Source organism: Ambystoma mexicanum, chromosome 2p, assembly GCF_040938575.1.
Source record: "Ambystoma mexicanum isolate Mex_15411 chromosome 2p, UKY_AmexF1_1, whole genome shotgun sequence".
NCBI classification, from domain to species: domain Eukaryota; kingdom Metazoa; phylum Chordata; class Amphibia; order Caudata; family Ambystomatidae; genus Ambystoma; species Ambystoma mexicanum.
Genome location: NC_090923.1, coordinates 657,496,440 through 658,073,155, shown reverse-complemented (window position 1 = coordinate 658,073,155; position 576,716 = coordinate 657,496,440). Strand labels below are relative to the sequence as shown.

The 576,716-nt window shown below is 46.3% G+C and overlaps 1 protein-coding gene across 2 annotated transcripts; it reads left to right on the top strand.

Annotated features, from left to right (window-relative positions):
* The first annotated feature begins 241,912 nt into the window (after positions 1-241,912).
* On the top strand, positions 241,913-461,310 carry RINL (Ras and Rab interactor like). 2 transcript variants are annotated; one of them, XM_069644213.1, is made up of 7 exons: positions 241,913-242,056; positions 243,321-243,716; positions 245,663-246,382; positions 393,467-393,781; positions 438,161-438,289; positions 438,519-438,682; positions 459,330-461,310. In XM_069644213.1, the coding sequence occupies exons 1-7, from the start codon at positions 242,038-242,040 to the stop codon at positions 459,330-459,332; spliced, it is 1,746 nt and encodes a 581-aa protein (XP_069500314.1). In that variant the 5' UTR covers positions 241,913-242,037; the 3' UTR covers positions 459,333-461,310. The 2 variants fall into 2 exon arrangements, with proteins under 2 accessions (XP_069500314.1, XP_069500313.1); XM_069644212.1 differs by having other exon boundaries at positions 459,306-461,310.
* Positions 461,311-576,716: the final 115,406 nt, after the last annotated feature.

Genomic DNA, 576,716 nt, shown 5'->3' with positions numbered 1-576,716 from the left:
TCCTCGTTTTTGCAACCTCTCTATTTCCGCACTTAACTCTCATGGCAAGCAAGGCCAGCTATCTTGATATATAACACAAGATAACCCTTTACACCCCTTTCTCTGTGTCGAATTACCTTGATGTCTGTAATATGAGTAGTGTACCACATGCATGTAACCTCTGTTGTTTTCATAAGCAAAAAGCGCCCAAATACCCCCGGGTTAGGTGTGCTATATAAGCAAATAAACTAAACTAAAGAGCTCTCTGACATTTGCATTGGCATTTGACACTTTTGCTTTAATGATACGGCCAGCAGTATTCCCCAGTGGACCCAAACAGCCACCCAATGACCATCCTTTATAAATGATCCAAGATACAAACACTGAACTTGTCACAGGTCTTTTATATCTTACCTATTATGTATAGCTGAATATTTGGAGCAATTCCAATACTGTGAAGTCATCTGGAAAGTAAATAAAGGCAGTGAGACACGGTGACAATTATGAATGAAAGCTTATGTACTGACTTAACTTTCTGTATCACAATAGCTGGGGGCTGCCAGCATGTCACCTGCTGCTGGTCCAAGGAGCCTATGCCTTTGTTGTATTTGTGTGCACTTCATTGCCTGTTGTGGTGGCAGTCATTACATGAATAGTTCCATTTGTGAACCAAGCGCTGCAGAGTTCATAATAATGACTATTTTCTGAAAAATACGAGCACAATAAAGGAGGTTAGTTATGTGAAATGGCGTGGGTCACATGAGTTCATCAGGTTGAGTTATACACATCTGGTCAGTGGGCCTCAACCTGTGGGGCAGCTGTTCGTGTTTGAACAATAGTAGCAGCAACTGCTTAGTCCGCACCTCAAATACAGTTTGGAAAGGCATAAAAAGGAGGAATAATCTGTCCCTCTTTAAAGCAACGCCCCATAACAAATCTGCAGGGCCCTGAATCCACACTGACACTTAGGGGCTGCCCTACTTTCTTGTGTAACAGATGCTCCAAGAAATGCACAGCCCTTTCATTGCCAACCCAGTCTCTATGTTTTCCTCCAATGCAGCCTGCCCTTAAATTAGGCCGTGATTAGGACATTACCCAGATTAACAGTACTTGCAAGCCTCTCAAATTGCTTTTCCCTTTCCCATCAGTCAGAATAATGAAATAGAGTCAAGGTCAAAGAGAAAAAAGCAAAATAATAACTGCCATCAGTTTGCGCTTCATTGTTTGGAGCATCTGCCAGTTTACCGGCAAATGACCAAAATCTTGTGCTCCAGCAAAGGTGCACCTTGAATTGGTATAGATTGTAATGCTTTTTTGGTCAGCTGATTTGCATTCTCAGTCCGAGCTACTAATTCAGCAACCTGGATGGAGAACACATTTGGTAATTGAGCACTTTATGCCACCGTTTTGAGAGAACAAACAGCATAGCTTGCAACCAATCTCCCGTTATCACGGAAACAAGACCCATCAACGTGACAGATGAGAACAGGGAGATGTAAGGGTGACTTCAAGACGATCTTTCCAGGTTTGTGAAAGTTCAGAGGTAATAGCTACACAGTCTTGGGGCTCACCATCAATTGGACAAGGCAGCAAAGAGGCAGGATTTAAAAGAGGACAGCATGTGAACGTTATGTGAGAAAAGTACAAAAGCAGCATCTCGTATTTAATTAACCGGCAAAGTGAAAGGTGTTGTGTCTTTGTTTTCAGGAATGGTACACCTGTGCCATGTAAGACTGCAACCTCAAGTGGGGCACCTAAGACAATACATTTGCTCTGTTGTATCGCTTATGGAGCTGCAGCAACAGATTTGAGACAAGGGAGAAATCCCGCAGCTCCCACATTTAGTGTTATACTATAGTATGCACATGGATGGTGTTTAGCCCTATGTTTCTGTGTAAGAAGTTTCAATGAAATCCCATTCCTCACATGGCATTATAAACTGAATTTCTTAATGTGATCGGGCAACCCTTGGGCTGGTACGTTGGATGGTGCCTGTTTCATTTCTGTAAAAGCCTGTTAGGCCTTTTATGACCAGGTTAAGGGTGTGGTATTACATTTCGTTAGTTCTTGTAACGGCTTAACTAGTGCTGCACGGCCCAATATCCATTGGTGACAGTACCCTGCCATACACAACAATGTCTGCATTTGTATTCTCATTGGGGTCTGGGTAATTTTTGTATGGCTTCTGTGCACATGCTTGGCATTTAGCAATATATTCACTGCTATAATGTAGTGTCTCAGGTAGTGTGCCCTTTCTCTGCATAATTGCAGTTTCCGCTTGGATGCTTTGTGACCCTTCGGAGATAGTGCTGTTAACAATGCTAATGTGTGTTGTTTGCAAGCATCATAGGATGGTGATGCTAAAAGGAGGTCACCTATATACTGGACCAATGCAGACTTTCCAGGGATCCTTATATCATCTGGATCATTCTTCAACAGTTGATAAAATAGGGCTGGGGACTTGGTGTGCCCATGAGGAAGGCCAGACCATGTGTACTGTAATGCATGGTACAAAAAGGTGAAGAGCTACCGGCTCACTTGGTATACTGGGGTAAAGAGGAAAGCAGAACAGATTTCAAACAGCAGTAAAATAGGTAGCTGCTGGTGGAATACATGGCAAAATGGTTGTAGGATTCCGCCCACTGGAAAGGATGATAACAAAACAATTTTGAATTAATGGATCTGCAACTAAGTGGTAAGGATTTATTATGGTAGGTGACCCAGTTTAACCAACTGGCTGCTTCTAGAGTTGAGAAGACATCCTCAGTGTTCTACTGAGGACTCAGGGAAGACCTGAAAGATGCCTTGGCCATTGTTCCTTTATTGCCTACCATCTTTCTGGCATTTCTGGATCTGGTACTGCTTTGGACTTAGTGTGATGCTCAGTATTTATTCTGGGCTTTTTCAGAGAGATTGGGGGTGTTACAAGGACTGCTCATTGGGACTGGTATTCCTTGCTTGAAAAGTGACTGTATAAAAGGGGCAATCCCTTAATGTGCTTCGGTGTGTAACAGGTACTGGGAAATCCTAATAAACTATTAGGATGAATGAACTCATATTTGGAAAGGCTCTGCGTTACGAATTTACCCTACTTCATTACCATGTGAGGACCATAAGCAATGAGGGACCCTGGAAAATAATTTGGTGTAGTCTGGGGACAAGGGAGTGTCTTCATAAACAGGGGATGGAAAGGAGCATCCTTTAATGAGATTTATACAGCTACAGTGTTATTATAGGGGATATCTAAGAATACTGCTTGCTGCATACAATACATAGTGCAATGTACCATACATAAAAATTCCAACCCTAATACATTGACTGTGGCAGAAGGACTAAGCAAATATTTGTGTTTATTAGTGATGGGACACAGTGTAGCAGATTCATGCTTGGTAATAGTGTGAAGTTCAGACATGTCACTGATTCCTACATAACTGATGGTGGTAGAAGAAAGAAGTATAGTCCAAAATAACACTCAAGCTCTTATAGCTGACCTGTACCACATTATGTTTTGTTATGTCATGTTAGCTTGCATTTGTACATCACCTCCTGCCACAGTTTATGTCTTTGAAGTGTGTTGCATGTTAGAGAGGCAAAGGAGGAGTATGATAGAAGCAAAGTCGGGTAGATCGTTGGGATGAGGGCATGGGATAGATAAGATGCACAGGAAGGCATGAGAAGGAAAAGGTAGAGGAGCTATGTGTACAATTGGACAGAATTTATCATGGGACACAACTGTATTCTATGGGGTGCAGTGCCAAGACAAGCAATAGCTGGAGAGGAGGTGTTCTTTGTGCGAAGAGGGTTATGTCTGGAAATTAATCACTGTATGGTGAGCCTGGGCATGTTGAAGTCATGTCCAAGAAAGCACATACAGCAAAGCCCTTACGCTTACTTCTCTAAGCCCCAAACAACATTTGGGAATGATTCTATGTCAGAAATCTGAATTTGCCAAGTTTGCAAAAGCTCCCTGGAAAACAAGCAAAAAAACTCTCATGTTTTGGTTTCTTCATTTATGTCATGGTTACCTTAACCCTAGGCTTGTGCGCAAAGTGCCTATGGCCAGACTTTGATCCTTCCACAGTGTCATGGTGAGCCTTGGGTGTTGCAGACCTTGGAATTGGAAGGGGTACTTTGAGAACCCACATATTAAAATAGACTTGATTGAAGAAGTCTGAAGCTATTGATATCAACAGTAGCGCTACTAAAGCCACACTTAGAGGTGGCCTCATTTGGGATTAGATGGTGGTGAAGAATTGATGTGAAAACATTTTTTTCCCCTGAAGAAAGTTCAAGCATTGAGAAGCTATTAAGAACTGAAACATGTCGGGATATGGTTGTTTGTGAATCGACACTTTGTTTAAATACATAGTGCATTGTAATTGTTATGTGTTTGTTGAAATTTACATGTTGTTAATTGTGATGTAATTTATCCCATTAGGTTGCAGTTATACCCTCCATGTGGGTATAAATCTTGGGTTATATTGTATGTGTTTTAAACAAGTTTTTTAGTAGTGTTTTATCAATTTTGGAGAATTAAAATGGTCAAATTTATAAGAATGTATTGTGTACTAAGTCCATTTTTTCAGGACTAATGGTTTTAGATCACAATTAACATCCTTCGCTAGACAGATGAGAGACTTGTTAGATTAATTGTTATGCACCCTTTCTCCTGTTTGTATAAATAAAAAATTGAAATGGTGAGCCAAGGCATGTAGAAAACCATGTCGAATGAAGCGTATCACAAGAAGTCCCTCTGTTCATCACTGTAGGACCCAAACGACCAGATTCTTCTTCTTCTTCTTCTTCTTCTTCTTCTTGGGATGGCTCCTCAAAGGCCAGAGCTGGCAATTTCCATCTGAAGAGATGATGTTCGCCGTTAGGCATCCTTGTCAGCCACACACCTAATTTAGGGTTTGAATCCGAACATGACTTCCTTGGAAGCAGAAGTCCAGTCCGACCTTCTGCAGGTTCCTGAGTCCTGCTTGGGCCTTTAAAGTTATATTGGTGAATGAAGCAAGAATCTTCTTAGGCTGAGGCTGGGCATGGGAGTTCATTTACATAATCCAGCTTTTGACTAGCCTTCTCACCCTCGGCTGCAGTTACTGTCTTCTGTTAATAGAGGTCATCATGCAAATGTTAGGTGGAAATAGGGGTGTATGGTTTAGTTAACCTTCTGGTTTCTTTTGTGCATGTTTATGGGGGTGATACCTGGTGTTTTATGGCTGCTTCAAAAGCGCTAGAAAATTAAAGATTTAAAGTTAAACATTATAATGAAACCTCAAAATAACATAACATGCCAGCTAGCATTAAAGGAAACTGACATTACAGTCTCCCACCCTCCCACAAAAGGAGTGACAGAGTACATACAGTAGCACTCAGGTAGATATACATTGTTTTGTGTGAAATTTGGTGCACCGAAATTAGGGAACATGGGTGGATCTGTGAGTAATGCTGGCAATTCTGTTGGGGCAGATTTTTGTTTTCCCTATGACCCTCCTGCTTACAATAATTACACATTGTGGGGCTCCAGAATCCAGTTTCCTGGGAATTCTGAACCATCCCTCTACCTCTTCCTCTCCCAGGCCTCCTCCTACCTCCCAGTGAAACTCTCCTTCCCTTGTATGAGAGGTCTGCCCTAGAGAATGTATAACTTCAAGGTCATGAGTTTGTTGTCAGAATTTTCTTTCTTTTATTCCTGACAAGGATGATAGTGGTTCACCACTGTATTTCATTCTGATAAGAACTTAGTGTGCCATCTAGTGCAAATCATCTTAGGTTGTTGTTGCAGTTTAGTATGTAGGCCTCGAGCAAAAGTATTCGCCACAGCTTCCTGTGCAGTGTCTATATGTTACTGTATGCCTGAATGCTGGTGGAAAACTTTCCAAAGTTGGTCCAATGTTACAATTATGGATCTGGTCCCAGTTTGTTTTTCAGGGGCACACCTTGGGGATTGCCTTCGCTGGTCCATTGTTTGAACCAAATCCCAGGATTGCATATTGGCAATCCACCCTGTTGGATGAGTCACTGTCTCAAATCAGCGGGCATGATTATGCGCATAAGTTGTTTCATACAAGCCCATAATGGTGCTATAGCACTGGATAACAGTCTTGAATTTCTCATTGAATTTCTGTGATTCTTTTCTAATACTTTGAAAGTCCTTTACTAGATTTATAAAGTCTCCAGGTGACCTTGGGGTGTGCATGGCGACTACTATGACAAGGACAGTGCTATTGTAAATGATCTCTATAACAACATAGAAACATGGATGGACCTAAATTGGATGTGCTTAAACGGTAACAAGACCGAGCTGATGGTCTTTGGCTCCAATCAAGCCCGGGCTAAACTTACATCAGAATACCAATCCTTTAAGATGAAAGAATCACATATTAAAGTAGCGTGCAAGGGCAAAACCTTGGGCATGACATTAGAAGCATCCATGAACTCAGACGCTCAAGCCATGTATGTAAGCAAAAAAATTGCTTGTACTACATTAGACTGCTGAGAGCAATTAAACCCTTTCTTAATGAAAGAAACTGCACAACAATTGCCAGAGCAACCATCTTATCACGCCTGGATTACGGGAATGCGCTCCTTCTAAGAGCAAGTAAACAAAGTGTGTTGAAATATCAACTAAATCCAAAACAACACGGTCAGAATAATTAAACAAAAAACAAGATCAGATAATATCAGTGAAGCCAGGTGTGACTTACATTGGCTGAAGGTCGAAGACTATGTACTTTTCAAGTCGTTGACATTGATACATAAATGCCTATATGGCAACGGCCCGGTATATTTAAAATCCAAAATCGCCAGATATAATCCCACTCGAGCTCTAAAATCAGAAGCTCAGGGACTTATGACAGTAACTGCACACAGGAAAGCAAATGGTCTGGGAAGAGCCTTCCCAAACCGCGCAGCTGCAAGCTGAAACAAATTCCCCTGAGTCTAAGACTGAAATCCAACCACCTCAAATTCAGAAAAAAACTAAAAACCCAACTATTTAAATAAAATAATGAATGTGTAGTTGAGTTTTCTGGTCAGGTTGACAAATTCTGTCCATGTACTGGTACCATTAAGTGTCTTGTCCAACACTATCGTTTTTTTTATGGCTGACCTTGTCTCCTTGTTGCACCCTGATGCTTGTGAGCTTTCGGCGCATTACAAATAAACAAATAAAAATAATTAAAAAAATAATTGTCTGTGTCCTTGGAGACTCCCAGTAGCTGTCTCAGATGGGCTTGGATTACAGGTGACTCTTCTTTTGTTGGTACATCCCTGGTTAAAAGACAGTTAGAAAGGGGAATGACCAGTAATCTTGCAACACCTGGGGGTGGCCAACTTCTCAGGTGCTAATTTGAAGACTAAATTGGAGGTCCAGTTAAAGGGAGGTGACCAGGAAAATACGGAATGTTTGGGAGTGGATATGGGGAAGAATGGAGGTACTGGTAACTGTCTGTTGGAATACGGGCACTTGGTGGCGTTGCTGGGTGGAGATCTGGGCAATTTGGTCATGTTATGTGAGGTGGTTGGCTGTGTGGTAGTAGAAACAGCGAAGTAGACAGACTTCTGTGAATTAGATTGGATGCTTGCTAGTAAAGAAATACATTATATCCTTCGCTCTCCTGATTATCCTTTACTAATCGAGTGTAAATTATAACGGGTGCCGGCCAAAGTGTACATCTTCTACAGCTTTACCCCTTCATCACAGATTCTTAATTCGATTATTTAGATTTCCTTTTGAGTCCTTTGATCCACTTAATTAAGAGGCATTTTGTCTAAGGGTGCCTCTTGGTACCAATCAAAATAAATAATCCGTTGTTTTGGGCAGGTTTTACCTTTTTTCGTTTCTAGCATGCATTTTAGATTTAAAATTCTGTCTTCATCAAATGTACCCTTCAGCTGTGATTGGTTATGTTTATTCTCCTGTGTTAAGGCATGCCATTCTTCCAATTACCTACGTGTTCTGCTGTTATATCTGGTGTACATGTAATGCAATAGAGTGCTCTTGGGTGGGATCAGCACCTCTTTGGATTGACCCGTCCCCATTTTTCTGGCTAAGACTGCTAACCCCGGCTCTAACCACCACAAAAACTTAAACCATATCAAAAAATGGGAAAACTCTGCTAAGTCGCCTTGAGGAAAAATGCCCATTCACTCGAAAATGTCTCTGCAGAGGGGTAAGGGACAGAAATAAAGATGTTCATTCATGGTGTTTCCCTATGCTCTACCTTGCTCTTAATACCCACAGCCAGGACAGGTCCTCCCAGAACATGACAACCTCATACACACCCATACATATGGCTGTTTTACTGACCCTGCCAGCTCATCCCACCCGCTGTCCGGCTACCAGGAGCAGACACTGAGGGGTCGATTCATGGAGCAAACGTGCGCCGAAAATCCCAGTGCAAGCAGGCGCAAGGTGGCGCAAGCGTGAGAAACCCAGCGCACGCGCACGCGTGCGATTCAAGGAAGTAGCTGCGCGTGTTTCCCGCTGTCCGTGCGCCAAATCCTGCCATGGCGCACACGGGCACACACGGCGTGCGTTACGCGCACAGCAAAGGTGCATATAGCGCGGCGCACACAACCAAAGTGGGCGGAACAGTGGGCGTAACACGCGGAATGGGGAATAACGCGTGAAAAAGAAGGCGTAACTGGGGAAGTACTGCAGGGAACTACACGGAACGCCCACACGCACGCAAACAACCCGTATTCATGGATTCAAGTACGGGAAACCCGCGCACGGCAAAAGACGCACACAGGCGTCAACGCGTCTGCCACACGAAGGCAGGCGGAAGCGTCCCCGCGCACAGTATAAAAGTGCATGCAAACAACAAACACGTATATACAGCTACGATGAATGCCCCATTTGTCGCAGCACTGATCGTGGGAAACCGCAGGAGGAGGAGAATAGCCAGGGCACGCATTTTCGCACCACGGACAAGCCTTTTTGGGATGCCTGACGACCAGGTCTACGGCAGGTATAGGTTTCCACCCCATATCATCCTAGACCTGGTCAGGGAGTGGGAAGATGACCTTACATCCCCCATCCTTTGCTCCCAAGCATTGAGCCGCTTGGAGAAGGTGCTCAATGTCCTGCATTTCTTGGCCACTGGGTCATTTCAGCGGACTACTGCCATAGTGGGGTGGGGTCTCACAGGCCACACAGTCATGCTCCCCACACCAGGTACTGGCAATCATGACAGCGCGCCCCTGAGTCCGCAGGCACATATACATGCCCAGAACCCCCGCAGAAAGGCAGGCCGTTGTCCTGGATTTTTACAGGGTGGCACACTTCCCCAAAGTGCTCGGTGCCATAGATTGCACCCATGTGGCCCTACGTCCACCTAGGGCCACTGAGCACATCTACCAAAACCGCAAGCACTGGCATTCCATCAATGTACAGGTGGTATGCGATGCAAAGGGAATCATCACCTCTGTCTATGCAAACTACCCTGGCTCCACCCATGACAGTTTCATATACAGAATGTCCGCCCTGAGCCGGGCCCTGGAAGCTGGGCAACATGGTGACACCTGGCTCCTAGGTGATTACAAATGCCCTTGCACATGCATGCATGTCACACACACAAATACACAAACCCCAATAATCACAACCATTTACACCTCCCCAGGGGACAGTGCCTACCCTCTGAGCAACCACATGATGACGCCAATCCGGAACCCCACCACACCACCCCACGTAAGATACAACGCCGCCCATATTGCAACCTGGGCCATAGTGGAGGGCACATTCGGAGTGCTCAAGTCACGTTTCCGCTCCCTTGACCGCTCTGGCGGGCAGCTACTCTATGCACCCCCAGTAGTGTGCAGGATCATTGTGGCAGCATGTGTCCTGCACAATGTTGCAACATGGCAGGGCGTACCGGTGGACATGGTGGTGCCCCCAAATCCCCAACCACAGGCACAGGCGCTGCCCATGGGAGGGGACAGGGCACGTGGCGAGGAAGCCCGGACCCAGCTTGTGGCCACATTTTCACCTAAACTCCCACCCCTGCGGAGTGCACACAGGCCTGGCACATACCAGGTGACAATCGATGATGACAAAGAGACAGTCAACTGTCACAACCTTACCATCCTGAGATAGTTGCCATGGAAGTGCCACATTGTCTGCATCCCTAGCTACTTAAACACAAGCTATCCTGTGTGACCAAAAGGCACACATATGACATGACATGATATGGAATTTGTAACGTGCCTATACACAAGTGTTTCAAGGTGCGACGAGGCAGGGAGGGGGGAACAAGGCAAGACAGACAACAATACTACTAGGCCAGGTGTCAGTTAGATCGCGCAAGTGCAGGGGTAGGGGGAAGGGAAAAGTGCAAGGGGAATGGGAGGGGGGAGTGCAGTACAGGGTAAGTAGAATAAAAAAACAATAAATAGGCCAGCTGGTGGCATGTCTCGGAAGGCTACATGGTTGATACAAGTGCCTCAATGGACCTTGGTGTACCGGAGGGTATGTGCCACTGCCTCTGCAGGTGCCCCAGACAACCTTACAATCAACAGCCATCAGTCCACCAACACATCTGAGCTGTATTGTGTGCTTCAACACCAATATTCGTCCAAGCTCACCCTCAGTGCTGTTAATAAGCCTGCATGTGCAACTGGCCTGGTGGAAGCTTTGCTGTGTTGTGGCCCCCCTGTGCTTCTCCCCTTGCCTGGAGTTCCTTGGAACACGTCAGCAGTTCTAGGATGTAGGTCTTCAATCCCTGTGCCTCTGCTTGTGCACACATGTGCATGTGGGCACCAACAAACGTGTCCAGAATTCAGACGTCCAATGGCCCATATCTGCTGGCAAAGGTGGTCTGGAGGCTCATCCCCCTGCAGAAAGGGCATGAAACACATGATTAATGCTTTAAAGTCATCTGTGTGTGTCTCTTCAGGCATCTCATTACTGAACCATGTCAGAGACTTACATCAGAAATCACACCATCTGTCCGTCTTTCACATCCAAAGTGTCGAACACACTATCTACGGCATGAATTGCAACAAGCATGTGTACAGTAAAGATAAGAAACATACTACACAATGCATAGCAATGAATGTACACATTAATCATGAAACACCCCATCTAGCAAAAGCTGAACAGTGGTCAATAACACCGCAATCATCCCCACTAGGGGTGTCAACACAAGTTACACAGCACCAGACATGCCACAGATATGACAGTCCAAAGCCCTTGTGTAATAGGCTGTCACACCGAACCATCCTTGCAAGCCCATGCATAAGGGAGGCAGGAGTGGCATATGTGAGTCAAGGACTCCTAGCAGCAAACACATACACAAGACAAGCCTGAAGGGCCCAGCTGGAACAGACAGTGGATGCCTTCAAAAGCCACAAAGCACCGCACCGTCACATGAAAGCACAATAGACAAGCATTTTTAAACTATATTAACTAATTACACTAACTATGAAAAACCTACATTACCTAATTAAACTAACTATCAAACAGAAACTTAGCTAACTAAACTAAAAGAAAAATCAAAAATGGCCACATACGACCCGGGGGGGAGGCACCCAGGAGTGGGGAGGTACAGGGTGCTGCTCAACACCCACATGCAATGATGCTGAGCCAAAAAAAAACCTCCATGGCCTCAATGCCTGCACAGCCCGACCTATGTGGGAGATAGATGGTCGTCCGAGTCTGGCTCATCCTGGAAAGGAGGACGTGGCACAGTAGCCTGGCCACGCCTAGCCGCAGCTTGCCCCTCGTCAGCAGCAAGTCTGCCGGACGGGTGAGCCTGGTTCTGTGTGGCGATGTGACGTAGGTCTGCATGCAGAACCTCACGTGATACACGTGCTTCCTCTTGCAAGGTAGCACGTGTAACACGGAGTTCCTCCTGCAAGGCCTGGCTGGACAACCGCTGCACCTCCCGGCAAGCCTGTAGCTCAGCCGAGATGGTACGCTCAAGCTGTGCAAACCTCTCCTCTGCCTGCTGCCTCTGGGACATCATAAGGACACCCAGAGTGGATTTGAGGGAAGCATACTCCTCCCTCAGGGCATCCATGTGCGCCTCTGCGTGAGCAGCAATTGCTTGACGCAGAGACGACATTTCAGCCTGGCGTGCCCTGTCTGAGGCCGCCATGCCCAGCCTGAGCGAGCGGGCCGTGGACCGTGCCGCCTACTGCTGGAGAAGCACCTGCATAGCAGGGGGGAGCACAGATCGGGCCACACGCTCCATGCTCTCAGCGATGTTCTTCATTGCTGCCCCCTGCCGTTCTGAATTGGCAGTCATGTCTTGCTCCCACTCAGTATACTGAGGTTGCGCGCGGCTACCGCGTTGCTGGGCTTGAACCCTGCGGGACCCAAGGACCGGGTGTTCTCGCTGTGTTGGCACCGCCCGCGGCTGCACGACTACGTGCCCCCGTCGACGTGATGTCCCAGGCACATCAGTGACTGGTGTGGAGGGTGACCCTGCATCCCGATCCACCACGGGCGGAGGAACCAAGACTGTCTGATCCCTCAATGCAGGTGTCACGGACAGAGGAGTGTCCACATCAGAATCACTCACCCCTGACACATGGACTTGATGCTCATCCGACTCGACATGGACGTCAGAGTCGTCATCAAGGCTGGACTCATAGGCAGCCAGAGACAAGATGGACTGTAGCACTTGGGGGTTTTCGTAGCCTACCACCCCACGACCCCCACTTGTGCCGGGTTGATGTAGTGGTAACAACCCTGTGTCTGGCATGACAACACCATCCTCCGCCTCTATTGCGTCATCACCTGAAAAATAGAGAGAAAAGAGGTCACTACACATGTCAGAAGCACACAACACACACACACACTGACAACAAACACATCAGGCAGACATGTGACACACAACATATAACCTGGCATGCATGCTGGGTCAACTTTGAATTGCTTCTGTGATCAGACCTGTTGAAAGGTGGCAGTTTCCATGGAAGTGGGTCTATGCAGTGCAGAAAATGTGTACGCCACTCACTACCTATATGTACAAGGACTCCATGGTGTGTGTCAGGAAATGTGAAGGCAGTGCAAGGTCAAATTCAGGCATCACGTGCACTGTGCATTCAATGTGTAGCATATTTACAAGCCAAGCACCCCTCCACCCAAGTACAAAAGCAGGGATGCCTAGCATGGTATCAAAAGGCTGACCATACACCTTTGTATTGACAGGCAGTGTTGACTGGCATCAACAGCTTAATGTGATTTAAGTGACAACACTGAAAATGATGATGGGACAGTAAGCAGGACACATGATGAAAACTCTGGAGGCCGCCCACGTTTGAAGAAGACACTACAACAGTTGGACAGAGTCATTGGCCATTAAACAGGCTGAGGCCTGTGAGCCACACAGATTGTCAGACCCTAAACATGTGTGCAACGCAGTACTGAGCCACAGTTGACATGGGAAGGCTGATGAGATGCCATGCAATGTATGTCACCCAGGACTTGTATTACAGTGATCATCCAGTCAAGGACACATAGGGGCATGCGTGCAATGCACATGGAGCATGAATGGGCACTCATGTCCCTGCGGGACATCTGACCTATGCACAGTACAAGTGAGATACCCTGCATCAAGTACTAAGGCTGTACCACACGGCATATGTCTGGCAGATTGTACGCTGGAAGTTAGCATCTACACAGGACGCATGAACAGGAAAGTACACATTGGCAAGATTGAAGCAGACCAGTGCAAAGGTGGAACTGGGGTGCAGAGTGGTGGAGGAGGGGCAAGGGAGCATGCCTACATGGAGTCCCCGCATGCAGGCAGAGGAGACATGCACGTCAGTCATGCAATGACATTGTGCCTGGGCTGAGAGGAAGGTCACCCCGCGCCAAATGCAGAAGGGCCAGTGAGCTGGAACATGGACCGGAGGGGCATACTTGTAACCAGCATGTGAGTAGGGTGCAATAGTGGTGATGCGGACATTCCCCGACTGCTCCACATGTCCACCATCCAGCAGAGCAGACATGCATCACGGAAGCATTGCATTACTTACACATCAGAACCATGTACACGTCACATGTAGTGGCAATCATGCACAACACATCCCACAAGTGAAACACACACGTCCTCAACAAACACGCATCAACACTCACTGGACTGGTCATCAAAGTCCAGCATCTCTCCCACTCCTTCGACCAATTCAGGTGGTATGAACTCCGCAACGAGTGCCTCATGCGGCGTGAGATCTTCCTCCTCTGGTGCAGGCCCACCGCCAGTCACCAGAGTCAAGTTGTAATTAGAAGCACGCTTAGCCTTAGCGCTGCATTTGAGGTCATTGCAACGCTTTTTGCACTCTTGCGCCGTGCGCACCTCATGGCCGAATGAACTGACATGTTCCGCAACATGCTTCCAGTGGGTGTCACGGTAGGCAGCCGTAGTCTGACTATTGGCACCCACTAGCATGTCACGGCTGTGGCCCCGCACGTAGTCCACGTGGAAGTCCAGTTCCTGCTTGCAGAAAGGCTTCTTCCTCGACGTGCAGGAGGTCGTGGCTGTGTGTGGGGTCCCAGCCTGTGCTGCAGGTGCAACCTTCCTCCTCTTGGACTGTGGCGCAGACCCTGGCTGGCTAATACCGACCTGACCAATATGGCCAGTGGGTTCGGTGGATTGAGCCAAGGGAGTGGCAGGTGGAGGGATGACCAAAGGCCTGACTTGTGTCAGTGGCATCTGGGTGCCCTCTAATGGACACTGCGCAGCAACATCCGCTGTGGCAGGGTCATTGACCGCAACGGTCCTGGTTGGCAGACTCACAACCGGGGTGTTGTTGGGTGCATCTGCCCCTGCACTTGCCAACACCTGGCTGTTCGGGGCAGCAGATGACATAACTGCCCAAGGGACATGTGTCTTGGTCTGAGCAGCCCTGCCTGCCCCTATGGTTTCCCTGCTGGCCTGTTGGAAATCTACCAAGGGCTCCTCAAGTGCCAACGCAGCATGCGCTGGTAGACCCTGAGCCTGGGCGGCGGTGTCCACAGCTGCACCTGCAGCTACCACTACCCTTGGGCCTGTGGCAGTCGATGGAACGGACTGCCGGGTCACACGGGCGCCAGTGCCAGATGCAGAAGCTGCATCCCCCGGAACCACATGGGGTGGTGGCATGACTGTACCGACACATGGCACAACATTGTGCTCAAGTGGCGCACCCCTGCCTCTTCCCCCTCTGTGGCCGGCCTGGACACCCTGGAGTCCCCCTACTCCCTGGTCACCACGGCCACGTCCCCGACCACGCCCACCACGAGGAGTACGTCCAGCTGAGGCGCCCCTCACCTTTGGTGTCCTCCCAACCATGGCACAGATGTAGTAGTGCCGGCACAGATGGAGTAGTGCCAATGGGAGGTGTACACCACAATTGACCTGGGCAATTGGGGTGAAGGGGGTGGGAAGCAAGATGTTAACAGCCCCCCTGCACCTGCAAGGCTGTATGTGACCCCGGTGATGTAGTGACGGGTCACGCAACACTCAGGCACCCCAAAACTGCAGTAAAACCGTGCACGCAACCCTGCAGCCTACGTGCGTGGAATCAACCTCCCGCAGTACACGGTGGCACCCAGCAACACGAATAACGCCTACGCGTGGGACATACAGGCTACTATGACCTCGGAAATGGGTGCGATACACAGGGGCACCCGCAGTGGGAAAAGTAGCGTGTGCGACTCACCGTCTGACTAGCGCGATGCAGAAAAACACACATAGCCAATACCCCGCCAAAAGAAGAGATACGTCCTTGATAGCTGTGAAGTTGTGATGGCGCGCGAAACAACAGGAAGCAGCAACACATGTCGGTCTCCACGAAAGGCACGTACAGCGAACTGCTGCCCCCGCTCACCTTTAACCCGTGCTGAGGGAAACGCCCGCACGCGTCACGTCACTTACGCGCATGGGCCCTTTCCTCGGATTACACGCATTCCCACTCGGACGTGCAGTTTTTCACGTGCGCTGAAACGCCCGTGCACGCCCACGCGCGTCACGTCACAGAGGCGCTTGCACTTGAAGGGCCTTCTGTCCAATGAAATCGCGTATGTGTGCAGACGCGCTTACGCGCTAAGGGCCTTTCCTCGAATTACACGCTGACGTGCAGAATTTTCACGTGCCAAATCACTCAGTATCAAGCTGGCTACGCGTAGGCACACGGAAGACCACGCTCCTGCCCAAAATGCCGAATTACTGCCCCCCAGAGCCCCGAGCAGCCTCCCACGAGCCATCTGCTGCTGCCTGCCTGCCTGCCTGCATGCTGCCACCGTGCCCTGCCATTTGGTGCCTGCACATCAGCCATCTGCAGGCGTCCAGTTGCTGTGTCCACCCCTGCTGGAACAGAAGACTCCCGACTGGGATACCATCGCTCCACAGCCCAGCCCCAGGACCCAGTTGCCCACCCACGCCTGCCGCGGAGGTCGCCATGTCGGGGCAAACACCATCTGAGACCACTGGCGACTCCCAGCCAGAGGGGCAGAGGGCCACCAGCTTCAGTCAGAAGGAAGTTGGTGTCCTGGTGGAGCATGTCCTGGGGCATTATGATGCCCTCTTCGGATAATCACGCGCCGACAAGGAAGGACGGGACAGGATCTGGACGGACTTCGTGACTGCCATCAACGCGGAGGGGGTGGCAGTCCGACTATTCCATCATGTCAAGAAGCGCTGGGAGGACTTCAGGTCCAGGACCCTCAACAAGGCCCAGCGCCTCTTGAAGACAGCGGATACTAAGGGGCGCCGGGGCCACTTGTCGGAAGATCAGATGAGGTTCCTGGAACGCATATCCCCAGCGCTCCACGTCCAGGTCCTTAAGAGGCAGACCCGTCTGGAGTTGAGCGGTAAGTGGCCAAGCATTGCTGTGTGAGACAGGGCATAATGCAGTGTGCTGGTTGTCTGATACTTGCCTGTATGTGTGACATAGGCCATGTACGCGTGTGTGTGTGCAGGGACATCATGGTCATGCATGTGAGACCAGTAATGTGTGAAGCACACGGTTGGTGTATGTGTTTAAATGCTACATGGGGAGCCCTATGCGGAATGGACACATGAGAGCATGCCAGTCTCTGTTCCTGAACATGGGTGGGGGTGAGGGATGGGTGATGATGCCATGTACATGTATGGTGTCCATGTCTGTGTGTCTGACTTGCGTGTCTGTGACTTGTGAATGCCATGGATGCATGACACATGTCTGTGTCAATGTTCAGATTTACTGATGCAGCCTAGCTATCCTTGCATCCACTGTGTCTGGGGTGTACGGGTCCAGATGGATGAAAGTAGGGTGAAGTGTCTGAATGTGATAGGCATGACCCATGATGCATGTGAGTTCAAAAACAACATTGTATGTTTCAAGAGTCCCTTGGACATGTCCCTTGGACATGTTTGATTATGTTCATAGCATGCGCCATGCCTGTTACTGCATGTGTTTTGCCTGCACTGACCCATGTGTTGTGGAGAGACATGATGGAAGTGATCTTTGACAGTGCCACTCATCTGCTATTGCTTCCCGTCTAGGGGACCATTGTACAGTACCCTGATGCTTGTGTTCTATGTCTCCCTCTACACAGCGCAAAGTGAAGAAGAGGGCGGAGACGGCGCTGTGGAGCAAAGCGGTGGGGATGCCCCCACGGCTGCAGCGGAAGGGGTGGGTGAGCCCCCACAGGGGCTTGCAACGGCGGAAGACGGTGTGGAGCCATCCAGGTTGGTGGTTTCCACAGAGGAGGAGGAGGAGGCCGCTACTGAGCCGCACATGGGGCCTGGTGGGGGCATCCCTGCTGGTGCAAGTGGTGCAGTCTAGGGGCAGGGGCAGGTCGCCGTGGAGGTGCCTGTGCATGTCACTGTCCCTGACACTGTGACTGCACCACCATGCACCAGCAGGGATGCCCCATCCCAGGCCCGTCCGCAGGTAGGGTGGATGTCCATGTCATCTGCCTCCCCTCCACCTGTGGACGAGGGGACCCCTGGCCGTATGGAGAAGGTCCTGATTGGTGTCACGTTGCGCACGGGTGTCATTTGTGATGAGGCTTCGTGCTTCCCGGGGGGAGCACGCACGTCATCACGAAGAGCACCGTGCCAACATGGCCCAGTTGGGAGCGGTCGTGGTCGGGGGTCTCGTACATGTGTCGGGTTCTCTGGCGACCCTCTCCTCCTCTATGGAGGCTATGCGCCCATCGTTCTCCATGCTGTCTTCCGGCCCAGATGCCACCTGGGCCTCCTGTGGACCTGCCCCAACCAATGCAGCCAACTCGGTGGGGATCCCATCCCTGCCACAGTCGGGAGTCGGAGGTCCAGCAGGGGTGGACATACCAGCAACTGGACCCCAGCAGATGGAGGATGTGACGGCATCATCGGGCAGGGCACGTGCACGCTGGCGTCTGTGGATTCCATCAGCCTGGATGCCGTCGTGCTGGCACAGGCAGTTGTGTCGGAGGCAGCGGCAGGCTCGACGTGGGAGGCATCATGGCTCGGGGCCATCAACATCAGGGGTGCAGGCATTGGCCGGAAGGCAGGAGAACCCTGGAATGGGAGTGGCTTCCGTGTGGGAGCGGTTGGGCCAGCAGATAGGTGCGGAGCGGCAGCGGGCAGAGGAGGAACGGCTCACAATGGTCAGGGTGGAGAACTCCAATGCAGAGGGCGCTGAGGCGGGCTGAGTGCCTCGAGTGTCTTCGCAGGGAGTTGGAGCTGGACACTGCATTATCCCTGCGAGACCTCGGGGCCAGGGAACATGCCCGCCTCCAAGCCATTGAACAGGAGTTTGATGATGCCCTGGCCCATGACAACATCCAGTGAGCCGTTGGACTAGCCCGCTGCCCTTGTAAATAGTTAGGTAGTTAGTGTTAGGTTTCCTTTGCTTTTTTCTTGATTTTGGACCTTTTGGACAATGGACCACATTTTTGTATATAGTTTTTTTATTAAGTAGTATTTTTAGATAGGTTTCATTTCTTCAGTTGGGATCATGGACCCTGGATTGTTTATCTGTATATAGTTGACTGTTGGATTATGGGTTTTTTTTGGATTTACCCATGGAGCAATGGTTTTCGGTTTTGTTTTTCCCTTGGATGTACTTTTTTGAACTGTGACTTTGGACACCTTTCCTTTGGATTATGATTTGTGGTTTTTCATTATTTTACGGACATGCTGCTTTTTGTTTTTAATTCCAATCGTCGTTTGTTTATTTTTAATCCCATTTATGTTGCTTTTAATACATTTTTTTCGACAAACTTCAATGTGTAGTATCATCTCATTGGTTTCATGCATATCATGATATGGGTTTTGACATTCACTTACACCCATTGTGTGTATGTGAGGGACATGCATTCATTTACATACTTGCCATTGGGGTTGTATCGTGTAATTGCCATTTCTAAGTGGGTGGATGCAATACTTGGGTGGGTGTTTGGAATGTGGAGGCTGCCCATAAGGGCCAGGGATCTAGATTGTGATGACGTGCTGGCTGGGGGACATGAGTGGGGTCCTGCTGGCAGGTGCCTCGCAATGCTGGGCGGTGGGGGTGCAGGGAGACATGAGTGGGACATGAGTGGGGGCCTGCTGGCAGGTGCCCCGCAATGCTGTGGGTGGGGGTGCAGGGGGACATGAGTGGGGGCCTGCTGGCAGGTGCCTCGCAATGCTGGGGGGTGGGGGTGCAGGGGGACATGAGTGGGACAAGAGTGGGGGCCTGCTGGCAGGTGCCCCGCAATGCTGGGGGGTGGGGTCCAGGGGGACATGAGTGGGACATGAGTGGGGGCCTGCTGGCAGGTGCCTCGCAATGCTGGGGGGTGGGGGTGCAGGGGGACATGAGTGGGACATGAGTGGGGGCCTGCTGGCAGGTGCCTCGCAATGCTGGGGGGTCGGGGTCCAAGGGGACATGAGTTGGTGTTCAGTAGTGCAAGGAGACATGTGCCTTTGCTGGGGGGCATGGCCATGTGGGGTGGGCTGCCTGCGGGACATGACCAGGGATGCAGGGTAGTCCCCTGTGGAGTGGGCTGCCTGCAGGGGCCGTGGAGGGTGTACAGGCAACACCTGGGAGGATCCACACTGCCAAATCACGTGTGGGACTCCCCGGAACCCCAGTAATCCACGTACCCTGCTGAAATCGCGTGTGAAACTTCCAGCGCACCCCAGTAATACACATACCCCGCTCGCACAGGGCCAATCGCGTGTGGAACTTCCTGCGCACCCCAGTAATACACGTACCCAGCTGAAATTGCGTGTGAAACTTCCCGCGCACCCCAGTAATACACATACCCTGCTGAAATCGCGTGTGGAACTTCCCGCGCACCCCAGTAATACACGTACCCTGTTGAAATCGCATCTGGAACTTCCCGCGCACCCCAGTAATACACGTACCAAGCTGAAATCGCGTGTGAAACTTCCCGCGCACCCCAGTAATACACGTATCCAGCTGAAATTGTGTGTGAAACTTCCTGCGCACCCCAGTAATACACGTACCCAGCTGAAATCGCGTGTGAAACTTCCCGCGCACCCCAGTAATACACGTACCCTGCTGAAATCGCGTGTGGAACTTCCCGCGCACCCCAGTAATACACGTACCCAGCTGAAATCGCGTGTGCAACTTCCCGTGCACCCCAGTAATACACGTATCCAGCTGAAATCGCGTGTGAAACTTCCCACGCACGCCAGTAATACACGTACCCCGCTCGCACAGGACCAATCGCGTGTGAAACTTCATGCGCACCCCAGTAATACACGTACCCAGCTGGAATCGCGTGTGAAACTTGCCGCGCACCCCAGTAATACACGTACCCCGCTCGCACAGGACCAATCACGTGTGAAACTTCATGCGCACCCCAGTAATACACGTACCCAGCTGGAATCGCGTGTGAAACTTCCCACACACCCCAGTAATACACGTACCAGCTGAAATTGCGTGTGAAACTTCCCGCGCACCCCAGTAATTCACGTACCCTGCTGAAATCGCGTGTGGAACTTCCCGCGCACCCCAGTAATACACATACCCAGCTGAAATCGCGTGTGAAACTTCCCGCGCACCCCAGTAATACACGTATCCAGCTGAAATTGCGTGTGAAACTTCCCGCGCACCCCAGTAATACACGTACCCCGCTCGGCTCGCACAGGGCCAATCGTGTGTGAAACTTCACGCGCACCCCAGTAATACACGTACCCAGCTGGAATCGCGTGTGAAACTTGCCGCGCACCCCAGTATTACACGTACCCCGCTCGCACAGGGCCAATCACGTATGGAACTTCCTGCGCACCCCAGTAATACACGTACCCAGCTGAAATTGCGTGTGAAACTTCCCACGCACCCCAGTAATACACGTACCCTGCTGAAATCGCATGTGGAACTTCCCGCGCACCCCAGTAATACACGTACCCAGCTGAAATCGCGTGTGAAACTTCCCGCGCACCCCAGTAATACACATACCCAGCTGAAATCGCGTGTGAAACTTCCCGCGCACCCCAGTAATACACGTATCCAGCTGAAATCGCGTGTGAAACTTCCTGCGCACCCCAGTAATACACGTACCCCGCTCGCACAGGGCCAATCGCGTGTGAAACTTCCCGCGATCCCCAGTGATACGCGTTCCCCGCTTGCCGTGCTGGTACAGGGTTAGCGCAGCCCTTTGCGCTGGATTGGGGATTTTGATGGCTTTTCCCTGCGCAAGGGGCGTTCTTGGGGGCGTAACTGGCGCTTCTGCCGGGTCGCTGCGCCACTGTGCGCCACGGCTGGTTTTGGTGGCTGGAATCCATGAATACGCTGTGCGCGGAAATGGATTCGCACGCGCACACTGTGCGCCAGCCGCGTGCGCCACTTGTGCGCTGAATTCTATGAATTACCCCCTGAATCGTGTGACTCGCTTACTGCCTTCCCTCTCCCATATTGATTGACTGCAGTCTTTTAACTGACTGACTGAGAATATTCTAACCAGTGTTCGTAGTATGTTTCGATATTCTGCACATGTGCATTTTCTTAAAAACCTGAACAGACACAACCTCTATTCAGCATTTGCACTTGCTGCTTCATACAAATGGTCTCCTGTGTGGGTACGCCAAGCATTGACGGACTATCATTTTGTTGGACTACATTTGGTCGATTCGACCAAATATACACACATATGTCTATATATGTATGTTTTTGTTTTGGGTAGGGGATTAGGGAGGTGGAGGGGTGAGGCTAAGGAGGGGCGAGGCTGTGAGAATCAGGGGAGGACTCCTCCATAACAAAAAAAGGTACAAATCAAGTCGACGAAATGTAGTCGTCAAAAATGAACACTATCAAATGATAGTCTTTCAAATAATGTAGACTCCCTATGTCACCCAAATGAAAGCACCATTTATGGTCAGTCTCCCTCTGACCACCCCACTGGAATTTTAAACTGCAAAAGCAGCACCGCAGGGATTTAGAGGGAAGAGGTCTTCAAGTCATCTTTGTCCTTCATGGGCACACACAGGTCCGGGTTGCGGCACCATATTGTGGAATAAACTGAGCCCACACAATATCATTTCAAAAAGCAGAAATGGATAAAGATAGTTTATTACATTTCAGTGCAGTCTACAAAACTAGCAGCATGTCCCCTTCTAAACTTCCAGCAGCAGTCTAGAGCCAACCGCTAAACATGTTTTTATAGGAAAAGAAAACTTTATCTGACAAAATACCTTCACAAGGCCCTGGATGGTCCTAGTTAGGTGCATTTCACTGCTTTAGGGGTGACTGCCACTAAGTCCTTCTCCAATTCGTTCACTAATCCTTCATCATTTTCTGATAGGTATTAACCAAATTGTTCGAACACAATTGTACGAATTACCTAATTGACCGAAAGTCGAGGGTCCAAATTGACCTTTGCACAATTGACCGTATATATATATATATATATATATATATATATATATATATATAATGGGGGGTTGCAGGGGTTTCCCCCCACATATATGTAACAATTGACCTTCACAATTCGATCAATTGATGCGCCTGCTTACTTGATCAGGCAACTAAAACCTTCCCAAAGTGTCCAAACTCGATGGTAACCTTGGGGCTACCTGACTCCCCCCTCACATCCTGGGCAGTCAGTAGCTTTCCGCTATTCCACCTTCAAATGCAGTTACTTATTGGTCATACGTCCAAGTCCTAGCACCAAGGCCCCACCACAGAGACTTCTCTTCATTGTGCCAGCAATCTAAAGCCGCTCAGTCGCATAGCAACGTACCATCAGCACCAATTGTTGTGGTCTCTTGTAAATCTAGCAGTAACCATAATGGAAGCGGTCTCTGTTAGTGGTGATTTGTTCATTATCTATGCTGAAGGAGGAACGTTACACATCTAAAAAAGAACAGAAGAAACATAATAAAGTGAAAAATTAAGCCAATAGAGGAAGGAAACAAAAAACAAGACAATGGAATTATGCTTCTTTATGCCCAATTTTCATTCGTTTCGGCATAGGGTGTTTTTGGGGTTCTGAAAATGTACCCCTCATTCCTGACCCAGTGTAAGCTATATTTTCTTTGTCACGCTATTGTTTCAGGATTTTGCCTCCAAAGCGGCTTTCCTACTGTCATATTTAGTGTTGCAACAGATTGGGTTATCCTCTAACTGGAAGGTAACACTCCTATCCCATAAGACTTTGAGGCACTGACCTAGACTTTCGCATGTGTTTTTGACACCAGGCATCAGATGCAAGCCACACATGTTCAATTATTGGTTTTGCATCAAGGTGGTAAGGACTTATTAAAGTACGTGACCCATTTTAACCAACTGGCTGCTTCCAGAGTTGAAGAAATCCTCGTGCTCTATCGAGCACTCAGATAAGACCTGAAAGATGCCCTGGTCATAGTACCTTTATTGCCTACCATCTACTTGCCATTTCTGTTTCTGGTACTGCTTAAGGATTAGATGATTCCTAGATTTGAGATATCGTAGCCTACCCGCCCTCGACCAAAGGAACCATCACCAGAACCGTTGCATCACCAGGACCCTTGACAGCCACCAAAAGAGATCTTTTATTTTGATAACTTTTCTATCTTACATGACTTCTCTCTTCTGTTAAAAAAACACATGCAGCTCATCCTAATAACTTCACTTTCACCTCTGAAGAGTGAACCTTCACTTGCCCAAAACCTTCACTTTAGTAAAAACATCTTCTTTTTGAATGGGGGTTGATTCAGCTCATCGCAGGCATGACACATCTTTGACAAACTCTAGGCAGAGCTCTACTTTTGATGCTCTCCACCTACTCCGGGGTAGAGGTGTGGTCTGTTGGTGAGGAAACTGTGGCTCCTTTGGCGAAGTGACTGTGGAAGCTCTGTTGTGCCGGAGAGAGTGAAAGTTGGTGAGGACCATTAATAGGAATCAATAGTTTGAAGAACTCTGTGTGCAGGAAGAAGGTGGCACAGGGCGAGAATTGGCAGTACAGTGAAGGAGTATGTCTCTGTGGTTGCGTTAGGACCATGCAGTGTAGATTCAGAATCTTTGGAGATCACAGGCGGTGAAGAGTGTGAAGGGGTTGTTTGCCCTGTGAGGTTGACTCAGAGGTCCCTGAAGTTGTGGGCAGGGTGTATACGGCAATTTGAAGAGTGGAGACCCATAGAAAGAGAGAGATGTGCAGCGTCAAGCCCTCTCTGCATTGCAACCACTTCTGGGTGGGTGGATTGTTATTTTATAGCAACCATCTTTGAAGGAATTTTACTACAGAAGTGGTGGCTGAAATGGAGGTTGGCGCAACGCAGGTGTCAGCTTATCAACCTTCTGAATTTGACTGTGGGTGACCAGAGTATTCCAATGATGCTTTGCAGAGTGGACCCAGTCTAGAAAGGCTTTGCACACACCAAGGCTCTCCGAGTGTGGCGAAAGTGATGAGCGGCATAGGGGATGAGCACAGGAAGAGGTTGTGGCACCAATGGTGAAGGAAATCTGTTTCTCCACTGAGTCTGCATTACAAAATATCTCTGAATCAATGCCTACTCTGACAGGGTAGCCTGGTGGGATGCACAAAGAGGCTTATGCACATTGATTTAGGTACCAACATTTTAGTCATAAGAATGTGAAGCCGGAACATACGCTTTTATTTATGTTACATCCGGTGAGTGAAGTGAAAACCAACGAGGTTTGCTGGCTATATCCAAGGTTTAGGACATTATGAGAGCATGTAAGACAGGGCATTAAAAAGATACGTCAAGGGGCATTTCAGATGATCATGTCATGGAAAGAATATGATTATGGTGTTAAAGCAATTATGCTGAACACAATGTTAAAAAACTGCTTAATTGAGAACTATGGAATCAGCGACACAAGGTGAGTGGAAAAGTATGCTTGGCTTATGAATTTGGAAAGTACCTTTTATTCCCCTTACTAGCTGGGTGAGAAGTCTTTAAAATAATTGGGTAAATACAAACTGTGTATTGAAGGTTAGGTAACTGATTAAACCTGGTAGTGTAATTCAATAGGGCTACTTTTAGATGTTTTGTTTAACTGTTACCCCCCCTGCGAAAAACAGGTGCTACCAATAGTACATCTGCAACACAACGGCAGTTGTCTATGGGCTTTGAGACACTAAAAGGTCGGACATACTGGCCCTCATTAGGACCTTGGCGGAGAACCATGGTGCTATTAGCACCATGGTCCATGGCGCTAAGTTGCCAACTCCGCCATGGTGGTTGGCGGACTTACCGCCCCATTCCGACATTGGCGGGGCGGTAAGTCCCCAATCCCCATTTACCCTTCCCCATTCCCATTTTTGCCCCATAGGGCATAATGGGAGTGGGGAAGGCGTTAATTACGCCACCGTAAATTACGGTGGCGTAATTAACAACAAGGTCCCTTAGCGCCATGGATTTTAACGCCTGCAAAAAGCAGGCGTTAAAATCACCATGGCGCTACGGGAACTCGTACTCAGGCGGTAAGGGTCGGCAAAGTTTACGCCGGCGTAAACCCCTTACCGCCTGGGTCGTAATGAGGGCCACTGTGGTTTATCAGTACATACTGTCTGAAAAGGCAAACTGATAAGGCCTGGAGCAATTGGTAAAGGAACCATTTATGTTTGCAGTAATATCTGTGTTTTCACATTAAAAGAATGACGAGAAATAGTGTGCTTTAAATGTAGCTTGAACTATATCGACAGTCATGTCTTTGGACGGACTGCAATGTGTTTCAATGGACAATGATTCAGCAAAAGGTGGAACATTTCTTAGGTCAGGACTCTGTAACTCCTCAGAGCCTTCAAGTCTCCTTGGCACCCCTTCTTTTACCCTTGGCTTGCTTGTTTGCCAGCTTAAATTAAATCCCTCGAAACAACCGTCTACTCAGCACCCATCTCTTCCATCTTCTTGTCAGCCACCTGTTGTTCTCCCATTGTTAACACTGAGCTGTTTTTGCAAACTCATGGCACCTGAAAGAGGAGGAGGATTCTCATCTCCTTTGACCTCAACTGCCCTGGAGGTGCTCCTGGCATGTGTGGATGTTTTAAATAATTAATTCACTTTACTTTATCATACACAATTGTGTGATTCTGTTACCCATGTACGGTTGACCATAAATTGTATTCCAGTCGCAGTTTTTTCACTAGCTTTCTAATCATATACTTTGTGCCAGAAATGGATATATATTGCACCCTCACCAAGGGTAAACCCCTCCCTGTACTGAACTTTGTATGTTCCCATTCCAGACCCTCTTCTAGGGATCCTAGTCTTGCATCCAATTGTGCTGTGAGCTAGGTCTTGCCCTGTCCTATCCTGCTGTGAGGAATTGACATCTGGCAGGTGTGCAAAGCCCTGGCTTTTCTATTTTTATTGAAATATAACATGATGGGGGTAATTCCAGCTCTGCAAGGGTAATCTATTGATCAGATTCCCCTTTCATAAGCTCCATGCCAAAAAATAGTATGTATCTGTGTCCTGCTGCACCTGTTCCTGATTCGCATCACCTGTTTTACCTGTGGCACCGAGCAGGTTCAGAGGCCACAGATGCCCATTTAACAGCTGCAGTAACAGGAAAGTCTCTCCCACGCAGGGGCTGCATTTAATATATGCACCCCTGTACCAAGATGATGATCATCATAAGTAATGCATGATGGTTTCAGGATAATCTCTCAAATAAAGCTATGCCTGAGTTTAGGTATAGTGCATGGTACTACATCAAGTAAATTGTGTTTCAAAGCACCCACAGGGAAACATGTTGGGGACATGGGATGATGTCATGATCTCTGCTTCCAAAAGGTCAGGGTTTTCCCAACTCCCTTGGAAGCAGATCCATAACCCAGGTTCCGAGTGCCAACCAGTCCCAATTGGGACCTTTTGGACCCAGTCCTGGCGCCAGTGGCACCAGGCTCATAAATATGCCCAGTCCCAGCGCTGGAAGCGCCGGGCTCATAATGCTTGGGTGGACTTACCTGCAGCAGACCATGCTGCTTACTTGCCTGCCAGTTGAGCCTCTGATCCTCTTCTGTTTGGAACTACTTTTCCTGTTGGGTGGGGCAGGAGCCACTCCCTAGATTCAGAACACTGGCACTCTTCTGGAAAGCAGGAACTCTTTTCTTACCTAGGCGTGGCTGTGGAAGGAGACACCTAAGCACTACAGGAGGCTATTTAAACCACACCCGATGGATGAATCTTGCTTTGCGTTATTCTGCATCCTCTGCAGCAGAACGCTCATCGTGTCTTCTGCATCTGATCCTGGGCCTAAGGAAAAAGGCTTACCATCCTGAATCCAGTCTTCAGCAACACCTATAAAGACAAGAAAGAACAGGTTAGCATTACGGTCTTCAGTGACAGCTCTTCACTTACCTGGTCCATCGGCTGTCACCAACGCCTCGCGCTGCATTCCGGCATCTGAAAGACAAAGGCTTACCTACTCTTCGTGCGCTCCGGAGGTCTTCACACTGCATTCCGGCATCTGAAAGACAAAAGCTTACCAACTCTTCGCACGCTCCGGAGGCCTTCGGCGCTGCATCCCGCATCTGAAAGACAAAACAAGGTGCGTTTAAAGACATTGGGGAACTTTAATACTCACGTGCCATTACTCCTTTCCACATCTAACCCAGTGGGTATTCCGGCACCCTGCAGCCGCTCCGAACTTGTACCTGCAAAATAAAAAGACAGTTAGAGCGCATCGTGAAGCAGGCAACAAGCGCTTACTTACGTGCTTCCAGGCGCTTCTATTCATCACACGGGCTCCATCTTCAACTCACTTCAGCCCGTCATCCGCCATCGCCGGAACCCTGCAAAACAAGAAACATCATTACTAAAGACTTTAAAGACATTAGAATTACTCGAAACTTACCGTTCGTGCAGTAAACGACGGACAGCAGTCCTCTGAAGTCAAGAGGCCTGCTCCCCTTATCCAGTGAAGAAACTGGTTACAGCACCCTGCCCCGAGGCAGATGGAGAGCACGGCGTTCACTTACCTAAGGTGAGAGCGTTAACCTTTGGGGTTCTACAGGAGAAGAGAAAGGGAAGAAGAGAGAGACATTCAATAACCCAGTTCCTTAATCCCATATTTTCTATCTGCAGACATCTTACCCTTCGAGTCAGACATACAGTGCACAGAGGTCCAGCCCAAAGAGCCAGCCGTGTGTTACACATCACCTTTGAAGATACGGTATACGCCCAGTCAAGACCGGCGCCTCTACGGGAATCAGGTGAGCGTTACAGAACGCAAAGCCTACCACAAAACTCCCGTCCAGGCGCTATGGAAACCTCGGATACCGACCAGCTAGCCCAGTTACTTGGGGAACTAAGGGCAGAAGTGCATGCAGCCCGTCAGGAAACGAACGCTCTAAGAAGGGAACTGATTATTTCCAAGGAACGAACACATGATCTCGCTAGACAATTGCTACAGTCACAAGCCGGACAGACCCCGTTACCCGCATCTGGGGGAAATCTTCCTTATACATCCTCTATGAATCCAGTGCAGATCAACCTACCTGGGAATGTACCTCTGGCTCCGCCCGAACGATTTTCTGGTGACCCAAAGAGGTTTGCAGTATTTATCAATCAGTGCCGGTTGCATTTCTTATGCCGGCCAGCAGCCTTTCCAACTGATCAAGCTAAAGTAGCTTTCGTGCTTTCGTACCTTAGTGGCAATGCGGCAGACTGGTCGATCCCTCTAGTAAATCAAGATGATCCGGTCCTCCATGATTTTCAAGCTTTTCAGCTCAGTATGGAAAAACTGTTCGCAAGACATTCACAGGGGCAGGCCTTGGACAATGAGCTTCTTTCGTTGCGACAAGGTAATCAAGACCTTTTGGCTTATATTGCGTCTTTCAACAGACTGATAGTGGAAACTCAATGGCCTGAGGACAAAAGGATTACGCTGTTTTATAGAGGTCTACGTGGAGAGCTCAAAGATGTGTTAGCCCAAGTAGTGAATCCCCCACAAGATTGTTCGGACTATATAGACTTAGTCGTTCAAATAGATCACAGACTGCAGAACAGGAAGGCCGATCGTTCCAAGTTTGATGCTCGAGTATTTTCCAAACCGCCAACTCCTTCCAAAGGAGTAGACTCCGGGGAACCCATGCAAATAGGGGGTCTGAAAGGTCCTCTAACACAAAAGGAGCGGGAAAGGAGAAAACAGTTGCAATTATGCCTCTATTGCGGAAACTCAGGGCACTTTCTTCGAGACTGTCCGGTGAAACCTGCCAAGAAGGCAGTAGGAGCTGCAATTACCAAAGTTACAAACTCTGAGCTGGGAAACGACCTCGCCCGACAAGAATAGAGGTCCTCTTGCCGAGCGTGAAAACCAGTTCCGTGACCTCGCATTTCGTGATACCTATGGTCCTCATTAGCCCTGATAATCCAGATCGATTACATGCAATTGAAGCTTACGTCGACAGCGGTGCCATCGGCAATTATGTGGATCATGAAATGGTTTTGAGGATGAATCTAACTCTTTGTCCCAAGGCTGTAAAGGACGTCATTACTACGGTGGATGGTACGGAGATAGCCTCCGGGCCAGTAACGCATACCACTCAAGAGGTGACGCTAGTAAGTCAAGATGGACACCATGAGAAGATCGTGTTCGATGTGATCAAGGCCCCTCAGTTTCAGATTATTCTAGGAATACCTTGGTTAGAGAAACACAATCCTCTGATCGATTGGCGAGCAAGAACGGTCCAGTTTCCAGAATGTGTCTCTACTTGTCACCCTCCACCTGGTGTTGCACTGGCAGCAATTTCTTCAGAGTCTCCCCAGTTACCTCCCGAATACCTAGAATACCAAGATGTTTTCCGGAAGGATCAGGCTAACTCTCTACCTCCTCATAGGTCTTATGACTGCCAGATAGACCTGATACCTGGATCTACTCCTCCTTGTAGTAGAATTTATGCCCTCACCGAGCCTGAGAACCTTCACCTTCGACAATACCTGGATCAATACCTGGCAAACGGGTTTATTCGTCCTTCCAAGTCCCCTGCGTCTTCAGCTTTGTTCTTCGTTCCAAAAAAAGAAGGAGACCTTAGAACTTGTATAGATTATCGCTCCCTGAACCAGATCACCGTTAAGAATAGATATCCGTTACCTTTGATCCCTGAACTCCTGGACCAAGTCAGAAAAGCATGCATATATACAAAGCTGGATCTTAGAGGAGCTTACCACTTGGTACGAGTAAAAGAGGGCGATGAATGGAAGACGGCCTTCCGCACCAAGTATGGGCTATTTGAATATCAGGTCATGCCCTTCGGACTTTGCAATGCCCCGGCCGCCTTTCAATATTTTATGAACGATGTCCTCAGAGAGCTCATAGATGTGTGTGTTGTTGTTTACATTGACGACATCCTCGTTTATTCTTCATCGGAATCTGAACATCGGAAACACGTGAAAATGATCCTCGAAAGATTGCGTCAACACAAACTTTTCGCTAAGTTGGAAAAATGTGTTTTCAACGTGACTGAAGTTGAATTCTTGGGATTCATATTATCACCTGGCGGAGTGCGTATGGATTCAAAGAAGGTCGATGCAGTTCTCAAATGGCCATCACCATCCTCCGTAAAAGGTGTGCAAAGCATGTTAGGCTTCGCTAACTTTTACCGCAGGTTTATCCCCGAATTCTCTCGAATAGTCCAGCCCATCACTGCCTTGTTAAAGAAAAACAAACGTTTTGAATGGTCTACCGAGGCGGAACAAGCTTTCCAGGATTTGAAGACTAAATTTATCTCTGCACCAATCTTAAAACACCCTCGCCCCGAACTCCCCTACATCGTGGAAACTGATGCTTCAAGCCTTGCCATGGGGGCAGTTCTATCACTAAAGGACCCGGTAACCAATCAGTTGCATCCCGTGGCATTTTGGTCCCGCAAATTCTCGCCTCCTGAAATCAATTACACGATTACTGACAAGGAACTTCTGGCTATCAAGTCTGCCTTTAAGGCTTGGCGGCATTATCTGCTGGGGGCCCGGCACACCGTTACTGTGATTACGGATCACCGAAACCTGCAATATTTGAAAACCGCAAAAGCCCAATCCTCTAGACAACTCCGTTGGGCATTATTCTTTGCCGAGTTTGACTTCATAATTACCTATCGACCTGGTACAAAGAACGGTAAAGCTGATGCCCTTTCTCGGATGGGAGTGGAAGAACACTTGATCAACCCTAAACCTGTACCAATCATTCCCGAACAAAGAATTCTGGGTGTAATCGCCACAGAATCCATAGAGGAAGTTAAGGATAAAGCCAGGCAACTTGTAACTCCAGCAGACATACAGAATTGGCATCTGCAGGGAAAGGACTTTGCAGTAAAGGACAACTTATTGTATTTCCAAGAACGATTATACCTACCCAGCACAGATTTACAGAAAAAAGTAATCTCTTGTTATCACGATTCTTTAATGGAAGGACATCCCGGTATGGCCAAGACCTCAGAAAAGATCAAGCGCTACTTCTGGTGGCCGTCTTGGAAAAAAGATATCAGAGACTTTATAATGTCCTGTGGAGTATGCGCCCAAAACAAGAGTCAAAAGGAAAGACCAGCAGGCCTCTTACGCCCTATTGACATCCCACCTCGCCCTTGGCATACGCTTTCTATGGACTTCATCACCGATCTACCTCCATGCTCCGGATACAATACGATTCTAGTAATCGTGGACTTATTCTCCAAGATGGCGCATTTCATTCCGCTCAAAGGCTTGCCAACAGCAGCAACTCTGGCCCGAGAATTTCTCGAAAACATCGTCCGACTGCACGGTTTTCCTTCGGTTCTAATTTCGGATCGAGGTAGTCAATTTATTTCTCATTTTTGGCGAAGTTGCTGTCGGTCGGCTCAAATTGATGTGAGACTATCGACCAGTCACCACCCTCAGACCGACGGACAAACCGAGAGGACCAATCAAACTCTGGAACAGTATTTACGCTGCATGCTGCAACAAACTGAAAAAACTTGGAAAGACATCCTTTGGATAGCCGAATATGCCTACAATAACTCTGTCCATTCGGGAACTGGGAAAACCCCGTTTTTTCTTTTGTACAGCAGTCACCCTCGAACCTCGGAGTTGGATCCCCTCCAAGATCTTGAAACACCAGCAGTAGACTACCTGCATTCTACAATCACCCAAGCCTTTAAGGAAGCTGTTTCTCACCTTCAAAGGGCTAAAGAACAATACAAGAAAGGAGCAGATCAACATCGGAAGGAAGCCCCTCAATATCAAGTAGGGGATCAAGTCTGGTTATCCACCAAATATCTACCTCTAAAAGGGCCACGCACATTCAACCCAAGATACCTTGGTCCCTATTCCATCACTACCATAGTAAACCCAGTAGCGGTCTAGTTGGACTTGCCCCCGCACATGAAGATACATCCGGTCTTCCACGTCTCTCTATTAAAACCTGTGCAACCTCAAACCCGACTAACTAAATCTCCAAAACCTATCCTAGTTGATGGAGAACTCGAGTTTGAAGTCAAAAGCATTCTGGACTCCAAGATCTCCAAATCTAAACTATTTTACCTAATTGACTGGAAAGGCTACGGCCCCCAAGAGAGAACCTGGGAACCTGCTGAATATGTCCACGCTCCTCGCCTAATCAAAAGATTTCACCGAACATTTCCTGACAAGCCAAAACCCCCGGAGAAGCCCGGTTTGGGAGGGGCCTTGAGGGGGGTACTGTCATGATCTCTGCTTCCAAAAGGTCAGGGTTTTCCCAACTCCCTTGGAAGCAGATCCATAACCCAGGTTCCGAGTGCCAACCAGTCCCAATTGGGACCTTTTGGACCCAGTCCTGGCGCCAGTGGCACCAGGCTCATAAATATGCCCAGTCCCAGCGCTGGAAGCGCCGGGCTCATAATGCTTGGGTGGACTTACCTGCAGCAGACCATGCTGCTTACTTGCCTGCCAGTTGAGCCTCTGATCCTCTTCTGTTTGGAACTACTTTTCCTGTTGGGTGGGGCAGGAGCCACTCCCTAGATTCAGAACACTGGAACTCTTCTGGAAAGCAGGAACTCTTTTCTTACCTAGGCGTGGCTGTGGAAGGAGACACCTAAGCACTACAGGAGGCTATTTAAACCACACCCGATGGATGAATCTTGCTTTGCGTTATTCTGCATCCTCTGCAGCAGAACGCTCATCGTGTCTTCTGCATCTGATCCTGGGCCTAAGGAAAAAGGCTTACCATCCTGAATCCAGTCTTCAGCAACACCTACAAAGACAAGAAAGAACAGGTTAGCATTACGGTCTTCAGTGACAGCTCTTCACTTACCTGGTCCATCGGCTGTCACCAACGCCTCGCGCTGCATTCCGGCATCTGAAAGACAAAGGCTTACCTACTCTTCGTGCGCTACGGAGGTCTTCACACTGCATTCCGGCATCTGAAAGACAAAAGCTTACCAACTCTTCGCACGCTCCGGAGGCCTTCGGCGCTGCATCCCGCATCTGAAAGACAAAACAAGGTGCGTTTAAAGACATTGGGGAACTTTAATACTCACGTGCCATTACTCCTTTCCACATCTAACCCAGTGGGTATTCCGGCACCCTGCAGCCGCTCCGAACTTGTACCTGCAAAATAAAAAGACAGTTAGAGCGCATCGTGAAGCAGGCAACAAGCGCTTACTTACGTGCTTCCAGGCGCTTCTATTCATCACACGGGCTCCATCTTCAACTCACTTCAGCCCGTCATCCGCCATCGCCGGAACCCTGCAAAACAAGAAACATCATTACTAAAGACTTTAAAGACATCAGAATTACTCGAAACTTACCGTTCCTGCAGTAAACGACGGACAGCAGTCCTCTGAAGTCAAGAGGCCTGCTCCCCTTATCCAGTGAAGAAACTGGTTACAGCACCCTGCCCCGAGGCAGATGGAGAGCACAGCGTTCACTTACCTAAGGTGAGAGCGTTAACCTTTGGGGTTCTACAGGAGAAGCCTTCGAGTCAGACATACAGTGCACAGAGGTCCAGCCCAAAGAGCCAGCCGTGTGTTACACATCACCTTTGAAGATACGGTATACGCCCAGTCAAGACCGGCGCCTCTACGGGAATCAGGTGAGCGTTACAGATGAAGAACAAATACAACAGTGAAAGATAGAGATGGATCTACTAGGCCTTGTGAGCATTCAGAACGTGCAAGTGCAGGGAGAGAGAGGGAAGAAGGAGTGGGGGAGGTAATTGCTCAGTGTATCAAGAGCTAGGGAGTGAGCAGCTGTAAGTGCCAAGGTGGAGTGCTCAGCCGCAAAAAAATTGTAAGTGCAGACCTGTGGTGACATAGGCCAGTGGGTGAAGAGGCAAAGTGCTGGGGGGGGGGGGGGTGGAGGCTGTAGGTGATTGGGTGTGAGAGGCCAGGACCCGTGAGGACACATAAGGGCCCTTGTCACCAATCTCAGCATCTGTGTCAGCTTCTGTGAGTCAGCTCTGCTGTGGAAGGTGATGTTTATTATGTTCAGCTGGGTGTAGCCTGCCAAAATGAGAGGGCAGAAACTTGGAGGGCTAGGCCTCCTCTTTGATCTCTTTGTGAGGGCTGGTAACACCCTCCTCCTGATACAGCCACACTGCAGGCAGCTGTAATGGGCACAAGCATCAAAGGAGTAAACCTATTCTAAGGGTGTTGCCTCACACTAGAGTGCTGCTTATCTAAGGGCCTTTGTTCGGTTCCATGTGTTAAAATCGTGGAAAAAATGGCTGCGGACGCAAAATATTGTGGCAAAAAGGCTATGGTTTTGCCACCACAATCCATGTAAAGGATGCGGGGGACACCCCCGCAACCCTCAGACCCATTATACCATTTAAGGGAAGCGGGGGACACCCCCGCAACACCCGCTCCCCTTAAATGGTATAATGGGGTACACCTTTACCGGGTCTAACCACAGCATATTTGCTACAATATTTTGCACAGGTGACATTTTTGCCGCAATTTTATCACTGCATACCCTTTGTTCTTGGTGAGGAGGGAAAGGGGTGGAATTATGAAAGGCAGGAGGGCTCTGTGCAATGAAAGCAGACTCCCACCCTTTTGGTTCTCCCTATCGCTCTCTCTCTTTCCTGTCCCCTCCACTTCCTCTGGAGCAATGCACTTTGGGTGTGATATCAGAAGGGCAAAGTCCACTCCGTTCAAGAGCAGGGATTGGACCACCAAGGCAGGCTAGCTTTAGTCCAATCACCTGAGGACCTTTGCCTTTAAAATAACTCTCACCCCTTCTTCAGATTCTCTCAGATCCCAGATCCTTTAAGGCTTCAGATTCACTCTGAAGAACTCACTGGACGTCTTTTGGGAAAGTTGTACTTTACAAAGCCCTCATCCTGACCTGAAGAAGGAATCATCCAAGACAAAATGAGGATCTGTTTCCTACCCACTCCCAGGGCACATAACGAGGGACCCCTGCTGTGGACCAGGACCTACCACTCTCCACTGGATTCTCCTAGAGCTGGAAGCACAGACCCTGAACAGAACATTCCTGCCCTCTAGTCTCCATGACTGGGCCTCACAGCAACCGGAGGGCCAGACCAGCCAAAGCTCCCTGATCTATCACACAGAATCGGTTGCAACATGTTCACTGCGGCTGAAACCATAGGGAAGCCGCCAGCACTGGCTATTGTGCTGCACCACCACTTAGAACTTGCGTGCAACTTAAACCAGCTCGACACTGCATCGTGTCCTGGCCAAAGTGCATCAACTGCTAGGCCCCGAAAATAACTGCTCTATGCCAGAACCTGAACCAAATCACTAGTGAGTCACATGCTCACTCTGACCAGGGGTTACAACCACGGTCTGACCCAGCTAGCTCTTGAACTGCTGCCTCATCGACCTGCACATCGGCGTACCCATGATCTCCACATGGATGACCGTCTCCCGCTTTTTCAAACTGTTTGAGCATCACACATCAACCCCTTCCAGCGGCTAAAGCACAACTCAGCCTGACCAACTGTGAAGCGATCGTGGACCACACCGACCTGCATCCTTAAGAGCCATCCTTTAAATGCACAGAGCATCCCCCTCTGTCCCTGCCTGCTGCTTGGGCCCACACGCTCCAATGTGCTCAACTTAGTCTGATCTGCTCGCATCTATGTTCGACACTGGGTCTGACTCTGCCAAATCCCCAAGAACTGAATCCAGGTACAGTTGACCCTGAACTGCCCCCAATGTCCACTGAGACACAAGAGACTGGTAAGGTCACGATCGCTCCTGTTTTCATCCACAATATATCTTTTCTGTGAGTATTAATTTACCTACCACCCCTGGAACTATTCTCAGAGAGCTACTTTCTCCAGTCTGTTGCATCCTCTCCATTCTTTTGAGGTGGGTTTTGTAAAGTATTTCTATTCATTCTATTTGCAGGTGGTGTGTTTGATTAAAGCATATATATTTTTATAGAAACTTCAGTGGACAGTCTATTCATTTTGGAGTGTGATATTGTGTTGTTTGGGTCACTATTGGTTCACCTTCACACTCCTCTTAAGAGAATTGCCTTCCCTCAGCATATGTTACCACAAAAGGCGAAGGAGGTATATCTCTTAGCTGTCCCTGTTTTACCTTTATGATTGCATTGTGCTTTGGTTTGTAGAGGTGCGAGGGCTGGGTGAACCATTTTACCCCTACTCATCCTTAAATGCTGGCAAAGCAGAATCCAATTCTGGATTATTTCTGTGGAACTCAGATGAGGTAGCTATGACACCTGCTGCGCTGCATCCCACCTCGGGCTGGGCAAGAGCTGCTCCTACTCCAAAGCCTGAGAACCAGAGAGGAGTGAGGGAGAAAATCTGTGACACAAAAGCGGCCTGTCCCGTGAACCGGATTCCTCTAACCCCTCCAACCCCGGGTATCTGTGAGGAGAAGGAAGGTTGTCACAGGTTCCTCTTAGTCGCAGCTGCAGTGTCTAAGACCAAAGGAGAAAGAAAGAGACTTCTAGTTGCTGGGGGCCTGGTAAGTACCTTCCCCACTTTGAGGGACTGACATGCAGTAGAGCACAGCTCCCACTTGCCCTAAATGCCCTAACTTAACCCATGGCATAACTTGCTCTGAGTACCTTAGCCCTTGGCTTAGCCTATTTTATCCCTCAAGTCCTGCCTAGAAAACCCCAAAGATAGTGTTAATAAGTGAAATTATTGTAAAAAAGCTCCAGGGGCTAATCATCAGGTTGTAGGTAAATAATAAGAGGTTGTTGGGGGAGGGATCACTTGCTCAATGTTTGTTTTAAAACATGGGTATGATGTAAATAAATACCCAGAATATCTATTATAAGGAGTATATATATATTTGTATCCTGTGTTTTTCTTGTGTGAAATATATAAAGCAGTTAATAATTGACAATGACACCTAGTAACTGTTTTGATAAAATACATTGGACCTCATTACATGTTGGGCGGTGATGGCAGCAGTAATTTCGCCAGAAGAAATTACTGTTACCACTGTGTTGTCTGGCAGAATTACTGCTGCATTACAATGTGACGGTAGTGTGCGCACACCATCAGAGGTAACAGTAATTCTGTCTACCGGAATTACCTCCGTAAATCAACTTCGGTTGGTAATTCTGCCCAGAATCAGCAGAATTGTTTTTACCGCCACCCCACTCAGTGCTATTTCCACCAGCGGAATTAACGCCCAGTGAAAATATCATCATCGTAGTAACGGGAAGCTAGGTGGCAGTCACCCTTAAAAATCCAATCCACTCTGAATCTCCCATTTTCTTGGTGCCATCCAAAGCCAACAGTCGTGTGGAACATGTCACAGGAAAAGGGAAAGGGGGAAAGGCAAGGTTGTCAAGATGAGGCTGTCAAAGCACACATTCAGTGAGGGGGAACTGCAGGTCCTGGCTGATGAGGTGGTTGCTCATGCAGATGTGCTGTCTGGCTCCAGACTGCAGGGCACCATCTGGGCCAGCATCCGGGACAAGGTTGTGGCAGTGGGCATTTACCCACGGGACAGAAAGGACTGCTGCAAAAGATGGAACGACCTCAAGGCCAGGGTCCACAGCCCCATGGCCAAAAAGAGGTGTGATATTTCAGCCACGGTAGGCAGCACTGTCGAACCACTCATCCTGACCCTATTGGAGGAAAAGGCCAGAAGCATCCTCCACATGGAAGGGAAAGACGGTGTCAGCAGTGCCGAAGTGGAAGCAAGCAGCCAACGAGATGCTGGTGAGTCTTTAAGTTCCCTCTCTTATGAGAATGCACTGTGCAAAAGCATGTGTCCACCACCATAGCTGGGCCCAGTGTTGTCCGGAATGCGTAACTACATGGCAATCTGTGCAAAGGCACTGTGACTACATGCATGTACAAGGGAAGGTGGGATACAGTTGAAATTCACATGCACCGTAGGGGAAATGTGCACGTGAAGCCATGGTAAGCACTCATGTGTTCTGTAAAAGTCCAAGTTACAAAGTGACCCCCCCCTGCACCAACCCATCAACACATCACGCATGTGCCAAATACACCCTCAGTAGACACTACTCCCACCTTGCATGAGCTGTACTCATTGGTCTGCAAACAGCCCTACCCACCAGACAAAATATGTGTATGATGACATTTCATCATGTTTCATGAGTGTCTCCCTAGTCCAGGTACTAGTGGTGTCAGGTCAAAATGTTGAAACCATTTGGTCGAATTACAAAAATGTCATAAAAAAGAATGTCAACATTTTTTTTTTGAATGTTTTCTTTTTTTATTTACAGATTTTTTTGGGTTCTGTGAGTAAAAAAAAACGTTAAAACAGAAAAAAAAATAAAAAAGGGGGGTTGGGAGGAACCCCCCCCATTTCGAACAAAAAACAAACAAAAAAAGGCATTCGAATTTTTTTTTTCGACATTATTTTTTCGACATTTTGACTTTCGACAAAATGCAATGTCACTGTAAACCGGTACTAGTATGCGTGATGAATGACAGCATGCCATCATACACCCAATAGGTTCACAGTCGACTCAGGCTGATGATGCAGGCCCTCCACTTCCCATAAGATCTCCACTCGTGGCAGTGCACCAACATCCACCCCTGCACAGGCCGGCCATGGGAAGAGCAGAAGGAAGAACAGAAGTGAGGCACCAGAGCCAGAGCACAGCAACAGCATGTCAGCCATGCCAAGTGGTGAGACAGCCACAGTCCCCACAAGTGTGCCCAGGGGCCCCTCCACCACCACTCCACTGGCAGCCTCAGTTGTGGCACCCTCAGCAGCTGTGACTGCCGCACCACAGCTGGCCCCTGTGATGATCCCTGAGGTCAGTGTGACACATGGCACAACACCTGCATCCACCCATCAGGCCCTTTGCTCCCCCTCACCACCTGAGGCAGACATACTTTCCCATCTCCAGAGTGAGCTGGATACAGGGAGTGATGGCCGTGGTACACCTGATGGAGGATACAAAGGCTTCAGGTTCCCCCTGCTTCAGCCCTGACCCTCTCCATAGTCCACAGGCTTTCAACACCATTCACTGGATGCCATTTGGGGGTGGCTGGACGTAATGGAGCGCTGCCAGGTCACCATCGAAAACCTAGCAGAGATGCAGGTGCAGCATCTGCAAGCAATACAGGACAGTATGCAGAGCTCCTTGCGGAGAATAGTAAGGCCACTGGACCACCATTATCAGCAGTTGTCCATGGCAACTGCTGCAACAACAACTGTGGGCCAGAGGATGAGGGAGCACACAGAGGGCATGTTCGCTTTTGCTATACATATACATGCTAGCATGTTCCTCACCCTGCAACACATCTGTGGCAGTATTCAGAATGTTCCACCTCCATCACCCTCACAGAGGGGTCATTGCCTGCAAGCTCACTTTGGCACTCCATCCACAATGTAGCCCGTACCCTGCCTGAGCAGGCTTGCAAGGGCAAGAGGCCACGTAAATGACTTGTATATACATGACAATATTTCACCGGGCACAAGGGGGGTGAGTGGAAAAGGCAGTTGGGGATTGGGAAGGTGGGTGGGAACGGCTATTGGGGATTGGGGAGGTGGGTGGTAAGGGCTCTGGGGGATTGGTGATGTGGTCGAGAAGGGCTGTTGGGGATGGATGCTTACCACAGTTCTACATTTAAAAAAGTTTACCAGAAATAATGGGATGACAATATTTGTTGTGTGAAGGTAATATATTCAAAATGTGCATATATACAAAAGTGTGATGGAAGTGAAAATCGATGTGTGTAGAAAAATCTTCAATTAGTACTTGCTGCACCAGACGTCCGTCCCTGGCTTCCGTGCTCAATGTGCGGCAGCACTGCAACTGCAGACAGTGCATCATTGTCTGCTGGGGAGGCATGTCCAGATCAGGGGGCAGGGGGACATTTCGTCTGAGGTAGATGTTGTGCAGCATTGTCTCAAGAAACAAATATCTGGCCAACTTTCTCTGGTTTGTACATCAGGGCCCCGCCGGTACGGTCCAGGCACCAGAAACGTGCCTTCAGCAGGCCAAAGGTCCGCTCAATGCAGAGTCTGGTCTTGACGTGTGTCTCATTGTAGGCCATCTCCTGAGGCATATGTGGATTGCGCACAGGTGTCAACAGCCATGGAAGCTGGGGTAAGCAGAGTCATCTGCAAGAGCATAGGACACAGATGTCAGTCACAGTGAATTGAGTATGTGTAGCATGTTACATGCCTTGTTGATGGACACTCTCTTGATGCAGTTATGTTGCATTTGTACTACATGGTTTTCATTCCCAGTAATTCAATTGTGTGTGATATACTACTCGCAATGTAATTAAAAAATAAGGCAAAAATAGTTAAATATAGAGAACACATTGCAGGAAAAAACAGCTTTTATTTGCAAAATACAGCCAGACGAGTCAGACAGCTCTGTGGAATTGAACTTTAAAGAACATCTCAACGTGTCCACACTGGACCGCAATATTTATAGTTGAAAACCACAAAATTAACATGTTCTACGAATGCAACAATAATTCTAATTGTAACAGTTCCATTGGCTACTCATCACTATGCCCCTAAAGAACACTATACATTCAGCAATATAATTGGCAGTTTTGTTTCTCGTGACCATCAAAATACTACCCCTCAAACATAACATCATTGCTTGGACAACACAAAATACATTGCTTCAATCGGTTGACATCCTTCACGTTGTATTTGATAAGAAGGTTTTATTCAAGTTGGACAATAACGTTCCATGCAGCCCAGGCTGTAGCATCCCACCAACACGAACCAATTATGTAGTAAGCATAAATCAACAAGGTCAAAACTTTGCTACAACCCACGGAACACCAAAATCCCTTTCCCCAATTAGGTCTTTTGGCATCCGTCCCTCACACCTGCTCATTCTGTGAATTCCATCTCGATGCACATTGTAACTTCTGGAACACAACCTCCTAGTTATCGTCTCACAATGAATAGCCACATGAGAAAAAACGAGACTTAGGTCCTGCTCTTGGAAATTAATTTATCTTATTCATTCATTTTACCCAGGTACTTTACCACTGGACCAAGTGCCTTAACTGTCAGTGGTATGCTGTGCTCACATCCTAGTTCTGCATTTTGGCAATGCTTCTGTCTGGGCCTTCTTGCATATCTCACTGTGTCCTTCACAATCATTATGTATTCATGTCTTTATCATCTGGGAAGTCACCTGCTGCCTCGAGTCCCATTTAAGGCCTCTGAGAACTACTTCCCTTTCAACAATGAACTGGAAATTATTGAGCTGCCCTCTACTCCCTGACCTTGGGCACCTGAAGCTTTCTGTCCAATAACAAGAGTAAAATCCAGCAACTTAGGAAAATAACTATGGCTAAGAAATGCGAGCTAATTTACTAGAATAACAAAATGTGTAACTGGAGAGGTTTTGTTCTAACATGGCAGGCTTCTTGCCTGTTATGTCCAACAACACCTACACTATTAAGACAGAATCTATATATAAGAAATAACTTCCAACTACATAACATACATAACCATATAGGTGTGTTAAAAAAAGAATAATAATTTGCAGTGTGTTACAAAAGAATGCTTTGCTACACATTGCTTTTACCGTGCAGCAAACAACCTAAAACTCCCCATAGTGTGGCAAAATGACTTATATTCCAAATACAATGTCACCCTACCAAACCCATGTAACAGCTACATACCCACTAGGGCCTAACACCTTTGCTAAAAGAGTTTTCACAACTTATATTTCTGTACACATTTGGGACGTTGCTCTTGCATCTGTACATTCCCCCCTTTGGTTAATTTATTAACCAACAACTGCTTCCCCTTCCTCCTATCGCAATCATCTTTTGGAAACCATGCCTTGCATACCACACATATGCTTCCTCCCCACTCTACGTACTCTTCCGGTGTGCATATCGTGAAAATACAATCTCAGTCTCCATCACAATCTATCCAGTGTTCAGTGTAATTTTCAGGTTCCGGGGAAGGACTGAAAATGTTTGTCCAAGGGAACTAATTGTGTTCCCCATTCCAAGAATTCGATGCTCATCCTTGCCATTCCATTTATCTGTTGTGAAGGCATCATGAAGCAAGACACAGACAACAGATTCAAAGTTCAAAATAAATGTTTTATTAAAGAAATATCAGGATGGTAAAAAGACTAACTTTGCCCTATGCTAAGGTGGGATTTCCCTACCTGAACAAAACTAAGGTACGTCTGAGTCCAAGAGTTCAATTTAAGAATCTGTCTGTGTCCAAAACCTATCCTTACCCTCACAACTAAGCTCAACAATGTGTAGCGATGTCAACAACCAAAGAAACAGTGTTCAGAATTCTTCCAGCTCACAGCTTTCTTTCAGCTCCGATTCCCCAAGCATAAACCAGTTCCAGAAAAAGTCTCAAGGTTACCCTTCTTAAATTCAGGGTTAAATAGTTCTAAACAATACTCAGGGGTCCCTTCCCCAAGATGTAGGCAACACAATTCAAACACAAAAGGGTCTTGAGGCCCTGTGCTCAAGACAGCAAATGTAACTCATAAAGTCTCAGGGTTCCTCTCCCCAAGTCTTTCATCTTTTTATCACAAACAGGTGGACCTCTTGGTTATTTCCTCTATTTCCATGGCCCATAAACATTTAATTATGTTCTTCATGTAATAGGATTGACTTCAATATATGTTCAAGCTTTTTGAAGCTTTCAGTTAATTGGCCATTTCACTGTGTTGCTCTTTTGCTCCTTTATAAAGTTCTGTTAATTCAATGTTCCCTAAATTTGAAATTTACTTTGACATTCAGCATGCAACAATTTAACTTAATTATAAAGTACCCTTCAGGATTCAACAAGCATAGAGTGCTGCATAATGGTTAAGTTTTATTCAGTTTGGTATTCAATAGGTATTGCTTTAGTTTAAAGTTCAGTTTCATTCAGCCCACTGTTTAAATGTGTTTGTTTCACTTTAACTGAAATGCACAGCACTCGGAAACTTTCGAAAACGTTCTTTTCAAGATACGCAACCACTCCGATACAATGTTTTCCTCGCGCATCAACATTCAACAATGAAATTGACTATGGACCGGAGACCTTCAAAAACACTCTTCTTAAGACAAGTGACCACTCCGATACAAAGTATTCTGTAACAATGGTAAAGTTCAATCATTCGCACACTGCGTTTCTCATCTGGTAGAAAATCACTGGTCTCTGCAATAGTTCTTCCAGCAGCACGAAGCACAAAAACTCCTGCTTATATTGTCAGGGGTACATCTCCTGGCCCTTAGGCACTCCTGTGTCGGTTCATTGACACAGGTAAAAGGGAAAAGGAAAGCCTCTCTGCATGGCTCCCTACTCTGCTTTCAGTGAACAGCATACAGCCCCAACTCCAACGCCACACCTTCTCAGACCACTTCTCCTTGTAGTCCCCAGTGTCTCGGCATGCTGAACACGATGGACTGTCTCACAGAAGTTCCCTCCAGCGGGTTGCTTTTCTTCCAACAAGGTTGCCTGATGACCACACAGGCCTCCCTGCTGCTCCTCTCTGTGTTACTTTTCTCTCTTCCTTTTGTACAACTGCAGCCCTCTACCAGGTTGCAGATGTGTTCCCTCAGTCTTGCCTGACCCTGATTAAGGAGACATGCCTGACATTCACAACACATTGCAGGCATCTTCTTCGTCCGAGTACCAAGGTGGGGCAATGGTATAATGTTCATTACTCTCAGTTGCCTCTTCCTCATCTCAGTACTGTCAAGTGTCACAATAGCGGAAATGAAGGGAGCTGACTTACAATAAACCATAAAGGTTGGGGGAGGGTTAGGTTGGTCATTAATAGGAAAAGGGGGATACCATGTCTCACCCATCTTGCCCTTAATCCTTTTCACGTGTTTTCTGGTGCGTCTGGACTTGTGATATCTTCTAACATTTTACTGCTTCTGGACTAGAGGGCTTTTCCTGGAAGGGAAAGGCTGAATGTCATGTCTCATCTGAGAACATCTCATTCCCAATCCCAAGGACCTTTCACCCAGGTGATTCTCACTCGCTTCTCCAACCCCAGGGTCAGGATCCAAAAGGGATAGCCTTTCCCTGGCGATCTGCACAGAGGACCCAAGGGAAGTAGATGTGCGGATGCCCGCAGGTTCTCATACTGTCTGTGTAATTACATGTCTTGAGAAAGCAGCGTTATCATGGGACTCCATCGTCAGTGACATCATAGTTGCTTCCTTAACCGCCACCGTCCTGCAGCAACCCAAAATGAATTAAAGAACACAAAGACCAATGAGCACCACTACGAGGACAGGAGCTAGCACTTTCATAAACTTGCTCAACCATTTGGGCACCCAAGAACGTTTTTTTAGTGTCTCAATCTTCTTTGACCACCCGCCTTCTGTCCCCATCGTAGTGTGCAGTGTGTGCAGTGCATTTATTGCTTCAGTCAAACTGCCATTTGCAGCATCATTTGAGGGCACATAAGTGCAGCAGGAAAGTCCGATCTTCGCACACACCCCTGCTTCCATGGCTGTTGATAAAACCAGGACATACTTATTTTGTGGGGTGGTCAACCTAACAGCCCTGTTCTGTACCATTGGCCAGCTGCAACAGCTCCCACCACTTTCTTTGGAGCCATTTGGCATTTGCAGGTGCTTGTATACGTGGTGCAAGAAGCAATGTGAAAAAAGTTTAAGTTTTACTGAAAAGGTGGAACTGCAGAAGTATTTCTGCCAGTCTGTCAGAGGATTCCTGGGAAAGGTAATTGCTATTGCATCAGCGTCTCTGCCAGTTCAAGGAATGTTTTACGTGTGTGTGTGGTACGTTGCTCCAATAGTAGGATGTTCAGCAAATGACATGAGATCAGAGTTTGGTACAACTAGAGCTGGTGAGTGCAGGGTCACAAGGGAACAAACTCCAGTCCAAAATGGCAGCAATTGTGTGTATGCCAGGGTGCCACAAGACCAGTAATGGTCCATCAGTGCTGCTGTTCCCCCTCATAGGCTTAGAAGCTCAATAGTCTTGGTGTACCTCTCGTGTACCTCGTGCACCTCTTGTGTACTCCGACTTTAACGCTGCCCTTCAATCTGAAACACAAAAAAGATTGTGTAAGTGCCTGGATTTTAACAGGTTGTTTCTTTTCATCAATTCAAGTTAGTGCCTGCACATTACTCTCCCCGATGTTTTCCCACTCATCCTTGTAAAAAAACAACACCTTCTATAGTCAATCATCGTCTTGTCCTACACCAAGGTAGCTCATGTCATGTCTCATTTTTCCAAGAAAAAATATTTTGTGTCGTAAATGATAGCTTCCTCTCCGTGACCCCTCTGTTTCAAAGTGCAATATCCTTTGTTTCTCCTTTTATGCCATCTTCTTAATCTTGAAGTAATTATCCTCATAAACAACATTACTCCCCTCCACCCGCTGCACTTGGACCGTAACCATACATAAAGCGAGGGGAATCAAACATGAGGGCTCATTACGAGTTTGCTGCTATTCCACCGGTAAATCCGCCAGAATACCGGCAAATGGAATTACCTATACCGCTACTTGGTGAGGCGGTATTACCACTGGAGGTATTACCTCCGGTGGTAATACTGCCAGGTTAAAAGTGGTGGTTTGGCGGTGTAAACCCCAATTGGGGATTTTTGCTAGTATTACCTCTGCTGGTATTACGGATGGTAATACTGCTGAATTTGGTAGGTAAAGTGAAGGAGTTACCTCCAGTTTGAAGCTGTAAGCTGCAGGTAACTCCTCCACTTTACCTCTAAATATCATCAGTTAATACCATCTGGTTATACCAACAGAGGTAATACCGCGAAACTTGTAGTTTGGCGGTGCAGGAATAACTGAGGTAAACAGAATTACTGGCACTTTTTTCCTGCACCACCAACATCATAATGAGCCCCAATGTGTTGTCATTTCTGGTACTTTCTGTGGTGTAAAGAGTTTGGATGTGCCTTTCGCATGCAGTATAAAGGAATATACATAGCATGTTCCGTTTGCTCTCTCCCTTCCCACTATGGACATGTGGTTATACCACATGTTTTCCCTGTCAGTGTGAGGCTTAGCCCCGGCGCTGCCCAAAAACATTTCCGAATTCAATAAATCGCTCTTACTCCTGGTCACTGACATATTCTCTGATACATATATATAATTAGTTCTACGTTTTACCAAAACCCATTCTTGTTTAATCAAAAGGAAGGGAAGCGAGAGAAAAGAACCATCAAACATTTAATTACTCCTCCGGTTCTCCTCTGATGTGAAGCTAAAGCAAAAGAGTCTGATCGCCCAATAAGATGAACCAATGATAAACATAATTTGCAGTTAGCTGGCAGAAAAGCTCCTTCCACCCATATCTCTCTTTTTCTTGAAGGGGGGTGTTGCCTTTGTCTTTCTGGACATCTGACACGTGTATCCATGTCTTCCGACCAGCAACCTTTATAGCAGTCGGTGTGGTTTATGTCACTTGAAACGGTCCTGGAAACCGAGGTTCACTCTGCGGGCATGTAAAGTCCTTGATATGAATGTTGTCGCCTAGACAAAGTTGTGGCTGCTGTAATAGTGATGCTTCATCTTGTGGATTTGGTATCTCTGTTGGTGCGGTTAGCTGAATTCGATGAGGTACAACCTTGTGGTATATGAATTTAAGAGAACTAGTAAGGTCCCTAAGATATCCGTGAAACTCATCTCCTAAAATCTCTGCTGAGTTGTGGGCACAAGATGCTGTATGGGCAGGTTTAAGTGGAACATGTAGCCTTACACCTATTACAATTTCATGCAAAGTTAAATGTTGATCGGAACCAGGCTGGTTCCTCAAAGCAAACAAAGCCAAGGGGCAAGCAATGCAGCCATCTCTTGTGAAGTGTTTTGCACATGTTCACAAGGTGTGCTTTTAGTAAGCCGTTGAGGCACTCCACTATTCAGTTGCCCTGGGTGGTAAGCTGAACACAATTTATGGTTTATGCCCAATAAGGAAGTTATTTCTTTTCAGAAGGCATTTGAAAAATGCGGCCCATTATCGGAGGTCAAGACTTCACATACCCCTCACTGTGTGAATACCTTGCACACAGGGAATTTAGCTGCTGATTTAGCATTGGGGTGGGCATAGGGACCTGGTTCAAGCCAGTGGGAAAATGGCACAAAACAAAGATCAAATAGCATAAATTATTGCATCTATTAAGCATACCTACAAAATCTCTGTGGAGATGTCAAAAAGGCCCAGACGGGCGTGCAATGTTGCCTTAATCATTTCCAATGTGTGCCCAGCAGTATAACGTTGACATGTTACACAATCGGTCATAAATTCACTCACATGCTCTTACAAATTTGGAACAAACCACTCTTCATGCATGTCAGCTGCAATGTACTCCTTAGATGTGCGTGCTGGGTAATGCAATTGTTCAAGAGCGATCTTAAGTAACTCCTGTGGCACAACAGGCTGCCCTGAAATGTTCTTTCTCCATATTAAATCTGTAGGGGATTAAAAAAAAGCCTCTCTTTGTCCATAGTTTCTGCTCTTGCTGAGAGGCATGTCCCTGTAGCTGTATTATCTGAGCCACAGGCATGGCATTATAGGGCTTAATAATTTGTACTTGCTGTCATTCAATATTTGTAAACGTGGGAGCATTTTCTGTAATGTGTGGTAACTATGCTGCTTCTTTTGCTGCTGTGTCTGCTACATCATTGCCCTGAGATATGAAGTCTGTACCTTTGGCATGGGCTGCACACTTCACAACTGCTAATGCTGAAGTAAGGGGCAGTGCTTCTGTTAATCTGGAAAGTAAATCTGCATGTTGCAAGGGTGTCCATCTGATTTTTTAAACCCTCTCCTTTTCCATCTGGACAACCCTGAGTGCACTGTTGATGTAACATATGCTGAATCTGAATAAATGGTGGCACAACATCCTTTCGACATTTCTATTGCTGTTACTAATGCCACAAGTTCTGCTGCTTGTGCAGAATAGTGTGTGAAAGTCATATTTTTGATATGACCTCAAACTCCTCATCCTCATAGTGTACCACAACCACCCCGTGTGTATGTAGCCTGTGTTCTGATCAATCGTTGATGACCCGTCAACAAAACAAACTTTCCCTTCTTCTAAGGGGTCTCCCTGAATCTGGGCCTGGTCATTCACTGTCTCCTCATATGTGGCACAGCCGTGTACGTCTTCACCTGGGTTCTGCAACAAACTATGTTAATTGAGTGATTGGATAATATTACTTCATATCCCGAAGCCTGTCGGGTGGTAAGGGTAGATTTTGATTTTTCCAGGATAGCAAACACTGGATGCTTGCTCCACATAGAGTGCCACTGGACAGCCCATGGTAATGGTGGATGCATCTTGTATGGCAAATGCTGCTGCTGCAAGTGCTTGCTCATATGGAAAATGTCCCTGCATGATTGGGTCTAGAAGACCACTGTAATAAGCCAAAGGCTTGTGGCCCTGTGAAGTCTTCTGGGTGAGGACAGCCGACATCACTTAAACATTAGAATATGAGAACAGGAAAAACTTCTTATTATAGTTGGAGTTTGCTTAGGCAGCTGCATTAATGTGTGAATTGTTTATTCTTTTAATGTTTTGATCATTTAAGGTGCCCAAATTATGGTGCCCTTCACTTTCTGTGCTTCTGTCAACGCCTGTAGGAGGGGCTTGGTGTAAATTGAATAATCAAAAAACCAGGACCAGCAGCAATTGCACAGGCCCAAGAACGGTTGCACCCACTTTACTGTGCTTGGCTGCAGTGTGCTTTGCACTGCTGCTGCCCTTTCTGGGGTAACTCTTCTGCTTGCTGATGATATTATCTGCACACCAGGAGGTCATCCACATACTGTATCACTGTGCTCTATGTTTGCAAATTTCCTAAGTCCATTTGTAACACTGTTGAAGATATTTGGAGACTCACAATACCCTGGTGGTAAACAAGTGCTTTGGTGTCTTTGCCATGTAAACTTGGTAAGATACTGAGAATCTAGGTGTAATGGAATGAAAAAGAATGTGTTCTTGAGATCATCTACTGTGAAATAAGTTGCTCCTGTGGATATGTTATACACAGTGGTGGCTGGATTTGGCACTACTGGAAATTCAGCTTCAACTACGTCCTGTACCATCCCCCAAGACCCTCTTTTGCTTTTTTCACTGGGTATAGCAGTGTTACATGGGGATTCTGATGGCTCAATGATGCCCAGTTGCCATAATGCTACAATGGTGTCATAAATTCCTTCATCCTCTTGCAGTGACATGGGGTACTGTTTTACCGGGGGAAATATTGCTCCTGCTTTCAGCTTGATGTGGACAGCCCCTATTCCTTTCAAGAGACCCAGATCATAGGGGGGCCGTTGGTCCATATTTCTTTAGACACCCTGTCCAAATCTTCTTGTAAGTATGCTGGTAGTGCCTTTGTAAGAAATACTCTTTGCGGAACCTCTCTGTGCGCTTCAACCAACTGACATGGTATACATCACTGGAACACAATTTCCCCTTCGTCATCGTCATCTTGGAAAAGCTGTTAATCAGTCAAGTCTGTCAAGCGTTGTGCTGGGTCAATGCATAATTGTGCTGGGTCAATGCATAAGACCATTTAATGTCATCTTCATCTACACCATGCAACATTACCTTGTCTTTCCTTGGCACGCTGCCTCGTAAGTGTATTATAATAGTGGTGCCTGATGCTACCGCCTTGTGAACTGCTGGTCTGGATACACATTCTGTGGGTAATTGAAATGTGTGGTCTTTGATCCTGGGCACCCATGCTAACAGCACTTGCACCTCATAAAGGAATAGCTCAGGGTAAAGTGGTGCACCTCGCTGAGCGCTGAGAGTGCAGAAGGCTTGTATAACTGCAATAGCCTGTGTGTGATACATTCCTGGGGTGGAACATACTAATCCCTTTTTTGGTAAATGAAATTGTCATGTTTAGTTTGCTCATAATATCTCTGCTGAATATGTTAGTTGGTGTTTGTTTTGAATACAACAAGGGTGCTACAACGTTTTGTGTGTCTATGGTAAGGGGTAAATCTTCAGTGAAAGGAACCATTACAACAGCTCCAGATAATCTCTGCGTGTCCATTATTTTGCCTGACCAAGGAAATCTTCCTTCCTTGTCGATCAAAAATGACAATGTCCATCTATCTTCAGTGCAACCTGTTGTTCCACCTCCGGGTCTACAGTTACTGATATACCTGCTAGAACTGGGTATGTCAGAGCCCCTTGTGAGCTATCCTATTCTGAAGTTGTGTCTGTGCCTGAAAATGGAAAAGGGTTACCTCCCAACACTATCACTCCTGTGCAGTGTGGTACTGCACCCTTGGGTAACAATTTATGCCCCATTGTTGAGCAGGGGCTTGAACTTGTGTCTGAAGAGGATTCGCTGGTGGCTATGGAGGCAACTGCGGCTGTGCAAATCTTGGTACATTTTGGACAAGTGGGGGCTGCTGTTGTGTTGTGCGTCTTGTGGAATTAGGGACTGCATCTGTGGGGGTATGCTAGGATAACCCCAGGGCTATAAGGTACTTGGTTTCTGCTTCTGAACTCATGTGCAAAGTTTTCCATTCTCCTGAAAACCCAACACTGTCCTCCAAATCTTGCTCTTATTGCTCCAAGTCCAAATCCAGCTCCCCTACATCTCTGAAAGCCACCCCTCTCTTGTGGTAAAATCCTCCTTGTGGGAAGTGCCATCTCATGGAAAATACCATCCTTGCGAACAATACTCCGTCCCTCTCCCCCTCCCTGTGAGGGGGTGTAGTCATGTTGTCCATCTTCTCTGCTTGCAATTACTGTTCCTTCCATACTGAATTTAGCTAATTTCTTTTTTACCAATTTTACTTCTGCCTTCTGAGCTTGGTCTGCTTTACTTCTCTCTTTGTTCTGCTTTGCTCTGCAATGGTGTACTATGTGATCTTGTATCTTAGCCCATCCCTTCATCTTAATACCTACTACCTTCCCCAATATGTCTGTACGTCTGTGGGGAGATGCCTAGACAATATGAAATAAAAAAACAGGGATATTCCTATCCAATGATTGTCCCATCACTAACCGCCACATCTCCTGTTGAATGTACTGCTGGGGACAAGCTAGAATGGACTGCTGTGTACATTTCCCTCAGTGCCTTCCATACGCGTGCTAGACAGTTATTGAATGGCATGCTGTCATGGGCATTACTGCTTAGTATTACCCCTCCATATCCTGCCTTCCTTTTCCAAAGTTTGTCCGCCTGCTCACCCATTAAAAAGGCCGAACAAGCTCTTAATATCTTCTACAGCTAGGGTAGTCCTTGCCATCCTTTTCGTGATAGCATACATCCACTTGCCTGCCCCTGCTGTGAGGAACAGCAAGATGTTAATTAAATGTTCCTTATCCATATTGGGCCAAGGCACGTACTGCAAAACCCCCCTCGACCCTTTTGCAGTAGGGGGAACTGGGCTCCCCATTCTTGAGGCTGTGAGGTCTTCCCCCGTTTCTTACTATTTGCTACCTCTATTCTGGTGGGCAATTTCCAGCCCATGAAACCCTGTGCTCTGTGTTTTCCATCAACCCCCCTTCGTCTTCATCTTTCGCTTCCCCCTGGATACCTACTGAGTCACTATCTGTCAATTCTAGGGTTGGGAGGTCTTATTCTTGTAAATAAAATCTGTCAAGCCCTCTACTGGTCAGTGTGTAGCAATGCGCACTGCCCGTCGTCTTTTTCCTGTGTGACCTTTGCTAACTGTGCTCCTACTTCTTCTAATGAGTCTTCTATCTGCCTTTTTACATTTTTACCAATGTCTTAAAGTGATGGGCTTGGAACAGTGTCTGTTGATGCCTTCCTACTGGAATCTACTGGTTTCTTTGTTTTTTTTTTATCGTCAACGACAGGTGCATAACAGGAATTGGGAGAGCCTGCAGCGGGCTGCAGATTAAAGGACCAACAAAGGGGCAAGGTGGATGCAACTGTAACCTTCTCTATTCTGTCTATGTCATCAGGGGTGTTGCCTCTTCCTTAAACCTTTTCTGCAATCATATATACTTGGTCTATTCTTCAGCTTGTCCCTTTTGTGTGTCACCAATAAGTGTGTGTACATGTGCTCTAAAACATCATATGCAAATGTGCCCTCTCCGGGCCATGGTTTGAAAAGTCTTCCTGTGGTCCCCTGTACCCACTCTGCATGGTACTTTAATTTTGTATCCCTATACTGCGGAAGTGCCTTGTACGTGTGTTCCAATGGAGTATCCATAATGTCAATAAATCCTGCCCTACTCAATATCTACCAACACTGTTCCAGCAGCGTTGTATACTCCCCAAACCTCTATATCACTTCAATAAACCAATTTTTTAAAGAATCGATTTGTCAACCGTTTTTTTCTTCACCCCAAAAACACCTGCACTCACACATCAACCTGTACTCTCCTTACTCACATATTTCTCATACCAAACACTCACACATCAACCTCTACTCTCCTCACTGACACACACATTTCTCATACCAAACAAACCATCCACATCTAAAAAAAACTCTAAATACACCACTATAACAAATTCAACCAATAATATTTATATCTTCCTCTCGATCCTCACTCACAGGGGAGGACAGATCCCTTTCTTCTTCTACACAGCACTGTCCTTCCCCTTACAAGGGGAGATCCAACATCAATTCACAGTTCTTTTCTACTTATGACATCATCTTTCCCCCCAACAGGGGGGATTCACCTCAATATCTCAATAAAAATTCCACGCAAAACTACACAACAACGCATTTCCCCACCTTTGCGGAGTTCCCCTTCACTTAATCTACTAATCAATTTAATAACAAATGAAAACAACAAAAGATCCACAATACTGTGCTTTCATGCAAGAGTGCACTCTCGTTATCTGTTCTCCGAGTTCCCACGAGGTTGAGTCTGCCCTCTCAAATGCCTGCACCATGCCGAACAGCAGCCCATCCAAGGGATCAGGCAGACCTTTCAGGCAACTTGGCATCTGCTCACCTCCTCGGTTCATGTGCACAAGAACTGTTCTCTGCAGACTGGCACTACGGCCCAGGGCGTGCGGCAGCATTCACCCCAGATGCTCAGGGGCACTGGAGATCTCGCTGGGTCCTCCAAATGTAAAGGTAAAGTATCCCAAAGTAATAAAAAAAAAAGGCAAATATTGTCAAAAATAGAGTATACCAATTGCAGGAAAAACAGCTTGGATTTGGAAAATACAGCCGGGAGAGTCAGACAGCTCAGTGGAACTGAACCAAAAAAACAACTCAACATGCCCATGCTGGGCTGCAATATTTATAGCTGAAAACCACAATATTAACATGTTCTACAAATGCAACAATACTTTCTAATTCTGACATTTCCATTGGCTACTTGTCACTAAGCCCCTAAAGAACACTGGGCCTCATTCTAGGCCAGTAAGTGTGGTAAAAAGGTGCCAGTATTCGTGGATTACCAGCATTGCTGGTAATTACTGCAAATCTCCTCTGGAGTCCTATAGGACTCCATGAATTGGGATTTACACCGTCACTCCGAATCTGGTGGCAATGCCACCAGACCGAGTACTAGAAACGGTATCTACATTTGCTGGTATACTGGCGGCTCTCCTGGCAGGATAGAGCAAAGTTAGAATGATGTTGACTATATATTAAGCAATGTAATTGGCAGTTTCCTTTCTTGTGACCATCAAAATACCACCCCTCAAACATGACCTGATTGCTTTGACAGCACAAAATACATCATTTCGATTGGTTGGCATCCTTCACATTGTAATTGAAAAGAAGGTTTTATTATAATTGGCCAATAACTTTTCCAGGCCACCCAGACTGTAGCATTCCACTGAGACAAACCAATCAGGTAGTGAACAGAAATCAATGAGGTCAAACCTTTGCTACAACCCATGGAAAGCCACAATCTCTTTCCCCAATTAGGACTTTCGGCCTCTGTCCCCCACACTTACTCATTCTGTGACTCCCATGTCGATGCACGTTGCAACTTCTGGAGCACAACCTCCTGGTCATCTTCTCACAATGTATAGTCGCATGAAAAAAGGTGAATGAGGCCCTGCTCCTGGAAATGTATTTCTTCTATTTATATGTTTTACCCTGGCACTTTACCACTAGACTGAGTGCCTTAACTTCCAGTGGAGGCGCTGTGCTCACATCCTAGTTCTGAGTTTTGGCAATGCCACTGCCTGGCACTTCTCGCATATCTCACTGTGTCCTTCACAACCATTATATATTCATTTGTTTATTGACTCGGAATACACCTGCTGCCTCGAGTCCCGTTTAAGGCCCCTTAGAACTACTTCCCTTGCAACAATGAGCTGGCAATTATTCAGTGCCCCTCTCTTCCATGACCTTCGCCATTTGAAGCTTTTTGTCCAATGACGAGAGTGAAATCAAGTAAATCAGGCAAAGTAACCATGGCTCAAAAATGTAGCATAGCCTGCTAGAATAACACAATCTATAACTGCTTGGAGAGGTTTTGTTCTAAAATGGCAGGCCTCTTGCTCGATATGCCCAATAACACCTACAGTAATAAGACACAATGGGCCTCATTACAAGTACTCCGGTCCGGACTTAACGCTGCCGGTATAACCATACCGGCACCGTTTCCGCGGTCGCCGAATTATGACCTATGGACCCAGAAATAGCACCACCATAAACCGCCACCGAGGAGTCAAAGCACCCGTAAACTTGGCCTGCACGGAAACCCCCCCGTTATCGGCAGTACTAAACACCGCGAGCATCACAAGTAGCATGGACATGGAAACACTGCCACAAAAATGGCGCTAAAACAGTGACCACGGTGGCGGTATCACCTCCACCGCGAACATGACGTTAAACAGTGCCTGGTGACCTGAATCAGGCCACAGGTGCACCAAATGAGCCCAGCTGGACCCAGCAGGCCACTGGGAGCCTACAAAAGGGCCACACCCAGGCCAACTCCAAACAGAACTATGCAGGCAGCAGCTCTAGTAGCATTGGGACTGGGGCTACTCAACCAACAGGCAGCACTGCACATGATGGCAGTAATGGTGCAGAGGAGGAGGCGCAGGCGGCAACTAGCTAACCCTGTACCCATGCCAAACCCTATTGTCCAGCCGGCACCACCCCGCAGCCTGCAATACCACGCATCAGAGCCTCACCCTGGAACCTTACCCCAGGACAGATCCACACATTATACCGGCTGGACTGTCCAACAATCCTGTACAGCACCACCATGATAGAGGACGACATCAGCAGCCACATTGACATCACCACCACCACCCCCCCCTCCTGAAGGTGGTGTCGGTACTGCATTTTCTTGGCACCGGAACCTATCAGCACACAGTTGGTGAGGCTGCACGGGCTATCATAACACTGTTTCTCTAAAATCTTGGTACAGGGACTGGATGCCCTGTTGCACCATGAACAGATCGCCCTACCCCGTACTGTCAAACTGGATATTAAATTACGCCTCCTATTGTAACGATTGTATGTATATTGGCCTACGCCAAGTTGCTTAAAACTGTACGCGAATAACTCTCTACGGCAAGGTCTTGACCTTAGAAATTGATGTAAGCTGCCATCTTGAATCAAACCGCCATTTTAGGTTCTCTTGCTGTGTAAAAGTCACCCTGTACATCAAAATGGTGGACGATGCCATTCCGGATAGAATCTAGGTCATTTTGACCTCTGTACAGCTAATGTATAACTTGCCTACAGGCCACTTGTTAGGGTCGTGAACTGAGACCTTGTCCTTCTGTTGACCTGCATGTAAATGGTATACCTGTATCAACGGAACTGATCTATGCACATACTGATGAATGCATTAGAATTGACCTGGCAGAGACCCTAGACCAGTAATACATTCATGGAATGGTTAACCCGCGAAGGGGTTGGACAACAGGCTGGCGAAATGTATAAAAGCCTGAATGTCCCAATGTACAGTCTCTCACTGAATACATCGAACCCCGTTGAAGTTCGTTGTGTTGTACTGAGGGCCAATAGCTATCCGTTTCGTCATTGACTTTGTCATTGCTTGACCTTAAAATAAAGTACTTTGTATGTTCCTTTGTAACCGGTGTTTGGTGTGTTTCCTTTGGGTTTCCCGGCCTCATATTATTTTTCTCTTTTCATAGTTGGCGCCCGAATAAGGACCCTCAAGATTGATGCCGGACCATTGAAGGTTGAAGCATGCTATCGGACTGGGATCGGACGGTGTGATACTACGGGCCCAACTGAACAAGACGCGACACATCTACAGCGATCCACGATCCGATCCTTTGACGATAGCCGCGCGGTCCGAGACGGCATCTTGACGAGGGTCCACTTCTGAGGCGGGCAGATTTGCCGAAATCACCAAACACAAAATAAAATTTGTTAGGTAAGTTCTTTGATAAACCGTACGGTCCTCCTTAGGTTTGGTCAGGTGAGTCGTGACCCGACTCTTAATTTAACCCTGACAATTTGAATTTGGCGCATTGTATCTGCAGACACAATTATTGACCAGGTAACACCAAGTTTTTTGAGAAATGCGTGGGAAATTGTCTAGCTGCTTTAGGGCATTATTCCGCAGCGATCGACAATCTTTGGAATTTAGCCGCCCGGCACAACAGGAGGGGTCGCCGGCGTTTACTATGTATTGTAAACATGGCATTGGAAGTGTAGTATTTAATGATATTTGGCACAGACAAACCAGACATGCCTCCGAACTTCAGTGGCCAATCAATGGTAGTTTTGAGATCCCTCGTATTGAATACTTAGAGTCGGTCTTGTTAAAGAAAAAGGCCAGACCCGCAGCATTTGATGTTCTACAGAATTGGAAAAAAGAAGCGTTTCAGCAGCCATAAAACGAATGCTGAAAAGGCGTTGCTATATGATCAGGACAAACAGTCTGAGTCAGTTAGGAATATGGATAGGGCTTTCTCACTCGGTATTCAGAAAATCTATCCTTCTAAAGACCTTCATGTTTCTGATGAGTTTCTCGACAAATTGTTAAACGAGCGAAGGCCTGGTGCCTCTGCACCACCTCCGTATGATCCTCTTCCTGTTGCTTTGCCTCTTCCTGCTGTTATTCCTGCTCTCCCTGCTCAACCTGTTGTTCCTATTCTTCCGGCTGTTGTTCCTCCGCCTGCTCTACTACCTCTTACCATTGCACCAGTAATAACACCTCCATTGAATCTACCTGCACCTCCACTCCCGAGTGGTTCTGTACCGACTATAGTTGATCGGGGAGCGGGGTCGAAGGTTGTTACTCGTAATACTGTCCGTACAGATAAAAAGCGGGATTTGTTTGGATGGGCTAAACATTGTATGGAGAGAGATGATCGAGCTAATGTTTTTGCCACACTGTCTAATATGGATAATTTTCCTGAGAAAAATGTTTTTATTGAAGGTTTAGGGATTCATTTATGCGTAATGTGGGGTAAATTAAATAATGTGGATCTCCCACAAGGGCTGAGGGATTTGAATACTTTAGCACTATCAAGAGATACTGTGGAGAAAGTACATGAGCATGTCGAAAGGTTGTTTGAGTATAGGAGAGACTTGGAGAAGTTACGGAATAAGGATGACGAAGAAGAGAGTATGTATGTACAGAAACGTTTTCTTCCGTGTCGTAAATGGGCATCTGAGGAAGCACAAATTTGTACAAAAGATGCGATTAGATGGATTTCGGATTTTTCGATAACTCTGGTTGAGGTATATGACACATACGGTAAATATACGCTAGAAATGCAGAGGAAGGTGATTAAGGTAATGGTAGAGTACCTGCAGGATGAATGTGTGAGGAAGAAGGTTAGTTGTCCCACAGAGTTACTGGGTATTTATAAGAGAGCTTTTTCACTTGACACTTCTTCGACTGCTTTAGCGCTCGACTAAGCTCTGTTGCTTAGTAAGCGTTCGGAGTTGCCTACATCTCAGTTGCCTATGAGAGAGGTACCTCCGACATTTGTCCCAAAAGTTGAGATTGCCGCTAATGCTGCAGCAGGTATAGCTGCTGTAGACATTCCTGCACATTATGTATCACAGTTTGTCACGTCCCGTTTTCACAACAGGAAGTGAACACCATTAGGCAATCTATTCCCGACATTAGGAAAAATCCGACAGGATTCTATAAAGAGATAGAGTCCATCTTGCAGTCCTCAGTGTTCACCGTAGGCGATATTGACTTGTTATTCTCTGTACTCCTGCCCGTAGATCTGTGGAAGCAGGTTAGAACAATAGATGATTCACCTGGATTGGGAGGTACGTGGGCTAATATAACTAGGCTTGACGGGGAAAGGCCAGCTGGTGTGAGACCGCCTCAGGTGATACTCACTTTGCCTGACAGAATTATTGCGAAATTAAAAACTATAATTCCCGAAAAAAGAATTATGTGGGACAAGTTTACGGCCTGTGTCCAAGGAAAATCTGAGGGTGCCACCGAGTTCTTTAATCGGTTCGAACAAGTATTCTCGGACTTCAGTGGACAGGATTTAGGCACAGAATCTGGGAAAAGGTTATTTGTAGACACATTTGTGCGTGGATTGCTGCCTGACATCCAGTCATAGATTATGTCTTCCGAGAGCGCTTGGCAGGCGAAATCCCAATCAGAAGTACTGCACATGGCTCAGTACTACGAGAACCGTGTCAATAATGAAAAAAATAGAGTGGAAAAGAGAAAAGGAGACTTAAAGACTAAAGTATTGTTACAACAAATTGTTAGAGGCCCCAGAGGGGGTAGTTCGCAGATTAGAGGTCAGTATGTTCCACAAGGGAACGTGCCCTTGGGTCCTGTGAACATTAACCAGTGTGCCTATTGTCGCCAGGAGGGTCATTGGCGTGCACAATGCCCCGTCCTTCGACAGAGGTCGAATAACATATTTGGGAGTATGGGTAGATGACCCAGAGGTCACCCCGGGGTGGGGGGCTCCGGTAGCGGTCAGTTTTCACAGGATCCTCAGCAACCTTTTTCACAGGATAATCAGACTTCGAGTGTGGATACTAGAAACAGATTCGATCACCCTTCTGCTGCTTACCTCTCTGAGGAGCTTCCTTTTGATGATATTCTGTTTTGTTAGGATTGCCCGAAGCAGGGTTTGGAACCTACACCTATTCCCGTTAGTCAGAAAGGTCCCTACGTTGAAATGGTAGTGTGAAATAGGAAACATCAGTTCTTGATAGACACTGGAGCACAGAAGTGCTCCATTGATCATTCACGGGTTCCAAACATTCCATTGTCAGGGCAAACCAATGTCTCCGTAGGGTTTTCTGGCACACCAGTCATTTGTCCGGTTTCTTCGCCGGTACCTATTTCTTTGGATCCCTTTATGGACCACTGTCCATTTCTTTTGACTTCGAATTGTGGAGAGAATTTGTTGGGGTTGAATCTGTTGAAGGAATTGAATGCGGTAATTCATTGTTCATCTGATGGAGTGCGTTTGACGATTTCCCCACAGCAGTTTACTGTTTCACAATTTTTGACTAGACCTTTGCCACCAGAATTCAGTAATGTCCCGGAGTGTTTGTGGGCAGCTGACGACAATGATGTCGGTGTTCTACAGATTGAGCCTGTTAGAATAGTCTTGAAACATGGTATTAAGCTGCCACGTATCCCGCAGTATAAGATCTCGGTTGAAGGTGAGCGAGCTTTGAAGAGCATTGTTTCCGATTTTGTACATCGTGGGGTGATTGAGGAGATTACAGGAAGTTTGTGCAATAGTCCGATCTTCCTGTGTACAAAAAAGGCGATAATGCTATTCCGTTTCGTTTTATAATTGATTTGCGTGTCATCAATAGAGTTGTCGCTCCACAATTTCCAATTGTGCCTGATGTGACGACGATATTAACTATGATTCCACCTACGGCTACTTACTTCAGTGTTTTGGACCTGAAGAATGCTTTCTTCAGTATTCCTATACACAAGGAAAGTAGATAGTTGTTCGCTTTCACCTTAGGCGGACGCTTGTTCACATTTACTCGTGCACCTCAAGGTTACACCGAGAGTCCTAGCATTTATAGTAGGGCCTTGAAAGAACAGCTTGATACTCTTGAATTACCCCTACTTGTACAATGCTTCAGTACGTTGACGACTTGCTTTTAGCAGCAGATTCTGAGAGCTCTTGTAAAGAGGGCACTGTATTGTTGCTCATCCATCTAGCTAAGCATGGTCACAAAGCTTCGCTTAAAATGTTTCAATATTGCTGCCAGGAGGTCGCCTATTTAGGCTACCTCCTGTCAAAGGAGGGAAGAAGATTGACACCTGAAAGAATAAAACACATTTATGGCATGTCTGTCCCAAGTATACAGAAGGAAGTCAGAGCCTTAATAGGTATGGCTTTTTACTGTAGGTTATGGATCCCGAACTTTTCACTAGTGATAAAACCGATGTTGGCTTTGACAAAGAAGGGCATTTCTTTGCCATTGCCATGGAAATCGGAACATCAACAATCATTTGAGCTTCTCAAGACTGCATTATGCTCTGCACCTGTTTTGGGTACACCAAATTACAACAAGGTCTTTGTGTTGTTTGTGCATGAATGTGATGGATGTGCTTTAGCTGTATTAACACAGGAACATGGAGGGAAGAATAGGCCGTGCGGTTACTACTCTTCCGCCCTTGATCCTGTCGCATGCGCTTTGCCAAGATGTTTGCGAGCTGTCGCTGCTGCTGCCGCGTCTGTAAAACAGAGTGAGGGAATGGTCCTAGGCTATGATCTAACCCTGATGGTGCCTCACTCTGTAGATGTTCTATTGAACAAAACCCAAATGCAACACCTCACTTCCGCACGATTGACGAGATATGAATTGATTTTGTTTGCTCCCCACATACAAATTAGCAGGTGTTGTGTTCTTAATCCGGCTGAACTCCTACCTTTCCCGCAAAATACTGTTTGCGGTGATGATGAGTCACATGACTGCCTGTATACTACTGAACAAGAAACAAAGGGCAGAATTGATCTCAAGGACACTCCTTTGGATAATGCGCAAGGGGAGCTATTTTGTGATGTCTCCTGTTTCAAACTTCCGGATGGTACATCCACAGCTGCTTATGCAGTCACTACATTAAGCACGGTTGTAGAGACCAAGCGAATTACACATAACTCCACACAGGCTGCAGAGATTATAGCATTAACCCGAGCTTGTGAGCTTTCCGAAGGGCTAACAGTGAATATATATACTGATAGTCAGTATGCTTTTGGGGTGGCTCACAACTTTGGGAGACTTTGGTCAGAGAGAGGGTTTCTAACTTCACATGGGACCAAGATTCAGCATGGCCCCTTGATAGTACAATTGCTCTCGGCGCTCGCGCTCCCTAGTCAGTTAGCGATCATGAAATGCGCAGCGCATCGCAAAATCACAGACGATGTAGGAAAAGGGAATGCTTTCGCTGATCAGATATCCAGAAAAACTGCCACAGATCTTCGCACAGAAATGTATGCTCTAAGAGAAACTAGGGATGTTTATGTAATGGACGAGGATATTGGGTCTGTGTGGAATATCCAAGCTGATGCCACAATGGAAGAATCTAAGAAATGGGCTGAAGGCTTGGGGAAATTAGATGATGATGGGTGTTGGGTGGACACTGTTTAAGGGAAATGGTTGTTTCCTAATGGCTACATAGTCATGATGGTTACTATGGCACACGGTCCCACACATGTGTGTGCTCAACAGATTACGAAAATGTTAGAGAAAGTCTGGGTAAATGATAAGATTTCGAAAATTGCTCAGCATTATGTCCAAAATTGCATGATTTGCCTACAGCACAATGTGGGGAAGGGAACGGTAACTCCAAGGGGTAGCTATGGGCCTCCTTCTGTCCCATTTGAAGTGATTCATTTTGATTTTATTGAGATGGAGCGGTGCAATAGTTTAAAATATGTCCTTGTGGTCCTTTGTTCCTTTAGTAAATGGGTTGAGGCTTTCCCTGTCAAAGATGCTACAGCCATGACCACTGCGAAAATTATGATAAAGGAGTACTTCCCGCGGTTTTTGGTTGCCAAGAGTCATTTGGTCGGACAATGGTCCACATTTTGTTGCTGCTGTGATTTTACAGACATGTACGGCACTACATATTGATAAGTGATTTCATTTGGCTAGACATCCTCAAAGTGCCGGGTTGGTAGAGAGACATAACGGTATCCTAAAGAACAAACTCGCTAAGATGTGTGCCGGTACCAAACTAAAATGGCCGGACGCCTTACCGATCGTGTTACTAGCCATGCGCACTACCCCTCAAACTAAGACTGGGCTCTCTCCATTTGAGGTGGTGATGGGGAGGCCTGCCAATATTTGGGGTCTTCCGAAACCTAAAGCGCTGAGAAATGTTGAGAATGTATTGCTTTCAGACTACTGTAACCAGTTGACTAAAAATCTGTATTTCATTTATCATCAGGTACGATCAGCTTTACCTGTACGCTACGAGGGCCCAGGACACAACATCCGGCCTGGAAGCTGGGTCCTGGTGAGAGCATACAAGTGGTCCTCTTGCCTCGCGCCTCGCTGGCGGGGACCATTCCAGGTCTTGTTGGTCACCCAAACGGCAGTGCGGGTGGCTGGAAAGAAGAACTGGATACATGCGACGCATGTCAAGAAACTTCCTCACCCGACGCCGCACGTTACAGAAGAAACAGAACCCCTCGATAACGCTGCAATCGATGATCCTGAAGCAGAAAATAGCACTGTCAGTGAGTCGGAGAATCTCTCTGAGCCCGTGGGGCTTGGGGAACCGTCCATTTTGTCTCCACACTCTTTGGAAAAGTCATTTCCGGAAACCATTGCTCCGAATTCTGCGACTTCCGTTGCCTCTGACACGTTGCTTCCCTCAGGAAGTGACGTTACCTTATTTCCAGATCAAACAGTACCGGGAACCACCAGATATGATCTTCGGCGGAGAAAATAGACCTATGGCACGGTTTGACTGTGCATTCAAACAAAAAAAGGAAAGGATCATCAAGGGCTTGCTTTATGCCCAAATTTGAGAAAGAGGGTTCTGTCAGCTAGGGTTGGGGAAGGACTAAGAAGCCGCGCTACCGGGGGTCGCCAGCAACGAACATTGGGGTTTCCATCCAAAGACTACGATGCCTGCCAATGCTACTGCCTGTATTGGACTTGTAAATAAGAGGGTGACCAACTTGAACAATGAACAATGTGCCTGGGCCCCTAAAAACGTATTGCTGTGTTTTGATGATAATAATTGGGGTTTTTATAGTAACTGCTTTAGGATTCTGGTACGTCGAGGAGATTTATCCTCTAGAGCCTCTTTTGCCAACTGAAATTGTACCTACTGTTTTTACTCCTTTTGTACATTTGCATACTCTGTCACCAAGGGACTCTCAGCATAGACAGAAGTATCACAATAATACTATGATGCTGATTTTGAATTCGACACATGCCATTTTTAACAAAACCAATTGTTGGGTCTGCTCGCATTTACCGCAACATGGGGACAAGGGGCTAGGTTGGTATATTCATCCCTTACCTTTGACGACTGCTTGTTATGCTTCTCTTAGAGCACTGTTCTTTGGCCGATGGAATGATAGCAACTTGGGGAATTTTGATGGAAACAATTTTGAAAAACGTGTTCTGACTCTCCTGGGATGCTCGCTTTTTGCAAATAGGAGCAAACTCAACGTTGCTTCAATTAGGCCTTCTGATAGACTGTCTCGTCCTTTCCAATCATTGGTTTCCTTTAAAATGGCTCCGATAGGCAATATGGATGCCGTGCCTCTTTCTTACTCTGTTAACCATAGCCCCGATTCAGTTTCTTTCTGCATACAGAGGAATGGTACCCGGTCAATGGGAGATTTTAAAGGCTGTGCCAACGTTGCAAATTTGACTGGGGAAGACAGACCTTTGTATGTGGGCGAACCTGTCTATTTCGTTTGCGGTAATGTAGCATTTCCATGGTTGCCTAGGGATTGGCAGGGAACCTGTTATTTAGGGATCCTGTTACCTAGGGTATTCATAGCAAGCACTTTGGAAGTTTCAAAGGCTCGCCACGGTGGGACGAGAATGGTGATACCCCCGCACAAGTGATGGGAGATTTAGCAAAATCAGTTGTGCCATTTTGGGGGCAGATAGCAAATTCCAAAGACATCAGGAGACTAGCGAGAGTACTGGAGAGAACCATCAACCGGACCACAGATATACTCTATAACATGACATTAGAGCAGAAAGCGATAAGATTAGTAGCACTCCAGAACCGGATGGCATTAGATGTCATTCTGGCTGAACGTGGAGGAGTATGTAAATTAGTGGGGTCCGCTTGCTGTGTTTTCGTATCAGACTCCTCCCCAACCATTTTCAAAGCAATTCAGAATCTGCACGTCCTTAGCTCAGAAGTGCATGTTCCCGAGGGGAACTGGAACCTTAGTGCTTGGTTTTGGGATTTCTTGCAATCTTGGGGTTGGAAGGTACTTTCAGTTTTATTGATCATTTTGGGAGTTCTGCTATTCCTTTGTTATTGTATCCAATGTCTGCCTAGTATATGTTCGATGCTAGGGGGATGTTGTGCTCAGGCGATAGGTACGATAGGACAAAAAGTATATGCCCCGGATAAAACTTCCAAGGAGTATGTGTTAAAAGAGATCTTAGTGAATGACCTGATGGCCATAGATATCTCTGACAGCGATTCAGGTTGTATGGACGATGACGTATGGAGTTACTTGCAAGGAGATCAGAAGTAGTCTTAGCACTTGGCATAGGCCAAAAGGAGGGTTTGTCAAACTGGATATTAAATTATGCCTCCTATTGTAACGATTGTATGTATATTGGCCTACGCCAAGTTGCTTAAAACACTACGCGAATAACTTTCTACGGCAAGGTCTTGACCTTAGAAATTGATGTAAGCCGATATCTTGAATCAAACCGCCATTTTAGGTTCTCTTGCTGCGTAAAAAATCACCCTGTACATCAAAATGGTGGACGATGCCATTCTCAATAGAATCTAGGTCGTTTTGACCTCTGTACAGCTAATGTATAACTTGCCTACAGGCGACTTGTTAGGGTCGTGAACTGAGACCTTGTCCTTCTGTTGACCTGCATGTAAATGGATTACCTGTATCAACGGAACTGATCTATGCACACACTGATGAATACATTAGAATTGACCTGGCAGAGACCCTAGATCAGTAATACATTCATGGAATGGTTAACCCGCGAAGGGGTTGGACAACAGGCTGGAGAAATGTATAAAAGCCTGAATGCCCCAATGTACAGTCTCTCACTGAATACATCGAACCCCGTTGAAGTTCGTTGTGTTGTACTGAGGGCTGATAGCTATCCGTTTCATCATTGACTTTGTCATTGCTTGACATTAAAATAAAGTACTTTGTATGTTCCTTTGTAACCGGTGTTTGGTGTGTTTCCTTTGGGTTTCCCGGCCTCATATTATTTTTCTCTTTTCACAGTACCCTTCCCGAGGTCATTGCCACCAAGTTGGCCTTGCATGCCATTGCAGGCATGCCAAATTGCATAGGTGCAGTCGACTGCAACCACATTGAGCTGACAGTACCACATGCTATCGAGATGGTGTTCCGCAATAGGAAACCGTACCACTCACTGAATGTACAGATGGTATGTGATGCCGCACAAGTGATAATACATTGCTGCGCACGTTTCCCGGGCTCAACACATGACTCAATGGTTCTGCGGAATTCGACATTGCCACGGTACATGGAACGCTATGCTGGACAAAGCACATGGCTATTGGGTGAGTACAACTGCCAATGCACAGGCCCTGTGGAAGGGGGGGTGTGTCCAGGGCAATGACCAATGTGAGTGGGCTTCTGCAACTGCACATGCATCACCCCCCTCGCCCATTCACTGAATAGACAGCACAACCCAAACATCACAAAGCTACACATGACAGGTTGCCACAGTGTGCCCGTACACACCCTGCCACATGACACACACAGCCGATACTATCACTGGCCCATACACCTGGAGCCACTGTATACATCCACCCACAATATGCACCACTGCCCATCTAATGCACATGATGCCTGAACATGAGACATCCTGCATTGACAACATCATCACAGTCGACTGATTGACTCTGCCATGTGTGTACATCACTGCACAATGCCATACTTACCAACCAATGTCACCCGCTGGGCAAAGTACACATGCACACCGATGCGTTGGTCCAGATGACAATGTCCACTACAATGACCCAGGAATGGTAATCATCCACCGGTCCAACCACTGCTTGCCACATATGCAAGAATGAACAATGACACAAGATTGCAATGCATCTGATGAAGACATGATACAACAAACACTGACATGTCCCCCACATCTACATCCCATGTAGGTAATGCTGGATATGCACTCACGCCATGGCTGATGACGCTTGTACGGAGGCAAAGGAATAGGCATGAGGAGGCGTACAACAGGGCACACGTCCGCACACGTGGCATTATTGAGAGGACATTTGGACTACTGAACGTCCGGTTCTGCTGTTTGAGCAGATCTGGTGGATCACTGCTGTACAGCCCAGTGAAGACGGGTAAAAATACACTCGTTTGTGCCATGCTGCACAATCTGTGCCTGCGCAGGAACATTCCGATCCCCCCAGACACAGAGGATGAAAATGGAGATGGAGATGGAGATGGGGATGGGGATGGAGATGGGGATGGGGATGGGGATGCGGATGGGATGGCTCCACCTCCTCCTGGGGTGCACTAGATGGACAACGAGCACGGGATGCACTGATTCGCATTTACTTTGCGAGACTGCCCATTGACAGCATTGCATGAATATGATGATGCCAGTAAAAAAATGGATGTACTGCAAATGAAATGATGGATGTACACTCATGAATGTTTTTTTCAATGATGATATATTCATAACATTACAACAGGGAAGGAGTTGCAATGGTTAGGGAAGCTGTACACCCGTGGCCACCCACCACCCAAACGTACCCACCCCCAACCAGGCCCCAATTCACTAACCCCCTAATGGACCTCCCCCACCACCCAAACGTACCCAACCCCAACCAGGCCCCAATTCACTAACCCCCTAATGGACCTCCCCACCACCCAAACGTACCCACCCCCTTACACCCTTCTTGTCCCCATTTGTCCTGCAGTGCCAAACACACATGCCATCATTTGCGTGTGCGCTTCGGCGCATGTGCATCCTTGCCTGAGGGCCCTGTTAGGCAACTTGAGCGCCTCTGTGGACTGGCAGAGGTGGAGCTGGATGGGGTGGTGCTAGTGGATGGCACTGTTGCTGGCATTGGTGGCAATCGTCCAAGATATGCCTGGTGGGCAAGCAACATAGACTCAGCAATACTGGAAGTGTTGTTATTGCCCTCCCGCACATGGCGTGCCAGGGTCACTATTGTGGTGGCAAAGCGTCCAATTGACCTTGAAAGCTGACACACAGATGTGCTGTAGCTCTCTCTCTGTAGCCTGGATTCCTCAAGCTACCTTTCCACCAGTTGGGTGAGGGTAGCCTGCTGCTCCTCCATCCGCTGCATGCAGGCATTGAGCTCAGCCATTGAGGGGGTTGGCAACCTCATTGGACTGTGGAGTGATGTTGGGCTGAGCTCCAGGTCATGGAACAATGCCAAGTCATCCAGGTTGGGCGCCTCCCCCTGTGGCCCTAAATCAGACTGCAGTGCTGGGGCACTGTTGTCGCTACCTGCTGCCTCCTCTGCAGTGCAGATACTTTCTGGGGTGGGTTGTGTAAGCATGATGGGTGCCCGTGGCACCTGTGTTGCAGCAGGCAGCGTGGAGATGGTGGAGATGGTGGTGCTGGTGGCCGGTACATGTGTACCAGATGCTACTGGGGGCAGAGTTGCAGAACTACTAGCGACATCCTCATGTGCATGGGCGCTGTCTTGCACACGTGCAAGAGCTGATTGCCTGGGCTGTTGTGCGGTGTCACTGTCACTTGATATGGCTGTGGGGACACAGAGGGCATGCAATTAGTTGTGTGGTGGTGCCTGATGGGTGCATCACATGCATCCGACAGGTTGATCAGTGAACAATTGCATTTACACGCACATGCTTGTTGACAGTCATGTATTGTAGTGATGTGGATCGTCATCTGGATCATGATTGGGTCCTTTGGTGTACTCATGCACTGGCTGGGGGGTGGGGGTGTTAATGGTTCCTTTGGGGCACTCATGCACTGGCTGGGGGGTGTTAATGGGACCTTTGGAGCACTCATGCACTGGCTGGGGAGGGCATTAATGAGTCCTTTGGGGGCACTCATGCACTGGCTGGGGGGGGGTGTTAATGGGTCCTTTGGGGCACTCATGCACTGGCTGGGCGTGGGGGGGTGATAATGGGTCCTTTGGGGCACTCATGCACTGGCTGGGGGGGTGTTAATGGGTCCTTTGGGGCACTCATGCACTGGCTGGGGGGGTGTTAATGGGTCCTTTGGGGCACTCATGCACTGGCTAGGGGGGTGTTAATGAGTCCTTTGGGGCACTCCTGGCCTCAACATGTACTCATATGGCATTCATATTTGTGCACTTACCAGCATCTGCAGGTGTGCTCGCTCCTGCCTCAGCATCCCCAATCCCATGGATGGCCTCAAGGTGGAGGACACTGCTGCAGCGCTCCTCCCATGTCTGCAGCCTCAGTGGGGAAGGGGGCCCTCCACCTGTCCCACTGCTGCGCTGCCGGTGTGTTGAGATCAGGTTTCGCACCCTCAGTCTGAGGTCGTCCCACCTCTGGTGGCAGTCCTTGACGCTCCTCATAGTCACGCCCACAGCAGTGAACTTGCGTGCAGCTTCCGCCCACACTTCCTTCCTGCGCTGCTGTGTTGCACGCCGTTGGTCTGCACTAAACAGCATCTTGGCATGCTGCACTATATGGTCAACCAATACAGTGAGCTCCGCCTCACTAAAGCACTGTTTGCGTTGCCTCTGGGCAGGGATCCTGGCAGACATGCTGGTGGTCCTTTTTGCCTTCTCACTGTGTAGATTTAGCTTGTGCTGACTCTGGATGGCATTGGATTGTGCTTTATATGATGGCCGCCTCTCTGTTTCCGGTTTTTGCGGACATGGTATTTCCGCTTCCGTGTCCGTGATGATGGCGGCAGACACGGTTTTTACACTGGTTGTGGGGCCGTTAGGTCCATTTCCGTGGGTGTTTACGTGGCGACGGTGACAATGTTTCCGCGTCTGTGCGGTGCGCGCGACCGACAGCCCGTAATCAGCCGATCTTTCTGCAACCTTGCAGACGCGGAAACTTTATTACCGTCGCCGCAGAATCTCCGCATTCCGGACCGGGAATCTTGTAATGAGGCCCAATCTAAATAAAAGAAATAACATTATATAACCATATAAGTGTGTTAAAAAAGAAAAGAAAAAATACTTTGCAGTATGTTACAAAAGAATGTTTTGCTACACATTGCTTTTACTGTGCAGAAAACAACATAAAACTCCCTATAGTGTGGCAAAACTACTTCTATTCCAAATATAATGTCACCCTACCAGACCAATGTGACAGCGAAGTCACCATTAAGGCCTAACACTTTGCTAAAAGAGTTATCTCAACTTATATTTCCACATTCATTTGGGACGTTGCACATGCATCTGTTGTTAAAAATCCTATGGATCCCTCGCTGAAACTCTGCCAGACGGCCAAGGAGAGGCAGACGCTTCCTGAACCTAACCCTGAGGTGGTGTACTGCGGGAGCATCACCCAAGAGAAAACAGGGCCCAGGGTGTTGAGGGAATTCCATGGGATGAGACACAATATGTTCCCTCTGACAGAGAGACCCATACCACTGTGCCAAAGGAGATCATGGCTCATTGTCATTGCAATGCCTCTCAACCTGAAATGCGATCTAAGGTTGTGAAATCTAAACTTACAAATTCAGAGCACATTATATAAAAAGCAAGCCCTTTATTGGTGCCCCAAAGGAAATACCCCCATCAATCCCAAAGGTGCAAGGTAAATGATTATGGAAATGTTGTCTTCTCTACACCATCTTCCTCTGGGAAAGTTAACTCTTACAGCCCATCTGTTAGAAATATTAAGTGAATAACATCTACCTTTAAAAAGACCGTTGAATTTGAAAAACAAAACCTTTATAGGAAAGACTTCCCAGAAACCCAGAGTTACTGAGACGAAGAATAGGGATGTTGAGGCATGCAGGCGTAGCAGTCAGTCAGTGAAGCCTAGCAGCCATTGTATGAGTCAAGCAATTGAACATAATGGCTCACACCTGAAGCCTGTTAAGGAAGCTTGAAGGCACAAAAGGCCCCAGCCAGAAAGGAGTGGCAGAAGGATCTGGAACGAGAACTGAAAAGGCTGGTTGGAGTAGCAGTAGTAGAGAAGAAGCATGGGCTGGCAAATCATGAGAAAGTGGCAAAATAGAAGGGGTACCGGAGCATGGAGACAGAAGATTTCACCTGCCGGCTCTGCGAGATTCCTTTTCTATCAAATTCTCAATTGCAGAGGGTGCACAGCAGAAGACGTGCAGAAGGCTGAGTTTTCCCCATGTGAGCCATGTTGCAGTGATTACAGAGCTGTGGAAGTGCTGCAGGAGACTAAGCCCAAAAGCAGTGGCAAGCCGAGGGTCTCAGGGAAAAAAGGAAACTCCCACGGCAAGTGGCAGGACCGAAGACACCCGTGCTGGAGAGGTGTGTGGGTCTCCAGAAGGCCAGAAGTAGCAAAAGAAGAGGAAGTCAGGGAAGCAGTACAACCCGCAGGACCAGTGTCACTGAAGCCGGGGAGTGAAGCACAGAGTTCAGGTGCACTGCACGAGCCTTGCCAGTAACTGTAACCAGTTCCTAATTGACTCACACTAGAGCTAATGCGCGAAAAACGTGTTTGTTGTATTGAAAGTCTTTCTATCAATGAAGTTGTAGCACTTGTGTATAACAGTGGAGATTCTTGTTTGCGTGCAAAGCTAAAACCCATTGTTGATAAATCCAAGGCTGTTTCCCGTACAACAAAGTGCTTCCGTGTCTCTAGTTAAGTTGAGAGAACGCTTCCCAAACATGTGTGACTATCGAACCTTCTCTATACATTATTTACAAGTAGCAGAGTGAAAACTATAACAAAAGGGAAAGCCAGTTTACCTATCAATAATTCCCAAAGGAAGCCTGATCTTCACTCTTTGCTATATATGGGAACGCAAGGTTTTATACCAACTTCAAACCTTGGAAATTGTCTGAAAGAAAGGTTGCGTGTGCCTTATGTTTTCACTGTGAAGAATTAACTATGTATTGCATCCAGAATTTACATTCAAACTATTCTAAGAAGTAAAGAGGCTAAAAGCCTTAAAGAGAAGAGCAAGCATTAACCAAGCCAGTAGACCTCCCATTTTCAGAGGAGTGAAACTTGTTTTGCCAAGCATTACAGAACCAACTAACTGTTTTGTAAGGATGTTAACAGTTAAGTGCCATAAGAAGCAAGTACCACATTATTACCTAAAGCTGAGAAAGTGGCACAGAAGCCTTCGGATAACTACTTGGGCAGACACCTGTAGAAAGCTGGTGAAGGGGAAACAAATGCATGTAAAGAATATCCTGAAGTAGTAGTAACAACCTGTGGTGCAACAGACTGCTGAAGCTCGAAGGAAAAGAGTCCTGTGAGCAGAAGCAGGTTGTTCTTGTGGTAGTTAGACCGACTGAAGAGGCAAAGAGACTGCCCATTTTAAGAGAGCCATTAAAAGCAAGAGTCACTTGCCTACCTGAAGAGGTTGAGTGGCTGGTTAAAATCTACCTAATAAATCATAAATACTGAAGCAGTAGTAGTTAAACTTGCACTGTGGTGGTGTATACAATTGTCAGTAGATGTCACATTGAAGTGGTTGAAGCAGTATTATGCTATGGAACAAAGGTGACTATTCTCATAGTGCCAACAGCGAAAGTGTGCTTGTTGGGGAAATCAGCATAACATCCTGACAAATATACCCAATGTAAAGTTGTAACAGAAGGAGTTGCCAAGAAGTGTATATTATGGACATTTCAAGAATATCACACTTTCTTTGAACTGTGGCAATCTATCTAGAAGTAGAGACCAGTGATCATTATAACCAGGATTAACATTGGTGCTATTTTTTTCTTCTTAAATCTTGTAAGGGGATATTTTCATGCAAGGATAAAGAGTGGCTTACAGTGAATTTTTGTTTGATTAACTTTGTTATGACTTTGAACTTTCAAGAACAGGTTTGAAACCTTTCTTTTCTTTTGTTGAACATTTTGAAGTGATCCTGAAGCCTGGGAAAGGGAGTTTTTCCTGAGGACAGGAGAAGGCCATAAAGACATTGGGCCTCATTACAAGTTTGCTGGTCTGAAATTAACGGTGCCAGTAGCACTGTACCAGCACCGTTTACTGGACCAGTACATTCAGACCCGCGCTGGCAGAAACACTGTTACTGCAAAGGGACACCCACGGTACTACCGCACCCATTAGCACCGTGACCGCAAACAGAGGGATGAATTGGTGGACATACCTGAATTACCAGCACATCGGTATACCGGGTACATTACAAGTACCACCTACAGGGAAGCACCGCCATTAAAATGGCATTAGCACCGTGACCACCACGCCTCTATTACCGCCACCGCTGACCAGGCGTTAAACAGTGCCAGGTGAGCACCAACAGGCCCCAGGCGGTCAAAATTAGCCAAGCTGCACACCATAGGCCACTGGGAAGCTAGAAATGGACCACACTCACACCCAACCCGCCTCCTAACACAACCATGCTGGCAGTCGGTCTAGCAGCAATTGGACTGGGGAACCTGCAAGCAGCTATGGAGTTAGAAGCATCACTGAGGCAGAGGAGGCGGCATAGGCGCTGGAGGCAAATGAGGAACCAGGTGGCCATCCCAAACATCATTCTGCAGCAGGTACCACCCCACAGGCAGCCACCAATACCCCACATCAGGGCCTCGCCCTGGAACCTGACCCCAAGCCAAATCCACACCTTATACAGGCTTGACAGGGACACCATAATGTCAACAGTCACCCTCATCAATGACAACATCTGCAGTATCATAAACATCTGGACTGCACTCCCACGCTTGCTGAACGTAGTGTCGGTTTTGCACTTCCTAGCACCCGGCACATACCAGCATACCGTCTGTGAGTTGCACGGGCTGTCACAACCCTGTTTTCAAGGATACTGTTCCAGGTACTGGATGCGCTGATGTGCCATGTGTCAGACCACTTTGCCCTACCCTGAACCCCTGCACAGGTTAATGCCACCAAAGTGGCCTTCCATGCCCTTGCTGGCATGCCCAATTGCATAGGAGCGCTAGATTGCACCCATGTGGAGTTGACTGCCAGACATGCCATAGAGACGGTGTATTGAAATCAGAAACAATTCCACTCCCTGAACGTGCAGCTGGTCTGTGATGCAGAACAACTCATTACCCATTTCTGTGTACATATCCTGGGATGGACACACGACTCTATGATTTTGCGGAACTCCACGTTGCCAGGGTACATGGCACGTTACCACAGAGAGAGCACCTGGCTGTTGGGTGAGTAGAATGACCAATGCAGGACCTCTGTGTAGAGGGAGGGGGCAAATAGACACACACCACAGTGCTCATGGCTGTTATTTGATTAAAATGACCAATGCAGGACCTCTGTGTAGTGGGGGGGTACAAATAGACACACCACAGTACACCCAGTTTACTGCTGCAATAGGCAAATGGCAGTTTGCCATCTCACAGGAATCCATATACTGGCTAATGGTAACACCCCCGAACTATGAAGTGGTAGACCATGCAATTTTTACATGTGAATGAGAGTATTGGCGCCAGTGAGAAAATACCAGTTTCTACAATGTGCACAATGCCTATTGTGCCCACTCCGCACAGCAGTGTTTACACTCCTGTGTGCTGCGGGTGCATTAGGCTGTATTTGACAGCACCTTACAAGACATGAGGAACCTAGTATGTACACAAACTGCAGTGTGAACATTATAAGGTATAAGACATGTAGTTGCCTAGAAGGTATCATGAATGAAGACATTGAGCATGCCAAGCAGTCTCAGAAGGAAAGAGTGTGTCACGTGTGTAATAATGAAGAGTACATCCAAGACAATTTAGCATGTTGCTTTCAGAAATCTGTGCCATGTCCTATGTTCTGTGTTGACAAAAATACTAGAGAGTGTGTACATGGTATCATCGACAACACAGAATTCCCATCATAAACATCAGATCACCTTTCTGTCACTCCCATGCAGGTGAGGCCGGATACCCCCTCACGCCATGGCTCATGACACCCATCAGACGACCACGGAACAGGCATGAGGAGGCCTACAACCGGGCACACATGCGGAAATGGGGCATCATAAAGCTGACTTTTGGACTGCTGAAAACCAGGTTCCGCGCCTCAGTAGATTTGGGGGGCATTGATGTATAGCCCCGTGAAGGTGGGCAAAACTGTGCTGGCATGTGCCATGCTGCACAGTAAGTGTATACGCTCAAAATTGCATTGCCCCTGGACATCAGCCCAGGAGATGAGGAGGAATAGGAGGAAGAGGATGACGATGATGATGATGGGATGGGTGTGCAACCAAGGTGGGGTGCCATGGATGGACAACGTGCACAGGAAGCACTGATTCACAATTTCCTTTGAACATTCATCACAAGCACATTGAGCCTATTAACCCACGTGTAATTCTGAACACTTGCATTACATCATTAAGTCACACACAGAAGAAGGATGTCCACTCATTATTCTGATTTACAACCCAATGTATTAAGTAAGAAATATCAACCATGTGCCACAACAATACACGGCCAAAGGTACCCACCCACCTCCCAGGCCCCAACTACCTATCCCAACTATGGACCCCCATCCACCTCCCAAATGTGCCCACGCACCTCCCAGGCCCCAACTACCTATCCCAACTATGGACCCCCCTCCACCTCCCAAACCTATCCACCAACCTCCCACGCCCCAACTATGGACCCTTCTCCACCTCTCAAATGGACCCACCCACCTCCCAGACCCCAACTACCTATGCCAACTGCGGTATGGAACCCTCTCCACCTCCCAAATGGACCAACCCACCTCCAAGGCCCAATATGTGAACATTTGCATCAATTGTCAGTGGAACTGCACTATTTCGTTACACGCTTTGGCACATGTGTGTCCCTGTAAGATGCCCCAGACAGCCACGTGGACCTCCTCCTGGGGCTGCCTTCCTGTGAGCTGGTTGGTGTGGTGCTGGTGGAGGGCAGTGTGTGGTTATGTGGTGGCAGGCGCGTCATATGGCCTGTCGGGCCAGCGCCATTGTTTCCGCTATGGTTGACTGTACATTGTTTCCCTCACAGACCCTCCAAGACATGTGCATGTTGGAGGTAGCACAATGCCCAATGGCACGTGCAACCCGGCACCCAATGGCCTGGTTGCTCTCACGTTGCAGCCTAGAATCCTCTAGATACTGCTGGACCAGTTCCGCCAGCATGTCCTGCGATTCCTCGATCTGTTGTAGATGGCTGCCGATCTCCTGCAAATATGGTGTTGTGGATCGCATGGGATGCCGGGGGCCCATGGGGCTGAATGTTCCCAGTGGGTCCAGGGTGTTAGGGTTCTCCTCACTGTCCATTCCGACTGCCGCAACAGGCTGTCCCTCTGGACTGCTGTCCATGCTCTGGTGTTGCATGTCGCTGTGGGATTGCAGTGGCAGCAGGCGTGTGCCTGGGGTGCCTGCTGTGTCCCAGGGGCAGCAGAAGTGAGGGTCTGGGGGGCCTGCTGTGTCCCAGGGGCAGCAGGGGTGTGGGCCTGGGGGGCCTGCTGTGTCCCAGGGGCAGCAGGGATGTGGGCTTGGGGTGCCTGCTGTCTCCTGGCTGTGGTGTACCTGGGCCTGCGTAACTTCACGAGTGACCGCAGGGCCTGAAGTGGAGGATGACTGATGTTGCACTGTCTGACGTACATGTCCCGTCTCCCTGGACATCCCTGGTTGTCCCCCATCGGTCTCAGATGATGTTCCTGTAAGTGATTGAAAGGCATGCTGTTAGTGGACTGACAGGATGCGTATTGTGCATATACATGCAAAACAGTCATCGAGCAACATCACACACGATTTTGTGGGATCCTTGATGCCATGTCCCTCTGTATTTTTGGCCACTCACAGTTGCTGGATGCCTTCTGGTACCAGAGGATTGCAGTGGATTGTGATTTTTGTAACGCTCTCTTTCCGTTTCCGGTGATCAGAGTATTTCCGGTTCCGGTGTTTCTGGCTCCGCGTTCGTGGTGCCGCTATGTCCGGCATGCACGCGGCGGAGGCGGAAGCACTGCCAAGTTTTGTTTCCGTGATCGCGGTGGGACCGGTTCCACCCTTGGTGATGTGCGCGGCCGCAAAGCCGTAATCCTACCTTGTTTCCGCCACCACACGGTGGTGGAAATAGTACGACCTCCATCACGGTAACACCAGATTTTTACCATCGGACCCGCAATGAGGGCCATTGTGTTGCTATTTTTATTATATTGTGTTGCTATATAATTGTCTTTGTATATTGGTTGTTTATAGTGAGGGCCAGTTTGCCCAGGCTAGAGAATGTTCCCCCTTAGTATTTAGACTAGGCAGGGAATTTATCTGTGGATTAGGGCAAGCAGGGTATTATTTCATTATATTTTCTTTAATAAAATGGCCTATTTTGAGAAATCTACAAGCAGTTGTCCACCTCACATTACTGACCCCTCACACTGTACACTGCGGAGGGTGCATGTGCAGTGTCAGGGATACACTGTGCACAAAGCTTACAAATAAGTTGTGCCAGACATGTCCTGTGATAGGATTTCAAATGTGCATGTTGGTTGGGCCTGTGGTGTGCTGTGCTGTCAAGTGATTTGTTGTTATTGTACATATTTGTGGTTTGTGCATTCTTGCCACCATGGATTCAAATACATGGTTTGCAGTATACATTCCAATAGTGTCTGGCAGTGTTGCACTGTCACTGTGCAGTGTTGAACTGTTGCATTGGCTGCGTAGGTATGTGAGTCCTATGCCTTGTGGTTCCTGTAGTCATCTGTTTGTACATGTGTTACTTGTTAGGGCATTATGCATTGCTGCCATACTACTGCATAGTCCTGTGGGTTGGAGGGTGTCATGCGTGGCTTGAGAGGGCAGGTCCTGCATGTACGGGCTTTGATAGAGCATGCATTGCTCAGTTGCAGTAGCAATGTTCCACCCTCCTGCAAGATTATATTGTGTGATGGCACTTGTACTCACCCAGCATACATGTCGTTGCCCTCTGTGGCTCTCAATGTATGCAGCCAGGGTGCTGTTACGCTGGACCATGTCGTCGTGGGTGGATCTAGGAAAGCGGGTGCAGCAATGTGTTATTGTCGGGTCAGCATCGCACATTCAAGGAGTGGAACGGCTTCCTGTTGCGGTATGCCTCTTCAGATGGCTGGAGCGCAACCAACGCCACATGGGTTTGGCATGTGGACTGCTGCATAGAAACATGCCTTTGTGACATTTATCTGTGCCAGGGTGGTGGGCAGGGAGATGTGCCAGGATGCATTGCATAGGAATGGCTCAAGCACCTGTTCGAGCACAACTGAAAAAGTGTGCTGGTACATGCCATGCAGCATGCCCACAGTGTGCTCGAAGGTGCCACTTGCAAGAAAATGTAGCACAGACACAAGCTTTAGCAGCGGTAGAGCTGTCCTGATATTGATCCTGCTCTAGATGTTGTCATAGACCAGTACATCTGCAATGGTCTCCCTGTTCAGCCAGTACAGGGTAATGAGCTGGGCATCAGTCAATGCCCAGGGTGAGGGTCTGACCCGGTGAATAGGGACTCACACTGTGACTTTTGCTGCTGTTCCTGCCTCTGCAGCTCAATGTGGACCAGGAGGTTCTGAATGTCCCAGTTAGCAGCAGCTAGTGGCAGCATGGTGTGTGGGTCAGGTTTGGGCCTTATGTACTCTTTCTAAGTGGATTGGGTTCACCTGTGACTTGATTTACATCCCCTGTATGCATTTACCTCCACCTTGAAGTTGGAGGTAATTGCACTTTGTTTTTGATGGATTAACCCCCCATTTCAGCAGTATTTCTGCAGTTCAACTGGTAATGTTGCAGAAATACAATTTTGCTTCTTGGCGGTAATTCTGCCAGCAAAATTAGTGACGGTGGAATTACCGCCAGATGTCCCAGCACTAATTCTGCCAGCATTTATTCCACCAGCACTAATACCACCAGCGGAATTATCACCCATTTCCATGTACCCCTGATTCAGCGGTGCATTAAAGGTGGCAGTATTTCCATTACTACAACTTTTACAACATACCGCCCAACTTGTAATGAGGCCTAGTGTGCTGTTTTAAGAATTATCTCAGTAATGTGTAATACTTAACCTGATTTATGTAAATACTACTTTCATATCACCTTGCCCAAATCGGAGTAACCTGATCCTATTCCAACTTGCTTTATATCATTTGGAATTACCTAATATATCATTCCTCCTTTTTGTGTAGCATTTGCATTTACCATGCATTGTCTTTTTTCAATACACTAGCCGTTCCCAGCGTAACATATGCTGTTCTAGCATATCTTAAAAGTCAATATCAGTTGGTTATTCATAGGGTCATTTTTGTACTCCTTCTTAAATATTGGAATTACCACCAATCACTTGCAGGAAGGGGGCGTAGGTCCCTGTGATCCATTGATGGTTACTGAAAAGGCTAAACATGTGAATCACTGTCTTCTTTGAATTTGGAAGGCATATTTGTATCAGATGGAATGAGATGTATGCGCTTTATAAGAACAGCACCTTAGTTCCATCGATTACACGGGCCTCTATTATGTGTCTTTGTAGACACGTAATAGTCAAATGTGTTCCATTGCAGAGTCCCCGTGGTGGCATAATATTTCGTAGTAGCATAATTACAGCACATATTTTCAGTTTTAGCTAGTGAGGAGGCATTCGTCATGCATCGTTTCGCTTTTTAGAGACTGAAATGTTGAGCCGGTAATTAACTGTTCATTGACACTGGAACCGCCATGCCCTGTGTAAAGAGAAGTGCGGGTGGAAAGAAGTAACTTGAGATTGTTCAGGGCACACAGCGGTGCACTTTGCCATTTGAACAGCAGAGGGCAACCTAACACTGATAAATTTAATCAGCTTTTGATTGATTGATTTATATTTTATTTCTATCGCGCTCGTACACAAGTGTTTCAGAGCGCGACAAGGCAAGGGAGGGGAGCAGGGGAGAACAAAACAGCGATCTTACTAGGCCCAGTGACATTGAGAACGCGCAAGTGCATGGGAGAGGGGGGAGGGGAAAAGTGCATGGAAGGGGGGATAGGTGGAAAGTGCAAAGCAGAGGAGAAACAGATAAATAACAATAAATAAATAATAAAGGCAACAAACAGTGGTAATGCAGCCAGCAATTTGCAAGTGCTAGGTTTAAGGCAGCAGACAGGGTAGGTCCGATAAGTGCAGGAAGAAAAAGGGGGGGGGCTGTATGGGTACAGATACAGACCCCAATGCAAGGGGTGTCCCGGAGGCAGTGCAGGAGGGTGACAGGATGAGCAGGTACCTGGGCCCAAAAGACAGAGGGTGGCCATGTGCACGGTGCCAAGAGAGAACAGATCAGCAGGGGAGAGGGGGAGCGAAGGCAGAAGAAAAGAGGAAGGTCTTGAGATGCTTCCGGAACTGGAGATGGTTCTCCAGCTGAGTACGAAACATACCTAAACGTTTTATGTATATAGATTTTTACTAAAGCTAAGTTCTGACCGCCATCCCGCTGTCAGTAATCATTACCTTGGAGTGCAGTCATTCTTGTGTGCACAATAAGCCTACCAATTCTTTGATTCATTGTGAATGTGTTTCATGTGCTACAGGTATTTTGTAATGATTCTTCATTACCCTTTGTATTACTGATTGTGCACCCAGGTCCTCAGTCCCTCAGTCCATATCTTGCCCTCGTCCAGGCACCCCATGGGCAAGGTGTGCCCAGAAGCTATCACATCTGTACTGTTAATTCAAACTCTGGAAAATATATCGGGTTACTTCTTTTATATTCGTCATTAATCACTCTCTAGTAAGAACCCCGATTGCTCCAGTCCCTCATCCATTGAGGACACATCAAGTAATCTGTAGCCTCTACATAAATGTCTGTTACATAATGTTATTTATATGATTGATTTTGTATTACCAAAAGTACACTTCAGAATTCCAATTAATGAAACACACAAATATCCCAGAGAAGGTTGCAGCACTATGCTTGCCATTGTATATGTTATAAGCCACATTTTATACAGCGCGCTAAGTGATCCTACATACCACCATGAAGGTCATCATAAGCATCAAAAGATAAATTCATGTAAATAGTATTTTATAATGTGCCGGTTACCACCATAATGGTCTCCTAACTACAATGCTTGCCTTCAGTTTGGGGAACTTTGTCCCCGCCAAGGGTATCCAGAGCATGAGGAGAAGTGGATTGGGGAATCTCTTTTTCGATCTCTTCTGGTCCCTGATCTGCATGCTCACCTTTGCTGTGCTGCTTCATTCCATCTCAAGGTACTGTTGTCTTTGGTCCCCATAGACTGGCCATAGCCTGCAACCACCATCTAACTTTTGCGAATTGATTTGCCCCTGTTGCATGACCCTATCACATTACAGTGTAACACATACTTGCATTGCTTCACCTTACATTCCTCACCCAGCCCCCTCATGTAAGAATATCGCCCAGATTTGCCTGTTAAAGGGCATGTAGGGGCCTACAATTATATTTATATTCTAAACTATGTAGGTCTTCACCTGGCGACCATAGATAAGCAACTATAATAATTCTAGTGCACAACGCATCCCATCCCAAATCAGCCATTGTAAGTTGTGTACTACTAAATGCATGGTCAATGTTTTCTAGTGCTACTGCCATTCTTGACTGACTTAGTTGTGTTTTGTTATTTAGATGTTCCATTTATTTTCAAAGGCATGTTTCAGCCTCCTTTCATCACATTTTTGGTATTTTAGTCCCAGCCATCTACTCCCTAATCCGGGCTAATTTCCTTGATGTCAGGATGTAAATTGGTGGTCATTTTGAAACAAAATTTGATATTTTATTCTTGCAATTTCAAATCTTCAATCAGGGATGTTATTTCAACAAAATCCCAGGTGTATCGGAAGTGAAATCACACACCCAATGACATCACACAAAGTGACATGGCTTCCTGGCTTTCATGGTGTTACCGGAAGCGACTTTACTGGGTCTTTGTCTGAGTTCGGTGTGCCTCACAGGAGAAAGAAGCAGACAGACACAGGTACCTAACCAGTGATGACCACTAGGACCAGAGGCTAAACCCTCCTCCCCAGAATCCACTAAGGACACCAATCCACAACCAAGAGATTACTCTTCTCTCAACTCAAAACCACACCAACGACAGATACACCCCAGCCTTAATAAAGACCTGTTTATGGTCGAAACATGTTTCAGCACCGCTTGAAGACAAAATAAATCAAAAAGAAAAGAAAAGAAAAAAAATAAGAAATCTTGTGGACTCTTTCTACCTATTCAGCTGAGTGGAGACAAAAACTAACTGTATATTAAGTATAGCACCAGCGCCAATTGAGTAGAAACTCGCTGACACGTGTTTCGACCTACATGGGCTTTGTCAAGGCAAACCATGGGCTGGAGTTTTTTCAATACAATCATATGACTTCATTACTCCTCCTTTTTGTACTGGTCAACGTATTTTCCTCACAGTCTTCAAAATCCTCTAAACAATTGTCCAATTTGGTGTTCAAATATTGCCTGCAGATGTACTAATCCATGCTCAGTAATCATTGAGTCTCCTCAACCACGTCACAATAAATGTTCAGATATTGTCTGTTGAGGCACTATTCAGTGAGCAGCATTCCATTAATAGCATAAACCTGTTGGTAATGCTTGGATCAATATGTCCAGGTGTCCTGTAAGGAGCACCCTGTCCACGTCTGGCTCCCGTGTGCTTTCGCTTGTATTTTTATGGCACTCAAACCTTGTTAATTCTTATTTAGGCAGGGGCACAGCCTGAATAAATCGAATCTGCTGCTATCCATTAAACTCCAGTATTGATAGAACAGCAGAATAATAAATAATCTAAATAAGATCTTCAGCCTGAGTGCCATTATTGGCCTGGATAAGCCCCACATACAGTACTAGTAAAGACAACAGAATGTAAAATGGTTAACATTTTCCCTGAAGAAAGCACATCTCTCAAGAGGGAGATAAAATGATCTGTCCAGGATCACAATATCATCAGGTGGCGAAGACTGCATATGAGCTCCAACACTTTGGTTCCACTGTCTGGAATCCATATTTCAGACAGGGTCGGACTGGGGCATTAAATTGTCTCTGGCACCAATGAGTTGCAAATGGCAATTCATTCTTTTTGTGATAGATTGTTTGAATGATATTTTAGGGGGAGGTTTTTGATGAAATGGGATGGAAATTGTGCAATTTAAGGAATATTATTCTGCAACAATGGTCAAAACGAAAAGCCACATAGTGAAGTAACTCATCAAACTGGCCTACATTGGCCAAAAAAGTGGGCCACTTTAACCCAAAAAAACTGCCTCACACTAGCAGTTTCCATTTTTGTTTCGGGCATTGCCCTGTTGTCCTATAGGTCAGTCGGAGCCTGATTCTAGACAGTAGAACCAACTCCCAGATAACGTATTATGCTCTTCATTGGGTGAGGCTGTCCAATTTTCACAACCCTCATTGGATCGGCCAAACCCTAGAAATGTACCATACATTTGCTATTTAAATTTTTATAACCAGTGTTTTCAGGTTGTTTTGTAGCGCAGTAGGTTTTACTATCACCATAGGTTATATACACAAGTTTACAAACCTCACAGAGAGGAAAGACTATGCTTACCATGCCAGGATTTGGAACTGCCATTGGGCATCTGAACACTGATCTCTGCAACATGTGCTTTACACACTGATCTCTACAGTGGCTCTCCCATCTGGCACTCAAACGTATCAATATGAATATCATCTTCGATTATTTTACTTTACTTTATTACATTTGTACTGCGCACCACTGACCCGAAGGCTTAAGGATGTAACACAATACAGACAGACAGAGAGGAATGGACACAGCAACACGTCCAAAGGCGACACAAATACCCATTCAATAGACAGGTTGGTCATAAATCAATACAGTTATCAATCGCAGGGTAGCTATCTGAACAGACAAAAATCAATTCTGGCTTCTATTGGGAACCAGTACAGGCTCCTCATTGACTCTGATACATGACCCCTTCTTTAGAGATCCTTAATAACTCATAATGCGTTGTTCTGTATAACCTGAAGCTGACAGGAGTCAGACATAGACCCGCAAACAGACTGCTACATTATGGCCCTTGCTATTGTCTCACGGTTAGCTCTTGAAATAAAAGGGTATGGTTCCATCAGCAGTTTGATATAGTACAAGGCCGGAGACACCAGACTGCCAACATGGGCCTTCATGTTAAGATTACAATCAAAAAGGACCCCCAGAGTTTTCACTTTATTTTTAGATTTTATGCCACAGCCATCAATTTGAAACTGGGAGTTCCCAGTTCCCATCTTTCATATTTTTGCCGCAGTACCACCATGAGTTCTGTTTTTCCAGTGTCCAGGGCTAGTCCATTGTTGCTCATCCACCGTTGGATCAATCCGTAGATCCTGTTGATGGTTTTCTTATGCTCACCATAATTACCAGACAAAGGAATAACACATTGTGTGTCGTCTGCGCAGTTAGTAAAATCAATCTTATTCTCTTCTAAGACAGGCCCCTTGGGAAACCCGATGTGTCAGCAGAACGGATGCACTGCTAACTCTGCACCAACAATTACATAGGAATGATTCAGCCCAACGGGCACCTGACCCCGAGAACCCTACCACCACCTTTAACCTGGAGATCAACAATGAGTGGTCCACCGGGTCCAAGGTGGCGGAGAGGTCCAGCAACATCAGCAGAGCTGTCTGCTTATTGTCCATAATGCTGAGAAGTCTGGACTTCAGATCCAGAAAAACAGTCTCAGTGCCATCATTTTCCCTGATTCCTGATTGCCATTTATTCAAGATCTTATTGTTCCTGAGATGCATCATAACTTGTGTGTATGCTACGCGATCTAAAATCTTCAGCAGGAAAGATGAATTAGAAATTGGCCGATAGTTCAAAGGATTTGAAGGGCATAGTCCTGGTTTCTTGAGTAGAGGCGTGAACCATGTGTTCTAAATGCCTGCAGGGACATGGCTTTTTATTAAAGGAGGCATTGACAAACTTACACAGGGTACTAATCAGCATGAGGGAACAGGTTTTTCTGACCGTACCAGGGCACGCATCCCCCTTGCAGGATGTCGGCTTAAGATTTTTATTAATAGTGCCAGTTCTGACTCTTACACCGGTTTAAAGTAAAACTGTTTGTCTTGCTCCCACAATTTATGGGTAATAGTGTCAGTTATCTCAGCACTAGGCACATAGATTTCTTGGCAGATTCAATATTAAGTTTGATTGTATTCAATTTGCCAAACATAGCTTCCTGAATGGATGTACACCAATCGGTATCCCCAATGATAATCTCTGCTTTACCTTGGGCTGGGTGTTCTAATTCCTCAAGGATTTTAAACAATTCCTTGGACTGTGATTGAGCTGTGTCAATTCTGTCGTCAAAAGAGGACTTTTTTGCGAGTATGACAGCTTCTTTGAATCGTTTGCCCGCACATCTATAACCTTTGTCAGACTCATTCATAGAGGATTTCCATCTGTAGAGACTTTTAATCTTAGCGCTCTTAAGGATTTGTAGGTCCAGGGTGAAGCAGGTATTAGTCTGCCTCTGGATGACCTTCTTTATTCTTAAAGACGCTATAATATTAGTAGCCCCTTGAAGGGTATTCTGGTACTTATCAACAATATCCTCCACTGTGACTAGATCATTCACTTCCTGGGCTAAAGGTAGAAGTCAGGGTCGTAGGGCGTTCAGTGTGAGATTCTTAATGTTCCTTGATGCCACAGTAATCTTACATACTTCCATCTGTAAGCCCATGTTTTCACATACAATTGTAATGTGGATAAAAGAGTAGTCTGACCAAGGGCAGGGGGAGATCTCCTCATTAGAAAGGGTCATGTTGTGAGCAGCTACCCAGTCTAATATATTCCCTTTATTATGGGTTGGAATTTTCACAAATTGTTCAAACCCCAAATTCCCTAGAGCGTCCTCAAGAGACTTAGCACGTGTGTCACTTCTATTACCCAGCCAGTGATTAAAGTCTCCCAGGGCCAGTGCTTTAGTGTTAACTTTTAAGAATGAAAGTAGAGAGTTACATAGAAGATTGGCAAACTCTGTCATAGGTGATGGAGGCCTATATATAAGAACCATATTAAACAGGGCCGGCAACAGTGGCAGCAGAGCCCTGGGTGAATTGGTGCCCCTCCCTCGCGCACCCCTGGTCAGCAGGGTGCGCGGGGGGGAGGCAGGATGCGCCACATTTATTTTTTCAACCTACTAGCTCCGGCGCCTCGCAGGGAGCTAATCATTGGAATAGGACGCTCATGCTAGTGCATGAGCGTCCTATTCCAATGCAAACCGCCTCGCTCCCACATCGGAGCGAGGCAGTATTCATGTGAATAGGGTGCTGATGCTTTGCATCAGCACCCTACTGTTATTAAATGCGTCCCGCCTCCGCAGGCGCATTTAATAACAAAAGGGCATCATGCTGCGCCTTCTCTCACTATGCCAGCTCGGGGGAGCCCTTGAAAGACTCCCCTGAGCTGAAGTGGTAGGGGGCAAATGGCACCCTTGGGGGCATGGTGCCCCGAGCGGTTGGCCACCCGCCCTGCCCTTAGGCCGGCCCTGATTTTAAATGTGGATTCCGCATCTGTTCTAATTTTGATATGTAACACCTCACATCAAGTTCCGGGGTATCAACTCTCCAAATGTCAAGAGTTGCTTTGAAAATAATTGCAACCCCCCACCCCTTTCCATCTAGTCTATCCTGGTAAAGAATATAGTAGCCAGGGGGAGTGGCAAGAGCTAATGAAGAGCCCGCTGCCGCATGACTCCATGTCTCCGGTAGGGCACATATATCGATATCATGTAGATCTATATATGTGGCAACATCTAAAGCATGTTTGAGTAAAGGCCTAGTGTTAACCAGCAATATTTTCAAGCCTGTAATAGGCCTGGTCCTTATTTTTGGGGCAGTCCTACCCATAGGTGTCGTCATAGGTTGGCTAATTAAAGCCCAACTGGCCTCACTTCCTCCAGTTCCATTTTTTATGCGTTGTCGCACCAATGAAACATTTGGCGTCCATGATTATATTATCTTGGTGCGGGACGTCAATCATACCAGTCTCTAATTGAGCTACAGAAGAGTGCACAGTGATTCTATATTACATATGATCAGTCCCTTCTGTAATGGCATAGAGGGGTTACAAAACCATAGGATGCAAGCGGCTCCGAGCAGTCCCTGTGCATATGATTTATTCAAAGCTCGACTTCCATCACTTTTTGTCTCATTGCCGAGGAGGAATCAGCAATTTACCAGATTCTTCATTAGTCCCAGGAAAGGGAAAGATTGCACTAGTAATTTCAGTTATCGAGGAAAACACAGTTGCACGCACAAACGTACTGCGAAATGCACACACTGACACTACAGAAGGATGCCATCTATGTACACCAATCTCAATATACCATGCCACTGCAGACCCACACAATATACACACTAGGTTTGTACATGCGCACACACACACTGCAAAGTGCACACACCTTCACACACAATACCACAGAATGATGTCAAACTATAATCATTTGCATTACTATCAACCAGCTTTTCTCCCCTACCCACCAGCATCCACTTATCTGCCATACACCCACCATTTGTCACCCTTGGGTGCTTGAGGGGGCCATGTCTGAGAACCATCATTGTGGAGGCAAGTATGGCACCCTATGCCTTATTATGCCACGCACTGTGCACGACCTTATGCACTGTTTTTGCTGTTGTGATGCCTTCAATGTCACAGTATGTTTGTGACTATTTACGATGTCTACAACTTACTGTGAGTCTTAAGACTACATTTGATTCGTGTCCCCTAGCTGACACCCACAATGCCTTCATACATGCACCCACCACCTGCATCATGCCACTCAGACCTTTAAATAGAGCAATTTCACTTGCCCAACACATGCCCTTATCTTCTCCTTGACAGTCACACTACATCCTGACGAACATTAAAAATACGAACCATTTTTTCCATAATACTATATTTCGACAGTATTGTTGTAAAAGCCAGCAAGCATAATATACGATACATAAACAATACGACAATCATTAAGAAATGTAGCATAATAAATCAAGCTCACAGAACTAAAACGCTCTGTTAAAAGGGATTGCAATATCACAATATGGTTTTCAATGTATTTGTACCTTTTTTGAGCGTGTCCTCCATTCCCGTATAAGATATTTACATGAAGCAAAAAGTGCTAAAACATGGCTAGAGTTAGTGCAAATCTGCCAGGCTTCATCAATGGTCTGGCCGGTTCGTGCCAAAAAATAACAGCCTTAAATAGCCGGGCATATCAATAAAAAATGAATCACAGTTTTGTGTAACCACATAGCGGACACACGGAAGGTACATTGATATTCCACACGTGGCGGATACTTGCAATTGGTAGGATCCCTATGCATAGCTTGATATGCAAGGATCCCTATGCATAGCTTGATATGCAAGGATCCCTATGCATAGCTTGATATGCAAGGATCCCTATGCATAGCTTGATATGCAAGGATCCCTATGCATAGCTTGATATACAAGGATCCCTATGCATAGCTTGATATGCAAGGATCCCTATGCATAGCTTGATATGCAAGGATCCCTATGCATAGCTTGATATGCAAGGATCCCTATGCATAGCTTGATATACAAGGATCCCTATGCATAGCTTGATATGCAAGGATCCCTATGCATAGCTAGATATGCAAGGATCCCTATGCATAGCTTGATATACAAGGATCCCTATGCATAGCTTGATATAGAGCGCTCTTTCCCGTTTCAGATTCACATAATCTAAATAATATTCATAGTCCACATTCACTTGCAAGCTCCAATAGTGTGTCAGGACAGACGATCCTGCTGCCTTAGAGTGGTTATTGCAGTTGATCTTTGCCAACACTGCCGCCTTGATCGTGGCCTTGGTGGAGTTGGTTGCGTTACTTGGATTCTCCAAGGCCCAGCGCATCTAGGGAGTAGGGTCGGCCCCCTGCCTGAGCAATAACATCCATCACAGCGTCTTTGTATTTAAGGAGGGAGTCATTCGACCATTGCCGGGCCCAATAGTAAACAGGCCTGAATCAGCGGATGGGTTCAATACATTGCATCCCTGTCTCCAGGAATACCGGTAAATTAGGTGTGGATAATGGCAATCCCAAGAGGTTCTTTAGGTACTTGTTTTCTACATTGGATAACGTACTAATGTTTGCCTTATGGTGCACTCAAGCTGGGAGGCCATCTCAGGATACCACCAGCCCCAAGCAACCCAATAACTCGACAACATCACCCTGCAAATACACACATCACTGCATATTTCTCAACACATAGACGCTTAACCACATAAATGCAGAGTTTCTCTGTTCTGCCTTGCATCACCACAACAGCAAAGCAACCATGCTCAGTTCCGTCTATCTCACTAATTAGCCGACCACTCTGCTTCTCCTACAGTATCCAGAGCACCAAGTACTTATGCAAATGTCAGACGTCACGCTATATAAGACCCAACAACATAAAGTAACATAACACATGCAATTATTCATGTTCTGTTACTGGACATTTTCCAAGCAAAACAACTAATTTAAAATATTCTTTGAAGATGTCCTTTCTTTTAATTCTTACGTGGCCCGTTCTAACTTCCAAGTGAAATCATTTAAATCTTTTTAGGCTTAAAGAGTTTTTTTGCTGCTAAAGTAGAAAAAGAAAATGTAAACATTACAGGCCTAAGTAGTCCATCAACATTCTACCCACCTACAGTAAGCCCGGAATAACTAACGTATGAGAATTTAGTTATACGAGATACAATCAAAATAATACACAAAAACACTTTTTATAATATTCAAAGACAGAAAATCAGATGTTAGAAAGCCTTATTTGCTGTGGCTAACTCTTTAAAAAAATGTTTTTAGTGCATTTTAGGAAACATTGTACAACTCTTCATCTAGATAATACAGAGAGAAGAATTGATTTATTTTCATTCAAACCCCCCATCCTCCCACGCAACCCTATTCCCACAACGGCTGGTGTGGGAAAGCCCTAGGTCAAATCTAAGTTAAAGCCTATACCCGCCTGTTCAGAACTGTGAGACAGCCAGGCACTTCTAATGTGGTCTGGGGTAGACGTGGCACCCTACAAAGTACAACAACAGTTATTTAAAGTTCTCTTCTTGGCTAATCAGGTGTCCATTGAATAGGGGTGTTTTGTTCCCCGAACTGTACTTTTGTAAAAACTGACCAATTCATTACCTTAGATTGTTGTGGCCACGTAAAATGGCAGTTAAATTCGCGATCTCGAATATGTTCCATGCTTTTAGGTCCCCCTTCTTGTTCATTTAGCAGGGTCTCACTTTTCCATTTTACAGTTAAACAGGCTCTGGCAGCTAACAATGCAAAGTGAACCATATGCAGAAGGACAACCCAATTTTCCAAGCCAAATAGCCGAGCCAGATAGGACCAACATAGGCTCTACCTCTTTCTGAATCCTGTTCAATTTCCCTGATCCAACCCAGGAATTCCTTCCAGTAAACTGCACTCTTTTACAGGACCACCACATGTGCCAACATGTGGCTTTCTTCCCACTTTTCCTCTAACAAAACAGGTTTACCGTTGGGAACATTTTTGAAAGTTTGACAGGTCGTATTGCCATGCATGCAGCAGTTTAATATCATGTAACTTGTATTGGCATGCTATTGGTGTTTTATGTGCTCTCAGCCAAAGCTCTCCCCATAGCCTTTCCTCTATTTCCATTCCCAAATCCTTTTCCCATTCGCCCTTCAACTCTCTGGAACCCTCCACCTTTGCTGTGACTATTGTATTATAAAGTCTTGCTATCGGTCCGTTCGAGCTAATGTATAATCCAATATTTGTTCTGTGGGCGCCAACTCTCTCTGCAATTCTGTCTTCCATTTAGCAGTTGTGATGACTCCCTTAAATTGAAGATAACCTACTTTAAAACCCTCCTCTTGCTCCTGTATTGATATAATTGAATTCCCGATCCACAGCTGACCAACTCTCTTGAGTCTAGCCTAGAACCCCACTTGGACCTCTGTGGGTCATCCCTAATGTGCATGGCCCAAATATGCCAATGTGTAGAGGGCCACATTGTGATCTATTCATGTTTTCGTGTTTTTTAGAAATGTCCCAGATCAACCCCAGTCATGAGTTCTGACCCTTCCCTGTATTTACCTCACTGACACCCAGGACCGCTCCCCTGCTTTAGCAGTCTCATCCAGTGATTCTCCAGATAAACCCACTGCTTATGGTTATCTAGCCCTAAGTGTCATGCTTTCCCGGTGCTCCGGGTTGCAGTGGTCTCTATGACAATTGCGACCGCTGTGCCCAGTCAAAGATGGCGCTGGCAAGCCCTAGTGTTCTGCTTCTGGCAGCAGTTCTCCCAAATCTGCCATCGTAATGGCAGGAGCCCCAACACTCATCACATTGCAGCATCAGGTCATCCCTGGTTCCAGATGCTTGTCCCCTGCCCTCTGCTCTACAATCTCCTTCTTCCTTAATTCCTTGTCTCCAGCTTACCTGCCTTTCCTTTTCGATCCTGTGTCTGTTATTCTGGTTGCTGCTGCTTCCTCCTCCTTGCTGCTGATATGCCTCTTTTCACCTTGCCTCGCTCCTGCTCATCCCTTCCCTCTGATGATCTGTTATGCTTTTCAGACATGTGTAATGATCTTGGCACTTACCCTATTACACAAACTAAAAGTTCTTCGATTCAGGAACGCAATAATGGACGCTTAGACCATTAGTTGGAAAATAATTGGCTCTTTACAGGTCCTTTATTCACATGCTATTAGTATACATATTACTATACAATAAATGCAACTGGTTATACATGAATACATGGACAAGAATAAACACAGTAGGTATACATCACCATTAGTGCAGTTGTAGGAGAAAGCTTCATCTCGGCCACGACAACACTACCCAGTCCCAAGGCAAGTAGGCAGAGAGTTTACAGATCAACCAACGGGGTCTGTAGCGGAGAGTCCTCCCTCTCAGTGAGACTTCAACACCCGGGGTTCCAGTTCTCTGTCTCCACTTGGGATACCTATCTTCTTAAGGGGGACAAATCCCCGCCCCCATAAATTGCTGACTGACACTGGCTGCAGGACAGACAGCAAGCATGGGAGGCAAGAGCAGCAAAATCCAGACAACAATGGAAAAACCCAGCTCGTCTCCCACGTGCTTGTTCCCAGCACCCCTTATCAATGCACCTGCACATCTCTGACTCCCTCTCAGCTCGTCCTTGAGTGAACAATATGAAACTGTCCTCCATAATAAGCTCATGTGCTTCACATTAAAATATCACAACGTTGCAGAACTCATGTCTGCCTTCTAAATGAGCTCACAGAAATGTAGATTTTCATTGCAGTTTGGAAGTGAATGTCCAAAATGGCCGGACACCATCGGTGTGCCCACGGAGGAGTTCGGGCTGTCGGGAAGGGGCTTGAAGTGAGAGGATACCAGCCATGAAGTGAGGAGTTGCACTGTGCTAAACAAAGGAACCCGGGAGCCAGACCAGACCAGAGGGAAAGCAGCATCTGCGGCCACCATGGCTGTGAGAGAAACCACAAGCAAAGCGAGAGATCAGTGAGGGACAGCACCGCGGTGTGGAAGGAATGGGTCCTGGATGCTGGCAGCAAACAAAGTGGTGGAGCGAAATCAGCTGGAGCGCGAGGGGTGGATAAAGGAGCCCAGGTGTCAGACCAGAAAGGGAATGGCATCAGCGGGCGCCGAAGCAACCGGTGCACCGCAAGTGAACCGGTGAAGCAACTATTCAGTGCTGGGACGGCTGCGGAGCCAGACGAGAAAGAAAACAATGTCGGCAGCCGCCGGGGCTGCTCAAGGGACCGCCAGTGTAGCAGCACGCCAGAGTGCAGCGTCGGTCATTGGAGGGACAAGCTGCCTGGTGCAACGCCAGTGCCAAGCACATTAAGAACCACATTCAAGCTCTTGGACATATTGATGTGGCGGTGACCCTGCACTGACACCCGACCTTCTGCCAGTAGGGCTGACAACAGGCAGAACATAAGAAACGGTAACTGCCTGTGACAGAACGCAGCAGGCGGGCAGGAAAGCTGGGTGCAAGGCCTCCAGTATTGGGAGGGGATTGCACATTTGTTTTATTTTATTTTCAAAAATTTCACATAAACATATGTACATAAATATAATATCATGCACTAAACACATCTAAACTATATACATCGGAAAACACCCACCCCCCACTGGAGTCACAATATAATCAATAAACAGGTCTAATACAATAAAAGAAATTTGCCCCAGAGCTTATTAAATAATGCATCCTTCTTTTCTCTCCGATACAACACTCTCTCCATATCCGCTAGAGAATGCATCTCTGCAATCCATTCCTCAATAGTAACAGGGGTAGATGTTTTCCATTGTCTCAAAATGAGTTTCTTCCCCACCATTGCTCCACGAAAGATCCATTTCTTCTGAGAAGTAGTCAGGTCGTTCAACAAATCTCCACTACCCAGTACTATGGTTTTAAAGTCCATATGAACCTTCTCTCCAAGAATCTTTTCACAGATCTGGTCAAATTCAAACCACAGACCCCTCACCCGTGAGCATTCCCACAACATATGCTCAAAGGTGCCCACCTCATGTGAGCATGACCAACATTCAGAACTGTCACACATACCCCTCTTCATCATTCTCTCAGGCGTCCAATATGTCCTATTCAAGATCTTTATTTGACACGACCTGTCTGAAAGACTCAAAGAACACAGCTTCACATTCTCACAAATACACATCCAATCATCCTCTGTAATATCTTCACCAATTCTCTCATTCCAATCCAATCTTAGTGCATCATTAGCTTGATAATTGGACACAACCAGTCTATAAGCATAACTAACTAGGCCACATCGACTCACCCCAGGCACCCAACCAAGCATGTCTGTATTGATTTTCCTTTCAATATCCACCACCCCCACCGCCCTCCTAATCTTCTGATAATCCACCAGGCGAAAAGAAGGAATGTCAAATTTCAACTGTAACTCCCTAGCCGTGATCCAATTCAAATCATTGAACAGATCGCCAATCCACCGCACCCCACCCAGGTACCACTCATGCCAGAGCAAAATTTTCCCCTCATATGTAATACTTGGATTCAACCAAATGGAAGCACTCGGATCTTTCAATGCATTGACACCCAAACACTCACACAATGCCACCCATGAGTTCCGCAAACTCCTGGTCAGTGGGCCTACCAACTCAGCTTGACGTGGCTTGCTGGTCAACACAGCCCCAGGTGACAAAGGGCCTACATGGCTAGACTCGGCACACACCCAATCGTCATGCTCCGACTTGAGAAAACCGAATATATTCCGTGACATAAAAGCCAGATGGTACTCCTTGAAATTAGGGACCCCCAGCCCACCCTTGGACAAAGGTAATTGCAGTTTGCTAATTTTCAGACGCAGAGGTTTGCGATCCCACAGAAACTCCTGCATAAGTCTATCCAACTCACGCCAAAAATGCTTCCCTATGTCCATTGGGACCATGCTCAGAACAAAGTTTACTACTAGGAGTCGACACCATTTTTAATTGCACATTTTAATGACAGACATATGTGTTCAAGAGTCAACAACTGGAGGATAAACCCACACAGTGACAATACAGTAGTGCATGTGATAACAATTGGCCGCCACCAGACGTAGAAGATCCCAAAGAGAGGCCTGAATAGGCACATGCACCAGCGGAATCATAGACAAAGTGATGCTTAGAGACAAATGCCACCCAGCCGGAGGTAGATTGAGATAAACAATATCATGGGTATACCACAGGTGGTGTACACAGCTGCCTCCTGAGGCAGCATACCAACGCCACTAATACAAGATATAAGCGACGCCACCCAACAGCGTAACACGTCAGACACACCTAGAAAGCAGTACAGCTGCGCTTGACCATAGCGTACAGCTCGCTCTCAATAACAGCGGGCAACCTGCGGGAAACTAGTCGCAAAAGCGCCTTTAGAGGGGAGCGTTATAGCTGGAAACTCAAGAACCGTCCATGGCGTCCAAGTCCCAAAAAAGCAAGTCTAAGCAGCCTACATTGGACACTTTCACAAAATCGATGAACGTGACGGAGAGCGCTGCACCAGGGACTTTATCCCCAAGATCTGGTCAAATTCAAACCACAGACCCCTCACCCGTGAGCATTCCCACAACATATGCTCAAAGGTGCCCACCTCATGTGAGCATGACCAACATTCAGAACTGTCAAACATACCCCTCTTCATCATTCTCTCAGGCGTCCAATATGTCCTATTCAAGATCTTTATTTGACGCAACCTGTCTGAAAGACTCAAAGAACACAGCTTCACATTCTCACAAATACACATCCAATCATCCTCTGTAATATCTTCAACAATTCTCTCATTCCAATCCAATCTTAATGCATCATTAGCCTGATAATTGGACACAACCAGTCTATAAGCATAACTAACTAGGCCACATCCACTCACCCCAGGCACCCAACCAAGCATGTCTGTATTGATTTTCCTTTCAATATCCACCACCCCCACCGCCCTCCTAATCTTCTGATAATCCACCAGGCGAAAAGAAGGAATGTCAAATTTCAACTGTAACTCCCTAGCCGTCATCCAATTCAAATCATTGAACAGATCGCCAATCCACCGCACCCCAGCCAGGTACCACTCATGCCAGAGCAAAATTTTCCCCTCATATGTAATACTTGGATTCAACCAAATGGAGCACTCGGATCTTTCAATGCATTGACACCCAAACACTCACACAATGCCACCCATGAGTTTCGCAAACTCCTGGTCAGTGGGCCTACCAACTCAGCTTGACGTGGCTTACTGGTCAACACAGCCCCAGGCGACAAAGGGCCTACATGGCTGGACTCAGCACACACCCAATCGTCATGCTCCGACTTGAGAAAACCGAATATATTCCGTGACATAAAAGCCAGATGGTACGCCTTGAAATTAGGGACCCCCAGCCCACCCTTGGACAAAGGTAATTGCAGTTTGCTAATTTTCAGACGCAGAGGTTTGCGATCCCACAGAAACTCCTGCATAAGTCTATCCAACTCACGCCAAAAATGCTTCCCTATGTCCATTGGGACCATGCTCAGAACAAAGTTTACTCTAGGAGTCGACACCATTTTTAATTGCACATTTTAATGACAGACATATGTGTTCAAGAGTCAACAACTGGAGGATAAACCCACACAGTGACAATACAGTAGTGCATGTGATAACAGTTGGCCGCCACCAGACGTAGAAGATCCCAAAGAGAGGCCTGAATAGGCACATGCACCAGCGGAATCATAGACAAAGTGATGCTTACAGACAAATGCCACCCAGCCGGAGGTAGATTGAGATAAACAATATCATGGGTATACCACAGGTTGTCACGCTCACCTGATTCCCACGGAGGTGCAGGTCTGGCTTCGAGTGCTGATGCTTCTTCAATGGTGAAGCGCAGGACTCTGATGATGGACAGGAAGGGCCCCTCTACTCTGGCTTTTCTGGCTCGCAGGAATATTCCCCTGTGCGTGAAAAGGGAGTATTACCTACTGACGGAATAATGCTCACGCCTCCCACTCCCTTCCAACCCTCCTCGATACCCTTCCACGATTTCCCGTGAAGTCTCACCTTAGGGTCTGGAAGGATGAGTTCTCCATCCTGCTTCTGATGCAGGGGCGCGTTGAAACCCAGTTACTTCACTGGATTGAGGTTTGATGGGAGTTCAAAATAAGCTTGACTATTCAGGTGAAGCGCTGTAAGAGTTCTGTTGCAAGTTCAAAAGTTCAAGCTTAATAATAATGTTCATTGTCTTATTGCAGCAAGCGCTAATGCTTATGTCTTTTTCCCCTTAGGGGCCGGGGTTCGGAATGCCGGAGATATGGCGCCGACCCGAAGTGTAAGTTCTGGATGAGCGTTCAGGTAATGTCTTTGCATTCGCTCATTCAATGTCTTTGTCTTTTTTCCCCATTGGGGCCGGGGTCCGGAATGCCAGGAAGCGGCAGGACCCGAAATGAAATGGGAATGACCCAACAGGTAAGTCTTAGAAGGAAACTGAGCTTTTCCTATTTCCCTTCCTTCTCTCACCTTGTTTTCTTGTCTTTTCTCTCCAGGCTCTGGGAAGTGGGTGCGGATCCGGATGATCGCTGCTGAAGATGGAGGCGGCCAGGAAAGGTGAGTGAAATGCAGCGCTGCAGCGATCGAAGCGAAATGCTTTTAAAATGATGTCTTCCCTTTCAGGATCGTCGGTGTGATGTCCCCGTGATGCAGCTTTAGCAGGTAAGGTCTTCTTTCTCTCCAATTCTCTCTTATCTCCCTTTGCAGGCGACCCAGGATGCTGACAGGCGTGGCTGAAGTCCAGATGCAGGAGCTGACAAGTTGAGCGTCCAGCTGCGAGGAGCAGAACAACGCGAAGCGTGAGTTGCCGATCGGGCGTGGTTTAAATAGCTTTGGAAGAAGTTCCAGGCATGTATCCTTCCACCGATCAGGTATGTATCCTTCCCCGACCACACCCAGGTGGAAAGTAGTCCCACAGGTAAAGTAGTTCCATTCAGGCCTCAAGAGGGCCTGGATGTAGCAGCATGGTCTGCATCAGGTAAGTGCACCTTAAAACACTTGAACACATGTCTAGCTTTATGAGCCTGGCGCCTAAGACGCCAGGACAGGGGTCCAACATGAGCCTGGCGCCTAAGGCGCCAGGACTGTGTCCAAAGGGCCCCAGCTTGGGCCCGCTGGCACTTCCCTGGGGGGAATGATACCTGCCTCTGGGGTTGCTGGGTCGGACCTGGCTCCTTGGAGGTAGGCATCATGACACAGGTGGTGTACACAGCCGCCTCCTGAGGCAGCATACCAACGCCACTAATACAAGATATAAGCGATGCCACCCAACAGCGTAACACGTCAGACACACCTAGAAAGCAGTACAGCTGCGCTTGACCATAGCATACAGCTCGCTCTCAATAACAGCGGGCAACCTGCAGGAAACTAGTAGCAAAAGCGCCTTTAAAGGGGAGCGTTATAGCTGGAAACTGGAGAACCGTCCATGGCGTCAAAGTCCCAAAAAAGCAAGTCTAAGCAGCCTACATTGGACACTTTCACAAAATCGATGAACGTGACGGAGAGCGCTGCACCAGGGACTTTATCCCCAAGAGGAGAGCAAAATCAAGCGAAAGGAGACAAGCATGTCCGGGAGGCGATAGCAGCCTTGAAGATTGCACTGGAATCCAAAATTGATGTCATTAGTCTGGATGTGAATCTGCTGAGGCATGATGTTCATGCTCTCGCAGAACACACAGGAACACTGGAAAAGGAAGCGGCAGTGAATGCAATCAGCCTGAAGGACAACTCAAAAGATGTGTCAATATTACAGCAGCAAATGCAGAATCTAAAAGGTAGAGTTGAAGATGCAGAAGGGCGGGCCAGATGCAATAATGTAAGAATCATCGGACTCCCCGAAGGAGAAGAGGGTGTGAACCCCACCAACTTTATAGAGAATATCACTCAGGGCTTCACAGTGGAAAGTGCTCACAAATCACTGTCGAAGAAACCGCCACCTGGAGCCCCTCCATGGCCCATCATAGCCCGGATACTAAATTACAAAGATAGGGAAAACATCCTTGAGTACTTTCAGAGAGGTGGCACAATACAACAAGTGTCGACCAAAATAACGGCATACCCGGATTATACCTTGCAGGTGCAGAAATAGAGGATGCACTTTATATCTGTCAAGAGGAGGCTGCGAGGGGCGAACCTTAAGTATATACTACTATATTTATCGAGGCTGAAAGTTTTAAATAAAGTCAGAGCCTTTTTTCTTGACACCCATGAGGACGCACACACATGGATGGACAGAGAAAACTTGTCAACTGAAGTGGTCCTACAGACGACAGGAGAAAGGGAAATGCGTTGAAGGGTTTGCAGGGTCCCACGAGAAAGAGACCAGCAGGACCTGCAGACAACCAGGGGTGGTGACCTTTTACACTCGACTCAGGCTCTAACAATTATGAATGACAGGAGCCGGCTGCGCGCATCCCATCTGTAAACGTGCTGCGGAAGGGCATTCTTAACCCACATGTGGATTTATTTTTGGATAGCAGTTGTCGGGTATCCACCTGCTGCACTCCAGACACCAAGACAAGCAACTGGTGCATGGGTAAGAAGCAGAGATGCCTGGGCACAAGGTATTGAGCTCTGCAATTTTTGGGGAGGGAGTGGGTAAGGGAGTTGGGGTAGTTAGTGGGAAGTTAGTCTATAGATCCACACATGGAAGGTACAATATGAGCATCAGACTGTCGCGGAATGTGGAAATGCTTAGTCTAGATGGGGGACCTTAGAAAAGCCTCATGGAATGTCAGGGGGCTCAACAGTTATATCAAACGTAATCGAATAATGTTGTATTTGAAATGTCAGAGAATTGACATAGCACTTCTTCAGGAGACGCACCTTACAAAGAAGCGACAAACCGCTCTAGTGAGAAAATGGAGAGGCATAACTCTAGGCTCGCCATACTCAGCATTCGCAAGAGGGGTGCTGACATGGGTGGCTCCGTCAGTACCATTTAAGTTCCTTAAGACTATTGGAGATGATGATGGTAGGATGTTAATAATTTAGGGTAGTGTGGAACAGAGGGAGATTTGTATCATCAATACATATGCACCGAACCATGATACAGCTGCCAATTTCTGTTCGCTTTATCCCCAAACGGGTACATATAGGGATGGAGCAGTAGTATGGGGAGGAGACTTTAACTGCATGCTGAACCTGTTACTAGACAGGCCAGATGAGAAATGTGTTCATCTAGGCCCACCAGCCAAAGCCTTGAATACGTTATTGAGAGAATTCAAGTTGTCCGATATATAGAGAACTCTACACCCGCAGACCCAGGGATAGTCTCATTACACTGCTACCAAGGATCTATATAATAGATTATACTATGTGTTCACAGGGGAAGAGACACTAATGGAATTTAAGGCAGTGGAATATAGAGCACAGGTGCAATCAGATCATTCTCCCGTAGTGGTCCCATGGCAGAACCGCCCTCCTAGGGCACGTATCCCGACCTGGAAGCTTAGAAGTGAGTCCCTCATAGATGCGATGTACCAGGAACATTTGAGAGAAGGAGTGAAGGACTACTTCAAGAACAATACAGGAAGTTTAGACTCAGCAGGCACACTGTGGGAAGCCTTCACGGTGGTGATTAGGGGAGTGGCAATAGCTAAGGCAAGAGGTATGCAAGCTATGATAGAAAATTATGTATGTAAACCGGAAACCAAACTGGAGGCTATGGAATGCTCCGGAGACTTGTCCAGAGATATGGCTCAAGAAGTCGCCCACCTCCAGCAGGAATGTTTGTTACACTGGGAAAGATTAGGTACGCTAAACTATAGGACATATGTTGAAAGAAAACATGCTGAAGGGGATAAGCCGGGACGCTTGTTGGCCAGGTTATACAAGAGTGAGTCTAAGCAGGAGGTGATAGGTGAGATCGTAGGAGGTGGTGGGGAGGCTTGTGTGACGCAAGAAAGCATTAACAATTGCTTTTATGATTATTATAAGGATTTATATTCAGAAACATCTGCAACACCATCAGTAGAAATAGATGAGGCCCTAGCACAGATAGATCTCCCTAAGCTAGATGCAGACGCAGTGGATAGGTTAGACGCCCCCATAACCATTGAGGAGCTAGAAGCCACAATAAAAGGGTTGCCTACTGGCAAAGCCCGGGGCGCAGGCGGATTGCCCAGTGAATTTTACAAGGAATTCATTGCAGATGTGGCTGTTGGCTATGTTAAACGAAGCACTGGACACGGGCATACCAGGGTCACGGAGAGAGTCCATTATAGTCCCATTATTGAAGCCCAACAAGCCGGACACTGACTGCAGTTCCTATAGACCCCTGTCATTACTCAACCAAGAAAGGAAAATTCTTACAGCCTTAATGGCCAATAGGCTCAAGCCGGTAATAGTCAAATGTATACACCTGTATCAGTCAGGATATGTCCCAGACAGAAATATAATGTGTAACCTGAGGAGGTTACACCATGTCATCGACCACACACACGCTCTAGTACACGTCACTATGCAGTGGCCTCGCTTGACGCGGTTAACGCCTTTAATTCGGTCAGGTGGCCGTGGTTATTAGCAGTGCTGAGGGGTTTTGGTATGGGGCCATGTAAAGACTGGAGGGGGGTGTCTGTACTTCTTCTCTCTATATGGTAGAGGAGAGGCACAGAGGACCCCAGCCAAGATTCTCTATTATTGGTACGTGGTCGAGCAATCAAGGCATAGCTTCTCAGGACGTGATGTGAGCTGGTTCTTAAGTACAGTGTAGTCCCCGAGCACCCACAAAGGAATGTCCACACACTGTATCAGTTACAACACAGTCTTTATATAATTAATATTCAAAGGCAAATACACGATCACGATAACTCACTTTGTACTCCGAAAATCAACAATGGTAAATATGTACAATTCTAAAGTGGTACCACTAACGTTACTCCATCTTATTAAAGTGCATACGGTCAGGATGACACACAGATCAAAATACAGAGGAAAACCAGCAGTAGAGAGAGGAAGGAAAGCAGGATGCTTGAGCAATTGGCAGAATACCGTTAAACACAGTTCTGTGTGGAGATCCCCCCACCTGGGCAACCTGTAGAAGAAAGATACAAGCCCAGTCCATATATTGTTCACCCAAAGTACCTTGGTGTTGTAGCGTTCCGCGTCGGGGAAATCGACAACCCTTCTTGAGTGTCCTCCCTTTCAGGCAGGAGTCACGGGTCGTCGAACGTCCGACGGAGAACAGGTCAAGCGACGACAGTGAAGTGGCTGCGTCGTTCCTAGCGGTGCTCATTGACGTGGAAGCGTAAACGTCCTGCAAGGAAGAGGCGTGTGGGGCACCTCGGTGTCAATAGTTCTGGACCGCAAAGAGTTGAAGAACTGTGGCCCAGCAAGGGCGTCGAGTTGTCACCGTCTCTGTGGTCTTTGGGTGGTGGGAAACCCACCAGTCGATGCTCCTCGGCACGTCGACGGTCAGGCCTTCTCCAGTGGGATACAGCGGCAATGATGCGGATGAAAGCGTCCTTGGATCAATGAAGTTTCTTAGGCAACGGGAGCACAGCGGCTCCAGTCGGCGACGGCGGTCGGCGACAGTGGTGGACAACAGTCCGGGCGCTTCTCCTTGGAGTTCCGCACCAGTCCCCGTATCGGGTCGGCAGCCTGTTGGAGGTCTGTCTACCAGGGAGCTTAGGCAAAGATCAGCTGTGCATGATGGTCCCTCGTAGCTTGGGAAGAGGGTGCCCTACCAGGTCCTCTCTGGGTCAGTCCTTGAAGCACAACAGCTTTCCGATTGCGAAGGAGAGCAACAGCAATTCTTCTCGTCCAGCAGGTCTCAAGGTTAAGCTTCACTCCAGTTACTCGTCGTAGTGGACGTCAGCTTCCGAACATGATTCCTAGCAGTGAGCGGTCCCCAGATATACTGTTGACCTCCCATTCATTCCGCTGGGTCGCACTCAAGCATACAATCACGACTACGGGCATTCATGCAGGCAGGCAACCAATCAGGCACACGAGGCATTCAGGCCATTCACTTCTCTCGAGACACTCACAAAAAATTATGTGCATTGGAACAAGTACCGAGCCATTCAACACTCCAAGCTTCATTCATACCGGTTTCGGGCAGGGCTGTCTCAACCATTGTGTCAACCACCAGAGACTAGACAGCCACAACATAGAATGTATATTTGTCACACACTCCATTCACCCAGGTCCCACCCACAGGCGTACCCACAACATACGGTCGTTGAGAAAGCTCAAGCCAGTCTGGTCGGCACTTCCCCACACTACCATATACGGAACTTCCACCCAACAGCCAGTCAGGGGGAAGGGACAGAGGCAGGGCTTTCCCCGGGACTTCGGGAAGCTCAAGGTAACAGGTGATGGAAGGCAAGAGGCCATGGGGGCCATTTTGTCTCCACCCGGAATCTACCGATTCCAATGATTGGGCCTGGGTATCGCAAAATGGAGGACGCTCAGAGCACCAGTCATTTCAGCTTCCACCAGCCCCTACCCTGCTCTGTGGGTCACACACAGGTACCCAAAAACATACACTAGGGGCAAAGGGTTGTACCCCTACCCATGGGTGCCATAAGGTTATCCCATGGGTCTGTTCACTGAACCAAAAGAGAGAAAGCTGCACCGCCAGGAGGCCCACATAAACTCCTGCACGGAAAACATCACAGAACACACAATAAAAAATCAGTAAAGGACAAGGATACAGAGGCCTTGTCCCGCCGACGCATTTCCAGCATCACAGTCGCCTCCCCCCCCAGACTGAGGTGGAGGGTGCCTAATCTCCCACGGGATAGACAGCCTCATCCAGACGGTCAACATACCTTCTGGAAAGGCCATCTGCATTATCGTGACTCTTCCCTGGTCTGTGCTCAATGGTAAAGTCTAGTCCTTGTAGACTAATGACCACCTGAGCAGTGTCGGGTTTTCACCCTTCATCTGCATAACCCGGTAAGGTAGGGTCTAAAACGCCTAAGGCTCCAAACAATACTAAAACATTCCTTTTCAAAAGTAGCCCACCTAAGTTCCCTACCCTTAAGTTGTCTACTGATGAATATGATCGGATGTTCTCTTCCTTTGTCATCTAACTGGGACAAGACAGCTCCAATTCCAGTGTCACAGGCGTCAGTTTAAACGATAAAGGGCTTGCTGTAATCGGGCGCGCACAGCACGGGTGCCCGACACAGACTTCCTTTCAAGCCATCAAAGGTCCTCTGACAGTCTTCAGTCCAATGAATCTTCCTCGGTTGCTTGGGTGAAGGCAACGCTGTCAGGGGGGCATGCCATGAAATTGCGATAGCACCCAGTGAGGCCCAAAAAGGCTCTCACCTGGGTTTGAGTAGTGTGAGTCTCCCAGTCCTGTACATCCTGTACTTTACTGGGGAGAGGTTGGATTCGACCCCCTCCTACCTCATGACCAAGATAGGTGACTTTCCCCTGAGCAATCTGGCACTTGGTGGCCTTGATAGTGAGGTTAGCCCTTTTTAACGCCTGCAACACTTATCCAGATGAGTCAAGTGCTCTTCCCAGGTGGAACTGTAGACGGCGATGTCGTCTAAGTAAGCCACACAAAAGGCTTCAAGCCCACTGAGCGCATGGTTGACTAATCTCTGGAAAGTGGCAGGGGCGTTCATCAGCCTGAAAGGCATGATTCTAAACTGGTAAAGTCCCTCTGGTTTTGAGAACGCCGTCTTTTCCTTGGCATGGTCCGTCAGAGCTATTTGCCAATAGCCTGAGGTAAGGTCGAAGGTGCTCACAAATTTTGCAGCACCTATGGTGTCCACTAGCTCATCAGCCCGGGGCAAAGGGTGCGCGTCAGTCTTGGTGACGGCATTGACTCCTCGGTAGTCCACAGAGAACCTCCAATCCTTGGTACCTGCCTGGGAACTTGCCTTGGGGACAAGGTCCACAGGACTGGACCAGGGACTGGTTGAGGGTTCAATAACACCCAGATCCAAAATCTTGGCGACCTCAGCCTGGATGTGGTTCTTGACGGTATCTGACATACGGTAGCACCTGCTTTTGACAGGCACACTGTCACCAGTGTCAATCTCGTGCCTACACCACGGTGTAAGGCCTGGTGTCAGTGAGAACAGAGAGACATAGTGTCGGAGCAAAGCCCGGAAGGCCTTCTGCTGCTCTGTCAGATCGGGAGAGAGATGCACTCCCTCCATGGAGCCATCCTGAGGGTTGCTATGCAGCAAATCAGGAAGGGGCTCACTCTCATCCTCTTCTTGCCCTGAAACTAGCAAGAGGCATGAGACTTCGGCCCGCCTGTGGAAAGGCTTGAGCCTGTTAACATGGAATATCTGAGGGGCTACCCCAGAGGCTCCCATGTCAACCAGATAATTGACCTCGCCCATCTTGGAGATTATCCTGAAGGGTCCAGTTCATTTATCCGCCAACGCCCGAGGCTTGGTAGGCTCCATCACGAGGACCTCCTGTCCCGGAGTCCAATCCACTTGCGATGCTTTAAGGTCATGCCAGTACTTATTCAATTCCTGGCTGGCCTTAAGATTCGCTGTTGCCTGACCCATCATCTGTGTCATCCTCTGCCTGAGGCCTAACACATAGTCCCCCACTTGCTTGGCGGGACCTGGAGGGGTGGCCTCCCAACCTTCTCGGATCAAGGCGAGGGACCCCCTCACGGGATGTCCAAAGAGTAACTCAAAGGGACTGAAACCAACACCCTCTTGAGGTACCTCTCTGTAAGCAAACAGCAGGCATGGCAGGAGAAGATCCCACTTCTTCCGGAGGGGCTCTTCCAAAGTGCCCAAAATGCCTTTGAGAGTTTTGTTTAATCCGTTGGTCTGGGGTGGTAAGAGGTGGAGAATTTGTAAGTTACTCTGCATTCTTTCCACATGGTTTTCATGTAACTCGACATGAAGTTGGATCCTCTATCAGAGACAACCTCCTTCGGGAATCCAACACGGGTGAAAATGCCCAGGAGAGCCCTGGCAACCACCTTGGCCGTAACCGTCCGAAGGGGTATAGCCTCAGGGTACCTGGTGGCATGATCTACCAAAACTAGGATGAACCGATGTCCATCCGACGTGGGAGGTTCAAGGGGACCGACGATGTTGATGACAACCCTCTCAAACGGTGTGCCCACCACTGGCAACGGTTGCAGTGGGGCGATGACTCTGCCTCCAGTCTTGCCAGACAACTGACAAGTTGGGCAGGTCCTGCAGTGGGACTCCACTTCTACTCCCATCTGTGGCCAGTAGAAATGGGCAGAGAGCCTCTGCTTAGTTTTCTTGGTACCAAGATGACCAGCCATGGGCACCTCATGCGCCAACTGTAGCAGGAAGGTCCTGTAAACCTGGGGTACCACAAACCTCTTGAGGGAACCAGGTTCAGGTCTAGTGGGCTCACTAACACGGAGCTCACCCTCCCAATAAATGTCCTAGGCACTTCTCCTTGTGCCTGGGACAGGGCCTGTGTCCTCCGACCCTTGAGAGAGTGGCACTCTCTCTGTCCCTTACAGAAGTCCGCCCGGGAGGGTCCCCCTTCAGCCAACCAGCATTGAAGGTCGGGGTGGTCCTCCGGGTTAAGAGCCTCTCCCAAAGGAAAGTCTTCTGGCTCGTCTCCCACAGGAGTTGAGACGGGATTTACCACTGGACCCGCCCCGTCCGGAGCATGGACTCCAATGGGTGCAGTCGGAACAGTGGGAGGAGTAGGGGCTCCCTCCCAGAGTCGGCCTTCTTACTCCTCCGTTTCTTGCGTGCCTTGGGTTTCCCTGTCAGCAAGGGTACCGGGCTCGCAGCCGGACCGTGTGTGACCTGCGATTGGGTGACTGCCACAGCAGCCATGGGTAGACCATCCGTGATCATCCCCAACTCGACCAAATCGTTTCCCAACAAAATGTTCGCAGGCACGTTGTCCTGACCAGGACCGGAAGCTTTGCTGTCTTGTCTCCAATCGTAATATTGACTAAGGCTACAGGCGATCATTTGGGAGGCCCACCAGCTAACCTGGTGGTTCTCAGAGGAGCACCTACATAGTCCTCTGGCGGCTTAAGCAGGGTCCTGTCCACCACTGTCATGCTTGCCCCAGTGTCTCTCAAACCAGTAGAAGGCTGGCCATTCAAGAGGACATTTCTCAAAAACCTACGAGTGTTTTGCGGGATAGTCGCCAGTACTTCTGCGTACTGGTCCCAGGCCCCAAGGGACACTAAGGAAATTTCTACGGGAGCACCGAAGGTGATCCCAGTAGAGGAGGGGAGGACGGTGGCCTCCACCTCAGGTACGGAGTAGGGATAGGTCAGGCTGACAGCCTGGACTCCAAGTGCCTTACCCTTACACTTGGGGTCACCCCTTCGGTGATCCAGAGCCCCACAATCCCAGCATGTGCTGGGCATGCAGGGTACGGTACTGGAACCACTGGGACTCTGCTTTGCAGCAGGCGGACCACTACTCTTACTCCCACCCACAACAGACTTATCCCCACTAGATTTTTGGGTCTTTGGAGAGGAAGGTTTTGGTTTACCCGACTGTGGTTGCTTTTGGGACTCCTCAGCTTTCTGAGAGGCCCCTTTTTCTTTGTCCTTGTCCTTCGCACTGGAGGCCTTAGGGGACACCCGGTGGGAGACCCAATCGTCAGCCAACCTAGCCAGCTTAAAGGGGTCCAAAATGTCCTGGTCAGCAACATACTGACGCAGATCTGGTCGAACAGGCTTCCCAAAAATGCTCAAAAAACAAGAGGTGAGACAATTCAACAAACGTTTTCACTTTGTAACTATCAATCCACCCCATCATGTTCATGTGCGCCGCACTCACCCGGTCAACCCAAGACGCATTCTCTCTTTTTTTTTAAATCCCTGAACCGTTTCAGATATTGGGTAGGCGTTTTGCCAAACTTGGCAATTAAAGTAGACTTCATGCACTCATACTGACCCCTTTCTTCCACTCTCAGCTTCAGAATACAGTTATATCCAGTTTGAGGCACTCTGCTTAACAAACACTTAGCCCAATCTCTCTTATGAACATCGTGAATTGCACAAGCCATTTCAAACGCTTCAATCCATTGGAGGATCAGAACCCTCCGCATACACACCAACCAAATCTTTCATAAACTTGGTTGCTGGGGACCTGACACTCTCAACTGGTTTCGCTGAAGTCTCCACTCGAGCTTTCTCTAACTGGATTCACTGACATTCAGTGTCCCGGTTGTTGAGTTCAAGGTCCTTATCTTTGAGTTCAAGATCCCTATCTTTGAGTTTAAGATCCCGGTTCTTGAGCTCCACTTGCTGTGCCAACTCCTCTTTCTTAAGCTCAGCATCTAATTCCAACTTGCGATATTCAAAGGCTAACTTCATCCTCAATAACTCAAGCTCCAAAGAACTGCTGGGGTTTGGAACAGAGGCAGCAGGAATGGTGGCATTCCCAGAATCAGTTTCGGCGACAACCCCCAGGGTAGAGTCCTCATTGGTTGCACCCCCCCTTCAAGAGTTTCACAATCGATCTGGTAGTCCACCAGGGCAGCTATTAGGTCAGCCCTAGACTTATCCACAAGGTCTAATTCCCTGGCTTCACAAGCACTCTGGAGAGAGTTCATCTGAGTCAATTTACCATTCGCAATAGATTCCATTGCTTGCAGTGTAGTTATCTTGTACACGACTAAACCTTAATTTAACAAAATGCAGATATCCTTCATAAGTGATATGGTTATACACTGGGCCTCATCACGAGTTGGGCTGTAGCCCTTAAATGCGGTGGTAACGGTATTACAGCCGCATTTAAGGGCTGGCCATATCACGAGTTGGGCGCTAAATTGGCTGTTTTACCTGCAGCCTTTCTCTGGAGGTGAAAATCCCCTGTTTTCGGCTGTATTACCGCCGGCTGTATTAGCCCGCATAATTAGCGCTGACAATGCCCCATTGAATCCAATGGACCCAATGGGGAATGGGGATTTACCGTTAACACCCAACTCGTGATCCGGCGGTAATACAGCCAGACCGGTCGGTGCTAGGGCTATTACATATTTGGCAGTATTACAGCCGGGAATACAGCCCAACTCGTGATGAGGCCCACTGAGTCTTAAAACCATAAGCATCTCACCTCTGCCACCAGCTGTAAAGACTGGAAGGGGGTGTCTGTACTTCTGCTCGCTATATGGTAGAGGAGAGGCACAGAGGACCCCAGCCAAGATTCTCTATTATTGGTACGTGGTCGAGCAATCAACGCCTAGCTTCTCAGGAGGTGATGCGAGCTGGTTCTTAAGTACAGTGTAGTCCCCGAGCACCCACGAAGGAATGTCCACACACTGTATCAGTTACAACACAGTCTTTATATAATTAATATTCAAAGGCATATACACGATCACGATAACTCACTTTATACTCTGAAAATCAACAATGGTAAATATGTACAAATCTAAAGTGGTACCACTAACGTTAATCTTATTAAAGTGGATACGGTCAGGATGACACACAGATCAAAATAAAGAGGAAAACCAGCAGTAGAGAGAGGAAGGAAAGAAGGATGGTTGAGCAATTGGCAGAATACTGGTAACTACCGTTAAACACAGTTCTGTGTGGAGATCCCCCCACCTGACAACCTGTAGAAGAAAGATACAAGCCCAGTCCATATATTGTTCACCCTTAGACTTCCCAATAGTTCGTCAACCCCAAAGTACCTTGGTGTTGTAGCGTTCCGCGTTGGGGAAATCGACAACCCTTCTTGAGTGTCCTCCCTTTCAGGCAGGAGTCGCGGGTCGGCGAACGTCCGACGGAGAACAGGTTGAGCTACGACGGTGAAGTGGCTGCGTCGTTCCTAGTGTTGCTCATTGATGGGGAAGCGTAAACGTCCTGCAAGGAAGAGGCATGCGGGGCACCTCGGTGTCGATAGTTCTGGACTGCAAAGAGTTGAAGAACTGTGGCCCAGCAACGGCGTTGAGTCGTCAGCGTCTCTCTGGTCTTTGGGTGGCAGGAAACCCACCGGTGGATGCTCCTCGGCGCGTCAACGGTCAGGCCTTCTCCTTGGAGTTCCGCAGCAGTCCCCGTATCAGGTCGGCAGCCTGTCGAAGGTCTGTCTACCAGGGAGCTTAGGCAAAGATCAGCTGTGCACGATGGTCCCTCGTAGCTCGGGAAGAGGGCGTTTTAGCAGGTCCTCTCTGGGTCAGTCCTTGAAGCACAACAGCTTTCCGATTGCGAAGGAGAGCAACAGCAATTCTTCTCGTCCAGCAGGGCTCAAGGTTAAGCTTCAGTCCAGTTACTCGTCGTAGTGGACTTCAGCTCCCGAACACGATTCCAAGCGGGCCCCAGATATACTGTTGATCTCCCATTCATTCCGCTGTGTCGCACTCAAGCATCCAATCATGACTACGGGCATTCATGCACACAGGAAACCAATCAGGCACACGAGGAATTCAGGCCATTCACTTTTCTCCAGACACTCACAACAAGTTATGTGCGTTGGGACAAGTACCGAGCCATTCAACACTCCAAACTGCATTCATACGGGTTTCGGGCAGGGCTGTCTCAACCATTGTGTCAGCCACCAGATACTAGACAGCCACAACATAGAATGTATATTCGTCACACACTCCATTCACCCAGGTCCCACCCACAGGCGTACCCACAACATACGGTCATTGAGAAGGCTCCAGCCAGTCTGGTCGGCACTTCCCCACACTACCATATACAGAACTTCCACCCGATTCCAATGACAGGGCCTGGGTATCCCAAAATGGAGGACGCTCAGGGCACCAGTCATTTCAGCACGGAGCTGCCAACAGCCCGTACCCTGCACTGTGGGTCACACATAGGTGCCCAAAAACATACACTAGGGGCACAGGGTTGTACCCCTACCCATGGGTGCCATAAAGGTATCCCATGGGTCTGTTCAGTGAACCAAAAGAGAGAGAGCTGCACAGCCAGGAGTCCCACATGAACTCCTGCGCGGAAGACATCACAGAACACACAATAAAAAACAGTAAAGGCCAAGGATACGGAGGCCCTGTCCCTCCGATGCATTTCCAGCATCACAGGCCAACAAACATTAAATGGGTACGGCTACTGTATAACAGCCCAACAGCCAGAGCTAAAACAGGCATCCAGATTTCAGATCAATGGCAGTTGGGTAAAGGAAACAGACAGGGCTGTCCATGATCTCTATGCTCTTCATACTGGCCTTGGAGCCATTGGCGGTGTATCTTTGGAGGGTATATCAGGCAGCGGGCATAGTCATACAGGGCAAAGTAACTTGATTTCACTATATGCTGACGATATGCTCATGTACTTGCAACACCCAGAAACCAATTTACAGTATATTCTGGATGTGCTGGAGCGCTATGCAGATCTATCTGACATTACGATTAACGCACAGAAATAGTGTTTGTTCCCTTTAGCTGGGCACAGAGGGGAAAGTTTGAGCATATTACCTGTGCTACAAATCAAATGCGAGCTGCACACACTCAGATACCTGAAGGTGGATATTTTCCGTGACCCGAAAACTGAACACGCACAGAACACGTTTAAAGCGCTAGAGAAAATGGAAAAGTCCATTGCTTTTTGGGCCAGATTGACACTTTCACTGATGGGGGGGGGGGCAGCGCTGTTAAAAAAAATCGTGGTGCTCCTGAGGCTTCTCCATTTCTTTGCTAATGTTCCGTACAACATCCCCAAAGGCTTTTTTAGTAGACTCAACACTATATACTGCAGCTTCTTATGGCGCAATCAATGTGCCGGATGGCACTAACGAAATTGCAGATGCCGTATGATCAGGGAGGGATTAAGATGCTCAATTTTGCAGCATATTTTGTGGAAAGTCAGCTGCATTTTGTCACAAACTGGCTGTCGGACAAACAGACCCAGCACAGCTTGATGCTGCAGCCATTATGAGCCCCATTTAATTTGAAGGAGGCGATATGGACTGCAGCACTGCATGCCCCGAAGCCCCCGCTGCTGCTGATGCTGGGTAGGATGCTATGGCACAGGGCTGTGGGGAAGCAGCCACTCTACTCCCCCCAAATCGCATTGGTGGCTCTAAAGGCAGAGGATTCACAATTCAGGTTAAATATTAGGAAGTATTGGGAGCCAATGGGGATAGTGACGGTGGGAGACTTCCTACGTGAGGGCAGAGCGATGGACTTTAGCACACTCACCTCGGAAATAGGCATGCACGAAGGGAAAATCATAATGCACTCTTCACTCCTCTTTAGATTCAAAAAGAAATGGCTGGGTATATATGTTCTGGGCTTGTACGAAGATCCGTCAATTTTGGGAAAGGATAGCGCAAGCTTTAGCCAAGGCAGGTATAACATTGGACACAAGTTCCCCACGGCCTGCATGCTCAGCATTTTTGGGCGACCACAACAAGCTAGACATGTCAGTAAGATGAAAGACTTAGCATATATCCTAGCGAAACGTAGAATAGCAATGAGGTTAAAAGCGCACAAGAGTCCAGAAGTGCAGCTGTGGGGGAGCGACCCTCAAAAGTGGATGCTCGCAGAAACCTCAGTGTGGCAGAAGTGGCCCGTCGTGGCCTCGGAGAACAAAACGTAGACCTAGACTCCTGGAAGCACATGGTGCATGAGATGGTGGCCTTGGCGCACTTCGATACCTGATTAAAAGTATACAGACTGCAGACTGATGTAAACGTATATACTTAACACAGGCTGGTGGAAGGTTATAACAATCTATGTGAAAGATTTAAATAAGACAAATCACATTGACCAAAACCATATATTAACCATCAGACACACTATATAAGATGTGTTGCTCTTCCACCAATTTCCCCTTATGTTTCAATTCTGAAATAATAAAGTAAAAGTACATATAACATTAGCTGCAAGTATATACTGCATTGTTATCGTCATTAAGATTAAATTCATTACGAACATTTGATGTTGCTATTCGGATGTTCATGTTGGAAGAGGCTAACAACGTAGGCCACCTATTAACCGCCATCATATTTCTAAAGTGATGCATATGTTTATCAAAAATCTTCATTCTCAATCCCATAAGGGCCGGACCCTCCACAAACAGATGTTCCTATGTCTCTTGCACTTTCATATTGCAGCAGAAAAGACAAAAATTGCCCTCAGACTTAATTTGTTTCTGTTGGGCCAAGATGTCTCGAGTGGGCCACAGATTTAATCGTACGCGCAGGATTGCATTTCGGATCAGCGGCGATGGAGCCTTACAAAGGTATGGTTCAGTGACTCCCAATTTCTTTTCGCCAAACCAAGAGCTCCTGAAGTGTTTGTATGACATGCATGCTGTTCTTGTATCAATCCAGTCCTTCAGCTATATCTTTATTTTAGCTTTGTCTGGATTTGTAATGAGAGTGTCCACTGATACATCAGCCTCAGCCAAAATGACAAATATATGATGACTCCACATTCGTACAAAGTCATGTTGTGAAGATAACATATATTGTAATAACGTTGGCAGAGCTGTATTTGCTTTCGTATATAGTAAACACTTACGAAACAAGGCACACAACTGCCAATGGTATTTTGCTACAAGCGATGTGAGCCCCAGCTCATATCACAGTCATGGTCCGGGTGTACATTGAGGAAGATGAAGAGTTTGTCTCCAAAATTTGGCCTCCAATCTGTTAAAATAAGGCGCTCATATAATTCTTTTAGTATCCAAACCGTATAGAAGAGTTGGAGTAATTTTTTGGCACCAATACCTAACAGCCGCATTGATTGTAAATTTGCCGAATTTATGGAGAATCAACCTTGTCTGCGATATGGCTGGGATCACTTTTTGTTCAATGATTTTTAATTGGGACTCCATTGAGGGAGAACCATCAAAAAGTAGACCTAGGTACAGGTAATTTGGCGCAATCTCTATGTTAGCATTTTTGATCTTCCATTCCATTCTATTTCTATGGTTGTATTTGGGAGTATACATTACAATCTGTGATTTCTTTAAGTTGATAACCAATTAATTCTCATCAAAATAGTCATTGAGTGCCATTAATAGTTGCTGTAGTCCCAGGGGTGTTTTTGAGATAAGTACAAATTCATCTGCGTATTAAAGTGCTTTAATTGCAACATTATTCATTTTTGGCGAGTCTGAAAGGATGTTAATAAAAGCCTCTCTGACATCATGAATGAAAAAATTGAAAAGGGCCGGAGCAAGTATGCAGCCCTGCTTCAGCGCTCTTGCTGTAAGAATAGCTGAGGAAAGGAGACCTATCAATGATAGTCTGATCTGGATTGATGTAGTCGAGTGCAATGCATAAATGATGTCACATAGTGTTGTAGGGCATCTGGCTTGTATGAATTTCATCATTAGTTTGACTCTTGACACAGAGTCGAAGGCAGAATGTAAATCAATGAACGCGAAATAGAGCGGGGACTTCGTTTTGTGAGCCTGAGCTTTCAGGGCATTAAGCGTTAGCAAGTTTACCACCGTACCCATCCCAGCCACAAAACCTGTTTGACTCGTGTCACGATGTTCATAATTTTGGGTTCACTGAGTAAAGTCCCTAAGGTCTAATCTCGAAAAGATTTTCCCCGGGGCATTGAGCAAGGCGATGGGACGATAATTTGTGGGATTTGCCCGATCGCCCTTTTTGAAAATGGGTACAATTAAGGACAAGAGCCAAGAGGTTGGGAGTTTTTGAGTATGTATAACATGTTGAAAAAATGTTATTAAGAATGGTGGCCCACTGTCTAGGATGTTGTTTCAGCATGTGATTAGTTAGGCCATTGGCACCTGCCGCACGTGAAGTGGATGACTTGTGAATACGGTCCTCTAATATTTCCTCTGTACATTTGAGCATCCAAGAAGTTTTGTTTTGCATGTCATATGTATATTGCTCGAAATTCTTGTCAGCATATAGCCGCGAAAGTCCACTGAGCTTCTGTGACACCATTGAGTTGGGGATCTACTTGTCTCAAATTTGTACCTTCATTTCAGAGAGTCCAAACCTGAGCTGAATTTATGTTATGGAGTGATAACATGAAGGACTCGCTGTTTTATTGAAACAGCTTAGCTTTTCGGGCCCGTGTCCAATTGTGGTATCTACATTTGATGGTTCTACGTGCTTTCTCCCTGGTATCAATGGGCAAATGGTAGGTTTTTCTCAGATCTCTTCTATAGGCTGCTTTGGTTTGTTGGAGACAGATATCATAATTATGGATGTGTTTTTTCACTTGAGCATCATTGAAAACACATATATTCTTGAAAGAGGATAATGCTCCAACATATGATTCAAATTCTTTCCAAGAATTTTGAACATTAATCACATGATTCAAGAAGGTCAAATTGTCTGGAGTCCATTTAAATCTAGTGTTCACGTTGTTAATGGAAAGCCTCTGCTTTGTCCATTGTTTATTCCCAACCGTCTGCTCAGTCCAAGACCAGTACAGGGTGAGTATATGATGGTCACTGGCAATTTTGAATTTAGTTCCTCATTCAGGTATACGTAATCAATGGTGCTCTTGGAAAGCCCTCTCTGCCAAGTGTGCTGGGAAGGAACATCTCCTGGCAGCGAGCCATTTGCCATCCTTAAGTTATTATCTCCCATAAAACTATTCCACTTTAGAACTTTGTCTTGATATTGGGCAAATCTTCCTCGGGACCAGCCCTTGGGAGCAAAAATTACCCAATTCAGCCCAAAATACAGGTTCTATTGTGCCGAGCAGTGAACTCATGCTAGTGACAAATGACACCTTCAAAAGGTTTTAGTATTTATTCTAAACAGTGAATTTCAGCAACATCTTGGGATTCAAGTTAGAGAAGATTACAAAGCACAAAACTTAGAGAAAAATAGAACTTAGAGAAACATAGAGAAACACAGTCTTACGCCCCTTCAATCAGCACTGGGAGACCCTGGCCCTCATAAGCTAGCTGTAACAAGCCCCGCTCAGAGGACAGCGGTGCAGGGTGCCGACAGAGCCACAAATTCCGGACACTTGATCTTGCTCGAACCAAGTCCACAGATCGATCTCCCACCTGAGTCATGTGGGCATGCATTTTTATAATCTCGTGCTGTCAGTCCATGACGCACAGTTCCAGAACTTTCCCTGTGCAAAATATAGGCTTGCTCATGGAAAAACCAAACTCTGTGAATTTCCACTGTGCTCCTTTTCTGTGCCCCTCCCTACTTGGAGCCCATCTGCGCGAAAGCTCAGGAATGTCTTATCAGTGTCTTCTCGGAGAAAGAGGATTTGTTTACGAAGCCATGCAGGGCTACCGTTAGAAAGGCAGAATATTCTAAGAGAAGCCGAGATGAATTAACCCCATGTGAGCAAGCTCTAAAAGGCATGCACTCATAGCTTAGTGTTCATAGCGCTTAAGACTGGCTATCTAAGCGCTATATAGGTGCCATAATGTTCCAAACACTCCAATAATGTCTATTAGCTACAGAGCTGGGGCCTTCACCCTGCCTGTCTATCTACAATGCATAATGTGACCTACCACCCCTACTAGGCCTGCATATTCCTTGTAGCTCACTACTGCGTAATGGAAGTGCTACAACAGACTACTGTCAGCATTTTTGGCACATACTTTGAATAAACTATTGGCTTTCAGCGGCTAATGCTGTCATCTAAAGCCCTGATTGGCAAATTTGCAATTTTGTGTATCACTACACTCCACCCCTATTCAAAGTGTGTGCGACAATGCTGACTAATACCCATCAACATAGTATGTAGTGCAGTGATAAAGACCTTGGGGCTTTGCAAGAGGTTTAAGCAAACTATCTTCTAGCGGTTAGTCAGCGTGGCATGCAAGGTTAGTAAAAACACTACCTAAACAAAAATGTACACAAAGTGAACAGTGACATATACCCTTGCCAAAACCTGGCCTACACAAAAATACCTACACAAAGTGAACATGGACATTTACTCTAGCCAAAACCTGGCCTACACAAAAATACCTAAATAATTATTGTATAACTGATTGTCAGTTAAAAAGCAGCATGCAGTTAGAATGTCAAGGCCATCCAGTGTAGTCTAATCTACAATGCACTATTGCATTTATGTATGGTTACCAATTCTAAACCTGGCAGCCTTTCACTCTAAGGGCCTACCCTCCCCCTGATCCCAGGGCATTCAAACGTGACTATGGGCTGTGTGATTAGACACTTCCCCCATGTATGTGGAACCCAACCAGAAACCATCTAATTTCATGAGCAAGGTGAACCCATGGGCACCAGGTTATCTAAATAAAAACAATTCTACTAATTTGCATTAAAGCATGGCATGTGTTATTCATGCAATCAAAAGCAAGCGATTTGATCCATATGTTTGCTGGTAACTGTAGCTCTGTGTGCCAGTGTGTTGAGGATGGTCGCCCCCACTCAGAGTGAAAAGCCAACACCTGCTGATTAAACAATGTTTGCCATAAAATGCATCGTGTGTATTTAGCAGTCTTGTTGACCTGCCCTATGGCAGAAAAAATGTCTTCATACCTAAAATTCTGCCATCTGAGGTGGTGGCCAATACTTGCAGCAGTGTTGGGCGTATCAATGGGCCCCACTAGGCCAGAAGTTTTATAGCAGAGCTGGCATCAGAACCCATAGTGGCTAACTTATTGCGCACAGTTTCTATGTCAAAAGCGTATAAAGCTCCCGTTACTCCCCGCTGCTCCCGCAATTAATGAATCTAGCTCCCTAGCTACGCGCACTTTGGTGATGGGCCATAGAAATGGACTCCATTTGTAGCAGATTGGTAGTACTAAGGAAACATTGCCTCGTGATAAATCTATGTCTAAGTGTATCACTGTAATAATAGAGGTGTGTATTACCAGCCTACAATTTAAATGTTGCCTTACTACTGGAAAATCTAACATGTTCACAGTTTCTACCTTGTGTGACTTGGAGAATACCCTTCTCCAAGTGGGATGCCTACCATATACAATATTAGTTTTAGCTACAAACACCATACTACCATCCGGCAGTGGCTGTTTCATCACACCATTGTGTGAAGTGCATTTAGTCAAATTATAGTCCATAAAATCTTGGCGAGAACACTCGCTGCAGTTTAGGTCAGAAAAACAAATCGTTGGATCCATTCACTGAAACATTTGGGCCTAGGATTACATAGGCACCAGTCATATGAGTCAGTGACAAAAGATGCCCGACAATGTGCCAGGCCAGTACGCTAGCAATTCCATGTGGATACTCATTTGTAGCGCTTTTCCAAAGAATTATTCTAAATGTCTACAATCAAAAGGTGACTCTTTGCATTAGTGTGCTGGAGACAGCTGTCCCCACAAAAACATGAAACTGGTTGGTTTAACAAAAAACCGTGTCACACTATGTGTCATAAAATCAAACATCAAGTCAGTCATGGTTTCATTTTACCCGCCTTAAGGCTGGCTGTAAAAGTATCCAGTGTTTCAAAGGTTACCGTCTCAAATTAGAGCTCACAAACTTGGCAGCATTACTACAAATTAAGAACCTTAACCAACGCACAGCTGACTTTGATGTGCGCACTCATTTTATCTCAAAATAAATTACGCTCCTGCTTGCATAATCCTGCTGCCCACACAATTCATAAATCATTTTCCTGCCTACGTGCAACGTAGTAGTTTTTTTTTTTTTTTCAAAAAAGCAAAGCATCTCTGGTTAAAGCAATTCAGTTGGAAGAGCAAAACATTTCGTTTTTTCAGATTCATCTCAAAAAGTGCATTTAAAAACCATTTTTCAATGTGTTAGCATTCAAGTGCTGTGTCACACAGCTGTTTGTGGTGCATGATGTTACAGTCCACAACCCATTGTCCACAGTCCTTTAAACAAGAAAGGCAAAACATATCAACCAGGTTATTTCCAGCAACTGAATCATTTGAATGTGCAGCATCAAATATTTGATAACTAGCCAAGTCTGCACCGTGCCAGTTCAGCAAAAGTTATTACTCTGTTGAACACTTCTCGCAGGTTGCAGAACAAATGTCCTCATACGTCATGCATGTTAGCAGCATTGAGTGCGGTGAAGGACAGGTTCAAAGTTCACATATCATCTCGCAGTGACTCGCTTTCTCTGACAATGCGTCTGCTTGACTGATCAGTGTCACCCGCAAATTGCACACATCTACCCCAATCATGGCACGCAACTGTCTTGGTTTTTTGCCTAGGCAAAATACAAACAGAAATGTTAGGATTTCATCAAAAGTACAATGTCATTGTTCTTCACGTTAGAATGTCATCAAAACTTCAATATCAGCGTTATCCATCCCTTCCCTTAACACCACCCCCACCTTCAGAAGTCTCATCAGGTAACTACACACTTTATCATTGCTACCACAATTATTTGTCACCCTTCTGCATGTTATTGGGGGCTTATTTGCACTCAACCATACGGGGTGTAATTGCCTAATCACAAACTCATTTGTGCAATGCGATCATAGTTGGTCAATGGTACATCAGACTGATCTGTGATTTTACAAAAGCCATATAATAAGTACCCAGGTCGCACTTCTCAATGGATCAATGCTTTTCTTTGTCACCAGAGCGATCACGAATGCCAGGCGCCAACTTGCTTCCAGTGTTTCATGATCTTGATTTAGGTTGCCCTGCTGGCATCACTCCATATTTCAAAGGTAAAGTCCTTCAGTCCAATACCGCCTGCAGTTGCACAAGCAGCTTTGTTTATTTTTCTCCATACAGCTAGTGTCTTTCAAGCCTCTGGTTTTCCACTTGTCATTTTCCCAAAGGGTGTCTGCTGATTTCTTGGGCCACCCCTTTGAGAGCGATAGTCTGAATCAGTTCCTTTTGTTGCTTCAACAAATCATTCATTCTTGCACTAAGCCGTGAGGCTTCTGGATCATGGCTAATGTGCAGTGTTCATGTTATACTCCAAAGCCTCGCTCTGCATGTTGTTTCTTGCAAAACGGCTACCTTTGTCAGTTTTGCTTCCATCTGGAACACCATAATGTTTTTGTCAGTTACTCCAGCCCTGGCAATGTAGCTTGCATTTTTGCCAGCTGTGTATTTTCACTTCTCAAAGCGCCTAGAGGTTTCTTCTCCAGTGCACAGCGCTTTACTTCAGTTCACATCACATGGAGCACTGGAATGCAGCTTGCACGGCAATGTCTCTTCACTTCACATCACATCACATGGCGCATGGGGATGCAGCTTGCACGGCAATGTCTCTTGAAATGGGCAGCTGTCTTTTCTTAGCCCATTCACAGATGCACAGGTTCCCCAAATGTTCAGATGTGATGTGCCCGTCTGCATGCAGCATTTGTTTTCCTTCCAGTGTTGATACTGGGCTCATTCTTTACTTCTGATCAGCTCTGTTATTGCATGCCAGTGTCCGAAAGCAAGCATACATCAGCATGTAAGGTAGATTGCACTCTTTTTCAATTTCTCACTCACAGCAATTATTGCCTTCAGTTCTGTTTCAGCATTCTGTCTTTGCACCCCCTCCTCAGTTTTTGCTCACACTGACGGTATCTCTCACAGGGGATGGAATGCAGGAATGTCATTGTTTATCTTTCCTGTGCACATGGCAGCGCCATGAGCACGCAGCAAACTTATCTCTTTGCCTATAACTCTTAAACTGTGGCGGCTTCAATGAAAGGCACTCGGTTCAGACAGTTCATTCAGATTAACTGTTTCCTGCACTGCTTTCAGCAACTCAGAAAAGCTCCCATATCTGCCAGCTTCTGTAAACACCATTTCACTGAACAGGAGCGCAGTATTCTGCTTTTCTGCCTTCCTCCAACAGTTTTTTTTTTTCCTCGCGCACCTCGCCCAAGACAGTGCAAGTTATCTTCAAGGCACAAGCTCTACACAGCAAGACTCTTATTTTCAAAAGAGGCACTTTTTCTTGTCATCAGATTCTACTCCATGTAATTTAGCAAGATGTCAAAGCGTCTTTTAGCCTGTTTTGAACTGATCAATGTCCCATTTAAAGGCATACATTTTTTTTTCTTTTTCCTCGTAACCTTGTAGTTTGGCTTCACAAACTCACTCCAGTGCAATGTGCGATCTTTAAAAAGAACCCGCAACCCACTAAATCTTTGTGCTGTCTTATCACACACAGATTTTTCATTCTGTTGTACCATTGCCAGAATATAACCACTTATTTCAGTGCATTTAAAACATGCCATGTGTAGTGCAGCTCCCTGCAAGTTTTTTCTCTGCAAGAGCAACCCACACTCTATATTGCTTGTGGGCTGTTAATGTGTCAACAACATTTTCACCATGTACCGCAGTCAACAGGTCACTATTTCTAAAACATACATCACTTATAACGCAACAGTACAAATCCATGGCATAGCGTGGGAACAGTCAAAAATACTCCAGGGGCAATTTAGAAAAATATAAATTGTCTTTTCCCCCCAACCATTGCAAACTGATTCTGCAAATCCAAATCAATACACAAAAATCGAAAATCCAAATGCCATTCACTCACTTCCTTTTTTAAGTGAGTCTCTCACCCATTGTAAGCATGGCACAGCTAAAATGCAATGTAGCCATTTTAGTGTGTTTCCTTAAAACAGAATGCACCACCAGCACATGGAATTTACAGTTGCCAAAAGAAAAACAAACCCTTTAGGCTCTCAACACAGATGTTACTCTTTCTCCTAAATACGGCTCATTCCCACGTTATCTTCAGGAATGTCAACACTTCAAAAGCATACATTAAAAAAAAGCGAACCTTCGCCTCCTTACATCACAGCCCCCCACTTGCTAGCACACTGGGGCTGAGTCAATGGTTGAATTACTATTCACAATTTGCATGTCAAATCCTTGCAACTATTTTCCTGCCCTCATGACAGAATAGAGTTGAGAACTCCGTCTCACTTTGCATTTCAAATTACAACTTTAAACTTGGGGAAACCGCATGATAAAATTATTTCCTAATTGAACATAAATCTTTCTTGACCATTCATCGGAGCGCTTTAAACAAAGCCATTTCCCGCTTGTTTATCGCCATGTGCTCCCTGGCTCCATTCCCAAGCAAATAGTCAGTCACGACTGATTTACTGAAGGGAGTCTTAACCACACAAGCTATCGGCCACGGCAAGCCGACACAACGTTGCTGTCTTTTGTGTCTCAGAGCTGCAGTGAGACCACCAAGGAAATGCGACAGCCTGCTCATCACTCTGCACTGTGTTCTCTCACACAATTTGTCATTTCACAGCAAGGCACTGCTCTGCACAAATCCCCAAGCTGCCACCAAATGTCTTGATATTGGCCAAATCTTCCTCGGGACCAGCCCTTGGGAGCAAAAATTACCCAATTCAGCCCAAAATACAGGTTCTATTGTGCCGAGCAGTGAACTCATGCTAGTGACAAATGACACCTTCAAAAAGTTTTAGTATTTATTCTAAACAGTGAATTTCAGCAACATCTTGGGATTCAAGTTAGTGAAGATTACAAAGCACAAAACTTAGAGAAACATAGAACTTAGAGAAACATAGAGAAACACAGTCTTACGCCCCTTCAATCAGCACTGGGAGACCCTGGCCCTCATAAGCTAGCTGTAACAAGCCCCGCTCAGAGGACAGCGCTGCAGGGTGCCGACAGAGCCACAAATTCCGGACACTTGATCTTGCTCGAACCAAGTCCACAGATCGATCTCCCACCTGATTCATGTGGGCATGCATTTTTATAATCTCGTGCTGTCAGTCCATGACGCACAGTTCCAGAACTTTCCCTGTGCAAAATATAGGCTTGCTCATGGAAAAACCCAACTCTGTGAATTTCCACTGTGCTCCTTTTCTGTGCCCCTCCCTACTTGGAGCCCATCTGCGCGAAAGCTCAGGAATGTCTTATCAGTGTCTTCTCGGAGAAAGAGGATTTGTTTACGAAGCCATGCAGGGCTACCGTTAGAAAGGCAGAATATTCTAAGAGAAGCCGAGATGAATTAACCCCATGTGAGCAAGCTCTAAAAGGCATGCACTCATAGCTTAGTGTTCATAGCGCTTAAGACTGGCTATCTAAGCGCTATATAGGTGCCATAATGTTTCAAACACTCCAATAATGTCTATTAGCTACAGAGCTGGGGCCTTCGCCCTGCCTGTCTATCTACAATGCATAATGTGACCGTCAACCCCTACTAGGCCTGCATATTCCTTGTAGCTCACTACTGTGTAATGGAAGTGCTACAACAGACTACTGTCAGCATTTATGGCACATACTTTGAATAAACTATTGGCTTTCAGCGGCTAATGCTGTCATCTAAAGCCCTGATTGGCAAATTTGCAATTTTGTGTATCACTACAAACTTCCACTGCTTTATCATGTTTAATCAAGTCAATGCAGTCTAGATTAAGGTCTCCAACCAAAATAGTACCCACGATGTCAGAGGTCTTAGCTATAGTTTCTAGCAAAACAGACAGATCTTTATAAAGGGCTTGGTCAGAAATCGCTGCTGGATTGCGATAAAGATTTACTAATGCAAGAGACTGATTCCCGTTTATAATTCTTACTAGCTGGGTGAAGTTATTAGGTGATGCCCATGACTGTATTCGCAAACCCCTACTGGTTTTAACTGCTACCATCAAACCTGCAGTTGGTCTCCCTTGCAAAGCAGGGATGGTTGGTAGTAGTATCACCTCCTAATCATACCAGACTGGTGCGGTGCACATCCATGTTTCTTGTAACGCAACAATGTCGAATGCATTAATGCCTTTATCATGTCCCCATTGCAAGTGTGTATTTCGTTGTGAGTTCCAACTAACTAATGATATTGATTTAGTGCTCTCTACTGTTAATGGTTATGCTTCTCTAGTTCCGGTTTGTTCATTATATGCATTGAAGGTATTGTTACAAAATGCACATTGGCATGGAGAATAAGCTGGTATTGGTTTGTAAGCCTGTAAATGATCACTTGATATATTTTGTGCAGTCAAACCTCTTTCCACACGCTCTGGATCCTGCGCTAGGAGAAAGCCCATTTTGAACAAATCCATTTTTGCATGCCATAAAGTATTCAGGACAAGTCCTGATTTAATCCAAAGACGAACAATTGATACATTTTTGTCTCATAGAAATTCTACTTGATCAATATCGCCTGTAGAGATATCTTCTAGGGCAAGGACATCACCAAAAAGGTTCAAGATGCTCGACCGGGATAAATCATACTTTTCAAAAGGTGCATCACAACATTTTAATGTCAGTGTATGACAATTATTAAAAGCCTGTTTTTGGTGCTCCAATCTATGATTTCTAAGAGTGTTTTCTCTAGTTGGTTTGAACTTAATGGGTAAGGGGTCAGCGGTGGTAGATGTTTTTATAGAGATATTGGAACATTTGCAATCTTGCATGCTTTGACCAGCTATTGCTATTCTGTTTTGTTGCATGCACGGAATATAATGTTCTCTCTTGCACACTTGCAGTGTCTTTATTGTTAATCCTGCCGGTTGTAAATTTGATGCAGCATCTATGGAGCGCTGGAGCAGGTAGGCGTCAACTGCTTCTTTTATTGCAGAGGACCTTTCTTCTAAGCTCTGCGCCTGTACAGTTTTTTAAGTGTTTGTCACAGAAGTCTTTGTTGTTAAACGCAGTACACATTTTTCAAGAGTGGACTGCAGTGGTGCTGCTCTGGCTGCACCTTGTGTAGCTAAAACATCTCCTTCTATGAATGTTACCAGCTCATTTAAAGGGGGATGATTAGCTGGCAAAGGTAGTGATGCTTGGGTTTGGACAGCAACAGCACAGCTTTGTCTAGGGTCACTCTGACAACCAGGATCTTGGACATTTGTTTTTCCCAAAACCGTCACGTCTGTTGCTATAAGGACGAACTGTTGAGGGCCTTTATGAGCTTTAGTATTCGCTGTAAAGAAGGATCGGGGCAAGAGACTCGTAGATTTAATTGACTTACATATTGTTTGAGTGACTTTGTTTACAGAGGCCTCGCCCTTCTTCTGTTAAGTGATTGTTGACTTAGACCCTCATGAGGAGCTTGTCTCGAAATCTGCGGATGGTGTTCAGATTGTGAGTCCACGCTAGTCCATGGGGTGTTCGCTTCTAAAGGTGGCGCATTAGCACACTCAGCAGGTCGAATAATGTGCATGAAAGTGGGAAGCGCTGAAGCTAACAGACTCTCAGAGATGACTTGGATCGGAACAGTTGATTCAATTTCTAAGTCAATCATCTCTATTGCTTTGGAGGATGTTCCTGTGACAGTTGTGGAATGGGGATTTTTAGTAATCCAGTCAACTATTTGTTGTATCTGTGCTGATCAATGAGCGATCTTTGAGTCTAAAGATTCAAAAAGTTTGAATAGACTTACAATAGTCGTGTTGACTGCCGCCAGTGTAATTTCAATCAATGCATTGTTGACTGGAGATTTATGTGACACAATAGAAGATAAGCGCCGTCTAGGCGTTGGCTGTATGTATGAGGCTACCATGGAGGAACACGATGTGTCCATAGAACATAGAGCATGATAGTCAGGTGGTGTGTCATGATTCAATATCAATACCATCCCAATGCTAGCATGAATCGATATATATCAGAAAAAACCTCATCGCTTTCTGTTGCTTCATCAACGGTGATCATAGGAGTGCGTGTTTCTAAATTTTGATTTATGACTTAATTACATCCAAAATAGTATTATCAGACACCACTTGAGAACTGGGTGCTTGGCGATCTTTAACACGCAAATTATCTTCGCCGGTAAGATTGATATTCTCTTTATCTTCACACATTGAAGGTGGGATGATGGGTTCTTTGCTTTTAGCACAAAACGTATGAATATCCTTATAACTAGAAGGAGTATGTGTGACTGGTGTTAAAGTAATAGCTTTCTGCGATATGAGAGGCAGACTCTTTTGTTTTGGAAGTGTTGGCAGATTCTTTATGGGTGACAGTGGCATATTAGGCATATCGGGCATATTGGATTTTAAGGTGTAGACTCACATTTATCTCACACCTCCCTTTAAGTAAAAATATTGCTTGCTACCCAAGACAATCAACCAAACTTGTAGCCACGGAAAACGATGTTCCAGCAGTATACAAACAGTATAGCAATATATCTGACACAATGATGATAATTCAGCGTCTTTCTGTGCCGCCGTGCCGCAAGCTCGCGGCTAAGCGGCCAAGCGGTACTTACACGTTACTTGCTTCAGTGCTGATATTTATAATCACGCCTCCACAGCGCGTTGCAAGCAGGGTCAGCTTGTAACTGAGCCTAATATAAACAAACAAACAAGTATAAGTGTGTTTTCAGTCCAGCACTCAAAGGAGAGTCAACGTAGTTGAGCAAGAGAGTTCACCTTCTGGTTAATGCAGTCCGAAGTGAAGCAAACGAAGCAATCTTTGTCCTTGTCGTAATTCCAGGCAGGGGAAGTAACGCGGCCAAGCGGTACTTACACAGCACTTGCTGCAGTGCGCGCACATCCTGATATCTATAATCACGCCTCCACAGGGCATTTCAAGCAGGGTCAGCTTGTAACTGAGCCTTTTGGTTAGTGCAGTCCGAAGTGAAGCAAACAAAGCAATCTTTGTCCTTGTCATAATTCCATAATTATATGGATATAAAGGTTGTTTTTATTTTAAAAAATAATCAGTACATACAAATTTATAATGTGCACATAAACGTTTCTCACCATCTAGTCCAATTGCTGACATTTGCCAATGTGTGGATGATCACAAGTCATGATGTAGCAGATATTAGGCGGAGCAATGTCATTAGTGGCAATACGCATCATGTTCCTCCACATGCGATCAGTATCAGAACAAAATGTACAGTGTAACAGAAAAAGAAGTTTTCACATCAGAGTTCTCCACTACAGTATCATTATGCAATACTCAGAAAACATGTGGCAGCATAGGTGTCGGCGTTGGTACAACCACAAGATACGTCAAAATTAAGTTTGAAGCATCATGAACATCAGCCAGGCAAAAGTGAGAGATGTTCAGAACCCGACGTGCCAGAAAAACCACCATATTTGCGGGTTGCCCAACAATCGAAGCGTAGCCCTTGCGCTCTGAAACACTTGTGTATGGGCGTGATACAAATAAAATATCATATTGTATCATAAAAGACAAGGACGTCAAGCAAGGGGGCAAAGTATCACGCCAATGGTCAAGACGTCTCCTCGACAATACAGTCGAATCTACATTAGGCAACGTGACCACATCAGGGTTGGCAGTTGTCATCCAAATCATCAGTTAATCAGATAACAGAGACATTCGCCACATCTCTTCGGACATCTCACCCTCCTGAACAGACTCCACACAAATCCACAAGAGCACACATCAGGAACAGGGTCTGGAAAAACAATTACAAACAAAAATCAAAATATCAGTGAAGTACATCACTCAAGCAAATAACATTTGTCTGTGGGAACATGGCTCCATTTCATCTTTCCTTGTTCCATTACAAAAACAACTTGATCCTCACCTGCTAAAATTACATCCGCCGGAACCAGCGGACCACTAGGTTTCTCAATCCAAACCTTCGCTCCCGGAACCATTTTGTCTAATGAGCCAAAACCTTTGTCCCCACGTGTAGTTCCACTGTGGGCAACTCTCCCTTTTTCACCATGGATAATTTTACAGTGACGATAGTTAGTTGTGTCACCCGATCCCCTTTATGGATTGGTTACATTTTCGCTGCGCTATTGATTCAAATTACTTTTATTTCTCCTTGATAATCTGCATCCACAGTTCCTCTGAGTACCTGGATCCCTCTCAATGATATGATATGATATGAGAGGTTATTTATAGCGTGCTTAATACCCCGAGGTTTCTAAGCGCGGACCCGGGGATCGAACTTGTGTTGCTCCGTGTCGTCTTGCTTCCAAGGCGAGCATGTTGCCGCTGAGCTATCCTCCCAAAGCTAAACCCTGGGACCTGGGGACCTTTAAGACGAGGTAGCAATACTTAGAGATGGATGGGGAATACAGAACATAATCATTAATCAATAATCAGACCGACTCAGGAAGTTGGCAAAACACTGTACTGTTTTATTAACAATGTTCTAAAACAGGAAGTTACAACGGACGTTCGCTCGATTTCTCTCAAAGCATCACATGAAAAAATAACATTCTTATACTAAAAATGTGTCACTACTGACATCATCGAATGGGGCAAACTAAGAAAACCTACTAGGGGATGTGATAGGCTTAAAGGGAACATCTAGGTATACGTTCCATACTTCCTGCAGTTATGATTGGGTCTCTAAGATCAGGTGGACCAATACACCCACACCAAGTGCAAGTCATATCCTGTGTCATACTAATACACAACACCCTATTGGTTTCACAAACTATAGGGCTCCTTAATATATGTCCCTCTATAATTGGTTGGCACGCTTGCTCCCTTCTGGAATATTCCACTTGCTAGCAGCATGCAAACTGGTTACCCCAGGTGCTGGGAGGGTTGGCCTGATAATGCCTCCCCACCCAATTAGCCCTCATCCATCATCACTCCTGCGGTCTTCCATTCAATTAAGGCTTTGAACTCAGCCATGTAGAGGCTCACTATGCCTGATAATAAAAGGGATTGTGGCATGGTCTTATCTTCTGGTTTCAGTGTAGCTCGACCCACAGTCTATTTCCATCTGACCATATGAATGGAGACCACGTTAATGAGCTCTTCATTGCATAAAATACTATTAAATGATGAACTCTTGGCACCTTCAGTGTTTTTCCATTACACCTCAACAGGAGTTTGTTTCTTTCTCACGTTCATGTAGCTTCTTGACAGATAACCAGGCTCACGGTGGCCCCGACTCTTGATGCTGGGCCAGCCAACCTTTCTCGAATTCTCCTTCGCCATCAGCTGTTTTCAACTGCACCACACTTCAAGCCCTTTCCATTCACGGGGTTCAAGTTTGCTAAAGTGCATTGTGGAGCATCCATATTCTATACATTCCTATGAATATACATTGGCGCATCACCGCAATCTATTTACTATGTTGCCAGCCTCAGGATTACTTTATCTACTTGCATTACAGCATCTGTACAATTGTAAAATTACTTTGCATTTTCTTCAGTGTTTTTTCAGAAAGCAATCTTCATTTCGATCCCGAAATGTTGCTGTTCTTTTACATCTCATACTTAGATCTCATAGAATGTCTATATTCCGTCTTTATTCGTGTCTTTTCTGGGTGCGTCAATTCAGCTTCATATGACGTCACCAGTCTTCTTCCTCATTCATTTTCACACTTCTTCTGGGACTTTTTCTAGAAGACCATTATTTCTTTGTGAATGCATATAGGGTTTTCTCAATGGGTAACTTGTCTCAATGATTCTTTGTGTTATAGGCATCCTCAATGGATGGTTCCCAACATATAGGCAACATGGGGGCAGAGCCTCTGGTAGGGGTATTTAGCTCTTCCTCTACAATGCTAACCCAGATCTAGGGGCAATCAATCCCATGTATTCTAATGGAATTTGCACTCCAATTCCTGTGTCAATAACACTGATCCCTCTTGGCTGAAGTCTGATCTCGTCCACCCTTGCATACTCAGGTGTCGCTCAATAAGGAGCCAGAGCTCCAGGTAACATTTCCCAATACATCACAGTTTCAAATGCTCTATTTAGTTTAGTTTGTGGAGCTGGTGTTACCATTAGTATTAATGGAGCTGCACCATTTGCAATAGTTCTATTATTCAACACTTGCACCACATCCAGAATGCACTCATGCAACCCTTTCAGGTTACCATCACCAGTCGTTAGCAGCTGTACTTTCAACAAACCATTCATCCTCTCAATCACTCCCAAAGCCTCTGGGTGATAAGGTACATGGAATATCCATTTGACATCCTTCTGCTGACAATAATCCTGAATTAAGTTTCCTTTACAATGTGACCCATTGTCACTGTGAATTTGCAAAGGTACACCATAGTACACTACCACTTGATCTAACAATTTCATGGTATTTAACCGCGTAGCATTTTTGAATGGTAGTACCGTCAAGTATCCTAAATACGTGTCTGCAATCGTAAACGCATATTGACATCCTCTACTAATTGGCATCGGACCAATGTAATCAATTTGCCAGATTTGTCCCGGTAGTTTACCTTGTTTCAATGTGCCCTGAATCACATGTGGGATGGATCTCTGTTTCTGATGCTGGCACACTGGACATTACAAAATCACATTTTTCACGACTTTTAAAGGAATACTAATTCCACAATCTTATGCCCACCTGATATTCGCCTTTCTCCAAGATGCCCACTTTTCTGCTGTGCCCACTTTGCAATCCCTTCCAGATCATCTTTTTCAGACCTTGTGTCCATAGCCTAAATTTTGGCGTGTTCATCTGCAACAGAATTGAACCAGCATCCCAATGAGTCTGTAGCGCAATGTACATCCACATGAGACACAGTCACCTCACAATGCATCAGCATTTCTGTGATATCCTGCCCCAGTTGTTTTCGCCATAACTCTTTTGCGTACATTTTTCACCCATTCTTTTGCCATGTCGGTAGCCAAACAGCTAGTCCATTAGCCACGGACCATGAGTCAGTGTACACATAACATTGACCAGGCGCTTCTTGTTTCGATACCTGATAAACTGCATACAATTCTGCAAACTGACTACTCTTTCCCTTCCATGTTGTTTTCAGAATCTTCTTTATTTTGGGATTGTACGACACTGCTTTCCAGTATCGCTCAGTCCCCACATATTTAGCTGAACCATCAGTGAACCACACATGTTCAGTTAGTTCACTAGTGTAATTCCCATAAAGCATTCCCCATTTCACAGGAGACTCAACTAGTGGAACACCAGCCACTTACCCATGCAACTTTGCAATTCTACCCTTCCCTGTTTTGGCACGATCTTGAATGTGCCATTTCCATTTAATAATGCTAGCTTCATGAGCCTGTCCTATTTTATGTGTTTTAGGAGAGCTAAGTACCAAGATTTAGATTTATCAAGATTGGCAGTAACAGCTTCCCCGTGAAAGCGGCCAAGCTCTGGAACTCCCTGCTTCTTGAGTTGAGAGTAGACCAACCATCTCTACAGTTTAGAAAGAATTATATCAACCTACTCAACTCTATTGACCACTAGTCACATCAGGGAAACTTGCCCACCCTGGATACCTTAATCCATCCTCGCAATTCAAAAGACGAGAAATGTGAAGCTAACCCGTTTATAACTTGTATATTTGCTTTTTGTTACAGTTGTTCGTACATTGTGTAATATTGTCATTACCAGTATATTTGTGAAATGTTTAAACTTGCTCTTACACTGTGAAATCCTGCCACGCTGCCTCTGTAATTCTACCTGTAATATATTGTGGCGTACTTGAAATATTTGTAACTTTGTAAGCTTTGCACCACCTTACTGTTGCGCCCTGTTACCTTCGGGTTTGGTGCGCATTAGAAATAAATAAAAAAACAAACAAACAAACCAACAAGCTAAGTACCCACTGCATGATCAGAATATCTGGTCGGATCAATACATCATGACCCACGGTCATCTGCTCTGTATCCACAAGAGCCCAATAGCATGCCAACAACTGCTTTTCAAAGGGAGTGTATCTGTCACCAGCCTCGGGTAACTTATGACTCCAGAGTCCCAAAGGGACACACTTCCTGCCCTGTCTTTGACATAAACTCCAATTGGCGTATTTTTCATGTACATACATATTCATCACAACTTCACCTGCTCCCAATGGCCATAAATCAAGTACTTTTTGTATCGTATCTTTCGCCAGCTACAAGGCTGTTTCTTGCTCCTCAGCCCATTCAAAGTCCAATTTCTTTTGTGTCACTTTGTAGAGAGGCGCTAGAATTTGCCCCAAATGTGGTATATGTTGTCCCCAGAAGCCAAACACCTCTATAAACTGTTGAGCTTGTTTCTTACTCACAGGTGTAGTGAATTCAAGAGTCTTTTGTTTGGCCTTCGGCACCATTTTTACTATGCCCATTATGCCACTGAGTCCCCTGAAAAATGACAGTCTCTGCTGGACCCTGCGTTTTAGTCTCATTAATTTTCCATCCTTCCTTTCTCAATCCCTTAATGATTATTTCTAGGTGCGTTCCCATGCTTTTCTCATCATTTCCCCTGAATTAGTATGTCATCAATATAGTGTGAAATCTGTACATCGCGTTTGCACGGTATCTTATCTAAATGCCCTGCCACCAGCTGGTGAATAATAGTCGGACTGTGCATGTACCCCATGAGCAGACGTTGAAACGTATACTGCCTTCCATTCCAAGAAAATGCAAATTGCTCTTGACACTCGTCGGCAATTGGCACAGTGAAGAAGGCATTTGCCAAATCTATCACTGCATACAAAGTTCCTTCCAATTTCTGCACATTCTCAATCAAAGTAACAGCATCTGGGAGTGCGGTTACTAATGGAGAAGCGTGCTTATTTAGTTTGTGATAATCCACAGTCATTCTGTAGCTTTTGTCTGGCTTCTTAACCAGCCAGACCGGAATGTTCCAAGCTGTAGTTACAGGACATAACATGCATGCTTCAGCATATCCCTTGATAGTATCTGAGATTTCCTTATGCGCCTTGGGAATGCAATATTGCTTCATTGACACACTTTTCTGTGGCCAAAGGAACCTGCAATGGGGCATCTTCAATTTTCCCACAATGATGGGGGTACATGTCAATGCACTTACTCCAAACTGATAGGTTTAACCTCCAAGTCCTAGAGTCAATCCCTCCAGAATATTGAAGCCAATAATACAAGTATGGGAACAATCAACACTGGATATTTACTCTTTTCAAGTTACCAATTTTCATATCAACTTTTGTTTGAACTGCAGGGGTCTCTTTCCCTCCCAGTCCAGTTACGGTAATATGTCTACCATCAAACCTCGAAGGATTACCACGGATCAATGAGGCCTCCGCCGTGGTATCAATCAAAGTTTGAACCTCTTGTGAATTTCCCAATTGCCAAAATAATTTCACATTCACATGAGGATGTCTGTCTACCTTAATCCGGGCAGACGCTACCAGAGTTTGACCACAATCGTATTCGTATTTTGAATACGTGTATTTTGTCTCTGTCTCCAACATCGCACTCACCACTTTTCGCAAATCAGCATAAGTCGGCTGATATGGTAAAGCCATTCCCATGGACTCCTCATCCCCCTCCTCTTCAGGCGGTGCGGAAGGGGATTTATCCCCATCTCCAATGTTCACACTCTGCCTTTTCGTCTGTTTGTACTGCTCTTTTCCTTCAAGCCCTCGCCTTTTTTATAGCTGGTACATTTCCCGGGTTTCAGTTCCGTTAATGTCTTCTTGTGGCACTCCATTTTTTAATAGCACCAAAAACTGGTATTTTAAAGACACACGAGAAACTCTACTTTCGGACCTCTTTCCCAGTGTTTGCTTGTCACAGTCCGGCCCTCTCTCTCCCTCTCACAGGGTCTCTCTTCAACTCTGTCTCATTCCCCAGGTCTGCTAACTGTCTGTTAGCATTGACTACTTTATCTGTTAATTTACCTGTCATCCCCACCAGCAAATTCATAAGGACATTTTTATAAAATGGTGGAGCAGTTTGAACTATTGTATTGAGGGCTGAAACCAATAATGTCACAACCCCCATATGTTCGGGATCATCAATTTGGATGGCTTCTTTCATGGCATGCTCCCTGGGTCTTTGGATTGCCTTTCTCAATGTGTACACCTCTTCTCATTGCTAGGCAAATCCGACGTAATCGGTTACTTCCGATTACATCCTTGAGCCGCTAACTGTAGCAAAGACACTTGCAACTCTCTCCCTTGCGCATCAGGAGGCGGCCCTGCACGCAATACCTACTGAATATGGGTTTCATGGGACAATGACAGGAACCTTGGAGAATCGGTTGGATCAACAAGAAGGCCTGCTGCACCTCCATCAAATAACCTGACAATCCAAGATAACAGCAACGCACCAGCCCTCTGTTTCAATCGATGAATGATTTCCCAAACTCTTGCTGAGAATAATCCTCCAATGTTGTCAGATCCACCAAACCGCCTCCAGGATTATTCGGATGTGTCATAGCTCGTCTATGCGTAACCAGTTTTACAGTCACTTCCTTCCTATCCAGCTCTGGTATAGATGGTATCTCCCTTTCTGAACCACGCTTTGAACTAGTGCTGTCAAATACATCCCGTTTCATTGGTCAGGATCCCAGTCAACCCCAGTGGAGGCAATTACTGTTGCCACTTTGCGGGAATTCACTCTTCCTCTCCTATTTTGATATTTTTATCGGGCAACTCTTACGGCAGCTCTTTCGGCCACTGCTTGATATTTGTCTGCCTTATCATGATACAATTTCATCTGAAGTTGCTGCATTAGCGCAATCTGTTTCTCAGCAGCCAATTCTTTTTTCAACCTCAAAACATTCGCTTGCAATTCTACATTCTGTTGGTGCATCGTTCTGAATGCATGCAACACAATTCAACCTGTTCTGCCCACAGCTGAGCACTCCTTTCTCTTCTCCACAAAGACCTGTTGCAAGCAAGTCGCGACCTCGACCAGACTCGCCTCTCCTATACTTGTATCTCAGGTCTCACTCAAACCTGCACCACATGCCCAAGTCTGTGCAAGTTTGTCATATGACTCTTTGTCCACCTTGGAATCATCACTTTGGGACAATCTCCACCTGCAGAACTTCCCTTTTTCCTAAATAAGGAACTCATATCAAAACCTCAACAACAATCAAACAATATTCACAAACTCAAAAAAAAAAACCAAGAAATTGCCTTTCGGTGTCCAAGCTTCAGATTCGTTTAGTATTTGGAACTAATTTCATCATAAATACCCTGTTCACAGCACCACTATGTTATGCTTTTCAGACATGTGTAATGACCTTGGCACTTACCCCATTACACAAACTAAAGGTTCTTGGACTCAGGAAGGCAATAATGGACGCTTAGACCATTAGTTGGAAAATAATTGCCTCTTTACAGGCCCTTTATTCACATGCTATTAGTATACATATTACTATAAAATAAATGCAACTGGTTATACATGACTACATGGACAAGAATAAACACAGTAGATATACATCACCGTTAGTGCAGTTGTAGGGCAATTGTAGGAGAAAGCTTCATTTCGGCCACATCAACACTACCCAGGCCCAAGGCAGGTAGGCAGAGAGATTACACATCAATCAACGCAGTCTGGAGCGGAGCATCTTCCCTCTCAGCAAGACTTCAACACCCAGGGTTCCAATTCTGTCTCCTATTGGGATACCACTCATCTTATGCCCCTCATAAGTTGCCGACTGTTCTCGGCTGAAGGACAGACAGCAAGCATGGGAGACAAGAGCGGAAAAATACAGACAGTAGTGGAAAAACCCAGCTCGTCTCCCATGCGCTCGTTCCCAGCACCCCTTATCAATGCACCTGCACATCTTTGAATCCCCTCTCGGCTCATCCTTGAGTGAGCAATGCGAAAACTGTGCTCCATAATAAGCTCATCCGATTCACAGTAAAATATCACAACTGTTGCAGACCCATGTCTGTCTTCTAACTGAGCTCACAGAAATGTAGACATTCATTGCAGTTTGGAAGTGAATGTCCAAAATGGCCACACACTGGCACTATGTTGTTTAGCTCATTTTCGCACACACACTACATGATTCTGGCTCCCGCCTCAGCTGCATCTACTCCTGGAAGCCTATCCTCAGCTATATGTCCTCACCATCATCCGCAACTTCATTGTGGAGAAGGACTTTCTCTCCTGAGAGAGTTTCCCTTCAGAAGGCTTCCCAGAGGGTCACTTCATATCCAGTTCTCCTCAGACAGGAGGTGATGAGGCTCTCTGTGGAGGTCGTCGACAATTGAGCAAGGCAAAGAGCAATATCAAACATCAGGTACATAAAATCGCTGATAGTAAGTGTGCTACCAGGGCCCTCATCTGGGAAGCCCAGTGAAACAATGTAAGCGGGAACGGTCGGGAACAGTGTTCCACTACTTTTATTTTTTTCTGTTTACCATTCCCCTACTTTTTATGGCCATTCTCACTAGAGGATTTGTGCCCAGCCCGCAACTCCTTGCTACATGTTGCACAATGCTTCTGCTTACCCTCTTCCTTGCTGAGATCACAGTTCCACTACTTTTTTCCAGTACAATTCTACCATTGGGGAAGCCCTGTAATAACATTCCAAGTCTGGCAGTCCTAATCCACCCAGGTCCTTCAGATGAGTCAGAGCATCATATGTGATTCTCTGTTTCTTCACTTGTCAGAGTAACCGAGCAATCATACCCTTTGCTTCAGTTAGAGTCTATTCTGGGACCTTCAACGGTATCATCTGGTACTAGGTAACAAGTCGATTTTCAATATGTTCAACCTACCCATCAATGACATTTGCCTAAGTCATCATATAAATGTAAAAAGCAAAGGAGGAACGTCTGCCTCAAAGAACCCTTTTAATGTGCTTGTTAAGAGCAGCCCCTAGTACTTAAGGTTATTCATTTGGATCACAAATGGAAAAGTCTGAGGGTTACTTACATCCCTGCCCAATTCTTCACCAAAGGGGAAGAGTACCGATTTCCTGACATTTACTCTAAAACCTGAGAGGGACCCATAATTATCAATGGGCAGTGGTTGTGGTATGGAGGTATGGGGGAAGAAGTAACATAATACGATCTGCATGCATTTCTAGTTGAAATTTCCTATCCCCCAGTTTTATGCTCTTTATCCTGGAATTGTTCCGATTATTTTCTGCCAGCAGCTCCAGTGTCAAAATGAAGTGGAGTGGGGAGGAGACCCAACTGGGAAGACTTTTTCCCATTCACCACCACCCAAGCCTTAGGATATGAATATAAGGCCCTGATTCCATTAGAATCTTTGTACTGAATCCATACATCTTCCACACCTCATAGAGATACCCCCAGTCCACCCGATCAAAAGCTTTCTCAACGTCAAGGGTGAGTACAGAATCCGATCTGCTCCCCCTCGACACTTCCATCAGATTCAGCATCTTGCGCAACATATCTGAGCACTGCCTGCCAAGAACAAAGCACACCAGGTCTGAATGTACCACTCTAGAGACGAGCCCTTCAAACATAGAACCCAATGTTCTAGTAAAAATCTTTGCATCTACTTTCAGGAGGGATAGTGGCCTGTATGATGTGCATTTTGTCAGGTCTTTCCACTCTTTATGTAGCACCAAGTCCAATGCAAATCGGAACGGTATCTCAAGAATGCTGTTAAACAGTTTAGTTAAGTATGGTACAAATTTTTTATAGAAACCTATTGTGAACTCTTCTTCCACCCGTGGATTTCCCCTGCTAGCATTCTATTACTTCTTCACTTGTAATATGGGCTTCTAACTTCATCGCTTTCTCCAACATTATTTTGAGAAGAGTGAGCTTATTTAGATATTCCCTCAGCAGCTCCACCGGGCCATCTCATTCCCTTTCATAAAGTTGTACATAAAACCTGATGAATCTACACGCTATTTCCATCAGAGAGGAGTGACTCCTCCCGTCATCTTTTCTCAGCTTGTCAACCCATCTTTCACTCTAATCCTTGCCACCAGCATCGAGTCAGCCTTATCCTCCTTTTCGTAAAAAAGTTTTTACGGACTCTCAATTTTCCTAATTGCCTCCCTCGTAGCCATTTATTTCAGCTCCTGCCTCTGCAGTCTAATTTCCAGGAGGATATCCTGTGCCTTCTCTTTACCTTGTGTCTTGTCCTCTAATGCTAGTAACTGCCTGAGCAATGTTTCCTCTCTCTCTTCTTGCTCGCCCCTTCACATACAAGGAGACTCCTCCGTTTTGCTTTCACGACTTCGCACACCATGCATGTGTCCACCTCACAGTGTCATTCATATTGAAGTATACCCATATCTCTTTGATCCTTCGGAATGACGTCATTATACTTCCATGCAGTATCCTTTTTGGAAAGACTGACTATGTCTACCTCCATGATCACAATATTGTAATCCGTCCACCCCACATGTTGCATTACACAATTCCTTTCCTTTCTCTCCATCCTTCTTTCTATCAACAAGTGGTCAATTCCGGGTCTATGTGTCATGGGGAGCTGAAGGGCAGGTGAATCCCTTTGCCTCTGTGTTCCTAAGTCTCCAGATGTCCACCAGGCCTGGTGTGCTGATTGTCTGTGCCAGGCCCCCTCTGTCCGCTAGTATCCGTGTTTCCTCTGTCTCCGTCAAAGGTATCCTATCTGTGTTGGGGCTCGCCAATATATTGAAGCACCCCCAAAAATTTAAGTCTATTTGCTCCTGGTTTGGGCAGTATATTGTCATCACTGTAACTGTGTTCCCCTCAAAGTGCCCTGTACGAGAAGTACTCGTCCTTCCTTAGTTCTAGTTATCTTTGACACCTACTCTTCTTGTGCTTCCAGAAGTCCAAATGTCTGAGTGTCTGGAATTCTACACTCCTCGACTGCCTTGAGTCTAGTTTCCTGTATCAATAATATATCTAGGCCCAATGTCCTAATTTCTATAGCCACTAGGGCCCTCCTGGCCACAGAATGGTTTCCCTTAACATTTGGGGTCCTAACTTTTATGCACCCTTTCTGTGTACCTTCTGATTTATCTGAAAACATTATATTTAATCCATCATCCCTTGTCCAAGTACCCAATTTTGGCCTCCAGCTGACTCAGATTCGCTATTAAAAGAATGAATCCTTTTCCCCTTCCCCTTCCCAGACCTTCTTCGTCACCCACTTACAGTTAACCCCCCATGCCCACAGTTAACCCCCCATGCCGATCACAACGTCCACAGTTTTAACAAGAAACATTTGTAACACGAGACACCCATTTTGTTCTGGGGCACTATGAGCAGCTCACAATACCCTACACATGTTATATGCTTGCCCCTGGCGTGCGTATAATAGTAGGAGAAAGTTATATTCGGAATACAGATTCCATCAAATTACAATTCAATACAATGTTATGCTTGGTATTCAAACATAATATAAAATCAACATAAAACAGTAAAATGGAAAAATGACAAAATATAAACAAAGTAAATTAGTAATTTGCTTAAAGAGAATCTCTGATTCTCAAGGAAGCTCAAAGAAAGCTCAGCAGCGTATATGCTTTAAATGGGGTGTCAGCTTTTAGCAGATAGAAGAGTGCCGGTTTGCATTCTCCAAAGGTTTGATCTTTCAGCAATGGGGTTAAGAAGTGTTTGCCAGGGTGGGGGGGCATTGCATACTGTGAAGGCATCATGAAGCAATACACAAACAACCGATTTGCTTTTCTTAATAAAAATACTTTATTAGTCTTTATTTGTCAGGATGGATTAATGCTTAACTCGCCCTAAGCTAAGGTGGGATTTCCCTACCTAAAGAAACTAAGGGCAGTCTGCGTCATCAAGTTCAACTCAAACGTCTGTCTGTGTCCAACACCTATACTTTCCCTCACAAGTAAAGCTATGCAATGTGTAGGGATGTCAGCACTAAAAGAAACAGTGTTCAAAGGTTCTGAGCTTCTTCCAGCTCTGGCTTGTTTTCAGCTTCACCTTTCCCAAGTTCAAAGGAGTTCCAAAAGGCCTTGGGGCTCCCTTCCCCACGTACAAAACAATACCAAATTGTCTCAGGGTACCCTTCCCCAAGTTCAACACAATTCACAGAGACCTCAGGGTTCCCTTCCCCAAGGGAAACACAGTTCACAAAACCTCAGGGTACACTTCCCCAGGCAGGCAGCTCCTCCACTAGAACTGCTGTGAGCCTCTTGACTTGTAAGACTGCTGTCGGTTTAACTGTGTAATCCTCTAGGATCTTCAGCAGCTGTCATGATGCCTACCCCCGGGGACCCAGACCACATCCAGCAACCCCGGAAGCAGGCATCAAGTTATCCTAAGCAAGCCCAACAACCCCATCTAGGGGCTATTTGGGTCCAGTCCTGGCGCCTATGGCGCCAGGCTCATATGGACAGTCAGTCCTGGCACCATAGGCGCCAGGCTCATAGATTAAAACTTACCTGATGCAGATCATGCTGCAAACTTACCTGATGCAGACCATGCTGCAAGAGCTCCAAGCCAAAAGAGGCTTGGAAGGGACTACTTTACTTAGGGACTATTTTTACTCGGACGGGGCTGGGGAGGAATACTTACCTGGGACTACTTTGGTGGCTATTCAAACCACGCCCGAAGAGCAGCACACGCTTCGCGTTATTCTGCATCCAGCAGTGTAACGCTCACCGTGCCTGCAAGTCTGCATCCAGCCTTCTGCCACACCCGCCTCGAGTTTGGAGCTCCTAGAAAAAGGGAGAAAGAAGGAGAAAAGGTTAGAACAAGAGCAATACCTTTAATCCTTACCTGAATTCCCGATCCATCGCGCCTTCGAGCTGGAAGAAAGAAGTTATTTTATGCGCGTCGCCTTGCCTGCTGCAGCGCCGCGCTGAACTCACCAGCCTTCGCAGCATCTTCACATTCCACCGCATCCTCCTGCATGTTCCCGCCGCACTCCGGCCCCTAAGGGGAAGACAAGAACAGCAAGGTGAGCCAAGGGAATACACAGAGGAATATTAGTTACCCCCCCATAGACTTACCTGATTTTACCACCGGGGGTACTATTCCTCTTCACGGGTCGGCGCAGCTTCCACTGCATCTTCGCCGAACCCCGGCCCCTAAGGGGAAAGAAAAGGACAGCAAGATGAAACAAAGGGACTAACAAGGGGAACCCTCCTCACCACAATAGACTTACCTGATTTTACCACCGGAGGTATTATTCCCCAAGACTTCATACTTTCTCTCAGCGCCTGAATAAGGGAGAAAGCAACAGGTTACATATTGACATTATTTTATCGAACTGTGTTGGAAAATACAAATCCTTACCAGAATACTACCGGTTGCCACGAGGAACTCTTCATTAGGGTCTTGCTGCAACCTGCAACCTGCAAGGAATCGGACAAGAGTGAAAGTCAGGTATTTGAACTCTTACGAACTTTATACTTACGGCGTCTTGCCGGGAATCTCAGAGTCAATATTGTTCTGGAACTCACCAATTCCTTCGAGCCAGTGAAGCAACTGGTTATCAACGCGCCCCTGCACTCAATGCAGGATGGAGAGCTCATCTTTTCAAACCATCAGAAGGAGCGAACTGATAACCTTGCTAGGCAACTATTGCAAAGCCAGGCTGGACAAGCACCCCTACCTGGTTCCGGGGGAAATCCAGCTCCTGTGTTATCGAGTTACCCTGTGCAAATAAACCTACCAGGAAATATTCCATTAGCTCCACCCGAACGCTTTGCCGGAGATCCCAAAAGGTTCGCCGTGTTTATGAACCAATGCCGCTTGCACTTTTTTGTGCAGACCTGGAGCTTTCCCAAACGATCAAGCCAAGGTAGCCTTTGTATTGTCATATCTCAGCAGCAGTGCTGCTGATTGGTCAATTCCACTAGTTACTCAGGATGACACTATTGGGTCAGGATGGGCATCGAGAGACTATTGTGTTTGATCTAATCAAAGCCCCACAGTTCCAAATAATACTGGGGATACCTTGGTTGGAAACACATAATCCTTGTATTGATTGGCGAGAGAAGAGAATAACCTTCCCGGATTATGCACAAACCTGTTACCCAAAGAAAAGTCAGAACGCAGGCCTGGCCACAGTAACCACAGCAGTCATGCAACTACCTCCAGAATACCAAGAATTCCAGGATGTCTTCCAAAAAGAACAGGCAAACACCTTACCTCAGGGGTGCACAACTGATTTTGACAGAAGGCCGAAAGTACCTTACATGAGGGCTATAGTGGGCCGAAAAGTAAATGTGGGCAGGGCGGTAGGCAGGGCGTGGCAGGAGGCTTTTTAAACCCCCAATTTGTACTAAACACATGGAAAAAGAATGTTTTTGAGGGGTAACGATTTTTATTTGCATTTCGAACTTACATTTTGTACTACACATTTTCCATTGTTATAATTTATTTCTATTTAGTTATTGTATCTCGCCTGTTTAATTAACTTATATATATTTTATTGACCCTAGATACACTATGCCCCATGTCCCCCTCACCCCAACCAAACACTATGCCCCATGTCCCTCACCCCCAACCAAACACTATGTCCCATGGCCCCCTCACCCCCAACCAAACACTATGCCCCATGGCCCCCTCACCCCCAACCAAACACTATGCCCCATGTCCCTCACCCCCAACCAAACACTATGTCCCATGGCCCCCTCACCCCCAACCAAACACTATGCCCCATGGCCCCCTCACCCCCAACCAAACATTATGCCCCATGGCCCCCTCACCCCAACCAAACACTATGCCCCATGTCCCCCTCACCCACAACCAAATACTATGCCCCATGGCCCTCACCCCCAACCAAACACTATGCCCCATGTCCCTCACCCCCAACCAAACACTATGCCCCATGTCCCTCACCCCAACCAAACACTATGCCCCATGTCCTCCTAACCCCCAACCAAACACTATGCCCCATGTCCCTCACCCCCAACCAAACACTATGCCCCATGTCCCTCACCCCCAACCAAACACTATGTCCCATGGCCCCCTCACCCCCAACCAAACACTATGCCCCATGGCCTCCTCACCCCCAACCAAACATTATGCCCCATGGCCCCCTCACCCCAACCAAACACTATGCCCCATGTCCCCCTCACCCACAACCAAACACTATGCCCCATGGCCCTCACCCCCAACCAAACACTATGCCCATGTCCCTCACCCCCAACCAAACACTATGCCCCATGTCCCTCACCCCAACCAAACACTATGCCCCGTGGCCCCCTCACCCCCAACCAAACACTATGCCCCATGGCCCTCACCCCCAACCAAACACTATGCCCCATGTCCCTCACCCCCAACCAAACACTATGCCCCATGGCCCCCTCACCCCCAACCAAACACTATGCCCCATGGCCTCCTCACCCCCAACCAAACACTATGCCCCATGGCCCCCTCACCCCCAACCAAACCCCCCAACTCAGCACACACACAAACATGCACCAATACAGACCCGAACCCCCACCCCCCAACTCAGCACACACACACAAACATGCACCCATACAGACCCGACCCCCCACCCCCCAACTCAGCACACACACAAACATGCACCCATACAGACCCGAACCCCCCACCTCAGCACACACACACAAACATGCACCCATACAGACCCAAACCCCCCACCTCAGCACACACACACAAACATGCACCCATACAGACCCGAACCCCCCACCCCCCAACTCAGCACACACACAAACATGCACCCATACAGACCCGAACCCCCCACCCCCCAAATCAGCACACACACAAACATGCACCCATACAGACCCGAACCCCCCACCCCCCCAACTCCAAAACCCCCACCCCCAACTCAGCACACACACACTCAAGCATGCACCCATACAGACCCGAACCCCCCACCCCCCCAACTTAGCACACACACAAACATGCACCCATACAGACCCGAACCCCCCACCCCCCCAAATCAGCAAACTCTCAAACAAGCACCAATACAGACCCGAACCCCCACCCCCCAACTCAGCACACAAAAAACATTCAAATCAAAACATTCATACACATCCGACACACATCCGACACCCCCCCACCCCCGCATCTCAACATACACACAAAATACATTCAAATACAAACATTCACACACCCCCCCACATCTCAACATACACACAAAATACATTCAAATACAAACATTCACACACCCCCCCACATCTCAACATACACACAAAATACATTCAAATACATTCATACACATCCGACACAACCCCCCACCCCGCATCTCAACATGCACACAAAATACGTTCAAATACAAACATTCATACACAACCGACACACCCCTTTACCCCCTCATCTCAACATACACACAAAATACATTCAAACACAAACATTCATACACATCCGACACACACCCCCACCCCCGCATCTCAACTTACACACAAAATACATTCAAACACAAACATTCATACACATCCGACACACACCCCCACCCCCGCATCTCAACATACACACAAAATACATTCAAACACAAACATTCATACACATCCGCCACACCCCCTTACCCCCGCATCTCAACATACACACAAAATACATTCAAACACAAACATTCATACACATCCGACACACCCCCCCACCCCCGCATCTCAACATACACACAAAATACATTCAAACACAAACATTCATACACATCCGACACACCCCCCACCCCCGCATCTCAACATACACACAAAATACATTCAAACACAAACATTCATACACATCCGACACCCCCCCCACCCCCGCATCTCAACTTACACACAAAATACATTCAAACACAAACATTCATACACATCCGACACACCCCCCCACCCCCGCATCTAAACATACACACAAAATACATTCAAACACAAACATTCATACACATCCGACACACCCCCCCACCCCCGCATCTCAACATACACACAAAATACATCCAAACACAAACATTCATACACATCCGACACACCCCCCCACCCCCGCATCTCAATTTACACACAAAATACATTCAAACACAAACATTCATACACATCCGACACACCCCCCCACCCCCGCATCTCAACATACACACAAAATACATTCAAACACAAACATTCATACACATCCGACACACACCCCCCGCAACATACACACACAAACATAAAGCAAAACAAACCCGACACACAAACAGACCACTTACCAGAGATGTGCTGGAAGGCAGGCAGGCAGGTAAGCGGCAGGTAAGCTGGAATGCTGGAATCTTACTACGGCTGGCGTGGTCCAAGGCTGAAATGCCTTCCGGCATCAAGCCTTATGGACCACGCCAGCCGTAGTGCTGGCCCTCCAATGGTGCAGCACACACGCATCACGTGGCTCGTAGGAGCGACGTGATGCGTGTGTGTGCTGAGCCAATGAGGGCCAGTGTTTTCACCGGCACGGAAGACAACAAAGACTTTCCTAATGGAGGGCGGCCGCGGGCCGCCCTCCATTAGGAAAGTGTTTGTGCCTCGCGGGCCGGTCAAAAGGGCATGGCGGGCCGCAACTGGCCCGTGGGCCGTATGTTGTGCACCCATGCCTTACCTCCTCAGAGATCGTACGATTGTCAAATCGATCTCATACCCGGTGCACAACCCCCTTGTAGCAGGATCTATGCCCTTACGGAACCTGAGAACCTTCACCTACGACAATACTTAGACCAGTACCTTGGCAATGGCTTTATTCGCCCATCCAAGTCCCCTGCATCTTCAGCTTTGTTTTTCGTACCCAAAAAGGAAGGTGACCTCAAAACGTGCATAGACTATCACGCATTGAACCAGATAACTCTTAAGAACTGATACCCATTGCCTCTGATCCCTGAACTACTAGACCAAATGAAGGACGCTTGTATATACCCTAAATTAGATCTCCGGGGGGCATACCATCTGGTACGTGTAAAAGAAGGCGATGAATGGAAGACTGCTTTCCGCACTAAGTATGGGTTATTCGAATACCAGGTGATGCCTTTCGGGTTGTGCAATGCACCAGCAGCCTTCCAATACTTCATGAACGATGTCCTTCGTGAACTCATTGACGTTTGTGTTGTTGTATATATCGATGATATTCTGGTATACTCCTCTTCAGAATCTGACCATGTGAAGCACGTCCGAGCAGTCCTTGAGAAATTGCGCCAGCACAAACTATATGCAAAACTGGAAAAATGCGTTTTTCATGCCCCAGAAGTTGAATTCCTTGGGTTTATCCTGACCCCAAAGGGAGTCCGAATGGACTCACGAAAGGTGGATGCAATCCTTAAGTGGCCATCACCAAGTTAAGTTAAAGGAGTACAAAGCATGCTCGGCTTTGCCAATTTCTACCGCAGATTCATCCCAGATTTTTCACATGTACATCTCATCACAGCATTCTTGTGAAAAAATAAACGCTTTATGTGGACTGAAGAAGCTGAAAATGCCTTCCAAGAGCTGAAAGCGAAATTCACGTCTGCACCTGTATTAAAGCCCCTGCGCCCTGAACTTCCATACATAGTGGAAACCGATGCATCCAGTCTGGCCATGGAACCTGTCCTGTCTCAAAAGGACCCTGAAACTGGCCAGCTTCATCCAGTAGCATTTTGGTCCAGAAAGTTCTCGGCACCCGAGTTAAACTATGCAGTTACCGACAAGGAGTTATTAGCCATTAAATCAGCCTTCAAGGCTTGGAGGCACTATCTTCTCGGCGCCAGGCATACCATTACTGTGATCACCGATCACCGGTACTTACAGTATTTAAAGACAGCCAAGGCCCAATCGTCACGTCAACTCCGATGGGCATTGTTCTTTGGTGAGTTTGATTTCGTAATAACCTATCGACCAGGTTGTAAGAATGGTAAAGCAGACGCCTTATCCCAAATAGGGATGGGAGAGGCAGAAGTGAACCCAGAACCAGTACCTATAATTTCCGAACAAAGAATTCTTGGCATGACTACTCTACAGACACTAGAGGACATTCAGGTAAAGATCCAACAACTCTTTGATCCTACACCCCTGCAGGACTGGGTAAAAAAAGGCCCGGACTACTCTGTCACCAATGATCTGCCTTATTACTAAGGGCGGCTATTTCTGCCACACAAGGAACTACAAGAGCTAGTCATTTCCCGTTATCATGATACCCTAATGGAGGGGCACCCAGGTATTGCAAAAACTGAAGCTAAAATTAAAAGACAATTCTGGTGGCCCACCTGGCGAAAGGATATTAAATCATTTGTGATGTCTTGTGGCATTTGCGCCCAAAACAAAAGTCAAAAGAAAAAACCAGCTGGACTCTTACAACCTTTAGACATTCTGCCTACACCATGGCACACCTTATCGTTAGACTTTATTACTGATATACCCCCATGCAATGGATTTAACACCATTCTAGTTATTGTGGATCTTTTTTCCAAGATGGCCCACTTTATTCCTTTAAAGGGATTACCTTGAGCTTCAATCCTGGCCAAGGAGTTCCTCGAAAACATTGTTTGCATACACGGATTTCCATCCATATTGGTCTCTGACAGGGGCAGTCAATTCATTTCACATTTTTGGAATAAATGCTGTCAATTGGCGCAAATCGATGTGAGGTTATCGACCAGTCACCACCCCCAGACCGATGGTCAAACGGAGAGGACCAACCAGACTCTCGAACAATACCTGCGTTGTATGTTACATCAGACTGAGAGTAATTGGAAAGACATTCTTTGGATCGCCGAATATGCATCCAATAATTCAGTACACTCTGGAACTGGACAAAGCCCCTTTTATACCTTATATGGGCACCATCCTCGAACCTCAGACCTTGACTCACTCCAACACTTAGAAATGCCAGCAGTGGACCATCTGCACGCTACGATTACACAAGCCTTTAAGGAAGCAACTACACATTTAAAACAGGCAAAAGAAAAATACAAGAAAGATGCTGATCGCCATAGAAGTGATACTCCACAATACCAGATAGGGGACCAAGTATGGTTAGCCACAAAACATATACCTCTAAAGCTAACACGGACCTTTAACCCTAGATATTTGGGACCTTACTCTATTAAGGCCATTATCAACCCGGTGGCTGTCAAGTTGGACTTACCTGCTAATATGTGAATTCACCACATCTTCCATGTGTCACTTTTGAAGCCAGTGCAACCAGGGACAAGACTAACCAAGCTACCAGACCCTATCCTTGTAGACGGAGAACCCGAATTTGAAGTTAAGAACATCCTGGACTCCAAGCTGATAAAGTCAAAACTCTTTTATTTAATCGACTGGAAAGGTCATGGGAACCTAGTGACCATGTTCATGCACCCCCATTGGTGAAGAAATTCCACCGAAATTTCCCAGACAAACCGAAACCACAGGGAAGAACGACTTTAGGAGGGGCCTTGGGGGGGAGTGCTGTCATGATGCCTATCCCAGGGGACCCAGACCATGTCCAGCAATCCCGGAAGCAGGCATCAAGTTATCCTAAGCAAGCCCAACAACCCCTGCTAGCGGCTATTTGGGTCCAGTCCTGGTGCCTATGGGTTCCCTTCCCCAAGGGAAACACAGTTCACAAAACCTCAGGGTACACTTCCCCAGGCAGGCAGCTCCTCCACTAGAACTGTTGTGAGCCTCTTGACTTGTAAGACTGCTGTCGGTTTAACTGTGTAATCCTCTAGGATCTTCAGTAGCTGTCATGATGCCTACCCCCGGGGACCCAGACCACATCCAGCAACCCCGGAAGCAGGCATCAAGTTATCCTAAGCAAGCCCAACAACCCCTACTAGGGGCTATTTGGGTCCAGTCCTGGCGCTTATGGCGCCAGGCTCATATGGAGAGTCAGTCCTGGCACCATAGGCGCCAGGCTCATAGATTAAAACTTACCTGATGCAGATCATGCTGCTAATTTACCTGATGCAGACCATGCTGCAAGAGCTCCAAGCCAAAAGAGGCTTGGAAAGGACTACTTTACTAGGGACTATTTTTTACTCGGGCGGGGCTGGGGAGGAATACTTACCTGGGACTACTTTGGAGGCTTTTTAAACCACGCCCGAAGAGCAGCACACGCTTTGCGTTACTCTGCATCCAGCAGCATAACGCTCACCGTGCCTGCAAGTCTGCATCCAGCCTTCTGCCACGCCCGCCTCAAGTTTGGAGCTCCTAGAAAAAGGGAGTAAGAAGGAGAAAAGGTTAGAACAAGAGCAATACCTTTAATCCTTACCTGAATTCCCGATCCATCGCGCCTTCGAGCTGGAAGAAAGAAGTTATTTTATGCGCGTCGCCTCGCCTGCTGCAGCGCCGCGCTGAACTCACCGGCCTTCGCATCATCTTCACATTCCACCGCATCCTCCTGCATGTTCCCGCCGCACTCCAGCACCTAAGGAGAAGACAAGAACAGCAAGGTGAGCCAAGGGAATACACAGAGGAATATTAGTTACCCCCCCATAGACTTACCTGATTTTACCACCGGGGGTACTATTCCTCTTCACGGGTCGGCGCAGCTTCCACTGCATCTTCGCCGAACCCCGGCCCCTAAGGGGAAACAAAAGGACAGCAAGGTGAAACAAAGGGACTAACAAGGGGAACCCTCCTCACCACAATAGACTTACCTGATTTTACCACCGGAGGTATTATTCCCCAAGACTTCATACTTTCTCTCAGCGCCTGAATAAGGGAGAAAGCAACAGGTTACATATTGACATTATTTTATCGAACTGTGTTGGAAAATACAAATCCTTACCAGAATACTACCGGTTGCCACGAGGAACTCTTCATTAGGGTCTTGCTGCAACCTGCAACCTGCAAGGAATCGGACAAGAGTGAAAGTCAGGTATTTGAACTCTTACGAACTTTATACTTACGGCGTCTTGCCGGGAATCTCAGAGTCAATATTGTTCTGGAACTCACCAATTCCTTCGAGCCAGTGAAGCAACTGGTTATCAACGCGCCCCTGCACTCAATGCAGGATGGAGAGCTCATCTTTTCAAACCATCAGAAGGAGCGAACTGATAACCTTGCTAGGCAACTATTGCAAAGCCAGGCTGGACAAGCACCCCTACCTGGTTCCGGGGGAAATCCAGCTCCTGTGTTATCGAGTTACCCTGTGCAAATAAACCTACCAGGAAATATTCCATTAGCTCCACCCGAACGCTTTGCCGGAGATCCCAAAAGGTTCGCCGTGTTTATGAACTCTTCATTAGGGTCTAGCTGCAACCTGCAAGGAATCGGACAAGAGTGAAAGTCAGGCATTTGAACTCTTACAAACTTTATACTTACGGCGTCTTGCCGGGAATCTCTGAGTCAATATTGTTCTGGAACTCACCAATTTCTTCGAGCCAGTGAAGCAACTGGTTATCAACGCGCCCCTGCGCTCAATGCAGGATGGAGAGCTCATCTTTTCAAACCATCAGAAGAATATTGCTACGGGCCAAGCAAACGAAGCTAGGTGGGCCAGTCCGTCCGTCATCTCGGCCCTACGCGTCACATTGGTGGAGACCGCAGCTGTCCAGTTCCGATCGACGCCTCTGTGGGAGCAAGGTGAGCGTAACAGTAGCTCAAACAAACATTTTCTTTCACTTCAGCAATTGTCATGTAGCATCGCCTTTGTATTGTGGCTTTCTTTGGTTCTTCCTCCAGTAGGACTACTCGGTCTAGGTGCAGTTGTCGGACTATACGGTCCACCCATTACAGGTCACACAGATGGTAACCCTTGGCACTTTGTGATGCTCTTGGTTTTCCTTGGCCAAAATAGGCTCCTTCCCTGAACCTCTGTCAGTAATTCACATTCATCGTAGTTTCACAATGGCAGTCTCTTGGCTTTGCCACAACTTGTAATCAAGTCACTCTGACACTTTGTGCTACAAATCCTTCTTACACTTGGCTCTTCCCAATGTCCATTCAAGTTCATCAACTTGTCTTTCACACTTGCTTTTCTGCTTAGTTCAACAGGGCTTTTTATGAAATTTCACTTTGTTCATGAAATGCTTCTGAAGGGTTTTTCACATTGTTCATAACTGTACATTATTCGCTTTTCACTCGTGCAACATGTTCATCTAATTTACTTGTCTTTCTCTTCAATTCGGTATTCAATAAATCTTTGTATATTTCAAACAGTTTGCTCGGTATTCAGTATTCTTCCCTGAGGGTTCCAGACCCCACTCTTTTTTATTGCTGAATCACTACTTGCAAATGTCCAATTCCAACCGTTGGAGCACCTCGATACGAATGTTCCCTCTCTCACACTCACCGGTACTCACTGCTCCTCCAGGTGTCTCCGCAGACTTCTCCGGCTTCCAGTTTGCTCCCGGATAAGCGCCAGGAGCTCCAGTGAGCAATGCTTGCCACCGGGAAACCTTACTGCAGCGGCCGCAGCAGTAATGAGCCTTCCGTATTCCCTGGCTCCAGCTCGGAACACGCAGCTCAGGTAGTTGCTGCGGCTCTGGTCCTCTCATGGCCCGCTCAGGTCATAGCACCGCTCTCACCCCCTGGCAACACACAGCGTCCTCTCTGCCGGCCCTGCTCCAGCCTGCTCCTTGCCTCGCATCTGCCATCTTATCACAAGACAGGTTCACCCTTCTCTCTCTGTCTACCATTTTATGCACCTGTGGCCTGTCAATTGGTCGCAGGTGTGTGTACTTTGCCTGACCAGAATTATAGCAATTAACGGGACATGCCTGAACTTCCATAGTCCACTTCCTCATCTCAGAACCATAATGGTGAAACTGACTAGAAGTGTGTATTACTCCTAGTCCCATCTTCCTCATCCCAGTTGTAAAGATATGTGAATGTGGGACAGTAGGAGTGCAGGAAAGGAAAAATGATACACAATACCCTACAAAGGTTGGGGGAGCATAGGACTAATTCTCAACAGGGAAAGGGTGATACCATGTCTCACCTGTAGCCACCCTCTCCCACTCCCCAAGGTCCCTGCACACAGGTGATCCTCCCTCGCAACTACACTTCCAGGGTTAGGATCCAAAAGTGATGGCCTTTCCCTGGGCACCTGAGAAGAGGATCCAAGGGAAGTAGATGGGAGGATGCCCTCAGGTTCCTCACAATAGGCAGGGCAAAAGAATAACAGGTGTAGCAAATCTTCACTTTCTGCGTTGGAAATCTTTCAGCTTTTATTAATAGATGAGTATCCCGCCCACTTTTCAGTAATCCGGTTCAGCCAGATGGCATAAAATCTTGCTTTTGTAATCAACATCTGCTCCTTTGCTGTCTTGGGCCATTTCAAATATTTTGACAGTTGACCTTCAGCAAGGATTGTAGGCGGTCTACTGGCTTCCTTCTGGATCTTTCTGAACAGGAGAACTCTCTGCACCCCATCAGTTTTGGCATCTGTAGATTTCTGGCACTGGAGACTGGATAAGGACAAAACAGAAAACGGACACCCGATACAGATTCCAAAGACACTAGAAGCCGCAATGAGCTCCAACAATCATCTGGCTTTTTATAAGCCTTTGAGAATGATGCAACATTTCATACAATTTCATAATGCATCTCTGATTGGTCCCTTCAGCCAAAAACAAACCCTACTTGTCTGTAATTGGTTGGCTTACTGTCACTCACAAAGCCCACATTAGCTCATTTTGGCACGCATTATTTGACTGACACATAATCTGATAAGCTTGCGTGAGATCCAGCCGGGCCTCGTTATAAATCCTTAAATGCCTGCCAAGAAGCAGCCCTTATCTCATTCTCGAGGCCTGCCAAATTCACTTGGCAATTTACACTGTGTGAAACTTCATCTTATTTGTTGCTAAGCATGCAGTTCTTCCGTCTAACTGACAGCCTTTGCATGCTCCTTATCTGATTTACTATCAATCGTTGTCTTCTTTTCCTGCCAAGAAATTCTAAATATACCATAACTAGTGTACTCATCTACAGTGAACTGCTGCCAAAGAATTACTCATTCTCTGCATAAATAAGGGGTTTTGACACCTGCACCCAAGACACCATTTTGTCCCTGGCATCCATGTTAGAATCTATCCAAGCCTGTTCAGTCTGGATGTTCTGTTCAGCTACCAACGGTGAGTTGTTATTTACTTTTGAGCATAACTCTTTTTCTAGCTGGTTTTCATACTACATTTTTAGATATTCAATGTGTACGTGTAATGCCTGAGACACCCTCCATCTCCTGGGTCATTCTGACCCCAACAAATATATATCAGCCTATATGCACTCTTTATCTTCAAAAAGCACTATAATTCTGATTTTTGCAATACTGGACTCACTGATCAGCCCACCATGCCATTTGCACCAAGCTTTGGGGGGTCAGGGGAGGGGTCTAGCACCTCCTCTACAGTTCGCTATCCAAATTACGAATAACATAGTATTGGCCATGTTTTCGTTATGGCCCTGGGATTAGAGAAATGGGAGGCAAAATTGCCTTCCTGTAATATCCTTGATATGCCAACCATGGGCCCAGCATATTTCTTTCCCCAGCCATAATATGAATCAAAATGTCCTTGGTTAATACGGGCTTGTCTGAAGACCATACCCTCAACCAGAGTCTAACTGGTTCTCGTCTTAGGTCGTCCTCTAAAAAGGGAAAGTCAGGTTCTTTTTTTATTGCAAAGTTTGGCGTGGATATTGGTAGTCCCAAAAGATATTTCAGGTAAGTGTTTTCTGTGGTAATCAATGGGGAGATATTACCGAACCCCCATATACTCATCCCATAGATTGGTATCACTTTTGGTTTTGCTATATAAGCACAAAGAAGCATTTGTATGGGTTGTGCTTTGTAGGATGCAGCAAATCTTTTTAATCCACCAATGGCCTGGAGGTTCCTAGTTGCCTCCTTGGTAATATGTGATTTACCATTAAAACCTTCCGGGAAGTAAATACCCAGATAATCAAAGGATTCCATGGTTTGAGGTTTCTTACTGTCACACTCAGCCCTTTTTCTCACCTGTTTTTCTCTGGTCTGAGTCTTCTTGGGACTTATACAGGTAAGGGCGCGTATCCTCAGGGTCTGGGTCCAGTGTGAGGTTCGCTGTCTGCCTCAGGAAGCAGGGTAGAGTTCAGGATCCAGGAAGGAAGCACTGTGGCGGAATCCAGGAGATGAATAGGAGCGTAGATTCAGAGTTCAGAGCAAGCAGGGGGAAACCCACTAGCATGGAATCACAGGGCGCGGTTCGGGGTGGAAGGAGGAAAGAGCCAAGTAATTGCGAGAGCAGTTCAAGGGGGGCAGCCGGGAAGGGCAGAAGAAACTGGAAAGGGCACTGCCGAAAAGGAGCAGTAACGATAGCAATCGCTAACAACACGGAACAGTAGCGTTGAGACGCGCAGAGCCGCGGGGGCGTGCCTATTTTCTAGAAGGCAGCGCGTCAAGCGTAAACGCTAGAGTGCGGCATTCCTGTGCAGGCAGCCATGTTGGAAGGTTTATTGACCCGATGTTGCGTGCATTTTGGACCATGAAGTCCATAGGGGGCGAAAGCGGCGATTCATGACACTTACCCTGTAGCCAAAAAGGGCAAGTTTTGGTCTTCTTAAGAACGCACTTTGGCTTGCAAGCTAAAACCGGAGATTTATTTACATTTTCTGCTGAATATACAATAGACATAAATGTGGTGTTCTTGCCAGCAACACTTTATCATCAGAGTATGGTAGGACAAGGATTTGTCTTGCACCAAAATGAGGAGCATCTACTTTACAGTTGTTTAGGTATTCTGTAGGACCATTGATATAAGGACAAACAAGCAATGGGGTCGGGATGCATCCCTGGCATACTCCTATTTCCACTGAGAATCAGGGGCTACAGTGACTTTTAAAGCCAGAACGAATGCATGCTAAGAATGTATGACAAAGATGATATGAATTAAATGGTATGCAGTGGTATTATCTAATTATGGAACAGAAAATCAATTTTGAACAAACACAAAACATCTATAAAAAAATAAAGATTTTAGAAAAAATGTACATATGTGGTTGGGAATGAGAATAGTACATTTTGGGGTGGGCAAAAGTAATGAAAAAAGAAAAAATGGGGTTTGGGGGAACCCCCCCAAAACATTAAAAAAAACATTGTTATTTCTTTTTATAGATGTTTTGGGTTTGTTCAAAATTGATTCTTTGTTTCATAATTCAATGAAATCACATGTAACCAAATTAAATCTGCCGAGCCGTTCATGTCCCTTAGGCACTGCCAAAGTTTGACCCTGTTGACTTTGTCAAACACAGTGGTTAGGTCCATGAAATCCATATACATAGCCTCCTTTTTAAGAAAGATTGAGTTTGATATAATCAAATAGAGATTCAGCTCCTGTTTATTAGTGCACACTGCCTCCTGAAACCCCAGTTGTTTATTGGCTAGGATGTGTTCTTTATCCACCCAGTCTTGTAAATGAGCCAAAATGGCTCTGCTGAAGATTTTAAACTGCGAGTTTAGGAGAGAGATGGGTCTATATGTTATGTTATGTTATAGTGCATTTGTATAGCGCTTTATGTACCATTGGTATCATCTCAAAGCCCTGTTGGTTGATAGCCCTCGGGGACCGCAGTCTGTATCAGTTGAAAGAGTAGTGTAGCATATAGTGCTTGGCTGCACTTGGTATGTGAGCAGCCAGAGTGGTTTTCCCAGGTTGGCTACATTCTAATGCTAAGTGTGGTGCAGTGGATGTGAGAGATCAGTGTAATGTGCGCAGCATGAAGGGTTGTTCCGAGTCTGCATTCTCGCTGCCGTGAGTCATGTGTAGGACAATATGTGTGCCACTAGGCCGATTTTTTGTCATGGGGTATAGCTACCAGGCTGTTGAGGTGTTTTATGAGTGATATAGGTATGTGTGCAGCTGGGCCGAATTGATCGAGGGGTATAGCTGCGTTCTATTGTTTGTTGTTGTAAAGAGGAGAGTGAGCATAATGGCATGAATGGGTGTCTGTGGTTATCTCCAAATTTCTATCTCCAAAATTCTAGATGCAACGCTTGCTAATCTTCACAGTTCTATCTAGATGCAAGTCATGCTAATCTCCACAATTCTATCTAGATGTGATGCATGCTAATCTCCCAAATTCTATCTGGATACAAGTCATGCTAATCTGCACAATTCTATCTAGATGTCACTCATGTTAATCTTCACAATTCTATCTAGATGTGATGCAAGATTATCTACACAGTTCTATCTAGATGTGACGTATGCTAGTTTCCAAAATTCTATCTAGATGTGAGTCATGCTAAACTCCACAATTCTATCAAGATGTGACACAAGGTTATCTTCACAATTCTATCTAGATACGAGTCATGTTAATCTCCACAATTCTATCTAGATGTGACGCAAGGTTATCATCACAATTCTATCTAGATGTGACGCTAGGTTATTTCTACAATTCTATCTAGATCTGATGCAAGGTTATCTTCACAATTCTATCTAGATGTGATGCTAGGTTATCTTCACAGTTATATCTAGATGTGACGCATGCTAATCTCCAAAATTCTATCTAGATGTGATTCATGCTAATCTCTACAATTCTATCTAGATGTGATGCAAGGTTATCTTCGCAATTCTATCTAGATGTGACCCAAGATTATTCTCACAGTTCACAGGTCAAAGGACAAGCGTAAAACCAAAATGATTCACCCAATACTTATCAGTAACCTTGGCCATGATCCCTTTAGCTTTAAACAACATATGCTTCGGATCCTGTTTCACCAGTTCCCAGAACCGTCTTGAATTAACTTTTGTGGCTGCTATAATCAGGTCTTCCCAACCTTCTTTTTCTAATGTCTGTTTCATAGCTTATCTAGTAGGCTGCTTGCACTATTTGCTTTCTATCATGATCTCTTTTAGGGCTTCCAACAGGCTTGCCTTGGCTTTTTTCAATCAACAATAAACCAAGAGGTCTCATCCCGGGTTTTACCTATTTGAGGATCCCTTTGAAAGTCATTAGTGACATTTAAAGATACCTTTCTATATGCGGTAAGTAACTCTTCAGCAGAAGCATAATGTTCCAGTGTGTAGAGGTCTGCCTACTGGCTATTATCCATTTCAGCAGTGGTCATTTTTTGGAGGGGAGTTCCCCATGTGTTGATTGCCTCTTCTGCCAGTGGATTACCTGAAGATTTGCATTTGTAAATTATTTTTGGGTGGAAGGTGTTCCTAACCTTAGTAATGTTTTGCCCCGTGTACTCTTTTTCTTAGTGTGGGCCCCTTAAGAATTATTTCTTCCTGATAAATTCTTCTTTAGTTTCAGAGTTTTTCTCTCCTTCAACAATATTTGAGAGATGTTGGAGTGCATGTGTCACCTCTTCCATCATCGTTATCCAAACATCCTCTTTCCTGTATTCACATTTCAATACAAAGGGGTAGGCTCTACTGTATCTGATCCCCTTTGCTGTCATTCATAGTGTAGGTTGGCGGTATTCTCTCCTCCTGGTGAGCGTAAGATTCAACAGACCTTGGTGTATCATTACCGTGCCACCTTCATATTAAAGTTCCTTATGTACTCTAGCCCTTGTCAGAATGTCCACTTTTCCCCCGTAATAGTGGCACTTAACCACCACTGATCTTGGCTCTTCACTTTGGCCTGTTCCACCCCTGTGGGCTTTGTCGATTGTGACCTCTTTCCGACCTTTAACTTTCAACAGGGATTTCACTATTCCAAGCCTTTCAGTGTTTCTCCTGCTGGTTTCTTCAACCCAGTATACTCACGTTATTTCTAATTTCTCTGTTTTCTAAATCATCAACTTTCATCAAAATGTCTTCCTCTCTTGTTTCGAGGTCTAGCAACCTGGCATTATATATAATTTCCAGCATGTCTATATTCAGTTGATGGATTTCCAGGCCTTTCAGTTTGTTCTCCATCACATCCACGCAATTTCGAAGGTCTGATATTGCAGATTGAATATCAATCCAAAGAGCCTTAATTTCCTGCAAGGAACCAGTAATGTCTTCTTACGTGGCAATGTGGTTGTAGTCTATGTTGTTCATCGTGACTGGTTTCATGGCCTCATATTCGGGTTGCCATATTATTTACTCACTGGTAACTTTGGAGCGTCTGAATGCTCTTCCAAGTCATCTCTGGCCTTCTATCCTCCACTGCCTCTGACTTGCACCCTTGGGAACCTCACATACTCTGGTTCCCTGTATGGCCATCTTAGCTTGTCCAACACAGGCCTTGTGTTGTGGCTTCTTCACATGCTAGTCTTCCTCTCACTATCAGGCTCTGCATTGCTGTTTCTCACAAGTTGGCCCTCTTGGGTTGGCCAACACAGGTTCTGCACTTCTCAATCACCTTCCCTTCCTCCTTTGGGTGCAATCAGGTGTATCTTAAGCACTTTGGGGGCCCCCCTCCACCAAACCAAAGGAATTAAGTGATCAAGAATATCTGGTTGCATCTCCCACCCCCTCGTCACGATCACAACCCATAGGTTGATATTCTGCCTTGCAGCATTCAAAATAAGCATGTTTACACCTTTTAAGTCCCCTTACCTTCTTCATTCTTGCTCTAATCAGAATGATAAACAAGTAGCATTTGAAGACCAACATTAGCAGTCTACAAAAAGGGTACTTCTGTTCTAGTGTAGATACGGGACACTTTTTTAATCAATATCATCCAGGAAGTTATACAGCCTGGTGTATTAATGCAGGAACGTGTGTAAAAGGTACATGTAACCCAGAATAGACAGAAAACTCACATTAGCTGCCTCACGGAATGCAAAAGTGCTCAAGCATGGATAGGGTAGACCAGCTGGAAGCAAGGAGAAAGCTACACATACCATAGCATAGATAGTGGATGGATGCAGATTAGACACTACCAGGAAGGTGTCTGTATCCACACTGAGATAAGTGGGACATGGTTTTCAAATAGTGTTGCCATTAGAAATCAAAGGAACAAGTGCCTGTGTTGAGCAATATATCAATGCTCACTATTATGGTGGAAGCAACACTATAGCCAGTGAAACCATGAGTGAAGCCTTTTTGAAGATCATACCCTGAGAAGGAAATCACCATGAAGGGCCGACATTTTTGAAAGGTTTAGGGACTGGCAATTTTGAGAGGTTAGGGGATACAAGATTAAATGATATGCCTAGGATCACACATTGGTGAAGGAGTGAAGCTGGGATTTGGGCTAAATCTGCAATTTCTGCATTTGAACACTTTCTTTTCCATTTCTTAGAATGAACCAAAATAATCTCATGTTATAAAACTGAATTGGAAAGTACACAAATCACATAACCAAACATGACCATTTTTAAAAACAAAATAGTATAGAATGGTGTTACGCAAAATGGGAATGATTCTAGCTTCATTTTCTCCATCAGCAATGGAAGTACACAAATACCAGCATACCAATCAATGTGATTCAACAGATTTTATCTGGATTTGTGTTTTGTATTTTAAAGCTTTCAATACTTCCAAAACACTGGCTTGTGAAATTGTAATTTATAAACATGCAGATAAATCTTATTTTTGTGTCAAAGAGCAGACCTTAAAATATGCTTGCCTGAGGCCTGCAACATCTGGTCCGCTCTCTTCTGTCTTCCACCCCTTTCAGTCAAATGGCCTAAATAAGAAGAAAAATCAAGTCATAGGCTAAATGATGTCACCAGCATGCGAGAAGGCAAACCTCACAGAAGACAGCACAGTAATGCAAGTGATATTCAATGATTTGACCAGGATCACTGTATCCTCTGCTGGCAAAGCCAGGACACAAGCAGGAATGCTTTGCTTCCACAGTCTTGAATTTGGATACTTGTTCACCACTTTGACTAACAGTTTATGCGAATCATTGGAAGTGATTGTCTAGGTTTTAGAACACCCCATCTGCACAAACCAATTTCTAGACATTCACCATGCGGATGACATGTTTGTTTTTATAGCAACCCCTATCTTGTGCAGGTACATTGTTGATAATAGCACTTGTTCTGCTGCAGTACCAGGTGCATATGCAGGTAGGTTTATAAACAATTCAGTCACAGGAAAGGCTCAGGCAGCCTTGCTGGGATGTCCTATTCTATTCTCGCATATGAACACATATCTCTGCAATGAGTGCTTAACACACAGAGCTAGTTTCTGAACCATTGTGGCACTCAATTCATCAATATGCATTTCAACTTTGGCTATTGCACATGATTAACATAATTCCCACAGGAAGGACCAAATCAATGCTACAGGAGTTGTGCCGTAAGCAACACAGAAACTATGCATTTCACATTAAATACAGAACGCATTACATGATGAGTTGTACTTGTCAAAACAGACAGGCAATAGGCTTAGAGCATCAGCAGCATGCCTTAAAATATCCTGACGTGCTATTTAAGTCTGGTAAACAATGAAATCTTACTTCTTTAGGTCAGGCATCCTTGTGGGCCCCCCTCCAAGGTGGGGCCTGGGGCAGTGGCCCTTTTGTCCACCCATAAAACCTCTCTCTTGCTGAAACGCCACCCTAAGACCTTCACAGAGAGAAGATGTCTGCCTCCTTTATACACATGCTTGTTAGTTAATTGGTCTAGTAGGGGCTCTTTTTGTGGCACTGTTTCCCTTCTAGTTTCTTGAGTTGCAATTGACCCTTGCCCCCTAGTTGCACCTTCTCCACATGTGAGTGAACCTCCCTCCTCTCTATTCCCAGATGCACTGTGTGGAACATTTCAGTCTAATAGTAAATAATTATTTCTGAGTGATTCACCCCAGCATATTATCCTGACGCTGCAACTTAAAAATGTTCAGGGGGATCCAGTATAGTGCACCGGTTATTTTCTGCAGGTTAGACAGATGGCAACATTCAATTTAGTGGTGTCTATAGCATTACACAACCCATCCCATTTTTCTTTCTAAGTTGTATTCCTCAGCTCCTCCTCTCCAATTCCTAAAGCCTCCTGAAAAGTCCAGCCTCCACCAGTCAGTCCCTACTGGACATCTCTTCAGCAAATTTGCCACTTGAGGAAGAACATCCCTTAGCAGACTGCCTAGTTGGAGCTCTGACAGGATAGCTCTCACCTGTAAGACCCTGGCCACATCCAGGGCCATCCTTAACACTCTGTATCTTTTCTCCTCCTGCTTCAGGAGCCCATAGGTCACTTGTAGATCACTGAACTGAACCATCGCTCCACTTCGCCATACATCTCCAATTCTTAACATATTTGCTAGCACCATCCCTTCTCTGAAACCCTTCTGGACCAATTACTATTGTGGCATACACCCAGAGGCCTGCCTTACCATGCACATTGCAATTCTCTACTTACCTGGGACCATCCTCTTGTTCCTTTCTTAGTAGCTAGTGTATAGACGTAACTGTAGTAAATGCCTGGTGATAATCTTGGAACTTGGAGAGGCCAACCCCTTCCTTGCAATCTCTCCCCCCCTCCCCACATAGGAAGGAACTAAAGCATTATCTGTGTTCTTGTAGTCTCTTTCCTCAGGACTGGCAGGATGTTTAGGACAAAGTATGTTGGGCCACAAGCACATTTTGATAATTTTGCTCCTCCACCCCAGGGACAATTGGAGCTTTTCCCACCCCCTGCAATCCAACTTTACACTTACCAGAGCCTTCCCAATATTTATCCACACAATCCTCTTCTAGCCCTTCACCAAGAGAATACTCACATATTTATCACCTTTGATGTCCCGATTCCTAAAGGTTCCCTGGAAAGGCAACTATTGAGGAGATAACATCACTGACTTTCACCACTTTATCTTAGTACCAGACACCATGCCAAAATTCAACATCATTTCCATTGAGCACCATGGGCGGGGGTGCCAGCCATTCAGAGAGCTCGGAATGTGGGCTGTATTCTATGGTGTAAGGCCACATTCCAAGCTCACCCATGGCTATGGGCCCCTCACCCTGTTCCTCCCTTGCTCCTTCCGTCTTCCCTAGACCACAATTAGCATCTGCAAGTAAACACACGCGGGTGCTAAAGCTCAGCAAAGTAAAAAATAAAAAAGCAAAAACATACCTTTCTCCTGTGAGGCACCTCCACGTCTGAAACAGGAGTCAGTTCTCAGTGTTGATGACATCATCGTAATCAACACTGAAAACGGGCTCCTTTTGCAGATACTTGCTTCGCAGGACATGAAAACGGTAAATGTTTCCTTTTAAAAAACACATTCTATTAGCACCGCTTTGCTCGGCCCTTAACTTGGGTGGTGTGCCGTTACTGACAGTGTTGGCCTGCCACCTCAGGTCTTATTACCTAATTATTACATTTGATGAGTCCTCTGGATTCCCTACAAACACCACCACCATGTTATCTGCATAGAGTAGTACCTTACCTTGTGCATTCCCATTTGTGATTCCCTTCATTTTGTTTATTTGGTGTAGTCACACTGCCAACGGTTCAATAGCAATGTTGAAGAAAATGGGGATAGCGGACATCCCCGATATGCTTCATGTTTTCAGCAATAGTGGGTTGATATTGGGCCGTTTGACAGAATTATTGCATTGGTACCATTGTACCAGGTTTGGAATAAAGTGATGAAATTAGTGCCAAATCCAAAGATACTCAACAGTTCCGACAACTAAGGCTTTTTTGGCATCAAATGAAATTGCTTTCACTGAGCCTAGTCTGTTCCAGGACATTTACAGAATGGCAAATAACCACCACTTCAGAAGTCTTGTCTGGGAGTGATGGATTATTTTTCCAATGGCGATTTCCAGCTTTATTGCAAATAATTTTGCTTGTATCTTTCTGTCTACATTTAGTAGTGGAATGGTTCAGTAGTTGCTGCATTGCATATGGTCTTTGAGTTTGGGTATAAAGGTACTTAGCACCTCCTGCATCGCGTTGAACAGGGACCCCATAGAAATTCAGTTTTGTATATAGTCTGCCGAATATTGGTGCCGATGGGCATGCATAGATTACTTAAAACTCCACCAGCAGTTCACCCATCCCTTGTCATTTTCCCAGGTTCAAGCAGTGTTTTGGCTGCAGTCACCTCATCTACCCTCATGTGGCATTCTAGTTTTTCTACATCTGAATTATCCAGAGTTGGTAAATTAATATTTGAGAAGAAATTGTCAAATTCCTGTTTTAATGGCTTCAAATCATCAATATATGGCCCCTTACAGAAGTTAAAATACCCTTGTTGGAAGTCACAGGAATTTGCTTAGTATCTGGCACAGAGTGAGTTGTTTTCCTTGCTTGCATCTTCTTAACCTTCAATGCCAGCATATTCCCTGCCTTCTCTCCCTGTTCCCAGAAGGTCTGGCCTCCAAAGACCACGTAACCTTCTGCATTCCAGCCCAACAGCAGACACAGAAACATAATGATTCTATGCTCTCCTCATCCTGTGACAAGCCGCATCTCTGAGTGACTGTATGAGGAGACTTCATTCGATGGTCAGGACAATCCGCATAGTGTTTTTTTCTTGACTTCATCCACTGTATTAAATCGGCTATTGAGGAGACGATTGAGAAAATTGTGACCTCAGATTACACCTCTGTGGTTCTGAAGATAGCGCAAAAGAACCAGGTCGTAGGCACTGCCTGGTGCTCACTGAATGTCTCCTTGCTGAAAAGACCCTAAATTAGGGAAGGGAGCTAAGGTGAATATACTGGGCTTTTTTTTAAGTTAAAGAAGGGATAACCCTATGCAACCTCAGAAGGTATGGGCTTCATTTAGAGCCACGTTGAATGGGGTTTTGGTTAGCTATTCAGATTTTTAAAATAAGGAGAGGACGAAAAGAAATAGCCCTCCTATAAAGCAAAGTTTGGAACAGTTCCTTTAATCCTTTCGATTCCTTTAATCCTTTGCTTAATTTCATGCACAACTTGGGGATACTGCACACTGTCAAATTGTTCTGTAGAAGTTTCAAGCTTGCCTTTACCCACTGTTATGAATGAATCAAAGTAATTAACCTCTAGTGTATGAATCTGTTCTGCAAAGTAGAGATTATTTAGGATATCCAAATATTTCATAATTGGCTCGACTATACGATACCGAATGATGAGCAGGGCTCAAGAAACCTGAACAACAGCTTTCCCTTTTCAGTAACATTTTGATCTCACTGCTCGCTCCATCATGCGGTTCATCAAAGGAGAAGCAAACATTGTGTCCATCGCAGTCCACTTGGACGGTCTATAAAATCCATTACCACCTGGCGGGTCAGAACCGGGCAATCAGGAGGCTGGAAACACGGGCTGATACTCCAGATCTGGCCCGTGTTCTACACCACCTGATGGCCGGCTCCCGAGTTGCCATCTTCCACCACCCTCTGTTCCCATTTTTGTAATGTTCCCAAACCCCTCCCCAACAGCTCCCCTGCCTCCTACAGCTGCTATGGTAATGGAAGAGGGGCTTCATACGGACCCTCACCTTCGACTAGCATGATGGCCATCTTGGCATTTTCATTCATTCGGCAGCCTTATCCCACCCACCAGCATCGAGCCAGAAGGCGAAGCCGGAGCCCTCCACCAAAGTCCTTCAAACAAGGCCGATACCTGTCTGGCCCTGTCAGGCCACTGGAAGCCAGTGGCCAGCTCCCATTGTAAGGTATGTCTTGCTTCATGAGGGAAACCCTAAAAGCTCGACTATTCTTTCAATGTCACCTGCACTACCTCATTCCTCAGATGTACCACCCTCCTATTTCTTCCCCAAAGCCCAGCCATACCACAATATGCTAAGCAAGATCGTCGCTACCTTGATCCACGACAACTATTTGGTCTCCAAACCATGCACATTGCCACATAGAAACATGCGCCGCGCACATCCTCCAGTCACCTGCCACCACATGCTACTGCCCAACCACCAAACTACAGGTCTATGCGCTATGGCCGCAGACACTTCGCACTAGGCGTGGCACTAACCTGCCCTCCAGGGGGGGCTATAAACGTGCACACTCGCGATCATTGGAGTGGCGTAGGAGTAAACCCAGCCCACGCTACACAGGCACTGACTGCCGGAGCCTGAATTCCCAAGCATCCCGCATAACGCCTATTGCCACCACCTTACTCACTGTCCGCGCAGCCCCACTGCCAAACACACTAAAATGGTCTTAGCCGCACTTGACCTGGCCGCTTCTACAACCATCAAGGTCTTGCGCAACCTGGAGCTGACGGCTCACACTATTACCAAAGACACCAGTTCCTGAGTACTGTCTGCCACACTAATCATCGATTCTGGCAGGCCTCATGATTCATGCTCAGTGGATCCCTCTGCCTTTGCGACTGCCAAGAACGCACACACTTGGGACCTTGCCCCACCTAAAATCAGTAATGCTGCATTTACTTTAACTCCTGCCATCACTGATATGGCTACTACTACAGGGACCTTCCTGCCAGCTGCCCCTGTATCTATTGTTGCCACATTTAGACTGGAGATCGCTGCCCCCCATACACCTCATGTTACTTTTATTTTGATGCCAATTGTATCTTGAAGGCTGTTGCCCCCACTATTCGTGATGCCACTGGTGTTTTGATGCCTGCTACCCCAACTATTTGTGATGCCAATTGTATTTTGAAGCATGTTCACCCCACTATTCGTGATGCCACTTGTATCTTGATGCCTGCTGCCCCCACTATTCAGGATGACGCCTGTATCTTGAAGCCTGTTGCCCCCACTATTTGTGATCACACTTGTATCTTGAAGCATGTTGCCCCCACTATTTGTGATGTCGCATGCATATCAGAGCCTACTACATGCACTTCAGAACCTGTTGCACCTGCTAGTCGGGATGCCACTTGTATTTTGATTCCTGCTGCCTCCACTATTCATTATTTATTTTATTTTGTACATTTGTATGAGCGCATATATCCCACAGGCATCTAGGCGCTGGTTGCGATATGGTGGTTGGGGGGAGCTACAAGAGTAGGTGATCGTAGCTTCATTGAAGAGGTGAGTTTTTAGGCGTTTCCTGAAGGCGTGGTAGGAGGGTTCATTCCGCAGATGAGGGGGGAGATCATTCCAGAGGGCAGGTGCACATGTAGGGAAGCTTGCGCCACCTGCTCTTTTCCTGTTAAAGCGGTGTCTGATCAGTCGGTGTTTGTAGGCAAGTCTGGAACGGCTAGATGACAAATGTTTTTTGTGGTGCCGCGTTGGAGATGCATTTGTAGGTGATTGAGAGGTTCTTGAAAATAATTCTGGCTTTGACTGGGAGGCAATGTGCTGATTTTCTGGCCTCAGAAATGTGGCCCCATCTTTCGATGACAAGTGCCACTCGCAGAGCTTTGTTTTGGATAGTTTGGAGTCTGTGCAAGTTTTTTTCTGATGTTCCACATAATAAGAAATTATAATAGTCCAGTTTGGACCCTATAAGGTCCCGGGCAATTTTGAGGTTTTTCTGGGGGAAGAGGAAAGGTTTGCTGGTGTTGGTGAGTTTGGTTGCATAGCCTGAGGAGGAGGCAATGTGGTCGACATGGTGGGTCATGGTAAGAGAGGAGTCTAGGTAAATGCTGAGCGTTTTGACCGATGATACGACACGTATCTTATGTCTGTCTATAGTGAAGGTTTTGTAGGCATTGTTTAGTTTGGAAAGGCGAGCTGCTGGGCCAGTGATGAGGAGCTCTGTTTTGATGTTGTTCAGGCAAAGGCTGTGCTGCGCCATCCAGGATTGCAAGATTTCCTAGACAGTGGTGATGTGGCCGGTGTTGGTGGGGTAGTCTGAAGAAAGGGGGTATGAGAATGTCTGTGTCATCCGCGTAATTTGTGTATGAGACACTGAGTGCATCGAGGTGGGCGAAAAGGGGTTTGGTGTACACATTGTAAAGTATGGGTGATACACATGAGCCTTGGGGACACCAAAGGAAATGGGTGTGGGGTTGGCAGTCGGTCCCCCCTGCGAAGACGCGGCACAATCTCTTGGCCAGTAAGGAGGAGATCCAATTGGCCACCTCTGGTGAGAAGTGGGCAGAGGTGGAAAGGGCTTGGCATAGGATCTCATGATCCACCAGGTCAAATGCTGTAGAGTGGTCGAGCAGCAGGATGAGTGAAAGGGATCCCTGGTCATTAGCTCTGTCAAGCTGATTTATGGGGTCTAGAAGGGCCATTACTGTACCATGCTTGGGGCAAAAGCCTGATTGTCGGGTTCCTAGGATATGATGCATTTCCAGGAAGGATTGGATCTGCAGATAGGCAGCTCTGTCCATGATTTTGAGCAGGAAGCAGACAGTAGTAATAAGGCGGTAGTTGGAGAGGGTAGCTGGATCGAGGGATGGTTTTTTTAGCTGCAGGGAGACCCAGGATTCTTTAAGCGAGGCTGGGACAGTAGAGAATGTGAAGGAAGTGTTAATGATGGCGGCAATGAATGGGATTACCGGCTCTGCGCAGTCCTTAATGAGGGAGGCTGGGCAAGCATCCCCCTTACTGCGGGAGGGCTTGAGGCCTTTCATGATGTTGGCTAGGCTGGTTGTGTTAACCGGTTCGAAGTAGAGGGGCTGGATACTGGACGAGAGGGGTTCAGTGGGGGATGAGGGGCATGCGCTCGGAGGGGATGTTGTTTAAGCTTTATTTTTTCTTGCACAAATGTGACTTTGCCTGTGAGAATATTTTGGATGCTGTTGCACCATGCATTGTCTTTAAGGATGGAGGACAGGGTGGGATGGGGGTCTCTAGTTCCTTGCGAATGGAGAAGAGCTTGTGGGAGCTGGAGGTGGCTTAAGATACCTTTCCATTTTAGGACGGCTTGTTTGTATTCGGTGGAGGTGAGGCGGGCTCTGTTCTTTGAGGTAGGTTCTTTGCGCCAAGCGGCTTCTGCTCTCTCTTAGATGCTCTCATGGTGCAGAAGTCGGGTGTGAACCAGGAGTTGAGATGTGCTGTATTTATAGCTTTCTTAGCTTTGAGGGAGCTAGGTGGTTGATGGATGAGCCTAGCAGAGAGTTGTAGTGATTCACTAGGGGAATATATATGATGTTGGAGGGACAGGTTGGTCCCTTGTACCCAGAAGCATGCTGCCCCCACTCTTCGTGATGCCACTTGTATATTGAAGCTTGTTGCCCTCACTATTCGTGATGCCACATGCAAATCAGAGCCTGCTACATACAATACAGAACCTGTTGCCCCCACTACTCGAGGTGCCACTTGTATCTTGAAGCCCATTGCCCCAATACTTGTATTAGCACATGCATTTCAGAGTCTGTTTCCCCTACTACTGGCGATGCAACATGCATTCTGGTGTCTGCTGCACACGGTATGCCTACACCTGCCAACAGTAAGGTCATTACTGACGCACCCACAATTCATCTCAAAGGCACACTTATTAATGCTAGATCCCTTCTGGCACATGCCATTGACATATCCAACCTCATCTCCTCAAACAACTTAGACCTAATAGCCATCACGGAAAGTTGGCTGCATGCTGCCGCAGACCTTCCCTCTCCCTCGCTACACCGGACAGCTATACCATTTTCAGAAAGGACAGATCGCTCACGAAAGGAGGAGCTGTGGCCATCATAGCCAAGAATCACCTAGACATCAGAGGATTGCCCAACCAAGTTTTCCACTCCGGAGAACTGCCCTCTATAAAATTATCCCTCTCTGACATCACTACACTAACCATCCACCTTATCTATACACCACCTGGCCCTTTGTTTTCCTTTGAAGAAGACATTACACTTCTCCTCTCAAGCAACACTAAGCCTTCTTCCAGAATCATCCTCTTGGGAGACGTAAACCTAGGCTTCAACGACCCTAATGATGATAACGCACTAACCTTAGCCAACTCTATTGAAGCATTAGGGTTCACCCAACGCATAACAGGCTGCACTCATGACAAAGGGCGCACACTAGATTGGTTTGCTGATATTAACTGTAACACTAACATCATTTCCAACAAACCATGTCCCTGGTGTGACCATAACGTTATCTCATGCACTATCCCTAAAAAAAGTCAAATCTGTGGCACACCACAAATTGCACCAGCTGCCCTATCCAGAAATGTGTGCCACATCACCCCAACAAACATGCGCCCGTTGCTACAACCTATACCGGCCCACCAACACTCAACTACTGATACTAACTCAATGGTAGAACTATTAAACAAAACACTCCTTCTAGCTACCATGAACATACGTAACCCCAAACTAGCTCACCTGAATTCCTGTTATACCCCCAACCTTAAAGCTCTACGGTCCTCCAAGCGAACGGCAGAAACTATGTGGAAAAAGTCTCCCTCAGCTGCCAACAAAGATCACTTCACCTCATCAGCTTAATCCTACAAACAAGCCATCCTCTTAGCCAAAAGCTCAACTTATAACAAACAAATAGAAAAGGTTAACTCTGTCCCAAAAGAGCTTTTCGCCATATTGCGAGAACATGAATCACCAGTCGCTCCCCCATACTGCTGTCTCAGAGACAGTACCTGGTACACCAATATTCAAAAGGCATTAATGGACAAAATCTCCCTACTACAAACGAAAATTGCAACAAAAAAAAACAAACTATCACTAACTGAGACACCCCCCCACCCACTTACCACCACCTCCTCAATCCGACAACCTTTTCGAATTCAGACCAGTCTCTATCTTAGAAGTCACCAACATTATCAAAGGCCTGAAGCCCTTCAGGTGCCAAGGCAATATTTGTCCAGCATCTTTCATAAAAGACTGCACAGCAGAATTCACCCCATTTATTGCAGCACTCATTAACAACTCCTTCTCCACGGTAATATACCTACCAACCTGAAAGATGCTTTCATCCTGCCACTTCTAAAGAAGCCCATATTAGACCCTAATATCCCTTTAAACTACCACCCTTCGCAACAGTCCCCTTCCTACTGAAAATACTGGACAGAGCAGTATACCTGCAAATACAAAAATATCTTGAAACCAATAACCTCCTTGGCTTGTGCCAATCTGGCTTCCGAACAGGTCAAGACATGGAATCAGCACTCCTGGACTTATAAATCCAAATGGATGAGATCATAGAGAAAGAGAACCTGGCCCTCCTCCTTCTACTTGACCTCTCTGCGGTCTTTGACTTGGTGGACCATAAAATCCTATGCCTTCACCTCTCCTGATCAGCTTGCTTCTCCTCCAAAGCCATAGCCTTGATTGAATCCAGGGATGTCATTTGGGGTCGCCAGAGGTCGCAACTGCGACCCCTGGTTCTGTGGCTGCAACCTCTGTGGTTAGCTTGCGACTGCTGTATTATTATTTTTTAAGTCTTTTTTTTCGGAAGCTACAACTCCTCCCGAGAATCAGCGCAGGATGGTGGAGCTTCACTGCGGGCTGCAAGTGGCGCCGGCCGACCCAGATTAGCAGGGTGCAGGCAGTGGCGTAATGTTGGGGGTGGGTGGTGTAGCATGAGCTCCGTCAAGCTCCGCTGCCAGCCACAGAGAAAGGGACTTACTATAACGTGGCTTGCGTGCTCATGTTTCTCTTGGGCCTACACAGAGGCATTTCAATTGATGTCACAGATGGATATATGGTCCGTGGGAGGGAAGCGAGTTTGCGGTTTCATTATGCGGTCTGACTTGAAATCTGCATATTACTCTGTCTTTATGGCCACAGCATTTCAGGGATTGGCCTGCAAGCTAAGGTACTGTGGATGTTTTAAATTATTTCATTACGGGGACAGCAGGTAACGGAACGCAGGTTCTTCGCTAACATGTTCATTGTGGTGACCTTTTGTTCTGAAAGAATTCTCTTGTCGGTGTAGAAAAATGGACATCTCTCACGATTGACAGCAAACGTATTTTGGTGGCCGAAGACCAACCGTCTCATGTACATAATGATAGAAATACAGATTTCCGAGTTTGACCAATGAGCGGAATTTTTGATGTAACAAGGATCGCCATTTTGTTTTCTAACGATTGCTCATTGCTTTCTGTTCAAACTGCTTCGCAGCACAGTTTTTGCTTACTCTGCTCGACTGTTAACATTGTTGTCTGAACGTGAAAGGACAAGGCCGCAAGGCCGCGAGGCTAATAAGGAGTTCGTTAAAACACAACGTAAGCAGCTCCGGAGAGGAATGCCCAACTCCCTCCCGAATATAGCCTTGAAGGAGAGCCGCAGGGCATTTAATAATTTCACAGCTGCCAGCCAGTCTCGTTATATGGTAGAAAATGTTAGAATAAAGCAGCTAAAGGCTTGAATTATGCTCTTCTTACAGCCCCCCTTTCCCAAGCCCTGTAGAGCGTGTCGGCTCCTAGGACACGAATAACACCTCAAAGATAGCAAGGTCTGGAATGTGACTCTTCCCCCGTATGTAGCTCGCTTACAAGAACAGAAGCACTGTGTTCTGTTCAACAAAGAAAAGATGTCTCTACACTTGCAAGGTTGCATATTGTTGCTAGAATAGATATTTGAAGGTGTCATATTCATCGAAATTGTTCATCATCAAACCGAGTTCAAAGAAACCCAATAAAGGGCGGTGTTAAACATGTCACAGCTGATTGTATGATATGCATTTTGTATATATGTAACTGATGTACGTAATTTGCTCTCTTGCGTCCCTCGAGGTCTAGAGATACACGTCGCGGGGCGTGAGACCGAGTTGGCCAACTGAGACTATTTGCTTTGCAATAAACCCTAGCTTTGGGAATACAACCTCGTGTCTGGCGTATCTATCGTGTGTGGTGATTTGCCTTGTTTCCATAATGCGAGGGACCACTAGGGGCCCCTTTCAAGATGGCGCCCGAACAGGGACCATCCCCCACTTGTTCCATCGTGTACATTGTAATAGAGTAAAGGCGGAGAACGACGAGGAAGGGACGATCGAGCCGGAATCAAGAGGTGTTCGGGGCGCCCTGTAGAAGTGATGAGAGATTCCTTTGCAGATCTGCACACATCTGATCCCTGATCGACATATCTGGCCAGAGAACAAGGAGGCGAGGGTCCCGTAACGAGGCAGAAGCCAAGAAACGCAGACACAACGTCATTGGTTGCGTCAGTAGACAGACGAATTGTGTCCTGGAGGACAATTTGATTTATCAGGTGAGTCATACCCCGATTCAAAATAACACTGATATTGGTTGAGAGTTGACTTTGCAAAATCAAACGCCCAGGGTAAGGTTGATTAACCAAGGGGAGGTTGAAACATGCCTGGGGTATTGTCCACCCTAGCAGGGTTTTTCCGCTGCGATAGACAATCTTTGGAGAATGGCCAAATTGCGCCACCTGGGGGAACGCCGGCGTATGAGATGTATGCGAAGTATGGTGTGGGAGCGATAATATTCTGTGAGACTTGGCATAGGCAAACCAGAAAGCAACAAGACCATCAGTGGCCGATAAATGGTAGTTTTGAAATAGCCAGGAATAGATAACCTGGAAAGGGTGTTGATAAGAAAGAAAGCGCGTCCCGCAGCACTTGATATCGTTAAGGACTGGAGAAGGGAAGCAATGCTCTGATTTAGAAGTAGAGCGAAACATGCGCGCAGGCATGAATCAAAAGATGAAGTAGCGGCAGAAAAGGAAGAGGAGGAGTGGACGGAGAGTCTAAGGAGGTCAGGTAGACGGGACCAGTTGAACGTAGAACAAATATACTCACAACAGGAATTGCACATAGCAGATGAAGTGATGGAAAACATATTGATCCATACAAAACAAGGCCCAAGATCAGAAGTGAGGCCAAACACATTGCTCAAGTCCCTCCCGTAGCTCAAGCCCTCCCACAGCCACAGACCGTGCACGTAGCACTTCCTATTAGCCAGCCAGGCCCACAGCAGACACTCCACGTTCCTATTGTCCCATCCGCACCTCCCGCCCTAGATACAGACTCGGTACCGTCCATCCCTCCAGGGGTTGAAGTTGAAACCACAGGGGCGAGAGGCGGGACTGAACTAAGTGGATGCACAAGGGTAACTCGCAGTGCGATCAGCAGAGAAAGGAAGGTGGAATTGCAGCAACAGGCAGAGATGTATATAGACGGGAATGATGGGACGGCAGCATTGGCTTTGATGTATGGCTTCCGAAGAAGCAACGAAAGACAGGTAGTGTTGGAATGCATGGGTGAATATTTGGTGGAGAGATGGAAACAGTTAATTGGGAAATTACCACCACAGCGATTGTTAGATCTGAATGCATTATCATGCTGTAGAGAAAGAGATGAAGAAGTAAGGGAAGATGTATATGGATTTTTTGAGCTTAAAAATGAATTGGATAATGATTATGCTTAAATGTTTATTGCACCTGGGTACAGGGGTAAGGATATCAGGAGAGATAGGAAGGAAGTGCTAGGGACACATAATCGACGGCAACATTTACCATCGCCGGGGCGAAAGGTGATGGTGGATGAATTATTGTTGTTAAAACAGGTGGGGGAAGACTTGAAAGCATGCATATTGAAAACAAGGGTGTTACTGCAGCAAGTAGCAGGACATAATAGAGGAAGAGAGAACGCACAAGGGAGGAGTAATTCGAATATGCATGGGGGGCCATTGGGACCAAATCAGTGTGCATACTGTAAGGAGGAAGGACACTGGCGAGCGCAATGTCCACATTTACAGAATAGAAATGGATCTGGCCAGAGAAGACAGCACAGAGGGCACCAAGGAGCGAATGGACCCAATAGGAATAGTATGCAGCAGCACCACAATAATGAAGGTAATCAAAACCAAGCACAAAACCAAAGTGCTCCTAACCAGAGTCAGGGCCAGCAAAACCAACAGTATGGGAATCAGAGTGGGCGAAATAGAGGAAAGAATGGGAATATTTTCAATACACAGCCAAATACGTATTACAGTAATAGTAGTGACTACACATCGGATGATGTGTTATTTCCCCAATAGGACAGCCCAGGGCAGGGGTCGGAACCAGTGTGTCTATTCCCGTGAATCAGAGAGGACCCTACGTAGAAATGAGAGTCGGGAATGAGGAGCACCGCTTCCTTGTAGATACAGGAGCGCAAAAGTGTTCAAAAGACCATCACTTGGTTCCGGATATACCACTGTCAGGGCAAAAGAATATTTCCATAGGGTTCGCAGGTACACCAGTCATAAACCCAGTGTCCCAATCAGTCCCAGTTACTATAGGACCATTCACTGAACATTGTACCTTTCTCCTAACAGAAAATTGTGGGGAGAACCTGTTGGGATTAAGCTTGTTGAAAAAGCTAGGTGCGATTATACATTGCACGTCAGATGGGGTGTTTCTGACGATTTGGCCACAAGATGCCCCTGTGTCAGAATTCATGTCTGAAACTTTGCCGGGAGAGTTAAGAAAAGTGCCAACCTGTATATGGGCGATGCATGATAACGATGTAGGATGCTTGAAGATAGAGCCAGTGGGGATCATTTTGAAAGAAGGAGTTACACTGCCGCGAATTCCCCAGTATAAAATTTCGGCTAACGGAGAGAGAGGATTGAAAAGTATTGTTTCAGATTTGGTGAAATTAGGGGTAATTGAAGAAATTACAGGCAGTACATGTAACAGCCCGATTCTTCCAGTGTATAAGAAAGGAGGCAATGAAGTACCATATTGTTTCATAATTGATTTGCGCGCGCTAAACAAAGTAGTAGATCCACAATTTCCCTTGGTCCCAGTCGTCACTACAATATTGACAATGATACCTGCCTCAGCAGAATACTTTAGTGTAATTGATCTAAAAAATGCTTTCTTTAGCATTCCGGTGGACAAGGACAGTAGATATTTGTTCGCGTTCACATTAGGGGGACGATCATTTACATTCACGCGCATTCCACAAGGATATATGGAAAGTCTGAGTATTTACAGTAGAGCGTTAAAAGAGCAGCTAGACATGCTAGAATTACCAGTGCAATACATAGATGATCTATTGATCGCTACTGATACAGAAGAGATTTGTAAAAAGAGCACCGTATTACTACTGTCACACCTAGCGGCACATGGCCATAAAGCTATTTTGAAGAAGTTTCAATATAGTTGAAAGGAAGTGGCTTATTTGGGCTGCCTACTTTCGAAAGAAGGGAGAAGGCTAACGCCAGAACGCATAGAAAGTATTTCTTGTATGCTTATTTCAAAGACACAGGAGGGAGTCAGAGCCATAATAGGCCTGGCTTCTTATTGCCGGCAGTGGATCAGGAATTTTGCGCTGATTGTGAAACCAATGGTGCTATTAACTAAGAAGGATGTGGTGATGCCTTTGCAGTGGAATGAAGAATGTCAGAGAGCGTTTGATCAATTGAAAACTGCATTATGTTCTGCTCCAGTTTTGGGCACACTGAATTATGAAAAAGTTTTTAGATTTTTTGTTTGCGAGAATGAAGGATGTGTATTGGCTGTTTTGACACAGGAACAAGGTGGAAGAAATAGGCCATGCGGCTATTTTTCTTCTGCACTGGACCCTGTAGCGTGCGCACTACCACGATGTTTGCGATCTGTCGCGGCGGCTGCTGCGTCGGTGAAACAAACGGAAGGGATGGTATTGGGGCATACTTTAATTCTGATGGTGCCACATGACATAGATGTCCTATTAAATAGGACACAGATGCAACACCTCACCTCTGCTAGACTGACAAGATATGAAATTATCTTATTCGCGCCCCATATCCAAATTATGAGGTGTAGCGCTTTGAATCCTGCAGAATGAATGCCACTGCCCACAGAAGAAATTGGTGACAACGAATCACCACCCCATGATTGCTTAATGGTCACTGAGGAAGAAACGAAGGGGAGAGTTGATTTAAGTGACATCCCACAAAAGGAGCCAGATGGAGAGTTATTTCGTGACGGCTCTTGTTTTAAACTACCTGATGGCACGTCAACTGCCGCCTACGCTATCACTACCCTAGAGAGCATTGTAGAAAGCTAAAGAATCCTCTACAACTCGGCACAAGCCGCAGAAATAATAGCATTAACCAGAGCCTGTGAGATTTCTGGAAATTTGAACGTGAATATATATACTGATAGTCAGTATGCTTTTGGGGTGGTTCATAACTTTGGCCGACTCTGGGCTGAGAGGGGTTTCTTGACATCGCATGGGGCCAGAATTCAACATGGCCCTTTGATTGTACGATTGCTGACTGCACTCACGTTTCCAAAGCGCCTAGCAATAGTGAAATGCGAGGCACATAAAAAGGTAACATGCAAAGTGGGTGAGGGAAACGATTTTGCAGACAGAATTGCAAAACAAACTGCCACTGATTTGAATAATAAAATGATGACAGTCCAGACTGAGGAAGTACCCTGTATGATAGAAGATGGAATTGCCACTGTCAAAGAAATGCAGGCCGAAGCCACGGCCGATGAGATACAAGGGTGGGCAGAGGGCTCTGCTGATTTAGATTTAGAGGGTTGTTGGGGGGACAAGGGAACTAAAAACTGGATGTTGCCAAATTCCTATGTAACTGCAATGGTCACAATGGCTCACAGCCCTACCCACATCTGTGCCAAGAAAATAATCCAGCACCTATCTACGGTATGGAAGAATGTAAATATAAAGAAGAATGCAGAGAGGTTGGTGCAGAACTGCATTACGTGTTTACAACACAATGTAGGAAAGGGAACAGCGACTCCAATAGGTAGTTTTGGCCCGCCCTCTATGCCTTTTGAGGTAATCCATTTTGATTTCATAGAGATGGAGAGGTGCCAAAACTTGAAATATGTCTTAGTGGTGATCTGTGCATTCAGCAAGTGGGTGGAGGCATATCCCTTAAAAGACTGCACAGCAATGAGTACGGCAAAAGTAATGCTTAAAGAATACTTTTTGCCGTTTTGGCTTGCCCCGTGTCATATGGTCAGATAATGGTCCACATTTTGTGGGCGCAGTGGTATTACAGATATGTGCAGGTCTTCAGATTGATAAGAGATTTCATAGTTCGAGGCATCCGAGTTCGGCCGGTCTTGTTGAGAGGCACAACGGAATCCTCAAGTAAAAAATTAGCGAGATATGTGCAGGGAGCAAGTTGAGTTGGGTGGATGCATTACCGATAGCGCTATTGTGCATGCGTACGTCTGTACAGGCTAGAACTGGGCTCTCCCGTATGAGATTGTGATGAATACAGTGGTACTAAAATGGGAAATAGAACCAGTATATGTGCGAGATCCTGTCTATTTTATATGTGGAGAAAAGGCATATCCTTGGTTGCCTAGAAACTGGGGAGGTACATGTTACCTAGGTCTACTGTTCCCAGGAGTGTTCCTCTTAGAAACAGCAGACATAGCCAGGCTATCCAGATCTAGAAACCGAAGGAGTAGCGAAGGTGTTTTGATAGCAAAGGACGTAGCAAAATCATTCATACCATTCTTGTCCCAGATAGTGAACTCCTATAACATAAGGCAGCTGTCCAGAATACTAAAGGATACGATAAACACAACGACAGATATACTATTTAACATGACGTTGGAAGAAAGAGGAATTAGGTTAATGACGCTGCAAAATAGAATGGCTCTCGATGTAATCCTGGTTGATCGTGGGGGAATTTGCAAAATTGTGGGATCAGCATGCTGCGTATTCGTAGATGACTACTCCCCTAGGATTTTTGAAGCAATAAAACAAATGCATGTCCTAAGCTCCGAACTCCCTACTGCAGAGGGGGGCTGGGGAATAGGGTCCTGGTTCTGGGGAATACTGCGTTCTTGGGGATGGAAGTTTATTGCAATATTAGTAGTAGTGTTTGGAATATTAATAATGTGCTGTTGTTGCATACACTGCCTACCAATAGTTTGCACTGAGATAACTGAGGGATGTACTTAGGGATGTATGCATATGATAACAAAAGAAAACAAACTTATGGCCGGGATGACAGAGACACGAATGAAATGAAAACAGTGAAAGAATTATTGGCTATAGATATTAATGACGATGATGATGCTTATAATAACATGCAAAATTCAGACATGGGTACTTCAGACCCATCGTCATCAAAGGAGGATACAATGAATGAATGAGACGCTTGGCATACGGCCAAAAGGAGGGTTTGTCTGTCTAGAAAAATGGACACCTCTCACGATTGACGGCAAACGTATTTTGGTGGCCAAAGACCAACCGTCTCATGTACATAATGATAGAAATACAGATTTCCGAGTTTGACCAATGAGCATCCATTTTGATGTAACAAGGATCGCCATTTTGTTTTCTAACGATTGCTCATTGTTTTCTGTTCAAACTGCTACGCAGCACATTTTTTGCTTACTTTGCTCGACTGTTAACATTGTTGTCTGAACGTGAAAGGACAAGGCCGCCAGGCCGCGAGGCTAATAAGGAGTTCGTTGAAACACAACGTAGGCAGCTCCGTAGAAGAATGCCCAGCTCCCTCCCGAATATAGCATTGAAGGAGAGCCACAGGGCATTTAATCATTTCTTTTTATTTTTTTATTTTTTTATTTTTATATGGTTTATAATAAACCTTTAAAAACAGAAAAGGAAAGTAGAAACCATCAGACAAACACAAGCGGATTACAAAACTTCATAATCGATCGATCCAAACTTCATACATCAAATACGACCACAGGAGCATAAACCTGGAGCAGTGATTAGTCACAAGGCATGATCAAAGTTTCTAAGTTGTTTGTTCTTACATCCTCAAGATATTCAAGTCGTGAGGCCATTGCTTCCAAGAAAAAAGTTAGCGCCAAAATTAGTCTTTGAACAGTTGCATCGAACATTAATTGCCACCAGTCTTTTACACGATAGGTCGATCTTTCCGACGTGATACTTCCAAATTGACGAGTTCTATCTTCAGTGAGACCCACACAGAATAGAACAAGATGTTGTAAAGTTTCTTTCGTTTCGTTACACAATCGACAAAGATCGGAATGCGACTCATTTTTTGCCCAGTGGTTAGTTCTTTCGCGAGTTTTAAAGATATTGAGACGAAACATCATATAAAGTCTTCTTTTCCTTTCATCAGGAAATTGTTTCCAAGGAATGTGTATCTCGTTTAACGCTCGTTTTTCACCAGGAGCATCTTGCATAAGTTTATAGGTGTGTCTAAGATCACAGGTCTCACACCAATCACGTCTCCATAGTTTGTTTTTGACATGATAAGGATTAATATGTAGTGTTTCGAGGTCTGTGTCTAGTTCTGTAAGCACGTTTTTACATTGTTGCACCCATAAATACAGTACAGAGTTTTTGTTGTTTTCTCCTGGATTTGAAAGAATTTTAAACTGCAAGGTGAGATCTTTAAGAGACATTTTACGAAACAAGGTCAATGTATTCCAGGTCACTCTTGCATTGATAGATGTTAAACTCAGCGCATACCGTATACATGCAGAGGGAGTGCTTCTAGGTAAACCAAGGACTTTAGTCCAAAAGATGTTTTCGATCGAGTTCCACAAATCGGCTGAACAGCCAAAAGCACATTCTGCCCCATAAATTAAGGCTGGGGTAGCTTTTTGTTTGAAAAAAGATATAACTGGAAGCATGGAATACCGGCCATATTTTTTATGTAAAACCATAGCCTGTGTAGCCAGTTGTCGGCTCTTCAGTTTTGTTTGTTCGACCCATGGAGCGTCGTTCAAACTGGAACTAATCCTCATACCTAGGTATTTGGTATCAGTGATAGAGTGAAGTTGTATTTTTCCTATATGCCATTTAAAGGTGGATTGCGTGATGGTTTTTTGACCATGCAGATCTCTTAATACAAGGATTTCCGATTTTGCAGCATTTATGCATAGTTCATTTTTTTCAACATAACGTACCAATGCTGTTAATTTCCTTTGTAGACCAATTGGAGTTAGGTCTAACAAAATTAAGTCATCTGCATAAAGTAGATGACTCACATGTGACCCGTTAACTTTTGGTGAAAATGATCCCTCTCCGTTAATTGTTTGGTCAATATCATGAAGAAAGAAGTTGAAAATAATGGCAGCAAGTGGACATCCTTGTTTTACACCTCGAAAAGTCAGGATTGGTGTTGACAAATTCCCTTGGCAATCAAGTCGTATTCTGACATTTGTCTCAGTGTGCAGATCTTTTACTGCGGCAAGAAGGCTTGGAGGACACATTGTTTTTTCAAGTTTTGCCCATAGTATTTCCCTATCTATACGATCGAAGGCTTGGGATAGGTCAATTACTGCCAAGTAAATCTTGGTCCCAGTTCGTATAGCCTCCATTTTCAGGGTATTAACAATGAATAGATTCAGGCTGCATCCAACTCCTTTCACAAAGCCACTTTGTCTTTTCACAGCTGCCAGCTAGTCTCGTTATATGGTAGAAAATGTTAGAATAAAGCAGCTAAAGGCTTGAATTATGCTCTTCTTACGGCCCCCCCTTTCCTGAGCCCTGTAGAGCTTGTCGGCTCCCAGGACACGAATAGCACCTCAAAGATAGCAAGGTCTGGAATGTGACTCTTCCCCTCGCTTGCACAGTGTTCTGTTCAACAAAGAAAAGATGTCTCTACACTTGCAAGGTTGCATATTGTTGCTAGAATAGATATTTGAAGGTGTCATATTCGTCGAAATTGTCCATCATCAAACCGAGTTCAAAGAAACCCAATAAAGGGCGGTGTTAAACATGTCACAGCTGATTGTATGATATGCATTTTGTATATATGTAACTGATGTACGTAATTCACTCTCTTGCGTCCCTCGAGGTCTAGAGATACACGTCGCGGGCGTGAGACCGAGTTGGCCAACTGAGACTATTTGCTTTGCAATAAACCCTAGCTTTGGGAATTCAACCTCGTGTCTGGCGTATCTATCGTGTGTGGTGATTTGCCTTGTTTCCATAACGCGAGGGACCGCTAAGGGCCCATTTCACTCTGACCGAGTTTGTCAAATGTGGACATGCTCTTGTATATTGCAATACAGTGAAGGCCACTTATGACATAGCCATCATTTTCCTGTCCCTCGTATCGCATTACAAGTTATGCAACTTTCAGCACAGTATGGCTCATTTTTAACTTGTGCAGTTTTCAGCCTTGCTTCACATTTTTTTGCAGATATTGAAACTATTGTGTGATCTTGTTCCATTTAAGAGTGAATATTACTTCTTGCCAGGCTGTTTTAAAATATGTGTGGAATGTATAAAGAACAAACCTAGCTAGACTGCAACGCAGCCCTGTGCATGTGCAAGTCAGATTGAGCACAGACTATACTGGTTTAGGCTGAGCAGAGAGCATTACGTTGGTATAAAACTAAATATTGCAAGGCACGATATGGCCCAGTGATTGAGATACAATGGATGGAGCCAAGAAACCAGGGTTGAAATCCCAGCTTGCTCACTTGGGCAATTTGTGTGATCCTGAGCAAATTACTTCCCCACGTTTCCTGGTTTTGCTTAACAGCCATAATAGGACTTTCTTGGCCTTTTAGAAAAATTAGGAATGTATTGTGACTCTTTATACAATTGTATTGGAGGTTGTCAATTGGTCAACACCAAAATGTGAATTGTTCCATGGCCCTATCCTCCTAGAAAAGGAAATTGAATTATATTTTTAATGTCATGATAAAAACAGAAAAATACTGACTAACTCATTTAGTGCACACAACAAATTGAATGTTTCTCTTCATCAGGGTGCAAAATGTGCACTCTGCATTGGTTATTGGCTACTGATAATTGACTCTTGGCAACTGTGCCATGTGCGGAATTGAGGTGGTGAGTGACTTTTAATGGCTGGCTAGTAGCTTTACTGTTAAAATTGTTACCCCTGTCTTTATGCTTGAATAATGGGTATAGAGAGCTTGTGCCCAAGTCAGTGTACTAGTAGGATTAATCTTGGTAGTGCATGCAAGGAAGTTGTGCTTGTGCGATGGGCACACTTGATTGCGGGTTGAGGTCAAGTTCATCGTGCAGTTTTAGTGGAGGCTCGGAAAAGTCAGTCAGCATTGAAGGGTTGCACATGTGCCTTTAGCGCTGTCATAGACACATAGTCTACTCTAGCGCCTCGAATGCTGTAAAGCATGCCTTTCAAGTGTTAGATGGCACGATGGGCAAAAGGTGAAGGTTCACATCAAGTCTTTGAAACATTAGATGCAATGCACTAGCCCACACACAGCTTATTTTACCACCAAAAGCCAGGATATCTCTGTGCTACTCTAAATTCTCTAATACACAGTTATGGACCCTCCCAATGGTGTGTATTTTGTCAACCTCTGAAGCCTGAAAAGTAGATCCACGCAGGCTTGACATGTGGTCAACTTTGCACCAGACCTGCAGATGAACTGTCCTGCTGTTAAATCTCAGCTACCAGTTTAATGGTATCCACTACAGAGTGTAATATGTTTTCTGACTTTGATAGCATTCACTGGTAAGATAGCTCAGTGGGTTGAACATGTGTGTGTGTGATCAGCAGATTGCAGGGTCAAATTCCAGCAAGGCCAACTCAGCCTTTCAACCTTCTGAGGTCCATAAATGACACTGGTTGGTTGATATTGTATGCATATTTGGTCTATCTTAAGGTAAGTACTATATAATAACACATCCTAGTTTGGCCTTGGACGTCTGCTTGCATTCACAGTCATTTGGTAATATGGTCCTCTATACACTAATATTAATGATACATATGGCGATCCATTCTTGTATTAAATGTACATCACATTACTGTGATATCGTAACCATATCTTTCGTAGTGTACTTAGGACAATGCTATGTGATGCCACTTCATATTTTGTCAAGGAGTGAAAGGTCATGTTCCATCGTTTCCCGTGATGGCACTTCGTGGTGGGGTCAAATGACATCACTTTCTGTGATGCCATCAGAGGTCAATGGTTGTGTGATGTCACTTCCGCTACCTCTGTCATTTTGGTGAAATGACGTCCCTGATTGAATCCTTCCTATCTAGCCGGACAATGAGAGTTTTTTACAACACAACAGCTGCCACCCCCGCCCCCTCCCAACCTAGTTACCTGTGGAGTTTCCCAGGGCTCCTGTGTCTCCCCTACACTGTATTTCATCTTTACGGAGCCCCTCTTCGACCTTCTGGACAAGCTGGGTGTCTCCTACACTAACTATGGGGATGACACCCAGATCCTCCTTCCCATCGCTGGCAACTACGAGTCTGGGGCTAACGCATTGAGCAAAATATATCAAATCATCCAAGCCTGAATGGCTCAACAGGGACTATGCCTAAACGACAAAGAAAACGAGGTACTCCTAGTTGGAACTGAAACACGACTAAAAAAAACTCAACGACAACTACAAATCATTCCTCATAGACGGGAACCCCATCCGTGTCTCCAAAGAAGTAAAAACTCTGGGGTCTACTTGGAATTTTCACTCTCACTAACTAGACAGGTAAACGCCATTGCATCTGCGGCTACATTCATGTCCAAACTCATCAGTGCTGGCAGACCCTTCTTTACATCAGAGAGCTGCATCACGATTGCCAGAGCACTCATTATATCCAGGATAGACTACTGAAACTCCCTCTTTGCAGGCTCAACCGTTCGCAACATCAAAAAACTCCAGATCATACAGAAGAATCCTCTAAGAGCAGCATTGAAGATTCCTAAAAAAGAGCACATCTCTGCTGCTAGACGGAAGGCCCACTGGCTGCCGGTTCGCGCGTGCATTATGTTTAAGTGTCTCTCACATACGCACAAACACCTATTTTATTTTATTTATTTTTTTAGTTTCAAAGAAACTTTACAAAAACACTAAAATCACAACAACAATAAAGCACAGTGTATCAAATCCATTATACCTTTAAAAAAAATACAGAGTATCATCCAGTAAAACATCATTAATTTGCCAGGGCTTTAAAATCCACACATACATCAACCACATTTAATTTCATTCAGTCAATACATTAGTGCTAGGCGTTTTTTAATAATCAGCCACAAATGATAAATAGCAATATGAACTTTTTGGCTGTCCGTGTTGAGACAATAGGCCCAGAAATGCTCACTCTTAATATATTCTAAGTTATAAACAAGTGGTCCTAAAACATATATTCTGGAGCCAATGTCCTGCATTCAGTGAGAATATGTTTAGCTGTCTCGTATTATGACACAACCGACAATATCTGTCTTTTTTAAGCAGTCCTAACTGTGAACCCATTACCGTTAATATCTGCAACTGATTTATCCTCAGCCTTAGCTGAAATGCCCGCATACCCAAGTTTGGGCATTGTCTAAGGTAGGCTTTAGGCTGCAGGTACCTATGCACAACATTTGTCATACAGGCATAGCTCTGTAGGGACTCTACGGGCCTCATTACGACTGAGGCAGAATGGGTTAACGGGCTCCGCTAAAGGAGGTGGACCCGTTAAACCCGTTCCGCCTCATTACAAGCTCCCCTCGCGGGACCCGTTAAGTAACGCCTGGTCAAACCAGGTGTCCTTACCGGGTGCCCCGAGGGGAAGAGGGAGCAAACAACGGGCCGCTCGTAATTGGCCCGTTGTTTGCACCCTCTCCCATTCCCATTGAGCACTATGGGGGCTCAGATGGGAATGGGGAAGGTCCGGGCCCGGACTCCTGCAGGGAGGAATTACTGAGCCTTCCGAACTCAGAATGGCCCGTAATTAACATTCTGGGAACCAAGACCCAGACCCGATTTCGGCGGCAGCCATGCCACCAGTAGCGGCATTGCTACCACCAAAGTCGTAATGAGGCCATATATGTCTGTAATTTCACACCCAATCCCACTGTCTTACCTTGTTTGAGAAAACCCTCTTCAATGTAACATAGGGTGTACCCCTGGTAAAGTCCGGAAACCATCATAGGTCATTGAACAAGACATTCACAAACAGAACAAAACTATTTTTCCCATATGCCGGGACAGCCAGGAGACTGAGCAGTTGGCATCTAGGATTTGTATGAGTTTTGATGTATAACAACCCACGTCTTCTCAACAGTTCTCCTTTAAGGGAAGTCAAGCCAAATTCAAGTCCTATGTACTTTAGAGTTGCAGAAGGCTTGAGTCTCAACATTTGGTTCCAAAAACTGCCCTCTAGGATGTCTAGCCACGATAAATCAACCATGGCCAGATCTAACACTGCCCCCAAATAGCTCTCTAGTAAAGTCTCCAAAACTCAATCTAACAGATCCACTCGTGCCACCAACTCGCACCTACTATCCATCCCCAAATTCAAAAGCCAAAAGGCTGGGGGCCGGAGCTTTCCTGTGGTGGCGGCACAACAATGGAATGCCCTCCTGCCTTATCTAAGGTCTGATTCCTCCCTTTGGCCCTTCCGCAGAAGCCTCAAAACATGGCTATTCATGCAAGAGCCTTAATCCTTGGATACTACCACATTATACGGATGTCAATCCCTGATGCATGCTAATGATAGTACCTTCGGCTATGTCATGCTTTTCTGTAACCAACAACCAGCCACGTGTGTAATTAACTGAACTGTTTGTTTGTACCTCGTCTTTAATGTATCCAGTGCCCGGATGCCCCTGGGTTTGGCACACTCAATAAATAAATAAATAAATAAATGGATGGATGGATGGATGGATGGATGGATGGATGGAAAACAAGAAAACATGATTTTAAAAGAATAAAACCAAGCAGAGAAAACAAAACCTGGTCCAGCTAAACACACCCAATTTCAAAGAGGAGGGGGAGAAAGAGAAAGGTTAAGCTTGGGTGAGGGAGAAAATGCATGTTTTCAAATGTGTGTGAAAGATAAGGCGCAATGCAGAAATATTAAGTCCAGAAGGCCTTGGCAGAGAGCTTTGAATGTGGATATCCCACTATGAGCGCTTCCCGTACCCACTAACAACTACAGCTTAGTCAGATGTGCGTGCTGTACAAGGATAAGTTTCCTAAAAGCAGTGTAGCAAATATTAAAGAAAATATGAAAATAAATGGAGCGCGAGATTGGGGAAACAAGGAAAGGAGTGATGCGATGAGACCTACAAGGGCCCTCATTGGTCATGGAAGTTGACCTGGTAGTGTGGAGGATGGAGTTCAGAAGTTCCAGTAAATAATGAAGAAACTCTGACAAAATCATATTCCCATGGTCCAGCCAACGTAGAGTTAATGACTGCAGTGCTTCTTGGAAGTCTGAAAGAGACTAAAAGAAATAAGTGCAACTTAAAATAACAGTAAACAAGAGCAGAGATGTGACATGTGACAAATAACAGTAAACAAGAGCAGAGATGTGACATTTCAACTGAGCAGCATGTCCTTCAATGCCATTTTAGGGTTCTGGTAAGATTTACAAACCGTTGACCTTGTGGTTTATTGTAATAAGGGACCCCTTGAATGCTGTTTACAAAAATTGATACTGTTATTCATTAAATCTTTGAGCGCCCTTTGGCACGGCACGTACGTGCGCGCGCGTGCACGCACGTGCACACACACACGCCTGCGCGCGCGCGCCAATTAGTAGTAAATCTCCTGCCTCCATCCACAGGTCCTGCGATCACTCATTGGCCTGATTATTTGCCATCAACACTCACTGCCCCCTTGGGAAAGTACGCAAAAGTTTAAAGAAGCTCTTTTAGTATCCTCTATATACATCCACATATTTACATATAAGGGCCCTAGGGTATAGATGGCATCATATTCCCTATCAAATATAATGATAGGGTACATCATGGCTCGTACCGATCTCTGTGGTTTCGCTTGTTTTCCTGGTAGAGTATTCATTTATTTCTTCACTTTTTCTTGGTAAACAATTATCTTTTAAGGAAGCTTTCAGAAAGGAGTTCCTCTTATGTGTTCAACAGTTTAAGAGGAAATACCTCGCAGTTTCTGTTTTCGCTGTTGCCGCAACAGCAAAAATCAGCCCCTGTGAGTTTTTTGCCAGCTATTTCTGATCTCCTACACAGAGGATGAATACATCCTCTGAGTTTGTCTGGAAACATTCATTTTCAGGGACAAATCCTGCCTCTTCTTATGAATGCAACACCTTCTGATGGAAGAGGAGTGGCAGGGCAATGGCGCCTTGCTGCATGGCCCAGCGTGCTTGCTCATCATCCAATTCCCGACCCTTCTTTAATGACTAAGCCGGGCGGTTCTTAGGATCTACACATCCCAACCAGCAGGTGCTCACTCGGGCACATTCTGATATCTGTCTCCCGTAGCTGTGAGTGCAGGGGTGGGAGGCCACGCTAGCCGAATGGCATTCACCCACTTCCATGTTATTTAATGTTGTTATACCACAAAGCGCTGCCTGCATACATAACCAAGGACATCACATTTTGTTTGAAGTATAAATATCTTCCTTCTCGAGCTCTCCGCTCGGCCATCTCCAACTCCCTCAGGTTCAGTCGCTTCACCAAGCAACGAGTTGGTGGTAGATCTCTTTCTTCGGCTGGGGCCTCCATCTGGAACAGCGTCCCTGCCTCCCTGAAACTTGAGGAGAACCATCTCTGGTTCCGGAAGCACCACAAGACCTTCCTCTTTGCTTCTGCCTTTTCTCCTCCTCTCCCCTGCTGAACTCCTGGCTGAAACTAACTGCACTGGTCACCTGGCTACCCTCTGATCTCGGGCCCAGGTCCCCTTCCTCGTCAGTTGCACACCTGCCCTGCTTCCATGGCAATCCCTGCACTTGGGGACTGTTTTCTGTATCCCTACATTCCCCTAACAGCATGGGCACCTGATGTCTGCTTTTACCCCTGCACTTGCCACCAGCTGGCCACAATTTTATATTTATTTATTGCTTTTATTTATTCTATTTATATTACTGTTGATCCCATATACTGCACTGCCCCCTCCCCTTCTCCTCTGCACTTTCCCCCTTCCCCCGCACTTGCGCAATCTCAATGTCACCCGGCCTAGTAAGATTGTTGTCTCTGTCTTCCCTCTGTTCCTCCTCCCTTGCCTCGTCACGCCTTGAAACACTTGTCTATAGGCGAGTTATAAATGCCATATCATATCATATATCATATCATCATATCATAAAGCCCCGGGTTTATTAAATGTTTACAAGATAAAGGACGAAAACCCTTTCTTGGCATGGCATGCTGACAGATCAGCTGACTGTAAATCTCACAGGCTCCTAATTGACCCATGCTCAAGAACTTGTCCGACCTCTTAACCGCAGCGTTTGACCAGGTCTCAAACCCCAGCCTATATGCTGCAGGGGAACTGCAGAGCTGTGCCGGTTATGCCGGGCCTGGGCAGTAAGGAGTGCAGTTAACCATAACCTGGGGAGGAAGGTGAGCCCAGGGCCTTAGAAGGAGTACTGCTGATGCTCGTTGGGGAGTGCGATAGCGGTGAGGACACATCAAGATCTGCCGCCATAGGGGATCCCCTAGAAGCTAAGCCTGCCCCAAAATACTGCCCTGCCCCCCTTTCGTACGGCTGACCACCTATCGATTGGTTTGAATGCCGGGGCTGAGTAGTCGTCTGCCTTAATGGACCGAGCAACAGGGGAGTCTGGAGTTCTACCCTGACTCCAGTTACCCACAGCGATGTCATGATGGGTTATTGGTCTAACTCAAAAAAATCCAAAACATGACTGAGGTAACAAAAAAAAACAAAAAAGGCTGAAAACCTTCCGGTTCAATGCACCCTCAGTCTAAAGGCACTTTCGCCCCCTTGAGTCTGAGTTCTTGCTGTTTCGTCTTGTTTGTTCCGTGTGCGGCCTGAGGCCCTTGGGTGAATTGGCCCGTTATAAAAAATTAAAATAAGTAAATAAATGTAGGCGATGTTAAGTTTCTGACACATATACATGCCATTCAATGGAGTTGCGTCTGGAGTGGGGAATTACCCGGTTCAGGCGGCTTTCTGACCCTACGGAGATGGACTGTCGCAAGATTTAATCATAAGGATTGGTTCACAGAATTAACTTGTTTGCCTGAACAACGTTTCCATTACACTGCGAAAATGAAAAATAAAGTTTCGAAAAGGCGAGGAGCTCCAGTGAGACACACCCTATCCGTGCACCTACGTCAAGTGACTCTCGGTCTTCTCTGGTTTATCTTTGTCCAGGGGAGCGCAAACGGTCAGTTTGTTTGGACTGAGGGTAGTCGACATGGATATCTTTTGCTCCTGGCACTACATGGGTCAGCAGACTGTCTGTTTCTTACATGCCACTGTTCTGGGAGCAACATCCATTCCGTGGGTTCTCTGCAACACCCTTCATTTAATGCCATCATTTGGAACGTGTGGGGGTTTAATCACCCTGTTAAATTGAGGAATGGGTTATTGTACATGGAACATGTGGCATTAGAACAGACTTTTCTTTCTTTGTCTGATCCAGTGTTGCCCGTTAATAGGGGCGCCCCCATTATATCTCTTCCTACTCCGCACCCGTTACCAAATGTAATGTGTGGGCCGCAAATGATTTGTTGGACTCAAATCATATGGTGGGGGGACGTTAACACGAGCATGGATAGTTCCAGCATGGTTGTTATGGGTGTGTCCAGATCTGCTGAGTTGATTTCGCAAATCAGAGAATGGCATAGGTGAATAGAGATTTGGGGGGGACCCGCATTTGGGATGCCAGGAATTTACTTTCTGTTAAGGTACATTTTCTATTCGGTGGTGTTAGTTTAAGGCTGACTTACTCATTGAGCAAACTTTTTTTCCCTAATCTGTATCAGGAGATCTGCCTTTTATGATGCTAATGTGGGATCTGCAGCCTCTCACTTGACAGAGGTTGCAAGGTTTCAATGTTTCATTCAGGTTGTGTTCATATCTCAATCGTTTAGGGTCCTGCACGCCGTTCGGGCAAACCTTACCAAGCATGCAGCCACATTACTGTATCTGGAGGAGAGACTACATCAGGTGGATAGGGATAAGGCCAAGCTTGCGTACCGTGGCCAGGGAAGTGCATTTCCTTGGCAACGTGCTACAGCCAGAGAATATCAGGAGTGTTATAGTCTCAATTCAACTCAGGAGTGGTTGGTTAAGGCTAAACAAAAGAGTGCAGACATATCAAAGATTTGTGATAGTACCAGAGTGCTACAATACAGAGATGAGGCTGTGACACTTGTCTTTCAGCAGTTTCGTAGGGCCTCATTACAAGCATGGTGGCGCAGGGGAAAAGGGTGGTAATGCAGTGATAACGTGGTTTCCACTAAATTACTGCCACATTACCACTCTACCATACTACAACTTTGGTGGTGAGGTGGAGGAAAAACCACCAGCAAAATGCTGGAGGTAATTCCGCTGCCTTACTGCCATAAATCGGCAAAATCAACAGAATTACCGCCGGGGGTAATTCCACTGAAATCCCCGGACTCCATAAATGGGAACCAACTCTGCAATACCACCATTTGTAATCCAATGATAATTCCACCAGACCAGGTGGCGGAATCAGTAATTCCATTTGAGGATATTCTGGTGAGTTTACCATCCAAATACCGCCAAATTTGTAATAAGGCCCATAGTCAGTTATATACTTCAAAGCTTGACAAAACTGTGGAATATACCAATACTTTCTCAGACTAAGTGGGTCTCTTCTGAGTGGATCAGGGACACGCAGAACTCTTGAACCGATCGCGGTGGTGAAAATTCGCAAGATCGTTGACAGTACACCAGGTTGTAAGGCCGTTGGACTGTATGGCCTTCCAACTGATTTCTATAAAGCATTTTCCAGTCTACTCTCACCACATTTGATTAAGGTGCATGAGGAGGGCCTTGAGCAGGGGGAACTAACACAAACCAACAGGGAGTGCCTAATAACATTTTGGTGAAAGCTAAATAAGGGTGCCTGGTGCCTCAGGGGCTCCAAAGACATGAGAAAGCAGAGCCCTGTGGGGGGATGGATACCCCAGGAGAAGAATACTCTAGACCACTTTGAGGGACCCAGGACTTGATAAAAGAAGACAATATAATGGAATTAAATGAGCTGCAAAAATTGACTAGAGGTAGGGACGTGTATTTGAGCCCCAACCGACTTCTCGAATCGATGACCAATCTATAAAGTTCCATTCCTGGCCAGGGTCTTAGAGAAGCTAACAATAGCACTACAATGCAACTACTGAAAAACGGACAATTTTCTAAATTAGAGGCAAATAGGCTATAGAAGAGTTAGGCTTGCCTGACATTAAGGAAACCAATTTAAAATTTCTGCACAAGAACCAAAAACAGTCCTGATTCTCCTTGACATCTCAGATACCTACAACACAGTGGATCACATGTTGAAAGAATGCCTCACTCTCTGAGTGTTCAGAATACATTTCTGAGATGGAGAGAGTCATTCCTAAATCGCAGATCACCAAAGAACTGGGGAAGTTCCTTCCGTTGCCCCAGTTGCAGTGTTCAACCAAGGGCCTCACTTCCCTGGTTATTCAGTGCTTATCTGCAACCTCTTGCAATCCTGCGGGAGAATCATTTAGAGTGTGTGCGACTCTTTGCTGATGACATGCAACGAGTCTTCAAGATCCAAAATAATGCGTCCAATACCTCTTATATTTTGCATTGTCTCACACTGATTCATGACTCGATGGCAATAAACAAATTCTGCTTTATCCTTGGAAACTGAAGTTGCCAATATGGATCAGACTACTACTCATCTCTTTCGAATGGCCATGCAACCTGCTCACCCTTTCCATACTAACCAGTAACGCAAATAACCTGGGATCCTGATGATTGACTCTTCAACCTCCTTCAATCAAACCCACGACCAAAATAGCCCTCCTCCAACTACACTTATTGAAGAACCTTACACCTCACTTGAAGAGGAATCACAAGGTAGAACTCATTCCAGCAGTGGCCTTTAGCAAATGTGACTTTTATAACAGCCTTTAGTTTTGAAATAACTGATAAACCAACAACAATGTATCATGAATAGAGCAGCCAGGCTCATTTGTGGATAACAAAAATACTACCATGTCTCAGCAGCCCCATAACTCTCCACTGGCTCCCTATCACGCAACAGATACACTTAAAAACCCTGTGCCAGACCCAAGATCAACTAGAAAAGTTCCTGGATACTTTCCGAAGTATATGCTGCACTATCCGCCCTCTGGGCTTCTCAGATCCAGTTCTGCCAGGGGAATGCAAGCAGGAAGAGCAGGGAAGACTAAACTATGGTACAAAGGACCATCTTTCTTGAATGATCTACTCACCATAGGTGATCCCGCAAAACTCCTAATCAGTCCATAAGTGTCGATTTAATCCAGGGGTCAAATCCTAAAAATGAAAGTGGGGGGACTCATCAACAAACGCAATGGGATGCAACATCACCAGAAATGAGCATATCATGGTGAAATATGCACATTTAATTAAATTGGCTTTGCATAACCACCCAAACTGCACAGGACGAATGGCATTTGCCTTTCATAAAATCAACACAAACACAAAACCAACAAAGGATATTTTCTTCTAATAGTGTTTTTGAAAACGTTAAAAGGTGTGCATGTTTTAAACTCTAAGAACCAATACAAATGTTTTCCCTAGGACTTGCAGTACCAAAATGCGATATTTCACCTTTAGTTGTTTGTTATGTTTCATCAGGTTATATAGTGCAGTGGTGAAGTGTCCAGCCTACAAACTGGACGCCTACGGTTTGATCTCCGGGGTCATCTTTAATTCATAAATTCAAAGAGGTCATTCAAGGTTCCTCATTTTAGCTGGGGGGACTGAGTCCACCCTCTGAATAAAGCGGGTGGACTCCGTCCCCCCGCATGTACCCTCGACTTTAGCCCTGATTTAATCCCATATTGACACTGAGCTTCTAAGGGTATCTATAGCAGCATTAGGAATAACAAATGCTATTTTATTGACATAATACTAGCTAAATATACACCAAGTACAACCATCACAACCAATTTAAAAAGCAATCATGTTAAATATTGTTAACAAATGAGAAACAGATGCATTGCACATTTGATCCTTTTCATATTATTAGTTGTTTTACATTTCAAGTTTGGAGTTAAAAAATACATAGCATAAAACGTGCACTTAGACACGGTGATTGGTTCGACGCAGAATGCAGAAATGGAAAGAAAAGCCTTCTATGTTGTATTAGGAACATCGAAGGGGTGAATAGATCTGACCCGTGAACCCTAAGGGCCACCTACCTGATAGCTGAAAAAAGGGTCTATTCTTGAAAAAGAAATGGGATGGTCTTATGGAGGCAGCTAGTAATAAAAATAGTGCTACATGTAGCGGCAAGTGCTGATATGAATAGTGCAATCATCCCTGGATGTATTGGCAAAACACCTGGCACAACCATTTTCAGCAGTTATACGCAGAAACTAGGCACTTTTCGTTAACAGACATATATCATCAAAGTACCGCAATCAGCCTGGACGTAAGCCCTGCAGTAAAATCTACTCTGTCAGAAATCCGGGCTGGGATTAATTTGCATAAGAGAGGTGTGTGAAACCTAGGGGTATTCTCCCATGTAGACCCCAAGAATCCTCTATTCAGGTGGCCAAGGGAGGGCCGAAACATAGGTTTAGACATAGTCCTTTTATTTGGTCTTTCAGACACTGACAGCCCTTAGAAGCATACTTTCAGGGAAACATCCCTTTAGAGCTAGGGCTAGTTAGGTATTACACCAACCCTGAAACTTTAAATGAAGGTTTTGAAATCTTACTTTCTGAGTCTGTGGGCCTCATTAGGAGTGTGGCGGCCACAGAATGAATGGTGCCGGTAAGGGACCGGCACCGTTCATTCGGGACCGCCACATTATAAGGTCTGCAGTGGGTCCCGCTAAGGACGTCTGGTCTGGCCAGACGTCCTTAGCGGGACCCGCTAGCAGACCAGGATACTAACAACGGGCCTGTCATTAACAGGCCTGTTGTTAGCATCCTCCCCAATCCCATTGAGACCTATGGGGGCTCAAATGGGAATGGGGATGTACCGGGTCCGGCGAAAGGGAATTACTGGGCCCTCCAAGGTCGGAATGGACCAGTAAATCCCCTTTTGCGGGACCCGGACCCGAGTTTGGAGGTAGCCATGCCCGTATTAAGGGCATGGCTACCTCCAAACTCGTAATGAGGCCCTGTGTCTCGCTTGTCACCATGCTTGTCTCAGAGAGGGAATGCCACACTTTGAAAACAAGCCACACTTGAAACACTTGTGTATAGGCGCGTTATAAATTCCATATCATATCATATCACATGTCAGGACAAAGTCACAGTTGATATTTTCAAGTCAGGGCCTGACATCTGTGCCCCTATTCTCCTATAACTTTTTTTTAACACTTTGACCACCATGTGATTCATAGACAAATGCTGAAATTGTCCCCATCTACAAGAAATGGGGGTTAGAGGACCCAGCCAACTATCGCCCAATTTCACTCTTGGAAGCCTCGGGAAAGTTCTTTGCAAAAGCAGTACTTGGGCATTTGCTGATTTCGGTAAAAGAAAACAACACAATGAGTCATCTCTAGGCTGAGTTTCAAAAAGATAAGAGTATCCTGGACCAAAGCTTCCAGTTTTTCCTCATTACCCAGAAGTATATACCGTTGAGGAAGGTTTGCTTATATGCTGTCTTCGTCAATCTGGGGACAGCTTTTGATGGAGTGCCCAGTGAAGTTCTTTGGAGTGTACTCATGGAAGCAGGCATTCCAATTGGTATTCTCACAAGAGCTTTCCCACTGAACGGTGTCAGACCTTCCTACTAAACGGGAATAAAATGTATGTCACCAAACAAAAGCAGGGTCACTATATATAAGTAACAAACATATGTACCCGTACTCATACCCAAGGACTCTTGCCAGCTACCTCTAAACAAATACAAGGAGATAGCACAAGATCAAGAGATGATACCTATTTTATAAAACACACATACATTTTATTAATACATCAGAGTGCAAGTCTAACAACCTGCTGCATCATATCAAAAACATTAAAAACCTATACACAAATCATTATATTTCAGTACATCAATCTAATATGGACATAGTGGGAAATTAGGTGGAATTAACCATCACTGTGTTAGGTCGAGTCATTGTGACTGGACTGTGCATTTGTATTTGTACTTGTGAATGTAGATTGATGTATTGAAATATAATGATTTGTGTATAGGTTTTTAATGTGTTTAATATGATTCAGCAGATGGTTAGACTTGCGCTCCGATGTATTAATACAATATATATATGTGTTTTATATAAGAGGCATTTCTTGATCTTGTGCTATCTCCTTGTATTTGTTTAGAGGTAGCTGGCAAGAGTCCTTGGGTACGAGTAGGGGTACATATGTTTGTTACTCATAGATAGTGACCTTGCTTTTGTTAGACATTCCAAGCCACCTCCTGAGTGCAATACAAAACCTCTATTCTAACAACAATGCAGTTGTCCCCTGGAAGAGATAACTGAGAAATATCAGGTACAGACAGGAGTCAGGCCGGGCTGCGTGCTGGCCCCAGCCCTCTTCAGAGTAATCAGACCTTTACTTCTTCTAAAAGCACACCCCCTTAAATTGGGCACTGACAGTATACCACTATTAATCATTTTTCGATGATGATTCGATTCTGATTTCCATGAAGGAGCTGTAACAAGGGTCTTGAAATGAATCTCAAAAAGACGTTAGTAATGATCTTCCACCCAAAACACAAAAAGCCCCTTAAACTCAACCTGATCCTAGGTGACACAGGATTAGATCAAGTGACCTGTTGCGATTATTTGGGAACAAAATGTACTGGGAACTGCAGTTGGGCTGGGCACATGTATGCCACACTCGAGAGAACCAGCTCTGCAATTTCAAGTTTCGCCCAAACACATGATAATTGAGCTCCGACTCCCACACTTGACATCTATAAAATTCAGGCGAGATCGGCTATGATGTACAGGGCTGATCTATGGGGCTAGTTGAACACCTCAGAACTAGCCACCACCCAGACACATTTTTTAGAGAGAACATTACACCTCCCTAAAAGTACACCCAATGTATTATTACACTTGGACGCTAACTTAAACTTTTATTGGAGATATCGCCGACAAACCAGTGCTCCATTGGATTAGTACACAGGTCTCCACAGATCTTCTGAAGTGTAGAGATGCCATGCTTGACATTGAATCACAGAATGGAGGTTCAGCACCAGCATGTGAAAGCGACCTGAGCTGAGCTTAGCTTCCCTGTGTCTGATACACCTGTGGCATCGTTCCTTTCTCTCTTCTCTGATTGTAGCCGGCGCCTAAATGCCCACGGGCTTGGTGCGCTTATATCAATGTTTAAATAAATAAAAAGAAATAGATAAATGAATGCCGGGACCTCATTCTTAGTAAAGAAAATTTACACAATCCACCTACAAGCATGCCCTAAGCCAAATGTGATCTCGACTGGTGCGGGGGCAGCCCTATTGGTCGAGTAAATCGGTGCCTGGGTATGAGGAATATCTTGATTATATAATGCCATATTTTGCTTGGTCTTTGTTTTTAAGATTTGTAAGGGTACTTTACCCATGGCACATTTCACGAAATCTTGGATTCCGGCACAGTTTACACATTGCCCGAGTTGTGGTAATACGGGGGAGACAATGGTCTATTTTTTATTCTTCTGCCCAGAATAGAATACTCCCACTCAGATCTATACCTTATTCAGGTTCCATCATGTCCACAACATAGGAGCTGCAGTGCGTGTGTGGACAGTGTCCAGGTGCACGGTCTGGGATGTGGCAAAGTGCATACACAGGGCACGGTTGAGAAGACACATATTGGTACAGATATCTAACTGCAACCCTCATTCCGCCGCTGTTATGGGGGATTGACAAGCAAGCGATGAAAAAGTCATGGGCTTACCTACCCTGTCAAAATTTTGGTCTCAAACAAAATTGTACAACATGTAATCGCAATGTTTAGCACTTTGAACAGGAATTTGTATTCCGCTCCAATTTCATTCATTTGCGCTTTGAACTAGAACCCGTACCTTGCATGAAACAAGCCGCCTCAGCAAGGAAGTATGCGCATTATACTGTTCAGTGCACTTGCTTGAACACCGAATTTGTGAGCGTATCATAGTTTTACTGTTTGTCTTCCAGCACTATAATGCACTATAATGCACTATAATGCACTTTATGCGATTATCGTTATAATTTGAACACGGGCCAAAATTCAATGAATGCTTCATAATATTACAAATTGTCCTTAATTTAAGATTGAATTGAAAATCATGAAATGGCGAAATGTCAGGGATGCCATTTAGGAGTGGCACCTGCGACCCCTGAGGTCTCCCTTGCTACCCCTAAAAAAGGTTTAAAAAAATCTGTTTTTTTTCTTTGTTTTTTTAAATTGAGGCCCCTGGGCTGGGTTTTCTGATAGCTGGTAAAATAGCTCAGTGGGTTCAGCGCTCACTGCTGCAATGTGTTTGTGATCTGCAGGTTTGACTCCCAGCAAGGTCAACTCAGCCTTTTATCCTGATAAGGTTGATAAATGAGTACCAACAGGGGTTGGGTCATATTGTATGTATATTTGTTCTTTATGAAGCACTTAAGCATAAGTGCTATATAATATCACACCATTATCGTTTAGCCTTAGACATCTGCTTGCATTCTCAGTAATTTGGTAATATGGGCCTATACTCACTGATATTAGCGATACATATGATGATCCATTCTTGCATGAAATGTACATCTTTACAGTGATATCATAGCCATATTTTTCACAGTGTAGTTAGAAACAATGCTATGTGATGCCACTTCCTGTTTTGTCAAGGGGTGAAAGGTCATGTCCATCGCTTCCCGTGATGTCACTTGGGTGTGTGGTCAAATGACTTCACCTCCTGAGATGTCATCAAGGGGTCAAGGGTCATGTGATGTCACTTCCGCTACCCCAGATATTTTGGCGAAATGACGTCTCTGCGAAATGTTTGCAAAGCCAAGCAACTGCATGAGCTGTAATGAGGACATTATTTCTCAAATGTTTAGTCTTTTTTATCTTGTGGGTTTTTATGTTCTTGAATTTTTTTTATTTTATTTTGTATCCTAATGACATAATGTCGAATAAAGGTTTGTGAATGATGACTGATCTACATTTTTCATGGTAAGTGATTGTTAAAGTAGAATTGAACATGATCATGATTAAAGCACCACAAACTCTTTTCAGTGACCTTGACATATCAATTAAAAATGGTTACGCTTTTGTGATATGTTTCTAAAGGTCTTCTGTTTGGTTGCAGAGCTTTCTGGTGAGTGGAGCTGATTCCGGGGTGATGATAATGGTGGTGAAGGTGAATGCGGCAAAATAAGGGAATTCCTTATCAAGCAAAAGAAATCCGGTAAATACACCCCCGTACATGACTATGTGTCATGATCTCTGCTTCCAAAAGATCAGGACTTGCCCGACTCCCTTGGAAGCAGACCCATAACCCCGGTTCCGAGTGCCAGCCAGTCCCAATTGGGACCTTTTGGACCCTGTCCTGGCGCCAGTGGCACCAGGCTCATAAAGATGCCCAGTCCCAGCGCTGGAAGCGCCGGGCTCATAATGCTTGGGTGGACTTACCTGCAGAAGACCATGCTGCTTACTTACCTGCCAGTTGAACCCCCGATCCTCTTCTGTTTGGGATTACTTTTCCTGTTGGGTGGGGCAGGAGCCACTCCCTAGGTTCAGAACACTGGAACTCTTCTGGAAAGCAGGAACTCTTTTCTTACCTAGGCGTGGCTGTGGAAGGAGACATCTAAGCACTACAGGAGGCTATTTAAATCACACCCGATGGATGAATCTTGCTTTGCGTTATTCTGCATTCTCTGCAGCAGAACGCTCATCGTGTCTTCTGCTTCTGATCCTGGGCCTAAGGGAACAAAGGCTTACCATCCTGGAATCCAGTCTTCAGCAGCACCTGTAAAGACAAAGAAAGAACAGGTTAGCACTACGGTCTTCAGTGGCAGCGCATCTCTTACCTGGTCCATCGGCTGTCACCAACGCCTCGCGCTGCATTCCGGCATCTGAAAGACAAAGGCTTACCTACTCTTCGCATGCTCCGGAGGTCTTCGCACTGCATTCCGGCATCTGAAAGACAAAAGCTTACCAGCTCTTCGCACTCTCCGGAGGCCTTCGGCGCTGCATCCCGCATCTGAAAGACAACAGAAGGTGCGTTTAAAGACATTGGGCAACTTTATTACTCACGTGCCATTACCCCTTCCCACGCCGAATCCAGTGGGTATTCCAGCACCCTTCAGCTTCTCTAAAGCTCCGAACTTGTACCTGCAAGATAAAAGGGACAGTTAGTGCGCATCGTGAAGCAGGCTACAAGCGCTTACTTACGTGCTTCCAGGCGCTTCTATTCCTCACGCGGGTTCGATCCTCAACTCTCATCAGCCCGCCATCCGCCATCGCCGGAACCCTGCAAAACAAGAGATATCATTACAAAAGACTTTTAAGACATTTGAAGTGCCCAGAACTTACCGTTCGTGCAGTTAACGACGGACAGCAGTCCTCTTAGGTCAAGAGGCCTGCACCCTTATCCAGTGAAGAAACTGGTCACGGCACCCTGCCCCGAGGCAGATGGAGAGCTCGGCATTCACTTACCTAAGGTGAGGGCGTTAACCTTTGGGGTTCTACAGGAGAAGAGAAAGGGAAGAGGAGAGAGGCACCCAATAACCCCAGTTCATTAATCCCATATTTTCTATCTGCAGACATCTTACTCTTCGAGTCAGACATACAGTGCACAGAGGTCCAGCCCAAAGAGCCAACCGTGTGTTACACATCACCTTTGAAGATACGGCATTCACCCAGTCAAGACCGGCGCCTCTGCGGGAATCAGGTGAGCGTTACACTATGTTCCTGCAGAGGCATGGCCCCACTCCTATACATCCAATCCAAACACTTACTCTTCCAAAAGCATGGGCTCAATCTTTAAATGTATGGCCTCAATCCTCTAAATGCATGGCATAGTTCCTCCTACGACTGGTGCTCCTGTAAATACATGGACCATTCAAAAAACCACTCATGGCCTCACTCGTCTAACTGCAAGCCTTCCTATAAAACCATGCCTCATTATTCAAAGTACATGGTCCCCCTCTTTTTGCTGAATAGCCTTACCCTTCTAAATGCATTGGCTTTCTCCTGTAAATGCAGAAACGTACTACTCTTCTAACTTCCTGGCCTCCTGTCAGATCCTATGTAGGACACTAACTTGTAGTAATCTCACCAACAACCCCTCTTCATGGATTGCTCTGGCAAGAAAACAACGGGCAAGAGATAGGCTGCCTATGAAACCAGAACTCCTTGTGGTAGGGAAGACCACCTGCCCCAACCTTTGCCATGCTTACTCCATACAGAAAAGCAAAACAAGTAGCAGACTCTCTGGAAATGGTAATTGCACAGAAGGAGACCACCGGCAAACACAGACACAGGCAACATCACCTTTACAACTTCTTTTTCTACTATATGTTTGGAAAAGTGTATGACTCCGGCAATTAATGAACAAAAATTAAAATTAAAAATATCTCTCATTTCGTATCTCTATATTCCTTCATGCTCTCACAAAACCAATTCTTGCTCATGGTCCGTAAGGCACCCCAAAACTCTCTTCCCCTGCCGACTCATTTGTCATCTTCCTTAAAGCGCTCAATAATTTTAAAGAAATACAAAATACAAATACAAATTTCCAGTGTATTCCTATGTAATCCTGCTGCTTACCATGTGCAAATGTCAGGCAGATTCCATAGGAATCCATTGCAATACCGTCTGCATAATAATCACATGCTGGTGATAATGCAGGCATATTTAGCAGGCAGAGTGGGAAAAATCAACTTTACAGTACAGACACAATGCCCCAACATATGGCCGCCATGTGGCCCCTAGCCATTAGCACATCAACACTAATGAAGCCTTGACTAAGCTCTCTTCTTTAGCCCCATCACACTCTCCCACATCAGCAACTAACCAGACCCAAAGTGCTCTAGTCTATCAGGTTATGTTCTCTTTCCTATGGATAGCATACTCCCAAGTGTCTCCGCCAAACCCATAACAAGCAGACCAGCACATAAAAATGGGTGACTTCTTGCCTGCATGCATGAACACCAAAGGTTTCACATCTGCTTCTCCCACTATTCAACTAATGATGGCCCCTTTTTTCTTATAGGCCACCAACAATGTCAGGAGGGTGTTCTACAAGTCCATGTACAAGTTACATGCACACACACACACACACACACACACTCTATCTCTCTCTCTCTCTCTCTCTCTCTCTGTCTCTCTCTTCCCTCTCTCTCTCTCTCTCTCTCTCTCTCTCATTCATCAATACTTACCCAAAGCAAAACTGGTCCCTCTCTGTGTTCTACAAACCCCATATAGGCGTTTAATTTGCAAAATACTTTGCACACACACGAACAAACCTGAGGAAAATCTTTAAAACCATGGAGATAAAGGTACCTTAAAACTCGGCTACAGCAAACAAATTCATCAATCTAACTCACAAACAAATCACACAATAATCCATAAAAAAATCGTTTCAACCTATACTTCAACATGAAATAAAGTCAACATTATTGGAACCTTAACTGACCCTCACAAATAGCACGTCAAACACTAAGATCAGCTCCTGTTTATCTTTGCAGCATTCACCAATATCATACACAGCTAGATGGGAAACATAACATGCATTCTTAAAACGCACATTATAATGTAAACTGTAGTCTTAATATGCATATTAAACTTTTTTTAAATACACCCACATTTATGCAAACAACCATCCCCAAAACATGCACTGTTACTACCATTTTCCTACTTCATTCCTCTCCAAACAATAACTAAACTTCACATGTAAGTACAAACAAGCATACATACAATAGCGATGTACACACAAAATACAACACTTTTCACACTGTTAGCATTATTAACACTTACCACATTCACACATTAACAGCAATCCAAAACAAAAGGGTGAATTAAGGTCCCAAAAATGTTCGTTTTATTTTGTGTTTAGTGATTAGTAATAACATATACTTGGTGTTAGCAGTCCCAATGTTTGTTGACTTTAGGGTTAATTACAAGTTTGCTGTTACCACCACTCAATTTGCCAGAATTAGCACCATATTGTGAGTGGGATTACAGCAGAGTTAGTCCCCATAGGACACCATCGCGATTATGGAAGACTTTCCGTGTTTGTAGGTAAAGTGGCCAGATGCTGCTGGTAACTCATACACTTTATACCCAAAGTGGGAATTCGCTGGTGCAGGAAATTGGTGGTTAGTCCCTTTTTGCTGCACACTAGTTACGGTGAGTGACATGCGCCATAGGAAATCTGAAATTCTATTGCTAATAACTTTTGGCTTGCATGACGGATTTGGCTGATAATTTCCAAAGAAAAGGTTTGTCACCCCTCCTGCCCCCCACCAGACAGGATATTATGGGAAAGATCTGTTAAAAAATGAAAAACTTATTAAAACAGCAAAAAAAACACTCTTTTAAGCCTCCCATTCATTTTTTCTCTAGAGAAAAATTCCAAATGTTATCAAGCTGAAGTGTGAAAACCACTGGAGGTCATTGGACCAAATAAGAAACAACTTGGGCGTGAAGCATTGACTTAATTTCCGGGACAGGTCTGGGGTTATTCCGTCCAGTAGTTTTTAAAATGTTTGACAGGGAAGGGGGTTCTCCTTCTCCCGAAAATATAACTATATCTACTATGGTGTTTTGCAGCCAAGAGGTTTATCAGAAATTAAAATCTGCCATTTTTGTTTTGCTCCATTCGATTGATTACCGCAGTAACACCGGTGGGAGCCGAAAATGAGAAGTGCTCAAAAAGGTTTTTTTGGGGAGAAAAAAATAATGAAATTGCAGGAGGCTAGAGCTAGGGAGGGGGACTGAAGGGGGGGGGATATCATGTAAAATTGGACAGTTATGGGGGAGTCTTGGCAGAGTTTGAACATTTTTGGATTATCAGGGAATACCGGGGAAATCTCGTGAGATTCCTGCAGTAATAACACCTGACTTGCTCAGAAAAGAAACATTGCATGAAGCAAAGAGTGAATTGAGTAATGGGAGAGGGCCAGTGAGGGAAAAAGCAGCTATGGGGAGGGGAGGGTATGAAAAGAGGAGGAGGCACTTGGTGAGTGGCTGTGAAGGCAGGTAAGACTTTTTCTTATTTTCGAGCATTTCACATTATTGCAGGAATACCAGGGGAATACCACAAGCATGGGTAGTTCATTGCCATTGTATCTGTAGGGGAATCCCTTGGGAATCAGAAGAGAGTGAAAAAAGTGGTCCTAAAGAAACCTATTGCTGCAACATGTACAGTGGCCATGCCAAATGCCAAAAGCCATGGCTAGTGTGCCCCAAAGAAACATATTGGTCCAATATGTACAGTGGACATGGCCTTCGGCCATGGCTAGTGGGTCCCAAAGAAACCTGTAAGTGCACCATGTACAGTGGCCATGGCAAAGGCCATGCCTAGTGGGTCCCAAAGAAACCTATTGGTGAAACATGTACAGTGGATACAGCCAAAGCCAGTGGCCAAAGGCCATGATTAGTGGGTCCCAAAGAATCCTATTGGTCCAACCTGTACAGTGGCCACGGCCGAAGGCCATGGCTAGTGGGTCCTAAAAGAACCTTTAGGTGAAACATGTACAGGGGCCATGGCGGAGGGCATGACTAGTGGGTCTCAGAGAAACCTATTGGTGCAACATTTGCAGTGACCTTGGCCGAAGGCCATGCCTAATGGGCCCCAAGGAAATGTATTGGTACAATATGTACAGTGGCCATTGAATAAACTATGGTATAACAAAACCCTTGCAATTCACTGAAAGAAATATATTTAAGGGACAGTTAAGGTGATCAGATTTAACCCAACAAAACCCTTGTTGAAATTCTGCGATGTGGGAAGTTATGATCATCTTTACTCGCTGTGTCCCCTGTTGCAAAGCCCATGAGCACATATATAGCAGATGGTATTGTCAATGACATACAAAATTAGATGCTAGCAAGATAGCTCAGTGAGTTGAGAGCCCTTGTTGCTGCGATCTGTGTGTGATCTGCAGGTTGTAGGTTCAAATTCCTCCGGTTGGGTGATATTATATGTATATGTGTTCTATGTAAAGCACTTAGGCGTAAGCGGCATATAAATAACACATCGTCAGTGAATATATATATATATATTCACTGGAGGTTCACCTCCAATTCAGTGCCATATCAGAAAGAAATAGTGGGCATGCAAATTAGCTCAAATGCAAGCCTTTTACTCCAGACAATTGCATTTCTCAAGACCGCAGACAACTACATATCTGGTTTGGGTTTATGAACCTTTACCTTTGGGTTGTGGCAAAATGCGGGGGGATACCCCCTGCTGCCCTCTTACTAACCCCATATTTACCCTTAACCCACTTACGATCTGTGTTTTGCAGCTGAAAAAAGTGCAAACAAAATGGGTGAAAATTAATTTCGCGAAAATGTATTTGTCAAGAATGGGCTAGACGCCTGGTTTCACCCTCATTAGGGATCATCTGTGAAGAGTACTCTGACAGTCTTGTATTTGGAGAATTGGTGCATGTTGAGCAAACTCAAGCAAAGTTAAGATGGGTTTAAAAAGACGTGAAAGACAAACCTTTCACCTGAAATTCTAAAGTAGAGTATTCCATTTGAGCTGTTGGGGTTAGATATGTTAGGTCCCAACACTGGAATGAGGTTCACACTACGTAAATTGTACCAGACCATGGTGTGGCTGGGTTAGATGCGATGTTGCAACTAAATATGTGTTCAATCTAGTTAGAAGAATTGAAATGAGTGTTACTTTGTATTTTAGTTGGATACATTTTTAGAGCCACAGTAGGCAGCAACATGAGTAACAGTGGCATGGATACAATATATTGTGCAATGTACAATTTGTAGCGCTGAGAAGTATGCAGTGGGGGGCTTTTGCATGGAAGACAGGAGTTCATTGAAGGGGAAACTAACATGTAGGAATTCAACAATGGTTTAAATTGCAGACACATTTAGGGCATTGGGAAATATGGGGTTTATTGTGGATACATGGAGACGCCTCAGAATGTAGGTCTCACCTATTTGGAGTTTTAATAGGTCACAGAGTTCCAGGATTAGCAGGAATGAGTTTTTTGCTTGGTTTGAAGAGCTTGATGACCTAGGTTATTGAAGCGGGCAGAAAGTAAATCGCACATGGGCAGTTGTGATAACATAGCAAAGGGCTGAAGGCAAGAACTGAATGGAAAGTCATTTGTTAGATTTTTATGGCCAGATTGGGTTCTTAGATGCAAAGTGTAATTTCCATGGGAGCACAAAGGCTTGTTTTTTTGATGACCAGAATGGTCCGGTTACATGGTGGGTTAAATTGAGATCTGATGGTTTATGGGTTTGCAGGGAAATAAGTAGAATGAATGCTGAAGGCTATGACTTCAAATGGTAGTAGCAAATATAATTACATGCACACATGCATAAAGAATGGTATTGGACACCTGGAGCATCTGGGAGGATAAGGATTTTTACTGCTGCTTCAAATGAATGCTTATTTATTTCTCTCCCTCCCCATGCCTTAAAGTTTCTATGGAAAGCCTTACACAATCATCATTTGGGTTTAATGGGTTTCTGTCACATGGTCTGAATAATAAACGGAGTTAGTCATAAATGATAAATGTATTATGTGGAGTACGTCATGACTGACGAGGGAAGAAGATTGTGGGCCTCTTCACGAGTCCGGCGGCAACCAGCCTGTTTTTCCGGCTCGTTTACTGCCGGACTCGTAGTACCATTCCGCCTCTGTGCCTCCCGGAATTACCAGGGCATTGCGACCCTGGTGTCCCGGGAATTCTGGAGGCGGAATCTGGTAAATCCCCATTCCCATTGAGTCCCATAGGACTCAATGGGAATGGGGAAGTGGAAACACCAGCACCATCTCGTGATGGTGCTGGTGTTTCCACGTCCGCCTGCAGGCGGGCGGTGTTAAACCCGCCAGGTCAGACCTGGCGGGAACGCCACCTCCCGCCTGCAGGACTCGAGATCAGGCGGTCCGGAATTAACAGTGGCGGCGGGTTTACCGCCACTGTTATTTCCGGACCACCCGACCCGTAATGAGGCCCCATGTGTCAAAAGGGTTGTACTTTGTGTATGTATCCAATCAGGTTTCAGAGGTAGGGGGATTAAATTACTTGTATTAGAGTTAGCCAATGGAGGGTTGGAGGATGACGTTGTAACAAAATATTTTTGATTATGTAAATTGTCTAACTGGGTATATAAAATGTAACTTTGTTGTCATTTGTGGAGAATCGGGTTATTGTTCAGCTCAAAGGAACTGACTAGACCCTCATGGTCGTTAGCAGGCACTTAACTAGCTTTTCAAGTAAAACGCACTAGTTTCTCACAGAAGCCGTTCCTTTCACACAGGAATGCTCGAGTTACATGGTTTCAGAGCCAAGCCACACATGCAACAATCCCACCTAGTAACCTTCGCTGGAAGTTCCCCTCCAGTTTAGAGCCTATGGGCCTCATTACAAGGGTGGTGCTCCCGTAATGAAGGGTGCCGGTACAGGACCGGCACCCTTCATTACGGAAACGCCGATTACGAGGTTCAATTTGCAGACCCTGTAAGGACGCCTGGTAAAACCAGGCGTCCTTTCCGGGTCCCGCGAGGGGAAGAGGGAGGTAATAACAGGCCAGTTGTAATGATCCCGTTATTACCTCCCTCCCCATTCCCATTGAACCCTATGTGGGCTCAAATGGGAATGGGGAGGGGTTCCTGCAAGGAGGAATTACCGGGTCCTCCTATGTCGGAATGACCCGGTAATTCCTCATTGCAGGAACCCGGTATTGGAGCCCGGTATGGAGGCAGCCATGGCGCTAATAGCACCATGGCTACCTCCATACTCGTAATGAGGACCTATGTCTTTGGGTGGTGTGCGTTCCATTTTGTAACAGGTGGTGTTTCTGTGGGGGATTTCTGTGTAGGGATGTGCTGTTGATGAAGGTACGTTGTAGAATGATTTTCAGGTGGTTATTGCTAAAATATCTTGCTCAGCCGATCACCTTATGACAAGTGGGAACAACTTTTTGTCTTTTGGAAACATCGCAGTTAGTCACATGTGTTTCTTTACATCAGTGCAAAACATTAGTTCTCTAGATGTTATGCCTACAATTTACTAGCCATATTGTGTAATGTTAGTCTGAGTGCTCCTAAGTCAGGTGATACCATGCCATGGGCAAAATGTAGGGTCCAGACTTTCTAGTGGGTTTCCTTGGACCTCCTTTTGGACTGCCCACTGACAACTCAAAGACACTATAATTGTAGCACCATTCAATCCTACGTGTGATTATGGATAATGGTGCTGGACATGCACAATCACATAGAAGCGTACAAAGACAAACATACACCACATTCCAAGCACCAAGGAAATTATGGATCAGAGGTGTCAATAACCCGAGAGGTGATGGACATGATGGATATGAGCTGAGGACCAGACAAGAGCATCCCACCCGGGAGCCAAGGGCCTGGGGAATGATGGACCAGAGGAGCAACACAAAAGGGAGCCAATGACCAGAGGGGTGATGGGCCACATGAACCAAGGACCCAAGGAGAGTGAATAACTGGGGAGCACAGGGCCAGAAGGGCGACAGACAACAGGACAGTGACTCACAAGAGAGTCAAGGACCGGAGGGGGGAGGGGTTGGGCGGCAGATATGACAGATTAGAGGAGCAACTCACAAGGGTTCTGCTGTCAAGTGGGCCCATGTCATGTGTGACACTATGAGCCAGTCCTGGACTTTCACTTTGCATGCTGGTATTGTAAACCCGTACTTATAATGGGAAGAACAAAAATACCAATCCTAGAATCCTACAGTGGACTGATGCAGACTGACACAGTGTTGCAAATGATATGGGGCTACCTGGCAGGTATGCAGTGGATATGTATAACGGGAGTGTTGACCTTATTGTTAGGTCCTAGAGCCATGAACTAATATAACAAAAGGTTGACCTAACAAAATAAATGCTGTGCATTATTTCATCACCAGCCTTCAATGCCTACTTCTTTCAAAAAAAGGTCTGATGAACCAATCAAAGGAGACGAAAGGTTGTGTGAGAATGTGCTAATCACGTAGTTTATTTGTAAAAAGAAGCTTTTACTTGCTGAACATCTCGTGACAAAATGTAATGTAAGGCACGGAGTAGCAGCTCAAAGACTAACATGTACAATTTACTAGACATAACACATAAGCTGATATGAAGACATAATACATGAAATGAAAGGAAAACACCTTATCTAAATTAGCAAAACAAATTGTGCAAAACGTGTAATACAAACAGAGTTTGCAAAATATGCAAAATGTGGTACACTGTGGCAATCACAGTGTTACTTATACAAAACAAGGGTTAATTGTCAAATACCCGACTCATTATGTGTTGTCCATTTAACATTGATTACAACAAGGTTTACGCAGACAACATTACAATTCAATGCTTCAATGCAGGAGACAATTGTTAATGCAAGATTAACAAAGTTCAACAGATTTAAGCCAAAAACCTGGTACCGAGATTGTGGAACAATGGGCTCTGTCTTCTTTTCTGAGCCCTCGAATCCTCAATGGTCCAATTTAACATAAACCCATCCCGGCTAGCTCAAACATGGGACCTATCCATGGATCATCCGACTCAAGGCATTTTTCAACAGAACAATGAGAAAGACGGTGATCAAGAAACAGGACGTGGACTGAAATCCTCCTTCACCCTGACAGAGAACTAGATACCTCGGCAGGTAATCTCCTCCCCATGGTATCCCCAACCCTGAAGGCAGGCTTTCATTAAGATGACAAGTGGACATGAAGGATCCAATTCCCTCCCCTTAAGCAGGTGATCATTCTTCATCCACCATAGTAAAGCCCATGCAGAAAAGGGAGTTATTTGTGTGTCGCATTCCAAGAACACTGGGGACCGATGATTGAGTACATGAATGACCAATGGTGTGCAGTCATCTCTCACTGAACCTGAAGCCAATGACATACTGGAAAGTCCCAACCAGCAAGGAGAGCTGATAGATGAGCATGGAGCTTGCAAGCTTCTGGTAGAGCCCTCAAAAAGCCGGTCAGATAGCACAGCGAGTAGAGCGCTTGCTTTGACATCCGTGCAGAGCCTGCTGACGCAGGTTCGCATGTTCGAATCCCGGCGGGGCCAAACTCTTCCTTTCATCCTTCCGAGGTTGATAAATGAGCTCCACACACTGTGGGTAATAATAAGCAGCGCTCAGATACCTTATGGTTCGTAGCGCTATATAAATGCTAAATTATTATTATTAGAGCATCTTCCCTCTGTAAATATCTAGGAAATTATGTGAAACTTCTTGTAGTTGATGACCCACCCTTGGCGAGGAAGATATTCTCATTCTCTCAGAGTATCTTCCAGAACGTGATGGTTAAGAGGCTGCATGGATGAAACATTTATCTAGGTGCGTATATACTCTAATCCCATCGGAATACAACAGTGGATCAGCAGTGCCAACACTTTCCTGAAGACTATTGGTGCTGTTAGTAACGGGATGTTTTGATCTAAAAGATGCATAGGGATGTGGAAATATGCATCCTAAAGATTGACATAGTCAGCTAACATCTGGAGAACAGCATCGCAATTGATTCTATGGAGATCATCCTCAACATAGTTTTCAAGAAATCTTTGCTTAACTCTTTTAGGTAAAGGACCAGTTGAAACCCATCTGAAAATGCATCAACCAAGAAGCGGGTTGAATAAAAGCCTTTAGCTTGCACATCCACGGGCATAAGACAACTGGCTCCCCTTCTTAGAAGGTTTTAAATGGCTTCCATGAGAACCCGAGACTTCAACATGTTCTTGGGTAGCTTTGTCTCTCGGACGTCCAACTTTGTGGGACACCTTTTGAACGTGATAGCATACCCATGGTGTGCTGCATTCAGGACCCAACAATCCATAATTGGATCAACCTTGGCAAGGGAACAACCTCCTAGCACAATGCTGTGTACTCGCTGAGGAAAGTGAGGACTGCAATGAAGGCTGATGTGGAATCGCAGGCGAGGGTTAGACATCCCTCTTTTTCCCTTAACACCTCTATGAAATGAGGTCTACATGGGTGAAAATAAATCTTGCAAGTCGTTGGTCTGGGCTATGTCAACTGATATGGGTATGAGGCGGGTCTTGGTTTGACAGGAATAGATAGTTTCCTGTTTATGCAGATTGTTTTATCAGCTCCATTAGCTGTATTCCAAAGAGCTTTTGCCCCAGGCAGAGAAGCCCTAGAAAGAAGGCTTATGGAAACGCAAGGCCCGCGCCTACCTTCGAAAGGTGGATTCATTATTGGCGTCTTGCCCCCACAGTAGAGACCGTAGAGATGGTAACAGGTTTCAAAGTATCACTTGAATGTCAGAGAGAATCGCGACCTGCTTCCCCATACAGATCAGAACCTTATGATATGATATGATATGGCATTTATAACGTGCCTATACACAAGTGTTTCAAGGTGCGACGAGGCAAGGGGGGGGACAAAGGGAGGACAGACAACGATCCTACTCGGCCAGGTGTCATTCAGATCGTGCAAGTGAATGGGAAGGGGGGAAAGGAAAAGTGCGCAGGGGGAGGGGAGAAGAGAAAGTGCAGTACATGGGAAGTGGAATAATAAGACACATAAAACAGCCAGCTAGTGGCCAGTGCAAGGAAGTGCAGATGTAAGTGCTGGTAGGGGGACTGAAGGGATAGAGAAAAACAGTCCCCAAGAGCAGGGGTTGCCATGGAGGCAGTGCAGGTGGGTAATTGACAGGGCTTGGGCCAGATATTGGAAGGGTGGCCAGGTAACCAGTGCAATTTCAGTCAGGAATTCAGCAAGGGAGGGGAGGAGAGAAAGCAGAAGCAAAGATGAAGGTTTTGAGGTGTTTCCGGAACCAGAGATGGTTCTCCTCGAGTTTCAGGGAGGCAGGAAGGCTGTTCCAGAGAGAGGCCCCTGCCGAAGAGAGTGATCTGCCACCAACTCGTTGCTTGGAGAAGCGACTGACCCTAAGGGAGTTGGAGGCAGATGAGCGAAGAGCTCGAGAGGGAAGATATTTAGGAAGAGAGAGTTGAAGGTAGTGCAGCCCCAGACCCCAGAAGGCCTTGTGTACAATGCAGAGGGTTTTGAACTTAATCCTCGCAGCCACTGGGAGCCAGTGCAGAGATTTCAGTCCTGGAGAGATACGATCCCTGGGCTTGAGGCCAAGGACAAGTCTTGCAGTCCTGTTCTGGATAAGTTGCAGAGGGCGGAGAGTGAAGGCAGGCAGATTTAGAGGCTGTTACAGTAGTCCAGCTTGGAGAGGACCAGGGCTCTGGAGACGGTGAGCTTCTGGGGGAAACAGAGGAAAGGAAGAATATCTCTAAGGAGGTGCAGCTGGTAATGTGACTTCTTAGAGATGTCAGAGATGTGAGTGGAGAAGGAGAGTGAAGAGTCGAAGATGACCCTGAGGTTTTTAGCCTTGCAGGTGGGAGTGGGAGGAGGGACAAGAGAGGCCGGCCAGAGAGCTGCAGGGAAGGAGGGAGTGGGTGTGCTGATGAGTAGAATCTCAGTCTTACTGGCATTAAGGCAGAGTTCGTTGGCGGCACACCATTCCTGGATGGCAGACAGACAGTCAGAGATGAGGGAAGGAGAGGAGGAGGCCGAGGGTAGCCTGAAAATTAGCTGGGTATCATCCGCATAGCATTGAAAGTTGGGACATAGAGCGGCGATGCAGTGCGCAAGGAGTGCCAGGTATCGGTTGAACAGCCAGGGAGAGAGGTTAGACCCCTGGTGGACACCACAGGTAGAGAAAAAGATGTCGGAGAGGAAGGACCCTAGTTGAACCTGGGAGTGTCGGTCAGAGAGGAAAGAAGTCAGCCACACCAGAGCCTGACCAGTGATACCCAGGTTATCACGGAGATAGTTGAGCAGGATGGCATGGTTGACAGTGTCAAAGGCAGTAACAGCCAGGGAGAGAGGTTAGACCCCTGGGGGATACGAACAGGTAGAGTTGCAATCAGAGCATCCTTCTATTGAGGACCATAGTGCGGCAAAAGTGGCATATGTTGCTGGCCTGACTTGTAAAAGTCAAAGCCGCATATGGACGCTTTAACAATGGCTCCACCTTGTGACAAGCTGAATCCTGGCAGCATCCTTGGATGCCACAGAAGCACAGCCACAGAAAGTGGGCAGTGAGTAATCCTCTTTCAATGTTGAGGTAAACTCTTTGTCAAAATGATTCCTGCATGATCGATAGGCCAGCAGCAAGTGTGGTTTGCAGTCCGTACTCCTTCAGATGCAGAAGGAATGTCCGATGGATGTGGTTCACCACATCCTGCATTAGGTCTCTGTAACTTCCTGTTGGAGGGCTTCCAGGTAACATTTTGATTGGCGCAGATGCTTCAGATTCTAGCAGAAGTAAACCAATCAAGTGGAAACGATGGCAACCGATACGTCCCTGTGTTTCACCTGGCAACCAACAAATAAACTTTCAAATAAACAAAGTTGATGATAATGCAAGTAATTGAAACGCACTATGTAGTAAAGCCAGGCAACTCTGAAAAGCAACACAATTGCTATCGGATGAGACAGGTACCCGGGAATGGTTAAGAAGGTGTCAAGTAATATGTAATTACCTTTAAACAGCTGTAAGATAATCAATTTAATTCCTTCCTCTGCAAACAACTCAGTATTTGAAACACACATTGCATATACAATTCAAAGAAGAGGTTGGAGTGCAAATGTAACAACTTCTGAGTAATGCTTGCATACTCTGTCAAAGCGGGTACGCTCTGTTCCTAAAAGCTGTAGGCAGTAGTAGGACTACTTAAAAAGCAGTAGCCCAAATCTCTAGGGTTGTCAAGTATGTAACACTGTCTTCAAGTGGCAGAGCAGCGACATTAGCAGGAACAGGAAACGAGGAGAGCATTGTGAGCTGATGTCCTCAGGGGTGGAACTAATTGAATCTAATTTTTACATTAAAAGTTGGCTTGAAAACCAACAGCTGTCTCAGGATAATGCCCCGTTCTACCCCTTACCCCACCGACCCATCACTGGATTGGGAGGAAGACAAAGGACGAGGAACAAATGGCCTTGGGGAAGAGATAGACCTCAGTTCAGGGTTGACTCTCAGAGCATCAAAGAGCCTCAGTGACGCTGGTCTTCAGTGGACTGGCCCTCAGGGAGGAACAGGCATAAGTGTAGGGATGTACCTCAGGGGAGAGATGTGCCTCTGCCTAGGAATGGGCCTGTGCGCCACATGGTATGGATGGGCCTGTGCGCCACATGGTATGAATGGCCCTTTGCGCAACAATGGACTCTGGCGTAGGAAAGGGGTTGAAGATAAAGGTGGACCTCCTGACAGTGATAGGTCTCGGGACAGGGATGGGCCTCGGAGCAGGGTTCGGCCTCCAATTAGTGATGGGCATTGCAGCAGAGATCGGCCTCGGGTCAGGGACAGGCCTAGGGGCAACATAAGCTTGATCACAGCTGAGCTGGCCATGGTGCAGGATGTAGCATTGCACATATGCAGTCCCATTGAGCTGTTGTTTTTAAATAGCACAATGCACTTTAATATCTTGCAGAGAACTCAACATCTCGCACGAACAAAATTGCAACTGTATCTTGATTATTTGGTAAAGGGGTTTCTTTGATGAAATATTAACTCCAATTTCAATGCATAATCTGTCTATGAACATTTTAGGAGGTGAGAGCAAAGATATAGCTCTCATTCTGTGGCCTTGGGTTATATACTAACTGTGACACCCCTTGGGGTCCACAGACATAGTGGGCCAGATTCTCAAAAACCGCCTCAATAAAATATGCGCAGAAGTGATTTATTTTTTTATTTGCTGTAGTTTCAGAAATCTGCAGGTCAGTTAATTCTCAAAGGTGGCCCACACATTTTAGAGAGCTGGAGGGACCTAAATATTTCCTCAAAGGAGCATGAGCGACCGAGCGCAATGAGGAAGCCCAGAATAATTACGTGGGGAAAACTGTTTAAAATAATGAGCTGAAACAATGCATTTTGCAGCACGATATTTGACAAAAATTAGGTTAAAAGCTGTACAATTTGGAGTTGTTTCTCTAGGGTAAGACATGAACAAATCCAGTAAATGCCATGTCACTAACTGCAAACTACATAGGAGCACTTTATAGCTGTTCCTCTGTACCAGTAATGGTAAGTGTAAATGGCTTGCCAGAGGCTGCTGCCACGCTCTATCTATGCCACTAATGGGCAGTGTAAATCACTGGCATGAAGCTGCTTCCACAGTTTAGATGTACCAGTGATGGTAATGGTCACTTTAATTCACATGCATGAGGCTGCTGCCACAACCCATGTTTGCAAGTAATAATCACTTTAAATCACATGCATTAAGCGATTCATGCATGTGATTTAAAGTGACCATTACTGGCATAAATAGGATAACCTATCTCTTCCAATAATGGTCACTTTAAAACACTTGCATTAAGGTCGAAGCGCTTCATGCATATGATTTAAAATGCCCATTATTGGCATAGATAGGGCACTGAGCCAGACCTGAAGATATTTTTAAAAAAACTAGGTGGCAGCGTTTTTTTTAAATATCAGGGCTGACGCTCAGTAAGTGCCATCCCTGACTCAGTGAAGCCCTGCAGGAGGCATGGTCGTGCACCTGGCACCTTGGTGGATCCAGGAGGGGCGCCAGGCCTCCCTACCTCTCCCTGATTCTGGCACTGGAAGGGCTTGTCACTACCAAATGTGAACAAAGTATTTCTATCCTTGTTTGAGGAACAGGAATGCAAGTTGGACAATAGAGGTTCAAAATTCTGCTATCACACTTATAAGAAAAAAAAAAACACAATACAGTGTTAGGAATGGTCCTGTCATGCCTTGGGACCCCACTTCTCCTGTTCCAATTCGGCACAGGGGAATGTGTTTCCTTTCGGTGCATTTTAATGCAAATACCGTTTTTGAATTCAGAATGTACATTGATATACTGCACAAAGGGAAACGGTTTAACTGAATATGTGCATTCATGATGTGCACATTCAAATGCTCTTTATGCATAGGGCACATCTTTCTTGAGCGCAAGTGATGGCATGTACCAGCACATCTCATCATTTGCGCCCAAAGAAGTTTTGAGAACCTGGTGAATACTATCTACCTCAGTTGGAGTCAGTATTCCCCATTTTTAAAACCCCCTGGAAGTCGTCTCTGTCTAGGATTGGTCCATTCATGGCACATCCACATCCCATTACATAATTTCTTCTCATGTTCCAGTTATATATGTGCCATGTTTAGTTGTATGCTCCATCACAACCAATGCACTTTGGTTGATGAGCTAGGGTGCCCCCGCCCCCACCCCCTGTAGAAGGGCTGGACATCTGTGCAGGTGTGGCCTGTAGGATAGGTATGGGCATTGATGCAGGGATAGGCCCCGGAACTGGGATGGCTCTTGGACCAGGCTGGGACTCTCAGTGAAGAGGCACCTCTGGATAGGGATGGCACTTGGGCAGGGATGTAAATTCGGGCAGGGATGGGCTCGAGAGGGAATGGGCTTGGTGGCAGGGGTGGGCCTCAGGGCATGAATGGGCTTAGGACCCGGGAAGGACCTCAAACCATGGATGTGCCCCGGAGTAGTGACTGGCCATGTCCAGAGTGTATTTCCTACTGGCACTGCAAGTGTACATAAGCTTCTGTACTGCCCCACTGCAACGTCTGTATAGCAGCTTCTTGCGTCTCCGCCTGGGGTGTACATACTGTGGTCTATGGAGGACGATGTGGTTACAATGCAAGACCTAAATAAACCTACATATTACAGAAATTCCTTAGATAAAATTAGCTCTGCAACCACATCTCGCCACACCAGCATGCACAACTCATTGCCTCACACATAATGCCACAAGTGACATCACAAATGACTCCCATGGCCCAGACAAGAACTCATGCAATCTGTAGTCCCTGTGAATATCCTGAGGTGGTGCCACCTGGACACTGAACATACCAAACACAATTCCAATATTTGATCACACAGGGTGTGAACTGATTGCGGATCACCCATGTGATGTCATCAGTGATGTCATTTGTTGTGTAATGCGACCTGTGATTCTGTGTATGAGACATGAACATTGCAAGGCATGGCGAGGTAGTTACATGTCTGTGATAACCATAACTCCTGACTTCAATCATATAAATATAAAGGATGATATTTTGGGGAACATATAAGGTCTTTTAATGCCAGTGTAGGCTATTACATAACCATCCCAGAGAATGCTAACTTTCATTTTGAATGTTAGTGTAGGTTATTTCAGAACCATCCAGATAATAGCTTCCCTTTGAATATTATTGCAAGTTATTTCATAACCATCTGTGGTAAGTCAGACACAGGAGACGGACAAGAGGTACTGGTTGTCACTAATATCTGTCCTGTCCTTAATTCTAAGGCAATGGTTTCCCTAGTGTGGTGAATCAGAGTTTAGACATGGACAGCTGGACAGGCTTACAAAAAAACCTTAGGTTTCATTAAAGAAAAAGAAAATCCCTCACCTGGCCCTATTGATATGGGAGTCATTCCTTATCTAATAACTCAAAATAAAAGGTGCTCGTCAGGACATCTTACAAACATTGGTCATGTCCTATGTCAAACCCTAATCTATCTATAAGACCCTACACTATTAAAGGAAAACAAATTCAAACAACTCATCTGCTTGCTGTCAGCTGGTGCATGACCGCCCACTTAACCAAATGTCTCTGAAAATTGCCTCTCTCGGTTTTCCAGGTCTTCCCCAAGTCTGAGTGAACTCTATAAAGTTCTTCCCTATTGGTTGAACTCGGTTTGGAGTGCACCTAATTTATTCCAGACTCATTTTCACTCATAGTTTAGGGTCTGTTGCACACTACGGGTGCAATAACTATCCGTCCGACATGGACTGTTACAGACATATTCAAATGATTTACAATATGTTTTAACGCCTGTCTGCTTCTTTGGTTTTCTGTCTGTTCAGGGCCTCTGTCTCCGCCGGGTGTCTTTCTCAGGATGACTACGTCCTGCATCTAATACTTTCTCAGGACTTTTCCTCTTCTTGGTTCTACCCAGCTCTGGGTCATAGGATTCTCGTTCCCCTCTTTTTAAGGGTTCCTCTCTCTCCTGTTTTCTAATATCCCCTTTAGTTGTTCGGAATTCTCATACCTCTTTGTTGGAGTTTCTTTTCTCTTCTTCATTAGATCCCTGGGTCCTGTGAGCGGTTTGAATGACTTTGTTACTCTGAGGCTCTCAGGTAGGGCTGTGGAGCTCAATCACCCTCCTCCCTCGCCTTATTGTCTTCTGCGTACCTGCTGTTCCTAGACTCCTTCCAATGGGGTGGCAGTCACTCCGTAAGCGGCGTGACGCGCGATCTTTGGACGCTGTTTCTTGGCGTCCTCTCACAGATGCCTTCTAAGTGGCGCTTTCTCTCTGGAAGCTTATTTTCTGGCAGGCTGATCTCTTGTGTTGGTCACGTTTCAGACTTTTGCCAGGAGGGACTATGAGACTCTGTTTCCCCAGTGCACCTGGGCTCGGCAGCATTGACTTTTGAGATCCTGCCTCCAGGCTGTATCAGCTGTAGCAGTGACGCCTGCTCTGAACAACTTCCTTCAGTCTGTCCAACCTTATGTCAGCTCCTCTATCCCTCCAGGTGAGGGCTGTCTCCCTTATATGTCAGTTTCCAAATGAGGGACACAGACCCATTGGCCCTGGGGCTTCTTCTTTAAGGAGGATTCAGCAACTACGCAACTAATCCCATTCCGTTAATACTTTCATCTGTTCCCATATATGCAGAAAAAACATGTGACATTGGGGCTGAGGGAGATGTTACAGAGTTTTCAACTGGGAGTCATTGTCCCCTCAGTGGGAGACACTCTCACTGAGATCCCGTCTGGAGGCTTTACTTAGCGGGTTCCCCTCCCTAGTCTCACAGGGAGCGGGCACCCCCTTGGATAGAAGGGACAAATTCCCTGGATGCATCACATAGTCTACAAAATGAAATAACAAGCAATGCTCGTCAGGATGTCTTAGAATACAAAACTGTCCTCTGTTCAATCCTACTCAGACCTAAGAGTCTGCCCTTACCACTAATTCTGAAAACCAGCATAAAGATGACCAACAAGGTCTGAAAGGGATCCCCCTTTAAGTTTGATAATGGTGGCTGGTTGCTGACCCCCACCCAGATGGTGCTCGTGTCTCTCTAAGGTCACGTACCTGATTGTACAGTTCACATTTTCTCTTTACTCTTCCTCTTTTCTTGGTGGTGCTTGAGCCTGGCCCCCACCCAAATGGTTGTATCTCTTTTCCTAGGCCTTCAGCCTGCTTGTGCAGTTCACATATCTCTGTATTTGTTCTCCTGGTTTAGCGGACATGGTTCTATCCGTTTGGATTTGTTTGCTGCCTTGCATATAGTATTGTCTTTCAGTCAGGTTTGGGCTGCTTGGCTTTCTGGCCCGCCTCGGACCCTTTATTTTATCACACTAGCTTGGGATATCTTGAATCTCAGCCCGCCGTGGACCATTTGACTTTTCAGCCCTTCTTGGACGTTTGGGTTTCTCACGCCTTCTTCGAGTATCTTGAATCTCAGCCCTGCTCTGGCTATGTGGGTTTTTGGAACGTCTTGGGGTTTCTAATCCCTTCTTTGCATATATTAAATCTTAGCCAGGTTGGACTATTTTGTTTTTCAGGCCTACTGGGGCTTTTGAGTTTCTCATACCTGCTTCGCGTATTGCCTGCCTTGCTGCCCGGTTCCCGGTTTGTGCTGTGTGCCTGGCTCTCAGTGGTGCTGCTTGTTCGGAGGGACTGTCCTCCAGTTCTCTCCGTCGTATTGTGTGTGTCAGTTCATCCCCTAGGTGCCTGACAGGTCTTCGGCGTCCATTATGGAAAGCACTGCTCAACCATCTCTTGCATCTTTGGTGGTGTAGAGCTTGTCTAGCTCTCGGCATGGCGTCCTGTTGCTGTGTTTCGTAGTCTTTCTATTTCATCTGCCTTCCATGCTGACTACATAGCGCTGCTCCCAGACTTCACCTCTGAGGGGGATTGATCTCTCCTCTGAGCTAGCATGCAGGTTAATGTATCTTGCCTTTCAACTTCTGTTTCCTTCTCTGTCTGTCCTCCTGGACCTTCATCTTCCTCCCTGATTTGAGAGGGAATAGTCTATTGGTTCATCCATGCAGTCAAGGATGACAGCAAAACCTGGATAGAAAACACACTGTCCATGTTAAAGGGGGGTCATGTTCAATTCCCATATAACCTACAAACAGTGGGGATTCTCTGTGTTAGGGAGGTGGAGTACTAATCTGACTTGCAGATTCCTTGTCCCCTAAGGGATATTAAGCGTAGTGGGATCATCTCCATAGACCCAATGGGGTGGCCTCCCATTGGGTATAAGCGACAAATTCTCTGGATTCGTCACATATCTCTTTTATTGGTTGGGAGCTCCCCTTGTCGACCCAGTGGAAAGCAACTGAGAAGTTTTCCTGTTCCTTTCCATTCCGGTTTTCTATGGTGAAACAGAAAGGTTGAGAATCTATGAACCACCTCATTACCTTGGTGATGGTGTCTTTTCTTAGATACATCCAGGTCAGGGGGAATGATTGGTAACTAGGCAGAATGTTTGTCCTGTCAATTAATACCACAGACTGGTAACTGCCCATTTGATAACAAGAAGCTCCAACTCCACAGTTGCATAAGCTTGTTCGCAAACAATTTCCAACTGGTTTACAGGACCAGATGTTCTTGGCCATCATGCAACTGTAAAAGCACAGCTGCTAGGCCTACCTTGGATGCATCAGTCTTGAGGATGAACTCTCAGGTTGAATTCAGGCATCTTCAAGAAAGGTTCATCGCACAGTATTTGTTTTAGGCCATCAAAACCTTTCTCGGATGAATCTACGATAATAACCCACTAAACGTAGGAAGCATAGGAGTTCCATCTTTGTTTTTTCAGTGGAGGTGAATGCCACTGCCTTTACATTTTCAGTTTGTGATTGTATGAAGCCATTCCTTACAAAGTAGCCTAGGTATTTTATGATGCTCTGTGCCAGATGACATTTCTTTGGATTGGCCTGAAGTCTTACTTTTTGTAAAACCCTAGTGATCTCATAGATGTGGTACAAATGTTCCTCCCAACAACTGCTATAAATCACTATGTCATCAAGGTAGGCATCTGAAGATGAGGAATAGGGTGTTTGGATCATAGCCATCACTCTTTGAAAGGTGGCCGGGGCGCCATGAAGACCAAAGGTAAGCACATTGAATTGGAACAAACCCTGAGCGGTGGAGAAGGCAGTTTTTTTCTTTATCGGAAGGGTCCAGCTGGATCAGCCAATAACAATTGGTTAGGTCTAAGGTGTTGACATAACTAGCATTCCCTAGCCTTTCGATTCACTTGTCTCTTCTGGGCATCGTATAGTTATCGAAGGCCGAGATGGAATTCAGTCTCCGGAAAATCGATGCACATCATCAAGAAGGGTCAGACTCAGTGACGAGTACAATCGGGGAGGACCACAGACTTTCAGAGTGCTCTATGCCTCTACTCCTCTATGATCCTCCGGCAGACCTCAAGGATGCGATAAGGCTTGAGAATGACGGTCTGACTGCAAGGGGTTCTGATGTAATAAAAAAAGACTTTGACCTGTGCTGTAGCACCTTGGAGCGTATTTTGTGCTAGATGGAATTACAATAATGGTCACAAATCCAATAATCGGACAGACTCAAGGAATATGGTAAAAAAATACTTTATTCGCAGTTTAATATAGCAGGGAGACCTGACAAACATCAGGCTGATGCATGCACACTTACATCTAGGTTTGATTGCACAGAGATGTTATACCCCAATGTACGTCATCTATGACATCATACTACATGGCAAAATACAAAAACTATCTAGGGGGGGATTGGTTAAGGGAACATGTCTACTTATAAAATTATATAAGGGTTAGTGCTTCATTGGCTACCCCTTGTCTCTAGGGCACGCTTTGTACTACCTGTAAATCCACACAGCACTGATTTTAGTGGGCAAAATATCAGGGGATTGGCTCTTGCAACGTTATGTGTTAGGTTGTCCCCAACCCCACTGATCGGTTGGCATACTATCCTAACCTTGGACTTTCGGACCCTTAGCAGCACGTACGTGAAACAAAACCTAGGTGTTTGAATACCCTCAGAATCCCAACAGACTACTCTCCATTTTCCCAATTAGTCCATCATCTCTCATCGCCAGGCCACAAGCCAAAGTCTCTCGTTTGTAGTTTGACCTTGTTGCTACTCACTGTCCTGGAACATTCAAGGGAGTGTGAGCAAAGCACCATCTTAACTTGAGGCTCTAATGAATAGATTTTGTTTTCAACTTCTGAGTCACGTGTGAGTGGACTACGAATGTGTCAATTTCAGCCTTCCATTTAATGCTATTTGTTTTAATTACACAGGGTGTTGTTGCTCCCTCTGGCCTCTAGAGACTTGCTCACTCTATCTCATATGAACTTTGTATGCTTTTAATTGACCAGCAGTTTGACTCTCACAGATGTTTTCATCCTCCTTCATCTAAGAAGAATGTCTCATATTCAGAGCTTATCCATGTACTCCCTTTGTGCTCTGCGCTTATCCCTCAAAATAGCATCTTCATTCTGGGCCAACCTTGACTCATCGTCGGATCTGCTCACAGGGCTGGTTTTCCATGTCTCCTGATTCTTACAGCTTCAGCCTGTATCTGTTTCTGATATGGTCATACTTGCCACGTTGTATATTCCTCTATAGAAGGCTTCTATACGTTGTCTTTCTCCCTTGCGTTACTGCGTATTTACAGTTATTGGTCAGAAAGTTACTTCATCTTCTTTTATTTTTTTTAATCAAACATTTTATTGTTTTTTGAAAACATAAAAACATAACGCCTCACGCAGCGAGGTAACGCTTATTTCCCTTTCCCGCCCAACAACAACTTCACACCATGGGTCCAATGCGATGGAGTCTCTAAACACATCTTGTTGCATTTGTCGTGCTAGTATCTCGTAATCCTAGTTTCCTGTGCATGTCCTTGGGTGCTGGCTCGGTCTACTGATGTTGATTACCTCTCAGAGTGCGTCTTCCCACTTTTGCCATATTTTCTGGGCTTTCTCAGGACATCCCCTAGTTTTGTAGACTCTTTTTTCCATTGCAATGCAAATGTCCACGTCCGTGGTCCATTGTGCGTAGCTCGGTGTCATCTCAGAACCCCAGAGTTGTGCTATGTTTCTTTTGATTAGTGCAGTAGTGGTAGATAAAAACAGTTTTTCGTAACGTGATAGCTCGACTTCCTCTTCTATCCCCAACAGTAGATGTTTCGCACTTATGTGAATCGTCTTGCCCATGACTCTTGAGAGTTCATTGCAGCACTGCTGCCAGTATTGTTGAATTACGGTACATTCCCATGGTATGTGATAATAAGAGCCCTCTTGCCTTTTGCATCTCAGACAGGATGAGTCAGTGGTTTTGCCACAGTTAAATAATGCTACCCTTGGGTGATATATATTCTGTGCAATATCTTCAGTTGGATTAGTCTGAGCCTAGAAGAGATAGCTAATTCTCTGGGGAACATCAAAGCGGTTACCCATTCCTCTGGTAGTATGGCACCCACGTCCCTTTCCCATTTGGTTTTCAGACCCGACAGTTCCCCAGTAGCAAAGGAGGTTATGGCATTGTACATGGTGGATGTAACTTTGTGCTTAATCATTTCCGGGAATAGGTTGCGTTCTAGCGGGGTATAGTCAGGCATGTCAACCATTTCGGGGAGATGGGCCTGTAGCACATGTTTAAGTTGGGTGTAGTGATACTGCTCATTTGGTGGGAGTGCGAAGACAGTGGCTAAGTCTGTAAATGATATTATTTCGTTTTCCTTCACTACGTCCCCAATTTTGGTAATGCCTAATTGGGCCCAAGAGTGCCATTTCGGTAGTTTATTCACTTCCGGGAGGTGTTTATTGTTCCACAGTGGTTGTACTGGAGTTAGCTTTTTGTCACAGCCTAAGTATTTCTGTGTATCTGTCCATATGCGAGTTATGTGTGCCATCATGGACGGGATAGCTGACCGGACTTTTTTGCAGTAGAGGTGTTTCATAATGGGTCTTTCCTGTTGGTTGGGGTCTTGCGTTCTGTTTTGCGGTAATGTGGTGTCCCCATGGAGTCTATCGTTCACTATTGCCATCTGGCTGGCCCAGTAGCAGGTTGGCAGGCGGGGGAGTCCAATTCCGCCTTCCCATATGGATCTTTGTAGTGTGGTGTCAGGGCTGGAGTCATTGGCAGTGTTGTGGGGGGCCTGGGAGGATATAAGGAGGCTTTTGGTGGTGTCAGCAGCTTGTCCAGGCGTGTTCTCCATCCTTTTTGCAGGAAGAAGGCCCAAGGATGGAGAACCGCCCGGAAACTACATCTCCCAGCAGGCCGTGTGCTTCACAGACCTGCTGGGAGCAACAGGACCACATGCGCGTTACTGCGCATGCGCGAGCAGCGCCCAAGAAGCTCCGCTCGCAATCCTGGTCACTGGCAAGAGAGGACGTGTTCTTCCCGAGCTCCAGGAGGCACGCCTATGCGGGGCACCGCCCACCTGCTACATCCCCGGCCCCGCGTACATTGAAAAGCTAAGTACACGTTTAACCTAGAGCAAGCTGTTTTATTCTGTTGGAGGGAGACGCGCTACGGGCTGCAAGACCTAAGTTCCTAGGCTGAATCAAAGCACGGGAAAACCTGATTACTAGTTGCATGCAGAGCATGAATACTAACCCTAAGTTGGAGTAGGCTTGGCGTTGAAGTAACCGCACCACGTAACCATCTTACACCCCGCAGGGAACGTTCTAAAGGAACGACTTTTTGCACGCACGTACATTGACTTTGTTTTACTATTCACAGCCTGTTGTTGAATCGGATCCGGTGAGACGTATCACAGCCTGTCAACACGAAAAGGCCAAAGGACCTCGAATGCACGCAGAAGCCAGAGCTAAGTGTTTATCACTTGTGTGCATGTTATTTGTTTGTTGCCAGTACATGGGTTAATGTGGGGTACTTGTGATTTGCATACCATTCATGATATATTAGGCAAGCAAAGTGAAACCAAACGTAACACCAGAGCAAATGGTGATTATTGGTTAGAGGCTCCAATACAAAAGCCTTCCAAAAGAATAAACTCTGAGCTGAGTGTGTGATACTAGGATGTGAATGTGTGAGATGGCGGTGTACCTTCAAACGATTACCTGCAAGATCGGCACAGGAGTCGAGGAGTACGTTACCCTAATTTCCCCCTACCCATCCACTGTTATTTCCTGAACCTCTTTCCGGTCATCCTGAACTCCCTCTACCATCCACTCAACGGACCTTAACCCTCTTTCCCCAGAGGGTTGCGGAGGCCTGCGGTGTCAATTTCCCAGGTGCCAAGACTCAATGGGGAGGGAGGTGTTTGTGCTGCTTCTGTGCCTGTCAAGAGGAGTGAGGACTTGACAGTGGTGACTGGCAAACGAGGGTGACCCCCATTCCATAGCAATTTCCTTAGTGTCTGGTCTATTTTGTGGAATTCACTGGGCGCTATAGGTAGTGGTGCGCTTTGTAATATGTAGAGAAAGCGGCGGAGCGCCAGCATCTTAAAAAGTGCAGCTCTACCTAATAGTGTTAGCGGCAAGGACATCCAGTGACGGACGTCTTCCTTGAATCTCGCCGTTATTGGGTGTAGGTTCTTGGGCACATAGTCTGTTAGGTTATTCGTAATCTGTATGCCTAGATATTTGAATTGTTCCTTCTCCACTCGGTAGGGGCACTCGTCTGGCACTGCGTTATCTGTTTGCTTCAATGGGAATAGTATGGACTTAGTCCAATTGACACGGAGACCGCTAAACGCGCCGTATCTAATTAGTAATCGTGTCACTGTGGGGCAGGATTTGCGTGTGTCCTTCAGGTATATTAGTAGGTAATCCGCGCATAAGGATACCTTGTCCTCCCAGTCGTTCGACCACCTGAAGCCACTCCATGATTGTGTGGATCTTAATAGAATTGCTAAGGGTACAATTGCTATAGCAAAGATCAAGGCTGATAGGGGGCAGCCTTGTCTCGTGCCTTTGCCTAATTGAAAAGGGTTTGAAACATGTCCATTCACCTTTGTTACCGCTTCTGGGAGGTAATGTAGCAGTTTGAACCAGCTCATAAAGTACGGTCCTATGCCCATGTGCTGCATAATTATCCAGATTGCTTCCCAGTAGACAGAGTCGAAGGTTTTTTCGAAATCTATGGCGAGTAGGGCCAGGGGATCCTGTATTTCGGGTAGTTTTTCTAACGCTGCATGCAGTCTGTATATGTTCTGCCTAGTGGACCTCTGTGGCATGAATCCACACTGGTCCGGATGTACCAGTCTGTGTATGACTTGTTGCAGCCGGTTGGCTAATACCTTCGCCAGTATTTTCACCTCGCAGTTTATCAGAGAGATAGGTCTATAGGAACTGCACTTTTCGGGTGGTTTATCTGCCTTCGGCAGAACTATTATCGTGGCTTTCCTTAAGTCTGGGGGGAGACAGCCCTGTGAGTGTGAGTGTTGTAATAGGCGTAGCAGGGGTGGGGAGATTACATTCACGCCTATTTTCTTCCATATTTCGATGGGGAAGCCGTTCGGGCCTGGGGTCTTGCCCGATTGAAGTTCCGACATGGCTTGGGTTAGCTCTTCCTCAGTGATTTCTTGTTCTAAGAAGTTAGACTGTTGTGCGTTTAGGGTGGGTAGGGTAATTTCCTCCAGGATGTCTGTCGCGGGTGGTGAGGGTGGTGCTTTGTATAGCTCAGCATAGTATTTTGCTAAGCCTTCCGCTATATCTAGGTCTGTTACTAGTGGTTCTGGTTCTTCTGTTGTCAATTTCCTAATTTGAGTGAGGCCCAGGTCTCTACGTTCTAGCCATGCCAGTATTTTCCCGGCTTTGTCTCCTGTTTCGTATATCTTTGCCCTCATCGCTGTATGCGCCTGTTTCACATTGTCTAAAGCTATGTGTTGCAGTTGTGTCTGTGCTAATTGAAGTGCGCGGTGTGTTCTCGGTTGGTCCTGGGTTAGGTGATCAGCCTCTGCTTTTTGTACTTTTGCTTCGGCTTCACGTATTGCTTTAAGGTGTTGTTTCTTGTGGGCTGTGGTCTTGTAACGCTCACCTGGTATCCACAGGGACGTCACTCAGCCTGTTCTGACCTCTTACGAACTCGAACCTTTCCCTGGAGGCTATTCGACTGGAGACTGGGCCTGAAACACAGGCTTGTTAGAGTTTAACTCCCTATTGTCTCTGTGTGCGTGAACCCCTTCTTCCCCGGGTTCCAACCCTTCCCTTTGATCCACAGCTCACCTTGTTTTCTTGGATAGTGTGCTCTCCATCCTGCTTTCAGCGCCGGGGCGCGTTGATTGATGCGTGCTCGTTGCTGCCTAGTTACTTCACTGGCAAGAGTCCGACAGGTAAGCATAATGAGTCTTTTGAACAGTTCTCTAACTTCGTTTCTTTCCTTCCTTAGATGATGGCCGGCGTCCGGGGATGGCGGCGTGTTGCTGAGATGAGTAGCGCTGAAGGTGAGTGAGAGCGCGATGCGCGATGCACCCCTTTTGTATTTGCATTGAACTGAGTTATTTTTCTGTGACTTTTAGGTGCCGCGACATTTTCAGCATGGATGCCGGTTATGAAGAACAAATGCAGTGGGTAAGCGTGGTATGCAGCGCCTCTAGATGTTTCCACGCTAACCTGGAGTGTCTTTTCCCTCTTGCAGATGGATGAGAAGTTCCGGAGACAGAGTTCCCCCAGAGCGGCTGGGATTCAGGTAAGCGTTTGAAGCTCGTACCGTATTTAAAAATAAGCGAAGATTTGCAGAATGCTTACTTATGCCTTCTTTCTGTTCTTTTCCCTTTTCCTTAGGAAGCGGCGTGCCGGGATGGGAATGACACCGCCGAAGATGCCCGCAGAACAGAAGGAGCGATGAATGATGGGTAGAAGCGCCGCAAGGTAAGACTGTTCCTAACAGTGTTCTTGTTCTTGCAGGAGCTGAGTGCAGAAGAAAGATGCAGGCCTACTGGAGACCGATCCGAACACGGTGAGTGTCGCGCTGCAGGTGCAGAAAACGCAAAGCATGTTTCTCAGCCTGGGTGTGGCTTAAATAGTCTCTGGGTATCTCAGGTGTCTCTGGGCTGAACCACACCCAAAAGACTAGACCGCACATGCAGTTCTGGGAACCAAAATATGTGGGGGCAACCATCTTGTCCCCATCAATGCACTACAAGTCCAATCCCCAATGTTATCCTATGGGAGTGAGTGAGTCTGGTGCCACAAGTGCCAAGTCTAACTCCAAGTCGGTCTTTGGAGGGATGGAGAGGCCCTTGAGGGCCATGTAGGTGATCGTGGCCTGGCTCCAGCCTGACATCTTGGAGTGCTGGGGACATGAGGGGCAGGAATCATGACAGCACTCCCCACCAAGCCCCTCTCAAGGTGGCTCTTCTGTCTGGCCCTGGTTTGGTTGGATGGTTTTTATGAAATCGTCTAAGCAAGCGAGGTGTATGGAAGTACTCACAAGGCTCCCATGTCCTGTCTTGTGGACCATACCCCTTCCAGTCTATTAAGTAGTATAATTTGGATCTGACGTACTTTGAATCTAGGATGTCCTTGACTTCGAATTCTGGCTCCCCGGCGACTACTACTGGCTGCGGTGGCGTTGCTACCCGGGTCCCAGGTTGAACAGGTTTAAGGAGAGACACGTGGAACACAGGATGAATCAGCATGTTTGACGACAAAGCTAGTCTGACCGCCACAGGATTTATCACGGAGGTGACGGTGAATGGACCCAGGTATCTTGGACGGAAAGTTCGTGCTCCTTTATGGACACGTGTTTAGACGCCAGCCAGACTTTGTCTCCCACTTGGTAGTTGGGGGCCTTTGCTCGGTGTTGATAAGCAAACTTCTTTTGGTGATTCTTAGCTTGAAGTAGGTGTTCAGCTGCCCTTTTAAAGGTTTGAGAAATGGTCGTGTGCAAGGTTTTGACTGCTGGCATTTCCAGGGTTGTAGGAATGTCCAACTCAGAAGTACGTGGGTGCCTGCCATACATGGTATAAAAGGGTGACTGCCCAGTGCTGGTGTGTAGGGAATTATTATAAGCATATTCAGCTATCCATAATAGGTCGAACCAGCTTCCTTCAGCTTGGTGTAACATGCAACGCAGATACTGCTCGAGCGTCTGATTTGTCCTCTCAGTTTCACCATCCGTTTGGGAATGGTGACTGGTGGATAGCCGGATGTCGATCTGGGCCATAGAACAGCATTTTCTCCAGAAGTTAGATACGAATTGAGTACCTTGGTCTGAGACCAAAACTGAAGGAAACCCATGGAGCCGTACGATGCCTTCAAGAAATACCTTTGCCAGAGTGGAAGCATTTGGGAGCCCCTTAAGAGGAATGAAATGTGCCATTTTTGAAAATAGGTCCACGAGCACAAGAATAGTGTTAAACCCTTGACTGGGTGGTAAGTCAGTAATAAAATCGAGGGACAACGTGTGCCAGGGTGCTGGTGGGATTTCCAATGGTTGTAATAGCCCAGCCAGTTTGTGCTTGGATGACTTGCTTTGAGCACACACTCCACAAGATAGGATGAATTGGATAATGTCTTTACGCCACGTGGACACCAATAATTTTGTTTCACCTTGGCTAGGGTTTTAGCGATTCCGGGGTGGCCCTCGATCAAGGAATCATGATAACCGGACATGACTTGTTCTCGTAGTTCTTGGTTTGGTAAGAATAAACGATTCCTGAAGTAGGGCAACTGATCTTTTATCATGTAATGTTCTCCTTGTGCACTCCACACTTGTAATTGCTCCGGACTCATCAGGTTTTGGATTTCTTCATGTAATTCTTTCTGAGTTATGGTTGCTGTGATTCCTAGGAGCTTGTCACTCGGGATGATTGCTATTGGGTCAGGGGTCTGATACCCTTGCTCTTCCACCCCCATACGAGAAAGGGCATCAGCCTTCCCGTTTTTCACTGTGTGGAAGTTTGACGTTTTAGAGACATCAGAGATGTGGGCGGCGAAGGAAAGTTTGGAGTCAAAGATGACCCCGAGGTTCTTAGCCTTGCAGCTGGGGGTAGGAGGAGGGCCAAGGGAGGCCGGCCAGAGAGTGAGGGGAAAGGATGGTGAAGGTGTGCCGATGAGGAGGATCTCCGTCTTGCTGGCATTCAGACAAAGATCATTGGCAGCACACCAATCTTGAATGGCAGTTAGGAAATCAGAGAGAGGGAGACGAGGTGGCCGAGGGCAGCCTGAAAATGAGTTGAGTGTCGTCAGCGCAGCACTGTAAATTTGAGCAGAAAATGGCAATGCAGTGGGCGAGAGTTGCCAGGTATTGGCTGAAAAGCCAGGGTGAGAGGTTAGACCCCAGGGGAACACCACAGGTAGAGAGGAAGATAGATGATAGAAAGGGCCCAAGTTGGACCTGGGAGGGTCAATCACAGAGGAAAGAGGTCAGCTATGCCAGAGCCCGATCAGTGATACTCAGGTTATCACGGAGATGGTTGACCATGTCGAAGACAGACGAGAGATCGAGAAGGATGAGGACAGAGGGAATGTTAGAGTCAAGGTTGGAGAGCAGATCTTCACGGATGTTCAGGAGAGCAGTTTCCGTGCTTCTAGCAGCTCTGAAGCCAGACTGGTGGTCATGGAGACAGCCAACAGAATTGGAATGAAGGTTAAGTTTAGAGATGGCCAACTTTTCCAGGTGTTTTCCCAGAAAGGGAGTAATAGAAATTGCCCGATAGTTAGCCGGACAAGAAGGATCAGCTGTAGGTTTCTTGAGAAGAGGATGCACTAGGGAGAGCTTCAGAGCGGAGGGGAAGGATCCTGAGGCAAAGGAGTGGTTGCAAAAATCAGCAGTGTCCGGAGCGAGGGTGTCAATGCGGTCCTTGATGGTTTTAGAGGCACACGGATGAACCTGTTTTGATGAGGCTTTCATAGATCGGACTTGTCTAGGACCTCATCCGGGGAGAAAAGAGGAAAGGATGAGAAGGAGGGTGGGGGGTGGCTGAAGGAGGGTCACCAAGCACAGACAGAGAGGGGAGAGGAGGGGGGAACGGGGAGAGGTGGAGCGGGTGGACAGGATGTCCTGGGCTTTTGAGATAAAGTGAGAGCTAAGGGCATTGCAAAGAGCCTGGGAGGCAACAGGAGGGGTAGAGACTGTAGCAGGGTTGGCCAGCTCCTTGCAGATTTTAAAGTATTCATCCGAGTTGTTAGATGCCACAGAGACACAAGCTTCAATGTGGACTCTCTTCTTGGTGAGGGCAGAGAGTCGGTATTGCCTTTGGAGCAGGCGACAGGCCAGTTTGTCAGAGGATGAACAAGAAGCCCTCCATTTCCTCTCAGCTGCCCTACAATTATGTTTAAGTGTAGCTATGTCAGAGTCATACCAGGAATTGCGCTTGGCTTTGGACTTCAAATGGATCCTCATGACAGGGGCAAGAGCATCAAGAGTATCAGAAATTGAAGAGTAGAGCAGAGAAAGGGCTGTGTCAGGATGTGAGATAGCCAGAGGTGCAGTGGGGGGAGAGAAGGTGGCGGCGAAAGCGTCAACTGACACACGCTTCATGGGCCGGATGTCCAAGAAGGTAGGTGGCAGTGTTGGGGGAGGCTTGGCTTGGGGGGAAGAGAGGGAGAGAAGAGAGGAGAGGAGGGAGTGATCGCTACAGGAGAAAGGAGTAGTCAGAGGGATGGAGAGGGGGAGGTCAGAGGAGATCAAGACATTGAGTGTGTGCCCTGCAGAGTGAGTCAGGCCAGAGGGGAGGATGGACAGGGAGAGGGAGTCGCAGAGGTCATGGAAGAGTACAGAGGAGGAACAAGGAGAGTCTAAATGGATATTGAGGTCACAGAGGAGGAGGAGTTGAGCGATAGAGGCCAGGAGGGAGGAGGAGAGGAGCACCTACACAGATAGAAATGAGGTGATTTGACCAGGAGGCCGGTAGATGGTAGCCACAGTAAGAGAACGGGTAGGCGAGAGAGAGAGCCTACAGACAAGGCATTCGAAAGAGGAATAGGTCTGAGTGGGAGTGATAGAGGCAGGAATCCACTCAGGAAAGATCAGGGCTAACCCCCCACTGTACCAGAAGGATCTGGGTCCAGAGAGGATCTTGTAGCCATCAGTGAGGAGAGTGTCAAAGCTTGTGACACAGCTGGCCGTCCGTGGACCATGTCTCAGTAAGACCAAGGACATCAAGGTCTATTTCTTCAAGGAGGTGGCAGATGTCAGAGGAGTGTTAGACATCAGAGCGAGAGTTGAGAGTGGCAATATGAAGAAGGTTACCAGCCTTAAAGACCTTCCGGGGAGGGGTACAGATCAAAGGTATGCCCTGCTGTGGAGAAAGGGCCCTAGGAGGGGCAGCGGAGGAGGAGAGAAAGGGCAAGGTAGCCAAGGGTGGAGGAGGGGACAGCAGGAGATGAGAGGAAATTGATGAGGCGAGGGAAGGCTCTATCAAAGGGGAGGAGATTGGCCTTAGGGCCTTGGAACATGACAGTGCCATTAAAGTAGACATTAATGATGACTTTAGAGGAGTCGAAGGAAGCCATGAGAACTTCCCAGTGAGTGCCACCTTTAATGGGAGAGGAGGAGATAGGGCAGAGCACAGAGATTATATGAAGAGTCCATAGATCTGGCAAAGGAACGACAAAGAGGATGTCGGTGAGGGTCTATCTGGAGGAAGTATTGGAGTAGGTGTCGGCTATAGGAGGACCAGGGTTAGAGGCCAAGATAACCTTTTTGAACTTCTTCCTGCCAGACTTAGTGAGAAGGGAAGGATAGTCAATGGAGAAGCAGTTGGAAAAGATAGGAGAAACAGAAAGCGCCATGGGGGTGGAAGCAAGGGCTAAGGCAGGTATGGACGAAAGAGAGTTGTGAGGTCAGTGGGTTGGCAAGTTACAGAGAAGCAACAGTATACAAGCAAAATATTGAGAATTTAGCAAAAACGGCAAGATTTGACTTTCTAGCAAAAAGCAAAAACAGCAACATTTGACTTTCTAGCAAAAAGCAAACACAGCAAGATTTGACTTTCCAATCAGGGATTCAGATGTTAGCAAAGGGTTTTAAGAAGCACTGCGCGTCAGGATGACAACATGGGAGTAACAAGCAGAAAGAACAGTGATAGTCAAAGGTGGTAGGTGTGAGTCCAGAAGGAGGGAACTAACCCATAGTTCTGGAGTGGACAATGTCAATGCAGTCTGGATTATCTTAGAAGAGTGAGGTGGCAGCATCATTGGGGTCAATGAGCAGGGAGGACTCCAATTAGCATTCCGGAAGTGGACAGGGAGCAGACAGGGGGCTTAGAAGTGGGTCTTCGCTGAGAGGGGTGGCTAAAGCCTGCCAGTCCCTGGTTGGATGGAAGAAAACACTCAGCAACCAATGAGAGTGTTGCACAGGGAGAGGTAGTTCTACCAGCCTGCCTATACAACAAAGAAAACCATGGTGGCCATCTTGGAAGGGCTAAAAATGAGTCAAATAAGCAGGCAATAATGGAAAAACTCATGCCTTCTAAATAGCAAGGCAGCTTCAGGTATTAAAAAGTTCCAAAAGCGACAGCATGATGAAAATGCCCAATAAAACAGTGCTTTTCCAACAATTTTAAGCACATTTCGTTTTTTCTTCTTTTTTTCAATTATTTCGATTTTTCAGGTTCAATAATTCCCTTGGAGGTGCAGTAATGCACAGAAAGTGCACCTACCTAACAGAAGGGTCAGCAACCAGGCACAAACTCCACATGTGCAGGAAACAACATATGGCCAGGAGGGTGGAAACAGGATCTCACTCTCAGTGAAAAGCAGATGACATTTTTCAGTGTTCGTATGTTTCTCCAGGATCAGGTTGAGTTTATGTTCATTTTCCACCAGGACGGTTGCTATAGTGACTGTGGTTTGTTTAGCAGGGTCTGCCTTCAAGCTGTTTAATAGATTGACATGATATCCCTCTGTTTACTGCTTCTATCAGATTGGGATATAAAGTGATTGAGCAGACCATTTTTTGGAGAACTCTATATGGTCAACACCACCTCAAGATCCACTTATTTTCAGAGGTAGTACTTGATCACCTATCGAAAAAGACCTTCAGAGGTATTGGTTAACAATTTCCTTTACTGCATTCATATGAGTTTTAAATTTGGTGGCTGCTTGGAATATCAGTAACAGAGCTTCCTTCCTCTCCGCCCAACTAACCCTTAACATATCAAGTGCGTCTCAGGATTGTTCGCCAAATAAGAAATTCAATGGGGAATATCCCAAAGAAGATTGGGGACTTTTTCAAACTGTGAAAAAGTGCCCACGGTATCATAAAGTCCCAGTTTCTTCTGTCTGTCTTGGCCAGTTTTCGCAAGATACGCTTTAAGGTTTGGTTAAAGCGTCCTACCAAACCATCCGTCTGTGGGTTGTATCCGGATGCCTTCAGTGATTTCATATTTAGAACCTCCTTCCCTTCCTACATAATGCAGGGCATGAATGTTGTGTCCGGGTCAGTTAACATTTCCTTTGGGAACCCCACACGGGAGAGGAAGGAAATTAGAGGATTCAGTATTTGCTGCATGGTATTATTCCTCATTGGAAAGGCTTTGAGATAGCGAGTAGCATATCAAGAGCAGGCGTCTGCAACCTCTGGTTCGCCATGTTTTTTATTACTAATCGCATGATCCCTCACCAATGACTATGCTGGCTAGGGCTGATAGTAATTGCAGTCCAGAACATCTGGAGAGCGAAAGGTTTCAGACCCCTGATCTAGGATAACAAGTAAATACTTTTTACCCAATTTAGATGGTTTGATGGGTCCCACTTCGTCCATTGCAATTATGGAAAAGGGCACCCCTGGTGGTGGCACTTAAACTGTTCTGTGGCATGCATCCTGGTATGCAAAAATGCAGAAAAGGGTGTTTTTTTTAAAACTTTGTTTTATTGACATTTTCATAATATAACAAACGGGCTGAAAGCTTTACCAAAGAGTATACAAATCACAGGCCCAAAAAAGAAGAGAAAAAAAAAAGAAGAAAAAAAGGAAAATAACCCCCCCCCCTCAACCTCCCAAGAAGACAAACCCTCCCCCCCCAATAACTTAGTCCCAGTAGAACCCCCTTTACAGGGAGACGCGTTGCACACTTTGTGTGACCGGAGCTCTGGAAAGAGCGAAAATTTCGACTGCATGTTTGGCTGTATGTCGTCCGCTGTCCCCCGGGCTGTGGGCCCCCTTTTCTATCCATATTCCCTCCCGGAGAATCAATGGATCTCCCATCCCCAGATCTGCTGCACCCCGTACCAGTTAGCCTGGAAGGAATTCATGTCATTGTTCATCATCGCCGTTAATTTGTCCATCAAAAACATGTTCTTAACCTTTAGTAGCCAGTCCTTCTTTGCGGGGGTCTCCTTGCTTTTCCATTTCTGGGCCAAGGCCACCCTCCCAGCCCTCAACATTGTTTCCCACATTCTCGGGTATCTGTATACATCCGTGTCCTCTGGGGGAAGGCCCAGCAGCACTGTCAGAGGATTATGGGGAAGCAGTTCCTCTGTGACTTCAGCGATCCAACCCCTTACCCTCTCCCAGTATGCCTGCACTTTCGGGCAGTGCCACCACATGTGGCCCCTCGTGCCTACCTGGTCACATCTCCTTGGGCAGGCGGGGGATATTCCCGTAAACATTTTTGACAGTTTGACGGGGTCTCTATGCCATCCCTGTAGGATCTTAAAGTTGTGCTCCATGTCCGCTGTGAACAAGTTCCCGTGGAAAGCTATTTTAAATATCCTCGACCAGGAGTCCTCCGAGATTTCTTCCCCAGCCAGTTCGTTCCAAAAAGTGCGGAACCCCTTCCTTCTCCCCAGGTCAACAGTGTTCAAAATTTTATACATTGCAGATACCGCCCCCTTCCTGGAGGTCGCAGTATCGAGTAGTTTCTCAAAGGGGGTCATCTGTCTCTTTAGACTTTGGCCCCATGATTGATCACATAAGATTCCCTTCAAGCGGAGGTACTCAAATATGGAGATTGACTCCCGCCCGAGGGTGTCCCTCAAATCTTCATATGGCAGGAATTCCCCCCTTTAAACATTTGTCCAGCCCATTCCATCCCTGAGTCTGACCAGGACTGTGCGTTACGGAACCCCCTGCTTCCCAGTCTGAGGGGATGACCCCAAAGGGATGACATCAGGGACGGCCATGATGTCAGATGTGCCGTCTGGGGGCCCTCCCTCCAGATTGCCCAGAGAACTCCCAGTGTTGGGTGAGATTTGAGTCTGTTCGGGATGAATTTGTGTGGGGCCCATAGGAGGTCGCGTACCTTGAGTGGGTGCGCATCCATGTCCTCCAGGTACGACCAGTATGTGCCCATCCCTTCCTTCATGTGTTCCAGGAGGACGCGCAATTGGGCGGCGCGGAATTAAAGGTGGAAGTCAGGCAGCCCGAACCCCCCCTCCTCTCTAGGTAAGGTAAGGACGGCCTTCGCGGTCCTCGGGGTCCTGCCCTGCCATACGAACTCGCGCACCGCGTTCTGAAGGACCCTAAAGGTCTGGTCGGGGACGCTGGTGGGGAGAGCAGTGAAGAGGTATAGTAAGCGCGGAAGTATGTTCATTTTCACTGCCGTCATACGGCTGTACCAGGGCAGGATCATGGAGCCCCATCTCCTTAAATCGGCGGTGACCTGTGACATAACGGGATCATAGTTAGCGGGGGCGAGATTGGATAGGTCCCTGGTTAGAATGATCCCCAGGTATCGAATAGAGGCCTTCCCCACCGCTATCCCCCCCAGACTGTCCCGGGAGTCCAGGCCCAGGTCCCGAGTTCTCATGGGGAGCAGGACTGATTTAGATGTATTAATCTTTAAGCCCGAAAAGCGCCCAAATGCGGTCAGCAGGGACAGGAGGGGGGGGGGAGTGAGGATCTTGGGTCCACCAGGTAGGCCAGGATATTGTCCGCAAACAGGGAGAGCTTAAATTCTACATCACCTCTCCTGATCCCCCTGATGTCTGGATGTGTTCTGATTGCTATTGCCAGGGGCTCCATAGTTAGGACATAGATCAGCGGGGAGAGTGGGCATCCCTGCCTTGTTCCCCGTGATAGGGGGAATGGGTCTGACAATCTACCATTCACTTGGACTCTGGCCTTTGGGGCCCTGTATAACGCGGCCACCCAGTCCCTGATGTTTGTCCCGAAGCCCATCTTCTGAAGGGTGAGTTCCATGAACCTCCATTCAACCCTGTCAAATGCCTTTTCCGAGTCCAGGGAAAGGACGCTCGCGTCTAGGTCCGATACCTGGGCGTAGTGAAACAAGTCTATAGTTTTACGAATATTATCTGAGCCCTGTCTCCCCCTAACAAACCCCACTTGGTCACCGTGGACCAGCTTCGGCAGGATCCCCTCCACCCGGCTCCCAATAACCTTGGCCAGGATCTTGACATCAATATTCAGCAGGGAAATCGGGTGGTAGGAGGAGCACTCCGAGGGGTCTCTGCCGTCCTTGGGGAGCACTACGATGATTGCCTCCATCATGGAGTCTGGGAGAGGACCCCCCTCCAGTACCGCATTGAACACCTTAACCAGGTGGGGGGGCAAGGGCCGACCGAAACCTTTTGTAAAAGTAGACTGAATAGCCATCTTCGCCCAGGGAAGTGCCCACCTTCATGCCACTGATCGCGTGTTCCACCTCCTCCTCGGTCACCGGACCCTCCAACCCCTCCGCCATCTCCCTGGTCAGGGACGGGATCTGTATGGAGTTTAGGAATTCCTCGATCTCCCCCCGTCCCCCTTGTATTTGGACGAGTATAGCCTTTCATGGTATCAGCGGAAGGCCTCTCCAATGTGGGGAGTGTCATAACCCAGCTCCCCCACCTCGTTCTTCACTGCCTTCACCATTCTGCTTCTCTATACCTCCCTCAGTCTCCAAGCTAATATCCTGTCCGCCCTGTCCCCTTTTTCATAATACTTTTGTTTAACCAGGTGGAGGCTTCTCTCTGTTTTGTGGAGGAGGAGGTCTTTTAGTTGGAGCCTGTAGTCGTCCAGGGCGGCCACCCGGTCACGATCTAGGGGCTCCGTAGGGGGGCCTCCCGGTTGGAGTTGGGCGATTTATCCCCTCAGATACCGTTCCTGGGCTTCCCTTTCCCTTTCCCTCTGGGCTCCCAATTTGATCAGACTCCCCGTAGGGTTGCCTTAAAGGCGTCCCACAGGGTGTGTGTTCGCACCTCACCGTTGTCATTGAGTTCAAAGAAACCTCCTGGGCTAGGACCTCGTCCTTCAGGAGGGAATCATTACACTTCCATCTCCCCCTATGTTAGTTTAGCCCACCTCTTGCTATGGTGACTCGGACCAGGTCGTGGTCAGACCAGGGAACTGGGTCAACCCTATGGCCAGTGACAAATGGATACAAGGTCTCGTCCACCAGGACATAGTCTATCCGGGAAAATGACGTGTGTACAGATGAGTAGTAAGTGAAGAGGGGGGTGTTCATTCTAGGGGTCGGGACCGTGTCTACCAGGCCCAGCTCCGAGTTGACCCTCATCAGATGCCCTGGGGGCCTGGGGACCAGCTCGTTTCCTGTCCCGGGTTGGGTCTAAGACCATGTTAAAGTCCCCCCCCACCACCGTCCCGTGGACAAAGCCTTTGAGTTTGTCCCTCACCTCCTCCCAAAACTGGATTTGGCCTTCGTTTGGGCCGTAGACAACGGCTAGGGTAAGTGGGGCCCCCTGCAGGGATCCCCGCACCAGCAGGTAGCGACCCTCTGGGTCTTTCAGCACGGCCTCTTTCTCGAACCCCACATTCCTCGCCACCAAGATGGCCACCCCTCTCTTTTTATTTTTGTGGGACGCACTGAAGACCTCCCCAATACCTCCTCCCCGCATTTTGGGCTCCTTCCCCCGTGGCCAGTGAGTTTCCTGCAAAAAGAGGAGGTCGAGGGTGGCCCTTCTAAACTCTCTGCAGACCAGGGATCTCTTTGTGGGGGTGTTTAAGCCCCGTACATTAAGGGAGCCCACTACCAGGGCAGGCAGACTCTCAGCCATAATCCCAGATTTCCTCCCTCTCGGTCAACGCCCTCGTAACTCTTTTCCTCGCGTGCTCCCTTGGTTCTACTTTGTGGTCCCCTTTGTTCCCTTCCCCTCCCCCCGGGTGGGCTTAGAACACCCCAACTGCCCCCGTACCCCAACCATATCTGAACAACCCCAACTCCCGTAAACACCCCCACCCCCCTCCCCGGCGTCCAGCCAATTAGTTCCGCCATTGCTGGCTTTTGGCCGAACCACCAGCCTGCCCACCTCGGCCAGGCAATTCACGCATAAAGCTCATCCCCTTGAGCCCCCAATGTTCCCCCCCGGCTGTAAGCCGTCCGTATGTCCCCTATACTTGCTGTTCGTGGGGACGATAGTGGTGGTAGAGTCTCCGAATCTGCGCACATCCGTCCCGGATTCAGCGGGTTGCCCCCGTTCTCAGTCCTCAGGGTCATTTCGTTCTCCCGCTTTTGCTGGGGATGGAGTGTTCATTTTTCGAAATTTCCTTGCACCGGTTCGCCGTCTCCTCTCTCCGGATGGGCCGGGGCTGTTTGTTCTGAAGCTCTCTGGTCCCACCGGTCCCCTCCGGGGGTACGGGTCCACCATGTACTCTTAAATAGCTCCCCGAATGTCTTCTTCCATGATCAGGGTTGAGCGTTGGCCCATGTATTCAAAATTCAGGGAGAAGGGGTAGCCCCATCTATAGCACACGCCCTTTTCTTTGAGTAGTAGCGTAAGGGGTCGGCACATTCTGCACTTTGCCAGCGTGTAGGCGGAGAGATCCTGATATATTGAGACCTGGGCATTATTGTAGGTGATTTCTCTGGTCTTTCTGGCCTCCTCCAGCACCTTTGTCTTCTCCGAGTAATAGTGGAACCGGACCAAAATTGACCGGGGGGGCCCCGCTCTGCTCCCTGCCCTATGCACTCTGTCAAATGTGAGCTTGGTTGTCATCTCCTCTGTGAATAGGAGGGTGATGATGTCCCTCACTACTCCGGTGACGTCTTCTCCGTCTCCCCCTCCGCTTCAGGTACCCCGAAGATTCTGAGGTTGTTCCGCCTCTCCCTGTTTTTGAAATCGTCCATCTGTCGGGCCCTTTCCTCGTCCCTCTTCTCCAGGGCCTCCAGCCTCATACATAGTTGTATGTCCTGGGCTACTGATGATGATTGGTTGGCCTCCACTTGTAATAGTCTATCCTCGACCTTGTCCACCCTCTGGTCCATTTTCTCAAACTTCTGGGCTATATCGGAGCGCATGTCCCTGATTTCCTGCAAGATCGAGGCGAAGCCTCTTTCCATTGCTGCCGAGGAGGGAGCCGCGTCCTCGGATTGGGCCATAGTTCCTTTGGGGTTCGTACCCTTGTTACCTCTGGGGGTCTCCTGGAAGCGGTATCCCTGTAAGGCTTCTCGCCAGTTCATCTGGTGTTTACCTGCACCTCGCCGTATCGACCCCCGCCGCCCCGGCGGAGGGCGGGCGGCCCACTCCGGGTCAGTACTCGGTTTCCCTCCCGGGGCGCCCCACGGGGGTGGGTACAAGGGGGGGGAGGCCAAGCGAGGCCACCCCACTCGCGAATCGGATGATTCTTGGCTGTTTCTTGGGGGCTAATATTTTCTTGGGAGGGGGGCGGGCACACGCCCCACCAATCCCTGGGTGGGGGCCTCACACCCCGCTCGAAGTCTGCCACAGTGGTCCGGGGCTTCTCCTGGCCGCCCCGTGGGAGGGTGTCGGGTGTGGCCTGGGCTGGCGGGGGTGGAGGGCACTGTGACCCCGACGCCCAGCCTGAAGGCTCTCGTGGTGTGGGGGGGCAGGCACCCGCCCCGCCAACAATGGGTAGGGGCCTCACACCCCAACTACCCCCAGTTTTGGCGATGGTGCTTCTGTCCGTGGGGGGGGCCTCACACCCCGATCGAAGTCTGCCACAATGGTCCGGGGCTTCTCCTGGCCGCCCCGTGGGAGGGTGTCGTGTGTGTCCTGGGCTGGCGGTGGCGGAGGGCACTGTAACCCCGGCGCCCAGCCTAAAGGCTCTCGTGGTGTGGGGGGGCGGGCACACGCCCCACCAACAATGGGTAGGGGCCTCACACCCCAACTACCCCCAGTTCTGGCGACGGTGCTTCTGTCCGTGGGGGGGGGCAGGCACACGCCCCACCAACAATGGGTAGGAGCCTCACACCCCAACTACCCCCAGTTCTGGCGACGGTGCTTCTGTCTGCGGGGGGGCGCCCAACACTGGACCCTCCTGGCCGGGGCCGACACGGTCCGGGGGCCCCCCGCGCTTAATCAGGGCGTGCGGGGGATCTCCCCACCCGCGCCAGAGGGGGAGCGGGTCCGGGACTCCCTGTGTCGCTGCCGCTCTCTCTCCTCACCTCCTTCCTCCGGGGCTCCGGGGGCCGCGGCAGCCTGCCTCGGGGACTCCTGATGGGGGCGGAGGGTGTCTGCACGCAGGCCCGCTTCGCTCGAGCGGTTCCGACCACGAGCACTCCGGGACGGTCTCCCGGGCCGGGGGCGTTGTTCCGTCGCCTCTCTGATCCGGACGGCGGGGGGAGGGGGGAAGGGAGCCCGTCTCCCGAACCTCTGCCGGGCTCGCAGTGCCTCCAGCCTCTTGCCAGTGCGGGAAGGCCTCGTCTCTCCTCTGGTGTCGGGGCCGCTCATGCCGCGCCTTCTCCTGCTGGTCCCGATCTCGGGAACCCTGGGGTCGTCGGACTCCGCTCCTGCTCTCATGGGGTGCCCTGAGGGTTCACCCGTCCCAATCACCGCGTTGGGCCCGCAGGGGGTTTCTCGGGGGGGGCTCAATTCCCTCTAGAAGCCTGGCTTCAGGGAGAGCAGTACGTTCAGGCAGCCATTGCCTGCGCGCCCCCTGGTGGCCTCCAGGGTGCTTTTTTAAGTGTAAACACAGAGGTCTGCCTCCTTGAAAACCTAATCAAAGGGTTTTTTTTTGCAAAGTAGCCATAGCTGGGCTTCACAGGCATTATACCATTCCCCAAGTCTGTTTCTTGGATGTCTTATCTTTTACCATTGGGTTGGGGCAGCAACAAGTGTGAAATGGAGAGTGCTAATGGACACTTTCCCTAACAAGTCGCAGCTCACTGGGAACGGGCCATTAGCATTCAAAAGCCCCTCATTCTGTATATTCTTCACAGTTAATGCCTGCATCACAGATGTATGAAACAGTGTAATGCATTCACACTTGCAAATTTTATTCAGATGATGCTTGTGTGAAACAATTCTGTGATGTGAAGACAAGTAGGGCAAAACAAAGATGTCACTTCTTGGGCAGGTAAGACATTTTCATGCATCATGATGTAATTGTTTACGGATTGCTTGATTTTGTGAATAAGGGGTCTTTCAAGTGAATTTTGAAAACAAGGAAAGGGGGTGTTTTGTAAAAAATGGGTACGAGCATGGGTACAACTTTAAACTGAGAGCACAACCACTGGGAGCACACCTCAGTAATAGGTATTAGTTGTAGGGGTGCTCTTGGGACAGGGGTAGTGTAGGTCTTCTGACAGGTCTCACTATTGGCTAAATAGGTCTTGACATCGGTGTACACTCCCGGCCAATAAAACGTATTAAGAACTTGATCTTTGGTTTTTGTTATGCCTTGATGGCTGGCTGTTATGTGGGAATGGGCCAATTCCATGACTACCCTCCTCTGGCTTCTAGGAATTACCAAGTGGGTTCATTGGGTGCCATCTTGTTTACTGCAACCTCCCAATAGTAGGGGCTTTTTCATCAAGAAAAATCAAGAAAAAGGGTCCACTTTACTCCAAACCTTGACTTTCAGGGACAGCCTTTTCAAATGCCTAGGCCAAGTTCCGGTCATTCTTTTGGGTGAATGCTAAATCGGGTACAGTAGTGGTACAGTAGTGGAATCATCTCCCTCCGTGGAAAAATGGGGTGTCAGATTGTTTTCAAATTCCCCGAAGTGTAGGGTGCCCCTAGAGGTTTTGGAGAGATTTCCTACTTCTTGTAAAGTCTGGGCCATTGATTTTCTTGAATACCCTGGGCAATGGGTCCCCCTTCTTTCACTGTATAGCTCTGAGCCCCAGCATTATATACCACTACTTGAATCTCACCCCTGTAGTCGTGGTCTGTGACACCATCTGCGACATCCAGAGAATACTTCTAGGCTAAGCTTCACTTCAACCTTAGATAAGTTTAGGCTAAATAAGTTGGAACTGAAAAACAGGGGAGTAGCCCTTTCTGGTAGGTTAGCTATGGGTTTCAGATGTCTTGTTAACATGGGTGCCAGCCGGGTGTCTGGTTACTCGAATACCACTTCTGACACCACTTGTGGCAAGTCAGACATAGGAGACGGACAAGTGGTCATGGTTGCAACTGATATCTGTTTTTATTAAAGAAAATAAGTCCTATTCTGTCCCTATTGCTAAGGCAATGGTTTCCCTAGTCTACAAAATAAAATAATAAACTGCTCGTCAGGATGTTTTACAATACAAAACCATCCTCTGTCCAAACCTACTCTAACCTATAGTCTGCCCCTACCATTAATAATGAAAACCAACATAAGAATGACCAACACAGTCTGAAAGGGATCCCCCTTCAAGTTAAGGAATGGTGGCTGGTTTCTGCCACCAACTGTTCCGTGTGTCTTTCTCAGTTCCACGTACCTTATTATTCAGCTCCCAGTCTCTCTTTAGCATTCCTCTTTTTCTGGTGGTGATTGATCCTGGCCCCCATCCAAATGTTCGTATCTGGCCTGCTTGTGCAGTTCACCTTTCAGGTTGGCCTAATATCTCTCTATTTGTTCTCCTGGTTTAGCAGAACTGGCTCCATCAGTTTGGATTCGTTTGTAGCCTTGTATATAGCATTGTCTTTGAGTCCAGCTTGGGCTGCTTGGCTTTCTGGCTCATCTTGGACCCATTGGTTTCTCACCCTTGCTTGGAATATCTTGAATCGCAGCCCGGCATATCTTGAATCTCAGCCCGGCATGGGCTTTTTGGGTTTTCGGCCCTTCTTGGATCCTTCGGTTTCTCACCCAGGCTTGAGATATCTTGAATGGGGTATCGCCTTGTCCTGCCACCCTCCTCCCCGTTCACGCCGGCTACCTTGCTGTCCGCAGAAGTGCTATTTGGGGGAGGCGCCTCTCTGGTCGGCATTTAACAGCGACTCTATCTGTGCTCCACTTCTCTCTGTTGCTTCGTGTGTGTCGATTCTTCCTGTCTGTGCCCGAAAGGACTTTGGTATCCGTTATGGAAGGTGCTGGTCGTCTGCATCTGGGGCGGTTGCGTCTCTTGCTTCTGCAGTGGGGTAGAGCATTTGTGGCTCCTGGTGTTGCTCTGCTGCTGTGTTCCGCGGGCTTCCTTCTTTCTCTGCCCTTCACACAGAGCATGTGGCGCTACCCCCGGAGCCAACCTCTGAGGAGGACGATCCCTCCTCGCACTAGCATGCAGGTTAGCTAGTGTCTCTCACTTTCTAGCTTGTTCTTCCCTTCTGTGTTGGTCCTCCTGGACCTTTTTCTTCCTCCCTGATTTGAGAGGGAATAGTCCATTGGTTGATCCTTTCAGTCAAGCATAGCACCAGTGGCCTTAACTATACTGCCCAGCGGGTATGGCCGAAGGCCATGTTCTGCACGAAGGCTCCAAATACTTATTTATTCAGAGGCAGCAATAGCGTCTCCGCAGTTAGAGTGGGGTATGTGACATTAAAAAGCCGATTTTGGGAGGGTTATAATGTTGCGCGTATTGGCCCATCTGCATGAAACTTTCGGAATCTCTCTGTCGCTCAGCTATCTTTTTCTCTGTCTATCTCTCGGGCACTTTATTAAATGTAGTATATCTCAATCAGCACTCGAACTCTACATCTGACTGCGAGGTGAGCAAGGTACGGGGCGGGGGTGGGGGCAGGAAGGGGTGCTGAGAATGACTTAGTGTGAGAATGAGAGGGAAGTGGAGCGCTGCCTGTGGGTGGGGTCGGTGCTGAGGTCAGACCGTTCCTGTGAAACGAATCAGGAACTGGATGACACTTCGTGACACTGTAGCGGAGATGTCCTGCCCTGCGTGCTGCGACTGCCGCCCTCCTTCCTCCTCGCGAGCAGCAGAGGTGACCTGCAGGCCATGGCGGAGCTCGGACTGAGTGAGTACCACTCAATATGCGCCTTCCTTCTGAGGTCGAATGACTGCCTTTATCGTGTGCTGTTCACGGGACACGGGGTGGGGGGAGGTTAGATACTACGAACGTAGTACGAAGTTCACAAAGTTCCAGTGGTGATGGCGTCCCCTCGTGCGTACATAGATTGGCAGGGAGGGTCCACACGACGCCTGCGTGTGACACCTGACTGCCCATTAACGCGTCGTCTGCACCCTTCTATGCCCAGTTTATCGACTGAGCCTTTGCTACTTCTGTCCACCTACGGATGCTCGGACGGGGCGAGCGTTCGGTGGTCCGCGTGCACTCTCATGCTTTGATAATCAAGTGCTGTGTTTTCCGGCTACCATTACCATTTATATCTGTGCTTTTGTCGTGAGGAGCGTTCTGTTCTTCCAATGGGGGCTTTGCTGCAGTTACCATTATGTTCCCACTCCGTTGTGACTGTATGGATCGTTCTCCATGTGTGATCTGGTCTCACCTATTATTACTATTATTCTGTTCCCAATGCGTGCTTTGACGGTGGGGACCATTCGGTGTTTCCTATGGGTAAACGGCCGTTCTTGCTGCAGCTAACAATGTTTCCACTCTGTTGTGATTGTAACGATCAATGTGTACTTCCCATGTGTGATCTTGTATCACCTATTATTCATATTATTATTTTCCCAATGTGAGCGCTGACTAGGGATCATTCTGTAGTTCTCATGGGTGATCTGGTTGCAACGATCATTATGTTCCCACTCTTTTGTAACTGTAATGTTCGTTCCGAACATCCCATGTGTCATCTGGCATCACCTATCATCGTTATTATTAATAGTGTGTCCTGTTATGTGTGCTTTGACTTGTAGGACTCATTCTGTATTTCCCATCGATGACAGGCTGCAGGTATCACCCATTCCCAATATGTGCTTTCATTGTAGTGAGCGTGGTGTGTGCTCCCAGCATGTGCTTGGACTGCAGCCATTGCTAGGCATCTCCTCGGGGTGGCATTGGCCTTCTTCTGGTAAACCCTCCTCCTTGTGATCTCTTGTGCCACTGGTAGGCGTTTAGCTCATAGGGGCACATCTGCCGGCACTGGGTCCTCTTGCTGCATGGTTTTCATTGACATTTTGGGGTGCCTGGATTATAGTGTGTTTCCAATAGCCTCTCTAACTGTAGCAATGACTCAATGGACCTCATAAATGTTCTGCAGTTTATGCTGGAAATCTGACCGTTCAAGCTGTTATTCATTCATCTTGTTTGGATGCTCTAGAGTTCTGGACATCGTCTCCCGTTTCTCCGATTAAAGAGTTCGTAACCACAAGAAGTGCATCTGCCTTGAATGTGAAGCCAGACTCCAAACCCAGTGAGGCCTCCGAGGGGCAGGAGCTTTGCAGCATCCATGTTACCTCGGAGAACGGGGCCCTGTGTATCATCAACCCACTGTTCTTGGACGAGCATGGCGATGGCTGGCTCGCCAGGGACTCGCAAGGTCTCAGGGCGAGCCGGGCCAGGACCACCGTCAGACTGAAGCACAGCCAGAGAACCAGGGGCAGCGCCAGAACCAGATCATTAAAGAAAATGTCCATCGCTTCTGAGCCCGAGGCTGAGCAGAGTGTTCCTGAGGCCGTCCAACAACCGGAGAATGGGATGGGAAGACTATCCTCAGGTAGGAGCAAAATGAAACAGCTATCAAAGCAGGGTGGCACATCAGAGCAAGGGTGACCACAAGGGATGGGAACTGCAGAGAGGTGTGCAGAAGAGTTGTGTGCTTTAGAAGGTGAGTTAGGACCTGGGGCACTGCTTATCATAAACTGATGAGATGCACTATGAGTGGGTTGATCCTAGGTTAAAGAGAAGAGTTAAGACTGATTGATTCTAACATACAGAGGTGATTTAGGAAGCGGGCTGGTGCTGGAGTCAGACTTCAATGCCTTTCAGAAGCTGAGGTCAATGTCAACTTTGGGGAAGTATCTTGGATGGTAAAGCAATCTCATTTTGAACATTTTATGCTTGATGTGGGTCTTTAGTTACCTTTAAATTGGGAAATGTAACATCTGTTATTTACAGCTCTATGAAAGGGCCAAACCTGTGGCAAAAAGCACCATAAAACACAGTTATTCTTATATTATTAGGAGGAAGGTGATGTGTTGTCATGTTTTGAGAGGGATCCCAGTTGAACAGATGAGCAAGGATATTTTTAGAATCGGTTCCCAGCTGAGCTGAAAATGTGGGGTGGATCCTGATTGAAGAAGGGGAGATTTTTGGAGAGGCTCCTTAGATACGTAGTTGGGGCACGATTATGTTTCAAGAGGGTGCCCTGTTGAAAAATGAGATATGGTTACATTAGGAGAGGATCCTCCATTGAGAAGGTTTAGTATGGCCATACAATATGAAGGCTAGTCATGTTTGGTGAGGGTCTTCAGTTGAGAAGGTAAGGTAGGGTTATGTTTGGAGATGGCACTCATTTGAGAAGGTAAAATAAGTTTCGTTTTGGAGAGGGTTTTCACTTGAAAGGGATAGTTAAGCTCAGATTTGGAGAGAGTCCAGTGTTGAGGAGTATGGTTAGGGTCAGAATTGGAGAGGGTTTGCAGTTCAGGTGGATAGCTATGGTCAATTTTGAAGGGGCTCCATAGTTGATATGGATAGATGACATCAGGATTGGAGAGGAGCCATACCTGGGAAGGATAGTTAAGGCCAAGTTGAAGAGGGTCCTTACATAGTGAGGTTAATTAGGGTCATATATTGTGTGTATCTGCAGCGGTGCAAAGGTGATTCTAGATTGCCTTTGGGGAGAGACCTCATATGATAAGATGAGGTAGGCCCATGTTTTTTGCGATGGTCTTCAGTTGAGATGGGGAGGTATGGTCATGTTTAGATGCGAATGTGGGTTGTGGTCATGTTTAGTGAAGTTTCCCCAGAAGTGAAGGTGAAGGGGGATTGGGATTTTAGAGTGTCTTCAGTTGAGAAAATTAGTTTAGTTCAAGTTTGGAAAGTGTTTGCAGTTGAGAGGGATAGTTAGGATAACATTTTCCGAGAATATTGAGAAGAATAGTTCGGCTCAGAGAGGACTTTCAGTTGATGAGGATAGTTGATGTTAGGATTGGTGAGGACCCCAAGTTGGGAAGGATAGTTAGGGTCACGTTTGAGGAGGGTCCTCATTTAATAAAGTTAATTGGGTGCTCATTTAATAAAGTTAATTAAGGTCATGTATTGCGAGTGTCCGCAGAGATGAGAAGGTGATGTGAGGTTATATGTTGGAAAGGCAGAGTTTTCATTTGATAAGGTGAGGTAGGGAAATGTTTGCAGATTTTCCTCATATGAGAAGGCGAGGTATGCTCAGATTTGGAAATGGTTCTTATTTTAGAAGGATAGTTAGGTTCAGCTTTGGAGGGGGTCTGCATTTGAGAAGGAAATCTAGGGCCAAACTAGGAGAGTGTCTGCAGTTCATATGGCTAGTGTTAGGATCAGGTTTGGAGAGGGACATCGCAGGAGGTAGGGTCTGTTATGAAGGGTTCTCACTTGAGAGTTTGTGACAACCCTGCTGTAACTGCTGAATGGCGCATATCACACCATGGCCTGTGGCTTCTTCTGATGCATCTCTTGTTTTTACAGCACATGTCTTATCCTGTTCAGCCGCAGAGGGCAAACATAGACTCCTTCCAGCCAGCCTTAGAGGAAAGACTCTTCAGCACCTTCTTGCCCAGAGTGGGTCCGTAGAGATGGAATCAGACAACACAACAAGTGTAAACTTAGATCGAGAGCCGCTGTCTCCCAGAGGGGATTCTGTTGAAGCTGAGCATGAGAAGAAGACCTCCATGTCCCCTCACAGAGCATCATGGATTGAAGAGAATCACCATCCAAACTTTACCCTTAAGAAAGCTCGCTCTGAGTCTTCCCTCAGCTCGGGGGTCAGCTTCCTCCTTCCGCCCATCCCAGAGCTGGACTCCCTCTCTATCAGCAGCATCGAGGATGAAGGGGAATGCCATAATGCACCTCCATCACCCCGCAAGAAGCGCCACTCAAGCACCACCATTAGCAGCAAAGTGCGTCACAGCTTGTTGGCAGTGAGTAGTGCTTTTGGGGGCCTTATCAGCCTCCAAAAGAGGATCAAAATCAGGGTGCTGGAGTTGTCCAAAGACTCTGATTCATATTTTGGGGGTTTGGTGCAGAGCTTCCGCTGCCATATGTTGCAAGGCACCAGCCAGCATCTCACCAGCACCGAGATGTTGCAGGATATTCGACAGACAATGACCAACCTTAAAAGCTATCTCTGCGAGAGCTCAGAGCTGCAGGCGGAGGTGGAGCAAGTATGCCAGGAGGACTTTGATCTAGGTATGTCTTCCTTTCAACCCTCACACACTGTACATTGGTCACTGCTTGCAATATTTCCTTTACCTGACATTTATGAATGAATTCAATGTGTCACTCTTCTCTCACTGCCCCCTCCACACGATTCACTGGATTGTGACCATAGCTTCAAAAATCTGTGTTGATATACTTCAGTCTTTTCTATCTCTCCAAATGCTGCAATAAAACCTGCTGTTCCATTACACAGAAACATGTGCTTCAATGATTATCCACTCTGACCTGAATTACCCCCTGCTACATAAATATTGGACCCATATACAGCTCCCATATACTTATATTCTAAGTTGCAGCACCATTTATTCATTTAATTGGAGCAGTATGCAGCTCGGAAAAACCTTCTTATTCCTGGCCAGGGGCCCTCATGTACTTATACTCGGCTGCCCACATAGCTCCTATGTCCTAACCTGCAACACTCCCGGGTATGTGCCACTCTTTCACTGTATCTTAAACCTTGCCATAGCATCCTTTACTATTCTGCACCAGAGAACCTTATAGATCTATGCCAAACACCTGGTTACGGATATCCCACACACCTACAGTGCAACATAATCATTCACCAGATTTAAAAATATGCCATGTCTTTGTATGCATACTGGGTTGATTCATGTCATAATTCGCTAACGTGTGACTTTGTATATTGCTTATAAATGCAATGATTTCTTAGTCCATCAAACAATGCCAAGGGCATTGTTAGGTAGTCACACTCAACTGCAGTAGTTCCTATGGTCCTGCCTCTATAGTGGCCCATTGCAAACAAAAGGGATTGCTAAAGGATGTCTTTTACTAACTGGCGGTATACATTAGACTAACCGGCCCACTGCTGGCAAGAGTTTTCCAATACAGAGAGATTCTACCGCAGGTGGTCTCAATCTCAAAAGATACATTGAATGTATAATGTGGTCTGTGACCCCAACAGAGAGTGAGTCCTGCTTCAGCATAGTACTTAAGAACGTGAATGGGGGGGGGGTTCCTGCTTCCATACAGCTTGAATGACCACACAAGGGAGTGAACCCTCCTCCTGCATGGGATCTAAGACCTCAACAGGAACTGAGTCCTATATCTGCAAGGGACGTATGACCACAAAACGTAGTGAATCGTGCTTCTGCATGGACTGTATGACCGCAACTGCGAGTAGATCCTTTTTCTGCATGGTCGCTTAGACTCTGATATGGAGTGAATTCTGCTTCTGTGTGGGATCCAAGTCTCCAACGGGAGGGAATCCTGTTTCTGCATTGGATTTATGACCCTCCATAAAGGAGTGAATGAACTTTTGCATAGAATCCATGATCCAAATGAGGGTCAATCATACTTTTTCCTGGTATCAAAGGCCCAATCAAGGGGTGAGTCCTGCTTATTAATGGGATCTATGACCCCAATAGGAGGGTGAATCATACTTATTCTTGATATCTTATTTTTGGATGATCTAAAAAGTGTGGGTCTCGCTTCTGCATAGGATCTGTTATCACAGTGGGACTGCATCTTGCTTCTCCATTGGATCTATGTATATAGGGAGTGTCTGCATCTGTATGGGATCTGTGCCCTCAAAAGAGAGGCCATCCTTCATATGCATGTTACCTAAGACCCCAACAGGGATTGAATCACCATTCTGCAATGGATATATGATGAGGGGTGAATGCTGCTTTTGCATGGAATCTGTGACCACGATGGGATGAATACTACTTATTCATGGAATCTACGATACCAGCAGGGTGTGAATACTGCTTCTCTGTGAGATCTACAAACTCAAAAGTGAGTGTCTCCTGCTTTTTAATTGGATCTGTGACCACAGTGGGGAGGGAATCAACGTTCTCAATTGGATATATGCACCCACCAGTGAGTGATTCCTGATTTTAATGGAATAACATGACCTCAGTGGAGACTAAATCTTAATTCTACATGGATCAATATTCCCCAACAGGGAGGGAATCTTACTTCTTTCTGGGCCCCAAACCCTCAAAATGCAGTAAATCCTGCTTTCCTGCTTCTACATGAACTGCATAACCATTAAAGAATCAATTCTGTTTCTGCGTGCCATCCATGAACTCGATGGAAAGCGAAGCCTCCTTTGCAGAGGATCTGTGACCTGAGAACATGGTGAAGCCTGCTTCTGCATTGGATCTGTGACCACAGTTTGGAGTTAATATGGCTTCCCTATGGGATCTGGGACCTCATTGGTGAATTAATCCTGTTTCTGCATGGGATCTGCGATCTCACCAAGATTGAATCCTTCTACTGCATGAAATATTTGGCCACAATGTTGAGTGAAACTTGCTTCTGCTTGGGATCTACAACCTTAATATAGAGTGAACCCTGCTTCTAGGTGGGAACTATCATACCATAAAGGAGTGCCTTTTTTCTTCAGTGGTTCTGTAACCACACTAGTTAGCGAATCCTGCTTCTACATATGATCTATGACCAGAGCATGGTGTACATGTCTTCCTCATGATTTATTTGAATATTAGGAGGTGTGTCTGCAGAATGGAACGAAGCCCAGTCTGAATGTGTTTCAGAAGCTTCCGACCATGTGTATTTGGAGGTAACCTTTTATGTTCGAACTAGCAGACAGCTCATCGAAAGAAGGAGGTCTAGAAATAGACGCTCATCTGTGAGAATGCACTTAGTATGTCTGTGGTTTGCTTCAACGTACCCAGGCATCCTTTCTTAGCGATGATGTCACCACTGTTGGGCAGGAAGCCGGTTGCTGCAGTGGTCACAGATCCAGCCCAGGCATGATCGACGCAGACGTAGAATGAGAGAGTGCAGAAATCTGAGGTAGACCATGAGCTCAGCTAGAGCCATTGAGAAGCTTAACTGGAAGGGGGGGCTGCAGAGACGACCAACTCAGACACTGCCTATCTTTCTGATCAGATACTGAGATAGAGGCAGCAAAGCAACTGCAGGTCACTTTTAACCAGGTGACAAATTGACTTAAAGGAAAATAGCCATGGAAAAGGGTGGACGACATAAGTCTCAAGTCTACCCGAAGCGATCGTGTTTTTAATCATTAAAATATGATCACGTTGTATAGAGCCTCTAAGTGCAGTAATGATATGTGTTGTTTATAACCAATTTAACAGCATTCAATGTATTGATCTCCGAAGGATAATAGGCTCAGTTTAATGAAGCAGGCCTTCAAAATGTGGCTGCAGGTTGCACACAGATCTCTGAAGCAAGTGCTTAACACCCTGGGCTATCTTACCAACCAACATCAAGTGCTCAATTTCCAGCCACGCCTATCTTCGTGCCTCCACACCACTTTGATTCTGGTACTGTCAGAATTGTGCTAATGATGACAAAACGTTAAACAGCAAGTGTCAGAACATTAAGTGATGTGAGTTAACTAGCTGAAACTGGCAGAACATCTCTTGCTGACAATGACATTGCTGATTTTCCAGGGATGAAATTTAAAATACTTTGGACACACTCCCAAACACCCAGAGTTAATGCCACCTAGGTATGTCTCTGTGGCACTGCTGTGCCTGTGGAGTGAAAGGGTGCTCCTGGAACCTGTTGATGTCAAGCAAACCAGCTCTTCTAGGTTACAAGCAGGAGGTAAATAGCTACAAGCACATGGCATATGTAAACTCTGTAGGAGCAACTCGAATGTTTACAGAGTGATAGATCTTCTACTTTAAAAAAGATATTAAAACCCAATAGATTTTATGCTGCTTTTATATATGGATTTCGACTTAAACAGTCCTACAAGCATGTATACATGTGGGCATACTTCTAGTAAGAGTGAATTTCTGGGGAAAGAAAAAGGGGAAATTGACTTACCCAATGACATGCGTTGAAAGACGTGATAAAGTAGAAGGGAGAAAGTAAAACAAAAAATAAAAACAGATGAAAAAGAAAAAAAAGAATTACTAATAAATCATGAGTCTCTCTCCTAAATAGGGAGAGTTGGCATGTCCTCCTATAAACTGTGGTCCTGTAGTGTTTTACAGAGCACGTGGCTCATGCACGAATCACACCTACTTAAATACCAAGTTTACGTAGGCTTACGCCATTCAATTGAGAAGCAACTCTTCTTTGTTAACCATAAGACATCTAAGCCTCAATCTTCGCAATGAAGGCATAAAAGGTAAGCGGGTCCACAGCAGACACTTGTGATTTATAATAATTCTTCAGTGATCCTCAGTGATCCACAGCAAGTGGCAACTCTGGGATTGAGGTTGACCTGTTGTGTTGCACAGCCTACGGTTAAAAGGCTGCCCTTGCCACCTTCACAGCCAAGTATGTAAATGCTTAAATTCCTGGAATGCAGAGCGATTGTCAAATGTCAGCTCTTTGAACTAACTGGACTGTTTAATCAATTCTGATTTGTTTTAGTTCATATATTTATTGATTTTAAGCATAAGAAATGAATACAGTACTGCTAGCACATTTCAAATGAATATAGAACTAAACATGCGTAAAGAGATTGTAATAACCAATCATAAGCAGCGAAAATGTACACTGGTGTTCTTTTATATTTAAATAAGTGCAACATAGGTATTCATGCAAAAAGTAATAGAGTTATTATATTTAGTGAGTTTATAGTGAATACATAAGCAAAAACAACTTCGGAACATGATTGACTACAATTGAAATAGTCAATAAACCTACAAACATAGAAGTAACATAAAATATACAAAACAAGAAAAACAGGGGTTTACAAGTGATAGGAATTAACACATTTGATTCCCTAAATATTTCTGAACAACACAGAGTCATTTGAAAGCAAGAAGCTGGTGAAAGGTGCACAAAAAAAGAAAATCGTAATGTTTCTTAGTACAATAACTTTCAATCCTATGGGAAGAACACACAGAAATCCACCAAACATGTTTTGATATGAAACTGAAATATTTCCAATTAGTCCTACTGCAAACATGGAGGGCTAACGTGATAAATAAATCAAATCATATAATATGCAGTTTAAACAGGCTTTGAGCATGCCAACCTTTGATTACACAAATGAGCCTAAGTAATGTTTGGAAAGAATAGACAGAGGAACATTTAAAAATGGAGTGCATGAAATTCCATAGCTTTTATCAAAAGAGTGTACCCTATGAGTCGTAGGGGATGTGTTTTAATTAAGCATTATCAGTATTGCAAGACCAGCAATCGCTTGAAACAGTTGAAATTCCTTACCTAGCTCGCTAAAGAGTTCTATGAAAAATAATGAACAGAGATTGAGAAATATCTGTTGCAACCGAGGTCTTGAAAATCTTCAACCAAATATTCTAAGAGTTCTCAGGAGATAGACGTCTTTTCCCCAGACAAGCTCAATATTTCTCTTAGTATGCGACTGAAATTTATCAGCAGTAACTTTATACATTGTTGGCTGCCTTGAGTAATCAATTCTGATTAAAGAGGGGAGTCCAATGAATAAGAGGATGTATATTAGGAGAAGTAGCAAAAGTCTGTACTGCTCGATTAACAGATTTGTATCTTAAAGAATCAGAAGGTTTGAGGGTACGCCTATCCACTGAAATGTGAAAAGATTTTGGAAAGTTATTATGCATAATGTGAATAGCAACACCTGACCACCACCTATCCAAACCCAAGCGAGAAGCCCTCAGAACTCACTTGTGATACTCTTAAACCCACCTTAGTCACTCTCATTGAAACATGACCTCCCAACTGAAAGATCCCTGTGGCTTTGCCAACCACTTCCACGACAGCCTCCTAGGCATGCTAGATCAACATGCTCCCTTCAAAACCAAATCTCTGAAACCTTTCAAACTCACTAACATCTGGTTCACAGATGAATTAGTTCTGCTCCGCAGACAGAAAAGAGCCATTGAACATCTACATAAGAAACACCCAACCCCAAGAATACCTCTCTACACTCCACCACTTCCAAAACCTAAAAGGCTGCTATTTTTGTGACAAATGCTGTCTCCTATGAATACAGAATTAGCAAAGCAATCTCCAATACCAAGGAACTCATCGCCATCTTGCATGAATTAGAAAACCCTTGTGCACAAACCTCCTTAGTTGAGCCTGACAAAGTGTGGTGCGCCACTATTCAAAATGCTCTAACTAACAAAATCAATTTACTCTGTAACAACATAACGACTAAGAAAGATCTACTTACTGCCAAACCTACGCATTGGTCCATCATAATACCACACAAGCCTTGCCCCCACCTTCCCTATGGAGCCAGTCCATAGCGTCTCCTTCCAACCTGTATCCCAATTAACTGTTCTGAATACAATCCAGGCCCTCAAACCCTACAACTGCAAAGGAGATACCTGTCCTGCCGACATCATAAAGCTCTGCGCCCCCAGACTTACGCCCATCATTAAAGAATTTGTTAACTCCTCATTCAATTCATCCGAAATACCCACTACTATTAAAGCAGCCTGGGTCACCCGCCAACTAATGAACCCCTCCCTGGACCCGACAGTACCTGCCAATTACAGGCCCATTGCCACTGTACCCTTCCTGCTCAAAATCCTAGACCGCATTGCTTACTTACAATGCCAGCAATTCCTAGAACAACACTCTCTCCTTGGCATCAGACAATCTGTTTTCCAAACAAAACAGTACTAAAACTGCCCTTATTAATCTAAAAATGAAACTTGACAGCATTAGAGAGGCTGGCAATACTGTCATCTTACCCTTCATAGATCTCTCTGCTGAATTTGATCTTGTAGATCATGACATACTATGCAAAAACCTTTCCGGGATCTTCCACTTCCCATCCGAGGCAGTCCAATGGATCAAATCCTTCCTAAGTAACCGTACCTCTAGCGTATTCATTGACAAACACTCAGCCGACCTCATCCCTGTCCCTCTTGGTGTCCCACAAGTCTCTTGTCTTTTCCAGACCCTCTACAACACCTTTACTAAACCCCTCTTTGAAATACTTGACACCCTAGGCATCACCTACACCAACTTTGCGGGCGACACACAAATTCGCATCCACCTTTCTGGTAAACACACTAATGGCTCTAACACCATTAACAAAGTATTCTGCATCATTCAATCTTGGATGGATACCCATAACCTTTGTCTCAATGATGAGAAGAGAGTTACTCACTGTAGGCTCACCCGCTCGCCTCAAAGCTCTCGACCCCTCTAATGCCTCCTTCACCATTGACGACTCTACCATTCCTGCTCTCAAACATGCCAAAACCATAGGGGTTTACCTCAATGCAGAATTTACCATGGCGAGGCATGTCAATGCTCTAGCATCCTCAACCTGCCACACCGCCAAACTTTATCAGACGTCTTGAATACTGGTTGGACTGTCAAATCACTGCATGTGGAAGAAAAAGAAGATGGATTCAAACTATGAAAAAGACAACAGTCGGAGGCTTGGATGTTTTCCCGCTGTAATGGACAGCAATGGAGCCTGTGGCAGAGAAGAAAGGCTAAAATCTTTGCTAAAGGCACTAGGACCAACTCTGCTTGAGCAACCCTCCACACTCCAGATCAGATTGCCTGTTTGTCTGCAGATCACACACGGCAGAATGTCTAAGGTGGTGTTTAGGAGAAAAATATTGCTGCATCCCAGTTCTAAGGGTTTTCAGCTTATTGATGCAAGGCATTTGAGGTAGATTCACTGGGTTATTAAAGAGTTCTGTCTTCAAATACCTCCCGTAGGCTACGTCTCACTGATTTTCAGAATATTTCCCTTGGCATTATAGTGTGGGTCTGTGTAGTGAGTGCCCCCAACACACCATAGCATACAAAGTTGTTATCGCACTGAGTTTCTGTGAGCCAAATCGTGGCTATAGAAGACAAAGAAAAAAGATAAAGTTGTGGACTCTGACTGTTTTGCACCTCGTGCAGCACCAGGCAAACAAGGTTCTCTCTCCCAGGAAATGTCCAGCCCTTCCTCATCTTGAAGGGATCCTGTGATGGCTGCTCTGGGTTGTATTGGAAAAACAATGTCTCGCATGGAAGGCAAATTCAATACGTTGAATGAGAAAGAGGTACAATTAGAAACTAAGACTTCCACGCTGGAATAAAGAACAATAAAGTTGGACCAGCAATGTGCCCAAACTATCCCAAAAGTGGATCTCTCTGGGAAAAGAAATGGAAACAGTGGTAACAGCCAAAGGATTATGGAATGTAAGCTTGAATACCTGGAGAATGTGTCCCATGCAAAACAGATCAGAGTTATCGGTCTCCCAGTTTGCACAGAAAGGTGATGATCCAATCTCCTTTGCTGCGGACTGGCTCTCAGAAATGTTGGCTCTGCAGACAGAGGAAGACCCGATATATTTAGAAAAGTTCTACAGGATGAAGAGTCGTTCCGAGGATAAATGACGAGATTCTCAGGTGGGTCAGACGCTTATTATTAAAGTCTCTGATGCTCGGGACAACGAAAGAATCCTTAGAGAACCAAATGCAAAGGTAACCCTTGAATATCAACATCATAAGATCCTGATCCTTCCTGACCTAGCACCAGCGACTGAAAAAAGGAGAAAGGGACTGAACTTGCTTAAGACATTTTTCAATGTGCGTGGGGTCAAGGCAGGGTTACTACATCCTGTCAAGCTTCGAGTTACGTGGAAGGGAAGAGATTACACTTTTGGGGAAGTGAAAAGTGCTGAGGAATTATTGAAAATGATCCCCGCAGTGGTCGAAGAGGATACAGTAAAGGGTTGACTGTTTAAGGGTGTTTCCCCATTCAGAGGGAATGTATTAAAGTAAGGCACCTAAATAGATATGCTTTACAGGTGGAAGTTAAGGGGTTTGTGTGCTACTTTGATTTGTGTGGTTTAGGGTCATTGGAACAGGATGAGTGGATATCTCATTAGCCTGGGGCGGTCTACAGGAGAGATACGCATGAATGGCTATATGCGGACAGAGGATGGGGATTCTCGGGAAAGTTGAATATGAGATTTGCGGTCTGCCCCGATATGGATCGCTCTTAAAGATATGAGATGATCTGCATTCACTCATCACGCCTACAAACCAGTCAGGACTCAATTGTTCATTTCACACGCCATCTCAATGGAAGATATCCGACTGCTTCCTGTGGCACGACTACCGACCTACATACATTTGCAACTATCCACTACTCAAACTCATAACGCACATCACCTCTGCCACTAGAATGCAACTGAGCCCCATGAAAATTCCGTCTAGCTGGGGACATAATCAGTCTCCTTGACTCGCATACTCTCCCGACACCCTTTCACAGCACCTAGCCACCAGCCAGATCTCCATGGGTTGCTAGCAATGACTCAGCTACCCCTTCATACTTTCGTACTGTCTAAAATGCAGACGCATTCTAATATCCTCTAATCAATTCTCATACCTCAGACTTCAGTCCTCCAAGGATGTTCACCCACAGCACTTTGAAGCCATACCAACGCATTAGGCGGTATACAATTGCTATGTAGCATAACATATTGCAGGAAGGAGCACCACTAAGAAACAAGAAGAAAAAATAAGAATTGAAGCTCCAACCAAATATTTATATGCAAAGTTGTATATTCACTGAGCAGGTCACACTAAAGGCAATCCGTGCAGAAATGAAACCCTAGTGCCCCTTAACGATCTACAGCTTTACCTCCACAGCACATCAGGCATTGCTACCTCAGCCGCTCCATCAAAGATCCACAGCTGAAGCATCAAATGCAATGGGCTCAGTCGCCGCAAGGCTCTATCTGTGACTCTCATTTTTAACACTGGAGCGGGTTAGATGCTGTTACCTCGCTCCATCAGTGAGCAATAGCTCTAGCATTAAAGAAACATTGAGTGTTGGGTTCCGCCACTACAGTCTCTCCCTCAGTTACCCCTGGCTGTAGCATCAAGAAGAAAGCACTTAGAAAAACAAGCCACAGCACAATGTTAACAACACATGGGCATCTTCTTCACATCTTAGGGCCATCATTTAGTAGGCATGATCGTATGTGTCACATGAGAAATTACAGAAGTTAAAAAAAAAATAGTGCGCTCCGGAGTGGAGGCACAGACTCAGGCAGCCATCTTTTTGGGAGAGCAATCCTCCGCATAAATTATCATCCTAACGCAATATTATCATTCTAGTATTTGTACAACTCACATACAATGTTCCATACATTTATCGGAAATGGAGTTGTAAAACCAGGAGTTGAGAATGCATGGTTACTGAAGATGTATGTAGGCCCGGGATTGCGGGACAACATGCCACATAACAGTTTCACGAGAAGATGGATCAAGCCTCAATGTTCATGAATACATCAGGGGTGTGATTTCAAATTAAAGAAATGGGTTCACAGAATGCACATGGATGTGAGTTCAGAGTGCCATGCTATGTGCCCCAGAATGCCCCATGGATGGGAATAAGAATAAAGGAACAAATGTCTGAGAGTGCATCAGGAGTTTACTGTTAAGAAAACACATAGGATGTGATTTAAGAAAGCAAGTTTGTGTTTCCCAATATACACATGGGAGGAGCTTAGGAAAGCAGAATGGCATGCCCGAGAATGCACAAGGAAAGTGTATGGGGAGGATTGAATCTGTATGTTTTAAAATACAGCTAAAATTGGAGTTAGGGGAATTGGACTCTGTATCCCCAAAAGCAGCTGGAAAAGAAGGTGGGTGAGAAGGAGAATAGTTCCCAGAATGCATCTGGAACAGCAGCTGGGAGAGCAGTACAATGTGCTTCATATGCTCCTTCAATGGGAGTTTGTAGAGCAGGGTTATGTGTCCAACATTTCGGGGTTTTACTTTTACAAACCATTGTACTCTGCAAGTTGTAATGCATTTGCTTCCACATTGCGAACCAATGAAAACAATCACAGAATGCCTCTTGGGTGTTGAATGAAATCCCAAGCCTGGAAATATGATGCCCGGGAACATGAAGTCACATGATCACTCTACCTGCAATGCTTCGAGATTTGGCAGTTTGCAAGAAGATCTGTGCATCTCACAAACAAGTTGAAATGTGATGAGGAAGAGCAACTCTGCGTGCCCCATAGTGCATATGTAACCGAGGGTGGGAAGCGAGAGTACGTTCAAGAAGGAAGCAGGGCCTTGGTCGCACTGGGACCAGAAATAGGCAGAGGCATCAAATAAAATGTATCTCATGTTCTCAAATTTTAGTCCATGATTGTTCCTAACAAAGTGTTGGAGGAGTAACAATGGTTAAGTTTTGGTGAACATGTGAGGCAAGTGTTTTATTTGAAAGCATACAGAGACAGTAGTATTGACCAACACTGCCAGCAATAGTAGACCACACTGGTTCCTTGGACAGGCCCCTTGGGCATGGTGCTGAACAGGGGTGGTGAGCCGGTAGAGGAAGAACTCCGTCCCTGGACAGTTTACAACTGCTCTGGGATTTGGAAGGGAAACACTGCATGTTTGGCAGCTGTTCTTACAACAGGACAACGATTTCTGAAAATGGTCGGTCCATGGGCAGTTGAAAGGGCTTTTGATTCCCAAGGAACATTTTGCCGCCTGATGAGACCAGTGCATAGAAAGGGTTCGGCTGTACTCATATAGCATAAACTATTTTTTTATTTTATTTATTTATTCTGTGAATTAGTTAAGACAAACTTTACACACAGGCAAACAATCAAAATACAGTAAAAAACATTTCTAAAACAATTTAATTCCATAGAATGTTAAAAGCATTTCAATAAATTCATTACAGTAATTAGCAGCCTATCATTTGGATTATTTAGTAAATTCCACCACACGTTTGCCCAAGTTAAAATAGGGCGAATACTAAAATAGAATTTGAAAATATTTGCCCGATGGGCAGCTAAAATTGGACAATCATTAATGTGCTTCAAAGATTCCACAGATTACAGCAATGACATTGATGATCAATTAAAAATGCTCCAGATCGACTGCCTATGACACCACTAGTAGGATTTAATTTAATGGTATTCTGAAGCGTGCCGACAGATATTTATGCAGGACATTCCTAGGCTTAACATCCATAGAGAAATTATCAAATACTTTATAGGAGCAGAGAATCACCCTATTTTTGATCCAATCAGCCTCGTAAAGTAACTTCCTCACCTTGCCTGGATTACGCTCCAGCTCCTCCAGGGAGATAGATTTATCAGAAGAATCACTGCTGGGTGAACGTTCCATTCCTTAAGTATTTACAAGCCCAATGTTGTGGTGGCTTTCCGCTGTTGCTAATTGTCAGTCAACCGACCACCTTTGGCTGGAGTGGTTATATTCTTTCAGAGGCCCGCTGTGACTTTCCATTTATCAAACATGCAAAGTTGCCTCCTATTATCTGTGGCACTTGCAGCAAGCCCAGGTGTTTTTCTAGCTAAACATTACTTTGCGGGCCATGTAGTTTAGTAGGTTCATTTAAGTTTGAGCCTTCACCTACTGGCAATCAACTCATTGTTTGATTTCAAAATCGGTAATGGATGAAGGTGTCTATCATGGCATCGGGACACATTTTGGCAACTGTAAGTTCTCCCTTGCAATAGAATGATACGTACACCGCTTTGGCGCGCAGACCCAAACAAATTCAAACAAACAAAACAACAAACAAAAGCAACACTCACATGAAATAAATATGGTGATATGAAAAAGGATGTTCAAGGGACATGGTATCCCCTCCATGTGCACGACACAAGCATGTGATACCCAGGTGGTCAATCAATGCCAAGGTCACTCCTAATTAGGTGGGTGGTGGACACTTCTTAGGTCTTGCCCCAAATATCGCTCTGTGACATGTTAGGGCCCACACTTGATTTTATTTTCCAGTTAAAGCACTGGAACAAAGCCTTCCTTTCCCCAGTGCCACTTTTGGAAATGAGCGTCTCGAAGCAGCAGGCACCCATGATTATTTATTTGAAAAAGGGCACATTTCCTTGAGGTTCTCTTAGGCTGACAAATTCCAACATCCTCAGACTTCTGACAGTACAAATAAAATGCCGTAAACATTCAATCAATACAGAGAGCTTCTATTCCACCCTTTCTAAAAATTAACAACCCTACTTCAGTGCCTTTAAGCACATCTTGCCCCCACCCATTTTCCAAATAAGCTGTTCCTTTGTCATCAGGGCCTGCTTGCCGCCATAATGGCCTACCGGCCACCATTGCATTTGTTCCCAGCCTGAAGACCCCCTTAAAAAATGTCAAATTAAGCTCTGTCTCTGACCTTTAAAATCACTATGCCAGGGGTGTGCAAGAGCTTTGTAGTACAAATCCTGTCATTCATAGCTAGCATAGTCAATGGTATAGGATTAAAGTCGAGTCGTAGTCAAAAACATCTAAAGAGACACAGGTTTCAGACCCTTGCTCTCTGCCGCCTTTCCCACCCCCCTAAATTTGATGAGCTTCCAGACACCAAGAGAAAATACGTCCTCGAAAGTGTTAGTCCGTCCTCAGTCATTTGTTTCACAAAATTGGGCTCCATGTCAATAACCGTGTGTACATATAATTCTATACTAGATTTAGAAAGCTGCGCCCAATCATGCTCCTGCATGTTTCCTATTTTCTCTCCTTATGATAAAGCCGTCTCTGCCCCAGCTTAAAGCGACACAATATGAGCACCCTGTTCACCTCCCAGCTTGCCATATTAGCCATTGAGCCGGGTCACTTTCACCCATACTTATCGACAACAAATCAGTCGTTCTTTTATTAGTTCCAGTTTTATCACCTTAGGTATTATTGGCGGCCTCCAAAGCATCGTCTCCATGCTGACCGGGTTATCTGTACCTTTTTGAAACTCTGCCCCAGCGACTTGCTTACGTTTTTGTATCTGTGTGCACGTCAGCCCACTTTGCACTACAATGGCAGAGATCCAGACCATCTTCCTCCTTCTCATCTCGGCTCCTCGCCGTACTGCGGAGAAGGATCATGAGAAACCCAGAACCAACGAAACATTTAAGAAATATCTTCTTCCCTACAGTCTGCTACATCACTAGTGCCTCCTTGACTTCCACCTCACCAACTCATGATCTCCTGCTCATACAAATCTAACTGAGAAACTGCTCTTGCAGTCCCTATTGAACAAATGGGGGGCAGAAATCTTTAATGGTTGACCCCCCAACCAACTAATCCATGTTCACACTACTCCCAGCACCTGGCAGCTTGAAAAGTCTCCAACCTACTTATCCCCTCTTCCATAAATGCTGTTTCTCACAGCGCCCCTACTGGTCAGACAAACCTCTTCTAATGCGCAAAGCTCAGTATTTGAACCCTCACCCTCTGGCTAGTCATGGGACTTCTCAAAAAGGCTATCATATAGTGTCGTCTCACTGTCAGGCACTGTATGGCCAGACCATCATTCTCCCCAGATGCCAGCAGATAAAAATCTGAAGGCCCCAAAAATACAGCAACATAAACATTGTACAAATCACACCAAATCCAACCCAGCTACCATCTTCACCAACAACCCTGGCATGATTTTATCCTTTTAACATCCATTTCTCCATTTTGCTGCCTGACAGCCTGCAAACCCAGAATCACTTCCAGTAGAAAGCAATGCCTGCCCAATTGACATTAATCATGCCTGGCACCAGTACACTTTCAAATGAACCCTGCAGAAATGTCAAATCTCATGCCTCATGTTCTCAGCCCATCCTGACTCTACCAAACTCCCTTCTTGCCCAACATTCAATAATTCCTTCGAGTATCCATTTTGATCATTTTTGTGAATTTAGACAACAACCCAACACTTCCATTGATATTGATATTGATATTTTATTTCTATCGCCCTCGTACACAAGTGTTCCAGAGAACGAAAATGAGCAGCCTAGTCCTTACTTGACCACCTGACACTTCTGCCGGCTTCCTTCTGCGTGCAAAGCCAAACCACAGAATCTCAACCACTTTGAACGAGAGAGAGAATGCGCAACACCCTCATGGGTGTCTAGAGTGTGACTTGCCGGAAACTGCTTATTCATTTTTGAACACTGAAACAAAAATACCCACAACAGTTTCAATAACCACACATCAACCGTAGACTGTGTATATACGATAGCAAGAACATTTTCAATGTCTACATTAAATGTCACCCCGGAAATTCCCACAGCAGCACCAGAACAAGTGCCAGGTAGTGCGTCCAACAAAGCAATGCCTTGCCCCTTTTCCATCCAGTCTGTTGCCATTCTTCTACGCACCGCTTACACTGCGAGAATAAAACAAAACCTTGATCATCTGCTGTCTCAGAAATCCATTTTACATTGTGTAATTTCTGCACTGCTTCAGCCTTCTCCAGTGCAGGTGGTACCTCCAAACTCATTTGCTATTAACTGGGAACCCTCCAGAAAGCTCACACCTTCTCCAGCTCTGCTTAGTCTGCCTTCCAGATTATGCAGTATTTGTAAGGCCTCCACTTTTGCCAGAAAGGGGAAATGTGGTAAATGTCTCAAAGGAAGTGCTTGGCACTGAGCATCTGAGGCTGACTTGATGTCATATTGGCCCTTTACATCCCCTGTCTACTCCCGTGTTCAGCTTCTGCCATATAAACTTTGCAATAAACAATGCTGCTGTCCTACCCCACTCCATCTCCTTTGTAATTGTTTCATGTACCACACTTGGATTCTTATTAATAGATTTAGGTTTTGCGCCTCTCCTCCCATGTAGCCCTATATCCTTGAGCACAGCCATAATCCCTCCTGTATGATCTACGAGGCCTTCCTGGGTAGAAGAGACAAGGGGTGGAGGAGCGCACTATTTGTTAAATCGAAAGAACTGGTGGAGAAATTAAATGTAACTTCAGGTGCCCTGGTAATAATATACCTGGCTAAAGGGATATACATAAACAAGTGGCAAGAACGTTTCTTGATACTAATCAAGGAAGAAACCAAGGCACCCCAATGGGAAAATACCTATAAGTGTTGTATATCCATAAATGTAAATAAAACGAATTCCAAGAAAAGCAATTAGGCATGCTTCATGAGCATAAGGAAATGTATTAAATCAAAAAGTACATACACAGTAATCTATGTATGTTGGCTCAGTATTAGAGTAGATAATAAACAAATAATTAAATACAACCCATCCATTCATGCTGCTCAAACTTCAAAAAGAAATGTTCACAAAAATCCAGTTGTAAGTAAAGTAATTGACCTTGCTTACATGGGTAGAGTTCATATAGGATCGGTACTACAAGTACGATGATAGATTATTAATAGTTCTGTAGTAGATGAGCTGTCCTGTTCATACACTACGCGCTTCGGGGAATCACTCCCTTCTTCGGGTGTTTAGAACTCACTCCCTTCCTGCAATTAAGGAGGGAAATTTAAAATGAGTGTGAAACTCAACTAGAAATCATCCATAGGTTTCAGAAATAGCTATTAGTTAATTAATTCGATAGGTCTGAAGAGTACTGACCTGGTAGTATTACCTGTTAGGTGAAACCTCGAAGGGCGTTGTCGATGCTTGTCTGTGTGGAATCAGCATATTGAAGGGCTAGGAAGAAGGGTAAGAGGTGGGTGAAGTATTACTAGTTTGTTTAGACAATACAAAAGTATCACAATCTCAAAACCAGATATGGTAACCATAGAGGTTTAAAGAGATTGAAGAAAACTCACTGAACCTGCATTTGTTGTGCCGAATATTAGCATAGATGGCAATATGAACAGTATACTCACTCCAGTGGGTATGTAGATCTACTATCTCGCACTGACAGTGAAGTCTGTTGGAAAAGTGGGGACGTCTAAGTACTTGACTCCTATTTTCAGAGTGATGTTATATAAATCGCAACAAAGGACAAGGTAAATTACCAGCTATGCGTACTTGTAACTGTACACAGTGTGATATTACGCTTACCTGCTATTAACCAGCAGGTGGGCTGTAACGGGACGGAAGGCAGCTATAAAGCCTTCCTGTCAGGGTCGAACTCTGTTTACTCACTTCCTTTTGCTTAACCCCATTGCCCCCGTTTTCACTCTGGCTAAAACATGCAGGTGTCTGAGTGTACATTTGGAGAGTTCATCCCTTAATTTACAGTCTAGTTCAAGTTGCCTTATTGAGAAACTATCACGCAGCACACAGACTAAACATGGGGCTCCTTCCCATCCCAGAAAGGGGTGTAGGGAACTGGCAACATGATTTCTGTGTAGACCATTGCAAGCCATCGATTTTATGTCATCATCTGTTGCAGTCATAGATGCTTATCAACCTTTGAGGATCATTGATTGATCCTCATTAAGGTGCTATGTAATCTCCACATCATTATTCAATCCTGCTCGGTCCCCAAAATAGATGTGTGCTTTCATGGTAACATCCCTGTAACTAAATGAGCCACAGTCCTCCATGGCATCGCGTACCATACACCATTCATCATATGAGACATTAAGAAGTTCTATTTTCTATGTTGGGGGGGCCCTCAGCTTACATGTCAGCTCCTTCACCTCCTGCTTTGACCCTCATGCTTTGACCTTCCTTTGTATCTCTACTCCCTACGGTATGCAGAAGCCTAAAGATATGGGTAACCTCTCCAATACAGATCATCTGTGTTGTGGCTTGCGTCAAATAGGGCCTCTCAGGCTTTGTAATCCCTATGTGTGACAACTTCTTAGCCCACAGGATCTCCATGTATACCTCAATGTCCCCCCTTCCCTTCCCTAGGTCCCAACTCCAGCTTATTTTCAGAGTGTACTACCATGTGTCCACAACTACATTCAGGGGCCCCTTTCTTTCTTCTTATCCTCCTCAGACTTCCAATTTTATAGGTGCCCCAGCACTACCAACATTCTTTCCTGCATTACAAGGCAAGCTCTAGGTCTTTCGCTAATGGTGAATCAGTGCCCTTTTAGAGGCTGCCACTTTCACTGCTCTTCCTTCTGTTGTCCCCTAAATTTTCCTTTCCCCTCTACTCTTCCTGGACATGGATGTATGGACCCTGCGGGGGCGGGCACCTTAATCACCTTAACCCAAGCGGGCCCGCCACCTGAGGAATGAGTGCACGTTTTGTGCATAAAGCATGTTTATTGTATAATTACCAGGAGAGCAGTTAGATGGTGCTGTAGAATCAAACTAACCCAGCTCTCAACAGACCAAATCAGTTGGCATTTTATGTACATTTTTGCAACAGTTAAAACACTCCCAGATACTTTATTACAATCCACCCCTCACATGTGATTGGACAAAAACCTCTTCAAAGAAATCCCATCTTTCCCCAATTCCTGCACTCTCATTGGTAGCTGTTTATTTTAACTACCATCTTCAGCTTGTATGTAGAACACACCTCTTTTTAGGACTTGTTTGTGGAAGGTCATGACATCAGCACATGGTTAAACATTTGTGTGCAAGCATAATTCATTACTAACAATAACTGGCCTAAGCCATTTTAACCTTAACTCTTGATTGCACATGGTTCGCATAGATATTTCAAGCAATATGAAGAAGGCTGTGTAAATACATTCTCTTTGCATTAGTGAAACTATCCTATTCCCCAAGTCACTGGTTCCACGTTAACACTCTAATCTAAAATAACTGCCACTTCATTGCACACAGCACACAGCACATCTGAAAATACAATTGAAACTCCTGGGTTCCAATTATTTTAGAGTTGGGCATTGACTCACCCCATATTTTACTGCTGGCCAAAAACAAATAGCGAAACCCCTCTGTCAAGCTCCCCTGCATTCAGGAAATTACATCTGCCATCTGCATTACTTATGATATTATATGGTTTAAGTCATTTATAATGCGTCTGTACACATGCGTTCCTAGGTGCAACAAGACAAGGGAGGGTATGGAGGGAGGACAAGGCCATAAACCCCATGGCCGTCTCCTTCAGCTCAGCTGCCTGTGAAGGTTGAAGTTACTTATTTACCTGTGCTCTAGCTGCTGAAATACTGCAAAATCAGTTTCTGAAAAGGCAAAGTTCACTTGGCAAACAACCCTGACTGCCTTGTTCTAATTCATTTGTAAAAAGCCCCCTACTTTTAGATTCACAAATTCCCTATGTTTTTCTATCAGTGCGCAGATCACCCCATCTGTGAATTGTGTTTATGTTTCATTCGGTGGTTCTAAAATTCCATCTCTCTGTGCGTGTGTAAGCTAATATGTATCAGTTCTAAATAAAAGGTAACACTAAAAGGTAACATATCCCATCCACAATTAACTACACATGATACATATGAAATTGGAATATCCCGCTGAGTTTGCTGCACGCCCAGTCATTCATTTGAACTCGTGAGGATAGCTCAGGAGCAACGCGCTCGCCTTGGAAACAAGACGGCATGGAGCAACACAGGTTTGATCCCCGGGTCCGTACTTAGAATCCTCTCGGTATTAAGCACGTTATAAATAACTAATTACAATTACAATATGGCACGCGCAACATAAACCCATGTTGCTTGTGGGGGCTTTTCCTTGTCACCCTAACAGTCCCAGAGCTCCTCACCCTACACCTTCTCTCTCCACTCCGCCAGTCTTTGCTGTGTGCTGCACTTCTCCTTTTACTCCATCTGAATGTACCTCCTCTGTCCCTCGAAATTCCACCCTCACAGGGACGTTTAGTCCCACACTTTCTTCTGCCAAAGGGTCCTCCCTTTCTGGAGTCATAATAAGATCAAATGCCATCGCAAGGGCACTCCGCAAGGCCAACTTTGGCCATTCCCTGTAGGTTGTCTGAAACCTTATCTCTGACTACGATGGTGGTACCCAAAAAGGCTTGTGTTGGTTTTTGTCTGATTATGACTGTTCATGAACCACTCAAGTGTCCTCTGGCTGGCTAATCACTGCCCAGGACTGCATCTCTAGCTGGCTGCTGGACCCGAAGGTGCTCACGGGCAGGCGAGAATGAGGCCTAACCTCCCAAAAGGTCCTCTTTCAAACGCAGGGCAAGTATTTTATAGCTCATAAACTTTCCTCATTTAGTACATTTAAACCACTTGGAATACAATCACTAGAATTTAATGGTTTGTAATGATAAGCCGAAGACTGGAATCATGGTCTGTCTGTAGCATGGAATACTATGGTTGAGATGCAGGATCCCAAGCGATATAAGTCAGAAGACATCCTCTCTGTCTTTGAAGAGCCCAGCCTTCTGGGGAGTAACTTAAAACTAGGGTTGTGTGAAGACTGTGGAGGAATTCTGTGTAGATTGTTTCCATGTCATATATAACCATGTATTTAGCATAAACATGGTTATCTGTTCTGGTTTTATGTACATTTTGAGAAAGGCCTGTGGTTTCGGCCCTGTCAGGGGAGGGTGGGAGCCTGGTCCCGAATGGTGCCAGCATGAAGCACGGACTCCCTCCCAGCCCCTCCTTAACTGGTGCAGCACCAGTGCCAAAACGGGACCCAGAGGAGAGGCCACACAGCAACCCCAAGAACCACTAACAGGAGCCGACATGGCAGCCTCCCTGGAACACTGGGCAACAGATATGGGGCGACGCCACAGCGCGACGTGGAGAGGCTAAGCTGCAAAAGCTAGCCCAAGACAGCGGCCTCCCACAGGACTTTGTGCAGTCAGTCTGGTACAGTCAGCACTACACCAGATGCCAGATAGAGGGTGTAGCTAGCACTGGGAGGACCGGCACGGGGTGGCGAAGCAACACCACCGGAAAGTCGCTGGCCACCATGGCATCAAGAATAGCGCAGGCAGCCGCTGGATCCCACACTCAAAGACAGAAATCCACTAAATCACTAGGGATCCCTTTTTGTAAGGGAAGACCTCCAACAAGCCATAATGAAGGGATGTCCAAAATTATAATGCAAGGCCTCACAAAAGGTCAAATTAATAGAAATCTACCACAAACCCACCAGGGAGTTAAAGTATTGCAAACATGCACTAGCCCACCAGGGAGGTATACAGAACAAAGCCTACCAGGAGGCCTAAAGAATCATCTGTTCCATATGGACCATTGCAGGCCCCATGCCAGGAATGTAGCCAGCAGCATGATGCAAGGATGGGACAGGGCTTACAAGCCCTTATAAGCCTTCCCCGAGCCCTTCCCATGACACACCACCTAAAGATAGATAAGTTGTTGGATATGTTAAGCTAAATGACCAATCCTGCGATGGCATGGGTTATTTAAAGGTAAGCCTGGATGTTGTTAGGTGTGGGTTAATTAGGTGATGGCATGAGGTGGAGGAGGACATCCGAGAGACCAGAGGTTACTGGAGAGAGGCCTCTGTGGAGTATGTAAGGAACTCATGGTGGCAACAGTTAAGGCAGACACAAGTGATCACAGTTCGAGGGTCTTTATTAAACTGTAGAAATGGGTGAGAAACCTAAATCTAAGTTGGGAGCAAGCTACGACCATCAAATAATGATAATAAGGCAGTCCTAGTTGTGTCTTGTTAAATAAAAGGGCCTATACTAAAAAAGAATGATTGCCAATCCTTACCGCTAAGTTACAAAAGAGTGTAGGATAGTGTTCACAAGAAAAGAAAGAAGTGTTCACAAATGAAAAGTCAGGATGGTATAGCCAGGGTCTCCCTTCCCCACGTTTTTAGCATAGGACAAGGTGGGATTCTTGAGCACAGCACACTCCTGAGCTTCTCCAGCATGATGCTACAGTTCCTTTCAGCGATATCAGGACTTTCGGTGGTTAAGTCTCTTTCTGCAAAAGTCTCTTGCCTCTGAGGGCTGAATGTATCCAAAAAAACTAAACAAAGTTCCTTTCTGTATGTACGTTGGGTGATGACTCTTCACCCTGGGATCCCCCACTTCTGGGCTCAGATGCTTCTCCAATGTTAGCCTCCCTCGACCAGGTTCACTACAGCCTTTTTCCTCAGACTATTTCCCTTGTTGTATTGGGCCTCATTACGACCCTGGCGCTAAGTGACAAACGATGGCGGTAAATGCTTACCGCCATCGTTTTCCGCCAGGTCCGATCATGACTCCTGACCGTAAACTACGATGCCAATAGCGGCATCGTAGTTAACGCTGCCGCTAACTGCGCTAAGGGTGCGCGCACGCGACCGCCCACACCGTACTTAGCGCCATGGCGGAAAGGCACGCAAATGCCGACCCAAGCGGACATGCACCTAACGCCATCACCGAGGCCGCAAAGTACCTTACCGCCATGGTGCAAATAACGCCATCGCGAACCAACCGTAAAGGGCCAATTCAAGTGAATGCAGCTGCCACAGGTGCACAGAAACAGCACAGGTGAAGGCAATACAGACTCAGGGGAGTACAAAAAGAGCACACCCCACCCCTACCCACACCCAGTCACACTCCACAATGATGCCAATACGACTAGCAATGTTGGGGCTGGAGGACCTGATAGCAATGCATGTGCTACTACAACAGCAACAACAACAACAACAACAGGCAGCACAGAGGAGACGCAGGAGGAGAAGGAGGGCAAGGCAGGCCCAGCAAGCCCCACCAGCACAGCCAGTGCCACCACGCAGGCAGCCCCCAATCCCACGCATCAGAGCCAATCCAAACAACCTCACTGCTGAGCAGATCCACACCCTGTACCGTTTGGACCGGGACACCATCACCGCCATCGTAGACATGATACACGATGACATCGTCAGCATGATAGAAAGTCCAACCGCCATCCCCCCCCTACTGAAGGTAGTGGCTGTACTCCACTTCCTGGCCACAGGCACCTACCAGCACACAGTGGGGCACCTGCATGGCATTTCACAACCATTATTCTCACGAACACTCATCCAAGTGCTCGATGCCCTCCTCAAGCACACAGACGACCACATCTCATTACCACGGACTGCCCAGGAGATTGCAAACACCAAAGTGGGTTTCCATGCACTAGCCAGCATACCCGGTTGCATTGGTGCCATCGACTGCACCCATGTGGAATTGGTGGTTCCACGTGCCATGGAGGTACCGTACCGCAACCGGAAACAGTTCCACTCTATCAACGTGCAAATGGTCTGTGACTCCAACAAGATCATCACACATTGTTGTGCCCGATTCCCCGGATCAACCCATGATTCCATGATCCTGAGGAACTCCACAATACCACGCTACATGGAGCGACATGCAGGCCCAAGATCCTGGCTACTCGGTGAGTGCTATGTCATGGAAGTGGGCATGGGAATGACGTACCAGTGCATACTCCACCTGGCAGAAAGGGGGGGGGATGCATACTCCACCTGGCAGAAAGGGGGGGGGGATGATGCATACTCCACCTGGCAGAAAGGGGGGGGGGGATGATGCATACTCCACCTGGCAGAAAGGGGGGGGGGATGATGCATACTCCACCTGGCAGAAAGGGGGGGGGGGGTGATGCATACTCCACCTGGCAGAAAGGGGGGGGGGATGATGCATACTCCACTGGCCTGTGAGTAACACAGAGAACGGATACAGAGGAAGGGCACTCACAATGCACAAAACCCCTCTGCATACATAGGGTGATGGCATGCAAAACAGGCCATGGCAGCAATGAGCATATACTGGTTGCATAGTGTGAATCAATTAGTGCATGTAGAAGTGAGCCAAGGTAACAGTTCCATGCCAGCCATGGTGGAACATCATGTTCCTGATCAGACAACATGACTGACACATACATTCTCGCCTACATACAGGTGATGCAGCCTACCCCCTGAAGAGGTGGCTCCTCACGCCAGTCCGGAACCCGCAGAACCAGCACGAGGAGGACTTCAACCGTGCACATACACGTACTCGTGTGGTCATAGAGCAGACATTCGGCCTCCTGAAGGCACGGTTCCGAAGCCTCAGCAGGTCTGGTGGGGCACTCCTGTATGGCCATGAGAAGGTGGCAAAGATCGTCATGGCATGTGTCATGCTGCACAATATGTGCGTCAGACGGAATGTGCCCCTGCCCCCTGACGCAGAACTGCAACCACCTGACGATGAGGATGAGGATGAGGAGGGTGCAGATGGGGCGCCACCACATGGAGGAGGCGATGTACAGGAGGGGCGTGCCATGCGCCAAAGTATCATCAACCACTGCTTCTAGCACACACGGCTGGTGTTCATCGCATGGAGACTGCACTTGGGGCACTGTGTGTCTCTGGGGCATGCACACTGTGGACTGTACACCAATAAAGCACACATACGCAATGAAAATGTCCACACATTTCCTTTTTTTGAAAGAAAAAAGTGTATTGGAACCATGAACTGTCGTGTCACACCCCCTCCCACCTCCCCCCTGCACACCCCAACACACCCCCTCCCACCTCCCCCCTCCCCCCTGCACACCCCAACACACCCCCTCCCACCTCCCCCCTGCACACCCCAACACACCCCCTCCCACCTCCCCCCTCCCCCCTGCACACCCCAACACACCCCCTCCCACCTCCCCCCTGCACACCCCAACACACCCCCTCCCACCTACCCCCTGCACACCCCAACACACCCCCTCCCACCTCCCCCCTCCCCCCTGCACACCCCAACACACCCCCTCCCACCTCCCCCCTGCACACCCCAACACACCCCAAGTAGCTGTCAACAGATGCCTGTGACAGTGTCCACAGGCCGTCACAAGCCCCCTCTCCCGGCACCCGGGGCACCCCTGGCTGTGGAGCGCAGGTTGCGTCCGGAACGGCGCACGGGGCTGCTCTGCGCAGAACTGGCAGTGGAGGATGTCCCTGGCTGCTCCTGTGCATGCACGTCCTGTCGTGTGTGGGTGAGGCCAATGACCGCACGACGCAAGGCCGCAAGTTCTGCACAGATGTCCCTGGACATGGCCTGCATGGCATCCCTCAGGGTGGCAGTGCTCTGCGCCACTTCCGCCCTTAGTGTCTCCGTGGCCTGTTCAATGCTAATCCTAGCCCCCACACATTCCGCTGCATGCTCATCCAGCATTGCGGACAGTTGATGCTGCCGTTGAGTGATGTCCTCGAGGGACGGCTGGCCGTGCTGGCCCATGGCCAGTGCAGGTGGAGTGATGGAGGGGCTGGTCCCCTCCTGTGGAGTGTGGACAGGGCATGGGGTGGAAGGCCACTCCTCTGCCTCAGTGTGCCCCTGTGTGTCGCCCACATGGGGGCTGGCGTCTGAGGAACAGGGGGAATGTAGTTGGTCAGTGGGGCTTCTGACCTCCTGCTCCATGTCCGAGTCAGAACATGCAGCTGTTGCAGCTGTCTCCCCGATGTTGCTGCTGGCCGCTGACCCCCTGCCTTCTGTGGCAGGCAATGTCGGTGGAGGTGGAGCAGCAGCTGCTGGCCTGCTGCCAACAGGGGTGCTTGCCGGTGGGACCTCCGGTATGCCTGCAGTGGGACCTGCTTGTCGTGGGGTCTGCCTCACTGCAGCTGAGGTTGAGGGTGCAGGGAGGTTGTTGGTGGACTTCGCCCTCTTCGGCGCAGGGGTCTCCTGGTCCTCTGGGTGTGATTCTGTGCCTGTGGTGGAGCAAAGGTGGGAGGGCGTTATTGATGGGTATACGGACTTTTGAATGACAATGGTTGACATTATTTTGGCCAGTGGATGAGGCAGATTTCAGGCAGTGCCATGCAGGTTGTCTCCTTTTGGTGTGGCATGTGGATGCAGGTATGCGGGTGCCAGCAGTGTATGCAGGGTGGTGCTCGCATGTGGCTATGGGCAGTATTGATTTGTGTTGCATTTACACTCTAGGGCAACCTTGTGCTACACATGATTGGACTGCTGTGACTATGGCATGTCTTGTATGAGGCACCTACCTTCATCGCCTGATGTCGGGGCTCCCCTTTCCATCCCTCCAACGCCTTCGATGGATTCCATGCCGATGGTGGCAGCACAGATCTCCTCCCACGGTTGGAGTTTCAGGGGGGATTCTGACCCTCCACCGGTTCCCTGGGCAAGGTTGCGGTTTGCCGAGATGACGGCTCTGACCCGTATGCGCAGGTCATCCCAGCGTTTCCGGCACTGCTGTGGGGTGCGGGGTACGGTCCCCACCGCGCTGACGCGCTCAGCCACCAGGGCCCAGATGGCCTTCTTCTTCCCGATTGCTGTCCGGCTCATTTCAGGGGAGAAAACAACACCTGCGTTGTCCTGCAGGGTCTCCGCTAGCATGCAGAGTTCCTCCCGGCTGAATCGCTCCTGGCGCAGGCGGTCACAGGCCTTTTTCACGCATTTCGGCATTTTCGGGAACTTGGGTGGGTGGGTGTTTTGTCGGGACAGGTGTCAGGGTTGGGTCTGGTGTTGTTTGGTAGGATGGCGATGGATTGTGTTTTTAAAGATGGCCGACGGGCTGCTTCCCGTTCCGGCGCGATGACGCTATTTCCGGTTTGGCCTTTTACGGCCACCGTAAATTACGGTGGCCGTAAATTACGCTGGCCGTAAATTACGGTGGCCGCTACTTACGCTGGCGGATGGGCACCTTGCTCGCTTAGCGATGGCGGTAGGGGCCTTTTCCGCCATGGCGTTATTTGCATTACCGCCATGGCGTAATGCTCGTGCGCGATGGGTCGTGATGTGGCGCTCTTTACGCCATCGTCCCACGGCGTAAACGCTCATTACGCCATGGCGTTAATGACGGGCGCTTACCGCCAGGGTCGTAATGAGGCCCATTGTCTTTTTAAACAATCTTTCACTGTGGATCTGCCTGGTTCACTCTTGTCAACACAATGTTAATGGGATTATCGTATTTCACCCGGTTCCGCAGGCATCCCTCAGCCAGGTTCACATTTACCACAAATACAGTTTTCATTTGCCTTACACAATGCAGGATTTTACATCCCTTAGCTTTCCTCTTAATTACGATAGCCTCCCTCCATCAGGCAGACCATCAATTCACTGAAAATATCCTTTGGTCGGGTTCATGCTTTTCATTCTCTTGCTATACCTCTTCGGTTCACTTTATACATAAGTCCAGGTTTTGAGTCCCCAGTCAGGCTTCATGTTCTACAATGTTCTTGGGTTGTTACTGACCACCCTTATTTGCAGGCATCCCTCTGCCGAGTTCACATTTGCCACAAACACAGTTTGCTTGGTATTCACAATGGGTCAAAGACTTTCGACTATACAAGGGCTTTTCGCTAGTCCCTTGTATGACCACTTTGACTTAAACGGCGGCCCTCCTAGGGCCTTCTGTTATCAGTAGTTTCAACAAAAAGGGGACTGATCATAGTCTTTCGAATGAGTGCCCACGTGCTGCTGGACCACTCTGCCCTTGGTCTCTCCCTGGGTTTTCTAAACAGTTCTGTAACACACAAAGTCTTGGTGTGTATAGTTATTGTCAATTGCCTGACTCTGCCTGACCCTTTTGTCGGGACATGTCAGGTAAATGGCTTTGATGTTAGTCCGTTGTTTGTCATGGTGTAAGAAAGTGTTAGTGTCAGAAAGGGGGGGGGGGTAGACTTTCTACGTATCCTGCTAAGCAGGATGGGAAAAAGGTGTCATAAGAAATTATATCCCTTGCCCTAGGGGGTTTGGTAAGCTCGGAAGGGTGAGTTTGGTAGGTTTTGTGAAATGAATAGGGGGAACGGTGGTGTTTTGTCAAAGTAGACTGGGAGTTCGGGAAATAATAATCAGAGGGACATGGAGAATAATGACTAGGAGGACTTGGGTAGGTCAGAGGAAAACGGGGATCCTGTGAGATGTAGTTTCCCACCGCATTGGGGTTTGGGTTCCTAATGGGTTTGCCACAGGCTGAGGGGTTGTTGGCTTCTGGTAAGGGAGATTCATTAGCCGGAAGGACGGTTGATCTGAAACAGCCTACAAAAACCTCTGAGGCTTCGTACACCTCGTCTTCTCCCTTGATGCAATACTGCGTCTCACCTGGGGCATTCCCCCGAGCTTAACCCAGGTTCCCCTGCTCAGGTGATCCTCCCTCGCTCTTCCACCCCCAGGGTTGGGATCTGGGAGCGCCAGCCCTTCCCTGATCACCTGAATAAGGGATTCTCGAGGTCTACTTGGCAGAAAACCTTCAGGGTTCTCACAAGTGGTTGTGCATGTGAGTAAGGAGTGAGTGTAATAGGAGTACAAAAGGGGTAGTGGAGATAGCAGTAGTTATATTGGGAGCAGTGGAGTAGTGGTAGGAGGAGAGAGGAGGCAGTGGTAGCAGAGTAGCAGTGAGTGGGAGAGGTAGTCATAGTAGTAAGAAGTATCTAGGCTATCACATCATCTCCACGGGCCACCTGACTCGCTAGCACTGTCCTCACCTTCCCGCCACCCTGTACACTTGTACCCCTCTGTACCCCTCTGTATCCTATCCCCTGCTGTATATGTGGTCTCTCCCACAGCAAGCCTGCAGCAGCTCTTCAACGTCCCGCGTTTGCTCTCCGGGTTCACCACCTCTGCTCCATGGCTTCTGTCTCTCTCAGGCTTCCGGCTTGCTTGTCCTGGGCTTTTCTGTGCTCGGGCGGCGTAGAGGCTGCTGTTCGGTACCTGTGTACACCAGGAAGCCTTCCTCTTGTGGTGGCCCGGCAGCATACCATCTCCGGCTATCTGCTCTCCTCTGCCTCTTCAATGAGCCGGTTGGCTCCACAGACCTCGCACCAGCCCAGTCATCCCTCGGTCGGCACAGAGAGGGTGAGACTTCTCCCGCCAGCATCTCTCAGCTGCAGCGATAGCACATTACAACTTCCCGCTTTCAGCTGTATTACCCCAGTGAAGGAGCCTCTAGCTTTTCTCTGGCACACTGCTGGTGCCCAGGGGTTCACCCCCTTTTTGGGAGCCACAGCAGTTCCCAGGGTTCCCCCAGCAGTCTGCACTTCTCCACAAGGGGTTGTTGTGAAAGGGTTCCCCCTTCCCTTCTCTGAAACAGCAGTCCAAGGCCCCTTCTTCTGCAATAAACGAATCCTGCAGCCAGGTCCTTCAAGGAGGCCCCTCTCACACCTCCTGAGTCTTTCCTTACTTGTATACTGGGCAATAGGATAAGGGGAAAGATTAGACTGCTTTATGTGGTTCTTAGATGTAATCCTCATTCCTCCATTCTTCTCCCTCGTCAGAGTCATCAGGGATCTTTCTCGTCACAGTACTGGTAAAGTGATCTTCATTAGGATACTCTCTTTCTTCTTTGTCCCAGTACATTTTAGGGGAATAGTAGGATAAGTACAACCCATTAGTCCATTAGGGAAGGGATTGGTCTTAGGGTTGTCGGAAGGGGGTCTAAGGTCTCTTGATTGGTGGTGATATCGCATCTCACTCGATGATGTTGTGTCACTCCCTTGAGGGTTGCCTCCCCCTGTGTGATCCTCCCTCATATAACCACCCCCAGGGTTAGGATCAGGTAGCAGCTGCTGCCGACTGGCCACATGGGGAGAGGTTTCTGAGAAAAGGAGTGATGACTCCATCAGCTTCATGACAATCTTATTGTTGTATACCTCTGTAAAGCGCTATGTTGCTTCTCGACACTAGGTCTGCCCTAAAAAAAGAATAATAATAATAATAATAATAATAATAATAATGATAATAATAATGAGAGCAGTGGCGTTAACAAGTAGACAATAGGGGTCACCTATAGGTATCATTACCACCCGTTAAAGACACCTGGGCTAGCGAGGAAGGGAAGGCTGGGAAGTCGAGAGAGAGAGCGATAAGAAAGAGAGGGCCGGCCCTAGCGCCAGGGAAACCCCTTCCCCAGGCCTTTGGTCGATCCTAAAATCCTAAGAATCACAAAACCAATCTGTCTGTATAAATACATTAAACACCCTTAAACTCCTGACAAAGGGAGTCAGTGTGCTTATTGTGGCGTATATCTGCTAAACACGTGCAATACCAAACTTTTAACATTCAAATAAATTAGACAACTAGGCAACTTGGTACAGCATATATATATGTTAATCTCTGTGGCACCACATAGAGGCATTACAATCACCACAATCCATTCATTCGCCAAACCAAACTCAAAATCACATTACAAAGTGCAGCAAAATGGCATCACTAATTACATCATACATGACATCACTGATGAGATCAATAATTACATCAAATATAACATTACTGATTAAATAAGTCTGAATATCTTTGTTGACCTCTTTTGATACATATTTTACTTTATTACACTTAACAATAATAACATGACATGGAACAACATAGTGATACAGAAGTATGTATTTTTTTTATTTTTTATCTACTTGTGTTCATAGTTTAGAACAAACCTTATGCAATTAAAAATCACAGTTTACAAATACATAATATTAAGATCAATTCAAAGCATTTTATATGCAATGCAAATCTAATGTTAAGACATAACTATTATTAATAAAAAAGACGTCAATACACTTAACATTTCCAGATAAATATTACATCTATATATATAAAAGTGAAAATGGGTGTGGCTTCGCGTATGTTCCCCATACAATTCCACACCGTTTCACCAACTGAACCAAATTATGTACAGTCACCAGTTAGGACCCTCCGGCTATTACTGGCTACATGACATTTGGACACCCCACCACGTTCCTTAGATTTCAGCAAAATTAAAAATGTGTTTGTGGGTTTCTGGGTTTGTGGTTTAGCAAAGAGTTGTTCCTTATACAATTCCACACTGGTTCACCAATCTGCACCACATTTTGCACAGTCAACTGTACCTATGAGGGAATTAAAGCCTGGGCAACACCAGGTAGATCGGCTGGTCATATATAAAATACAGTCAAATTATTCTATTAATTCATACTAATCTCTTTAAAATGTCATCAAGAAACGCAACTACAGCCACTAATATCGAGATCTGTCTTCTTTCTATAACTCTAGATCATAAACTCGCAGAGATAACCGCAGATGTGTAGAATACAAGTTTCCCTAAGTAAAAAATACTGCTTTCTAGAAGAGCTGGACATTTCATTATGAGATGGTAGAGTGTCTCCACTTCTGAATGTGTGCTCCTCCCTTGGGATGCCTAATCTGGGCCCCATAACCTCAAGTTTATGTAGACAATTTAGGCGGAATCTCAAGTACAATAGCATATTTTCTCAGATTTGAACTGGAGCAAGTGAGGTTGAAGAGTTCTCCGAGTGGTATATTGCGACAATGACTCTTTATAGAGTGATAGTCTCAGAAGATCCGTCTCATCCATTATTCTGTACTCAGTCCATATTTCACCCTGGGCCATACTACCTCACCCGATACATTTATTTCCAACAAATACACTTCACATTCAATCTTAAGATCTAGCAATCATTTTGACGAATTGTTTAACATCAACTCCCTTAATTCACCATACAGAGATCTATCAATGCCATCTCTAATTTTCAGATAGATACCAAGTCTTCGACACTTGTAATACGCCCACCAAGATTGTGGTAATAGTTTCAGTCTAATAAGGCTAATAGGGACAAATCGGGGACCCCCCAACACTGCTCTCCAAATCTTCCCTTCCTCAAAGTCCAATCACGTCCTATATTTAAACTGTAGCAATTCATTACCATAAAGGGCCTCCGGTGTAACTGTAGCTCTGTAATATTCAATCAGCGGCCACAACGAGTATGCACATTTTTTTTATTGTGATCACCTTCAAAAGGGAGATAATTGTCAACATCTTGGTGTCTATTTTCTCCTTGTTCTGTGTTTTCTGAGTTGAACGCACAAATAAGAATCATAAGTAAATGAATGTATCACCACCTCTATTCTCTGACCATTAATAAGCCACACAGTGCACCCACGTTTACTTAAAAACAGTATCCTAGATTTCTCCGGATTCAGGAAAAGACCCTTTTCTACAAGGTGAGACGCAACCCTATCCAATCTGCTCTGCAGGTCAAAAGATGCGAAATCTAAAAGAATTACGTCAGCAGCATAAGCAAAACAGCCTAACCTGGGCTTATCTACTCTAGAGGGGAATGTACCAGTTGACAACTCTGGGGCCCACAAATATGAGATATACAGATTTAACAAGATGGGAGCCAATAGACAGCCCTGATGCAGGCCCCTCCCTTGCAGTAAAGCACTCAACATTGAGCCAAACTCTAATCTTAGTATTGCTAATATTAGAGTTCGGCTCAATGTTGCCCTCTGCATGTTGCCCTCTGCATTGAGCCGAACTCTAATATTAATATTGCTGTGGAACTATATGAACCTATTCAGAAGACCAGATCAATCTCCCAGTCTGATAATTTCCACCACAGATGAGCATGGTCCACCCTGTCAAAAGCAGATGATAGGTCAAGGCTAGCAATATATTAATTGCTTGCCAAACCATTCTGCACAGCAGACATAGAAAGAGCCAGTAGCAATCCACTGGCCACTGTCCCTACTCCCCTACGGAAGCCTGTCTGAAATATACACATCCTGCTAATATTTTTGATGATGTATCAATTAATGTAATATGCCTGTAACTCAGAGGAGAGCATCTTTCACCACCCTTAAATGTGGGCACTATAATTGTGTCCGACCAGGAACCCGGCATAATCTTCTTCAATGCTTTCCAATTTAAAAGAACATATCAGGATATTGGACAACAGTCCCGGACCATCTTTTAACAGAGAATCGGTACCCCATCTGGGTTGGAGGCACAGGAATTGTTTAATCGAGGAATAGCATATCCGATATGCTCCTTCCTTCCCTGCGACAAGAGACATTCATTCTCTGTATTATTACCAAATATAAGGGAATAATGGTTTACCCAGCTTCCTTCTGTGTTACAGTTAGAGAAACTGCTCGCTTGCTCTTTATTAGTTTAATTTACCATTTTAATCTTACATCTTTCCTTATTAGTGTATTCATAATCCTTTGATTGGACAGACATAATAATAAATCCTATTTGCTTTATGCCAATTCTAATAGGATTTTCTGCATTTTCTTGTTAGAATTCCCTTATCCTTAAACGCATACAGCTCTTATCCGACTCACCTCAGCCCTCATTTTCTTTTTCCTATCGTTCACTATCAAGTCAAACTCCTCATAAGTTTTCTTACTGACAAATCATTTCCACCTTTGTTTCCAACAGTGAGTAGTGGTATTCCGATTTGCAAGCGTACATGACAAATACTCAAGCATGCAGAACTTATTTTCCTCCGGCAACCAAGTGTCCCAACAGCCCCTACTACGAGAATGTACTTTTATCTGATTTGCCCCAAACTGAATGACTCTATTGCCTGCACTATTCACAATAATGTTCTTACACCCCAATTTATAAGAATCTTTCCATTCACCATCACATTGCAATTGTAACCTTACAATTGTAACCTACTTTAAAATAAACAATATCACTTCTTTCTAGCCCAACAGGTAAATGTATAATCCAGTGTTTTGGATGAAGCAGGTCAGCCACTTGGTAGGAACATTTCTCTTCCAAGGGTACGTTTATCATAGACATATTCCAGCTAGCCATAAAGATTGCTCAGATCCTCATTGCAACCCTTATTACAGTTCCCCAACTGGTTCACTTCTATATTTGTGATGCTGTCAATATCATTAAAGGAATCTTCAACAAAATAGCAAAAGGTATTTAGGTCGCCAGCAATCACGATAATCCCATGCTGATAAATTGTTGGCCATTTTATCAGTTCTTCTTCTAATGCAATTTCAGTACTCGTAAAGTCATCCAATCTCGGATTAAAATATGCATTGATCAACGGCATATCCACAGCTTTCAATCCCCTTCCCATCTTCAATCTCAAGATCAGGTCAGTTTCAGCCGATGACACAGGTGCAGTGAAATAATAAGGTCAGTGTGAAATTGCTGTCAAGAGACCACCAAAGGGGCATCCCAACTTACCATCATTGGCATTTTTAAAAATTGTATTTTCATCATACTGTGCTACAGTTTATACAAACTTTTCATAGAATCACAAAAAAAATTTAATACAGCGTTTCCCTCTGTCAAAAATAAGAAAAAGAAAAAGAAAGATCACATTTGCTATGATATCAATACATTTTGGCCCACTCTTGTCCCAATCGAACACAACTTCCTGACAATGGAGAGGCAAGTCCATGGCACCATAGATTAGTAGGGGAAGAGTTTTGCTCCTACTGCGCACCACCTGAGCAAGAGATGTCAGCCAATCATCATAAGAGTCCGGAGTGGCAGATCTCTACCCCAACCTAGATTAGGGGAATGAAAGACACCTCTTGATCCCCAGAGGATTAAGTTGAAACATATAGAATCTTCTGGATTTTCCTCCACATGATGGTCAGATATATAACACATGCTTCATGATTCCCACTTAGATACTGGGACCACAGCTCTTCTGAAGTTGTGCAAGCAGGTAAGCCTACAGAGGGTAGGGCACGAGATTGAAGTGGGTTAAGAGACTTGCATATCGTCAGGAGATGCTTTGCCGTTTCAAGCATGTCATCCCCACATAAACGATATGCTCTGTCCTCTTTCGGACGGCCAGCCCATTTCCCCTCCAGGTCCCATGTTTTGACAGCAAAGAATTTAATCATAAAGTACTCCCAGATCAACATACTCCCAATGAAGCTATTCACATATTTGGGAATGGGGCCTCTTCTTTCCAGATAGAGAACAAGGTCTCCCCCCTTTTCAGTCGATGTCAGATTGACAGTTAGCTGTTCATTACTGAAATCAAGGAGCAGGCGCTTCACTGCAGCCTTAAAGGTTACACAGTCTGGTACAACTGCGGACTGGGGCATCCTGGGCAGCCAGGTCGCAGCAGTGGCCTTGAGGACTGATATTCTGCTCTTGGGCAATAGTTGGACTCTGGTCCTCAGTGCTTCCCAGATATGGGTCTGCAACCTGTTCTTAAGTGTTCCAGCTAAGTTCCAATATGTTAAGATATTATTCTCTGAGCAATAGGCAAGATGTTGTATTCAAGACCATCTCAACAGATGCCCAGGCAGATAGACTCAATAGTTTCTTGATTATGGTCCATTCAAGTTTGCACACTTTTTCCAAGTGAGTCATGGCCCATATGGCTCCTCCATACATTCAGACTGAGGAGATCTTGGCCTGGCATAACTGTGAGATACTGGCTACTGAATAGCCCCACCTTGATGAGCAAACACAAATATTTGACTCAAGATACACAGAGTAGAGGATCTCACTTGTTTGAAGTGCTCATGGTGCTGCAGTTGGTTATCCAGGTTAATCCCTAAAATGTTTGTAGATCGGCACCACCTCGATGAGTGCCCCCTCATATTTCCAGAGGATTTTCTTAGGTATTTTTCTGATCAGATTATAAACCATAATTTTGGTTTTATTCGTGTTGACTTTTAGGAAGTTGAGATCAGCATACTTCTTAAGATTGTTCAGCGCACATTGGAGTCCATTTGGAGTTAAGTCTGGGATGACCAAATTGTCAGCGTATCCTAGACATTCTATGGTGTTTGAGCCAGGTTTTGGTGGTAATGTGGCTGGATCCTGGAGTGAGGGGCCAACATCCAAGAGATATAAATGAAACATGATTGGAACCAGGGTACAGCCTTGTTTAAGGCATCTACCGGTGTTTATCCATGTGGTGGTCCTTCCTTGCTGGTCCAATCTTATTTTCACTTGTGTCTGGACATAAAGTAGCACAATCATCTTTAGGAGACCTGGAGGAATTCCCCAGCTTTGCAGTTTATTCCAGAGGCTCCCTCTGTCTACTGTGTCGAAGGCAGCGCTAAAGTCGACCATGACCGCATATACCAGGATCTTTCAGATCTTCCAGGCTTGTTCTACGATGGTTACTAACGCCAGACAATAAATCATGGTGCTGGATCCTTTGCGAGAACCAGTTTGGTTAAAGGGTATGATATTGTTTTCTTCTGCCCAGTCTTCAAGATCTTTCAATACAATACGAGCAAAAATGTTAGATGAGGTGTCTAACATTGCTAGTAGTCTATAGTTTCCTGGACTCTCATGTTTCCCTTTTTTCCAGAATGGGACAATGATGCTGTCTCGCCACCTAGTTGGGATAGTCTGTGTGATTCTGATGCTTCGAAACAGCCTCTATAGTTTATGTGCCCAGACAAAAGGATCATGTTTAACCAATGTGCTGCAGATTCCGTCCGGGCCAGGGGCCCTAGACGACCTGCTGGTCGATAATGAGCTTGCAGATTTCATCCTGGTTTGCCAGATATCTCCAGTCAGTGACAGAATATGCTGCAGCAGATGTTATCCGATCCTTGGCCACAAATGTAAGTGCCATGTGTTGTTCCCAAGCCGATTCGGTAACCCCATTGATAGTTCTGGAACCAGCTTTATGGGCATTAATTATCTCCCAGAATTTTTTCGTGTCCTGCGTAAGTGAAGCGTGGTCCAAGGCCATCCATCGCGTACATTCAGACAGATATTTGTGCCTTCTATACCATTTTATGTAGAGTTGTTTGGCAACCTTAACTGAGGCAATGTGCTCCACCGAGCTCAGAGGAGCCTTGACCAAGCTGCCCAAATCTTTCCGGAGGAGTCTTTTCCTCTCTCTGATGAGTTGGTCAAACTCATGCAGGTGACCCGTGGAGGAGACGGCCGTCATTCTATGTATAGGTAAGCGTTTGATCAAAGAGCATTGTTTGATATTACACATGCTCAATTCAAAGTTTTTGAAGACAGAGTACACCAACTCAGGCGTAATAGCAACCTCAAAGCCAGGAGGGTCCGCATTTGTTTGAAGTAAGGTTATTTGTGCAATCAGCTGTGCCTTACTCAGGGTTTGGTCATTCCAGGAAATGCGATTAAGGGACGGATTGATAGTAAGATTTCCAGCTTGAACCAAACCATGAGAGTGGAATGAGATTTTGAGATGGGCAATGAGGGGACAATTATCACTCTCCTGCTTGGGATTGATACACATATCATCCAAAATCCTACTGGTATTAGCAGTAAACATATAGTCAATTGTACTGCTCACACCATTTCCTACACGTGTATATTTGGAGGGGCAGTCAGATGGAATCGCTCCATTTACCATGGTAAAGCCAGCAGTGAATAGCAGGGATGCCCAACTCCTGCCCGTCTTAGAATTTTGAGTTGGTTAGTATTCAGGCAGTCAGAGGGCTCATATTTCCAGCACCGTCCTTCCAATGCTGGGAAAGTGGGTATACACCCATTGAAGTCTCCACAGATCAATATGGGATAAGTGTTGGCAAAACCTTGCAATATGCTCTCCAACAGTTTACCCATTGCCAGCTGTATCCTTTCACATGGTGGGGCATAGATGTTAATGACGATCAATGTTAGGGGGCATGCTGTTGAGACGAGAATAAGTCAGCTAGCAAACTTCAGGATTAAAACATATTATATATCAGGTTTTAGATATGTTTCTCCAAAGAGAGAGGATAGTGTGGTGATCAACTGGTGGAGGAAGATTAGATAGAGTTGTGGATTCTGAAAAAGTGAAAACGATCCTGTGTTGAAGAAGATGTGAAGACCCAGTGACCAACACAGAACGAACAGCACTAAAGGGGGGAAAAGGAAGGAGAAGAGGAAGTTCAATGGAAATATTTACATATACGTTCACTCTCTTGTTGAAAAGAAGCCAATGAACATTCAATTGGTTTGAACGAACCGTGTCTGAATTTGGTACCATTCAAAGATATACTTGAATATGAAAAAAATATTGCCTAAAACACAAACTATTGTCTTAGGTGGCACAAAATAATCCTAAATCAAATGCAAATCACACTGGTATTTTCTAAACCATAGGCCAATACATTAGTATATGAATCATTCTAATCATTTGCGAAGATCAAATTCTTCGAAATAAATAAATGCATTTCCTAAATAAACTATGTTTAACTGCTGTTTCCTCATTTTTTGGAAAATATATGCCAGAAGGGGTCTGCCAACACGACAGGGAGCAGGCAAATGGAGAAAGGGAAAAACTGTCTCTTGATTGCAAACGTTCATCAAACAGAAAATACCACATGTAGGCCCCCAGTCTAGATCGCGTTTCGGTGGCAATACTGATGGTGATAATGGGAGCCGCCTTCGTCAAGGCAAAAATTCAAGACCCTGTAAAGTACATGTGAAAAGTAAAAAGACATTCTTAGGTCTGTGTGTGTGTTCTAGGACCTGAAAGAACAGCTCAAAAGTGGCATCAGAACTACTCGACGTAAAAGAGGGGAGGGCTTACCACAAGAGTCTGTAGTCCCCTTTCCTCACAGGTGGACCACAAAGGGCACAGGGATCGCTGTAACTGTCTGGCTCAGGTGAGTTGATAGTAAGTAGGGGTCCGGTACTCCCACGGAAATGCCTCAATTTTTGCAATTGGAGGAGAAACTGAGCAAGTATGAGGCTTTGTGCTGTAAAAGGGAAAGGTAGGGGTAATCAGGCTACGAGTTAAAGTCGTGTCTTGCTGTATGAAGTAAAAAGGCCAGTCATAATAAATAGAAAAGGCCCAGCAAAAAAGTCTCTCACCTGAGGGGGTCCCCCATTTAATTTTGCAGTGGGGCAGATGAGTGTACGACCAGCGTCTAACGTTCACTGGATGCAATCGGATATCGGAAAAACAGCTTGTTGGCGTATGCGTTACTGGAGTTCGTTAGTGAAAGGGTCATCGTCGTTGCTGTGCTCCAAAAAGCTGCATAGGAAACAGCAAGAGGAGGAAAACACCTCAGAGAGAGAATGAATATACGTGATTCTCCAAGTGTGAGGCCCCCTTCGGGCAGCCTCGGAGGCCCTGATTTGCAGGAGGATTTAGACAGTTGCATCTGTCAATTATCAAGGGATTTACTAGCCAGGTTTCTTGTAGGGCCACCACACTTAAATGATCAATGCTATCCAATAATCCATCGCCGTCCGACCAGTGTGTGTTGCCTCCTGTGTTCCAGCTCATGAGAAGAAAGGGAGGGGTGTAGCCTTTGTTAGGTACTACACACTCCTCATCTCTCTACCATGTTGGCTAATTACTCCCAATGTCCCTCTTCTCTGTATCGCACTGAGTGGTTCAGATTATGTTGATTGGCAATTAGTTTATTGGAAGGTTGGTCAACAGAGTCAATGATTTTCTTTACTCCCATAGTACAGATCAGATCACTGCTTCTCAAGGACAGTGCAGCCCTAGAGGGTATTCCGCTTGTTCCCTCATCTCTAGTGCCAGTACGATTCCACTCTTTGTATGAATTTTCGATATCTTCGCACTCGTAGCCTAGTTTGTGCAATAGCGCACCATGATGCTTTAATATACAGTAGCATTGAATCTCCTTGAAAGTGAACAATCGCTGAGCGAGGTTGTACGTCCTCCAGCATGCCCACTATTTTAATGTCGTTACTTCTGATAAATCACAGTGGAATGATAGTGGGTAGCAGCTCTAGTAATCAATGACGATTAATATAGAGACTGCCCGAGTCATACAATAGGCTACTTATTTTTAGAGTCTTTACTTTGGATGTGGGCTTAGCAGGGCCCGCATCCACCAAATCCAGTCTATTATTACAGCCAAAACTTGCCTGAGTAGCAGCAGTGTGGGTGTTGGCTCCAATGCTGCCAATTGATCTGCTGTCCACAGATATCAGAATTGGTTGCATCCAAGCAGACCCTTCCTGAATAGAGGGGGGGCGGCTTTATCAAGAGCAGATTTTTGTAAATGAACAGGTTCAACCTCCTTCTTTTTGTTGACTTGATGGCCTCCAGGCCGCTTATGAACCTGACCCTCAGGGTCCTGGACACATTCTTTGTTGAGTGCTCCCAGATGTTGTGTGTCACATTGTATCTCGGATGGTATGCTCATAACACAATTGTTAGAGTACATGCCACCAGGGGAATGAAGGGGACGAGTGTATTACCCTCCAGCACAGCCATAGAGTTGTTTCCCACCTGTGCAAGCACTGGATTGCTCAGCCCCCATGTTCACCCTGACCCTTAGATCTGGCGTTCATCCTCTTTTTTTCCCTGTAAGGTCTTCATACATGATTGCCTGTTTTGCGCTTTTGTTCTTCTTCCTCAAATACCAGGCACGTGAGTTAGAGTCCAGCGCACTGGTTTCTTTTGAGATCTCCAAAGCAGGATGGACTCCATTGGAGTCTGTAATTGTGCTGGTAAAGGTGGTGTCCAGGACCTCTAGCCGTGCAACAGTAAGATTTAGAGATTCAGTGAGATCCGTCATAGCAATATTTTTTGAGGTTCTTTGGCAGTACTCAAATTCGTCAGTCTTGAGTCAATTGTATTGCATTTTATGGTCAAAGCACTTAGCAGTTTTTCAAGTATACCAAACAGTGCTTCCGATGTAGTGCTTTCATTAGCAAAGTTGCCAGAGTTCTCCGAGATTGTATTGTCCTCTGCCAAAGAAATAGATCTAAAATTGCAGGCAGTTACGATGTAAGTAGTGTGGGACTGGTTACGTTTCCGTCCAGCTAATGAGTTAAAGCATTTGAATCAGATGCAGAGTTAGGAACACCATACATAGATGTGATTCTCCCTGTGCAGTTGGTACAAATGGGCGTGCCAGATAGGGGGCTATAGGGCTAATTGGTGGATTTAAATGATGCACTCTGCCATTATTCATTAGTCCCTGAGAGCTATCACTCAAGTCCGGCATTTGACCCAAAGCTAGAGTGATTAAGGCCTTCACAATGGTTTCAATGAGTTAAGATCCAATGCAGGGGAGCTGCGAGCTAAACTCTTCAGTAAGTTCATTGTATTGGGCATCAGAGTCTACTTATATTGAAGGTTCAGGTGCAGGATAAAAATCACTGATTTTAGTATTATGCTTAGGACGAATCAAAGATTCCTCAATGGCTACTGTCTGCTGCGGACAGCCACGCGACAGACATCGTATGCTGCAGAGAGGATTGCCTTTGGGTGTGCTTGAGTCAATGTGATCACGTATTCCTGCTGTCACCCCTCCATTTGGCGTAGGTATAGCTTCAAGTCTGTTGTGACTGTGGTGTAATGCTTCCCCGTCTGAAATGGTCACTGCAAGCTTGTGTCGCCACAGCATTAGTAGCTCTGCGCTTCATTGTGTACGATGCAGAGCACAGTAAGATTCAGTGAACTATCAAATGAGATTCTTACTGTTCATTACCAAACGTGATAAGTAGCCCAAGGCAGTTGAACAGTACCCCATACAGTGTGATACTGGCAAGGTTGTGAGCAAGATTGCATACACAGATGCAGGCTTACCAGTAGATGCTGGCCAGTTGAGAATAGTTGCGATCACTTCGTGCCATCACACCCAAACACCAAAACACTCACCATTCTTAGCATTGCATGTCTCAATTGTGTAGCCATTTATAATCAGCACTTCTACCAGTCAAGTCCCTTGCAGCATTATTATTTCATATTTTACATTAAAAATGTCCTTACATTGATTCAAAAAGTTATTAAAGCCTCTGGTGTTCCAATATAAGAGGGACAACTTAGAGACTTTAGAAACTGGGATGTTGCTGTCTAGATGACCCCAAGGTAGAGGCAAGCCAGGAGCAATCAGCACCTATCCCAATAGTAACATCAACACAGCCACATGTCTAGATCCCCCACATATACTCTACATTGAAGGTTAGGATCGTTATCCATTTATGAGTCTCACTTTCAGAATCACCCCCCCCCCCTCAGTTTCAGCAACATTCTTTGTTTATATACCTGAAAACCCTTCTGTAGAAGGTCCAAATAAGCAGATAAAGCAAGTCTCAAATTAGCTGAGAAAAAAAGTGAATCTTACATCTTCCCAAATCGTTGTCCACAAATAGATCAACAAACTTAATATCAGAAGAAGTGATCTCGCTTAAATTCGAGGTTCACCTCGAAAGAATTAATATGCAAGCCATATTCAGGGTGATGTCTCACTCTTCCCTGGAAATTGATTCAAAACATAAGATCTTATTCACTTCACTACTCCTAGCTCGGCCATTTTCAACATAGTGGGGATACTTGCAACATTTCTTCAGCATTGAGCCATCTGTCTCAACCCATATCTTTGTGTCCAGCTGTCTCTCTCAATCCGTTTGCACAACAACATACACCTCGGACGGAATGATCTTTTCCTTAATGTGTTCTCTGGTTTTATCCTGTCCCATATCTATGGGACCGTCCACCTGAGTTTGAGAGGCTACTGAGAAATGCAAAGCGTGAGTGCCACCCTCAGAACACCCCATATGATCAGTAAGATTCTCTATCAGCTCACTGGATACAATCTTATCAACAGCCACGCAAACAGATTTATCCATCGGCATCTCAACAGTTTTTAGAAATTGGGTTATCTTTTTTATTCCCTTTAGTTTTCCTCTTTTTCTTTGTCATAAACTTTCTGTTAGGGACTTTACTACCCACACTCTCACCATTGAAACAACCCATATCATCAATATCAACATTGACTTAAAAAGACTTTCACTTAATGTTTCTGCACCAGATGAACCTGGCTGAGGCACGATATTAGGTTCTTTGACAATCTTCCATCTTTCTTTCTCTTCTCTATTTAGGTGTCGGTTCTCACACCTTTTCGCCAACCTCAGCATATTATAGAGACATTCTCTTGAGCCATTGTTAGTAGACCTCAATGCACTTGGTGGATTTGTTTTTTTGGTGGACCAAAGGCTTTCTTTGTCTGGTGACTTGTGTTATAGATTGCTGTGCCACACCCTTTGGTGGACTTTACCTTCAGGCAGATCCTCATGCACCAACAACGCCATATTATTTCCACTTTTAACTACTAATATTTCCTTTATGGAGTTCACCATGATTTGCTAACTCATTAAGGCCCCCGTGTGCGATATTACTTCTAGTCCGATATTATCGTAAAGACGGACAAGAACCTGAAGCACTACATTTAGTGCAGATAAGGAGCTACTACTAAACGAACCTTCAGGGTGAAAGGCCCTGAAAAGGAAGTTAAGAATGGGTGATTCCCAACCCATTGGCTTCCTCTGAAAATAACAAGTTTGGTGAGGCATACGCATGGTTTCTAATCCATGAATTTCATTCTCCAGGTTAAGACAAGCATTGAGAAGTGAGGTGTTGTTTAAGTCAGAAGTTATTTTTGGAATGCTCACCTCAACAATAGCAATAGGCTCCTCAATTGACCCGGCGTCATTAGAGGCCTCTTCTTGTTCAACTATGGTTGGGAGCATTTGTGGCTCTTGCACAACCTCACCATATAATTTTGGAACAATGTGATGACAAAACAATGTATTTTTTTAATCGGTGTGGTTGCTACATCCCCCTCACCATTCAATATAACGTCAGCTTCTTTGTCTAGAGGAGTATCTTCTTGGCTTCTTAAGTTATATCACTTGCCACGTCCTTTCAACCGCTGCTGTCAATCTCTTAGTCGACTAACTAAGTCTCACTTAAAAAGTGAATAAATGACCAAAGAAATGTATAGGTCGATATGACGAACAGCTAAACGCAACGGCTAACAGGAGTGGAAGCGCTTAACGACTGCCAGTCACCTTCAAATGGAGCTGAATGCAGGTTGCACAAGACAGCATAAGTAAAGCAGCATATAGATAAGCGAACAAATCAAACAGGAATATTAGGGAAGTAGTAGTTTGAGATTCTATCCTCTCCCTCTCCGACTCACTCCACTGTACCCAATGCCATTTATTGATAATACCTGTTTACCAGCTTCTAATTATGACTCAACGGCCGCGTGGATGCATGCCCTTTCCCCAAAGGGGGAAATGCCGCTCGGATTCCAATGTTTGTCACTAGTACACATGTTCACAGGGCAAAGGTTAATCTGTGGATGGCTGCAAACCTGTCACATCTCTCTCCACCACACCCCACAACCCTTTAGTGCCGGCTTCTCAGCTGACTCCACGTTTCAACAGCAGAACTGAGGAAATAACCAAGCTATGCCCGCATCGTAACACGCAAAACTTGTGAAGCCGCACCAAGACAGAGTAACCTTTGCCGTTTCCGACAAGCTCCCCAATCCGAATAGAGTTCTGTATTTCTTTATATGGAAGTAGGTAATGATTACGTGTGGAGCATTCATTTTCAGTACTTATCAACTTTTAAACTTTAAAATTAAAATATGCAACTTTATACAAATTATTTCAATTTCATGTATTAGTAAACTGATACTGGAACAGCGTTTACTTTTTGCTGGAGCCATAGAAATTTATTGCAGCACGGACCTTTCTTACCGGGACACCCTGCACCTTTCAGAAATCCTTGTGAGGTGCATAGCGCCCGCAGAGTGCATAGAGTGCTGTTAGCACTGCTGTTGGCGCTGCTTGGTGAAGAGCAAGTACTGATTATTGTTTATTGCTGCTTTACATGTACCTATCTAATGTAGCTATAAGTACCCACTGATGTTTTGTAAACCAGTGTAAATTCGTACTCCTCTCTCACCAGTACTTTGTCACTCCTTATTTCTGTACTTAGACATGTCAGTGTTTTATTTTTATAAGGCTTTTCGCCCCATGTAACCTGAAAGCTTCACTGTAACCATGAAACCTACTCCGTGATACCCCTGGGTTTGGACATATAATCAAATGCAATAAATAAATAAATAAATTAACAAAGTTGAGGAGTCTAGCCAACTCGAATATAATGTTTCACGGTGTGGCAGACATGGAGAGGGCTTGCACTTTGCCTTTGCCTCCCTCACCGGCGGAACGAAGAAATGGAGAGGGCGATATGAACATTGATGAGATGTTGGGGGAAGCAGCCGGTAAAGTGAAAAGGTTGAAAAAATTACATCCTTTTTCTATGTGATTGTGATAGACAATGCTGGCACTACGGGTGTCTCAGGATAAATAAGCGCAGGGGAAGTTTATCATTCCCCGGTCACGGATGCTAAAATGTTGGCTATATCAGACAATCTGGAAGACAGGCAGAGGGGCCTTGTATTTAGACACGTCCCCTATTTTTTGTGATGTGGGTAGTAATGACAGCGACTCATCGGATACCTCCTATGCCTCTACTCCTGGCCCAGCTGAACCCTGGGGTGTTTCTTCCATGTTAAGGCATGTCGATAGTACAAACCTGGATAATAGCCAATCTGCTCTTTTGGCATTAAAATGCATCCAGTCTTCTTTAATTTCATTATACGAGAATATTTAATCTGAGATTAAAGTGCAGTTGTTTATTTTGGAATCCTTTCGACTAAACTGGAAAATGCTGGCAAAGAAACTGAATTAAAGTAGCTTTTTCAAGCTTCCACAGTGTCAGGCTGAGACTTCAGCAAACGTCAGCAGAAGCTGCTGAACCCTGTCAGTTCCTCAAGAGCGTGACACACTCAACTGCACTGTATTCACAGCTGAGCACGGAATACCACCGGGGAAAAGGGGAAGTGGATAAGATAAAATAAATAGATTTCTTTCTGCAATCGCTCGGAAATCTGCAGGGGCAAGAAGAAGGAGATAACATGCTTGATTAACATCAACATCCTCACTCTGCCCCCGCCTTTGTTCCCTTAAATTCAACAATGTTAGATCAGCAGTGACGCATGCAATAGAGATTCATGAGATTATTTTATCACAGGATTTGGACTGTATATTTTTGACAGAAACATGGTTCAATGAGACCTCACAGGCTGTGTTTCACCTTCTAGTTCCACAAGGCTATTTGATACAACATATCAACAGAATAAGAAAAAGAGGAGGTGGCATTGCAGTTGTTGTGAGAGCACCATTGAAATTATCACATTTGCAATCTCAAGACTGGGACGATGATACCCAGATGGGACATGCTTGCATCCAGTGTACACCAAATAAAACTTTAAAAATCCTATTTGGCTACCGACCTCCTGGCCCAGCACAGGCTTTTTTAGATAAATTTGAATTATTTCTGGCAGATACGGGGAGTAAGTATGACGAGTTGCTATGTTTGGGGGACTTTAGTATACGGGCTGAGGACATGATATCTGCAGATGGCAGAGAATTAAGGGAGACCCTGAAAGCCCATGCATTGGAACTCTTAGTATTATCCCCCTCACATTGTCAGGGTAACTGTTTGGATGTCCTGTTATACCGAGGGGAGATAATTCACTGTGCAGAGACACTTCCAATATCATGGACGGATCACTATGCCAGAGTATTTGAATTGATATTACCTATGAAAACACTGGAAGTGCATACAGAAAATTGGATGGGACAGTTCCGCAAGCCAAAAGATTTTTTGAAGATCACAGGGGAGACTCTTCAACATGCTTTGGCAAAGATTGAGGATGCTCTTTCATGTGAGGAGTTCTTCACTCAAGGCACAGAAATTATGGCCATGTTATGTAATGAGCAGGCCCCTCTCCAACAAAAAAAAATTAGGAAAACCACTAACCCCTGGTTCTCACCAGATTTGCCCAAAAAAGGGGACAGTTGAGCTCTCTAGAGAGAATGGAGAAAAAATCGTACAGAGAGCAACTTAGGACAGTTCAAGAGTTCCCGAAGAGAATATGGAAAAGCTATTTTTGAAGCTAAACCCAAATTCATAACGGAAAAATTGACAAAGTCATAAATAGGCCACGGGAATTGTATGCAGCAATTTCTCAGTTGGTAAATCCTGGGTGTGCGTCAGCAGCGGGAGAATCATCACAAGCACAGGCGGATGCTTTCAATAACTATTTTATAAATAAAATAGAGCTAATACAGGGAAAGATCATGGAAATTAAACCATTGGATTATCATGAGGATCTGGAGGTAACAGAGGAGACTAGCCCAGAATGTATAGCCCAGGATTTAGATATCAGGGTGGATCAGAAGTTATTTATGTTCAACGACGTATCAGAGGAAAGGGTTTGTTCCCTGCTCTCTGCTTTGAAGGCAAGCAATGACACGCTTTTTGCTATTCCATCCTCAGTAGCCAAGCGAATAGCCCGTGATAATACCCCGTTTATCACAAACTTCGTTAATAAATCTCTTACATCAGGGGCAGTACCAACGATTTTGAAGAAATCTGTGGTTATGACGTTGTTAAAAAAAGCCATCTTAGATCCTAAGAATTTCCAGAACTACAGACCAGTGGCAGGACTGTCATGGCCATCTAAAATCTTGGCATAAATTGTGATGGCCCAGCTGCAGGAACCTGTGGATCAAGAGAATCTGTTGGATCCATTGAAATCCGGTTTCCGACCAGGTTTTGGGATGGAGACGGCATTGCTGACAGTCTGGGATGATCTGTTGGAGACAGCGGATCAGGGGGTCCTGTCCCTGTTGATCATGTTGGACCTGTCCGCCACTTTTGAAACGGTGGAACCTGGGACCCTATTGAAATGTATGAGAGAAGTAGGGGGTTTTGGGGAGCTAGCCCTTCGAGGGTTTGAATCTTTTCTCTGTAAAAGAGAACAAAGAGTTTGACTTGGAGACTTTCTCTCAGATTTAGTGCTACAAAAGTGAGGAGTCCAGCAGGGATCTTCCCTTTCCCCGCTGCTCTTTAATTTATATGTCAAATGACTTTTGGACATCCTCAGGAAGCATGGCATACATTTCCATTCGTATGCAGACACTCAGGTGTTCATGAGAACACATAATTTGGAGGAGACGTACGAGAAAGTGGAACGGTGCCTGCAGCAAATACAGACTTGGATGTGTGCCAATCAGTTATTGCTGAATGCTAGCAAAACAGGAGTGGCTCTGTTCGCCTCAAAATACCATCTGCAGAGGGATCAACTACACTCCCCATGCTTCCGGGGGACACAGCTGATTTTTTCTAAGAAAATTAAGAACTTCGGCTGTATCTGGGAGGATAACATGGGAAGTGGAGCTCAGGTTAGCGTGAAGGTGCAGGCAGCATTTCACTCACTACGCTTGCTGAAACATATCCTACCATTCATTGCGAATGAAGACAGAGCGGTGGTTATTGGTACTCTGGTTAACTCGAGACTAGATTATGGAAATGTACTGCTGGCGGGCAAACCAGCCTACCAGCTGCGAAGACTGCAGGTGGCTCAAAATGCTGCGGTCAGTTTAGCATATAGGGTAAAAAAATCAGACCCAATCTCTAATCTAAGGAGAGTCTTACATTGGTTGGCAGTAAAGGAGAGAATTGAGTTTAAGGTTCTTTGCCTGGTTTACAAGTGTGCTAAAAAGACAGCGCCAAGATATCTATCAGATAAAAAAAGGAGGCATGTTCCAACTCGACAGCTGCATTCAGCAGATCACAATCAGCTTCAGCCACCACGTTTTAGGTATGTGAGCAACGGGGACCGTAGATTTGTAGTCTATCATCCAACAGCATGGAACAAACTACCCAGAGAAATCTGTGAGATTAAAACTCTCCTGGCATTCCATAGGGCCCCGGAGACCCATTTGTTTTGCTAGAGGGCTTTGAACTTGAGCTGGTGCAAATCAATCTCATATGAATAAGTGGATTAAGGCACAGTCCAATTGCAATTGAAACATCTGCACCCAATTACGATTAATTTTGTCCAGTGCGCGTTACAAATCTACAAAATCAAATCAATCAAACTGAATAAACTTAATACCTGGATCTCCTCTGCAGTCAGCCCAGAGGAGATTTGCTATTGTACCTGGAACATGTCCTGCAACTCTTTGCCAGGAAATTGTGTACTTCCTGACAGTTTTTAGTTTCTTGAAACTTTACTATAAACCTTAAAACCTTAATAGACTAGTTGAAAATTAAACATTTGTAGCTTAACTCACTTCTCAGCATTCTCAAACGTGCTGCGTATGAAGAAATCTTTGTATGCATACCTTTCTATCTTTTCTGAATTACTGCACTGCCTGCACTAAAAATAAGTCTTTGTGGCTGCCTGAGCTTGTCACTGCGCTTCCCGAGCTCACCAGTCTCATTATAGGTAATTCTAGTCTCTGTGGTGCCCGCGCTCGTATCTTGACATTATTTTCCGCTGGTAAAGCTTGACGCTGCCCGCTCACATTAAGGAACCAATGTCTACAGAAGTAAACACTTCCGCACAGTGTTTCGATTAACCAACGCGAGTAACGTAGCCTAAGCAAAGTTCTACATTACTTACGTGTTACAGAAAGCTTTCCAAGAGAATGCAGACCTGTTCCTAAGCAACGTAACAGCGCTGGGTCTTTCCTCTAATTCGACTGTTCTCAGAGAATGAACGTTTATATGTATACAAACAACCTTGCAAATAAAATAAAATTTGCGGCCAAATAAAAATGCTTCTCTTGGATTTTGATAATGTACATTTTTGTAATCCAAACTTAATGTCTTTTCTCAAGAAAATAACTCACACAAAAACCTTTCAGAAGAAATTAAATAAAGGCAAACTTTTTCACTTAGCTTAGACTCTGGGAGTCTTGTTACTCTTGTCCTGTGTATGGTTTATCGCTGTGCAATGTTGTTTGCTTCTATTATCTTACTGATGGTCCTCTAAAAAGGGATAGGCCCATTTTTCCCAGGAGCTTCCTTATTCCTGTCCAACTGAGCTGGACAGATGACAATGAAAGGCAGTTGAGGATGTCCAGCAACTGACCTTATGCATTCCTTAGCCAATCAGGACACCGGGTGAGAACCACCATCTTGGCTCGGGATAGTGTCCACACACTGAAGGGTTCCAGTTAAGGCCCAACTACGCAAAATACACTGAATGATATTCATAACTAGGCATACTGACTTAAGTAGGGAAACCTAACAGGATAAGCTACTTGTGTATAGGCATGTTACAAATGCCATATCATATCATATCATATCAAGTAGAAAACTTGACACACAGCTTGTCAGAAAGCTGATTCTAAGCAGGCCATGAATGCAAGTGATGGAAACTTGAATAAACGGGAGAATGCCCCAATTACCTGTGTTACGCGAGCTACACAGTATTATGATCCGTATTTAAATCTGCAGGGTTACAAACTTTGCCCTATAATTAGTTTATCTGGGATGAACGAGGATAGAGAAATGGTCCAACTGCGAAAAGGAGAGTTTCCCCTGTTAGGAATCCAATAAATTTCAGAATCAGAAGACTAAAAAGGGGCCTTCAGTACAGGATAGGAAAGCTAAAAATATGAAATCTAAAAAGCTGAACAGAAGATCCTCAAGAAAGTTTTTGAGGAACTTAAAAACACAGGAATGATTGGATACTGCTAAGGGGGCCACGTTTATATTGGCCCTTCAGTGTTAAACTCAATGTTTGGAAGCTGATACCTCTATGGAAGAGGTGTTTTTAGTCGATTGCAGATGGACCCAGAAAAGAAGATAACAGAAGTTAGGTAGTCGGACAATGGTGATAACTGCTGTTGTGAGATCTGTGGGGTCTAACACAGGGGGAACCCAGGATATGATGGTCTCGACTTCGGAAGACAGGCATATAGGATTGGACTGTACTCTGTTTGAATAACCCAAGCAGGGGCATAGTGATGGTGTAGGGCGCAATGATAATGCAATCTATGTTGGTAAATAAATGCATGTGTATAGTGACCTGAGGGGGACAAGCAGTTCTGTGAGTTTGTCCCATGATAGAGAGGGGAGACAACCAATGGGTCAATCTCGTAGTCCCTAGGGTGGTAAGGCAAGTAACCGTAATATTATATCTGGGTATTCGTGGCAGAATAGATCACTGGTTTACTTACAGAAAATCATCACTTCATGTTGAATACGTCATATATTTTGGCACTTTTTGCAGAAATCCCTAATCTCAGAGCAATATCAACTAGGGATTTTGATAGAGTTTACTTTATTGATTCCTACAGAACCGATGCAGCTATTTTGAATATTGGATCAAAAATAGTATGACGCCATTCCTAAAGAGTGCTTGTCCCTGAGACAACTAGGTTATGATATTATGCCTTTTAGAACGGCTTCAACGTATGCGTTGAAGGATATTGTGATATCACTTAACGATGGCGACAGTGAGCACAGGGAGGTGCATGTGGTGAAAGGTGTGTCTTCTCAGAACGTAGACCAGAATGATTATTATTATTATTATCAGCGCCCTGACATTGCTACTGCAAACATTTCTGGGGATGGATGTATAGCACATTCTTTCATTATTATTTTCTTGTATTTTAACACTATTGGCATTGCTAGTATTATGATTATTACATCTGTGACCATAATTTTATGTTATGTATCACAATTTGTGTGTAATTGAAATAGTAATGATTGTATGTATTTAGTAGATTGAATGATTTATGTCTATTTTTGTGTAAAGTTTTTTTGTGTAAAGTTCAGATTTTGGACTAATTCACAACAAAATTATTATTATTATTATTACAAGCAATATTAATACAATTAATATAATTTATCTAAAAGATTCAATAATTTGTCTACAAATCTACACAAAGTTAATATCAGTGATGTACTATATCCCTCTATTAGCCGGAGCCATAGAGTACAGTCTTCATTGACGCAATTTAAATTGATGAAAACATTAAAGTGCAAAAAACGCGAATCAGAATTATTTTTTATAATAAAGTGTCAAGTGCTTAACAGATTCAATTGTCTTTGGCTTGCCACATAATCGACGTGTACAATCCTTCAAAGACATCCGCAGGTGAGGACCAGTGACCACTAGGTTAGGCAGTTGGTTAAATTTAAAATACATATACGACATACAACCCTTAGCATCGGGAAACAGGGGCAGATAAGGAGAAAGGTGATTTATTTTCCTGGGAATAATAGCATATTCTCTATAAAGACTATACTTTCCCATACAACTAATAGTCACAGCCCAATCCATCTGAAATAGTTGACTTTTTTCTCTTAAGCTCATCTTGGGATAATGCAATGGACTGTAAAACATCCTCCATCCTGTCAAAAAATTCATTAACAGAGCAAATAGAATGTGATTTATAAAAGTCTGCTTGATTTACATATAAAGATCTTACAGAAGGACAAAGCAGTTTGGCAAACAGAGACAATTGTTTCCATATTGTTTGTCTCAAATGAAATTAGGCCAAGCTCATGTAGTATGGGTTGGGAACTGCAAGTGGGAGACTAATGCTTTTTTCCACAGCATGCCTTGTAAAGAACTATAATAAATCTAAAGTTAAGAGCTCTAAACCATAAGTTAAAGAAGGTTCCGTGTTTGCGACGTGAAAACAAATTAAAGGTAGACAGGAAAATGTGCAAAGTTTGCAATAAACTCTTTTCATTTGTGCGAGTAGGGTTTGAGCTTTAAGTCAAAGTCTCTCTCTTTGCTCTCTTTATGCCATGACATTGGATAAAATAAAGCCAAGATAACGTAGCTTAACCTTGCATCCCCCTCTGTCTAAATCCCAAATCACAGTCTTGGGTTTATGTTTTCTGGTATATAGCATGACCTTTGGATTGAACCCGCTTATAAGTACATTTTTCAACAAAGTTTATTCTGAGAATAACTGGAGTTTCTTCTGCGTGTGTCAAGGAATAAAAGGTGGTCTGCAAATGCTAACCAATTAATTTGCATCCCAAATTTCTTCCAAATCGGCCAAATATAAATTAAAAAACAATGGTGCCAGCACACACCCCTTTTTAAACCAGTAGATGTTCAAGTTTAGACAGGGCACCGTGGTGATTTAACCTGACACGTACAGCCGTATGTAGGTGTAAACTCACCAAAACCTTTACAATAGGGACTGGAATATTCGGATTGGCGTAGCCTGCGGCTGAAATGTTCGAGGGAGAAAAGGCCGAAAGTTATTTTCCGAAAATAACTTTCGGTCTTCTCTCCCCTCTGAATTGCAGCCACTGGCTTCCAACCTCACCCACACCCTCATCCCCCTACTTACCTTGTGGCAGCACACTTCTCTTTGTGCCACCGACTTGCTGCGTCCATGCAACGCATGTTCCCTTTCACTTCCGTGATCAGAAACTGGCACCGCCGGACCATTTCCTTTTTTTCAAATGTATTTTCTTTACTTTTTTTGGGAACGGCTGCGGGAGACACCCCTGAAAGCCCCGCTTACAATACAGTGAGCAAGGATGTGGGGGACAGCCCCACAGCCCTTGCCACCAACTGGGGGATTTGGATGAACTTTTCTGCCATTCAGAATTTTTCTACGGCTGGAATTCTGCCAAATCTCCCACTGTGTCTTTTTTTCCTCTGGCTTTTTGGAGATTACCGAATATTCCGGTTCAATATTTTTGCCATAATCGTTCCTGGTCGACTCTTATCAAAAGCGCTACTCATGTCTAGATGCTACCAATTTTCCCTGTCTTAACCCCAGCCAGCAAATGGGAAATACCTAGACCGTTTGCTTTCCGAAAGCCGATTTGGAAGTGAGAAAGAGAGAGCAAGCTTCTTTGTCCATCTAATTTAACCATGTAGGAACAAAGATGTAAATACTTTACTTGAAGCATCTATAATTGCCATCAGATGGTAATTACAAGGCAAAGCCTGGTCGCCTTTCTTAAAAACCGGGATTAAAAAAGATATCTTCCCTGAGGAAGGGAACTTCTTTGTGATCTAAATGTCTAAAAAAAATAGGAAATAAGATATTAGCCCATAACTCTGGATTGTGCTTTAATACTATAGGTGCAAGACAATAGGGGCCTGTGGCTTTAGAGGGTTTAGTACTCCTTATTGCTTCTATAACCTCCTCTTTGCACCAAACACAGTCTGGAATTTCCAGATAACTTTCATTTGAGAAATTAATAGTACAAGTGTAATCTCTTTTCATATAAAGTTTCCCAAAGAATTCTACCCAGGAGGATACGGCAAAAGGGCAAACAACTCTATCATCATTTCGAGGTAGGGCCACATTAATTAGTTCCCAAAATGTAGTATACTTGGAACCATTTCTCATTTGCAATATTCTTTGGCTATCATTTATATTCAAATTATATCTGAGATAATGGATATAAATCATTATGCTTAAACCTAATTTGTATAGCTTGTAGTTCCTTCCGTTTATCCCTTTTAGCCTGTGCCACTCACTCATTACAACAATGCACATGTTTCAAAGGAGCGACCATTACACCCTTGTCTATAATAGTGTCCAGGCAAAATCTGATACCCTCATTAAAAACCTTTATAGAGAATAAAGCGTCCACTTCTTCTGAGGACACAGATTCTTGAAAATATTCCTGATTAAATCTTTGAATACTAGCCGTATTACACTTTACAGTCAAGCCACCCCATGCAACATTAAGCAATGCTAAAGAGGGGTCCAACTCTTGTGTCTTGATCACAATTCTTAAAGCAAAATTAATAGCGAATGGTCACTACGTTTTTGCTTAAATATAGATAAAGGTGAGCAAAGAGGCAACAAAGGAGCAGATACAAAGAAATGGTCAATTCAAGAGCTCGATAGTACCCTTTACCATGTTGTAATTACTTCACCTGTGCCCTTAAGTGTCAGGAACAAGAGGGTAAAACCCCATGAATTCACATAGGACTCCCACTGACTGCCCCTATGTCCTGTTTTATTCTGCAACACCCCATCATTCCCATTTTATTTTTGTCCTAGGAGCAGCACAAGCGGCATTGAGGTTTGCTCCAATAATAATGTTGTTTGAATATCCTTTAACCAGCCAGTCAGGTATAGTAACATCCAGAGCTGACTGGATGGCTAAAGAGGACTGGGTCGACAGGTTCCAATACAAATTAATAACCAAGCAATGGAATCCAGGTTCCTCCAGCTTAATGCCCACCGCCTCTATGTCAAAAAACCCTTCAAAATCATTGGACTCAAGAACATTGTTTCTTGGTATATCAAATATTCCTACCAATAAATATGGAATGTAGATTAGAAGCTTTTATGATGTTATTTATACCACGTGTGATCCAAGACAAAATCATCAATTTATCTATGTCAAAGACTATTTAAAGGGCCCTTAGGTATGGCAGATGGATCCAAATGAGCAACTAGACATGACTACACTATGGAACCAACATAATCTCCTGTGGCTCCAGATTTATTGTATTATCATCATTCCGAAGTTGGTTAATCGTCTATTTAAACATTTTAAATCTATATAGGTTTTAAGCGCACTATGGAGTGATCACCATATGTTGTTGGGAGAATTTGCAATTCAGGTGGAGAAGGGCAATGTATGTGGTCCTACAGATTTTTGTGTTAACCTGGGAAAGAAACAGATATCCTGGAACGAGGCCTCTGTGGTATTGTTTAATAAGAAAATAAAATCAATAATGCGTGAAACATCCTTTGAATGGAAACTTAGTACCTTCAATTTGGATAATCATGAGAATTGCATTGAGGTTAATTTAAATGAAGTACAGATTAGAACAAAGCCCCTACACTGTAAACAAAGGCACACTAAAAAACATGTCAAAGCATACTACCCAATTAAAGCTCTAAAGTGAAGCTCTAATATTAGAAAGGTTAAGAGTCAAGAGGTCAATGTGGCCACCCCAACATTGCAGATGAAAAGTCTAAAGCAATTCTATAAAAATGGGTTGATACTTCAACATGCCCGCCTGTTTCAGATACTCAGAAATAAGTGCTCTGTTTGTTTTTGGAGAGGAGTTAATGAGGTTGACTCTTGTCAGGCGGACAAGCAAATCAATGTGGTCACAGAGGCAGCGTGGGTTGAGCACGTTGAAACCATGCATTCTAAAGACTCAAAACATGCACTGCCTTCAATTGAGGGGTTATTAGTACAGATGGATGAGTGGAGGCTAGAATTTGTTGAAGAAGTTGTTCATGAAATATTATTGAAAGTGAGGAACTCTAGGGCTCATGGTCCAAATAAGCCATCAAACATTCTTTTTAGGGGAGATCCAGCGGTCTGGTCTACAATATTGACAGTACTGTTTAGGCAAATAGTTAGTTCAGAGAATGTTCCTACTTCGTAGAGAACATCCTAAATAGTGCCAATTCTTTTTACGGGGAACCAGGACTGACCCTCAGAATTACTGCCCTATTTTTGATGCCGATAGCAAGGTGTTTGCTTCCTTGCTCTTGGTCCACTTAGAAAGATGGGCAGTGAAAGTAGGTAGGATAATAAAATGACAAACAGGGTTTAGGAAGCAACATGCCACCAATTTGAATGGCTTTGTCCTGAGGTGTCTGCAAGATCTGGCGTTGACAACAAAATATTAATCTATTTATGTGGCCTCAATAGATCTGTCGTCTCATTTGACACAGTAAATAGAAATTATCTATGGACAAAACTGCACAAATGGGGTATACCGAACGGGCTGTTGAGACTGATCAGTGGCCTGCACAAGAATTCTACAGGTTAGGCTTGATCAGGAAGGCTGATTATCATGTAAAATTGTGATGCACATAAGACTGAGGCATGGTTGCATTTTGGCACCCTGCCTCTTTAACTTGCATGTATCAGATATTAATGAATTTATAGACCAGGTTGCATGCGTTTCTCCAAAACTGTTTTTTTTCAAGTTTTCATGGCTCACATATGCAGATGATTTCTTATTATTTGCTTGTATGCCAATCAGGTTGCAAAGATTGATTAATGTATTTTATGCCTTTGCAAAGGATAATTCCCTAATCATCAGCTCATGGAAAACAAAAATAATGCAAATAACTGCTAAGAAAAAACGTATGACTTTTAAATGGATGAATGGGAATGAGAAATTGGAGAGAGTGGACCATTTTATTTATCTGGGATTTTTCAATCCTAGGTAATCCTCATACATTTCAAATTAAGGAATGCTTGAGGCACAGGGCTGACCTTAGCAAATCAGATGTCTAAGATTGATGCCAAATATGAAAAATTTTCCTTGATTCCCTTGATTAAGATTTATGAGGGTAAAGTATTACCAAAATTGATTGACACGATCGAAGTGCTGCAGCCCTTTGTTTTAGCCACCCTCTGTAAATTAGAAGGTTTGATATGGTGCAAGGTACTGCGAACTCTGTTCAAATTACTGCAAGTGGGTTTTAACTAGAGCTAAAGTCGAGTGCAGATTTCAATTTTTTTATTTTAAACTTCTTAGTCCCCTAAAAGACTTGATCTGTGAGGACTTGAATTCTATATTGCGATCCAAGAAATTGGACAGAGTAGGGAGGGGTTTGTTGCCCTCCCCTGTAAAACCAAGTCTGTGTTTTATCAGTTGGATTGGAGACTTACCTTGGATGAATTTCATAGTTATGACTCTTCGTGTCATCTTTCTCATGAGCATATGCATTTAAGAGTTGTTGCGTCTTACTTGAATATCTATCCAAACAAATTTATTCGCAGTGAATTTTAAGATTTAAATGGAACATGCACCCTATAAGCCAAATTTTAAGAAGGCATGAATTGGTAACAGGCGAACAGTCATTCTGGTGCTTTTGTGAAGATATTAATTAACTTGAGACCTTGAAAAACTTGCTGATCTTTTTTCCTGCTCTAATAGCACTACGCAATTTATATTTAAAAAAATAAGTACTGTGAGCTACCAGAAGTAAGGCTTGGACACAAGGGGGGCATGTTAAGTGGTCTTCCAAACAATACTACAACACGTTTCTCAGTCTTAGAGTTTTTAAACGCCTTTTGTTCCAGTTTTCTATTTTTGGGTACAAATCCCGGACTCGCAATACTTTAGGGGTCTTGGTTTATTCTCCTGCCAAACGCCAGTTATTTCTTATATTCTCCTTCTTTCTCATGTAGGGCTCCATCCCCGGTTATTTCTGATTATCTTCGGGGTCTCAGACCCTTTTATCCATAGTCTCTCTTTCGGGTGTGAGTCCCAGACTTGCAATAAAACTTAGGGCTTGTTTGGTTTAGACTCCTGCCAAACACAGCATTCCTTCTTTTCAAACTTGCTTTCAGGAGTCTTTGACTCCCTTATGGGCTGTACTTGACTTGAGTGCAAATCCCAGACTCGCAAATACTGTTCACAATAGCCTGGTTCACTCTCCTGCCAAGCTAACGTTCCTTTTATCTTGCACTTACTTGTTATGCATTCATATGTTACATGCCCCCTATTGGTTGGGGTAACTATTCCGCTGGTTTTCTGTATTTCTCTCAGTGGATTAGACCAAAATGTTCTCGGACCCTTATTTGTTCCTTTCTGTGCTTTTCTCGGCTTCCCCTGACCACCTTTTCATTATCCTGAGCCTGCGTACCTCCGTTCTCGGTTCTGTCCTGAAGTTCCGGTAGCCCTTGCGCTTGTTCTCTCTACAGTTTCTTGTTTACAGCATTCTGCGTCCTTTTTGCGGTCGACCCTTACTTTGGTGGTGCTGTACACACAGTAAAATATGTCAGTCACATCAGGGCAGATGGGAGGGATTTTAATTCCTGACAAGGGGTTAAAGCGCTATCAGCAGGATTATACTGCGTCTCCTGAAGATGAACGTCCCCAGTCTCATAAGGGACTTCCCCTCCCAGGGGATCCTACCATTGCGCACCACCCCCAGGGGGATTATCGTACTGTGGATGCACTGCCCTCACCCCCTGGGAATGTCTCCCCCTAGAGGAGAAGGGACAATATCCTCAGATTCGTCACAGTACATAATATGGATTTTATTGATTGCCTGTGGCTCTGATGTTTGGGAGGTCATCCAACTTCGGTTGCTTTGGTAGTTGTGGGATTTGTGAAAAGTCTGAGTTTCGGTGGCCCATGGTATTGAGGGTTTTCCAACTTTTTAACACTTTTAAACACTGTTATTAACATGTATTCTATATGAATTTAATGTATTTGTGATTATGTTTTTTCGTACCTTGAGATTTATGGAATTATTGATATTGTTTTGTATATTTTATCTCTGTTTTTTATTCGGCCATGGCCCGTGGCCACTTTGCCCCCAATAGGTTTTTTTGGGGCCCGCCAGTCATGGCCTTCAGGCTTGGCCATTGTACATGTTCCAAGAATAGGTTTCTTCACGGCCCACTATGACCGTGGCCACTGTACATGTTGAACCAAAAGGGTTCTTTAGGGCCCACTAGCCATGGCATTGGGCACAGAATGTCCCTGATATTCCCCCAATAATGGCAACCAACTACACATACAGTGGCATTGAAATACCCATTCCGTGGCATTCCCCAGGACCCCCCTGATAATGCTTGAAAATCCAAAACTCTGCACTGTCCTCAGAGACACTCACCAAGTGCCCACATACTCTTTCCATTGCCCCCCCACTCTCCTCAAATGCTATTTTTCTCCCTGGCCCTCTCCTGGTCATTACTCCCTATCACTGTTTGGTTTGTGTGATGCATCTTCTTCTCCGTGGTAGACTTGATTGAAATGCGAGTGCTGAATTTCAGGGGTTTTGTTGCGTTAAATCTGATCACATTAACTCTCTCTTAACAAGATTGTTTTCACTGAATCTCAGGGGTTTTGCTATACCTTTGTTTTCTCTGGGCCCATTAGCCATGGCCTTCAGCCGTGGCCACTGTACATATTGTACCAATAGTTTTCTTTTGGGCCCACTAGCCATGGGCTTCAGCCATGGCCAGTGTCCACAGCCGAACATGTTTCATAGTTTCTTGCAGTCTCATTAGCTGTGGCCTTCGGCCGTGGCCTCAGTACGTGTTACACCAATATCTTTCATTTGGACCCACTAGCCATGGCCACTGGCCATGTCACACCATTATGTATTGCCAAACTCCCATTACCCTCTGCCCACTAAATGTAGGCACTGGAGATGTTAAACCTTTTTTTGTTTGAACTCCCTATTCTTGTGATCATTTCACAGTAATAATTTCCAATAACAGAAATTCCTGCGGTAGAGTGGCAGTTTGCCGACTCCTACGATAACGGGAAAAATTGCTCAGAATAAAAAAGTCTTGCACGTCCCCACAGGCACTCAGCATGCATCCCTCTTCTTTTTTCTAGATTCTCTCACTCCACACAATTGCTTTTCCCTCCCTAAACCTCTCCCATTATCCCCTATCACTCATCGCTTCATGGGACAAACTTTCATTATGAGCATGTGTTGCAGCGGTAATCTGGTGAGATTTGCACGGTCTTCTCCAGGGAACCCAAAATGTTCTATCCGTTACTGGCTCCCCAACCCACCCCCAATCTCCAACTTCACTTGGTGTCTTTCCCACTCCCGACCTCTAGCCTAATGTTATTGCTATTGCTTTTGCTGTTTATATAGCGCCTACAGCCATGCCATATAAGCGCTGTCATTCAAAACAACTAATGTTCCCCTAGGAGTGACTATATGAACAGAAGAGTTGTGAGTCTCTTTCTGAAGTCGAGAATGTTATTAGACTCTATAAGGTCACGGGGGAGTTAATTCCAAAGTTTGATGTCATCCTTTTTCCTCCTCCAAATAGCGTTTTGAGTTCTTTCATTTGCAGCTTCTCCCGGTAATGTTGTGGGGATCACTCGTATCGACCAAAACAAATGGCGGCTTTTAATTTCTGAAATGTTTCACAGCCTCTCTGCTGCAAAGCACCATGGCCTATATATATAATCCCAATCATCAGGGAGGCAGTCTGTTCAGGTGTTTATTCAGGTGTTGATGGTTACTACCAGTGATGGCCTCAGGGGATTCTGGTTGCTGTAGTCATTCAAGTATCCAGGAAATAACTCAACCTCCAATTACAAAGTGTAAAATTCCCATCCCTGATGATTGCAAGAGGCAAGAAAGCGCGCTAGGAGGAGAACATCAACTGGACTGTGGAAAGGTACATCTAGCTGGGACCCAGAGTGCGCCCCTTGCACCCTTCTTTGTCAAATCTTTTAGGAGTCCCGGGCTCCAGAGGCGGCGGCACCGGGGTGACACATGCCCCTACTCAGGAGAGCCACACTGTTGGTTCCCCCCCCCCAACTGGGGTTTTACACTTTGTAATTGGAGGTTGAGTTGTTTCCTGGCTTTAGGGAGCAGGGGGCACTCCCTTCCCCATGGAACATGTTTTGGAAAGTGATACATTTTTCTGTGTTTCTTTTTGAGCTTTTGTACTGGTTTTGCCGGTCGCATGACTTGAGCTTGGCCCACATTACCATAGGGAAGACAAGGGAAACCATTTGGCCCTGTGGTTTGCTTCCTCCAGAAAGCTTGCGCCAGTGGACACAGCCTTACAACCATGTACAAGTCAGAAAAACACAATTGCAATCTAATGCTGAGCAAAACATAACCAACCCCACTCAGAAGCAAACATATGTCTCTCTTCACCACAAAAAAGAACACAACATTAAAACACGTTTTTCAGAGAGTTAAGTGATAGCCTCATATTATGTGTGACACCTTGAGTCATTCATTGTTGGTGATTCACTGGGAATTCAGGGAGTTGCACATTTTCCCCATTATAAATCTGGGCCTTTAAGACCCAGCAAACAAACTGAGCTGGCTTAAGGTGTTACTCATAACGTTTGTGGGCGGGGCGGGGGACGTCACATCTATGTTAAGCTTGCAATGAATAACTAGTGCAGATCAACCTATGGCTAAAGCTGAGCATACAAATGCAACTTTGTAAGGAATTCACATGCACCCAAAATGACAAGTGCCTTCAAGCATACATGAACCCAGAATCAAACTCAGGAGCCCATTGCATTGGTGCAACACCCAGCCCCACAGTAAGGACAGGGCATGGCCTGCAACCAGGGCACAGCAGGGTATGGTGCCATGCGCCTCACACTTTATTGATTCTTGCCATGCCCTGTGGCACTATATCTTTGTAATGCTGGGAGGGCATGGCCTGTGGCGATGACCTGCAGGCAGTATGCCGAGGGATTGCCCCTGTGTTCCCGGCCTGCTCTCAACACAGGGTCTATTGTTTGGCTATTGGTGCCGCTGGGTTAAATAAGATCATAAATTAGAAGCAAAAAGCAGAACTAGATGGGCTACCCAGACCTTGCGAACCCTGCCATACAATGCAACACTTCAGTCTTGGTTTGTTGTAGAACAATGTCTTAATTTGTCTTTGTGATCAAAGGTTTACAGAGCAGAAACTGCTAGTCATCTCGCCTTGTTTCCTGTTGGCAAACCGCTTCCATCAGTCAGTGTGATGGGGATAGGGGTGGGGCGAAGCGGGGTTGCAGCTAACCACACTTAAAGAGCCCTGGCTGGGGGTGGTGGGGTAATGGGTCAAGAAGGCGATTTGGACTGGTGTGTATGTGGATGACTAAAATGTCACTGCCGTAACAATTATCAGTTTTCCCCTCTCAATTTTAAATGCATTCTGGAAGCGATTGTCTTACCTATATTCAATTGTAATGTAAAGTCTTTTTGTTAGCCTTTGTGTGCTATATTTCTACAAATTGAAGAAAAGTATCTGATGCCAACAGTTTGCTAACGGAGAGCCCTGGACTGCAAGCATTCTCCTGGCAACAGGAAGACACCTGGCAGCCCACTCCTGTCTGCACACGTTCCCGTCTTTCTCTTTGTGAACTCATGCCATTGGATTCCTGCATTCATGCCATCCTATCATTTATTAGTTTGGGTTATTAAGTGGCGCTACGAGAAATGGCATATGAGGAAGGACACAAAGCTTGTAGATGTTGTTTGGTTATTCGCCCACCCATTGACCTCCCATGGCCATGGTAATCCCAATAGCCATTCCCACCCAGTTCCTGCCGCTCGCGACCAAAACAAATCCTCATGAGAACTCTTTGAGCTTTAATCTAAACTTACCATCAAACTTTGCACTCGGAGTGCCTGCCAGTGTTTTCTCAAAGCAGTCTTCTGTCGAAAAACATGTTATATACAGACATTGATACAAAGTGCATAAGTGTTTAAAGTGCTACCAAGTAATCGTAAAGTGCAAAGGGCCTGATACAATGTATGGCTAACACGGAGGCGCCATAACTGAGATGGCGCACCCACCTCGTCAAAATTGGTTTTATTTTTGACTAGGTGGATGCGACATCTCAGTGATTGCGGCCCCACTCTAGCCATGCATTGTATTCGGCACATTGCACTTTATTGTCAATTGGTAGCACTTTAAACACATATATGTATTTTGTATCAATGTCTGTATATAATATGTTTTTAGCCAAATTAGTTGATTGCATCATTCAGTTTGTGTGATGGGAAATGTTATGGTTGAAACAATCTGTAGTTATGCAATTGAATGTGGTTTATAAATTGTGTGTTAAAAAACAAAAATACTAATGTAACCATGGGTTTACGAAGGTATGTTCACGATTAAGGGGTGAGGGATGTTGTCCCTGTGACCGGTAAATTCGTTTTTTTTTTCCTGTGCATGATTCATTTATATAATTTAGCCATATGGCTTCACTTACGAAGACAAGGCCCTCATTACGGGGTTGCCGGGAACCCCATAACAGCCATGCCGCCGCCTGATATCCCGGTGCCATCGCGATATCACAAATGGCGGCGCTAACAGTTGCTCCCATTTACATGGAGTGCAATAGGACTCCATGGAAATGGGGAAATGGAAGCACCGGTGCCGGTGCTTCGATGACTACCATGCTGGTAGGGGCCTGAAAACCCAGCAGGTCTGGCCTGCCGGGTGATCCGTTGCCCCTACTGGCATCGTTGTAGTATGACGGTCCGGAAAGGGTGCCGTACGTTGCTATTGGCACCCTTATTTCTTGACCGCCATATTTGTAATGAGGCATATTGTGTTTTTCTATCTGACCCTTTTGGAGCACTTGGTGGAAGTGTGTGGGACCTGGCTAGAAAGGATGCAGGCCTGGTCTCCCTATGGTGGTCACCCATCCCCATTCAGTAGCAGGCAGATGCAGTCTACCTATTGCTTACATACCTTGCTACCACTATGGCACGGGGGCCCCAGACTAACTTGGGACATCTGCACAGCTGCCCGGGCTTCTTTCCACATAGTCGTCTGGCCCACCGCCAAACCTTGTGGTGACAGCATATTTTGCACTCTTATGCCCACCCCCACTGTCTGCAGAGCGGGCCAGCAATCTCCCCCAGGCTGCATTGCTCCTAAGGGCAGAAGAGCTGATCCGACTACTGCCGCAGCCCAGGAGCGATGAGCTGGAGGGTCACCCACACTTGGTCCCGAATCGCCTCTTTTCTTCTCCGGAAAGGTGATCTACAGAAGCCCCTGGGGGACGCCAGATACAGCAGCCCCCCAGCAGGAAACACTGAGGTCTGTTTCTGTCTCTCTCTCTCTCTCTCTCTCTCTCTCTCTCTCTCTCTCTCTCTCTCTCTCTTTCTCTCTTGTACCTTCTCTGCTCTCCAACCATCTTTTTCTGCCCTCAATGGTTACCAGAGGGGTTCTCCATATATCCTCTTTTACCTGAGGGTTCTGGATGTCCTCTATGAGAGGGGACAGTGGTTGAGCTACTGCCTTAGCAATACAATCAGCACAGAGAAACATGCATGGCTATATTAAATAAAAACACAGGTACACCCTACGTTAACTAAACTTCATTTAAACAAACCAAGGTGTGTGTGTTTGTCTTTGTTTTTTGCCTGATGTCAGAATATAACTGGCTCTGGTAAAAGCATGTCTGGCAGGCCCTAATTGTGTTAGCGGTTACATGGTTACATATATGTAGAGGGAAGGGATGAACTGCCAACACTTGCACCACAGTGGACAGCGAGACCTTCCTCTGAAGCATTTAAATCTGATGCCGCAAAGGCATAGGGTGGTATGTGAGGCTGTGCTCAGAGGCCGGATGGACCGGTAAAGGCTGGCCTGTTTGAGGAGGCTTCCAGGAACAGATTCTTTCACTGAGTGTTGCACCATACACAGGGGTTTATAGCTTGAGTGTTGCTTCATGAGACTTCTGTGTAGGAGCCCAAGTGGGTGAATTTGTCACATTGTCTATTTTGAAGTCATCAGTTAAGCTGTGGCTGGCAAATATTTTCTATGTGCTTGGTATTAATGTGGGGCAAATGACCTTTAATTACCAGGAGCCTGCAGTCTCTGCTGCCCATACCTCCCCTATGCAGAAGCGCAATGGCTAAAGATAACGCCTGATTGAAGTGTATGCTCCACCATTGTGACTAATTTTGGAAATGAGTCATTTTCTCTGAGCAATGTTTTAGTGGCCAGTTCCATTTAACTTTCAAGGGCCGGGTTGATTATGTGGTGCCTGATGTAGGGATTGTAAGGGATTAGTGTGCACGTACAGACATGTATGTTCTCAGTGATCCATAAAGCCACACCATTAATGACTTCCAGGCAATACAGAAGGCACCAGATGTCATGACCCATCGGGCGCGTCCCTTCTGGGCTTCGTGGTCTCTGACCCGTAGGGGACTGAACTCAGCAGTACTCCCAATATGACCGCTGAACACGAAACGCTGTTTGCTAGTCTCCCCGTTGTACGCCTTGCGTTCTACAAAGCAGACACGCCCCGCAGCCCTGCGCGTCTCAACGCTACCGTTGCAGTAGTCGGACGTGTGCTGCCGTAGTTTGTATAGCGACTTCCACTGATTCCTGGTTCCCGGTCCCTTAATATTGCTTCTCCTTCATCCTCCCCTTTATTTTGTCCTCAATTCTATTCCTGGATTTCCTTTGCACTCATTCTAAGTGTGCTCCTCGCCTTTCCCTGGACTTCTTCCCGGACATCTGAACACTCCTGGAGACGTCTTCCGGACCGCACGCTGGAACCCAAGGACTCACGCACAGGGTTATACAAAACCCGAACTGTGCGAAAGAAGACTCCTTCCAAGAACTCGAACAAACAACACAGTTAACAACAGAAGTTCAGAATCTCAAGGCCGAAAAATGCTACCTTGAAACAACTAGTCCTGTCACGTGATTCCACGACCAAGGAAAGCGTGTTACTGGGCGGAGTGGTGGATAAATACGATGGTTCACCAAAAAACCTTTGTGGCTTCCTGGATTCGTGTTTAGTGCACTTTACCTTTAAGCCCTACTACTTCTCCACCCCCAGGGCAAAAGTGGGCTTTATAATTTCACATCTTTCCGGGAATGCGTTAACTTGGGCAACTCCCTTAGTTAATTCAGGGGATGCCCTCCTGGATGACTATGATGGTTTCGTACTGGCGTTAAAGACCATGTTTGATCGCCCAGAGCTGGTGTACAGTGCCCAAGAACGCTTATTGGACTTCCAGCAAGGATCCCAGGATATGTTTACCTATGTAACACGGTTCAAGCAACTTGCCAAGGAAGCAGACTGGTCCTCTGAGGCTTGTTTTACCCTTTTTCGAAGAGGGTTGAATGAAGAAATAAAAAATGAACTAGCTAGGTTAGCTCGCCCAGGTTCCTTCCAGGCTCTCATGGACCTCTCATTACAAATAGACTTTCGTATCCAGGAAAGAAAGGCAGAAAAGAAGAAGACTAAAATGCCCTATCAAAAAATCAAAAAACCTCTACAGAATCCTCCTCTAGACCTGAGCCCACTCCTTCCACGACTACAGACCCAGAACCTATGCAACTAGGAGCCTTCCACGGACCCATAACTCCACAAGAAAGGTTGCGAAGGATTCACACCGGGCTGTGCATGTACTGTGCCTCTGATAAACATCTTGTGAGAGAATGCCTTATAGCCCCTCCACGGCGTTCGGGAAACGCCAGCTCCCGATCCTAGATTGAGCACAGCTTCGGGAGAGAGATGTTTGCTCTACATCTATTCCATCCTTGAACTCTTCTGGACAAAACAGTCTTGTCATTCTGCAGGCCTTCCTATTGCCTTCCAAGAAAGAAATCTATCCCATTCTGGCATTAGTGGATTGTGGGGCCATGGGGATATTCATAGATCATGACTGGGTCACTACCCACAATATTCCATATGAAACTCGAGACATCTTGCAACCTGTAGAGGCTATTGATGGAAGACCTCTCTCTTCAGAACCCATAACCCTTCAGACCAAGGAGATCCTGCTTTCTATAAACCACCATCAAGAGAGGATCAAATTCGACATCATAAGGTCAGCCCATTACCCAATGGTACTGGGTATGCCCTGGTTACAGAAGTTCAACCCCTACATTAACTGGGCGGCAGGATACTTATTTCTTGGGTCAGAACATTGTATGTCCATTGTCTATATCAGATTCCTCGTCAAGACCCTCTGAAGATACACAAACTGACCAGCAAGGCCCAGTTACTGTCTCGAATATCACCCAGGTCCCCAGGGCCTATCAGGATTACACTGACGTGTTCTCGACTGCCATAGTTCAGGCCCTTCCCCCTCACAGACCTGAAGACTGCGCTATTGATACAGAACCTTCAGCAGTGATTCCCTTTGGAAGGATGTTCATTCTATCAGAACCAGAAAAAAGAGCCCTCTGAGAATACCTGGATACCAACCTAGAAAATGGCACTATACGACCATCTAAATCCCTGGCAGGAGCTTCGTTGTTTTTTGTTCCCAAGAAGGATACCAAGGAGCTTAGGCCTTGCCTTGATTATCGTGGTCTTAATCAATGCACCCTCAAGGACCGCTACCCATTGCCCTTGATCTCGGATATCCTGAAAGCGGTAAGAGGAGCCGTAGTATTCATCAAATTGGATCTCAGAGGTGCCTACCATCTGATCCGTATAAAGGAAGGCGATGAATGGAAGACAGCCTTTAGAACACCCTTTGGTCATTTTGAATACTTGGTTATGCCCTTTGGACTTGCCAATGCCCCAGCAGTCTTCCAACATTTTATGGACCGGTGTTCTCCGATATGCTGTTCCTCTTCGTCATAGTTTACCTGGACGACATACTGATATACTCCAAGGACCATCTGAAGCATGAAGAACATGTTAGAGCAGTCTTACAACATCTACGTGAACATAAGCTCCTGGCTAAACCCGAGAAATGCCTTTTTCATGTGTCCACTGTTCACTATCTCGGATTTGTCCTTAGCCCAGAAAGAATTGGAATGGACCGCTAGAAAGTAGACTCCATTCTATCCTGGCCTGTTCCAACTACTATGAAACAGATTCAATCCTTCCTGGGGCTTGCCAACTTCTACCGGAAGTTCATACCTTCCTTTTCGGAGATAGTACATCCGATCGTTACATTGTTGAAGAAAGATACTCCCTTTCACTGGACGGCACTCCAGGATGAGGCCTTTCAACGGTTGAAGTCGGAGTTTACACAAGCCCCCATCTTGGTTCAACCTGACATTGATCGACCCTTCCTAGTGGAAACAGATGCCTCTAACTACGCCATCGGAGCAGTTCTAAAGCAGGAATTTGATGACAAATTAGAACACCCCATTGCCTATCTTTCTTGCACCCTGATGCCTAGCGAATCCCACTATTCTGTTTTAGAAAAGGAACTTTTGGCGGTCTGTCAAGCCTTCACAGACTGGCATCATCTACTCCTAGGGGCAAAGCACCCTGTTCAAGTCCGCACGGACCATCGGAATCTTCAAGTCCTGCAATCCCTGGAATGCAGGAACAGTCGTCAAGCCTGTTGGGCCTTCTTCTTTGCCCAGTACCAGTTTCAAATCCATCATGTTACTGGAACACACAATATAATTGCTGACGCCTTCTCCCGATGTCCTGACTACGAAATTCTCGACGACCGATCCTTCCCAAAGATGTTTCCCAACACAATATTTGTCGCCCAAGCAATCAGTCTCCTAGAAGACATTCAGATCCAAACCCAGTCCTCTGGGATCTGGAAGGAGTTTATTGGGAAGAATCGATGGAATCTCAAGACAAGGGATGGATATTTGTTCAAGGATAATGGCCTGGTCATCCCCATACAGAGACCACGACAAAAGATCACAAGCCTATGTCATGATACCCTCCATTCAGGACACCGTGGCATCACCAATGCCCTCCGTCTAATACAAAGACAGTTTTGGTGGCCAAAGATGAAGGATGACATACAGCATTACATCCAAACCTGTGCAGTCTGCACTCAGAACAAGCATGATAACAAGAAACCAGCGGGTCTCTTGCTTCAACCAGCACTGCCAACAAGACCTTGGGAATTCATCACTACAGACTTTATTGTGGAACTACCACCTTCCAGGGAATACACAACTATTATGGTTACCGTTGATTTATTCACACACATGGCTCATTTTACACCTCTATATAAACTACCCTCTGCCTCTGAACTCACTGGAATCTTCCTGGAACACATATTCCGACTTCACGGACTACCCTCCAAGATAATATCAGACAGGGGACCTCAGTACATATCTCAATTTTGGAAACAGTTATGTCGTATACTAGGAATCCAACGTGCTCTATCCTCAGGTTATCATCCACAGACCAATGGAGCCACTGAATGTGTGAACCAAACCCTGGAGCAATATCTTCGCTGCTTTGCCACCAAGGTCCAGGACGATTGGTCACTTCTAATACCGCTGGCTGAATTTGCATACAATAATTCGGATCACTCGGCCGTGAAAACCAGCCATTTTTTTGTATCCAAGGATTCCACCCTTCGGTTCTACCATCCATACTCCCACATCCTACCCCAGTTCCTACAGTTGACTCCTGGATTGAAACTCTCATCAACGTACACAGAGAAGCCAAAGAACAGCTCGAAAAGGCCCGAACAAGCACCAAGCATTATGCGGATTCCAAAAGAAGACCAGGGCCTTCATACTCAGTGGGTGATAAGGTCTGGCTATCCTCGAAACTTCTGCCTCGACACTTACGACCAAATAAGTTGGCTCCCCGGTACTATGGCCCATTTTCCATAAAAGAAATCATTAACCCAGTGGCTTTTCGACTCAAACTACCAGAATCCTGGAAGAGGATCCACCCAGTCTTTCACACTTCTTTGTTGAAACCATACGTCCATTCCTCCCGGACTGCTCCAAGATCTACCCCTGTGGTTGTCAATGATCAGTTAGAATACAAAGTATCCAGAATATGTGACTCCAGGTACAGACGTGGTCAGCTACAGTATCTGGTCGAGTGGAAAGGGTACCCTCCAAGTGAACGCACCTGGGAACCAGTCTCAAACATAAGTGCCCCCAGACTGCTCCAAAGGTACCACATTATAGACCTGGGCAAACCCGAAGGAACTGGGTTTCGGAGGAGGCATGCTGTCATGACCCACCGGGCGCGTCCCTTCTGGGCTTCGTGGTCTCTGACCGATAGGGGACTGAACTCAGCAGTACTCCCAACATGGCCGATGAACACGAAACGTTGTTTGCTAGTCTCCGCGTTGTACGCCTTGCGGTCTACAAAGAAGACACGCCCCCACGGCCCGGTGCGTCTCAACGCTACCATCGCAGTAGTCGGACGTGTGCTGCCGTAGTTCGTATAGCGACTTCCACTGATTCCTGGCTCCCGGTCCCTTAATATTGCTTCTCCTTCATCCTCCCCTTTATTTTGTCCTCACCTCCATTCCTGGATTTCCTTTGCACTCGTTCTAAGTGCGCTCCTCGCCTTTCTCTGGACTTCTTCCCGGACTGCTGAACGCTCCTGGAGACGTCTTCCGGACCGCACGCTGGAACCTGAGGACTCACGCACAGGGTTATACAAAACCCGAACTGTGCGAAAGAAGACTCCTTCCAAGAACTCGAACAAACAACACAGACAGGTGAGAAGGGGGAAACCTGTGACACCAGAAGTGGACCACCCCTGAACCAAGAGATATGCTCACCTCCTGCTCTTGGCAGCCACAGATCTATCATTGCTGGCCCCTTCCACAGGGAAACACACTGAGGGTAATCTATCTCGTTTGAAATAGTCTCTCGCACCAGGAGTCATCCTTCAAAACATCCAGGAAGCCATGGAAATGCCACACTTCAGCCTGGGAAAATATTGCCTACCATAACATAGCATAACATGCTGAAATGATTAGCACTTGCATGCACATGCCATCATGTGGATGGCATGCTTGTGACTGTGTGCTATTGAGTCCAGCTACCTCATAAGGAATGAAATCTGTTCATGTTGCGTCACTGACGTGGTAGGTTTATAAAGGGGAGGAGATGCATGTTGTATTACATGGCGGATCAAGCTGATATAAAGTACATTAGGATTGCTTGAAAGTCTCATCATGTATAGAGGCCTAAGCCTAATGGCTTGCGCTAATAGTGAATGGTTTAACACGTATGAAACAATGTAGATATTCTCATTCTCAAATTACAGCTTGATCCTTCCGTGACTATGAAACAGTGGCACGCATAGAAAGTACATTTTACAAAGTGCATCATGCCTTTTGACATCTCCCACCTGTTCTGATGCTGTGGTTAAATGCACAGGAACCTTGGGGGATTCTGGGTCCCCACGCCTTTCACTGCTGCATACAGTCTCTTGCTTGCGCAGCAGTGACCTGCAATGGTGGCCACCATGACAAACATTGCCCATTGATTTCAGTGAGCTGTGCCTGCTTGCTCCTGGTGCAAGAAAAGCAGACACAGGGCCTCATCACGAGTTAGGCGGTAGCCCTTAAATGTGGCGGTAATGGCTCAGTGAGCATGTGCAGCTGGGGAACTGAACTGAACTGTCAAAGGGAACCAGTGTTTCCCTTTGACAGTTCAAAGGGAAACACTGTTTCCCTTTGACAGTTCAGCCAGCCCAGGAGCACTCCCTCAGCTGGAAAAAGCAGCTGAGGGAGTGCTCAGTGTTTCACTGGGCTGGCTCCTCGGTTCCTCCATAATGGGTGAGGGGGCCACTGGATGGATGCCCACTCACCCATTATGGATGAGCCGCCAGGCTCGGACTAGCCTATAGGGCAATAGGGCAATGCCCGTACCAAAATGCAAAATGCTAGTGTGGGCCAGTCAAAATGGTACTGTTCAGTCTGTGACTAAAGGCATGAATATCCATTTGCAACTGCAAGCCACTTTTTCTGAGACAGTTTTATGCTCCTGTCAGAAACTGTGAGCCGCCCCAGCCAATTTCTTCCAATCTAGAAAAAGTTTAATTAAATATATATTTGTTTTTTACATTTCATGCTGGGCTCTCGCCCAGTTTGAAGATCTCTGATCTATTGGGTCATTTGGGACATCTAGAAGCTTCCCAGAAGTCTAGTGCTCTCATTGGCTGTCTTGGTTAGATACATACACTGACTCCTCCAGACAATATCTAACCAATGGAATGTGAGTGGACGCGAGAGACTGTGCATGGGCCAGTGAGTGGTGGGTGAAGTCGAGTAGAAGTAGAAATGTGATAGTGTGTGTTTGAATGTTCTGGGCAAGTTAGTGGTTCCTGCATGGAATCTTCAGTGCAAGTGGACGTGAGAAGGTATATGGGTGAGTGACTGGTGGGTGAATGGTCATGAATGTGATTGTATGTGTGAATGTTCTGGGTGGGTGGGTACATGCATGTGTTGTGAATGCAGTGTGAATGAATGTGAGTGGAGAAGCATGGGTGGGTGAAAGGGGATGAGAGTGTGCGTGCGTGTGTGTGTGTTTTTACATGCGTGCGTGTGTGTGTGTGTGTGTGCATGCGTGAGCATCTGTTTAAGGCCCTGGGAGACTGGGGATCACTAGAGCATTTTTGACACATCCTTGTGACGAAGTGGGTAATAACATCTGCAAACATGATATGATATGATATGATAAGGCATTTGTAACGCGCCTATACACAAGTGTTTCAAGGCGCGACGAGGCGGGGGGGGAACAAGGGGAGACAGACAACGATCTTACTAGGCCAGGTGTCATTCAGATCGCGCAAGTGCAAGGGTAGAGGGGAAGGGAAAAGTGCATGGGGGAAAGGGAGAGGGGAAAGTGCAGTACAGGGTTATTAGCATACAGCATACAGGATAAATAACAAGGGCCAGCTGGTGGCAAGTGCGAGGTAAGTGCAGACAAGTGCTGGGAAGGGGGGCTGTATGGATACAGACACAGTCTCGTAGTGCAGGGGTTGCCGTGGAGGCAGTGCAGGGGAGAGTGGCTGGGCCGAGAACGGTGAATGGCCCAGTTGCAGATTCAGTGCAGTTTCAGTAATATTAGCAGGGGAGAGGGGGAGAGAAAGCGGAGGCAAAGAGGAAGGTTTTGAGGTGCTTCCGGAACCGGAGGTCGTTCTCCTCAAGTTTCAGGGAGGTAGGAAGGCTGTTCCAGAGGGAGGCCCCTGCAGTGGAAAGAGATCTGCCCCCAACTCGTTGTTTGGAGAAGCGGCTGACCCTGAGGGAGTTGGAGGCGGATGAGCGAAGAGCTTGAGAAGGAAGATATTTAGGAAGAGAGAGTTGAAGGTATTTTGGCCCAAGGCCCCAGACGGCCTTGTGGACAATGCAGAGGGTTTTGAACTTGATCCTCGCAGTCACTGGGAGCCAGTGTAGTGATTTCAGTCCTGGAGAGATACGGTCCCTGGGCTTGAGGCCAAGGACAAGTCTTGCAGTCCTGTTCTGGATGAGTTGCAAAGGGCGGAGAGTAGAGGCGGGCAGATTAAGATAGAGTCTGTTACAGTAGTCCAGCTTAGAGAGAACCAGGGCTCTAGAGACAGTGAGCTTCTGGGGGAAGGAGAGGAAAGGAAGGATACCTCTGAGGAGGTGTAGCTGGTAGTGTGACTTCTTAGATACGTCGGATATGTGAGGAGAGAAGGAGAGTGTGGAGTCGAAGATGACCCCAAGGTTTTTTGCCTTGCATGTAGAAGCAGGAAGAGGGCCCAGAGAGGCCGGCCAGAGAGCAGCAGGGAAGGAGGGAGTGGGAGTGCCGATGAGTAGAATCTCAGTCTTACTGGCATTAAGGCAGAGGTCGTTGGCGGCACACCATTCCTGGATAGCAGAAAGACAGTCAGAGATGAGGGAAGGAGAAGAGGAGGCCGAGGGTAGCCTGAAAATGAGTTGGGTATCATCCGCATAGCACTGAAAGTAGGGGCAGAGAGCGGCGATGTGGTGGGCGAGAAGTGCCAGATACTGGTTGAACAGCCAGGGAGAGAGGTTAGATCCCTGGGGGACACCACAGGTAGAGAAGAAGATGTCATAGAGGAAAGACCCCAGTTGGACCTGGGAGGGTCGATTTGAGAGGAAAGAGGTCAGCCACGTCAGAGCCTGACCAGTGATACCGAGGTTATCACGGAGACGGTTGAGCAGGATGGTATGGTTGACAGTATCAAAGGCAGAAGAGAGATCAAGCAAAATGAGAACACATGGAATGTTAGAGTCAAGGTTCGAGAGCAGGTCCTCACGGATGTTCAGGAGAGCAGTTTCCGTGCTTCTGGCAGCTCTGAAGCCAGACTGATGGTCATGAAGACTACCGACACATTCAGCATGGAGATTAAGCTGGGAGATGGCCAGTTTCTCCAGGAGCTTGCCCAGGAAGGGAGTGATAGAGATTGGGCGATAGTTAGCTGGGCAGGAAGGGTCGGAAGAGGGTTTCTTAAGAAGGGGGTGCACAAGGGAGTGCTTGAGAGGGGAAGGGAAGACTCCAGAGGCGAAGGAGTGATTGCAGAAGTCAGCAAGGGCAGGAGCCAAGGGGTCAATGTGGTCCTTGATAGTTTTGGAGGAACAGGGGTGGACCTGTTTTGACGAGACTTTCATAGATCGGACTTGTCTTGAAACCTCGTCAGCAGAAAAAAGGGGAAAGGAAGAGAAGGAGAGAGGAGGGGTGGCTGCAGAAGAGCCAGAGGAAGGGCAGGGAATAGAGGGGGGGGAGGTTATAGGAGGAGAGTGAGGACAGGATGTCCTGAGTTTTTTAAATGAAGTGAGAGGCCAGTGCCGTGCAGAGGGCCTGGGAGGGGACAGGAGAGGTAGAGACTGCAGCAGGGTTGGCCAGCTCCTTGCAGATTTTAAAGAGTTCGGCCGAATTGTTAGATGCCGCAGAGATGCGGGCTTGGATAAGGGCTCTCTTCTTGGTGAGAACGGAGAGCCGGTATTGCCTTTGGAGCAGGCGACAGGCCAGTTTGTCAGAGGATGAACATGAAGCACGCCATTTCCTCTCTGGCACCCTGCACTTGCGTTTAAGGGTGACGAGATCCGAGTCATACCAGGAGTTACATTTGGCTTTGGGCTTCAGGCGGATTTTCATGACAGGGGCAAGGATATCAAGAGTATCAGTTATAGCAGAGTGGAGAGTGGAGAGGGCTGTGTCAGGGTGGGAGTCAGCCGAAGGGGGAGGAGGGGGCAAGAAGGTGGCAGCGAAAGCCTCAACTGACACGCGCTTCATGGGTCGGATGACTGAGAAGGAAGGTGGCAGTGATGGGGGTGGCTTTGCCTGTGGGGTAGGGAGGGTGAGGTGGGAGGAGAGGAGAAAGTGATCACTCCAGGAGAGAGGAGTGGAGAGAGGGACAGAGAGGGGAAGGTCAGAGGAGATCAGGGCATCAAGAGTGTGCCCTGCAGAATGAGTCGGCCCAGACGGGAGAATAGAGAGTGAGAGAGAGTCGCAGAGGTTGCGAAAGAGTCCAGAGGGGGGACAGGAGGCATCCAGGTGGATGTTGAAGTCTCCAAGAAAGAGGAGTTGAGTGGTTGAGGACAGGAGTGAGGAGGAGAGGTCCGCTGCACTCGGAGAGGAAGGAGGAAATTTGACCAGGTGGCCGATAGATAGTAGCCACGGTAAGGGAATGGCTAGGAGAGAGAGAGAGTCGGCAGACAAGACATTCAAAAGAGGAGTAGGTCTGCATGGGAGTTACAGTGGCAGGAATCCACTCAGGGAAGATAAGGGCCACACCTCCCCCCGCACGGTTGGGCCTGGGCACAGAGAGGATCTTGTAACCGTCGGGTAGGAGTGTGTCAAAGCTGGTGACAGAGCTGGCCGTGAACCATGTCTCAGTGAGACCGAGTACGTCAAGGTCAAGTTCCTCAAGAAGGCGGCAGATATCAGAGGAATGTTTGACGGCAGAGCGAGAGTTAAGAGTGGCAATGTGGAGAAGTTTGCCATCTTTGAAGGATTTCCGGGGAGGGGTACAGATCAGAGGTACGCCCTGCGGAGGTAAAGAAGGAGCACGAGAGGGGGTGGGGAGGGAGGGAAGAGGCAAGTTAGTCGAGGACAGAGGAGGGGGCACAGCAGGAGAGGAAAGGAAGTTGATGAGGCGTGGGAAGCGTCTATCGAAGAGGTGAAGGTTGGCCTGAGGGCCTTGGACCAAGACGGTCCCATTAGCATAGACATTAATGATGGCCATAGAGGAGTGGAAGGAAGCCAAGAGGACATCCCAACGGGTGCCACCATTAATGGGAGAAGAGGAGAAAGGAGAGAGCACAGAGACCATATGAAGGGTCCATAGGTCAGGAGAAGGCACGAAAAAGAGGATGTCAGTGAGAGTTTCCTTGGAGGAGGCACTAGTGTAGGTGTCAGCGATAGGGAGGCCTGGGTTGGAGACCAGGATGTCCAATGTCACATTGAAACGTATAGAAAGCCTCATGTACTGTGGAAATACAGTCCCTTTTTAGTGTCTACTTACAGAGAGCCCTGTAGTAGGTACTCTCTTCTAATGAGCTTGGCCTGCTTTGTTGTTGCTAGGAGACCGGAAACAAACGAGAGGAAGGAGAAAACGACTGTTATAGTTGGGCTTATTGAAATATGGTCGAGAAGCCTTGAATAGCTGTGAGCGGATGAGTGGTCTGCACCGTTGTGCTAACAGAAGAAGTTGAACTGATAATTATTATAAGGTGATCGTTGTCACCTGCCATTGCTGTTGACTGAATGTGCCGTTGCGCTTGTTAATGAATTAGAAGAGGTGTGGTGAAGGCGATCGTTGTCGCCTGACGAAGTTGGGAGAAATTGCGCCGTAGCGCAGAGGCGAGGAAGATCGTATTGTGAAAGGCGATCGTTCGTTGTCGCCGACGGACGTCGGAGAGGGAAGCGCCGTTGCGCTTGGGGAGAGACGAACGCCAAGGAGCCAGCCGGTCAATGTCGACAGCACCGCAGAGACTGTAAGTTATAGTGTTGATATGCGCATACTCCGGCGCTTTAGAAAAAAACAAGCAGGCTGAGAATCAGGCGTGATAGAGCAAAGGCAAGCGTGAAGCTGAAGCTTCAAAGTTAATGTCACCGAAGATACAGTTTCATACAAAATGAAAGGGGTGGAGTCAAAATGAAGCAAAGTTGAGACAAACAACTCGGAGCGTGTAGGAGTGATGTCTAAAGGGTGAAGAGCGGAAAGTTTAAAGTTACTAACCAAGGAACTTTTATCATATTTGGTGAAGTGGCAAGTGTGTGCTTACCAAAAGAAAAATAAGGAAAGACAAGGGGCACAGTTTAATATAAGCATGTTTTAGCCTGAATCAAAATTGACCCTCACCCACGAGGAAACCGCTTAGTGAAGCGAATACATAGTGGGTCTTTAACCGCTAATCTCTAGAAGACCATCAGCATGCAACAAAAGACGTTGTATTGAGACAACGCCTGAAAGACATAAAGAGGAGTGGAACAAGGTTAGAGGTCTTAAGGTTTGCTAAAGGTGAAAAGGGAAATAGAGCCAGAAAAATGAGAAGAAGCTTCCCCAGAGGAAATAACGAACTGACAGGCAAATGAACACTGGAAGTAACACAGAACGTACCTGAACATCTCCTGAACACAGTATTCAGTTGCAGAACATTGAAGATTCACCTTGAAGACGTATCCTTTACCTAAAACCTAGAAAAATAAGAGAAGTACTTGCTAATAAAAGAATTGGGTTCTCGTTGTAACCCATACACTTACTCATTGGCTCAGTCTATTCTTTATGTAATATTCAGGTGAACAGTAACAATCCTTTATTGGTTTTGCACGTTTTGCTGCCATTTCCGGCAAAGCCAACTTCATGTGTGTCATTACCTGGCTAGAGTGGCATTTTGGTACAGCCAGTCTAGCCATTGCTTACTGTCGCATGACATTTATTACTCATTATCTTTGATCAAGCAAGCATGATATGTAGTAAAACCTCACTAGACTGATGTTTTTGTGTAGCCGCCTGTATATTTCTTACTGTAGCATTACTTTTATTAGCGGAGCATCTCTGATGAAGCAAGGATAAGTGTTCTTATTGGTCTAAACTGGCTTACATTGCAACCAGTTTGGACATGTTTTCTAATTGTGATATGTAACTTTTAATGGCCAAACCAACTGGAGTATTTTCTTACATAGGAGTACTGGCATATATTGGCAGTGCCAGCTTTGTGTTTAGTGTCAGTAATGATAGTATGCGAAACATCTCAAAGCAAATATGGGTATGTTCTTATACGGGAATACTAGCATATTTGGTGTAGCCAGCATGGAAATGTATGGGCACAGCCAGAATGAAAATGTTTTTTATACTGACATATATTAAACGGACCGGCATGTCAATGCATTGAGAAATGCATTTGTGTCCTTATGGTGGCTTGCATCTATTGTACTTTTTTCCATGAGTTACCCTACAACCTACACAACCGATTGAAAACTGTCTAGACTGCTACCCAAATGTACACAGAAAGTGTGCTGTGTAATGCACCATTTTAAGCCATTATTCAAAACTATTTTTCATGGGAGGGGGACGAATTACCATGATCCCCCTGACCCCACAAACCCGTTTTCATTACTTTGGGCTCCCTCGCGCTGCTCGGTCGCAATCACATATTTGTGGCAAATATTTACACCCTCCAATAAAATGACTCACCAGCTAGCACTGGTGGCTGATATATTTTGGGACCAGGCACTGCCCCCTTATTTCTATGCTAGGTGAAACATTTAAGCTTTGATTAAAAAACGTATTTACTTCTTTCACTTCGAGTAGTGCATGCCCCTGCAGCAGCATAACATAGGCACATGTGGTGGTCCGGGCCGGCCCCTGGCTGTGGTATGCCCTGTACTTTGTTACTTTGGCTTGCAGGGGTGCCCCCAACCTTTGTGCTACGCCACTGATTGGGCTCTGCTCACCTTCAACGCCTCAGTTGAGAACCCTACATAAAGAAAAAAGGACCCTTGAAACTCGCTGGAGAAGCCACCCGACTGAATCCAATAAAATAAGTATGGAATTAGCGACGCTAAACTATAAAGAAGCCATAATGTCTGCTAAAAAACAGACACATAATAAACGCATTGAACTTGCCCAATCTAATACCAAGGAGCTCTTCAAAATCCTAAAGGAATTGGAATCTCCCGCTCCTCTCCCAGACACTTGCGCCAAAGACAGCACTTGGTGCACTAACATCCAAGAGGCTCTCCTTGGCAAAATTACTATGCTCCAAACCAAAATGAATGGGAAAAAAACAGTCTACACTTACTCATATCACAGCTTGCTCCTCAAGTTAACCACAAACCTATTACTGCTTCCGTTCAACCATTCTGCTTCTCACCCCTCTCACCCCTGAATTCGAACATATCATCAACAGCCTTAAGCCATCCAACTGTCAGGGAGACTCCTGTCCTGCCGCCATAATTAAGGAGGCCTCACACAACCTGGCGCCTTTCATTACCACACTCATAAACTCCTCCTTCAGAACGGGGATCGTCCCTGACAACCACAAGGACGCCTGGGTCGTTCCTCTTCTGAAAAAACCAACCTCGGATGCCAACACTCCCACCAATCATAGGCCAATCACCATTGTGCCTTTCCTCTTAAAAATTCTTGATCAAGCGGCATATCAACAAATCCAAGATTATCTTGAAGCTAACAACCTTCTGGGCCTAAGGCAATCGGGCTTCCGCCCTCGCCACGGTACAGAAACGGCGCTGCTAGATTTAAAAACGCAAATAGAAGACTTAAAAGATAAGGGAAATTTGGCTCTCTTACTCTTACTAGACCTCTCTGCAGCATTTGACTTAGTCAACCATCAAATCCTCTGTCACCACCTCAAAACTGCCGCCAACTTCTCTGAGAAAGCTACAGCCTGGATTACTCCTTCTTGGACAACAGATCCATGAGGGTCTTCTCCCCCACCGCCACGGCAGAACCGTCCCCTGTCACATGTGGAGTCCCCCAAGGCGCATGTGTGTCCACGACACTTTACAATGTCTTCACAAAACCTTTATTTGACATACTGGACCGCATGGGTGTCACGTACACCAATTACGCTGACGACACCCAAATTCTTATTCTCATTACAGGTGATTACAAAACCGACTCCTTAGCCATCAACGCCATTTATGAAGTTATCCAGGCCTGGATGGTGCAGCACAAATTATGCCTAAATGATGAGAAAACTGAGCTCCTCATCCTAGGCTCACCCTATAAACTCAGTAAACTTGACCCAACATTCAAATCCTTTACCATTGATGGCAACTCCATCAAAGTAACCAAGAACACCAAGACATTAGGCATGTACCTCAACTCCACATTATCCTTAACCAGACAAACCAATGCAGTCTCCTCAGCTGCATCTTACACCTGCAAGCTCATCACTGCCTGCCGCCCCTTCCTGTCACCAGTCAACTGTACTACCCTAGCCAGGACCCTGGTTCTATCCAAAATCGACTACTGCAATGCCCTCTACCTAGGCACCAACCAATGCAACATCAGAAAACTCCAAATTATCCTAAATAATGCCATTAGAGCAGCCCTCAACATCCCTATGACCTCACACATCTCAGAACACAGGCGTAATCTCCGTTGGCTCTCAGTTACCCAAAGAATCTCCCTTAAAGCCCTGACACTTACACACAAAAGTATCGCAAATCAAGCCCCTAGCTACCTCGTCAATAGGTTCACAACTCATTCAGCTGCGAAACCCCATAGAAGCACACATGCTAATTGCCTTGTCATCCCACGCTTCAACCTCCAAAAATCTGGCGGCCGCAGCTTCCCAGTCCTTGCGGCTAAGCTGTGGAACACCCTACCTAACCCACTCAGAGCAGAACCCTCGTTCCATGCCTTCAAGAGTAAGGTCAAAGTCTGGTTGTCCACCCTTGACTAGGACTGATCATGACTGGAACCCTCATCTCAGTATTTTAGGCCGCTCTCGCTTTTATCTTGACCTTATATCTTGCTCAGACTGTGTACCTTGTACACACTCCTGTATGTAACTTGTACATTCTGTATATTATTTATCAACGCAATAACTGTGTCTGTAACCATGTATAACTTGTATATTTTTAAGTTAATATTGTTTATGTATCCTGCCTGTAACTAAAATAAAAATGCGCCCGGTTGCCCTCGGGCCTTGCATGCAATACAAATAAACAAAATACAAAATACAAATGCAAGTGTTATATGAACTCTTGAGAGGGGCTGCAAACTCGACTCGAACCCTGCTCTGTTGCAACACTGTTTAAGAAAATAAGTGTTGGACCCAGAGTCTCAGAAGTGAGAGAGCCATGGAATGACGCACCCCTCCCCGCTCGAACTCCTTGGGCCTCATTACACGGATGGCGGAGGACCATGGCGCTATTAGCGCCATGGTTCATGCCGGTAAAATACCGGCACCGCCTTGGCGGAAAGGGGAATTACCGCCCCATTCCAAGGTTGGCGGGGCGGTATTTCCCCCTTCCACCATTGCCCTTCCCCATTCCCATTTTTGCCCCATAGGGCATAATGGGAATGGTGAAGGCGCTAATTACGGTACTGCAAATTGCGGTACCGTAATTAGCTCCCTGGGTCCCTTTGCGGGTTGGTTTTTAACGCCTGCAAAAAGCAGGCGTTAAATTCCCCAACCCGCAATGGGACCTCGTAGTAAGGCGGTAAGGATTTACCGGTACCGGTAAAATACCGGTACCGGTAAACCCTTACTGCCATCCGTGTAGTGTAATGGGGCCCCTTGTTTGAAAGGGCTTTGTGGAAGCTTCATTCACTGACCGGTGCTGGGCGTGTTCATGGAATAAGCATCTCACACATAGAGCTTTGAAAATTGCAGATGCAGTGAGCCCTAATCTTGAGGGAAGTGCAGCCCCCGCCTCCCCACACTGCACCACGTTAAAAAAGATTGACGAGTCATGTACCAAAGCCTAGGACATTAAGGTGTTATGTTTGGCTTTAGGTTGTGGGGGACAACGCGTGGTTGCTTGTCACATAACTTAAAATAAATGCACACAGAGACAGATGGCCTCAGCTTACATCTGCAAAAAAATTGTTTCTTCTATCGTAGTGGTAGGTGACTCATAGATACATTTATAACCAGGGAATTTAGTTGATACTAAATCCTGGTCAATGATTTCATTTTCAGGCCTTGCTCGTGCAACAGACAATGCACGCCTCCCCAGGGCAGTGCTTTTTTGGCTTGTTTAACACAACAATGCTACAGATAACGAGTACTTCTGTGTCCATTGATCTATAGATGTTTCTACACTACCTGTAGCCTGCGTTCGAGATTTTGGTTACCCTGTTACAAGTACTGCATTATGTATGTTTTACATATAGGCTCCATGTCGAATCTGGGAAATGGCATTCCCCAAATGTGTGATCGTGGACAAATCTCTCCTCCCTCTGTGCCTCAGTTCTTATATCTGGCTGAAATGAGAGCGCCTGGAAACACGGGTGTTAGACGCATCTGAAGGTCGTGTGCCATCACTTCCCGGGATGTCACTTGGGGCCAGGGTCAAATGACATCACTTCCTGTGATGTCACCAGAGGTCAAGGGCTATGTGATGTCACTTCCGCTACCCTAGGCATTTTGGTGAAATGTCATCCTTGTGATAAGGGGAAGCATTGATCAACAAATTGAATTTTAGGAAGAGGCAATTTGGAAAACCGTTTGAGGTAAAGATTGCAACAATGATCCGCCGGTCATCTAGGAAGCAGCTGTACAAATGTGATAAGGGACCATTGCCAAAGATGAAAGAACTAGAAACGTCGAGGGATTTCATTTGTGTCGTGTAACAGACTGCTCTCCTCTCATAACAACAGGAATACATAGATTTTGCCGTTATAGTGGAGTGTTTAATAGAAAGATGACAAAATGTCACTGTGCCTGGGGAAAAGTCCAGAATGTGTTTACAGAAACCTAGATATAGTTAAGAACATGCGATAGTGAGCCTCTCTTTGGACGATAAAGGCACATTTGTGTTTCAGAACAATTTACAGTTGATTGTTAGTGCATTCACATTTACTCAGCCCAGATACAGGAATTCCACAAAGAGCAGAACATCTTGGACATCTTCCAGGCAGCTATTCATCCACGGTGGCTACAGAATCGGCCCTCGATTTTACCCTCACCTCTCGAGAATGAAGATGAAGGTGGACGGAAGCAGTGTTTTTGCACAGATTTTGATGGGTCTTTCTCTGAGTTCAACATCATCGATCACCAGATACTCTTGCAATGCTCACATGACGTCAATTGGATAAACTCCTATTTTTATGACCGTCTTTTTGCAACATACACCATTGCTGTCCCCTGGGTAGTCAGACGGGATTCCTCTCTCCCGCTACTGTTTTCAAACGCCATATGACGCCTTCTAGAACCCTCTATGTGTCGGCCTCTACTTTGGGGTTTATTATACTGTTCATTGGTTACATGGTGCAGCGTGGTTACATGGTGCAGCGTGGGAGGAGACGATCCCTGTGTATGTGTCGCTGCCATCAGTCAGGCCCTGCTCTCAACTAAATTAGCAACCTGCAAGTACTATACAAAACAAATAAAAAATAATAATAAACTTTAACTTGGACCCAAAGCTGAAATGACAGCAACCAAACAGTGGGTAAAAAATGCCATGAGGTGTGACACTGCTTATTGAGTATCGCAATGTGTTGTGATGGGAGTTTGAGGGTTGAATGAACACTCAGGAGCCTTGGTTAAGTTATGTGATTTTAGTAGGTTCGTATCATATAGGTAAGTACAATTAGGTTACAGTTTAGGACAAGTTCATGGTACAGAAACATCCACCGGTCCCCCTGTGCCTAGCTCAGTTTCCAACTGAAACTCTAAGAACCTTGGCACTCACACAATAACATTCTAGGTGGAACACTCTAATACAACCATTCGAGATACAGACTCACACATAAATAGGCAATAACTACAAACACAGGATAGGTAAAACTTAACACATCTCCCCCCTTACATAACATTACAATGAAAGAAGGAAACAGAAGGCAATGTCATTAATATGAACAATGTATATCTCAAAGAACTATCCTTCCAGAAACCCATCCTGCGACTTATTAAAAGCTAAATGCTATTCCCTTCCAAGTACATAGTATGGCTATCAAATAGCCAATCCACTTCAATACAATCACCAGAACCATAATGGCCACTTATGGAACTCAGCAGCATGGGACCAGCCCACCATCTCATAAAAAATCTTTACCACCTACAACAACATATTAACCCTGTGTCAACATTCACCAGCAACAAGGTTTCCTGACAAAACCACAGGGTTATACCCCTCTATCTGCCTAAAGCATATCCATCTTGAGACACAATGGGCGTCCACTAAACACCCTTATGCTGGGCACCAAGACCAATGTCGTTGTCATATAACAGCAACATTGATACCCAACCAAATCATCAACGTTGACTAACCAACACATAGACACAAGTAGTGTGCCTACATAATACCAGGTCTGTAACCTAGCCACTAACCTTGAGAAACAAATGCTCACTACTGGGCACATTAAAATTTGCATAACTCCAAAACAAACCAACTGCACTCACAAGCATCTTCCTCCTACGACACCAACAGTGTCGGGATTCTCCATCCCCCACAAATTTGACACCACAGTGTCGGGATTCTACATCCCCCACAATATTTGACACCAACAGTGTCGGGATTCTCCATCCCCCACCAATTTGACACCACCAGTGTCGGGATTCTCCATCCCCCCAAAAAGTTGACACACCCAGTGTCAGGAATCTCAATCCCCCACCATTTTAGACACAAGAGTGTCGGGAATCTCATTCATCCTTCCATTTGCACACACCACTCTCTCACAGAATCACATCACACACTTAGGCAATTTGCGCATATAATATTTGGTAAACAAGAGTATGCAACATCAATTGAGTCCAATATATTCAGCTACAAAGTCCTTTGTGATGTTACCTGTGAAAAAAACGGTCATTATCAACATTAGTGCAATTTGGATGTTCTCAATAAACATTACAAGAACAAACATATCCGCGAGATGCAGTAGGTCTCAATCACAATGTCCACACAAAAACAACCAGAGGAATTCAGCAAAATCCAATATTTATATGCGCTACATAAAAGTCCACAATATTTATGCCTGCAGAGTCTTTGTTGAGCTGTAACTGTGGATAGAAGTTTGTATAGTGCAAAAAACTTGTACATATAATTACTTGCCATTTCCTTTGATTGCATATGTTCCATACCTTTTCCTAAAACTTGCTAAACCCATTGGCACTATAACATTACGTCCATACACTTTCCAATATATATTTGCCCATAACCACCTTGGTCCATGCCATTTCCAAATACCACTTGCCAAAATACAAACATTGGCACCGTACCACCCAACACGTGGTTTCAACACAACAAAGACATGCAAAAGTCTCACTAACACTATTGGCACTATCAGAAATAGGAATCACCATCCCCCAAACAGCATGTCCACTGACCACCATTTGGACATCTCAACAGAACCTAATAACACTAGCATGTCTACTTGCAAAATGATGTTCAACTTGGTCAATAAACATTGATGAAATAATATATGTATCATCATAGCACACATCTATAAGTGACCATAGGTGGCCACAACTCTGTGACAATAATTGTTTTCCATTTTGACACCATACATTAGATGTGAACTTGGGTGCCGTGACCATCCCGCTGTATACATTGCCTTGATATCCTGCGAAAAAAACATTGGAATAGTACCTCATGTCCCCAAGATGGTTGATCCGCATCTAAGTAATTTCCCTTTTCTGATGAAACGAAACAAAACTCTGATCCGGATTGTTCTTCCACGATATTACAGTCCAGTACTAGGCGACTGACCTTTGAGGTACGCTGTAGTACCATCTCCTGCAAGATCGTTTACTATTCGCCATTGTATATTGTCTCAGACCTGGAACTAGTGCACGTTGTAAGCACGTTGGAAGGTGCTTTACTCGAAACCCCCCACTGGTTTCCTGTGGTGTAGAGCTATCAATCGCACGTTCCTGGAACTTTGGCATGAAAATTCTATGCCAGCAATATCGCCAATACCCCAGCAGCATAGTGACATCACCATTTGGATGGAAAGCAGAGTCAGGAACAGAGCTCTCCGGGCCAACCGTCACCTGAAGCAGGGCTGCCTGTCATACCAGACCTCACAAACTGCCTGCCCACGCACTACCCCGCAAACGAAATGCCAGGACGGTAATACTTTGACAAAATGTCATAATCTCTTATGTCGCTGCGACCGCTGTTTCTGCTGTTATTAATGTAATGCAGGCAACTTTTACTCATACGCTCCCCAGGCCCCTTCACGCGCTGTTACTGTACGTTACTGCCGTTCATGGCCATTTCCAAATATAGCACAGCTGCGCAGCGCTGCCCTTAAAAGCACAATTCTAGGCCTGCCACTTGTTAGTGCAGACAGGGCGCGCTTACCTTGGAGCTGGGGGGGGGCGGTAGATGCTTCTTGGTCCTTGCTTCTAGGTGATGGGTAACTTTCTTGAAAACCTTGTCACCTGGTCCAGGTCCTTGTCATACTTTTTGTTTCTGGACAAGTTCATGGTACAGAAACATCCACCGTTCCCCCTGTGCCAAGCTCAGTTTCCAACTGAAACTCTAAGAACCTTGGCACTCACACAATAACATTCTAGGTGGAACACTCTAATACAACCATTCCAGATACAGACTCACATATAAATAGGCAAAAGCTACAAACACAGGATAGGTAAAACATAACACAATGCTAGTGGAGTGACACACCACGTATATAATAAATGCCCTGATGAATGCTGAAATGGAGTATCAGCGTACACTGGTGAACAGAAATATGGGGGGGTAGAAACCTCTCACCTGAAGAACTCTGTTTTAGCAAACCTCTTTTGATTCTTGATATATGACCCTGTAGGCTTACCACAAGAATAATGGATAGTAAGGATAGTAGAGTGGTAGACAATCCTGTTGTCTGGATTTCATTTTGAACTTATGTGTAGACCTCTTGTTTAGTAGTTGTGGCTGGGAGGATCACAAAGACAGTGTTATTCCCATGTTGGTCCGAGGACCTAACTCCAAATCGTTCAGGTGGGGCATCAGCACACTATCCCAGGCCTCCTTGGCACGAGAGAGCTTGCGATTTTCCTACCATCTGTACCCTCACTAGGGCTGCATTGGTTTTCAGAGCCCTCTTTTTTTGTATAATAAATGCAGTGTGAGAGAGCCAGAAGTGCCTATTATTTCTTTCCAGGTTCCTGCCCTGAGCATCAACTACCTTGTTTGGACCCTCCATCTCATATCTATCCTTTTTATCAGGTAAGGAACCCAAACTCATTCCCTCAAACCTTTGGTTTTCCAGATATTTTAGACTTCAACACCCATTTGCTCTAGCAAGCATAGTCAATGGTGAGGACTAATGTAAGTTGTGCTCGGGTCAGCTACTCCCATGATGTCAAGCCCGTATTTGGGTCTAGACAAGTTGGTACACTTCATTGGGTGCAGCAAGCGGTTGGAAGATGCATATAGTGCCAAAAGCGGCATTGTGAGGCCTACGGTGACTCAACAGGTGTTGTGCACAGTTGATCCATCTTGAAGAGGTCTCAAGGCGGTGAGACAGAATTTCAGCTGCTTACAGGTTGCTGGAATGCCCAATCCAGGATCTCTTGGGCAAGGTGAGACCTTCAGTTCTGCGCTTCCACTCTAGGAAATTGCCTGGCACCTACAATCCTTTTCCTCCAGTGAACGGGATCCTTCTAATGCAGCCATCAGAGAGGCCTTGCTCCACAGCAGTTCACCCCCACTGTTCCATGGGGATGGTTAGGGAACAGAGGTTGCCTCTGCTTTGGATGCTTTATGTCTTCATCTCCCTGGCAGAGGACTTTGGGAAAGGCTGTCTCCAATCCTTTTCTTTAGAGTCCACAGATAAATCAAATAAGACAAGGTTGTCCCACTTCCTTATAAAGGTAAAATGTCACATGGTATTGGTTCAAAGCAAGCCTGCTTTAAGGTCATTCTGGGCTTCTAAGAGCTTTTGCTGTGGTCAAGCCGATGTCAAGACGTTCAAGTCAATGCAATCCCAATGACAGTTAGCGTTGAGTCAGTTTGAAGTTGCATCAGCGTTCAAGATTGTGAGACAATGACTTCCAATGTTTTGGGGGCAGTGGTCACTTTGGCAGAGAGATGATGGCTCTGCAGCGTCAATTCAGTATTTGCAACAGTGAGTCAACGGCTTCCAACAGTCGAGCCAATGCTAGAGTCAGCTGCTTCCATGATGACAAGCCGGTATTTGAGTCTGGATGAGTTGGTATGCTTCAATTGGTCGAGCAGCACTGTGGGTCCTAAGTTGGCTCAAAAGGTGTTGAGCATGTTTGATCCATCTTGAAGATGTCTCATGGCGATAAGACAGAATTGCAGGTGCTTTTGGGCTTATGGGTTGGTGGCATGACCAATACACGGTCTCTTGGGCAAGGTCAGACTTTCAGTTCTGCACTTCCACTCTAGGAAGTTCCGTGGCACCTCCAGGGAATCCTTTACTTCCAGTGAACAGGTTCCAGCGTGGCTGCCAGCAAAGATGACTTGGTCCACAGTTGTTCACCCCCACTGTTCCATGCGGATGGTTAGGGGACAGAGCTTGCCTCTGCTTTGGTTGCTTTATGTCTTCATTTATGCGCAGAGGACTTTGGGAAAGGCTGTAACTCCAACAGAGGTCAAGTGAATCCTTTTTCTTGTCTTCATAGTCCAAAGATTAATCAAATAAGGCAAGTGTTTTCACATTCCTTATAAAGGTAAAATGTTTTGGGGGATTGATTCAAAGCAAGCCTGATTTAAGGGGTTCAATCAAAGCTCTTGTAACAAGTGCCCCTTGCCCTGTGACATCACAGCCAGAGTGCCTTGTCTGCAGGGAATGGTGTATTTGTATTTGTATTTGTATTATTTTTATTTGTAACGCGCACCTTTCAGGCCCGGAGGCATCAGGGCGCAACTTTAGACATGGTTACATAAGCATACATATATACAAAACTTTTAAACAGTGCAAAGTATTCAGGGCATACATACAGCAATATACATATTTACAGAGTATAGATTAGGGCAGGCGTTATCCTGGGGCAGTCTCTCAGGAACATAGGAGGTCCAAAATCAAGACTGGTTGAAAAGCCAGGATTTAGTTTTGGATTTGAAGGCACTAAAGCATTCTTCAGATCTGATGGTGAGAGGGAGGGCATTCCAAAGCTTGGAAGCTAGGACGGGGAAGCTAGATCCACCCGCTTTTTGTAGTTTGAACCTAGGGATGGTTAGACAGTGGGTCTGGGCGGTTCTTTGCGGGCGAGTAGGCGCATGTCGGGATATCCGGCTGCAGAGATACAGGGGGGCTTGGTTGGCTAGGCATTTGTGGGTAAGGCCTAAGACTTTCAGTGAGATCCTCTGTTTGACCGGTAGCCAGCGTAAATTGGATCTAGATTCCGAGATGTGGTGGTTACGCAGGATGTTTAAGGCCGCTCTAATGGCGTTATTCTGGGTGATTTGCAGTTTGTTCAAATTCTCTTGGCTAGTTCCTAGGTAGAGGGCGCTCCTGTAGTCAATTTTGGCCATGATGAGAGTTCTGGCCAGTGTAACCGTGTTAGGGGTGGTCAGGAATGGCCTGCAAGCTGCAATGAGTTTGCAGGTGTAAGCTGAGGAAGATCTGACTGCATTTGTTTGTCGGGATAGTGATAAGGTGGCGTCAAGGTATACGCCTAGAGTTTTGGTGTCTTTCGAAACTTGGATGTTGTTGCCATCGATGATAAACGATTGGTAGGACGGCTCAAGTTTACTAAGACGTTGCGTAGTGCCCAAGATGAGGAGCTCAGTCTTGTCATCGTTGAGGCATAACTGGTGTTGTTCTATCCAAGCTTGGATGACCAGGTAAACATCATTCAGGGCCTTAGTGTAAGCCAAGTAGTCTCCAGTGATGGGAATGAGTATCTGGGTGTCGTCAGCGTAATTCGTATAGGAGACACCCAGATAGTCAAGTACATCAAAGAGCGGTTTTGTAAAAACATTATAGAGCGTTGGCGACACACAAGAGCCCTGGGGGACGCCGCAGTGAATAGGGGAAGGATCTGCAGCTGCGGATTGAGAAAAGACATGCATAGATCTATTACTCAAGAATGATTTGATCCAGGTCGTAGCTGATGGTGAGAAATGGGCGGCCGGGTGAAGATGCTTGCATAGGATTTGGTGATTGACCAAATCGAAAGCCGCAGAGAGGTCAAGTAGAAGTAACAAGGGAAGTTTGCCGTTGTCCTTTAGAACTTCAATTTGAGTTTGTAAGTCTAGTAGAGCTGTCTCTGTTCCGTGTCTGGGGCGGAAACCAGATTGTCTAAGACCTAGAAGATTATTGGCTTCTAGGTACTCTTGAATTTGCAGGTATGCTGCATGGTCTAGAATTTTTAACAGGAACGGGACAGTAGTAATGGGTCGGTAGTTCGTAGGTATGCTAGGGTCGAGGGAGGGTTTTTTGAGCAGGGGGATCACCCATGCATCCTTAAGGTTGTCAGGGACAGTTCCAGTTTTAAAGGAGGCGTTGATAAAGGATGTGATAAATGGGGCCAGATCGTGGGCGGATTCCTTAATAATTGGGGCAATAATTGGGGCAGGGCAGGGATCGCCCTGGCATTTGCACGGTTTGATCCTCAGGATAATGTTTTCTACCTCCGCAGTGGTGAGCGGTGAGAAGGCAAATCGTTTGCAGTTGGGCAGGTCATGGGAGAGGGGCCCTGCTGGGGTAGGAGGGCGATTGTCCAGTTTCAGGCTGTCTTGTTTGGCTGTGATTTTAGATTGAAGCATGGTGATTTTATTCAGTAGCGCTGCCTGAATGTTAGCACACCATTTGCTGTCTTTAATGCAGGTGTCTGGGGGGGGGTAATGGGGGTTTGAAGCTCTTTTAAGATCTTAAATAGTTCCTTAGAGTTGGAGTCAGCATGCAAGATGCGATTATTAAGGGATTCTTTTTTTGCCTCTATAATGGCTGCTTTGTAGGTGAGCGATGCCAGGACGAAGCCATCTTTGTGCGCGTCCGAAGGGTGGCTTTTCCACCGGTTTTCAGCACAGCGTTTGGCTTTGCGGAGTACTCTTAGCTGTGGGGTGAATCAGTCGTTCAAGTGTGCTCGAGGTTTGGCCTTCCTCAATTTGATGGGGGCAATAGTCTATAGCTGTCAGCATGCTGCAGTTATAGATGTCCGCTAAGGTGGTAGGGTCATTACAGGAGTCAGTGGCCGTATTGAGCGTAGGGAGTTTCAGAGGGAGAAGTTTCTCCTTGGTTATGTCCTTTTTGTTTCTGGTCGGGAGAGCAGGCGCAATCACGGTCGGGATACGGGGGGCGGCTTCAATATTAAATGAGATGATGTGGTGGTTTGACCAAAGGCAAGGGGTAATGGCCAGGACATTGATATTACAATTAGAGCTAGCTAACCAGTAGAGGGTCCTGCCTTTAGAATGCGTGGGCTCTTGGATGTGCAAGGTGAAGCCAGAGTTGGTAAGGGCGTAGAAAGGGGTAAAGAGGGCTAACAGAAGCCAAGATGGTGGAACCTCTCCCTCTGCCAACCTGCTACAGTGGTCAGCAAACTGGTGTGAGTGTGGTTTTGCTATGTTAGTGCAACAGTTGAAGCACTGACTTCCAGGCCATCCCCCAATAAGGGTTCCTGTGCCCTGAGAGGAAGGTGTTGCTCTTCTTGCAGGATTAATAAAGGCAACAGACTGATCATTGTCTCACATAGCAACTGTAGAGACAGTCAGTCCTGACACTCATGCACATCACTCTTATCATAGCTGGACCCTGCTCACAGAGCTGACCAGTCTGATATCAAATTGCTGTGGGTGTATAATTGTGTCATATCTAGGCATCGCTTATTTTACTATTTTACTTCCCACCCTGCTGACTACATTACGCAATTGTTATAAATGAGATCAGAGAAGCTACCTATGTCTGTAGGGATTTGATGTTCCAGCACCTGTCAGGAATGCACATGTGGCCTTTGAACATTCCCTGTACCACTGTGGAGCTGGGGCTGAGGGCACCAGGAGGTTGAATCAGATAAGTCACATGTATATTGTGTTATTTGGTATTTGTATAGCACCTACTTCCATTGGTCTGGCCTCGAAGTGCTGTGAGAATGAACGCCCTTTGGAAGACTGTAGTCAGAGGATTGAGATGTGATGAAAGGAGTTGTAAAATGTGTGTGTGCATTTATATCAATAATGAAGGTAGGGAGGGGGTGGATAGGTCCCTAACAGCGCTACATAATTATCAGGTGAGGGACGGGTGCAGAAGCATATTGTGAAAGGATCAGAGGGTTCATAAGAGTCAGAAGTCAGGTTATGTGAACGGCTGAACCGAATTTTGTGATCAATAAAAGTCTATACCCAATAAACATGCCACCCTTGTGTCCAAGGTACCTCACAGTAGACATATATTTACTGTGTACCCATTCAAGGCTTATTTTACACTTTCAGAAGCCATGTAAAATAGTAACAATGTTCATAATTATTATTTATAGCAATAGTAATAATAATTATTATTATACTATAATACTATAACAATAGTAATAATAACAATATTAGTTATTATTATACTACAATACGTCATAATAATAATAGTAATAGTAATAATACTAGTTATATTTATTATATTTATTATTATAGTTAATAATAATAATAACATTATTATTATTATTATTGGTGTTGCTAGTATGATTAAAAGGTTTCCTAACCTCTGAAGACAGAGAGAGCCTGTACATTATACAAATATTGAAAAGAAAAAGCAAGATCATGAGATGAAGAGAGAATCACAATGATAAAAAGAAATAAACAGAAACAAAGTGGACAAGGTCTTTTTAATTTGAGCATGCAGTCATCAACTGTGACATCTTGTCTAGGGGTAATTCAAGATGTTTCTCTTCCATTAGCAGTAGAATTATTCTAACTTGTTTTACTATATGTCATTTTATGCCAATCAATGACTAAAATATGCATGGCATCTGCGACTGCGACCACATGTCCTTACACCAACATGTCACCTGTATACTTCTTCATGTTCAGTGCTCTACATATGTATCTCCACCAATGTCAACTCCTCGCTGTCTAACAGCTGCAGAGGAAGTGCGTTGATGTGCGTTGTGGAGTCTATATGGGTGAAGTAGTCTTTGCCTTGTGTAGCAATTGTATACTATGGGGCAAACATGGTTTGAGGTGTGGTGTGGTGTCTACCTCGCTGTATGTCTATTTGCAAGAGTGGTGTAGAAGGTCCGTGCTTGGCTCATGAATGATGGTGGATGTGCAGTGAGGGCAATAAGTGGTCAGAGCAAGGCAGGCTACATACTTGTGTTGCGAGCATGCTCCTTCTCTCCATACTGTGGTAGTGCGCTGGGTTGAACAGCTCGCTTTTGAGGAGGTATGTGAAAAGAAGGTGGCCTGGCTACGCTCTCAACGATGTGTTAAGAGCATTCCATGGTATGTATCTCTTAACTCCGAGGGTTGTGTTCCTCATTACAGGTGTATATTTGAGAGAGAATACAAGCACTCCAAGGAAATTGCCCTATAACAGAGCATACAATAGCCAAACTATTTTTTTATATTTGTGTTTTTCAGTACCAAAGTACATTTACACAAGAAATAGAAAACAGATTCCAATATTAGAATTCACATAAAATTGTCCTCAGACATTATTAGCGCCTGAACTCTAGTTAGAGCAGCATAAAACATATAAAACATATATCATCACTTCAAAGTAAACATTGAAAATGGACCTTCCTAAACATTCAGCATGCTCACTTAGATGTCCTCCATTAAAGCCAATTCTCTCATACCTTGTTCTGATACTTTATCAAATTCGGAGAAAATACCCATTAGCATCGTAGCTGAACTATGGAAAAAAACCTTGGGTGAGTCCCTCTGTCATCTTCTTTCTCTTCTGTCTACCCGCATAGATTTGACCTGACATCACTGCTGCACTCTCTGTGGCCCAGTAAGGGGTGGACCTGAGTCAGTTCTTGATACTATGTTTGATAGAAAATTACCTCCCCCCCAAAACTGTGAACAGTATGTCCTTGTTAGTCCATCTCACTTATCAGTCCTGCGGGACAACAGACATTTTGTCTGGGCTTTCTGATGCAAAGTTCCTATTTTCTGTAACAATAACTAAATGTCACACGTTGGTGGAACAGTTTCAAGCTCTTTGATGGAGGATAAGGTGATCCATGAGTCCTCTTCAGCTGGTGCTAGTTGGTTGGTGAACTTCTGGAAATGGCAGGAATTTGGTTTAAACACCTTGCTAGTCCTTCTGACCAAGATCATGCTTCCTTTTAAATGGGAAATGGGCACACAGAGTCCAACACTGTCATGTTTTATGCATGGGGAGACTTGATATATCAATGTACAGTTCCCTACTTTGATGTAAGAAATCTCTGCTCCACAAAGAAGATCAGCATATTGCTTCATCCTCTTTTTCTTTCTTGAATCCCTGGATTCCAACAAGAAGGGATCCCATGCAATTTACATGCGGTTGGGTGATTGCGGATTCCGTGTTGTCATGTTGCCCCGAGCATGAGTACAATGGGGCATTGTTTGATGGTACCCTGAGGGGTGTTTCTGTAGACTCCTAAAAGTTGTCAGTTTCCTTAGGCAAGTGTTTGGCCTGTGAGTTTGCAGGTTTACGTGAAGCTCCTGATGTTCCCAATCGTACAAGATGTTTCACTGAGGCCAGAGAGGTATTATCTTTCAATGTTGAAATCTGAGATAGTTGGCAAAAGACTTGAATTCAGCTCCATTGATAGACTTTATGCAAAGAAGATTTCGTCCAGAGCAGGGAGGATTGACACAGCATCTTTGCGAGCCATTGTGTGCACAGCTCAAGATATCTGGAATACTCATCAAGCACTATTAAGCAATAGGACTATAAACATCCCAAAAATGGGCCTAAAGAAATTGACTGCAACTTTCCCCACACACCTGTCAGGAAAGTCGACACATGCATGGGTGCTGGGTTTTAATCTGTTCTCATGTGCTGGATATATGCATGTATTCTACCATCCTATCGAGCATGGGGAACCAAATCTTCAGTGCATATATTGTTATGTTGCCACACAATGCCAGCATATACTTGCGTGAGGTGAAAGTAAATGACAAAGCATTTTCTCCTAGAATAAGAAAAGCTTAGCATGTGGTTGATAGCCCTGCTTGATTAAGCTTAAGCTTCAGCAAGAACTCCCTGTTTGCACCGTCAGATTAATCTCCTAGTTCCATGGTATGTCATCATGTGTGAGTATTGACGAGCTTGGTGGCTAGTGTCATGGTGGAGTCCTTTGACTTTGCACTGGCAATGCCATCAAGGGATGTGGCTAGAGGTTGAGCCTTGTGGCTGAGCTAATTGGTGTATTCTTCCGCAACAGAAAGGCTAGTGGATGCAGATTACATAGGATGCCTGTCAAAAAAGTGAGTAGAATTGTGTTCCTTCCTTGGCTTGTGAAAACTTTTGAATTGCTTGGTTTTCAGCTGCAAACTTCATCTCTCAATGTGTGGTGGCATCTTAGCACAAGTGTTTCCTCGTATGTTGAGCAATACCCTTTGAAGTGTTATGATGGCAAAAGATATTCTATATAGGACACAGTGGTGATGCTCACTTGCCCACACAACATACAGGCTGTTCTTTCCTGCCTGTGAGTAGGCCCACTCATTATCTGTGAGGCTTCAGCTCGCATAGGACATAATTTTTCCTTGCATGTTAATGCAATGTTCATGTTGAGCTAGAATGGTACCTACACTTCTGGGCTGGCATCGACAACCAGTCTAGTTCACAGATCATTGGCATTCAAATAATGCCATGGTGTCTCCACTAGCAATCTTTGCTGTGATGCCGTTGAATTCTACTTCACATTCGGACCAGTGATGAAGTCTTGAGTCCTGTATATATCCGGCAAAGTAGCTTGCCGTTCCTAAGAACGAAAGAAGCAAGGTGAGGCTGGACGGAGTTGGGGCTCAAGTAAGTGCATCTACTTTTGATGGGTCAGATCACATGTCCTCCTTCTCCAAAGATTTTTAAGCTAGTTTGTTACATTTGCTTTTGCCTGAGAATGATGTGATGCAAATTTTGAGATGTCTGAAAATCAGTTTGTTATCACTGTAGGAGATAGATCCTGGAATGTGTTGAATGACACAATTAATTTATTTTAGAAAAACAAATGCTTGAAGCAATAGAGGCCTTTGTGCTTTGCAAACATGATTATGTATCGCAAGGCTGACTCCAGCTCTAGCCAACGGTACACTTTGACAGATCGCATTTGGAAAGCAAAGTAGAATCATTGAGATAATGAGTTTATTCTTGGAATAAACTTGTGTTTTATATTGTAGCACCTGGTTGGGTATGTCCGTATCGATCAGATGTCTATCCTTCTGGACACATATCTATTCAGAACAAGTACTGTGGGGGAGACCCACAGAGTGGGACCGCTGACCACCCAATGGTATATTTATGCAAACGTGACGTTAGTTCTGCCTCTACGTGTTGTTGCACATGGAAAGATATTGCCCAGTAGCGATGTGCAACTGGCTTGATTGTTTCGTCAATATGTAATTTGATCCTCCAGCCGTTTAGTTTTCAGATTCCGTGGAATAATGACAGGAAATGTTGTTCAATTAAAACATGATGTGTCCTTTGAGGTTTACTCAAGAAACTGTACGTGAACTGGACAACTTGCATGCATTTTGTGGTTTTCCTCTTTCGACATCAGAACTGAGGATGTAGATGTCAGCGTTGACTGCCACATCTTTGTATCACAGTGAAGCCTGCAATTTCCCTTTGCATGGAATGGTGCGGTCTGACACATATGCATAAATGTTCATATCAGCTTGTGCTGAGGAATGGATAGTTTGGCATGCTGGAGTATACTGCTTCACCCATCACATTTACAGTGGTGCCTGTGTCAATGAGGAGTTATGTTGGGTGACTGTTTACCTGTAGGAGAATGAAAATGTTGTCTTCTGAGTGATGAGCCCGGGCGGGACGGTGTGATGAACACACACCTCTTTCGGGTCTGTTCCCATGTTTAGAAAGAAACTGTTGTGGAGATGAGTGCAACAAAGGGTTATGAACTCCCATGCAAGGGAGACAGATCGACTGGTTGAGTCCTGTTATATGTGCCAAGTGGTCTTATGCTGTGTCTTGGGTGAGCATCTCTTGTGGCAGGCAGCAAAGGACATACATTCTGAAAATGGTTTAGTTTTGCATAGGCATAGTAAGTCTGTCCTAGGAAAAGGCATGAGCCATCAAGTGGAAGCACATTGATAGTAGTCATTTTTAAGACCCGGTCTGTTTCTAGAGGATTTGCGCATCGTTCAAATCATGTCAAAGGGAACATAGATGACAATGGAACCTTCCATGAGCTCACTCTGCAGGCCAGAAGTCATGGCTAGAATGTCCTTAAATTACTTGTGTTTCATAGATTTTTTTGGAGCATAGGCAGTGCTTCAGATAACATTTGGAAGTAGGGTTATTTTACTTGCTATTTTTAGTTTTGGCTATTAGGTGGCGTTGAAAGCCTTATCTTTAAGACGAAACTATTGTCATTAAGATAAGAACTTTAACATAACAGCTTCAAATAGGAGCTTATAATGAAGACCTCTAATGCTTTTCAACGCAGATGACATACAAGGATGGATGTGTGTTGTTTAGCTATGTGTCACACCCATTAAACGCAGATTTCTAAGTGAAATCTATATGATTTTCATCTCATTCCCACCCATCTCACTCAAACCACACCCCATTTTGCACTCTTTCACTGCATTTGTATTGTGTGCTGAATTTCTCAGCCATTTTTACTTCCAAAATGGCGGGCGCCACATGTTAATGTTAAGAAAAAGTTATTTGCAAATGAAAAAACAAGGCAACTCTGCCTTATTAAAACTGGCGCATCTCAGTTGGCCCTTCTATAGGGCTGCAAATTTTCGAAAGATTCGATTCCTTCTTCAATATCTTATTACAATCAAAATATGAACAGTCAAATATATCTGTGTACTTTTAGACAGGAATGTTTATTCACATTCTCATGTATTGATTCACATTGCACTGTGTTGGGCGATCAAATTTTGCCTTCAATATACATTCTGCCAATGCATTTCGGTATAAACCTTCGTCAGGGCTGTATAAAGGCACTTGATTACGTCATCAAGCTAGTCATAATTATGTATTCATGAATTTAAATACACTTTACGGTTTAAATACAATATATTAACAAATTCACACATACCATTTGGATTGTCCCACGTATATGCAATGGTTCCGCCAAATGAAAAATAAACAACCAACAAAAAGCCATTTAGTTTCAGCATTATAGGTTTTGTATGTATTGATTTTTAGGACAGAAATCAGTCCTACCTGATCGCTTTAAAGGCGTTTTCTCTCTAGTTTCACAGTTGTGTGTGTTTCAATGCGTCACCAGGCGCATATGACCATCGTCTCTCTGTTAAAGAGATAGGCGGTTTAGACAGCCATTCTAATGTTATTATGTCTACTGTAGAGCGCGGCGAGTGTTCGCCGATGCTTACCTGGAGTTCCAGCGTTGTCCTGCGGTCTGTAGAGAGACGTATGCGCGCAGGCGCCTGTGTGTTTCATTTAAACGTTGTCATGGAGACCGTACGAGGCGCCGTGGTCCAACCGGGTTGTCGGAGCACGTACGCCTCGCGCCCCACCCCCGGGTAATTACCCTAGGGCGGGGATGTCTCCATGGAAACCTCTGTTCCGCTATATGTAATAGATCAAGCTGTCAATGCCTGTGTTTAACTCAATTACGGATAACTAGACATACTATTTGTACGGTGCATTACGTATATGTCATAAAATATATGCTATACTATTATTCATTTGTAGGTGCAAGCAGCAATCTTTCACCCAGGGTGATTTCTAAACAATTTAAGCATGCAATGATTTATTCAAAAAGGGTATAAATGTTAATCCAAGTGTGCCCAACACAGTGCAATGTGAATCAATACATGAGAATGTGAATAAACATTCCTGTCTAAAAGTACACAGATATATTTGACTGTTCATATTTTGATTGTAATAAGATATTGAAGAAGGAATCGAATCTTTCGAAAATTTGCAGCCCTATAGAAGGGCCAACTGAGATGCGCCAGTTTTAATAAGGCATAGTTGCCTTGTTTTTTCATTTGCAGTTTATTAAGGTCCGGGTGCTATAGGACTAGATTTAAACTGGCAGCTCCAATTTTACCTGACATTAAAGGTGAATTATATATATAATTTGAACAAGGAAAGAAAGAGAAGAAAATAACTTGGGGTGCCCGCCTCTCCGATACTTCAAGAAAAAGTTATTTGACATTATTGATGCTTTTAAAAATATTTACTACAGCTTTAAAGTTGTTACACATTTTAATGTTTTTTGTATTTATAATAAACAAGTTAATGTAATAGTTGAGTGTTGGTGTAAAATGGCTGAAAATGTTCATATAGTGATTTGTTGAGTGTTGGTCAAGTGTTTTGATAAAAGCAGCACCTGATTGGCTGTGCAGTTAGTGATGTCAGTATGATGTGCAGTATGTCTTTGTTTATTACAAGTAAGCCATTTTGTTTATGGGGTGGCCGAGCTCCATGCCCCAGGCGGTGCTGCGGCACACGCAGCCGCTGCTGACATGCCCCACCAGCAAGGCTTAGGCAGGCTGCATATATGCAGTTCCAATACCTACAAAATTAATTTCCTTTTCAGGTACTCAAATTTAAGCAGGAGGTATAAAAGGATCGGGTGACGTTCTCAGGTGTTCATTTCCATCGCCATCCAGCTCGCACCCGCAGCCCGGGCGGGACGGTTTGATGAACACACACCTCTTTCGGGTCTGTTCCCATGTTTAGAAAGAAACTGTTGTGGAGATGAGTGCAACAAAGGGTTATTTTCTATCAGCTGCTGTGTTGTAAACGTCACACACGTTAGTGCTGTAGGGTTAACTAATACGTGTATTTGTCCAGGGACCTGGGTTCGGTCTGCATTAAGTCTTGTCTTACCCAGGATATGGAATCGTTAATACTTTTTGGTTAGTGACATTCTTTAGCTATATTGCCATGTGTCCTCCTACATACAAACACATATGAATTTTTTTAAAAACGTATTCCATCTAACCTGTTCAGGGAATGTTAAGCGCTCCTGGCAGGCAATGCAAGCCTTTCACGTTATGAAATGAATAACTTATTCACAGGCTTGACATGCTGTCATGATAATAGAAAACCTTAGGCTTTGCGGCAGTAGGGCAGGTACATAACTTCACTTGTCCAATCCCCATGCTTGCCAAGCTTGACCCTCGGTAGCTGCTTGTGATTCAAAGAAATCTAGGGCCTCTACAAGCAGTGACATGAGAATAATGGACAGCAATTTATGGGTGTCATGCTCCGCAGCTTCAGCCCCTCGCCAGGGCCTGGGAGAGGGCACGGAGTACCAACCAGCCAAATTGAAACTGAAGGGGTAATTGATATCATGGCCTGTCACGCTAATGGCATTGTCACCTGGCAATCTGAAATATTCATGTTTTTAATAATGAACAAATGATTGGACAACCCGAGATGAAAATTCACCAGACAGACGAAGGGAAAGTGGAAGCATGGAAACACTGGGCCTCATTAAGAGAACGGTGGCAGCCATGGAGCTCTTAGCTCCATGGCTGCCACCGTTCCGGGCTCCATTACCGGGTGCCTGCAATGGGGACTTACCGGGTTACTCCGAGAAAGGAGGACCCGGTAAGTCCTCCATGCAGGAACCCTTCCCCATTCCCATTTGAGGCCCCATAGGGCTCAATGGGAATGGGGAGGGATGTAATTGCCAGGCGTGCAATCCGGGTCCCGCGATGGGAAGCTTGTAATCGGCGCTCCCGGAATGAAAGGTGCTGTAACGGCCCCCTTCAATCCGGGAGTGCCAGGGTCATAATGAGGCCCACTGTCTCTGTTTTCTCCCCACTTTTCAATTTTATTCAGATATTTTTTAATTACACTGATTTTAATTGTCGTCTGGATCGGGTAAGAGTTTCCCGCGTTTTCCATGCCGTCTACAGTTGCTGCGTGATGGGCTTTACTTTCGACGCTTTGGAAATGTTACATCGCCTTGCCACCCGGAAGCCCACTCTACAGGGACTGCCTTCACCCCACACGTAGCCAGATAACCTTTATTAAAAAATTAATTATCATTCATAAAGTGCACAATTGTAATCTGGAGGGCGGATAGGATATCCTTATGATGTTTATTTTGGGTTTTTTGTGTGTGCTGGAGGTTGACATCAAAATAGTTTTCATGTATTTTTGCAAGTAGTAGCTGTTTTAAAATGTGAATAAAGGAGCTTGCGGCACATTTCCTGCATTCCCTGAATGTATTTATTTATTTATTTTTACATTTGTAAAGTGCCTGAGGCACCAGGGCACTGTTGCGAGACCAGTTACATGAAGCATATTAACTTAAAGTGGAAATGAATACAGTGACATGTACATACAGTAGTAACAGTGCTGGTAAGTGGCATATGAACTGGCCATTATAGCCAGTGTGACAGGCAGTCCATTAATGCAAAGAGCCAGGTTTTCAAGGCCTTGTGGAAGGACCAGTAGGAATGTTGTGCTCTTAGTTCTGGGGGGAGGGCATTCCAATTGTGGTTAGCAGCTACAGTAGGGAAGCTAACCCCTCCTCCTTTGGCTTTTTTCACTTTTGGTAGAGTGAGCCAGTCGGCATAGAAAGACCTGAATGGTGTGATTTTGAGTTCGCCCTCTTAATTTTCTGGGAGAGGTATTGAGGGGCTCAGACATTTTGGGGAGCCAATGCACCTGTCCTCTGGCAGCAGAGATGTGGTCTCTTTTGGGGATGATAAGCACATACCGGAGGGCGTTGTTCTGGATTATCTGTAGCTTGTTAATGTTTTGTTTGGAGGTCGTGGCTAAAAGGACATTACAGTAATACCATTTTGCTCCAGTTGTGGCTCTTGCAATGGTGAGGCAGCTCCCTGGGGTCAGAAATTGTCTTGGTGCATTGATAAGTTTGGCCGTGTAAGCTGCGGAAGAGGTGACTGCACTTACTTGTTTGTTGAGGGAGAGAGCATCATCCAGATGGACAACCAATGTCTTTACCATGGCTGAAACAGGGTTTTGGAACTCGTCACTCTTAAAGGAGATATAAAGGAGGCTGAGTTTCTTAAGCATGGATGGGGAGCCTGCCAAGAAGATCTCAGTCTTGTCATCGTTTATTTAAAAAAAGGTAGTAGGCGCTCCTCTCCAGAAATAACATGGCATGACAACCCGTTCTGAGATGAGAGTTTGCAGCACACGCTTTTTGCTCACTGTACCTTTCACAGATGTTGAACAAGAGTACCAACAGCAACCCCATACACGTGTTTCAACCTTGTTGGGCCTCATCAGTGAGGTGAAGCTGTGCCTCTCTGAGCACAGTGAGCAGGGAGTCCACGTCTGGTTGCCCCCAGGTAACTCAGGGTGACCAACCCCAAGTTCCTTGAAAATATTTCAAAAAAGGTAGCAGGCGCTCCTCTCCAGAAAGAACATGGCATGACAACCCGTTCTGAGATGAGAGTTTGCAGCACATCGTTAAGCCGTAGGTGATTGGTTGCCATCCAGGTTTGGATTGTAGAATAGATTTTGTTGAGCGTGAAGGTATCTTCATCCTAGGATCCTGTGAGGGGAAGGAGTATTTGGGTGTCGTTGGCATAGTTGGTATAATATATGCTGATGTCATCCAGGAGGTCGAAGAGGGGTTTGGTGAATATGTTGTAGAGGGAGGGGGATACACAGGAACCCTGGGGGACACCACACGGAATGGGGATGGGAGGAACATTAGCAGTGTCTGAAAAGACTCTCTTGGTTCTCCCTTCTGAGAAGGAGGCTTTCCAGGAGGTGGCTTCAGGGGAAAAGTTGGCTGATGTGGAGAGATGGTGACATAAGGTCTTGTGGTCAACTAAATCAAAGGCGGCCGACCGATCCAGTAGGCGTAGGATGGCTGGTTTGCCCTCTTCTCTGAAGCTGTCAGATTGGAATTTTAAATCAAGTAGGGCTGATTCAGTGCCGTGGCCTGGTCGGAAGCCCGATTGTTGCATGCCTAAGATGTGATTATATTCAAGGTAGGCCTGGATATGGATATGATATGATATTCATAACTCGCTTAATACCCATAGGTTTCTAAGCGCGGACCCGGGGATCGAACCTGGGGTGCTCCGTGCCGTCTTGCTTCCAACTTGAGCACGTTGCCCCTGAGCTATCCTCCCCGGGTATGCAGCTCTGTCTAGGATCTTAAGGAGGAAGGGTACCGTTGTGATAGGACGGTAGTTGTAAGGTGCTGCAGGGTCCAGGGAAGGCTTCTTGAGTAGGGGGCGGACCCAGGCTTCCTTGAGGCTAAGTGGGACAGTAGTTGTGGTGAAGGAGGCGTTGATGAGTTTAGTAATGAAGTGGACCAGGGTTTCGGAACATTCTTTAACTATGGAAGCTGGGCATATGTCACCCTTGCAGTTTGATAGTTTAAGGTTTTTTATGATGTTGGCTGTATCTACTTCTGAGAATTCCCTAAAGTGGAAGGCAGGTATGGAGAGTGCTATGGGCGGGAGAGGTAAGTTGGTAGGGTTGGAATTTGAGCCGTTTCAACTCAATTATATTCTGTAGGGTGAGGATTTTATCTTGCATGGCCTTCTGGATGTTTGTGCACCATGTGAAATCTTTGTTGATGGAGCGGGAGGCTGTGATAGGTGTCTCAAGTTCTCTAAAGATTTTGAATAATTCCTGAGAGTTTGAGTTGTCCTTTTCGATTCTGGAGTTGTAGATTTGAGCTTTGGCTGAGGTAATGGCCTGTTTATATTCTTTGGCAATTTTATTAAAAGCTGTTTTGAGTCTTTCCAAAGGGTCTTTTTTCCAGAGGGCTTCTGCCTGTCTCTTTTTGGATCGCAATGTCTGGATGCCTGTGATGAACCAAGGGTTGGGATGACATTTGGGATTAGACTTTCTAGGGATGACGGGTGCGACCTTGTTGACTGCTTTGGTGAGAGTGCTGGCATAAAGGTCCAACAAGAGTTGGTGGTCTGTTAGCTCTAAAGAATCTACGCTGAGGGTTGCGAGAAAGGAGATATGGATTCTTTGGTGATTTTCCTGGCACTTCGGGCTAGGGTCGGTGAGAGAATGGGCCCGGGGGGAGGGAGTGGTTTTTGAGTAGGGAAGAAGAATCCTATGATGTGGTGGTCTGACCAAGGACAGGGGGTGTTAGAGGTGATGGTGATATGGCTGTTAAGGTCAGCAATCCAATCAAGGGTTCTGCCCTTGTTGTGGGTGGGGGATCAGACGCAGTGTTTGAAGCCCAGGTCCGAGAGGGCATTGGCTACAGCAGTAACTGCCATGTCTGTTGGGTCATCAAGGCCCAGGTTGAGGTCCCCCAATAGTAGGATTCTTGAGGTGGGTTTGATTATGTCGCCTAGAATATGGCTGAGATATTCTTCGAAGGTGGCTGTGGGTCCTGGTTGTCGATAGAGGATGTGAACGGTGATGGAGTCTGTGGGGGTGATTGACAATTTAAGGGCACAGCGTTCGCAGGGACCTTCTGTAGAGATGCTGATGGGCCTAATTAGGAGGGAATCCTTGTAAATAAGGGCAATGCCTCCGTCCCTGGAGTCTGGTCTATCACACCTAAGGATAGTGAAACCCTCTGCGAGGGCGAGGGACAAGACTGGGCCAGAAGCCTGGTGAAACCATGTTTCGGTGATGGCGAGCATGTCGAGGTTTTGCTTGATGATAAGGTCATTGATGTCTAGGGCATGGGCAGGCAGCGACCTAGCGTTGATGAGGGCCCCATGGAGTGTGGGTTCTTGGAAGGTGGTGGGCAAAGGGCTTGAGATACTGCTTAGGGGCTTGGTGTTGGATGGTGCGTTGAAAGTGGAGCTTAGTACTTTAATGGATGTGGCACTGATTGTAGCTTTGAAGATGGAGTCGTTATGGGAGGAGGAGTGAAAAAGGGGAAGGTAATGCTTTTGTCTGAAGCTGAGCTGTGCTGGTGGGTGAGGGGGTGTTGAGGCTGATTGTTGTGCATGGGTCTTTGCTGTCCTCGTGGCTGAAGCAGGGACATGTGCCCGGGATCTAGTACCCAGGTGCAGATTTATCATGTGGCTGGGGGTGGGGAGGTGGGAGGGTGGCTTCTAGTGGTACTAGGGCAAAGCTTCTCATTCCCAGCTAAGATGAGGGATGGCAGTGGGATGATGAAAGGGGTGCATGGATTCCTAAACCAAGCTAGGGCTAGGGCTAGGGCTGCAGCAGAGCATTTGGGGGGTGCATATGCTTGTTCTTGAGCCTAGCCTCACATCCCTTGCAGAGGTTGGTGCTGGGACAAGCTTTTGCAAGAAGGTATGTGTAAGTGTAACAAAAGGTCGGGTAGGGGAAGGGCAGTGCTCCGGCTCTGTGGAGTACCGTGGGGTAGTGATGAAGTGATGGTCAGGAGGGAGTAAAGGGGCAGTCCAGGGATTGCTAGAGTATGAGTATGTGGATCGAAGGCGGTTGGATGCAGCATCGTGTGTGGTATTGGATGGGGGTCATAGCACTGTGGCTGGGGTAGTATAGGATTGAGTAGGAGTGAGGGCAGGAAGTTGCAGGGGAGTGGTAATGGTGTTACTGGTAGGTATTACCAGGAGGGATACAACTTGTTGCGTGGGCGTGTCGTTCGGCCATTCTGTGTGCATAGTTGGGCTGGCAAGGGCTGCGGAGGTGCTCGAAGAGGCTGGGGGAGTGGCTGCAATGTGGGTGCGCTTACTGTGGTCTTGAATAGTGTGCTGGGTGTTGCACATGCTAGTAGTGTGCAGTGAACTGTCATGGGAACTAGCGAAGGTCGCGGGTTGGAGAAAGGAGATGTGACAGGGGTGGTGGATATGGCTCGGGCAGCGCAGATTATTCATTGAGAGGTAACTGCCAGCGGTACAACTTTGCACGTCAGGCTTACCTTCGGGTGCATTGTAGTTGGAGCAGGGATGTGTTCAGTGGCCTTCAGCAATTTCAGCAAACAGCGGACAGCTGAAAACAGCTCCTGCTGCCTTGGGATGATGTTGGCTCCACCATCCGGCGGACCAAGGGGATGGGGTTGTGATACGAATTCAGCCAAACAGGGCTGTGGATGGAGGTGTGTGCCTCCTCCAGGAGGTTACTTCTTCCATTCTTTTCGGCGGCGGCCATTTTTAGAAGGGGTGATTTCAACCCAAATTGGGTCATGACTCGAGGGGGCTGCATGCTCTCTGATGAAGGTTGTGGGCGCAGCGCAAGTTGCAGACAGCTCCTGCTGCCTTGTATGCCTGATTAGGGATAATGCCGGTGTAACGTCACTTTTTGCTATGTGTCAAAAAATCCTACCCTGCTGACTGAGCATGCGTGCGCATGCTCAGTCATTACTTAACGGATAGGATTTTTTGACACCAGGAATGTGGTGTGCCTGTCTACTGGGGTCCCGGGGGTGCAATACATTTCACTTTATGAGAGCCAGGCTCACTCAAATAACAGAACATGGTGAAGCCGTGTCACTAGCAACTCCAAAACGGACGTAAAAAGCACAAACCCAGCGGACGAAAGAACCTGAACCCAGCAGACACTTTGTTTTATAAGCTCCCAGGATTCTAGTGAGCACTAAATGTGCAAAACATATTAAAGAATTCATCAAACATGTATATGTATGTGTATGTGAACTAAGTGCATTATTAACGTGATAATAATGCATTTAGTTCGCGTACAAGTACATATTCGTGATAAGTCCTGCTGGCTGCACATGCATGCTGAGCCTAAATACACAGTGAGCTCTGCGTGCATCTCTCAATCAGCCTCAAGGATACAGGTCTCTATATACAGCTCTGAACCTGCACGCGCAAGCCTTCACAATAAACACAATGTTCAGTGAACACGACCAGCCTTCATAATATACACACACCACCGAGTATACAGTCTTGACCATGCACCGTGTACAAACCGGCAAACTTCACAACAGCATCACACATAACTCTACACCAGCCTTATGTATGCATTCCTCCTCACTCTAGTATTCAACAGCAGCATTCATAATACACACATCATTCCGTGTACAGCTCTGACAGTGCACACAGTGCTCAGGAGCCACCAGCAGCTTGCACCATACAGACAGTCTTTACTGCCTCGGGACAGAACAGTTTTCTCAGTACACACAGCCCTCGATGTACAACGGTAGAACGCACAGGGTTTGCCGTTGCCAACTATGGGCCCGATTCATTGAATATTTTGCACAGTTCAAAGTGACTGCACTGCTGAAAAGTCACTTTGAATCGTGCAAAACAATTCCATGAATCAGACAGGCCCTATATGCTGTCTTCACAGCACACACAGGCATCGGTGCACAACAGAAGTCTTCAGAACGCCTACATCGCTCTACGTACAGCTCGACAACTCAACGGTGGCACTGGCAATACAGGAAGCCCTGCACACACCCACACCGCAGCTTGGCACCCTCGCCTCCCCCAGTAACTGACTGCAACAACACGTGGGACCATTATACAAAGTTCACAACATGTATTAGTACTTTTACTCATAGATACTGTGCACAACTCTCTCGGTGTGAAGAGCCTGAGCCACTTAGCCCAACAGGGAGTATGTATGTACTCCCATGGGCAAAAGACAATGTGTTGTGTACAGCCCGGGGTACTTGCGTTGCAAACAGCCCTGATAGCCATGGGTTTACCAACGCTTGTCCCACTACAGACTACTGCTGTGTGAGCAGCCCCTGCTCTGCCCAGCTCTCGCGCTGCGGTGTGTGTTCCCCATCCTCAGAGCTGCCAGTTTGGTGCTGGGGTTTGTTTTCTCTCCTTTTGCCCAGCTGGTGTCCCCTGTCACTCCCCTGGGCTCCTATGCAACTTACACAGGAGTTGTATCGAGTGGACGGCTTTCTGATCTCTGTGCAGCAAGCAGTTATAAATAACCGAGGACACAGGAGGAAGGGGGAGGTGGTAGTAGAGCCTGGGGATGCAGGCACAACAATGGGAAGAACACGGGCGTGGAGAGGGAGGACGAGACTAGGAAGAGGAGGAGAGGGTGGACAACGCTGGGACGAGGAGCCTAGGCAGGACGTGGAGTGGGAGAACAGCAATGGAAGAATTTAGGTAGGGCGTGGAGAGGGAGGACAACAATGGAAGGACATAGGCACAGTGTGGAGAGGGAGGACAACAATGGAAGGACATAGGCACGGTGTGGAGAGGGAGGACAATAATGGAAGGACATAGGCAGGTCCTGGAGAGGGAGGACAAGACTAGGAAGAGGAGGAGAGGGTGGACAACACTGGGACGAGGAGCCTAGGCAGGGCGTGGAGTGTGAGGACAGCAAAGGAAGGACATAGGCAGGGCGTGGAGAGGGAGGACCACAATGGAAGGACAAAGGCAGAGCGTGGAGAAGAAGGACGAGACTAGGACGAAGAGGAGAGGGTGGACAACACTGGGACAAGGAGCCTAGGCAGGGCGTGGAGTGGGAGGACAGCAATGGAAGGATTTAGGCAGGGGGGGAGAGGGAGGATAAAAATGGAAGGACAAAGGCAGGGCGTGGAGAGGGAGGATGAGACTAGGAAGAGGAGGAGAGGGTGGACAACACTGGGACGAGGAGCCTAGTCAGGGCGTGGAGTGGGAGGACAGCAATGGAAGGACATAGGCAGGGCGTAGAGAGGGAAAACAACAATGGAAGGACAAAGGCAGGGCGTGGAGAGGGAGGACGAGACTAGGAAGAGGAGGAGAGGGTGGACAACACTGGGACGAGGAGCCTAGGCAGGGCGTGGAGTGGGAGGACAAAAATGGAAGGACATAGGCAGGGTGTAGAGAGGGAGGACAACAATGGAAGGACATAGGCTGGGCGTGGAGAGGGAGGACAACAATGGAAGGACATGGGCATGGTGTGAAGAGGGAGGACAACAATGGAAGCACATAGGCACAGTGTGGAGAGGGAGGACAACAATGGAAGGACATAGGCAGGTCATGGAGAAGGAGGACAAGATTAGGAAGAGGAGGAGAGGGTGGACAACACTGGGACGAGGAGCCTAGGCAGGGCGTGGAGAGGGAGGACAACAATGGAAGAAGCATATGCCAGACGTGGAGAGGGAGGGCAACAATAGAATCACATGGGCAGGGCGTGGAAAGGGAGGACAACAATGGGAAGAGGATCATAGCCAGGACATGGAGAGGGAGACCACCCTGATAAGAGGAGCACGGGCAGGGCATGGAAAGGGGGAACAACCTGGACGAGAGGAGCAGGGCGTGGAAACAGAGGACAATACTGGCAAGTGGAGTATAAGCTGGGCGTGGAGAGGAAAGACAACACTGGGAAGAGTAGGATAGGCAAGGTGTGGAGAGATGATGTCCACAATCGTAGAAGCATTTCCAGGGCATGGGGAGGGAGGACAACAATGGGAAGCGGGGCATATATAGGGCACAGGAAAACACTGGTAAGAGATGTATAGACAAGGCACAAAGAGGAAAGACAGCGCACGGAAGGACATAAGCAGGGAGCAGTACAGGGGTGGACGCGCATAGAGAAGAAGCATAAGTAGGGAAATGGGGTGGAAGGCAACATAGGGCAGCACATAGGCAGGGTATGGCAAGGACAATACTGGGATACGAAGTATAAGAAGAGTGTGAGTAGTTAGGACCACAAGAGGAAAAGTAGTATAGACAGGGTGTGGAAAGGGAGGAGACTATAGGGAAGAGACTAGCCAGGGTGTGGAGACGCAGGAAGTGCTTAGTGGGGAACACAGGCAGTGCTTGAAGAGATGTGGGCAGTATTGGCCAGCACCATAGGCCTGGTTTGGTCCATTGTAGGGAGAGGACTGCAGGCAGTGCTTGGTAGGGGTCAGAGTTTGTGGAGGAGCACAGTCAAGTCTTGGAGATACATTAGCATTATTAATTTAGCTCATCCAGTACTATGGAGGCGTGTTTATTGGCAGAGGAGCACATCTAGAGCTTGAAGGGGCGTGGTTATTGGTAGATGAGCACATGCAGTGCTATGAGAGGCACTGTTATTGGTGGGGTACAGTGTTGTTTGGGAAGGAACCTCACGTGTGATTGATAATGTAAATGCATCTGTCAGATAGCTCAGTGAGTTCAGTGCTCTCTGCTGAGAACTGTGCTCATCCTCAGATCTGTCAAGTCTGGCCAAGGCAAGATCAGTAAGGGTCTTCAAAACAAGCCCCTGCTGGGTTGCTACAAACCAAATGGCCTCACATTGCCCCTGTGAAGGCGTAGGGTGGAGTTCGCTGAAAGCTGATGTCTTGCTTTCCCCTGCAAGCAGCACTTAAAGGACACGCCCACCCTAATAATCATGCCCACCACACCATAGCATCTCCCAGCACCCTACCTAAACACCTATCGTGCACCTCAGCACAGAACACCAACCACCCTGATTTTCTCCAGCTCCACAACCCACACCCTCAAGCTCACCTCAGCGATGAACTATCCAAGCACTCTTGCCACCCACCACAACCCTAACTCACTGCAGCACAACAGCTCACGCCACCCAACCTCCCCCACACCACCCACATAACCCACCCACGCTACCTCAGCCCACTTCCTCACCACCTCACCAACATCACCCCAGCCACCCTTAACTCACCACCTTACCCACTCCATCCACTCACCAAAGCTAAACTCTCTTACCTCATCCCACACATCCTTACCGCACCACTTTACCCAACATGCACAGACCCCAACTCACCACAGCCCACCACCCATTCACCTTACCTCACACAAACACACCCACACCATGTCGTCCCAGCATGCTACCCACCCTGGTTTGGCTCAACACACCAACCTGCACACCCAACAAAACTTACCCCAGAACACCTCAAACGACCCATCCTACCTCATCCCCAGCATGGTATAGTCATTCCATCTCACTGCCTCCCACCATAGCTTGACACAGCATATCTCCCAGCAACCCTCGATCGCCCCAGCACAACATCAACCATTCTAGATCACCCCAGAAGCTCATCCTTCCACACTAGATCACCCTAGCAGCTCATACTTCCACACTAGATCACCCCAGTAGTCCAACCTCCAGTATACGCTCACCCTACCGCCCACCCTTTCATCCTACCTCACCGGAGCACTCCAAATGGTGGTGAAACCTAACAACACCCCCTTTAATCACCCACCCTAGCATGCCCTGGTCTGCCACTCATTAACCCAGCCGAGCCCCACCCAGAATCCCAAACTTTCCCTAGCCCCTCAACCACCAACCAACCCTTGTTGACCCCAGCTCACCGACTTCACCCTAGCACCCATCTTAGATCGTCTGGCTACCCTACCTACTCCCGAAACACACCTAGCCTAGTTTACCTTAGCACTGAAACCCACTCAATCTAGATCACCCCAGTAGTGAATCCCAAACATCCGAGCACACCCCAGTCCTATGTCATGTTATGTTACTTGGCATTTATATAGCGCTCTATATATCATTGGTATGACCTCAAAGCGCTGGTAGGTTGAACACCCTCGGGAACCGTAGTTCTGGTCAACAACTTACCTGCCTCAGCTTTGCCCTTCCTCCATCCATGTACCCTAGCACATGCCAGCCTAAAGCTCACCACACCCAACCCCACCCACTTCACTTCATCCACCCAGCCTGTCCCAACGACCTCACCTCACCTTAAACCCTCACCCAGAAATCTCAGACTGCCCACAATCACCCCACTAATACACCTAATTCCACCCAACCACCGCCTCTCCTCAACCAAACCAACCCCCACTACCTCACATCACCCCATCTATAGCACCCACCCAACCATGTCATCTGCTCACCCAACCTCATCACATTAGCTCGCCTCATCCAACATAATGTCACCCCACCACCTCACTGACCCCAGGACCCCTCCCACCTAGGCTAACAATAGCACATACGCTTGAGGACCCTAGATTACCCTAGCACAATACCCACCTACCCTAGCTCATCCAGGCACAACAACCCATTTTTCATAACTAGCCCCAGAACACCATAGCTCACCCCAACACCCCACTCACACATGCTAGGTCACCTCAAAGTAACACCACCCACCCAACCCAGCGTGCCCCAGCAACCCACCCAGAGCTCACCCCAGGAGTCCACCCACCCAAGCTCACCCAAGCATCTCAATAGCTCACCCACACTTGCTACCCCAGGATCACACCTAACCCTCAACCCACTCTTCCTCACCTAGAACCCCCCCTGCTGATTGCAGCATGACACCAACACACACCCCAAGAACCCACCCAAGCTCACTCCCATACCCTAGCCCACCCCATACCCTATGACACCCTGATCACTCCCAGCCCGGCTACATCACTGCAACACATGCGGCTCACTCCAGCACCCCAACCACCCTTGCGCACCCTAGCAAACCCTAGCTCAACCCAGCAAACCTACCTCACCTCAGCACAAGCTACCACACCCAGGAACCCTAGCTCAGCCAAGCATTCACCCCAATGCAAATGCAATGGAAACAGGCACAACTCATTCAACATAGCTCATCCCAGCAGCACCCCTATCCAACCACTGCCAAAGCCCCCCAGAAAACATGAGTTCACCCCAGCGCCCCATTCTCCCCAGTCACACAACCTCCCTCACACCTCACACACCCCACCAAACTTCAACAAACCACTTTGCCTCATCCTACACAAGCTTACCCAACAACGTCACCCCGCCCTAGCTCCCCAGCATAACATTGACCCACCCTAGCTCTCCGCAGCACGTCACCCATCTACCCTAACTAATCCCCGCACAATACATATCAACCCTAGCTCCCTCCAGTACATAAACCTCCCGGCCTAGCTTGCCCTGGCACAATACTTATTGTAGCTCACCCAGGGCACCATAAACTGCCTCAGCAAACCAATCCACACACCAATCCCAGCTTGCATCAGTACACTCCCGACCTTTTCTCTCTCCAGCTCAACACCCACCCACCCTTGTTCACAACATAGCTCACCACAAAAAAAACATTCCACTCACCCTAACTCTTACTAGCATACAATCTACCCGCACTAGCTCACCTGTGCAGTACAGCCACCCTCCACTAGCTCTTAGCAACACCCGCTGCATCCTAGATCACTCCAGCACAAAATCACTATAGCACCCCATCGGTCAACTCAAGCTCACCAAAGCATCCCATGATCCAAGCATCCTATCCACCATAAGCTCCCCCAACACTGCGCACATTTTAACTCATCTCAGCCCCTAGCCACTCACTCTAGCTCACCACAACACAGCACCCACCCACCTAACTCATCAGGTACAACATCCACTGACCGTAGCTCACACCAGCAAAACGCCCCAGCCTAGCATAACACAGACTAGCACGCCGATCCTAATTCACCCCAGCAAACCATCCATCCTAGTTCACCCTAGCCCCACACCCACCAGAGCTATTCCCACCAAACCCCAACCACCTACCCTAATTCACCTCATCGTCCCACTGGACCTAAGCTCATACCAGCACCAAGCCCACTTAACCTAGCCACCCAGCATCTGAACAAGCTTACATAGCTTATCACATCACATCACCCACCTACCTTAGGACACTAGAGCAAATAACAACATCACCGTGGCTCATCCAAGCACCCCACCATAACTCACCCCAGCACAGCACCCACCCAGCCTAGCTCACCCCAGCGGCCCACCCTTCCACATAAGTTCACCCGAGCTGTATAGCCAAGCACTCAATTACATCCACGTACAGGCTCCTCTCAAGATATCACACACCACCCTAGATTGCATCTTCTTGATGCCTGCCCACTGCATCAACCGAGCAAACCCTAGCTCACACAAGCATCCGATAGCTCACACAAGCATCATATAGCTCACACAAGCATCCCCTAGCTCACACACGCATCCCATTGCTCACACAAGCATCCCATAGCTCGACCGAGCACACCACACACGCAACTGAGCTAAAAGCAGCAAACTTTAAGGGCCTCATTACAAGTTCAGTGGCACGGCAAAAAGTGGTAATTCCATTACTGCCACCTTTTTGGGCGGTAGCAGAATTATCGCCATTTTTCACAAACCACTGAATTATACATTTGGATATAAAGTGGAGGATTTACCTCCAGCAACAAATCCGCCGGTGGTAAATCTACCACAAATCTCCATGGAGCCCTGTGCACTACACACACAGGGAATTACACCACATTACCACCACTTGTAATCCCATGAGGTTCAATGAAGCGTGATGTTAATAAGAATTGTTCTGACAGGCACTGGGCATCGTAACAGTTGTAATAAATGTATCTGGAATTAATTAAGAAGAGTTGAGCAATGTGCACCCTGACAGGATGTGAATGCACGACCAGGTGGTTGCTAACTGATCGCTTGTAGGGAGTGCATTAGCTCTCAGATCTATCTTGCCCTGAAGAGGAAACTAAAAGTTATGCGCACATTGTTCATTATTTAACTTTCACCGGGATTAGGTCATGATCCCGGCTCAAACACAAGCGAAAAACACAAAAGTATGCCAGTCAGGTAACACAATGGTGTCCCCTGTGTAGAGGAGGTCCCAAATAAAGCCTGTACTCCCATCTCCTATTTCGAAGTACCAGGAATGTTCACACCAAAATATGTGACGTACAATGAGCAAATAAACCAGCAGAGAGCCACAGTAGGGCTCTAACCAGTGCCTATCAGAAGAACAACACCTGTTGAAGTACCGATACCTAAAAAACCATGGACAGCAAGGTATCCATTGAGAAAACCCTACCAACAAATAAGACAAAATAAAGATAGCCTAAACACTGCCCTGGAAGAAACCCAAAAGGCCTTAATGGAAGATGAATGGTGACATCATGAAGGCCCGAACGGACTCGCAAGTAGAAGATATGACGACCCAAAAATGAAACACAGAGACGATACGCCAGGAATAAGGATATTGTGAACCTAGAAGGAGAGACGATGTTTAAATATAAAGAGGTTTAAGCTGTAAAGCAGGATGTAGTCATTCAACCAGCTAACGCCTGTACATATGCTTGAAACCGCAAGAAAGCTAAGAAAACAGTGAGGCTTGCTATGCTTAGTAGATGATAGACCGCGGCAAGTGCCACCTATACATATCTACCTCAACGAAGTACAGTATATAAGTGTGAGTCCACTTTACACAAAAGCAGAATCAACTCTGGTTACTAGAGGCCAAACAGGACAGGATTCGTATTCCGGATGTGATGGCTGAATCCAGACTCAGCAGAGGCAACGTGAGCCAGGAAGAGCCAAGGTCAGACCAATAGCAGGAGCGAACAGTAGCTACGTAGAATCGAAACTTAAGAACAGAATAGCCGATCTCAGGAAGGTCGAGATAAGGAGCGTAGGCAGGTGGCAAGGCGAATAAGAACTAAATGCACACATTGAGGGAAACTCAGCAGATTCACGGTGTGAGTAGCACGTGACCATCCGAGTGAGAAGAAGCACGGTTTCACACCTACGCTTGGCAGCCGCCCAGAAAGATATCATAACTTTTCCTGACAAGAAGACACAGTTTCGAGGCCGACCACAGCCAACTAATTGACACATAGCCACTAAAGTAATGATGGATTGAAGGAAGGCCGGGTGAATCTTGGGGCACCCTGCACCTGGCTGACCATTCTGCGTGCTGCTAAGTAAAGTGGACATTTATGCATGGGGTTGAAACCAACCCAATCACAATGGACCAAATAATCTAGGGTCCTATAGATAGCAGAACCAATGGGACGTTGTACTCTTAATGACGTCTACAATAGTAATGTTAGAAGGAAGGGCTTAGACACCCACCTGATAGTGTTTATCCAATCCTCTCACTCCGTTACCATATACAGATATATTACCTTTATTAAAGTTACCTTTTCCTAACCAATAGAATTGCATGTTAACTTTTAAGTGTTATACGTCAATTATGACGAGTTTTGAGTATAAATGTTATTGTTTGTATGAAGTAAGTTGGAGTTGAAGCGAGACAGACTATCGCATCACTGCTGATTGCCATGACTTCCCGTTTTTTGTACTTGTCATTAAATGGACTCCCTTTGCCAAACCATTGAGTTGTCCTTATTGATTGGTGTTGGAGTAATACATCTGCACCCCCATCCATCTCAAGGTGCAGTTATCTTGTCTTAAAGTACTTCAGAGGAAACCCCGACTCTATGGGCTGGCCGGGGGTCTCCCCAGTACACCTCCAAAAACATCTTTCTTTTTGCAGATACCCTGATTACTGGACAATTATCAACACACTTGTTCTGTGACCAAATTGTACAGTTTCTCCTCATGGTGTATGAAATGGTAGGACGATCCTATTATTTTAGCCAACCGCGCGTTGCACCCTGGAACTTGGAGTTCCATATTAAATTTGACATATAATAAATACTACGAGCTCCAAAATGCAGAAGCCTGTAGCGCTGTGTAAATGCAGAAATGAATACTAAAAGTGTGCAGTGGACCTCTGCTGCACCAGTCTGTATGCAGACCTGTCCACATTGGCCTCTTGGTGGCCCCCACACCGAACACCTAGTGGTGAGCCCCCCCACCAGCCATGGAGATTCACCGGCTTAGGGGGAAGGGATGCAGGCAGCTCCAAGGAGAAGGGGTGCCTGGCAAATGGGGAGAGTGTGATAAAAGGGAGGGCATGCTGGGTTGAAGAGGATGGCAGGAGGCAGAAGGACATTGGCCGAATACTGGGGCAAGGTATGAGGGGCTGTCCAGAGGCAAGGCTGGATAGTGGGAAGCAGGGAAATGCTTATATGCACAGGTTTGGGGAGTAGTAGCCCTAATTGTTTGCGGACTTGAACGGTGAACGGTGTAGAGTCCCTGAGTAGTACTGTTGCTGCCTTTCCAGGTAAGTTTGTTCTTAAATAGCTTACAGTTGCTTTTGTTTCCCATTTTGCTTACTTATGGCAACTTATTCAAAAGTCACTTCCATGGTTGGAATTGTGCTGTTGAAAGACCAGGGCATATTGCCTCTGTGATGTTTGTGTGTGTGTGTGCACCCACCCACCCTAGCCCCTCTTGCCCCCCAGGAAGCTCTTTTTACTGTGACCATAAAATGGCCAGATAGAACTCTGCCATTAGTGGACCTCTGCTGCACCAGTCTGTATGCAGACATGCCCACATTGGCCTCTCAGCCCTTGTGGATGTTTCTTCTTGCCCCCCTGGGCTCTTTCGCACATGCGCGCGTGCTCGCATCTATCCGCTCACCCTCCTACCCGCCCCCACTGCAGCACATGCCCAGGTTTCTTCCCTCATGTTCCGTGTTCAAAGAAAGCTTTGATGTTTAACCTGCTGAGGTCGATAAATGAGCACCATACTCTGTTGGTAATGAGCAGCGCTCAGAAGCCTGTAGCACTATGTAACTGCATAAATGAATACTAAATAAAGTGTGCATTGCGTGCGCATGCTCAGTCATGACTTATAGATAAATAGTGGGGGCAGGGCCACCAAAATAGCAGAGGCATCTTTGTACAGAGGAAAGCAGTAGGGGCAAGGTCGGGGCGCTTAGGGCAGTGTCTACACACCTCAGCCATTTTACACCGGCCCAGGGCGTGGGTGAGGGAGTGCTCCCGCCTTAGATCTTGTTTGATGTGGTCAAGGCTCAGTGCTGCCCGGTTGAGCCATCTCCCCCAGCAGTAACATGAGGCGGGCAGGGCAAAGAAAGCTGATGTCAGGGAGAAGGAGCCTGGCGTTCCACAAGACCCTCATTCATGGGGGATCTGGGCTGGGCCGGGAGTCTCATCAGGATCGAAAGTCAGAGAGGCAGGGCCCTTTTGTTGGAGGGGCGATTTTCTCACACCGCAGTCTATATTCACACAATAATCTGCTTTCCTCATTTTGCCATTAACATGCCCGCACTCATTAAGAAATTACCTGCAAATAAAACGCCTCTTTGAAGAAAGCACATCAGTGTTTGGGCTGCCGTAAGAGGGAACTCTGCACCCCACCCACGTGTGACAGCATACTGCCGGGAATTCATGGGGTCTCAGTCCCCGATTCTTTGAGCAATGCCCCCATCTCTCTATAGGCTGCTACTTCCTAAAGCGCCTTGAACATTGCCCTCTAGGCACACACCCGCTGGCTGGGCATTCAGAAACCTCCACCGAGCTCCATTAGGATCTTGCATCGGGAGAGGTTTCAATCCCCTTGGGTATGTCAAACTGAAAAAAGAGGAATTGTTTCCATAACCTCTTACTCTACTTACCCCACTTTCCTGGTACAAGGGCAAATGCCTGCTGTCGGTAGGATTTTCTGATGGGTAGGAAAAAATTACAGTTCAGGCTGTCAGATTTTCCTACCCCGTCACTTTTTTCTATCCCTGGGTGGGTTGCCCAATGCCTGCTCTCGGTAGGATTTTCTGACGGGTAGCAAAAAATGACAGGTCAGGCTGTCAGATTTTCCTACCCGTCACTTTTTCCTACCCTGGGTGGGTTGCCCAATGCCTGCTCTCGGTAGGATTTTCTGATGGGTAGCAAAAAATGACAGGTCAGGCTGTCAGATTTTCCTACCCCGTCATTTTTTCCTACCCCTGGGTGGGTTGACCAATGCCTGCTCTCGGTATGATTTTCTGACGGGTAGCAAAAAATGACAGGTCAGGCTGTCAGATTTTCCTACCCAGTCACTTTTTTCTATCCCTGGGTATGTTGCCCAATGCCTGCTCTCGGTAGGATTTTCTGACGGGTAGCAAAAAATGACAGGTCAGGCTGTCAGATTTTCCTTCCCAGTCACTTTTTCCTACCCCTGGGTGGGTTGCCCAATGCCTGCTCTCGGTAGGATTTTCTGACGGGTAGCAAAAAATGACAGGTCAGGCTGTCAGATTTTCCTACCCTGTCATTTTTTCCTACCCCTGGGTGGGTTGACCAATGCCTGCTCTCGGTATGATTTTCTGACGGGTAGCAAAAAATGACAGGTCAGGCTGTCAGATTTTCCTACCCCGTCACTTTTTCCTACCCCTGGGTATGTTGCCCAATGCCTGCTCTCGGTAGGATTTTCTGATGGGTAGCAAAAAATGACAGGTCAGGCTGTCAGATTTTCCTTCCCAGTCACTTTTTCCTACCCTGGGTGGGTTGCCCAATGCCTGCTCTCGGTAGGATTTTCTGATGGGTAGCAAAAAATGACAGGTCAGGCTGTCAGATTTTCCTACCCCGCCACTTTTTCCTACCCCTGGGTGGGTTGACCAATGCCTGCTCTCGGTAGGATTTTCTGACGGGTAGCAAAATATGACAGGTCAGGCTGTCAGATTTTCCTACCCAATCACTTTTTCCTACCCTGGGTGGGTTGCCCAATGCCTGCTCTCGGTAGGATTTTCTGATGGGTAGCAAAAAATGACAGGTCAGGCTGTCAGATTTTCCTACCCCGTCACTTTTTCCTACCCCTGGGTGGGTTGACCAATGCCTGACCTCGGTATGATTTTCTGACGGGTAGCAAAAAATGACATTACAATTCCTGTCAGATTTTCCTATCGATAGGATTTTCTGACAGATAGCAAAAAGTGACGTTACACCGGCTCCACCATCCGGCGGACCAAGGACAGGGGGTTGTGATGCGAATTCAGGCAATCAGGGTTGTGGATGGAGGTGTGTGCCTCCTCCAGGAGGTTACTTCTTCCATTTTTTTCAGCGGCGGCCATCTTTAGGATGGGTGATTTCAACCCAAACCGGTCGTGACTGGATGCTCTCTGATGAAGGTAGTGGGCGCAGCGCAGCTGTAGACAGCTCCTGCTGCCTTGGATGCCTGCCTTTTGATGCCATTCGTCCTGTTTTTGTGCTCCTGACTATAATATGTGTGTTTTAATGGGTCCGGTATTGACGTAATGTGCTGGAGAAAAGTCGTACATGTAGATCGGTGTTGTGAAAAAAGATTATTTTTCACCCCCTTTTTGCTGATTTGAACTGGTGAGGGAGCTGGGACCTGACGGGGTCCTTCCAGGGCATTTGGGGATCGTTTACTATAGCCAACATAATGTGCACCTTTAAAATATGCCATTCTTTTATGGCAAAATATCCAGTAGCATTCTGGGCCTTCAAGTGATCTCTGCCTTACTATTCAAGGTCCACTATAGAGCGTAGAGTACTCTGCAGCACCTAATAAGTGAGCATAGTGGCTGTTTGTAACGTGTGTACAAATGTTGGTGCTGCTAATAGGGCAAGGCTTAGTTAGCCTAGACATCCAAGCTTTTGCCATATTTCATTGCGTTCTGTACAGCGCTGAGTAGATTTTCATTGTCCGATCACTTGTAATGTTAATGCTATATGTTGTAATTATTACTCTTATTGACTAAAGGGATTTCAGGTCATCGGTGACATAAGTAGGGATAGCTCAGTGGACTCACGTGGCTGCTGCAGGCAAATGCTAGTAGCTGGAAGTCCGCAGGTTCGGATCACAGGAGAGTGGGCATCCTTCTTTGATTGGTAAATCGAGCGTCTCTCAGCCGAGTAGTAGCTATATCTATTATTGGTAGTGCCGCAAGCCTCAAAACTCAAAACGGACCAAATACAATATCTTCATTGTTATTACTAAATGTTCCAGTCTGTTGTGCAGCACTCTCGTTGGCTGAGTTTGTGTGAGTGGTATCATTGTATAAAGTGTCCACTTAGAAGAAAATTACCCCTGCGTCTAGTTTGATTCTGTAATCTGCAATCCTTACTATGCAACATGGCATCTGACCCTTGACATGTACTCTGTGCTCCTATGACTCTCTATAGTCTGTTGCAAAGAGCCGAGTAGACAAGTAGCACTTGAAAACAATATCAACGTGGGCTGAGTGGCCAGCAGCGACAAGTGTTTTTTAGTGTTGAGTACACAAAGGCACTTTAAAGAAGTTAAACTAGGATTTAAAATCAGCAGCTGTTATCTTGTCACATTAAGGTGATTTCAAACAGTCATGTACGCTTAAAATCTGTCTGAACTGTAGTGTTTTATTTGCAGCTATGGTGCTGCTTTTATGCAATAAACACTTCTTAATCACGTGTGCCTCCAACCAATTGATTTCAAAGTAATACAGCATCCCAGCTCACAGTCCTTAAATTACTTTTCTTTTTTTAATAGACAATGTACAGATTAGCTGTAACATGTCAATATTTTGCAGGGAAAATGCAAAGACCTGTTGTAAGTGGTTGTTTCTTTTCATTGAGACCATTTGTAGAAAATGGTCATATATCTAAGTTGTAATGTTATCAATATATGAAAAGGGGGAACGTGTGCCCAATGAAAAGCCAAAAGAGTTGGCTTTGCCCATACTTGTTCATTAATGTAGGTGAATGTACAGCACACATGAGTCTCATTGAACAATGTCAAGACAGTTTGACAAAGGCATTGTAAAGTGATTCCATAGAATTGTATTACTCGACCAAGGCCCTGAAAACCTACATTTTTATGTTATCCAACCATCTTTTTGTGAAGGTGGGCTGAGCACAGATGTACATGCACTTTACTGTACCAGCGGGGCAGGGTGTTCACAGGCCTGGTAGCACAGTGCTTTTGTGCAGCTTGTGGGATATATCCAAGTTTTAGTACAGGCAGTACAGATATCAGACCAGTCAGTGGAGTGGGCTAAGTGGTAGCTGCTGCTGGTTTTTAGTTTGGGCTATCAGGTGGTGCTGAAAATGCTACCTTTAAAGCCAAAACTATTGTCATTAACATAAGAGCTTCAAATACTGATTTTGAATGAGGGTCTGTAATGCTTTTCCAAATGAGATATTTGAGGAGGCATACACAGTGGTAATCCCTCCCATTGCCTGCCCCTGGCCAATGTAATTACTATGGCTAACCCCACCCATTCCTGCCCATCTCTAAACTCTTTGATTTTGAGTGAGCTCTACCACGAAGGCAGTCATCTTGGATGACTGTCTCTAATGAAGCTCTCTGTTAACAAGCCGGCCATCTTTGAATGGTAAATATACCATGCATCTTCCAAATAAAATGATACATTGTTTAAAACAGCTAAAGTAAACGTGCTCCTGAATGCTTCCATATCAACCTCTTTGTTATTACATTAATTGTGCATCCTATGTTCACTGCATAATAAATGCCCTTTTGAAAATGTCACAGTACTAAAACAAAATGCATGGACTCCTCAGCCTTCTCCCTGAGGTTAAATAATGATTAATTCCCCATCCAGCCTGTTGAATTTAAAGAGCACAGGCATGTTACCCTTTGGAAATGGCAACCCTCCAACTTCTCTGCAATGACTGTTCGGCTTCTTAGCATTATCCATTACAGCCACTAAAGGAAATCAGCGCGGGCAGATGTTTGTGTGAGCTGAAACTCAAAAAGCCCAGCTTTTTCGAGCAACCTGCGCCCGCCTGGACAAGCCGATTTGCTCTTCCAGACAATGAGGCCTACCCTCCCCAGGATGGAGGCATTGCCTCTGCACCCACAGCTGGAACACAACGACGAGGAAATGTGCTACCTTTGGTAAGTCTACCAGTCACTTTAGTCTGACACTTTAGAACTAGTTTCTACTAGGGAATTGTGCTTGGCCCAGTAACGTGCTTTACAGTAGGGGTTTTTACAGGATGAAAGGCGGCTGCCTCAGACAGCTTATGAACAAATTGCCCACTTCCCCCGACGCCCTATTCCTTCTGTACCACATGCTCCCATATGAAGCAGTCTGCCTAGAGAAAGAATATTGGTAGGAACAGCACCAGGCACGCCCATTAGATTGCACTCTGAAGTTATTGCTTCATACGCTCATTTTAAGGGGGGGTCGTTTTTCTGTCTCGTCCTTTTTATTTTTTGTACATCTTTTACCATGACTGAGTGTGCGTTTTTGGGACATGTTTAAAAACAGAGGCGTAATCTAACGGTTATTATTGTGTCGAGTTTTTTTTTCAGAATTATGGTCAGCGCTACGCTTCTCTTTCCAGCAACCGGTTCTAGAACGTATGCATTTCTGTGTTAAATTCAGTTATGACCTGCAATTGGAGTTTTGAAAGGGTCTCTCAAATGGCCCTTTAAATATGCATATGCTTACATGCTGCTGTTACTCACTGGCAGAGCCAGGGGGTTCAGAGCGGTCGGACGCCTGCCTGGAGCACAGTGACCCCCCTCCCCACCCCCCGCCTCCTGCTGGCATCCTATCGATCACCAGAGAAAGCAGCACTACACCAGTCCCTGCGGCCTGGGCTACAGCTGCAGTGCCAACGGAGGGACGCACTGGGCACCAGGCCCCGCTCTGTTATCTGATCAGAGAAGGTTGGTTTATAGTCAAAAAGTCGAAAAAATAATGTCGAATAGCAAAAATGTCGAAAAAAAAATGTTGAATGTAAAAAAGTCGAAAATACATACATATAATAGGAAAAGTCATAATTTCGAAAAAAAAATGTCGAAAAAAAAAATGAAAACCCAAAACACTCTTTTTTTTTTTTTTACCCAGATAGTAACATTTATTATGGGGGGGTCCCCCCCCCAACCCCCCCATCCCAAACCCCTACCCCAACCCCCCCTCCTCCCCATCCCCCCCCACCCCCCATAGATATACCTTTAATTATTTTAAAAAAATCTTTAATATAATATTAAATAATTAATTAATTATTTAAAAAACCATCCCAAACCCCTATCCCCAACCCCCCCCCCCCATCCTCCCCATCACCCCCACCCCCCATGGAAATACCTTTAATTATTTTTAAAAAAAAGTTTAATAAAATATTTATTATTAACACATAAAATGGAAAAAAGTCGAAAAAAAATTTTGTAATTCGACATTTTTATTTTCGACATTTTTTTTTCGACATTTTGACTTTCGATATTATTGTATTCGACATTATGAATGGACACCGAGAAGGTTTGGCCAACCAGCTACACAAATCTTGGAAAGAAACTGTGGCACAGAATAATTACTGTAGGAATGAGTTATCGTGCACTCTCCCGTGGCACCAACCTTGCTTTTGGATGGGGCTGGCCGGTAGAACACTGCCTACAAGACAGGCCTTTATGGGCAAGGTTCCTGGACCAGTGTTGGTCCAGTGTTGCTGTGTTGTGTGTTAGAACGAAGACTACCATTCCACAACTTTCCCCCAAATAATGCACCCCTGATGCGGCTTGGTCTATGCAACTAGGCAAACTTAACAAAGCCTGTCATATAAGTGCCTTCCCCGACATCCGACGTGTGCCATCAGCAAAGTGCTACATTTTTGTTTAGTAAACCTATCATTTTGGCAATTGGCAGCTACAACCAGGCCGTTTGGTCTCATCAGACTCAAGATCGACTGAAGATGTGCCCGGGTCCGTGTCAACATTTGCATTCCCCTTGCCTAGAGTTTGCAAAGAGTCTCATACACCTGAGGGGTGGTTGAATTATAATGGATCATAAGGAATGTGTCAATGGTGGCAGGTCAAGGGTCAAGAAGCAAGTGCACAGCTGCAACACTAAATGTCCACTGAAAAGCTATTAATCACTATTTTTCAGCAAGTGGCTATTGTAGACTAAACCAAAAGGCAACAAGGTTATAAGGATGCTGCCAGAGGTGACAGCATGAAGGCGCCCGCGTGTATTGTATTTGCTGCAAAGTGCATGTTAAATGTCCTAAATTAAGGTGACAGCCTGAGATTGTGCTTCAAAGCGACATTTAATGGCCTGGATTAAACAAATATGTTGTCATGTCAGCACACTTGCCACTTGTGGGCAGCTGCTCGGTGCCCATACCATTGAAAAGATTAAAAGGCCCTGACCCAGCACCTGACCACAGCACAGCTATGAGCATACCCTGGGTGCCAAAGGATGTGTGTGGTACCAGTATTTAAGCACTTGAGCTGTTCTTAGGAAGGGCTCCTTTCTTCACCTCAGAGCTGTACCCTGTCTACTTAAGCCTGCCTTAAGTGGTCTATGGACAATCTTGTGCCCTTGTGGGCGGGACAAAGACTGATATGCAAATGGATATTTCCCATCTGTGATGGTACAGTGAGCAAAAAGCAATGGCTGCGAACTCTCAATGTGGTTAATAACCACTGAACAGGTTATCATGCCTTGTTCTTTCGATAGAGGGGCGCCTGCTACCTTTTTTGTATCTATGGACAATCTTACATGTCATCCTACATGTTTTCCATGGCAACCAGTGCAGCATCCATGGTGTACAAACATTTGCAGTGGAGAGCTAGTGGGCCTCATTACAAGTTCGCTGGTCCGGTAGCAACCAGACTGGCAAACTACGAGTTCTGTGAGTGGGTGCCTTTACGCCCTGACCTGGCGGGTGGACCGGCACCCGCGAACAGACCTTGACGGATGCACCTGCACCACTAATGTATGTATACCGGCACCCAGCAATAGGGATTCACTGGTCTGCCGGGGCTGTAATGCCCTGGTAAGACCCCAGTGCTGGTAAATTCATGTATTTACTGGCACGGCTACTGCCAGGGTCATAATGACCTCCAGTGTCACGGTCCATAGGCTGTTTCACTGCTCCCTACGCAAGCAGAGCTTTCCCATGTTTTCCGGCCTGCGCTCCTGGCAGTTGCCATGGCGCCTCCACCAACGCCATGAGCTCACGTTGAGCATCGCGCGTCGGCACCGGAAGCTGACCCCTGTTGCTATGACTACTCGGTGCACAGCAGTACGTCAGAACGTACTGTTAACATCACGGAAGTATAAAGAAACAAACCTCCATGGCGCTGGTGCTTCTGATTAAAGTAAGTCCCCCATGTTCCGATCCAGTTTGTTGTAGTTTTCTGATCACCGTTGGTGACCCCTGATTCTGCTTACCGGTCGACTCTTTGGACTGCATTTTCTGGTGCTTCAATTCTGGCTTGGTTGAACAAGCATTTCTTCTGTTTAAAAGATTGCCTTTTGGATTCCCCTGAACTGTTTTCAGATATTGATTACTTGGTCTGGGCTACGTGCAATTGTGGAGGATTGCCATTATCCTTGCCAACGTTGTGCACAGAACTTTGGACGCTATACAACATTGCTAGTGTGCACTCTGTTTGCCGTTAGTGCATCCTTGTTCCGCCCGGGAGGTAGGTCCCTACTAACATTACTAATTTCCCTTCCTGCTGCATCTAGTCCTTTCCCTGCTCCTTCCCCTTACTACTCTGAATCTCCTTCGTCTGGAATCCCTGGTCCCAAGCTCCAAGTTTTTTTGCCACCAGCTGAGTTTCTTTTTTCCTCTTTGAGTCAACGCCTAGAGCTATTCAAGTTAGTGTCATCTCGCAACTAGTTGAATTTAACTCCATACTAAAACACAAAAACACATTCCTATTTCCTTGCAGCCTGGCATATACCTAGTGGTATTTTCTGCTATTTCGTCTGAACCACAGTCCTGTCTGTATAGTTTAATGGACAGGGCAGTGCGTCATAAGAAAGGTCGCCCTCTCTGAGGAGGCCCTTATTGGGCTAGCCGGAAGCAACATAAAGAGCTTCTACTCCTCTCGTGGCCAAATCACTGTTATTTGGATTACCTACACATTCTTACAAGGAGCCTGATGGACTGGGAAAATGTGAGAACTACATGCCCACTGCCCTGCTATTTCCGTCTCGAAGTACACTGCTACTGCATTTAGTAGTGCTATCATGAAATGTCCTTATGTGGATTTTTAAACTTGCGGTCTAGTTAACCATTGTCACAACATTCAGATCCTTAGACTTGGGGGGGTCATTACGAGTCGGGCGGTAAGGGATACCGGACACCGGTAAGGAGACCGGTGCCGGTAATCCCTTACCGTTCGATTCCGAGGTCCATTGGAGGGAACCGTAAGGAACGTGTGGTCTGACCACACATCCCTTACGGGTCCCGCTAAGGGACCAGGGTGGTAATAACGGGCTTGCCATACGCGAGCCTGTTATTAGCGCCCTCCCCATTCCCATTGAGGGCTCAAATGGGAATGAGGAATGGTTTGTTCAATTGGGACTTACCAGTCTTGCCAGGTTCGGACTGCACTGGTAAGTCCCCATTGAACAACACCGGTGCCGGACTCAGTATTGGAGGCAGCCATGGCGCAAATATTGCCATGGTTATCTCCAATCTCGGAATGAGGCCCTCGGACTCCATCCCATGCTTCCTGGCAAGTTGCTCCGTCATTGGAGTGGGGAGCTCTTAACTATCCTGTTTACAGTACAGTGGCACTATGAGGATTTCTGATGTCTGGTACCAATGACTACCATGTCATTTTCTGGGTCCCTGACACCTAGGCATGCCCTTTGGTTTACATGTGCCTGTCTTTAAATTACATGTTTCTCCCTGGAGGATGAATGTGTTCCCCTGTTCCAGAGCATGGAGTGGTAACCTCGATAATCATTCTACATGCCTGCTCTGCAGGCCATATTTATGTGTCAACCTTGGTGATTTGTCTCGACTAACATACCTGTTGGGATTATTGTTCTACTTACCTCATTCTGTTGCATGGTGACCTCAAACGTTGAACATGTGGCATTCTCTGCACCCTTAGCAATGTATGTTTGACTGTTTGGTGGTGGTAAATAGGTACTTTCAGCTTAGACATGCACAGCACCACCTAGCGGTCATGAAGTTCACCTCCAGACAGGGGTGTTGCTAGGTCTGGAAAAGACCCGGGGCTAAACTGATGTCAGAACTGTTGGGACTGGGGGCTAGCTAGTCTTTTGGCTGTAGCTCCTGAGATTCTATCCGGGGCTACAACCAAAAGATCAGGGGCTATAGCCTCCTTAGCCCCCCCCCCTAGCAACGCCCCTGCCTCCAGATGAGCCATGTAGCAATGAATTGATAGCTAAAAAACATGTTTGCTCCAATCAGAAAATGATCATGGTTTTATAGGGCACTGCTACTTTATACATGGCGTTGGCAACCCAAGACTGACACCTCAAAGATGCACCAAACAACGTCTTTTACGTTTCACCCTTATTGGGGATCATCAGCGTGGCACAGGTTCAGCTAATTTGCTTACCCAAGATGCAATATGGTTTGGCTCCGATCTGGAGGTGAGCTTGCAGTGATTGCTACTAGGTGGTGCTGTGTATTGGCTGAAATGACCATACATTACATATATAAGGATTATTTTCTTGCTTTTTTTACCCACCATGATGTTGGTGTTTGATAGTAATTACTTCAATGTGGCCTGCGTGGCAGCCTTGTCACTTTTGTCTTCAGTTGCACTGACATCCTTGAGTGCAGGTATTTTTTTCTGTCAAGGGGTTGTTCAAGTCTGCCATGGTGTCGTTGGTCTCCAATATGTCTTAATACCTACCTGCAACTGTCTCATAAAGTGGCATACTGTACCTAGCTTGTGCCTTTGAGGACCACAAGCACTTTTTGTTGACACACCCCTCGCTTGCTTAGCTTTCTTTTGAAAACAGTGCTTTACTTGGCCAAAGTGTGTTTACTTGCAGTGCCCTTTCATACAACCACTAGGGACATACATTTTTAACGTATAGTCAAACAATGACAGCAGTGGCGGGGCTAGGAGTGGACATGGGGTGACTAGCCCCCTGCACATCCCAGCCTCCCGTTGATGCCCCATTATTGCCCCCCGGCGCCTAAAGCTGCCTCCACCGCTGCTGTTACTGCTAGGTTTTTCAGCTCGATTTTTATATTGGGGATGTTTTTTCCCCACTGCTGTTTGATTGCAACACTTCACACATCCCTACATGCTCATGTGTCCCTCAGTGAAATTGCAGAACATTGGAAGTGCTGCTCCAGAGCTGTTGTGGGAATGAGTATAGAAAGCGTTCTTCAGATATGCTCTCATGAGTCGATGCATTCTGCCACTGTTTTTAGAGCATTGCCCATTGGGAGTAGAAGCTGGATGGTTCACAGGGTATATAGCCTTCCAAATGAAGGAAGCCTGGGAGGGTCTGTCGCTGCATTATGCTAATGCTTAAAAATGGCCACCTTGTTGTAGATGAATGTGTCTGAGGTGATGACACCAGTTTTGGCTTCTGTATATGTACTGCTTTGCCAGGTAATCCCACCATTTTCCAGCAGCTGCCATCCTATTGCCAGGTAGTAAGAGTATGGTAGTGCCTTGCAAATGCCTACACACAACAGCCCAAACTGTTGGCATGTTCTCTACGACCGTGTCTATCCATAACAATCCAAATTGGTTCACGTTGCTGCTGCTATGCTGCGCGGCGGCTGGTGCAGCGATGGCCACTTGTCGGTTCTTGGTGGCAACTGCACTACCATATTCTTGGTGCAGCAAGGGCTCATATGCAAGTGGCACTTGGTGGCGAGGTGAGGGTGAACTTTGCTTCCTTTTCCTGAGCAATCTAGGAAACCGAAGACCAGGAGTTGTGCTCTGCCATTACGATGAGAAAGGCAGGTGATGTAGAGCTGTGGTACCCACACCCACCGAGCCTTCTCTCTATCCCCACCCAGCCTACATCCACTCTTTCTACCCGACCCATCATACCCCCACCCACCCTACCTCCACTCTCTCTGCCCCACCCATCCACCTTACCTCCACTGTCTACCCCATCCACCCTACCCCATTCCCTACCTTAACCCACCCAAATCCCACTCTCTACCCCATCCATCCACCTTACCTTCACTGTCTACCCCACACCCCCACCATACCCCCACTCTTTCCCCAACCATCCACCCTACACCCTATTTCTACCCCATCCACCTGTTGTGTACTGGGTACACGTATTACGCATGTGCGAGACTCACGGAGCTCGCGCATGCGCTGTAGAGAAATAAAGGCGGTGCCCCGGCAGTTCGAGCCGGAGACCGGAGCCATCGCACGTCTCCGGCGTGTGTTCTTAGCATGCCTGAGTGCGTGTGCCTGTTTGCGTGCTGGGTGACTCGCGGGGGCCCGCGAGCATACAAAACTGGCGACGAGGCGGGAAGTGAACCGCTACTTCGTTCCGACAACATTGCAGGAACGGAGTACAGCTCCGCAGTCGCGGACCCGCTCGAGATAGCCGGCGGCCATTTTGAGCGCTCGAGTGAGAACATCACACGCAGTGGTTGCGGCCCATTTTGGGTCCTCGTGCGCCATCTGTCAGTCATCAGCAGTTAAAAAAACTAATTTTTGGACACTTCACAGCCCAGCTGGAGCAGGGCTGTGATAGACAAAGCGACAAAAGACAACAAAGAAGATTTTTGTCACAGCTGGGAGCCGGATCACCCATTTTCAGCCAAGACTTTACTGTGAGTACCCAGGGAGATGGGTGATGAGACAGATGAGGAGGGTGCCACAGCTCCAGTACCACGTAGAGTGCGCACCACCCTAGCGCCCAAGCCTGAATTCGACACTACAGGCCCCCCATCAAAACTCGGGCCCAAATGGCTCATATGGGTCAAAAGACTGGAAATGATGTTCAGGGCCTCAGGGGAAACAGCAGATGAGGCGAAGATTGCCATCATGATGTACTTGGCAGGTACGGAGGTCCAGAAGATATACGACTCCCTTGACATTCCAGTGGCGACATATGACGCAGTCAAGCAAGCGCTAAGGGATCACTTCCTACCATTAGCGAATGTCGATTTTGACAGATTCGTCATGGGGGCTGAAAAGCAACGCAGCGACGAATCACTAGACCATTTTTGTGCCCGTCTGAGACACCTGGCGAGCTCCTGCAGGTGGGCCAATGAAGAGGAAATGGTCCGAAACCAATTATTGCAAGGATGTTGCTCTGGCAAACTCAGGAGGCAAGTCCTGAGAGAACCGGGACTAACCCTCCGGCAAATTCTAGACATGGGGAGGGCGCATGAACTGGCGGAGGCCCGAGGGTCGAAGATGGACGCAGCCACTCATCCCAAATGTGAGGAAGAGGCACTCGCTGTCAGGCGTTTTACGCCGGGAAAGGCCAGATGGACACCGAAACCGGAGGAAAAGACAACAAGATCGGGCTCCCCTCAATCGTGCTCATACTGTGGGTACGATCTCCCTCACAGGGGTGAGTGCCCTGCTAAGTCGAGGACATGTGGCAGATGTGGGGTCCCCGGACACTATGCCAGGATGTGTAGGGCCACTGTGCCCGTGGCGGCCGACAGGGGGCCGGAGAGGTTCGTGAGGAGTGGTGCCCGCACTGTGAAGGGTATATCTTCTCTGGAACAGGAGTTACAGGATATGAACATCGCCGAGGAAGAAGAAGAAGAAGAAGGAGAAATATTCTGTATTTCCAGCATAGCAAGTGGCCCCGGAACTCGACGAAAACCTACATGCACTGTGAACATTGGGGAAGTTCCCACCCCGGTCCTCATCGATACGGGAGCATCGGTATGTGTGCTCGCGGATAGACACTACAATGCACTTGCGGGCCCGCCAGCACTTTCGCCGTCTAGAGCCCAAATATATGCGTTTGGCGAAGATACCCCTCTACCCATCCAAGGAGTGTTCATAGCCCCAATATCCCATGGCAGGAGCAGTATCAAGGCTAGGTTTTTTGTTACCAGCGTGAGCCCGCATTCATTGCTGAGTTGCGCAGCTTCGGAAGCACTCAACCTAGTGCAATTCACATTCGCAGTATACCAGTCGGATCTGAACAGTTTGTTGGCACGCTTTGAGAAACTCTTCAAAGGGATAGGGAAGCTAAAGGCTGAACCTGTACGGCTCCACATCGATAAGTCAGTCAGACCAACGGCACTAAAACATTGTCTGATTCCTTTTCACTTGAGGGCCCAGGTTGAAGAGGAACTACAACTCCTAATAGAACAAGACATTATCGAAAAAGTGGAAGGGCCGACGCCGTGGGTTTCCCCGATTGTTGTTGCCCCAAAGCCCAAGCAACCGGGGGCTGTACGCATCTACGTCGATATGAGACTACCCAATCTGGCCATAAAAAGAGAGCGTCATATCACACCAACTCTGGACGACATCGTTGGCGAGCTTCAAGGAGCCAAATTCTTTTCGAAATTGGACTTAAGAGCAGGGTACCACCAGCTGGAGCTCCACCCAGAGTCCAGATATATCACGACCTTTACAACCCATGAAGGACTGTACCAATATAAGAGGCTCAGTTTCGGAATATCCTCCGCGGCTGAGGTCTTTCAAAATTCCATCAAGGGGGCTCTGTCAGGATTGAAAGGGGTCATAAATATGTCGGATGACATTCTTGTATTCGCCAGGTCGGAGGCGGAGCACATCAAGCGCCTAGAAAACACTTTTCGCAGACTGCACAGCCTTGGGTTAACACTGCACCAGGAAAAGTGCGAGTTCATGAGGGACAGTTTAGAGTTTTTTGGATTCATTTTTCACGCGGGGGGTATATCACCCGATCCGAAGAAAGTGAAGGACATTCGGGAGGCATCATCACCCACGTCCCTGGCGGAAGTTTGCAGCTTTTTAGGCATGGTGACATATTGCGGACGCTTTATTCGTGACTTGGCCTCCATCTCTGAACCGTTAAGAGCTCTCACGAGGAAGGAAGTGGCATGGGCGTGGACTGGAAAAGAGCAGAGAGCGTTCACGGCCATCAAAGAAGCTCTGTCTGAACTAGACACCATGGCGTACTTTGACCCGGCCCGGGAGTCTGAGATAGTGGTGGATGCCAGTCCTGTGGGACTAGGGGCAGTCCTTTTGCAGGCGGATCAGCAGGGAGCAATGAGGCCCATCGCGTATGCCAGTAAGGCACTGACCAGCACCGAGAGGAGGTATTCTCAAATTGAACGTGAAGCCCTTGCCATATTATGGGGCTGTAAACACTTCAGGTTATACATCCTAGGGAAACCGGTTGTAGTTGTGACGGATCACAAACCACTATTGCCCATTCTGGCTGGTGCCTCATCCAAGCCACCACCAAGAATAGAAAGGTGGATGTTATCCCTCATGGAGTACGGGGTAAAACTGGTATACTGCCCAGGGACCCAAAACCCCGCTGACTATTTGTCTCGCCATCCCAGCTCTGGACAGTCAGGGGATACCACGGAAGTTGCAAGCTGTGCGGACACCATTCATTTGGTTGTCGAGTCGGCGCTTCCCATCGCCCTATCGAGAGAAGAGATTGCCAACGAGTCCAACTCTGACGAGGCATTTCTGAGAGCGAAGGAGGCAGTGGCCTCAGGTGCCTGGAAGGACCTTCTCATGAACAATGCCAGGAGAAATGTGGAGGTGCAAAATGACCTGCGGGCATTGTGTAGTGCACGACACGAATTGTCGGTGACGACCGATGGACTACTACTGAGAGGACACAGGATCGTGATTCCCAGATCCCTCACAGCAAAGGTCCTTCAACTGGCTCACAATGGGCATCAGGGGATGACCAGAATGAAGGCACGCCTCAGACTCAAGGTCTGGTTCCCGGATTTAGAGAAGAGGGTTGAAGAATTTGTGAGGACATGCATTCCATGCCAGGCCACCAGCCCAGCGGAAAGAGGTCCACCAGTACAATCCATGGCAAGAAGTGAACTACCCTGGGGGACAGTCCATGCCGACTTCGGCTCCACCGGTCGGGGTCTGTACTTCCTGGTTGTGACCGACCAGTGGTCCCGTTATCCCGAAGTGGAACTGGTCGAATCCACGGCCAGCGATCACACCACCATAGCGATGGACAAGATTTTCGCCACCCATGGTTTCCCCGTGGAATTGTGTTCGGACAATGGGGCACCTTTCCAGGGGCAGGTGTTTGCCCGATACTGTGAAGAAAGGGGAATAAAACACCGCAAAGTCACCCCGTTATGGCCAAGGGCCAATGGCGAGGTAGAGCGCTTCATGCGCACCTTAAACAAGATATTTCGTATATGCGAAAATGGAGGGGAAGACCTCCGAAGGAACCTGTTTGAATTTCTCCGAGAGTATCGTACAACTCTGCACCGATCCACGGGAATTGCCCCGGCGGAAGCGCTCTTTAAAAGGATACCGCGAGGGCTCATACCTGAGTCCGAAGGGCGGGAACCAGGTGTGATAGACAATGAGCAGGTGCAGTCGGACAGAGTGTCCAGGAATGAGAGAGAGACAGTACGGAGAAGGCTCCCCGAGAGGCAGATAGCAGTGGGTGATACCGTATTAGTACGAAATAGAAGGTCGGAGGGCAAGTTATCGACAACCTATGAGACTCAACCGCTGGGTGTAACACATGTGAAGGGTACCATGGTCACAGCAGCCAATGCCAGAGGTACTATTACACGGAATGTATCATTCTTCAAGCGTATCAAGACAGCAGAAGATGATGCGGCGGCGGACCAAGCTCCGGAACAAGAGAGTGAGGCAGAGCACGAAGAGTGCCCTCCAATGGCAGATATGCAGACGGCGGAGGTCCCGGAGGAGACTGCGCCACGATACCCGAGCAGGGCAGGACGAAGGCTGCCCCAGAGGTTCAGAGACTTCATCATGGACCCAGCCCCCTAGAAAGGACATTCTGCTGTTCCAGTTCCTGACGACAAGCAAGTTCTGTTTTGATGTTTTCATGTTCAAATGTTTTGTTTCTGGGGGAAGAGGAGGAGTGTTGTGTACTGGGTACACGTATTACGCATGCGCGAGACTCACGGAGCTCGCGCATGCGCTGTAGAGAAATAAAGGCGGTGCCCCGGCAGTTCGAGCCGGAGACCGGAGCCATCGCACGTCTCCGGCGTGTGTTCTTAGCATGCCTGAGTGCGTGTGCCTGTTTGCGTGCTGGGTGACTCGCGGGGGGCCCGCGAGCATACAAAACCACCCACCCCCCACTCTCTTCCCCACCCACTATACCCTCACCACCCTACCCCCACTTCCTACCCCCACCCACCATACTCCACTCTCTCAAACCCCAAACACTCACCCTACCTCCACTCTCTCTACCCCAACCATACCCACCTCCACTCTCTATACCCCCACTCAACCTACTCCACTCGGCCTACCCCCACTCCCTCTGCCCCCACCCATCCACCTTACCTCCACTGTCTACCCCACCCGCCCTACCCCATTCCCTACCTTCAGGCAGCCAAATCCCACTCTCTACCCCCACAAACCCACCATGCCCCACTCTTTCCCCAACCATCCACCCTACACCCTATGTCTACCCCATCCACCCACGCCCCACTCTCTTCCCCACCAAATATATCCCCACCACCCTACCCCAACACACCCAACTCCACTCTCTCAACCCCCAACCACTCACCCTACCTCCACTCTCTCTACCTTCACCATCCTACCCTACGCCATGCTCCTCATTTGAAGGGGGGTTCCCCATCATCTCCCCAGCTATCTTGTCTCCTGCCCCCACCCACCATTTCGATATCCAACCCATATACTCCTTTAAAAAAAAGTATTTTTATTTTATAACGCGGTTTCTAAGCACAAATCCGGGATTCGAGCCTCTGTTGGTCTGCATGGTCTTGCTTCCAAGGGCAACCGGTTGCCCCTGTGCTATCCTCTGTTCACTTTCCATTCGCTGCCGTTTCCCCACCCCATCTATTCTCTTGCGCCACTTACTCGTGAACCAGACATGGCCCCAAGCCTGTGCCACCATTAGCAGCGCGGTATAAACCTGTGCTGCAAATTCGGCGTAGTTAATACCCAAGCTGCTAATGGCAACACAGTAACTGCTGGCCACCTCATGGAGCACAGCCGCATGACAAAATGATACATGAATTTGCCTTGTAAAATATACAAAAGGAACCCCTCGACTAAGAACAAACACGGCCAAATAAACTGTTCTGCCGGATTGTTCCCACTCAGGAGGGTCACCGAACCTGCCGCTCCAGGGCACGCTAAGTTGTGTTTGATTTGTCCACATCATCGTCTGTGCGCCATGCAAGGTAAAACGTGTAGAGGGCCCAAGCAAAAGAGGCGCGTGGTGCAGGGGTTTGGCGGCAAATGCAGAGTTTCCGGTAGGCCAGACCACTGCTGGGAAGAAGGGCAGCATCTGGATTACACTGCATCCGGGGAGCGCTCAGAACCGAAAGGCGACCTCCAACCTCAATGCCCGACTTCACCCAGAAACAAAAGAACAGCTCAAGTCCTGGCACTTCCGCATTGTTTGGCAACAGATGGCTAAGGGTCCGGCGCGCGATACAAATGCAATAAATACATAAATAAACGTTTGTGTGCAACTTGTTAAATAAAACATAGCCGTGGGTAAGATTATTCAAGAAAGGGCTCAGAACCACAGTTAATGAAGGGCACAGAGCCACAGCCTACAATTGATGAAATAAAATAGGACAGCTTGTGCCTTAGAGCACTTGATCCTGTTCTCACTGCGTGTATGATATGATAGGTTATTTATAACGCGCTTAATACCCAGAGGTTTCTAAGCGCGGACCCAGGGATCGAACCTGTTCGTGTCGTCTTGCTTCCAAGGCGAGCACGTTGCCCCCGGGCTATCCTCCCGAGACCGAGAGTATTACTGTGAATGTGAGCATCTATGACAGCGGCACCCTGCTAATGCAGAGGTGGAGAGAAGTGGAAAGGATTGTGTAATATTGAAAAAGAAATGCTTGCATGCGTGTGGGTAGCAGCATTTCAGGGCATACTTCTGGGGGCCGCTATTCTTTCTTTTTACAGACCACAAACACCTAGTGCTCATGCTGGCAGCACAAAAATGTACCTCAAGACTCGCCAAACTAGCTGCCCAGCGACAAGAGTTTCCATTCAATTTCGACTACGTGGGAGCGGAACAGCCAGGCCGATTGTCTGTCATGGTTGACCAGAGGAGTTGATGGCAAGAGCCCTTTTCTAGAGGGGAGAACGTGTTTCATTTTCAGAGGAAGACATCATGAAGGAAGCCAAGGGCAGCCTAGAAAAGGCAATCGGGATAAGCTATATTTCACAAGAATCCACCTACGGAAAGTGGGAGAATACGCAATCAACATCTGCCCAGATGTGCAATGCCTTTCCATCCTGTTGCATACATACCCCAAAGTTGCTTCAGAAACGGTTGCTAAAGAGGAGGACTTGCATTTCAGAAATGTGCATTTGTTTTTTGAATTTTGTTTAAAAAAATGAATGCACTATGGTTAGATTACAAACCTTTTGCACATACAATTCATATATTCTTCAATAAAAGTCTGCATTACACCCGAAGATTTTACTGTACCTTTTAACATAGGAGAGCAATATCCCATCAAAGACTCGCCGTTCTTTTGGTCATAGATTGTCAGGTAAATGGAGCTTCTCAATACTCTCCACACGGTCATCAAAGAGGTAAGTCGCAGCTCACAGCAAAATGCCTCGGACGGTATGCTTTGAGGTAATACAAGAGTTTTTTTCTCCATATTTTACCCTCCATTCACTGGAGCTATGACACCTATTTTTCTCTTTTTGACCAAATGCCTCCAAACCATATAGAATGCATGATACCAGGTTTGATGTGTAAAGGTTTAGGAAGCCATCCATTGAATACGCTCCTTGCAAGGATATAAATGCTTGAATTAGACCAACTTTCTTCATTATTCTCGGTGTAATTGATTTTGCTAAAACTAATTCAGTTAATCAAGAGTTAATCAAAACCCCCAAATATACATACTGTTCAACAGTTTCTATCACTGAGCAACCCATTTTCCACACACATGTAAATGGTTTTTGTTTTGTTATAGACGGATTCTAGGACAACCCACTGGTTTTTGAATAGCACACCAGAGCGTCTATACTATGCTGTAGTCCAATAGGCATCCTGTCCAACAGAACAGTGCCGACCGCGTAGGGGAGCCTGGACAATGGGCTGGCACCAATACAGGGCAGAACATTCCTAACAATCTCCAAGGTCTCCTCCATATCGACATATAGATTATAGAGTACTGGTGCCAGCACGCAGCCCTGCTTTACTCCATGAATCGTTTTTATGCCTGCTGACAAAGTCCCCTCCATATCGAGTCTTACATTGACAGAATTATCTTGATACAGCTGCTTCATCGTCAGAAGGATAGAGGGGTCACAGCCCCAAGTAGACAGTTTGTCCCAAACTTTGCCACACAGAAGCAAACGCTGTAGTTTAGTCTACAAAGCATACGTACAACCTTAAACCCCTAGTTAGCAAGGTAGTTCTCATCAAGTACAGCAGACTGCATAGATTGTATGAGAGCCCCATCCCTTTTCTAAACCCCGTCTACTGCATACTTAAAAGTATTCTATCTTTTACCCAGTCATCTCATTTAGGTAGAATACAGGTGGCAAAAATCTAATACATAGTCAATTAATGCCAATAGTCTGTCATTTCTGGGATTGCCTCTCTCTCCTCTTTTGCAAACAGGCACCAAGTAGGCCCATTTCCAGCTATCAGGAATAGTACCCGAAAGAGCCACCTTCTTAATTATACCTTGCAACAAACCAGCCCAATAAGGTGCAGATAATTTGAAAACTGCATTGGATAACCCATCTGGGCCAGGATCGCGTGAAGCCTTGAGTTTTATAATAACGTCTAATAGATCCTTTTCCGTGAAAGTATACCAATCACTATTATAGGTCTTACCCAGATCATTTCCAGTGGAGGTAGCATACATCAAAGACTCCTGATCATTCTATTAAAGTGATTGGACAAATTCGACCCAAGACTTCCTGGATATACAACTTTTTTCCTGGTAATGACTGTCTTTAATATGTTTATTAGCCAGATGCCAAAATGTACGATTTTCTCGACCCCCCACGGCTCCATAAATAATACTCTAAATAATATAATGCTTTGACATTTTATGCCCTCTCATCCAATTTGTATATGAGGTTTTGGCCCTTCGAATCGCCTTCAACTTCCCGCCTCGGTCAGGAATCCATCTCTTTATATGTCTTGGCTCAGATCTATAGTCCTCTTCCTGGAAATGTGTGATGGCCCACCACCGATGCTCTAAAAATACTCATGACCCTCAGAATTCCGGAAGCGCACTCACTGCTGGCCAGCGATGGACAAAAATATGTAAATAGTGGTTCAGTGTCGGGCCTGCAGAGTGTGATCGTAAGACAAGAGACTCACCACGTGACAAGTCCGGGAGGCCCGTTGTGGCCATAGAGACAAGAGACTCACCACCTAAGGAGGCGGTTGCCAAAGAGACAAGAGATCCCCTGGCAACCTGTGGAACAATCTCAGTGTCACTGTTATAGAACTGCTAGGTAAAATGTACAATGGACTTAAATATGGTATTGGCAAACCATTGGCCAAGCATTAAAGTCACTCAGTGACTGGCCAAATTCGCTGCATGCACACAGTACACAATTTCTGACTCCACAAAAGTGACTTGTAACCCCCCAGAGGCCAGTGGTGAGAGCACATTTTCTAGACTGATGCTATCATGGTAGTGGACCTCCTACCCAAGTGGATAGGACTACATTTTTACATTTTGTAAGTGTCATTTTCACCAGAACACAATTGTCATTCTGCAAAGATATCGCCGAGAGCTGTTCACCATGAATGGTGTGCAGCTAGTGTAAGTGTCCTATGCAATAAATTACTTCATTGAATGCAGCATGAAGCACAGAATAGTCGCACACTCCTCCTCCCCCGCCAACGAACAGGTGAGGCGAGTAAGCCGCTTAGTAAAAAAGCAGTCTGCAATTCGCTGCAACAACATTTTGAAAAGATGAATAGTAAACCACAAATGAGCACAGAAGTTGCACTTTGTCTCACACTGAACACCTTGGCAGGAGTGAGGATATTTCAGTTGATGACAGCATTTAACAGACCTGATTACCTCGTGGATGCCTGGCATCTGCGAAGACATCAACGTACGTGTACAAGATACGTGCTGTGTGAAGAAAGACCGGAAAAGAGGAGACAGGAGAAGCATGAAAAACAACTCCCTCTGAGAGCATTCAGGGGATGATGTTGAAATAATGCTTCTAACGAAGATGAGACAAGATGGTGATATTCAAGTACAGCTAACCGAGATAGTGTAGCTGAAATGGGCAAGAACTATGTCGCTGCCCATAATGACTACATACTCTATGGAAATGTGTCTCCGTGTAACAGCAGAAGAACAATAGCACCAAAAGGAGAGGTATTTTTGAGACATTTTACTGAGGGAAAACTACAAGGGGAAAGGGAATAGTTTCTTACCTGTAACTCCATTTCTCCAGCATTGGTATCTTTCATGGATTAACATGCTTAGAATATTCCCCGTCGTCAGATTGGGACCCCTCGGTACACATATATAGCCTTTCCCAATAGGAAAACTTCCGACACTTTTGTGTCCTATCTACGTCCTTTTTGGACCCGCCTACGCATGCTCCGTAGGCCGTCCCCGTATAAGAGGCCCGACCCGCGGTTCCCCTTCAGATTTCGGCCCCTCCAAAGTAGGAAGGGTTAAATTTATCAATTAAATACATTACATTCTGGGGAGGTTGGCGGGCGCATGTGAATCCATGAAAGATACCAATGCTGGAGAAATGGAGTTACAGGTAAGAAACTATTCCCTTCTCCAGCATTGGATCTTTCATGGATTCACATGCTTAGAATAGATTGTATAGCAGTAACACTTGAGACGGCGGTGAGAATGTAATGTAATATACCCGCAACATACTACACAATGCATATGTACAGTAGGAATAAGTTACAGCATATATCCTTACCCACCTAAAATAAACTGTCATTAAAAAGGTAGACAACAGATTCTCCACAGCGTGGAGCTTACCTTACTGAAACAGATGGCGCAGGACAGCTCTTCCCATCTGCACCTCGTCCGCAAGCTGCCTGGCAAGGCAGTAGTGGCGGGTAAACGTGTGGGGCACTGACCATGCCGCAGCTTGGCATATGTCCGTCAACGGAATTCCTGCCCATAAAGCTGTTGAGGAGGACATCAATCTTGTATAATGGGCTCTAGGATGTCCTTGCAGTGGCCTTCCGGCCTTAGAGTGACAAAACGCAATCGTCGATGAGACCCATCGAGCCAATCCTTGTCGAAGTTTATGGCGAATCCCAGCTGTTGTAGAAGCTGCATGGTGGCTTGTAAACTTGTGTTGGTCGACGCTGGGGAGGATCCCCTTACCAGCCAGTCATCGAGGTATGGGTATACATGGTGGCCTTGCTTCCTTAGCCAGGCCGCTACTGGAGCCAGGCATTTCGTGAACGTTCTGGGGGAGGTCTTGAGCCCAAAAGGAAGAACCGTGAATTGGTAGTGAGTCCGCCCTATTACAAATCTTAGGAATTTCCTGTGTTTCCGACACATTGGAATATGGAAATACGCGTCCTGTAAAACCAGGGACGCTAGAAAATCCACCTCTTGAACGGCGCGGATCACTTCCTGCAGAGTGAGCATCTTGAATTTTAGGCTCTTTAAAGATTTGTTGAGATCGCGTAGTTCTAAAATGGGACGCCATTTGCCGTTCAGCTTTTTTACGATGAAGTATCTTGAGTAGACTCCTTGACCTCTCTGTGATGTTGGAACTAATTCTATCACGCCCTTTGCTAACATGAGTGTTACCTCTTGTTGCAGTATCTTCAGATGGGAATGAGCGGTGAACGCAGGTGGAATTTGCGGAGGGCTGTGTTTGAATTGTAGAGAGTGTCCGTTTCTTATAGTATCCAGCACCCAACGATCCGTCGTTATTCGTTCCCATTCGTCGACATATGCTGAAACTCTTCCCCCCAGATCGGTGTGTTGTATGTCACTGCTGATCTTTATTTTGCTTGTCTCTCGACGACGACGGATATGATGGTCTTTTCCTGGAAGTCTGGAAGTTCCGGCGACGGTTTGCCGTTTGGGAGGCACGTCTGTATCCCTGGGAGGGGTAAGCTGATCTGCCAAAGGATCTGTCTCCAGATGCAGAGAATCTTGAATTACCTGAAGCCCCTCTAAAGGGACGAAAAGACTTGTAGTTTCTGCCACTCTAGAGGGCACCAAATGAACGTGCCATGTCCGAGTCCTCTTTCATTCCCTTTAGGGCTTCGTCCGCCTTCTCGCCGAAAAGAAGGTCTTCATCAAAGGGCATATCTAAAACTTTGTATTGTACTTCTGGCCTGAAGTAGGTACACTTAAGCCATGACTGTCGACGTAATAGGACCCCATTATTGACTTGCTTGAAGCCTGACTCAGCGAGGTCCACCGCGATGTTTATTGCGTGATTTGGGGCTTCCTCACCTTCTCGGACGAGTAACATCGCTGCCTTCCTATGCTCTTCCGGAAGATGATCAAGCAACGGAGCTAGCCTGTGCCACATCTCCCTATCGTATCTGGCAACAATTGCCAGAGAGTTTGCGGCCTTTACTGTGGTCGCTCCCACGGATAGCACTTTTTTGCCAAAGGCATCTTGGCGTCTCGCTTCGTTCTCAGGAGGAGTCGTGCACTTGTGCTGGGCCTTCGCCTTCCTCGTCGCTGCCGCCGACACCACCGAGTCTGGCGTTGGTTGGGAGGATAAACACTTGGGGGTAGACTCTGGAGCCTTAAACTTTTTTTCCAGGCGTCCTTTCACTGCCGGCTCTGAAAACGGGTGACGCATTGTCTGCAACCCCTCCTTCCATACATGGTCTAGTATTGGTATCGAGAACACAGACCTCCTTCTCTTACCCATGTGGTCGAACAAAAAACAGTCCTTTTTCTGATCCTCCTGGGACAAACCAAATTCTTTGCATGCCTTCTCTATCATAGAATGGAATGACGCAATGTCGTCCGGAGGGGACGGGTGAGCTGGGCTTCTAGGGGTTTCCAACTCCACCTCTGACTCCCAGGTTGGATTCTTGGAGGGGGATGATGAGATATCCGACATGGCTCCCCTGTCAGACTCCGAATCTGGCAGCTCACCTTCCTCTTGTGCCAGTGCTGAGATTGGCGTGCGTAGGTGCGTCGGTTGACGGGACGGGCCCGGCTCGTCGACGGGTGACTGTGGCAGGTTTGCCTGAGGTAGTCTCTGGTCCAACGACTGTAACAACGATTGAAGCGTGTACAGAATTTCCAACGACAAAACAGATTGAGGATTGAGAAGAGGGGCAGATACCGGTATAACGGATCCCCTCGTCGACGACTTATCAGCCACTCGTAGCCCTAGGTCTGCTGGGCCAGCTATTCTCTCATTCTCGTCCTCCGAGGACAGCAACACAGCCTGTTCTTGTAGTAAAGTATCCGGGGGGATCGGATCAAAAACCTCAGGCCTCCAGGCCTCCTGCAGAAGCCCCGTCGACGAGGCCATCGTCGACGACGTTGTCGTTGGGACGGTGGATGCCACCTGCGTAAGTGGCAGGGTGGAGGCCTATGAATGGGCCGCCGTCGACGACGGTGACTTAGCAGGTGGTTTTGGCGGTCCCGCCTTTTCGACACTTGGCTTGCTTTTACTCGACTCTCGACTCGTGGTCGATCTATGATGATCGCCCGAGGAGGATTTCCTTTCCTTTGATGAAGATGATTTCTTTGACGAGGAGTCTCTAGTTGAGTGACTTCCAGACGACTCTTTTTACGTCGGTAGAGATTTCTTCGCCGGTGGTTCCGACGAGGTAGCGCGGCGTGATGTTTTCGCCGATTGTGTGGAGCCTACCTCCGAAGGGGGGTATGCCCCCGCTCCATCAATCAGCCATGCCACCAGTCGTCGACTGCGGTCTTTGAGGGTTTTTTGAGAAAACCCTTTGCATATGTCGCAGTTATCCGCCGAATGATGAGGGTGGAGGCAATATATACAATCCATATGTCCATCCCCCTCGTAAACTTTTTTCAAGCCGCAAGTCGCGCATGGGCGGAACAGCGCTTTTCCTGACACGGAGGACATTTTCTGTACTCAAATTCCAGTAATGCAACCTTGTACAAAATAGTAAGACAACGCGAGGAGATCCCACTACTTTGGAGACGGTTGAAATCTGAAGGGGAACCGCGGGGGCGGGCATCTTATACGGGGACGGCCTACGGAGCATGTGTAGGCGGGTCCAAAAAGGACGTAGATAGGACACAAAAGTGTCGGAAGTTTTCCTATTGGGAAAGGCTATATATGTGTACCGAGGGGTCCCAGTCTGACGACGGGGAATATTCTAAGCATGTGAATCCATGAAAGATCCAATGCTGGAGAACAACAGAAACATTGGGAACAGTAACACTCAAGCCAACAACAATGCAGAGATCGAAATGGACATCCGAGGAGGAGCTAGAGGAAGCGAGGAGATGATGATGTAGCCATCGGTCCAAGAAAACCCTGTGCCGTTCTCACCCAAGAAGTATGAGGAGAAACAATCCAGAAGAGAGGAGAAAATGCCAAGCAGATTCAAGGACTGTTGTCTGTGTCCCTGCAGGAGAGCCATGGGAGAGCACGCATGCGCTAAGATGGAGCACGCCGTCATGTGGCATTAAGAGCGAGGCGCAGAGAAGAAAAAGACTCAACGGCTGGGCACTCATTACGCAAATGACAGCTTTGCAATGCAGTGGCTCCACGCTGCAAGAATATGACAAGAGCAGTATTACAATATATAATCAAAAAAGAGATGTCCAGTGATTCTTTGTGGAGTTAGAGTGTACAACAGAGCATTGGTAGAGTACAACAGCATAGTTGGGCTGGACCCCTTCAGCAACAGCATCCTCAAAACCAACATCGCGGGTGATAGACTATGGCGAGGATGTAGGGACATCACCTATGATTCATAAAGTTATATGCTGCATAATGAAATGGAAAGTTTTTTAATGCACATGACATGTTGCATGGTCACTTAGCTCAATTATGGAACAGTCACTTATGAGATATGGTTCTCTCCTAAAAGAAAAATACATTAGCGATATACTAAAACATTTGATGGGAGTGTGGGATTGCTTGGCATATGGGCCTTGACTTTGTAAGGAGTATGACTGCGCATCTGCTTTGGTTCCCCCTATGCCTTGGGTCTGTGGCCATAGTGGTCCCACTTGTTGCTGAATGTTTGACTGTCGGAATAGACGGCACTCTGTTCTTTGGTACCCAGAGAGGGAGACTTGCTTAGACATGAGATCTAGGGTTTGCCCGCGCTAGTTTTGACAGCTGCTGCCAGCATCTGGGGCATGGCTGCCACCAGCTGATCTGTTCGTGCCTGCTTGGAGCTTGGCAGGAGCTCTCCTAGGGCTTAATCTTCTGCCATCCCACCCTAAAGACAGGAGGGCATTGCTGTTGCTAGATCTAGAAAAGATGAGGGGCTAAGCTAATGTCGGGACTGGTGGGACTCGGGGCTAGCTAGCATTTTGGTTGTAGCATCTGAGCTTCTATCAGGGGCTACAACCAAAACATTTTGGGCTATAGCCCCCTTAGCCCCACCCCCTAGCAACACCTCTACAGGAGGGCAGGAGCTAACTCATTATTACTTATTTCATTTGCCATATAAGGGTGAAACGATTTGCTGGCTGAACCTGGATACAAACATGGGACCTACAGCTTACACAGATGATTCTTCAGCTGTTGCATAAACCAACTAAGCTTTCTTACAACGCATATTTAAATCATCTTTTCTGTGGGTTTATGCACCAAGAAACAGCCGAAAGAAATGCAGGTTGGTAGATGGAAGTCGAAGTATAATTTCAAAAAGGCAGACTATTGAGTGAGTCACTCACAGGCAGTGTGTGTGATGTCATTTCCTATCCTGTTGTTTCCTGTGATGCTGTTTCCCATAATGTCACTTCCTTTGGTTACCCCTCCCTATTGCCTTGCCTAGAATACATTTTAAACTTGCCCTCCTGCTTGCCCCCCCCACTAGAATATCACAATGGTGAAACCCCTGAATGGAGGTTAGTCAGCCAGTGAAGCGACTGAAGCTGAGGAAGAACACTAGATCCATCATAGGGATGCCTGTATACTTGGGATCCTTTATTTCTTGGCAGCAACCCAAAGCTTCCATGGTCCCTACTCTTTTCAATGGGGTGTCATCCCATAAATTGATGGCAGCTATTGACAGGATTTTCTGGGTCCGCGTTTGCAGGATTACTGGCAGTTCGAGGACTTCTGCCAAGAAAGAATTTCTCTGAGCATTTTGTGCTGGAGATCAAGGCTGAGGTTTATGAAGTGTTTTAGTTAATTTCACCCCAGGTGACAACCCTGTCTCGTTAGGTTTACTAAGTAGAGGCACCAACATTCGTAGGGGTCTTCAAACTTTTATTTATTGAGGACAGTCAACAGTTCCCCAAGTACAGCTCATCCCATCAAGCCCCTGGTCCCAAATGAAATGGTAGATATAGGTGCATGGAACCGTAGAACTATATTAGATCACTGCTATCTAGAAAAGTGTAAAGAAACCTATCTAAGCCTTAGAGCCTCCCAAAGAGAACTATGGGGGCAATTAGGTGTCTGTAAATTGGACATCCTGTCTCAAACTTTTAGCACCTCTGAGTTGGGTTCCCTAAAATCAAGCATGAGTGCATGAGAGGAGGAAACGTCTGCATCGGAGGACGGAGAATTGCTGTGAGGCATGAAGGGAGCAGTGCAGGGGTGTGTGGATGTACCACAGAAGCATTAGGAGACAGATGAAAAGAGCAAGGTACACAAGGGGAGGTGGGGGTGAGGATCCAGAAAGCACTCAGAGAGTTTGCAATGGTCCAGCCCTTGGGGGCAAGAATTACAGAATTACATGTTAACAAACATTAGTGCCCAGAATTTCTCCCTCATTTTTGGCTGAGCAACCATAACATTCTCAAAATGGTGAAAATAGGAGAAATTAACATTTAGACCTCTATATGTAAACATCACACACCTGTCCTGTGTGTGCTATCTTCTCTCCGTCTCTCTTTCTCTCTCTGTTATTCTCTACCTTTTGTCTCTCTACCTCTGCACATGACTGACGAATCGGAAAAGAGCTACCAGTAGAGAAATCTACTTCACAGCAACTAACCTACACACATTATATATTTTCCAGCAACTTCTTTGAACCGAGTTCCTCATCAGTCTGACTACTTTTATGGGCTCAGAAAAGTAATTTCCCCTTACTCGGACATAGTCACTAATCTTGACCTTAAATCGAAATACTGATTTCCTGACATCATTCTGTTCTTTGCTGATCACTAGCTTGTCTTCGATGCATACATTTTAACTTCAACCTATGCCACTCTTCTGAAAGTCTTCATGCAAGGTGGGCATAACCCGGTAGTAACTCAAATGGCACAAGAGTTTAGTAATATGTCTGCTCAATGTGATTACTTTTTCTCTGATTTCTTCCTTCCCACCTTTAACATTCTTCCTTTTTCTATTTTATCTAGTGTAGTAGAGCAATGTCATTCAAAGTAGTTTGAAATAAAAAGTAATGGCCAGTGTCAATAATAGGAAACTACAATCTCTAAATGACTATAGAAGTATGAATTGTTTTATGAAAGGGAATTATTGAATGCAAAGTCTGTCACCACAAAAAGACATTTATAAGAACAGAAAATGTCCTTGACATAAATTAACACCCAACATTTCTGTCAATACTCAACCACAACACAATAAAGTGCTACAATATACAATGCATATATTTGTCGACAAATGATAACATTAAATTAAAAAAAACTGAACAAATCAGACATAAATAAGCAACAATCAAATGTGTCCAAGAGTTTCAAATGATACAGTTTATTGGACACTGAAAAGGTAATGTGACTCACAATCATTGGACAAATATTCTTGAAATCCATTGAAGAAGGACTGCAGTTGACTACATCAATATAGGACATGAATCAAACTAAAGATCGGATCAACCCATAGTACATTAATCAAATCGATTCAATGGGCCTTATTCTTGTTGACTTCGTCAAGAGAGAATACTGCCAGCCAAATCAAAACATTGGATAAATCAATGCATAGAACATTCATCACTAAAATCAATTCATCCATTCGTTGGACATTGATCTTAATCAATTCATTGTACATTGATCTTTATGTGGTCTAGGACATTAGTTGCGGTCAATGTGTACAATGTTTCAACGTTCAATAATTATCGCCTTCATCAGAACCAAAAATGTGGTACTGGTAGCATCAGTGGCACGTTTTCAAACTAACAAGAAAGTAGACTAATTGCTTGCTGAATGATAACTAAACTGCAACACACACATATTAAAATAATTATTAAGGGACCCAACCCATATGATTTAATCCAACCAACACAAAAATAAATTGTTAGTTAAAAGTTTACCCACTTATCTGCTTAGTGCCCATGGCTCATTCAGTGGAGAATGAAGTACATAACTGCTTCCATACCCGATACGTTGTGTTTAGCTAAAAACTGTGTAATGTAAGTGAAATGCCCAGATAATACTAAATTAGGACAGGTTTTCGAAAATGATCATGAAAAAAAGTTATGAAAAATGTTATGAAAAGGCTCACCTCTGTCTGTGTCTGCCGTCAACATAAGGAGAGCCTAGAAAACGAATCAGTAGGAGTGGGGGTCAATGTAATAAAATGCAGAGTGATGGTACTCTATAATCTCACAGAACACGACTAATGCAAGACCTGTGTGATGTATCCATGTATCCCCTCACCAACTTCTTCTCGCACCACAGATTCTGCCGTGGAGAATGCCCTGTGCAAGTGCCTTCTGAAGCCCCTGATGGGTTGCATCTATGCCCAACTCTTGGAATACCACACCAGGGATGGGAGTCTGAAGAAGCTTCGGGAGAACCAGAAAAAGATGAAGACTCAGAGCCTGCCTGAGCTTGGCGTCACAGCTGAAGTACCCAATGCGGCCACCATGGAAAAAATTCAGCAGAAGCTCATCCTGATGCACTCCCTCTACTCACCTAAGGAGAAGGTCATCCAACTCCTCAAAGTTTGCAAACTCATCTACGAGGCCATGAATCATGTGCCGGAAAAAAGAGGTATGAGACTGTTACATGTAGTTACTGCCACAAGACAGAGTGGGGAAGGAGGTATGAGGTGTGAAACTATGAACACTTACACACATGCTGGTGAACCCTGATCACTGTCACATGCATGCTGGTGGAGGTATCACAAGGGATACATCACTGACTGCTGATCACAGTTAAAGGATATGTTATTGATAAAGCTAAAGAAGCACAATACCCCATCTCTGGTCACTGTGGCAACGAATGCTGGTAATAGAGGCACATACCTATCTGGGGATAGCGACATGGTAGCTTGCTGTTCATTTCTGTTTGTTTTTTCATCTATTGGGAATGTGTAAAATGCTAAGATAAAGCCTGTATGTCTTTTCAAAGGTTGATATTGATGTGTATGATGTATATTTCATCCACATATATTTGGCCTATTGAAATGTGAGTGTGGCTAGCAGTTGCATGTTTACATTAAAGAGCCACAGGGACAGTGCTAATCCTTGTGGAACTCTGCAGGATGAAGGTTGGGGTGTGCCACTGAAATGCGCAATTGCTACTTTTAATGGAGCTGATTGGGGGGCATGTCTTTCTATTCTGAAGTCGGGGCAAACTAGGTATAAGAGGACTGTGTGGTTAACCAATAGGCCAGAGATATGCCCAGCAGCATTAGTCCAGCGGGCTGGTTGTTTACTGTCCAATCCTTTTAGTTCTTTCCTGATGTTGAGCAATGAGGCTCCTCTGGCACTGGCTGGTCTGAGGCTGCATTGGCAGTTGTGGAACAAGTAGGTACCTTAACTGTATTTCTGGAACTGGAAGGTGATTCTCTTTCAATTATTTTGGCTTTCATTACTGGACTCTAGAAGAAGCCACTCACATCTACCTTGTATTCTTTTCAATAGGGGATGATGATTTCCTAAAATATTCTGCTTATTGATTATATTACGGTAACTACAAGTTAATACATCAGAACAGATGTCAGAAGAAAGGAAAAGAAAAAAGTGGCCTAATTCGTCAACATATGTAAAGTGCTGGACTTTCAAAGCAAGGTCTTCACGTATCATCATTACATACTCTGAGGAAGGAACCAAGGTCCTCAATTGCTAATTCAGAGGAAACCTGAGTGTATGTAGCTGGGAAATATTGACTATTAAGGAGTCTACTCCAAGCCAGCACAAGACAGACAGCTTTGAGGAGGCTGCTAGCCACGTGACCAGAACCTGCCACTCAGGTGCTTTGCCCACCACTTACCTCACCAGTTCTCCTTAGGCGTCCTCATCGCCGGCGTCTTCAGAAAAGGACAGACAAAGACAAGGAGCTTACCTGTTTGTGGCTGTTAGGCCAGATAGACCCAAGGGGAAACCCCACTATCTTGCATTTCACCTAAAAGGTACTTGCTACACAATTAATCCCCAGAAGGCATCACCTCCCTCCACAGCCCATCCTCACCCTAGCAACCATTTGAATGGCCAAGCTCCCAGAGCAGCCCCTTAAGCTGTCCTAGCAAACCTCCTCAATATTTTGCTTGCCCCATCAAACATCCACGGACCACATACACACGCCCCCTCAAGCTGATCAAAGCTCACTCAGTAGTCGCTAATGCGAAAGAAGTTGACAACCTCATCTCCTACACCAACCTTGAAGCTCGCTACATCACCAAAACATGGTGGTTTACCCCATCCTCCCCCATGTTTCCAACATCCTTCTACCGCCCTGCTACTACATCCAACATGCTAACTGGTCTGCAGTGGTAGACAGCAAAGTGGCAATTATCTACAGGAGAGATTTGCCATGCTCCATCATTCCCTCTTCCAGAGCAAACTTGTTTGAATCACTCTCTTGCCGGTTCCCTTTATAGCATAAGAAATCAATCACCTTCCACCTCATCTACAGACCACCTCACAGGAGTGACTCTTTTATTGAGGCCATCTTCAACTTACTCTCCTCTGTCAAATTACCACACACTAATAATATCTTGCTCTGAGATTTTCATGTCCTTCGAGTCTTACACCACCAACCACACATGAAGCACAACATCCTTTATGCTTTCTTCATCGCCGAAACATGGTTTACCATCTCCTCCCCAATGTTTTCAACATCCTCCTAACTGATGCTAAATGCTGACCAGCCTGCAAGGGTAGGCAGTAGAGTGGCAGTCATCCACAGGAGCAATTCGCAATGCTCCATCATTCCCTCTCCCAGGACAAGCTTGTTGGAATCACTCGCCTGCTGGTTCCCTTTTTTTCTCAAGGAATCTATGCCCTCCCACCTCACCTGCAGGCCACTACAGAGTGACTCTTTCATTGATGGCACCTTCAACTTACTCTCCTCTGTTGAATTAGCACACACTAATAATATCTTGCTCTGAAATTTCCGTGTCTTCTGGTCTTACACCACCAACCACACATGAAGCACACTTTTCACAACATCCTTGATGCTTTCTTCATCACCGAAACATGGTTTACCCTCTCCTCCCCAATGTTTTCAACATCCTCCTAACTGATGCTAAATGCTGACCAGCCTGGAAGGGTAGGCAGTAGAGTGGCAGTCGTCCACAGGAGCAATTCGCAATGCTCCATCATTCCCTCTCCCAGGACAAGCTTGTTGGAATTACTTGCGTGCTGGTTCCCTTTTTTCTCAAGGAATCCATGCCCTCCCACCTCACCTACAGGCCACTACAGAGTGACTCTTTCATTGATGGCACCTTCAACTTACTCTCCTCTGTCAAATTAGCACACACTAATAATATCTTGCTCTGAAATTTCCGTGTCTTCTGGTCTTACACCACCAACCACACATGAAGCACACTTTTCACAACATCCTTGATGCTTTCTTCATCACCGAAACATGGTTTACCCTCTCCTCCCTAATGTTTCAACATCATCCTAACTTCTGCTACATGCTGACCAGCCTGGAAGGGTAGGCAGCAGAGTGGCAATTATCCACAGGAGCAATTCGCAATGCTCCATCGTTCCCTCTTCCAGAACAAGCTTGTTCGAATCACTCGCCTGCCGGTTCCCTTTTTTTCTCAAGGAATCCATCCCCTCCCACATCACCTACAGACCACTACAGAGTGACTCTTTCATTGTTGTCATCTTCAACTTACTCTCCTCTATCAAATTAGCACACACTAATAATGTCTTTCTCTGAGTCTCACACCGACAACCACACTTGAAGTGCACTGTTCGCACTGAGCAGATCCGTGGACTTTAGGCAAATTGTGTTCTCCCGATGCACAACAATGCCAACACCCTAGACCTAGTCTTTACATCATCCTCCCTCATCATCTGCGTTGACCCTATGCACTCGACCGGTCTGACCAAATCGCCATCCCACTGTCAGTCACCCACTCAACCATGGCTTACAAAGGTCAGGCTAAACACCACCTCACTCAGTGCTAATATAATTGTCAATATATAATAGTGATTTGGTACTATACATCTAATTGTATGCCATACAACATAACTAATTGTCCACAAATGACAACAAAGTGCCTAACACGTAAAAGCTAGTTGCACAACTAGTTCTCTGTTCTGAATTATGTTTAGAAGGCGAACACTTTTAGAGGAGGAACCCATTGTGGACCCTCGAGCCCTTCAAAAATCTATCCCCAATATCAGAATAGAATTATACAAAACAGAGATCTGCCAGTTCAAAACCCGTTGCAGAGCCTTCTATACCTACACAATTTTATCCCTGACATCAGTCCTGGATTACACAAAACTGAGTTCCGCCATGTTGAATGAACAGGTCTGGAGCCTGCACAGACAGGTGCAGATCTATGGATGTTTCCGTATAACGGGCGCATGACCCATTAAAGTCACACAGATGCACTTCTAAATAGAGTAATTGGTGTAGGGGCCTGAAGGACACCTGTTGCAACTCTAGCCTTCCTAACTCTAGCCCCGAAGAACTTCCAAAGTGAAAGAAGAGAAGAAACACACAGAAGCGGTCATTGCTGTGAAATAGTTACACCGCAAATGGAAATGCATGATGGAAAACTGGTTTATTTCCTTTGCCGGATGCTTGTTGATTTTGGGCTAATTTTGGTGCGGTTTTGGCTGCGCGTTGCATACATTTTGGATATCACAACAGCAGAAATAGTGGCAAAAGTAGGGGTGCAGGAGAATTACGTGGACACAATGGCTTCTGCAATTAACATGAATGTGTTAGCTTCTTTGCATAAATGTCGATTTAGCTATGGTTCCATTCATTTGTGTAAAAATTACATGTAATTAAAGTATGGGTCATAAACACTATGGTATATAGTCAGGGCAGTTTCTAGACAATGCTGCGCCCAGGGTAAAACACCAGAATACTCACAAAGAGATGCTAATCTGGGAGGTGGGATCCTTCTTAAATATCTCTGAGCAGAGTATTACGCCATTGGGTGCATCAAGAGGGGGTAGGTGGATATGGGCAGGGCAAGCTTGTGTCACCTTCCACTGTGCACATAGTTCTGTTGCCTCGTAAATGGTTCTGTTAATTATGTTTAAATGTAAAGGATCAAGCTGTCCCAGCAGGTGGGAGATTTAGCAGGCTTTCCCTGCTGCACCCCTTCCACTCAACTGTGCACCAGGCCCTTTCCTGGTTTGCTTGCCCCTGGAGCCGGCAATGGATTTAATCATGATAGAGGGATAACAGTATTTGAACGCTGGGCCTATTAGTACTGAGGGTATTCTTTTGTATTATGTTCTCTTATCATGAATTATGGCTATCATAAAACTCAAAACCCCTTTAAACCTTATTGCCCCGGCTTGCCCCCTTGTAACGGAATGACTAGATTTGCACCTGCCACAACCTGCCCCACCCAATATTCACAGACAGGCTCCACTACAATGCAAAGTGCTGAACATTTCTCGGCTTAATAGTACTATTGTTATTATTACCATCTTGTAAAGACTACAAGAAAGGAAACCCCATTGTCTGATGTGCATTCATTGCATCAGTAACTCTGGCAGTGATCTCCTCCATTGTCATCCAACATCCAGAAATCCATTGGGCGTTGCTCTGGTGACCTACAATTTTGAGCTATGCACAGCGTAGCTACTAATCCAAATGAGGTGATGAGTAGACTACAAATCCACCCTACAGTGTATATGTCATCCTTATCTACCAAAAGAATCAAGTGTGGATTCAGAGGTAATCATGGCCCTGTGAGCATATGAGGTGGTGCCAACACTTCTCCTCAGTAGGTCTTGACCTTGTCACATTGCTACCATGTATTATGTTCTCTTATCATGAATTATGGCTATCATAAAACTTAAAACCCCTTTAAACCTTATTGCCCCGGCTTGCCCCCTTGTAACGGAATGACTAGATTTGCACCTGCCACAACCTGCCCCACCCAATATTCACAGACAGGCTCCACTACAATGCAAAGTGCTGAACATTTCTCGGCTTAATAGTACTATTGTTATTATTACCATCTTGTAAAGACTACAAGAAAGGAAACCCCATTGTCTGATGTGCATTCATTGCATCAGTAACTCTGGCAGTGATCTCCTCCATTGTCATCCAACATCCAGAAATCCATTGGGCGTTGCTCTGGTGACCTACAATTTTGAGCTATGCACAGCGTAGCTACTAATCCAAATGAGGTGATGAGTAGACTACAAATCCACCCTACAGTGTATATGTCATCCTTATCTACCAAAAGAATCAAGTGTGGATTCAGAGGTAATCATGGCCCTGTGAGCATATGAGGTGGTGCCAACACTTCTCCTCAGTAGGTCTTGACCTTGTCACATTGCTACCACATATATAACATATCTCTGAATATTTTCAATGCATTCTCCCTATGTTGGTTGTTTCTAGGTGTCTCCATAGCTCTTACCAAATGTTGTCCCTTGGCTACTCAGGGATCATTCTATCAAATTCTTCCTCCAAATCCCTGTCATATAGCCCACATTTTCCCCTTGCACAATCAATACAAACTATCTGTTCCCACAGTAACATACGCTGTTCTAGCATATCTGGACAGTCAAAATCGGTCGGTAATTCATAGGGTCACTTCTGTCCCCCTTCTTAAATACCGTAATTACCAATGACCACTTCCAGGAAGGGGGCTTAGGTCCCTGTGACTCACTAGTGGTCATTGAAAAGGTAAAATGTATCAGATGGAATGAGAGGTATGTGCTGTATAAGAACAGTATTGAAGTTGCATTGATCAAATGGGCCTCAATGATGTGTCTTTGTAGATACGTAATTGTCAACCTTGTTCCATTGCAGAGTCCCTGTGATGGTAGAAGATTGCGTAGTAGCATAATTACAGCACCTAATTTCAGTTTTAGCTCGTGAGGATGCATGTGTCAGCTAGTGAGGAGGCATTCGTCCTACAGCGTTTCGCTCTGTATGTTGAAATGATAGCTGTTGCTGAAGTGGGTGCACTTTGCCATTTGGACAACAGAGAGCAACCTAACACTGATAAATTGCATTAGCTGAGTACGGAAACATACCTTTATATATATAGATGTTTCCACTCTCTGCTTGGTATGTGTCTCTAAAACTGTAAGCTGTCCCATGCCAGGCAACTTGACACACTCAGAATTTTCTTATTTTTAATTGTATATAGCACTAAGAATACCTTTTGAAAAGACTCATTTCAGCAGGAGGGGAAAAGATGGCACTGCTAGGAAGACTAGAGTGAAGGAATATGAGAGGAAGTAGGAAGAAAATGGGATGGACGACAAATAAAGCAGTTTCAGGTAGTACAGGGACTAAACATTTATCCTTGTGCCCCTTAAGCACTGTGCAAAACATGGCGGTCCGCGTCTTGTGCAAGCCCTGTTTCAAAGGACAGTGGACCGCAACATCCTCGCTGCACCCACTAGAACTGCGGATACCGCAGTACATAAGGCTTATTTTTACTGCAGTAGAGCAGTTAAGTATCAAAGTCAAAACAGACTGGAGAATGCCATTCTCAATATTCCTTGTACCAGTATAATCAGTGTAACATTCACTTAAAGTTGAGATGGTTTTGCAAAGAATCCTATTATACCGTGTTCCTCTGTGAAACGTATTTGTGGTAGTTTAACACATGGGTAAAGGTGGCAAAAGAAGTATTGGGTGACGCCCTTCATTAATGGGCTGAAACACAGATCAACCTACTGTATATGCTAAAATTACGTCAATATGTGTATGTATATTTTAAGTTAATCACTAATTTCACAGGAAAAGAAGAACTTGATGTATGCTCTCATCTAGTAGTATTGCTACTATTAGCAGAGTAATATTCATTAGCGTCACACACACCAAGTTCAATGTGACTGCAGACTGGTGCTAGTCCCATGATCTTTAGCAAATTTAAAGGACTAGATAAAACAACAATGGATATTTGAAATAAACAGAAAATAAACAGATGATTTAGCCCAAGGAGCTCATGTTCCTATGAGCCGTAACGTAAATGGAAGGCTTAAAAGCCTTGAGTAAACACCTTCCATTCGCACCACGGCTCATTTTCAATCATTTGTATGGTAGAGAGGAGGGGCGGAAAGCAATTCAGTAGCAAGAAGCCGAGTCTTTCCTCAGTGACTGAGCAGACAACACATCTTTTACAACCCCAGAGAAACTGCCACCTGGCCCAGTGCTTAACGCTGCAATCAGACTGCCGTGTTAAATCTTTTTTCACCTAGATATTAGATTCTTACCGTATGGTGGGTTCAGGGCTGGCTAGTCGCTGATTTAGGGAAGATGATGCCGGATGTACCGACATCTCAGGGGGCCAGGCACTTACCTGGTCTTGATGAGGATGAGAACGCTGTAGTAGCCAATGATGAGAACAACTTTTCATTAACTGGATGCTATATCAAATTATGCATATTTGGAGTTTATAAGCTTCAACAAAAGCATGTGTCAAGTTTTTTATCCCAAGTTCCAGGGATGAGGAAGGGAATGATTAGAAGGGGTTGGTTAATGGTGTACTGATGGTGTGCCATGGAGCTGCAAGAGAGCGTAGCCCAGGATGGGGTCTGGCGTTAAGGTGAACAGAGCTGCCGGCAGCAGTCAGATGGCACACATCATACCATGAGTGAGGCAGAGAGCAACACTCACCGCTCCCTAGGATACAAGCTCAGTAGCCTGAGCAGCAAGCATCAGGCTGACCACTACTATTATCATTGTAGGAGTGAGGTCCCGGAGCGGAGTCAAGCTGACCTTACATTGTAAGTACTGTGTGATACGGAGAATATAAGAAACATGAGGAAGTGGTAAAGACAATGGAACATCGACGCAGACTTCAAACATTTGGGCTAATTTGTGTACATTCATGACAGGACAAATCAGAAGTGTGGGCTGGGGGATGAGGGGCAGCTGCATTGGAGCCCGCTGCCTGTGGTGTCTATGGCTGTTGTGGCCACACAGCACCTGGGGAGGAGGCAGACGAGTTACCCAAAGTCAAGTCTCAGAATATTGCCCTTCACGTATAGATATCTTGGAAATGGCCAGCTAATTTATATTCGTGAAAGGTTCTGCTCTTCCATTTTCAAAAGTGTACATTGAGCCAACAGTAGGCGGTAGCCTGTAGCCCCTTCTGCAAGCCTCGGCCAACGCTGTTGTGCAACAAGCCTAAGATCACCAGTGAGTGGTTGCATTGTGGGGTACAAAGGATCACTGTTAATCATATTTATATAATTCTGCAGCATTACGCAGCACGTCATCTTATTTCATGCACTATTTAGTGTTCCTAATTTGTAATAAGTTCAAACACAAACGTCTACTCTAACGCTAAGCTGAACCTATACTGGTGCTCCATTGTGTATGGGATGATACATCCTAATCCTAATTGAAACCCTCATTTTTAGACATATTCTAACCTTAAATGCCACCAACAAGCTATTCCAATTCTAAGCCTCTCGCCCAAACGTAGGACAACTCTCCTGTTAGCCTCACCAAATGCTTCTTTACATGTGTGTGAGTGTGATCTTGAACACTATTTGGACTATTTATTTATTTATTTATTTATTCACATTTGTAGAGCGCACAGAAGCCCTTAGGCATCGTGGCGCCGTTACAGGAGATTCAAACTTGTACATGACAATGGAAATGCATACAGTACATGCTTAGCTGTGGAGACGAAGGGGAAGGAGAGACAGACTAGGAAGGTGAAGAGGACAAGAGGTTAGTTGACTATTGCAGTTTTTAGCGCTTTCCTGAATACTGAGAGAGATGGTTCCACTGTAACTGAGTTGGGTGCAATATGCGGGAAGCCAATGTCTCCTGCTTTCGACCTTTAGGACATTAGGCCTCATTACGAGTCAGCTGGTCCGGAAAGAACGGTGGCGGTAAATCCGCCACCACCGTTCTTTCCGGACCGGCTGATCTCGAGTTCTGCAGGGGGGAGGTGTCACTCCCGCCAGGTCTAACCTGGCAGGTTTGACACCACCCGTCTGCAAGCGGACGTGGAAACACTGGCACCATTACCGCATGGTGCCAGTGTTTCCACTTCCCCATACCCATGGAGTCCTATAGGACTCCATGGGAATGGGGATTTACCGAATTCCGCCTCCGGAATTACCGGGTCACTGGGGTTGTAATGCCCCGGTGATTCCGGGAATCACGGAGGCGGAATGGTAATACGAGTCCGGCTGTAACCTGCCGGTTTTTCCGGCTCGGTTACCGCCAGACTGGTAATGAGGCCCATTGTGTTCCAATGTGTCCAAGAGGACGATACTAATGAAAAGGCACATTAACATTGCTGTTAGCATTTCTTCATGGGTCATTGTGTTTTTTCCAATACCAAAAAATATTATCCCATAAAGTTCATGGTTTCAGTTAATTTCTTTTAGTTCAACTAAATAAACTAAGTTACTCGACCTGCAGGTGTAATTAGGATTTTAAAAGAATTTCAACAGCCTAGTGCGTTTATCCAGATGTTTGTAAAAGGGGTTTGGAAGTTTGCCAATTTCATACATTAAGGGTGACAACCAATCTGTGTAAAATAATGGTAAGGAAATGTTTTATGATGCTCCTCTTCTATGGCACTTATAATAAACTTGGTATAATCCTCTGCCTATTGATGTAAAATAAAACTAGGTATGTGGGGGTTTATGAGTGTAGTCATTGCAGATTCTCTGAGTCAAAATCTTCGTGTATATTTTAGCAAAGCTGTTTAGCAAGGAAATGGTGCTCTCTGTGGGACAGCGGGGGTTACACCATTATTGCTATAACTGTTCCGAGGTCAGGAAGGAATTGAATAATTCGGCTATGTGTGGTGAAAGGTCTTCCTGAATATTTCGTAAACTGACATTTCGGCCCTGTTAGAAGTGGAGGCCTTGTTTCCTGAAAGTTCCATAACTGCCGAAGTGAACTTGTCTGTTATTTCTTTCAAAAGGTCAGATTTCTCACCCTCTGAAAGCTCAGTCAATGTAAAACAATTCAGGTAAACCTCTCAGAAGATGGTACTTTTAGTGACCGCTGCATAAGGATTGATACAAGCCCCTTTTTTAAAAAAAATCTTTGTGTATTCTGTTCGGCGTGATAATCCTCCCTCCACTGCACTCAACTACCCTAACTGTCCCTATTTGGTTGTTTTGTAGATGAACCATAATCTTCTGAGATAAAAATCTATCTTCACCTCCTGCCTCCTATAGTACAATTGCCAAACCTTCAACAAATTATACTCTGTTTATATCGTTAGCAGGACTCCCAACTCTGCCTGTTTTTATTCTTTCTCTTGATTGATACGATTGGCCTTCAAGCTAATTTGACAAACCATGCGGATGCCAGTTTCATCTACATCCGCCTTTATGTTTCCCATATTATCAGCTGCATCATTTGTAATAAATAATCCCAGAGGGGCCTGCATATACAATCTCCCAGAAGAGGGGCGAGTAAAGCGAACTCCTTGACGTGCTGTAATCAATTTCTACTTTTTGACTCCTTGTGGTTCTTCTGACTTGTTTGTTCATCCCAGCTTGTGTGACCCCATTCACCGCTTGTAGGCAAGGCCCACTGTTCACCTCCATGCTCTGTTTTCACTGGGGGTCTTGCCATAAACCCACCCCTTTCTCCATGGACTGGCCCCACCAAAGAATGTCTTTTCACCCCTTCTGCCCTCCAACTTGTCATCGAGTCCCCTCATGACTCCTCCCTCCTGCCTCTCTCCTAACCCGGCACGTCTGCATCCTCCAACCCCCTGCCTATACTCCTTCTGCCCCTGGAAGGACTCATGCCCTCTCCTTCTAGGCCACCATACATTCGCCACATCAGCAGACTTCGGACAATCCACCAAACCTACGCGCAGCATCCACCATCAGCCTAACACTGGCCAGAATAATAGGACAATACCCCATCTTCTGTTACTATTTCAATCGTAACAGTCCCTCCCAGTGGAAAGCGGCTGTTGGTCCTCTGCTCAAGATACCCTATGATTTACTTTCACCCCATCAATCACAACAAATATTGCATTGTTTAGTGCAACCAATGAAGGTGGATGAAATGGGCAAGATCGTGTTCCTTGGAATAATAAATTAATTGATATATCCTCCTTCTTTGGCTCATAACTGTATTTAAATATCCCGTGATGTTCATCTCTCTACTTGCAAATCCTGATTTAATTAGGAACAGGTACCCCAGGAATTTTGCCTGGCCAAGATTAAGTGCCTAAACAGAAAATATCCTCATATCTCGTCCCACGGAGGTAACTTTGAACCCAACTATAAACCGTACCTTATCCCTGATTTTTTTAGCTAATCGAAAATGTACCCTTCATCCAACCATCATTGCCACTCCTCTAAATTTTGATTTTTGGAACAAATGGAATTGATGCCTGAAAGCTTTAGATTTCACTCTCTTCATATCGTCTTTGAACAAATATGACTCCTGGTGAAGAGCAATATCAAGTACCAGTTTGTCCATCCTAGCCAGGACTGATGTCTGCTTGACTGGGAATTTTAAACGGTATATCAGCCCCCTTACTAAATTCAGTGGCTCTTTGAGCTATATATTACACCCCATATAGCATAAAATACTGCTTATTGGGCCTCATTATGACTCTGACGGTAGCCGTGCCAGCAAAACTGGCACGGCTACCGCTGGAGTCCTTTTTTCCGGCGCCTGGGAATGGGCAATTACTGGGGCATTACAGCCCTGGTGCACCCGGTAATGGCCCATTCCTGGGCGACGGAAAATATTACTCCCCATTCCCATTTGAGTCCCATTGGACTCAATGGGAATGGGAAGGTCGGATGCACCGGCACCATTCGTGAATGGTGCCGGTGGTGTCCGGTCAAATGGTCGAAAATAAATGGTCGAATGACCATTTGATCGAATCAAAATGGTTGAAAAAAAAGGGTCGAATTTTTTTATTTATTTATTTATATATTTTTTTTAAAGTTTTGGTTGCTTAAAAAATATTTTTAATAAAGAAAAAGGGGTGTTTGAGGGGGAACCCCCCCATAAAATAAAAAATACCATTTGGTTTTCGACCAAATTACTGGTAACCGGTGCCGGTGCATCCAACATGGTCTGCTCGTGGGTGCCGGTCCGCCCGCCAGGTCAGGCCTGCCAGCCGAAAAGGCACCCACTCGCAGACCTCCTAGTTTGCCGGGCCGGTAACAACTGTACCGGCAAGCTTAACGGTACCGTTGTTACTGGACCGGCAAACCTATAATGAAGCCCATTGTGCCTTCGACCATTGGATGGGTACAACCTTTCTGACATTTACCCTCAGCAAAACTGAAATCCGGTTGTGAGACGGGAAAGCAACAGAGCCGCATTGCGCTTCAAAGATGAAGTTTCCTTTCAGCATTGCTTTGGTACCAGCTCTTGGAGGCCTCATGAGTAATTTGTCCCAGAGGCAAACAGCAAGAGGAAAGTAACGTGCAGCTACTGATTCTGAGAGCTGCAGAATTGGTGCAACCAGCAGCCCAAGGCCCGAATGAGAAGAGGACCACCCAATGGAGGTGGTTGACTGAACAAAGGAGGAGACATAGGCAGAGGCTCAGGCACCCTTAGCATGCCTTATTGAGGTTTGGGAGCAGTTTCCAGTCTGTTGAAGGTCTCCAGTACGTGCCGGTCATGGCAACTAAGCATGTCAGTCGAGCTAGGAGACAGAGCGCAAAAAGCAGCAGGAATCAGACTGATACTTTGAGGGTTCCTCCAGCTCCTTTCTGGGGCAAGGTGGTTGCACATTGTTGCGGCTATTTATGTAAATAAACTAAGATTGTGGTAATTGTTAAGATTGTGCTAGCTGACTGGACACAGATATAGGCTGAGGGAGAGGCAGAGAAGTGTGAAACATACAAGCTGCTGGTACACAACACAGATCAAGCAGGAACATGCATGGCAGAGATGCTGATGAGGAAATGATGGGCTCTAACATATCAGGGTACATTGACACAAAGGAAGGACATGCTCAGACATCTACACAATGGCAGAAAAGAGGTGGTTCAGCAATGTGAAGTCGGGGTTTAGCTGCTCTCTGCATGTTAGTGTTGTAGGGGTTGGTTGGACATGAGAAGCTCTTCAAAGCGTTGTAAAGTAACGTTTGCATTCAGGCGGGTGAGAGTCATAATCTTAGCCCTAATCCTGAAGACCTAGTGCTGAGCGATAGCATGGCAAGCACAGTCTTTGCATGAAGGCAGTTCTGGGTGGGGTGTGACCCACAAGCTGTAGTCACATGTTTCAAAGGGTTCCAGTGTCAGAAACAAGGGACTTCATTTATTTGTTGTAACACATCAATTATGCAGTAAAACCTACAACCAGGGAGGAAGCTAGCCACCCCAGCATAGTTCACAGTGATTATTGTGTTGAGAGCATCATTTACCAGAATAAAGTGATGCTCTTCGACTCAGCCTATTGTTTATGTTTTTGGAAGACTCTATTTGTCCCAATGATCTATATTGTTAAGTCAACTGGGACTTCAATCTCAGCAGTGTTGTGTGATCATGTGCAGAGATTTTGGGGACCTAGGAGGTTTGTTCTTCATGGATTTGTTGACACTCTTTGCTTCTCGGTGCTTACATGAAGGATCAATGTGTGTGTTGACCTACACATAGTTGGTTTAGCTATGCCAGCTCATTGTGCAATGTATCTTTCTTGGGTTTTGGGGATGCTTATGGATTTTCATCGGGGCAAATGGATTTTAAGTAGATAACTCAAATTTAACTATAATATTCTTGATGTGAATTTCAGAATGTTTAGTTACTGAGGGCTTCATTTTCTAAGTCTTCTGAGTGGTATCTGAGGTGTAGAACACTGCTTAAGTATTTTACACATTAGACATCATATACCGCTCTTGGGCATTTTCCTTGTTTGAGCTAGAGCGTGGAAAGCATGTACAGATTATGCTTACTCCCTACGCTACTCCTGCAAAAATCTGAGGAACCCAGGTGATTTTAATACCTCCTAAAACTGAATAGGAAAGGAAAAAAGAGGTTGCTTCTTATGAGGGATTTTTTTAAGGACAGTTTCCAAATGTTCAAATGCCCATCAGATAGCTCACCCAAGAAAAAAAGCCAAACACACCAAGCATGCCTGGCTCCTTAATGGCATCTTGTATTCACAAGCAAGTGACCCCATGAAGTACTGAGGAGAGGCAAACACCCCCATCTCGTGTAGGGCAGGAGCCCACACACCCCTCTCTCCGGATTGGAGCCTTGCAACGCTGTAGGGGCAGCTATACTTGTGATCCCAAGCATCGAAGGCTGCCAGCAACTGCTGCAGCCCACCCCCGGATCAGCGCTTCTACAAGCGATCACCCTGCAGGTGAGATGCGCACCCAGAGCAACTGCATCTGTCCTGGAGACCCACGCCGCCATTACTACCCACGAGGAGCGAGTCACCCACATTTTTGAAAAATGCCCAAGATGGCCGACGCTTCCCGTTCCTGAATTTGTGTATTCAGGTCGCTAGGCAACCAAATGCAAATGTGCTGATAGGCTGCTTACCCCGACCGTAAGGCGCCAGCCGTGCCCCCTATGACGAAGGCCCACCCAGACAAAGGCCTACACCTGTCTGGACCTGTCCGGACCGGGCAGGACGAAACAGAACCTCGTGCTGCAAGCCACGGGTAAGTGCAATCCCGACTTATCATCATCTGTTAACCACTCCCCTGGCCCCACGCCCAACCCCCAGGAAACCCGCTCAACTGCCACCGTACCAACTACCCACGTCATTCTTGGACCCTTGCCTGTTGCCCTGTCTAGCAATTTTCGACTCTGCCCTGTGCTACATGTCTTTTGCCTGTGGCATTGCCTTAGCAATCTCGATTCCACCTTGTGCTACATTCCACCTTGTGCGGGAGTCACTCGGCACAGGCACCTATTACGTACTCGTTGCCACAGTGACTTGCTCTGCCACCGAACTGATAAACGGCATTTCTTTCACTCCTAACTTACCTGCTAAATAAACCCTCATGCTGCACAGTACCGATGTCTGCATACTGCATTCTAATCTTCTGCGTTACATGACAAAATGGCAATTGAGCCCTCATGTGAATTTCGAATTTAGGTGGCCTAGTGCTATGATGCACCTGTTGTGCCCCATGGTCGCTAATTCACCATATTTGATCTGTGTTGTGCCCCATGGTCGCTAATTGACCACATTTGATCTGTGTTGTGCCCAACGTTCCCTGTAAGGTGCGCGCCTGTGCGGCTGCGCACCTTTGATTTAGGAGCCGCGCATATTGCACATTTACCGCGCACTTGCTCATTTTGCTGCAAATCATTTTTTAAAATTTTTTTCCAATTTTTTTTTTTATAAAACACATTTTTTGGGGGGGGGGGTGTTGGCTGGGCTGGTAATGTGCTGAACAAACTAGGGTCCGACTAGGAGGAGGATGGCCCTGTCAGCAGCACTCAGCGCTCGGCATGAGACTGCTTCGGTTTCTAGGGCTTCAGGAAGGGGCCTGCTTGCATGGGCGTAGGATACAGGGGGGTATGGGGGTGACAAATCCCCCCACAATTTTAAGTGGGGGAGATACAATGGCCTTTATCCCCCCCAGTTTGTGTGTCCTCTGTCTGAAGTTTACACGCAGCAGGCGCAGGCCAACGCTGTGGATTAGATTCCCCATGGCATGATTGATTTCATTCACACTGTACAACGGTGCGGGAGGGGAGGGGGAGGTTGTTGACAACTCTTGCTCGCGTTCCCCTCCTCCCCCACCCCCAGGGAATACGGCACGTGCCAGTCCAGGCTGGGCTGGAGTGCGCAGTGCACTTCTGCGCAGCTTGCCAGCCTCCTCCTCTCACCTTCAGAATCAGAAGCCAGCAGGCAGCAACGCATGCTGTGGCTTCCGAGACTCGTGATTGTGACGATTTTGTCTGCTTTCTCCTTTCTGCTGCACAGGTTGGTTAGTACATATATTCTTCCAAATCTAAAATGAATTATTTATTCCTTCCGTTGTCCCTGACGTTACATGGAAGGAACCAGTGAGGCCCTCTCTGCTGTTGGCCGAAGCTGTGCTCTGGTAATTGTCTGCCCCTCTTCTATCAGGGGCCTGTTGGTTCTCATGTGTCTGCTACCAGCTCCCTGAAGTGCTGCTCTTGTCGTAAATCTTAGCACTACACTTAATTACACAGACCTTTATCTCATTATGGAAGCAGAAAAGCAGAGGGCACAGAGGCGGGGGTTCAGTTTACAAATACTGCTATTTCTACAGTCGCTCGCTGCTAATGTTGTTATTACACAGTTATTTAAATCCGGAGTATTGGTTCATCAGCAATACTGCCGCCTTTATCCCAAAATGCACAGCAGACATTTCTTTCATTCTAAATTGAAGAGCATCACGACTAGCATAAATTGTTCCAGAGGACTTTATGTTCTGTGTCACAGAGAAGATCCCAAAGACTGCATTGAACGTGTACTTATTGCTAAAGCAACCCCTGCCCATTAAACCTTAGATGTGTAGGGGCATGGCACTAATGAACCCACACATATGCCAGTCACCGTTGTAGATACGCTTCTTGGCACAGGGTTTTATGGGGCCTGTTGGATGAGTAGGGTGCAGGGATCCCTTGTCTGTCCGGTCGTTTGTTTGTGCCCTTCTTCAATCCCTCAAAATAATCGAGCCAATGAGTCAGTGCATACATCCGTAATGGCATGCTTTGATATTTTGGATTTAGAAAGATATACAATAGCAGGAATAGCAGGAAAACCTACAACATGTAGATTGAACAATAACATGCACCTTTCTAGTTGGGCCCAGGGCAACACTTTTACGTATATCCTCCAATACACGCATGCTTTCCGTGAGCAGCAAGACTATTTGTGCTATGCGTTCTTTCTGAAAGGCCAGCGAAAGGTCCTGCAGCCTGTTCCGCTTATCAGCGCTTAAAATGAACAGCTTCTCACACAGGGTGTGGGGGGTCGACTCGTTAGCCGTGGACTCTGGTTGGTATATGTGTAGGGGCGGTGGGTGGGAGCACATTTCAGTTGGAGCAATAGGAGGAAAGTGTTTTTGCACCCGAACCCAAAGGCTTTGAAAAAATTATGAATTGCTTTCCTCAACACCTTTTGGGTTCAGGTGCAAATAATGACACGCACTTAAATAGTGCATCCAAAATCTGAAGAGCCTGAGCTAACACAATGTTTGTAATAAAAGCAGGTCCGATCGTCACTCGTCCTTAAGCTGATTGTGAATCATAATACATTCCAATTTCACATGCTCTGCCCACGGAGTATACACACACTGGCAATATACAGACATCACAAACACATAGTTTCACAAGCCAAAAATCCACTTACCTTTTTAATTGGTCTCCTCGTAATGGCAGCATGCTGTACACTAGAGCGTGCATGACACACACACAGACAGAGCGATGCATACGATAAGTGTGAATCCATATAGATATCACGTTGAAAAGATCGGTCTAGCTAAAATAAATGGTTTTGCTTTTTTTTTTTTATCGAAGGATGTTTGGGGTTTGTAACCACGTACTAGGATTGCACTGTATATTATGTATTCATTAAAAGAAATCAAACTTTTAAAAAAATTAACTATAAAATGTTAACAATGCAGTGTGCCCCTTCCATACACACATTTATTTACTGTGCATTTGTTAGCCGCTTATGCAGTGAGTGAGTACATTGTGTTTCAAAGCGCCCAATAGAAACTGCCTGCATTGGCCAGGAATTGAACCAGGCCTCCCACAGAACCGCCAATGCCTTGTCTGCTTTGAGCTCCAAGTGCCTGCCAGTTTTTTTCATTTTATTTAAAGCACTCTTCTGAAACATAATGACTTAATTGGAGCTGTAAACTGCTACTGATGTAATAAACATGTCTGAGCCAGGTCTGCCTTCAGCCACTCAATGAGGTCCTGTTAAAAACAAGCATTGGCAAAGCCAACAGTTTTGGCTTGTGGATAAGTATTAGACATTTGCCAGGGACTGCTATTATATACCCGAGCACTCTCACCATTTTGCAGCTGCTACCATCAATGGTCAGGTAACACCACCATGACATGGCCTGGCAAATGCATTACCCATGCCTACTCAAAAGTCAAAATGTTTGACATTGCCAGTTTTTCTTGCATTATGCAATAGTTGAGTAGCGCTGTAACTTTGTGTTTTGTATTGCTTAGGCAATACAAAACAGAGGTTGTTCAAAAAAGTATGTTTGGCTTTTAAGCATTTGGAAATGGTTTGAAAAGTACAAAACCAATTAGAAAAGTATATATACCTTTAAATAAATCAGCTCAACAAAACGTATATGCTTCTCGTTGTATTTGTCCCCTATTGAACAGAAGACATAGAATGCACAGTGATTGGGCCCATACAAAAATGCTCTGACTTATGGCGATGTGCAGACACACAATGAACACAATTGATACAGTTGCTTGCTTGAAGTCATTTTTCGGCACATGAATGCATATGCTGGGCGGAAAATGTGCAGGGGCTGCTTTTAGCTCCAGGTCAGGGTATCTTTATTCAGATCTGTTCACACGGGTGCGATAGCCATCCCTGTAGCAGAGCACGTTTGCACATGCATGCCCCCAATATGTTTTCTCTGGGCTCAATTTTGTTGAGGAAGGCTAGGAACTAGCGGCGATTTGGGCAAGTTAGTGGGAACTTGGTCAGTATGTGTTGTTGTTTGCACAGGTCTCTTTACCCCTAAGGCCCAGGCGCAGTCCCTGCAGTCTGCAGATTAGTGGAACAAAGAATAGGAGGAGAGGATGGATGGAGAGGGAACAGATTTTTGATAAGCCTGAGAGATGAGCTAAAGTCTTGGGAGGAGAATAGAGCACCCAAATGTCCCTTGAAGTAGAGCTTTTTGTGCCGCAAATTTGCATTCCTCGCTTGCACACTGTGGAATCTGATCACTAAGCCTTGCTCACTGGTGGGGCGCTGCGCCGCCGCAGCCGCTGCGCCACCGCTGACCACCCCCGGTCTGGCAGCGCATCATTCAGTTGCGCACATGACTGAAAAACAGCCCGCACACAACTATTCTTTGGCGCACACAGCCCAGAAAAATTAGAGGGAACATTGGTTGTGCCCCATGGTCGCTAATAGACCACATTTGATCTGTGTTGTGCCCCATGGTCGCTAATAGACCACATTCGATCTGTGTTGTGCCCCATGGTCGCTAATAGACCACATTTGATCTGTGTTGCGCCCTTTGGTCGCTAATGAACCACATTTGATCTGTGTTGCGCCCCATGGTCGTTAATAGACCACATTTGATCTGTGTTGTGCCCCTTGGTCGCTAATAGACCACATTTGATTTGTGTTGTGCCCCATGGTCGCTAATAGACCACATTTGATCTGTGTTGTGCCCCTTGGTCGCTAATAGACCACATTTGATCTATGTTGTGCCCCATGGTCGCTAATAGACCACAATTGATCTGTGTTGTGCCCCTTGGTCGCTAATAAACCACATTTGATTTGTGCGGTGCCTTACCCGTAGTTATTACTGTACTTTACTACTGTAGTGCCTACCTAGTGTCTACACATAAGTTAATTGAGTACACAAACGACTCTTGTTAATAACCTATGAACCTCATTGCTCCCATCTTTAGAGCCAAGTCACCCACAATAGCCACATTTAGAGGCACCACTCTAACTATGGCTACTCTCCTCCCATTGCTCCAGAATATCTCACCTCAGAACCGCGCCCACACAACCCCACCACTTTACCCAGATATACTATCTCCAACAGAATGGATAAACAAATTTGCCCGCCCACCCTCACCCTGCTTACCCTGTCCCACACCCCTTAGAAATACTACACTACGTTCTCGCCTTGTTGCACCTACTACCACACTCTTGAACATAGCCCCACCGACCATGATTAGAAACGACTCAGCTATCGCACTAATCTTGATACAAAACTCACCAGAATGCTCGCCAATCAGACTAAGAACCCCAAGCAGCCTGCCTCACTTACTGACCTCCCACCGAGTCACAACCCAGCAATACCTCACTCACCACCACACACGAAACCCAACCCTCCACAGACCTCTATCAAGGGAGCTCTCATCAACGCTCGTTCATTGGTAGCCCATGCTACTGATGTCGCCGACAGTATCTCCAATAACCACCTAGACTTTATCGCTATCACAGAGACATGGCTCCACCCATCAGCCGGTCCCACAATAGCTCTATTCATTCTGGACAACTACAACATCTTCCGTGCTGACAGAAAAAATGGAATAGGAGGAGGAATAGCAATTATTGCGAAATCCGCCCTAAACATTAGAGAAGTAACCAGCACAACCCTACCTTCAGCCGAACTTTTATCCGTCAAACTCCCATTATCTGACACACAAACCATCCTGCTCCATATTATATACAGACCCCCAGAACCCCCCTCCACCTTTGAAGAGGACATCTCTCTCCTACTCACTACCAATTTGAAACCGAAATCCCAAATCATCATTCTGGGAGATTTCAACTTGGGACTCAATGACCCCATTGACAACCAGGCCACTTCCCTTAACGACACGATTACTCATCTAGGCTTCACCCAACACATCAATCAACCTACACATACAAAAGGAAGATCCTTGGATTGGCTTGCAGATGCCAATTGCAACCTCTCACTGACTGACATCACTCCCTGCGCTTGGACTGACCATCACCTTATTACCTTCTCTTTTCCTAGATCCTCACCATCTGCCACACAACCCACTAAGCTACCTCAAATAATCTCCATAAATAACCGCAACATCACTATAGAGAACCTCAAACCTCTTCTCGCGCCCATCAGTAAAGCTAACCTACCCACGCAAAATAACAACCCAGCAGCCATAGTAGACCTATATAACAATACCTTAGAACTAGCCCTCAACCAGATAGCTCCTCTCAAACAACGAAAAGCCAAACCTATTGCCCACTCTAACAAATGGTTCTGAGCAGAATTAAAAGCTCTCCGCAATATTAAAAGAACTGCAGAAACTAGCTGGAGAAAAGCCCCTTCTCTCTCCACTAAAGACAAATTCGCTTCAGCTGCCTCCACCTACAAATCCGCCATCTTAAATGCTAAAAAAGAGATCTATAACTTGAGAATACAAAATGCCAAATCTGGCACTAAAGAACTTTTCTCTATACTTAGAGAACTTGAATCACCACTACCTCCTACAGAGGACTGCATCAAAGACAAGGCCTGGTGTAACAATATCCAGATCGCCCTCGCTAACAAAATTGCCCTCCTACAAACTAAGATAGAAGCAAAAAAAGCTAGCCTTGCCTCCAAGCAGAACCCCAGCAGCAAAATTAACCACACCACCCCTAATTGCCCTCCTTCCACTTCTCACCAGTCACAGAAGAGGAAGTAATCAAGATAATCGCCAGTCTCAAACCATCCAACTGCAAAGGTGACATTTTACCCGCATCTGTCATCAAAGATGGTGCTAATGAGTTAGCCCCTCTCATCACCTCTCTGATCAACTCCTCTTTCAAAAACTCAGTGGTCCCCAATAACCTTAAAGAAGCGTGGGTCCTACCCCTGCTCAAAAAACCTAACCTAGATCCCAACATCCCAACAAACTACAGGCCCATCACCACAGTCCCATTTCTTCTCAAAATTCTGGACAGGGTAGCCTATCTCGAAATACAACAACATTTCGAAGAAAACAATCTCCTAGGCCTGCGACAATCTGGCTTTAGACCAAGGCACGGGACTGAAACTGCCCTCTTGGATCTAAAAATCCAAATGGATGACGCCAAAGACAAGGGCAAACTGGCCAATTTGCTCTTGTTGGATCTCTCTGCTGCCTTTGATCTGGTTGACCACCAGATCCTCACTCAACACCTCTCCTCGGCTGCTGCATTCTGTCAGAATGCCACGAAGTGGATCCAGTCATTTCTGTCTGACAGGTCGACTAGAGTCTTCGCCCCCACGTCGGCTGCGGACCCTATCCCAATCAGACGTGGAGTGCCCCAAGGCTCTTGCATTTCTCCCACACTTTACAACATCTTCACAAAGCTCCTATTTGACCGTCTTGACGATCTGGGTGTCAGCTATACTAATTATGCAGACGACACTCAGGTCCTCATCACGCTCACTGGTAGCTATGAAGAAGACGTTGCAAAGCTTAATGATATCTACTTAGAAATCCAAGCCTGGATGGCTACACACAGTCTTTGCCTAAACGACAATAGGACAGAATTGCTTATCGTAGGCTCCCAGGCTCGCCTCAACAAACTGGACCAAAGGTACCAATCCTTTACCATTGATGGCAACATCATAAAAGTATTCAAAGAGGTCAAAACACTAGGTGTATACCCCGACTCTACCTTGTCACTAAAGAAACAAATAAACTCTACCATCTCAACTACCTCATACACCAATAAATTGATCAATGCCTGCAGGCCTTTTCTCTCCACCTCTAGTTGCCTCACCCTATCTAGAGCACTAATATTGTCTAAATTAGACTATTGCAACACACTCTACTTGGGCACTACCACAAAAAAACTTGTATAGGCTCCAGATCCTGAAAAATAATGCACTAAGATGTGCCCTCAACCTCCCGCGCAAGGCGCACATATCCACGCTTAGCAAAGAAGTCCACTGGCTCCCAATCCGCAACAGAATTAAGCTAAGAACCTTGGTCATCACCCACAAGTGCCTGTCACGTACTGCCCCAGGTTACCTTTCTGACAAATTCTCTAGACACTGCCCCATTAGACCCACCAGAACTCCTTACCTGCACCAACTAAAGATCCCTAACTATAACCTAAAAACAGCAGGAGGCTCCAGTTTCCTAGTGCTCACAGCACAATGTTGGAACACCCTCCCTCCCACAATTAGATTGGAAACTGCGTTCTGGCCATTCAGAGCCATGGTAAAATCATGGCTACTAGCCTAGACATCTAGTCTCTCACCGACACGTCCGGCCAGCCACCGCTCTCTACCTGCAATGTAATTGTAATGCAACCAGTAATGTTTACTTTATCCACAGCCTATTCAGGACCAACCTGTAACCAGGTCCTCACTTGCCACTGTAACTATTTTGTGCCTATTCTCTGGACATACCCTTCTCGGTATATTCTACTCTTGTATGTAAACACTCAGAGCCTGGACCAATGTATGCTCTCTCTGTGGTATTATGATGTTCGTGTAACGATATGTAACTCTGCTGTGCACATGATTATGCGCCCAGCTACCTGAGGGTTCGGACGGGCTTTATAAATAAACAAACTAAACTAAACTAAACTATTGTTCATGGTTGCTGGGAATGTCGATTTTCTCAGATTTGAGGGAACCGCAGGATCATGTGCGCTTAACTTGAGCTGTTTAAATATGCAAAGAGATGAGTGTCAATCGCTGCATAGCTGCCTGCTTCCATCCTCTTCCGCTTCAGCACGGGGGACTGGTCCTTTTTTCTTTGAGCAGTGATATAGTCACACCACAACTCATTTATGGATGTGTGTAGGTGCATCTTGGTATCAATTCAGTAAGAGATGCAAAGTGCAGGTTCAAAACACCTCTCCGAGCAATCTAAGTGGTCTGACCGGTAATGGTGTTAGTGAAGGAAGGATACATTCTATGTTGTTAGGCCATAGTCTTTGAACTTCGCTGGTTGTTGATACTTATGTTATGTTATGCTATATATGGCATTTGTATAGCGCCTACTGGCATTGGTGTGGCCTCAAAGCACTGTGAGGACCAAGGTCGAGCTATGGGATGTGGAGGAGGGTTCTAGAACGCTGTGTGTTTGCATTTTTAACCAGCAAAAGATAGGTAGAGTTGGCTATGTCCCTGATTGCAACCATGGAGATCTGGATAGTGGATGGGTGCTGTGATAGATTGTCAGAAGAGTATGCGAGTCAAGGAGACTGATTATAGGCCCAGCTGGACCCATTTTATTGTGGGACTCAGCTGCATTCTATTGACAGAGGTGATGTGTGTTGTACAGCTGAGTAGTGATTATTGCAGATGTATGTGGGTGGCTATGCCCTGGGAGGGATACAGCTATGCTCCATTTTGGTGGAGTGTTATACGTACTGGTGATCGATTTACTATTAGGTTATGCAGCTCTTATCATAGGTTTTGACTGGAGTCCTTTCTGTGCGGGCTAGGAACCACCTTGTTATCTCCTCATGTAATTCATTCCTGTCTGGGGATGATAGTTCACCCCGGGGTGTACTAGGTGAGTCGGGATGAGGTGGGAAGAGCCAGGTCTTCAGAGCCTTCCGGAAAGCGAGGTGGTCCTCTACGTGGCGGATGCTAAATGCAATGGAGTTCTCTTGGGCGCTTGGACTCAGAAAGCAGACCCCCGATTCTGGTAATTTTGCGACTGGGATGACATGGAGGAGAGCTCTGCCGGATCTCAGGTTTCTTGTGGGCCTGTATGTTGTGAGTTTGTGTTGCAGATATTCTGGTCCTGTGTTGGCAATGCTCGGTGGGTGATGCACATTGCCTTGAAGGTGGATCGTCGCCCCATCGGCAGCCAGTGAAGGACATGGAGGGCAGGTGTGACGTGTTCTCTAGGGCAAGAAGGAGTCTAGATGTAAGGTTTTTGTACCCGTTGTAGCTTTCCGAGTTGTGATGCAAGGGCCCCCAGGTATAAAGTGCTAGCATAGTCTAAGCATGAGAGGATTATAGCTACGATAGTGGCGACTCTGTGTGGGAAGGTCAGGTAGAGGAAGATTTGTCGGAGAATGCATAAGTGTAAGTAGCAAGATTATGTCACTTAGTTGATGTGATGTGATAGTATCAGGTCTGAGTCCAAAGTGCATCCAATGTTTTTTACTGTGTTGTAGGTGGAGGGGGGTGGGCTTGGTGAATGTGGCCATGGGGTGGGTTGCGGGAAGAGGGAAGGATGGAATGCGTGAGGGTGTGCTGATAGAAAGGTCCTGGGTGGGATGAGTCTGGTTGAGGGCAGAGTATTGGAAGGTGACCTAGGTGAGAGAGGTGGGAGGTTAGAGAGTGATGTGGGAGGGGGCTCTAGGGTGGCCGGGTGGGTGGGTTGTGTCCTCTCTAGGGGGCAAATATGAGGAGGGTGGGGTGGCATGTAGCGGTGGGGTCTCTATGCAGTTGGGGGGGAGTTTCTGGTGAGCCACAGTGCACCTCCACATTTGGAGCTGCTTGGCATGACAGGGGAGCTGCACACTTGACCATATCTGAGGGAGTTGTAGGAGTGCAGGAGGAGTGCAGCAACCGTTCTAGTGGTGTCTGAACTAGTGGGATTGTGGATGCAATCGAACCCCTTACCGAAGGTACTGTGTAGACAAAGTGCAGTGAGTTGGAATAGAGCAGGAATAAGGGATGCAAGACTAACATAAAACCCTGCGGATACAAACTCAGAGAGGTAGAATGCAATGACAGCAAGAACCCAAGAGTGCCAAGTGGTGGTACAAAAAGGCAACACAATTCAAAATGAAGCCAACCCCCAACAATATCCCTGTGGGAAAAATGCAAAGTAGTGGCACAAAACGCCTGCAAAGTTTAAATGAGCTGAACCCAACAGTAAACCTGTGTGAAAAGCAAAGTGGTGGCATAAAACAGCAGCCAGATTTAAAATGAGCTGAACCCAACAATATCCCTGTGTGATGGACACATTTGTACTTTGGTTCTTCAATGAGAGCATCAAGACCGATCTCTGCAGCTGCCTGTTCAGGCACTGATCTGGGTTATTTGACACCAGTGTCTTTCCCGGAAAGGGTTTCTGTAATTTGTCAGGTTGCAGGTTTTGGTTATACACAGATGATTCCATGCCTTGTGGTGTGGGTTGATCCTTGTTTCCTTCCAAAACCTGCCTTTCAGCTTTTGGAGAATGCTGTGTTTCTCGTGGTATGCCCCTCCTATCCCCACAACTTGTCCCATCTGCTGTCACAATGGACCTTTGTCTTTGCAATCATTGTGGAGAGGAGGCTTCAACTGAAAGGCGTGTTTTCTCTCAAATGTCACTTTACGGCAAGGACTTGATCCCCGTTTTTTTACAGATGTCCTTTTGCTTGCCTCTTGATACTTATTTTGTCATTGTTCAACTTCCATTTGGGTGCCACTCAACTTGCATTAAGCTGGGATGATTGTCATGAACTGGCAACCTGTGCACAGCACCATTGGCGGACACCCTGTTGAGGTATGGGGTGTGGTTTGGCAATTCCTAAGAAAGCCGATTATTTCCAGTTCTTGGTTGTCCAATAACTCTATGGCTATTTGGATGTCCTTGTTGAAAGTGCACATTAAGCATTCAGCATCCTCATTTTCCTGAGGCCAAGATTGAAGCATCTTAACTTGATGAATCTCTAGCCGTTCGAGCTAGTAGCTTGACGCCCATCCTTGGAATGGGAGACAGTTATCGGTTTCCAGTTCCATGGGGACTAGAAGGCACTTGCGCCATGGAGTGAACAATCTCAAATTCAATATACCTGGAGAAATATACTATAATGACGAAAAAGTACTTTCCATTTTGGAAAAGTGCACACGTCATCACTCACCTAGTGCAATGGGTATGTTCCCCTTTGTTGGGAACTTATGGGTGTGGGGGTGTCACTGGTGTTAGCTTGCTGCATCACACACAGAGCTATGACTGATTCTATGTGGTCATCAATGCCTGTAGGATTACTTTTTCTGCCAGCGTTTCTGGCAGGACTATCTGCTTGCCTCTTCTGAGTAGACATTTCTCTAAATTGAGAATGTAGACTGCTCTTTCCAATCAGTCATGATGGCTGGTAGTTTGGCTTCCTGCAGCACATTTTTCCACAGTCCAGTTTCAACAGGTTTCAGGATAATTATAGACAGTCATCTTTGGCAGCTTTTGGTAGCACTTTGGACATTGTCAGCTCCATTACTCCTCCGTGTCCTCAGCAGGTTCTGCTAGTTGTAGCTTTCCATGGTGTGGTCACAGATGGGAGCCAGAGAACACGTAAGACTTATTTAGGTTTCAACACCTTTGTTTGAATGATAGGTCGGAAGGTTTATAAGAAGGGATATAGGATGAGAGTCTAGGATTACAGTGTGAGAAAAGACTTTCTAGTGAGGACCTATTCTTGTTGGTCCAAGTGTCCAGAGTCTAAAAATGTGCAGAGCGCCCTAAACTAGATCTCAAGATAATACGACATCCGTGCACAGGACAGTGTCATTTATAGTGCCCCAGGACACATCTTTGACCCAGTCTTCGTCTATGCCTTGGTATTTGCCTTTGCCTTGATCTTTGCTTTGATCGTTGACTTGGTCAAAGGACCCCATCTTTGAATCATCTCTTGAAAATTGTGGTCTTGATTCACATAACACGCCACTATGGCAAGCCCTGCATCAGACGCCTCTTGCCATAGGGGTTTTTCAATGTAGGAATTCTCCCCAATACCTGGGTATTTCTGGGTTGGATTTCTCGGCCCCCTACACACACTAGCCCCATCTGGGCATATCAAAAGCTGTCAGCTTCTTTAATTGTACTGGTGGCTTTGCTTCTCGCTCTACATTATGGGTTAAAGCCCCAAGCTGTCTATGCTTCAATCTTCATCTTAAGTCCTGGTTCCTGTCAGACACTGGGACCAGGGGCCTTTCAGGCTCTCTACATTAGCCTTTGCTTGCAGCTTGGCCTGATCAATAATGTGGCACAATTGGATAAGTCACCCCCTGTTTCGGGACATCCTTTGGGGGTTCCCAGGGGTCGCAATTACGACCCCTGGGAACTCTATGGATTGGCTATTAGTCCTGCCTTTTACAATGTCTGATCCACCAGATATAAATGCCACATGTGTTTTTCCAAAGCTTGGTGGTATATAATGAATGTGTAATGATACGAAGGTGAGATCAGCATCAGTTGGATGGACTTTCATTTGTACAAACGAGCCTGTCGACAAACAACAGCAACCATCGTCCCACCACCTGCCTGCCCCAGGCGTGCATTTTCTCACCCTTTCCAGGGTGAAATAGGATGAAAGAGATGTTACACTCTCTCCCTCCAAAGAGAAAATGAAGGAATGAGATAAACTAAAGGAAAGAGTCCAAGATATTCAAGGAGTAGAAATTAAACATCAGGGTAGGATAAAAAATAAGTCTAGCTAATAACCAAGAAAGTTTGTATACACAAGAAAGTATGAAAGCAACTCTGTGCATCTCTATGTGGCACTACCACCCGACCAGTAATCATGAAGATGGTGGAGCATACACCTGGCACTGACCGAGTGTCGGGCATGCTGGTGATCTATGGTCACCCGCTCATCCACTCTGAGCAAGCCATTAACTTCCCTAGACAGACTAGTCATCATGCAGCCTGCATCCTGCCTCAACTCCTCATCCCAGGTTTTCCACCCCAACCTAATCCACCCCGCCCTATTCCTGTAATTCTGCAACCTACTCATGGTGGTGTCACACTGTGGCCTTCTTTTGGTGGGATTCCACTTAATGACTCTTTCCATGATCCAAATCCTGCCATCGCTCACTCCATAGTCATTAGGAAACACCTCAATAATGCATACAGTCTCCCTAAACCTGGACACTCCTTGTTTGCCTTTAACTAACTTCTTGAGCCGAACCAGGTCTCCCACATGTAACTCTGGTATACTACTTTATTGAAGCCTCCTATCAGAGCTGGCTTTGTTCTTCGTCTGAGCTGTAACCATGCTCTCCCTCACCACAGTATAAGTAAGGAGGGTTCTGGGAGTTTCTCTCTACCAGCCTATATCCCAGGTTTGAGTCTCAACCAGAGTCTTTAGCTCACCATCCTTTCACAGAAGAGAAATGTCCACTGCATATCAGTCTTTGTCCTGCCCATCGGCAGTCCAGCACTGAAATGCAAGGCAATTCTCTTCTGAACAAGAGTACCAACAGCAACCCCAGACACGTGTTTCAGCCTGGTTGGGTCTCGACAGTGAGGTGTAGCTGTGCCTCTCTAAGAACAGTGAGCAAGGGTTCAATGCCTGGAATACCTTAGTAACTTAGGGTGAAAACCCAAAGCTACTTAATATGCATATGTAAGGGGGTTCTAGGAGTTTCTCTCTACCAGCCTAAATCCCGGGTTTGAGTCTCAACCAGAGTCTTTAGCTCACCATCCTTTCACAGAAGAGAAATTTCCACTACACATCAGTCCTTGTCCTGCCCAAGGGCAGTCCAGCACCGAAATGCCAGGCAATTCTTCTGAACAAGAGTACCAACAGCAACCCCAGACACGTGTTTAAGCCTGGTTGGGCCTCGTCAGGGAGGTGGAGCTGTGCCTCTCTAAGAACAGTGAGAAAAGGTTCCACGTCTGGAATACCGTAGTAATTTAGGGTGAAAACCCAAAGCTACTTAATATGCATAAGTAAGGGTGGGGGGGGTTCTGGGAGTTTCTCTCTACCGGCCTATTTCCCGGGTTTGAGTCTCAACTAGAGTCTTTAGCTCACCATCCTTTCACAGAAGAGACATTTCCACTACATATCACTCTTTGTCCTGCCCAAGGGCAGTCCAGCACCGAAATGCCAGGCAATTCTCTTCTGAACAGGAGTACCAACAGCAACCCCAGACACGTGTTTCAGCCTGGTTGGGCCTCGTCTGTGAGGTGGAGCTGTGCCTCTCTAAAATCAGTGAGCAAGGGTTCCACATCTGAAATACCCTAAAGGCACAGCATCCACTCCGGGTGCTCCTGAATATCAATAAAAAATACACGCCATTGGCCAAATGGCCCAGCATTTCCCATCTGCTGGCTGAAGCTCACAGTGAGGTGCTGGTGGAGCATTTCTGCTCAAGAGTGCTGGGGTGTTATTGCTGCATGATGATTAGTTCTATGTGCTTCTAAAGTGCTTTTATATTGAAAAAACAAAATGGCATAATCTGACGTAAATTGAATTTATTGAAGACTGTGTTACCCTTGCTACCTTGCGGCCTCGCTTTCCTTCCTTCCCCTCCCCTTGTCCCTCCTCCTCCTCCCTCCCCGGTCCTAATTGAGCACTAGGCCCTTCTTGTTTCCTTTTCGTAGGGCAGCCCTGGGGAGAGGCCATAGGCGGTGTCCGCCGTGATAGTGCGTAGCCTGAGCCATCATCCTGTTACTACCTGCAGGTAAGGGGCCAGGCCAGTGTAGTACCCACTGCACCCTTCTTACCTTCACATCCGTCTCACTCTTTTCGTATTCATACCTGCACTTAAGAACCTAGACACCTGCTGTTCAGCTACCAAAGTTATTCCCAGGATAGTACCTTGCTTAAACTGCTGCAGTGTTAACGACCGTATTTAGCCATTTTGATAAAGTTGAATCGGGGTGTTTTGCATTGCTGCTTCGTTCAAATAACGACTGTATATTAGCCATTTTGCTCAACTTGAATCTGGGTGTTTTGCATTGCTTCTTTGTCGCCCACTAAGCTCTCTCTTCTCTTGGGCCCCATTTCACTGAGATTCGGGTGCTGCTCTGCGAAACCTGGCACTCCTCTGTGTGCCCCCTAGTGTCTGACTCCTGCATGCCTCTCCTACACTTCTACCTTTTCTGAGACCCTCTTCCCTATTTTCCTCTCAGCACCCTCTGTGGTGCTTTCCATCTCTCCCATCTCCTGTAACTGCTACTCTATCTGCTTTCCTATCCCTCTCACTAAGTCTGGTAGGAATAAGTTCAAAAGGGCCATCCTGGTTCCAACCCAAGCCTCCCTCTCGGCAAATACCTATAACAGCACTTCCTCCAGACAAACCCTTACCAACATCCTCTTTGTCATTCCCTCTCCAGGCCTATGGACCCCCCCCCCTTATGACCATTATGTTCTCTCCCCTTTCTCCTCCTCTCCAAGTCACTCAGTGGGAGGTACTTCTGGCCCCCGACCACTCCTCCAAAACCATCATTAATGTCTTTCTAAATGGCACTGTCTTGGTCCAGGGCCCTCAGTCCAATCTCCGCCTTTTTGATAGAAGCTTCCCACATCGTATCACCTTCCTTCCTCTGCTATTCCTACCTTCACCTCTTTGGCCACCCCCGCACTCTGCCACCTCTCTTGCGCATCCTCTCTGACTACCCTGCCATGTCTGTCTTCCTCCTCAGCCGGTTTAGGTCGGAATTACCTAAAAACAATGGTTGCATTGACCAAAAGTTCTAAAAATGCTACCACCAAAGGTTCGAACACCAAAACTTAGAACCTTTGGTGGTAGCATTGAAAAAAAACAGGGGCTGCTGGGGTGTCCCCAGCATCGCCCCACTCACTGTACTTCATGGTATAGTGAGCAGGGGTTGCGGGGGACACCCCTGCAGCCTTCCGTTTAAAAAAAAAAAACTGGGGCTGCGGGGGTGTCCCCCGCATCGCCCCGCTCACTATCCTTTGTGGTATAGTGAGCGGGGGCTGTGGGGGACAACCCTGCAGCCTTCCGTTACAAAATAAAAAGAAAAGAAAAGGACCCTGCAGTGCTGGATTCCCAATCACGGAAGTGAAAGGGAACTGGCGCTGCAGCAGGGAACCAGCATGAAGATGAAGGTAAGTGGGGTTTGTTTACGTTGGGAGTGTGGGTGGGGGTGTGCTGAGGGTGTGGGTGGGGTGTGTGTTATGGGTGTGTTGTGGGTGTGTTGTGTGTGTGTGTGTGTGGGTGTGAGAATGTATGTGTGTTCGTATGAGAAAAGTGCAAACTTTTGGCAACCATAGAGGAGGTGGAGTAGCTCTGATATTCCCCGATTCGATCCCTGCTTTGGTCATTCCTATGCAGGCCTACTCCTCCTTTGAATGCCTGGTCTGCAGGCTCTCTATCTCTCCTGGCTTCTCTCTTACTGTGGCCACCATTTACAGGCCAGCTGTTTAGGTCGCCCTCTTCCTCTTTGAGTGGGCCGACCTCATCTCCTCTCTCCTTGTCTCTACCTCTCAACTTCTCCTCCTTAGAGACCTCAACATCCATCTGGATGCTTCTAACCCCTTTTGGGGCTCTTTCACAATCAATACCACTCTCTCTCTCTTTCTATTTTACCCTGTGGCCTGACACACTCTGCCGGACACACCCTGAATCGTATTATCTCTTCAGACATCCCTCTCTCTAACCCTCGCACCACTCCCTTCTCTTGGACTGACGACTTTCTTCTCTCTTCCCACCTCACACTCTCTGTCCCCCAGGTGAAGCCGACCCCATCAATGCCACCCACCTTCTCGGTCATCCGGCCCATGAAGTGTGTGTGTCAGTGGAGGCTTTTGCCACTACTTTCTATCCTCCTCCTATGCCTGCAGCTGCCTCACACTCTGACACAGCCCTCTCAAACCTGTTTCTCTCTATCACTAACACTCTTGATGCCCTTGCCCCTTTCATGAGGATCCATTTGAAGCCCAAGCGCAACTCTTGGTTTGTCTCTGGCCTCGCCACCCTTAAACGCAAGTGCAGGGTGACTGAGAGGAAGTGGAGGGCATCAAGCGCATCCTCTGCCAAACTGGCCTGCATCATCTTTACCTTCTCTCCTAACTTTCAGTGCTATGCAGATGCCACTCAGAACTCCTTCAGGCTTTGCTCAGCCTCCTCTCCTCTCTTGCTCATTCCTGACTGTCTATCCGCGATTCGGGAATGGTGTGCCTCCAACGATCTTTGCCTTAATGCCAGTAAGACTAAGATCCTTCTCATTGGGACCTCTGCTCCTGCTTTCCCTCTTTCACTCTGGCTGCCCTGGTTGAGCCCTCCACCTGTGCCTTCCTGCGAGGCAAAAAATATTGGTGTCATCTTCAACTCCACCATCTCCTTCTCTCCTCACATCACAGATGTCTGTAAGAAGTCCCACTACAAGCTGCACCTCCTCAGCGGTATTCTTCCCTTTCTCACTTTCTCCCAGAAGCTCACGTATCTCTCCAGCCCTGATATCTCTCCACTGGTTCCCCGTGGGTGCATGGATCAAGGTCAAGACACTCTGTATTGTCCACAAGGCTTTCTGAGGCCAGGGACCACACTACATCCAGCTCTCTCTTCCTAAGCACTTTCCTCCTCAAGCCCTCTGCTCATCCACCTCCAACTCTCTGAGGGTCAGACGCTTCTCCAGGCAGAGAGTGGGGGCCAGATCTCTGTCCTCAGCTGGGGCCTCCCTCTGGAACAGCCTCCCTGCCTCTCTCAAACCTGAGCATGACCATCTAAGGTTCCGGAAGCAACTCAAGACCCTAGTTTTCGCGTCTGCTTTCCCTCTCTCTCCCCCCTGCTGATGTACTTGTCTGCTGCACTAACTGGCTACCTGGCCACGCTCTGAACCTTAATGGGAACCAGGCTCCTTGATGGCCAGCAACCCATGCTCCGCCTCAGGGCCTACCACTCACTTAGGGACTGTATCTGAAACCCTGCAGTCCCTTGCTGGCTTGCACTTACTTCGAGCAGGCCACCCCCGGCTGGGCTTACTCGAGCTCTGCTCACTGCACTTTCCCCAAGCCCCCGCCGTTGGCACTTCTCCCCTGCCTTCCCCCTGCACTGTACGATCTGAATGACACAAGGCCTAGTAAGATTGGTGTTCCTGTCCTCCCTTTGTCTCCCCTTCCTCGTCTACCCGCGCCTAGAAACACTTGTGTACAGGCACGTTATAAATGACATATCATATCATACAGCGTCACATGAAGTAGTAGTAGTAGTTGTTGTTTGTCATTTGTATAGCACCTTTATCCCATTAGTATGGCCTCAACGCGCTTGCACATGTGTAAAACAAAAGGGCAAATAAGGAAAGAGCGAAGAGAAACAGAGATTCAACATGAAGGAGTGGTGAAAGGAGGAAAAGAGCAGCAGATGTCCAAATTATGCAAGGCCTAGCTGTGAAGTCTGGGTGGTTCGGTGTCAAGAGACTGGCATGAGATTCGCACAGCCCAATGAACTGAGAGCAGCAGGGAAACCGATTCAAAAGAGACAGATGCCCGGACAGCACAGACTCTAGAAAGTGGGACAGGTCGGTAGCATTAGAAGCGTTATTCCCCGCAAAATTGAGTTAGCAGAGCACAAGAGAGTGGCATCAGAAGAACAGGATGATAGCAGACTGCAGATGGAACTAGGTGTGAGGACGGCTGCAGGAAAAGAGGCGTGCTGGGATGAAGTGACTGCAAAACCAGTGTCTTCAGGACAAACTGATGGATCCAGCAAAAAAGAGGCGTTTCAGGGCCGAGTCTTAGCTCCAAGAGTGAGGGGTTGCCAGTGGAGAAAGAACCTGTGATTTGTTGAGGGACATGAGCAATATAAATGTCCAGGCTCCAGGGTGAAACAAGGTGGAAGAGACGTTACCAAGTCATTTATATATGCTCCCTTAAAGGAGCAGTCTGTTGTCACCACTGAGCCCATTAGCCTTTGGAAAGTGCCTGGAGCCCCATGAATTATTTCTTTGGGGTAGCAAAGACCATTTTGCCTTTATCCTCAGGAGCTAAGGCAACCTGCAAGTAGCCCTTGGTGAGGGCAAATGTGTATATTACTGTAGTGGATCAAAATTATTCGATCAACTTATCCACACTGGCAGGGGATAAGCATGGCATTGTGATAACTTGTTGATTCTTAGAAAGTCGATGCATTAATCACAAAGTACCATCAGCTTCTCCACCAGAACTATTAGATGGGCCATTGATGATGGGATCATTCTATAAGCTGTAGCTCTACCCTTTTCCTGATCTTGCTGACTGTCTATTGGCCTCTGTCAATCAATAGGATCGGAGCAGGAAATATTTCCCAGGCGGTGTATGGACATGGTGGAAAAAACCCTCAACCCAACCCGGAAGTTCCGAAAAATCTTTGGAGAAATGATTAACGAAATGCTGTAGATCCTGGTGTTGTACAGCCAAAAGTTTGTTAGATAACAATGTGGGGATTACGTTTGGAGGGGTGTTGGTAGGGTTAACACCTCTGTGGAAGCCTTGAGAGTTGGATTACTATTTTCTCTTCATTATTTTCCCAAATGTAATTGATCTGGTCCTTATTATGTCTATCTGGTTGTTGTACTCTGTAGGTGAATTCCCCTAAAACTTCAATGACTATATAGGGGCCATGCCATCACCACGTCATTGGTCCAGAAGCTTATTATCCATGGTGCATAGTAAAACCATGACCTGATCTCCTACCTACCTGAAATTTTTGTAACCAGGCCTTCTGATGATACTAAAGTTTCTGGTTGCCCTGTCCCTATTGTAGATGTTACTGCACTAGATCTTGAATCCGAGTTATCCTATCACTTGTTCTTGTTTTCTGGACTTATTTGCAGTAATGGTGGCTTGATTTCCCTGTTTCTCCCAACCCTCTATCAACATATAAAGGACATCCCGAGGTTGTCTTTCATGCACTCAAAATGGGTAAACCCAGTGGGGGGCCTTTGGTAGTTTCCAAACGACAAATATCGCCCAGAGGAGCAACTGATCCCATTTCTTCCCATCCTACACTTCCAGATTGTCTAATAAGTTCTTTGGGGTTTTGTTAAATCTCTACACCAGCCCATCTGTTTGTGATCAACCAATGGAGGTGCATAGGGTTTTGAAGTGAGGCAGTTCACTGTTCTCCCTGTGTGCTTAGACATAAAACGCGACCCTTGGTTTGTGAGAATTTCCTTGGGAAATCCTTCCAGGATACTTTGGGGCTGATTTACTAAGCTAGGAAAATAATGCAATCTACACTTACACAAGAAATGGCTTAAGTTCTACTTACACTATTTGTTTTAGCTTAGTAAATGTTATTTTACTTACACTGTTTATTTGAGCTTAGTGAATCAGCCCAATACAAACATATATGTGGGCTGATTTACTACACTAAAAACATTGGGTAAGTTACACTTGTACCAAAAAATGACTTAAATTCTACTTACACTATTTTGTTTGAGCTTAGTACATTTAGTTTTACTTAAGCCGCTTATTTAGCTTAGTAAATGACCCCCAGAGTGTTTTAGGATCTTCATGGAAGTGCTTGCTCAGGGTGAAATCCATTTTGGTTTCTTGTAGCATGGTGATGCTAGACTAAAATGTACCTATTTCCTTCTCTTGAAGGATCTAGGCACGAGTTCCATTATATCGATCATGTACAAGAGAATGGGATCTTAACAATGAGTAAGCATTGTAGAGGAACCCTGGGACCATCTGCCCACAAGGTTTTGTGACATGTGGAACAGCTGGTGCAGTGTTCCTTTAAGTGTTTTTATAAATCCCACCATAAAATAGCTAAAAGACAAATGATGCTGGGTTTTGGCCAACCCTCAATGCCCAGCAGTGAGGTTTGAAAGAGCCATTTCCATTGCAGGAGGTTGGAATAGCTTGGGTACTATTAATTGGAACCTCATTTCACTATCCCCCTTGGTGTTGTTCTATGCACTGTAAAACAATCGTTGGCTCTCAAAATAAATAGTGGCCTTCCTTCTCTGTTCCTCATTCTCAGGCATAACTTGTTCTAAGGTACCTTAAAGGGATGGGTTTTCTTCTGGGTGGCAGCGGAGCTGGGGGTCTCCTATAAGACAAACATCACTTCTGGTGGAAGCTTTGCACCCTTGTTGGGATGAGTGGAAGCAAGCCCATTTGTTCCTCTGCTCATGTGTGCCAGATCAGGAACCTCTGGTATGTTCCCTTCTCCACATGAAAGGTAGACTCAATATGGTTGAATAGTAAAACCAAAGCACTGCTTCTATACTTCCAGTCAAACACCCCATTGCCTTCCTCAATTCAGTCGTTAGCGGCAAGTATAGATTTGAACGCAATTCTTCCATAGGTGCCCCTCGGAAAAATAATCTTTCATTTGGACTTCACTAAGGCCTGGATTCCAGCCAGGATTACTATAGGCCTCATTACGATTGTGGGTAACAAAAGCAGTAATGTGGCAGCAACTATTTTACTGCCACTTTACCTCACACCAGACTTTGAGTTTGGTGGAGAGGCAAAGTGCTTGGGGAAATCCATGCTACAAGCAGATGACTGATCACCACTGCCAAAGTCAAGTACTACCAAAAGAGCAAAGCCAAGGTCACCACTGAAAGCAGAAAAGCAGACAGTTGGAGGTATTGAGGCCCCAGGCCCCAGCAGGCCTTTTAGACGATGCAGAGGGTTTTGAACTTAATCCTCGCAGCCACTGGAAGCCAATGCAGAGATTTCAGGCCTGGAGAGATAGGATCCCTGGGCTTGAGGCCAAGGACAAGTCTTGCAATCCTGTTCTGTATAAGTTGCAGAGGGTGGAGAGTGAAAGCAGGCAGATTTAGAAAGGGGCTGTTGCAATAGTCCACCCTAGAGAGAACCAGAGCACTGGAGACAGTGAGCTTCTGGAGGAAGGAGAGGAGAGGAAGACTACCTGTGAGGAGGCGCAGCTGGTAGTGTGACTTCTTAGAGACATCAGAGATGTGAGGAGAGAAAGAGAGTGTGGAGTCGAAGATGACCCCAAGGTTTTTAGCCTCACAGGTGGTCACAGGAAGAGGGCCAACAGAGGCCGGCCAGAGAATGACAGAAAAGGAGGGAGCGGGTGTGCTGATGAGGAGAATCTCAGTCTTACTGGCATTAAGGCAGAGATCATTGGCGGCACACCACTCCTGGATGGTGGACAGACAGTCAGAGATGAGAGAGGGAGAGGAGGTGGCTGAGGATAGCCTGAAAATGAGCTGAGTGTTATCAGCATAGCACTGGAAGTTGGGGCAGAGAGCGGCAATGCAGTGGGCAAGAACTGCCAGGTATTGGTTAAACAGCCAAGGAGAGAGGTTAGACCCCTGGGGAACTCCACAGGTAGAGATAGAGATGAAGGCGAGGAAGGACCCAAGTTGAACCTGGGAGGGTCGATCAGAGAAGAAAGAAGTCAGCCACGCCAGGGCCTAACTGGTGATACCCAGGTTATCACAGAGACGATTGAACAGGATGGCTTGGTTGACCATATCAAAGGCAGAAGAGAGATCAAGTAAGATGAGGATACAGGGGGTGTTGGAGTCAAGGTTGAAGAGCAGGTCTTCACGGATGTTCTGGAGAGCAGTTTCCATGCTTCTGGCAGCTCTGAAGCCAGACTGATGATCATAGAGACAGCCAACAGATTCAGTGTGACGATTGAGCTGGGAGATGGCCAGCTTTTCCACGAGTTTGCCCAGAAAAGGAGTGATGGAGATTGGGCGATCATTGGCAGGGCAACTCTCTCTTCCTCTTCCTTGCTAATCTCCCTGATAGCTCTGTACACTGGTCACCTGGCCACCTCTGAGCTCGGACCAGACTCCTGCATATTCAGTTGCCCTTGCACTGACCCCGCGTTCCCTCAGCACTTAAGGGTATGTATCTGTAACCTACAGTCCCTTCCCTTGGAACTTAAGAGCCAACCTATGTCAGCACTTATTGAGTCACCTGCACTTCTCCTCACCCCCAGCCTCTCTTGGCACTTCTCCCCTCCCAACTTCCCTTCACTTGTGTGATCCGAATGACACAAGGCCTAGTAAGTTTCCCCCTCCTTGTCTTGTCATGCCTAGAAACACTTGGGTACAGTCACGTTATAAATGACTTATCATATCATATTATATCAATTAGAGAGCTCCAAGACCATCAAGACCAGAAATGATCAACAACACCAATCATCACTGAAGCAAAACCGAAGAAAGCCCCAAAGCCCCTTTGTCTCCCCTTCCTCGTCTACCCGCGCCTAGAAACACTTGTGTACAGGCACGTTATAAATGACATATCATATCATACAGTGTCAAATGAAGTAGTAGAAGTAGTTGTTGTTTGTCATTTGTATAGCACCTTTATCCCATTAGTATGGCCTCTACGCGCTTGCACATGTGTAAAACAAAAGGGCAAATAAGGAAAGAGCGAAGAGAAACAGAGATTCAACGTGAAGGAGTGGTGAAAGGAGGAAAAGAGCAGCAGATGTCCAAATTATGCAAGGCCTAGCTGTGAAGTCTGGGTGGTTCGGTGTCGAGAGACTGGCATGGGATTCGCACAGCCCAATGAACTGAGAGCAGCAGGGAAACCGATTCAAAAGAGACAGATGCCCGGACAGCACAGACTCTAGAAAGTGGGACAGGTCGGTAGCATTAGAAGCGTTATTCCCCGCAAAATTGAGTTAGCAGAGCACAAGAGAGTGGCATCAGAAGAACAGGATGATAGCAGACTGCAGATGAAACTAGGTGTGAGGACGGCTGCAGGAAAAGAGGCGTGCTGGGATGAAGTGACTGCAAAACCAGTGTCTTCAGGACAAACTGATGGATCCAGCAAAAAAGAGGCGTTTCAGGGCCGAGTCTCAGCTCCAAGAGTGAGGGGTTGCCAGTGGAGAAAGAACCTGTGATTTGTTGAGGGACATGAGCAATATGAATGTCCAGGCTCCAGGGTGAAACAAGGTGGAAGAGACGTTACCAAGTCATTTATATATGCTCCCTTAAAGGAGCAGTCTGTTGTCACCACTGAGCCCATTAGCCTTTGGAAAGTGCCTGGAGCCCCATTAATTATTTCTTTGGGGTAGCAAAGACCATTTTGCCTTTATCCTCAGGAGCTAAGGCAACCTGCAAGTAGCCCTTGGTGAGGGCAAATGTGTATATTACTGTAGTGGATCAAAATTATTCGATCAACTTATCCACACTGGCAGGGGATAAGCATGGCATTGTGATAACTTGTTGATTCTTAGAAAGTCGATGCATTAATCACAAAGTACCAACAGCTTCTCCACCAGAACTATTGGATGGGCCATTGATGATGGGATTATTCTATAAGCTGTAGCTCTACCCTTTTCCTGATCTTGCTGACTGTCTATTGGCCTCTGTCAATCAATAGGATCGGAGCAGGAAATATTTCCCAGGCGGTGTATGGACATGGTGGAAAAAACCCTCAACCCAACCCGGAAGTTCAGAAAAATCTTTGGAGAAAAATGATTAACGAAATGCTGTAGATCCTGGTGTTGTACAGCCAAAAGTTTGTTAGATAACAATGTGGGGATTACGTTTGGAGGGGTGTTGGTAGGGTTAACACCTCTGTGGAAGCCTTGAGAGTTGGATTACTATTTTCTCTTCATTATTTTCCCAAATGTAATTGATCTGGTCCTTATTATGTCTATCTGGTTGTTGTACTCTGTAGGTGAATTCCCCTAAAACTTCAATGACTATATAGGGGCCATGCCATGACCACGTCATTGGTCCAGAAGCTTATTATCCATGGTGCATAGTAAAACCATGACCTGATCTCCTACCTACCTGAAATTTTTGTAACCAGGCCTTCTGATGATACTAAAGTTTCTGGTTGCCCTGTGCCTATTGTAGATGTTACTGCACTAGATCTTGAATCCGAGTTATCCTATCACTTGTTCTTGTTTTCTGGACTTAAATGCAGTATTGGTGGCTTGATTTCCCTGTTTCTCCCAACCCTCTATCAACATATAAAGGACATCCCGAGGTTGTCTTTCATGCACTCAAAATGGGTAAACCCAGTGGGGGGCCTTTGGTAGTTTCCAAACGACAAATATCGCCCAGAGGAGCAACTGATCCCATTTCTTCCCATCCTACACTACCAGATTGTCTAATAAGTTCTTTGGGGTTTTGTTAAATCTCTACACCAGCCCATCTGTTTGTGATCAACCAATGGAGGTGCATAGGGTTTTGAAGTGAGGCAGTTCACTGTTCTCCCTGTGTGCTTAGACATAAAACACGACCCTTGGTTTGTGAGAATTTCCTTGGGAAATCCTTCCAGGATACTTTGGGGCTGATTTACTAAGCTAGGAAAATAATGCAATCTACACTTACACAAGAAATGGCTTAAGTTCTACTTACACTATTTGTTTTAGCTTAGTAAATTGTATTTTACTTGCACCACTGTTTATTTGAGCTTAGTGAATCAGCCCAATACAAACATATATGTGGGCTGATTTACTACACTAAAAAAATTGGGTAAGTTACACTTGTACCAAAAAATGACTTAAATTCTACTTACACTATTTTGTTTGAGCTTAGTACATTTAGTTTTACTTAAGCCGCTTATTTAGCTTAGTAAATGACCCCCAGAGTGTTTTAGGATCTTCATGGAAGTGCTTGCTCAGGGTGAAATCCATTTTGGTTTCTTGTAGCATGGTGATGCTAGACTAAAATGTACCTATTTCCTTCTCTTGAAGGATCTAGACGTGAGTTCCATTATATCGATCATGTACAAGAGAATGGGATCTTAACAATGAGTAAGCATTGTAGAGGAACCCTAGGACCATCTGCCCACAAGGTTTTGTGACATGTGGAACAGCTGGTGCAGTGTTCCTTTAAGTGTTTTTATAAATCCCACCATATGATAGCTAAAAGACAAATGATGCTTGGTTTTGGCCAACCCTCAATGCCCAGCAGTGAGGTTTGAAAGAGCCATTTCCATTGCAGGAGGTTCGAATGGCTTGGGTACTATTAATTGGAACCTCATTTCACTATCCCCCTTGGTGTTGTTCTATGCACTTTAAAACAATCGTTGGCTCTCAAAATAAATAGTGGCCTTCCTTCTCTGTTCCTCATTCTCAGGCATAACTTGTTCTAAGGTACCTTAAAAGGATGGGTTTTTCCTCTGGGTGGCAGCGGAGCTGGGGGTCTCCTATAAGACAAACATCACTTCTGTTGAAAGCTTTGCACCCTTGTTGGGATGAGTGGAATCAAGCCCATTTGTTCCTCTGATCATGTGTGCCAGATCAGGAACCTCTGGTATGTTCCCTTCTCCACATGAAAGGTAGACTCAATATGGTTGAATAGTAAAACCAAAGCACTGCTTCTATACTTCCAGTCAAACACCCCATTGCCTTCCTCAATTCAGTCGTTAGCGGCAAGTATAGATTTGAACGCAATTCTTCCATAGGTGCCCCTCGGAAAAATAATCTTTCATTTGGACTTCACTAAGGCCTGATTTCCAGCCAGGATTACTATAGGCCTCATACGAGTGTGGGTAACAAAAGCAGTAATGTGGCAGCAACTATTTTACTGCCACTTTACCTCACCACCAGACTTTGAGTTTGGTGGAGAGGCAAAGTGCTTGGGGAAATCCACGCTACAAGCAGATGACTGATCAGCACTGCCAAAGTCAAGTACTACCAACAGAGCAAAGCCAAGGTCACCACTGAAAGCAGAAAAGCAGAGAGTTGAAGGTATTGAGGCCCCAGGCCCCAGAAGGCCTTGTAGACGATGCAGAGGGTTTTGAACTTAATCCTCGCAGCCACTGGAAGCCAATGCAGAGATTTCAGGCCTGGAGAGATAGGATCCCTGGGCTTGAGGCCAAGGACAAGTCTTGCAGTCCTGTTCTGTATAAATTGCAGAGGGCGGAGAGTGGAAGCAGGCAGATTTAGAAAGGGGCTGTTGCAATAGTCCACCCTAGAGAGAACCAGAGCACTGGAGACAGTGAGCTTCTGGAGGAAGGAGAGGAAGAATACCCTTGAGGAGGTGCAGCTGGTAGTGTGACTTCTTAGAGACATCGGAGATGTGGGGAGAGAAAGAGAGTGTGGAGTCGAAGATGGCCCCAAGGTTTTTAGCCTCACAGGTGGCCACAGGAAGAGGGCCAACAGAGGCCGGCCAGAGAATGACAGAAAAGGAGGGAGCGGGTGTGCTGAAGAGGAGAATCTCAGTCTTACTGGCATTAAGGCAGAGATCATTGGCGGCACACCACTCCTGGATGGTGGACAGACAGTCAGAGATGAGAGAGGGAGAGGAGGTGGCTGAGGATAGCCTGAAAATGAGCTGAGTGTTATCAGCATAGCACTGGAAGTTGGGGCAGAGAGCGGCAATGCAGTGGGCAAGAAGTGCCAGGTATTGGTTAAACAGCCAAGGAGAGAGGTTAGACCCCTGGGGAACACCACAGGTAGAGATAGAGATGAAGGCGAGGAAGGACCCAAGTTGAAACTGGGAGGGTCGATCAGAGAAGAAAGAAGTCAGCCACGCCAGGGCCTGACTGGTGATACCCAGGTTATCACAGAGACGATTGAACTGGATGGCTTGGTTGAACACATCAAAGGCAGAAGAGAGATCAAGTATGATGAGGATACAGGGGGTGTTGGAGTCAAGGTTGAAGAGCAGGTCTTCACGGATGTTCAGGAGAGCAGTTTCCATGCTTCTGGCAGCTCTGAAGCCAGACTGATGATCATAGAGACAGCCAACAGATTCAGTGTGAAGATTGAGCTGGGAGATGGCCAGCTTTTCCACGAGTTCGCCCAGAAAAGGAGTGATGGAGATTGGGCGATCATTGGCAGGGCAACTCTCTCTTCCTCTCCCTTGCTAATCTCCCTGAGAGCTCTGTACACTGGTCACCTGGCCACCTCTGAGCTCGGGCCAGGCTCCTGCATATCCAGTTGCCCTTGCACTGACCCCGCGTTCCCTCAGCACTTAAGGGTATGTATCTGTAACCTTCAGTCCCTTTACTTTGAATTTAAGAGCCAACCTATGTCAGCACTTATTGAGTCACCTGCACTTCTCCTCACCCCCAGCCTCTCTTGGCACTTCTCCCCTCCCAACTTCACTTCACTTGTGTGATCCGAATGACACAAGGCCTAGTAGGTTTCCCCCTCCTTGTCTTGTCATGCCTAGAAACACTTGTGTACAGTCACGTTATAAATGACTTATCATATCATATCATATCATATCAATTAGAGAGCTCCAAGACCATCAAGACCAGAAATGATCAACAACACCAATCATCACTGAAGCAATACCGAAGAAAGCCCCAGTACCGGCGTTATGAGCTTTCCATTCAATCTCGATGCAAGGTTACACGGTCAGAAATAGTAATCCAGCAGGTTTGCCCGAAGACCCATGACCACCATGCCCCCAACATCTGCAAAGCCTTAACCGAGCCACCATAATGTGTGCTCTTATTCCAATCCTACCTCCAAACATGCATAGAACAGGGAATTGTTGTAGGTGCCTGCAGAACAGCTTTTATTAAGATGCTCATAAAAAAAGTGATAACCAATCCCAGTGACCTGCAAGCTATTGACCAATATCCAACATAACCTTAGAAGACACACCAGAGCCTCTGATGAGTTGTGCTTCTTATTTGTCGTAAAAAAAAATACAAATGATGGGGTGGCATTGTTGACTGTCTATGAAGGTGTTGCCTCCATAGTGGGTTCTAGGGGAGCCATCAGTGCATGACTGGAATCAGAGGGAAATGGGTTCCTATGAGTATCTTGTTTCTAAACATTGATTGTGTGTGCTAGGCAGCAGAGCAGAGGCACCCTTTTTTTACTAACCTGGTTACTCTCTTCTCTACACACAGAGACCTTTGGCGCTGATGACTTTCTGCCTGTGCTGACCTATGTACTGCTTGGGTGTGACATCACTTTCTTGCAGTTGAATGTAGAGTACATGATGGAGCTTTTGGATCCTTCTCAGCTCCAGGGAGAAGGTAAGGAGGCAGACCATCTGTGAAGAACATAATGTGATAGGCCACAAGGGAGTATCACGGCATTCTCCCGCACCGAACACCATCCTGTAATGAACCCATATTAGGCTTTGCACAGTCTGATCTGTATGTGCACCCAGGGAAGATGAATATGAGAATCCCTAGAGGACCCAGAAAGCAGATTTGGGCACAGCAGACAAGATGTAATTGTGCTTTTATTTTGCTCTTGCAGGCGGTTACTACCTCACCACAGTCTTTGGAGCTTTGTTTCACATCGGCAGCATTCACCACACATCAGTGACCAGGCAGATCAGCCTAGAGGCTCAGAGGTCCCTTCATCAGTGGCAGCGACGGAGAACAATCCACCGGGTCAATTCATCCACCCGAAATAACCAGGTATGGATAATGATAGTGAACATCTTCCTGCTCGGAGGGCAGCCAGTACCGTAAGGCACAAAGCAGATCCATTACCCTCAGTGACATTCACAAACCCAAGCAAAACCAACAAGTTGAACCCTACCCAGATTGAGCGTGGTAATGAGTCCATAACCAACCATCTCCGAGTATGCACCTACATTCATTGATATCATTGATATCAGGCTTTTCTCTGGGTTATGCCCAGTGTTAAGCAGTAACCATTCTGCCCAGAGCCTTTCTCTCGCAGAGGTCTTCAAACTGTGGGGCGCGCCCCCCCAGGGGGACGCGGCCGCCTCCTAGGGGGGGCGCCAGAGGCCAGCATGAAATGTAAAAAAAAAATATATATATATATTTTTTTTATTTTTATTTTTTTAGATTGGGGGAAATGGGAGGGGGCAGCTCACATGGTCAGACTGGACCATACAACGGTCTTAGGCACCAATGAAAACATGGGCAGCAGTTGCAAATGGATATTCAGTCCTTTAGTCACAGACTGTTTGAATAGTACACAAGGGGTTGTTTTTTATTCAAATGTAAACAAATTGTGATATTTAAAGAATATTTATTCAGCAACAATGGTCAAAACTACTAGCTGCATAGTGAAGTAACTCCTCAAACTGGCCCACATTGGCCAAAAAAGCGGCCCATTTTGGCTGACCTACACTAGCATTTTGCATTTTTGGTATGGTCATCGCCCTATAGGCCAGTCCAAGCCTGCCGACTCATCCATAATGGGTGAGGGGGCGTCCACCCACTGGCCACCTCACCCATTATGGAGGTGCCGAGGAGCCAGCCCAGTGAAACACTGAGCACTCCCTCAGCTGCTTTTTCCAGCTGAGGGAGTGCTCCTGGGCGGGCTGAACTGTCAAAGGGAAACACTGTGTGCCTTTGACAGTTCATTACCCAGCCGCACATGATCACTGAGCCATGCAACGTTGGGGGTGTTTTGCTTCGCCAGCCTTGCATAGCTCATTGGAAATGCTGGCTGGGGCACTGCATGTATGTATGTGCGAGGGGGTGCTCCTGCGCCTCCTCGCACATATGGGCAGAGCAACCTGGAGCGGGGCATTTTAGCAACCATGCGCAGGCCCCTGCAGAAGGTAAGTTCATGGCGATTTATTTTTTATTTAAATGTGTATGGATGTGTGTATGCTTGTGTTATGGGATTGTGGTGGGTGCAGGATGGGCGGCAGAACTGGGATAGTGTTGGGAGTATGGTGGGGAGAGCCCAGGGTCTGTACTGGGAGTAGGGTGCGGTGACGGCACGCAAAAGTTCATAGCGATTTCTACATAGTGTCCATCTGGCACTTTTAGGGGGGCCCGGCCTGCCCAAACTTGGCTCAGGGGGGGCCCGAGCCAAAAAATTTTGAAGTCCACTGCTCTACAGTGACAGCACAACCCTCGCTGAGCATGCAACTGCTGTGCCAGTACAACCCCGCAACAAGTGCACTTACAGAAACTATACCAACCTGGCCAGGGTGTGCCACGATGGTCCCTGCACTATCATGCACAGAGGGTGCCCTCATATTTACCAAATCACCATGCCAAGAGTTTGCCCATGCTCTGAATATAACCCTCATATGCATAATAAGGCCACGTCCGAAGTGTTCCCCTTTGCAGCTAATAATATCCCCCTGGAATCAGTGTACCCCAACAATCACTGATACCACCCAGTCAAAATAGTGCTCTTACACCGCCATTGGTATTATCATGGGCACAGTGTGCCATTACAGTTAGTGATGACAGCCAGTGATCAACTCAACAGACTCCTTTCACACCACTGTGCAACATGGCCAAAGAAAAAGTACAGAATTATCACGATATGTAGAAATCTCAGCAATACATTACTGACCCCATTCCAACAAGTCTGCAACTCCATCACAGCACACTTTAGTTGAAATAATTAGCGAGCTCCAAGACCACCAAGACCAGAAATGATCAACAACACCAACTTCTTCACTGAAGCAATGCAGAGAAGAGCCCCAGTACCGGCATTATGAGCTTTCCATTCCATCCCGATACAGGCCTACACGGACAAAGGCAGTAGTCCAGTAGGTTTGCCCGAAAGCTCATGACCACCCCGCCCCCCAAAATCTACAAAGCCTTAACCGGACCGCCATAACTTGTGCTCTCATGCCAAGCCTATATCAAATCATCCATAGAACAGGGAATTGTTGTCAGTGCCTCCAGAACAGCTTTTATTAAGATGCTCATCAAAGAACTGGCAGCCAATCCCAGTGACCATGCACGCTACTTACCAATATCCAACAAGTCCTTCACCTTAATAATACCCGACAATTAATCTACCACCAATTTCAAGAAAAGGTGGACGCCAGCATCCTCCTACAGCAGCCACAACATGGTTTAGGAGTGATAAGGAGAACAAAATCTATACTCACCTTTAGCTGGGACACTTTAAAAACAATGCTGATGCAAACACACCAAGTCCACCTAGTCTCCTGGACATCTCTGCTGCATTCAACACTGTCAGCCACAACATTTTGCTAAAAAGACTTGAGGACTTCAGATGAATCTAACATTCACTATGCTGGATTACATCTTTCCTCACACACACGACAGACACCACTCACTTGGAATTTGTTTGGTCATGTCCTACCATCTTCAGCTGTGGAGTACCACAAGCATTCTGCCTTTCCCCACTACTCTACAGCATCTGCATGAATCTACCTGACACCACTCGTGACACTCATTATTTAACTCGGCACATACTTGTTACAACTATGCAAATCATCAACAAACATACAGATGACGCAACGAGGTCCGAAGACCGGGGGAAAAAAGAAAAAGACCGACTTTGAAGATGTGTCGCGCTTCAGTGCACCACCCTTTGTGCATCAGGCTTCTGACTATGCAGCATGCATACCGCAACTGGGCTCAACATCAAATAAACCATATCTGTACACCTGCCTGGTGCATGTCGAGTCATAGATGTTGGCAAATCGACTGAAATTCCATGCATCCAATACCGAAATGAGGATTTGCAGCACTACATCGCAAACCCATGCCAATCCCTTTTCCTGAAGAAATGGGAACCTGCCAACAGCAGACTGCAACACCTATAACTCATCATGCACAACATCCTCATCCTTGAAGCCCAGTAAAAGCCACCATAAGAAACTGCTTCTTTAAACGTAGGGGATCAGATGTAGGGGAACGAACTGTGCAATCTGATAGGCAATAGTGCATAATAGTTGACACCCCAGGTCAACAACAGACTGGAATTCAAATGGTACAGTCTAGCAATATACCCATACAGCTAATGCAATTCACTCTCCTAACCACAACTAACCATCTGGCCTATCCATCCTTGACCGCTGTCCACTAAACACACAAACTAGCTCATCACCGGGCAAAGATGTGCCTACTAAATGCCACATTAAGCTTGATTGAACAATACCACTGCTTACATCTTTAGCTCTATTACAGCCCCACTCAAGCCAGTGGCTCCCCTGGTCTTCCAGCGCTGGCTTTCATGTGATTGATCTTGGAGTCTCCCCTCCAGAAAAAAACACTTACTCAAGTGTCACTGCCACAAACCACTTAGACTCATACTGGCGCTCAGAACTCCTGTATCGCCACTCTTCACACATCAGTACCTCCTTATTCACATCCTCCTTCCCCTCTTTCCCACTAACACCTCAACCCTCCCATCCTTTCTTGCAGATACATGCACACCCAAGCCACTTAGGTGGCAGAGGTTGGCTATATAAGACCACTTCATATCGCATTAAATGCTGCACAGAGTGCATACTATACACGCACTGATATCAACTGCCCAGAAGAGTGCCCTAAACGCTTCTTGGTATTACCCCACCTAGAGTGTGCACCTATGGTCACTAATTTCACTTTACCCAGAGTGTTCACCTGCATTCAGACATCATCCTGCCATTTGTGCCCCTAAAGTCCCCATGCACAGTGTGTTTCTATAGGCATTGATATCACCCTGGCCAGAGTTTGCTTCTGACTTTATTCCCTTCTCAAAACATGGAGTTTGGGAGGGTCTGAGGATCTTTCGTTCACCAATGCACAAAGGCAAATTCAAGTGACGAAAGAGCAAATGGATGGAAGAACACACAAAAACAGTTCTACCTGCTGAAGCATAATATATCATTCCATGTTAAACCCCCCCCCCCCCGCCTCCTCTAAAAGACCGAATGTGGTACCTGAGAAATGGTACAGATGCAAGGGGAGGGAGTAACCTATTCATGGGGACATATTCCAAAGATTAGGAGGTAGCGTGAGAAGCACAGTTCCAAGACAACCAGAGACAACACCTGAAACTGAAAGCAGATGTTCAAATACGGCCCATAGCGAGCTGGACACCTTGTTGAAAAAGCAATGACTTCTGTATTCCCTGCCATTATCTTTCCCATGAGCCACAAGAAGAATCTTTAACATTGTCCTCACATGTGTGTGTATCGAGCATGACAGTCTTTGCTCAAGGTGTTTTACAGTCTTGCAATGAACGTGTGGATTCGTACTGGCCCCTGAAGTGCACCTGAAGTGCACCCACACAGTGCAGTGATCTGGCCAGGGTACTTCCGGCTTTTGCAGGCAATTAACATATGTTTGGAGGGCAAAGAGGTATTCTTGGAAGGCAAATATGATGTACATTTAAAGAGTAAACACAACAAATGTAACAAAACTGTACTTACTGGGGAAGGCATTGCCTTGCAAAGGCCGGATGGAGTTCTAGTTAGGCCCCTCCGTTGCCACTGCGAGAAACGAGAAGTTATGGGGAAATCATGTGTAGCATATAATGGTGTCTTTACCAGTGGCCCACCATTCTACTCCAGGTTTCCACTATTGGAACCTGAGCAATTGAGCCTCCTACTACACAGCAGCTCCTAGAACATGCCATATCTAAATGGTGTAGAAGTAGTGTAACCACACCACCTAGGACATGGGGCATGATTCTCTCTGCTACGAGGCAACGTTGGTGAGGTGGTATTACATGCAGCTGTGGGTCTGAAACACCAATGCAAGCAAAGCAGAATGGGCAGTCATCCCTTTGAGTATCATGGAGAGGCCATGTGTTATGTTACAGGTCGGCCTGGCCCTGAGTGGGACCTAGTTAATTCCAGGCCAACCACACATTAAGAGTCTGATCATGACACAAATGTCCCGAATGAAGATCAAACTACCATGCTGAATTGGTCAAATAGAAAAAAGCCACGAGAGATACTGTGGTGTGATTAACGTTTCCAACTCTGCTCTTGTCAATTATTTATAAAATTCTGATCTCGGCTTTGCTGTTTCTTCATCTGGTGCCTAAATCATAGCCTTGCATTTACGCAGATCAAGGTAGCCATTACGGTTTTGAATCATTGCTTGCCTCCATTTGGAACAGGGCCCTCCATTGCCATGCTTGTCAACGGATATTCAGAATTATTCAAGGCTAAAGTGATCTAATTGTTATGAAGTCCTGTTTACCACTGAAGAAGTTGATTGCCTACCTCCTATTCAAAGTGATGTTGAACATTCCTGCAACATTTAGGGAATTGACGGAACTGATGAAAGAGAGATTTTGTTACCTCTTTTCAAAAGCTAAAGCTTAATTGCTTTGCAGGAACCCTGGGCACATGACCAGATGGCCTATGAAAGTGTTGTCACAATATTCAACCCAGCAATACTTAATCTAAGGGGTCACAACTCAGGCGGTATTTGTACAGTGGTTTCCAAATACGAATTTGACATTATTAAGAATAATTTTTGCAGTACAGAATTTCAAATTGTAATCTTGAAATGAGATAAAGTTCATATAGTTATTCCTGTTAACTGTTATCTATCTCATCAAGCCAAGAAAGGCAAAACGTTCTTTTCAACCTTAAATCATCAATTTCTTAAGGCTACATATTTGTATGGGAGTTTTATAGCTTTATTTTCATATGTGGTTGTTTTAACTCTTAAATCGGTCGAGTCTTTGATATCAGCCTCTTTGATACTACCCAGTATGAATTTTATGGTATAATGCCACCTAAATGTATTTAGAAATTTGAGGCACAATGGTGATGGTTTACAATTATGAACTCTCACCGAAGAATGGGGCTTCTACGTGATCAATGAGAGAGTCATATCCGACTATCCTTGCAATTACACATTTTAGGAGCTCTGAACAGCCTACCACTGATTTCATCATATTTCATTGTCACAATGGGACGCCATGTATTAGTTATTTATCAGGAGGCAACCAGACAGTGTCCATGCAACCCTATTTCTCTATTTATCATTGAACAAGCAGGGGATACATCCTCCCCAGACTATATCCCGTCCAAAAGCACAGGAAGGCTCTGTCATTGTCCAACATAGGTTGAAATGGGAGAATATTCTGTCGAAGAGTTTATACCCAAGTTATTTAACTCAAATCGAGTTTTATTTTAAGCCTGCCTATCCAATGATTTAGACGCTAATGTTGATCTGTTAATAACTGTTATGGGTACAGAACGTTCCAAAAATTTTAAAACACATTATTCAAAACATAAGGTGTCTTTATTGGGCAGGGATTACAAAATATCTAGGAATGCGCTGTTAGGTGTTCCTAATTCCCCTTTAGTAAAAGCAGTGGTGTTGATGAGTGCAGTTCTGAAGTACCTTCCCTGTTCCTGAGCATCAATATGCTGTGGCTGAAGGGACTTGAGAGTATGTTATCCAAAAGAAAGAGCCCAACATCTGATAGACTACAGCGGTTTGGGCCAGGTTAGCCACTGATGTGGGAGAGCATGACAGGACAAAAGAAGAGAGCTTACCTGTGGCTCAGTTAGTGTTGATGTGCTAATGGCTAGGCCTGTACTGGTATTCTGTGAGGGATTTGTGTCTGTAGTGTAAGGTTGTAGGAGATCTTAGAGTGGAGTCGGATAGTTGGGTGAAGGCAGAAGTAGGTCTTAAAAGGCAACAACAAAAATGCAACCCTGCATTCCTACCCCTCGCCATTTGCAGAGTGCTAATACCACCTCTCCCTCTCTCTCCCTCTGTCTCAAATAGATTCAATGTTCCCCATGAGAAACAAACCGGCATCTGCGAATTGGCAGATGAGAGAAAGGATTGGTGTGGAAACGTAGACGTTACCATCACCTGCTAAGGCTTATGGGAAGCAAGAACTTAAGGTTTGTTGAAGGGCAGCTTAAAATGTAAGGGCTGCTATCACCCATTTCACCTTCCTTTGTATTTTGGGTAGCAGGCTGAGTGATGCCTCAAACCTTACTCTGACATGCTCAGGTGCTATGGCCAGTGGCCTGGTGGGAATGTGGCTTGTCAAGGGCAGAACCCATTAAAGCAGGGCATTTGCCAGGTGTTCATCAGGGGATTGTTGAGGGAAGTGGCCGAATCCATGCTCCCTTTCTCTCCTCTATCTCTATCTCTACCTCTGGTGTTCCCCAGGGGTCTAACCACTCTCCCAATACCTGGCACTTCTTGCTTACTGCATTGCCGCTCTCTGCCCCAACTTCCAGTGCTATGCAGATGACACTCAGATCATTTTCAGGCTCCCTCCAGCCACCTCTTCTCCCTCTCTCATTTCTGACTGTCTGTCCGCCATCCAGGAGTGATGTGCCACCAATGATCTCTGCCTTAATACCAGTAAGACTGAGATTTTCCTCATTGGCACACCTTCTCCCTCCTTTCCAGTCACTCTCGCGCCGCCTCTCTTGGCCATCTTCCCTTCCTGTTCCCACCTGTGAGGCTAAAAACCTTGGTGTCATCTTCAACTCCACTCTTTCCTTCTCTCCTCACATCTTTGATGTCTCTAAGAAGTCACACTACCAGCTGCACCTCCTCAGAGGTATGCTTCGATTCCTCTCCTTCTCCCAGAAGCTCACTTTCTCCAGAGCTCTGGTTCTCTCTAGGCTGGAGCACTGTAACAGCCTCTTTCTAAATCTACCTGCCACTATTCTCTGCCCTTTGCAACTCATCCAAAACAGGAATGCAAGACTTGTCCTTGGCCTCAAGCCCAGGGAGAATATATCTCCAGGACTGAAATCTCTGCACTGGCTCTCTGTCTTTTTTTAATATAATGGTTTTGTAGCTTCAAAACCATTATATGGTAAGGAGGAGTAAGTTCAAAACCATCTGCATTGTCCACAAGGCCTTCTGTGACCTCGTTACCTTCAACTCTCTTCCTAAATACCTTCCTTCTCGAGCTCTTCGCTCATCCACCTCCAACTCCCTTAGGGTTAGTCGCTTCTCCAAGCAGCGAGTTGGCAGTAGATCTCTTTCTTCTGCTGGGGCCTCTCTCTGGAATAGCCTACCTGCCTCTCTGAAACTTGAGGAGAACGATCTCCAGTTCTGGAAGCACCTCAAGACCATCCTCTTTGCTTCTGCTTTCTCTCTTCCTCTCCCCTGCTGATCTCCTGGCGGAATCTGAAACTGCACTGGTTACCTGGCTCCCCTCTGATCTTGGGCCCAGGTCCCCCTCCCTCCACCAGTTGCACACCTGCACTGCCCCGCTGGCAACCCTGCACTTGGGGACTGTTCTGCATCCCTACAGCCCCTACTAGCACTTGATATTTGCACTTATCCTTGCACTAGCCAGCAGCTGGCTGCACCTTATTTATTGTCTTATTTATTTTACTGCTATCTTATGTACTGCACTGCCCCCTCTCTTTCCCCCCGCACTTTTGCCCTTCCCCCTCCCCTGCACTTGAACAATCTCAATGTCACCTGGCCTAGTATGATGGTTGTCTCTGTCGTCTCTGTCTCCCCTCCCTTGCCTTGTCACACCTTGAAACACGTGTGTATAGGCGCGTTATAAATGCCTTATCATATCATATCATACCATGCTCATTTCACCCAGAGGTCTCCCAGAAGCCTAAAACTCTTCTCACGCAGTGTAAAATAAAACCCTCTCCCAGCTACCAACAGCCACAGCTCATCAGTTTTCTATGTGGCACCAGGTCTTAGATATTAGAGTGATGCTGCAACCCTGCAGGAGATTCTTTGCTATGAAACGAGGAGCAAAAAAATGGAAGGTACAGTGTGGATTGGGTTCCTTCAAAATAAAAGTGCAGCACCTTGGTCTAAAAAAGGGCACAAGAAGGTGAGATGGCTGCAGGATTGTGAAGAGCTGTGTGTTGGTAGTGACAGACAGGGGTTTTGGTGATGGGGAATATGATAGACTAGGCTGTAATCTCGAGTTTGCAGTTTTTTTGCCCCTCTGTTAGCTAAGGGTCTCAAGGGCATTTCTTCACTTGTGCCACTGCGAAATGATGGGACCATTGCAAAAACAGTCATGCTTCATTCATCAAGATTTAATGGGCTGAATGTCAAGGGTAGGATGGGGCTGTAATGGATAAGCATATGCACGTGCTGTGAGCTGTTCCCCACAGGTGGCCTACTGGAGCTAGGAAAGGTACCCCCTTGCCCATTAATAGCTACACTACAGAAGAGAGGAAAGGAGGAAAGAGGCTTTTGATCAGTACTTCACTGAAATTGTGCTTGTGTTGGTAAACTGTTTTAGGGAAATTTTAGAGAAGACAGTGTATGGAAGGCATGGTATCAACAGTCAGACAGACACCAGTGACCACAGTTCAAGGGTGTTTATTGAACTTCGAAAAGTATCTAATTTTAAATCTACAGATGGGAGCAAGTTACAACCATCAAATAATAATAAAGCCATCCTAGTGGTGTCTTGTCAAATTGTCCATACTAATAAACCTATTGCCAATCCTTACCTCTAAATACAAATGGTGTTGGAACAGTGTCATGCAAAAGAAAGTGTTCAAGAAATAATATGTCAGGATGTTCAGGACGTTGGCCTCCCTTCCCTATGTTTTCAGCACGGGACAAGGCGGTACACTCAATTTTAGCAGAGTCTCTGGCTTCTCTAACAGGAGGATACAGTTCAATCATTAGCATCAGGGCCTTCTGTGTCCAAGTCTCTTTGCCTCTCAAAGTCTCTTCTTTCAGAGGGTCTGATACGACAAACAATACGTTATTTCCTCTTAGGATTTTGCAAGTACTCCATTTCACAAGCAATTCACTATTCACCTCCTAGCCCCCTCGGCCGGGCTCAGACCAATTTCAATTTAACTTTTTAACACAAACTTGCTTTAACCAAAAGCTCTCAGCTGATCTCCATCCGCCGGGCTCAGACCAACTTCATCTACTTTGTCATCAACTTTCTTTACGCTATTAACATCAAAGATTTTCGATTGTGCAGGCCCATTGCAGGAGCACTTCAATTCACAGTACTTTGTCACTCTTTCAGTTGGATAACACAGAGCCTTTCGAATGAGCACGCATGCAGTGCCAGATCACTCTGTCTAAGGTATCTTATCTTGGCTTCAAATTTCAATCACTCATCTCTTGTTCAATTTTACTCACGTTGATTATCACATATGTTTCACATAATGTTCACTTCAGCATTCACTAAACAATGTTGCCGCTTGCAATCTTGACTTAAACACAGATTGGTTTAGTATCAATCTCCCCAACTCACCGGCTGAGCCGACTTCACTGTCGCTGTGTTGTTGTAGGAGCCAAGAACAGTACCACAGCGGCAAGCGATTCTCCCCGCCTTGACTATCTATGCGGGAGAGCCCCAGGTACCTCTGACACACAATGCAGGATTCTTCAGCCTTGTTTCCTGGTCTTACGTTTTCTATTCTCAAAGTTTCATGAAAGTAACGGTTCCTTATCGAAAAGTTCATGGGCACTTCCCCCCTTGCGGTCCCCTTTGGTTTTGCCATCTTTTGCATTGTATTAAACTGCCATATTGGAACTGCTGCTTCCTCAGGTGTTTTACCTCTCTCAGATTGTGCTCTCGTGCTCCGCCTTTTATCTGTGTGGGGAAGTGTAATGGAAGTCAGGTGTGGGTTATGGTCAGTAATTGCCTGACACTGTCCGACCATTGTATTGGGACATGTCAGGTATACGGCTCAGGTGTTAGTCTGCTGTCTCTCAAAGTGAGCTGTCCATGAGAAAGTGTTTGTGTTGGGAAAGGGGTGGGAGTTGAGTTCCTAAGTATAAGAGTATATAGGCTAAAGGTGTTACAGGGAAGGGGATACCTCGTCTCACCATCTGGCATCCCACTCTCCGAAGACCCCTCATCCAGGTGATCCTCCCGCACTGGTCCACCCACAGGAACTGAATCCAAAAGTGATGGCTGTATCCTGGCCAGCTGGATGACAGCTCCCCAGGGACTAGCGGGTGAGACACCTTCTGGTTTCTCACATACCCTTCCCTTTAGCAATGTAGCCCATCTGTTTCACAAGGGAACCTAGAAAGGAAATCCATGTTTCCTTGTTCTATGCCTTTTCGGTGCTTCACAGTGAAACAGTAGGGTTGCAGGTCTAAGAACCATTGCATGACTCAAGGGCTAGAATCTTTGAACTTTCTTCCTAGGAGATAGTATCTGGTGGGTAATGGCCCACTTGATGGCAAGGGCCTCTCCAGTGCAGAGTAATTATTTTCACGTGGGATTAGTTTCCGACTAGTAAATAAGATAGGATGTTCCAATCCATCGCATTTTGTGACACAACTGCTCCTAGCCCTGTAAGGGAGGTGTCTGTTTGTCACACAATCCCTTTTGAGAAATCTACTAACTTTAGGACTGAGTTCTGGAACAGGGTTTGTTTTAGGTTGTTGTAACCTACATCGTCCTTGTCAGTCCAATGAATTTTCTGTGGGTTCAGCGGTTTTTTATTTGTCTGTCAGCCTAGCTGCCCTGTCTGAGAAGTTAGAGATAAACCTACATTAATAACCGATTACTCCTAAGAATGCTCTGAGATCTCTTTTAGTTTTATCTGAGGTCTCTTTTAGTTTTAGGCGAAGGGGTATCTAGGACAGCCTTCACTTTCTTGCATTGAGGTTGGACACTACCATTCCCTACGAAGAAGCGGAGGTATTTCACGGCTGGTTGAGCCAGCTTGTATTTGGATGGATTGGTAGTTAGGCCGGCTTCTCTGATGGCTCTCGTAATAGTCAAGAGATGGAAAAGATGGTCTTCCCAGGTTTTACTATAAATGACCATATTGTCATTATAAGCTCCACAGAAATCAGAGTACGGCTGTAATATTTTGTCCATAAGTCGTTGGAAAGTAGGCCTGTGTGAGCCAAAAGGGAGGACTTTGTATGGGAATAGTCCCAAGGGCGTTGAGAAAGCTGTATTTTCCTTATCAGGTCCTTGCACTGGAACATGCCAGTACCCCTTGATTAAGTCTAGGGTTGATGGAAAGGTGGCATTTCTGAGTTTATCAATCAATTCTTCAATGCATGGCATGGGATAAGCATCAAAGTCAGAGATGGCATTAACTTGGCGGACGTCTATGCAAATCCTCCAGGAATGGTCAGGTTTTGTGACCAATACTATAGGGGAGGACCATGGGCTTGAAGAATGTTCGATGATATTAAACCTTAGTATTTTATTCACTTCCTCAACCACTATCTGTTTACGGACTTCCGAGGGTCTTTATGGTTTCAGATGGACCACTTTTCCTTTGGGTGTTCTAATATAGTGATAAGTGCCTTGCACTCTTTCTGATTCCTCCGGGAATACATCAGGGAATGTTGTAACTACATCTTCAAATCTTCTTCCTGTTGACTAGATAGCTCTTGAGGAATTAATTGAAAGTTATCTATTTCTTCTGGTACCAAACAGGATAGTATCGTGGCATTGGCAGTGGAAAGATTTTCCTTCCACTCTTTTAAGAGATTTACGTGGTAGAGTTGGGTCTTTTGTTTCCTGTCAGGTTGGGCTACCTTATAGGAACATGTTCCTGTTCATTCTAATATTTCATACGCCCCATGCCACTTTGAGACAAGTTTGTTTTCTGAGGTGGGTGAGAGGACTAATACCTTTTGTCCCATTGAAAATTATCTTAGGTCCACCTTTTTGTTATAGGTGGACTTTTGTTGTGCTTTTTCCATATGAGTATAGACTAGATTTCAAACAAGTTTCATATGCTCTCTCACAATATGGTAGCTATTTGTGAAAGGGGAATGGGAGCCTCTTCTCTTTCTTCCCAGGTCTCCTGGAGCATGTCCAGGACATCTCTAGGTTCTCTGTGTAAGGAAGGCATGGTATCAAAGTAAGACAGACACAAGTGACCACAGTTCATGGGTGTTTATTGAACTTTCAAAGAGGTGTGATAAGCGCCTAGCTAAACCTAAATCTAAGATGGGAGCAAGCTACGACCATCAAATAATAAAGAATGCAGTCCTAGTGGAGTCGTGTCGAAGAAAAAAGGACCTATACTAAAAAAAAACTATTGCCAATCCTTACTACTTACTACAAATAGTGTAGGGTGCAGTTCATGAAAAAGAAAGAAGTGTTCTCAAATGATAATCAGGATACTTGGGCCATTGGCCTCCCTTCCCACGTTTTCAGCATGGTGCAAGGCGGTTCACTCTGAGCAAAGCGCACACTCTGGCGTCTGTGGTATGAGGATATAATGGCAGTTCCAATATCAGGGCCTTTTGCGCTAAAGTCTCTTTTCCATCAAAGTCTCTTGTTTCGGAGGGCCTGATGTGAAAAACAAAACATAGAAAGCTCCTTTCTTCTTGTAACGAAACATTTTTGGAGGTTTCTTTCTAGATCCCCCTCAGCCAGGTTCAGAACCCCTTTTCTTGTAATTCCAAAACTATTCTTTCTTGCATGACTCACGGTTCACCCCAGATTCCCCTCAGCTGGGTTCAGATCCCTCTTCACATTCAACGAGTCTCCCTCAGCTGGACTCGGACCAATTGAAAGTTCCACTTTACACTTATCACAGACTTTCGATTGTGCACAGGTTTTTGTTGGACTTGTCGCAGGACTACTTCGATTCATAGTTTCCTTCTTACAACGCATTTCTCATTTAGTTCGATACCCGACAGAGACCTTCGAATGAGCACACCCCACCCCCCTGGGTGCCAGACCACTCTGTATTTGGTATCTGATTTTAGCTTTCAACAGTTCATTCACTCCTTAAGCTTCCAATTGTTCATGTTTCTTAACACATGCGCTTCAAACACAGTCCTTTGTAGAATTCTTCATACAATGTTGCGGCTTACAACCTTGGTTCAAACATAGGGTGATTTCGTATTGGTTTCTCTGACTCACCGGCTGTGCTGGTTTTACTGTTACAGCTTTCTTGCAGGAGCCAAGGACAGTACCACAGCAGCAATTGCTCTTCCCGGCCTTGGTTATCGACACAGGAGTGCTCTGGATACATTTCATGCTCAGCGTAGGTCTGCTCGCCTTCAGTTCCTTGTCTTAGGCTTTTCACTTTCCAAGGCTCATGTAAATAGCAGTTTCTAGAGGTCAAGGGTACGTCCCTCCTTCTAACCCTCTATGGTCTCGCTACTTTTCTTCTCGTGTTAATTCACCACCTTGGAACTGCTGCTTCCTCTTATGCTTTTTCTCGCTCAGAGTGTGATTTTGTGCTCCACCTTTAATCTGTGTGGGGAAGTGTGATGGGAGTCAGGTGTGTGTAATGATTAGTAATTGCCTGACCTTGCCTGACTAAGATGTTGGGACATGTCAGGTATTGTCATGACCCTTGCCCTCACTGGCAAGTCAGCCTTCCAGTTAGGGCCAGGTCAAAGGCCATAAAACCTCATCCAAGAATCTCTTGGAGTCAGTCCTGGCGTCTTTGGCGCCAGGCTCATAACCATCATGAAGACCAACATTAGAATGGGACTATTTACTTGGGACTATTTAACTTGGGAGGGTTCAGCCAACATGGAGGCACACATATAGCTCAGTTACAAGGAACTGAGCTATGCGGTCTAATCTTTTGGGTGTGGCAGGCCTGGAACTACTTTACCTGGACTACTTTGGGTGTGGCAAGCCTGGGTCTATTTTACCTGCACTACTTTAGCTGAGACTATTTAAAACCGCACCCAAACAGCAGAACATGCTTTGCGTTATTCTGCTGTGGGCAGCGTAATACTCACCGTGTCCAGTTCTTTGATGCCAGCTTACCTGAAACCAAGGACCTGCATAGAGAGAAAGAACACTACGAAACTTACCTGGAACAGTATCCTGTCTTCAATCCATTGCTGACTTCAGTTCCACTCACCTGAAGGTACAAACTCCATCATCCGGCGCTGCATGCATCCTGGAATACCATAACCTGGAAAGAGGAGAAAGAAAGACAGCATTAGTAGGCGTTTACTCACGTTTCCTCCTGAATGAAGAAAGCCACACAATTCTTACCTGGGTAGTCATCTCCTGGTCAGTATCATTGCTGGAACAATACGGCGCTCAGCGAGGAACATCGCAACCTGCAAGGAGAGAAAAGACACAGGTTGGCAATATAAAAGGCGAAACAGCGCCGCGCATCGCGCATTACTCACCGGGCTTTCGCCTACCGGCCCATGCTCATCTTCAAACTGCATGACAACACCAAAATACCTTTCCATACCTAAAAGGAAAGAAGCAAGACATTATTATTAGAACTAAGAGGAACATAAGAACTACATATAAAGACTGTAAAGCAGCAAACCTACGGAGTCGAAACAGGCCTGGATTCCCACAGCGGGGTTTGCACCAGTGAAGTAACTTGGTCGCTGCTCGCCCCCCACATTTACGCGCCCCTGCCATGAGGAGCAGGACGGAGAATCCACCTTTCACAATATTAAGACCCATCTTTAACCAGAGGCCTTACCAAGGGACCGGGAGAGGGTTTGAGAGTGCCAATCATCCAACCAGGGCTGGGTGACGTCCCCGTGGATACCAGGTAAGCGTAACAGGTATAAGGCTCTGGTGTTAATCCATTGTTGCTCACCATGAGTTAGTGTTTGTGTTGGAAGGGGGGAGGGTTGAGCTTCCTGGTATCCTACCTGGTACGATGGGGAAATGGTGTTAGAGGAAAGGGGATACCACATCTCACCCTTCGCTGTCCCACTTCCACTCCCCAAAGACCCCTCCATCCAGGTGATCTTCTTACACTAGTCCACCCCCAGGAACTGGATCCAATAGTGATGGCCGTGTCCTGGCCACCTGGATGACAAATCTCCAGGTACTAGTGAGTGAGACACCTTCAGGTTTCTCACATCTACCATAAAATAGTTCAAAAGGAGAGAAACGATGTGGACGCCTGAGGGGTTCTTCTTACTGCAAATAGTGCCCAGGAGAACATACAGTCCCACTCCTTCCCGTCCTCATCTACCACTTTTCTTAGGATCATTTTGAGTGTTTTATTGAATTTTTCAACCAATCCATCTGTTTGGGGATGGTAAACTGAAGATTTTAAGGTGGTGATATGTGGCAACTCCTTGACTTCACCCATGAGTTTGCTCATGAAATTGGACCCTTGATCCATCAGGATTCCCTTAGGAAAACTAACCCTGGAAAAACATGGTAATATTTGTGTTTTAAATTCTGCTGGGTGGTGTTGTTCCTCATAGGGATTGCCTCGGGATATCTGGTAGCATAATCAACAATCACGAGGACATATTTGTTACCCAGTCTAGAGGTCTCCAATGGTCCAATGATATCATCCAATACTTGAGAAAAGGACTTCTATTATTGGTAACAGATTCAGAGGGGCAGGAAAGGGAATGTGAGTACTGGTTTTCTGACATATTTCATTTGTCTGAATGAAGTTTTTTATATCATCATGGAAACCAGGCCAGTAAAACCTCTCACTGATGTGCGCCTGGGTCTTAGATTTTCCTAATTATCCCCCTGTCTCTAGTACCATCATACGATGTGTTTTGGGGATTACTTACTGAGTTTTACATAGGCCTTCTGTGGATGTTTCCTTTATGTACAGTAATCCCTGTTTTAGCAAGAAAAAGGGACTTCCCTTCTCTAATTCCTCCCCTCCAGGAATTGCTTGTAAGAAAGCCTCAGCAGGTGCTGGATCATTTTGCTGGGCGAAGGCTAGGTCGGGAAGGACAGTAGGTTCTTCTTCCCTTTTTGCTTCAGTGGTAGCTAGTTCATCAGCTTCCCCAGAGCCCTAGTCACCTCTCTCAGTAGCTTCCGGTTTCACTCTATTTAAAATGAGGAAATAGAGCCCTTTCAAGAATTCCTTGTGCAACTTTGACCCCAGGATGTACTTCAAATGGAATTTCACCATGGTTCTGTGAGAGAACCTTTATGTCTCCCCGGAAGTCAGGATCTATGACGCCTGCGAGAACATGTAGACCAAATTTCCAGGCCAAGCCAGATTTTGTGGCTAGTCTTATATAACATACAGGAGGGGGCATCAAAAATACATCTGTAGGAATCATTCCCCTTTTTCCTGGAGGAATAGTAGCTTCTCTGCTGCTACAAATATCAAAGCCTGTTGATTCATTTGTGGCGATAGAGAGGTCTGAGGCACTATGACGAAGCTTCTGGAATTTTAGGGTTCCCCAATTGGTCACAATTGAGTCACATCCCACTTCTGACACCACATGTAAGGAAGGCATTATGTCAACAGTAAGACAGACACAAGTGACCACAGTTCCATCATGTTTATTGAACTTCAAAAAGGGTTTGAAAAATGCATATCTAATCCTAAATCTACAGATGGGAGCAAGCTACAACCATCAAATAATAATAATGCAGTCCTAGTGGTTTCTTGTCAAAATTAAAGGGCCTGTATTAATAAACATATTGCCAATCCTTACCTCTAAAAACAAATAGTGTGGGAAACAGTGTCATGCAAAAGAAAGAAGTGTTCATGAAATAATATGTCAGGATGTTCATGCCGTTTGCCTCCCTTCGCTACGTTTTCATCATGGGACCAAGGCGGTACACGCAGGCTTATCACAGTCTCTGGCTTTTCTAGCACGATGAGACAGTACAATCATTAGCATCAGGGCCTTCCGTGTCCAAGTCTCTTTGTCTCTCAAAGCCTCTTCTTTCAGATTGCCAGATACAACAAACAAACAATAAGTTATTTTCCTCTTAGGATTTCAAAAGTACTCAATTTCTCAGGTGATTCACTATTCATCTCGGACCCCCCTAAGCCAGCCTCAGATCCTCTTAACTCAATGTTCGTAGAATATTCAGGTATCCAATTTCTCAGATGATTCACGGCTCACCCCTGATCCCCCTCTGCCAGGCTCAGATCCTCTTTAACACAATGTCCAATTAGTCTCCCTCTGCCGGGCTCGAACCAATTTCAATTAAACTTTTTAACACAAACTTGCTTTAACCAATAGTTCTCAGCTGATCTCTCTCCGCCGGGCTCGGATCAACTTCATCTACTTTGTCCTTAACTTTGTTTATGCTGTTAACGTCAAAGACTTTCGATTGGGCACAGGATTTTGCTTGATGCGATTCAGGGCCACTTCGATTCACAATTCTTTGTCACTCTTTCATTTGGATACCTTACAGAGACTTTCGAATGAGCATGCACACGGTGCATGCTCTGTCTAAGGTATCGTATCTTAGCTTCAAAGTTCAATCCCTCATCTGTTGTTCAATTTTAATTGCATTGATTATCACATACACTTCGCACAATGTTTGCTTCATCATTTACTATTCAATGTTGCCGCTTGCAACCTTGGCTTCAACAGAGACCGGTCTGGTATCAGTCTTCTCATTTCATTGGCTTTGCCGACTTCACTGATGCTGCTTTGTTGTAGGAGCCAAGGACAGTAACACGGCGGCAAGTGATTCTCCCTGCCCTGACTATCGACGCGGGAGAGCCCCTGATACCTCTGACACACAAAGCAGGATTCTTCAGCCTTGTTTCCTGGTCTTACTTTTTCTAATCTCAAAAGGTTATGAAAGTAATGGTTCCTTGTCAAAAGGCTCGGATGTTAGTCTGTTTTCTCTCATAGTGAACTGTCAGTGAGAAAGTGTTTGTGTTGGGAAAGGCGGGGGTTGAGTTCCTAAGTATCCTACCTGGTAGGATGGGGTAAAGGTGTTACAGGGAAGGGGATACCGTGTCTCACCATCCGGCGTCCCACTCCCCAAAGACCCCTCACCCAGGTGATACTCCTGCACTGGTCCACCCTCAGGAACTGGATACAGAAGTGATGGCTGTGTCCTTGCCACCTAGATGACAGCTCCCCGGGGACTAGCGGGTGAGACACTTTCTGGTTTCTCACAACATCAGAAAGTACCCAACACTCATTCCTAAACTGGGCAGCTGCTGCGTGTGCTGTGTGTGACCTTTCAGAAAGGATCTAAGTTGGGGGGTGACCACAAGTTACAGCATTTTCATGAAAAAAGGGAATAGAGAAATTAGACGCTAATTAGGACCAGGTGTGCTGCCAAGAAAAGACTAGAGTACAAATAACATGGTTAATTGAAAACAAACAGACTCAGAAGTGTACAATTTGTAACACAAACTCTATCCCACTCTGCCGTCACAACATAAGCAAATCGAGATGAGAGACACACTATTAAACATTGATGTACATTCTAAATTTGAAATCGGGAGCGGGGGCGCTGGCTTTGGAAGGAACGAGGATAAGTGACTAGAGCATCTAAAAATGTAAGCTGGAAGGGCTTTTTTAAAGGTATAAGTTTCACGGAATGTTTTGGATTGACAAGTAATTCAAGATCGTCTCACTATGAATAGCTGTCCCCTGGAAGTTGGCAATTTAGCAGCCAAATAATATAGCTGATTGTAATTGTAAATTTGTAAAGTGCTTGTACACAAGTGAAATGCTTCAAAGGATGACATTTTAGATGATTTAAGCATTTCGAAAACCAATCAGGGAGGCAGATGGATCAACATGATCATGCCTCGGGAGGATAGCTCAGGGGCAACGTGCTCGCCTTGGAAGCAAGAGGACACGGAGCACCATAGGTTCGATCCCCAGGTCCGTGCTTAGAAACCTCTGGGTATTAAGCGTGTTATAAATAACCTATCATATCATATCATATCATATAATGGGGGGGGGCCTCTTTTACCCCAACCAAATATCCATAGTAGACCTGAAATCGAAAGGCAGGTGGTGCTCGGGGATGATGGATTGGACACAAGGCCCTAGTATCTATATACATAGGTCACTATGTTGAGAGTGCCATCCCCACGCTCAGTGATACCACCCTGTCCCTGAGGGACAGCTGCGCAGAGAGCCCCTGCTGTCACTGATTTCACCCTGCCTAGATTGTGGCCTTACTGTCACTGTCATCACCCTGTCCAGCGTGTACCCCCCCAGATATTGATATGATCCTTGACCTTAGTGTGTCTAAGAAAGTCATTGATGTGATTCATCCCAGAATATGCACTTACAATCACTAATATCAGCCTGACTAGTGCCAGCCACTGCAGTTATTGACATAACCCTATGAAATCTGAACCCGAATTCTCTGCCATCACTGTTCGTAGTGTGACCCTACACTCTATGATATCAACCTGCACTGAGTGCACACCTACAGTGTGCCCCTGAAATTTCACAACGCAACGTACGAAGAGTATAATCCTACAGTCCCCGACCCCATCCTGCCCAAAGTGCACCCCCACAGCCACATATATCATATTGTCCTAAGTTCCTGATAAAGGATACATTTCCTAATAAAGGACTGCCATCAGTGAGTCCTGTAGAGTCCTGCATGAATCTAGGTATCCACTCCGTCCCGCTGACTTTTCCCCTCCCCACTATGTGACATATATTTGTGCGACATGTGAGATAGCAATATTCTTATCACAGTTAACTTTTCGGGTAATACTTTCTCTTCTGCTCTTTCCTCTGTTATGTCATCCCGTTTCAGGACTTCCTTAATGTGTCTTTGCAGTAGCCCTTCAACCATCAAAAGATCCTGACGGACCAACCATCAGAAGATCCTGACGGACCCTGCTGACACTAAACACGGCGTCCGTCTGTGCCACATGCATTCAGAAGTTTCATATCCAGGACAAAAAGGAGAATGGGCGTTTCCTCTGCATGAAGAACTAGATGCAGGTGCTGGGGGCTGACAGCTGTCCGCAGCACTAGGCCAAGCCCCTGAAGGCCAGAGCCAGCTCCATGGTGTTTGTGTATAGACTCAAGAAAGGATCATTGAAATGATCCATGCAATAAATTGCACAAGAATAATGGGCCCAGCACCGTACACCTGCTGCCAGATACTGGATCTATTGGTGATGAACTAAACCATCGTTAGGCAACGGCACCACTGTGAATCTCTGCTACAGCACCAACAAGCCTCAACATCTGGGCACCTGAACCATTAGCAGGTAACTATACCACAAGCAGTACCATCAACAAACAGCCAGAAAACAGCAGAACACTTTATCATCATCAGAGAGCTGCAGCATCAGGCGGCCGTGTCATGGGTAGACAGCTGCACCATCAGCAGGAGGCAGAACCAACACAAATAAATGTTATTATCAGTAGACATTGACCATCATATCATCATCATCATCATCATAGGTGAACCGTAATTATAGAGCCATTTGTAGATCAGAAGCTGTCTGCACCATTGGTCACAGAAAGCCATTCAGAATTGCGAGAATTGCAACATAATTGTCAATAATGTCATTGTTGATGTTGAAAACCTTAAATTTGAAGTCCTTAGAAAGGATAGGTCTTGTAGTATCTTTACACAAGGCAATGAAAGGCAGGGATGCTCATTCTCCTGGTGCAGTAGGATCCCATATAAATAGCCCACCTTCTCCATCCGCGGGTGGGGTTTTCTTCACAAGGATCTGCACCAGAAATGTGGGGGTTTAGGATCATGCCAGAAAAATACTCAATCATGACAGTTCCACTGTAAGCAGAATTGTCATGACTGACTGGTGTGTGGTTTTGGCATTGGAAAATATATCGCTGCCAGGATCCTGGTGACAGAAAAATTGGCATGTGCAGAAATACAAAGAAGGTGTGCTTTAGTTGGAGTCACACAGAATATTTAGGGCCTCGTTAAGAGTTTGAAGTTAATGGTAACATGGCCTATTATCCAAAAAACACCCTATCACCTCCTTTTCCATGTAATGCATACATGGGTCTGGATTTACCTGTGTGTGAATTAAAAAGGTACAGTAGTGGTAGGACCACTGCTGGACATTTGATCAATTTATCTTATCAATGTGAGGGTTGGACTAGATTTTAAAAAATGCAGTAAGTGGAATTTCTGGAATATCAATACCACCAGAGATCTTCCAACAGTACTACTGCTGTTACCACTGTGATAGCGGTAAACTCTGAATTAAAAGGATTTTAACACCAGTGGTAAAAGTAATTACCCCTGGTGGTACAACATCCACCCAGTATGTGATGAGGCCCTCAGCTGTGTGTTATCACTTGTTCAGGCTCAACTCCAAATTCCAGGGTGGGATTCTCTTCACTTAACAGGACTTCATTTTCACTTTCGGGGATACAGAAGGCTGAAAGACCCCTCACTGCGAAGTGATGGCCAGGGATTCATGGGTCTTGTCCTAGAAGCAAGGCTGATCTTCCAAACCAGTTCATTATTTTTTACTTCTATGCAAAATGTACGCTCTCCAGGGAAATGCTATTTAAATTCTTCTTGGAGATGCCATCTTTAATACATGTGATGTTTGAGAAACTGCTGTGAATCATTTTTCATTTCAGGTGCAAATTTCAAATCCTTAATGCATATTTTGAAATTCATATTTTATTTGAGGTCTCTTTTTTTATTTAATAATGTATTCATTTTATATAACATATGAAAAAAGTGAATCTGTTTAGAAAAAATATATTCGCAATTACAGTTCCAGATCCGTTTCATGAGAAAATAAAAACAATTGCATACACAAGTGCCCTTTCAAAATCTTCTTGTACCTTTTGTATCAACCATGTATAAAATGCATCATAGAAACAATAAATTATACAAAATAAAGTAGGGGGAACAAAAACGACAAGAAGACCCCACAATACTAAAACCATGCATACTTTAATGGAAGCACCTGGGCAAAACTGCCTTCTGCTAAGAGACGGGGTATGCCTAAAGGCCAGGAATTGGTGATGGTGGTAGTATGAGGACCACGGTTTGACCAGGCCTCTAAACCCCAAGAGGACTTGTCACTCGGAGCAACCATCACTGTTGGTAGCATCAGCAGGGTTGTCCTTCTGTGACATAGGTTAAGATTAGCACTAACGATTAAGTGGCTTGCGTGATACAGCACGAGGGCATAGCTCTTAATCATGTTGTAAAAAATCTTGGGATTAGGGAAACAGTATACCAAAAATGTCTCTTACCTCTGTGTTTCCGGGGGTGGGATAATTTACATCGGAATTGGGAAGGTGGCTCTCTGTTGAAAAGAGATGCAGTCTTCAAAAAGGCATGGCTTTACATGTTAACCAAGTTTAACTTTATGCATTGCCCAAAATATACATTGCACACTTTTTGTCTATGCCATTGAAATGTGTGCACTTCTGTGGTACACACTTTAGGCCTCATTGCCAGTCAAGTACAGGGGAAGGTTTGCCCATCTCTGCGGAGGTGAATAGCTTCAAAACCTAAATGACACTCAATGTGTAAACTTTGTATGTCTATCCCAGTGAATAGTGACTACATGCCCCCAATGACAGATTGAGAAACAAAGGGCAAACTGCAGGAAGAAGTTGTAGATTGGAAGGCAGGTGAACTTTCACATTGTCATTGCCCTGCAAGCAGGGAAGTCATTTCATCAAAATGCCAGGGATAGCCGAAGTGACATCACACGACCCTTGGCCTATGGTGACATCACATGTAATTTGACTCCAGCAGGAAGTGACATCACGGGAAACGACGGAACACGACATTTCACCCCATGGCAAAACAGGAAGTGGCATCACATAGCATTGTCCCTAAGTACACTACGAAAAATATTGTTACAATATCACTGTAATGTAATATACATTTCATACAAGAATGGATCACCATATGTATCGTTAATAACAGTGTGTATAGGCCCACATTACCAAATTACTGTGAATGCAAGCAGACGTCCAAGGCCAAATGATAATGATGTGTTATTATATAGCAATTACGTTTAATATAGAATAAATATACATAGAATGTCACCCAACCTATGTTGGTATTCATGTATCAACCTCAGAAGGATGAAAGGCTGAGTTGGCCTTGCCGGGATTCTAACCTTCAACCTGCAGATCACACATACGCACATTGCAGCGGCGAGCGCTCAACCCACTGAGCTATCTTCCCGGCTATTGCTATCTTATCGGCTACAGTAAATTGAGCAGTTAAATGTCTGAATGTTCTTAAAGTCAGGAAGCAAATTACACTCTGTAGTGGACACCATTTAACTAGTAACTGAGATTTAACAGCGGGCCAGTTCATTTGTAGGTCTGGTGCAAAGTTGGCCACATGACAAGCCTGCGTGGGTCTACTTTTGAGGCTTCAGAGGTTGGCAAAATACATACTATTGGGAGCGTTCATAACTGTGTATTAAAGAATTTAGAGTAGTGCAGGGAATGCAGCGCACTCACATGGTAAGCCGAACTATGGGCACTCGCTACCTCCTACATGCAAACAAACATCCTGAACAGCATGCCATGGAGATAGGAAAGATAGACACATTACAACAAAGCATTCATTGTGGCACAATTAAATCAAGGGCCACTTTATGTGCTGTGGTGAAACATTTGTACACTGTACATAAGCTTTTAGGCACAAGGATGTTGGCAAGTGACCGAGGACACCGAGATGGAATTTCTTGTGATCAACGTAACAGAGACAATGGCAGAAAAAAACAGGCTATAACTGCAACTTGCGAAAAGCAAAATGCATAGTCCGAAATGGATGCTTATTGTACTCTGAATGCTTTTTGGAAGTTTTTGTCTGCATTGTGAATCTGAGGTGTTTAAGAACAGACTAAATCAGTGACTCACCACAGAAGTCTTACGGAAATAAACCTTTAATCAGTCTCGCAATTATTGTACAGAATTCCAGAAAGAGAAATGATTTGTTATTCCTATTCTTTCTTATTTAAGGTCACTGCTCAAAGTGCTACACCTCTGGAACCCCCTTTTTTATTTTAAAGAGGCCTGGAAGCGAAAGCCAGCCAATCCAGAAAACATAGAGCCACATGGCACTGACCATAGCCCATGAGCTACAATTTGTCAAATAACATTTATTTTTAGGGGTAGCAAGGGAGACCACAGCGGTTGCAAGGGAGAGCTCAGGGGTCTCAGCTGCGACCCCTGGTGACCTCCAAATGACGGCAAGGAGCAGGGAAGACAGAAGCAAGTGAGGGTCTGTGGGGATGAGACGGGTGAAAAGTCATGGGGACAAGATACACTCCCCTTCCACATAGGAAGGGAAGTGGATAGATGGTGTGCTTCAGTAGTCTGGGTCCTCCACAAGGGAAGAACAAGGAGCGGAACAACAGGCAGCAGCAGCTCAACAGCTAGAGCAACTCATTTCCAAAGAATATTAGGAAAAATAATGCACTTATTTATTTGTTTGTTACGTGCCGACAGCCCGACAGACATCAGGGCACGACACAGACACACAAAACATAAAGCATAGGACAACCTAGGAGGAGGCAAGCGCTGATAGTCTAGTCAAACAGCATTGTTTTAATGTGTCTTTTTTACCAAAGGGCAGTAGGTTCTTTTCCTGATGTAGCGCCAGTGGTAGTGAGTTCCAGGCAGAAGCTGCCAGGAAAGGGAAGGATCTTCCTTTACCTCTGACTCGGTTTGTCTTTCATTATTATAATTGGTTATTTATAATGCGCTTTATACCCAGAGGTTTCTAAGCGCGGACCCAGGGATTGAACCTGTGTTGCTCCAGCTCCTCTTGCTTCCAAGGCTTGCCCCTGAGCTATCCTCCACAGACTTTGGCTGATTTGTAAGGCTTTCAAAAGCAGACATGCATTAACAGTCAAGAAAGTGCAAAATAAGAAAAGGGAATTAAAGGAGCATGAAATGTATAGGGAGGGTCATATGGACCTGACTTTAGAAGATGAATGTACTTGCTCATTAAGCAGTTCTTGTGTATGCTGATGCGACTTGTGGTTTCCGCCTAGCAAAATGTATAAATGTGTCAGTCCTCTAACTATATGAGTCATAGGAAATTGCTTCGTTATGTCAGCAACAAAGCTAAATGCTGGCGTAACTTCGTGCACGGATGTCTATGTGCTTCATGTTATACGTATCTACGTTGTGATGTCAGTCATGATGTCATCAGCGTTTTTCTGAGTTTGTGGTCAGTCGACTTGCTTGATTGATGCAGCTGTATTTCTTCAATACTGTCATCCGGGTATGGTCTGAATGGTTGTCTGAGTGAGTAGTGCTTCTCACACCAGCGATGCATCAATGATGGGGAGGAAGGGTCCAGAAGCGATGTACACCTCACGTTTCTCTGTCGCTGGGATGCGAGCGGGATGGGTGTAACAAGGGCCATGATTCTGTCTCCCTCTTCAGGGTCAAGAGTGAAATTCAAGTGGCAAATTTGTATGTTATCCATGCATGGCATGCTATGGCAGTGGTGCGTAGGGGTCATTGCGGCACATCGCTTATCTTTATGTGCTGGCTATCAATGTAAAAATTGATTATCTAAGATCCCCCTGTCTCTTCCTTTAGGGTGTTTTATCCTTTTTCTGCAGGGATCTGTGTCCAACATGCATTCTCTGCCATCCAGAGTATGTCACATCAGGAGCAATCTGCATAACCGTTAATACTTCCTCTCATGTGTACAAGGACATGGGCCTGCAGCAATAGTTGGAACTGGAAATGACTGTCCCATGAGAAGCAAAGACGTTGTCAAATTTAGATGGTTGCATTGCCTTTCTATGAGCTGTGTGAATGTTGAGCTTGGGGGATTGTCAACCATTGGCAAATGACCTTCCTGCCTGCAGAGGTGTGCTGAGAGACAGTTGTGCGGATGTGTGTGAGTGAGAATTTTTGCACATGTCTATTCAAGTGTGTGGGCAAGTGTGCTTCTGTATGTGCGTGTATGTACATGCTCGTGTATGTGTGTATCTGCATGCATGTGTATGCATGTGCTTATTTATTTGTGTGTGTGGGGGATGGGGACAGCCATGATGATGACATGTTTACAATGGTATTCCAGCCATATATTAGGCATTCATTGCATGAAAAGATATGTGTATGGCAATTCTGGTATATATTGGAAACTGGTTGCATGACAAGAGGTTTGCAGGGCAATCCTGCCATATATTTGACACTAGCTGTTTGAAAACCTGTTACAGATGACAGTGTTGCTGTGTTCACTGTTTTATTTTTACAGTTACCTTACTGACATATATTGGACACAACCAGCTTGAAAACATTCTTACAGTGGCAATACTAGAATATAGTGGGTACAACCAGAATGAAACAAAATGTGCCTTGGCACTACTGGCACATGTTGGGTACAGCCATAAAGAAAGTGCCTTCACAGTGGCAATACTGGCAACTATTAGGAAAGGTTAGCATGCTCATTTATGTTTACAGTGGCATTCTACCAATTATTGGGCACTGACAACATGAAGATGTGCTTTTAAAGTGGAATGCTGATATATACTATGCAGAAGCAGTATGACAATGTTTTGTATTTCAAATAAGGGCATATGTTGGAGACTGACAGCATGAACATGCATTTTACCATTCAATGCTGGCACATATTGTTGAGACAGATCTCAAGGTATTTCAAAGTTAACATGGAAATGTGCTGCAGAATGCATTTGTGCATTGTTGGTAACCTGGTACCTATTGGAGATTTAATTGTGAGCTGAATGGAGTTTTTTACCAACATTTTTGAAATATGTACCGTAAAGTGTACCATTTTACCCAATTATTTTAAAAATGCATTATTGATCAACGGGTTTAAAGCCCAGTGTTGAGTAATCTCCTGCTCAACCTCAATTCCTTTCATGAAGCTGGCAGGGCCAGAATGCAGCGCTTCAGTGATTGAGCTCCAGAATCCCCGGAATGCAGCGCTTCAGTGATTGAGCACCAGATCCGCCAGAATGTGGCATTTCAGTGATTGAGCTCCAGATCCTGCAGAGGGGCCGAATTATGGTAATTCAGAGTACCTGCAAGGCGGCCATTATTTGCACTGCAAGAGAGCGTGTGTATTTCTTTTAATGCCATGTACTCTTGCTGCATAGAAATCCTGCTCGCCACTTTGTGCTTTGTATTCCGTAGATCACGCTGCACCCCCATTCCCTGGAAGCTCGATCCTTCATCCTGGCCCGGACTCACAATTCTATGACCTCAGCCACTCCACCTTCTCCCACTGGTGTTTCATTTAGGCAGGAGGGGCCGTACTTACTTGCTGTTCATTTTCTCCAGCAGCTCTGCCTTACTGGTGGCCATGTTTCTCTCACCTTCCATCAGCAGCGGGCTGGCAAGGGGGGCAAATGTCAATTGCCCTCCTAGGCTGGCTGGATAATTGCCCCATGGGCCAGTGCTCCAAAATGTACAACCAATCATTGAAAAAGACGAAATTCTTCAGAATCTCGCCTGCCACAAAGGAACCAAGAGCTGCATATCCTGCTCATATTCTTTGTAAATAGGGTGAGGCATTTGTCTTGATTTCTGCAATGTTGTAGATGTGCCTGGGCCTCCACGGTGAATCAGAGGGAGAGGACCAAGTGGCATTGTTGCATTTAAATAACGGATTATGTGACCCTGGATGGTAATGTTGGCGTCACTGCTCCCCATACACCATAGGTCTGTTACAATCCACGGCAGGTTATCAGGACTCCTACTTTCCAATGAAGTAGGGTACATATATTATTAGTGTGTGTCCTCGGTTTGATTCTGTACGAATGCTTCCCCTATGCTTTGGTGAATTTCTTAATCACCAGTTTGTTCATACAAAAAGAGGTTAATAGCACCCTGACTAGCATCCATGTATGGGTGCTACTTATATAGTGGTAATGGCGGAGTCGTGAGCTGAGTCAGTCTACGGCAGTCAGCCACGACTTTTTCTCTTGTGAGGAGCTGCAGCAACGTGTTTTTTTTTTTTTTTTCCACTTGCATCGCCGGCTGGAGCCGTAGTGCACTGTGCCTGTGCCTTTAACATCGGCCACTAACAACTTGGAGGCGGACCCTATTTAGCCTCGATTCCGGCGCGGAGCGCGCGCGGAGTCGTGAGCTGAGTCAGTCTACGGCAGTCAACGGCTGGTCTCGGCAGTGCGGATCCAGTTCTTCATGACGGCGCACTCCGGTATAGGTGACCAAACGGGCTCTGGCCCGCTGACCCGACGTAAAACTATCCAACAACGCCGTATGCAGAACCCTTGGACAGCGTTAAAAAGCGACTCGAGATTAGAGCCAATAAAGGTAAGCTCTTTGCACCACAAACGTGCACCTAAAAATCCGTCTGAGCTTAGACCCCTCAATTCTTTGCGAACTGACCATATTATTTACGATGACATGACTATTGTCAATCCTCTGTCCGCACCGATGACAATGCACTCACATGAGCAGCACACTGAGATCTCCACTGAATCTTTCACCGAAATGTGTGCACTAACTACCCCTGATAAAAAGGGAGACACCGTGCTTCTGCAAAATCCACCATCTTCACCCGAGACCGTGACAACTGAGATAACATCTCTTGATCTGCCGATGGTAAGACTAGATGATTCTGAAGCCAATGTAGCTAATACTGACACGTCTGGTGGAGTCTCTGCATGTGCCTTGCACGTGGCTACTACCAGAGAAGTCAGCGAAGCAGAAACTGTGGCCTTATTCTCAGACGATGGAATCAACGTGGAAAATTCCATCAGCTCTCCACAACGATCGTTACTAACACTACTTGATCTTCCTCCCCTAAATCGAAGCATAGACTCACCAACCTCTGTCAAACCATCTTACTTGGACAAAGAAGAGGAGTTCTTTACACCTTTTGACTTAACAGATGCTGAGCTCATGGAAGCCTCACAAGACAATGAGGATCTTGCCTTAACAAGTAATCTTGAAGCCAAAAATTCTACTGCATCGATTCCAATTGCAACCGCAACTATTGAACATGACGAAACCACCTTGGCCGTGAGCTCCTCAGTACCAAATATGAAGAACATCAAAGCCCAAAGAGCGGTCAATCGTCGAGCTGTCGACATCTTCGACAAGACTCCCACACGCTCTGTTTTTGCTTACACAAAACTCAATTCCTTCAATGAAAACGACACCATACCGTTAAAGAGGTCCTCCCTCAGTGCTCAAACGGAGCAACGAGGTCAAAGAATTAATACCGATCGGTCCCACAAGAAAAACAGCGTTGCACAAAACTTAGCAAGGATATCTTACACCAGCGACCTGATGCGACAAGCACCGCATCCTGGGCATTTGATGCATCCCAAATCCGTGACTGACGATAAATCTAATCACGCGCCATGGCACACGACGCACAATGCCCAATCACACCATCAAACTACACCTTTCGTGTATCCAACAAAAAAGAAGAATTTGTCCTCAAACACTCAACCTGCCTCAAAAGAAGTACTCGCGAATGTAACTGGCGATGCTGTATTAACACCAGATTCTCATTTAGACTCTATGAATAGTAACCAGTCTAATTCAGGAGATCAGACTGGAGCGGGTTCTAAACCGAGTCTTTCATCAGCAGCAGCAATGCAGATCTACAACAATGTATTAGCTGCATCATCCACAGCACTCTTGCCTTTTCTAAAAATGTATGAATCCTTGCTTGATGCATATAAGGACCAGTCCACTCTTATTATTTCACTAAAGGAAAAGATGGACAGCTTTGAGACTGTAACAAACTTTTTACAGGACCAGTTGACTCAGGAAGCCGAAAGGACAACACGTTGGCAAGAACGCTTAAGCGATCTTGCTGCTCGACATCATTGCCAAAATGACTCCCTGTCTGACGGCCTTCTTGAGGCGGTGAAATGGATGCGACACTTCTCAACCGAAATCTGCTCCAAAACTGAGTACCAAACCACAGACTCAACGTCCATGCGAAACCCTGAATTCCAAAGAATCCTAACGCAAGACGCTTCCACGCAGGCTGCAACAAAGGCAATAACCCAGTCAACAGAAGGTCAAACCTTAACTGCAATCGAAAAGACATCCAACTCATCGATCGCTGTTCCACAGCAAGCTCCCGTGACTAGTTTAAACAAACCTCTTTTAATTCAAGAGGCCTCCGATTGTGACCATTTAAAAAATTTCCTAACCAATGGCCGTTTATCTCAGCCCCCGGCGACGAAGACCACGGCCTCTTTTGGCATCTTTCAGGGCCCTTCAAAACAAACAGAAGCAAAAGTCTTTAACGCTGTAAACCATAACAAACGTTCTGTTCGGAACTCACGCTCGCCAATATCAAGACAAGGAGCCAAGAAATGTACATCATCCCAGAACTCTCGAAACCTGATTAGAAACTTACCGAAGGGCCCCACCCCCGGATTATTTAATCACGCCAAAGTAGTTAACCAAAACGACTCAAACATTGGGAAAAACCAAACAAAACAGGCAAAGGAGCTTGATTCCCCAAAAGCCCATCCAAATAAACGTCAAAGAGTTGACTCTGACTCAGTAATTGTCCCAAATAATCTTTCCAGCTCTACAATTGATATTTGCGACCTATCTACATACTCTGAGGACTTGCCAATCGTCCATCAAAACTCTGGACTGGACACAGCTCAAGAAGCTTTACAATCGGCTCGCTTACCGTCGACAACGTATGATCTTAATCGATCCATGAATACTGACAAAAATCCAACGAGGAAAAGGCCAAATAAGGAACAAAAGTTTTCCCATTTGAACCCAAAACACACAACTTCGCATGGGAATAGATCAGTTCATTATCATTCTCAGGCATCTACTTCATTAGGTTCTAGTGTCGGCTCAACATCCTACAAACTTAGATTGCAAAATCTTCATCACGACGATCACGACTTGAACATGAATAGGAAGAACGTGATGAAACTATTCACTTGCATTCCGTCACTACGAATGATAGTGTCAGCTGATATAAGAATTGTGGAATATGCAACGGAACGACGTTGTGATCAAGTGCTCCTGCACATTCCATCCGCCTTAGTAAGGAACACTATTCTGCAAGCTGCAAACGAATTACTGAGCTATGGCTTTGACATATCAATCGAACCGCAAAATTTGGGCACAAGCAATCGGAAATCCAGTCCGGAGCACTCCGTTCCCAGATATCGTGAACAAAGACACGTGGAGTACAGACAGAAATCACCACGAGTTGAATTTCAAAGATCTGGGACGAATCGGACCCCGAAGAACAACTTGACGAACAGCACTACAGATCGGAATTAGCCATCAGTCCGTGTAATTGAATGTACACGTGAAATTCTCTCTTGGAATACCAGGGGGTCTTCCCACTTATTTAAGCAATTTGATGTCAATCTAGATAAGGCATTTATCATCTGCCTCCAAGAAACCTGGTTAAGTATACCCCCTATGAGAGATGGCTTTACGACCCTATTAAATCCTGCTATCAAAGGTCCAAAGGGTCGCCCCTTTTCAGGCCTATTAATGATGATTAAAATCAACACATGGTGGCAGCTTAAGGCCTCATTTGCCCCAAATCCTTTTATACAAGGCGCCTTACTACAATCAAATCATCAAATTGATGACGCCAGGACACATCTGCTCATTTTAAATGGTTATTGGAATCCACATAAAATCAGTACCAAGCTTTTTCTTAGTTCTATGCTCCACATTCTTGATGAGGCCATATTGAAATACAGGAATCTTTCAATCATTTGTGCAGGAGACTTTAATTGTGCCTGGTTTAAATACGAGCGTGAAACGCAGAGTTACAAGCCAGCTTTAGACAAAGACATTCCCATCCGTGGCATGCAATGGAGCCGCGCCCTTCGCACAAGGAACTGTCTCATGGTTAACGGGAATGTCTCAGGGGACCAACCGCCAAGCCAAACGTGGTCAAACAATAAGACCCATTCAATCATTGACTACTTCTGGGTCTCACATAACCTATTCGAGAAAAACCTGTCTTTAACAATCTTGCCTATGTCAACGAGCGATCACAACCTTTTGCGACTTACCTGTCTGCTAGGATGGTCATCGGACTCTCGTTCCTACGAAATTCCGATTTCAATGACAGCAGGTGGCAACCGTCTTAGAATAAACAGAAGGAACCTTCAGGAAATAAGACAGAACTTCGACACCAAAGACGATTCACTGATTGAGTACACTCCACTATTCTCCGACTTTGTCACCGCACGTACTTCAAACCTAACCATGGGTCATTTACATAAACATGCTTCTTCCATGATAATAACATTGGCGTAAAGAGAAATGCGACGTGATGTGAGGAAGCTAAAAAAGTTGATGAAGTCTACCGATAATAGAAATTCCATCATTGACGACATCCGAAATCGGCGACAATTATACCGTTCTTGGCTTAAATCACAAAAAACCATAATTGAACAAGACAAAGCGGAGTTGCTATTGAAACAGCTAATTCAGAATAACTCCCGGGAAACTTGGGCCATATTAAATACTGGAAATTCCAAATATCAGCCGACGACGATAAACGTAATTGCCCCCGATCAATGGACACTACATTATGCAAAGATCTTTAGTAACATACAACATGAAGACCAAAATGTTCCAGATCCAAACTTAAGTTCATGGGGGCTACGAGTCACCGCCGCTGACATAAAAACTGCAATACAAGCATTGAAAAACTCTAATGCTGCGGGCCCCGACTTAATAACAAACATCATGTTAAAAAATAATGTGGAGGAATGGGCTAATCTGATTGAACTCCTGTTTGCCAGAATATCCACAACAACAACAATTCCCGGATCTTGGCGAGAAGCAATAATAGTCCCAATCTATAAAAAAGGCAATCGGGCAGATCCATCCAACTACCGACCGATTGCCTTGTTGGACACTATTGGGAACATTTTCGCATCATTCTTACGCCTACAGCTCACGCACTGGTCAATGACGAACTCAATTCCTGACATCCGGCAAACCGGTTTCACAAAAGGGGTTGGGGTGGAAGTAAATCTGCTCCTAATGACAATTTTAAAATTGGAAAGTAAAAGGGCCAAAACCAAACTGTACGCAGCCTTTATCGATCTACGTAGTGCTTTCGACACCATTAATCGCTCAAAACTCTGGGCTAAATTAAAGAAATGGAACTGCCCAAGTAGCTTGATAGATCCAATAAGAGCGCTACATTCAAACACCTCAATCAGCATCCGACTAAACAACCAAGGTGCTCTTTCTAACCCAATACCAACAAACACAGGGGTGAAACAAGGATGTCCACTAGCAGCTGAGCTATTCAAACTGTTCATTGCCGACATACCTGAACATCGAATAAACACGAGATGCTTTCCACCAACTTTAAATAACATCGAAATCGGTCACTTAATTTACGCAGATGACATAGTCCTACTGGATAAAACCCAGATTGGCCTACAACGGCAATTGGCCAACCTAAATGAATACCTTGACTGCAATGATTTGTCAATCAACACCGACAAGACCAAAATTATTATTATCGGCAAACCAAAATCTAATAAGCAACGTCCATTCACCTGGCACATCAATAAAAAACCACTAGATGTGGTCGACTCAATTAGATATTTGGGGATATCCTTTAATAATTCACCCTGTGAAACTCCTTGGAAAGCAGACTTGAAGGCCCGAATGGTACAGTTTGGAATTCAAGCCCAGCTACTAGATAAAGCCTATGGCAAATTCGCACTCACCCCAACCCTGAAATTCTATCTGCAAAAAGTCGTTCCAGCGATTACTTATGGATCCGAAGCAGGGTGGTCCATCGATGCGGCCTTTTGGCAGAAGCTAGAAGGTGTTTTTTGGCGGCGTGTCCTGAAGCTACCAACCTATATCTCAATGAGCCAATTAAGATACGAACTTTCCATAAACTCGCTTCATGCTTGCGTAATTTGGAAATCTTTGATGGCATTTAGAAAAATGATTATGCCGTCTAATCCACCTGCCTATCAGCCCTTTCTCACTAGATCTGGACCTGGGAACTCAGTATTACTTGAAGAGTGGAAACAACGCCTGACAAACATCCTTGCTCATGCCAATTCAAACATTGATGAACTGATAATGCGACCTCAATCGGTTAAGCAAAAGGTCGACACCATGCATTGGATCCAGAACAACGACCAACGCCGCAAGATGGTTACAACTTTAGACACCGGAATTGGACAACACAAGCTGGGTGTTCTATGTAAATACTTGGCAAATTGTCCTTCCCGTCACCACCGGGCTCAGTTTTTGCGAATTCGACTAAATGCAATTAACACAAAAGCAGCATTGTGGCTTCGCCACTCAAATAAAGTAAACAACGACAGATGTCGTTTCTGTATGAAAGGACCTGAATCCATCGAACATCTGATAACCAAATGCACGTCGCTCACAAAAAAACGATCCTTACATTTAGGCAACTTTCGCCCAGCGGATCCAGAAGCACGCGATTGGTGGTCGCAGGCAATGGCCGGGAACGGTGTAAAACTTTGCTGTGCGATAGTTAATTTTATAGACGCACTTGATCTAGAGAACATAGAAGGATGATCCTAATGGAAAGTACATTGATTGAAAGCTTTTCTTTTCGATGAAACCTGTTTGTAATAAAAGTCTGATGTCACGGTATTATACTGTGACATATTTTGACTGATGTTTCAATAATAAAAAAAAAAAATAATAATATATAGTGGTAATAGAAATGGCTGTTGAACTGTTTGTGACACTTACTTTCGGACCCAGTTGAAAAACTCACATAGAAAGATGCAATATTCAGGTTTAAATTATGAGAAGACTACGAACTAAAGGGGTTCAGAGAAAGGCAGATGTTTTAATGCTGCTGAAGTTACCAGCTCTGCTGGTGGTAATTCTGAAAGTACGCCCTACTCAAAGTGTACCACCAGCAGAGGTGGTATTTCTGGAATACATCCGGTGCTATTTCAGAAATACCACCTCTGTTGATGGTAATGTAAAACGTTTTTTTAAACATTTTTTTACAGCCAATTTCATCATCAATGTTAACAGAGAAATGGAGTATGTACTGTAGTGGCTAGTACCACTATTGTTGATTCGGGATGCGCAAAAGGGTCAATTCGAGGTGTTTCATGAATTATATGGGTAATGGGTGAAAGGAGGCAATCAGAGATGCCCACATTTTTTACCCCTTCAACATGGCCCTTTGTAAAACCTTGTTCACTCTATTGGAGGGATGCCCCTTGCTTCGGTTCAGTGCAGTAAAAAGAAAGTTTAAAAAAATGTGAGGCCAGCTTGGATCTTGGACCTTCAAGGTTTAGGTAAAAAATAGATGGATTTTCTGCAAAACGTCTGCCTAAAATACCACCGGTGGTATTTGATGGTATTTGACCAAACAATTAATTGGGTGATTAGTAAAATGAACGGTATTTGCCAACAATGTTACTGCAACCATCTAACTATGAATGACCCCGGGATATTTTTTTATTGTCTTGTCCAGACCACTCTTCTCCTATGTGACCAATAAAAGATACACATACAAATCAACACCAGATGCAGCTAGATACAAAGTCACATGAAAACAGATACATCCTTCCACCTATACTTTACACTATCGCAAATAGTGTCCCATGCACATCGTGGGAGATCAGTCTGTACTTTAATATTTTTTGTCTTGCGAGGTTCTTTTGAAACCCCAAACCATCATTCTTGCGCTATTGGATGCTGCATTGGCACAACATTGGAGGCCCAGTTGACAGGTGCAGAAAATAACAAGGGTGAACACGATGATGGGCATCAACATCATCATGATCGCTCTGAACCAGTCACTCTCCTGTACTCCTCCCTCCTTGTCCATGCCAACACCCAGGCCATGGACAGCTGCAATGATGTGGGATAACAACCCGTTCTCTGCATCTTCTGAAGGCTTGAACATGCAATAGGAATCGCCAAACGTTTTGGAAACCCCACCTTCCATTGCTGTTAACATGTCCAGAACGTAGCGGTTTTGTATCGTCATTAGTCTCAAAGCACGCAACTCAACCTTAATCGTGTCAAATTCGCTCTATGTATCATATGCGAGCAGGACCAGCTCCCAGTTTACGATTTGCAACCATTTGGCGTTTGCTGCGTCCTGCACTCCCGGCAACAGTAAAGATGCAAAAAAGCATTCTGCTGAGCTGAAATTCCTGTATTCTTCTAGTATTTCAGCAAGCAATGCGTAAGAGTCATTTGATATGTAATTCAATCTTTTTGTCCTCTTTAGTTGTTGGAACTGTCCTTTTCCTGGCAGGATACAGAGCTCTTGTGTGGACAAGGGGTTCTCTTCTTCTCCTTCAACAATGGTGGGTGGGGGAGGCAGTTGGCTCCTCGACAGACAGTGCTCGCCCCTTCAGGTGTTTTTCTGGGATTACTAGTAGCTCTGAGTGAAACGTGGTTAGCAAATAACAGCCCCTCCATGATGGTGGGAGGTGCAAGTCAGCTTGTTGACCACAGACACAGTAGTAATCCATCACAGCTGCCATTCCCTTCTTCATGTCTGCAATCAGGAGAGTCTTATTACAACAGTCGTTTGAGCCGGCAAAGACCATCCCCTTGCTTCAGAAACACAGTCCATATACTTCTTCATGTGCACTCGCAACGCCTTTAACCATTGTTGGAATCCACATCAGCTTTGTGATGTGATCTGTCCATATTTGTGCACAGAAATTGCCCACCTGTGCTATCAATTCCTTGTTATATGTTACCAGTCCTTCTGCCAAGCAAGGTAGTGTGGCATCCTGCCATTTATTATTGACATGTTTACGCCATTTTACCATCAAATAGGGCAGCTCCACACACTTGATGTTGTGTGGATAGTCGTTGCACTTCACAAGATCTGGATCCATCGTTTGCAGTTGCACACTATGTGCCTGGAACGTTCCTCTTATTATGCATAGCGCAAGATGAACTAGCATTGTGCATCTATAATTGGGACTGCTTGCAGTTGTCATGATGCCTACCTCCAAGGAGCCAGGTCCGACCCAGCAACCCCAGAGGCAGGCATCATTTCCCCCAGGGGAGTGCCAGCGGGCCCAAGCTGGGGCCCTTTGGATGCAGTCCTGGCGCCTTAGGCGCCAGGCTCATGTTGGACCTCTGTCCTGGCGCCTCAGGCGCCAGGCTCATAAAGCTAGACATGTGTTCAAGTGTTTTAATGTGCACTTACCTACCTGATGCAGACCATGCTGCCACATCCAGGCCCTCTTTAGGCCTGAATAGGAACTACTTTACCTGTGGGACTACTTTCCACCCGGGTGTGGTCGGGGAAGGATACATACCTGATCGGAGGAAGGATACACACTTGGAACTTCTTCCAAAGCTATTTAAACCACACCCGATCAGCAACACACGCTTCGCGTTGTTCTGCTCCTCGCAGCTGGACGCTCACCGTGTCAGCTCCTGCATCTGGACTTCAGCCACGCCTGTCAGCATCCTGGGTCACCTGCAAAGGGAGACAAGAGACCTATCAGCTTTTCTGCACCACGGAGACATCACCGACGATCCTGAAAGGGAAGACATCATTTTTAAAAGCATTTTGTTACGATCGCTGCAGCGCTGCATTTCACTCACCTTTCCTGGGTTCCTCCATCTTCAGCAGCGATCATCTGGATACACAGCCACTTCCCAGAGCCTAGAGAAAAAGACAAGAATAAGAGGTGAGAGAAGGAAGGGAATAGGAAAAGCTCAGTTTCCTTCTAAGACTTACCTGTTGGGTCATTCCCATTTCATTTCGGCTCTTGCTGCTTCCAAGTAGGACCCCGGCCCCTATGGGGAAAAAAGACAAAGACATTAGATGAGCGAATGCAAAAACATTACCTGAGCGCTCATCTAGGACTTACCAGATCTTTACTGGAACTGCACGTTTCACTTCGGGTCGGCGCCATATCTCCGGCATTCCGAACCCCGGCCCCTATGGGGAAAAGACATCAACATCAGTGCTTTGTTGCAAGAAGTCTCCAAAGGAATCTTCATTCATCACCTGAAAAAAGACAATGAACATTATTATTTAAAGCTTGAACTTTTGAACTTGCAACAGAACTTTTACAGCGCCTTACCAGTATAATCAAGCTTACCTGAACTCCCATCCAACCTCAATCCAGTGAAGTAACTGGGTTCAACGCGCCCCTGCGTCAGAAGCAGGATGGAGAGCTCATCCTTTCAGACCCTAAGGTGAGACTTCACGGGGAATCGTGGAAGGGTATCGTGGAGGGTTGGAAGAGAGTGGGAGGCTTGAGCATAACTCAGTCAGTAGGTAATACTCCCTTTTCACGCACAGGGGAATATTCCTGCGAGCCGGAGAAGCCAGAGTAGAGGGCCCTTCCTGTCCATCTTCATAGTCCTGCGCTTCACCATTGAAGACGCATCAGCACTCGAAGCCAGACCTGCGCCTCTGTGGGAATCAGGTGAGCGTTACAGAACGCAAAGCCTACCCACAATTTCCCACCCGGGCGCTATGGAGACTTCCGAGACTGACCAGCTGGCCCAGCTTTTGGGGGAATTACGGGCAGAGGTGCACTCAGCCCGCAAGGAGACTAACGCTCTCAAAAGAGAACTGATCTTATCTAAGGAAAGAACTGATGACCTAGCCAAAAGGTTATTACAGGCCCAGGCAGGGCACACTCCTTTACCTAATTCCGGAGACATTTCCACATCAATGGGTTTGAGTAACTCGGTACAAATTAATCTACCTGGACACATGCCTTTGGCCCCGCCTGAACGTTTTGCTGGGAATCCCAAGAAATATGCCGTCTTTATGAACCAATGTCGTTTACACTTTCTATGCAGACCCGGAGCCTTCCCTAACGACCAGACCAAGGTAGCCTTTATACTATCTTACCTCAGTGGCAGTGCTGCCGATTGGTCTATTCCATTGGTAAATCAGGATGATCCCATTCTCCAGAATTTTCAGGGCTTCCAGGCCAGCATGGAAAGATTGTTCGCTCGACACTCTCAAGGACAGGCCCTTGATAACGAACTGCTATACTTACGACAAGGTAATCAGGATCTTCTGTCCTACATAGCCACCTTTAACAGACTGGTTGTGGAAACTGGATGGCCAGAAAGCAAAAGGATCACATTGTTTCATCGAGGCCTGCGCGGAGAGCTTAAGGATGTTCTAGCTCAGATAGTAAACCCACCCCAGGTCTGCGCAGACTACATTGACTTGGTGCTTCAACTTGATCACAGACTTCAAAATAGAAAAGCAGATCGGTTCAAGTATGAAAACCGAGCACCGATCAAAACCCACGCTACCTCCAAGAGTACCGACGTATCTGAACCTATGCAAATTGGTGGTGTTAAAGGACCATTAACGCAGAAAGAACGAGAGAGAAGGCGGCAAATGCAACTTTGTCTGTATTGCGGGACTTCCGGTCACTTTCTTCGAAATTGTCCAGTCAAACCACTTAGGAAGGTGGTTGGAGCTACTGATAACGAATTAGTGACACCTGATTCGGGAAACGACCTAGCCCGGCAAGCGTAGGGGTCCGCTTGCCGAGCTTGAAAACTAACTCTTTGACCTCGCATTTCGTCATGCCAATGGTGCTCGTGGACCCAAAACAGCCTCAGCAGTTGCATGCTATAAAAGCATACATCGACAGTGGAGCTATTGGAAATTACATAGACCGTGAATTGGCTTCCAGGATTAAGCTTCCTCTCTGCCCGAAAGTAACCCAAGATGTCATTACTACAGTAGATGGAACCGAAATAGCCTCAGGGCCTGTAACGCATTCCACTGTTGAAGTGACACTGGTGGGTCAGGATGGACATCAGGAAGCAATCGTGTTTGATGTGATCAAGGCCCCACAATTTCAAGTAATTCTTGGAATTCCTTGGTTAGAAACACATAATCCCAGAATTGACTGGCGAGCAAAGAAGATAGGTTTTCCTGATTGTGAACCAACTTGTTATCCAAGAAATCCAGCTATGGGTCTAGCCACAGCAACTTCCAACCCTGTACAGCTACCGTCAGAATACCAAGAATTCCAAGACGTTTTTCAGAAAGAACAGGCTAACACGTTACCTCCCCATCGGTCTTATGATTGCCAGATCGATCTGGTACCCAATGCTCAACTACCTTGTAGTAGGATTTATGCTCTTACGGAACCTGAGAACCTGCATTTGCGGCAGTATTTAGATCAGTACCTAGCCAATGGTTTTATTCGCCCGTCCAAGTCTCCTGTCTCTTCAGCTCTGTTCTTCGTGCCAAAAAAAGAAGGCGACCTTAGAATGTGTATAGACTATCGCGCCCTAAATCAAATAACGATTAAGAATCGTTATCCCCTGCCCTTGATCCCTGAGCTTATCGACCAGGTGAAAGACGCTTGTGTGTACACCAAGTTAGATCTCCGAGGAGCTTATCACCTGGTGCGCATAAAAGAAGGCGACGAATGGAAGACTGCATTCCGCACCAAATTCGGGCTCTTCGAATATCAGGTGATGCCCTTCGGTTTGTGCAATGCACCTGCCGCCTTTCAGTACTTTATGAATGATGTTCTTCGGGAACTTATCGATGTCTGCGTCATTGTTTACATTGACGACATCCTGGTGTACTCTTCTTCTTGAGTTTCTCGGATTCATCCTGACACCTCAAGGAGTCCGAATGGACTCGCGAAAGGTGGACGCCATCCTCAAATGGCCATCTCCAAGCTCGATGAAGGGAGTTCAGAGCATGCTCGGCTTTGCCAATTTCTATCGAAGATTCATCCCAGAATTTTCCCGAACAGTCCAACCCATCACCGCTCTCCTAAAGAAAAACAAACGCTTCGAATGGACTCTTGAGGCCGAACAAGCCTTCCAGGACCTGAAAACCAAATTCACCTCTGCACCTGTATTGAAACACCCGCATCCAGATCTCCCGTACATAGTGGAAACCGATGCTTCCAGTTCGGCCATGGGAGCTGTCCTGTCGCAAAGAGACCCAAAAACTAACCAACTACACCCAGTGGCCTTTTGGTCCAGAAAATTTTCTCCTCCTGAAATCAACTACGCAATTACCGATAAAGAGTTACTGGCCATCAAATCTGCTTTCAAGGCTTGGCGTCACTACCTTCTCGGGGCAAGACACACCATCACCGTAATTACAGACCACAGAAACTTACAGTATTTAAAGACGGCCAAAGCTCAATCTTCACGACAACTCCGATGGGCTCTATTCTTTGCGGAATTTGATTTTGTAATTACTTATCACCCTGGCTGCAAGAATGGAAAAGCAGACGCCTTATCCCGGATTGGCATGGAAGAACCTAATTCGAGCTTAGAACCTGTGCCCATCATACCTGAGCAAAGAATTTTAGGCTTAACTTCATTGCAATCTATTAAGGATATCCAAACGCAAGTAAAACAACTTCTAGACTCTTCAACCTTACTGGAATGGAGTCAAAAGGGGCCTCATTACACCGTTAAGGATGACTTACCCTACTTCCAGGAGCGGTTGTTTCTGCCAAATAAAGAATTGCAAGAACTTGTTATTGCCCATCATCATGAATCTTTAATGGAAGGACACCCTGGTATCGCTAAAACGGAGGAAAAAATCAAACGCCACTTCTGGTGGCCTTCTTGGAGAAAAGACATAAAGTCTTTTGTACTGTCTTGTGGAATTTGCGCCCAAAACAAGGCTCAAAAGAAAAGGCCAGCCGGCCTACTTCAACCCTTGGATATTCCACCGGCACCATTGCACACCCTGTCAATGGACTTTATAACAGATCTGCCTCCTTGTGCTGGTTACAACACAATCCTTGTAATTGTGGACCTATTCTCCAAAATGGCCCACTTTATCCCTTTAAAGGGTTTGCCTTCAGCTTCCACCTTGGCCAAGGAATTCCTGGAGAATATAGTTCGCATACATGGTTTCCCTTCCATTTTAGTCTCGGATCGTGGAAGTCAATTTATCCCACATTTTTGGGAGAAGTGTTGCCAACTAGCACAAATAGATGTGCGGTTATGCACCAGCCACCACCCCCAGACCGACGGACAAACCGAGAGAACCAACCAGACTCTCGAGCAATATCTTCGGTGCATGTTACACCAATCCGAGTTAAATTGGAAAGACATCCTTTGGATCGCAGAATATGCATTCAACAATTCAGTGCATTCTGGAACCGGACAAACCCCCTTTTATACTTTGTATGGTCACCATCCTCGGACCTCTTCTCTAGATCCACCTCTGACCCTGGAAATGCCCGCAGTAAATCATCTGCATTCCACAATAACCCGAGCCTTCAAAGAAGCTGCAACTCATTTACAGCAAGCCAAGAAAAAGTACAAAGAAAACGCTGATTTGCACCGAAGTAAAACTCCTCCTTACCAAGTAGGAGGCCAGGTATGGCTAGCAACTAAACATTTACCCCTCAAGGGCCCGCGAACCTTCAATCCCAGATTCATAGGACCTTATCCCATCAAAGTTATAATCAACCCAGTGGCCTTTAAACTGGATCTACCGTCCAACATGCGTATTCATCCAGTTTTTCATGCATCACTTTTGAAGCCAGTACAACCAGGAACCCGATTGTCCAAGCCTCCAGATCCAGTTCAAATTGAAGGGGAATTAGAATTCGAAGTTAAAGACATTTTAGACTCCAAGGTGTTAAAGTCGAAACTCTTCTATCTTGTTGACTGGAAGGGATATGGACCTCAGGAGAGATCGTGGGAGCCTAGTAACCATGTCCACGCACCTCTATTAGTACAAAGGTTTCACCGGAGATTTCCGAAAAAGCCCAAACCCCCGGAGGGAAGAACCTTGGGAGGGGCCTTGAGGGGGGGTACTGTCATGATGCCTACCTCCAAGGAGCCAGGTCCGACCCAGCAACCCCAGAGGCAGGCATCATTTCCCCCAGGGGAGTGCCAGCGGGCCCAAGCTGGGGCCCTTTGGACGCAGTCCTGGCGCCTTAGGCGCCAGGCTCATGTTGGACCTCTGTCCTGGCGCCTTAGGCGCCAGGCTCATAAAGCTAGACATGTGTTCAAGTGTTTTAATGTGCACTTACCTGATGCAGACCATGCTGCCACATCCAGGCCCTCTTGAGGCCTGAATAGGAACTACTTTACCTGTGGGACTACTTTCCACCCGGGTGTGGTCGGGGAAGGATACATACCTGATCGGAGGAAGGATACACACTTGGAACTTCTTCCAAAGCTATTTAAAGCACACCCGATCAGCAACTCACGCTTCACGTTGTTCTGCTCCTCGCAGCTGGACGCTCACCGTGTCAGCTCCTGCATCTGGACTTCAGCCACGCCTGTCAGCATCCTGGGTCACCTGCAAAGGGAGACAAGAGACCTACCAGCTTTTCTGCACCACGGAGACATCACCGACGATCCTGAAAGGGAAGACATCATTTTTAAAAGCATTTTGTTACGATCGCTGCAGCGCTGCATTTCACTCACCTTTCCTGGGTTCCTCCATCTTCAGCAGCGATCATCCGGATACACAGCCACTTCCCAGAGCCTAGAGAAAAAGACAAGAATAAGAGGTGAGAGAAGGAAGGGAATAGGAAAAGCTCAGTTTCCTTCTAAGACTTACCTGTTGGGTCATTCCCATTTCATTTCGGGTCTTGCTGCTTCCAAGCAGGACCCCGGCCCCTATGGGGAAAAAAGACAAAGACATTAGATGAGCGAATGCAAAAACATTACCTGAGCGCTCATCTAGGACTTACCAGATCTTTACTGGAACTGCACGTTTCACTTCGGGTCGGCGCCATATCTCCGGCATTCCGAACCCCGGCCCCTATGGGGAAAAGACATCAACATCAGCGCTTTGTTGCAAGAAGTCTCCAAAGGAATCTTCATTCATCACCTGAAAAAAGACAATGAACATTATTATTTAAAGCTTGAACTTTTGAACTTGCAACAGAACTTTTACAGCGCCTTACCAGTATAATCAAGCTTACCTGAACTCCCATCCAACCTCAATCCAGTGAAGTAACTGGGTTCAACGCGCCCCTGCGTCAGAAGCAGGATGGAGAGCTCGTCCTTTCAGACCCTAAGGTGAGACTTCACGGGGAATCGTGGAAGGGTATCGTGGAGGGTTGGAAGAGAGTGGGAGGCTTGAGCATAACTCAGTCAGTAGGTAATACTCCCTTTTCACGCACAAGGGAATATTCCTGCGAGCCGGAGAAGCCAGAGTAGAGGGCCCTTCCTGTCCATCTTCAGAGTCCTGCGCTTCACCATTGAAGAAGCATCAGCACTCGAAGCCAGACCTGCGCCTCTGTGGGAATCAGGTGAGCGTTATAGCAGTACTAACACCTTGGGAGCCCCTGACGCATGTGAAATGAGTGAACACGCATAACAGCTTCCATTCATAACTTTTCTTCCCACGCCACTCATATCAGAGTACCAACTATTGGTAAACTCGGGGTGATGTATTGCCTCAATCGCATCCAAACCCAGCCCTTGATACCTATCATAGTTTTTTTGTACTTCACTTTTCATTATTCTATACACGCTCTCGGGGGTGCAGCTTTAACAGTGCCATCGAAAATATCATCATATTGCAATGAATCATTAAACATTTCACAAGTTGCTGGAAACAAATTCCTCACTATCACCCTCATTGCCAAGTGTGCACTGTCGTATTGTTCCTGCTATAATCATCACTAACACTTATATCAACACTATTTCTACTCCTATATTCATTTCCATTATTATTTTTAGCATTCATGTTGCTACTAATATATGTAAATCCACTAATACTATTAATATTTATATGTACTGTCCCGTTTAAATATACAGTCCCATTCCTCCCTTTTTAGGACTTGTCCCTATAACACACTTTCCCCAATAAAGCCCAGATAATGCCAACAATATGAAACATAGACCTACAATAATGGTCATTCCACAGTAATCGGCATAGGCCCGTATATTATCATTTGTGCAGCTACATTTCGGGTCCCTACTTAACGAACAATTATTTACATTAGTGAGGTTCATCATTTTCTTTTCTGAAATGAAAGCAAAATACACAGAACAAAGAAAAGGAGAGATGCACAAAATTACAAATGTACACAAAGTCACCAGGCAGCAGTGGTTGTGTGGTCATGCACCCAGGATCTGTCGTCATCATGGTTACTAGACTCGGTGTGTCCCGGTGTGTCTGCTGTCTCAATTCTGGAATGTATAATCTGTAGGGAGACACATTTAATTGCCTGCATTAGTGTGCTCAAATACTCTTTGAACTCATCACCTAACACTACTGCTGCCCTATGTGCGTCTGAAGCTCTTCTTACTACCATAGATATGGGGGTGTACGTACATGGGATGACAAATGGTGGTTTTTGCTCGGCTGTGTTCGTAGACTGAAGCGGGCCATGGGCAAGCAGTGCACCCAGTTCTTCTTCAACGTGGTACACAGTTTGGACAATTTCGCTTTTGAGGAGTCCATTGATCCTCTCCGCAATGCTGTTGGCCTGTGGGTGTTAAATTGAGCACATCCAGTGTTTAATGCCAAGAAGTGCTGTAACGTGCTAAAACAGTGCATTGAAAAAATGTATGCCATTGTCAGACCTTAGAACCTCACACACACCCCATTGCGGGATAACCTCACGCACCAAATATCTAGCAACACATTTCAACTCGGATGTGTACATGGCCATGCTTCCACCCACCTCGAGAAAGGACACACCACTACTATGAGATACCTGGAGCCATTGCAACGCTAATCCATATCGGCATAAAATATTTGTAATTCATGGAACGGCCCAGTAAGGATGTACTCCATAGCATCCATAGTGTCATCCATGTACTGAAACTTTGACATGTGGTGCTATGTATGACCATTTATGTGAGTCCTCCTGTATATCTGCTGCAATGTGCTGCTTCGAACTGTGGGATGGGTAATACAACTGTAGAGGTGCAGTCAGACATCCTCACCCAAAGCTCCGCCCCTATGCTACCTATATGCTGGGAACCAGAGATGACAACATGTGCAGTCCCAGTAAGAGTGCCAATATCACAGAAAACGTTTGAAGCAAGATATCCATTGATGAAACCATACCTAAATACAAGCAGACATAGCATTCTTTCGGATGAAGTTCCAGAAGAAATGTGTTTCTGAACAGATAAAGAAGCCTGATGACGTCATAAGAAATAAGAAGCTGACGTATCTGAAGGATGAATGAAGAATAGTAACCTAAATATTCTCTAAGAATTGGAAGAGACGACAGTACAGATCAGCAACATTTCGGGCTCGAGATGTAGACGCTCATGCTACAGAAACACTGAAAAATATACAAGTCAGTTTACACATGTATAGATGCTGAAATGCAAGTAGGGAAAAGTATTTGTAAAGGCTTGCTACGTAGTAAATTAGGTTGTGGCAATGCGCCAATGTATATACATAGGATTATATGAAAATTGAATGATTCCACAATGCACTTTAGCAGGATCGTGAACTTTATGAGAAGGGGAAAGACTTTCAAAATGTGTGGCGCAGTTGGAAATTACTGATGGCGGTACAAGTTTCAGAAGGTTGGGTTGGTCTAGGACCAAGGAGATAAGGCCAGGGCAGAATGGAAGCTTGTCAAAAAGGCTAAAACGAATGTGAGAAAGGAACACTCTTCTGTTTGATGCAACATGAAAAAAACACTGAAGGCTTCTAAACTTCATCATTTAATTGGATTAAATGCTGCAAAAGGCTCGAAAATAGTGAACTCTTAATCACATGGGTGAGATCAAATAATCTTGGGTCAGGCTGTACCGAAACTAGGAGGTGCAGTGAAGCTGTACTCCCCTTATTTCCCAGATGAAGTCAACAGCTTCAAGGCCAAGTTCAAAAGCTTAATTGTCTGACACATTGCAGAAGTGATGAGAGATGGTGGTTTAATTGGAGGGGAGACATGATCACGCTGAGCCTTCATGCACCTGAGATGGTAGCCTGCATGGTGCTAGCTTGAGGAACATTCTAGATGGATACAAGGGTGCCAAACCAATCATAGAGGGTCATGTAATGAGGAGCCCTGTAGTTTGAGGATCAAATTAATCATTGTGTATTTAGTGACGATGATGAAGACTAGTTATTGGGGGTGGGCTCAGTTGCCCACCTGACTTAGATACCCAATCGTAAACCTCTGGCTATATAGAACGTATACTTAGAGGTTCACTGAGAGCCAATCATGGGTACTCATAGGTTTTTGTAGTTTGCCAAGTAACATGACATCAGCAGTGACAAGTTTCTGTTATAAAATAACTATTTTTTCTAAAACACACCGTGATCGAGCTGTGTGGCATCGGATGATGCCCGTTGTACTCCCCGTTTTAGATGATTGATATTAAAACAGAAAGTATTTTGCCAACTCCCTGAGTCGTTTTGATTATTGATATTTGAGTAATTTCTGCATCCGCATCCACCTCTGAGAATTGCTACCTCGTCTTAAAGGACTCTTAGGAGTAAGCGTTCACTTGGTAGCAGAGGATAGTTAAAGGCCCATCGATTAAGTAAGCTTTGGGGTCCCGATAATATCAGACGTCCTCCGCCATTCAGCTGAAGGAACGTAAAGCTCCCTGTAGATAGCGTTTAGTTTTAGTTTAAAGAACAAAGTTTGCAAGCGCAGGTAGGATGGGTCCCTCGTGTTCACACGGAAACCCCTCCTGACTTCTACGGGAAGCTGAGCTGACCGAAGGCTGAAACAGCTGGTTGAGGAGGTAGCAATCCCGAGAGTCGGAAGTTGAAAAAATGAATGGTGAGTAGATGGAGGGAATGTGGCAAACTGCACATATGGGGAAGCTAACAGTGGAAAAAGAATGGTGGAGGGTTGGTTGGGTATGTAAATAAGAAATAAGGTGTATTGAATTGAGTTGTATGGACGAGGAGCGTTCCATAGGTTAGCCCAGAAGCCTGAATTCAGGAATGACAGAAGAAAATATCTTAAAATCTCAAGGAGATATATAGGAGACAAACAGACAGGTCTGTTAAGGAAGATATTTTACACTCCCTATCAGGAGTAATATTAGGAGTAATTAGAGGGCCGCAAGGAGCGTCGGCTGGAAAATGTATGTGGGCCAGCCAATGTATGTGTTTTATGTCATGTATATGTTATGTGCGAGTCAAAGTTAGAGTGAAGTGTGAAAGGGCGACAAGAGAATAGAATTGTGTTTAAACAGAATAAAAAGAGAATTGTTTATTTTTTGTTGAAACATGTTGATTAAATAAGCAGATTGAAGTGAAACGGAATATAGAAGTTTGGAGCTGCGATGATTGGTGCACGCTCCTATTGAAGTGATTGTTTGTGAAAAAAATTGTTTGTTGGGAAGCGCAGTAAGTATTGACAGGAGAGTGAGCCTTTGTCGTCATGGAGGATATTACTCTGCTCATGCATATGTGCAAGCAGTTGCCGAAACATGCACCTAAACTTAAACAGTATAGCACAGAAAGGCAAGGCAAATAAGATGTTCATGGCATGGCCACAAGGGTGATCGCTGTCAAAAACGGTTTTGCAACACATGACCACATACCTGCACGCAGCGTACACAGGAAAAAAGCTGGAGAAAAGCTTAGCAAGCTTAGAGCTTTTGAAGATGTACCAGGAGGAACAGGAAGATCCACCTCCTGGAGACTGGATGCTTAAACAGTGCAAAGAGGGGGCAAGGAGCCTTCTGCTCCCTGTGGGCTACATTTACTAGCCCAGCAGAACTCCCCTCCACCACCAAACTGCATTTTCAGCAGTTACAAGAATAATGGCTGCACTGGGTCTGCTGAGCACATATTCCCCTACATCACAAAAACTGTGTTTCAGCAGTTACAAGAATAATGGCTGCGTTGGGTCCGCTGAGCACATACTCCCCTGCATCACCAAAACTGTGTTTTAGCAGTTGCAAAAATAATGGCTGCGCTGGCTCTGTTGAGCACATATGGGGCGAGATGGAACCTAGAACACCCCGAGAATGGCTGCATTTATTTTCTTCATGTGCACGAAAAAAATTATTCAAAGGCAGCCTGGCTCAGCGCTGCCATGCTGCCAGCTCAAAAATTCCAACTGAAAGAGAAAGTGTTGAATGTTTAAAATGACTTTGCACTGTTGCTATTTCCATCTTTCAACATTACACAGTTTGGTTCCAGTAAAACACAGCCATGCCCATGTATGTAAAGGATGAACACCATCAAAGGAGGGTTATTCCTCCCTGAAAGGCATTGTGTGTCAAGAAAAATCTGTGAAAGAGCAGAGAAATTCATTTCAGGCCGTACGGCAAGCGTTTACTTTTGCAAAAAATGAACATAGGCAAAACTTTTCACAAGAATCTCTCTCTCTCCCTTTGCTTATGTCAGTTTCAAAGAACCCTTTTCTTGAACAGATTCCTGTGTATTAGAAAATGACCAGAGCTATAGAAATGACCAGGGAAAGTAAAATGAACCCACGTTGCACTGCTTTGCAAAGCAGTAAATTGACATTGAGCAAGCGAAAGGGAAATAATACTGTAACATGCCCAGAAACAAAACTATATATGTTGGGAAGAAAAGCTGCCAAAATATAGGTAAATTGTATCTGTGTAGTTTATTTTTACCCTCAAAAAAGAACTTCAACATCCTGGTTAGGCCCAGGAATTGCTGACAAATCAGTTTTTGCAAGGCAGGCACTTGTAATGTACCATCCCCATAGGAAAGGAGGTTCCTTATGATATGATATAATATGATATGATATGGCATGTATAACGTGCCTATACACAAGTGTTTCAAGGCGTGAAACATGCGCGCCTATACACAAGTGTTTCAAGGCGCCTTTACAACATGAAAGGCCCATAGCTGTCGGAAGTGGCGACTTCATCAGACTGATCGGCATTGCTGCAGCATGGGACAATGGACAGTCCTGTCACTGAAGTGTGAATTCCTTTGACACCTATCCTCAGCTTCAACTGCCTAGGATCAAAGGGGAGTCATAGCAACCTCTGGGCAAAGATGACCAGAGCAAGATATTTGGCTGTGAGGTTGAAAAGACTGCTTACTTTTGGGAACAAAGCCAGCCCATATGATTGAAAAGACTTTTCATATAAAGACATTTATTTCAGTAATCTAAAGAAGCAGTAATGTAACATTTTGACAGCTTGAATGTCATTTTTGCACCATTAAAATAAGATGATGTGGATTTTCCTAGCATGGTGGGGGACGTGAACGGCATTAAAGTGACAGTTCTGGGGAAAGCGTACATGGTACAGTTATGAAACATAAATGCAAATATGTCTGACATTAATAAGCTTCTGTATATCCATTTGTAGGTTTTTAGGGGAAATATGTTCCATAGAAATTGTGAAAGATTGACAGAAGGACTAAACAGCCTCATACAAACTTGGGGTTTGGAATAGGATACTCCATCTGAAATATGGTATTTGCCTATCTAATTTTTATAAGGGTGATGCTATAAATATAAAGGTTTTGTTTCATAACTGTTTTTAGCAAAAGTAACAATGGTATGACAAAGCACCCCATAAAAACACACACACACTAAAACTGAGTCCAATCTGCTTACAGGAAGGCGGTGACATTTACAGCCTGACCTTTCTGATCTTAGAGGTATGACCAGCTTAGTTCTGCCCACATAGTAAAAGAACTCTGATGTCATCCAGCCTATATAAGGAGGAGACATTCAAAATTCAAGATTTCAAAAATCTGACATTCAAAAATCCAGCCCGCAAAATTCAGAGATCCAGACATTCAACACTCAACCTGCAACATTCCAGACTCCAAAGCCAGGCAGAACTTCCTATCCAGGCAGAACCACCTAACCAGAATTAAACCCTACAAACATCCCAATAATTCAGGGGGAGAAAGGTGGACAGGCTGCTGACCCCTTTTTGGGATTATCCAGTGACCAGACCTGGTTTGCCCAGCTGATGCACCCCGCTGTTCACCGAGACCAGACCCCGGTTGCCTCGCTGTGTCCCTAGAGAAGAGTCGCTGCTGCGCAGTGACCAGACCCATGCCCTGCTGTCCAAAGACCCAGCTGGCTGTCCAAGCTACCCCATTCAAGTGCTTTTTGTAAGTATCACCCTTCCCCAGTAACCAAAAAGCTGCATCCATTGCTTTGTTACCTTGTATTATGTCCAATTCCATAGAAATCCTATAAATACCCCAGTAAATTCTTAAATTGTCAGAATCCTCTGTGTATCCTGTCCTTAGGCAAATCCGTGTTAATCTCCATGTGTTAGCGCCGTTCTTTCCAAATCATTTCAGTCTGTTGTATATGTCCTTAGTACTATTTGGAATTAATTAATTAATTACCATATAAAGAGGCACATGGAGTGAATGGCTTAACATTGCAAATTAATCTTCTTGCGGGCAGTGTCCTTCTATAATAATTTAGCCACAAAATAAGTAGTCTCATTAGAACCTGTCATTTTCCTCTTAAAACCGATTTTGCCCGTGTAACTGCTTTCATTGTAAAATCCGATTTACTTCTCCTACAAAGAATACCATATTGTCCCCGCCAGAGTCACCCTTTAACTTAAGTATCATACCTGTTATGTGCCTTTGTCCTTCATCAGCAAAACTGATTTTCGATTCTGTCTGTTTAGCTCATGTCTGAAGTTGTTTGCATATTTCAAACATGTGAAACTAAGCCATTGCAATTTTGCCACTTGTGATTCTTGCTGCAATTCCAAAGTCAATTTTCTAAACTGTATGCCCGTTGTTAGTGCATTCCCTTATAACTTGTAAGTTGTCTTGCTTCGTCAGTACAGCCACACACATTCTTGTCTTATTCATTCAACCACACATTTAAAATAAATATTCTGTAATAATGAGTGCCATTTGGCTCTTTTCAAGGGAGCTCAATCTGATTTTGTCCTCCCATTCAGGGGTGGTAGGTCGGATTTTCACGCTGATTATTGCCTAGTGTACCTGACTCCTTGCTACTTCTCTCCACCCACACAAACCCTGGTTAACAGGGGTTTGAGGGAGTGTTGCAGGGGGAGTGCCTAACTGTGGTGCTATTTGAAAATACGACCCGAAAAGTAATTTTGCTTTCATTCATTTGTGCATAGGTTATCTGATGTTAGAAGGTTAAATTAAGTGTATCCTACTGTCAATATCGTAAGGGAGGACAGGGTATCGACCCCCTCTACCGAATCACAGAAGCCAAATAGATCGACCCTCCCACCGTGGTTGACATAGGCGTCTGAATATTAATATCACAGAAAACCACGTGGCAGCCAATGGGGGGAAGACGGAGTTAGGGAAAGGGTGTGGACTGACAAAGGAAAGGTGGGGAAACAACATAAATATCTCTGATAACTAACACCATGAAATACTACTGCAGAGCTTGTACTCCTAATCCTGATCACCAACCTATCACAGACTCTTCAGAACATTTCCCTAGCTACCTACCTAACTTGCATTCTAGACATTACCATGCACATAACATAAAACATGAATAATCCACATATAGAGCAAACCATGACATGAACCCACACTCTGGATATAGATAGCAGCAAGCTGGATGGCACAAACAAGGAAGCTGCTTCCATTATGAAAAGACGTGACACATGGCCCAAAGGGCTTGCAAAGCAACATAAAGCATAATTGTGTACTGAGACAAGACTCTGAACCCCTACAGAGACACGGATATGTAGTCAGAAACTATTGTACCAAATCCTAAATGTTCTGGGTGGCTAAATGATAACCAGCACATTAATATCAGTTTTTCCCAGGTAAGTATTCACTCATACTCAAATAGTCCTGAGCATATTGAGGTAATGTTGCCACCCCATTAACTGCAGCTTAAACTATAGGATGAGCATGTAGCCCGTAGAAGTTAATTTGCAAAAATATGATTTTCTCCAGACCAGGGGTACCCAACAGAAACTTGATGCGCCTTGCGTCTCATAAAGAAAACATCAATATTACCAAAACACTTAACTGTCTGTCCAGGTGACTCGTAATCTCACCCGGACTTCATGTAGTGACGCTGTGAATCTGCCGTGAAGTTGACGCTCACTTCCGCAGTAGGCAGCGGGACTCCATGCGCAGAGTATCAGCTTGTTTCTCTCTGCTCCCCGCTGCGGCAGGCAGCGGAACTCCGAGCGCGGACTTCAGAGTTGTTTTGTCGGCTCACCGCTCAGGACTGAAAGTCAATGCCTTCATGCCCGCTCACTCTCCTGCTTGCTCCAAATGCGAAACGCTGTGGCCACTGGTTTAGTAGACACCACAATTACCTGCAGCTGGCTCATGGCGCAAACCTTAAACTACACACACCCCTCAGCCTGCTGGGAAATGTAGTTTTTCCTTCATTTCTTTCTATACGGTCGCCGAGGCTTGCCCCAACCTTGATTTCTGACACCTATAATTTTACTGTGTAATTATCACCACACTGGTGATTGCTGCCCTATATTGAATGTGTTTGATTTTTATTAAAAATGTAAAATAAATAAATATTTCATTATTACACACCAGTCTGGCTCATGGTCCATTGCAACACGGGGTGTACGTTATGGGGGGTGTGAGACGGGTTGGCTGACCTCTCAAAACTGGAATCTGAATGTAATAAACTTAAAAGCGTTTTAATTGTGCGCTGCATCCCTGGCCAGTCCAAAGAGTCCTTGTCTGGAGTGTGCCACATCTCTAAAATCCTTAGCACAGTGGGGGCTCGTTTGCCCAGATTGAGATGGTGTTTCCACCCGTGGCAGCTTAACACAGCAGGCTAACCCAGAAAAGGTAGTGATACTTTTTGTGGTTAGAAAACTGTGTTACACTGTAAAAGTGCCTTCCCAAAACTTAGACCCTAAATATCACGCCTGTGTGTAAAAATAAAGTAAAATCAACCCTGAACTAGACAAAACGCAACAGAATACAGGAACCCCTTATATAAATAATTTAATAAAGCAAGACCCCTCTTCATATTGACCACAGTGGAGATAAACAAGGCTAGGCAGCACCTTCCGCATAAACTATTCGTTAAAGGGGAATGGGCAGAGCAAAATGAGGAGGCCTGGCTAGTAGAAATGATGCGTATATAAACAAACAGAGTAAATTTACTTAAGGAACACAAGGAGAGACGGACAAGCCGTTATCATCCTTAACCGTTAACCAGGTACAATATGATAGCACAAAACAACTCTCAGGGCTCTCCTGACCTGCCAGTTATCTCCCATGTGCATTGAGAGATACTGACTGAACTAACCGGACTGCACACTCACATACATGGAGTGGGTGTTTTATAAGAGCCATTTTAGCTTTTTTCTTGTAGTGGACAGTTCGACTGTACCTTTTTCATTCCACCAACTAAGCCCACAGGCACAATTACATTTTTGCACTTAGTTTGGAATACGTTGAGTAAACCTGACCTTCAGGTTGCCACCACGTAGAGCTGGCTGTGACAGAATCTAATACACAGTTCTGTCCCTTGCTGCAATAGCCACTCTGAATTGTTCTGAATTGATGATACAGTGTTTGAAAATGTATATGCCACCATTGTAGAAGGTTAGGGATAGCTGTCTACTACATCTCTTTTAGATAGGCGTTGCACCACATGCCACCTAGGGTGAGGCACCCCTGATAGGGTCAGGGTGTCCTTCCCCAGGGCCAGCTTTTAGCTTGGTTGTCTCCCCTTTTTCAGACTGTGTGATTATGTAAGATTATTTATTACACTGTAATTTTGAATAACCTCTCTCTTAGTAGAAATGATGCAACAGGTCACCGCCATGAACATGGATGTGTGGCAAGACGGTGGCCTGTTACATCAAGCCTTGAGCAAGTTGTACATGACTATGAGTGTTAAAGAGGCGCAGATTAAAATGGTCCGACTCACAGCCTACATATATCTCCACATGGGGATTATGGATGAAAAATATGAAGAAAATAGAACCCTTTGGCAAAACCAGTCTGAGCTCTTAATCCAAATACAGGCTGAATTAAAACAAGTAGAAGAGAAATTGCAAAAGAGGCAAAATATTGAGGCAGAATTGGAAAACTACATCAAACAGTAAAAAGAGGATTTAGCTGTGCAACAACAAAATAATTCAGACCAAGAGGCCCAATTAGATGCATTAAAAGTGGAGTGTCAGGAAAAGGTTGAGAGTCAACATAAATTGAATCAACAACTAAAATATAACAGAGCCTGTTCAGAGCAGATAACCACTTTAATAAAACAGGTTGAGAAATTGGAAGAGGAGAGTAATAAATTAATCATTAATAGAACTTGACCAAGAACGCCAGACAATATGTACTATCAAACAACAGCGGGATCACCTGGTTGAACAGAGGGGCGCCCTGTATCAGGAAAAAGATGCCCTATGTCAGGAAGTGTGCAACTTAAAAACAGACCTACAGAAAAGTGTCATGGCCATGGCTCCAGAACCCCAGACCCCGCACCATCAGGGCACGAGATCAAGGGGCAACACAACCCTTTATTGTCCCTTGGGGACAATACAGCTTGGAGAGCCCAACTGGACTCAGTCCTGGCGCCTTTGGTGCCAGGCTCATAAATAAATGTGCACTAGCACATTTTATTTGCTGCAGGTACTTGGTTTCCCCTGCAGGGGCCCCTATGTGCTTTGGGTCGGGCGTGGCTGCTGGAGAGGCTGAATGCACGTGTTAGCACCCTTTCTGGAGTGCCATGGTAGGCCCGATGAGTCATGACTATGGGCGTGGCCAGAGCAGGTTATTTAAGCCAGCTTTGCCTCCCTGCACGCGCTTTGCGTTATTCTGCTATTGCAGCGTAATGCTCACTGGCGCCTAAGCGCATCTTACCTGTCTTCAGCTACCAGCTAGAGCGCACCTTACCTGACTTCTGCTACCAGCCAGAGCGCACCTTACCTGACTTCAGCTACCAGCTAGAGCACACCTTACCTGTCTTCAGCAACTCTCCAGAGTGCATCCTTCTGCCTTCCGCTATCAGCCACAGCACTTACTTTGACATCTGCTTCCTTCGGTTCACATCCTTGCGAGTCAGGCATTAATTTTCATCTTACCTGCCACCCGCTTCCTTCGGCATGCATTCTCATGGAGTCAGGCATCTATCTTCCATCTCCAGACCTCCGGGTAGCAGCGCTCCAACTCGACGTTGTTACAGACAGTGCCTGCAAGGGAAAAAGACAAAGACAAGGTGAGAAGCCTATAAGACAATGGGCCTCATTACGACCCTGGCGGTAATCGCCCGTCATTACCGCCATGGCGTAATGAGCGTTTACGCCGTGGGACGATGGCGTAAAGAGCGCCACATCACGACCCATCGCGCACGAGCATTACGCCATGGCGGTAATGCAATTAACGCCATGGCGGAAAAGGCCCCTACCGGCATCGCTAAGCGAGCAAGGTGCCCTTCCGCCAGCGTAAGTAGCGGCCACCGTAATTTACGGCCACCGTAATTAGCGGCGGCCGTAAAAGGCCAAACCGGAAATAGCGTCATCGCGCCGGAACGGGAAGCAGCCCGTCGGCCATCTTTAAAAACACAATCCATTGCCATCCTCCCCAACCACTGGACATCCGAGCCTGAGACCCCGCAAATACCAGCTTCAACCTTCTACCTGCAGGAAAATGCCTAAAGTGGTGAAAAAAGCCTGTGACCGCCAGCGGCAAGACCGCTTCTCCAGAGAGGAGCTTACCATGCTAGCGGAGACCCTCCAGGAGAACGCCGCAGTGGTATTCTCCAACCAAATGACAAGACCGGCCATATCCAAGAAGAAGGCCATATGGGCACTGGTAGCTCAGCGGGTCAGTGCCGTGGGAACAACACCCCGCAATGTCACACAGTGCCGCAAGCGGTGGGACGATCTCCGGCTCAGAGTCAGGAGCATACTATCAGCAAACATGAACCAGGCAATGGCAACTGGGGGAGGATCGGAGTCCCCTATTAAATTGCAGCCATGGGAGGAAATCTGTGCCTCCACAATCGGAATGCAGAGCATTGAAGGAGTAGGAGGAATGGAGAGAGGAGCCCCGACATCAGGCGATGCAGGTAGGTGGCTCAAATCAAGGCATGCAAATCTCACCTAAGTCCATTCATGTGAAGTACAATGTTGGCCCATAGTGTAAATGCAACACATCAGCAGGAGACTGCCCACAGATACATCCGATCTGCACCCTGTACACATGCAGTATGCACACCCTAACTGCAGGCACCCACATACCTCCATGCTACTTCCACACAAAAGGGAGACAACTTTTTTCCCCTGCATGAAATGTGCCACATGTACCAACTGATAAGATGCCAGTCGCCACAATGCCCGGCCAATGTCCGCAGACCCATCAATAACACTCTCCCTCCTTTGTCCCACCACAGGCTCAAATTCCGACCTTGAGGAAGAGGACACCACTGCCTCCACACCCACCAAGAGGGCCAGGACAACTGTGCCAACACCACAACCCTCCACCTCTGCCGTCCCGAGGAAAACCCCACAGCAGCCAAAATCCATGCAAGGAAAACAGGACAGGGCACAGACAGCCACCCCAGCAGGCAGTACAGAAGCAGCAGCAGCAGCAGCAGCAGCAGCAGACATCACACAAATCATGCCCACAGAAGGCACAGCCTCTGCTGCAAGCAGCACTATAGGGGAAACTGCTGCCATTGCAGCCTCCTCCGATAGCGAAGCAGGGATCTTTGAGGAGAGTGATGTCAGAAGCCCCACAGCCCACCCTCATTCCCCCTACCTGTCCCTAAGCAGCCCGCATGCGGATGCCACACAGGGTCAGCCAGAGGATGACGATTGGCCAGCCACTCCATCCCCGCTGCAGGGGGTGATCAGCCCAATGGGTATACCACTGCCATTAGCCATGGGCCAGAATACCAACCATTCCCTGGAGGCGATTGTCACCCGGCAGCAGCAACTTTCCTCGCTGCTCGAAGAACATGTTGCAGAATGTGGGGGGTCAAGTGCAGCAATGGAGAAATGTGCTGAGACAGTGAAGGGCGCTATAGAGTCCTCCACAAAGGACATCTGCGCGGAACTTGCTGCTGTGCGGCACGCCATCACTGACCTTGTGCAGACAATTCGGGACATGCGTCCAAATGAGCAGGCAGGATCCTCCTCGGTTGCCAGCTCGACACCGAGCAGCCCCATCCGCCGATCGGGGAGGAACCTCCGCAGCACAGGCAGGGGTGCCCCGGGGGCCAGTGGAGGGGGCTGCCAATAGTGGCCGGACAGTGTAGGAATCCTACTTCAGACACTGCTGCACAGACTAACTCACACCTTTGTTGGGATTCCAGGGGGGGGGAGTGTGGAGGGGGGAGTGGGTGTGTTGGGGTGTGCAGGGGGGTGGCGGGGAGGTGTGTTGGGGAGTTAAGGGGGGAGTTGGGGGGGTGTGTGCAGGGGGGAGGTGGGAGGTGGTGGGTCACGACGTTCCATGGCTTGAATACACTTTTACCTTGAAAAAAAACCCAGAGTGTGTTGAATTTTTCTTTGCGCATGTGTGCTTTATTGGTGTACAGTCCACAGTGTGCATGTCCCGGTGCCACACAGTGCCCCAAGTGCAGTCACCATGTGACACACACCAGCCATGTGTGCTAGAAGCAGTGGTCGATGATAGTTTGGCGCATTGCACGCCCCTCCTGTGCATCGCCTCCTCCATGGGGTGCCGCCCCATCTGCTCCCTCCTCATCCTCATCGTCAGGTGGTTGTAGTTCTGCGTCAGGGGGCAGGGGCACATTCTGCCTGACGCACATATTGTGTAGCATTACACATGCCATGACGATCTTTGCCACCTTCTCATGGCCATACAGGAGTGCCCCACCAGACCTACTGAGGCTTCGGAACCGTGCCTTCAATAGGCCGAATGTCTGCTCTATGACCACACGAGTACGTGTATGTGCACGGTTGAAGTCCTCCTCGTGCTGGTTCTGCGGGTTCCGGACTGGTGTAAGGAGCCAACTCTTCAGGGGATAGCCTGCATCACCTGTATGTAGGCGAGAATGTATGTGTCAGTCATGTTGTCTGATCAAGAACATGATGTTCCATCATGGCTTGCATCCAACTGTTAATTTGGCTCACATCTACATGACCTAATTTATTCACACAATGCTACCTGTATATGCTCATGGCTTCCATGGCCTGTTTGTGCATGCCATCACCCAATGTATGCAGAGGGGTTGTGTGCATTGTGAGTGCCCATCCTCTGTCTCCGTTCTCCGTGTTACTCACAGCCAGGTGGAGTATGCATCCCCCCCCTTTTCAGCCAGGTGGAGTATGCATCGGTACGTCATTCACCTGCCCACTTCCATTACATTGGACTCACCGAGTAGCCAGGATCTTGGGCCTGCATGTCGCTCCATGTAGCGTGGTATTGTGGAGTTCCTCAGGACCATGGAATCATGGGTTGATCCGGGGAATCGGGCACAACAATGTGTGATGATCTTGTTGGAGTCACAGACCATTTGCACGTTGATTGAGTGGAACTGTTTCCGGTTGCGGTACGGTACCTCCACGGCACGTGGAACCACCAATTCCACATGGGTGCAGTCGATGGCACCAATGCAACCGGGTATGCCGGCTAGTGCATGGAAACCCACTTTGGTGTTAGCTATCTCCTGGCCAGTCCGTGGTAATGAGATGTGGTTGTCTGTGTGCTTGAGGAGGGCATCGAGCACTTGGATGAGTGTTTGCGAGAATAATGGTTGTGAAATGCCATGCAGGTGCCCCACTGTGTGCTGGTAGCTGCCTGTGGCCAGGAAGTGGAGTACAGCCACTACCTTCAGTAGGGGGGGGATGGCGGTTGGACTTTCTATCATGCTGACGATGTCGTTGTGTGTCATGTCTACGATGGCGGTGATGGTGTCCCGGTCCAAACGGTACAGGGTGTGGATCTGCTCAGCAGTGAGGTTGAATGGATTGGCTCTGATGCGTGGTATTGGGGGCTGCCTGCGTGGTGGCACTGGCTGTGCAGGTGGGGCTTGCTGGGCCTGCCTTGCCCTCCTTCTCCTCCTGCGTCTCCTCTGTGCTGCCTGTTGTTGTTGTTGTTGTTGTAGTTGTTGTTGTTGTAGTAGTTGTTGTTGTTGTTGCTGTTGTAGTAGCACATGCATTGCTATCAGGTCCTCCAGCCCCAACATTGCTAGTCGTATTGGCATCATTGTGGAGTGTGACTGGGTGTGGGTAGGGGTGGGGTGTGCTCTTTTTGTACTCCCCTGAGTCTGTATTGCCTTCACCTGTGCTGTTTCTGTGCACCTGTGGCAGCTGCATTCACTTGACATGGCCCTTTACGGTTGGTTCGCGATGGCGTTATTTGCACCATGGCGGTAAGGTACTTAGCGGCCTCGGTGATGGCGTTAGGTGCATGTCCGCTTGGGTCGGCATTTGCGTACCTTTCCGCCATGGCGCTAAGTACGGTGTGGGCGGTCGTGTGCGCGCACCCTTAGCGCAGTTAGCGGCAGCGTTAACTACGATGCCGCTATTGGCATCGTAGTTTACGGTCACGAGTCATGATCGGACCTGGCGGAAAACGATGGCGGTAACCATTTACCGCCATCGTTTTTCACTTAGCGCCAGGGTCGTAATGAGGCCCAATACGTTTAAGGTTGCACTTAGCCTAAACCTCGCGCGCGCCTGACCTAAAACGAACACTTACCATCTGTTGGAACATCGTGAACTCCATTCTCTTCCTATTTGGCCTTGCCTCTTGCACCGCAACTACCGCTGTTCCTCATACCACCTACTGGGAGAAAGCGGAGGGAAGACATTATTACAAGGATACGAACAATAATCAAAAATCAAAACTACAATATTTAAAAGCCAAAATACACTTACCTTTAGGAGTGGATCAGCCACAGCCAGTCTGGGCTGCCATGCACATCACATGGACCAGTGAAGGAACTCGGTCCATTCAACGCACCCCCTGCTGTGAGAAGCAGGACGGAGAGCTCGCCGTCATCAGACAACAGGTGAGACTGTATGGGTCGGCGTATTCTCACCACATTCTGGGAAGAAGGGTTAGAGAGAGACAGCAGTCATACAGCAGCCTTCTCACGATCTCTCATATCCTCACAGGGGCAGTACCGACAACCAGCGCTGTCTACCTCACCCGACCAGGGGAGGAAGCCTGACAAGGGGAATTCACCTCCAGGGAGGGCTGCGACTGTGCCCCAACGTCCCCGCAGAGACTAGGTGAGTGTAACAAAAAGAGAGTTAGACCTCCAGAAACTGAACTAACTAAAAGTAGAATATGAAAATGTATTGGGGCACACAAGACGAGTAGAAGGTGCTCTAGAAGAGAACACCCAAGCTAAAGAGGCGAAAAATCAGGAGATGAATCTCCTGCAACAAAAAGTGTCTCAGTGTTACCAGGCCATGCAGACAACACAAAAAGACAATGAGGCCCTCTGTGATGAGACCAGTGGACTTCAGAGCGAGGTGGCCACTCATGAAAAGGTCATAGAAGTAAGTCAAGCCCTGATAGCAGAGCAAAAGGCTCAGACCTTAGCCTACTGCCAGGAAATAGGAGCTGAGAGGGAGAAATTGGAGCTGTTAGACAATTAGTATGCTAGGCTGAATCCAAACTTGAGGGACAGGGCTGCACCTGACCACAGTGTGATGCCCTTTGTACCAAGGGCCTTAAACCCATCTACCAATTTGTATGCGCAAGGCATTGCTGACTTCATGTCCGCCGGTTCACAAGAACTGGGAATCATGAGGCAGCCAGATTCTAGTAGGTCCAGCATGATTGAAGAGGCAGGCCGCCATCCCTGTATAGATTCTGAAATGTTATGGTTCATGTATCTGATCAGGAAAATTCCTATGAGGAGAAACTCAGAGAGCTAGACCTACAGAAGCATCATCTACAAAGGGACCATTTTGTTCGCTTTGCAGAACAAAAAGAGCGTGAATTGAGGCCCCAAAAGAGCTTTCTAAAAACCTCCACCCAATCAGGGCAGTAGGGGGGATTCTCCACCAACCCTGGTAGCAGAGAGGAGTCAGAAGACCACTTTCCTGTGCCAAAGAGGGAGTTCAAGGGGAATGACGCAGAGAGTCCAAGGTGCAACAGGGGAGAAGGAACTAGGCCCCACCATTCTGAGAGCAACTTACAAGCTCAAAGAATCAGGGAGCACCTAGAAGATAACGAAGGGACCTCAAACAGTAGCAGCTCTGAGTCTGAGGGTGAATGGACTCAGGTGAAGCGGCAAAAGAAGGCCAATAAACAAAAGAGAGCTCTGGTGAAGGACCTCATTAGGCGGATTAAGGCTATTAGGAATTTCATGACCCCATATCACAAAAATGCAAAATATTCTGTTTAGGAGCATCTGGAGCTAAATGAACAGATGATGCACTCTTTTAACATCAAAAATAGCCAGGATTGCATAGACTATGCCAAATAGGCATTCTCTCTGGAGTACTCCAGCTTCTTTGCGGGGCTGGAAGACCAGAACCATTCAAGGTGGTCCACCTGTAAGGCGGCCATCTTGAAGCACTTTTCGATCCACAGAAACCCCCAGGAGGCTCGTAAAGTGGCCTACAATCTGCAAAGCAGAGAGGATCAGGCTCCAAGAGAATGTGTGCAGGAGCTAAAACTACCAGGCGGGTGTGCACGAATAGTAGAGACTTTATAACCACCTATTTTCATGTGCTCCCAAAATATATAATGACCCAGCTGGTAAGGGATTTTCATGACAACAGGACCTTGGACTGGGTCATAGAGCAAGCTACCCGGATCTATGATGTCCAAAAACCTGCAGAAACCAAAAACCAAACAAAAAACCCCAAACCAACCAACACTCCCACTGCTGCTAAGGTGATGGAGGTAAAGGTTGCCCCCATTTTGGACCTAGAAATGGGGGGGGGGGGCTAAAAACACACCTTCTCAAAACCTCCCAAATCAGAGGCAAAGAAGGCATTCTAATCAATCAGCAGCAGGTGGTAGTAAGGTAGGAAACCCCACCAATGTGACCTCTAACTCTGCTAATTATATCAGTTCCAGGTATAAGGGCAACAGACCTATATTGGGGTATGTGTGGACTCCCCCAGCCCAAGGGGGGGATCCAACCAGGTGAGTACTGCCCCAGGAAACTTCCCTCTGAACTTCCCTCCTAGCTTCCCTCAGGAGGGCAGTAATCCTCCAAATCCTGGGTTAAGTTTCTTCCCCTGGTACCTTCAGACCCTCACCATGCAGGACAACCTTCCTTACTCTCCCCACTTTCAGGAGTCCAGACCACCCAATACGGGAGAGGGAAGGCCAAGGGTGGAGAGTTACCAAGGGAATCTCCAGTACCCAGTGTACTCCAGGAGGGATAGTTACCCTTCCCGAGAACAACCTAGGTTTTATCAGAGACCCCTGTACCAGCCGGAACGGGTGTCTCAACTGGAGCGCCAGGTCCAGAACCTCACTCAGGATCTGAGTCACATGTTGAGGGCTCAGCGGAACCCTCAGATGAACATGGCGGCTCAGAACCCCGCAAACCAAGGGTCTGGCCCCTCGGAACAATGACGGGGAAAGAACCCCAACAACCCACCGGTTCCAGAGGAGGAAGCTCGGGAGGAAGGGGGGGTGCAAAGCCCTAGAGGAAGCTTCCTTTCTTACCCGTGAAAAGCCCCTGGACACCCCGGAATCGGAACTAAAATCTCTTGTAGCCCAAAAATCTGCAACCCAGGGAACAAAGAAATCAAAAAGACCCATTTTGTGGAGGAAGTCAGTGTTCTCCAGTTTAAAGGCGAAGAATCCTTGGAGGATTCTGGGAAGAAAATCTTCTCCTTCAGGGAAGGGGGGATTCTTCCCAAAGAAAAATGGGTCCTAAGCGATTAGAATTTAGACTCTCTAGAGGTGGGGACTGATTCAGAATCGCCCATCCCTGAACCCCAGAAATGTCATCCGGTGAATGTAACAGTAACTGAAGGATCCTCCCCCCAAACTGGTTCCAGTGACTGTCTCCCGGTAAGGGGGGCAGCACATGGAGAAGGGGAAAAAGGGATTCTGAAATCCCACCTATTTCAGGATGCCAAATTAAAGAAATTGACCGCCCAGCTTGCCCAAAATGTCCATTACCTATGCCCCTTGGAGGAGAAAGAAGGTAGATTCTACGCCCCTGTCCGAGTGCAAGGGCAATGTGCATTTTCACCACTGGTGGAAAATGGATCCCAAGCCACTCTCCTGTCCAAAAGGGCCTTTGAGCAGCTAAATTCAGGAACGGGGAGAGACATCAGATCCCTCTCACCCCTCTTCCTGGACAACTCCAGAACTTCGACAGGAATTTCAGGGGACTGCAGATCTGGAAATTAAAATTGGACGAGATAGGGTGAAGCACCCAGTCATGACTCGGGAGGGGACCCCATGTCTATTAGGGAATGACATCTGCGGAGGTTGTCGCCCTTGATAGACCGTGTAAATAAGGTCCTCTGGACTCAGACTAACTGGCCAATAAAATTAAAACAAAGTGTCAACCATGTTAGTTTAAATGGCACATGTCACATGGTTGAACAAAAATCTGATCAAATTGAGTTTCATCTCCAAAATAGTCAAACACCTGACATTACAGTAATTGCTGTAGGACAACAAACCGGTGATGGGAACTCCTCTACATTCTTGAAAACAACCTTTCTTCCAGTTTCAAGTGGCATTCCACACTGGAAAGAAATACTTTGAAATGTTATACCAATCTGAAAATCCAAATCCTATAGTCAAAAGTGATGAAAAACCAGCTCAAAGCTAAGCTGACATTCAGAAAATAAGATTACGGTTGTTCCTCCCTATTCAGTTAAATGTGGGGAGGGAGCCTGTTCTCGTCAGAGTGTGCCTGAACAATGGAAGAGCTTCATTAGCGAAGCCATGTTCAGGAAACTTTCAAAAGATCCAACCATTTCCACATTTAAATTGATTGATAAGTGGGAAATGGGCCTGGAAACTCCCAATTCCAAACATCTCCTGCCTAGCAGGTGTATGTTCAAAATGTATATAGGTAATAAAAGCATAGAGCATAATTGTTGGGTCATGTGAGATGTCTCTGCTGCATTCTATTTAGGCAGTGACATTCTCAATCGGTTTGCAATTAATTTGGAACTTATAAATTACAAGGCCTGGTCCCGACTAGGGGGAAATCCCATGGGCTTTGATGATTCTGTATGCGGTTGAAGTTTAAATTGAAGAGAGGGTCACCATCCCAGGATGCACCCGACAATTCCCACTTGAATAAAAAATTAAAAGAGGACAGAAACTACACAATCCAGACGCATGTGTACACCTCAATGGCCACCTTCAACAGCAGGGGTTGGGGTTTAACCCAACACCCTTAGTCAATGTAGAACACAACACAATTCCAATAGTGGTGGATAACAGCAATCTCTGGAGTATCACTCTGGGCGCAGGCACCATTATTGGAATGGCGGTTGATGACCAGCATTTGTCCATGGATCTAGGAAATGAATTCATAAGACCAATTCCCAATAACTGCTATGACGATGACATACCACCAGAAAGGATCTTCACCCGGCAATGGGGGAATTTCCTGGTGTACTCTTCCTGCCCTTATTGGGGGGAAGAGGTGACCTGTGACATCAGGAAGGATGAGGTAATATTCCAGGTCCACAATGACAGCCTCTCCTACCTGAAACCCTCTGTCCAGGTCAACACCCTAACCAGAAACCTCTCCACACAGCTGGAGGAGGCCGCTGAGATCGTGAAACCTGAATTCTTTCCAGGCTACAGGCAGATGGTTGAAGAGCGGGTCAACCTCGCTGATGACTGACACTCAGTTGAAACAGGTGTACTAAGATTTTCATGATATCTTTGCTGTGGACTGGTACGACTGTGGTCGCACCAAGATACATACTACTTCAATTCCTACGGACCCTGGGATGACTCCTGTATTCGTGAAGCAATACTGCTTGCCTCTCGCGTCTATTGAGTACATGACAGAAATTATCAAAAACCTAGAGTCCTGTGGGATAATTCATCCAGTCCACAGCACTTTAAATAATCCGGTGCTGGGGATTTTAAAACCAAATGGCCAATGAAGATTTTGCGCAGACCTTAGGGAGCTGATGAAATGGGTCCACATGTCCCGATGGGTTCTACGTTATTTCGCCGTGGTATTTTTCATTGCGGGTTTTTTCATCGCTGTTTTGTTTTTGAAAAACTCTTTTTTTTGGGGGGGGTTACCCCCAACCCCCCCTTAGTTTTTTTATTCCCTTGCACCTTGAACCTCTTGAACCTATATTTATTTTTTTAACCCCCCCAAAAAAAAAAAAAGTTTTTTTTCAAAATAAAAATGGCGATGAAAAAACACGCGATGAAAAATACTGCGGTGAAATGCGTGTATACCGTCCCGATGGCCTCTTCCCTACATTGACCAGGGGCTTGCCTAGATCCAGGAGTCAAAAGTGTACACCGCCATTGACCTGACAAATGGATACTGGACCATGCCCATCAGTAGGGAGGACCAGTACAAGCTGGCCTTTACCTTCTGGGCGCAGCAGTACACATGGATCCAGACTCCCTTCGGATACATAAACTCCGGCAATGAATTCAACATCTTCCTACACAAGGTCATGCCTGACTTGGGTGAAAGGGGTAACCTGGCCTATGTGGCTGATGTCTTGATTAAAAGCTCAACTGTGGAGGAACACATAGCGGAAATCTGCTATTTTCTGACCCAGTTGAGGGTTGTCGGAGCAAAACTGTCCTTCCAGAAGGCACAGTGGTGTAGGACCCGTGTCAACTTCTTAAGACATGAAATAACCCCTGAGGGTCTCTGTCCCCAGGCGAAGAAAGTGGACGCACGACTAAAACTGAAAAACCCCACAACTCTGCGTGAGCTAAGAAGCCTTCTTGGACTGACAGTAGGAAGTTCATTGAGGATTACGCAGAGGTCACAAGACCCCTGGTCCATCTGTTGAAAGGGGGTCTCAAGTGGGAGAGGGGGCCAGAACAAGCCAAGGCAGTAAAACAACTGAAAAGAAGTCTCTCACAAGTGCCTTGTCTAGCTTACCCTGTCAAAAACAAGCAGTTTTACTTGGAAACAGGGTTCTCGAATACATGTCTGACAGCAGTATTATATCAAAAGCACGACAAGGTCAATAAGGTCATCTACTATGCAAGCAAGTCTTTATCCTCTATGGAGGAAAAATCCAACGGTTGTGAGAAGGCACTCCTGGCAATGGTGTGGGAATTGATAAGGGGAGCACATCATAGTGGAGACTCCACACCCGCCTTTGCAATACCTCCAAAGTGACGGGATCCGGGCAGGAAATGTAAGTAATTCCAGAATTACCTCCTGGATTCTGTCCATGCAAGGCTTTCCTGTGGAGGTCAGATATGGCCAAAATAAGAAGAGTCCCCTTGCGCAAGGTCTGGCTGACTTGCATGATTGTGCCAGAGAAAACTGTCTCGAGGACAAAAGTCTCAAAACCAAGGACAACATGGATGCATACCTGAATTCCCTGCACAAAGGGCCTCATTACAACTCAGGTGTTAAGGGTTAACGCCACCGTTAACCCTTAACGCCTGATTCTGATTTTAACGCCTGCTTTTAGCAGGCGTTAAAATCCATGGCGCTAACCTGCCATGGTGCTAATTACGCCGCCGTAATTAGCGCCTTCCCCACTCCCATTATGCCCTATGGGGCAAAAATGGGAATGGGGAAGGGAAAATGGGAAATGGGGATTTACTGCCCCACTCACCTTGGAATGGGGCGGTAAATCCGCCATCCACCATGGTGTAAACAGAGTTTACACCATGGTGGTAAAGTTGGTGCACTTAGCACCAAGGTTGTAATGAGGCCCAAAGTCTATGAAGAAGACAAGTGCAAGGGGATGCCCACAGTTTATGTAGACGGGTGCTCCTACCATGTTGACAACAATGGGACAAGGAACTGGTGGGCGGGGTTGGGAATGCCTGGGTGAATGATGCCCCGAAACCCTCCGCTGGGTACAAAATTGGTCCCTGCAGTAGTCAGGTGGCAGAGTTGATGGCAGTTCACCAGGCCATCCTCACTGCCGTGCAACACCGACTATACGAACTGTGCGCAGATTAAGTCCAAAACGGGTTAGTGGAGCACCTGATCAATTGGAGAACCAGAGGCATGCTGTGTGCAAATAACAAACCACTTAAACATGGCAAGCTCATACAAAATATTGATGATCTGGTCACCTCTAATGAGATGATCATCTATTGGAAAAAGATTAAGGGTCATTCCAGAAAAGAGGGCCAGACAAAACTGGAAATGACCTGGCTGATCGGTTGGCCAAAACCCGAGCCATCCATGGGGATCTCCTTGAGATCAAATCCCTGTTGGAGGAAATCCAGGTGACTGCTGTCACCAGGTTGCAGACAAATGCTCACAATGAACTCTCAACTGCCCAGTGGAGTAAGGAGACTCCAGATGCTGATTTAATCACGGCACAGAAAGGGGATCCGATTATTGGGAAATGTTACCAACACATTGAAGACCCTGAGAACTTTCCTCTGACGGAAACCGATTACATTGGGAAAGAGGACCTCAGGGTGTTGATGAAGTGTCCCAAAATGTTCAGGATCCAAGATGGTTTGATGGTAAAACGATCCATCTCTGGATGTGACCAGTGGGTGGTACCTACCTCATTCCGAAGCCTGATGCTAAGTCACGCCCATGACGCGGCCACAGCCGGTCATCGGGGGTTTCATACTACTCTGGAAATCTTGCGGGAGGTTGCATACTGGCCACACATGGGGCAAGACCTCCACCAATATTTGAAGGGGTGTCTTGTGTGTGCACAATTTCAGCCAGGTTCACTCACACACTGAGCTCCCCTCCAGAAGAGGGGGATGACACTGCCTTGGTCAGATTTACAAGTAGATTTCATCGGGTCCGTGATTCACTCCTCTAGGGGGAACAAGTACATGTTAACATTAAGGTGCTTGTTCACCAAATGGGTGGAATGTCTCCGGGCCCCAAATTGCAAGGCAGAAGCAGCAGCTGCCCTGATGATCAACCACATCTTCTCATGTTTTGGCCTTCCCCAAAGGATTGAGTCGGACCGGGGAAGTCACTTCACCAGCGAAGTGATGACAAAGATGTGGGAGATACTTGGGGTAAAAAGGAAACTTCATATTGCATACCGGTGACCTCTAGTGGGGGAGTTAGGAGGTACAATAAAACCATTGTGAGCATTCTAAAAATGTTTGTGGCAGATTCTGGCCCAAGTTGGGACATCTGATTACCGCTTGTCCTGATGGCCATCAGATCTACACCATCTTCTGCTACCAAAATGTCTCCATTTGAGCTAATGATTTGTCGGAAAATGTTGCTACCTCAGCATCTGCTCTACAGAACACAAGATAAACTGATAAACGCCTCCACAACTCATGAATATGTTGTGAATCTAAGAAAACACCTTCAGCATGCTTTTGCGTATGTGCAGCAGAATCTGGAGAAATCGGCAAAGGGGATGAAAACTCAATATGATTTAAAAACAACCAAAAAGGAATACCAAGTAGGAGACAGGGTCTACTTGTACAATTTTCAGAGGAAGCCAGACTAAGGAGAGAAAATGTCTCCCCTCCTTCGCGGTCCCTTTGAAATTGTAGACAAGATTTCACCTGTCGCCTACAGAATCCGCATCCCCAAAGGAGAGCTGTCAGAAGAGAAATGGGTCCACATTAATCAGTTAAAAAGTTGTCACCCCAGACACACTTTGCAGCTGATTGAGGAGCCATGGGAAAGTCAAATAGAGGAGACACCTGGAGAATGAGAAAAAAGAAAAAGCAGAAGGGAATAGGTAGGTCCATAAGTATATCTATCCAACAGGGAGTACTTTTCTTGAGTGTTATTGCAAAAATAGGTAATGAAACTATGGTTTAAAAGTTCAATCATGTCTTTGCATTGTTAAGTAATTTTTTTTCTGATATTGTTCAAAGACCCCTGATAATTATACATGCATGCCTTGTTCCACTGATGTCACCCTTCCGGGAAGACACTCAGTGAAAGATTCTAAAATCTGTTTTTATCTATCTCCTATTAGAGTTCTAATTCCATTCCCTCTTAGACCAATGAGGACCTCCCCAGGGACTTGGAAAGGGAAGGAAGGAAAGGGGGTGTTCGTCTATACTCTCCAACAAAGGACAGGAGGAAGACCTTGGCGTACCACTCCCTGATGAAAGAAGAACTCTACCAGATGAACCCCACTTTGCCCTACTCTCCCTCAACAAGACGTCCCGGGAAAGCAGGGGGGGATTCTGTGGGGTCCATTTACCAGCCAGCAGAACTCCCCAGCACCACCAAACTGCATTTTCAGCAGTTACAAGAATTATTGCTGCGCTGGGTCTGCTGATCACATATTCCCCTGCATCACAAAAACGGTGTTTCAACAGTTACAAGAATAATGGCTGCGTTGGGGTCTGCTGAGCACGTATTCCCCTGCATCACCAAAACAGCGTTTTAGCAGTTGCAAAAATAATGGCTGCGCTGGCTTTTCTGAGCATATCTGGGGCGAGATGGAACATAGAACACCCCGAGAATGGCTGCATTTATTTTCTTCATGTGCAATAAAAAAAGAATTCAAAGGCAGCCTGGCTCAGCGCTGCTATGCTGCCAGCTCAAAACTTCCAAATGAAAGAGAAAATGTTCTGGGCCTCATTACGAGTTTGGAGGCAGCCATGCCCTTAATAAGGGCATGGCTACCTCCAAACTCGGGTCCGGGTCCGTGGTCCCTAAATGGGGAAATACCAGACCATTCCGACCTTGGAGGGCCCGGTATTTCCCCATTCAGGCCACCCGGACCATCCCCATTCCCATTTGAGTTCATAGGGCTGAATGGGAATGGGGACCATGCTAACAACGGGTCTGTTAATGACAGGCCCGTTGTTAGCATGCTGGGCCGCTCGCGGGACCCGGTAAGGACGTCTGGTTTTCCTAAGGACATCTGGTAAAACCAGACGTCCTTAGCGGGTCCCGTGAGCGGCCCTCGTAATAGGCCGGTATGGGGTTAACGGCTCCGGCACCTTTAACTCTGTGTTTAAAATGACTTTGCACTGGTGCTATTTCCATCTTTCAACTTTACACAGTTTCGTTCCAGTAAAACACAGCCATGCCCATCTATCTTCAGGATCAACACCATCAAAAGGAGGGCCATTCCTCCCTGAAAGGCATTGTCTGTCAAGTAAAATCTGTGAAAGAGGAGAGAAATGTGGCAAGCGTTTACTTTTGCAACAAACTAACACAGGCAAAACTCTTCACAAGAAGCTCTCTCTCTCCCTTTGCTTATGTCAGTTTCAAAAAAACCCTTTTCTTCAACAGATTCCTGTGTATTACAAATTCACCAGAGCTATGGAAATGTTCAGAATGAAGCTGGAAGGAAAATCACATTTGTAAATGACCAGGGAAATTAAAATGGACCCATGTTGCACTGCTCTGCAAAGCAGTATATTGACATTGTACAAGCGAAAGGGAAATAATACTGTAACATGCCCACAAACAAAACCATATATGTTGGGAAGAAAAGCAGCCAAAATATAGGTAAATTGTACTCTGTGTATTTTATTTTTCCCCACAAAAATAACGTAACCATCCTGGTTAGGCCCAAGAATTGCTGTCAAACCAGCTTTTGCAAGGCAGGCACTTTTAATGTACCAGCCCCATGGGAAACGAAGTTCCTTTACAACATGAAAGGCCCAGAGGTGTGGGAAGTGGCGACTTCGTCAGACTGATCGGCATTGCTGCAGCATGGGACAATGGACAGCCCTGTCACTGAAGTCAGTTTGGTCACGGAATGCTAATGCATAGGCCATAGACTGGAGCTCTGTCGTAAGCGGCTGTAACGTTTGTTGCAGTGAAAACAGTGCGGCTTGACACTCTATGTGCCTTTTTTCTGGGTCCATTCCTCTAACCATTTCTCCCACATAGTGTGACTAGAACTCACAGGTAGCGTGTGAGGTGTATGCGGTGTGCGGTGTGAGGAGAGCCGCGAGCCGAGCCGCGAGGGAGGCAATGAAGTGGAGAGAGAAGTGGAGAGCGGCAAGGCTGTAAAAGCTGAGCCCTACTGAAAAGCCGTGCTCCATTTGATTGTTGACCCAGCGATGTTGACATAGCCGTAAAGCGGTATAGTGGGATAGAAGCTGAACAAAAGCTGCTGCGTGCAGTTAAGAGGTTATCTGCTATCTTTTTACGCCTGGCTGTTTGTTTGGCCGTTTGTCTGTATATCTTGGTCTGAGCATTCTGAATCACCTGTACAGACTCGCAGATTGGCAGTGTTAAGGCGCTAAAAGCGGCGTAATCCCTTGGGGCACTTTCTAGCAGTATATGTGAAAAGCGTGGGACGTTTTGCCTGCAATCTTTCCTGTCAAAAGTGGTGACCTCGCTTTTGCTTGCTTGGGTTTCTGTTACCCCTGTTCACCTTTGTTTGCAGCCAAAGTGTTACGAGGTTATTGGAGGTGTTTGTAGGCGAATACGCCATGGAGTTTCCCTTGCGGTATAAAACACCTCACGTGTTATTACGTTTTGGCTGTGTTCGGCTGTGTATGGCTAAATAAGAGCAGTAAAATCCACAGAAATTCCTTGCTTCAACGGCAAGTGTTTCTGCCCCTTATCAAGCCAGCGATTGTGTCTACCTTCTATCAATTCAGCAAGCCCACTGAATGAAGTAGTGAGGTGACTGTTGCCATTTTCTACCTTAGAACCACACAAAGTTGAACTAACTCAATTGCGGCATATAATTGTCCTCTTTTATTGCATTGATGATTGCACATTGCTGTGAGGTGACTGTCGGCACACTATGCATTTGAGCCTCATTAGAGTGGACTAAGTGATTTACAGCACATAATTGCCTCTTTCTCTTACATCGGAGTGAGTCCGCTATTGCGAGGTGACTGTCGGCATATATTGCCTTTGAACCTCTTTTTTCTACCTCTTCACAAGTGATTCTTAAGTGAGCTGTTTGCTGTGAAGGAACGCTGTTCCTGCTTGGGTCTTCGCTCTACTGCGACTGCTACCCTGTAATTTTTGCGACTGTTGTGTCTCTGACTTTTATGGTATGCCTTGTCCACTGAAGACTTTTCTGCTGGACTTTCTTTTTGCTGGACACGGCTAACTTTCTGATACTTTTTGCAGGGCGGTGCAGAGCGGGACCACAGCGCCTCTGTTATTTTTACTATGTTTTTGTTTCTGTTCTTTGTCCCTTTAAGTGTTACTGTGTCTGTACATTCTATTGGCTTGAGTTTTTAGCCATGTGGCGCGGTATCTATTCTTTAAAAACCAACATGCCCGACCCCGCAACTCCTAGAGCCACCACTCAAAAATGAATCCAAATGGGCAGCTCTCCGCGACCTTGCTCGAATGTCGGGTCTCAGGCGTTAGCCTGTGGTTATCCAAAACAAAAAGTAAAATCCTGAAATATTCATCAAATGCTATTCAATCCAGCAGGTATGCTTACTAATGCTTCCAATACGCCTCGGTTGCCCTTTACTTCACTCGCTCCGATTGCTGCTCCCACTTTATCCTTGGCCCAATTTTTGACTTTTTTGGATGCAACCATGATTAAGGGCTCTGACTTATCAGCCCATATAAAACCGCTTGATGTTATCTGTGAGGATGAAGATTCTTCAAATGCGGCTATACCCACTCCCTTGAGTGGTGATCCCCGTCTCCCAACTCTCCCTTACTGCCTGATCTCAAAGCAATCTCTCTACCAAATTCTACCCTACCAGCCCCCAGTGTAAAAACGGACCCTGCTGTTATCGAACTTCATTCCAACTCCTCTTTCATTGTTGACGGTGGCGAGTTCGATACTAACTTTGATTTTCCTGAAGTCTCCCGCATTCATTCTGACAACAACTCAGTCATAGCTTCCTCTTACATTCACCCTACTCTGCGCCAACCCCCTTGGCCTCCCTATTGCCATCCCCCCTTCACAAGCCTTTTCAGGCCTGTCTCCTCTGCAATACTAGTTAAAACAACTCCTCTTCACGCAATGAATTTAGCCATCTCTTCGTTGTTCAAATTGTATGAAACAATTGACTCCAAGTTGACAAAGCAAGATATATACAAATTACAAAACTGACTAAATGGCAAACCGAATTAACAGCACATATGCAAACTAAAGCAGAAAAAACTAGCTTTGTTCCATCCAATATTTCCTTTGTGGATGTTGGCCAGCCTGCCAAATTATGTCCCAGTATTCTTCACTTTTTTCGTCGAGTCATTCATGAAGAATCCTCTACAACCTTGAAAACCTTAGATGCTCCCCCTAAATTATCATCTCTAGAGGCTACTGCAAGTGTTCCCATACCTAACTGTTCAGTACCATATAAGCAACCCTATATCATCTTTTCAGGGGGTTCCCTATCCATTAAAGAAAAACCAGCCCATAAGAAAACTGACAAAAAAATCCAAAAATCGAGCCTCTCAGCACATTTCTTCTTGAGCCACAAAGTCATTTATAAAAGCCATTCAGCTCCCGGCAAAGAAAGTTACTCTTGCTGCCAAAGCAGTGCAGTTTAGGTATGCAGAACTTTCTCTGGCAAAGAGAACCAAAGAAATGTTACCTTCTGTGCTACCTCCTTCCTGTGCACCACTGAACGAACATGTTGCAATAACTGAGAGTCAACAGTTTGTGTCTACCAAACCTCAAAACGTATCTAATTCCCTAACGATTAATGCCTCGATTCAAAACGATCTAGCTCTTGATATTAGGCGTCTTGAAATCCGAAAAGAGATTCTCTTCTCATCCAATCAAATCTAATTTGGTTAATCCTAAAACGAATACTTCCTCAACGGAAAATATTAGCCTACCAGTTTCTTTTTCCACTCAATCCTTAAAGCCTATTCTGACTTTTGCTCCTTCTCAAGTTCCACTTCCTCCTGCCACTCAATCCTTAAAGCCTATTCTGACCTCTGCTCCTTCTCAAGTTCCTTTGACAAATTTCAAACTTACCTCTAATTCTGAGCATTCTGGTCAGATTCCATATCATTCGAACAAATTATGTCTAGAGCAATTGATCATTACATGTCTCTGCATTTTCCCAAACCACTGAGCACATTCAGCCGCCCCAACGACCAAGTGGAAAGTCAGCCTTTGACCCAAGTTTTCGAGGCAAAGCCTAAGACTCTTTTGATGCCTCCGAAACTTTCACTTGTGCCTTTGGAGCAAAAGCCCAATGCTCTTCCCAATTCCCTATCTACGCATCTCCCCTCAGTGTCCTTCTAAAAAAGATGGACCGCAGCGCATGTTTTATTAATTAATTATTAAATGCAGAGAGCTCCCCAATATCAAGTACGACCTGAATCGAACCAGTATCCTGCCAATTTTTGGAGACATTCCGATGCTTGAAGACATTGACACCTCTGATGTGGAACTAATCAGATTTCTTCATGATACAGATCTTTCTGCTGCCAGGATCTGGCTCCGGTCAAGAGTCATTCTTAACACTCTGTGGGTGGCTCGTTTCGTGCAAAATGAATTAGGTTTTGACTTGCTAACCGACCCCATCAGATCTGCCCCGGCTCCTCTATCCATTATAAGGAATCATCAAATGAAGGATGGATCCACAGACATTGCAAATTCATTAAAAGGTTCTATCCAGAATTCATTGAATTGCAAATGCCGCTGCGCTAACAGTTAAGTCCCCCCGGTGTACCATGCCCTCTATTTCCTTGAATAGCTGGAATACGAAGGGTCATCGACATCTCTTATCACCTTCAGTTAATAACCTTTTTGGACATGATGTCGTCCTATTTCAGGAAACCTGGTTCACCCAGTGTCCCTCTTGGGATAATTACCATATAATCCTAAACTCAGCAATTTGCTCGGACAGAGGCCGCCCGATGTCTGGCCTTCTGGCTGCTATTAAAACTAGCCCATATATCTCTTTAACTGCACATCAGGCACCTAATCCTTATTTGCAGATGGTTCAAATAATCATTAGGCAGATTCACTATTCAATTATAAATGTATATTGGAACCCTGCTTCGCAATCTTCTGATGTATTTCTTAAAGCTCTGAGAAGGGGGGAAATCTGCTGCAAAATTGCCGATTTTTGGGGCAATTACCGCCGGTGGGAAATCCGCCGGCGGTAATAGCGTGAATTTTCCCCATTGGGCCAAATGGCGAACGAGGAATTCCTGAATGGGCCCAATGGGGAATGGGCAGTAACCCTTCTGCCAAACCCTTGATCCGGCGCTAATAGCGCCGGGGGTTTGGCGGTAGGGCTATTAGCGCCAGCGCTAATAGCGCCGGTGTTACCGCCCAACTCGTGATGAGGCCCAAAATATTGAAACTGGAGAAGGGCTCATCAAGCAGCTCTGTTTCAAAAAGATTGTGAAACCATGTAAACTCAGATTTGCTCTAAAACCTCTGCTGGAACCTGGGCCATTATTGGCAAAACCTATAGGCGCTCACAAAGCTGTATGCAAATAAATGTCAAACCCAATGGTGTACCCATTTTTGCAGATTGTATGCTGCTGACTCGAAGTTCTCCCTCTCTTTCCCCAAGTTGGAGGCTCCCTTTTCGATACCATTCTCTGCTACTGACATTCTTTATTATATCCGTAGAGCCAGCCATTCAAGAGCACCTGGTCCCGACGGCCTCTCTATACCGGAACTGTGGGCTTCAATTCTCTATGAGCTATTCTCTCAAATAATATTTACTAAAAAATCCCAAAATCCTGGTGTAGCTCTCTTATTGTTCTCATATTCAAGAAGGGCGACAGGCATGATCCAGCCAATTACAGGTCTATCACCCTTCTTGACGCTTCAGGAAATCTTTTTGCATCCCTAATATTGCGAGATTTACACGACTGGATCAAAACAAAGTGCATGCAGGACATGTTCCAGACTGGTTTTGTTGCAGGAAAGGGCACAGCTATTAATATTGCAACTATCACCTCAATCAAGGCCCTTTGCCTTCAGCAAAATCAGCCACTCTTTATGGCCTTTGTGGATTTCAAGGAGGACTTCGACACTATCGATCGAGCTGTGATGCTACATAAACTGATTAAAATGGGCTGTCCTCCTGCTCTAGTTAAATTAATTTCACTACTCCATTCTAATACATCAATACGCATCAGAATCACTCTTGACGGCCAGCTGACGGACCCTTTACCGACTTATCGTGGCCTGAAGCAAGGGTGTATTCTGGCAGCCACCATCTTCAACCTTTTCATTCCGGACATGGGTGAAAAATTTACAAATATTAACTCTGATGCTCCCAAGTTAGGATCACATTAAATCCCATGGGTCCTCTATCCTACTTTCAAAAACACAAGTGGGATTGCAAAGATTAATCAGAGGCCTAATCTCATACGCCCATGAAAGCTGTATGACCAATAACTTAGCAAAAACCCAAGTTATGCAATGTTATAATACGAGGCGTCAAATCCGCAAACCGTTCATCTGGACTTTTAACCATGGACCTATCCTCTCCACTTCTGTCTACAAATATTTGGGTGTGATAGTTAGCGACACTGAGAATGACTCGCTCTACGTAGCAGACATACATTCCAAATTGCAGGCTCTAATTTCCCAATCGAAATTAATCCTCTATAAATTTGGAAAATTTACATGCAGCCCTATATTAACCTTTTTTTTAATTAAAGTGGTACCAATTATCACCTATGGTTCCGAATCTCGGACACCTAAACCTCGAGTATTTTGGGATCAATTGGAAGGCAAATTTTGGCATTCGGCATTCAATCTGCCTAACTGTGTCCCGATTGCCCAAATTCGCTTTGAATTAGGCTCACTATCTTTATATAGCATGTTTGCCTGGAAACTGGTTTAGTTATTACGGAAATGTATAATTTCATTGCAGTATGAGGATATCTCCTATATCCTAGGCCGATATTTGCTGCTATCTATGCAACATTTTCCAAAGAGATGGCGGAACCTGGCCATAAACATTCTCATTGATGCTGAGATTACAATTGCCCTTTTAATTAACAAACCTGACCGTGCATATCAAAGCTATATCAGCGAGACTGGATCTCAACCATAGAATTGTGTCAGCTTTCGAAATACTGGGACCCAACTCAATTTGGGCATAAAAAACTCAGAACCCCGGAATCGTACTTGGTAAAATATCCTTCTCATAAATGTAGGCAAGATTTTATGCAATTCCGTTTAAATCTGTGGCCCACCCATGATATACAACATAGATGGCATCTTATGGCCTCACATGAGAATGTTTGCAGGTTTTGCAATCTTGCCAGGTTCCCTGAAACCTTGAAGCATATCATTGTGTACTGCTCTAGAGTCTCTCTGCAGCATTATCAATATTTTGCACATTGCTTTGATTCCTTGGGAGTAACAGAAAACAAGGAATTATGGCTGCAAGTTTTTGGTGCCAAACGAATGTCTGTACAAATAGCCACCATTGGGTTTTTTACATGAGATAAAACTTGGCCAGATAGAACAGTGAGATATATATTAACTTTTTATTTTTTCCTGAGTTTGTGTTATTTACCTTGATATCTAGGGGGTAATTCATAGAATTCAGCGTTCGCTAAAATCCATTTCCGCGCACAGCGTATTCATGGATTTTAGCTTCCAAAACCAGCCGTGGCGCAGAGTGACGCAGCGACCCTGCAGCAGCGCCAGTTACGCCCCCAGCCCCTCCCCGTGCGCCGTGCACAGGGCACAAATCCCTACATGGCGCACAGACCCCCAACCAGGAAAACGTCTGTAAAACTCCCCGCTCACCCCTCCGAATACACGTACCCCGCTGCACAGGGAGTGTCACACGTGATTGGAGCTGGGTACGTATAAAACAGGGGTTCGCGGAAGTTTCACACGCGATAGGCCCTGTGCGAGTGGGGTACGTGTATTCCTGGGGTGCGCAGGAAGTTTCACACGCGATTGGAGAGGGGAACGTGTATTTCGGGGGTGCGCGGGAAGTTTCACACGCGAAATGCCCTGTGCGAGTGGGGTATGTGTATTCCTGGGGTGTGCGGGGAGTGTCACACGTGATTGGAGCTGGGTACATGTATACCAGGGGTTCACGGGAAGTTTCACACGCGAAATCCCCTGTGCGAGTGGGTTACATGTATTCCTGTGGTGCGCGGGAAGTTTCACACGCGATAAGCCCTGTGCAAGTGGGGTACGTGTATTCCTGGGGTGCGCGGGACGTTTCACACGCGATTGGAGCTGGGTACGTGTATAACAGGGGTTCGCGGGAAGTTTCACACGCGAAATCCCCTGTGTGAGTGGGGTACGTGTATTCCTGGGGTGTGCGGGAAGTTTCACACGCGAAATGTCCTGTGCGAGTGGGGTACGTGAATAACTGTGCTTCGCGGGAAGTTTCACACACGGTTTTGCTGTCAGAGCGGGGTACGTGAATTTCGGGGGTGCGCGGGGAGTCCTACACGTGAATTGGCAGTGTGGGTCCTCCCAGGTGTTCCCTCTACACCCTCCATGGCCCCTGCAGGCAGCCCACACCACAGGGGACTACCCTGCACCCCTGGTCATGTCCCGCAGGCAGCCCATCCACCATGGGCATGCCCCCCAGCCAAGCCACATGTCACCTTGCACTAGTGATCACCAACTCATGTTCCCCAGCACCCCCACCCCCCAGCAGTCAGGGGCACCTGCCAGCAGGCCCCCACTCATGTCCCCCAGCACCCCCACCCCCCAGCAGTCAGGGGCACCTGCCAGCAGGCCCCCACAAATGTCCCCCAGTAGCCCCACCCCCCAGCAGTCAGGGGCACCTGCCAGCAGGCCCCCACTCATGTCCCACTCATGTCCCCCAGCACTCACGTCATGAGGATCCTCAATCATGGGCCTCATGGCCACCCACACCTCACCCCACGCCACCCCAGCCCAAAGACCTAAACAAGTATTGCATTCACCCACAGAGAAATTGCCATTACATGATACAACCCGAATGGCTAGTATGTACATGAACACATGTCCGTCACACACACACAATGGGTGCAAGTGAATGTGAAAACCCATATCATGACATGCACGAAACCAATGAGAGAATACCACACATCGAAGTATGAAACAAAAATGTATTGAACACAACATGAATGTAATGAAAATTAAAAAATCAATAATGGGAATAAGAAATAAAATGCAGCATGTCCGGAAAAAAATAAAAAAATATGAAATCAGAATCCAAAGAAATCAAAATGAAAATGTGTCCAAAGTCTCAGTCCAACAAAGCAAATCCAAGGGAACAAAAATATATGAAATCTATTGCGCCATGGTGAAATAAAAATAAAAACGAGAAACATCCACTGTTCAACTATATACAAATCACCAATCCAGGGTCCATGAGCCCAACAAATGAAATGAAACCTACAAAAAACCCTACCTAATAATGAACTATATACAAAAATGTGGTGCATTGTCCAAGCGGCCCAAAATAAACAAAAACAGAAAGGAAACCTAACACTTTCTAACTATTTACAATGGCAGCGGGCTAGTCCGACGGCTCACTTTTTGATGTCCCGGGCCAGGGCATCATCGAACTCCCGCTCAATGTCCTGGAGGTGGTCCTCTTCCATGGCCCCGAGGATTTGCAGGGACGACGACATGTTCACCTCCAACTCCCTGCGAATCGCCTCGAGGCACTCGGCCCGCCTCAGGGCCCTTCGCATGGAGTTCTCCGCCCTGACCATTGTGAGCCGGGCCTCTTCCGCCCGCTGCAGCTCCGCATTTATGGCGTAGCCCAACCGCTGCCACACGGAAGACACTTGAAATCCAGGGTCCTCCTGCCCTATAGCCGATGCGTGCCCCTCCAATGTTTGAGGCCCCGAGCCATCATTGCTCCCACCATGTTGCTGCTGCTGTGCCTGTGCCCTGGCTCTTGCTGCCTGCATGTCCTCCTCCGGCTGGGGTGCAGTTGTCGTGGTGGCCACCCCTGCTGGATGTCCGACTCCCGACTGTGGCAGGGATGTGTCCTCCACCAGCCTGGCCGCTGGGTCAGGGGCAGCTCCACAGGGTACCCAGGTGACACATGGGTGGGAAGATGGCATGGAGGACGACTGGCGTGTACGGGGTTCAGGTGAGGAGGGGGTCGCAAGAAGGTCCAGCACACGGAGGAATCGAGCACCAGTGACCCGTCCCAGTAGGTCAACGTGGTCAAAGAGGCATGCGAGACGACGTGCAGTCTCTCCACAAAAAGACTGCAGGTCACCTTGCATGCCCGGTTGACGCAACGCTATCCCACTCAGGACAGGCTCAACACGGTCCCGGATAGCCACATCCGCAGGGAGAGGAAGGCCAGTTGTTGTGCGCTCATCCCCTCCCTGAAAACGGGTCTGGGCGTAGGCATCCCTGCTGGTGCCAGATGATACAGTGACAGGATCATGGACAGGATTACACACAAGCACCTCCGCGGCTGCCTATGCTGCCTCCTGTCCCTGCCCCTGCACTGCACCACTAGCACCAGTGGAATCCCCACCTCTAGACCCGTGTGTGTCCCTTCCGTGGCCTCCTCCTCCACCAAACCCCCCACCAACCTGGATGACTCCGTGCCATCTTCCTCCGTTGGACCCTGTGGGGTCTCAGCCGCCCCTTCTGCTGCCGAGGAGTCCACCTCCGACCTCTGCCTCTTGGACCTACCCTCGGCAGCTGCAGCCTGGGACGCAGCACCAGACTCCTCACTCCCCGACGACATGACAATCTGGGAGGGGAGCCTGGCCTTGCGTCTCCGGTTGGTGGTGCGATCCCTGCCGCTGTGCTCCACAGCACCCTCTCCGCCCTCTTCATCAGTTGACGCTGCAGGCAGGGAGAGATAAAACACAGACATCAGGGCACTGTACAATGGACTGATACACACATGACAGTTGCACATGAGTGGCAGTGTCAAACATCAGACATGGCATCACACTCCACGACACCCATGTAATTACAACTCACACACATGAGCATTTCCACAGCAATATTGCACCAGGCAGCAACATCCATACCATACAACAGCATGAACAGCCGAAGGTGAGCCTGACATCACATGAAACACAGGGAGTGCACTAGACATGCACACACGCCACCACACTTACATGCATGTCCACATCTCCTCCAACTGTCGCAGTGATGCGAACCCCATACATGTCACATCTGACATTCAGCCTTCTACATATCAGTGTCACGTGCATCCATGTTGCATCACAGTTGCACACTTGTCAAATACACACACATGCACATGTACACAGTGCATATACATGCAGCAGGAACCACCATCCATATGTGACACCACAACCATGCCAACGTACATACACAGAAATTCAAACATGTGTGCTACTACACCTGCATGCTTACCAACACATACACCATCGACGTGTCTCACACCTAAGAGGACTCACATGTGGCAGCCTCATGCCCCTGTTCATACACATCCCTACATGGCCCTACAATAACACATGTGCAACCTGCATACTACTGGCACACCACCACACGCACAGCGTCCAATCAGTATGCATGTACACTTACCGCTCAACTCCAGATGGGTCTGCCTCTCAAGGACCTGGACGTGGAGAGCTGGGCATATGTGTTCCAGGACCCTCATCTGGTGGTCGGACAGGTGGCCCTTGCGCCCCTTGGCATCCGCTGCCTTCAAGAGGTGCCGGGCCTTGTTGAGGGTCCTGGACCTGAAGTCCTCCCAGCGCTTCTTGACATGGTGTAAGTCACGGACTGCCACCTCCTCCGCATTGATGGCAGTCACAAAGTCCATCCAGATCCTGGTCCATCCTTCATTGTCGGCGCGCGAACTTCCAAAGAGGGCATCATACTGCCCCAGGACTTGCTCCACCAGGACACCAACTTCCCTGGCACTGAAGCTGGTGGCCCTCTGCCTCTCTGGCTGGGAGTTGCCAGTGGTGCCAGATGGTGTTGTGCCCGACATGGCAACCCCAGAGGCAGGAGTGGGTGGGCAACTGGGTCCTGGGGCTGGGCTGTGGAGCGATGGTATCCCAGTCGGGAGTCTTCGGTTCCAGCAGGGGTGGTCACAGCAACTGCACCCCTGGCTGGCGTGCACGCAGCAAATAGCAGGGCACGTGGGCAGCAGCAGATGGCAGTTGGGAGCGTGCTCGGTGCTCTGGGGGGCAGTAATTCGGCCTTCTGGGCAGGGGCGTGGTCTTCCGTGTATTGTTGCATGGCCAGCTTCAAACGGAGTGATTTGGCACGTGAAAATCTTGCACGTCAGCGTATAATTCGAGGAAAGGCCCTTCGCGAGTAAGTGCGTCAGCACACGTACGTGGTTTCATTGGACCAAAGGCCCTTAGCGTGTAAGCGCTTCTGTGAAGTGATTCGCGCGGGCGTTTCGCTCGTGACGTGGGCATAGTGGTTCAGCGCGTGTGAAAAAACTGCACGTCCGCGTGTGAATGCGTGTGATCCGAGGAAAGGGCCTACGTGCATAAGTTACGTGACGCATGCGGGTGTTTCCCTCAGCACGGGTTAAAGGTGAGCGGGGCCAGCAGTTCGCTGTACGTGCCTTTCGTGGAGACCGACGTGTGTTGCTGCTTCGTGTTGTTTCGCGCGCCATCACAACTTCACAGCTATCAAGGACGTATCTCTTCTTTTCGCGGGGGTATTGGCTATGCGTGTTTTTCTGCATCGCGCTAGTCAGATGGTGAGTCGCGCACGCTATTTTTCCCACTGCGGGTGCCCCTGTGTATCGCACCCGTTTTCGATGTCATAGTGGCCTGTGTGTCCCACGCGTATGCTTTTTTTTCGTGTTACTGGGTGCCACCGCGTACTGCGGGAGGTTGATTCCGCGCACGTAGGCTGCAGGGTTGCATGCACGGTTTTACTGCAGTTTTGGGGTGCCTGAGCATTGCGTGACCCGTCACTACATCACTGGGGTCACATACAGCCTTGCAGGTGCAGGGGGGCTGTTAACATCTTGCATCCCACCCCCTCCACCCCAATTGCCCAGGTCAATTGTGGTGTACACCTCCCATTGGCACTACTCCATCTGTGCCGGCACTACTACATCTGTGCCATGGTTGGGAGGCCACCAAAGGTGAGGGGTGCCTCAGCTGGGCATCTCCTCGTGGCGGGCATGGTCGGGGACATGGCTGGATTCACCAGGGAGTAGGGGGACTCCAGGGTGTCCAGGGTGGCCGCAGAGAGGGAAGAGGCAGGGGTGTGCCACTTGAGCACAATGTTGTGCCATGTGTCGGTGCAGTCATGCCACCAACCCCTGTGGTTCCGGGAGATGCAGCGTCTGCATCTGGCACTGGCGCCCGTGTGACCAGGCAGTCCGTTTCATCGACTGCCACGGGCCCAAGGGTAGTGGTAGCTGTAGGTGCAGCTGTGGACACCACCACCCAGGCTCAGGGTCTGCCAGTGCAGGCTGTGTTGGCACTTGGTGAGCCCTTGGAAGATTTCCAACAGGCCAGGAGGGAAACCGTAGGGGCACGCGGGGCTGCCCTGACCAAGACACGTGTCCCTGGGGCACTTATGTCATCTGCTGCCTCTAACAGCCGGGTGTTGGCACGTGCAGGGGCAGATGCACTCACAACATCCCGGTTGTAAGTCTGCCAACCAGTACAGTTGCGGTCAATGACCTTGCCACAGCGGATGTTGCTGCGCAGGGTCCGTTAGAGGGCACCCAGCTGCCACTGACACAAGTGAGGCCTTTGGTCATCCCTCCACCTGCCACTCCCTTGGCTCAAACCACCGAACCCACTGGCCATACTGATCAGGGCGGCATTAGCCAGCCAGGGTCTGCGCCACAATCCAAGAGGAGGAAGGTTGCACCTGCAGCACAGGCTGGGACCCCACACACAGTCACGACCTCTGACACGTCGAGGAAGATGCCTTTCTGCAAACAGGAACTGGACTATCTCGTGGTCTACGTGCGGGACCATAGCCGTGACATGCTAGTGGGTGCTAATTGTCAGACTACGGCTTCCCACCGTGATACCCACTGGAAACAAGTTGCAGAACATGTGAGTGCATTCGGCCATGAGGTGCGCATGGCGCAAGAGTGCAAAAAGCGTTGGAATGACCTCAAACGCAGCGCTAAGGCTAAGCGTGCCTCAAATCACAACTTGACTCTGGTGACTGGCAGTGGGCCTGCACCAGAGGAGGAAGACCTCACTCCGCATGCGTCACTCGTTGCAGAGTTCATACCATCTGAATCGGTCGAAGGAGTGGGAGAGATGCCAGACTTTGATGCACAGTCCAGTGAGTGTTGATGCGTGTTTGTTGAGGACTTGTGTGTTTTACTTGTATGATGTGTCGTGCATGACTGCCACTACATGTCACATGTACATGGTTCTGATGTGAAAGTAATGCAATGTTTCGCTGATGCATGTCTACTCTGCTGGATGGTGGACATGTGGAGCAGACGGGGGCTGTCCGCATCACCACTATTGCACCCTACTCAAATGCTGGTTAACAGTATGCCCCTTTGGTCCATGTTCCAGCTCACTGGCACTTCTGCATGTAGCGTGGGGTGTCCTTCCTCTCAGCCGAGGGACTATGCATAGCATGACTGACGTGCATGTGTCCTCTGCCTGCAAGCGGGTACTCAATGTAGGCATGCTCCCTTGCCCCTCAACCCCCCACTCTGCACCACAATTCCACCTTAGCACTGGTCTGCTACAATATTGCCGTTGGGTACTTCACTGTTCATGCCTCCTGTGTACATACTAACATCCAGTGGCGAATCTGCCAGACATATGCTGTGTGGTACATCCTTAGTACTTGATGCAGGGTGTCTCACTTGGACTGTGCAGAGTTCAGATGCCACGCAGGGACATGAGTGCCCATTCATGCTCCATGTGCATTCCACGCATGCCCCTATGTGTCCATGACTGGATGATCACTGTAATACAAGTCCTGGATGACCTACATTGCATGCCATTTCATCTGCCTTCCCATGTCAACTGTGGCTCAGTACTGCGTGGCACACATGTTTAGGGTCTGACAATCTGTGTGGGTCACAGGCCTCAGCCTGTTTAATGGCCAATGACTCTGTCCAACTGGTGTAGTGTCTTCTTCACACGTGGTTGTACTCCAGAGGTTTCATCATGTGTCCTGCTTACTGTCCCATCAGCATTTGCTGTGTTGTCACTTGACTCACATGATGCTGTTGATGCTAGTCAACACTGTCTGTCAATACACAGGTCTATGGGCAGCCTTTTGATACCATGCTAGGCATCCCTGCTTTTGCACTTGGGGGGAGGAGTGGTTTGCTTGTAGACATGCTACCCATTGAATGCACATTACACGTGATGCCTGAAGTTGACCTTGCACTGCCTTTCACATTTTCTGACACACACCATGAAGTCCTTGTACATGTAGAAAGTGAGTAACATACATATTTGCTGCACTGCATAGACCCACTTCAGTGCAAACTGCCACCTTTCCACAGGTCTAATCACAGAAGCAATTTCAAGTTTACCCAGCATGCATGCCAGGTTCTATTTTGTGTGTCACATGTCTGCCTGATGTGTTTGGTGTTGGTGTGTGTGTTGTGTGCTTCTAACATGTGTAGTGACCTTTTTCCTCTCTATTTTTCAGGTGATGACGCAATGGAGCCGGAGGATGGTGTTGTCATGCCAGGCACAGGGTTGTTATCACTACATCAACCCAGCACAAGTGGGGGTCGTGGGGTGGTAGGCCACGAAAACCCCCAAGTGCTACAGTCCATCTTGTCTCTAGCTGCCTATGAGTCCGGGCCTGATGAACACTCTGACGACCATGTCGAGTTGGATGAGCATCAGGTCAATATGTCAGGGGTGAGTGATTCTGATGTGGACACTCCTCTGTCTGCGACACCTGCACTGAGGGGTCAGACAGTCTTGGAACCTTCGCCCGTGGTGGATCGGGATGCAGGGTCACCTTCGACACCAGTCACTGATGTGCCTGGGACATCACGTCGATGGGGGCATGTAGTCGTGCAGCCGCGAGCGGTGCCAACACAATGAGGACACCCAGTCCTTGGGTCCCGCAGGGGTCAAGCCCAGCAATGCGGTCGCCGCGCGCAACCGCTGTATACTGAGTGGGAACAAGACATGACTGCCAATTCTGAACGCCAGGGGGAAGCAATGGAGAACATCGCTGACAGCATGGAGCGTGTGGCCTGATCCGTGCTCCCCCCTGCTAGGCAGGTGCTTCTCCAGCAGCAGGCGGCACGGTCCACGGCCCGCTCGCTCAGGCTGGGCATGGCGGCCTCTGACAGGGCACGCCAGGCTGAAATGCTGTCTCTGCGTGAAGCAATTGCTGCTCACGCAGAGGCACACATGGAGGCCCTGAGGGAGGAGTATGCTTCCCTCAGATCCACTCTGGGTGTCCTTCTGATGTCCCAGAAGGAGCGGGCAGAGGAGAGGTTTGCACAGCTTGAGCGTACCATCTCGGCTGAGCTACATGCTTGCCGGGAGGTGCAGCGGTTGTCTAGCCAGGCGTTGCAGGAGGAACTCCGTGTTACACGTGCTACCTTGCAAGAGGAAGCACATGTATCACGGGAGGTTCTGCATGCAGACCTACGTGTCATCGCCAAGCAGAACCAGGCTCACCCGTCCAGCAGACTTGCTGTCGACGAGGGGCAAGCTGCAGCTAGGCATGGTCATGCTCCTGTGCCACGTCCTCCTTTCCAGGAAGAGCCAGACTCGGACGACAATCTATCTCCCACATAGGTCGGGCTGTGCAGGCGTTGAGCCCATGGAGGTTTTTTTTTTTCCTCAGCATCATCGCATGTGGGTGTTGAGCAGCACCCTGTACCTCCCCCCTCCTGGTTGCCTCTCCCCCCCTCCCCGGGTCGTATGTGGCCATTTTTGATTTTTCTTTTAGTTTAGTTAGTTAAGTTTCTGTTTGATAGTTAGTTTAAATAGGTAATGTAGGTTTTTCATAGTTAGTGTAATTAGTTAATATAGTTTAAAATTGCTTGTCTATTGTGCTTTCATGTGACGGTGTGGTGCTTTGTGGCTTTTGAAAGCATCCACTGTCTGTTCCAGCTGGGCCCTTCAAGCTTGTGTATGTGTTTGCTGCTTGGGGTCCTTGACTCACATATGCCACTCTTGCTTCCCTTATCCATGGGCTTGCAAGGATGGTTCGGTGTAACAGCCTATTACACAAGGGCTTTGGACTGTCATATATGTGGCATGTCTACTGCTGTGGAACTTGTATTGACACCCCTAGTGGGGATGATTGGGGTGTAATTGACCACTGTTCTTCTTTTGCTAGATGGGGTGTTTCATGATTCATGTGTACATTCATTGCTATGCATTGTGTAGTATGTTTCTGATCTTTACTGTACATATGCTTGTTGCAATTAATGCCGTAGATAGTGTGTTCCACACTTTGGCTGTGAAAGACGGACTGATGGTGTGATTTCTGATGTACGTCTCTGACATGGTCCAGTCATGAAATGCCTGAAGAGACACACACAGATGAATCAAAAGCATTAATCATGTGTTTCATGGCCTTTCTGCAGGGGGATGAGCCTCCAGACCTTTGCCAGGAGACATGGGCCATTGGACGTCTGGAATCTGGACACGTTTGGTGGTGCCGACATGCACATGTGGGCGCAAGTAGAGGCACAGGGATTGCGATCATACATCCGATAACTGCTGACGTGTTTCAAGAGATCCAGGCAAGGTGAGCAGCACAGGGGGGTCACAACACAGCAAACCTTCCACCAGGCCAGTTGCACATGCATGCTTAGTAGAAGCACTGACAGTGAGCTTGGACAAATATATGTGCTGAAGCGCACAATACAGCTCAGATGTGTTAGTGGACTGATGGCTAGTTGATAGCGAAAGTTGTCTGGGGCACCTGCAGGGGCAGTGGCACATACCCTCCGGTCCACCATGTGCCATTGAGGCACTTGTATTAGCTATGTAGCGTTCCGAGACATGGAAAGAAGCAGCTCACAGGGACAGACAGCAAGGGACATACTTGGGTGTAGTGCATTTCATTTTCGAGTGGAATTTGCAACATGCACTGCCTACTTTATTTTGGTCATGGTGGTACACGACTTGTTCTGAAGTCATACTTTGCTGTATGCGTCTGTCTGCTTACCCAGGGAACATTGCATGTTGTGTGAATCGTGACACATTGGTGTTCCATTTGCCACGCACCCAGCGGTGCCTGACTTACTGCATTGACTGTGTATGAACCCTCACAGGGTAATGTTACGTATGGGTATGAAGCATCCACACAGGATTGTCTGTTTGTAGAGTAGTTTGTTACTTTGGGGCATATTTGCTGGTGTGTTTGTGTGTTTTGGGCACGCACAGATTATTAACTGTGGCTCTCTTTGCAGCATTGAACTGCTCCTGTTATCGGCCCTGCGAGTGCGCAGGCAGGAGGCCAACACTCACCCCAGAGATTTCTCTTTGACTTCCATTTGAGTAATTTGCTGCTATGTGCATGATGAACAAGTTTGGTCTAATTGTGTATGTGTTAATGTGAGTACTACATTTTTGTGCATTCCCTACTTTCCAGTGTCAATCCTACTCCCCTCTCCTGCCCCTCATTCCGGTTATCCAGTATGCCAATGCCTGTCCCGACTGCATATCCCTGACCCTCCTTCCCCACCGGGGTCTTAGAGGCCTGTGTGAGTTTGACCTTGCAGGCACCCAGACCACGGTGGGGGTGGTTGGTTTGTGCCACTCCTGCACCTGTACACGGGAGCTGTGACAGCACACATCCGTTCGTGGTGCATCATTCTATATTATGTACCACACATGGTACACATCCTGTTGTGACATTGTTTTACTGTGCTACCTTGGTTGTTAACGTCATTGTGGTAGTACTTGGCCTGTGTGGCGTACTGCTACTTCAAGTCATCTACAGGAGGGTGTTCTGGTTTGTTTCCCTGCCTGCAGGCTATTTGCTTGGCTTCTGTGTTGGCCTGCTTTGAGTTCTATTGGATTTGGTGCTTTTGCAAATCAAGGTGGATTCTGAGGGAGCTGGCAACTTTTTACAAACAAGGTGGGAGATGGTGACAAAGGGGAAGGGTGATCCTGTGGCCAGGTGAAATTAAAGGATGAGGCTGAATAACCCAGGTGCAGTTGTTCAGTGGGTCGTGGTGATTTGTGAGGGGGGGTGTTTTGTTGTTGATATTTGCCTTGCCCTGCAGTGTGATGGGCACCCTGACATTGTAATTGTGGTATCCTATGTACATGATGTATTCTGCTGATCAATGCCTGTTCATGTGTTGTGTTTACCTTTCAGGTGTGAGGGGATAGTTGTGGTTTGACATGCTGGGGTGTACACATGGTGAATGTTCACATGTGATGTGTAGAGGACACTGATGGTCACTTGATTGCACATGCATATGTTGAGTGCATGTCCCTACTGACCCACACACTCGCACTATTATCCACTACATGTACAACCACCCTTCCATGTCCGCGTGTACACTCTGTTTGCCTTCTGGTGCCCACTGTGTCCCTGCAGCACATGTTCCATGAACAATTGTGGATCCTGTACATGCCTAATTTGCTTTTTGATGTAGTTTGTCGCTTAGATGTGATGCTCAGGGTGTGCATCACACACAATGGCTGTTCACTGTGCTGTGCACTGAGCAGTGTGTTGCAGGAGGTGGACACGACACACAGAAGCTGCAGTGTTGATTTTGCAATGCACATTGTGCATGTAGACAGGCATTCATTGTTATGTTACAACTACAACTTTTGGAATGCATTTGGGTATGACTTATTTTGCGTGGGGGGTTGTTGGTCAGTGATTTCATCTGATTCCATGTCTGGCATCATTGTCTGTTGCCAATTTACTTTTTTCACATGGCAATGTGTACCTTATTGGTACTGTGTTGGTGTATGGCTATTGCTTGCCATGTCATGTTGTGGTTTGGGAGGGTTTGAGTGACATACCAGTGATAGTCATGGCCTGTTTTGCAGGTCTGTGTGATTCACACCTTCCATGTGTGCCTTTTGATCACACAGGATTGCTTGTGTTTAAGTAGCTAGGGATGCACACAATGTGGCAATTCCATGACAACATTCTCAGGGTGGTAAGGTTGTGACAGTTGACTGTCTCTTTGTCATCATCGATTGTCACCTGGTATGTGCCAGGCCTGTGTACACTCTGCAGGGTTGGGAGTTTAGGTGAAAAATGTGGCCACAAGCTGGGTCCGGTCTGCCTCGCCACGTGCCCTATCCCCACCCATGTGCAGCGCCTGTGACTGTGGTTGGGGGTGTGGGGGCACCACCATGTCCACCGGTACGCCCTGCCGTGTTGCAACATTGTGCAGGACACATGCTGCCACAATGATCCTGCACACTACTGGGGTGCATAGAGTAGCTGGCGCCAGAGCGGTCAAGGGAGCGGAAGCGTGACTTGAGCACTCCAATTGTGCGCTCCAATATGGCCCTGGTTGCAATATGGGCAGCGTTGTATCTTACCTTGGGTGGTGTGGTGGGGTTCCGGATTGGCGTCATCATGTGGTTGCTCAGAGGGTAGGCACTGTCCCCTGGAGAGGTGACAATGGTTGTGATTATTGGGGTTTGTGTATTTGTGTGTGTGTGTGACATGCATGCATGTGCACGGGCATTTGTACTCACCTAGGAGCCATGTGTCGCCATGCTGCCCAGCTTCCAGGGCCCGGCTCAGGGCGGACATTCTGTATATGAAACTGTCATGGGTGGAGCCAGGGTAGCTTGCATAGACAGAGGTGATGATTCCCTTTGCATCGCATACCACCTGTACGTTGATGGAATGCCAGTACTTGCGGTTTCGGTAGATGTGCTCAGTGGCCCTAGGTGGATGTAGGGCCACATGGGTGCAATCTATGGCACTGAGCACTTTGGGGAAGTGTGCCACCCTGTAAAATCCTGGACAACGGCCTGCTTTTCTGTGGGTGTTCTGGGCATGTATATGTGCCTGCAGACCGAGGGGCGCGCTGTCATGATTGCCAAGACCTTGTGTAGGCAGCGTGACTGCGTGGCCTGTGAGACCCCCCCACTATGGCAGTAGTCCGTTGAAAAGACCCAGTGGCCAAAAAATGCAGGACATTGAGTACCTTCTCCAAGGGGCTCAATGCTTGGGAGCAGAGGGTGGGGAATGTAAGGTCATCTTCCCAATCCCTGACCAGGTCTAGGGTGATATGGGGTGGAAACCTATACCTGCCATAGACCTGGTCATCAGGCATCCCAAAAAGGCTTGTCCGTGGTGAAAAAATGCGTGCCCTGGCTATTCTCCTCCTCCTGCGGTGTCCCACGATCAGTGCTGCGACAAATGGGGCATTCATCGTAGCTGTATATACGTGTTTGTTGTTTGCGCACACTTTTATACTGTGCACGGTGACGCTTCCGCCTGCCTCCGTGTGGCAGACGCGTTGACCCTTTTCCTTGTCTTTTGGCATGCGCGGGTTTCCCGTATTCGAATCCATGAATACGGGTTGTTCGCGTGCGTGTGGGCATTCCGTGTAGTTCCATGCAGTACTTCCCTAGTTACGCCTTCTTTTTCATGCGTTATTCCCCATTCTGTGTTACGCCCACTGTTCCGCCCACTTTTGTTGTGTGCGCCGCGCTATGTGCGCTTTTGCTGTGCCCGTAGCGCACGCCGTTTGATGACGTGTGTGCCTGCATGTGCCATGCACGGATTTGGCGCACAACCAGTGGGAAACAAGCACAGCGCCTTCCTTGAATCGCACGTGTGCGTGTGCGCTTGCTTTCTCACGCTTGCGCCACCTTGCGTCTGCTTGCGCTGGGATTTTCGGCGCACGTTTGTTCCATGAATCAGCCCCCTGAAAATCACTGATATATGTTTAATTGTGACTTATGCTGAATTTTTCTCAGAATTTTTTATTAGAGAAAATGTGTTTGTATTCTAACTCTGTTTTCGAAAAATGTTTTGTAGGATGCACTTGTATAAATTGAAAAGTTGTAATATTCAGCCAATCAATAAAATAAAAAAATAAAAAAGTGTGAATTCCTTTGACACCTCCAGCTTCAACTGCCTAGAATCAAAGGGCAGTCATAGCAACCTCTGGGCAAAGCTGACCAGAGCAAGAAATTAGGCTGGGGGGTTGAAAAGACTGCCCAATTTTGGGAACAAAGCCAGCCCATTTGATTGAAAAGACTTTTCATATAAAGACATTTATTTCAGTAATCTAAAGAAGCAGTAATGTAATATTTTGACAGCATGAATGTAATTTATGTGCCATTAAAATAAGATAATGTGGATCTTCCTAGCATGTGGGGGATGCGAGTGGCATTAAAGAGACAGTTCTTGGGAAAGCGTACCTGGTACAGTAATGAAACTCAAATGCAAATATGACTGACATTAATAAGCTTCTGTGTATCCATTTGTAGATTTTTAGGGGAAATATTTTCCATAGAAATTGCCAAAGATTGCCAGAAGGACTAAACAGCATCGTACAAACTTGGGGTTTGGAATAGGATACTTCATGTGAAATATGTTCTTTGCTTATCTCATTTTAATAAGGGTGATGGCTATAAATATAAGGGTTTTGCTTCATAACTGGTTTTGACAAAAGTAACTATGGTATGACAAAGCACCTCATAAAAACACACACACTAAAACTGAGTCACTTTCATCAGTCCAATCTGCTTACAGGGAGGCAGCGACATTTACAGCCTGACCTATCCAATCTTAGAGGTATGTCCAGCTTAGTTCTGCCCACTTAGTAGAAATCCTTTGATGTCATCCGGCCTGAGTAAGGAGGAGACATTCAAAATTCAAGATTTCAAAAATCTGACATTCAAAAATCCAACCCGCAAAATCCAGAGATCCAGACATTCAAAACTCACCCTGCAGGATTCCAGACTCCAGAGCCAGGCAGAACCTCCTATCCAGGCAGAATCACCTATCCAGAATTAAACCCTACAAAAATCCCAATATTTCAGGGAGAAAGGGGGACTGGCTGCTGACCCCTTTTTGTTATTATCCAGTGACCAGACCTGCTTTGCCCAGCTAATGCACCATGTTGTCCACTGGACCAGACCCAGGTTGCCTCGCTGTGTCCCTAGAAGAGAGCCGCCACTGTGCAGTGACCAGACCCCTATCCCGCTGTCCAGAGACCCAACTTGATGTCCAAGCTACCCCATTCAAGTGCTTTTTGTAAGTATCACCCTTCCCCAGTAACCAAAAAGCTGCATCCATGGCTTTGTTACCTTGTATTATGTCCAATCCTATGGAAATCCTATAAATACCCTATTAAATTCTTAAATTGTCAGAATCCTCTGTGTATCCTGTCCTTAGGAAAATCCATGTTAATCTCCATGTGTTGGCGCCATTCTTTCCAAATAATTTCAGTCTGTTGTATAAATCCTTAGTACTATTTGGAATAAATTAATTCATTCCCATATAAAGAGGCACATAGTGTGAATGGGTTAACATTGCATATTAGCCTTCTCGTGGGCAGTGCCTTTCTTTAATAATCTAACCACTAAAAAAATAGTCTCAGTCGAACCTGTCATTTTCCTCTTAAAACCGATTTTTCCCGTGTAACTGCTTTCATTATAAAACCCGATTTACTTCTCCTAAAAAGAATCCCATACTGTCCCCATCCAGAGTCACCCTTTCAATTTAGTATCATACCTGTTATGTGCCTTTGTTTTTCATCACCAAAACTGATTTTCGATTCTGCCTGTTTAGCTCATGTCTGAAGTTGTTTGCCTATTTTAAACCCGTGAAACGAAGCAATTGTAATTTTGCCACGTGTGATTGTTGCTGCACTTTTTTTCCCTTCCAAAGTCGATTTTCTAAACTTTATGCCCGTTGTTAGTAAATTGCCTTGCAGCTTGTACATTTTCTTGCCTCGTTATTACAGCCAGACACATTCTTGTCTTATTCATTCAACCGCACATGAAAAATAACTATTTTGTAATTCAGAGTGCCATTTTGCTCATTTTTCAAGGGAGCGCAATCCGATTTTGGCCCCCCATTCAGGGGTGGTAGGTCAGATTTTCATGCTGATTGTTGCCTAGTGTCCCTGACTCCTTGCTACTCCTCTCCACCCACACAAAACTTGGTTAACAGGGATTTGGGGGAGTGTTGCAGGGGGAATGCCTAACTGTGGTGCTATTAGAAAATACGATCCGAAAAGTAATTTTGCTTTCAACCATTTGTGCATAGGGTATCTGATATTAGACGGTTAAATTAGGTGTATTTTATCATTCTACTGTGTAATTATCACCACATTGGTGATTGCTGCCCTATATTGAATGTGTTTGATTTTTATTCAAAATTAAAAATAAATAAATATTTCATTATTACACACCGTCCTGGTTCATGGTCCATTGCGACACAGGGTGTACGTTATGGGGGTGTGAGACGCATTGGCTGCCTTCTCAAAAATGTAATCTGAATGTAATAAACTTAAACGCGTTTTAATTGTGCGCTGCATCCCTGGCCAGTAAAAAGAATCCTGGTCTGGAGTGTGCTGCATCTTTAAAATCTTTAACATCTCCCCACCGCACCTGAAATACAAGGCGATAATGCAAAAGTTGAAGGAGTCTATCCACTCAGAGAGCTTAAGGCAGCGGCAGGATATAGTAATCCAGCGTATGAACTGCCTGCTTATAGCAGTGATGAAGGTTCGGAGAAAGCTCCAGAGAAGGATGTGATCTCTACAGTCCCACGGGAGAAAGAGAGAAGTGAACGACCAGGCATGACCCTGGATATAGAAAGAGAAATTAAGAGATGGAAAGGAGAGAAAGACAAAACTGACAAGGTTGCACTCATACAAAATGAGTGCATGGGAGGTCAAATATTGCTCAAACTTGATGGAGCAAGCATTGGGGAGGTACGGCAAAAGGAAGATCAGGACAATCAAGATAAAGAAGACAGGGAACGAAAGAAACGATTAAAAGAGGAAGGCCTTAAATGAAAGGACAAAGAAAGACGAAAACAGCTGTATTACGAAGAACAGCTGAGAAAGGAAGAAAGGGCAGAAGAGCAAAGAAAATATGATATTAGTCAGCGAGCGATAGAAGAACGGGATAGGGTAAACAAAAAGAGAGAAGAAGAGGAGGAAGAGAAGTTAAGAGAAAAGAATACAAAGACAAAAGAATGATGAAATAGGAAGGGCAAATGAGAGAAGAGAAATTAAGAGACAGGAGGAAGAAAGGATTAGGGATGAGGCAAAGAATCGAAGGATATTTGATGAGAAAATAGAACGAAAGAGGAGGCAGAGAGCATGTGATATCGATCGCATTGAAAAGGAGTTGAGGAATCCGAATCTGGTATTGGCACAGAAGGACATAGAGGAGTTCTTCTCATCACAAGAGTCAATGCCAGGGTCCTCGAGGGTAAATCTAAAGGAGGAGTTTGAAGCAGAAACGATCAGGGATAGAATTGCAAAAGCATATCACGAAATTAAGGCAAAAGGTGAATTGAAAAATAAAGGGAAAGATTACCAATTTGACGTTTGCCAATCACAAGGCAAGGAGGGAAGTACGTTTAGTTCAGACCACAGAGCTCTGTCTTTTGTCTTTAGACAGGCTAACCTTAAATAGGGATGAGAAAGAGGACAGTCGCACGAGTTGGGGGCAGGAGAAGTCAGACGAAGAAAGGGAACCCTTCTGTGGGGAAGAAGGAGCTAGTGCATGTGGGTGTCACGCTTCCTCCCTGCCACACCATTGGCAGACAACCTTCCAGATTCACATCCACCACCCCTAATCATGCACGCTTCATCCGGCGTGTTCCCCATAACATTCATCGCACTCAGCAACTGAATTACCAAGGACGGCTACGACCTTTCCTACATTGGAATCTGCCATGGCGCTTCTCTCCGGGATGGCACCCGTCCACGGGCACCCGGAGACTACGATCCAGCGCATGGAGTGCTTCCGATCAGGTGACCAAACGCCGGCAACAGGGGGCCAATCACCGGCAACTCCCCGTGCAGCATCAAGGGTCATGTGACGTGGATCCGTGTTTCCCTCGTGACTGCATCACGTGATTAATTCAACACAGTCAAAAGGACAGGGGAAACGCAGAACAAACGCTTCACAGCTACTTTTCGGAGTGCTGCACAGCGTTTTTTGGATCTCGTTTAGAATTCGGACTTCTTTGACCACGGAACGTTTCACGGATTGCTTTTGGTCTCTTCCTCAGGCTCAGGCGAACTTTAATCTTCAGGCTTCACGACCTTTGGCTTTGCACAAACTTTTGAACTTTGGATATTGGACCTTGGCTATTATTTTCTTGGCTTTCGACCCTGGACTGTTAACAGATTGTTTACGGATCATCCACTGGCTACCTGACCTACAGGTGTACTCCATCAAGAGTGCCCACAAGGACCCTTCTGTTTCCCCTAACCCTTTGAGGCATCCTGACCAGCACATTTGGGTAAGCCCTTTAGCTTCTTCCACCATATTGCATTGTGATCACTGTGACTGTCTGCCCTAATCATTTATTGCCTTACAGTGGTCAGGGGGTCCTTCTGGTGTTCCTGGTTCCAGCTTGATGGCACTCCACACCTGTGGCCTCAAGAATTGCATTGGTAGTGATATTATTCTTACCAGTGTGGTACTTGGGGACGGAGGTATCTTCATCTACACGACCATCAAGATCACAACAGACTGTGAAGCCTTTTGGTCGTCCAGATGGATACTTCTGCCGGGGACCCAGTGGGCACTTTAATGCAAGCAGTCACAGCCCTTAGGACTCATATGGCCACAGCTACCACCGCTATTCATCATAACTTGGACGCCTTAAACAGCGTCCAACATCCTTTGCCCGTTGTTGCCGAATTTGGGGACGCTGCCCCCCAGAACCCTGTTCCTCCCACAGCTCCTCCGGCTCCCTCTCTGCCCCCTCCTGTGGTACTCCCTAGCTCCATTCCCCTGGCAGCCCCCGAAAGGTTCCATGGAGACCCTAGGAAATATCACACTTTCTTAAATCAAAGCAAGCTGCATTTCTTGTGCCGGCCCTTGGCATTCCCTGATTCCGTCACTAAGGCAGCTTTTCTACTCTCGCATTTGTCAGGAGTGGCAGCCACTTGGGCGAACCCTTTTTTAGAAAGTGACCATCCTGCCCTATACAACTTTGACCTCTTGGTTAATGAAATGGCAAAAGTCTTCGACACCAGATATAGGGCACAATCCCAGGACTTGGAGCTGTTGGACCTCACTCAGGGCAGACAGACGCTTATAGAGTACATAACCCGCTTTAACCAGCTGTCTGCAGAGACGTCTTGGCCTGAAAACAAAAAGGCGGTTGTATTCTATAGGGGTCTGAGTAGCGCCTTGAAGGATGCCCTCTCAGTCGTCCCATCCCTTCCGACTATTTATTCAGACCTGGTTGCTCTGGCTCTACAGGTGGATGCCCGAAGGACTGAGCGAAGGGCAGAAGCAGGTTTTTCCGGTCATCACACTTCCCCCTCAACTGATCAAACCCCAGAACCCATGCAAGTGGGCGGGATTCGTAGCCCCATTACCCATACTGAACGGGAACGTAGACGTACTGACAATGCTTGTTTCTACTGTGGCATCAGCGGCCACTACGAATCCGAGTTTTCAGAAGGCTCGCCCCTGAGATCGGGGGTACGGGCGAGCATTCCACTAACCCCCTCTGATATCGCTTTTGGTCCCATTAAACCACTGGTGGTCCAGGCTATGCTGATCCCAGCCCGGGAACGCATGCATTCGGTTCACATTGTTATCGATTCAGGTGCCACCGGCTGTTTTATTGACATCACACTGGCTCAACAACTTAACCTACCATTGATCACCAAAGAACGTCCTGAACCAGTACAGGCCGTAGACGGTACTTCCCTCGCTTCCGGCCCCATCAAGCATCAGACTGCTCCTTTGGAAGTCGTAATCCAAGGTACCCACAGAGAAACATTAACCTTTGATCTGATCACTACCCCTCAGTTTGGGATTATCCTCGGGATACCATGGCTGAAACAACACAACCCCCTGATCAACTGGAGTAAAGGACAAGTGTTTTTCGAATCCGAGGTCTGTCAGCATTTTTGCCTGGTAGAGTCGGAATCTTTGTCCAGTCCCGCAAGAGTACTAGGAGCCTTGGCTTCCCTAACCTTGGAAGACGGTACCCCCACAACCACTGCCACTTTATCTCATACTGTTGGGGCTGTCACAGCCGGGATACCCTCAGTATACCAGGACTTCCACATGGTGTTTGATAAAGCCTCAGCAGAGGGCCTACCGCCTCACAGGCCGTATGACTGCCCCATCGACTTAATACCGGGAGCTCCGGTACCGAGGGGCCGCATATACTCACTGTCCCAATCAGAAGAACAGGCCCTGAAGGATTACATCTAACAGGCCTTACGGTTAGGTCACAGCCGCCCCTCTTCTTCCCCAGCAGCAAGTCCCATTTTCTTTGTTCCGAAGAAAGAAGGTGACCTGCGCCCTTGCGTCGATTATCAGTGGCTAAATTCCATCACCATTAAGAACAGATACCCCATCCCGCTCATTTCCACGCTGTTGGACAGACTGTCTCACACATCTATCTACACAAAACTAGATTTACGTGGGGCTTACAATCTGATCCGTATGCGAGAAGGGGACGAGTGGAAGACGGCGTTCTGCTCCCGACAAGGACTGTATGAATATACAGTGATGCCATTTGGGCTTTGCAACGCCCCAGCCACCTTCCAACATTTCATAAACAATTTGTTCAGTGATATTCTAGATGTATATGTAGTGGTCTATCTAGATGATATCCTGATCTTCTCCCCCACTCTGGAAGAGCATGTCATTCACGCCAGAGAAGTCCTGTCCCGCCTCAAAAAGAACGCACTCTTTGCTAAACCTGAAAAATGTCTGTTTCACGCCACCGAAGTTGAGTTCTTAGGATTCCATATAACACCCGGGGGTCTCTCCATGAACCAATCTAAGGTCCGCGCTATCACGGACTGGCACGTCCCTGTTACACTCAAACAGCTGCAGTCTTTTCTTGGTTTCGCGAACTTCTACCGGCGTTTTATCGCTGGTTTCTCCTCCATTGTTGCGCCTTTGACTGCACTAACCAGCCCTCTGGTCCACTATCACTGGACACCGGAACATCAAACGGCGTTTGATACCTTGAAGGAGAGGTTCACCACTGCCCCTGTTCTTCAGCACCCCGATCCTGAACGCCCTTTTGTTTTGGAAGCAGACGCTTCATCGTTTGCATTAGGGGCAGTTCTCTCTCAAACCTGCCCTACCACGGGTCGACTGCACCCGGTAGCTTTCCATTCACGGAAGTTCACTTCATCCGAAGTGCACTATACCGTGACAGAGAAGGAACTATTGGCCATTAAAGACGCTATGCAGACATGGCGGCATCATCTTCTAGGGGCTAAGCACCAAACTACCATTTATTCCGACCACAAGAATCTACAGGATCTGGCTTCCCTGAAATGCATGAATAGCCGTCAAGTACACTGGCATCTGTTTTTTGCTGCATACGATTTTGTAATAAAGCACCAACCCGGGGTGGTTCATGGTAAAGCAGATGCTCTGTCCCGCTCCCCAGGGGGGGAATCCCTTCCTTTGTTCCCAGATACCTTGCTAGGAGAAGACCATGTTATCTGTGCCTGCACACCCTCACCGTCCATGTTAACCACCATACGCCACTGGGTTGTTCACAAAAGTCATGCAGTCAGTGAATGGGATCTTATAGTTCAGGACGGCTTGCCGTTTATACATGGGAAACTATTCTTGCCCACAAGTGACACGCGCACCCAGGCTCTGAACTGGTCGCATGACGCTGCGATCAATGGCCATCCGGGACAACGCCGTACTCTGGATCTATTGAAACGGTGGTGTTGGTGGCCATCGATGAGACGGGATGTAGAGAGTTACGTGAATACCTGCTCAGTATGTGCCCAATGTATATCCCGAAGGGGTCGCCCTCTAGGTCTACTTCAACCACTACTCATACCCCCGAAGCCATGGCACACGGTTTCGATGAACCTGATTACGGACTTACCCCGCATACAGGGGTACGACACCATTTGGGTGGTGGTGGAATCTTATACCAAGATGGCCCATTTCGTGCCCTGCACAGGGATTCCCACAGCACCAGCACTGGCCCGATTGTTTTTCAAATCCATCTTCTGTCTCTTTGGCCTGCCACAGGTTATAGTGTCTGACCGGGGTACCCAGTTCACTTCTCGTTTTTTTGGCGGGCTTTGACCAAGTTGCTGGGCATTGATGTGCATTTCTCTTCCGCTTACCACCCTGAGAGTGATGGTCAGACAGAAAGGGTGAACCAATCCATAGAACAGTACTTGCGATGCCTTACCCTCCAATATCAGGACACATGGCTAAATCTCTTGCACCTGGCAGAATTCGCCTATAACAATGCTCTACACTCTTCAACAGGCTTCTCCCCTTTCTATTGCCTTTATGGCCAACATCCTCGTACCCTTCCTTTCCCAGATTTCAAGCCTATGGCCACCCATGCTGCCAATGCCTGTGCTCGCGATCTAGTCACTGTTCACGCCCAAACCCTTGTCCATTTGCGGGAATCTCAAGTCTCCATGACGAAAGCGGCCGACAAGAAACGGTTGGTTGCTCCGGAGTATCGGGTGGGGGATCGGGTGTGGTTGTCTTCCAGGCATTTACATATTCCTGGTTCCCGTAAGCTGCTCCCTCGCTTAGTCGGTCCTTACCGGATCTCCAAAGTCATTAACTCAGTGGCTTTTCGCCTCTCGGTTCCCGTCTCATGACGGATCCACCCAGTGTTTCACTCTTCCCTGCTCAAGCCCTGCCCTGCTCCTACCCGTATCATTACACCACCTGCTCCTGTTTCAGTGTCATCCCCTGACGTGTTTGAGGTCAGTGCCATCTTGGGTTCCCGTCTCTGTAGGGGTCAGTTGCAGTGCCTGGTGGACTGGCTGGGGTATGGTCCTGAGGATCGCTCTTGGGTTTCCTCTCGGGATGTACGGGCCCTGCTTTTGGTTGCTCGTTTTCATCGGGACCATCCTTCCAGCCCACGGGGTCGTGGTCCGTTGGGGGGGGACTCTGTCATGCCTCCTCCCTGCCGCAACATTGCCAGACAACCTTCCAGATTCACATCCACCACCCCTAACCATTCATCCGGTGTGTTCCCCATAACATTCAACGCACTCAGCAACTGAATTACCAAGGACGGCTACGACCTTTCCTACATTGGAATCGGCCATGGCGCTTCTCTCCGGGACGGCACCCGTCCACGGGCGCCCGGAGACTACGATCCAGCGCACGGAGTGCTTCCGATCAAGTGACCAAACGCTGGCAACAGGCGGCCAATCGCCGGCAGACTCCCCGTGCAGCGTCGAGGGTCACGTGACGTGGATCCGCGTTTCCCTCATGACCGTATCACGTGATTAATTCAACACAGTCAAAAGGACAGGGGAAATGCAGAACAAACGCTTCACAGCTGCTTTTCGAAGTGCTGCACGGCGTTTTTTGGATCTCGTTTAGAATTTGGACTTCTTTGACCACGGAACGTTTCACGGATTGCTTTTGGTCTCTTCCTCAGGCTCAGGTGAACTTTAATCTTCAGGCTTCACGACCTTTGGCTTTGCACAAACTTTTGAACTTTGGATATTGGACCTTGGCTATTGTTTTCCTGGCTTTCGACCCTGGACTGTTAACGGATTGTTTACGGATCATCCACTGGCTACCTGACCTACAGGTGTACTCCTTCAAGAGTGCCCACAAGGACCCTTCTGTTTCCCCTAACCCTTTGAGGCATCCTGACCAGCACATTTGGGTAAGCCCTTTAGCTTCTTCCACCATATTGCATTGTGATCATTGTGACTGTCTGCCCTAATCATTTATTGCCTTACAGTGGTCAGGGGGTCCTTCCGGTGTTCCTGGTTCCAGCTTGACGGCACTCCACACCTGTGGCCTCAAGAATTGCATTGGTAGTGATATTATTCTTACCAGTGTGGTACTTGGGGACGGAGGTATCTTCATCTACACGAGCATCAAGATCACAACAGTGGGTTTGGGGAATGTTTATTAACAGTTAAAGAGGTTAGATGGTCGGACCTAGACCTACCTAAACCGAGGACACCATATTCAGTGGTGCGGCTAGGTCGACCCAAAGGACGATCCCAGAGTGTGTGGGGTGAATCACCTCCGTACGTGAATAGATTAAGGTCATTACCGGGGAGAAGGCGAACAGGAACCATCATCCCTACTATGGATAGGCAAACAATGGAAGCTGATTGCAATGTTGGGATTTCGCAGTTTCCTTTATTAGAGAAAGGAGTGGCCAGACCACAATATATTCTGTGGCCTAAGATCGATAAGGACAATTTAAGATGCAAATTGCCCAGTTTAACATTGGGTGCCGGAAAATGGATTCATGAGTTAGAAAAGATGACAGGTGGTAACACATTAGCCATAGGGGACATTAAAGGTCTCCTAGCTACTATCATTGGGGAAAGAGCTGATGACATTTGATCAAGGGCAGGATACGAAGGAGTTACTGCACAGAACACAGCACATGATGGAGCGCATTCTAATCATTGTAGAGATACAGTCTGGAAAGCGCTTAGAGTACAGTATTCTGGTAAGTCGGATATGGGAGCTATAATGGCACGAAAGATGCAGGAAGGGGAGGATCCGCTTGCTTATATTAAACATTTCCAAGAGCAGTGGTCTTTGGAAACACTGGAGCCGTGGGGGAAATCTATACTGGTATTCTGTCATATTTGCCAGAGCAGGTACAGAGACAGCTCAAGAAGCTGGTGGGTATGGGAGCAATGCCATGGACAGAAATATAGCTGACCATTGTGCACCATTGCCGACTATTGCAAGAGAAGAATAAAAAGAAAGAGGATACTAGAAAAATCGAGGAAGCCAAACTAGTGTAGAAGAGGTTATCAAAATATGCTGTTGAAGGGGCAATGTTAACTAGTAGAGAAGGGCTAAGATCACAACAAACTACAGGTATGTCGCTGGTGAATAACCAATGGCAGCTGCAGCAAGGAGGAAATGGATTTATGTCAAGAGGTAGAAGAGGCTTCCGTGGGCGAGGCGTCTTTCAAAATAATCAAGGAAGTTTTCAGAATGATCAAGGAAGCAACCAAGGCATGCAGGATGGGCAAGTCAGAAGATTTACTCCTCTGTGTTGGACATGTGGAATGACAGGGCACATAGCATGAACATGTGGGAACCAAGGATAAATACAAAATGGACAATTCTCGCGAGGGGGGAACAGTTTATCCTCCAGCATATAGCCTGAAAGGTAGAGATGGGTCTGCCCAAGATAAGACAGTATATCAGACACAAGTACCACGAGCACAGCAAACTTTGCAGTTCCAGCAAGCATCATTGGGTCCACCACAAGGACAATCAGAGCACGCACCCACGCAGATACAGCAGAGCTCAAACACAGGACAATTGCTTACTCCCGGGGTAGGAGGAGTCACCGTCGAGGGTGGGAATCCCTTCACAGGTACAGGGATAAGCATCTACCTGCAATAGGACAGCTCACTGGGGAACTTGATGTGTTCAGTGCTATCTGTGACGCCTGATCCTAATGAGGAACCTAGGGTTGACATTGTAGAGGAAGAGCCAAGTACTCCCCCTCCAAATGCCCCGCCCATATTACCTATATAATGGGAACCAAAGTTTGTGACGTATCGGAACAGCTGAACCAACAAAGAGCAGAGCGTGGATTCTGTGCAGTACCCATAAGAGTACCAATACCTAACAGAGTTTGGGAGGTAAAATACCCATTGAGGAAACCGTACCTGCACGCAAGACAATATGATGGTCATCTGAATGAAATTCCTGAAGAAGCAGAGAAACTGAAAGGAAAGGATGAATGGTGACAGCACTAGAAAGAAATGACACACACAGAAGAGATGCAGGGATTAGAGAATGCAGATATTCTATAAGGCATCAAGAGGGCTACAAGGATAAGTGACATCTTGGGTTCAAGGTGAAGAAGCCTATAGCATTAAAACAGATGAAGATATTAAGCCATTTTACACGGTTACAGATGCAATTGAAACGCAACCAGCAAAGTGATTGTGAAGCTAGCTCTAAGCTTATAATAGATAGACCGCGGCAAGCGCCAAAATATATATACATATATACCTCTACAGATGCATATGGACAAAGAAAAGATGGATGTTTCCCCTTTACGTTATAAAGCAGTACTGAACATGAACATGGACAAACAAGGCCTCACTCCAGTGTGTTACAGGCAAAAGCAATTTTAATTACAAATGAATCCCAGAAGAAGGAGGTGGATGAGCCAGGATGCCAAAAGTCTTATCAAACAGGACTTGGCTGACATTGGATACAAATTCTGTGAAGAAACAAGAGGCTCCTGTCCAGGAAGCTTGAGCAAAACAAAGTATGCCGGAGGACTATTAAAAAAGAATATTAAATACACAAAAAGCTCTATTTCATGGTGTCCAGTCACATGGTAAGAAGAAATTGGACGATCGAGGTGGTCACACCTATGCACGAAGGCCGGCTGTGCCCACACTCCCTTAAAATTCTCAGAGCAAAAAAACAAACCGAAGACCAAACTTTAAAGCACTAATTGACACTGGACTGAGGTGATGGTGGATTGCTATAATAATTGGTGGGAAGCTAGTTTCGTAATGAGCCCACTAGTACCTGGATGTTCAGTCTGCGTGCTGCTAAACGTGGATGGAAAAGTACTGATGAAGGTTAGAAGCCAACCAATTGTAGAGGACCGTGTAATCAAGGGTCCTATAGTTTGTATAGCCAATTGAATGTTGTGTATTTAGTGAGGTTCATAGTAGCAACGTTTAGGGAGGACTTAGTTGCCCCACCTGATGTTAAGCACCCTATCACTTTCTTTCACTGTTCTATACTGATATGGAACATATGCTTAGACATTCATTTAGAACCAATCACTCCCTTCGATAGGTTTTTGTAGTTTGCCACATAGGTAGTGACCTAGGTCAACATCAATGATGACGATTTTATGCAATATAACCTCAGTTTCTACTAAGATATTTAGAGTAAGAGGATCGTACGACTGCTGATGTATAATTGTTAATAAAACGGACTCCCCTTTTGCCAAACTACCCGAGTCATTTTGTTTATTGATATAATAAAATCTGCATCCCCATCCATCTCCATGGTATTGCTACTCATCTTAAAGAGCTGGTAGACCCAGTTCAATGTCACAATAGGAGGCAAATCTGTTTTATTTTTAGTAGTAACTGGAGCAACTCTCTCATGTATACAAGAGGGAAACATTTAGTCAGGAAATACCATGAATGCTCAAGGTTTCACAGGAGCTTCAATTACAGTTCCTTTTACTGAAACATTGCTGTTTTCCATTGGAGAATGTGACATGTCTGTTCGATTATTATATTCAAAACAGACGCCAGTTAATATACTGGGTTGGGATTCAATGACGAAGTTCTGTATGACAATCTATTCCACTGATGAAGGAATAGTGTGTTCTACACCAGGAATACACTATTTAAATGTAAGTGAATTTATTATAGCAATAACAGGGCAAATAGCCATGCGTATTTTGTTGACATGGCTACCTGGACTAGTGGGTAAGGTAATGAGAATACCTGATGAGTTTCGACGACGAAGCCAGGCCATCGAGAACAGTGATTTCCATTGAGGAAGGGTGCAGGTTAAGTGACATCACTGATGAGGATATGTTTAAAGATGATCCGTCTGATGATGAAGTGGTGTTAGAAATAAGCATCACATATTGGATTAGAACAGAACGGAGGTGGATCCCACAGCGAATGGTGATCATGCGACAATGTCCTACATATTTTGATGAGGACATGGAACAGGTGCCTACTTCTTTGTGGATGACAGGTCCTTATGACATAGGACTATTGAAGGGGTAGGAGAGGTTAAGATTAAGCTTAAACCAGGAGCAATTTTGCCCCGAGTGAGACAATACCGCATATCCCCAGAAGCGGATGTGGGAATTTTTAAGACTATATCAGCCATGATGGTTAAGGGCATTCTAGTGACATCAGAGTCCCCATGCATTACTGTGGTGTACCCCATTAATAAAATAAAGGGGGGGTGGCATTTAATTCAAGATTAACCAGATTGTAGAGGCAGAGTTCCCTCTAGTCCCTAATCCAGTGACAATTCTATGCAACATTCCGGTTGAAGAGCAATATTTCACGGTGATTGACTTGAAAAATGCATTTTTCTCAATCCCGTTGCACAAAGACTCACAAGATCTTACCTCGTTTACGTTTCGTCAGACTAAACTAAAAAGTACAAGGGTATTGTGAATCTCCATCAATTTTTAATATAACCCTGCAGATCGATTTGAGTAATATAGTTTTGCAGAGTGTTGTGTTGCAATACGTAGATGACATTTTAATTTGCAGCACGTCAGAAGAAGAGTGTAGATGAGACTCATTTCAGATGATGATTATTCTTGCGGAGAAAGGATAAAAGGTAGATAAAGAGAGATTTCAGTATTGTCAAGAAGAAGTGCTATATATAGGACATCTAATTTCATATGAAGGAAAGAAAGTCACACCAGAAAGGGCTGAGGCGATTTTGAAAACAGCAAAACAGCACATGATAAAACAGATGCATCAATATCTAGGGCTGTGTAATTATGTTAGAGCATGGGTATTCGATTACAGTTCATACACAAAGCCACTGTTGCAAGCCCTGAAAAAGGCGCAACAATGCTTGGGAAAAATTGAATGGACTGAGGCAATGAAAGAAGGATTTCATGAATTGAAAAAAGCAATTTGTACAGCTACAGTTTTAGGAATTCCCAATTATGCTGAGGAATTCTTTTGTTTTTGCACACAAACTGAGTAGTTATGACAGCAGTGCTTACACAGAGAACCACATTGGGGTACAAGCCCCTGGCATATTACAGTGGTATTCTAGATCCAGTAATGAGGGGTCATTTCCCCTGCCAACAATCGCTGGCGGCCGCTGCGGTCTCTATTGAAAAGGGTGCTAGCACAGTGATGGTGTGCTCCATGACATTATTTGTTGCGCATGCTTTGTTTGCTGTTTTGCTGTTTTGCATGCTGTTTGCTGTTTTGGAGAAACCTAAGGGTCCTTTGACATCTCAAAGAACTTCTGTGCATGAAGTAGTAATATCGAATCTAACGATCAAAATAGTCAGATGTAAAACAGTGAACCCTGCTATGTTTGTTGCTGAACCATTAATGGATGGTGAACAAATGCATGATTGTTAGAATTATGAATAATTTTATGATGATATCCTGAGAGTGAAAGAAAATGCTCTCGCTGTGGTAGAGATTGTTTTTATAGATGGTTCCTTGAGAATCGATCAAACTGACAGACAAAGATATACAGGTGCTGCTGTAGTGCAGAATGAGACTAATGGGGAGTTTAAGGTAATGGCAAAGGCAAGACTACCATCTCACTTCTCAGCACAGGCAGCAGAATTGCTGGCGCTTATTGTCGGGCTTGAAAACCACACAGGCCAGAAAGTGACAGTGTATAGTGACTCCGCCTATGTGACGTCGACCGTGCGTGCAGGATTGTCATGCTGGAAAAGGAGGGGCTACCTCAGAGTGGACGGCACTCTAGTGCAACACACCGCTCTATTGGACAGACTTATTAAAGCACTACAACTCCCAGTAGCCATTGCAGTAGTTAAGTGCGCAGCACACACTAATAGAACAGACTTTATCTCACGCAGAAATCAAGACGCAGACAAAGAGGCGAAAAGGGTTGCATAGTCATTGGACATAATGACCTTTGATACGCCTGATATGAAAGAGAAAGTTGTGTTCATGATGATGGTGAATGAAAGTTTTAATAATTTGTCCAAAACGCAGCTCATGGAAATTTAAAGTGGCGTTTCTCAAGAAGAGAAAGATTTATTTATGTTATTTTTCCCCACCGAAGCACTATGGCGACAGAACAGCACTGGTAAACCAGCAATGCCTGTAGCCTTATTAAGGGTTTTGTTAGACAGCTACACTACCCTGTGCATGTCACTAGGGAGAGCCTCGCAGCAATCACAGCAAAGTCCCGGGAGGATAACTCAGTGGCAACGTGCGAGTCTTAGACATACACAGACTACTTCTTGCTGTTTTCATCTTTATATTCTTAGCTTATCCCGCACTTGTTGGCCGTCGTGTCAACATCTATACTTTTCTCCAAGATCCTAAGAACGGTCCAGCGATTAGACGACTTTTGGCAGCAATCTTAAACCAGATCAGACAATTGCCTGAGCGTTTCTTTGAACATACAGAGGGTTCTGCTTGATAAAGAGGTTCATACATTACTTGGATTGATTCCTTACCTCTTGGTTCGTAAGCATCCTCATCTTGTTGGACGGTGCTAGAGGGATCCTAGAAATCGATAGCAATAAATTGGCTGATACGTGAACTTTGCAAGCAAGCTTATTCATTACCTAATACATTTTTGAGAACAAACTAATGGTCTTTTCCAACGACGGCGCTCATAAACTGTGTGGCATGGTCTTCTGTTTCCTGATTGAAGAACGTCCACATCTTGTTGGCAGACAAACTGATTTTCGCACATTTCTGAGAGATCCAAGGAATCAGCTTGCTCTTAATCAATTGCTATGTGACATAATGGAACAGATCCATCAAATGTATGATGTGCCATCATAAGCAGATAAATGGGGTTGTCACATGAAAACGTTCACAACCTCTTGGGGTTAACTTTTTATTACTTACTCAAAGCGCATTCCTACCTCGTTTGGCGAAAGAACTATTCATTTGTCCTTTCCCAGAATCCTATTGACTGTCCAGCAATCAGCCAGTTGCATGTGGAACTTGTGAAACAGATCCTGCAGCTATCGGAAGAGTTTTAGAGATTGCCTGAATAAAGCATTTTTTCTTTCCTTAGAGGTAATTACAGGCAAATCATGTGGTCCATTAGCCACTTAGATATTCCGCAGGGTGAGCAACGATGACGTGCAGAGCCATCACGTTGGTGGAGCATCTTCTACTGGTGTATAATCTGCGCCTGCTTGATGTTTTATGTCGTCATTTTGATTTTGGTAATTAATGCTGCATACACTATGGGCCTCATTACGGGTTTGGCGGCATGGCTGCCACCAAAACCGGGTCCGGGTTCCCTGAATGGGGAATTACTGGGCCATTCCAAGTTCGGAGGGCCCGGTAATTCCTCCCTCTGGGAACCCGGATGTGGACCTTCCCCATTCCCATTTGAGCCCCCATAGGGCTCAATGGGAATGGGAGAGGGCGCTAACAACGGGCCGATTACGACCGGCCCGTTGTTAGCTCCCTAGTCCCCTCGCGGGACCCGGTAATGATGCTTGGTTTTACCAGGCGTCCTTCCTGAGTCCCGCGAGGGGACCTCGTAATCGTGCGGAATGGTGTTAATGGGTCCGCATCCATTAGCGGAACCCGTTAACCCATTCCGCACGGGTCGTAATGAGGCCCCGTGAGTCCAAGGAAGGGGAAAGTCCCTTTATCCTTCCCTACACCTGAAGTTAAAAGAGACGTTCAGATTGCAAAAGAAACCAGGCCTTATGTAATTGTTCCTACTCCAGTGGTGCATGTGAAAACGCCTAGTTCTGTGACAAATGGGTCTAGGCTTCCCGTTGGGGGAAGGTCAGCTTTGCAAATCTTTCATGATAGTTGGTTGCCTTCCTATTATGCCAGAAGGAAGACACATTTTGTGACTGACCCTACACCAGTAGCACACGTAAAAACACCAAGTTTACTGACTAATGTCCCTTTGATTATTCCTCCAGTAAGAAAGAGTTATGCTGATGTACTTCATGAGATGATCATTAGGGCTCATGAGGGAAGAAAGAGACCTAAGAGACATGTATTAGAGGATGATTATGAGTTGAATAATTACCTTGACAGCACAGCACACTTAGAAATAATGTATGGTATCAACATATGAAAGAGGTGGGTCAACAAACATCTGAGGAGGACTGCTAGGTGTGTGCACTCCTGCCTTTAGTATGGGAAAATCCAAGTTTTCATAGCTATTGAAATAGATGTTCAAACAGCACGCTGTCTATATCACAGAGGTCAGTTTATGGGTCCAACAGCCTCTTTGGTATGGGCAACAGAATGGACTGATCCTGATGAAGATGATTATCTTCAAGACTTGAAGACAAGAGCCAGAGTGTTTACTAGAAATCACGTGATAAGATATGAGCAGCCTGGAAAGAAAGGAGCTGGAATAATATGGGAAGTAAACAGAAGACTGGAGAGTCCAGGGAACACTGAAGAGGAGATTCGAAGGTGGAAGGAGAGAGGCCAAATGCGGATTTGGGGTTCAGTACTCTCACCAGATGGATGGCAAGAAGGCATAGTTGTCTGCAGAGCATGGGTAATAATTGGTCACCCTCAAGCAACTATTGGCATTGTGGAACATGGATGTAAACCGTTATGGCCCAAACTTGCAAAACTACTGACATGGGTCGAAGATAAAGGAGGACCCTTGCAAATAGTGCCTTTGGATAGTGCAAAGCTGTATTTCAGGAATAATGGTGCAAGAAAAATGGCAAAAAATCAGAATTGTGGTTGAATCTTTGAAAGGATCTTTGAATGAATCTTTTTAGTGCCTCTCCCAGTTGTGGGAGTTCCTTTTGAGAGGGTGTGGATTGACATTGTTGGTCCCCTAGACCCTCCAACCTCTTCAGGCAACTGACTTAGATTGGTTGTAGTGGACCATGCCACTGGGTACCCTGAAGCTATTCCAATCGGAACTTTTAATGCTCAGACAGTGGCCAAGGCCCTACTTTGTATTGTTTACCAGAATAGGATTTCCTAATAAGGTTGTATCTGACAGGGGGTCAAATTTTATGTCCCACTAAGTGCAGGCCATGTGGAACACCAGTGGGGGCACATACAAGTTCTCAACTGCCTATCACTCTCAGATAAATGGGTTGGTGGAGAGGTTTAATAGAACAATGAAGAGCATGATTGGAAGACCACTTAGAAGAAAGTGGGACCTTCTTTCTGCCTATAGAGAAGTTCTTGAAGCTGGAAAGGGCTTTAGTCCCTTTGAGTTACCTTATGGGCATCCTGTCAGCGGTCCTTTGGCCCTGATTAAGGAGAGTTTGGAGAGTCGTCCTACCCTCAAACCAGTAAGGATTACTGACTATGTGCTAGGCCTCAGACAGAGGATGGCACATGATGAGAGGCTTCTGAGAATTTGAAAGCTGGTCAAGCTCTGGTCAAGCATTAGCATGACCAGAAGGTTAACATGGTGGAGTTTACGCCAGACCAACAAGTTCTCCTCGTGGTTCCAGTAAGACAGGGGGAATTGCAGGACAAGTGGACATGGCCCTTCAAAGTTTTGGGAAAACCTGGAGAGGTCAATTATTTGGAAGACTTGGGCAACCCCAAGGAGGCCCTAGGGACTTTCATACCAACCATCTAAAGGCCTATGTTGCCAGACCAGAGATAGGAGCTTTACTCTTAGCTTCTGATCAAGAAGAGGAGAGTGAACCTCACCCAGATCTTCTAAGGGGACACCCTCCAGATGGATCAGTAGAAGGGGTCAAGCTATACTAATCTCACAATGCAGAAACAGCAGGAGTGCAAAGATTTGTTGACTCAATGTGTCCCTCTGTTCTCATTTACACCAGGCTTGGGGGCCAACATGACATTGCCAATTCTGATAGCGTACTTGTTAAAAGCGGGGGTTACAGAATGTCAGATAATGAATCACATAAAGGAACACATCAGCAAGATGCTTGACCTTGGAGTGATTGAACATTCCACAAGTCCATGGGCTAGCGCAGTGGTGTTGGTACCAAAAGCAGGAACTAAGGAACTTGGATTCTGTGTGGACTAGGGAACGGGTGATGAGCGCGGAGCAAACGGGTAATGTGTCTAGATGGAACGGGTGAAATATGTGGAAGGAAATAGTGTAGTATGTAGATGGAAAAGATGAAACATGTGTATGGAACAAGTGAAGAATGTGAATGAAACAGGTGAAACATATGGATGGAACGGGTGATGTATGTGGATGGAACAGGTGATGTATGTGGATGGAACGGGTGAAGTATGTGGATGGAACGCATGAAGTATGTGGATGGAACGCATGAAGTATGTGGATGGAACGGGATAAGCTTGTGGACGGAACGGGTGACGTATTGTAGACAGAACGGGTGAAGTATGTGGATGGAACAGGTGAAGTATGTAGATGGAACGGGTGAAGTGTGTGGACGGAACGGGTGAAGCGTGTGGAATGAACGGGTGTAGTATTGTAGACGGAACGGGTGAAGTATGTGGATTGAACGGGTAAAGTATGTGGATGGTACGAGTAAAGTATGTGGATGGAATGAGTAATGTATGTCGATGGAACAGGTGAAGCACATGGATGGAGCGGGTGAAACATGTGGATGGAACTGTCTGAGTACATGGAACGGATGGTGTACCTGGATCTATTGGAACGGGCGCAATCTCAACCACCTAAGGTAAACCACCATATCACACCGCACGCTTACTCTCTTCTTTACACCATCACTCAAATAAAACACAGCGATACTATGGCACCATTCGGTATAACTGTTCTCATACCATCACTTGTCCCATACCGCCCATCACCCTAACTAAACAGTGCTGGTTACACACCCTCCAGCCTAGGCGTTCTTCTCAGGCCTAACACAGCCAGAATCGGTCTGGATAACAACCAGCCAGAATGAACACATACGCTTGATCCCTCAACAACCACACCTACCGCTATGAAGCAGCTATCAATTGAACGTCACACCAGCTGCACACATATACGGTGCTCACACGCACCTTTTGACTCTCTCTATTCTCTCTACTGACCTGAACTTCGGTTCCCGAGGGCGTTCAACCTACCAGCGTCTTGAGACCATACCAATGGTACATAAGGCGCTATATAAATGCAAAGTAACATAACATAGCATAACATAACATAACATAACATAACATAACATGTACCAGGAATGAAAGTTGGAACAACAGTCATAATGGATCATTATTGGCCTGTGGATCCAGAGCTTATATGAGACTACCCAAAGATTGGGGAGGACTATGTTCATTGGCAATTGTTCATGTTCCAGCATTGGTGATTCCAAAGAGTTATCTGAACATTGGTGAATTCCCGGAAGCAGATGCACACTTAAGGAAGAAGAGGTCTGCTGAACTCCTGAATCGAATGAAGAGAGAGAACAATTTCTCAGCTAAGTCAATAGGAGCCTGTGATTCTATCCCACATGAGCACAGATCGTTTAGTCAGACTTCTTCAATATTTACGACAGTCTTCATGCCCAGGATCCAGACTGCAGCAAATACCAAGTGGTAACAGATAACCAGATGGGAACTCCTGCAGACGATCAATACTACATAAAGGGATTCAATGCAATCAAGGGTCAATGAAGAGCTGAATGCCACACAACTGATGTCCCTCCAGAATAGGTATGTCCTGGACATGATTACAGCTATGGATGGAGGTGTATACCTTCTCATGATGATGAAAATGGCACTTTGAGAGAGGCCATATCGATGTTGACAGGTCCCAGGAGGATAGCTCAGCGGCAGCGTGCTCGAATTGGAAACAAGACGACATGGAGCAACACAGGTTCGATCCCTGGGTTCGCGCTTAGAAACCTCTGGGTATTAAGCGTGTTATAAATAACCTATCATATCATACCATACACACCCAGATGATTGACAAAGTGGAAGACATTGCTGATGATCGTTGGTTTGGATCAGTCTTATTTTGGGTTCCACAGTGGATGGAGGATATGTTCAAGTTTCTTGGAGCCCTGTTGTTGATGATCATGCTTGGATTCTGTGTGATCAGAGTTATAATCACTCAATGCAAGAAGACTGTGAAGAAAGCAGCGGTAATGAAGGTTATAATTGATGTCGAATCCAGAGGAAAACTCAAAGAACTGACAGATGAAGAGATCAGAGACTACATGAAGGCCAGCATACACACACCTGAAGGAACAAAGTTCCTGCATCCAAGACACCGGAAAAGTTATGTGGGAAGATGGATTTACTGCAGTCCCTGTGGATACAGTACACTTATGACATGGAGTGTTGATGAGCATGTGAAATCAGCAGGATGTCTGAAACGAGTTGTGAAGATTTGGGTCCCAAAGAAGCAATTTTACAAGCAAGAATATTTTGATGTAAAGATTGATGATAGAGTGGTTGATGAATCGCCTAGAGGGGGGAGTGTAGAGATACAGTCAGGCATCCTCACCCAAAGCTCCGCCCTTATGCTTCCTATATGGTGGGAAACAGAGATGACAACATGTGCAGTCCCAGTTAGAGTGCCAATATCACAGAAAACATTCGAAGCAAGATATCCATTGAGGAAACCATACCAATACACACAGACATAGTATTCTTTTGGATGAAGTGCCAGAAGAAATGTGTATCTGAAAAGATAAAGAAGCCTGATGATGTAATAAGAAATAAGAAGCTGACGAATCTAAAGGATGAATGAAGAATAGTGACGTAAATATTCTCTAAGAATTGGAAGAGAAGACAATACAGATGAGCAACATTTTGGGCTCGAGATGTAGATGCTCATGCTACAGAAACACTGAAAAATATACAAGTCAGTTTACACATGTACAGATGCTGAAATGCAAGTAGGGAAAAGTATTTGTAAAGGCTTGCTACATAGCAAATTAGATAGCAGCAATACACCAATGTATATACATACGAATATATGAAAATTGAATGGTTCCACGACGCACTTGAGCAGGCTCGTGAACTTTATGAGAAAGGGAAAGACTTTCAAAATGTGTGGCACAGTTGGAAATTACTGATGGTGAGGCAAGTTTCAGAAGGTTGGGTTGGCCTGGGACCAAGGAGATAAGGCCAGGGAAGAATGGAGGCTTGTCAAAAAGGCTACAACGAATGTGAGAAAGGAACACTCTTCTGTTTGAAGCAATATGAAAAAAACAATGACGGCTTCTAAAGTTCATCATTTAATAGGATTAAATGCTGCAAAAGGCTAAAAAAGAGTGCACTCTTAGTCACATGGATGAGATCAAAATAACTTGGATCAGGCTGTACTGAAACTAGGAGGTGCAGTGAAGCTGTGGTCCCCTTATTTACCAGACAAAGTCAACAGCTTCAAGGCCAAGTTCAAAAGCTTAATTGTCTGACACATCTCAGATGTGATGATAGATGGTGGGTTAATAGGAGGGGAGACATGATCACGCCGAGCCTTCATGTACCTGGGATGGTAGCCTGCATGCTGCTAGCACGAGGAACATTGAAGAAGGGCACCAAAGGTGCTAAACCAATCATAGAGGGTCATGTAATGAAGAGCTCTATAATTTGAGGATCCAATTAATCGTCGTGTATTTAGTGAAGATAATGATGACTAGTTATTGGGGGTGGGCTCAGATGCCAACCTGACTTAGATACCCAATCATAAACCACCGGCTATATAGAACATATACTTTGATGTGCACTGAGAGCTAATCACGGGTACTCATATATTTTTGTACTTTGCCACGTAACATGACATCAGCACTGACGTGTTTTCCTGTTAAGAACTGTTTTTTCTAAAAACGCACCGAGATCGAGCTGTGCAGCGTCGGATGATGCCCATTGTACTCCCTGTTGTAGATGATTGATATTAAAACAGAAAGTATTTTGCCAACTCCCTGGGTTGTTTTGATTATTGATGTTTGAGTAATTTCTGCATCCGCATCCACCTCTGACTATTGCTACCTCGTCTTAAAGGACTCTTAGGAGTAAGAGTTCACAACTGTTCAAATGCTACTGCTAGCAGCTCTCCACAATAGATCTGGTGGATACTGCTTGCATCCCCTTTGTAGCCACAATTGCTTCTCGCTTTCTGGTACCCTTCCCTGTAACTCTATTATCTGGGAGATAGGCAATGCTGTGTAAGGTGTTGTATGTTATCTTGCTGGTAAAGTGATCACGATGTACTCCGCAGACATTTTATTTGGCAGATACGCCGCCATTTTGACTGCTGCATTGGTGGCTGCATTGCCCATTGATATTTCGTCAGTTCCGTTAGTGTGGACGGTGCACATGTCGCTCGCCACAACAGATGGCTGGGATAATGCTCCTATCAGTGTTTCTAGTAGTGCTGCATGCTGAACTGGAAACCCATCCACCCTTCGAAACCTCCTTCGCTTCCCGGCGTGCACAGTTGTTGTGATTTCACAGAGTCTGAATATACTGTAACGCTCTCAATGCTTCAATGAGCGATATGAGTTCTGCCGCCTCTGCAGAATAATGCATGGGCAATCTTTTCATCACCACCTTCTCATACTCCCCTTCTTCAAGTCGTACCACCACTGCCCCTGAATGCCTCTGCCCAATCTTTCGATCAATTGTGGATGACCCATCAACAAACAGTACCTCCCCCTCCATCAGTGTGTAACCTTTCCCTTTGGGTGTGCCATCCTCCTCCCCCTGGTATATGGCACAGTCGTGCACCGCTAGAGTTTCAGCCATGGACATATCTGTTAGGAAGATGGCAGGATTCACTGTTTTGCATCTAACCACATGAATGTGAGGCTTTGAAATAATAATCTTGTATGCCAAAAAATCTCTGTGTATTCAGGATGGATTTTGAACTTTCCACGTTGGCAAACAGAGAGTGTTCCACATACAATGTACCTGAGCACCCCATTACAATAGCAGAACGTGTTTCTATTTCAAATGTAGCAGCTGCTAGTGCTTGTTCGCATGTGAACTGCCCTTGCATCACTGAATCCAGGGTGCCACTGTAATCGGACAATGGCTTATGGCCCGTAATGTTCTTCTGTATCAATACTGCAGTCATGAGCTGGCCATCTGAATGTGAAAACAAGTAAAATTCCTGTGTGAAATCTGGGTTGGCCAGTACGGGTGCTGAAATAATGACTTATTTTAGAACATCAAACTGTTTGATCATATCTGCAGTCGACTGTAACGTATGATCGTTTGTTTTGTATGCTTCCTTGAGGGCATGCAGAAGTGATCTTGTATAAGCCACATAATCTAAGATCCATGCCCTGCAATAGTTGCACGGACCCAAGAACGTAAAGCATTGCCCTCAATGTGCACATCCCAAGCATGGAGCAAATGATACTGTGATCTGTAAATTATATGGTCATGTTTAACTTGCTGAGCAGGTCCCTCCCCAGCAGATTAACAGGGGAACTTTCAGAATATAGTAATGGAGACCGCACCACATTCCCTGCCAGCTTTATGTCCAGCTCCTCAGTATACAGAACTGTGGAAATAGCCCCAGAGAATCTGTGCATGTTGAGATATTTGCCTAATAATGCAAAATTCCTTTCCATGATGTACGATTTTGTTGCACCTAAGTCCACCATAAATATGACCTGTTTGTTTTCTATCTCCACCCCCACCATGGGCTCCTTTTCATGGTGGGTGGTCGTTGATAAGACCGGACACCCGAGCGCTCTCTGTGGGCTGTCCTAATCGGGATATGTGTTCATTCTGAGGGGCGAGAAGGGGTTAAGCCCCACCAGTGTTGTTCCTCCAAAAGGGGTGGTAACCTATTAACTGGGGCAACACCATCCTGCTGTTGCTGCGGTTGGTGCGGCACTTGCATATCAGATGTTTGAGGCTGTTGGTTACATGTTTGGTGTTGCCCTTGTGGATACCCTTGGTTCTGATACCCTATCCCATGGGGACCTTGGGGCCCTTGGCCCTGCTGCTGTGATTCATAATTATACTCCATTGCAGACCTGCTGCTGTAGTCCCTTGCAATATGGCCCCACCTCAAACAATTCCAACATTGTGATGGTCCAAACCCACCTCCTCTGGGTCCAAATCCCCCCCTCTTGCTCCTTGGAAGCCCCCCTTCCTTGCTGCAGTCCTCCCGGCTGCAATGGTGGGCCAGATACTGTTGCCCCCACCCCACTGTCCTTGTCCTCCTTCCGTCCAGAGTGCAGCAATGGTGGCATCCACGACCTGTTGAGTGCTCTCTGTCCCCTCCACCTCTACCAGTGTTGACACAGGTGCCTGGAGAACACCTTTTGCCAGTTTCTTTTCAACCAATTTCACTTCTTCAGTTTGACGCCTTTTGACTGTTTCCCTATCCCACGCCTTGATCCTTTTAAAATGGTGCACTATTATACTCTATATGTCCGGTCACCCCTTTGCTGTGCTACCCACAATCTTATATAACAGCTTCTGCACTTCCTTTGGCAAGCTCCTCTTTACAATGAAATAGAAAAATGGTATTGAACAGTCCCATGGTTCTCCCACTTCAGCTCTCCATATCTCTAGTACTTTAAGAATACATTTAGCTGGGTCCTCATCACCGCCCATTGTACACTGCATTAGGGACTGCAAATCAGAGCTATCTGGGAATGCCCTTCGTAGCGCATCCCACACCTGTGCTCTAATTCTGTTGAACGATGGTCCATCATGTGCATCGTCCCCCAGGGTTATCCCCAGATACCCAGCTTTCACCCACATACTCCATCCTGGTCCCCAATTATAGCATCCATCAAGCTCTTAATATCACCCACTGCCAGGGGCACCCCTGAAGTTTTCTTTTCAAACTCATATATCTGCTTACTCGCCCCTGCTGTAAGCTGTGGGAGAGCCTTAATCAAGTTGTTTTTGTCCATCTGGGCCAGGGCACATACTGTGCCTTCCCTGCCCTCTTATGTATGAGGGGTATCTGCATCTTCACCATACTCCACCTGGTACCCTCCTGCCTGCTGCTCTTTCTCACCACTTAGCAAGCCCCGCCCACCTGGTGCCTTCCTTCACCATCACTGTCTTGTGGCCAATGCTGGATTTGACTTTTATGGACTTCATTCATTCACGGTGCGTCACTCTTTCTCAACTCTCATGCTGGATTTCCTTTGCATCTTGTACTCATGGTGGCCCAGAATCATGCTGTTCCCATCTTCATCTTGTATCCTGGCTTGCAACATTATGAGTTACTAGTGACTTCTGCAATTGTATTTGTTCTCCACTCCTGCTTCTCCACTCTTTTTGACTGCTTACTCTCTTTTCTCTCCTCCTTTCCCTTCTCCCTTGTCCTATCTCCTCCCCTTACTTTCTTCTATGCACTTACTCTATCAGAATTGTCCCTGGACCTAATATGATAGCAACCTCGTCTGTTTCCTCGACCCTCCCATTAATGTTTTTTTCCTCCCCACCACCCCTCCAGCACTATCTGAAATGTCGTCAGGCCTAGTATGATAGTCGCTTGTTTTGTTCCTCCCCTCCCTTTCTGCACCCCTCTCCCTCACCTTTTGTTTTTCTCCGGCTCTACCAGAAATGTCGTCAGGCCTAGTACGGTAGTTGCCTGTCTGTTTCCATTTCCTTCCCACTCTTCCCCTCCCTTCCTTATCTTTGTCTTAGCTCTTGCACTATCTGAAATGTCGTCAGGCCGAGTACGATAGTTAATTTCACATCCTTACTGTTCATGGCCTGTAAGAATGTGGTTGTATTTTCCCTTGTTCCCTCCCTTGCCTTGAAGCACTTTGAAACACATTGGGCCTCATTACGACCCTGGCGCTAAGTGAAAAACGATGGCGGTAAATGGTTACCGCCATCGTTTTCCACCAGGTCCGATCATGACCCGTGACCGTTAACTACGATGCCATTAGCGGCATCGTAGTTAACGCTGCCGCTAACTGCGCTAAGGGTGCGCGCACGCGTCCGGCCACACCGTACTTAGCGCCATGGCGGAAAGGTACGCAAATGCCGACCCAAGCGGACATGCACCTAACGCCATCACCCAGCCCGTTAAGTACCTTACCGCCATGGTGCTAATTACGCCATCGCGAACCAACCGTAAAGGGCCATGTAAAGTGAATGCAGCTGCCACAGGTGCACAGAAACAGCACAGGTGAAGGCAATACAGACTCAGGAAGTACAAAAAGAGCACACCCCACCCCTTCCCACACCCAGTCACACTCCACAATGATACCAATATGACTAGCAATGTTGGGGCTGGAGGACCTGATAGCAATGCATGTGCTACAACAGCAACAATAACAACAGGCAGCACAGAGGAGACGCAGGAGGAGAAGGAGGGCAAGGCAGGCCCAGCAAGCCCCACCAGCACAGCCAGTGCTACCACGCAGGCAGCCCCCAATCCCACGCATCAGAGCCAATCCATTCAATCTCACTGCTGAGCAGATCCACACCCTGTACCGTTTGGACCGGGACACCATCACCGCCATCGTAGACATGATACACAACGACATCGTCAGCATGATAGAAACTCCAACCGCCACCCCCCCCTACTGAAGGTAGTGTCTGTACTCCACTTCCTGGCCACAGGCACCTACCAGCACACAGTGGGGCACTTGCATGGCATTTCACAACCATTATTCTCACGAACACTCATCCAAGTGCTCGATGCCCTCCTCATGCACACAGACGACTACATCTCATTACCACGGACTGCCCAGGACATTGCAAACACCAAAGTGGGTTTCCATGCACTAGCCGGCATACCCGGTTGCATTGGTGCCATCGACTGCACCCATGTGGAATTGGTGGTTCCACGTGCCATGGAGGTACCGTACCGCATCCGGAAACAGTTCCACTCAATCAACGTGCAAATGGTCTGTGACTCCAACAAGATCATCACACATTGTTGTGCCCGATTCCCCGGATCAACCCATGATTCTATGGTCCTGAGGAACTCCACAATACCACGCTACATGGAGCGACATGCAGGCCCAAGATCCTGGCTACTCGGTGAGTCCAATGTCATGGAAGTGGGCAGGTGAATGACGTACCGATGCATACTCCACCTGGCTGAAAGGGGGGGGAGATGATGCATACTCCACCTGGCTGATAGGGGGGGAATGATGCATACTCCACCTGGCTGATAGGCGGGGGGGGAATGATGCATACTCTACCTGGCTGAAAGGGGGGGGGGATGATGCATACTCCACCTGGCTGTGAGTAACACAGAGAACGGAGACAGAGGATGGGCACTCACAATGCACTCAACCCCTCTGCATACATTGGCTGATGGCATGCAAAACAGGCCATGGGAGCCATGAGCATATACTGGTTGCATTGCGTGAATCAATTAGTGCATGTAGAAGTGAGCCAAAGTAACAGTTGGATGCAAGCCATGGTGGCACATCATGTTCTTGATCAGATGACATGACTGACACATACATTCTCGCCTACATACAGGTGATGCAGGCTATCCCCTGAAGAGGTGGCTCCTTACACCAGTCCGGAACCCGCAGAACCAGCACGAGGAGGACTTCAACCGTGCACATACACGTACTCGTGTGGTCATAGAGCAGACATTCGGCCTATTGAAGGCACGGTTCCGAAGCCTCAGCAGGTCTGGTGGGGCACTCCTGTACCACCATGAGAAGGTGGCAAAGATCGTCATGGCATGTGTCATGCTACACAATATGTGCGTCAGACGGAATGTGCCCCTGCCCCCTGACGCAGAACTGCAACCACCTGACGATGAGGATGATGAGGGTGCAGATGGGGCGGCACCCCATGGAGGAGGCGACGCACAGGAGGGGCGTGCAATGCGCCAAAGTAACATCGACCACTGCTTCTAGCACACACGGCTGGTGTGAATCACATGGAGACTGCACTTGGGGCACTGTGTGTCTCTGGGACATGCACACTGTGGACTGTACACCAATAAAGCACACATACGCAATGAAAATGTCCACACATTTCATTTTGGGAAAGAAAAAAGTGTATTTAAACTATGAAATGTCGTGACTCACCCCCTCCCCCCTCCCCCCTGCACACCCCAACACACCCCCTCCCGCCTCCCCCCTGCACACCCCAACACACCCCCTCCCCCCTCCCCCTGCACACCCCAACACACCCCGTCCCCCCTCCCCCTGCACACCCCAACACACCCCCTCCCCCCTGCACACCCCAACACACCCCCTTCCCCCTCCCCCTGCACACCACAGCACACCCCATGTAGGTGTCAACAGATGCCTGTGACAGTGGCCACAGGCTGTTACAAGCCCCCTCTCCCGGCCCCCGGGGCACCCCTGGCTGTGGAGCGCAGGTTACGTCCGGAACGTCGGACGGGGCTGCTCTGTGCAGAACTGGCAGTGGAGGATGTCCCTGCCTGCCCCCGTGCATGCACGTCCTGTAGGGTGTGGGTGAGCTCAGTGAGCGCATGACGCAAGCCGGCAAGTTCAGCACAGATGTCCCTGGACATGGCCTGCATGGCATCCCTCAGGGTGGCAGTGCTCTGCGCTACTTCGGCCCTTAGGGTCTCCGTGGCCTGTTCAATGGTTGCCCTAGCCCCCACACATTCTGCGGCATGCTCAGCCAGCATCGTGGACAGTTGTTGCTGCCGTTCTGTGATGTCCTCGAGGGACTGCTGCCCCTGCTGGCCCATGGCCAGTGCTGGTGGTGTGATGGAGGGGCTGCTCCCCTCCTGTGGACTGAGGACTAGGCATGGGGTAGAAGGCCACTCCTCTACCTCTGTGTGCCCCTGTGTGTGATCCTCATGGGGGCTGGCGTCTGACAAACAGGGGGAATGTAGTAGGTCAGTGGGGCTTCTGACTTCGTGCTCCTCAATGTCTGAGTCTGAACATGCAGCTATTGCAGCTGTCTCACCCATGTTGCTGCTGGCCGCTGACACGGTGCCTTCTGTGGCAGGCAATGTTGGTAGAGATGGAGCAGCTGCTGCTGGCCTGCTGACTACAGGGGTGCTTGCCGGTGGGACGTCCGGTATGCTTGCAGTGGGTCCTGCTTGTTGTGGGGTCTGCCTCACTGCAGCTGAGGTTGAGGGTGCGGGGACGGTATTATTGGCCTTCTTGGCTCTCTTCGTCGCAGGGGTGTCCTGGTCCTCGGGGTGTGAATCTGTGCCTGTGGTGGAGCAAAGGAGGGAGGGCGTTATTGATGGGTCTGCGGACTTTGGAATGACAATGATAGACATTATTCTGGTCAGTAGATGAGGCAGATTTCAGGCAGGGCCATGCAGGTTGTCTCCTTTTAGTGTGGAATGTGGATGCAGGTATGAGGGTGCCAGCAGTGTATACAGGGTGGTGCTCGCATGTGGCTATGGGCAGTGTGGAAATGTGTTGCATTTACACTCTAGGGCAACCAAGTGCTACACATGAATGGACTGCAGTGACTATGGCATGTCTTGTTTGAGGCACCTACCTTCATCGCCTGATGTCGGAGCTCCCCTTTCCATCCCTCCGACGCCTTCAATGGCTTCCATGCCAATCGTGGTTGCACAAATCTCCTCCCACGGTTGGAGTTTTAGTGGGGATTCCGACCCTCCACCATTACCCAGGGCAAGGTTGCGGTTCGCAGAGATGACGGCTCTGACCCGTATGCAAAGGTCGTCCCAGCGCTTCCTGCACTGCTGTGGGGTGCGGGGTACGGTCCCCACCGCTTTGACGCGCTTGGCCACCAGGGCCCAGATGGCCTTCTTTTTCCCTATCACTGTCCTGGTCATTTCCGGGGAGAAAACGACAGCTGCGTTGTCTTGCAGGGTCTCCGCAAGCATGCAGAGTTCCTCCCGGCTGAATCTTTCCTGGCGCTGGCGGTCACATGCCTTCTTAACAGCTTTAGGCATTTTTGGGTAGTTGGATGGGTGGGTGATTGGTTGGGACAGGTGTCAGGGTTGGATCTGGTGTTGTTCGGTAGGATGGCAATGGATTGTGTTTTTAAAGATGGCCGACGTGCTGTTTCCCGTTCCGGCGCGATGACGCTATTTCCGGTTCTGCTTTTTACGACCACCGAAAATTACGGTGGGTGCTAATTACGGTGGCCGCTAATTACGGTGGCCGCTACTTACGGTGGCGGAAGTGCACCTTGCTCGCTTTACGATGCCGGTAGGGGCCTTTTCCACCATGACGTTAATTGCATTACCGCCATGGCGTAATGCTCGTGCGCGATGGGTCGTAATGTGGCGCTCTTTACGCCATCGGCCCACGGCGTAAACGCTCATTACGCCATGGCGGTAATGACGGAAGATTACCGCCTGGGTCGTAATGAGGCCCATTGTGTATAGGCGCTATATAAATAAACGATCATATCATATCATACTTCCCACATCCTTCTTCATGATTCCCCTTTTCCTTGCCAACGCCACCCGGTCGACCCTATTCCTCAACCTTCCCCCAACCCCACAAGCCTTCGACTTGGGGGGGAACTCTCAACCGCTTCTTCACCCCATCCTTCTTCTTCACCCTGTTACTCATCAAACGTGTCATTGTTGTCCTCCCTCTCATCATTTCCTGATGCCGTATTCTCCTGTCCAAGGACTGTCTACTCGCCCTCGTTTCCCTCCTTCTCAACACAAATGCTTAGTATTCCTTCATTATGCATCCTGCGCAGCACCTCCCCATATCTCCATTCTCCCGATCCTTTTCCCGACATCCCTGCATCCCTCACTTGCCTTGATGATGCCTTTATCTTGTTCAGCTCTGCTAGCAACTCTGCCAACCTTTCTTCAAACTCCCTTGACCTGACACCCGCGGATGCTGACAATTCAAGCAGGTGTGCATATGGAGTGGGGGGAGAAGTAGCCTGTGGTGTTACTAATGCTGAAGGGGTCCATATCACAGTGGTTACATAGGTTGGATTTGTGTACCCATCTGCGGGACACGCTTTCAAGGGATATAAACCCCCATGCTCTGCTGATGCCCCACCCTCTCCTTCTCCCCTTCTGCATTTTCCATCTCTCTGTATCTGTTACCCCGCCCCGTCCCCATGGTCTCTCTGTGTCCTAAAACATTTGCCAGAGATCTAAAATGTATGGTCTCTTCTGTAACTGTTTCCCCTTATACTAAAAACGTGGACATATGTTCCAAGACGCTCTTATTGAGGGAGCCCTGCTCTGGCCACGGGCAGGGCACCCCCCCTCCACCCATCTCTGTGATCCACTGCTTACGGTATTTGTCCACCCTGTCCAGATACAGTGGCAAGGCCTTGTACATATACTCGATTGGTGTGTCCCTCCCATGCTGGTTCTAAGTGGCCTCGGTCTGGCCCAGTCCACAGGAATCCTAGTATGCTTCTGGTCTTCTCTGAGAACCCAGTTACTCTGAATCTGGATCATAGTTCTTTGCTTGTTTGAGAGGCTCTTAGATGTTGCTCCCTAGGATAGGAATTATGGCACCCTGGCCAGTCTGGAGTCCATTTCATCCTCCCATAGACTCTAGCGGCTCTGTACAGAGAGTTGTAGCAGACATTAATCTAAGTTAGCAGCCATGATGGGCAGGACTTCTAGGTCTCTGGTGCAGGAGAATTTCAATACCCACGAGACCTGGTTTAGCTCCAAGTGGTCTGGTTTTGCAGTGGTCTTCAAGCTTCTCTGATTCTCTCCTTCTATCCGAGCTCCTAGTGTTTTTTGGATCCCATGCTGCTAGATTTTCTCAGGGTCACTCTGGCTCTGTTCCATCATATTTCCCAAGTATTTTTCTATCTATAAATGGGACACTGGGAGTGCCCTGAGGCCTAAGGGTACCTCTGAAAGGAGGGGCGTGGCCTGGGCTCATGGCATGAGGCTGCGTTTGAGAGGAGCTCCCACCGAGATCCTTTATGATCCCTTAAAGGCATATGAAAATAGCAAATCAAGCATCCGAGAGCACACCCACCGAAGCTGCAACCGTTTCCCCGACCACCGACCCCAACGTGGTCAGTAATCGGAGGAAGACTGCGGTAGAAGGCAGTGAAGAAAAGGGACCCCTGTTACTCCAAGATGGCGGACGCAGTGCACTGGAGTTGAGGAGAGGGACTGGAGAGAGCCACTAGCGGAAGCGGAGGTGAGGAGTGTGCTCAAGCATCGACGTTTGTCTGGAACTGGGAGGTGCGGCTCTGCACACCAAAAGAAACAAGGCGACAGAGCACCTGACGGCCTGCAGACTATGGCCTCAACAAGCTGCGCCACACCGGAGTTGTTGAGGATCAGCGGATGCGGCATGCTGACCCAGGAAGAGGCTACCCGGCATAATAGAAGCTCCGAGACAGGAGCCATTGGATGGGGAAAAAAGGAGCACGCTTCAGTGAGGAGTTCTGAGAGCGAGCTGGGCAACACACATCAGAGACAGCGGGGACCCCACAAGACCCCCACACTGCAGGCGTGTAAGCAACAGTGCCCACCCCCAGAATGAGACATCGCCTGCAAGCCGAGCTGGAGGGAGACTTGACCATGAAAGGGTTAGGCAACCGCACACCCGAACACGAGGCGGGCACCCGACACCACGAGGACTCGAGGCTAATAGCACAACAAGCATCAGACAAGGCGGCGAAAGGGCGACCCTGGGACCACCTCAAAGTCCCTAAAGAGATATAGAAGGGCCCCGACCCAAACATACCACAGCAGCTGACAGCAGTAAGGACCTCCCACACACCACACCAGCTGGGGCCCGAGTGCACAGGGCCAGACCACACAGCCAATGCACCGACACTGCAACCAGCTGGTCTGTCGCACCGGAGGAGGGCAGCAAGCAGCAGGAACCCCAGGCCAACCCCGAGGACAGAGCCAGCAAACCGAGAAGTGGGGAAACGAGTGAGCCCGCACCTAGCCGCGGACACACGCGGCAGCCGGAACAATACCCTACTGACAAGGGGGGGGTGCAAGGAAGACGTGGTTCAGGCCCATAAGGGAGGCAACTGCAAACCCCCACTCCGAGACACACTCACTGAGGAGCAGCTCCAAGTAAGTTCTATTTAACACACCAAAACTGAATCCTCAAAGAGTGAGACTCGAGATAAGAGAATACATCCACAGGGCAAATTGGCAGCCCAGGGACTGGGCATTGAACAACTCTGAGGGATCCCCACACGCCAAGGCACTGGCGACAACAAGCCCTCAATGACATAAAGGGCAACAATCATATCGGGCAGCACGGGATGCGCACAAAGCCACACAGGGTGCTGTGACCCCACATAACAGAGTCGGTGACCACAACCCGCGGCCAGCAAAGTGGGTACCCGGACCTAAGGACGCCCCAAGCAAACAACTAGGCGCCAGTAGCCCATAACACTAAGGCGCCAACAACGCAACAACCACCTAGAGCGATAAGGGGCGCACACAACGCAGATAAGGCAAGCAGCGACACTGTGCAGCAGGACGGAGACCCTGAAGCTTGAGATTAGAATCCAGCTAACAAAGCGCAAGAACATACAATCAACATATTCAGAAAAAGGCACCAGACGGATCAAAAGAACCAGCAAGGGAGTCACTCGAAGCGCGCACACGACCAATACTGTACCCTAAACACATCCAGGTCAAGCGTAATTATGCCTACAACAAAGAATAAGAAAGACGCCACGATCATGGACTCCTTTAATGCCGCCAAGTAGAAAGGGCAGTCGTACAGCAGTCAAGAAGCATCAACAACACAGACTGGCAAGGAAACCACCACCAATGACGGCCAAGTGCTAGAAGCAATTCCAGCACTTAGAGTTTTTATAGACACCAGGATAGAAGAGGTTAAATGCTATGTGCAGCTGATGAGGCAAGATGTCCGCAACATCACTGAAAGGGTTACAACCGCCAAAACGGAACTGAAGGAGACAACAGAAACCACCAAAGAACTAGAAAAGTGGCTAACAGAGCTAGAAAGGAAGAACGCAGCACTAGAAGCCCGGGCAGAGGATGCGGAAGGGCGCGCCATGTGCAACAACATACGCCTGCTGGGGATCCCGGAAGGCATGGAGGGATCCAACCCGACAGACTTTGTGGAAAACATGATCCTACAGGAAATTGGGGCAGAATCATTGTCACAGGGATTCATGGTAGAAAGGGCACACAGATCCTTGCAAAAGAGACCGCCACCGGTATCACATCCACGCCTCATGATAGCCAAGATACTGAACTTTCGCGACAGAGAGACTATTTTGAAATTCTCCAGAGAAGGAGGGGAGATCCATCGAGACAATGTCAGTGTAGCCATATACCCGGACTACACACCCGCAGTGCAAAGGGCAAGGAACTCATTTGTGCCAATCGAGTTTAAACTCAGGAAACTGAACCTCAAGCATGCTAATGTACCCAGCCAGGCTCAGGTGCTCTACAAAGGACGGGCCGTTTTCCTGGAAATGCCGGTGGCAGCCACAATGTGGCTGGAACATAACAACCTGGACGATGGTCAAGAGGTGAATACATGAATAACAGGTGGCCCAAGGGAAGAATGGGGAGCAGGTTGGACTCGCCAGCAGCAAATCTGAGGGTGCACGACACGGAACAATGAGACATTTTGTATCACCAAACGGCAGGAGCATGACCGGACTCTTGAACAGAGTGAACAGACACACCCCAAGAACTGGTAGTCATCGGCCAGTTGCTGACGCACCACAGCCCGCACGCCAAAGCCCGGAGTGGCCAAGCAGATGCAGGGGTGCTCGAGCGCCATGGTTGGAAAGTGGCAGCTGAGCGCAGTTTGTTAGTTTTAGTTTGGTATAGAAGTTGTGACGGTTGGAACCCTACACGTAGCAAGGTATGTGTCAGGAAACGTGTGAATGTCGTTTTACACAGTGGGGCGGGGGCTGGGGCCACCCGGGGAATTAAGCAATTGGTGAACTTGGGGAGAGCGACTAGAGACTAAGGGGGCGGGAGGGCGGGGGGAATCCACATACTGAAATGGCCAATGAAATCAGAGTGATAGCATGGAATGTTCGAGGTCTGGGAACATACATGCGTAGGAATCGGGTGAACTCCTTCATTAACAGGAAGAGGGTGGCCATCGCATTGTTGCAGGAGACCCACCTGACTAAGAAAACTATAGCCGCAGTAATAGAACACTGGGACAGGCAGTGCTATGTTGCCCCCTACTCCAAATACGCCAGAGGGGTGCTCATTTGGATAAGACCAGCAATTCCATTTAAACTATTGAGTTGGGAGGCAGACCCGGACGGCAGGTACCTAATAGTAAGAGGATGCATTGAACTGGTGGAGGTCTGTATAATAAACTCATACTTTCCCAACCATGGGATTCCAAAACACATAGACACACTGGGGGCCAAAGTAGCCCAATGTCAAGAGAGTTTCTTCATATGGGGAGGGACCTCAATTGTATCAGGGATTGGGAGATGGACAGGTCGAAACCAACGGCAACTAAAAACTACACTGCAACAGGGGTACTAAACACATTAGTAGAAGCCCTAGATCTGGTAGATGTGTGGAGGGAACTGCACCCCACAGACAGAGGATACTCTTACTACTCATTACCTTACTCCCTGCACACGAGAATTGACTACATATTTGTGGCCAAGGGGCACCAAACACAAATCGAATCGGCGCAGGTAGGTCAATATCTGACCACTCACCACTGCTGATTAATTGGAAAACACGGGGGCCTAGACCGCCCATACCGCAATGGCGCATGGCACCAAACGCCCTAACAGACCTGGCCTTTACGGAAGAGTTGCGAGATAAAATAGAAGAATATGTGGAAAAAGAACGTAGGTAGTGTTGAAAGATGGGGCACAGTCTGGGAAGCAATGAAGGTAGTGGTGTGGGGCGAAGCCATCGCGGCAGCGGGGGCATACGGAGAACACTGCGACCCGAACTAGAGAAACTGGAGGAGGAGATAAAATACAAAGAGTCAAACACAAGGGGGACAAAGGAGGAGGAGGAGGTGGAACTAGCAAAGATGCGAGGGGATTGCCAAGATGCATGGGGAAGGCTCGCCAAATTTGATCACTCAGTGAAAACTGCGACAGCACGTGCCAAGGGTGACAAACCAGGCAGGCTGTTGGAGTGGCTGTGCAGGAGAGAGCACCCACGATCTCAGACCATGGAGATCAAAGACACAACGGCACAACACGTAAAACTCAGCAGGAAATCCATGACATTTTCTGAGAATTCTACTCCTGCCTATACAGTCACGACCACCAGGTATCACAAACTGACATACTAAACACACTGGACGAAATAGGCCTTCCCAAAATAGATCCGGCACAGCAGGAATCCTTAGAGGCCGAAATAACAGGGGAAGATATTACGGAGGCAATACGATCACTCGCCTCCAGTAAAACTCCGGGAAGCGACGGACTGCCCCCAGAGGTTTAGAAAACATATGAGGCAGCCCTCACACCGGTGCTGCTTGACGTTTTCCAGGAGTCATACACCAACGGAGAATTGCTGAAATCCATGAGGGAGACCCTAGTTATACCATTACCTAAACCCGGTAAACCAATGGATGAATGTGATTTGTATTGCCCGCTAGCGATGCTGAACTATGATGTCAAAATCTTAACCACCATATTGGCCAAGCGCCTGAACAGGATAATGGGGGGCTTGATACATAGTGACCAAAACGGCTTTATACCTGGGCGCAGCACAGCACTGAATTTACGTAGATTACAACACATACTTGAGCAAACAGCGACATCCCAAGAACAGTATGCCATACTCTCCCTGGACACCACAAAGGCGATTGACTCGATATTTTGGCAATGGCTGGTGGCGACACTGAGGGAATTTGGATTTGGGGAAGGATTCATCCGATGGGTGCAAATATTATACACTAACCCAAAGGCCAGGGTTAAAACAGGGAGGCTGGTGACAGCAATTTGGGACATCAAGAGAGGGGCGAGACAGGGGTGCCCACTATCCCCAATGTTATACGTGCTGGGGCTAGAGCCCATAGCAATATACCTTAGGAAGCAAGACCTGGATGCTGGCATCTGGGTTGGGGGAACGGGCACCTGCTGTCGATTTACACAGACGTGCTTCTGTACGTGAGAGATCCACATCTGAACGTACCGGCATACTCGATAAACATGCGAAAGTGTCAGGGATCCTCTTCAGCAAAACCAAATCCTGCATATTTCCGTTGGCAGGGCTGAAGGGGAAGAAAGTTGAGGAACTACCCGTGGTGGGACTATAGTGGGAGGTGGACACGTTTACCTGGGGGTGAACATTAGACATATACCGGAACAAATGCACGAACACAACACAGCAAGGGTGGTGCAGGGATTGAGGAAGTCCATGAAGTTCTGGTTGAAGCTGCCACTATCACTGTTTGGTAGGGTAGCCATCACCAAAATGATTATTCTCCCGAGGTTCCTGTACTTCTTCAACAACGTGCACTGCTACGTAGGGGCATCCTTTTTCCGCTCCTTGGAAGGGTTGCTCCGAGACTTCTTGCAGGGCCCCAATCACCACAGACTTCCATTAGCAATTCTGTTTCTGCCCTACGACAAGGGCAGGGAGAAACTACGAGACCTTGAAAGGTACTACCTGGCAGCGCAGCTCAGCCACGTAATTAAATGGTTAGCAGACAAGTCCACCCCAGAAACAGACCTACTACAACACCTAGTCGCTCCCATCAGACTGAAAGAAATACTGTGGGTAAAACAGGAGGGCCCGAAACACACTCCACTAATGATAACACTGGGCAGGAAGGTCTGGAGGAGAGCGCATAACCTACTGAAACTGGCAAACCCCTACTCACCGGAGGTGCCAATAGCGGCTGACACATGTAAAGAGAGCACAGACATGGCAGTAGTAAGAAAATGGGAACAGATAGGGATATACACGTGGGGTGATGTATATGAAGATGGGGTCTTCCGCGAATTCGATTCATTGCAAGAAAAAGAGGAGCTGCCGAGCAGGCAATTCCTCTGGTACCGCAGAGTCCAGGAAACAGCCAACAAAAAGATGGGAGGCCTGGCCAGAGGAACCACAGGCGAGTCCATTACTGACCCTGATGTATAATTTGAATGACGGCTGGAGGCCGACCTCTAGGCTCTACTGTATGCTGATAGATACACCCAACCCCAAGGGCACAGTTCTGAAAGATCAATGGGAGAGGGACCTAGGTGCAAACATAACAGAGAAAGAATGGGAGAGAATACTGGCCTTCCCTAAGGCTGTATCAAGGAACCAAGGCTTCAAATTAATACAATTGAATGTGCTGTATCGCACATACATGACCCCGCATAGAATAGCTATGTTTAAAAAGGAAGAAGGTTCCCAATGCCCATGGTGCAGGGGTGAGGATGCTGACATGCTACACATGTTCTGGGGTGTGTGCGTGTGCGAAGCTTCTGGGCATGCATAGAGCGAGCATGCAGGGAGGCTGGAATACAGGGGTATGAGTGGTCACCGAAAGAATGTCTGCTTGGTGCTTATCCCCAGATCCGCAAATACAAACATGTGGTCAGGTTCATGGACCTGGCATGCATACTTGCCAAAATAACCATTGCCATGTCCTGAAAAGCGGCTGCCGGGCCACAATACGAAAAGTGGCGCAAGGAATTTGAAAGGTGGGCAGAGGCAGAGACTAAGGCGTGGGTGGAGGGAGCGAACAGGTCGGCTGCAGATGGTATGGACAAATGTGTGGCATGGAAAGCGCTGCTCTGGAACATGTTCCACCCTTCCAATGATAAGCCCCAATGAATGCACCAATTAAGACAAGGAAACACCCAAGATGTGCTCAATTAACCACCCTCCCACAACAAGTGATATTGCCCAAGTGGGATACTAGCAACGGAAGCCACAGCCCCAAACATCGAAGCGCTTGCTGCAACCGAGGTCATACGTAACACAAGCATGTGTAGGAAGTTGTTTGTTGATGCTTGTTTGTTGTTGTTGATTAAATGCAGGCATGTGAGATGGAAACTGAAATGCATGATTGTAACTATGCAAATACCAATAAAAACATTTTCAAATAAAATAAGAGTACCTCTGAAAGGGTAGCTTTTCACGGCCCTGAAACATCACCCAATTTTCCTTGTGGGTGTCCCTCACCTTGACTCCTTTGGAATCACCGTCTACAGTGGTCTTCCAGGTAGTGTAGTCTGCAAAGGTTGCCTTGGAAACTTCAGAGTTTTCTCTTTTCTTTTGGTCCTCTTCTTCTCTACCCCTGAAATCTTCTTCATAAGAACGCAGCTTTTCTTCTTTAACCAAGAATAACTGGTTCCTAGATTTTTCACAACCATAAGTTTGATGGGTATAGTTTCTGGTGCCTCAGGGCTTCCCTTGACATCTGTGAGCTATGGAGCTGGGCTATGTTTTAACCGTGGTTAATTAGGATGGTAATGTCCAAACAATTCAGGACCAATATGACCAATGTTCCCCACTGATCAGAGGGTAACAGAATGCTAGAGAACTTAAATTGTTCACCAAATCTGCATGGTAGTGGTGGAGAAAGAAACCATAACCTCTCTCTGACATCTATACCTGCAAATCCGACTCAAGGAGGGATTTCAGCTTATCAAGAATCCAGCAATTAGATTCCTTCAAGGAAGGAATACAATTACATTAGGAACGTAAGATTACAGTTGAAGGAGCTCATCAAGTTGCTTAACTTCAATTGCTAGATAATATCAACTCGGCTAGAATTAATCTAGAATTCAGCCTTAGCGCTTCAAATATATGACAAACAGATAGGGTTTTTGGTTTTCAAACTTTGAGAGGGTTGCCCACAATGCAAGCTGGCCAAAGGAATGATGGGTGCAGTATCTTGAGGCAGACAGATGGCATGCCAAAGTCGCAAACCCTGACGGTGCTGCTAGTTATACAAACATCAAGAAGAACATATTGGAGTGATTAACAATGAGGGGAATTACAGGCAAAGGTTTAGAGCCCTGAGGTTGGCTTCAAATGAAACAACCCACCGGTTGTAGTTTAGAGTTAAGAATTTTCCAGTGAAGTGGCTCCAACAACCCACTAATGCAATTCAACACATAATGGGGAAGATCATTAAGGATCAGTTCCTTCGCTCATTAATGCCAATATACAGAAGTGGGTTTGACAACAGCGTCACCTGGACATAGTATTAGCAGTGGAGGTAGTGATGGCAGACAAGAAAGCTGATATCGTAAGACCTGCCCCGATTGTGGGACCCTGCAGATTGGTCATAAATATCTAAACATTAAAACCAATACCATGTAGAGTCTATCTGGGTGAAAAGGAGGCCACCTTAGGTTCCCGAAAAGCAAAACCCATGCTTGAGCAAATGACTTGCTCTTCACCCAGTATTCACCAGTAGGTCACACTTGAGGCGTTTCCCATGTAGAAAAGGGAGCCAGAAGGGGTAGTATCGCCTGCGATGCCCTCCATGATGGCACCCTTATCAGTGAAAGAAAGCATGTCAGAGTTTTTGCCAAGGCAACTACTTTTTAGCCCCAATAAAGAGATGAACCAAAGGGCTGTGTCGGTGCCTAGGGAGAAGGCCAACTTGAATGCACACCACCCAAGGAAACAGTCTATCCTGCTGTTGGGAAGGAACCAGGGTTCTCCCGAACCCCCAGGTGCTTTAGAGTTAGGGAAGACCTCTTTAAGGTGCTATAATGGACAGGGGGGGCACTGGGAAGGCTCTCTCATGCAAACATAATCATATGCACAGACATAGGCTAGCACAGAAGAAAGTAGTTATTGTATAAATATAATGCGCAAGTAACTACTAGCTGGATAGATTTGTAATGTCAGATTCTAGGCATTGTAATATCTTAGTGCTAGAGAGGAGTCAACCTCCTTCCCAGAAAGAATGCGGCCTGTGGGATCTAAAAATGACCACAGGCACTTAAGTATGCCGTGTTTGTCACCATCGGACGATGGTTTATGGACACTGACTCACCAGGTGTCTACTGTCCATCAAGGGTCAATGCAGGTTAAAAATTGGAATCACGTGTTCTGTGCGACAAAATGCAGAATGGGACAAATTGTAAGTATTAAGTGTGCCGGAAACTACAGGACCCAGGTAACATTAGCAGGAGGAGTGAAATATGGATAGAATGAATGGAAATTGTTTATACATAAACATGTTTAGTTATTCCTTGAGTTAGGCCTGAAGGTTTGTAAAAGTCTGCAGAACTACAGTGTGTTTTTGCATAAGCTAGTAAAATGTAGAACAGCATGCTCTAACAAAACCGCGGACAACGAAGAAAGAAGGCTATGGAGCATCCCTATTATGGAAAAAGGACGTATTGGGATGAAGCCGTGGTCCAGATCTAGTGACGCCACCACAGCAAGCCAGGCCTATAAAACCCCCTGCCTGAAACCACTTTGGCAGGAAAGAATGGAAGAGGGACAGGTGAAGACCATTCAGGCAGCAGAGTCCTTTGCTACCATCCTTATTTTGCAATATTAAACTTGTTATCCTTACAAGATTGCCTTTTTGCCTTATTTCCCTAGAGGGGTGTATTTATTCTGGTGTGAGCATAATTAGTGACACCCTTACACCGCCCTGCGTGATGGAGTCAGGACAATGCAGAGTGAACGGTTGGAGCATGAGGTCCAAGGGGAAGAGGGGACGGACCTCGATGGGGGATTCAGCCTGTGATGAGGATTATTCATATCTTGAGGCTGTTTTTAATAGGCCGGACTCTCCTGAATACGCCATCTTGCCTATATTGGACTCTACATGGACACCAATGTCCCCTTTTCCCAACCTGTCAACAGGCACGATGTTAGAGCGGCAGCATACTGCTCTCGAGACGCAGATGGCACATGACATAGCAGTCCTAAATTCAACATATTACCACCAGAGAAGGCTCAGTGAGTTCGATAGTGTTAATACCTCATCACCTGCCCTATTTGGGAAACAACAGGATCAGTCCCATAGGGGTGATAGCTATTGAGCCCTAGTGGGAGAGTTAAGTTCCCATATCAGTCAACAAATGAAGAACTGTAAAAGAAACGCCTTGCCTCACTAATATGCCCAAAGCTGAAGAGGAGAGCGAGGGAAATGTTTTTAATTCATTTCAACTACAAAGGCCTCCTATAGATACACCACAGGACTCGATCTCTGAATCACCAGCCTCTACTGATTCCCCCTTCAACCAATCTCATTTGGGAAGGGCTCTGGCCCATATGAATAAAGCTCAGACTGAAGGATGGGTGGACCAAGTTCAACTTCAGAATTTGGTTATGGCTGCCCTGACGCTGGCAGTCAACCACCGTAAAGCTGTATGAGTACCTATACAGCTGTATGAGAACCTACATGATACTGTGAAAGACCAGGCCACCCTACTGGCAATGTCCCACACAAAACTGATATTCTTGGAATCTTTTGTTGGATCAATCCAGGCTAGACTGGATAAAGAAGCTGAGATGACAGCGCATTGGCAAGCAAGGCTATTTGACCTAGCGAGGGGAGAGGTGGCAGAGAAGACTAAACCGATGACATCTATTCTGGAGCAAATTAAATGGTTGAGATACCAGAATAGAGCACGGGATTCATCCCCGGTAAAGTATGACGAACCAATGGAGCGAAATCATATACAGTCCCACCTAGGTCCTTCAAAAGAAGTAAGTGGCTCGAGGAGGAGCTCTAATCCTGCACCAAGGGTTTCGCCGAGTGGGTGCACTAGAAGATCAACTCCTAAAGGCAATAGGAATATGAATACATTGACATCAAAAGAGAGGAACAAGGTCCCACATTCAGGTCAAAGTTGAGCCAAGGGTTCCGATGCAGAAACCGTGGAGGAACTCCCTCCGTTGGACAACCTTGAAGATTTAGCGTTGGGAAACGAAACTGCTGCCAAGATTACTGAGGACAAAAAGCTATTTGCAGTGTTTGGAAAGCATATTCATGGTGAACAAGGGGGTAAAATAATTGACGCTAACGCAACAAAAAAAATCTAAAAAACAGCACCCCTCAGAAAAAGGCCATGCAAGGGGTTCAAGATTTCTTTTTAGGAATATCACACTCTAGAGCTTGCAAAAGTCCACCAAAGATCACACAGGGACACAACCTGCACTAATCA

Coding starts and splice junctions, on each gene's coding strand:
- RINL (XM_069644212.1), top strand. Junction 246,383..393,466: donor CCAGGAGGACTTTGATCTAG/GTATGTCTTCCT, acceptor CTCGCACCACAG/ATTCTGCCGTGGAGAATGCC. Junction 393,782..438,160: donor TCATGTGCCGGAAAAAAGAG/GTATGAGACTGT, acceptor CTCTACACACAG/AGACCTTTGGCGCTGATGAC.